Source organism: Gobius niger, assembly GCF_951799975.1.
Source record: "Gobius niger genome assembly, chromosome: 13".
In the NCBI taxonomy this organism is placed as follows: domain Eukaryota; kingdom Metazoa; phylum Chordata; class Actinopteri; order Gobiiformes; family Gobiidae; genus Gobius; species Gobius niger.
Genome location: NC_136864.1, coordinates 14,530,547 through 14,982,768, shown reverse-complemented (window position 1 = coordinate 14,982,768; position 452,222 = coordinate 14,530,547). Strand labels below are relative to the sequence as shown.

General features: G+C 40.5%; 7 protein-coding genes and 1 long non-coding RNA gene across 14 annotated transcripts; 4 read left to right on the top strand and 4 right to left on the bottom strand.

Moving 5' to 3' along the window:
• The first annotated feature begins 8,776 nt into the window (after window positions 1-8,776).
• Window positions 8,777-16,296, top strand: LOC306973323 (cysteine-rich secretory protein LCCL domain-containing 1-like). The gene is made up of 15 exons (XM_079570228.1): window positions 8,777-8,960; window positions 9,112-9,399; window positions 13,485-13,603; window positions 13,706-13,838; window positions 13,951-14,066; window positions 14,143-14,243; window positions 14,332-14,499; window positions 14,601-14,661; window positions 14,739-14,805; window positions 14,871-15,001; window positions 15,076-15,119; window positions 15,296-15,368; window positions 15,494-15,563; window positions 15,635-15,768; window positions 15,845-16,296. The coding sequence occupies exons 2-15, from the start codon at window positions 9,139-9,141 to the stop codon at window positions 15,894-15,896; spliced, it is 1,530 nt and encodes a 509-aa protein (XP_079426354.1). The 5' UTR covers window positions 8,777-8,960; window positions 9,112-9,138; the 3' UTR covers window positions 15,897-16,296.
• Window positions 16,297-24,589: 8,293 nt separating this feature from the next.
• On the bottom strand, window positions 24,590-27,009 carry LOC306972181. Its single transcript, XR_013793487.1, has 3 exons — window positions 26,928-27,009; window positions 26,786-26,818; window positions 24,590-24,769 (listed from the first exon to the last, which is right to left on the bottom strand). It is a non-coding gene; the product is annotated as an uncharacterized lncRNA (long non-coding RNA).
• Window positions 27,010-27,046: 37 nt separating this feature from the next.
• LOC306972180 (solute carrier family 12 member 7-like) lies at window positions 27,047-46,540 on the top strand. 2 transcript variants are annotated; one of them, XM_079568699.1, is made up of 27 exons: window positions 27,047-27,557; window positions 30,569-30,663; window positions 30,977-31,102; window positions 33,736-33,882; window positions 36,629-36,683; window positions 37,002-37,132; window positions 37,206-37,342; window positions 38,359-38,463; window positions 38,955-39,154; window positions 40,080-40,247; window positions 40,328-40,426; window positions 40,503-40,560; window positions 40,636-40,810; window positions 41,083-41,201; window positions 41,277-41,375; window positions 41,469-41,588; window positions 41,696-41,800; window positions 41,882-42,050; window positions 42,117-42,312; window positions 42,783-42,952; window positions 43,033-43,164; window positions 43,241-43,348; window positions 43,507-43,620; window positions 44,184-44,347; window positions 45,582-45,596; window positions 45,794-45,927; window positions 46,087-46,540. In XM_079568699.1, the coding sequence occupies exons 1-27, from the start codon at window positions 27,401-27,403 to the stop codon at window positions 46,176-46,178; spliced, it is 3,390 nt and encodes a 1,129-aa protein (XP_079424825.1). In that variant the 5' UTR covers window positions 27,047-27,400; the 3' UTR covers window positions 46,179-46,540. The 2 variants fall into 2 exon arrangements, with proteins under 2 accessions (XP_079424825.1, XP_079424826.1); XM_079568700.1 differs by lacking the exon at window positions 43,507-43,620.
• Window positions 46,541-51,187: 4,647 nt separating this feature from the next.
• Window positions 51,188-78,463, top strand: col15a1b (collagen, type XV, alpha 1b). Its single transcript, XM_079568858.1, has 44 exons — window positions 51,188-51,266; window positions 51,483-51,547; window positions 66,621-66,808; window positions 66,952-67,161; window positions 67,245-67,397; window positions 68,488-68,562; window positions 68,956-69,054; window positions 69,784-69,889; window positions 70,002-70,207; window positions 70,292-70,318; window positions 70,390-70,452; window positions 70,547-70,624; window positions 70,693-70,755; window positions 70,847-70,987; window positions 71,107-71,280; window positions 72,012-72,065; window positions 72,166-72,201; window positions 72,275-72,412; window positions 72,553-72,612; window positions 72,704-72,739; window positions 72,831-72,872; window positions 72,997-73,059; window positions 73,128-73,163; window positions 73,255-73,338; window positions 73,427-73,492; window positions 73,613-73,648; window positions 73,781-73,843; window positions 73,917-74,006; window positions 74,094-74,129; window positions 74,219-74,272; window positions 74,340-74,396; window positions 74,483-74,542; window positions 74,680-74,724; window positions 75,607-75,676; window positions 75,744-75,763; window positions 75,838-75,936; window positions 76,030-76,174; window positions 76,290-76,351; window positions 76,433-76,564; window positions 76,984-77,073; window positions 77,160-77,234; window positions 77,359-77,556; window positions 77,770-77,885; window positions 78,108-78,463. The coding sequence occupies exons 1-44, from the start codon at window positions 51,253-51,255 to the stop codon at window positions 78,328-78,330; spliced, it is 3,948 nt and encodes a 1,315-aa protein (XP_079424984.1). The 5' UTR covers window positions 51,188-51,252; the 3' UTR covers window positions 78,331-78,463.
• Window positions 78,464-80,111: 1,648 nt separating this feature from the next.
• On the bottom strand, window positions 80,112-93,347 carry xrn1 (5'-3' exoribonuclease 1). Its single transcript, XM_079569349.1, has 39 exons — window positions 93,087-93,347; window positions 92,212-92,444; window positions 91,963-92,060; window positions 91,657-91,766; window positions 91,462-91,572; window positions 91,290-91,375; window positions 91,126-91,213; window positions 90,807-91,043; window positions 90,577-90,711; window positions 90,347-90,507; window positions 90,182-90,271; window positions 89,849-90,005; window positions 89,636-89,755; window positions 89,362-89,531; window positions 88,713-88,830; window positions 88,535-88,630; window positions 88,352-88,455; window positions 88,082-88,216; window positions 87,837-87,999; window positions 87,650-87,763; window positions 87,468-87,566; window positions 87,270-87,385; window positions 87,000-87,146; window positions 86,832-86,921; window positions 86,613-86,748; window positions 86,485-86,541; window positions 86,263-86,395; window positions 86,118-86,187; window positions 85,192-85,384; window positions 85,025-85,105; window positions 84,854-84,937; window positions 84,697-84,774; window positions 84,480-84,617; window positions 84,272-84,404; window positions 83,959-84,113; window positions 83,755-83,868; window positions 82,884-82,992; window positions 82,604-82,779; window positions 80,112-82,502 (listed from the first exon to the last, which is right to left on the bottom strand). The coding sequence occupies exons 1-39, from the start codon at window positions 93,159-93,161 to the stop codon at window positions 82,185-82,187; spliced, it is 5,028 nt and encodes a 1,675-aa protein (XP_079425475.1). The 5' UTR covers window positions 93,162-93,347; the 3' UTR covers window positions 80,112-82,184.
• Window positions 93,348-93,821: 474 nt separating this feature from the next.
• cop1 (COP1 E3 ubiquitin ligase) lies at window positions 93,822-99,026 on the bottom strand. Its single transcript, XM_079569072.1, has 19 exons — window positions 98,350-99,026; window positions 98,200-98,259; window positions 97,946-98,043; window positions 97,811-97,875; window positions 97,609-97,728; window positions 97,283-97,351; window positions 97,134-97,193; window positions 96,933-97,012; window positions 96,614-96,792; window positions 96,401-96,536; window positions 96,147-96,290; window positions 95,970-96,078; window positions 95,788-95,869; window positions 95,572-95,688; window positions 95,314-95,431; window positions 95,100-95,228; window positions 94,863-95,019; window positions 94,742-94,786; window positions 93,822-94,587 (listed from the first exon to the last, which is right to left on the bottom strand). Exons 1-19 carry the CDS (start codon window positions 98,709-98,711, stop codon window positions 94,570-94,572), a joined length of 2,148 nt encoding a protein of 715 aa, XP_079425198.1. The 5' UTR covers window positions 98,712-99,026; the 3' UTR covers window positions 93,822-94,569.
• Window positions 99,027-102,458: 3,432 nt separating this feature from the next.
• pappa2 (pappalysin 2) lies at window positions 102,459-140,598 on the top strand. Of its 2 annotated transcripts, XM_079569046.1 has the most exons (27): window positions 102,462-103,459; window positions 105,718-105,950; window positions 106,110-106,337; window positions 106,921-107,519; window positions 110,242-110,390; window positions 111,406-111,545; window positions 112,298-112,451; window positions 112,777-112,969; window positions 113,053-113,186; window positions 115,090-115,272; window positions 116,011-116,311; window positions 118,128-118,256; window positions 118,334-118,419; window positions 120,287-120,483; window positions 123,027-123,137; window positions 124,071-124,206; window positions 124,533-124,707; window positions 125,279-125,344; window positions 125,523-125,619; window positions 126,019-126,196; window positions 127,077-127,287; window positions 128,190-128,358; window positions 128,450-128,582; window positions 129,405-129,511; window positions 132,603-132,674; window positions 136,027-136,125; window positions 140,238-140,598. In XM_079569046.1, exons 1-27 carry the CDS (start codon window positions 102,580-102,582, stop codon window positions 140,355-140,357), a joined length of 5,280 nt encoding a protein of 1,759 aa, XP_079425172.1. In that variant the 5' UTR covers window positions 102,462-102,579; the 3' UTR covers window positions 140,358-140,598. The 2 variants fall into 2 exon arrangements, with proteins under 2 accessions (XP_079425173.1, XP_079425172.1); XM_079569047.1 differs by lacking the exons at window positions 128,450-128,582; window positions 129,405-129,511; window positions 132,603-132,674; window positions 136,027-136,125; window positions 140,238-140,598 and having other exon boundaries at window positions 102,459-103,459; window positions 127,077-127,294; window positions 128,194-128,311.
• Window positions 140,599-142,587: 1,989 nt separating this feature from the next.
• Window positions 142,588-431,459, bottom strand: astn1 (astrotactin 1). 5 transcript variants are annotated; one of them, XM_079569048.1, is made up of 24 exons: window positions 431,072-431,459; window positions 383,819-384,000; window positions 373,673-373,926; window positions 372,716-372,858; window positions 371,595-371,744; window positions 360,356-360,505; window positions 355,855-356,007; window positions 352,332-352,499; window positions 343,632-343,716; window positions 340,445-340,519; window positions 335,189-335,326; window positions 320,738-320,888; window positions 307,391-307,557; window positions 303,871-304,065; window positions 289,917-290,044; window positions 269,283-269,387; window positions 265,599-265,787; window positions 176,106-176,383; window positions 175,107-175,240; window positions 173,274-173,425; window positions 155,411-155,546; window positions 153,916-154,016; window positions 152,281-152,464; window positions 142,588-143,572 (listed from the first exon to the last, which is right to left on the bottom strand). In XM_079569048.1, exons 1-24 carry the CDS (start codon window positions 431,349-431,351, stop codon window positions 143,335-143,337), a joined length of 3,936 nt encoding a protein of 1,311 aa, XP_079425174.1. In that variant the 5' UTR covers window positions 431,352-431,459; the 3' UTR covers window positions 142,588-143,334. The 5 variants fall into 5 exon arrangements, with proteins under 5 accessions (XP_079425174.1, XP_079425175.1, XP_079425176.1 ...); XM_079569049.1 differs by having other exon boundaries at window positions 355,855-356,004; window positions 431,072-431,458; XM_079569050.1 differs by having other exon boundaries at window positions 360,398-360,505; window positions 431,072-431,458.
• Window positions 431,460-452,222: the final 20,763 nt, after the last annotated feature.

Below are 452,222 nucleotides of genomic sequence, written 5' to 3'. Positions count from 1 at the left end.
CTGCAAAAAGTCTTTCAGCCCAATTTACTCGAACCTTTTAATCATCTCTATTATTATTAAGATGGAGTCAGTATGTTACGGTCTTGTCTAAAGTGTAATTTGGATAAATGCAACTTGGCGAAATTAACTCATTTACCATTTGTTTCATGGGGTGAAATTTCAGAATTTCAGAATAATTTCATAATCTGACTGAGCACAAAGAAAAAATAGTTTTAGGATTCGATAACCTTCTTGAATTGATACTTGATTCAACTTACGTTGCAAGGGAAAAGCAAGTCACAACTGGATAATTAAAGGTTAGAACACAGTTCAAGTCAGGACAATACGGCCAGAAAGCAAACACGAGTATAGTGTAAACATGTGTTGACGCAATCAAAGTCCAGCGCGCGGCAGCCCCCAGTAGTAGGTAAGGTACCTTTTTTGTCTCATGTAGCCTACCCCTTGAGTCTTTTATTTCTATCCCTAAACTCCAAGGTGCAGCCAATAAACTCAGATGTATAAGTATTTAGATGTGTGTTGTGTCAAAAAAATAAGGCAAAAAACACTTAAATTCAAACCTTTTTTTTTTTTTCAGTTCAGTTACCTTTTTTTCTTTTTTTTTTTTGATCTGTGATACCGTCCTTACTGGATGTTGAGTTAGCTATAATCAGTTGCTGACAAAGCTCCTTAGGTGAGCACAGATAAGGGCCTATGTTCTCCTGTACGACTGAAAGCTAACACAATCATAATGATTACATCGATCAATGTTTAATCCAGACACACAGCATAGCCTATAGGCTATTCCATAATCCATGACCTGTCCTCTTCTGATTCATTTTTTCTGTCTCCTCTCATCCTGGTGGGGTTGTTGGTGATATGTGGCACCAGCCTCAGGTACTCAGGTGCATAGTACCCTCTGGGGTCTTTGAGGAACAGTCCTGGGATGGGCTCTAGGTCAGACACGTACTCTCCCTTTTGTTTGGCCACATCCTGACTCCTCCATAAGAACAGTGGCGAGGTGCGCCGTTACCTGAATGGGACAGTACACGTTCCCCAACATGCTCTAAAATTAAATGTCCATTTTCAACAGTCTATTTTCACAAAACCAATATTCAATATACAGAAGAACAAAACACATTTTATTTCACAAAAAAACCTAAAAAAGTCAGGTACAGGGCCTTTAATATTGGCAGCACAGATATATTGCTTGGAGGGCCGGATCAGGCCCATGGGCCACAGTTTGCCCACCTCTGCTATTTCATGATCCATGACCCGTCCTCTTCTGATTCATACTTTCTGTAATCTTCATTTTACAAATCTTAATTCCATTTTCCAAGTGCATTCATTGTCAAGTCAAAATCCTGTGTCTGAGCATACATCAAGCCATACTCAAGTCTAGACATATATAAGGGCAATGTTATGGTGTCTACCAAGTTCAGCATTGCACTGTTCTCCATTACAGTCTCATGCATGTGTGAATCACTGTTGGGCCTACATTTCTTGAATGCGTCTTTGGTGCGGTCATTAAATGTATCCAGTCGATCCACAAATCTTTCACTGGCCTCTTTGGGGTCACAGTTCAGGTTAAGGATAAAAGTTCCCATTGGCGTTTCCTCATTGCTTGGCTTCACAGTCTCTCCCAGGTCAAGTGTTTCATTAGAGATATGCTTAAAGTGGACTTTCATACTCTTTTCCATCATCTGGCACTTCCACATGTTTACTTCTGCAATGTCTTCGTGCCTTGGTACAGTCGAGTCACTGTCAGCTGGAGATGTAGCAGCATTTAGCTTCTGTAAATATCTGAGTGAAGAAGAGACAAATGTTTGCTTTTACAGTATTTTCCTAGATTTAAAGGTTCATTTTCATTAGTGCAACTGGAAATCAAATGTTAAATGGCTACTTCTAAAGATAGTTTTGTGGGATATATTGTGGTTGGCTATATGAGATTATTCTGAGCTGTTGTTGCATATAAGTTTTGTATATTGAATATTATTGAGGCTACTTACCTCTCAGTCTCCTCTCTCATCCTGGTGGGATTGTTGGCGATATGTGGCACCAGCCTCAGGTACTTGCTGATGGTGTAGACCTTCGGTGCGTAGGACCCTCTGGGGTCTTTGAGGAACAGTCCTGGGATGGGCTCTAGGTCAGACACATACTCTCCCTTCACTTGTCTGGCCACAGCGTCAAACAGAATGGCCAAAGAAAGAGCCACAATCCCGACTCCTCCATAGGAAACTGTCCCCTTTCGCCCAAAAGTGCTCCTCAGAGTCTGGGTGAAGGCCTGCTGCTGCTGAGGCGTCAGAGAGGCCTGGACGGCAGTGTAGTGCTCACTGAGGTGAAGAGATGAGTTGACTGACAGCATGTTAGCAAAAAGAGGAGTAACACTGTAATCAGGAAAAGGACAGAAGTCTCGAGCGACAGCAGCGAGGTGCGCCGCGTCCTGAGCGGGACAGTGCATGTTCCCCATCTTCTCAGTTTGTGGAAATAACTGGAGCTGCTCTTTCAACTAAATATCTAGTACAAACATTATATGGTTCTCTAGTCCTTTCACCAATGATTTAAAAGTTAAAGTAAACAAGGCAAAGTGCAAGGCCTTTTGACTGAAGTTTAAATCAATCAGTAAATGATATGAAGGATGAGTTTATAAGCACTTACCACGGCTTTCGGGATCACTTTTCAGGGTTACTGTCATAGTAATGCTAACAAAAAATGTGACAGAAAGGTCACAATTGATAAAAATGCTCTAAAATTAAAATTAAAACAGTATATTTTCACAAAACCAATATTCAATATACCGAAGAAGAACAAAACACATTTTATCTCACAAAAAAAATCAGGTACAAGGTTTTTAATACTGGCAGCACAGATGACGGCCTAAGAACTTAGAAAACTCCAGTACATCTGAAAGCTAATACAATTCTAATGAACACCTGCACAAATGTTTGACATGGTGACTTTATATAACACACACAGCATAGCCTATAGGCCGGGGGTGGGCAATTCATTTTACAAGGGGCCACATAACTTACTACAGCAACCTGAAGTGAGTTAGAGGGCCGCACCAACAATAACATTAACTTAATTCTGCTCAGCTTTCTCCCATTGCAAAATGCACTAAATGATATGGAACTCACTTGTTGGTAATTAAAGTATTGTAAAAAAAAAAAAAAAAAAAAGAAAGAAAGAAAACACTATAACACAATAACAGACTAATGTAAAATAGGTAAGGTTAACAAAAGGGCCGATATCAACATTGCTGTCTCTCTCCTCCTTTCCATTGAAACTGCATGACTTACCAGTTTTGTTGTATATTTTTAGTGTCACTTTTGCATGAAAAATAAATGAAATGAAAAATATAGACACTTCAGCCGACTCTGGCAGGGGATGGTCATGATACACCGCTACACAATTTGGCATAGAAAATGCCAAAACAATTATATAAATTATGGAAAAAGGATCCAGGGCCAGGACAAAATTGCTTGGGGGGTTGGATCTTCTATAGGCTATTCCATAATCCATGACAGGTCCTCTTCTGGTTTATTTCTTTTTTTGTAGTCCTCATTTTACAAATCTTAATTCCATTTTCCAAATGCATTAGCTTTCAAGTCAAAATCCAGTGTCTGAGCATACACCAAGCGATACTCAAATCTAGACATATATAAGGGCAATGTTATAGTGTCTGCCATGTTCAGCATTGCAATATTCTCCATTACAGTCGTATGTATGTGTGATTCACTGTTGGGCGAACAGCTCCGGAAGGCCTCTTTAGTGTGGTAATCAAATGTATCCAGTTCATCCAGAAATCTTCCACTGGCCTCTTTGGGGCGACAGTTCAGGTTAAGAATTACATTTCTGATTTCCGTTTTCTGCTGCTTCGTAGTCCTTCTCAGATCAAGAGTTTTATTAGAGATACGCTTGAAGTGGGCTCTCAAACTCTTTTTCATCATATGGCACTTCCACATGTTCACTTGTGTAATGTCTTCGTGCCTTGGTACAGTCGTGTCACTGTCAGCTGGAGATAAAGCAGGATTTAGCTCCCATAAATATCTGAGTGACAAAGAAGAGACAAATATTTGCTTTTGTTTTTCTAGACTGAAAAGCTTTAAGTAAATTTCCTTAGTGCGGCTGGCAATCAAATGTAAAATTGTTGGGTTCTAAAGACAATTTGTTCAGTTTATTGTGCTTAGCTATATGAGGTTAGCTGTACTGTTGTTGTATATTGAATATTATTGAGGCTACTTACCTCTCAGTCTCCTCTCTCATCCTGGTGGGATTGTTGGCGATATGTGGCACCAGCCTCAGGTACTTGCTGATGGTGTAGACCTCCGGTGCATAGTACCCTCTGGGGTCTTTGAGGAACAGTCCAGGGATGGGCTCTAGGTCAGACACATACTCTCCCTTCACTTGTCTGGCCACAGTGTCAAACAGAACGGCCAAAGAAAGAGCCACAATCCCGACTCCTCCATAAGAGACCTTCCCCTCTCGCCCAAAAGTGCTCCTCAGAGTTTGGGTGAAGGCCTGCTGCTGTTGAGGCGTCAGAGAGGCCTGGACGGCAGCGTAGTGCTCACTGAGGTGAAGAGAGGAGTTGACTGACAGCATGTTAACAAAAAGAGGAGTATGCATATATTCAGGAAAAGGACAGAAGTCTCGAGCGACAAAGACGAGGAGCGCTGTGTCCTGAGCGGGACATTGATAGTTCCCCATCTTTTCAGTTTGTGAAAATAACTGGAGCTGTTTTTTCTACTAAATATCTAGTAGCCTACGAACATTACAGATCTTCTCTTCTCCTACTTTCGACAATGATTTATCAAGTTAGAGCAAACAAGACAAAGTGCAAGGCCTTATGACTTAAGTTTAAATCAATAAATGAAAAAAAGCATAATGTCATGCTTTGTAAATTATATTTGGATTGTAAAGTTCTGATAAAACAAATGGAAGTAAACAATCTAAGCTGTTTGGCTCTGGTTTTAACAACAACCTTGTAGCAACAACATTGACAGGGTAAAATGATAATGAGAAGAGAGATATTTTTATGCTGTAAAAGTTACATTATTTCTTTCATGATAATGGAGAGACTGTTATTTAGACATTAAATAAATCATTTAATTATAGAGGATTTTATTGACATGCTTTGAACTCCTTACACCTCGGACAAAAAAAGTGCATGCAGGACTTTGTTGATCAGGCACTAACTATATTCAATCTTATTATATGCATTCTTTCTCTACCTCGTCACCCAGTTCCCCAAAGCTCCAACTTTCAGGTCAAAATCCTCTTTTTGAGCGATGAGTTGACGCTCATGTCCTGTGAGATAGATGGGAGCGGTCACAACATTAAGCCAAACCATTCGTGCAAAGTTGTGCAGCCAAGTTTTTGAATCTTCCATGTTTTGTAACTCGCACTTTTTAAAAGCATCTTCTGTGAGCTGGCCAGATGTTTTCACTTGATCAACAAACTGCTTGCTGCCTTCCTCAGGGTCACAGTTAAGGTTGAATTTGACATTGTGATAAAAGTCAGTTTTTTTGTTTATATACTTTTTGTCCAGCTGGTTTTGTGCAGATTCAACAATCGCGTGTGTGAAGGAAGCGTTAGTCAGACGCTGTAGGTGCAGATGTAAAGGCCATTGCAGGAACTCCCCAATTTAACGGTTGAGCACTATGACGTCGTCTTGCTTCGTCTCCATCAACAATCTCTCAAAAGCCTGGTCGTCTAAAATGAGCTGCTTCAAATACCTATCAGTGCAATAAAAAGACAAATGAAAGTAGCAGAAGATGTACACTTGAACATAATGTCTTAGTACCCATACAATTTAGGCCTATAACTAGGGATGCACCGATCCGATACTGGTATAGGATGTCGGAGCCGATACTGGAAAAAAATACGATATCGGGTATCTGAATCGATACCAGTTTGGGCTCTCAACGCCTTCAAACCGCAACTTTGACCACCTAAATCTAATTGAATATGCATGCTGTATATCATTTTAAAACTAAGAACCCGGAGAATTCAACCTCTGTGTTAGTTTTAACATCCGCAAATGTATTTTGGATCGCTGCGCAAAATTCCATGGCTAGCATCAGTATCAATCAATCAATCAATCAATCAATCAATCAATCAATCAATCAAACTTTATTTATAAAGCGCTTTTCATACCGAAAGGTATCACAAAGTGCTTTACAGACTACAACATTTAAAACAATACGCCTGGCACAACCTCCCATATATATATTTTATATATTAGGATTAAATAAATAGATTAGTCAGTTAAAAGCTAAGCTAAAAAGGTGGGTCTTGAGCCTGCTCTTAAAAACATGAACGTTCTCTGCAGCCCTGAGCTCCTCCTCAGGTGGTTCCAGAGGCGAGGGCCGTAATGTTGGAAAGACGCCTCACCATGAGTCTTTTTGTTGACTTTTGGAATAACTAGGAGACCCCTGCCAGAGGAGCGAAGGGGCCGTGAAGGTTCATAAGGTAAAAGCAGTTCTGAAAGACAAGAAGGACCAAGACCATTAAGACATTTAAAAACCATTAAAAGAACTTTAAAATCGTATGCTAAAGCTAGCGGGAGCTAACGCTTATGCTAAGGAAAACTAATCAAGGCTGGGTCAGAAACTAACTAACTATGATATAAATACCTTAAGTACCCGAATAAAGAAATAACTGATCAGATCACTTAATGCAGGGGTGTCAAAGTCGTTTGGTCGAGGGCCGAAATTTAGCCCCCACGGCGGATCGCGGACCACATATAATCTAAAGGACTGTGGCCTCATTAATAACGGCTTAAACTTATTGTGCTTCATCACCCTGTGTCACATGTTTCTCTAAGTGTTACATAAAGTCATTCATTCACTCCACATTCTATGGCAGTAAGTTACTATTGTAGCCACAGCTACATGGGCAGACTGACCATTTACTGACAGGCCCAATGCTTTATTTTTTATTTATATTTTACAACTATGAGAAAGAGGAGGCAAAAGTTTGTTAGTTTTTGTCCAAACCATCAACCAACCGTCTATTTTCACAAAACCAATATTCAAAATAGGGCAAAACACATATTTATTTCACTTTTAAAAAATGTAATCAAGTACAGAAAATTAAAGTACAGTATACCTTCTTGTCTCCTCTCTCTTCCTGGTGGGGTTGTTGGTGATATGTGGCACCAGCCTCAGGCACTTGCTGATGGTGTGGACCGCTGGTGCAAAGTACCCTCTTGGGTCTTTGAGGAACAGTCCTGGGATGGGCTCTAGGTCAGACATGTTCTCTCCCTTCACTTGTCTGGCCACAGCATCAAACAGAACGGCCAAAGAAAGAGCCACGACCCCCACTCCTCCCTAAGAGACCTTGCCCTCTTGCCCAAAAGTGCTCCTCAGAGTCTGGGTGAAGGCCTGCTGCTGTTGGGGCGTCAGAGAGGCCTGGACGGCTGCATACTTTGTGCTGAGATGCATAGATGCGTTAGTTAAGATAAAGTCCGGAAGATAAGGATTATAATGGTAATTGGGAAAAGGACAAATGTCTCGAGCAACAGAAGCGAGGAGAGACGCATCCCCCGTGGGGCACTGTATGTTCCCCATTCTAGAAAATGCTGTTTCTAACAGACTGGTCTAGCACTGTCTATTTCCACAGCAGAACAACTGGTCACATTATTGACTATGTGGGTAATTATTAGCCAATGAGTCAAGCACATGGGCAAGAAGTATGTTTACTTATTTATGTAAAATGATTTAATTTTTAATGGGATGAATAGATATTGTTAAATTTAAGTTTACAGTGGAAGTAGGCACTATTGAAGTCTGGTGGTAATTATGATTTTTTTTTAAATATAAATCACTCCACATTGCCCGATTTCAGCTACTGTGCAGAGATCTGGGGAAATAACTACAGTACCAGTCTCTCTCCACTTATTATACTCCAAAAACGGGCAATACAAATGTTTCATTAGGTTGGCTCCCGAGACCATTGACATCCTCTGTTTACTCAATGAAAGTTGATTACATCTACACAAATTGTGGAATTTCTTAAATATGTAAGGCTATCAAAAACCTGTTGCCAAATAATACACAAAATAAAATTAATGAATAGAGAAGGGGAACATTTATCGAGGGGCCAAAATAATTCCATAATCCATCAAATTTGACCAAATAGGATTTTTTTTTTAAATGTATTCTTATTGTGAAGAAAGGTTGTGGGATAATGTGTGAGGAATTAAAAATGTGTATTTAAAATGTTAAATAAAGCTCTTTGGTTTTTATATTTTGACTGGTTGTTTTGCAGCTATTTTGGTAGGCTACTGAATTGCAGTATGTAGTACAGTTGCATTCTCTTTTTGTGTGTGTGTGTTTGGCTTTTTTTCTTCATGTAAAAATATTTTTTCAAATCAAATAAATAAATAAAACTACTAAAGTTTTTATGTGCCCAAATTATTGACTCATTTGAGTAGCCTATCTCTTCTAACGCAGGTCAAATTATTGCCCAGCAGGTGGCAGCAAATCTTAATTCTGCTTGAAGTCACTCAAGCAGTGTTGCCCATTGCAGTGGCCACAAACGTGGTTCTGGCATCCTTATTGCAAGAACCATATTTCTATGACATCTCTGTAATTCCTGCAAATCGTGCATTTAGTGTCCCACAACCTCACCTCATGCGTGGCGTTGCGTCAGGTGCAGTCTGCAAATAGATGACCTCTGGACTTTCTGCCATAGTACTATGTGGATGCGTAAAGTCGTGCAGATCCACGTGGAGGCGTGGCTCGGTGCGTTGCCCGTTGCTAAGCACAATTTTGGCATATCAACGCAAATGAGCTGCAGGTCCAGTCCCATGTGCAACTCGCAGCGAGCCGCATTTTGGAGCGAACAGTGGATGCTCCAGCACAGTTTTTTTCTGAGTGATGGACGCAATTATACTCTTCCTGATGCTTTGATATTTCAAACACTTTCTTTTTTCATTGGAGCGTTGCATTTGATTGACTGCGATTTGAGGGATTCGTAAGGTAAGTTTCTTATTATATTTGTAAGGTAAGTTTCTTTTCTTATCTTATGATAGGCTATAGCCAACGACAAACAAGACAAACAACTTTCCAAAAATATATATAATCAAGGATACAATGTGTGTGACAGCCTTCTTGCTCTATCATATTGCAGCATCACCAGGAATTGTAGTTCTGCACAATGACTTTTCCCCTTGATGGCTGGATTGGAGTGGCCAGTTTGCTCCTGTGTTTGAGTCACACAGTCCTCTCGATGGTGCTCACCAACTCCACACGGCTTGAGTCCATTCTGGATAAGTACTGGGACAAGGATGAGGAGTGGTGGAGGGCCCGCTCCAGAGGCAAGAGAGCCATCACTGAAGGGGACATGCACCTGATACTGGACCTGCACAACAAGCTGCGGGGCCAAGTCCATCCTCCAGCTTCCAATATGGAGTACATGGTAAGAACTGAAGCCATGAGCACATAACGTCCGCATACTTCGTTGTAATGCTAAAAGCAACCTTTTTTGAACCCTTATTTATAAATTATACTGATAATAAATCTAAAACTTCTTGAAAAAAAAGTGTCAAAACACGAGACAAAAACAAGGGTGAAAAAGTTACAAAAGCCCAGCAAAAAAGTGACAAAAGAACGATGAAAAAGTGATGAGAAAGTGACAAAAATGTGATGAAATAATGATGAAAAAAAAAACTACAAAAACATGACAATTCAGGGAAAAACATCCTTCTAGATCAGTTTTGTAGGTTGTAGGTTTGTAGCTTTCAAATGAGATGTTACATTGGCCTGTAGGCTGTGAACTTTCAGATTTGGGTAAAGCTGAACTGGAGAAAATGCCCTTTGTTAAGGCGGAGACATGTTGAGAAGTGCTTTATAGCAAGGACACAGGCAGGCAACAACTTGCTTGAATGAGTGTCATCTCTGTAGAAATGACTTGGATTTATACAAAGCGTTTAGTAGAAGCACTTCTGATGAGTGCCAAAGTGTTACAACTTTTCGCCACAGCATACCTGAGGCAGGCTGAGCGCAATATGGCTGCCAATCGGTTCCAAAGTCTTGGACAAACTCTCATCACTCATATACAGTACACACACACACGCACACATAGCAAGAAGGTCTCAGATTTGATTCCCAGGCTGTACGGAGCCTTTATGTGTGGAGTTTGCAAGTTCTCCCATGTCGGGTTCTCTCTTGGTGCTCCTGTTTCCGCTACCACTAAAAATATGTACAATAGGATCCCCTGAAATTAAATTGTTAATCTGTGGGACTGTCCTGGTCAAATAAAGGTAAAACACATAAACATTCACAAAGGGTGATTTGCATAAGGACAGAATGACAGCAGTGCACTGATTGTAGCTGGGATTGAACTGCCAATTGTCTGGTATCAACTTAATATTATTTGGGGGAGTTTAATTCTTCACAAAATTATCAAAACACAAAATTCTGCAGATGTAAAACTCAATTAAAGTTGGGGTTCAGTTTGTCCAATGCTACATGTTTCGCCAAAGCCCCAGCCTCCTCTGGGCCGTCCTCAAAAATCTTGGCCCGAATCCAGCTCCTACTCCTGCCGTGTCCTGCCCCTAACCTCAACCACCACCCCTCCCTCCCTCCACTCCCTCTCTTTTCTCTCCCTTCCTGCTCACTCCACATTTCTCCTCTCCCGTGATTTTAAACTTTTCTTTTTTCTTCCTCTCCTCCCCGCATCACCCCATAGCTTCCCATCAGTTGCACTATACACTCATAACTCCTGGCATAGGCCGATGTTATGCTTTATTTGATCCTCTGTGCATCTCATTTTGGGCGCCACAGCAGCGCTGAATCTATTTCAAACACTGCGCTGCCTCTGTGTTTGAAGTGTGGCGCTCTGGAGTGTAAATGCATGTTACATACACTAATCCTGTGTTTCTTCAGCATGGGATAGTATTACTGATGATAATTATGTGGTAAGACCGGGAACCGATGAGGCCAGAATTATGTGCTGGATTTAGAGGCTATACCTTACTGTACATTTTTACTTTAAACTATTCTGCCTGTTCAGAGCTCACCATGTAGTCTTTTGTTTTCATCTATAACAGCCGTAATGACATGCACCCACTCTAGACTATACAGAAGCTTGAGTTACTTTGTCTCCACACCTTTTCGAAATAAATACTGGATTTTGATGTCTTACTGAGAATGTTTCTTACAGTATCTACGCCATTTCAACTTTGCACTTTTAACGGCTGAACTGAAGTTCGGATCATTACATAAGTGAACAATCATACTGCCTTAATGCAGCGATTTAGCTACCAATTTGATGGAAATTTAATTTTTAGACTCTGGTACTAAATTCCCCTCCAGGAACCACCACCTTAACGTGGTGGAGGGGTTTGAGCGCCCGAATGATCCTGGGAGCTCTGTTTTGTCTGGGGCTTCGTGCCCCTGGTAGGGTCTCCCATGGCAAATAGGTCCTAGGTGACGGGTCAGACAAAGAGCGGTTCTGAAGCCCCTTATGAGAGACCAACAGGCCCTGTTAGAACCATGAGGCCGTCCTTCTGTGGACCCACCACCTGCAGGAGGAGCCATAAGGGGCTGGTGCAATGTGATTTGGGCAGCTCCAACAGCTGCCCCCACGACCCGGCAACGGACAAGTGGAAGAAAATGGATGGATGGATGGTACTAAATTTGTTTCAATGATGCTAACAAAACGATTTGGGGATTTTGAGCCCATTCTACTTTTATACACTTAGAGTGATAAAAGCAAGCCAACAAATTCTCTTCACACACCCAAATAGCCTAGAACATGACCTCACCTATACATTTTTACAACAGTACATTTCTATTTAAAAGACTTGTAGGTTCTCAGTCATGCAGTTTTCCATCATTGACATTGACAAAGGCTCTAAAGCCACCATCTGTACTCAGGTTTCTCTGGCGGAAACAGCTTGAGAGCCTTTGTCTATGATGCTATTTGAAAAACTGCATTTACCAGTAAAGCAGAGACTGCAGTAAGCATTTTGGGAGAATATAAAATTCAGCACTGAAAGCTGCAGCAAGAATTTTATTTTTGTATTCAGTATTCAGTTTATTTTTGTATTCAGGCTTCACTTCAGGAATTTGAGCACGCTATTTATCTTGTCAGTTTGATCAGGCCTTATAACCTCCTGCTTGTAAAGTATCTGTTTGTGTTTTCAAGTTTTATTCATGTAGCTATTACAGCAGAAGTAATAATAATAGTAATACTTTGTTGAACTCTTGTTTGTGCAGTTCAAACCCCCATTAAGGTCACTCCTGGACTGCTTTATGAAACTGCGCCGCACCTTTCCTGGCCCCCTGATCACCACCACTGCTTGCCTTAGGGTTCACTGTCCTCAAATGTATCACTGTGGCCAAGCTGCAGATGTTATGCATATTGGTGGTGCGAGGCGATACCCAATAACCTTTTTGTTTTGAGGATACTCTCAGAAGCCTCTGGACTTCTTGTTGTTCTTGGCTCTTGAGTCTCTCGAATTATCCCGGATTAAATATGCACACCTCAGATGGCCTGCGCAGCTGTAAATAAGATAAGAATGCATTGAAATACTGATCATTTGTAGTAAAGAACTGTCATTAGTTGAGCTGCTGCACAAGCTACATTGTAGGATAGTCATCACTTGGTGCACATATGGGAGGTATTATGTAATTATCAAGCCCAAGAATAGAAAAATGTCGTTAGGTTTGTTGAATGATAATCATAATACGTAAGTTAACAGCATTGGTCACAGAGCACCTATTCTTTATCCTCAATTTAAATTGTTCAAGAGAGCTTTGATAAAGTGTTTGGCATTTCATTTCAGATTAAATTAAAGATGGTCATGAATCATTAATAGAAAATAGAAAAACAGTGTACAAACACTGGTGTACACCAAAGAATTTAGAAATTCTTTGGTCTTTTTAAAAGATGTAATTGGACTACAGTTCACTAGAAACAAAGTTTGAAACACCACAATGAATTGTGGCACAAAGCTGTCCGCGAAAGCAATGGTGATATATCAGTCTCATGTATGTGTGTTTTTAATAGGAGAGGCCCAGTTTTGACTATAGTGTGCTAAATTTGCAGAAGGCATGTCCACGGCCACAGCACTTTAAAGAGCAGGCTCACGTTTCAACTTACCTCAAGTATGTTTATTTGACTTTGGTTACTTTCACATCAGCTACAAAAGAGATTGTGAGAGTTAGTTTTCTTGATGGGAATGACGGATTATTAAAAAAATTTAACGAGCCATAATTTAAGCCACAAGAGGCCAGTTAATCTACAGAAAAAACACTAAATTGATCCATTCTGTGGACTTCAGTCAGAGGCAGGTCATTCGGGGTACTACATAAGCCTTATTCAAATACCGTACTTCAAGGTGGAAGCCAGTTCAGGATAGACATTTAAACAAAATATGTTTGCCACTAGAATACTGCCAAGGCCCTAAATCTAAGCTACTTTTCTTCTTACATTGAAGCAAAACAATCTGTAAAGATCTGAATTAAACGTGACATATGCAAAAATGTTGTCCACAGGTGTGGGATTACGAGTTGGAGCGAAGTGCAGAGCATTGGGCGCACTCTTGTCGATGGGAACATGGACCCAGTCACATGTTGACACAAATAGGACAGAACCTTGGAGCACACTGGGGCAGGTACAATATATTTCAAGAACAAACAATCTTTAATAGCAATGAATTTGTATATGCATTTGTGTAATTATATATAAAAAAACAACATTGTGTGTATTTGATCAGGGACCGCCCCCCGACCTTTCACGTCCAAGCCTGGTATGACGAGGTGAGGTACTACAGCTATCCCTATTCCCAGGAGTGCAACCCACACTGTCCCTTTAGGTGCTCTGGACCTGTCTGCACCCACTACACCCAGGTGCAATTTTCACTATGTCATTAACATTAAAATGTATGAGCTGTTTGTATGCCTAACCATTATTAATGTGCACATTAGCCAATGGAATTGTTTACTTGCTTATTTCTTGCAGTTGGTGTGGGCCACCAGTAATCGTATTGGCTGTGCCATCAATGTGTGCTACAACATGAATGTGTGGGGAATGATCTGGGCCAAAGCTGTTTACCTCGTCTGCAACTATTCTCCACCGTGAGCACTTCTTTACTTTTAAACAATATCACAAATATGACAAAACTTTGTTTTAGCGTTTATTTTTACCTTACAGCGGTAATTGGTGGGGTCATGCGCCTTACAAATATGGAGCGCCATGCTCTCAATGTCCTGCCAGCTATGCAGGAGGCTGCAGAGACAACCTGTGCTACAAAGGTAAAATCTATATTCATCATTTTGTTCACAATTTCTGCAATATGTTACATTTGTGTGCATATTATGTATATTGGTGTGATATTTCCAGATGGAGGTGTCGACAGAGGGCCAGCTCCAGAGCTTGAGGAGACCAACTACATTGAGCCTGAGCCAGATCCAGTCCGAGAGCGAGACCCAGAGCCCCGGGCCCAGTCTCCAGACCCACCTCGTCATGACAACCCCCAGAGAAACCAGGTGGTCAGCACTGAGCAGATGTGTAAGGACTGCTCCCATCATGCAACACTCCCATCAACATTATGGCTGATGCTCTGCCATGGCATCATCCACTCTGAGTCTGAAGAGGTATTTCTTCTGTAGGTCAGCAGGTGGAGTGTGACACTAAACTGAGAGATCAGTGCAAAGGAACAACATGTAACAGGTAAACCAGAAATAGGCCTCTTCACAAACACAACATAGGGTCCAGGACTAAGTAACTGATGCATGTTCTTGTCTTAGATATGAGTGTACCCCTGGCTGCCTCGACAGACCTGGTAAAGCCGTTGGAAGTGGATATTATGACATGGTAAACCCCTTTTTAAACAGTTTGAGGTAATGCAGAATATTAAAATCTTTCAATACTGTCTGCAGCAATCTAGTATATGTACAGTGGGATTACATGCTGGAATCATTGACAATGACGGAGGATGGCTGGATGTGACCAGACTGGGCAGAAAACCACAATTCTTTAAATCATACAAGAATGGCATTCTGTCCATAGGGTATGTTAATGCATTTTGTACTTTTAACTGCACATATAGTGTTAGATATTCAAGACCTTACGTTTCATTTGCAGGAAAAACAGAAGTGCTAATTCATTTAAAGTTGAGAAAGTACCAGGTAAGTATTATTATTATTATTATTATTATTATTATTATTATTATTATTATTATTATTATTATTATTATTATTATTATTATTATTAGTATGATTATTATTATTAACAAATGCATAAACACATTTCTGTTGTTTGGAATTGTTCAGTCAGTTCTTACTGCTGTGCTTTTTCCTCACAGTCAAGGCTGTCACCTGTGACACTACAGTTGCTATTTACTGTCCTTTCAAGAAACCTGTCAGACACTGTCCAAGGTAAAAGAAAATAAAAAAAATAACACATTTTGGGGCAGAACAATCTTAAGACATTTATTAAGACTTAAATGAGGATGAGTTTTAGCGATGTGTTGTTTAAGTTTCATGTACTGTATGTCTCTCAGATTATACTGCCCTAGGAACTGTCTTCATCAGAGTCAAGTCCGAGTGATTGGGACCAAGTATTACTCTGATGTAAGCATAAACATAAATTACATTTTAGTTTTCTTTTTCCTGTGTTGTAAAAGTGGATTTGTTGTGTGCAGAAATCCAGTATCTGCCGAGCAGCGGTCCATGCTGGGGTGATCCAGAATGACTCAGGGGGTTACCTGGATGTGATGCCCGTGGACCGGAGGAGGATGTACAAAGGCAGCCACCAGAACGGCATCACATCAGAAACGTAAGAGCAAAGTCAAATAAGTAAAATAATAATAAACAACTTTCACCATACCAATAATCCTCTTCTTCTCACAAAGGCTTCTAAATCCTACAACAGGGAAGGCGTTTCGAGTGTTTGCAGTCATCTGAAAACTTTATGGGAAAAGTTTGATCTCTGCCTTGAGTTAAAATGGCTCAAAAATTGTAACAAAGCGGGTGTGAATCTATGGTTGATGCTTTGGCTGTTGGCGATGCACATTTGCTCGATTTCAGTTAGTTGCATGTGTTTAATACTGCTGTTTTATTGAAACTGTGATAGGAGGACTTAATACACAGAAACCATCTCATGGAAACTACATCTTTTTCCCAAAATCCACTAAGTTTTATAAGTGGCTATAGCGATAATGCAGGCAGGAAATATTGTATATTTTTGTAAGTAAATGTGTAAATAAACTTTTTAACTTTGCGAAATTAGTAATGATAGGTATTAAGCTTTTTAAGACATCTATAAATAAGGTTATATTGTATTGTAAATATTATGTATGTACTATATTTTATTTTATGTCATGTTTTCCAGCTCTTGTGTGTAAATGATAAATGGACCTGGCTGGCCGGGTTTGCATATGGCTAAATCACAATTAAAAGACCTAAATAAATCTGACAATGTTCTCCCCTCTCTTTTATGCTTCAATGAGAATACACCACTTAACTTTCAGTGTTTCAGAAAATTAAGTACAGCATTGAAGGAGGAAGAAGGGAAGAGGAGTCTAGTGGCGACCTGTGAAGCTCTGGTGAACCCATGACCAAGAGAGTCATGGCAGACGTGGAAAATACAGTTGGCAACACAAAATATTGACACTTTGAGCCCAATTTGGACAATTTCACTGAGGGTTGCACTCACTTTTGGTACCAGCAGTTCTAATGACTGTGTGTGTTGAGATATTTTGAGGCGACATTAAATTCACATTGTTACACAAGCTGTACACAGACTATTTTTATTGTAGCAACATGTCATTACTTCAGTGTTGTCCCATGAAAAGATATAACGAAATATTTGCAGAAATGTAACAGATAACATCATGTACTGCCATAGTGCTGTAGCCACTGTGGTCTGAGAATAAAAAAATGTTAACATTTGATAGTGCTAATCCATTCAAACTCTAAGATTAAAGTAACATTTCTGTCAAACACGAGGTCAAAATAAATGTAAAACTGCCTACTTTGGATCCTAATGAGAGATCTTATCAAACTGTGGACTTGGCATCAAGCAGCAGCACTCAATTCAAAAGAATTGTCAGGGCTGTCCAAAACACTTATGTCAATTAAGTTCCCCAACTGGAAACTAAAAGCCATTTTCTTTTTGCACACTCCATATCTCAGTCACTCACTGGCTCAGAGCCCACAATAATACCCTGCAGAGACATTACATTTTAAAACAGTGTATTCAATCTGTAAAAACCATGCTCTATATTTCCATGAGCTCTAATCCTCCATATGAAGCTGGTCTTATTTTAGACGAGTTCATTTCTGTGCAGTCAGCGAGCGCCCTGGCCCTCTCGCTGTGGCAGCAGCAGACAAAGACCAACTTGTGTTTTGTTGATTTCAATCTCTCACTTCTCAGGATGCATTTCCGCAGCTGCTCCCGGACCCGCACAGATGTGGTGGGCCTGGGCTGAAAGGTGGCTGTCAGTCACCCTCAAGTACCAACAGTAAGAGTCATACAAACTGTACAAGCACAAATGTATACATTCTGTCCCACAGTTGAAGCATTTTATCATGCGGTTGATCAAAGCTCTATGATATAATGAGTGGATACATTTCTCTTTTAATTCATTGATTTTCATATAAATTGTTAGAAATAAACTAAAATGTCCTCAGTGGAATGGCCTCTTTAGTGCATATACTGTACCATATCCATAAACGTTAGTTTTGGATCAGTCTCCTGGAGATGAAAGCCAAGCATCGCAGCTCTGTTAAAATTCACAGTGTCCTGCTGTAGAGGCGGCCATTGGCACAGCAGCCCTGTGAACTGCTGATCTCGTCCAGTCAGCCAGACATCAGCCCCGGTCAAAACAAGGCTTTCTGGGACTGTTACAGCTGGCAGGCACCAGCCATCTTACTACAGTCACTTTGTACGTCATACAGGCTCCTGCCATGACTTGACCAAAGGTCCATTGAGTCATCGGAACAAGCTCAGTGTTCACAATGAAGTTTACAAACAAAACATGATCAAGGTAATATTCAGGCGCAAACATATGGTTTTCCCTCATGCACAACTTCATCATGCATTTGTCTCATATATTTTGTTATATTATTTTGATGGCCTGCTCATAAGCCTCTTTGAACGAGCTGTAAAATAAGATAAGATAATCCTTTATAAATCTCACAATGGAGAAATGCTCGAGCACCGACAAGAACCAGGCAATGTAACCATATTAGTCCAGTGCTCAGATCTCTTCAATGGCTTTCTGTCTCTCAGAGAATACAAACTAAAACAGCTCTGCTTGCGCGCTGTCTCTCCCTCGCATAGAGCCATCTGAACCATCTCGAGCTCTGAGAACCTCAGGGAGTGGTTCCTTGCTGGTGCCCAGAGTCAAAACTATAAATCTAGATGTGATCAAAGTATGGTCCACATGCTGGTAAATCCACTGACCAAAGTCTAAAAAGACTAATTTTACACTAAATTGCCCTTAACATCTAATCACTGATTGTGCTCAGCTCCCATCACTTTTCTTGAGCTAGATGAAGATATGAGCAAAACAAATTAATTGTGTTGGATCATAAGTGAAACTGATGTGATTAAAGCCTGACTGCTATGTAGGGCAGTGGGTCAGGGCAGATGCCACAAAGTCAACCTATATAAAAAGTGTTAAGTGCCTCTTAAAGGTAACACAGTGTAAAACTTTGGCCAACAGGAGCCAAGAGCTTTGTAAGGGTCATGTTTCTCTGTTACTGATACTGTGACATTTTAAACATGTCATCTGTGTTTTTGAATAGGATTTTATCGTTTAGTGCTCTACACTACACTACAGTATACAGTACAATACAAACAACAAAGAGATATTCAGCTTGATCAGATTTGATTAGAAGATCAAATGCACTTTTTTATTTTGAAATGCACTTTTCGTCAGCCAATATTTCTATAAATAACTACATATCTTCATTGCAATAGAGCAATGGTTGTCAAACTATGGTGCATGTTCCGCCGCAGGTACTTTGGCTTTCTTCTGGTGGTAAACAGGATCATCTGCTTTATTCATTTTATTTAGAGATAATTGAATTTATGCTTTAGTAATGCTTTTAAGTTAGGTGTTTTACTGGTTTACGCATGGTTCACGCCCAGGTTTAGTCATGTTTTATTCAATAGATCTAACAGACTTTTTAATCCTGATTTAATCTTGATCTAGGCCTGGCGGTATTTGGACGGTCACATATTTTATGAGGTGGTACTTGGTGTTGAAATGTTTGAGAACCACTGCCTCAGAGCATCCTATTATTTCATATCCATTTAGCCCCTTGTTCTATACCAATATCCTTACACTTACCAATACTATTGACAGCAGCCTACAGTATACAGTATATAAACCACGGCTGGAATCCGGGGCCCCCTGACCTTGATGCACTGAACTTAGCTTCTTTAAAGAGGCCCCCCACTGAAGTCAAGAATGTGCGCTCGCCTTTCTGATCCACTTTTACCAGCAAACCACTAACTACACCAACCGTTTTTGACAAAGTCTTTCAAATATCCACTTTCAACCAAAAACCAAGTCACCCTTTGCATTTAAAACTGACTCTTGTAAATGTCATTTTCAAGGTCCCCAAGTAAAACGATAGGCCCAGGAAACTTAATTTGTGTCGCTATTTTTTTTATAGTGATTGAATAAATAGTCAACCCTGGCTTTTAACAACACGGTGCCAGTTTTAGCGATAAAGCCTTTTTGATTGTGTGTGTTGGCTTGTACAATACCGAAATGTCAAAATGGACGTAGCAATTATGAGGGTTTTGAGATATGTTTAAAAATCTGGATACAGCTGGCCATGGCACTGTGTGTTTCTGTGTAAAAACACCTAAGAGTAGATGTGTAGCGCTGTGCTGACTTCTAAATATGCCTTATACAATCATTCTCATGGCCTATAGCTGGTCCTTTGGGTGGTTAACTCCGGTCTGGACACACACCTTGCATGTGGGCCAACAGTCACTGCGGACAGGATAATGTAACGTAATGTGTGTTAGTGTTTTAAGTGCGCGGTTAAATTTCCTGCTCTCAAAGATTTAGGCTTGGTTATTATTTTAGCATAGTTAGCAGCTGTGTTTTCAGTGGGGAAAAGGTAGTAATCATCTCACCGTTTTCAGGATTTCTGGTAGTCGAGAGGTATTTTTAACAGTGTGGGCGCTTTGGTTGAGTTTCTCATGACACAATGCAGACCCGGAAGTATAGGGAAGTAAATGAATGTCATTGCACACAGCTTAAGGTAATAATCATCATCATACAACTTAGACTGCAATACCTTTACTTCATTGTCCATTGTATGTTGTACCCTCAAATCAACTAATACATTGTTTATTTACACACCTTTAATACAACAGAGATCCGATATAAGCTATGGGGTGCCACAGGGTTCAGTGCACGGGCCAGTTTTATTCATGCATCCATTAGGTAACACAATCCAGAATCACAATATAAATGTTCACTGCTACACGACGACACACAGCTGTACTTCTCAATGACACTAGGTCAGACGGATCAATTAGATAGGGTTAGTTCCTGAGTAAACGCCATTAAGACCTGGATGACTGTGAATTACCTCATTCTAAACCCTGAAAGCTGAGGTTATTATATTAGGCCCTCAAAAACGGAGAGTCCACCTCTGAGCAGATCATCACCCTGGATAATGGTAGCGTATTGCCAAGCTCTCCAGTGAAAAAACCTGGGAGTTCTGTTTGACCAAGACCTCTCTTTTAAAGTGCATATAAATTGCTAATCAATATCGCTAAAATATGAAACATCTTACTTAAACTTGCAACTTGCATTTGTTTTATCGAGGCTGGACTACTGTTAACTGCCTGCTAGCAGCGTGTCCTAAAAGTTCCCTGAGAAGTTTTCAATAAGTTAAAAATGCAGCTGCAAGATTGTTAACGCGGACAAAGAGAAGAGAACACATCACTCCTGCGCTACAGTTTTCCTCTGGATTCCTGTTGAGTTTAGAATCAAAGTTAAAATCTGCTCCTCACATTTAAGACCATAAAGGGTATGGCTCCGATCTATCTTCAAGGAGAAACACTGCTGTGGGAAGTCCGGTGCACTGAGCGCTATCCTCTAGTTCTTCTTACTGCAGACTTTGTCTTGATAATGATACAAAATGTCTTTTATCTGAAGTCTGTTGATTACAAATGAAGCCTAGGCATTAATTCAACCTGGGAGACTAATTTCAGCATCACATGCCTCCAGCTAATGATCGCTTCCGAGAGGCCACACCTCCACCTCAGCCATCAGCGTAAGAGCCGCAGCCAATTATCGCCCTCGGTCCCGCTTTTAAGCCCCACCAATCATGGTTCGTTCGCTTCCCAGCTGAGCTGCGACCCGCCTCCACCCCATCTCCACGTCTTCCGTCCACGGCTTCTACCTGCTGCATCTTCACGGGTCTTCCATACCACCACCAGTGTCCAGGCTCCGGGGGAAGGCATCCCTAACTACAAGCTGTTCATCCATACTGACTTTCATACATCAATGTCTACCGCCGGGGTCTGATCGCCAAAACTAATATACATGTCAATAAATCTTCCTAATCGCTGCTTTTGTCTGTTTGAGTCTATCCAGGTCAATTCACATGGTGTCCCTTGTCTCACTCCCCCTTAGGAGTGTCCCTGTTTCAGATGGTGGGTCGCTGGTGTCTTCAGCCCCCGCCTACAGGGCCTGGACAAGAAGAACTGAAGCTCCAACAAGGACTGGACGTTCTGCGATCTTGGCCCGTCTGCTCAGGGACTCCCATTGGCCCTGGGTCTATCTATAGCCTGTCCGTCCATGGTAGTGGATCTCTCCTTCTGTGGTTCTCCCTGAGGTTTATTTTTTCTCCCACTGGGTTTTTGAGTTTTTCCTCGCCATGACAGGCAACACCCAGGCAGCTCATCACCACCTGACGTTTATTTTAGACATTATGTTTGCCTGGATACTTAATTTGCCTGAACATTACAATGTCTTTAATGTGTTTACTGTTTTGTTTCATTGCTTGAAAGTTTGTACAGTCCTGTGAGACAACTCCCGTTGTGATATTGGTCTATACAAAACCATTAATTGATTGATTGATTGATTGATTGATTGATTGATTTATTGATTGATTGATTGATTGATTGATTGATTGATTGATTGATTGATTGATTGATTGATTGATTGATTGATTGATTGATTGATTGATTGATTGATTGATTGAATATAAATCTAATGTAAATAAGATAAGATAAGAGATTTTTATTTTCTGTCCCAATAGAGGCAGAAATTGATCTTTGACATGGTTTAAAAGGCATTCAATCATTTCTAAAAAAAAAAACTAAAAAAAAGCAAACAGAGCAATTTACACTCAATGCAAATGCATACAGATATAGGCTGCTGTACTAATGTTGATGCTGCTAGTTCTTGGTCATTATTGCAGATGGGATGAATGATTTTCCTGAAATCAGGACTAAGTTTGTTGATCAGACGATCATTAAATCCCCAACTGTTCCCGGAATGAAGAAATCTGCATTGGAGAAGATAATACAGAACAGACTAAGAACTATTATGACAAGACTTTGCACTTTCTTTTTAAAGACAGTAAATCTTGGCCTCACCAGAACTCCACACCACCCACCCACCAACCAAAATCACACTCCTTAATCCCGGCGGCTGGTTTGGCACCAGCTTCACCCTCCTGTTTGGTTGGTCACCCACAGTCAGACGTCCCGGGCCAGTGGAGGGTGGCACAGGGTCACCATTCCCCGCAGTCTAATAGATTCACACACTTTTGCCTTTACACCGCCAACCTCCACTGTTGGTCCCTTCACCGGAAAATCCCCGGCAAAAACTTTCCACTTTCAACAAAAATAGATATCAGGCTTTACAGCCACACTCCCTTCCTGCTGCTTGAGGCATATAGACAACAAAGATATGTCCTTATTACACTAACATTACAGTAAATCACACAACTTCTGTCCTGACCTCTCCTAAAGCACTGATCCAATCTTGCAATCAACACAATACCTTTTTTGGCCACAGATCTCTTCTAAAACTGACAATGGTGTTTTTGTCATTGCTGCTCTTGTTTTACTCAGCACAGCAGAGCAGCTGCATTTAGGCTTTACACTAGGATGCTTTTCAAGTCACAACCAGCCACATTACTGAGACTGTAGTGGGCAATAAAGGTTGAGTGTCTTGCTCAAGGGCACAGCAACAATATAAGCTCAGCCTGGGCTCAAACCGATGCGAGAATTGCACTAAGGTTATACCCAGACATAAAGACGAAACACATTTACTATTATATATAAGTACATTTAATACTTTTGTGTAAATATGTGCATATGGTGCATATGTATAGGCTTTAATTCTAAGAAACTAATTATTCCTGCACATTTTTTACATTTCCTGGCCTTATATGACATGTCCAAGCTAACATCAACAAACATTTTTTTTTCACTTCTTATAGAGGGCTCTTGGCATTTTTCACACCTCTCGAAAACTCAGTACTGGAGCCTATATGACATTTGTTTTTGTTTGACTTCATGACGAAAGAAAATCAAATTTCTGTCAAGTGTCTGTGTATGCAGAGGGAGAAATAGAAACAAGATGGCGGAGAAGGGACAAGGCACATACTGTATATGGTTTTCAAGTATGTTGACCTTGAAACCAGATTTATTATTTAATGAAAAGCTAAAATGATTTTTTATTTGGTTGTGGGATTTATGTGGCCACACTGGCACAGGTAATTAAACTTTCACAGGGAAATTGCTAAGACATGGCAGTGTTGCTGCGTCTATGGATTTATGAATAAAGAGAAAATAGAAGTTATGAGGCATTATAGCCAATTTTACCTAATTCAATTTCATTCAAAGATGGTTCTTTGACCTCACTTTACATATTGTGGTGAGACAGCACAGTGGAGGCAGTTGAAATTAACGATGACACTCGAGGTTGTCCAAAGCCGCCAGTTTATTTGCACGCCTACCTGGTTTTGGATTTGGGCGATTGGTAAACAAATAAAAACGCCACAAATAGAAATTCACCACTTAAGAGTATAGTCTTGAGGGAGCGCCGCCTGTTCCCTGCTCTGCGTCAGCACTGGCCTTTTCGCTGTTTGCTGAAGGGATTTGATTTCACCTCTACCTCTCTCTCCAGCACCTTTTTTCAGAATTTACACTCGAGCCATGCGAAGGATATAAAATGGCAGTTTTGTCCTGGAAGAGCTGGTTCAGTCACGGGCCAAGTGATATCACCCTAATGATAAGCCCAACTCCAGAGAAGTCATGTGAGGAATTTTGTGAAAGGCAGTAGGAGCTTCCTGTCAAAGGGCTATATAAGCAAGCATGTATGTATGTAGGTGTGCATGTGCACACACGTGATCCATATACAGTAAGTGCACACATGCATGCATCTATGAAGAGGCCTGAGGTGCATTATAGTGTCATGGACCAAATGAACTTAAATGGGTTTATTCAAAGTAAAATTAGTTTAATAATCACTTTAACCTTTTATCAGAGTTAAATATAGATTCTGAATTGGCTCAAATTGGCACAGGGAGCGTGGTTGATACTTCTGTTATTTGGGGAGAAAAAAGTTTGTTCATTGATGGATAAAAAAATACAATTCCTGCTCCCAAGCACAAATTCATGTATGATTGTGGAAAGGGCCTCAGGAGATTTTTGTTGTATAAACAAATATGTCAGAGGACGTATCGGTGGCTCACCTGGAAGCAAGTTTCTGGAGCATGGAGTAGCTCAATTTCCGGCTTGGCTAAGTCTGTCCCATTTAATTTCTCATTCACTTCCTGGATTCCTGTTAATCAAAGTAAATAAATATGTAAAATAATACTTTGCTAAAAGCAATATCATGCACTTTTCAGAATCACAATGCACTGTAGTATGTCAAAGTTATTCACAACTGAATAATGTAATTCTGAGATACATTAAAAACAAACATTTTAAAGTATAATACACATGTATTGCTGATGAATGCCTGTACATGATGCCCAGTTCCAGATTAAAGTAAAGAAAATGTAAAACTATTATTTTGTTGTTTTTGTTGTTGTATATATATATATAAATGTTTGACAATAAATCGATTTCGATTTATAAACAAAAATATATATGAAACCTTAAACTCATCACAGCATCACATAATTCTGGAGTGTCATGCAGTGCCCTGGTATGCACCTAATTTGTCTAGGGTTCCAAGCTGTGCTAACACTATCTTAAGAAAAAAGACGGAAGGTAGTAAGTTTGAAGACATGGAGACACAGCACAGTCTCTGGACTCAAACTGGACAAAAGAGTGAAAGAAACCTTCAAGTACCCCATATTTATGGAAACCTCTGCAACAGAGGAGGGCTCAACTTTATGAAGAATATTTGATTTCCATTGTTGAAAGAAGTGTGCTCAAAGTTATGTTTGCCAAAAGTGACTACTTTGATGAGCGGTCACGTTAGTCTCCATACCATCATTGTGAATCAACAGCGCCCTCAGCTGGCAAGAGTACAGTGACTAGGCATTGGATCCTGTCTTTCAGTATGTGGCATTAAATAACCTCTTCTTGTGATTATGCACCACTTCAAAAACAAAGCTGAACAAATAGGATTTTTTTTGTGTGGCGTTGGTTTAGTGGTTTGGACATGGTAGATATTTAGCTAACCTGCAGAAGAGGTCTTTGCAGGCTGTGTTTGTGTTCACCCCTGCAGTGATCTGTACATTTCCTTGCATACCTTTTACTCCCTCATAGATAATACATGGCTCAGCACATTCTACACTGGCGTAGCCTGGTTGAGAGAAAAGGCCAAAAGAGAAGGAGATGCAGCATTATGTAAGCACTGTTTAAGTTGTTTAACTAAAACACTGAAGTATTCTCTTTGCAGAGTTTTAAAAAGTAAGTTTTGTGTATCATTCGGGTTAATATATATGCCATCATAGGGAAATGTGTCCTCAGTGTCTAATTTTCAGAATATGCAAAATGACATGGGCTTCAGAGGCAACAATTGTGTGCTGATTTATGGTCAGGAGTAAAGGATTATCCTTTAGTTATGTGTGGTTGATGTGTAGTTGAAATTATTTGTTAATAGTAATTGACTCCAAACACAAGCTCTTCTTTCCATGCAGGAGCCAAAAAGTACCGGTATGTGGCGTGGACATGAGACATGAGGTACACACGCCTTGAGTTCACACATACTCAGCAAGTACAACGTGACAAAAGAAAGCAACACGAATGCTGTAATGTAATATCATGATCAACTTAACACTTCTAGTGCTACTTTCTTCATGTGGAGACGCAGACAGTATTTAGTTTTGTATATTTATATCAATCTCATAATGAAGGTTATCTAAAATGTTCATTTATGAGATACATATGAGTGGCAGCAATCTACAAAAAATACCCTATGCAATGTTTTTTTTTTCTCAAGTGTGTGGCATAAATACAGGTACATTATTGCTATATTTCATCAGATTGAAAATACAAAACTATTTGAAATAGGTTAATGTATGAACAGACAATTGGACTTCGTTTAGCAGTCACAAGAAGAAAGATTGATATTGAAAAAGTAGCTGCAAGTGTAACTTAAATGCCCTTTCCCACACACTAGTCTTTTTATGTTTATTTCTCCCTATTGTTCCCAGATCCGGGCATTTCCTAATGACCTTATTGTACTTAACACTAGAAATCCCTCAAGGGAAAGCATCAAATCTTTTCAAGGTGCTTCCTTTTCATTTACCGGCACAATGTAAAAGTGTTTGTGTGGCTACAAACTTGCATTTGTCAAATACCCATGATGCATTGTGGGAAAGGTGACACCCACTGTGTTTACCTGGAGGAAGCAGAGACGGAGGAGCATGCCAGCCTGTAAGAGAAGGAAATGAAGTGATCAGGAGGACTGGATTGAAGCCATACTGTTAGGGCTGCTAATGGGAACCATGTGTTAGCTCCTTATCATTGTGAACGTAACTTACTTTGAACTTTGAAGGGACTTTGAAGTAGGATTTGCTACTTTCCTTGTCTTGAAGGTGTGACATAGGGAATGAGGGAGGAGCTTGTGTGCTTGGCTGCTGCTGCTCTGTTCATATGGTAAAGAGTAGGTCACATGGGGTAATTCTTCAGGCTGTGGGGGCAAAAGGGAGGGAAAGGAACAAGGAAAAAAATCCAAGAGACACAGGAAGACTTTGGCCCATGTGTGAGAGGCGGTACTTCTCTCTACATTTGGAGGACACTGGATTACCACAAAAACAAAACAAGGACTACAAAACGTTACTACAAAACCTCTGATGTGAATACCATGTGGATTTCCAGATTTCAAACATTTCCAAGTGCTGGATTTTACAGTCTTTGGACACTTCTTTCTGCAAGGGTGAAAGTTCAAGCAGCCAGTGTCAACTTGTGAGTCCTTTCTTGTGTTTGCCTTCTTAGAGGGTGGAAAACAGACAAAATGCCGACCAATTTCACAGTTGTTCCTGTGGAAGATGAAGCTCCAAGCAGTAGTAATGCTACAAGCTCTCCAGAAGCTAAACCTGCCAGTCTAGGACAAATATTTGAAAGAAGTAGACCCGAAGCGACAGAGGACAACCAGCAAGGTGCTGAAACAGGTAATGCTGACACTGCGCAACAAAATGAGGCGTAAATACCCTAAATAAGGGTTTGAATTGTGTGAATATAACATGCAAAGTATAAGTTATAATCTGTAATAATCGAAAGATGCATGTTGTGGCAGGCAGGTGCATCCTTCACCCACTCACATTAGACTTAAAATGTTCCAAAGTGACTTCACTGTGCATGCTGAATCTTGCAGAGCAGCTTCTAAAGAGAGGCAAAAACATGACATAAGGCTAAGAAAGTATTGATTGATAGTTTCAGAACTCGGTTATCATGCATGTGTAGCTCATGATACATACTGCTACAAAAAGTTTAGCCAAAGCAAGTTCTCAATGTCTGTCTCTAGAAATCATTAGGTAGTAATTACATATTTGTTAATTTGTGATTTTTTACTTCTTTTTTTTTTAACTTTTATTTAACGAAGAACCTGAGAATTCAGAATATATTTCAGAAGAGTCCTGGCTCCAGAGGGGACCCTATTGTACATGTTTTATTATAAATACTAACCATTATTCAGCATTCAATTATTTCTACAAAACTAATATAGCGTATATATGCTTCAGAGCAACAGCAGGAATGTGATAATAGATAATAAGCTGCCTTAAACTAAACACTCAGAACTGAGGTTGTTGTTGTTTCCCACATCTGGAGTCGTTCTTTAATGGGAAATTGAGCTTTACTGTCACGTTGTTTTGTTATGAGTGTAAATTGTTGTACAGACACAACACAATATTCAGGTAAGTTTATAGACCATCAAGCCAATTCCAAAAAATAAAAAACAAAATCAGCCTGATAATCTCAATAAAATATGCCTTTATTTTGGCATTAGAATAACAGCAATACTTTATATTATATACCTTAGATCAAAAAATGTCAGAAACAGCAGGAATGACTGGTCTAATGAGTGGTCAGATCTTAAGCCAGTTTATTGCCCATAAGAATGCACTGGCCCAGAACCTCGGCTCCACTGAAGCAGCATGCATATCTTATATTTCTGTTGTAATAAATACTTTATTATAACAAAAGAAAAAAAACTCTTTACTCTTGGGAGTAAATAAAATTAAGAGTTTATTCAATTCCAATGCACTACACTGGCTCTAAATGTTAAGACTGAGTTTATTCTGTATTTTTCTTGAGTCTTCCCAGAGGTCAGCTTTCCTCAAAATTCACTGCTTCCTGTTAACTGTGTAATTATGCCTATTAAAGCTGTTGTTCACAAATGTTACTCACACAGTGGCCTATCCTTTTGGAGGAAAATGAAAACATAGATCTCACCTTTGTTGAGTTGGGTGGGATGGTAGTAGTGGAAATGACAGTTATCAAAATATTTTCAACACTTGGTCTTTGCTATGCAGTGGTGCAGGTATAAGGCCTTTAATGCTAACAGTAATTGTTTTAGATAAATTGAAACTGCTTCACACTGCCCACAGTTAATACCAGGGATTTGTACAAGACAAATGAATCCCGCCTGACTGCCAACTTTAAAAATGTTTTCCATAAACACTATTTTAATTTGCCAAGAACAATGCTCAGGCGTTGACTTTTAGCCAACGACAGAACCACTTAAATGCACACCTTGTACGCTTTGTGTTGACTAGACTAGATTTTATCAGTATAAACACTGCTATCTCTGCTGTTTCGTTTTCCACAGTGACATCTCATCCTATCAGGCCTTTCCCTCACTGACATTATGTGAGAATAAAACAGAACTTGGTAGCCCAAAATGATCCTGATTAGAGTTGGGTGATAAGTCTAACATACATAAATCTTCAACTCGTTTGTCTTGCTAATGCACCGGTAAAAGTAGTAGTTCTATAAAAGTATTTTAAATTGGCACACACCTACTCAAAAGCATATGGTGCTGTTTAGTGTTTACTACAGTACTATGAAATTCTTGTGAATCTTTGTTCCCGGTTTAAGCGGGGCCTGTTGCCAAGTGGAGCTGCCAAACAACAAAACAAGTTGAAGGAAGTTTATTTTTAGTCACTTTTGGTCCAGGCCTGTGTTTTACGGATATGGGCCTATTCTACTGAGAGATTTCTGTAGTCAGATACAATGTCTCCAACCTTTGATATTGTTTGAGCAATAATATGTATAAATATGAATAATAAAGTGCAATCACTGCAAGAACATTTTAATTTTTCATTTCCAGCAATGTAAAGAGAGTTAAATAGGCTAATACGCCATTGATTTGTAAACAGTAGCACACAGTTACATAAAATAGTTTGGCTCTATCCAAGTAGCGCCCCAAAGGCTTTCGACATGTATACATCCACTTGACAAATCACATTTTAGATACATTTCCTTAATCTGTAAACACTAAGATAAATATAGTGCATTATTTAAGAAACTTAAAGGGATATTTCAGATCGGATCTACAGTAGTTTGTTTACCAGCGGCCGGCATTACTACACATGGAATTCACAAAGGAGCTTGGTGACTACCAGATGATTTTGAAGAGGTTTTTAATGCAGGCTACTAGTTACCATAGACATGCGCTAGCCTAGCACTAGCCTAGCACTAGCCTAGCACCACTAAACTCTTCAACCAAAGGACTGCATGAATAAAAATAAAATAAAATGAATCTCCGGAATCAACAACAACCTGGATAACTAGGAAATGAGGCCCTATGTCAAAATCCTGAAATATCACTTTAAGTCAATTATTTTGTACTATCTCTCCAGATTGAACTCCACCTACGTTGCATAAATACACAAACTTCATCAAAGTATAAGTAGCTCTCTGTTATTTTTGTTGTGCGAAGTAGCTCAGAGTAAAAAAGGTTTGGTCACAGTAACAGACTAAAACAATGGAAAAAGGCCTCACCCTGGGCTGATCTTGGGCTTTAGTTCACTGGATCTTAAACAGAGAAAGAAGACCGGTTCAGAGAGTATAAGAAAATACATACACATATTGCAAAGATGTTGAAAAGAAAAATAGTTTTCACTCTGGGACACATTGTGATATTGTGTTGTAATCCATTTCATTTCGTGTCCTCCCACAGAGAACGATGATGGCCAAAAAGAGTCGACTCCATTTCTCAGCTCTGATAACTGCAGTGAGCCGGACTATGACGGCAAGAACATGGCCCTGTTTGAGGTGAGATGCGAGAAAAACACTTTCATCATCTCTAAAAATGTAAACAATTATGTAGCCTATTGTCGGGTTGCTGTTGATACTGTATGTATACTGAACAGGCATACATACTGTATAACATATATATATAACATAACATATATATATTCAGGCATACAGTATGTATACCTGAACAGTTAATTCTGCTGATTTTATGGTGTGGTTGTAAATATAGAAGTTTATGATGATAATGAATGAACAGATTTTCCTTGTAGATACAGTAGCTGTGAAGCCCATCTACACTTATCTAATATCTTTATACTATATCTCTCTACAGGAGGAGATGGACCGTGCTCCCATGGTTTCCTCTCTTCTCAGTAGACTGGCCAACTACACCAACCTCACACAGGGCGTTCGAGAGCATGAGGAGTATGAAGATGGAGTCAGGAAAGTCACCGTCACGGTCAGTAAAACGCATCAATTCCTTTGTTGCTTAGGCTGGCTTGTTAATTATCAAACACTTAAGACCTGGTTTAGTCCTAAATTCATCCTTCTTGTACTTGCTGTTTATTACATTTTGGATGAAAGGTGGTCACAAAATTATTAATAGAATTTTGTGAAAAGAATTTAGTTTGTTTTTGTTGTATTATACACAATACTCCTATTATAACAAAAAAAAAGTATGATACTGTGTGTAACTGAAAAGTACCACTCGTCATTGGTAACTGATTAAGGCATTTAAGTGACCTCAACTCAACAGTTAAAACATTTTAATAAGCATTATTAACATTTTATGAACATAGATAAAACAAACACAACATATTTAAGTTAGCCCTAGATCAGTGGATCACATACTTTTTACAATACCCTAAACGGTGTCAAACTGTAGATGAGTTAGTTGTTATTTGCCTTGAGGACGAAATTTGCGGTACAAATAGACATGTCTTTACTTCATGCATGACTTCATGCATGTTAATTCCTGCTGAGTCATGATGAATTCATGCATGATTTCGCCCTTATTATAAAGTGATACCAAATGTCCTGTCTGACCCAGTTAAGACCTTGGTTTATCTCTCCTATAGTTAGGATCTGATGAAGTCCTCGTTTACTCCTGGTTTCTGGATGTATGAGATTTTAGATGAAAAGAGTGTACCTGTACTTTTTTCCTCATACCCCGCTGAGCAGATAGAATGTCTTATACATTAGCTGAAATAGTCCTTTGTGAAGAATTATTACTAACTTGATTTAATAGACTTTGATCTTTGGAAAGATCACAAGGTGATAAAGATGCTTGTAAAGATTGTATAGAGAAAGAGTCCATTATATGTGGTATTTACATGTCTCTTGTAGAAATTTACAGCTGTCGTTTCATTTGACCTGAATCTAGATGAAATGGGGACTTTCTCTGCCAAAGGATACAATGTCAGGGAACATTATGTTCAGACCTCAGTGTGGTTCACAGTGCTATCCACTTGATTATGTGTAAAGATGCCACTGAACTAGCAATAACAATTGGGTCAAAACAGAGGAAAATATTAATCATAAAAAAATGTCACTTGACATTCACATGACAACTTAAAACAAAGTAAGGAACAGGGGAAACTATTGCAAGCATTCAACTGCACTGACACTAATTACATACTAATTTCCAAACAGTTTCGTTTTATCAGTTGATATTACACAAAACGGCCGCAATTGTCACAGCGTAATTCCCTTTGATTGTATGACAAGATGGATTTTAACTTTACTGACACTGAAGCAAATATATCAAGCATAATAAAGTCTTGTTTGTTTATTGTTGGATCCCCATTCATCTTGGAACTAAAAACAATTCTTCCCAGGGTCCACGCAAATAGTAGTGTAGAATAAGTTTGTGCTCCAAAGGATGTACACAATTACATGAAAATAAAATGTAAACTTAACACTTATTAAAGGCGCTCAAAAAATAAGAGAGAAAATAATGGTTTCAAGGAAATGCTAGGGCGGAAAAAAAAACAGAATTTCTTTCCTTCCCATGAATGTTATAAAAACTTCACATTAACAAACAAGACTCAGTAGGTTTAATATCCCCAATTTAATACTATCATTTGAAAGTGCATGTAATGTAAATCATGGTTTTGTGTAATTCACAGAGTTGTTTATTTTAAGTAAAACATTCCACATCCCAAAGCTGACCTGACAAGTTTGTGGATGCTGAAAGTTTTGTTTCATTACGAAATATAATGTTCATAGTAGATAAATATGGTAAAAATAACTAAAAACAATAGCACACAAATGCAATAAATATAGCCAGATATCTACCATATTACAATAAACAGGCAACATGTATTTTTCTCTTTTTTTCCCAACCAAATTTTACTCTGAATAGTACACAATATGCAGAAGGAACTAACTACTGATATATTCGGCTGCCATCAATAATAGTTTCAGCTTTGCAAAGAAGATATTGCACTTACGTCGCGTGGCTCCTATGTGTCTGTAGCCATTGAATAAATGAAGGTTTGGCAGAAGAGCGTCGATGGAGTTTCATTAAACCCGGCCCCTTTGAGATGGCTGTATCTTAAAGTCATCAAAAGCGTGACACTATATAATGAGTCGGACAGAGGATGCAGTTAGAGAGATGATAAAAGCGCAGAGATAGAGAAAGGAGCGCTGCAGATGAGATGTGGGACATTTGGAGATCTACCTCCGGGACGTCTCAGTACTTAGAAGCACAGCTGCAGAGTGCAATGGGAAAAACACCGGACAAAACATGCGTCACTCGGAAAAAGGTAGGTGCACAAAAATAAGCACGGGAAAAACTGCTGACATGCACAGATTTAAAATTATTTTGTACCAACAACCAAGGTTTTGTTTCTACTAATTCAACGTTGCTTTTCAGAGACATGAAACATGACTTTGTTGTCTGTTATGCTGTGAAAGAGCTGTGTATTCTCCAAACTTTAGTTCATGAAAACTTTCTGACTTGTGCCATTGTGTGTGCAGGCTAAAATCCAAATGTATTAAAGGCAACTATGAACAGAGCTCACATTTGTTTGGTACATCAAGAAATGCTCACAATATCTTCTGTGTTTGGTTTTGGTGTGTGTTTTGCAGGTCCCCCCGATGGGCACGTTCATCGGCGTGTACCTGCCCTGTATGCAGAACATCCTGGGCGTCATCCTCTTTATCCGCCTGGCCTGGATTGTCGGGACGGCCGGGATCTTGGGCTCTTTTGCCATCGTCTCCATGTGCTGCATCTGCGTAAGTAGCACGTCTGTGTTATAGTCCATGCAATTGTTGATGTATACAATATAAGCAAATACAATATTCATGTCACGAGACAATAATAGTATTTAGTTATGGCCGCCAACAGAAAGCAAATATGCTCCTAATGATCAGATAGACACCAACAATGGAAGAAGAATTAAACCTTTATATTCGGCTTCCTGTAGTAAAAGCAAAACAGCAGAATCTCGTAAGACGGTGGTTCCCAACCTTTTTGTCTCACGTACCCCTTAGGTCGTGCATTATACTCCCGAGTAGCCCCAGTCTAGAGGATTTTGCCAATGTTATTGTAACGTGACCAATAAAAACACCTATAAATGATAGGTGGTATGTAGGGCCTTTGCTATGCCTGATTCCGTCAGTTCTCGGGAGCTACGCAGATTAGGGCCTGGTAATTTTCACAGATAAAAGTCAGTCTTTGGTCTTCATTTGTTTATAAATCATGACATAACTTGTCTTTGAATTATACTTAATGTCAAATTCTGAACCATACTGCGAGCCATTTCTGAAGGCCAGCACTAAATGGGCACACTCGCACCAGATCATCTGCATACATTAAGTGGATACAGAGATCATTTCCAACAAGGCAACCCATTTTACAGTCGTTTAGCTGTACAGATCGATGCCCGCGCTGAGCCTTTTCTTTTTAGTCCACTATATTGGTGGTTCTCAACTGGTGTGTTGAGACATACAAGTGTGAACCAAGCCCTGAGAACATTTCATGCAAATCCACAACTGAAAAAGTACGAAATGACTTCGGAGTCAATTAAAATAACTTGTGGTCAGTTGTTTCAAAGAACTTTGAACATTAATTTGTGGGAAATACATTTAATCAGTTTAAACAGCACTGGGTTTTATGGCTTGGAATAATACGTATTTTGATTTGGGTTGCGGCTTTTCATCATAAAGTGATGGTTTGTCCTGATGCCACACCAGATGAGAACCCCTGCCCTGTAAAACCTTAGAGTCTAAGGTTAGAAAGGGCAGAGACAGCCGTTGCGGATATGTTTGAAATATTATCTTACTGATTAAGTGCATCGCCTCCTTTCCCTTTTGACTCTGTCTCTTTCGCATTCGAAGAAAAGCGCAGAGGTGCTTTCTATGCGATGGTAGAACACAGTCACTGTCACTGTTGTTTGAGGATCAGTGGTTTCAGTGGTTTGAACACTTTATTTCTCCCCTGTAGCCTTTGTCTTGTTTATTTCTGCAGCAGATTTGTTTTTGGCATGGTTTCCATGGTTTAGGCCTGAGTTGGCCTTAGCCCTGACTCCTGCTTTACATGTGCAGCCTGGCTTGAAATTACTAAATATAAAAAAAAAAGATAAATAACTGTATTCAAAATACGCAATTTAGTGCAATGTACAATGAAGTTGAGCAGAGTAAGTAAGAGTATAGAGTTATTGTTGGTGCGGCCCTCCGACTCGATTTAGGTTTCTCATGTGGCCCGTTGTGAAAATTAATTGCCGACCAATGCCATAGACAAACAGCGACAACAAACCAGGTTTTGACTCCTATATTAATGATTCCATTTGATTGAATTGGCTAAAGATTCTGCAGTGTTTCTTTTTTTTTTTTTTTAAGTTGGCCAAAGAGCACCCCATAGATCTGACATGTTCTTTGTCAAATTTCAAGCGCACTTGAAAAAGATTGTCAGTCTTTGATGATCAGAGGCAGTATATCTTTGTGTATGAGCAGAATGGAGGGATTCTCTAATAACCATATAATTAGTAGCTTATTTACAGCCGCATTTCGGACGTCATTGGCGGCAGATGGTTGAACAGAGAGGGGACTGTTTGAAATGCCTGAACTTAAATGCTCAGCACTCATGTGATATCAGCACCAAGAACCCCCACATAACACAGCAGACACCCATCCTACCGCAACGGGACAGTTCAGCAGGGAGATTCACCAAAGTGGCGATGGCCTGAATGTTTCACAAAAAACTACAAAAAAAAAGAATGCTGCAAAAACATAAAACATTTGAAGAGTAATTATTCAAGTTGGAAAAAAAAGTGATATTCCTTTGCTTTTATACGGTCAGTTCTCTTTTTGAGCAATATTAAATGAAAACTAGGTGCGGTTTGCTATTATTATCCTGACCAAAAGTACAAGAAATACTGAGATCAATCAATCAAAGTTTATTTCTGTACACCAGGGAGACCAAAGTGCTTCACAGAAATAAATAGATAAAACCAGAGAGATTCATTTTGGTCATCATTTCCCACCCGTAATTACACAAACTCTGCTGTTGTGTCTGCAATTAACTGATTTCATAATGGACATCAACTTATCATGTATTTTAATTATATTTCCTGAATGTGTGAGCAAGCCAGTGGCAAATTTTTGCCACCATTGTGCATGGTAGACAAGTTTTCCTAGCCTATCCTACCCTATCCTATGCTATGCTATGCTATGCTATGCTATGCTATGCTATTCTATTCTATTCTATGCTATGCTGTGCTGTGCTGTGCTATTCTATTCTATTCTATGCCACAAGTGATTAAAAAAAGGTGACAAGCAAAGATTCCTTAAAAATGAAGCAAACATAAAGTTTGTCTTTGTCTAATGTCATATATTGTATGTATGCAAATACAAATAAATAAATAAATTTTTAAAAAAAAGAAAAAAAAAGAAGCAAGAGTCCTGAAACATGTTTTAAACACACTCACTGTAATAGGAATCAACGTTATAAAAATCCTCTCTTCTTCATTTTTTCTTTCAGACTTTGTTAACTACAATCTCAATGAGTGCTATTGCTACAAATGGTGTTGTTCCAGGTTTGTATTCCATTTAGAATGCTTTTATGAAATAACATTTCATTGATTGTCCAGTGTTCCTCTCTATTTATAATTTATAATCTTTTTTTTTCCAATGCTGCAGATAGATCATATAAAGTAACACAATAATCTTCTACCTTATGTAATTTGTTCTCTGTAGATGCTGTAGGCACCAATGCAATTCTAATGAAGTCTTTTAGGCTATACTTGTAGCGGCTTGTCTGAGTTTGCCACATTTTGTGAAAGCACACATTGACAATTGAAATCATACAAACAACCCAATTCATTTGTTTTGAACTGACTTTTTTTTGTTATTAGCTGGTGGCTCGTACTACATGATATCCCGATCTCTGGGTCCGGAGTTTGGTGGAGCAGTTGGCCTTTGCTTCTACCTTGGGACCACCTTTGCTGGCTCCATGTACATTTTGGGCACCATTGAGATCCTTCTGGTAAGACGCACTAACCGTAAATAACTTTGTGCCACTGGTTCTAACAGATCCTGCGCTGTTTTCTCAAAATCAGACCTACATCGTCCCGGACACTCGAGTGTTTGAAGCTGAAAATAAAGAGGATGAAGCGGCAGCGTTGGCCAACAACATGCGGCTCTTTGGAAGCGGCTGCCTCCTTATTATGGCACTGGTCGTCTTTGTCGGAGTTAAGTAAGTATTAAACTAAGGCTGGGCAATATTGACAAAAAGAGCATCTCAGCACGTTCTCCTCTTTTTTGAGAGAGATTACACATCAAGTTTATTTTTAGCAGCAGTTTTTTTGCAATTTCACGATATTGAACATTTGCATATGTTCCAAACAAACAATTTCAATATTATCTTGCCGTGATAACAAAGTGAGCAACAAACATAGACTATTCTGTATTTAGTAGTGTTAAAGTGCATATGACAGGTTTTAATGCCTTTGAAAACATGACTTATTTAAATGGATAACATCAGTTTCAGTTGGGCGCAAAAGCTATTTTTATTTGAATTTTTAAGCTGCTGACAGGAAGTGACATAGAACACGATAACATTTTATAGCAGTTTGACTCACTCATTTCCAATTGACTTAACATGGCTGGCACGGCAACCGTTTATAATTGTTTACCTTCCTCTATGTCGCTTCAGTGTCCAATGAGGAAGTGAAACTATAAACATCATAAAAATGGTCAAACTAAAGAAAACTGGGTGTCTACCCCGTACCCCTTTTTTTTGTTTTTAATCTGAGGTTATTCCAAGTACCCCCTGCCAAGTGCTCAAGACAATATATTGCATACTTCTATACTGAATGTAATAAATAAAACTCTCCTAAAAAGAGCCACACTGAGGTGAAGATTGTTACTATATATAAATTAAATACAGTATTTATCTTTTTGTAATAGGTTAGCAAGCAATATATAAGAGAACTGCAGTGTGTTTAAGACATTTTAAGGCACTAAATTGTTTTTGAGATGTGGACCTACTGTGAACTATATGATTTTCTTTTTTTTTTTTAGAATTACTGGAAATAATTCTCACAGTAATCGTATTATTTTCACTTTTAAACATCGATACACATTACTACTTTCATTGCCTTTTTTTTGCCCCCGTTTGCCTTCTTGGCTCTGCCTTGTCTTCCTTTGCTGTCCTCTTTTGTCCCCTTTTGCTGGACTAAAAATGGCTAAGCATTGTCTTCTTTTCCGTAGGTACGTCAACAAACTGGCGCTGGTGTTTCTGTCTTGTGTGATTCTCTCCATCTTAGCAACGTACGCCGGAGTCATCAAAACACTCGTCGAACCTCCGGAGGTTAAGTAAGTTTACAACTGAAACGCTTGTACTGATCAAATACTGTCCCTTGTGCGGCTTTACAAAGAGCCTTCATTTCATGCCGAAAAATGTTTCATAAAATACAAATTATTATCAGATTTTTGACTTTGATTCATGAGTAAAATACAATAAGACCAGTATATGGACAATAATAGAAATGGTTCATTCAATGTTTTTTTATTTAAACTTTTTTCATGACTTGCTTGTGGTTGCTGTCTCTACTGGCCATTAGACGGGACATCACATGTTTTACTTGGCAAAAATAAAACACAAATAAAAGTGGAAAGAAATTTATTAACTAAATAACTCACTTCTCTACGTATTTGGTTAGTGTTCAGATATGGTTGTTATGTCAAACTCTGCCCTTGCATTTCTGTTTTATATCATATATAAATAGAAAATGCATTTCATAGATTTTAGAACTGTTTGTCCCCACTGGCCAATGATGTTAAACAAGTTTGTGATTCCATTGTAGTGTGTGCCTACTGGGGAACCGCTCTCTGAAAAACGACATGTTTGAAGCCTGCTCCAAGGAGCAGACAGTGGAGAACATGACGGTGAGGACTCAGCTATGGTCGCTCTTCTGCCCCAATGACACGTGCGACGAATACTTCAAGCTCAACAACCTGACGGAGATACGTGCCATCCCAGGACTGCTCAGCGGAGTTATCAAAGGTAACCATTATTATTCTTAAAGTAGGCCTGCTCACATATACATTTTTAAATATATATTTTATAAATATACGTATATAGAGCAAACAATAAAAGAGGAAGCCACAAAACTAAAATGTTAGTTGTGGTCCAAACCTATTTCTAACTTTCCTAACATAAAGTATCCGAATTCTTAACAGGGATCAGTTTATGGGCACATTTCACAACTTGCAGGGTCACTTTTCAGGGTCACTTTCTCACAAATGACAAAAAACTAGCCTGTAAGTTCATGAAATTGTTCCAAATGCTATGTAGTTTCTTCCACAAATGTCTGAGTTTAGAATATGCTAGTCCTCCTTTAGTATATTACAAAGCAAATTTGGTTCCATTACTAGAAAAAAAGAAAAGCAATATCTTGTTTACCTTAATAAATCCTTTTCGTAGTCCCTCTGGGGGTGTTAATGGGATGATGGGGGGTCTTTTATCTCCCCCTGGTGTCTCTGGCAAGAAAACCACAATTGCAACTTTGCCTGCACCAGATCAGAGGCCCCGATACACATTAATGGAAACACGAAGAAGAAGCCAACAGGCTAGCGGGCAAAGCTAACTGTGTTCTAGTGCCACTTAAACAGAATCTACAGCCAAGTTTGAGTGAAAAAAAAAAATCTCCATTGTGTAATTGGATACACAATATTCCTCTCTCCCTCTCTCCGCGTAGTCTTTACTCTCATGGACAATTAATGAGAAAAAAACGGCACATGCTATGACACCTGCAGTTGCGCTTATGGCCTCTAGGGGCATAAGCAGTAAGAGCCCTGTACATTGATGACCTTTTACTTAAATTTCACCATGTCATCACTCTTGTTTTTCATTTTTTGTGTTTGTTTGTTTGTCGGTTTGTTTGTTTGTTTGTTTGTTTGTTTGTTTGTTTGTTTGTTTGTTTGTTTAGATAACTTATGGGGAGACTATGGTCCGGCTGGAACGTTTCTAGAGAAAAAAACCCTGCTGTCAGCTCCGGTTAAATACATGCCCAAAGAAATTAACAGACCATACGTCTTCAACGACATGACAACGTACTTTACTCTGCTCGTGGGAATATACTTTCCTTCAGTCACAGGTAAACACGTGTCATTAACAAATCCCACTCAATCTTGCAATTTGCGCTTCAATATATTTGCAAAATACTTTTAATTGCAGGTATAATGGCCGGATCAAATCGCTCGGGAGATTTGAGAGATGCCCAGAAGTCGATCCCAGTAGGAACCATTATGGCCATTTTGACAACCTCATTTATCTGTATCCATTTGGATGAATTACCTAAGTAGAGACATTTTTACTACTTCTTACTGATTCACCTTAACCTCATCATCAGACATTTCTTGCGTTGTATTTTTTGGTGCCTGTGTTGAAGGAGTCGTGCTACGAGACAAGTGAGTAGTAGCTAGTCTCCGAGTTACATTTAGACATGGTCTTATCCTTACATTACTGCATAACTGTGTTTTTAGGTTTGGAGACTCTATAGGAAAAATCCCAGTGATCGGTATCCTGGCGTGGCCCTCTCCGTGGGTGATTGTGATCGGTTCGTTCTTCTCTTGTTGTGGGGCGGGGCTCCAGAGTCTCACAGGTGCCCCTCGGCTGTTGCAGGCCATCGCTCGGGACGGCATCATACCTTTTCTACAAGTACGTGCCCTTCAAATTGGTCTGAATGGTTTGTTTGTCCAAGCATGCACTTTACTCTATTTATTTAGAGATAAGTCGTCAATGCCGCGTTCTGTCTCCTCACACAGCAGCCTTTTTGTGTCACTTAATTAATTATCAGCATTTATTTTATGAGTGCTTTTAACTTGTTTTGGAGAATTAACGAGTGCTTTGCTGCATTTTAACTAATTAGCTCCATTGGGTCATGAGTATAAACACGCTGCCTGGTGTTGAGTTAATGACTCTGTGCTCAGGTGTTTGGACATGGGAAATCCAATGGAGAGCCAACCTGGGCTCTGCTGCTCACTGTGGGCATCTGTGAGATAGGAATCCTCATCGCTTCCCTCGACGCTGTGGCCCCCATCCTCTCCATGTACGGGACTTAACCGAGTTCATCACTTTCATTTTGCTTTGTATAAACTCTGACCACGATTGAGTTTGTTCTTAGGTTCTTCCTGATGTGTTATCTGTTTGTGAATCTGGCCTGTGCTGTTCAGACATTACTGCGCACTCCAAACTGGAGACCGCGCTTCAAGTTTTATCACTGGTGAGGATACAGTTGTGGTTTTAAACAGCTCCTGACTTGTTGATACATCACATTTGGTCACATGATGTTAAAACAGACAGCTGTGTTTTGCAGGACCTTGTCGTTCTTGGGAATGAGCCTCTGTCTCTCACTCATGTTTGTTTCCTCCTGGTATTATGCCCTCGTTGCAATGGTCATTGCAGGCTGTATTTACAAGTACATAGAGTACAGAGGGTAAGTGTGTGCTTTTTCTGCCATTTGCATTATTTCTTAATAGCAAATAAATATGTCAATTGTGTTGTGACAACTTTGTTTTTTGCCATTTTAAACGGTGCTTCTAGGGCAGAGAAAGAGTGGGGAGATGGCATTAGAGGTCTATCCCTGAATGCAGCACGTTATGCTCTCATTCGCCTAGAGGAGACGCCATTACACACTAAAAACTGGAGGTGAAATATACTCTCCAACATTTCATGGAAGCGCACAGTGTTTTTCCACAAGGTTAACAGTGTGTATGTGTGTGTTTTTAGGCCGCAGCTGTTGGTGTTGTGTAAACCAGACTCTAACCTGGCTGTGAAGCATCCTCGTCTCCTGTCGTTCACCTCTCAGCTCAAAGCGGGAAAAGGCCTGACCATCGTCTGCTCAGTGCTGCAGGGCAGCTACATGACCAGAGGACAGCAGATCAAAACAGTAGAGAAGGTATTACACCTGAATCTATTGCCTTTTTATCTTTGCATTTTGAGGAAAAACATCTGCTCTGTTTAGAATCTGAAAGCTGCAATGGTGTCAGAGAAGACCAAAGGTTTCCATCAAGTGGTGGCGTCCTCAAACCTCAGAGATGGATTTTCTGTGCTCATTCAGTCAGCGGGACTCGGAGGAATGAAACACAATGCTGTTCTGATGGCCTGGCCAGCAGCCTGGCAACAGGCCAGAGAACCAGGGTCACGGAAAAACTTCATAGGTGAGAGACTGCACTAATCTTTTTTGTGTGCATTGGTTATGTAATCAAATGCATTTGAGATCCTCCTACAGGGTTTCTACAGGTGGAAGCAAGTCAAATGTTATGCTTCTGAATGCCCATATGCAATATTTTAATGTAACTAACCTAACAATCTGCACATAATTTGTTTCTTAAGAGTTGCAAAAAAATCTCTTAAACAGAGGAAAGAAAGCACATTTTGATATTCAAAAATTGAATGTAATGGGAAACTTTGGAGCAAAACATTGTCTACAATTTCAGCCAGACCTGCAGCTGAATCTGTTTTTGGACCATCATTTTAGTATTTGATTAATGCTTTTAGCGACATTTAAGGCCTTACTTTTGGCAAATTTCACTTAATGACTTTTAGCACTTTTTAATGTCCCCTGGAAACCCTGTCATCATCTTTATCGTTATAAACAAGCTACCATTAATTCTATGTCTTCTTTTAGAGACTGTACGAGAAACGACATCTGCCCATCAGGCCTTGCTGGTCGCTAAAAACATTGACCAATTCCCGGACAACAGTGAACGGCTGAAGGAGGGAACTATAGACGTGTGGTGGATCGTTCATGATGGAGGTCTGCTCATGCTGCTGCCATTTCTACTCCGCCAACACAAGGCATGGCTTCGTATTTAATATATCCAATAATATAGGTATTCTGTAGCGATAATCCTTAATTAAGACCGATTTTATTGTAGGTTTGGAGGAAATGCAGAATGAGGATTTTCACTGTGGCCCAAATGGACGATAACTCTATTCAGATGAAGAAAGATCTCCAGATGTTCCTGTACCATCTGCGAATAGATGCAGTGGTGGAGGTGGTAGAAATGGTGAAAGAAATGTTGCTTTTTTTCTGAATTAAAGAGAATGATTACACACTAATAAAGACTTGTTTGTTTTTTCCAGCATGACAGTGATATTTCAGCCTTCACCTATGAGAAGACTCTAGTGATGGAGCAGAGGTCCCAGATGTTAAAGCAGATGCAACTATCCCGAACAGAAAGGGAGAGAGAGGTAAGTCATCCGTAGTGGCTCTTTTAGGCCTCATTGCTATTTTGAACTATATTTGAATCCTTTTTTTGTTCTTTTTGTTGTTTTGTACCATTGTATTGATGGACTGCTGACTGCATATTACTTGACCATTGCAATACATTTAATAAGTCGCTTATTAGATTCAGAGCATCACAGATGTGTCCCGCGGCTCCATCAAGAGGAAGAAACCATCACCTTTTAAAGCCCCTTATCAAATCCATCCTGTTACCATCCCGTATATACCGGCGGCTGAGGTAGATGAGGAAAATATACATCATCCATTCAACCATTGAGTCATTCATCCTCATCGCTCTCATCATTCATTACTTTTTCTGCGGACCTTCCCAACAATTGTATTCTTTGTGTATTCTACCTTCAAATATGCCTAAAGCAAATGCTACCTATTAGGGCAGTGCAATAAATCACAATTCAATCAAAACCACAAATGGTTATGATTAGCAAATCCAATTATTTGGCTGTTTACGTAAATAGTCAGTGTCCATTGAGATTTATGATGAACCTTCTAATCCTGTAGTTGTTTATTGTGTTTAGAAAACCACCAATCTTATTGTAATCGCAGAACTTGTTAGAAACATTGCAGCCCTACAAGATAGTACTGGCAGATGTTTTAGCACAAGATATACCAACACATAATATCATCTTGGCAATCTTTGACCCATTTGACTTTATTCAATAATCTGTGACCATCTGATCATAAATCCACCATAAGCCTTTACCACATAATGACAACATCAACACAACAAATTTCAACAATTACTAAATGTGAAAATCCCTTCTTTTCTTCCCCCTCCATCAGGCGCAGTTGATCCACGACCGCAACACTGCATCTCATTCTGAGAAGACCACAAACTTGCCGCCGCCAGATAAGGTCCACATGACCTGGACCAAAGACAAACTCATCAGCGAAAGAGCCAAGCACAAAGAGAGCATGCCAGTGAAGGATATGTTCAACATGAGGCCGTGAGTATCACAGAAACAAATGGGCAGAACGTTACGACCACCAACAGATGTAGCTTCAAGTGGGAAACCAGCTCCAACAACCTACTGAATGTCTCTACTTAACTGGCCATTACAACAAAGTGTCTTTTTTGAAGTATTTTCTAGCTTTGGCAGCGAGTTCATGCTCTTTAAGTATTTTAGATGGTTGGAATGTTGTGGCCGTTTATTATAACGTGTAAATAATTTAACTAAACAAAAAATGGTTTGTAGGACTTTCTTGTTTAAATAAAGGACAAACCAAAATTAAATAACTAATAATAGAGCACCTGTATTGCAAAAGTGCAACTAAAATACTTTAAATATATAGTTAATAACACAAAAAAAAGATTACAACATACAGACAGATAATAAACATTTCAGGAATTACAGTATACAAGTGAGTTTGAAGCATCTAGCTTTAGCTCTTTTATGATTTAAAATAAATACAAGTAGGGTTGGGCCACATCGTATCACATATTGTTATCGCGTTATACTTTTTGTATATCATTGTAGGACTGTGTAGGACACAGGGGCTTGAGTAGATCATTTGCGAGGAAATTAGTATGGCGCTAAAAAAAAAGAATGAAATATCTTTACATTAATTTTCCAAATTGGCTTAAGGCTGGAATTTTGAAGTAGTTTGTCTGTTGTCAATTATATCGTCAAATATATTGTTATCGTGATATTCTTTTTAAATATCATAATACAGATTTTAAGCCCTGCCCTAAATACAAGTTGACGTCTGAAGATTTTCTGGTAGTGAGTTCATAATTGAGAAGCATAGAAGAAATTAAAGCTTCACCATATTAATTTCATTTATTTATTTATGCATTTAATATGGACATAGCAATTACATTGGATGAACCAGATGAATTTGTTTAAAGTGTTTTAGCACATGTGCTAATTTTTCGCACCTGTCCATAGAAGGCTTTTAGGTTACAAAAGATAAAGACATTATTAAACAAGATAAGGGACATTAAGTCTGCACTCTGGGAATCATCAGCAGACCAGAGCCTGCTGAGCTCAAGGGCCTAGTTTGGCTCGTAGTGGGAAAGGACAAATAATGAATGTATTCAAAAATGGAGCTCAGAAGTAATCAGAATTTGAACATTTGTCCATAGAAAACCTATCTTAGCATGACACCATTTCTGATGCAAATATTTCCTCTAAATACGGAAAGGATATTGATGTATTTTTCCCTTCCTCCTGTTTCCAGTGAATGGGAGAATCTGTAAGTAACCTCTGGCCGTTGCTGTGTCTGCATGTGTACCTGCATGTTTATGAAAGATTTGCATGAGCCTGCATTTTAAAGTAAAATGCGTGCCCCCGGATCATTAGACAATGTACTCTATATCCGCATGCTGTAGTTTCTGTAGCGTTTTGCTTGTTTCGTGTTTATTGTTTATTGATACAAGTGCTTTGATGCAGAAACCAGTCTAACGTGCGGAGGATGCACACAGCAGTGAAGCTCAATGATGTGGTAGTCAAGAAATCCAAGAACTCACAGCTGGTTCTCCTCAACATGCCGGGCCCGCCGAAGAACAAGAAAGGAGATGAGAACTGTATCCTTTCATGTAGAACACTATATTATACTAACAGAGGTTGTCGGCTTGGTTGTGTGGAATTGATCCTAAGTCTTTAACCTAATCCAAGTGACTGCCTTATGAAAACCTTTAAAAAAAAAACAGAAACTCCAGTCGTGTCCTTAATCGACCTCTCAGATATGGAGTTTCTTGAGGCTCTCACAGAAGGCCTGAACAGAGTTTTGTTGGTGCGTGGAGGAGGCCGAGAGGTTATCACCATTTACTCCTAGTGCCACAGCGCCACCCCATGGACAGTTACGCTACAGCACGGGACATTATGAAAATACAAGGGTTGTGCACTGATGAAGCACGTGCCAATGTTAGAAAGGACATCTTCAGAAGGACATAAATATCTTCCAAGGACTTTGAAAGGATGCATTTTAATGAGTCCCTTGTGTTTGTGTATGTAATTGATTTTGATGCTAGTTCTTTTTCAATAAGGAAGTTTATTTGAGCGGACACTGTATTTATTATAGCAATTCTGACTTAAATCACATTTTTAGTCCCCAGGCATGCTTTCATTGTGCTGTTTCTTCTCCAATCCCTTCTTTCATTCTTTTTGTTTAACCATATGGAATAGTGCTGGCTACTGTATTTTAAGGTTGGTAAAGTCAAAATAAACCTATTTTATTTTATTTTCATGATGAACATCCAAAATGAAAAATGGGACGGGTTATATAATAATAACCTTTATTTTATTTTCTCTCCACTCATCACTATTAACCTGGTTAACCGAGCGCATTTTCTCCAGGTTGACTTTACCCAAATCTAAAAAGTTTCTCACCTAAAGGGGGCAAACAGTATATTTAAAAGGAAACTGATTGTTTTTTTGGCACATTGTTTTCGCAGTTTTGTCACATTTTTGTCACACTAAGTAACTCATGCCCCTAGAGGCCATAAGCGCCACTGCAATTGTCATAGCATGTTGCGTTTTTTCTCATTAATTGTCCATGAGAGTAAACACTACGCGGAGGGAGGGAGAGAGGAATATTGTGCATCCAATTACACAATGGAGATAATTTTTATCACTCAAACTTGGCTGTAAATATTGTTTAAGTGACAGTTAGCTTCGCCCCTTAGCCTGTTAGCTTCTTCATCGTGATTCCATTAGTGTGTATTGGTGCTCCGGGTCGGAGCAGGGAAAGCTGCAAGTGTGGTTTTCTGGCCAGAGACAACAGCGGGAGATGAAAGACCCCCTATCATCCCATTAACACTCGTATTATCCCCAGATGGACTACAAAAATGATTTATTAAGGTAAACAAGTTACTTAGTACTGCTTTATATCTGCATTATCATATAGAAATTGCTTAAATAGTATAGTGCATCGCATATTCCTCGTCTATGCCCCTTTGCTGACACCTTGTGGCTGGCGTTAGTAACGTTTGGTCCACAGAACATTTTTTTTCTTTTGAACAATCCTTTTTAAGTAAACAATCAAGTTCCTTCACTCCCTTTCTGATTTGACTTGACAGGCTGGTTCACAGGAAAGTGATAGCCTGGGGATTCAGGACTTTTGAAAAAAATATTATCATTTAATGTTACTTATGTTAGCTACATCATAGTTTAGACTTGTGCGGTCAATTATACACTATTTAAATTTGTGAAACATTTAAACTTACAGACTATCACTATACAGACTTTTAATGATACATCTTCAATGTGTGTGTGGTTTAGTGATACTAAATCCTAATACAATGCCATTAGCAGAGAGGAAACTCCCACACACAAAGTTCAGAGGATTTGCACACAGTTACTTGATTGATTCTGACGTAATTTCTCTGATTAGAGTCGGCTCATTTCTTTGTTATTTCCCTTCGCGTTCTTCTGACCTACTTTGTAATTAGTGCCAAGTTTTCCATCATATTGTGAAGCGCCACAATGAGTGCAAATGCATTTAACAAGGGGTCATTTTTTGAAAAGGTGAAGAAAAGGTGCTGTCAGATTTTATAGCGTTTGGTGCAGCCCACGGCAAACTCCTGTGAACCTAAAGATCCTTGTTGTTTATTAGCTCTGGACAGAACAAAGACTGTCTTCGAAAACACAATAAGATGTTTTGGAGATACTTGGCTGTGGATAAATGCCTTCCTGTCTCTCCCACAGGGTCAGCACTCACAAAGTGAGTTACCCTACGCTCTGTCTGCAGTCATTAGTCTCTGCCCTGTTAAAACATACCGTTGCATTACTGGCATTTTATTGTTTCCTTCTATTGTGATCATGGCCTGTAGAAATAACTGAACATGTATGTCATGGATTAAGGGTTTTCCACATGTTGTATGTAAAAGGATCCGCATCAGAACAGCAACGGTATAAACAAATAGTAAATGGTCTCTTTTACCCAAAGCACTTTACATCAAGGAACCAGTCACCCATTCACAATCACAATTCGTGCACCAATGTACGCAGACACTGAAGGCAAGGTGGGCGAAGTGTCTTGCCCAAGGACACAACGACGACCCTTTCTACCATCTGCCCCACTGTCGCTGTCTGACCACTACTAATACATATAATTGTGCATAACTTTGGATTTACAATAAACAGATTCCTATCTTGCTATGAATAGTAACATCAAACTACTTCAAACGACTTTCTATTTATTTTGGTTTATTGGATTTTTTTTTTCTTTTAGGGTTTTCACATAAAATCACCATAATAAATGCCTTCCTTGGTATGTTATTTATTTGGTGCTTCATGTAATTACTTCCCAGAACTGTCTAGCTGACTCAAGGGTTTGCCTCTTCTTTTTTTCCCCCAATGTTGTTTGGACAGAAAACAGTAGTTAATGATGAGAAGCGCTTTTGTTTAGATTAAACAGAATTATTGGCTCCTCGATAAACATACATCAAGAGAAAGTATACAAGAATGTTTACTGTTTGAATGTGCTGCCATCTAAAGACCAGAATCTTTAACTCTTAATCACATGCACTGTTATTGGTCGAGATGTGTAAAAAAAAAAAAAAAAAGTCACTATGGTGGTGTTCTAGTTTATTTGAGCCATCTCTGATATCGGCACAATCAGGGGGAAGAGCTGGCGGGAAACACAGAGGATGTGATCTGAGAAGAGGGCGAGAGAGTGAGGAAAGGGTGGGCACCTTTCTTTTAGTCACAGCTATTATCATTCCTGCATCTGTTAATAGACGGGTGTTAACATCACAACATGCACAATTTCACTGGGTCTTGTGACGACCTTTTTGACCCTTGGGATTAGGAAGGATTTGGGGAAAAAAGTGAGTGTCTAAGTGATGATAGAGTCAAAATCTGTGTTCAGAGAAGTCTGTACTGCTCCCTCTTCTGGTGTTACGTTAAATTTGCATGCCACAAGTAATTCATGTTGGATACACTTCATATACGTAGAAGTGTCCTGTAAATGAATGAATTGGATTGGCATTTGCATTGGCCTTTAGAGCGTATTATATCATCGTCCTCTAAGTACAGCTAGCCCACTTTCTCACACAGTCATGTGGGTAAAAGTCAGATATTAGTTTAAAGTTGCAATCTTTGAAAGCATAGAAGTTGCTCGTTTAACATATATTGCGTACCGTATTAGGTGGTCAGGAAAGTCTTTGCAGGTGCAGACAAAAAAATTAAAACCATGTTTTTATACCTTGCTGTTTCTTGTTTTTCTCCCATCTATTCCTGTTTGGTCCTTTAGGGCAGCAAATGTGGTCCTGATTAAACTATTAGCTGCAGCAGATATATTGTGTTGCATTTGCTCTTCCAGTAAAAATTCCTCTTTAGTAAAACCCAGCTCCAGTGGGTTTTATGGTGCCTGTCTGGGTGTGGAATAGAGTGGGACAAGGTTAATTTTCTTGTCAAACAAATTAAAGATCTAGTTACAAAACCAATTAACAATTGATGGACAAATTATACGTTGTGGACATGAAAGGACTCTGGAGATCACTCCCCCAGTGACAAAAATATGTGGGATAAGAAGATAAAAGGATGGGAATAAAACAAAGCAAAGGCTCTGTTGAGCATTATGTAGTCACGTAAAAGCAATGATGACTGATTGACTGATGGATTGATTGATTTCAGTGTATATTACATACACATGACTTCTCTTTGCGTTATTATGTGCAACATTTACAACATTTTAGCATACGCTCATACATGTACTTCTAATAATACTGTACATAATTAAACTCAAAAAGGAGTGGGAGGAAGTGTAAGTGTAACTTAAAGTTTCAACTGCTGTAAGTGTTAGAATTTCCTAAATATGGCAGGAGCCAAAGTGATGTGTGTTGAAGTTAAATTATTTATTACTTGAATTGACAAGTAAGTACTGTCGACCAAACTACTCTTCAACATATACATTTTAATGAAATAGCAAAACAAAACAAGTCAGCCTTCTACTTCAGGTTAAAGCCCAGACACCCGCCCATGAGCAAGACCAGGCTGAAATATAAACTGCTGAACTAATAAGTCCTTACATAATTCCATCAGTAACTCACTGTCCTGCACAAAATCGTCCAGTATTTCAAGAGACACTGCTAATCCCTCAAAAGCCAATGACTGGAGTGAAGGTATCTGGTATGCTATTTCCATCCTATTACCATGTTATTGCTGTGCTGTGAAGTAAAGTGCTTCCAGACAGGTGAATTTCTCCATTGTGAGATCAATAAAGCCCTAAGCTTCTTCACGCTAATCTATTCATTTTCTGGTAATGAAGTAGTTTATTATGATTGTCCCAACTGGCCCTTAATTTCAGCCCTGGATTCCAGGACTCAGGACTGGGCTCCAAGGGGGGGAGGTGGGGCTTCTAAAACTGCACTTAAAGTAATTTCAAGTAAATTGCCAATGCAAGTGGTCCCAATCCTTTGCCTGTATTGAATTATTTTTATCTGCAATTGCCATGAAAATGTCAAGGAAAAATGTTTCCTGTGTACAAGTTATCATGTATCCATGTATCCATGTATCCATAGACTCCCTTCTCCATGACTTTACCTCCAGCTTCATTATTATACATGTATTTAAATCACCTTCAGGCTGCAGCAAATTGGGAGAGAGGGTCCACTCCAGGCAGTAAACGGGGGTAGTTTTCCTTTTTTTTCCTTCAAGAAGCTCAAATTTCCCCAAACGTCGTGGGCTGGAGAGTCACCCAGCCCCGAACTGAGGAGGTCTTTGTACTGGGACACAGGCACACATCTAGAGGGGAGAGAGAGAGAGAGAGGGAGAGGGTTAGAGAGAGAGACAGGGAGGGAGGGGGAGAGTTTAGTCTGACTTCTGCACTGCCACGATCCGCAATCCCATCATACACTCATGCACTCGGAGCTCAAATCTGGATTATAATTTCTCTAACTGGGAAAATGAACTATCAGGGGTAAGTCGAGTTGCACATTTCAATTTTTTATTTTTTTTTGTCATGCAATATTATTCACTGGGCTGGAAAGTGCTACTTCTCTATTCTCATACGTATTAATAGGCTTTGATTATCAGCGTTAATATGTGAGTGATTTTATGTCAATAAAAGAATGTTGAAGTTAATGTAGAAGTTTAAAAAGTTGTTGCTCTTTCTCTGTCCTGTGCTGTCCCTCAGGTGGTCCCACACCCTGCACCTCGTCCTGCTGTGCTCACTGGGGACTGCCCTGCAGGTTATTGAAGGTTAGACTCATTATTTTGTTTTGGTTTTTAACTGTCTAAAAATGATTGCTGTTAAACTTGTGTGAAAATATCGATGAATGAGATTGTGTCATTCATTCCGTAGCTTCACGTTACTTTTCGGTTTGCGGGATGTTGAGGTATAGACGTGCTCCTGTTACATGGAGTCAGTGGCTTTAAATGTTTTAGACACATGCACAATAGTTCTCAAAGATGCTGCTATGTTGGATCATGTGAGGTACAGCAGCAGACTGATGTTATTGGATTTGAACTTACAGTACATGACAGACACAGGCAACGTTCAGATGCCTCCAAGTAGTTTTCAAGCACCTTAAACTTTGAAGCAAAAGCACGACAGTCTGGGATTTTAAGTCATATCCACACTATGCTTTCTTTGGTCAATGATGCTGTATATCGAATGCTAATGTAGCATAAGATACATTGAAGCGAAGATCCCTAAAGATTACCCCAAAAAAAGACAGACAGGTATGAACACTGGATCGGGGAAATTGTCTAAGTACTGTAAGCATATTATATTAAACACTTAGCCCAGACAGACATAATGTGTATATTATAATATCCTGAAGAGCTGAATTCACATTGACCACAACAGAATCCACAGCTTCTCTCTCCTTCTCATCAATTACCCAGATGAATGACAAAAGAGTGACGTTGGCTGAATGTCATTGGTCATGCCCTCCCATTAAAACTATAGATCCTCTGCGGATTACCATTATCACAGTTTGGCCGTGGTCAGCCACTTCCAGCTGTGCCGCCTTTCTTATTCCGCTCTATGGGAGGGCAGGACAGTGGCAGAGAGTGTTTATTTAGTAACGCGTCCCCCTTGTGTCTCTTTTTTAAGTTGTGTGGTTGTGGCAGACAAGTCAAATGCCGCACCAGGGTGAGAAGTGCACTGTTTAGTTCGTATGCTAATGCCTGCACAGGTTTCCTCTCCTCTGCACTTGTTATTTGGGTGTGATGGTGATTTGGGGATGGACATTGGGGTGGTGGTAAGGCTTTGAAGCTCAATAGTGGTCTAGGCTGTTCCCGCAGAACTTATGCGTTCAGAAGTTTGAAACCATAGTGAGTAACAGTGTAAAGTTGAGTTATGTTGTTGTAGCAATGGTCACACTGATGATTTGTATATTATCTGTTTTATGCAGCCTATAACCTGAGAGAAAGCAGCTAGTCTTCCTGGGATCCTGAGTATTTGGTCACTGGCACAAGCCAAAAGTAATCATGTAGATTAGGAACTATAATGAGACTTAACACCTGTGTCACTCTTTCTTCAATTGCAATTGAAGCCTGAACCTTCTTAGTTTCACGTACTTTACCTCTGAAACATGTGACTTGTCCAACAAATGTGTTGCACAGACCAGAGATACAAGCTAATTTTCATCTGTAGTCCCTGGACAGAGGCAAAGTGACAGGTTTATACAGTGACCAATGAGCATCCGACTTTAGAGTCCATTCACAATATGTAATACATATAAGGCACCGGCAAAAGGATCACCTCAACAAACATTCAGATCCAATATTTACAGTATTTACAATAGCAATAACATACAGTTTAAAATATATATATATTTTTAACACTACCCCCTAATGCTCACAAATCTGACAAATCTGACAGTCTTTCAACCACTTCTTCAGATTAAGTTTGAACTGTTGTAAAGAGCTACTCTCTCGAACAGTCAATGGCAACGAGTTCCACATCCCTGCTGCTTTTACAGAGAAACAATTCTGTCCAAATGTGGAGGATCTAAAGTTCAACAGTCTCCTCTGGCCGAAACTCACGTTGTTCTACGTCCTGTCGTTAATCATTTGCATTTCTTCACAATGTTACAGTAGTGGTACGAAACAGGTTTTTAATCTAAAACACTATCCATCTTCATTATCTTCAGCTCTATCCATCTTCATTATCTTCAGCTGATCCCACAAACCCTGATGTGTTTTCCCATCTCTAAAATTACTGGATTTTACATAAGAATAGAATAGAATAAACATCATTGCCCCCTGAAGAAAATGTGCTTTGAGTCAGCCACTTTCACCACACAACTTTGAGACGACAGTATATATTCGGTAACAACAACATAAGATAAGCTATGCAGGTGCTTGGTAAGTCCACTAGTATTGGACAAAGTTAGTCTCACATGTTGGCACAGCACATCAGGTTCTTCCCCTCTATTTAATGAGAAAACACAGGTCTGCCCACCTTCCTGTTGCAGCTTTTATCACCCTCGAAACCGTTGCTAAATGCGAGACCTCTTACTCTTAATATTGCCGTGCTCCGAACTTCACCCTGTCCTAAAAACATACTTAATATTGCTGTCCCCCGGAACCTTCACTTTGTGTTTGCTGTTGCATGAGTAGCTCTGAAAAGGTCCCATGTTTAGCCAATATAAATGATTGTGAAGTGAGCTCAGTGGGAGCCTGGGTGGTTGCAGACTGTCCTGTCTACTGTAGCACACGGAGGGTCGCAACTATTGGTGGAAGTTAATACTGCTTATCTAACTATTGACCACTATTACTACTATTGACTACCACTATAGTTCTTTCCACTCTCTCTATATATATAGTATATATAAATATATTATGGCTGGACGATGCACTTTTGTCGCGATCCAATACATCACGACACTGAGGGCACGATACGATTTACGTTATATTCCAATACTCTACTCAATTTATGATTTTTCATTATTACAAACTGCAATATTATACCCGAATGCATTTAATAAGAAAGCACCAGATGAGTTTCCAAAATGTATTAAATAAAAATAAATCAGTCTGATTTGATTAAAACATTTTGAAAAGCACAAATGGCAGAAGCATTTTAAAAATCTGGCTCTTTTGTTTAAACTAATCAGCACAAAATCTGGATTTTCTTCATATTTCTTCCATTTCTTCTTCATATTCAAATGTGTTTGTTTTTTTATAACTGAGTATCAAAAGTAAGTATAAAAGTAGTATAAAACGATATATATATTGTCCCATCCCTAATGTATATATAAATAAAGTACACCAGACAGATACAGGTGGTCACAAGTCAGTGGTCACAAGCCTCTACCTACCCTATGGCAGTCTGAAGCTTGAATAAATGGATTATACAAAACACTGTACACTAAGAAGCAGATGATTTGCAGTCACTACCCAAGAATAGAAATCTCCAAACTGTACTTAAGCAGACTTGAGCTAAAGTATGAAGTTATTTCCCACCTTACATGTTTGTAACTGTATCTTTTCACTGTAGTTTCCAATAAAAATCCCACTTACTGTTTTTGTGACAGATGACTGCTCAGTTGAGTGGATGTGTACCTAAATGTCTTTGAATGCTCTCTCTGCGCCCGCGTCCCGTGTGGAATGTGCCCATTGAACTATACACCGACTTTGATTTGAACACAGTCGGACACAATGAAGCAACTGTAGAAAGGTGTCACACATAACGGACAGCTCTGGGGCACTGTAATAGGGAAAATATCACTCAGCGGAAATATGAATGTTAAAAAAAAAAGTGTTTCTTTGTGGGGTCTTTTGACGTTATTTGCAATGTTTTCCGTGATGTCATTGAGATCATGTTCTTCACGCGACGGTAAACTCTAGTTGAGTTCATAATATGCAAAGAAAGGGCCAGTGTTGAGCAGCCATGGGAAATCCAAGTAATATCCTAAAAAACGTTACTGCACTGACTGGCTTGGTTATAAAGAGCTCAGATTTGTGCTGACTGTTGGTGTTTGGCTTGTCATCCCCATGGTTACTGGTTAAAATCTGAGGATGAATCGAAACCATTGTATTGATCATCTGTGATATCAGAGTTAGCGGCGATGATCGAACAAAGACAGTCTGTCAGACAAAAATACATGACTACAAACCCTGCCTTACCCAAGGAAATGTTATCTCTTATTTTATGCCCTAACTTTACAACCGTTATTGGACTAAATCATGTTGAAAAACTAAAATGCTGTAACGAAGACGATTAAAAGTCTGATTTAGTCATTTCACATGAGCTTTGACCTAGTAGTTGTAATAGCACGTTCCTTAAAGCAGCACTAAGTAACTTGTTTACCTTAATAATTCCATTTCGTAGTCCCTCTGGGGGTAATACAAGTGTTTATGGAATGATTTGGGGGTCTTTCATCTCCCCTTGGTGTCTCTGGCCAGAAAACCACACTTGCAACTTTCCCTGCACCGGGTCGGAGGCGCAATACACACTAATGAAATCACGAAGAAGAAGCCAACAGGCTAACGGGAAAAGCTGACTGCGGGCTAGCACCACTTAAACAGTATTTACAGCCAAGTTTGAGTGAAAAAAATTATCTCCATTGTGTAATTGGATGCACAATATCCCTCTCTCCCTTTGTCTTTTCTGTCAGCGTAGAATTTACTGTCACGGACATTTAATGAGTAAAAAACCGTAACATGCTACCACACCTGCAGTGGCACTTATGGCCTCTAGGAGCATGAGTTACTTAGTTCTGCTTTAAATACTTTAAATATTTTGATCAGCAAAATTACCTGTGTGTACAACTTAATCTTAAAATACACGTTTGACAAATCATAGATAATAATAGAAGTTGCTTGCATTAATGCTGGCTGTATTAGTACCAATAGTAGAGGTTGCAGTAGTGTTGGTGGTATTTAAAGCAATTATTTCTCATGACACAACAACTTTGGTTATCTTTCCATGTTTAAAATGTGTTTTGCTGATATGCTTTTGCACAGCAGTGGTGTTTGTTGTGCTGTTCTGGTGGGAGGATGGTCCTCTGCCAAACCAACTGCTAATATGAGGTTACATTTTCCTGTCCCATTTCACATCAAATGTCAAACACAAAGCAGCCCACTCGCACTAGACAAACGGGAGTGATATCATAGGCCAGCGGGGCATCCGAGAATCCCTATCTACTGTCCACTATGACAACAGACGTATTCAGGCGCTGTGCACTGAGAATCGAATGAGGAAATGAATTCTGTCTTTACTGTGTCTGACTGCCGAGCTCTGTGTCATCATTAAAGTGGTAATGCAGCAGGAGGGGCTTTGGTGTTGTTTATTGTCAGGACGACATTTGCAGCTGGGCAAACACCTCCAGTAGTACGCCCAAACACAGACTGCACTGACAAAGCTTCACTGGGAATACACAGAATTGCATAGAGCTATCAAGAGGCCATAATTCAATTACAACTCAGCATTAGCATTCGAGCGATTATATATATATATTAAAAAAAAAAAAGAACATCTATACAATGCAAACTGAAGTCTGTTGTGTCTGCCCCTTACTGCATCTCCTCCTGGGGGGCAAAACAAGGTCAGATACAGGACGGGCGCTAGAATGGAACAAGTGCCAGGGACTCTTGATGTAATGGAAACTGTCCCTCTGCAGATGTCCACCTCTGACCTTCCCTCAACTCCACACAGCATCTTCTTTTATCTGAAATATGTGATAGTCAGCTCTCAGCGTTGTGTGGGTATCTGTGTGCTCAAAGTCAGGAGTTCATCTGTAATTTCATCCACGCAGACAGTTGTTGGCCAAATCACCCAAACTACTGAAACTGTGCGCTGCTTGACTAACGTACCTCACGTTTTCATCTCACAACAGTAATCTATGCTGTGAATGTGAAACAGGGGTGTACGTTCACTCTATTGTCGAAGATGAAGATGATGATAATGATAATGATGACGACAATAAATAAAATAATGTGTTTTGATTTGGAGCGGGTGAGAGATGAAAATAAAGTACCTTGTGCTCTCTGGGTGCTTTGAATTGAATCGTCATCTCCAAAACAGTACTCATCCTTATCTTGCAAAAACAACCTTACACCAATTGTAATTGTGAAGAAATTTGCATGTGTTTGTTTGTATTGGCCCCTACTGTCACAATCTTGTTATGGTAATTTTCCTTAATCTGATGCATACTGGCAAGCATCTAATCTTTTGAGTTAGGGACATGAGGACAGTAAGTCGTCACGTTTTTGAAGTGGACAGAGGATCTTAAGATACAGAAAATGTTTAAATGGAGGTCATATTAAGTTAATTAAGAGCACATTCCTGATACGACGTCTCAGCTGTGTGTCCACCTGCAGCTATGTAAATACAGGCCTCATGACTTCTCCATTGGAAGCCAACCAATTCCATTCACCAAAGCAAACCTTAATATGAAGGATCATGTTCGACCGGGTTACAGAGGGGTCAGGGATAATATTAGCTACTTTATAAAGACATGTTTTGTTCACTGCAGCAGTGCTACGGATTGCATTAATATTGTAAATGCATAAGAAATATTCTGCATAAAAATAAGACATTTATCATAATAAGTTTCAGCAATACAAGCTGCATTGAAGTGCACACCAATAGTTTCAGTGCTTTGTTGCAAAGCCATTTGTCTTCTCCTTGGCATTACCCTATGGCTGATATCAGGTTACCTCAGCACCTCCTTAGGTTAGGTCAGCTCCATTTGGCTAATCCTCGCCTGAGGTAAACTCACTTAAGATAACCTATTTGGCCACTAATCGCCCCTTTACTTTCCTCCATAATATCATGTTTTGACAGTTTCAAAAAGCAGATTGTTTAGGGCACCTTGTTCAGTGATTTTAAGGTCACCTTTTAAAAAAAATAATTTGTCTCCAAAGCACATAAATGATGATAAATAATTGCAAATGTAAACACAAAAAGCACACACACTTGTGAAACACTCTTGCTGTGGTCACTGTTTATAATTCAGAAAAATATAAATTGATAGTCTATTAACAGTGGACTTTTAAACATGAGGTAGTAATAGGATCTACCTGTGATCCACTAGTGCCTATGTCTGCCCAACACGTTTTTTTGAGATTCCAGACATTCCTTATCTAGTGCCTGCATTTAATGATGCAAGAGTTTGATTCAAGCAACTTAATTGTGCAATACAAAAAAATGCATACCTTTTTAATCTATAGGGGGTGCCTTTTGAACTGGCAATTAAGTTGATTTCTGAGAAAATTAAACTAGCCTATGTCACATGCACTCAGCCAAATCCTTTCAACGAATCATGTTAAGGTCAGCGACTACACGCGAGATCAACATAAACTTCAGATCTCCCTTAACATGACCCGAATGACTGGGCGCCTTTACCAGCTTTTAAAAGTCGCACTGCAGCATTTCCTGAGTGAACATGGCCTAGAAATATGAAATAAAAACAAATCTTTAGAGGATGAGTGTGTGTACGTGTGGGGAGGACAGGGGGAGGTGCATAAATCGACTCACCAACACTGACTTCATTGATGAGCTGTTCCTTCAGGCTGCGTTTTGCTGCGTTTTGGGCTTTACCTGAGATGAGAACAGCCCTGCTCTGTTGACCCCTGCAGCCCGCCCACCATGTGTAAGAGCAGAAAGATCAGAAGATAGGTCAGGATCACTGTGGGAAAATGGACACAGTTACCATCTGATATGTAGAGTAATCAGCTACATCCTTTTTACTATTCTTTTTGTCTTTATTCTCTAGAAGATGGTCAATTACTATACAGTACAGTTTGTTCTCCTTTATTTTACATTTTAAACATTACTTTTTAAATTCCAATCCTTCATCCTACTTCCTTCCCTCGCCCTCCTGCTCTTGCCACCAACCAGAAACCATTATACTGCAATGTTATGTATCATTATAGTGTCATTTGTAAAGTGCTTTGAGTGTCTGACGTAATTGTTTTCTCATTTTAAGACCATTTTCCCATGCCAAACTCATTTTGGGTCTTGGGCTGGAATTCAGCTTCGCGGACCACATATAACGTAAACAGGAAAATACTTTTGGGAAAACATTTTTCAATTAAAATAGTGCTGTTGCAGACTGTAGCCTGATAAATAATAAAAATGACTCACACCTGTATTACGCTTTACCAGCCTATGTCACAAGTTTCTCAAAGTGCTATGTTGCAGTCATTATTCATTCACTCCTCACTGGTGATGGTAAGCTGCTGTTGTAGCCACAGCTGCACTGGGGCAGACTGACCATTTACCGCATGGCTATATTGTGCTGTTTATATCCTGATGGCTTGTCATGGAGTGTCCTTGTCTGGACACCTGTAGAAAAAACATTTGTTTTCTTCTTTTGACTGCCCCCAAGTGGCTGGAGTGCGCTTCTGGTTATTTCTTTAAAAACTCATAACTCTGCACAGGAGACTAGAGACTTAAATCATCTCGCTGGCCTTGTGTTTGACACATGTGAGTAGAGAGTACATTTTTTTAAACCGTTCAACAACTGTGTCCATAATGCATTAGTTTTCTGGGATTTACTAATTTTGTTTTGAAGTAGGTGTAATTTTTGAATACGTTTTGTTTTGTTTTGTATTTTCAATATTACCACAAAACTCTAAAACAATGTTGGGACAAAAGGTGACTTTGGCTCATCGATTCTTTTTTCAACTTTTTATCTTACATAGCATACATGGAATGTAAAAATACAATTTCATCTCCTTTTGGATAAACCATTTAAAGCTCTTCCCCTGGGTCACCATCTCTAAACAGAAAAACAACAAATACTTTCTCACTAAAATAACTGAGAGAGAAAATATTATTTCCCTTTCAAATGTTTGATATAACAGTGTTAGCTGTTTGCATTGCTGAATAATTGTGTTCCTGTTTGGATTGGCACAAACGTGTTGGTCTGTGGGCCAAAGCTCTCTCGCTCTGATTAGCAGAAAGGATCAGAGTGTGTTCAGTTTATCAACATTATCATTGAAGAACATTTTACAGAGACATTTGAAAGGTGTTACTTTATACTTAATGCATTGAAAAAGAGGTGATTTGAGGCATTTATGTTGTATGTGTTCGAGCATACGCGTTATCCATCGGTCTAAAGTCACATGCATTATACTCACCCGCCACTAGGTAGAGCCAGAGATATGTTTTGCACTTTTGCACCAAGTTAGTTTGAGGTCTTCTTGGGGGACTTTACAGCCTATGGGGGGACCAAAGCTGACAAAGTTGAAAGCAACATAATGATGATAATAATGATTGATTTTATTTTTTCTTCTTCTTCTTCAAAATCATCTTTGTAGTGCAAATTTAAGTGTCATGTCATAGTGAACAATTTAAATATACAAATTATTCAAATATTTTAAGACCATTATTCAATTAGCTGGATAGTAAGGCACTCAACTCAAGTAAAGTCAAGTATTCCATATGAGCCTACACCCATATTTGGGTGAATACATTCATAGCCTCTCGTGGTCAGGTCTAATGGCAATGACAGTAAACCAATTAGAGTATATTGTCAGGGCGGCTGGTAGGAAGAGCAGGAAGTGAGAGAGAGGTGAAGGGTGAAGGGGTAACTCTTCTTGGAATTCAGTGGGCCTCATCCTATGTGTCTATGTGATTATCCATGTCATAACAATTCTTAATTAACAGTAAAATTGTGCAGCATAGTATCTAAGAACTAAATTCATTATGTCATTGATTGTGGCATCTAGAATAGGTTGTTGTTTTATAAAGTTATTGCCTTAGCTTTGGAAATTATTCAACCAGGAGCAACTTTTCAAAACCTACAGGACTATGCACCTTTGCAGAAACTCTTGGAGGTTAGAAGCATGTTTGCCTCTTGAAGTTGAGATGCCTGTCTGTGTAAAGGTCTAGCTGAGGCACACTTGTGAATGACCTGTACATTTCCTAATCACTATGGACAGGGGAGACCCCAGCACATTGGGGCTAATAGGGCCAAGGGAAAGATGGGTGGTTGATCAGAGGAAAGCTACAGTACACACATAGCAGACATACCTGACTTCATGTTGTGTGTATGTATGACAGGCTACAACTCTCTTGGGGGTAGCATTAAGGCTGCCCCCCATCTATCTCTTCAAGCACCTCACCGCGGCCTGTCTCACAACCACTGATCCCTGGTTAATCCATCACTAATCATGCCTCTGTCCCTCGAGGCAGCTTACTCTCTCAAAATCTTAAACCTATCATCTGCTCCATTAGTTTACCTTCTCCAACTTACTCTCCCTCACTGTGTAATTGGACTGTCAAAATTAGGACATGCCATGGGACACCAATTAAGAAATACTGATCCAATAAAGCAACATAAAGACATGTATTTTCTAAATTGTATAGGTTTGAGTAGGGTATGGTTTGAATTTCACACAGAACATGTGAACCACCAGGGGCATCACACTGGGGTGTAATCATGGGTACTGTTAAACGGAGGGGCCCTCATAAAGCCTGTGAAGCATGATGTGCGTATAGAAAACATGTCCCCCCAGATAGTTTGTGCCAAAAGCCCACAATTTTGTGCACCCCTGTTAAAATTAGAATGACTGGACAGTATTTTATTGTCAATATAAAAGTCCACCGAAGGAAAAAAAACGAAAGAAGATAATTATGCTAAGCTGTAGAGAAGCTAAACAGCTCTTTCAGTGGCAGACTGAGGCACCCAAGAAGGAGCGCTACCGCTGTTCCTTCATCCCCACTGCTGTCAGACTACAACACTACTTAAAAGTAACATGTGCAAAACTCCAATGCGGAAATAAATGCAATAATCCCTATATTTACATCACTTATCTGCGTTACTTTATCAACCACTTGCACTATGACTGTAAACCTGCACTGCTAATATTTTTTTTTAATTATATGTTAACCTTTTTTTTTTTACTGTTTATGCTTTCCGTTTCCCCACATAGTTCTCGGTAGTCACTGTATATAAGATGTTTTCACATTTCCTGCCTATTTGCACACCCTGAGTGTTTCTAAGAGCTGAATGCAACTAGTGAATTTCTCCATCGTGAGATCAATAAAGGCTATCTTATCTTATCCTATCTAACTACTTTCTGCTAAACATGAATCAGACAACTCTTACAGGTTGCAGTCTACTTTCCAACACATTTCTGCAGAGAGGCACAGGCATTAAAAGAATAATTGAATCTAATCTAATAGAATATTTGGAGTAAACGTATTCCTTTCAATCAGACACTTCAGCACAATATTTATATCGAAGCAAAAATACTGTAGGTATATTGCCTGTCTTTGTGTATCTACGCAACAGGAGGTTTTCTAAATCTTTGTAAAGTTTCGCAGCATTATAGAAATTACATTAGATCAAGCTTAAAAACCGCCCCTTACTACTTACCAGAGACCATTCGCCTTGGATCGGGCCTCATGTCCCTGCACCTCATGCTTGGCCTTTTTTTTGAAGAGATCAGTCTTTGTGAGCGACGTAAGTCTAACATTTGTCCGTTTCTTTAAAGGTTGCAAGTTGTTTCTAAAATGCAAGGCCCACAATAGAAATCTACATCAATGATATGCAGCAGGCAATGACTATATTCACTTTGCTTTGTAGTGCACATGCAATGTTAATGACTAGACAAATTATTATTATATGAGTTCATAAAGCAACATTTTAAGAACTTGTCATAACCAGTAATCCGCCCCCGAATGTTCATGAATAGGCTTTTGTGTTTGTTTTGTTTTATTATAGCATAACATAACATTTAACTATATATCACTATAATAACATCATTATCTGTGCAATATGCCTACCCATGTAAATAAAACTCCCACCCATTGACCCATCTTTAGCTGCACTCGGCCCTTATCCTGGCCCTCAACAAACATTTAGACAGGCACAATACAACAGAACAGGCTGCTCTTTGTCATCTATATGGGGCCTCTCTCCCAGTTTCTATGTACTGTCAACTCCAGCACAGAGAGCATCCACCCTTTATAAATCACTTTATAAATAGTACCTCCACTGGGCTCCTCATTTTGTCCAGTTAATAAGAAATAGACTTAGGCCATTCAGTGTTTAATCTTTTTTCTTTAACAAATAACTACCTAGGCTCTAGCATCTTTCATATCAGTTCTCAAGATTAAAAGAGCACCATCAGACAAGTAATGTTTTGATAGAGATGCTTATTTGCTGCATATGTGCACACAGACATAGAGGTGGGCCGGCCTCCTGGTACATGGTAGGAGGTGTGAGAAGAGGAAGACAAGGGAGGAGTGGTGAATGGCCTCTCTAATCTGCCGTCTGAGGCTAAAGAGGGAGAGAAAATCAAGTGAGCTGTGGCCAGAGGGGGAGTCGGTAATTACACATGGGCAGAGGAGGGACTGGGATGGCTGGCAGCTACCAACGCCAAATGGGAAAAGGGACAATAAACCTATAGTGAATATAGAATGCTCAAGACTCCACGTGTCCTGGCTGCTACCGATGCATGGATTTGACTTTGAGTGACTTTTGGGAAACTTTGGAGAGAACTGGGAAGCATCTTCAGGTTGCTGTGACCTGTCCTTAATGAAGTGTTTTGTTTTAGAACATGGCATCTCTTAGCTTGTCCCTCGCTGTCTTCTCCATCCTGTGTTTGCCGGCACAAGCCCAGTGGTGGACCTTGATTTGGGCCAGTCCCAAGACCAAGAATACTACCTCTCCTCCTTCCACTTCCACCAGCTTTCCACACAGCATCTCCCAGGGAAATCTTGAAGAGTCGACCTTGTGGGAGGGAGAGGAGCAGGTGACTGTAGCATCGGTGTGGAGCAGTACCCAGACAGAGAGCCCCGCGGTCCTCACTGTGTCAGGGGCTGAGCAGAGAACCTCTCAGTCCTGGCTTTCTCCTCCAGAAGACAATGCTAATGGAAGCAGCAGATCTAAAGCCAATTTCAAACCTCTTAAGCACTGGAAAAGTGGTGAGTCACAGGTGGATATATATATGGCACAAGCACTGCCGCATTTGCAGAATCGCAGGCTTCTGATGATTCTCAGCTTTGAATTGTTGTTTAGGCTTCTTTATCTAGCCTTGGTTGAGGATAGTGGTTCTCAAACTGAGGAACGAACACCAGTGATGACAAGCGGTAATCTTCAGGCGATATGTTCATATGGTCCACTGCAGTTAATGTTTTTTTGTCTGCATTTACCTCATGGTCCTTTTTTTAGTCATATCTCTGACCCATTTTTTGTTTTGTTTTAGCTTAGTCCTTTTATAGACTTGTTTTTTTTATGTGTTTTGTTTTTAATGATAGTGGTACAAAGAAACACCATCTCTTTTTGGCGCTACTTTGTGTGTAAAGTTTGCACATTTTAGCAATTGTGGCATAGTTTTTCGTTGGATACCAAAAATGACTTAATAAACACATGTATGTTTTGTAGTTTTATTAGTGATTATATTTACAGATTGTTTCATTGTACTTTGGATCAGCTCACATACTAATTGGGTACTGTCCAGAGTGTGCTGATAGGCCCATACTAGCGGTAATAGGCTGCGGACACATGTGACAGTGCTGGAAGTTAGTGACAGAAGTTGAATGAATGGTTTGGTCTACCACAATGATAAATGTGTCTGTGGCTATCTCCCATTATCTGACAGCACTTTTAAGTATCTTAAGTGTGACTCTTTGATGTCCAGCATGCATCTGCAAAGAAGCGCAGGGTGTTTGGCTATTTCTGTTCTTTGTGGTGGTATGTAACACAGATGTCGCCAGATGTGGGTTGAGCAGTGGGAGGCCTTGTGCAGCATGGCAGTGTGGAAGTCTTTTTTTAACAGATTACACTACATTGCCACAGAGGAGCCAGGAGCATGATGATAATAAGTGTCCACAGACTGATCAGGCAGCCAACATGACTTGGATTAAATTCAGGAGTGTGGAGTATTAGACGCTGCACATGTTCAAACTTTCTTTTCGTTTTTTTTTTTTTTTGTTACCGGCATTAAAAACAAAAAACAAAAAACACCTTCTGGTCACTTTTCTTAAAAACGTAACATAAACCTTTTTTTTCAGAGTATTAAGCATTGATGACTAAGCACTTTTGAATTTGTCAGTAGACTGAATTTTTGTTTGAGAAAATCCTTCACACAGCTGCCTGTTTTATTCCTGATCACACTTAATTACAGACATGGGCCAAACCAGAAAACCATGGAAACCATTTTGCAGCATACACACTTTTACTGCAACAAGTTTATATGAAGACATTTGTTTGATTGAAGAAAAGTCTTTGTGAATAATAAACATGCTGACAGCACGGTGGCTGAGCGGTTAGCGCTCTTGCCTCACAGTGAAGTCTGCATATTTCTCTCCCTGTGTCTGGATGGGTTTCCCCCGGGTGGTCCAGTTTTCCCATCAATCAAAAACATGCACAATAGGTGAATCCTCCTGCAGATCCTGATCATTAGCCTGGCTCAACATCTGGAGATGGTTCCCCAGGCGCTGCACGCAGCTGTCCACTGTTCCTTACAGGTTGCCCCAGCTGCATCCATCGAGTGATGGACAAAGGGACAAATTCTTTTGCGTTGTATAACGGCAATAATGATGAAGGCACCTTAACCTAACCTTATTCCCCATGTCTTGACCACCAAATTGTAATTATCTGTGCATAGTGCCACAATTCTTGTGGAATTATTACCCACATTCTTTCTGCTTTAAATTTGGCCCATACAGCTCTTATGAATGACACACATCTGGACTGAGTCTGTAATAAATGTAATTTGATACTCTATACTGCAATACTTGTTTAGTGTACATTCATTACTCATAGTAGGGTGCACTTGTACTCGAATATGAGTATATATGTATGTTGCACATAATATTTTTTTGTGACCAATTAATGTTACCATTGTGTTACCATCATTTACATGAACTTGCAGTTGTTTCTACACATTGGTTTAGATGATAGTGTGTCTCTATGGGAGATGGGTCAGGGTATCAGGGGAATGTGAAGTCTGCATCCCCACACAAAATACAACGCCTCGTGGCAGGAGTGTCTGTTCTTGGGATTATGTCCGTGTGGGGCAGAGCAGTCATGTGAAATTGACAGCGTATGCTCCAAATCTACCCAATTAAAATCATGACAGGTGCATTCACAAATCACTGCCTCAACGGCCTGTCTGAGTTACTATATCCCTATAGTATCCAAAGAGTTCATCGTTTGTGAAATAATTTTTGTTTTAATTGAAATGTCTTGATAATAGAGGAGTAGTACTATTGAGTTTAAGCCACATTAGTAAGTGAGTCAAGTAGGACTAATGTTTATCATATTGACTGCAATTATTGAAACAATTGTGAACAAATTACTGAAGGTGTTGGGGTTTTAAAAATCAATATAATTTTCTATCTCTGTGTCCTTGTCAGAGCGAGGATCAGGAGGACACTTGGACCTGACGGAGTTGATAGGAGTTCCTCTTCCTCCCGCTGTCTCCTTCGCTCCTGGGTTTGAGGGGTTCCCGGCATACAACTTTGGGCCTGAGGCCAACATTGGCCGGCTCACCAAGACCTTCATCCCTGAATCCTTCTACAGAGACTTTGCCATCATTGTTACAGTAATACTAATTTAGTACTCACAATAAAATAAATTAAAGTTATTTGTGTGAATGAGGCAGACATGCTGCAGTTCCATGTACTGTGCTGCCACCTTGTGGGTGTCAGTCATAATGCAATACCAAGACATGTCCTTTCAATTTAGATCCGTCCAATGAGCCAGAGAGGAGGAGTGCTGTTTGCCATCACAGATGCCCATCAGAAGGTGGTGGAGCTGGGGCTGGCCCTCACTCCGGTGCGCGCAGGCCTCCAGAGCATCTTGTTGTACTACACTGACGCAGAGCAGGCCTCTCACAGCCAAAAAGCTGCAGCCTTCACAGTGCCGGACATGACCGATCAGTGGACTCGATTCACGGTGGGGCTACATATAATAAAACAACTGCCTAAAAATAGGTCTCATTGATTAAAATGACTAATGGCATGTTATGTTGGATGTAGCTGGTTGTGGAACATGAAGAAGCGCGTCTCTACATGGACTGTGGTGAAGCAGAGAGGATCATCTTCCAGCGAAAACCAGACAGACTCACATTTCCACACAATTCAGGCATTTTTGTCGGAAATGCTGGAAGTACTGGTCTTGACAAGTTTGTGGTAAGATGATGTCATCAGTTGTGAATTGGGGCTAATCTGCATCAGTTGACCCGCACTTGTTCCCACAAACACACTTATTCATCCTGGCCTATTGTACATAATTTTGGCGGCAGAGGAAACCAGAGCAAAGCTAAGCAGGCACAGGCACAGGGAGACCATGCAAACTCCACACAGGATCTTCATGCAGTGAGGCAAGAGCACTGGCCATAAACATCGCCGCTTATACAAGAAGCTTCATCAGCAGCTTTAATGATTTTTGGCAGCAGGTGTAATCAGTGACCCTGATCACCCAACCCGTTGATACGGAAATGGATACATTGATACCCCTCTCACTGACAAAAAACAAATATTATCATATATTATCATATAAAGCATATTATCTGAACAATAGAGGGGTTGGTGAAAGATGTCACCATTATAGATACAAGCTGTGCGCAGACTGAAGCCAACATGTTTAGGTAGATCCATCATATTACATTTTATTATTTTTGACATTGCAGCATGTTGAGTTCAAAGTCATACTTCTGCCAAATAGGTATTTCTTGAATTTACAGAAGACAATGCTGACTTTGATGCAGAGTTGCTAGGCTGTAAACTGGGTTATTGAATCAGTTCAATCAAGTTGGTAAATTAACATAGGATTTTTATTACTTGTCCACAATAATAACACAATTACACATTAATAATAATAATAATAATGCATCGGTTTTATATTAGCGCTTTTCTGGACACTCAAAGATGCTTTACATTGCACTATTCATTCACTCCATACTCGGTGGTGGTAAGCTACTATTGTAGCCACAGCTGCCCTGGGGTAGACTGACGGAAGCAAGGCAACCAGTCTGTGCCATCGGCCCCTCCGACCACCACCAACCACTCACTCACACACTACATTCGCTAGGCTTCCTGGTGTTCCCAAACGGTCTCCCATCCAAGTACCGACCAGGCCCTTCCCTGCTTAGCTTCCAAGGTCTGACGGGATTGGGCCTAGCATAGGCGGTATGGCCCAAACATTGTTTGTCAATATAAATTAACAGAAGACCTATGTAGTAGTAACAGTAATGATCAATTTGGTTTTGTTCTCTCTCAGGGGTCTATTCAGCAGCTGGTCATAAGGGATGACCCCAGAGCTGCAGAAGAGCAGTGTGAAGATGATGATCCCTATGTAAGTGTTACACATACAAATATGTATTTATTATTTTTGTATGCCTTCATATCTAAAACAGCCTAGATCAACTATGATTTCCTAATGCTGTACATAAACATGTACGTTGGACACTTGCTTTTGCCCTTTGCTGTTGCAGACATACAATTTCCCCTCTGTTGGGCAAATAATGATATTCTTACCTTATCTAAGAGCTAGAATGACTATCTAATCTGAGATACTAATCTGAGATACTGCTCCAAAATCCTGGCTAGCAGTGCCCCTTGTGGACAGTGCATAGCATAGAAAACGTATGCATTTTGAATTTTAGGGTTTCCTTCAGTGACTTATGACACATACTCACAGAACTCTAGTTGCATAGAGTAATGGTGATTATCAATATTTGAATAACAGGCATCAGGATATTCCAGCGGAGATGATGCATTGGACGACAGAGAGACAGAGGAGGAAGTCACGAAGAACTCACAGAGATGGAAACCCAGCTCTTCACAGGTAGGCTTGATGAGCACTTCTATCTGTATACAATAATAAGTCTCAGATATGTAGAATACATAAATAATTATGATTTGATAAAGGCATATGATATAAAATATGTAAATAAAAACTATACATTTATACAATAAAAATGTTTACTTTCTCCAGCTGGACTGCTACTTCTGTAACAGTATGGCCACAATAGGAGGGGCATCTGGTATACAGAAAACAAATTACTATGCTGTTTGTTCGCAGTGGTTAGGGAGTAAGTCTCACCAACACAATGACTTTAAGAAGACTATAATTATTGATCAGTTAAAGTGTATACAATGATTTGATGTTATGTCTAACTCTGTTTGATGCACAACGCTCTGTTCATAAGACAGACACAAACACTCTCTCCTTAACGCGTTTCATCCTCCCACAACCAGGAAGTCAGCCTGACCCCAAACATCTCCTAATCATCAGTGCCTTTGAAGCTTCAAAATAAATGTCTTCCGTAAACAAAATACATTATCCCAGATATTGAAATGTCAAGGTCACTTTCCTGTCTAGATCCTGGGATTTTGTTTCATTTCATTTGGTTTAGACTTTGGACCATTATCATTTACAGTTTACATTCACAAAGATAATGTTTCTTATTTTGTAGATCAATGCAAATTCATTTACAGCTGCAAGTAAAGAGGGTAAATTATATAGTATTACATAGTTATATAGTAAACTGCTTTATGTTTCTCTCACAAACAGGAGGACAGTCTTCCAGTTAGCGCTCCACCAACCCAGGCCCCGGGGACTGAGCTTGATGCGTCCTCTGGTCAGATGACTCCCTCTGAGGCCAGCAAATATCAGAGCGGTGAGCTGCTGCTCCTTACGAATAAAATAAATTATAACGCACAGTAACTAACAGTAATTCTTACAAGTTATTGTTACTGTCCCGACTTCATGTTGTGGTCTGCTTTTTGCAGGGTCTCATAAGACTGAAGAAGCCGGAGAAGGAAGTCACAGACTGAAGGGAGAGAGGGGTGATCCAGGGCCAAGGGGACCCCCCGGTCCTCCTGGTCCCCCAGGCCCCACATCTGCTCCGGGCAAAAGCCAACCAGGGCCCCGGGGCCCTCAAGGACCAACGGGGTCCCCAGGACTGCCAGGATTTCCAGGGAGGGATGGTCAGCAGGTACTGTATAAAAAAAATGCTGTCTTCAGTGTTCAGAGTTTGATGAGAGAAAACATGTTTATGTGTCCTCTGTTCATTTTCAAGGGAATAAAAGGTGATAAGGGAGATCAAGTAAGATTATTTTATATACTGTATTTATTTCTGGTATTAAAAGGACTTCTGCTAACTATTGATAACTACAGGGTGGGAGAGGGAGTGAGGGATCATCGGGCCTGTCTGGAGAAACTGGATCTAAAGGAGAGAAGGTTTGTAATACTGAAGTACAATTATTATTATTTTCATTCATTTTTCAGTATGATCTAGTACACTGAATGACACCGAATCGTTTTTCCACTATAGGGAGATCCAGGAGTTGGTGCACCAGGCCCCCCAGGGCTCCCTGGTCCTCCAGGACCACCCAGATCACGCAGTGTGCCGGTATGCATTGTTGTATGTAGTATTAAGTAAAAATTGGGATTTGAGTGTCACAGTGTTTTGTGTTGCAGTATGGAAACGATGCCTTGGGCTCTGGGTTTGGAGACCTGGACATGGACACTGAAGTCATCAGGGTAACTGCTGTTGGATTCGGCCCATTTTTAGTAAGGTTTACAGTGGTTACATAAATGTGCTGTTTTATTTGGTGTTTCTATTGTTTTGCAGGGACCTCCTGGTCCACCTGGGCCGCCTGGTCCTCCTGGACTTCCTGGAACCAACTTATCCTCACACACGGAGGGATTCTCAAACAGCGGGCCTCCTGGGGGTCCTGGAAAAGACGGATTGCAAGGAAGACCTGGGATACCAGTGAGTTTCTGTGACAGAAAAAACCCACTGCTGTTCATTCTCACTGAGTCTACATGTTTAAACACTTTGTTGTCCAACTGGCCCTCAGTTTTCCTGAGTTGTGTGTCGCTCTATTGCAGATTGTGGAGGATTGGTTTAGTGGCTCAGGTTCTGGCGGGTCGGGCCTGAGCTCAGGGCTGGCTGTGGTGTTGGACTCAGACCTGGGCTCTGGGCTCAGTTCTGGGTTCAGCTCTGAATCCTCTTTTGCCATGAGTTCTGAGTTTGACTTTGGGTCTTCATCAGGTTCAGGCGAGGTATAATGCACAAGTTTGCTGTTTTCAGCAAACACAAAAGGCAGGTTTACAGTCAAAAGCCTGTATTAAGGCAGTAGTATTACTTTTGTAAAGACAAAAGTAATACTATTTTGATAATTGCCTTTATTCTCATGCTCATGACTGTATTGTGTCTCTGGCCATGTTGCACTCGCTGCCACCTGCTTCTTTCTTTGTGCTGATGCATTTACTTGTTGCAGCATTCAGTTTTATTGCTGACATTGTTCTATTCAGTTCATGTTTCGTCCAATTCAGTTGTAAAGACTTGACTGAACTGAATATAAATCTTGTTTTTAACAGTTGGAGCTGTTTTTAAGCTTTAATCCAACATGGCCACGAAACTAATCTGCCTTTTAGAATACATTTTCCTTTTTTTCTATATATGGTCGATTTTGCAAATTTTCCATTTTTGACTACTCCTTGGAACTTTGCTTTCTGGAAAAAGGCTTGCACTAATGCTTGGTCATGTTATGTTGCTGGCTCTCGAGAAAATGTCAGCCTGTCTATTACAGCAGAGCAGCTGCATCTTCATAAAATAGAGGCAGTTTCAATATTTGTTGTAGAAAACTCTAAACTAGTGTCTTAATAGAGAAGCTGACATTTGTTAGTACATTTAGATATGTTTTTACATGTGGCCATTACACATGGCCATAACACATGTAACACTGGGTCTGTCTCAACCTCTCACTATCTTCTGTTGTCTGTTTTTCCAGGGATCTGCAGGAAAAGATGGAGTTCCAGGTCTGCCCGGGCAAAGGGGACAGAAAGTAATTTCATTACACAGTAACACATCAAGCACGGTGGATGCTGGATACTGGAAAACACATTTTGTTGTTGAAGCTCATTTATTCTTTCTCACTTCCTCAGGGTGACCAGGGTTCGGCTGGCTTACCGGGACCAAAGGTAATTCTATTCTGCCTGTACAGAAGTTTCACACATTTTAGCATGTTTTAAATGTGTCCATCCTGTTGTGCAGGGTGAATGTGGATCAGTTGGCACCACTGGCACTCCAGGACCTGAAGGACCCCGTGGTCCCCCAGGACAGAGAGGACCAGCAGGGCCACCCGGGCCACCCGGGCCATCCGGACTGCCGGTATCCAAGTTCTTTGTCGAGGTAATTCAAGGTCCAGTCAATCACAAAAAAACAAATGTATAACTACTGTGTGAATGAATGTGTTCACGTGAGGACCAACAGAGCAATGTAAACTTAATGTACACAAATATTATGAATAATGAATGATTCACATCTTTTAGGACATGGAGGGATCAGGAAAGAGTGACATGCTGATTGGAGCTGGATTCAGAGGTCCTCAGGTCAGTCTAAGGCTCTGGTTTATTGTCTCATTTTTAAAATCTCTTATTGTGGTTGTTGCTTCGTGATCTTGACTTAGTGCATTGTTTTTAGGGATCTCAAGGTCTACCAGGTCCCAGGGGACCTAAGGTACCAATGATTTAATTTAATTTACTAAGCAATATTTTTTTGCATCATCTTTGGCCGTACTTGTTTGATAAAGATTAACTTTTATTGACAGGGAGAGGATGGAGCCCCTGGTGCTCCAGGACTCACAGTTAAGGTAGAATAGTTTGTTAGTGATTTAAATATAATAATAATTAAACATTGAAATCTGATTACAATAATATTGTATTACAATAATATTGTAATCAGTCATCAGAATATTATTCACTTAATGTGTCCAGGGGGAGGCAGGAGACCTCGGCCCACCGGGTATTCAAGGTCCAGCTGGACTGCCTGGAGCAAGGGTGAGATGTCCATCTGAACCATTGTTTCAATGTTTAATACCGGTGTGTAACAACCTATGTTTCTAAAGGGAGCTAAAGGAGAAAAGGGCAGCCAGGGACTAAAGGTGACCCTATATGTGTATTATAGGACACAAATGAAAATGATTTGTTACAGAGATCTGCTAGTACTTTGAGTTAACACTTTTGTTCCCACAGGGGGAATCTGGCAATGACGGACTCAGTCTCCCAGGGCCCCCTGGGCCTCCTGGACCTCCCGGACAAATTATTAATCTGGAGGATGTGAGTTTGTGTCCTGTGTCTCTATAAAATATGACTTTGAATTCATATATTTTAAGATATTACAAAAAATAACTTTCTGTGCCTCCAGCTTCTCCTCAATGTAACTGATGGGCTTTTTAACTTCACTGTGATCAAAGGACCTCCTGGGCCCATAGTGCGTACAAACAATAGATAAAGGCAAAAATGCTCCCCGTAGTCTAAAGTGTTATTGTCTTACTCAACTTGAGGTTTCTGCTTTATTCTTTGTTTATCTCTATGCCGTTACTTGTTGCAGGGACCTGAGGGTTTGTCTGGCAGAGCTGGATTCCCTGTGAGTATTATGAACTGAGACATGTATGAGACATTAATGTCTTAATTGAAATTGTTGAAACAGTTTTAATCTTACTAGCTAAAAGAGGATGTGTCCTGGATTTGACCTGTGTCCCTACCTCTTTCTTCCCAGGGACCTCGGGGACCAAAAGGGGACATGGGCAGTCAAGGTGTTCAGGGTTTGTCTGGGCTTAAGGTAATGGGCACTCTCTTATACACCGTACAAATCCATCCAAGTACTCTGGTGAAGTGTTTCTTTGCTCCTTCAGGGAGAGAAAGGAGAGCCAGGAGTTACCATAGCGGCAGATGGATCCATTATTTCATCACCAAGAGGTCCTATAGGGCTCAAAGGAGTGAAGGCAAGTTCATTTCTGCAGTACAATAACTGTATCTACAGTATTTGCCAAAAAACAAACAAACGTATTACTCTCTCTCTCTCTCTGTAGGGTGACCGTGGCTTGCCAGGTTCCACTGGACTCATGGTGGGTTGACAATTATTTGTGGAAGTATTTATGAAGTTATAAAAATGAAATGTTTTATATACTTTCCCCTTGTTCTGATATCAATTCAGGGACCAATTGGACCAACTGGACAAAAAGGAGAATATGGATTTCCTGGTCGCTCAGTGAGTATCTGTGGTGTGCAATAAAATAAACTACAAGTTAATTCAGCTTTTCATCTTTCTGATTTAGGGAAGACCTGGTGTGCCTGGGAGAAAAGGAGATAAGGGGGACGCTGTAGGTTTAACGGTGAGAGAACTAATAATATCTTGTTTTTAATGTTAATTCTGTGTTATTTTGCCTGTTTATGAATCTTTTCCTTTCTTTATTGGCAGGGCCCACCTGGTCCTCCTGGCCCACCCGGACCCCCAGGAAGGATTTCTGGACTCAGTGGAGTAAGTTTCACAATATGTTATTCATGAGTAATGTAGAACAGTCGAAACCTTACTGTTACCAAAGGAAAATAAGACAATGAGTTTGCTTTGGTTCTTTGTTTGAGTCTGATTATGCTGCTCTCTTCTGAACCCTAAAGACAGTGTTCCCGGTGCGTCCTCGACCGCACTGCAAACCGGGCCGAGTAAGTCCGACCAGACCACCTGACTGGTCCTTCAAAGTTGACCAATCAGGTGGCTCTGTGGGTGTGTGGGTTAAACGCATGGTAGCTGAGCTAACTGGTGCCATAAACTGCACAATCCCAGCTTTAAATTTCCCTCTAATGCTTCTTTACCTGTCCCTGTGTGGCCGCCCTGTTGTCTTAAGTTAATAAAGGTTCATACGGTTTTGATCTTGAGCAGCTGTTTTGTTAATGCCAAGTTACAGATGGGTCTTTTATCGATCACTAAAAAGGAGTGGTGTGCATTTGATACAGCTCTATTTTGTATCATCTGCATCAGTCAGATTCTTTTTGACTCTGTAGTGAAATATGGGATTTTCTGGGCCTTTTAGTCTCTTCTGGTGTATCTTGTGGTGTTGGGTTGGTGAAATTAGACGTTTTTATGTTTGTTTGCTTGCTTATGTTTGAATTTCTTGCCTGTATTAAATATTTTTGTTGAGTTTCATAACAGTGCTTTTTCTGCGTCTTGAAGTGGCAAGATCATTTTTTGTTATTTTTTTGTACATGCAGCTCACTTTGTTTGACTTCATTTTTTTTCTAGAAAAAGCATTTGATGTTTTTGTTTAGAAGTACAAAAAGGCGACAATGCTTTTGTCTAAATAATGTAAGCATTATATTTGTGTTACTTTTTTATCATTGAGACAACCTCTGTGTCAGTAACACAAGATTAACCCTAATCTCATAAAAAAAAAACATGTGCCATTTTACTGGTGTGGAGCATGCTATATTAATACACCTGTGTGTAACATTTGTAAAAGATAAAATCAAGTCATTTCATAAAATCTGTGTGAGCTTCACATAACTGTACAGAATAACTCACAAATCTATCATTTCCTCTGTCTGAAGGCCTCGTATTCATTGGGAGCAAAGGGAGACAAAGGAGAGGCTGGATTACCCGGAGAGCCTGCTGTCTATGGTATTTATTCATAACTTTATCAGTGAACAGTTATGTCTCGTACTCACCATAGAATTTCATGTTTTAGGTCTTCGTGATGGTTCTGAGGTGAGGTGCTTTTTAATACATTGGTCATTTATATGTTTTGTTAAATGGAATTGCCGTTAACTTTTGCTCTGTAGCTCCTTCAAGGAGAAAAGGGTGGGAAAGGCGACAAAGGGCAGAAGGGGGAGAAGGGAGAGACCGGTCTTCCAGGACTACCAGGACGATCAGGACTTGTGGTCAGTCATTGTGGCTGTACAAAACACAATATAAAAGTATTTTGTTTATGTCAGATTAAAGTGGACTAACTTTGTCATTACATGATGTTGTAGGGTCCAAAGGGTGAATCAATCGTGGGCCCACCTGGTCCTGTTGGTCCATCGGGACAGCCTGGTGTTCCAGGAGCAGGACGTCCTGGGGCGAGGGGGCCACCAGGTCCTCCTGGACAGCCAGGATCGGCATCTGCCTATGGATCAGGTAAAACGAACAATGGATATGCCCGTTTACATACAGTGACATTACCAGATACAATAATCTGTGAGTGCTTATTGATCTGCGTTCATGTGATCATCTCCTGTTTTTGATTTATCAGTCACTGTTCCGGGTCCACCTGGTCCACGTGGTCCTCCCGGATCTCCAGGACATGCCAATCCAGTACTGAGATTTCTTACCTTTTCAATAATGGCACTGGAACTGGACTAAACCCAGAACATTGAATGATGTTGTGTATTTCAGATGACCACCTATAAGACACTCCACGCTTTGAACAGAGAGGCTCACAGAGTGGCCGAGGGGACGCTGGCCTATGTGTCAGAAAGAGGTGGAGAGCTGTACATCAGGACACGCAATGGCTGGAAGAAAATACAGGTTTGAATAATCTTTAATATGAGGCGTTTCTTTCCTCATGTATCTATGTACTATATGAATGTATGTGTATATGTTGTGTGTGTAACACGTCTATTTCAGGTGTGTTGTTCAGTGTTACAGGTCTGAAGAGGGTCGTGGGTAAAGCTGCACATGGAGGGAATTGCTCCTCAAGAAACTTTATTTTAAGACATTTAGTAGAACAGCCAGTAACGTCTGAATGTGACTTTTAGAAGTGAACTCATATCCCTCCGTCACGAATAAGATCCTGACAAGTAGTACCACAGTAATAATTATTATTAGATAATTGGAGAGTAAATCATCTTACATACTGTATGTATAGATCTGTGTGGGGGTGCATCTACTGTATGTACTGTATGTTGGTCTGGGGTTGATATGTTTATTGTCTGTCTTTTTTTCAGCTCGGGGAGTTGATTCAGTCGTCTTCAGCTGCGTCGCAGTCCTTGAGTCGACCTGGGGACTGGGGAAGACCTCAGAGAAGCCACAGCCAGGTTTTGACATACTTAATACTCCATGTACAGTCACATAAAAAGGTAAACGACAGCTAAGATAGTGTTAACTAATGTGTCCACTCCAGGAGCTGCAGGAGGGCAGCAGGGGCTACCAGCCGAGCTATAATGTACTGCCTCAGACCTTTAATGCCGTCCCAGGGGTGAGTCCGGATACATCCAGTATGAGAAACTAGAGCAGATGTTGACCTCCCCAGTTTGGCCCGTTAAGTGATGAATAAGCTGTGAGGTTTGGACTGCTCATTCTTTGTTTTTTTCCCGATGTAGCTTCATCTGGTTGCTCTAAACTCGCCGTTGAAAGGAGACATGCGCGGCATTAGGGGAGCAGACTTCCAGTGCTACCAGCAGGCTCGCTCCATGGGGCTGACCACTACATACAGGGCCTTCCTCTCCTCTCACCTCCAGGACCTGGCCACTATTGTCCGCAAGGCTGACCGCAATGACATGCCTGTGGTCAACATGAGGGTGAGCTACCTCCTGTGTTTTATCTCCAGTAAATAGCTGTACAGGTCTGAGCCTAGTAGATAGTAGACGTGTCTGTTTCTTGGCCCAGGACCCTGAGACAGTCCATCCTCTCTCCTGACAGATCCATATAATGTGTTTCTGTACATTGTCCATCCAGGTTGATGATATATGAAGTAGTGTCTGCTGATTTCACATATCTGTGTCTGTGTTTAGGGAGAGGTCTTATTCGACAGTTGGATGTCCATCTTCTCTGGGAACGGAGGTGTGTTCAACCCCTCGGTGCCCATCTACTCCTTTGATGGACGCAATGTTCTGGACGACGCTGCATGGTGAGGACATGACAAATTAAAAATGACAAAATTTAAGTGTTTCTTTCTTTGATTTGTGGGCGATCTCTAATTCCTTTAGAATTCCATCTCTCAATGTCTCCAAAAAGTCTGAAAAAGTCACCACTTTTCATACATAATGTCAATCTTTGGAACTCTGTATTACAGCAAATTATGAATACATAAACTAAACCTGTTAAGTGTCAATGATCCTTGTCTTTCTAGGCCGGAGAAGCTGATTTGGCACGGCTCCAGTCCAGTGGGCATCAGACTCACTACTAACTACTGCGAGGCCTGGCGGACCGGGGACATGGCGGTGACGGGACAGGCCGCGCTGCTGCAGTCGGGACGTCTGCTGGGACAACACGCCCGCGCCTGCTCCAACCACTACATTGTACTGTGTATAGAGAACACATATGTGGGGCACAGTCACCCCAAACGGACCTGAACACCGAAATACTCAAAGAGATTGGCGTTTTGATGAAGCTAATGAAACTAATTCATCAATAAGAAGGCACATACACAGTGCAAAATGACACTGTTGACACAAGGATCGAGGCAAAAGGGCACTTCTCACACAAGATGGCTACTAAAGTTGTAATGTAGAAGAATAGCTTCATAGAGCTTCGATGGCTGTGTCAATCTTACAATGACCTTTTTTTTTTGGTTTTTAGAATAAATGTAGGTCTATTTTTATATAATAATCAGTATTAATTCTTGAATGCCACACTAATTGTTGCAGCTACGTTGTTTTGTCTCTTTAGTTTTGTCAATGAATTAAGTATTGTTTTTGTTATTTTCAGAATGCCTGACCGCACACGCACGCACGCTTCGTTATTGTGACTGGAATCAATCAAGTATTGATTCACACGCTGGACTAAAATACATGTATTATTTCATAATCATTAGAAACAGACTGACATGATCCTCCAACTCTGTAAAGCCATGCACGCTTATCTTCACTTTTCAAGCAAAGTTTGTTTATATCAGTTTGGTTCACATCTGCTACCTAGTGTAGACAGATCGTGAAGGGCAGCTTTACATTTTGTGCTTAAAATATATATATTATTTTGTTCTACTTTTTTCCGGTTGATAGCAAATACTCATTTGGGAGAATTACACAATTGTTCCAATTAGGGCTGAATTTATCACCATATTATCATTATCACAATGATGGGCAATGCCATATCGAGATCTCAAGAAGCCACAATATAACACAAATTTACAGATGTCTTCAATCCTGCTGAGAATCCTTTTTGGCCACATAACTTAAAACTATGCAAAAGTTTGGTGTCCATATTTCTTTCTATTTTAGCCTTATTTTTGTCATAATACACGATTTTCAGCATTGAAATGGTTTAGCAAATATTACAAGGCCATCTTATCTCACCTTAATACTATTCAAGATATTGAATATTTCTTTTTTGATTTTGTCCTGCCCTTGTTCCAACGATTTACTGTACAACTAGACCGAGCTCGGTTGTTCGATGTACATTAATTTCTGCATTTTGCAACACGTCACGTTTGATTTTCCAGTTTTCTGACAAATGATGACTATGGTCTTCAAATGAACGTTCCAATATAGAAATTGCTTTTACTAACAATTTGGTTGATTTCATCTTCTGGGTTGATAGTGTGATAATGTTACTACAATGAACTTTGAGCATGTTGATGCACAGCCCTGTACTACATTTGTACTATGTAGGATTTGTGTACGAAGTTACTGAAGCCACAAAAAGTAGGAAAGATCAGGCAGATTCTTACTGTGTTCTTGGCCTACAGTGTTAGTAACCTTTGCAGCCTTCTTATTCTTATGGAAAGATGGAGGACGATTTGTTCTGATAGACGGTTCTTCAAAAATAAATGTATTTTGTGTTTTTTATAAATGTGAACATTTATTTCAACAAGATGCCAGAGGGAATCTCTAATTACATACAAATGTGATTTAGATTTAAAAGCACCGGAAATACCAACTTCTTCATGTCACCTGTTTGTATAAATGAATGGGCTGTATTTGGGAGTAAGTGAAAATGTTGCATTGGAATTTTAAAAAGGTGATATTTGAAAATTGTCTGAGAAAAAAACATCTCTAAAATTGAAGCACTGTTCATGTTCCTGACCAGCTCGTCGTACATCAAAAGGCAGTACATTCACATCATAAGGAATATGGAAAACGCAGTAGAAATTGTTTACATGAAAAGAGAATCACTTTATTTATGGATATATACAGCACAATCCTAATTCAGATCATCATGTATTCACATACTGTGGACAATTGTTCTTTATGTGCTTCTACTGTATATCCAAATAATTAAAACTCCCCTTATTGCACCAGAGCCTTACAGAGCAAAGGACATTAGAGAATAAGCTTTAAAAAAAAAAAAGTCTCTCAAAATGAGGACAAAGTAAAATCCTGCTACAGCGGCTTCCATCTCTGTAGCTTTAACCAAACATTATTGAAACACTATTAGAAAATATCTGGTGACAATTTATAAATGGAAAGATAAAATCCAAAACTTTGAAAGTAAAGATTAAATAGATAAATCGTGATGCCGAGTACATTTGTTGGTGACATAGTTGACATACTGTGTCCTCTTTGGCTTCATTTACACAGATACAAAAATATAGTAATCCTATTAAGACTCAGAAATCAGAGCATCCTTTTCTTAAAAACGACTGATTTAAATCTTAATAAAATATTGATTAATAATACCAGATTTAAATACTTAGTGGCCATTTCACAAAACGAGCCCAGTGAATTCAGTTAAAACATTTAAATGTAAAAAACAAGAAATCAAGCATCTCATTTCTGCACCTGTGTAACGTCCACCTGGTTGTCACTGGCAGTGTCCAGTAAAATCAACTTATTTCCACTCATTTGTCCATTTCTTTTTAAATTTAGATTAATACAATTTTTTTAACGCTCTCCAGGAATATCATTGATGTAATGTCTCAGACAGATGTTTGATGTGCTACTTTTGTTAAATATTTCTACACAAATACATAACAAGCTTCTTGGGGGTTATGTGACAAAACTCAAAATGGTTTTCTACAACGGCCGAATTACAATTTAAAACATAGCACAGCTTCACCAACTGTGGTCCGTATGTACAAAAGGCAGCCATGATAGGAGGCCCATTTTATGCATAATAAATACTTCTGTGATCCTCCACAGTAAAAACTAAATGTAGTGTGCAAACACAACATCCGACTCACTCAGTCACGCCTCAAATATGAAAGAACTGCAGGGGCTTCTACCACGGCTACACGTCCCTGAGAGGCTTCAAAACTGAAACAGTAACACTGCACCATGTGATCAGGAGCCAAAAAGAGTCTATGAGACCACAGCGCCCCCTAGAGTCAGTCATGAACACACATGGCAACAATTAAAAATCACTGCTTTGAAAATGAGACACCGGGAAATTACAAGTACTACACGGACATGAACAACAAAAAACTGCAGCGCTAAATATAGTAAGTACTGCAATACTTGCATGCTCATACTGCACAAGTCATCTAACTTTACTTTCATATAGTTCTGTTGCACTTCATTCATGGTTTATTTTTAGGTCATTGCAAAACTGTAGGTCTGCATTTACTGTTGCAAAGCGTAGCTCCTACAGGCGATAACTGTACAGTTTAATGAGACCTAATGAGCAGTTTCAACAAAATAAATAAATTGTTACAATCAAACTTGGCAACAATTACTTCGCCATTCTTATACCTGCCTTTGACAAATCATGAGCGCTCATCTAAAAAGGCAAGATGAGTGTGTTTGGATTGGTTCACTTTGAATGCAACTCAAGGAAAATGTAAACGCATGTGTAAAAAATAAGTTGTCCTTATACAGCAGATGTAATTAGCTCTAAATAGCTCTAAACCATGGCAACTATTCGGTTTGGTGCATAAGCATCTTTTATAGTTGTCTCTTCTTGTATTTTTTTTTTCTTTTTAGGTCCAATACTGAACCGTTACTTCCTTCTTTAGTTCCGCCATAATAGAGTGTGAACAACTAAACATCAAACACCTAAAATATGACCAGGGTGCCACTTGCAATAAGAACACAATACAAGGCTGTTTACAGAATGCCATTTTCCTATTTAGATACATTTTATGGATGATTATATTGTATTGTATGGATGTTGATTAATTGCCCTATCTGTTTGTAAATAGTAATCCCATAATCCCTTACCCCATGCTCTGGACAATCACCAAATCTGAGCTAATCTGTTAATACCACACTGATAGGGGTGTGGCGTGGCCTAAGAGAAGCGCCTGTTCCAAACCTGTCTCACCTAAACCTTATGACTCTGCCACTTTCGCTGCCTCAAAGTTTACCGCCAGTTTCCTGTGTTTCTTCTTGGCGGAGGAGCTGGGCGTGTGGCCTTTGGACGGGGGGGTTTGCTTGGCAGGAGTTTGGGGCGCTGCTGATGCCTCCGGTGGACTGGGATCAGACAGACAGGGCTGGCTGTTTCTGACCGGGACGCTCCCTTGACCCTGTGGCTGGTCCAGAGCTTGGCTTGGGGATTTCTGAGCTTGGTTTCTGGCGACTGTGTGGGCTGCGCTGTAAAACTCTCTGTCCTGGCTTTTCTTGTTGGCTGAGACCCTCTTCTTTGTCACCTAACATAAAAAAAATACAAGATAATACATTGAACCCCATTTTTTGTCATTTTTTTAACTGCTTTGTTAGTTGAAAAGTACAACATTAATCTAATGTTTACCTGTAGTGGGATGAACTGGTTGTGGGATCCAATGGGCGCGGAGGAGGTTGCTGGTGGTGGTGGCCGCATTGCTCCAGGGAATGTTCCTCCATAAAACTGATTTTGCGGGTGATGCGGCGGCATGGTCATCCCCCACATAGGAGCGGGAGCGTAGCCCTGAGGAGGCAACAGCAAACCTGCACAGGACAAAGAGTGCTCAATGTGCTGAAATGTCATTATGTTGAAGAGGATTGCAGCCCTTCACAAGTCTTTCTAATTATATTTGTTGCACTCAGCAAACCTGGCTTGTTGAAGACTGGATTCATGGGGCCTAAAGGTGGCGGTCTGATCTGTGGAATCCCCGGGTACAGAGCAGGAGGAGGGAGAGGCAATCCGGATCCCACAGAGTTCTAAAGCAAAGAGGCAAATCAAATTTAAAGGACCTTCGATAGGCAGAACTCAAATTCCAAGGAAAAATAGTTCTAGTTAAAGGGATAGGCCACTGTTTTTTTCATACCGAGATATGTTCTTACCTGAGCTTAGATGAGTTGATGCATACCTGTCTGGTCTTTGGTCTATTTGCGTGACTGAGCACACGCACAAAGATGTTCTTAGCACTTTTTCCTTATTGAAATACAGTTACGTGAAAAGTTACACGATCCAAGTCTAGTTACACAAAATGAAACATGGCGATTTTCTAAGCGGATAAAAAAGGGGTACTATATTGTGAGGTGTAATAATACCTTAGGAGTACTTCGACGTCCGCGCAGTAATATCTTCACTCCTATAGAATTCTAGACGTCAAGGTGCTTTTACAGTATTATTACGCCTTACAATATAGTACCCCTTTTTATCTGCTTAGAAAATCGACATGTTTAATTTTGTAACTATACTTGGATCGTGCAACTTTTCACTTAACTGGATTTAAATAGGGGAAACGTGGAAGAGCTTGGTCGCTTCCAACTTCTCCCCCGTTTGGAGTTAAAGGAATATGCTGGGTGAGGCTAATGCTAACATCTTTGGTCTTTTTGCTTGACTGAGTGCACGCACAAAGACCGGACAGTTGCGCATCAACTCGTCTAAACTCAGGTGAGAACATATCTCAATATGGAATAACGGTGGCCTGTTCCTTTAAAGAGAAAGTTGACATGTGTAATAATTTTGACTCGTACCAGTCTTTGAAGAGCGAAGAAGGCCGCTCTTTCCTTCGCATCGTTTTCTGACTGACACTGCGGCCCGTGCACCATCAAACCATTAGACAGCTTCACTTGACACACGACCCCTCCCTGTCAAAAACAAAACACTTCACTTACCAAAGCTTTCACACAAGGAGATACTTCTATTCAGAAACATCCCAGTTCCTTTAAATATCGCACCTGTCTGTTGCTGATGAAGCTGAACTCAGGTGGCGCCATGCCCAGCCCCACGCAGACACAGGCCAGCTCGGACACTTTGTTGCTCAGGATGGCGTGTTGGTTTAGCATGACGCCTGCTGGAGGACCGTCCCCATGAGGGGCATTGATTGTTGCCGCTATAGAAGGGGGGAAAAGTAAAACAGTGCCTTACAATTTTTGTGTGTATGTTTGTCATTTACTTCTTTGGTTGGCATGCAAAATAATCCAGAATTATTTTACACTTGAACTCCTGGTTATGTGCATAATGTGGTCAAATGTGAAATATTTTTGCTACCTAGTTTTTTGGATGAGCGTCTCCTATTATGATGATGCCCGTCTGACTGGGCAGAGTTTGTCTCCTGGGTTGAGGGGCTTCCTATTCCTGCGCCGTCTATTTTCAGCATCTCCTTGAGCACCATGGTCCCCTTCTACAAAGCCGCAAAGCGTAACAGGTTACTCTTCCAGACCCAGCATCCCTAAACGAAAGATGTTTCAAACCTCACCATTGCGAAGGACTGCGGAGATAAAGGCTCTTCCGATTGGCTGGTGGAGGGTTGCGAAGGAGCGGGTTGAGGTGCTTTCGGCTCTTTTTGAGTTGAAATCTTGAGGTTGGCGAGAAGGTCTTCAAAGTCTGTAGTGGTCTTAAAAATGAATTGAGAAGAAATAAAAAATAAAATGCATGTACACTACATACATTACATTTAAAATGTGAAAAGATACCTTGTTTGCCTTTTGCGTGGGGAAAATGGAGGCAGCGTCTTCATTTTTCTTCAGTAGTCTGATGCCACCAGCTTGGCCCTGCAAATAATATCAAATATATACGATCACTTATACTTCGTAGACTCAAAAGGCTAATATTTTAACTTAATACACTTGCATCATTTTGCCAGTGAGCAGGTGTTTTGTTCGGCGGTCCAGAGTTCTGTAGTGACTGCCACACATTGCTGTACTCATCCTTACTCTGAAAGAAGCGCGATAAAATGGAGCCGTGTTCAATATAGGCAGTATTTAGTAACTGTATCTATTTGTGTGGGACAGAGGTGCTCACCTTATCCTGCTTTTGGGGAAGTTTTGGAGAGTTCCTCTTGTCCTGTGGCGAGCCTTTCCTCATACCATGTTTGTTGTTATGCTTGGTTATCAGGTGAAAAGGTTGTGTCAAATGAGGGATAAAACCAGAAACCCTATGAATAACAGCAGGACAGAGCAGTGCCTTACTTGTGTAGGTATGAAGGGTGATCGTGGGGAGTGGTTGAGACCTCCCAAGTGCCTGTTGGTGTTGTTTGAAGTTGAGGAAGGCTGTGGATTAACGATGGCGGTGAGTTTGCCTCCAGTGTGATCAATTCGAGTTCCATGGGACAGGTTAATGAGGGCGCAGGGAGGGAGGCGGTAAGCCCGAGGTGACGTGCATCTGAATGGGTAAACAAGGGAGTTGAGAAATGGGGTTGCAAATACTGCCAGATCTAAACCAGCTCTATGACAAAATTAGGCTAACCAGGTCAAGACTTGGGGTGAACTATGTCTAAATTAGAGCAAAAATAGAACGGAACCACGAGTTAAGTTCTCGTGTTGAACCTGGACTAAAGTTGAAAGAGCTAAAACATACTTTTTTTCATAGTATGGCTGGGGGTGCGACTTATACTCAGGTGTGACTTATATATCAAACTATATCATTTCACGTGTTTGTTATTTTCACACAGACAGACGCTAGAGGGCACTCACTAGGCTTGTGTACCAGTATCTGCTACTCCTGTACCACTGAAGATTAAAAAACGGTAATCGAGCAGCAGAAAAGAAGTTTGGACTGAGCGAGAAACTTGTGAGGGACTGGCAAAAAGCGGAGGTTACTCTTATAATTATACTCTTATAAATAAAACAAAAATCTCGATGGCCAGAGCTAGAGGAACGAGTTCACAAATGAGAGCTTGAACAACGTGCTGCCGGGAGAGGCTTGCCAAAGGTGCAGTTACACCTCCATGCCCAGGTAGTTGCCAAGGCTGGTGTAACTTATACGAGCGACTTATCGTAGTTTAGTTTATTGAAAGGACCGTGTGCAGTTACATTAAAAAGATGGCTGCACCAGATTTATCAAAATGCTAATTTACATCTGTAGTCCTACACATACATGTTCAATCAGCACTCACCTGAGGTTCAAGCCTCCAGGAAATTCTTCATCAAACAGCACTTCATAAAGAACATCGGCCTCCTTTTCAGCTATTTCAAAATGTGACAAAGATGAGTTTCGATACATAACCATTAAGATACTAGGAGGAAATCACGTGTGCTCACCTCCTTTGATACCAGTAACAGTTCCTCTGAGCCCCAGTGGGACAGTGAAACTCTCCCTAATGTTCACGACTCGATCGAACATTCGATACTCGGCATCAGGGTCCGGCACCACGCCCTGCTGCTGCTCCAGAGGCTGCAAAACATTTTAAAAAATGTAATTAAATTACAACTTTTGAAGAGCTGCACTGCGTCCTGTACAAATGTTCATGAAGAAAGGCCTACCCTGAAGAGCAGATGGGGCTTCACCGTCACACGGACTTTGCGAGTGGTCTTCTTCACCTGGAGGAGAACATAAATAAATACATAGAAGAGAAAATAAAGACAAGAGAAGAGAAAAATATTTTCCACACCTTGGCCTTTTCCACCGCCTCTTCTATCTTCTCCACAATGGCCGAGTCCAGCACCTGAAGGTCACATGATGCTCTGCTGGTGGAGCTCACTGGGTTGCTCTTCAACCAAGCTGTAATTTCAGCCACTTTCTCAGCTCTGCGCAGAAGGAATGCGTCTTCATAACTAGGTCTGAGCATTGATGTAAAGACAACTTAATTACAGTCTGGTTTAAGTTTTACCCATTCTGGTCCTCTCCAGGCCAGATGTCATCCTCGTAGAAGACGTCATCGTGAGAGTTTCTTGACACTGCTGTGAAAACCTCTGAAAATCTACGAGAAATACAAGAGCATTGACATGTTAAGTCGTTAAGTTAATGTAGGCTTTTTACTATTCAAATTGAGACTTACCTATCCAAGTATTCGGCCAGCAGTTCCTCTACAGCCGCAGAATACAGCCACTCCTTCTCTGTCTTTTTGGTGTAGCCTGGCACTTCTTCATTCTTTTTGTTAAATTTGAGGTTGAGACCAATGTTACTTCTTTGCTCCCCACACGGACTACGCAAGAGGAGAGGAAAATAGGTTTACGTGAGTGCAGCACAATAAAATTGAAGTAAAAAATAGGGGGAAAAAGCAGGTGTGAAAACCTCTGGAGCCACTCATTGACCCGGTCACACTCACTTTTTCTTTGAGCCTCTGCCAACAAAGATGCTCCCTGAAAAGCGGGAGACGAGGTAGCTGGTGATGCCAAGACGAGAGGCCAGAAAGTAGCCAGGGTTGTACTTGACACAGTATTTCTGCAAAACACAACAACAAAAAATTGAACGCACAAATTCTACTGCATTCTAATCCAGTAGAGCGAAAGGAAACGATTCTTACATGCTGGTTTTGTATCAACGAGTCCAGCTGCGGTTCGTGTGGCAGGCTGAAAACCACTCGCACACGTCCTTCTTTAATGACATCACTGGAGTCCTGCACCTGTTGGAGTCATAATAAACATTGCAAATCTAGTTCCAGAATTGCGACCCTTACACTGAATAGACAGATGTGTGATTACTTACCTCTCCCATTGCACCATAGTAGGGATTTCCCACCATGAAGACCGTAGTAGAAGGAGGAAAGAGCTCATCCAGGCTTGTGAAGTTCATCAAACATGAGTAGAAGGCTCTGATCTCCTAAAAATCAAAATCAACAGGCATTAAGCACTTTAGCTGAAAGTTACAGAGAAAGTCTAATGAGAATCGTCACCTTGACAACAGCCTGGTAGGCAAATGGCAAAACCTGCTTGGACCACTGTTTCTCCAGCTCAACAGTGCCGTTAGTTTTAGGGACAAACTTTCTCCCTGAAAGCAACTGGCCGTACACAACCACATCGATTTCATTTGTCATGATGCCTTTTCTCTTCAGGTAACTGTGAAGCAGCAGAAACATGGTTGTAAGAGGCAAATTAATCAAAAACGGTATTGGTGTTTTTCGAGGTCATTTCATCTCACTGTTCTGTGATTCCCTGGATGTCTTTTATCCAGTCTTTCTGCTCTTTGTCGGACAGACGTGACACTTTGGTGGGAGGAGGAGTGGACGACCTGTCGTAAACTTTTTGGATATTGTGGGACTCTTCCAGAGAAAACCTACCAAACAAAAAAACATTTGGAATTAAGCAAGTTTCGAGGGCAGTTGCTGAAATGGTGTCAATAAATTGAAATCAACTAAAGCAGTCAACTGTCCCAAAATGTTTTCTAAATGTTGCACAGGCCTCTACATACTTGGTTTCTCCATCCGATACTGCAACAATTCGGGCTTCCTCCAAATGGGGCCAGTTAACAAAAATGGCCTTGCCCAGTAAATCCGCAGCGACATTATCACAGATCTGAAAAATGTAAAGGAGAATATAAGTAATAGTTTCTAAGACGACGGGTGAAATTGCTGCAGCAGAAACGATGCCTGACCGCTTCTCCGTCGGTGTTTGAGAGGATTTCCAGCATCATGTTCTCCCCTCTGCTGCTCTGCTGGAAGACAACCACGCCACTCTTCTTCTTATAAAACTGAAAGCAAAAGAAAACAAAAAAAACTATTGTAAGTATTAAAGCATAAAATTCCCTCCATTCATGCATAGAAATAGTATACCTTATGTCGTATGTGCTGTAATGTTGGAAAACCGCAGAAGTAGAGGGCAGAGCGGTCTATGCGCCTGCTGACGTGATCCAGAGGTACGTGCCAAGCATCCATGGGAATACTCACACTCCTGTTGGAAATCAATTATTGAAACTTGTGAAATCCCAGACGCTTTTTATACTAAGATATCTATGAAGGCTTTGTGCCTGTCATATTATCAAATCATTGTAAATTAGGGTATCCGTGGGGGTCAGGGTTAATGTAATCTGAAGAGCACTTTGTTTTATATTTTGTCATGAAAGTGCCGTATTAAAGTTTGATTCAAATCAAATTTAATGGGATTCGTGATCTGCCCTACGGTCAAACTCAATTATTGGACCATAATCAACATGACACTCAGCCAATTCTGTGGCAATAAAAGCACATGGTTTGGACTTTGGACAAATAAAATAAAGTTAACAATAAGTTGGACCACAATGAACAATTTAAAATTCACGCTCTCCCTCCGTCATTGTTTGTAAACAAAGAAAATCTAATTGAAAATCAAGACTGATCAACAAATGAGAAAATTACTGGGATTGACTAGTTATTTTTTTAGTTTTTTATGTCATTGCCTATCCTATAGCCAATTGTATTGTGTGCTACTTTTTTTTTTATTTACCTGACACGACAGTGGATGATATCAGGGAATAACTGGGGCAGGCTGGAGGAATATGTGAACTCGCTCTCTTTGTCGTACATGTAGACAGCACATTCAGTATGACGGTTTCTGCCTTTCTCTGCTTTTGTCAGCTTTTCATTGTAGGGCTCCATGGCTGCTAGCAAACATTTCTGTTCCGAACAAAAGCAAAAGCATATGTATTATATGTGTACACATATTCATTTCAATGGAAAAATGAGATGGTCACAGGTTTGTGAGTCACTTTAAGTGGTACCTCGTCTATGAAAGGAATAAGCACCACAGCCTCCCACTCTTGTTGCTTGCCATTCAAATCAGTTTTGAAGTCCAAAGGATAGTACTCCAGAATGGGTGAAAACTCGCTTGTCATAAGAAACTACAATGAAATAGATTTGTGTGTTATTTTTGTGTTGGAATAATAACCAATAAGTTAAGCATGTTATGTACTGGGCTGGCATTTGCATTTTACCCTGTAGCTTTCAGGCAGCAGCTCTTTACTAGCTGCAGGCAAAACTGCCAACAGTTGCTGGAAAGGCATAAAGGGTTTTTCCAAGTCAAAGGTCAACTTCAACTCAGATACGTTCTTTATGTCAGACAGAAACGGGGCGTAGTGATACGGGTAGTACCTAAAAAAAAAAAACACAGTTAGAAAATGATATGGGTATACAAAGAAAAACAAAAAAGCCATGGCAAATACAGAAAAAAATGAATTTACATCTACCTAATGGACATGTAAATTATTTGTCAAAAATGAACAAAGGAGATTGGGGTTGACAGAAAATTCTGATAACTTAACACTCACCAGCTCCAAGACTGAACACCGTGGTAATAGTAGTGCAAAATCCACTGGAGTCCTTCAACATAGCACTTGGCCTGGTCAGCTAGAAACTCACTGGGGAAAGAGCAGGAACATTACTTAAAATGAAGCTTCAACAGGATCAACAGTTGTGCTAAATGCCACACTCACTCAGAAACTACATCCACACCCATCTTGGTCATGTAGTAAGTGCGCTTGTATTGTCTGAACTCAGTTTCAAAGATGTCATCCTCCTCTTCCTCATCGTCTGCCTGACTGCTTTTCCCTCCAATTAGTTTTTGGGGTGTAGTCATGTCTAACAGGCTGCGAATCTATGCACACAATTTGTTATTGACCAAACAACAGTAAAGAAAATGTTTGAGACAGACATTTTCTTTTACCTTACTGTTGCCGTCGTTGCCAGATGCTTCCTCCTCTGCTGCCAGACCTGCAGCCTCATTCAGATACTTGTTACCCACTTTGCTTTCAAACCACTTCAAGTCCACAAAAACTTCATTGAAATGTTCTCTGTCAAACTGCAAAGAAAAAAATGTCAAACGTTTAAATTGTCTGACTAAAAATATATATTATACAATCCTCTGTGGTAATTACAGTTGGTAAACTGACTCACCTCAGACAGCTTTTCCAAGTACTTCTCAAAGTTGTTAAGGTTCAAGTGGCCATTTTCATTCAGATATCCCCCTACACTGGGCAGCACACTAATGTACGTTCTGTACAACATTGGCAGAGCGTCATGATTGATGTGAAGATTCGGAAGGTGAGGTATGAAATCATTTCCCACAAGGAAACCCATTAAGATCCAGTCATCTATTATTCTCTCCACATCATAATTATCACCTAAATGTTCCTGAAAGACACGTTGAATATGTATTATGATCCAATGCGATACAAAAGGAAATTGACTACAGTTCTACATGTTTTCTTCTTACCTTTAACGCAGAAAACTCATAATCAATATATTCTCTCATCAGAGACAAGTGGAGCAAATGAAATGTCGTCTCTTCTGGAGCAGTAATTCTATAAAAAAAAAAAAAGGTAAAATTTTAACATACCAACATTTAAAGAAGGGGAATATGTCGGTTAAAGTGTGCACCTTTTCTGAGATTTCTTGCCTCCAAACCGGACCTCCTCTCGGAGCAGTGAGAAATTACTTTCATGGCTTGTCAAACCCAACATGATCTGTAAAAAAAGAAGGAAAAAAAGGTCAATGCATTTTTTTTTACATCACATTAAAAAATGCATAGTAAATAAATAATAATAATTACCAGATCAGCATCCAGGCCATACAAGCAGTGTCTAGTGTTCGGGTCATGACTTGGCTTGGCATTTTCTGATCGAATGAACTCCATGATTTTATGTTCACCTTCTCCAGGAGTCTGTGGCAAAACAATGGATCATATCAGTGGGAGGAAGAACAGGAACAGTCTTCATCAATACAGCAGAAACAGATTTAAACAAACCTCATGACCGGAAAGGTACACTTTGACCTTTTGCCAACTCTTGTCAGTTGAGAGTTTACTGTGGACAAAATACTTCAGTTGTTCTTGAAGTCTTGCCATAAAGTCAGTGCCTAGAAAATCAGTCAGAAGTTTTAAGATATAAGCAACTTTGTGGAAAATGCACAGATGTCTCAGAAACAGTAAAAAAAAGTAAAAATACTGTTAAATTTTAAATAAATGCAACTACGTTTTTTGTAGGCCAGTAAACTAATCTTACTTCTAGTTCTAGGATGGGTATGGTTCTTTCTTTTTTAAACCAAGGCTTACCCGGCGTGATACAGTTGGAGTCAAACCGAGCCTCTGTCGGCAGGACCTCTCCTTTCTCTAATGCTTTTTTTATCTTGTCTTCTGCCTCTTTAGCTGACCTGGACAGAGTGATTATTACAAGCAGAATAATAGCTATTAATAGCTATAATAACAACACAATGAAATCAAATAAATGGCATTAGAGTTTAAAAAAAGTTAAACGACAAATAAAACATATGGTGTGGGTTGATCACTACAAATTCTCTTTACCTGAATCTCCTTCCTCTCTGCTGGTTCATCTTTGCCCTTGGAGCCACACCATCCACAGCCATGAAGAAAACTTTGCGTGGCTTGATAATCCTGAAGAGCACCTCCAGATAATGGAAGATGTCTGCAAAAATCTTCTCTTCAGAGATTCGGAAATGGACATCCTCATCATTTGGGTGGGAGCACTGGTGAATGATGCCATTCATGTCCAAATATAAATTGTCAAATTCAGGAATCTATGCAAAAGAAAGGTAAAAGTGAAATCAACACGTTAAAAAATGAATAATCACACATATTGTCAAATGGTCAAATAGACTAAATGACAAAAAAAACACTTGTTTACAGCTAAAGGTGACCAAACTGAAAAAAGAACAAAACATTATGAATTGCGTAAAACAAATATACAATATACACAAATACTGTCTTACGCAACTAGAGTGCAACTAAGATCCAGCTGATGAAACATCTGTTTGGGTTTCACATTCTGGCGCATCAGTATTACAGGTGGGCTAATACTCATTTTTATTCAAGTTACTTTGCGCCATTTTTAAAATCGGTGCAATAAATGTGAATATACAGGGCACTTCTTTTGTTTAATTTCGTTGACTTATCTAAATCGACTGTTTTTCACTAAATAGGATCCAAGGTATTTAACCAAGAAATATCCATTAGAACCATTTATGCTATCTATTATTATGCCGTATTATGAATTGTAAATAAGGCTAGCGTTGTGACGTTGCATTAAAAGCCAAGTATTTTTCAAGTGGAGAGACCAACCTAAAATAAGACTTAAGATATGAAAGGCTTTGCAAACTAAAAGACACAAAGCCCCCAGTACATGGGCTAACAATAGAAATGTTTATTTGGTTTAGCATTACCTGATGTTCCTTCACAACTTCACTTAGACAAGGGTAGCGCTCCGAGATCCATCGGTAAAATTTCGGGACCCCCATCCTCGGGACCAAGCTTTGAGTTTTCTCTGGAAAATGATTAAATCGCAAATCCTTTTAATGTGTCGTATTTGTACAAAAATGGCAGGATTTGGATGGAAACATGAGAACTTGCTCAGGGAGGGTTTTGTTTCTATCGACCGCTAACAAGCTAGTTGTCCGTGGTCCGACAGTTAAAAGGGTCCGCCGCCGGAGAGAAACAGACGTTCCGCCCTGCGTCGATTCAATGGCAAGAACGTCTGTGACATAATGGGCTGAGGAAAAAACAAAACAAAGTCCAGGGGTTTCCAACCTGGGGGACGCCTGTGATTGCAGTGAAGACCTGGAGCTTTCTCTGGTCAGAGGGTCAGGTTATTAGAGAAATTATTTGAGCAAATTAAATGTTAAGCTGTCGTTTACATTATTGTGAAAGCATTGCTCCCTGAAAGTTATGAAACATGCTTAGATATGGAATGAGAGACCCAACATAATTCACTCGCTTCCCATTTCAATTCGTAAATGAGTTGTAAACACATGTCAGTCAGTGAATTTCTCCATTATTTGATGACTGAGATCAATAAAGTTATTTCTTACATCTTATATGAAGCTTCTGTGACAAAGAACCAAAGATCTGTGACTAAGAAATAATTTATTTAGATACACAAATACAAAACACTTCTTGTGGGGGTCATAAAACAGACCAGCCTTACTTGATTTTGAAATTGAATTAATTCAGGGTTTTACAGCTTTGACAATACCCTACCTCTACTAAAATGGGAGTGTTTTGTAGACACATTTACACCAGCCTTGTCAATGACCAAAGGCCAAACAATTTCTCAGTAAATGAGAAATACACTGAACAGAGTAAAATTCAAGTTATATTTATTAAAACTGGTTGCTCCCAATCTGAAAAGACAACAAATACTACCAACGGAAAAACATAGATGACAAACAATAAGAGGGGTTTCAAAGCGTTACATGGACACATCATTTTTGCATGTTAATTTAGTCTTGTGCTTTGGCCTTTAAAAGAGTTTGGGCATTGTAAATGAGGGATTTGGAGGAAGCACCCGTAAGATTAACAGCTTCATTAAAAACATACATATTGTTGAATTTGACCTAAACCACAAAAGTTCTACTGGTGCTGATATACAGTACATAGCTTAACGCTTACAAAACAAATTGCCTTTGAAAGCTTCTTGTTCTGAATGATCTGAAGTCGAGTCCTCTGTTGTTGAAGTGACAGCCACATCCACTAAAGTCTTGGTGCCATTATATTTCCAAGCTTATTATAATGGGGAAACTTCCGTTCACAACAGCTCTTCTGACATTGTATTCAAGATCTACCTTTGCGAGCTGTGTTGGTTGCACTTAAACAACTGCTCCACTAGAGGCTGAAGTATTAGAGAAGTTCATATGTACTTGTATGCCTTCACACAAGCTCAAGCACCTGTCGGAGCAGAAAGAATTCTCAGACTTAGTCAAGCTTGATAGTCAATTCAGATTTTTGAAGTGTACAGTATTTAATATTTTTTTACTCAGCAGATTCACATCGTTTTGACAGAAACAAACTTTTTGATATATCGATTTCCACAAGTACATACCTTGATTGTTCCTTGACTGTTTGCAGCAATCAATACATTTGATTCCTGGAACAAAAGTGCATAAAATTAATGTTGCATTTCATTAGTACCAACTAAATATCAACAATTTAAGCTAACTCACTCCGTCTGGTAAGGCTCTCCAACAGACTGCACTGACAAACTCATTGGTGTCGTCTTCTTTCTTGTCTTTGTCCAGGACACTTTTCACTGTGTCAAACTTGAATGTGAGCAGTGTCTTTGAAAGTCCTTTGTAGTACAGGTACAGAGAGTTGTTCTCGCTGCCTGTTGGGACAAAAACACAAAATTGAGGCTTAGAGATTTGTACAGATTTTATAATGGTATAATTCAAAGTAAACACTTGCCACAAGCCACATAATCTCCATTGGAAGCCAGACCAACAAAATTTTTCTCATTGATGTGACCCTTAAATGAGCGCAGACAATGTGTTTTGTTGACATTCCACAACTTTAGTTGGCTGTCTGTAGATCTGCAAGGGCAAAAGGACAATTAAACATACCGGTACCTCTTGTTTTTTTGTTTTTTTTACCTCAAAAGGAAAACGGCATACTTACGCAGAAACAATTTCATCCCCATTTACAAATTTAGCATAAGACACAGCTTTCCTGTGGCCTTTGAACACCATGATCGGCTGCTTAGTGTTGCGTAGATCGTAGTAGTGAACACAGTGATCTGTCAGACAAGAAAGTAAAATAATGTACAACAACCAGCAGTACATGCAACATATCACAGGACATAAAGGGAGGTAAAACAGTTCAATTGTAGTGGAAAACAAATCATCATACAGAGGCAGCACATTTCTTAAAGCTCACCTGCACAGCCAAAGGCCAAATGGTACCTCGAAGTTGGACTGAATTTTACACAGCACACGTTGGCCTTTGCCTCTATACTGGCCACAGAGTTGTCAAGATTGGTTGACCATAATTTTACTAAAAAATAAAAAATACAAGGTAGGTCAACAACTTACTCAGAAGTATACAATGTGTTCATTCTTAATACAATAAAGGTTTGAGAGAGGCTTTGTTTACCTTTAGCATCATCAGAACCTGAGGCTAAAAGCTTGGGGTCCATAAGATTGAAGTCTACACTCCAACACCTTTTTTCATGTTCCTGAAATGTCATTAGAATTAGTAATTAGCAATTAATGAAATGTTCCATGTGTTTTGAGAGTGAACTCACAAAGAAGGAAATAAACAAAACCATTCTATACCTGGTAGACTTTTGACCTCTGGCCCGTAAATCCATCCCACAGGATAACGGTACCTTCATAGTCGCTACTGGCCAGGAGGTTCTTGTGATAGCTGCTCCAGCTGATACAGCTGATGAACATATTAAAAATAAAATAAGCATCTATTTTGACAATATTTTATCACTGCTCATATTTTACCTGATTTTAGAATTGCAGGTCATTTCATTGACTGGGTAGTGAATATCTACTGCATCTTGGATGACAGTGCCATACTCAAAGACCTTTATTTTCTTGGTCACACCAGCAATGGCAAAGTAGTCACAGTCTCGGTCAAACTCAATACTGTAAGGAAAAGAAGATGTCACTTATACTTACACTAGATGCAATAGCAGATTAATAGGCATATATAATTGACATTGAGCATGAGTAAAAAGCATGCAATTGCTCCCTACCTGGACACGATACTAGAGCCATTATAGAGGTCACTGGCATACGAAAGGGTTGCAAGGGGCCTCACAGAGTTATAGCGGGTGAACTTGGACAGACACTCCATGAAATCATCCAGCTGGTTCAGATTCCGGCCTTCATCTGACAAACAAGGGAATGTTTCTTAATAATTGTTTTCTTCAAATTGCAGAGAAATTTAGAAATTTGAAGATTAATACCTGTAATTCGGGACATTTTGTTGGAGAAGTAACACTGCTCCAAATCTTCAAAATGTGCAGTCAGTCTCTTTCTTCTGGATGCGAGTGTGCTGTTGTACCAAGTCTGTCTTTTTCCCTGTGATGAACCACCAAAACCTGGAGGCTGACTGTAGTCGGGTGCATCTATAATACTACTACAACTGTTTAAAAAATAAATAAGAAAAAAGAGAGAGAAAACTCAAGTTTAAAATGTGTAACATTAGACACAAGGGGTACCAAAATAGGCAGTAATTGAGGAGGGACGATTTTCAAAGGCTGTAATTTGAAGTGCTGTTCGTACCTGGGGGCTGGCGAGGGAGCCTCCACATTGGGCACTGTGCACTCTGCCTCCATTATGGGAGAATATAGCCCACTCATCTCCTGCAAAAGTGGACACAGATGTTGCCTTGCACAATAAATATGACTTTTCAAATGAACTAAATTACTTTCTACTTTTGCCAAGAGTCTAAAAAAGGATTCAAGAGACCATGTTATACTTTACCTCAACACGTTTAATGTCCTCTTCAAGAAAGTTGAGCTCTTTCTGCAGTTGCTCCAATTGCTGTTAGTGGAGAGACGAATACAGCACAGTATCAGTGAACTGAACATACTTACTTCTCCAAATTTTACAGACAACCAAAATTACAGTACCTCTCTCTTGTTTCTCCTTGCTTCTTTAAGAAACTCCATTAGAATCTGTCTTTGAGCAGCTTGGGATTCCTATTGAAAGAGATCTATATTTATGTGCTATCCCAAAATGCTTTAAATGATCCGAAATTGATTTGATTGATCAGTACAAAAACTGTAATCTTCTTGCTAATCAAAGAAGAGTAGTTGCTCTTAATACTCAAAAACAATCTAGTACAAATTGTTTTTGAGTAAAGTAATGACGAAAGTTCCTCTTGATGGCAGTGATAAAAAGAGGAAGTTATAAACAAGCCAGTTGAATAAAAATACACAATCCAATAACTTCGTACCGCCTCCAGTTGTTTCTTCTTCTGAACCAGGAGCTCCAGCATCAGATTCACATTTGCCAGATCAAGGTTCTCCTGGTCAGGACTCAGAACATCTTGGAAAACCTCCCACCTCGTGCCATTCTGTCAAAACATAACTCATAATTAATCAGCCGAGAAAAACAAGAAAGGAAAGCACACCACATCAAGCATGTTGTTGGCTTACAGGGTGATCGAGTTTCAGTCTCTTCTCCTCTGATCTTTGCTTCTGTTTGAGAATCAGCTCATTAACTGAGAAACAAATGAGAAGGTTAGATACCTTGTTAACATAAATGACATTCAATTAAAAGGTTACTCTTACCAAGAAAGTTTGGGTACAACTGATCCACATTATCAACAATGTAGTTACACTTTGGGCACCTGTTGCTGTCCTCTAGACTTTGACGTATGCATTTGAAACTGATGAACAAATACTCAGTCAGTAGTAGTAATAATAATAATGTTTCATTGTACCCTAATGTCCCTAACGAGATGAAAAAATAGGCAACAAAGTTCTACTCTTGTAAATTGGCATGCATTTTGCTTGATATGTTTTACACAGAGACAAACACTTACCAAAAACTGTGTCCACACTTTGTCATATGTGCTTCTTCTATCATTTCGAAACAAATGGGGCTGTACACGAGAAAACAATAACAATATATATAACGTTAAAAATGTTCAGTCTTTTATAGCGACTATCACACCTGCTGAGCTTATACTAACCAGACAAAGTCATTGCTTTTATCCTCGTATGAATTTAGCAGCCCATTGCACAGGGGGGCTTGGTGAAGGGATCTCTTTCTGCTACCTGAGGGTCTGTTCAGGGAAGCAAAGCCGCCCCTTGATAACGGCACGGCGGACAGACTTGGCACAGACAATCCGCTGTCACCGCCGGCTGCTGCTGTTGATGCCAGGCTCCGAGAGGGCACCACATTTGGAGAACTATTCCCATTACTCGTGACCGTGTTGTTGCCAACTCCGCCGCCGGGGTTGGAGCTGCCAGTGCCCCCGCTCGAGCCGCTGCTGCTCGTCCCAGGCACTGAACTCGCTCCCCCCGCGTTTTGCTGCGGTCGGCTGCTCGACATGGTGCAAGGCCGACAAAAACCTCCCAAAAATCCACTGTCTCGTAGACTAAACCATCCGGGCTGCGCCGATGTCTGGCCGCTAAGTTGCAGCAGTTGGCTAACTAGCTTGTCTGTATGCTAACATTACTGAGATTGAACAGCGTCCAAAACATCCAGATACATTCAAAATAAAGTCGTATGGCGCGTCTGTAGCAACGACACAACAGTGGGGGTGAATGAAGTCAAAAGAGGAAAAAGACAACTAAAATAATGCAGGAATTTGGAAATAAGCATTAGTTACTGCGTTGTCAAGAGATTAGCCGGTGCTTCGGTAGCTACGAGTTTTCTCTTTTTAACCAGGTGCGCAGCCGTGTTGTGTTCCCTGGTAAATGGCGACCTCTGGCGGGCTGGAGTGATGTAACACAGGCTTCATAATACAACTCAGGCCTGCTTTTTGGATCTTTTTTTTAAAACATTCTATAACTTAAATACATAATACAAATAGCCTATGTCCAAACAACAGGATAATGTATTTGCCCACAAAAAACAAAGAAAAAAATAGTTTGCTAGTAAATTAGTTAGTTGGTTAGTTTCTGACTATTGCAACGATTAAAGCACCAACTTTACCATTGCAATCTTCTTTCACAATCTTCCATGTTAATTTCAATCCTTTTACTCCCCTTTTCTGTCAGATGTCGTGTATGTTCTTTCTTAATAGCTAAATCATATAGATTTTCCCACTACCAGAACAAAAGCAGCATTAAGCTCCAGTGGAATATTATCGTTTCCATCCACATCAGAAATATGCTGCACTATGCCCGTGTGTTTATCTTTATTACCCAGGTTATATTCCTTTACATCAAATAGCAGCAGGTAGGTAGGCAGGTCAGGTCCACCAAATGCAGCTGAGCACAGTGCCAACAAAAACACTGACTTGTCACTCAGACATCCACCTGCAGCTATGCAAATATAACTTAAGGAGCTCCAACATATTCACAGTATGGCCAGTCCTGCTTCTAGCTTTTCCAGCTTCACCTCCACAGGGCATGTGCGTCCATGGATTTTCCCTTGTTTTTGTTTGTGGAAGGAGTTTATTTGTATTATGGAGCGCAGAATGTAAAAAAAAGAAGAAAACAAAATGTAGAGGAAAATTACTGGATGCATTAAAAATGGAAATTAATTGGCAAACAGGGACCACCATGGGATGTGTGTTGAGATGAATTGGATTTGCCATTTCGGTTAGTCGGTTTGAATATTTTGTGGACATAGTGGCTCTTCTACCTTTCATGTTGTGGTGCAAAAAAAAAATCTTTGGAGTTCCTTCCAACAAAACCACCTGCCACAGGGCTGAGTAGACCGATACGTGCATTACGACGTATTTGCCCCTCTCACCCGCTCTCTGTTCTGTGCCACTGAGAAGCTTGTGCCTCTTTCTCCCCTCCTCATTTGTCCAGCACATCATGGGATTTCTGATGATGTTGCCTCTGTGGATGTTTGGAAACAGCACTGGTGAGTGATTGCAGTTGCACAGACAGTAAAGAGGGGCATAGAGAAGTGAGTGTGTGGGCGAGTTAGAGAGAGAGTGAAGACAGGCAGCAGGTCCGGGGTTGGTGAGGTCAGGACCCACACGCTTAGTTGAAGGATAATCTGTGGAGGTCCGGTGCAGTGGGGGGTGAGGCCCCGCTAGAGCTCGACCATTCAGAGCTGCACAGCCCGCTGCTGACTCTTTGTGCTCTGTCTCTTCTCCTTCATCCTCCTTTCCCTGAACCCTCCCCTCCTCGTCCCCTTATTTCCTTTTTTCCAACACAGTTGCAGCTGGATTTCAAAGAGGTTCTTTGCTGGCAGAAAGAGCTGAATGTTGTGCAGGCAGATCCTCGCCTGGGATTGTGGAATTCCTGCCTCCCACTCTTTGGGAACCGTTTCTTGCCCCTTCAGGGGCCCCTGCCATAACTGCCGGTGGCCTCCTCCGCCATCTCCATCTCCTGCAGCCAGGACCTGTTTGCAAAGTGCCTGATAAAAACAGAGGTCTGCTCTAGCAACAGTCTGAAGGTGTGAGAGCCGACACTGGTTTTGATCACCGGAAAGTCAGGTTTGAGACAAAGCAAACCTCTGAGAAAGGAACCTCTGTGCTCTTCGGAATCAAGGAGATTTATAGCTACACATTTTAAATTATTTATTCTTTTCCTCATTGTGTAATACCTGACAATACGCTGTTAAATCATATTAATACATAATGCACTTCTTCTTTTGCCCACCGTTTTCTCTCAAAGGATTATTTTCCCAGGCTCCGGTGAGGCCCACAAGCTCTAAAGTTCAGCACAAAGCAGGTAGCAAACTTGGATGATAAAACCATTGCACAAGCCCTTTTCATGTGCTGGACAGATGTTGTGGCTGTCCATGTACCAGTGAGGAGAGCCAGAGCAGGAGAGTGAGAGTTTAGAGATAGTTCAACACACAAGAGGGGAAGAAGGGGGCCACAGGGGGTGCGCCCCTTTCTCTCTGAAGAGTGCAAAGAACAATGTCAATGTCAAATACTCAAATTCACTCAACTGTTTTGTTTTTTTCGTTTTGTTTTTGCTCAATGGAAAGCATGTGTGTCCCCCTGGAAGTAAGGTTGAACAGGTAAGAGCTGCCTATATTGATACAGTAAAATCCCAGATTGTAGAATAAAGAAATTATATATATATATATATATATATATATATATATATATATATATATATATATATATATATATATATATATATATATATATATATGCCATGTATTATTACTATGATTATGATTATTATTATTGATGATTATTATTGTTGTTGTTGTTGTTGTTGTTGCCCAGGTGTTGAGATGCCTTTTTTTTTTTTTTGAGATGCATTTGTGGTTGTTGTTGTTTTGTTTTTTTTGGCTGTTGTTGTGTCTGATGAAGCTCAAGTAGCCTATTTAGCAGTGTTCTTGCTTTACATAAATTGAGAGCAGCAGTGCGCACAGACAGCGGAGGGTTTCCCTAGTAAAAGTCTGCAGTAAAACAGCCAGTTCTTTGCATCACTGACCCACCTTCCCGCACTCCACCTCCAACCCATCACTTCCCTCGTGCCGGTGCTGGGAGTGGGAGCAGGGGCTCCCTCATGTAAAAAAAAAAAAAAAAAAGTCTTTGGACTGTGCAGAAAGAGAGGGAGGGAGATTGAAGAGTGAATGGAGGAGGATATTACTACTGCTTGGACCGGTGTATATCAGCCAGTTCCTTTGAGGCGCGCACAACCAAACGAGTACGCACAACCTGAGGGTCACATAGGCTACTTTGGTATATTTTGAAACAGAATTACTCTATTTCAAGAGCCCTGGATTTATGCATGAATTCGTTTTGCATCTGGATTTGACTTTTTCGTCCTCACATTTATTTTTATCGCAGCTATATTTTTGATGAAGGACGCATCAAATGATAGCTACTTAATTTTTGAGGTAAAGAAGCGCCAATTGGGAATAACATTTTTTTTTTATGTAGGCCATAGCTACTCATTTAATTGTTCAAACTGTGTCCAAATTAGGCGCCTGCTTTTCATTAGACTTTCAAAATAGTGGTCGGCAGTTCTAGAGTAAATAAGATTCGTGCAAAGTGCAGGGGAGCAACGCAGCGACCGTCATCAATGTTTTCAGCTACAAACAACATCTGTCATATGATGTCATTCGCAACCCGTTAAAGAAACCCCATAATGTAATTCACTTTTGAATTTGATCCTATACGGATGCACTGAATATGCAATTGTATAATATATCTCGCAGAGTTGATTGATGCAACAATTGCGCCATGGCACACTTGGATTGAAGCGAGGACTGTTGCTTCTTCACTTTAGAAACATACCAATTACTTTTAGAACACAAACAAAAACAAAACATGTTGTTATTGAGACTGCTGGCCATATCTCTAGTTTTTGTTTCCAACACTTGGCTGCTGAATCTGGTTCGCTCTGACGGGTTCAGCCGCTACAAGCGCGCCATGGTGAGGCGAGCAGACAGAGAACTTTCTCGGCAGGCAGGTGAACCGTGCGCAGCGACGGTCGTGTGGAAGTCCCGGCGACAGCCCCGCTCCCTCTCCTCCTCATCCTCCCCGTCACAACAACGCCCTCCAGCGGTGCGCACTCGGGCCAGCCGCGCACAGAGGTTTGTGAGGAGCGCCCCGGCTGTGTGTACTGGGGAGTGCGGGGTTGACAGCGGACTACAGCGAAGGAATGGAGCTGGACAGGGACATCCAGGGGCAAGACATCTCCAGAAACGAGACGAGGACAACACCAAGTTCGACAACACCAAGCATGTGCGTTATGGCTCTGACCTCAGTGCACCAGCGCATCAGGAGCACGCGAGGTCTTCCTCAAGACCCACGCGCAGCCTGAAATACGAGGAGCTGAACTCCAGCTGGGACAGAGCTCTCTCGGTTTCGCCGGGACTCCACGTTGCCTCCACGCACAGCCTCCATCAAAATGTACAGTCCTCCACTGGCGCGACGGATGAAGAAAACTTCTCCGGAGAACTGGAGGATGAGGACCTGGTCGCGGCACAGTGGCCTGCGCTTCACAGTGTCAAGAGTGGGGCCTCGTCCTGGGGAACCCCGTTAACCAGAGCGCCGCCGTCCTGGATGTTAGCACTGTATTTCAGTGGAGGTAGAGAGCAGCTGAGACTCCGGCCGGACATCGACTTGGAACTTCCCAGGGCTAAGTTCAGTTTGGAGCTATGGGTTAAGCCTGAAGGAGGACAGAGCAACCCCGCGATCATAGCAGGTGGGTCACTCATGAATAAGTCATATAATTGCCTATACAACAAGCATCTAAACCAGGTAGCCTAAACAACAACAACAAAGTAGCCTAAAGGTAACTTGTTTAGAGGCCACAAAGGCAAACTATTACATTATTAGCACGTCCTTAGCCAATAGCCTATATCCACAACGTTTTAAGTCTTAAATTGAGTTTTCAGTTTAGAACTCTCCACATAGCAGAATCTCCAGGTAGCCGATCACTGAATATGTTCAGCCAGTCAGAAGAGAGAAAAGGTTCAGTGTCAGTCAGGTTTGTTTTTTCCTGAAATCTACTCAAAATATAACTCAGGCAGATGCCAGGAGACTGACAATAGCTCTTTGAAGACATTTGATGTTTGACAACCGTATCAATGTGGCAGTGGCATGCTACTCTAATCTAACCTATCCATTTTCTGAGATTGAATACAGATTTCAAGACACTGGATAATTTTGACAGTGCCATTTGACACATGTAAAATATTTTAGTTACAGTAATTTCATTTGACTGTGAATGTTGTTCTATTTAGAAGGAAATGGTTTATCCATTAGGCCATGGTACTCAGCAAAACGTGGAGGCATATTGAGCTGATGGTTGCGGAGAAGGTTGGTGGATGCAACAGAGTTTAACTGAGACAAGATATTTGTTATTGAAAGCAAGTGTGACCAGACTGAGATCTTGTAGAATGCAAGTGTAAGAGGAGAAAATGAAACCGCTATTTATCGCATCGGGTCATGCTGTAGGTCGTACCATCCCTGATGTCCAGTCATAACTTTGGGTCTCAGGCTCACCCGCTGTCAGATGTTGTATGTTCTGGTTTGCATATCAGTATGATGCACCACCCTCTTCATGTGGAGGCATTGCCAGATCAGAAAAGACTAGACAGTGCTTTGAGTTCATGTCTCTGGGTCCCACACTGATGGTAAATAGACTTCTCCGGCATAAGACATCAGGAAGAGGAGGACAGTGTTTCTTTTACCACAAAGATCCTGAAATAAAACATTATTCATTCTCTTGGTGCAAAAATCAGCTCAATTAGCTCAATGAAGTAATGTTACAAAGTGCTGGTTTCATTAATATTTTCATGTGAGGCTGCAAATCCAACATATTTTGTTTAATTTTAATTTGTCAATACAAGTCAATGCAGTAACGCTTTCCAAAACCTACTACAACTAAAATACCAACCACAGCTAAAAACAGCAAAATAGATTGGTTTAGCTATTAGATCTACCAAAGCACCAGTACGTTGTTCAATAGGTCTTATTATCAATGAAAGACACAGGCCCCTGGTCCTGGAACCTACCAATATCTAAACATTCTTCACTATATTATCTTTTGTGCAATGAAATATGCTCATCTGTCAATGATTCTCCAATGCAGCACTTCTCCTTGTGGCCCATTTGACATGCTATTTACTCAAGCCTAATGCAGATTTATGACAAATAGATCTGTGCATTTGTGTGGTAACATCCAGTAGCTTTACAATAGTTGGCGCAGAGTTTAATGTATTTTATTTGGCACACATGAGGCTTCCTAACTGCTGTGCTCCTCCACTGCATCAAAGATTAACCATGAAACCGGCTCCTAGTGCTACATATTTTGCTACACTTTCCCATATTGATGTCAAATGCGCTCCGCACACTCATAACATTGCGCTGCAGAGGGTGAAGGGGTTCCCTGACCCTGTGCTGTCCTAGTACACCACATCTGGGAGGCAGATGTGAAATCGTCTGTTGCAAGAGCAGATGGAAACACCAGGGCCTCGACACGGCTGTGAGAAACAACTCTGTCTTTCCTCTGTTCCAGCTTTCCCCTGTGTCTTTGTTCAGCAGCATCTCACTAAACCCAATGACAGTCGCATGCGCGGGACAATAAAGCATCAGTAGAACAGAAAAGATTTGTTATTTTTCAGCTGCTCCTCAAGGGAGTGAAGTTTTCCAGTTTGGAAGCCGTTCCATTTATGTGCTATTTACAGAAATAATGTTAAATATAATCTTTGTGTTACTGACAATTATTATACTGACTTCTTTGTTTTCCCTACAAGATTTATGCACAGTCAATCATCAATATAGCATCAACCATGGCCACTACTTCTTCTTCCCTATATATTCATCTTTTATTGCCTCAGTTGTGAGGACAATGTTCACATTTCCCCCAAACACGGCACACTGTTTTCATGACTCATGTTTCATGAGAGATATTGTGAACTTTGTCGTCAAAACATTCCTCTCTTTCGCGCCCTGCAGGTGTATTTGACAACTGCTCCCATTCCCTGAGTGAGAAGGGCTGGTTTGTGGGCATTCAGACCCTGGAACCCGGGAGCACCAAAGACGCACGCTTCTTCTTCACTCTGCGCACAGACCGAGCAGTCAAATCCACCACTGTCTACAGCCACCAGCGCTACCATGGCAACACCTGGACACACCTGATGGCGTCTTACAATGGCCACAACATGAACCTGTTTGTCGATGGAGCCAAGGTGGGTGGTAGATAATGTTATCAAGTTGGTGCCGCATGGAATTCTAAAATGTTTATGCCTTAACCAAAACTCCATCATCACTTTTCTAGCGCATATGTACAAGTAACATTTTTACACCCACTGCTTTTCGCTATTTGTCTTCTGTCTTGTCTGTTGTAGGTTGGTGAGAGCAGTTTCCAGTCAGGGAATCTGTACAGTTCCTTCATGAAGACCTGCAGAACCTTCTTTCTTGGCAGCAACCACTCAGAGAAGGGCCACAGCTTCAGGGGCCTTATCGGAGGCCTGATCCTGTGGGACCATGCCCGAACTCAAGAAGATCTGCTGCAGCGACCACAAGATATTGATAAAAGTGATCCAGTGCTTTTCATGTGGGCTGATTTCACTGATGTAAGTACTGTTTTATAAGCAGACTTAATATGCCCCTCGTCAGCAATATGGCTCCATCTTGAAAAGTACCCAGAACAAGGGGTAGAATTGTCATGCCAGAATTAGTGTTTGTTCTAAATTATAATCATAACCAATGACAAATGATCCCATAAATGACTGCACTCTGACTGAACTGACTCTACAACCTAGTTTGGTTAGTTACAGTAAACGAGAAATTGAAAAAAAGAAAGAAAAAACAAAACCCACACACACATTGAAAGGTCAATTTGTCAAAAACTTTACTTTTCAGAACAGTATTAGCAGTATGTCCTCCTACTCCTTTGGGTATGTACCATATAAGACTTGATAATCGGATGGAAATAGCATGGTAACTAGGCACAATGAGGATATTGCATTTTGCAGGCCCCTTTTTTAGCTATTTTCTCGGTAATTTACATTTTTTTGTAGTGCGTTAGGGTTATGATTAATGATATGCAATGAATAGGTGTTTATCCTTTGTACATGTCATTACCATGATTACCATGCTGCCACATTTTTAGATACCATACTATTTCCATACTATGTACCAATGTTGTGATTATAGGTGCAAAAGCTGTGGACTCCACACAAAAAAGGCCTGCACCCGAGCATCATCACCACTCCGATTCCTGAACAAGAGCTTGTGTCCCCATTTGACCCCCCTCCCTGTGGACTCACACCCTGTGACAACACAGATGTTATATCTGGCTACAACGACAACCGGCAGCTCCGCACCTCCAAACAGGTCCGCTATAGGATTGTCAACATCGCTGATGATGACGGTGGGAATCCGACCGTGACCAAGGCCCAAATCGACCTACAACATAAAGCTCTTATTGAAGCATTTCAGCGTTACAATATCACCCTGGAGCTTGCTGTTCATAACGTCAAAAATTCTAGTCTCAGGGAAAGGTTCATTCTTAGCAACTGCCGCATAGAGAAGATTGGTAATCGGCAATGTGATCCTGAATGTGATCATCCCAGGACAGGTCATGATGGAGGGGACTGTCTAAGGTTAGGGCCCTGCTACAACTGGAAAAGGCAAGATGGCATCTGTAATATGGAGTGCAACAGTATCTACTACGACTATGATGACGGAGACTGCTGTGAACCAGGAGTGACGGATGTGCTCAAGACTTGCTTTGACCCAGAGTCTCCGGACAGGTAAGATCGATGGACAGTGGGAAGAAAAAGCAAGTACACCGTTTGGAATTTCTCACATTTCTGCCTAAATCGGTCACTAAATGTGGTCTGATCTACCACCCAAACATTTACATTTCATCATATTTTTATTGGCCATAACATCTAAACATTCACAGGACAGCGTGGAATAAGTAAGTACACCGCCTGAATCTCAATGAACTGCAGCAGTTTTGTAAAGAGGAATGGTCCAAGATTCATCCTGATCGCTGCGAACGTCTAATCTACAACTACAGAAGTAATCGCTGCAAAAGAAGGATCAGCCAGCTATTTAATACAAGGAATCACTTACTTATTCTACGCTGTTGTGAATTTCTCAGGTTTTTCTGCAAAATATCTTAATCAACTTGTGAAGTAATTTTTCTGTTGATAATATCACATTGTCCAGGTCCTGAGGCAGCAAAACAGCCCCACACCATGATTCTCCCTGCACCATACTTCACAGTGGGTATAGGGTTTTGATGTTGGTGTGCTGATCCATTTTTCCTCCACACATGACGTTGTGTGTTCCATTAAAAAAAAAAAAACTTTGGGTTAATCTGTCCACAGATTATTTTTCCAGGAGTGCTGTGGAGCATCCAAGAGCTCTTTTGCAAGCCAAAATTGAATAGTTTAGGAGGAACAATATGGTTTTGAAGAAGATCAGACCACATTTTATGACCAATTTAGGCAGAAATGTGAGAAATTTCAAACGGTGTAGTTACTTTTTTCCCCCACTGTATGTGACAAATGGAAATTCTTCTTTGACAAGGCTTAACAACAAGCAATTTTAGATAATATAATAATATCACATAGCGGTTTGAGCTGATCACAGAGTTATCAGAGTGACCCTCAAGTCCTCATTGTTCAAGTTCGAGTCGCAGCCCAGCCCTAATATGACTCCCGTTGAAAGCTAAACTGTGATCGGTCACCTTGTAAATTCACCGCATGGCTGGACTTTTATGAGTTCAGAATCAGTTCTTTCATCTCCGTTCACACAGTACTGGTCCAATTTGCCAATTCTCCAATTTCCTCCAACACTACATTTTGTTTGATCTTTTAATGAAAATGTCTCCGCACCTCCTGCTGATTTTCCTGTGCAAGGAAGTTTCATTTTCTATTGAGCACCTGCAAAAGTGCAAAGTTTGTTCAGTTGTAAAAACCATAACCAATGAAAATGGTGATTTATAGGTGATATATTTGAGAATTTAGTATTCTGTCTGAGTTCTTCATTTCCAGACAGTGCACCAGCAGGAACAGACTCAAAGTTATGAAAACATGTTTTTTCCCCCCAGTTCTTCTCTGGTTGTAAGTTTGGGCACAGAAGGCCACTAATAAGAAGATTTCTCCACATGAGGTGCATATCTGGCTGGAAGGGACGTGCAGTGAGCGGCTCAGCTTGCAACATGAACAAATTGGCACTCTCTCTTTCCCCAGTGGTTTACAGCAAGAGCCCTGTGAAGTGGGGATGTTGGGTGAAAAGGCCAAAGTACACATTTATTTTTTGCTAAACAACTCGAGTGGCGGCCCGCTGCCTTCCATTTGCAATGACAGACAGGCCCCCGCAGAGCTCCAAATAGTTTGCATGAAGTCTCGCCATGAGGTTGTCGGCCCGAGCGACTTTTAATCCATTTTGTTACCACAAGCTATGCTATGTGCCACTGTGGAACAAGAGAGGTGGAATTGTATCTGTTTATTAGAAGAATATAGCTTGAATGCTGACAGTGAAATAGTAAACTTGGGAACAGGACTGACACAGAGGAATATGATGTAGATGTTGGCTGTCAAACTGCAGATGTAGCAAAAAGCAAAACAAGACGTATTAAAACAGCAGAGACCGAAAACAATCAAGTGTCTTACAACAACTACGTCCAGACCGTATGTTTTATAATGGTTTTCTGGTTCAGTTGTGTCACACTTTTTAATTGGCCCTTGATGCAAGTTCACAGTATTTTGAATACAAATTAGTAGTATTTGCCACCTGCTTGGGCGGACCTCCTGACTAGTCATTTGCAAGTGTCTCTGTGCTCCTCCTGTCTTGAGACTGAGAAGACACTGATAAACAGTGCTGGATAGCGGACAGCACCCAGATTAATTTACATGTTAAGAATAAATAAATGGAATTATTTCATTATTTTGTCAGGCTTTATAAGAAATTGTAGTTTCTCAAAATGCAGTTTCGATCAGGAGTAGGAGCTACAGGGCATATGGAGGAAGTCTCCAAATTATATTTTGCAGGCAATCGTAAAACCAGTAGTCTATTTTAGGGTTTGGTCATCTGGGTTTTTAATATAATATTTGTCTTGTGTTTTTTAGTGTTCCCTCAAGGAACACTAAAAAACAGGAAGGATTATGGGACCTTATCTGCTGCTCTTCAGCAATGCAGTCACAACTCATGGTGGTGTTAGCATTTAACTATTCATAAACTAAAGGGGCAAATAAGAGTCCAAATGGTGACTTAAATTATAGTCGAAGTGAGTTGGTGGGTGAGTTTATAGGGATGATGTGTCCATTTTAACTTTACCTCAGTAAGCAAGGATTCCAAAAAACTATCTCAGATTCCCACTTTCAAATGCTGCAACTATGCACCTGGTCAAAAAAAATAATTATCAATTTGATATGCTTTTCCTGCTTATCTTACTTGTAATACACAACATTTTTGTGTATTATCATTAAACCGACTGCTAACAAGTCTATTTTCCCCCAGGGCTTATATGAGCATCAAAGAGCTGAAGGATGATCTTCAACTGAGTGGCACTGATGCACTGAATGTTTTCTTTGCTAACAACTCAGCGCGTGAGGAGCTAGCCGGAGCAGCTACCTGGCCCTGGGCTAAAGAGGCACTCACGCACCAGGGTGGGCTCATTCTCTGTGATATTAAAGTCATTTGCATGCATTTTTTCCACGTAAAAAATAAATACCCTATATCGCCATATGTTAATGGAGTGAAGTAAGAGTGGCTGATATTTAGAGGCCAAAGTGTCTCAATGTTTGCAAGAACATAGTTAAACTATTCACAAGATACTGCACATAAACTCTATAAACTTTTGATTGTTGGATTTCATTATTTGGATGATATGGTGATATATCAAAGTCCATCTTTCTTTGATTCTTAGTGTCTGTCACGGTTTCTTGTGTGCTCATTTAAAAAGTATTCTTTCCATAACATTTTCTCTTCATATCCGAGCGAGATGTGAGGCTCTATAAGGGCTGGCATAAATTTTTCCAGCACATTGCCTGTTTCCTCCTTTAATCATTAAAGCCTTTTCCACTGGAAAAGACTGATCAACCCTAGAGTAACAGCACAAACAAACAGCAGATCATTGTTGCTATACCTGTGTGCTTTTACTCTAACACTAATGCTAATACTACAACGAAGTAAAACAAACAAGTGCACTATATGTCTTATTTAAATATAGAAACTATAAGTACAGATGGATTTTACCAGGAGCTGCTTACCTTGTGTTCATTCACAAAAGAAAGGATGACAAACAGTGCCTGTAGCATGTGTCTTAATAACTTTGTTGTTTGTTTGCCTCTAGGTGTTATGTTTCTAATTATGAACCAATAACTCTCAAGTCTTTTCCTGGTAGTATCACAATCGCTTTACCACAAGAGACCTCTTATCTCTTATCTCAATCAGGAATCTTGGAAACCATAGATAAAGTTAATGTGAACAAATTGGATTTGGTTGGTTCCCCTTTAGCTTGTTGTGCACTGGTGTTGTTCTGTTTAGTTCTGGCTAAGACAAAGACATAGGGACAATCTTGTAATATCAAATGTTTGTAACTTTGTGATTATAGCAAGTTATTTATGGTGCTCCACAAGTTTAGCAATCTATATATAATTTATTGTGATTTTGATTTTGTAGGTGGCATGGTATTGAATCCATCCTACTTTGGGACAGCAGGACACCATAACACTATGATCCATGAGATGGGGCACATCTTTGGTCTTTATCACGTTTTCAAAGGTGTCAGTGAAAGGGACTCCTGTGATGACCCCTGTCAGGTAACTCCCCCTGACTGTCAAACCTAATTACTAAAACTGTGACTTTTGACCATGAAACATATTGCTTACTCTCAAAACTGTCTGTGGGTTCAGGAAGTATCCATGCCTTCTATTCATTCTTTTGTTATTATGTTGAAGTCTAAAACCAACACTCCACACCAACTTTTATGAATGTTCATAACAGCATAACTATGAGACCGAATGGATCTGGAGATGGTGGATGCAATATAAATACTTATGTCACTATTGTGGATAAAAAAAAAAAAAAAAAAAGTTTTTTTCCCCCCATAATTATTTTATTTCTATGTTTTTTTGAAAAGTTGTATATTGAAGCAATAGAAAAAACGTATGTCATTATAGTATGATTGCTACAAATAATAGGCTATTAGGCTTTATTTGGCTTTTATGACTACTTTTAACCTTGGTATTTTCTGTAGTACAGCTTAAAATAATAAAAAATAACCACTGTTATACAAACATAGTTTGTATAACGATGGTTATTTGTTTGACATAACACCGGCAGAAGGTGCATCTCATTTGCTCTGGTAACCAGAGAAGCAGAGCAAGATGTAACACAGATCTCTTCGTATGATGTTTATTGGAGTGTGGGCTGGACAACACAGTTCAACACTAAAAATAAAAAGTTGATTTGTCTGAAATACCCTTCAAAAGAAGTCTGAGAACTGTCTGAACCATCTGGTTATTACTATAATCTCTAAACCTCTATAACATGGTTTTCATGGTTATTTCAGGAGACCACCCCATCTATGGAGACTGGAGACCTGTGTGCTGACACTGCCCCCACTCCCAAGTCCAAAGTCTGTCATGATCCCGGAGCCGTGAACGACACCTGTGGGGTCACCACTTACCAAGATACACCTTTTAGCAACTACATGAGCTACGCAGGCGAGTGGATTGTTTTGTCTCTCTCTAAACGTGAGCAACTTGTGGTTATGTGAGAGGCTGTTGATTCAAATATCTGGCTAGCCTTAAACACATTTTTGTGGAAAGTATGTTCTCTGGTTTTCCTAATTCACAACCAAAGATGTAGACTGATGACTCTGCTTTACAAGAATTTTCAAACTACAAAAAGAAGGAAATGTCAAGATTAGACCCTCTTGCAATGATCAAAATAGAACCCAGACTGTATAGCTAAAGGAGTAAAACCTTTATACTTATGCTGCGGGATGTTATCATTTTAACGAAAACAATATGTTTCCATGTACTTTAGATGACAACTGCACCAACCACTTCACTCCTAACCAGGTGGCTCGGATGCACTGTTATCTGGATCTGGTTTATCAGAGGTGGACGACGATTCCCCAGCCTTCACCTGTTCCTATGTCTCCGATAATAACAGCTCAGACACAGAGATCAGTGTCTCTCTACTGGTTAGCCCCGTTAAGTGGAGCACTCTATCAAAGGTAATTGCAGTCATTTCTAAGTAAGGCAATCACAGGTTTGGCTGTAATGGTTACAAGTAATAGATGGTTTTCTCTTTTTGTAGTTCCACATTAGGTCTTTCTGGAGTGGACTGTGGAGACTGTGAGAGTGATGGTGTCTTTCATCAGTATGCCTTTGATGCCTCCTCTCCTCGCGTCTGTGACACCTCCGGATACTGGACCCCTGAAGAAGCAGTCGGTCAGTAACAACACATGCCATACAATTGGGTGTACAATACTTAAACCACTACTTCTGGCCAGAAAACCACAATTGCAGCTTTCCTGCACCGGGTCGGAGCACCAATACACACTAGTGGATTCCCGAAGAAGAAGCTAACAGGCTAACGGGCAAAGCTAGCTGCGGGATAACACCACTTAAACAGTATTTACAGCCAAGTTTGAGTGAAAAAAAAAAAACTGTATTATGTAATTGGATGTGCAATATCCCTCTCTCCCTTTGTCTTCTCTGTCAGCGTAGTATTTACTCTCACGGACAAATGATGAGTAAAAAAACGCAACATGCTACAACACCTGCAGTGGCGCTTATGGCCACTAGGGGCACGAGTTACTTAGTACTGCTTTAACTCACTGACATAAAAAAAAAAAAAAAGAAATACAACAAGAAACGAGCCACCGTAAAGTTAACCCTATATGAAATATACCACTATTGCCTTTGTGAAAAATCAATGTGGAAAGCATATGTTTAAAACAGACCTTACATTTTGCTTTATGAATATGTTTTATTTAGTTGATCTGAATCCACATCTACTGAAGCGTTTATCGAGTAGTTATTGATGCCCTTTGGTCAAACTTCCACTACTGTTTGTTGTTAGCTGTACTGTAGTCCCTATACATAACTACCCCAAACTCTTCACCTCCCTGTAAATCTCAGGTGCGTGCAAGCCTAATAGCTGCTGGAAAAGGGAAAAGACGAAAAACATTAAATGATAATTGCCCTCAGCCACAGACCTGTGTCTCTGCTTTGGCCGAAGTGAGAACAAGGATTATTAGGCATCTAAGCCTCGACTCTGGGTAATGTTTGGGTGCTGTTCAAATCCCCTCCATAAACAGCGCACTATAGAACTGTAATGGTGTGAACATGTGGTCCTTGTTATGCTAATCATTTTTGCCAAAGCTTTTGATGTGTTTCAAGAAAATGCAACACAAATGGAAAACAAACATCAGCGTAAAAAAAAAAAAGGCAAAAGAAATGTGAATGACTGTACAATAACACTTTCCGTTGCTTCCGTGGAAACTCGACCCAAATATGTGGAAATCCTGTGCTGGAATTTCTCCTTTGAAAACAAGCGGCCGGACGACCAGGGGGGATTACGAGTCCCGCTCTTTGGCTGTGGGATCGTAATGATGATAAAGAGTCAATTACAGTCTTATTCTAAACAGGGCCGTGCACACACAGGAGGAGACAGGCTGTCTGCTGGCTTCCCCACTCTCTCCGCTCTGCGCGCACTTTCACACATGATAATGCCCAGGACCGCTCCGCCGGCCACAACATGTACATATCTGACCTACAGGGAGAAAACCAAGAATGTGATGTGTTCAATCTCTGGGGTAGTTTCCACATTGATTTGTCGCACTCACTTCCACTTTAATAACAGTTCAGCATTGCATTAGAAGAAGATAAAATGAACAGAAAACAGACCGAATGCACACATCTTAGAAATTAGTATGTTTTTTATATGGTCATAATATCATGAACAAAGTTGAGAAATATTAGAAAGAATAAATCGTTTTAAATGCTATGCCAGAAGGGATACGGGAAAGAGTTGTGCCTGCCTGCATTACTTCAGTAAATGAATTACATATAAAGTCCTTCTAGCAATTTGGCCTTGTTTATAGACACTATACTCTTTTAATTATCCTATTTGGTAACTGGCACGGGATTTCAATGCATAAATATTAAACCTACACCTCATCTAGCATATGGCTTTACTTTAAAAAAAATACCCAATAATAACACCATGGTTACTGGATTTCCGCTTGGTAATTAAAGATAATTTAACTATTAACACTTGGCTAAAGGTAACACTGTTTGCTTACTGCAGTCTTTTGACTAATGGGCATGTCTTGACTGTACCCTGCAGGCCCCCCTGACGTGGAGCAGCCATGCGAGCCCAGCCTGCAGGCCTGGAGTCCTGAGCTGAGCCTCTATGACACCAACGTGACGTCTCCGTGTCCTGAGACAGAGGGTTGCACGCTCACCCTTGACTTCCTTCACCCTGTAGTGCCTCACAGCCTCACTCTGTGGGTCACCTACATCTCTACAAGTAGGTCTCATTTATGTCCCCAAGATCTCAACTAGACCTATTACATTCGACGTATCTTGTCAAATTCTCTCACCATGCTCAGTGGTGTAGGGCTTAATATGTACTGGATTTTCCGGACTATAAGTTGCGCCGGAGTATAAGTCACACCAGCCAAAAAATGCATAATGAAGAAGAAGAAAGCATATATAAGCCGCTCCGGAGTACAAGTCGCACTAGCCTTTGCATCAACCTGGGCATAGAGGCCTTACTGCAACATTGACAAGCCTCTCCCGGCAGCACGTTGTTCATCGAGTTTCAGCCTGTGATTAGCTTTTTTGTTTTCTTAATTGCAATAAGATTAACCTCTGCTTTTCGCCAATCCCTCACAAGTTTCTCGCTCATTCTACTGCTCGAGTACAGTTTTTTAAATCTTCAGTGATACAGGAGTAGCAGATACTGGTACACAAGCCTAGAGTGCCTTCTAGTGGCTGTCAGTGTGAAAATAGCAAACATTGTGGGATTATACATTTGGATATATAAGTTGCACCTGAGTATAAGTTGCACCCGAAGCCAAACTATGAAAAACGTGCGACTTATAGTCCGGAAAAATCTGTAGTCACAACTGCCCTGGGGTAGACTGGTATTCGAACCACTGACCTGTGGATCAAACACTACCCCCCCCTTGTCTTTTAGAGGTACATGTGGAAGAACATGTGAGCCTTTGTACCTCTGACAATCTGACTCTTCCCCATGTGTTAGACAATCCGGCCATTGCTGACATCGAGCTGATCACAGGGAGAGGAGCTGCCATCCGTCTGGGCCCGCAGCACGTCTTTTGTGACATGCCCCTCACGCTGCGCCTCAACACCAACAGCGCTGCAGTGGAGGCTGTTAGACTCAGCACGTTTGATGAGAAAATGGAGATCGATGCGGTCATGCTGTCTTCCGGCCCTTCCAACCCACTGTGCGCTGGGTGCAAGCCTCTGCTTTACCGAGTCCACCGTCAACCACCTTTTTCCAAAGTCCCACCAGCTCAGAGACAGCAGACGTTCACTGACAGGTAAATGAAATGTCTAGTCTGTTTGAGTTAAATAGACAAATTAGTCAAAAAGGATCAGTGCACAGATGAACAGAGCTACAGTATCTGATTTAGAGCAAAGCACGTCAAAAATCGTACCTCCAAAAAACAGTTCTTTCAGCTGAGAATGTGTAAAAACAAATCCTGGACCTTTGTTTAACTTCAGTGAACAGTGCTTCAGACAACGCAGGAATATTAACTAGCTAGCCTCCCAAGCATGGCACTAGCAAGCGTTTTGACCTCCTATATGAGACTGACCTACTACGCTAACAAGGCAGCTATACATAAGAACTAAAGGTGTTATATTCATGTGACATTATATAACTCAAAGCCCACAGCTCAGCAATGAGGCTGAGGACAAGTGAGAATTATGTGGACCTTTCACATGAAACAATAATTTGCACAAAGTTTAATGAACAATCAAAGGTGAAAATGGTAGTGCAGCAGTTAGCGCTCGTGCTTCACAGCTAGAAGGTCCCAGGTTCGATTCCCACCTGCACGGGGCCTTTCTGTGTGGAGTTTTCATGTTCACCGCGTGTCTGCGTAGGTTTCCTCTGGGTACGTATGATAGGCTCCCCTCTGGGACCAGGACTCCCCTAAAAAAGAGATTCTTAATCTCAACGGGACTTTTCGGGTTAAGTAAAGATAAAAAAAATAATTTCATATTGAGTGCCTTGGGGTGGGACTGCAGCATGGGACAAAGCATGGTTCCATATGCTGAATCAGTAGGCAAATCACTGCAGATGTAAGGCTGTTTATCCAATCATAAAATCGCTCTACTTTATTGTTTTATTTTAATCGGACCCCCCTGAAAGCAGGGAATTCTACCATTTTGGCTATGTTGAAAGATACATAAAGTTTGAGTTTGAGGTGTGAATATGAGCCAATGTGGAGACAGAATTAAAGCCTTTAAATGTGAACCAAATGTGAGATCAAAATAAACTGAAACAAGATGGAGAAAGAGTGAAGTCAATTATTGTACATTGTGTCTGATTGATAAAAATACATGTTTGTTTTCATATTACCTCCCAATCAAATATTTATAAAGGGGTTGGCTGGGAGTAATCTGACACACGTTTCGGCAAAGGACTGATGACGAGTAGATGTTAGTCATATGTTCAGGAATACATAGAATCAGGATGTTTTTAATGGACAAACAAGAGCTAAAGTTACACGGACTTCCTGCTGTATGGCTGTCAGGTCACTGGATACCACAAGGTTACAGACCAAAGCGCTGTGGGCACAGGCCTGGTTTTGTTCCAATAATCCTAAGAGATATGTTGATTGGTTGTGGACATACAGCGATATTGAATCCTTCCTTTGTTCATAATCTTTGATATTGTCAAAAGAAAAACACAGATGAAGCTTTTTTATTCTACAGGAGACTTTATTTACCATGAGTGAGGGTCCCAGAACACTCAAGACAACGCTACCATTCAAGCTATACGTCCACTGGTGTAGCTTATTATAAACTGTGATCATGCAGTTCATAGTTATCCAAAAACAAAAAGGAGGACAGAAGATGGCATTGGTTTGTGCAGCAAATTGAAACTTCATTAGTACGTGAATAACTCTTAATGATACTCCTGAAGAAGTATCATTTAACTACACGATATTTCACCTGTTTTCACAACTAAAAACAAAGTACAGAAGTTACTGATGAATGTTAAAAGTTGAGAAATAAAAAAAATAAAATAAAAAAAGACTACAACTGGTCAAAGAAAGAATGCCATAAAATGTGATGTGCACAAAATCGTAGGTCATGGATTGGTTAATGATTTCCCCGCTTTGTGACCAGCTCAGTCCAGCCAGGTGTCCAGTATAAGTACACAGTCCAGGTGGAAGCCGAAAATGTTGTAAGTGATGAGTCCCCTCCGCTGCTGTACATCCGCGGACAGCCGCACTGTGGAGACGGCTTCATACAGGGGTCAGTTCTTTGCACAAATTACACTGTATTGGCTATTGTCGAAGCCCGGTCACTGCTAATGGCTCTGTTTCATTTAGGTCTGAGGAATGCGATGACAGTAATCTGCTGGATGGAGACGGCTGCTCCAAGAAATGCCACAAAGAGACGGGCTTCAACTGTAAAGGTTGGAAGATGTTTTGATATTTGAAAAAACAAAGGCACAGCTTTTTTTTTTCTTTTAAAGGAACTGTGTGTATTGTTAAAAAGCTATTTTAATAACAAAACAAATAGGCTCACGTTTTTACCACATGTTTTTGCAGTTGGGTCTAGCTTCATGTCTCTCACCAGGTCAATCCCTGCCGTGAGTGAGGCGAATACTCTCCTTTCACAATAAAAGACATTATGACTAGTGAGGAAAACAATTTGGCAAAAACAGCTTTTACAAATTGGAACACTTAAACCCAATTATTCAATTGCTGGTCTTAGTCATGGACAGAATATTTGTTTGGGTTTCCTAGCTCAAAACTCTTGCTTAACCCTTACCTTTCCAAACAGGCAGCTGTGGACATTAACATACGGCTTGGGGGGAGCTAAATAATGAATTTGTATGTCATAAGAACCCAAAACATGCGCAAAAGGCAATCCCTGCAGCTACAGTATGTAATCGTGACCAATTCACTACCCAAGACCTATTGATCAGTCTCGTGGGGTGTGACCTTTTTGATTCTTTTATTCTTACCAAATTCACCGTCTCTATCAAGGGCCTTCTCTGCTTTGATCACACACTTAGGAATGGCCGTGTCTGTCCTGCAGCTGTCCAGATGTTATTGAGAACAACTCTGAAGGGTTAGGAGAATATTTGCTGCGTTACGGACTGTAATTAACTTATGGTATCACACTGGTTTTGACAGACTCATGCGGAGTTGACTATTATCAATGCATTGTTAACAGTGCGCAAAAGGCCCTTAATAATGCCTGGCACCAAAGCAGAGCAGGAAGTGGTAACTGCATTGCTCTTCTAATCTTTTAGGATAAAACAGCTTAAATGTGCAACATGTAATGTGTGTTACAAATACGGGGGTTTCCGTGGGGAATTAAAAGTCATTACATGAATTGTGCCAAAATCAAGGCCTTAAATGTCATTAAAAAGCATTCAGTTGGCTTCAAACTGGCATTATTTCTAAATTTATTGAAAGATTTTGAATTTTTTTTTTTACTGTAGGCTATAAATTTGTCTAGAATATCACACATTTACCAAATTGTTATTGCCTGCTTTGTCCAATTCTCTTTCCTATGTTGTATGAAATGTTGAGTGGGCATTAAAACGGCATTAAAAAGCATTACATTTGACATACTGTGCTTCTGCGTGTTTAAACCCTGAAATATATACATTCTTTCTTGCATCAATGAGCTTTTTTGGTGTTTACTTACACCAAAGTATATTTCTGTTAGGGAAAGGAAAAACCAACAAAGTGGTTGTGAAATTCACTCTCTGAATTTATATGAGCAGATATACAGTGGAGTAATAATTACTTAACTTAAGCACGGATTTGCAGTATGTCATCCCCTTTATTCTTCCAAAGTTAGGCCTCTGGGTCAAATAAAACCAAATGCTGCCGGGGGGAGTCTTTTCATCATTCCAGAGTGGTTCATTAATCCTCACAGAAAACAAAAGTATTTTTGGACCCAGACTAGCGTGTGAGGGTCTGACCTTATGTGTTAAGTTTTGGAGCTTTTTGGACTATCGAGTGTCCATTTATCTTTTACACATGATGATTCAGTTTTCACCTGGTCACTGTAAATATTGTAGCGCCCTGTGTGGGATCAATCACGCCAAGTCCCATATTTCCCGCTCAGAATATTAATATCACAAATATGGCTGACTGGCTGAGTGAGTACAGCTAACATTAAAAGGGGCCAATGAAAATACTGAGTTGATTTGTTTTACTGACATCATGGATTGGAGGCTACAATGTTGGATAACTTTGCTTTCTGCCGGATGAAGAATCAACCGTCACTTTTATGAATCAATATTGTCTTGTGTTTTGAAGGTGAACCCAGTCAGTGCTATGTTTTTGATGGTGATGGCGTGTGTGAAGAGTTTGAGCGCGGCTCCAGTGTACAGGACTGTGGATATTTTACGCCTTTAGGCTACAATGATCAATGGGCATCAACTGCGACTGCCTCCCACCAGGACCCCTACAAGTGTCCCGCACGCTCGGTCACAGGGGAGCCAGACCTCAACAAGGTAAAGTGTACAAAGCTTCAACTGAGACCTGATATTAACCCAGTGGGGGGAAAACAACTTAAACAGGACATACTTTAGGCTTTATTATTGTCAAAGCCTAGCATTTAGCAGTTTACTTTGGTTTAGTTTCTTAATGGCATTCTTGGCTCTCTTTTGACTCCACCCTTGGGACTATTTAAACCTTCTACTTTGGAGTCATAGTTAGACTTCAATGACCATTACCACCACAATGTGTTGAGAGTTTATGTCTCCAGTTACTGGTGGTAAATACACTTTTCAACTCTACACTAGGACTTATTAGGAGAGCACTAATAGTTTATAGTTTATTAATGGAGCGCCCATTAAAATGTACTTTAGATTTTCATGTCTTGTCTAATGACACGAGTTCAGTCCTATTTTGAAACAGCATAAGTTATGAAAATGTAATCTCTGCATTTGACCCATCCTCAAACCGCTGGGGCAACCTGTAGGAAAGGTGAGAAGTCAGCGTAGACAGGTGCTCGGGGACCCATTTTCTCCAGATGTGCAGCCAGGCTAATTGTCAGAAAAACACCTGGCTGGAGGATTAAAGGGATATTTTGGGATTTTTAACATAGGGCCTCATTTCCTAGTTATCCAGAGTGTTGTTGATTTCTAGTGTGTACATATATTATATATATATATATATATATATATATATATATATATATATATATATATATATATATATATATATATATATATATATATATATATATATATATATAAAAGAGTCTATTGGTTCTAGGCTAGTGCATGTCTATGGTAACTAGTAGCCTGCAATAAAAACAGTCTGACCCAAGCACAGTACACCTGTGTCAAATCACTTACAACACCAGACAACTGATATAATATAAATGTCTGTGTTGACTGAATAATGTTTTAAATATAACCATTTTGCATTTAAAAAACATATATTTGAGCAGCATCAGCTTACTGGTTGTAAGCTACACAGTGGCGGAGTGATCTGCTAAGTTACCGGATCTACAGTAGTTTGTTTGCCTGCAGCTGGCATAACTACACGTGCAATTCACAAAGGAGCTTTCTACAAATCAGATATGGCAACGTTTGGAGGACTACCCCATGATTTTGAAGAGCTTTTTAATGCAGGCTACTAGTTATTATAGACATGGCACTAGCCTAGCACTTACCTAGCACCACTAATCTCTTCAAATATAAGGACTGCGTGAATTAAAATAAATAAATAAAAAATCTCCAGAAATCAACAACACTCTGGATAACTAGGAAATGAGGCCCTATGTAAAAAAAAAAATCCTGAAATATCCCTTTAACCAATTGTACATGTTTTTAGTGGTAGGGGACACTGGAGTACCCGGAGGAAACCTACGGACATGGGGAGAACATGCAACATCGGGAGAACACCATTTTTTGTCTACAAAACATTTAACAATAGTGATAGTGTATATTTGATTATTTTCATAACAAGCAACTATGCAACTAACAAACAAAAATACCCACACTGTTTTCTGTGAGTGCGAGATCAGGTGCAACTGTGCCCTCTTAATTATTCCTGAACAAAGTGTTCCTGCTGTAATCCGAAAACCTTCAACATCATCCAAGTCCATAATGGCTGGCACCAACGCACTGCAGGCATTGGTAACCACAAATTCCGAATAATCTTTAAGGCATTGGTCACCATTTATGTTTTCCAGATTTATTGGAAGGGCTTGGCCTGGAGGCTGGACAGTCCGTGTAGCATAATTACTACGTAGTAAGACATCGAAAGTATCCATTCTACTGTTGGCTTCTACGGAGAAAAACAAAACACTAACATTGCTGACTAAAAGTGAAAAAGGCAGGACGGAAACCAGGACTACTCAGAACTAAAGAGAACTAGCCACCTCTTATTTTTTCTCTGCAGCCATTTTCAAAAACCTTTTATTCATGGAAAGAATTTTCAAAGAGACCGAATTTTTTATATCTTTTGAGTTGATCCCAAGTTCTTCTGCCTCTGAACATCGCTTCCATAAATAAAGGATTGCTGCATTTTTTAGAATTGAAAGCATTCTTATTTTACAATCATTTTTGACATCCGTACCAGATGCAAGTAACGCAAGTAAAGTCAGTTCAGATTTGATAGAGCATTTTGATTTTGTGTAAGTAAACTGTGCTGGCTGACTGGCTGCTGAAGACATGAGTGAAAAGGAAAAGCTCAGCTCGTAAAGTTGAAGGACGTTCTGGCAGAACTTTGAGTGAAAAGTCTTATCATGGACTTCCAGCTAATCCTAAGGCTGTCTTTCCTATTTACAGCTTCAGTGCAGTGCGCAACAGACAGATGTCATAAATCACACACAAGCCCCAACCCCTGGTGCACACAAGAAATAATGCACTAATAGATGTTAGGAAGGGCATTACGGCTGCAATAATAAAGATACAATGCTCTGGCTTGGGGAGGTGCAAATTACACAACTTTAAATAATAGACTGAATATCGTATATACAGTGTATCAGCATTGGTTTAGCATTCTGTTCCCCTTTAAAATAATGTATGTTATTTGTATGAAGTTGTGTAGACCTCAACACCTGGACTTGGGTGACAGACCTCGCAGTGGAGCCTGGTTCCCCTGTACCGCTCCAGACGACAGCAACGACTTGGACCGCACTTACTGGCTCAAGGTAAAGGCCATCAATACTTTTAAAAGTACCTTTTTCAAACCTTATGGGATCTGTGAGTCATTTGTGAACAGGACCATTTCTAGTCTGCTGAATTATTAGACAGAATCAGCAGGTGGGAAAATATGTACATTTGGGTGGGCTTAGCTCTTGCTTGAGCCGCCCTGTTTGTGAAACATGCCTGTTTTGATTGCTAATATGAAAGCCCACAATTATCACGGTCCATTTACTTATAATTTACCATCTGACTCAACCAACTAAATGACAACTGAAAATAGTGTCTGATGGATGGTGACAAATTGATTCCAGACATATTGTTAACTGGCCTAACTGAACTGAACTGTCCAAAGTAGAAACATATTAACTTTACTATTATTGTTGAAATAAACTCAGTGCCTAAATATCTAATCCTTGCTCCTTATAAATCCTGTCTTTCCATCTCTGGTTTGTGTTTGGTTTGTGTGTTTTGAGGACTGTTGCTATCATTTCATAGTTTCCACGACCACTGCTCCCGCACTGGGCTCAGCGGGTCCAGAAAGTGAAGGCGAGCTGTTGATACCACTGATTCTTGTCTGTCATGTCTGGGATTATCAGGCTCTTTACAGTTGTCAGATTGGTGCTGTCTTTTCTGTGCATACTCTCAGCATTTCCACAATTTTACCCATCTTTCCATTTCGTACCACTTTAATGCTCACCCTATTTATCAGGACCAACTATTTTGATAATCCACCCTCCATCCACAAAAAGTATTTTTAGATACAGTTAATATGTCGAGGAGAGACTTAAACAGACACAGATGTTTTAGATGCAATAAGATATTGTATAGAATCCTGTTGCTGGGACTCAGGGAGCAATTTTACACACAGCCTCACTTAGATTTTTACTTAAATTCTTCTATACAACTTACAAATTTCCGTTTTTGTCCACAAATTTCAGGTGGGATTTCCTCATCCTGGCGTAGCAGCTTCTGTCATGGTGTACCTGGGCTCAGATGGTTCTTGGTCTGGGGAACAATGTCGAAGAACAGCACAGATTCTACTGTCTGATACAACTGGGAAGAACCACTCTCTAGGTACTAGAAATTACTGTTTATTATACGGATGCACCGATCCAATACTGGTATCGGATATCTGAGCTGATACTGGCAAAATCAGGTATCGGCTACAAATGTCTGATACTGAACCCATACCTGTTTTGGCTCTTAATGTTTACAAACAAAACAATCTCAATGATAGCAATCAGCGAGGGGTTTCAAATGCTAGGGTAAAACTAAGGAAAACTATCTTTCTTATCTAAAACGACTGCTGAAACTCTTAAGAGTGTATAAATAACGAAACACTCACATGGTCGCTGATTTGTGCACAGTACATGATGCTTATATTGATCTGTTTTCATCAGGATCTCATGATCTGTCATGCCATCGAAACCCTCTGGTGGTGAATGTGACCCATGACCTCTCTCGGCCGTTCTTCCTCACGTCAGCAGTGATCCTGTTGCTGTCCTCTCCTTCAGTGGCTGTGGCAGGCGTCGCTCTCAGGACCTCCTGCCACTTCAGCACCTTCGCCCTGACTGGGTGCGCATCACAGGGTGGGCTTCCCCACAGCTACTTCTAATTTTACACATGCACAGATGCACATTTTACAATACACTATCGCTGGTCACATTTAGCTAGCTGGGTCAGAGTAAACCTGAACTTTGTATGTGTAGGCTAACCTAATCAGGCTGTCCTCCCCATGTCTGTCTGTCGTAGGTTTCCTCCCCTACCACTGAAAAACATGTGCAATAGGCCAGGATAAATTATCTGTTTGCATGAATGCATGGTGGTGGTCGGAGGGACTGTTGGCACAGATGTGTGCAGTCGCAACAGCGCTTCTTTTAGTCTCCCCCAGGGGAAACTGAACACCACCGAGTATGGAGTGAATGTATAAATGTCTCACGTAAAGCGCTTTGTGACTATGTCTGTGGAAGGCGCTGTATGAAAAAAGTTGTTGTTGCTGAAAACATGTGCTCTGCTGTATCTTTCTGGTAGTCGGCATCAACATCCGATGTGACCATACATATAGTTTGTGGTTTGATCTATGTGTTTGTTTGTTTGCATTTGTTTGTTTTACATTTGTAGTAATGTGTTCTTTTTCCCCTCACAGCTGTTTGAGGCAGCCTTGCCAGTTAGACAGTTGCAGTCCTCCTCAGATAGACCATGCTTCTGTCAGGTAAGACTCGTTTCACTAACAACTACAAATACATATGTGTAGCCACACTTCTGTCAGTCTACCCCAGGGGGAACTGTGGCTACAAACTGTATGTAGCTTCACCACAAGCTATCTCTTTGGGTGACTTGTGTCATGTGAAAGCACTATACAAATAAGATTCCCTATATGTGTGTTTTAGGTGTACAGGGGGAGGAGAGTCTTCGCGCTGCTCTGTCCGATGTCATCGAGGCTACAGCATCAGGTTCCTTAGTGGCAAAGGGGAGCAGTCATATCAGGTGCGTACTCCTACACCCGGCTGAAATAAAGGTGGCTTATGTTTGAGCTCTCAGTCATAAATGAGTTTTGCAGACCTGCAAGGTCAGGTCAGGGGGGGAAGCTGATACCCACAAAACAATGGATGTGAGTGTATAGTAAACTCAGCAGCGCCTATGATAAGGTTAAGTCCTCCTGACTGAAGGAGTATAATTTCAGTGTTTAGCAAAGCCTTCAAAGTGAAAGTCCACTACTCTTAACAGCCAGTTTAGTGTAGTGTTTAAGTCAAGTACATGACAACTTGAACAACCATTCTCTACAAAAAAGTGGATACAAATGTATTTCAGTGAAACTTTCAGATTTCAGAAAACGTAGAATATACTGTTTGATGTGTCTCATTAGTACAATCTTTCTCTTTCCAGAGGGAGGCCAAGTTAGAGTGTTTCCATGGGTCCTGGGATCGTATGGTCCGGTGCCGCCCTGTGGACTGTGGCCTCCCTGACCAGTCCCACGTCTATCACGCCATCTTCAGTTGCCCCTGGGGTACCACTTTTGGGAAACAGTGCTCCTTCACCTGTGGGTCTCCAGCCATCCTGCAGGGTAAAACATACTACTTATGTTAACTTGATCGTACTGAGCTGACATTGCATGATTGTGAAAAAATGGTTGGTCTGTAAATGTATGTCACTATTGGTCCTGTGACTTACTGAATTGTGCAGGATTCATGACCACAACTTAAGAAAAATATCAATAGATTTTATTAATGGACCTTTAAAATGTAACTAGAAGGAGCAAAAATCTATATTTCTTTGCTTCTTTTATATACATTTCTATAGTGACCGTTTTACAACTTTTGATTTGATACAGTCAGTTTTCCCTTCAGCTTCAACCACTGGTAAATCAAGCTTGTTCTTACTGTGCTGCATAACACAGCTGTAATGGGCTCTGAACATCCGCAAAATCACACGGTTTCACAGCTTATAATGTTGCAATGCCATGATTAAGATTAATTATATTTTAGAGACCCAGTAAAAGTATGTTATGATTGTCCATAAAGGCTGACACTCAAACACACTTCATGTGGGGTCATGCAGGCTCAGAAAATATTAGCTTTGGGCAACATTGAAGCCATTCGCTCATAACTTTACTGCAACACAATAAACCAAAAGCCCAATGACCTCAGGAGCAGAAATGAATCAAAGCAGTGAGGGGAAAATTCACATATTTTTATGTCCTGTGTGCACACAGTTATGTTGGTGTGATTATTTTCAGTCAGTATGTCTTAACCCTGAAGAAATATGATTTTATAGATTAAGCAACCAATGAAACACTTCTGCTTGTTCACAAGTCTGTTCTTAACAAAACACATCAGTAAAACATGATCTATTTGGGGAGAAAAACTACTCGGACAAACTATATGAACAAAATGTGATCTTCCTAAAAAATCTGAAAAAAGATTCTCCCGTGTTGTTCCCTGCAGGTGACAGTGACAGGCTGGTGTGTTTGGAGGATGGCCTGTGGTCCTTTCCTGAGGCATACTGTAAGATCGAGTGCCCAGAGGTTCCCATTATCCCCAATGCAGAACTGTTGACAGGAGAGTGCCTTGCTTCAGGGCACGACATCGGTTCTGTGTGCCGGTACAAGTGCAGCCAAGGATACTACGTGACAGGCAGCCTCAAGAACAGACCACGGTGAAGAGTTGTTTCAATCATCATCTAAAGTAGAAGATTACATTCATTTACTTGGGCACATGTTATACCAGATCACAAAGTGTTTTTGACAGAATCAACATCAAAGTGTGTGCAGTGTTTTACTGTGCAGGCCTCTCCATAGTGAAGGAAGTTCCTTCTTTGCCATTTATTTTACAAGTTCACTATTACGCACTACTCCATAAAATCGGTGTCTTTGATTTAGATGTTTTATGCAACAGCCCATTACGACATGACATGTAAACACAACGTGCATCGGGTAAACTGTGAAGCAATGGGTTTAAACGGATGTTTTTGTTCATCAGCTTCAAAAATTGTTCAGTATTTTATAATCTCTCTATAAAGTTTGTGCAGGTTCTAACAAAATGCAGCCATTATCTCGACTATTGGAATCATTAAGAGCCGCTTGTTACTGAACAAAAATAACTTGTTAATGAGATGAAGGTTTGTGTTAGTGTAGACACAGCCCCTGGGCTTGGGCTAAATGGTTCAGAAGACATTGTATCAAATATCACATATGCTCAATTTTACTATCATATACAGTAAGGCTATTAAAACTATACTGTGCAGCCTTTATGTTTTATAGTTTCACTTCATTTGTTGCCAATGTGGTGCACCATTTTATGTTGGCATTCATTTGCAGCTGGGCACCTTTATGGGTTACACTTTCTCAACTATATATATACAATTTTAATAACCTTTATCAACAGCAATTTGGTAGCTTTAAACAAGCATTTTTACTTCAGTCTTCCACATAAAGTACACAATAATGCAAACATTTATTGAGATGAAAAAAAAAAAAAAAAAAGCCAAGAACAGAAAAAAGCAGAATAAGTTATTATTATTTGTGTGCTGTGTTCTGAAATGATGTTTTGTGTGTGCAGGAAGTACTTTAAGTTGGAGTGCTTAATGGAGGGCCAGTGGGAGGAGGCAGGCTGTGAACCTGTGTCCTGCCCTGCTTTACCAGATGTGTTCCAGGGCATGTACACCTGCACCAACAGCCTCTACTATGACAGTCACTGCACCCTGCAATGTCCTGACCCAAAAGAAAGTGTAAGACAGAAACTTGTAGTTTTAAATGATCATCTAAAATTGTATAATTATGAAAAATATAATAAAAAATATGTTTTTGGCTTTTTAACAGAGCGTAATTCATTGCACCAAGGATGGAAAATGGACATCAGCGTTTACAATGTGCTCCAAACTCCAGGGTTCGTGTGACCCTCCTCTTGTACTCAACTCTGTGGAGTACGTCTGTGACCAGGGCGTGAACGTTGGTAAGAGCAACAAGGCAGGTCTTATCGTGTCTAAAGTTCAAAGTTAGGTGGTGCTTTCTATGTGGAACCTACCACATACAGGTCTGGGAGTATTAACATCCTGCCACTGTGCTGCAATTTTATTATTTTATTTTGCCGTTATTTAATCATGTTAGTCCCACTGAGATCCAACATCTCTTTGGGTTAGACCTGGTAGAATAACTGATACAAAATTTCTCCCAGGCTGAGACAATTCAAACTGTTTAATATCCCAAATAATGGTTAAAATAGTTAAAACAACAACAACTTTAACTCTGATATTAAGTGTCATGCTTCATAAAAGTAGAATGCATATTTACACTTTGTATGTACTGTAATTTGTGTGGTTTTAATAAGATATTTATTGATATTCCAAATTACAGTGGTAAATGAAAGCCGAAAAAATACACAGAAATGAAAGTGAATTTGATGGCTTTTAGCAGCATCAAAATGATGCTTGGATGCTTTAGCACTTACCACATGTTTTGTTTAATACTTAATACTATAGCAACTTGGCATTTGTGCTCTAAAAACTCAAGCACAACATCATTCACCAGCCATTGAGCCAAACATATGATTTTTCACTCATATAAAACTGATCTGACATGTCGTGGTGAAAATATTTGTTTTTGCGCGCCGGGAGGAATGTCTTCGCGAGTCTGAAGTAACGCATTGCAAAAAGTCTTCTAAATCAAAGCCTGCCAAAGAGTGTGAACGGCTGATGACAGTCGATGAGGCGGTTTGTAGTCTGTAGCGGCATGAATAAATTAATGTCGGTGGTTTATTTTCCCTTTTTCGGCGCAGGTGCTGTTTGTCTCCCTGTTTGCACGGATCTGTGTGACGCCGCGGTCTTGCCCAATGGCACCACTGCAGACTCACTACAGCACTGGATGATGCCAACCCGACTCCAGGTAGGACGAGTTTAAATGAGGTCACTCCTAGTCCGTATAGCTTCATGCTGCCTCGTCAAAGGTGGCTGAAAAAAGTGTCTCCCAAAATAAAATAAAAAAGCAGTTACACTTTCCATCAGGGACTCCGGCTTAACACATTTCTACTCAACCAGGTCGATATATGTCTGGTGGAAAAAAAAAAAGAGGACGGAAAAAAATAGTCTCCTCAATAATCACTAAGTGGCAGTTGGTTTAGAAATCAGTTGTTGTTTTTCTTGCTGCCGTGCAACCAGCGCTCTCTGAAAGCTGATCCGTGATAAACAGTGCTTGGACTTTTACACAAAACACCTATTAGAATGAATAATGCATGCAAACATCTGGCGGGGTAAACTTCAATACAGCCGGGCTACTGCACTAAATTCACTCCCAGCCTCCTGGCCCAAAGATGACTGATGTGGACCCAGCCATTTGGAGACAAAAGCAAATTACAAATCTGCCCGATGTTGGAGCCGTACCCAGATATATAACTCATGGATGATCAATCTTTGTACCTAATTATACTCCTCCATGAAACAGAGCTTTAATCTCTATGGGAGATTGCAAATTCGCTGTGCCGTAATAGTACATTTCTAAATTTTGAGCTAACATTTTCACAAACCAGGTTGGCATGAAAGCGTGCAATCATTTTGATTTGTGGGAAGAAATAAGATTTAATACTGATTTAATGCTACCCCTGGTGAAGGTTTAGTAGTTGTTACAGTGTAAAAAATGTAAGCCTTTCAAGATAACCAAACCGCTTTGCATGGGTTATTCACTCCACACACTCGATAGAAGCAACATCAGTAGCTCAGTTTGTGGAGCGTTTACCCACTTATCCAAAGGCTGGCAGCATGTTTAAGCTTACTGTAGATTATTTTTGCATGGTTTTGAGCCACCATGCCTGGAATGTCTGCTTACACCAGTGTGTGGATGTGAATGGCTTCCTTAATGTAATGTGAGTATGTGAGTGCTTTGAGTGCCACTACAGTATATAAAAGTATGTATTATTGTTTATTGTTATGGGTCTGAAATGTTACAATGCAATTTTACATATTCACACACTGCATTCATGGACATAAGAGAAGGGTCTTGACAAAAAGTGCAAATGCAGGCAATAGTTTCTGGTTTTCCAAGAGTTTTTATGTTGCTGCTGTTGCAATAATCAGTATCACACACCTGACGAATGCCCCGGCTCTTATCATAAGTGTGTTTCTGGTTATCAGAGCCTCCGCGTTGCTGTTACCGGACATGCAGCAGATAGTGAGGATAGAGGTCTTTGTTGACGTCAAACCTTTTAAGAAATACTCACATCTGACACAAAGGCTAACCATGCACAACTTATCAAGACCAGACTTTCTCAGAAACAGTGATTTGTTTTCGAGTTGCTTCTTAGGTGGGTCCTCTTACCCAATAAAAATGAAATCACTTGGGGTTGCGAACATTACTCACTTTCACCTTTCTTTTGGGTGGTCAGTGAAGTGCAGCCAACTCTGCTCAGGTCAAATACTTGGATGGATATGGACTTGTGTGTGTCATGTCTCTCACAGCGCCTTGTGCTTTCAAGGCATTGTGTTATCTCAAATATGTCAGTATCAGGTCTCAATCACTGGGTCACACTGCACAGGAAATCTCAGGGGAGGATCTCTTTCTCTGGCCATATTTATTAGTCAGCTATTTGCAAACACCCGTAACAACCCCGAAGATCAAATGCTTGGGCCAGAGATGTTCACGCGGCATGACCAGCCACAACTACTGTAGCTGCTGTGTACGGCAAAGGAAATAAAAACAAAGGAAATAAAACCCTACAAAACACTGTCTATGAAAAATATAACCCTTAACACACTGCTTCCACTTTGTGTGTCATGAAATGAGCTATTGCTATAACTACAAGTCAGATGATATTATACTATAACAAGTAGACTTTCAAATTGGAATATGGAGCTCAATTGCAGTATAATACAGATGGCATATTTGAAATTGCATATACTGTGTATGGTCATGTTTGAAGCAGCCAGAGGGGGAAAACAAAGAAGAGAAAAAACAAGTGAAAAAGCTAAACTTTCTCCCATTTCTCCATTACTGTATACAAATGCTGTATTATGAATATATTTTTCTTCTAAATAAAGATGCAGAGAAATGGAGAGGAGCAAAAGAGTTCAACAGCTCATAAATACTTAAAGCAGAACTAAGTAACTTGTTTACCTTAATAAATCCTTTCTGTAGTCCGTTTGGGGGTAATGCAGGTGTTAATGGGATGATTGGGGGATCTTTCATCTCCCCTGGGGTGTCTGGCTAGAAAAAACACAACAAAAAACACAAAACACAAAATCACTGCCTATGGGACGGAGGCGCTAATACACACTAATAGAATCACGAAGGAGAAGCTAACAGGCTAACGGGCAAAGCTAACTGCGGGCTAGCGCCACTTAAACCGTATTTACAGCCAAGTTTGAGTGAAAAATCTCCATTGTGTAATTGGAAGCACAATATCCCTTTCTCCCTTTGTCTTTTCTGTCAGCGTAGAAAAGACATGGACAATTAAAGAGTAAAAAAACGCAACATGCTACGACACCTGCAGTGGCGCTTATGGCCTCTAGGGGCATGAGTTACTTTGTACTGCTTTACAGTAAGAAATGGACAATGCTAAACAGGAATCTACGTTAGCTTCATGCTACATATGCTAACAAGAGCATGCTTTTACTATTCTACGATTTTGGCTTGACCTTATATAGGTGTGTGATGAATACTGTTTATTTATAGTCAGTCAGAAAACAGCTAAAAAGAGTGAAAAATTGTGACTCCCATAATGGGCTTCTTTCCCCTCGGCTAGGCCATGCGTTGCTGTCTGGTTATATAGAACCTTTTGGTGCAAAATAATAATAATAATAATTACAAAAATAACAATAGCCTACACAAGTCGGAGGTTTGAGGCTTCTCAAAGTGCATTCATTCCATACCCGGTGGTGGTGACCTACTGTTGCAGCTGCTCCAACCTGCTCCCTCTTTTATTGTGTATAAAGAAGGAAATCAGGTACAGGGCCTTTAATTAATACATCTTTTTCATTTTTTCCAGAGCATAGTGTGCACAGGAATGATGAAGTGGTTCCCTGACCCTCAGCATATCCACTGTATCCAATCATGTGAGGTAAGAGACTTGTGAAGGCCAAATAAAGACTAAATATTTGTCACGCTCTCTATTTCTGTCAAAAAAAAACAGCGGGAATTTCTGTATTTGTTCTGACAAATTATGCCAAGCCAAGGAAACAAAAGGCAATGTCTACCAGATGAGAGCTTAATTTATCTGTTCACAGTCCATCTCACAGTGAAATATGCACCATCCCTCACAGAGTTATGTCAAGTGAAGGTGAAGCGAGGAGCATCCATTTTCTTGATACTATGGCACCTGTCACCGAGCAAGATATACGATACAGAGAAGTGAAGATTTTGTCCTTGAAGTTGATTTGTGGTCAATCGGTTCACTAGGGTTATGAAAACATTTGATACAGTAATACAGTAAAAAGACGTCGGTTTTTTTCATAGTGTTTTTTACACTGGAAAACGGAACAAAAAATATAAAAAAAAGAAAGGATTGTTGAATTCATTTTTTCGGTTGGTTAACAATATGTGAAAATTACATAGTTCCACTTTGTCAGAAGTTATTTCTCAGTTTACAATATTACACATCAATGACAATCGAAGCAGAATTTCCTTAGAATTCAAAGTCATTTAACCAAACAAGGGTAATTCTGTTAAACAAAGTACCGAATTTTCCTTAGACTGAAACCAACGTGCATCATGAAAAGTGTGTATTTAGGCTACCTGGTTAAACAAAAATCACTTCTTTGTAAGATCACAACCACCCACTTGACCTTGTAGTTTACCAATACATGAACAAACATTACTGCCAGCAAACAGCCTGATATCTAAAATCATAGTAAACCTTCCTGAATCCAGATATATTTCATTTGGCATTTCCCTGTTGAATTTGGCTTGGGCTGGACCTACCGACGATGGAACACATAAACTGTTGATATCTCTCGGTATTAAAGCTCCTATTCTCCGTGCCAGCGCTACATTCTCCCTCTCCACCTTCCCGTGAATGTTGCTAGGCGAAACAGTTGCTCCTGACCAGCCGCCCCGAGACAGCGCTGTAAATTATAGCAACCGACCACATGTGCTGCCCTCCAGATGCCACTGCTTTCCCCTTACATACTCCTCTGGGTGTTATTACCATGTCATATCATTTGATAAATCACTTAAATGGCAGCTTGGAACCAGCTACCGATACTGTTATGGTAATCACATCATTTCCCCTATATATTTGATGTTAGCCTGTATGCACAAGCAGGTCTATACTGCATAATCCAGAGGCACTTTCAATTATTGGGAGATGTAAGCGATCATGATGTAGTGCCATGTTCATTTTAGTCTGACATTTTAAATATTGGCATAAATCATTTTACAGTGAGTCTTTTGTAGATCCTCTCCCTCCATGTGTGAATGTGGAATGATTTTAATATTTCCACATAACTGCGACGTCAGATGCACTTCCTGACACCTCCCTCCCTGTATTAAAGGGATTTATGGTCACAAATGGGACTTTGCGACTAGCTTTGGAACGCAGTATTAAGAAATTATATCTTAACACATTATCTAACTAACTCCAAAATGTGTAAAATGTTGTCCCTAATTAAATTTACTGTTGACTTTTTTGCATTCGTTATTCTTTCTTCTGACATACTAGCTCAGATAAAGAAAGATTAAGTTAAAAAAAATAAAAAAATAAACCTTAATGGATAAGTGATTTCAAAATAAATATATCTCTTAAATTGAGCGCTGCATGAATGTTTTTGACTCCAGCAGTTTGCTGAATATCTCTCCCCACTATTCACCCCCATTCATGCTATACAGGTGAAACTCGGAAAATTTGAATATGGTTAAAAAGTGCATTCATTTATGTTATTCAACTTAAACTGTGAAACTATTATATGATAGACTCATTACATGCAAAGTGAGATTTAATGTGTAGCCTTTATTGGTTTTAATTTGAATTATTATGGCTCAACTTGTAAAAACCTTAAATGAAGAATCTCATAAAATTAGAATATTTTGAAAATGGACTGCAAGCCATAATCATCAAAATGCATGGAATGAGTCTATATCATATATTATTTTAACATTTAAATTGAATTACCGAAATAAATTAACTTTTGAACAATATTCTAATTTTCCGAGTTTGATCTGTAATGTCCCGCAGACTCAAAAGTCGTTTAAGATGATGGAAGTGCATTGATCAGAATTTCCCTCCAAAATGTAATGTTTAAGATATTAACAACAACACAACCGTATATTATCTAAGACATGCGGAAACTCTACTGTAGCATATTTCTCTGGGAGAGAAGCCTCTTAAGTGGTTAAAATCACTGATCCCAGTCATTGAAAGCGGGATCAGAGGTACCGGTCGCCCTGATGTGTTGTACATGTATGTGTGTGACTCTACCAGTGCTTTTGAAAGAAGCCACTGTATACAGTAATACAGCAGTTGACCTTTTAAATCCCCTTTAGGGACAGAGGTGCGGAGCCAACTCTTGCTGCTTTAATGGCCTTCATGGACGTGTACGCCTGAGTTCAAAGCCTGGTATTCGCGGCCGGGAAGCAATGTAAATCCTAATTAACCTCAACATGAGCCGTGACCTCCAGAACTGCTCTCCTGTGGCTGAGTGTGAGGTCCATGGGCTTCGGCGAGATGTGATTCTATAACAAAGAGGAAATCCCCACAATAAAACATACGACTGGATGTCAGAGCCACTTAACCCTTTGGGGGAGACAGCCACCCCAGCTATACGCAGTTTAACGCTACAGAAGATTATACCAGGAACACAGTGGAATGATAGATAGATTGTTTGTGTGTGTAGTTTATTTGAACAATTAACATTTTCTCTTTCTCCAGAGTTTCACAATCATACAGTTAATGGAAGCTCAAAGGGAGTAGACTGAAGCAAAAGCTTATAAGTGCCTACCCCTTGTTCATGTACATTACATTTGCAATTCATGATGTACAGTTATACATTACTTTTACTTTTACATTTACATTAAACAAACAAAATACAATCCTTTCTGAGTATTCTACATCAGTTTCAAAACACAAATATATACCTATATTTGGGAGTTAAGTTTTATCCTCTGTAGTAGCAATTGTCAACATACAATCAACAGACGTTTGCAGCACTAGCAAACAAGGAGGTTTTACCATTTCATATCATTAACACAGCATGCTAATAAATAATAGTAATAAATGTAATTATTAATAGTTATTGTTATTGATCATAACAATCATCATTCTTGTCATGATCAATGGATGAATGTCCAATTAGATAGATAGATAGATAGATAGATAGATAGATAGATAGATAGATAGATAGATAGATAGATAGATAGATAGATAGATAGATAGATAGATAGATAGACTGATTAACTGAGCGATGTTTGTTTTGCAGCCCTTTGGCGGAGACGGTTGGTGCGACACGATCAACAACCGAGCCTACTGCCAGTACGATGGAGGAGACTGTTGCCCCTCCACTCTGTCCAGTCGAAAGGTACGCCATTAGAAACCCACTTACCCACTCCCATCTGCACCTCTGAAGAGGGCTAAATGTCTGCTGGCGCACACTTCACACCGCGCGCAGTGGCTGGATGCTGAAGTCAGATCCTTCCTGTTTACAGTAGTAGAAGTAGGCCTCTCTGGCGCGGCTGCAGTGGTGCTACACAGGAGACTCGCTCTGAACAAACAAACAGAATTCCCTGCTCCTTTCCTCTGGCTGCTGTTAACGACTCGGCCCTCGTCTCTACTTAAAACAACACAGGAGACTTGTGCCCTCCAGCTTTTCCACTCAAATTGTAAATAAGCAGATTTTCACCACCCCTACCGCCGCTGCACACTTTCGACTCCCGTGTTTTGGATTTGCTCCGCTGCGCTGAACTTGATACAGCTAAGTAGCAAAGACGCACAGACAGACTGTGGTTTTCTTTTATGCATAAAAGGGAAAGCAGTGCTGTCGTTAATTAATTAGAATTTAGTTTCAGAGGCTATTAGTAGTTATCTCTGCTTTATAACCACACACACACCCTTTATTCTGATTCTATTTTGTTTTGCTTATTTGTATAGCGCATATAAACATACAAGACAAATTATGAGCCTGAGTCCAAATGTGGCACGCAACACAATTTTATCAGCACCAGGCTTTCTTCATTTCACCAAAATAGGGAGGTATTTGACTCCAGGCTGTGTAATCCAACTCGTTTTTGTGTGGTGCGCGGTTACCGACTGTTAACCCGGGAGTAAAAGTGGAACACTGTGACTGGAGTTATCACATCTTGTATGAGATTAAGGCGAGACACTGCAGGTGAATAGGGGAAAAATACATGCAGATAATCCATTTGAAACTTTTTTGCAGTGGATTACAGACACAAAGGCGTTCAGAAAATGTATTGCAATTTAAAAATGATCAAAATTGTTTATATTTTTGGCGACACAATCTGATTGCCATGTCCCGCCTCATCTTAGCTATATTATTCTGACACTATTTACTGAAAAATGCATACATTACATTAACTTTACAGTGTGCAATGGCAAGAGGACTTTGCATACGTGGAACTTCTGCCAGACTTTTCATCAAACCCCCCCCCAAATAACCCGATATTTGTAGTTTTTTGCAGTGGGGTCTTGAATAGTTGAGTGTCTAACAAGACCTGTGTGATCGGCTTACTTGTGTTTGCAGAAAGATGCAGCCATATCACGTTGCGCTAATTGCCGCGTGTGATTGCTGTGTATGTTGGGGATTAGAGGAATGGGATGAATAATAATGAGCGAGCCGGGGTCAGAGCCTCTGCAAATGACACTACACAAACAGGAGCTTTTTCCTCTGAAACGTCTCTCCCAAAGTGGACATTAAGGAAACCGAACGTACTGGATACACTTTTTTTTAGAGGACCCTCGACACATGTGGAATGTGATGAGAAAGTTACTGACTTCTTCAGTATTTCTTTATATTCTACGCATTATTTTTTACCTTACAGGCGCAGGGAGCATTAGTATAAGGACAGCAGCTCAAATCAGAGGATGCAACTTACAACATGAAATTCTCACGAGATTGACTTTGATTTTTTTTGGCAAGTCATTGAAAGTGTTCCTTTCTTTGCCAAAAGGAACACAAAACACGACTTTATGTCACATGATCTGGTGGTATTTAGCCTGTGCCATACATTCTTCGTTCTCATTCTGACCCCTGCTATTTTGCTTTGACTGACTCAGGTTCAGTGAGTCCAGAGCAGTTGTCATAATGAATGAGCTGCCAGTGGGTCACTAAGTGCTCCGGTGCGGGGCGGAGCGGGAGGCGAGGTGTAAACGTTCAGGTCTCGCTGACATTTCATGGTTTGATCGGACCACTGTAAACAAAAACAAACAAAAAAAGAGTCGAAAAATAAGTGTAGGAAGAGAAGAGTTAGTTGAACAGACCTTTAGTGCAGAGGGGTAAGGAAGGTTTTTTATTTCTTTGTATTTGGAGACTTTATTGTCCCTTCTGGGAAAGTCCTCCTCTGCATTTGACCCGGCCACCTTCAACCAGTGCCTCAGGACAACCTGTCTGGAGCAGTGGACAGCCGCAGTGCAGCGCCTTCAGATCTCGCGCCAGATTACCTTTGTTTTTTTAGCGATGGTGGGAGAACACAGAAAGGCCTCCAGCGTAGGAATCAAACCCAGGACGTTCTTGCTTGCCATGTTTTATGAAGTGGTTTACTTTTTCAAATTCTTTATAAAGGATGAGAGCAGGCCTTGCCATCTATGGAAGCACAATCCTCACTTGACTTGTTCGTTCGGCTTTTGGCTTGATGTTTGACCAGCAATAGGCCAAACAGTAAAACAGCAGCAGTTTTATTGGAGAGTTCTGTGGGTTTTTATCACTCTTATTCTCTTTTCAAAAATGTTGCCGTAAACAGGCAGTTAATCCTAATGCTTTTGAGGTGAGCCAACAACTTGGCTATTCAGTACTGTGTAAAACGAACCTCTTTAATCTGCTTGTACGCCGTGATTAATGAATTATAATAGAAGATTAAATATTTGCGTCTTATGTTACGTCTCTCAAGCTTTTTACTGTTAATACACGAAAGCATTACAAATTAGATTCTGCAAAGTAGAATACTATGATTGGCAGTTCTAGAAATACAGTTCCCTAGTCCCCAACATGGAGAAGTGATATAAAACCAATATTAAACAACCAATATTGAGCTCAACAGCCAAATTGGGATTGACAAACATTGGGATGAGTAATATCAACTTGTGTAGACTTTCCATTGCAGTTTAAGAATGGTGTGGCACATTTCTGTTTGCGTAAATATTGTCCCTCAATGGTTAGTTCCAAGCATCTTCCACAGTAACTGTCATCTGCTCAGTTTTCTTTCTTCTCTTGACTAAAGAAGTCGGTGTTTACATTTCTTGCAGCAGACTGCGGGGCACTGGAGTTTATTTTGCAGCCTGTGGTGATGGCTCTCTTCCTAGACCAGAGCTGGCAGCCTCTTGTTGTTGATTCTTAACATGTGTTCATCCGTTCACCTCTGCGGTGGTGCGTTCCTCCCTCTTCCCCCTCTAGACCCTCAAGGCTTCTCTCCATTCAAAAGGCCATGTCGAACCATTTGACATCATGCGCTTTATCGGCCTCTGGGGGGCTGTTGGACCTCTCTTTGAAACTGTGAGGAAATACAAGTCTTCGAAGAGCATGCTTGAGTTACTAAGCGGCACTTAGCTTTCAGCGCTCACTGGACCGATGGGGGCAATGTTGTCCAGTAGCCGCCAGGTCACTTCAAGTAAATTTGTTTTTTTATTATCTGTTTTTGCCATTCAAAGACCTGCTGCTGGCTCCAACTCCACAGTAATAAATCTTCCTCTCATTCTCAGCACTTGAGGCCAGAGCTGAAAAAACTATAATTTTACCTGATACATACTTAACCTTACTTTAAAATATACTAGTGCTCTACGTAAACTGTCCATAACAGTTTTTTTCTCTTGTCAACAACTTTATATATCCGCCATGCATCACTCTTCATAAAATGCAGCTGCATTTCATTAGAATTTGAAGTTTAAAGCAGAGGTAAATCATGCCCCTAGAGGCCATAAGCGCCACTGCAGGTGTCTTAGCATGTTACGGTTTTTTACTCATTAATTGTCCGTGAGAGTAAATACTTCGCTGACAGAAAAGACAAAGGGAGAGAGTGCCTGCTAGCCCGTAGTTAGCTTTGCCCGTTAGCCTGTTAACTTCTTCTTCGTGATTCTGATTAGTGTGTATTGGTGGCTCCGACCCGGAGGCAGCGAAGTTGCAATTGTGGTTTTCTGGCCAGAGACACCAGTGGGAGATGAAATCATCCCATCATCCCATTAACACTTGTATTACCCCCAGAAGGTATACGAAAATTATTTATTAAGGTGAACAAGTTATGTAGTACTGCTTCTTAAGACAAGCTTAGCCCTGTAATGCGATCATGAATGCTTGGCTCAGTTTAAAAAACAAAAAACTTACCTCCACAATATTCTACGATCATTAATAGATCTGCGTATAACAAGTCTATGGAGAATGGCGTGTTATTTGAAACCCAACGGGAGGCAGAGTCAAAGGCCCTTGTGCTGTGCCCGCGCTGATTGCGATGTTGTTTTGGACAGGTCATCCAGTTCGGAGCGGACTGTAATCAGGACGAGTGCACTTGTCGAGACCCAGAAGCAGAAGAGAACAAGAGCCAGGCCAAGCACTCGGATGGGGGCGGTGCCAACGCAGGAATGTGACGAGTCCCGTTGATAAAATGAGATCCAACCACAGAAAACTCACCACAACAAACAAACATCGCAGATCGTATTCGGACATTGTCAGTGTTTGATCCGGAGAATAAAAAACACAAAAGGCAGAAGTTATCCAGAAACGATGGGGGAAAAAAAGCCGCTCAAGTCTTACTTATGCTGGGTTCACTGTCCGAATGTTGCCGCAGTGACATCACTGGGTGTATTATATTGTCCAAACAATTTTACAGCATTTCTTCACCTATCACATTTCAAAACGATCAAAATTTGATTGAAAAACATCATCAAAGTTATTTAAACCTGAGCGGTCCGTGTACCCTTGGTTGGGAGACGCCGATTTATATTTTGTTTTATTTTTTCATTTTTGACTTAGACACAAGCAATAATTCCAATTTAAGCGGTTTTATTTTGTGCTACCGATCTGACCCCCTCGAGAAACAATTGTGGTGTAAAATTCATTTTTTTATACGAAATGCTTTGCAGTGGTTTCAGATGTAACTTATGAAAAAGAACTGGCAGTGCCGGAAAAATCAACACTGCAAATTGAATGAGTATGAGGAAACATCGGTGACTTGTCAAACCAAAGAGAGACAAGTGGCTGGAAGAAAGGACATTTTTAAATATCACAAATATTACCTCATTATGCTTGTAATGCTCATATTGGTTCAACTGTTTATTATTCAACACAGTGTTCTCCACAGTAGCCTTTACTCTAGCTGCAAATATCTAGATCGATGTCGTTATATGCTCAGATGACTTTTAGGATGTCTGTACCGTGTGTATTGTTCATTCAAATAGACTTTCTCAAGTGTTTTCCCAAACTGTAATCATTTTCAATACTTTTTTGTTGTTGTCATATTTCGAATTATGCATTTATGTTTATTGGACATTGTACATGTGGTTTAAAAAAAAACAACCAAAAAACCTCCATGAATGTATAATGCCTGGCAATGAAGTAGTCAACACAACATATCTGATAATGTATGTACTATTTAACAGAAACTGTATAACAAATAGCTGCTTTCTTCTTGTCCTTATGAAAGTCTAGTTACCTGCGCTGTTTGTGGAATTACTGTATGTGTTTTTGTTTCTTTTGTTTTTTTTAATAAGGCTGGTGTTTTGTACATGTATAAATTAAAGAAAGTCCAACAAGTACCAACATACATTACATGGTTTTGTTTAGTATTTTCGAGAGTACAGTAAAAAGAGAGGCTTTAGTATGGGTTAGTCACTGGCTAACAACAATACACTGGTAAAACTAGTTTGAAGAGGAGAAGTAGTAGTTTTGTCTTTCTGGTAGAATACAAATGTTGACTTTATTTTATTTTATACACAAACATAGACAGATAAAATATGTATCCAGAAAACCATATCCACCAATGAGTTTATTTTGAAGTAGCAAAGTGAAAAAGCCACGAACAGCCAGATACATTAAAGACTATTTGTCATGCAATAGCTGTACATAAGATACCTTTGTCTCCTTTTTTAACAGTTCCGTCTACAAACAAATCACTTGCTAGTTTGTGGCTTCTGACTGGCATTAAGCATTGGTACAATACTATAATATTTAAAGCACACAGTATTGAACACATTTATGTACAAGAGTAAACTCACTGCGATACAATGTGACGCCTTCTATACAAATCTACAAGGCATGGCATTTTAGTTTACAAATACTGTATTACTGTGAAACAAAACACAATGTTTCCCTTTGTTTTAATGGCATCATATGAATAAAAACAGCTACATAATAAAACATATACTGGAAGCGTGTAAAAATCATACACACTGTAGAAGTTGTATTCAAAGATTTAAAGCAGTACTAAGTAACTCATGCCCCTGGAGGCCATAAGCGCTACTGTAGGTGTCATAGCATGTTGCGTTTTTTTTTTACTCATTAATATTCCGTCAGAGTAAATACTACACTGACAGAAAAGAAAGAGGGAGAGAAGGATATTGTACATCCAAATACACAATGGAGATAATTTTTCTCACTCAAACGTGGCTATACATACTGTTTAAGTGGCGCAAGCCCGCAGTTAGCTTTGCCCGTTAGCCTATTAGCTTCTTCTTCGTGATTCAAACAGTGTGTATTGGGGCCTCCGACCCGGTGCAGGGAAGTTGCAAGCATGGTTTTCTGGCCAGAGACACCAGGGGGAGATGAAATCATCCCATTAACACTTGTATATCTATATCTACTACATCTATATCTACTACGAAAAGGATTTATTAAGGTAAACAAGTAACATAGTACTGCTTTAAAGTCAGAGCAGGTGGTGCTTAAGATTAAGTATAAATGCAAAACATTTACCACTACATTCAATAAATTGCATTAGTAATCTAACTAAATGTTCATAGAATCCAACTAAAACCTCCCTCTTTTCCCTGTAAATGCGAGTTACCCTCGTCAGACCATGTTGCTGTCATTCATACTACAGACAATTGTAAATCTGCCAGATCATACTTCACATGGTAAGAGATGAAAGTCAAAAGTGCATGGTTTTATAAGCAACTCTACACTAGACTGATAAATAGAGTAGATAAAATATATTGTTAAGATAGGCTACTGCATGTAAAAACTCGCAATAAAGCAAAATTGGCCAAGTTAATTTGTTTTCACATGACACTGTACATAGCTGGCTCAATAAAAAGACACTGTTCTTGAAATGTTTGTTGGCAATGTTTGCAAAGATGGAGAGGGGGTCTTTGAAATTGTTATTGCCGAGTAATGTGGCCATAGGCGTGGCTGGCTTAAATAATAATTACATTTTTATACTTTCCTTTCCTAAAACATGCATTTAAAGACATTTTTGAGTTTTTGTTTTTTCATTTGACAGATATATATTTGTGTACGATTGGAATAGTGATTTGAAGGTGAAAATAAATAGTGCCCCTATCCATCTTTACATTCTGTGTATAATCTCTCTACAAGTTTGTGTGCGCAAACATAAATAATAACCCTCCTCTAGAGTTCTTTGGGTTCTCCATAATCGTTGTACATGACAGTTAGTGTCTGTTCATCACACGCCTTGTGCACGTCCTGTCCCATCTCGGACCACTTCAGCCCGAAGGCCTTGCTGTCGGTGTAGCGGCAGGACAGGAACTTCAGGGACATGCGGCGCAGGCCGATCTTAGGCTCCTGCAGCAGTCCCTTACACCAGGGAGAGAGCTCATTCAGTTGGGACAGAATCAGGCCGGCCTTCCTGAGGGGGTGAAGAGAGGAAAGAGGTTAGTGGAGGTGCTAAAATGTAAGTAAAGCTTTACTCTTGTATACAAATCTCACAATTGCTGCACCTAAAAGCCCACATAAATCGAGAGGAAACTACTCAAACTATTCAAAGCCAACTGTGAGGGGTCATAAGAAAGCATGAATTCCAGTAAATAAGCATAATTGAACATTGTTGACTAAAGAAAAATATATTCCCTTCTTACTTAAACAAGGGCTTCAAAAAAGAGATGTATTTGACTGATTAAGAACAATTACTGGAAACTCACATTAAATACTTGAAATTCGATTCATCTTTTAATTGTTATGTGAACATAATTTACAAAAATACTGCTGCTGTCCTCCGTTGAACTAATGGCATTGATGGAAAAAAAAAGAAAGATATTTACACTGTGTCCTCTCTTTCATGTATGGATTTTAGGATAACATATTAAAAGACACTCTTGCTGTCTGCCTGTCTGAGGAATGCATGCCAAGTGAGGTGCACTGTTACGGCCACATTCCAGCTTTGACCCAAAACACACAATGTCTGAATGAATGACTGAATAAATTGATGGACACGTCTACCGCTTAATAAATAGTTTTAATAAAAGGTGCTTGATTTCTAAGGCCAAACCGTCTCAGAAGAATTATTCCGAATCGTAACATTATAGGTATATTAGCTGCAATAACTAACTTGGGCCGTTGCAGTTGATCTTTGCTAAGTGTTTGTTTAAAGTGGCAGGGAAGGCAGATTTCGTTCATTCCACTCACAGCGCCTCATCATTCAGCCAAAACCCGCCACTAATACAGCAAGCTGTCCCCGGGTCCTGCCAAGCCGCAAGTCTGTTGAAGCGTCACCGAACAGCCACAACATGTTACACTGATGAACTGATGACACATGGGAGCACCCTGCTACAACGCGATATGTGCAAGTTCAGAGGAAATTAACCACCGCACAAGTGGAGTGAACAAAGAGGGTCTATTTGCACGTGTTCTGACCCAGGTTCGGATTTTCCACCTAAGCCACTGGCAGAAAGTGACGTCACAAGCACAGGCGCTGCTTAGTCTCACTCAAAAAAGACACGGGCTTAATACAATTTACTAGCAAAATGTTAACGTAGAAGCCGCAGTGAATTCAGCATTTTGATGACTGACGTGGCCTTTACCTTGGTGTGAATAAAGGAAAATATTAAACAGCAGGGACTGGTGGAGACAGGGAAAGCCTGTTTGCTTATAAACAACACAGTGAAAATGTATTTGTGTCTGTTTGGGTCAGTCCAGGTGTGAGCCATGAACTGCTTTTGTAATAAACCATCATGATAAACATCAATCAATCAATCAATCAATCAATCAATCAATCAATCAATCAATCAATCAATCAATCAATCAATCAATCAATCAATCAATCAATCAATCAATCAATCAATCAATCAATCAATCAATCAATCAATCAATGCACATTTTTTGTTATATCACACGAATAACATGAATAGTACCTATTAGTAACCCATAACAATGAGCACAAAAGTATGATTAAATGCTCACTCCAAACCAAATTGAAACTGGTCTGAATCCCAGACCGTGTGGGCCAGTGGAGTCTGCAAGTTCTCACTGTGTCCCAATGGGTTTCCTCTCGTTGCTTTGGTTTCGCCCATCAAACCAAACATGCACAATAGGTTATAGCTCCAGCCAGGTGAGTCTGACCATGAGTCAAGCTCAAGATCTGGATTTGGATCCCTACTGCAGCTTACGGCTTTCCGCAGCGGCATCAAATGCATAGGACACATTTCCCTACAGGGACAATAAAGTTCACCCTAATGCCTTTCACTCATCAGCATCTCATAATAATATAAATAAAGGCTTGACTACAACTATGTACTGAGCAATCATAGAATCAGAATCAGACAACTATATTAATCCTATGAGGGACAATTCTTTGAAGTGACCCGGCCATACATTCACAACAGGACAATCATTTACAGATCTGCCACAACAGATCACAGATTCACAAAGGTCCAGCAAGACCGAATAAAACCACAAACTCTTAGTTTGAATTTAAAAAGCTTATAGCAGAAGGGATAAATGAGTTCGAATAGCGATTAGTTCTGATCACAGGTAGGTAAAAACGCCAACCTATGAGTCTATGATCTGACCAGCCTTTATAGTGACCCGACACTTCCAGAGCGACATCAGAGCGATTTGAACACACACATTAACAATTCTGTTCAATTTGTTTCTGTTTCTTATAGATAGAATATTTTGCAAAACACCCTGCAAGCGCTAATTCTATGGTTGATGCAATTATGTGGCTTAAAATATAACTGCTGAATTCTATAGAACTAAGCATGACCTGAACACATCCCCTGCTGTCCTAAACTAAACCCTTGTTCTGTAGATACCTAGCATCTCCATACATCTGCGCAATCCTTATTATTTCTGGCAAAGAACATATATTCTGCAAGCCATTATAGGCCGAGGTCTATTGTACATTGAGTCAAACAAGGTTCTTTTTGTTATTTTTGACATTCCAAGGTAATACGCAACCCATTTTACATAAAGACACAATCCTGGCCTTCGATTCCTGCGTGTAACAATAACTTTGGATAACTCTTCAATTGATTTTGGATTGAGGACTCACATTGAGTAGGACATGTACTGCACATATAGTTCCTAGCAGTAAGATAAAGAAGACACACACATTGAAACAAGGAAGGGTTGACTGAGTTGAGGACAGTTCACTTCTATAATCAGAAGCTTCTTCTCGCTCATGTGAAAGACTGGTTAAACACATACAGCTAGACTAGAGGCCTATAAACTCTTCCCACTCCTCATCAGTAGCTGTGTTTATACAGTTTTACGGTTTTACTAGTTAAAATAGTCTGTTCTCTGGGCTGTTAGGGCCTATTTTCATGAACAAACGTCTGCTGCTCCTGTGATCTGGGGAGTCCATAGAAAAGCAGAGATGAATGGTGTCCGAGGATTCCACCACAATTCAGGCATGCATTGTTCTTCTCGCTTCCCGCTTCTAGCTAGAATTTCGACCTCTCTGTCATCAAAAGTAGTGGCTTTTACATGACAATTAACAACAAGAGCAAGAAGAAGCTTATGAAGATAGAAGCTAAACGTCCTCAACTCAATCAACCAACCAACAATGGAAAAAGATCATACACAGACATTTTAATGGTGTTTTGCCTGTCCAAGAAACAGAAATAATACCGTGAATTCCTATAATTGCCATTGGTGCCACCATATTGTCATGCACTTCATTTTTCTAAGATCTCTCGATACTCCAGTGTTTTGCTCAAAATGGCTGTGGTTGGAGGAGCTGGAATATTTATTTGGTTAAAATAAATAAAGTGAGTTTATTATTTTCACTTTTAAAGGGAAGCAGATGAGAGATTCACGGTTTCCAGATAGCTGGAGTTGTCACCATAAATCCTTACACATGTATGAAAGTGGAAAATGGTTTGACCCCTTACCAGCAGCCCTCAAAGAGACACTTATGAAACTTTTAGTGTGGTTTTGGCTGCGCACATTCATGCCATTCAAGACATTTATAACGTTGTGGGAGATCGCACACACTTCCACGGGCCACGGTTCAACCCCAAGGTGCTGAATCTGAGGAATAAAGACTTGATAAAATTAATGTTTTGCAAAAGAACTCCGGGTTTCCAAAACAACGTGTCCACCTGCGTTTGACCCGGTCCAAATGGATGATGTAATGAAACATGTATCAAAGCAAAAAGACAGTTCTTCCAAGAGACATTAACGCTTGACATTTTGATCTTGCTTTTGTTAAGCTTCCGTGAGTTAAGATCTTTTCAAGTGAATTTATGCCAAAAGAGGAAAAAAACAAATACGTTTCCATGAGACGGGAAACAGTGAGTTGTGAGAAATTGACGGGATGACTTTTGAAAAACTCTGCTATGATGGAAGACTCCTGGACAACTGAAAGCTTACACAAGCACGGGTAGAAGGACGCTGAGGTCGCCGTGGTGAGAAAAATACCATAGTTTTGAGGGAACAGGATGCTGGTTAAGATGGAGTGTTGGATGAGTGTTTTTAAGCACAAGCACAGAGAGTTTTCATCGATTCAAAACCTCATAACTTTGATGATGTATTGATTAAAAAAGTAAAACTTGTGCCGTTAAGGATTCTTGGACTTGACTGTGGTACTGAACTCATAAAACTAAATTTTACCGTGGTGACAAGATACTTTTTATTAGAAATGGATATCGCACTATATCAATAGCGCAGTGTTTTCCTTCACTCTAAGTATCACAGGAACTAATAAATCACCGCGGCGGCCAGGACTGAGGGCTCTTGTGTTAACAGTGTATATTTTTGTCTTTCTTGTGTCTATAAAAAGCCTAAAGAGCAAAGCAAACAGTCTGTAGTGATTATGATTGTGATTTCCTGATGACAAGTCCAACCATAACAATACTATTATCTCAAGTAGTGGGTCTGATTGGAGAGACGGTCACGTAAAAACAAAAAGGAATTAGAGACATACAAATATTTTCAAGTTTTTGAAAAGTCCAACCGAGGACATGGTTTGTTCTTAAATGGAGCAGATTTTCTTTCTGGCCGGCCAACATCATCTAATGTTTCTAAGTCAACAAAATAGCAACGGGTTTAAACTGATGACAAGATCTCGGGCCTATAGGGAGATGGAAGTGTCAAGAAGAGACGGACTTTCGGGGAGTTTATGGTTTTATTTTAAAATGTCACGCGATGTTGCATGAAAGAGGTCCACAAAAATGTCCCGCGGAGGATGCCAAATCGTCTCGTCAGTGAGATCGGATACATTTCTAAAAACAGAACGGAATATTTTCGGTCACAAAAATGATAAAGCTTTATAGGTCGTTTCTCTTGTTTACATATTACCTCGTCTTGGCCGATAGAAGTTTCTGCGGCGCCAAAAGTTGAAAATGTTATCTGTATTTTGACATGCTAATGAAAATCAAGTTGATTCAGACGTCTCTTTTCATGACAAGAAAAGGGGGAAATTCTTTTGACTGAAATGATTTGCGGGAGACTGCAGTGTCCACGGGCCAAGTCAAGTCTCCGTCGGTGGTGGCTGATCGTGCACTGTGTGGTTTGTGGGTTGCGAATTGTTGAGACAAAATTGTTTTTACCAGCGGTTCCGTAGATCTGAACCCTGTGGGTGAGAGAGGAGGAATCAGGAAAAACAAACTACGGAGGTGGATCAGCAGGCCGTTGGTGTGTCATTTATCATGCCAAAGGTTACAGAGGTGCAAGCTCTCACCAAAATTAGATCATTAAGTATGAAATTTGGAGCATTTTTGAGCAACAGGCAGGAGTCTATATAGCCACAGTCACAAGCCTATTCATCTTGCTGCAACTTAAAGCAGTGCTAAGTAACTTGCTTACCTTAATAAATCCTTTTTGTAGTCCCTCTGGGGATAATACAAGTGTTAATGGGATGATTGGGAGGTCTTTCATCTCCCCCTGGTGTCTCTGACCAGAAACCACAAATCCAACTTTGCTGCCTATGGGTCGGAGGCCCCAACACACAATAATGGAATCACGAAGAAGAAGCTAACAGGCTAACGGGCAAAGCTAACTCTGGGCTAGCACCACTTAAACAGTATTTACAGCCACGTTTGAGTGAAAAAATATTGTCTCCATTGTGTAATTGGATGTACAATATCCCTTTCTCCCTTTGTCTTTTCTATCAGTCTAGTATTTACTCTTACAGACAATTAATGAGTAAAAAACCACAACATGCTACCACACCTGCAGAAGCGCTTATGGCCTCTAGGGGCATGAGTGACTCTGTACTGCTTTAAACAATTCATTTTGACAAATCAACCTGCCTGAAGAATTAATCGATGAGCTCTTAATTTTCACCAAAAGTCAGCAGTGTTAATCTCTCTGCCACCATGCAGCCCTTCTCCTTTATTCGAGTACATAAATATCAGGGATAGAAAATCTGAATCTGACCTTGGTGAAACTATTATTGTACCAAACATTATGACACTTTAAATGCAGCTTTAGTAAAGTACAACATTATTTTTAAGATGAACACTGTCCTGAAGTTGCCAGAATTCACCTTGAATGCTCTTCTCATTTCTTTACCATAAAAAACAACATGCTATAATTTGCATTAATCCCCCCTTGCTTTAATTCAATTGAAGTATGGTCGATTTAAGTGCCTTTTAATGGGATAACTTGAGTGGCTGCGTTTCCAATAACATCCAGCCTGTTCAGCATGTGTCCCCATTAAAAGCAACTTAAGGTGCCTAAAGAACATAGGAGAGTCTTTGCTAATCAGTTTCATCTGACAAAAAGAACACCTCAGTCTGCTGTTTGTTTAAGTACTTTTATACTGGACAGATGGCTGGCTTTATAAAACATGAAGTATCTGTATTTTGGAGGGAGTGCGTGGGGCCCTCCCAGCTGGAGCATTGCTAAACGGGCCCCGGTGAAGTCACAGGGGTTCGGCTCTCTCTCCTCCCAAGTCACTTTGAATGAGTTTCCCCCGTAACTCTAATTCACACAAACAAGCGGCTACAATCAGAGACAGCCCTTTGGAAGCCGGGAGAGGAACATCTGCCCGCACCTCCGAGAATCAAAACAAGTCGGGCTCCACGGGGCCACTGTCGGATGTGTTTGTAGTTTTGTCATTGGAGAAAAAGGTTCACTACAAAAAGTATTTATTCCTCAAGTTTAATCTTTAAAGACATGAACTTACTTTGAACTAAAGAATTGCGAGAAAAAAAAAGGGTGCAATCGTTGTGATGGATAAGTTGTCTTAAGTTGTCTCTAAGTTGTATGATCTAAGGTAAGATTCCATATAACAAAGTTCCTGGGCTACCACAAAAGCAAGGAACACTGCCTGACCAAAAAGAAAGTCAACACAAAGAAAGGTCACACCCTCTAATATCTAGGTGATGAACCGCATTTAGCTTTGTTTGCTGTGCTTCAATAAGCTTTGTAACGGAACCAGTGTTGCATTATTTTCACATATTTCCATCAAGATGTCCCAACGATTCTCAATGGGTTTTAGAGCTGGACTCTTTCTCTAAATAAGACCTTTTCTGTAATAAAAAAGTGGCTATAAGAACAAGAGTTTAGATTTTAGATCACATACATGGAGAAATAAGCAAACTCTTCCCCCAGTCCGGGAGCCCCACAAGGATCAAACTTAAGGTCCACAGTGTTCAACCCTATATACAAAGACTACTGTAAACCCTGGACACGTCATTGGCCTGGCTGTGCATGTACAATGACAACGGTATAACTTGTAGGGGCTAAAGGCATCACAAATGAAAAATATGATTGATTTTACCCATCTCCAACTCCACTGCATGTTCAGTTTCATTTGAACACAGAAAGCTAAACTTGTGCTGAGTTTTGAACAGTTGCTAACACTCATTTTGACTGCAAGTGCTCTTCTCACAAATCCACTCTCCAGACTTTTGTCCAGATGTCGCCGTTTCTCTGTTTGGCCGTCAGACTGTTTAGCGAGAGTGCAGCAGTTGAACTTGTGAATAGTGAATAATAATTTTTTTACACACATTTCAAACAACTTGTTAAAAGGAAAATGACACAGGCTATTGTAATGCTTGCCTCGCTGTGTGGTGGACCCACACGACTTTGTATACTCTAAAATCTGCCTGATAAATTGGCCATTAAGCAAAACTTGATGATCAATTTGGCTGAAGGAATGCAAATGTATCTGGCTCCATATCAGAGATAAGGCCATTAATGAAGGCAAGTCTCTGACCAAAGCTGCCAGACACCAAACCTTCTAACTTTCTATGATGTAACCATTAAAACAAAGCTTCAAATAAAAGTATAACAACTACACATCTTTCATTTTCCTATTCCCATTTCCCATTTCCCATGACTATATATCAGAAACTATGAACAGTATATGCTGTACAGTGGATTGTTGATTAACAGATACATACAATAAAATAACCGTAGATTTTTCATTTTAAAGCCACTAATTTATCCTTATCCAGCTTGTTTGACTTTACATGTCTACTCTTGAATTGTATTTGTGATTAATGAGACAACACAAATATAAAAAAAATACTGAAGACATTGTGAAAACACTTGCTGCAGAGTTTTGCAATAGGAATAACAGATACAAGAATAAGTTTGACAAACCCCGGTCCAACACATCAAAACATCAGGAATATAACCCAGAAACTCATGAGCTGAGAACGATAAACATCATGTTACACTACTGTGAACGTTTCCTCATTCACTTGAAATATCATGTGCTGAAACGGTTAATCCCAGGTGTCATAAGTAATAGACTGAGCCAAACATACATGATATTTATTGGTCTCTATTGAACAAAAACACCCCGCAAAATTATTGAACAAGAGACCGTTGAGGGTTTATGACTTATTATCAAGGCACTGACCCAATTTGAACAACTTATTAAATCTTTTTGACACCACATATGAATTAATCACATGTATTGTTTGGAAAAGGCTGACAAAGTTTGGGGTCGAATCAGGCAAACGAACAATGATCCTTGCATTGTATTTATGACATTGACACTTTGACACATTTGACACTGCTCCTGATAAATAGCACATATTTCCCTAAAAAGGCTAATTTATAGATCAATACAAAAAAGTCTTGATGCAATGAACAGCATCTAGTGTTTATGCAATCAAGAAAAAAACGTTTTACTAAGATGAATAAATAAAATTATACCTGGGCCCAAGCTCGTCCTCGCACCGCCAGGTGAACTCCCCAAAACTCTCATAGCGCTGGTTGTAGTGGTACAGCACCCGGTGCAGAGTGGGCGCCCCCAAGTCCATGAGCGTATTATAGGCCGTCTGCTGCTCCTTCCCACTGGTGTAGCCATTAAACAAGTTGTAGATCTTATCAGCTATTTCTAAACAACATAAAGAGAGGAACATAGATTCATTATTTAAATTCAAAACCACAACGTTTGATATTTAACCCTGAGGAAAGAGGAAAAAACATTACAATTTTCCTAAACCAATTATTACCATTCACATGTGCTTTAATGTCATTTGAGTTTGTTTTGATCTGTGTTGAGAATTAAATTGAGTAAGATATGGGGCCCGATCTTGTGCATCAAAACGGAGACGATAGCGTGACATTTTGGCACTTTGTGATCTTGCCACTCCAGACTTAGCGTATTTAAACGGGTGGAGACACACATTTTCCTCCAACCAGATCGACTCTGTCCAGGAGAGTGGTTGTGTGGGAGTGGGGGTGAACGTGCTTTTGTTTTGCTTCGCATTCACGCCAAGCGCGGGCCGATCCGCGCCACAGCGGACGCTGTAGCTCTTTTTCTCTCGAGACGTGAACATCGTTTAGCTCACAATGGGGTAAATAAAGTTTTTAGTTTGACCTGTGAAAGCCTAAGGCTTAAGAAAGAACGCAAGACAGCGAAATGTAAACGAGGAAGTGAATGTCAGCCGTGTTTCCATCAGTGCAGTCACCTCCTCTTGTGACGCCCCCTCACAGGTGGCGGAGGCGAATGGCACATATAGCGCCGCCACTCCGAAAATAATTCGCCAAGAGCCTGCGCCGCCCCGTGCGCCGCCACAAGATCTGGGCTATTATGTCCTCTATTTTGGAAAATGAATGAGACACAAGGCATTTTATGTGAAGCACTGGGCATTAAAAAATATGAAAAAGAAGTAAATCAAAGCATAAGATAATGGGAGGAATGCGTGGTTTGGGTGACGAGTATTCACTGGCTAACATGCCTCATCAGGTCAGGAATGCTTCCACCTGCTTTGGCTGTTAGCGCTAATAAAGTGGACGCGCTCAGAAGTGGAAGTATCAGATTTTACACTCGCGCCCATGTTTTCAGGCATTAAATGCCAAAGCCCTGGAGCGGCACACTTTACTGTCTGGAGCGGAGGGCAAACGGCTCTCACTGCAACAAGATCCACTTTAGTCCTGGGATATTACTTTACAGTAGCCTACAGAATTTGCATATTACTGAGCATCATTGACACAGGCTTTTTTATTATAGCACTGAAGAATTTCAAGGATAAGGGGGAAAAATGTATTTTTATAACTCTCACAAAGTGTTATGTAAAATATATGCTTCCCACTGCAGAGTACATAAAAAAGACTTCACTCTTGGGTATGCAATGTAATTCCTGGGGACAGATTACTTTTGCCATGAATTAGGAGTATGGAAAATTGTGAAAGTGGCCAGAAGAAATCCTAAAATAAATCTACTATTTGTTTTGAATTATGCAACGTAAAAACTAACTAAAGCTACTGAATGTAATTTGGTCGTTTTTTGTTGAAAAAGTGAATCTGTTCAGCAGTGATTCATCAGAACACGTTCTCTCACACCTTGTGCTTTGACGTCATCCACAGTGGGACAGGGCGTTTTGATGGTGACCTCGCTCGGACTTGAGCGGCGACCTGTGGAGTCCACTGCCCACAACCGGAACCTGTGAAGAAAAAGTAATGTATTACCCTTGAATTTAAAATCTTACGCAGACAAGTAAAAAAAAAAAGTGCACTGAAAACTTCCATGTAAAATGACATTAATCTGAGACACAACATATACATTACACAGGTTCCCTCTTAGTCTTCTACCTGCAAGCTTCAACAACCATAGATAAACAGATAAATAAATAAATATAAACATATAGTGTATTTGAGGTGTGCACCAAGGGTTTGACATATACATTTTACTCAGTGTATTTCTATCTTTTATAATATATCTTCCTGACTTACCATACAAGTTAACAGCCAAGACAAACACCACATCTGTGCTCATAATACAATTTTCCACAGAACAAAGCATCACTTCTCTGAATGCACATCTCCCCCCAGTGTCTAAATTGACAACTGCATCTACCTCTCGAATATGACGTTACGATGAGCAGCAGTAGCATGTTTCAGCAGAGCATAAAGGCATACTAAGCACCATTTTACCCAGCATGCACATTGGCCCTGTCCGCATACTTGAGTGACATAATAAAACACTTTCAATAACCGTGAGACTCATTGAACACTATGGACTGGAGACGTGGGCAGAGTATGGACTCCTGCAAGACACATGCGGTATAGGCTTATACACACAATACATGAGAAAGCCTTTGAAAGGTTTTGGATCTATAGAAGGTATTATATGAGAGCAGCGCCCTGATGGGAGAGTCCAGAGGAGAATAATGAGGTGCCAGGTCGTGTGAGGGGACCTTGTCTTTTTTTTTTTAAGTCCGGGAGCACTGCAGTATTCACTAGAGGAGGTGCTTGAGGAGAGGAAAGTCTATGTCTCTGCATTCAGAAGAGGAATAAAAAGCTTAAATATTTATTCTTAAGTTAGAGATGCAAGTTTTGTTTTTGACAATGCTTAACCAAAGGAACAGTGTAATTTAAACAGTTCCACTGTGTGCAAAAGCATCTGAACAATATGAAGATATGGTAAAACTCTTACTGTAGTTGTCTGATGCTATCTGCACTGAATCCTCTGATTTAAACCACAAGTGTTATAAAGAGGATGTCCAGACCGTCTCTCACAGCTGGTGGTAAGTCAAGTATGTGAGGCTTTCAGTGAAGACAAATGAGCTGAATTCTCTAAAAATCAAGTACATCTTGTGCACAGTGGACTGGACATGGAACGCATAAGGATTTTGGCGGAGCATTTCAAAAGAAATCTGACGACTGTATGAATGATATAAATGATGATGATGAATAGTTATTAGAGGCCATGAAAAAAATCAAGCCCAGAGGTAAAAAACGAAAGTAAAACTGTCAAATAAAACAAACATAACTGCTGTATCACAAAGAGATGACGATAACTCAGAAAATGCATTTGTCATTTTCAAAGTGGACGTACATGTATGTAGAGTCAGGTTCAAGGCAGCGGACAATCAGACTGATGGAGGAGGAGAGCAGGTCAGGGATGTCCCCCAGCATCACACAGGGCGACCTGGCACCAGACAAGATGTCATCCACGAAGCTCAGGAGGGTCTCTGCAACACAAAATCACCCAAACATCCAGGATCAAACAGCATGCTTTACATATTTACTCTGTTCTCGGCAATGATGTAATCCGGCACATTGCCAGAATAGACACATGGACATAATGTTCTGAGCTCAAAACACCCGTAACTATTTAGACTCAGATTAACACTTCCTTGTGTCCGACCAATTTTTATATAATAATAAAAATGCCAGAATTGAACACAACAACCAAACACACGCCCTTAACATAGTAAACCAGATTCCTCTTTGTAGAATAATACATGGCCTTAAATAACCCTATAAAAGCAGAAAAATCAGAAAATCGTAATACTTATTACCCGGACCATGTGAGGCCTTTCAGTGTAGAGTTAGCATTTTCTCCCAAGTTAAAGTGATGGCTACTCTGGCACCACATAATTAAAATGTTCCCATTTTCCTTTTGCTCTATTTTGTTATGTTATTGGTTTATCAAAAATTCAATCAGCACCAGTCTCATCCTTGGCCTGAGAGTCTCCACCTGCGCCCCTCCCAACTCCCACAATCCCCTCTGCTGTGCCATGTTTTCCCAGCTGGAGCCGTGCGTCAGGCGGGCAGGAGCGTCTCCGTGTATAAGGGGAAAATCTGAGCGGAAAGGCCAGGTTTGCGAAGCAGCTCTGAGGTGGTCATCTCCATCCTTTCCCTCCTCCATAGACAAGCCCTGACTGTACCTGTGTGTATTTATACTGACTGCAAAGTGACGGACACCCAGTTTTCCTATCTGCTTGTGCGTGAGTGATGGCTGGCCACCTATGGCATGCCTTTCCTGTCAAACTTCAGCCCATGTCACCAGCTGGTAAATACTCACAAAGAGCACCCAAAGGGTTACAAATCAGCATATTTACCCAGCCCTGCCCTGACACACGCTGAAAGATATAAACACGCGTAAATGAAAAGTGACGTTGTGAGGTTTTGCTCCACTTACCATATTAATTGCAAAGCCGTTTGGAATATTTGTCTGGGAAGAAGGCATAAAAAAGAGGAGTGTGTGTGAAACTATTCCGGAGAAGGCAAGGTGGAATTTTGTGCTATAATCCAATCAAAAACTAAGGTAGTTCAAGCCTAAAAACACAGTATTTTCAGTCATTTCAAAGAGTTAACTTTTTTGCAGTAGTTTGTTATTTGATAATAACTGCTATATTAGTCTCATAGCTTTTGTTTAACTAATAATAACTGTTATGCAAGCAGGTTTGACCAATGCCTCATATTTTGGAAACTGAATGTTGATTGAATTCTGTTTTAGGTCTATAAAGCTTAAATATAGACACAGCATAATGATCCACTACTATTACGTGAAGTCAGACTTTGTGAAGCTCCCCTACAACTGAACAACACTGTAATTTATACAGAGATATCCAGATCTTGGCCCCTTCGATAATGAAAAAGGGAAAGGAAAAATCGTATAAATTGCTTGTTGAACCGTCTTGTTTGGCATGTCTTTAGACCCTGATGTCAGAGTGCGAGTTAAACCTTTGGCAGTTTCCAATAGTTTGTGTGATTACTAAATTGTTATTTAAGTGCAGCCAAGAGGCTTCTTCTCACTTTCTCTCACAACAACATGTTGTGAAAAGTCAAACTAGACTAAACGGCTCTTCACTTTTTGAACAACTAGCAATTCTACAAAACACTGAACTGTGAATTACTTTGGGAGATTAAGCAAAGTCATTCATATCACACAAACCCAGACACAATAAGAAAACACGAGAAAATCTTAAACCTGAATCATTATTTTCTATAACCTAAATCTATGTAAATACACTTTTGAAACATTGTATGAAATCTTTACAGTATAATTGCACCAATGCAAATAGATTTGAATACCCTGAGTGTTTCTTGAGAGCTGATGTAACAAGTGAATTTCTCTGTATGCTTCATTTTGGTACTCATTATCAGAATTTACATCTTTCTCGTGATTTATACATCAGTATGAGAATGGCTCTATTATCCATAAAGTCATTTAAATATCCTGGACTCTGGCTTGATCCTGAACTTAACTTTACACCACATATAATGTAGATTATATTACCAGGTGAACTTGTGCCACTTTAAATCTTCTTTTTAGGTCAGCCAATTGCTTCACTCAGAAAAAGAGTAATTACCCAATTAGTTCTGCCCAATATTGATTATGCTGATACCATATATTAATCATGGGTATTTAATACCCATGAGTTATATCTTATGCTGCTTAATACTCTGTTTAATACTCTGTGTAGATTTACTCTTAAATGTCCTTACAGAACTCATCAGGGGATTCGTTTTTTACATACTGTGATATGTTCTTACCTAAGCTTAGACAAGTTGATACATACCTGTCTGGTCTTTGTGCGTGCCCGTGGAAGAGCTTGGTCGCTTCTAACTTCACCCTGTTTGGAGCTATAGGAATACATTGGTAGAGGCCAAATGCTAACAACATCTTAGGTGGTTTTGCGTGGCTGAGGGCAGGCACAAAGACCAGACATAAACTTGTCTAAACTCAGGCAAGAACATATCTCAGTATGTAAAAATGGTGGCCTGTTCCTTTAAATTTCTTATTCCAGTAACATCAAGAAATTCATTTCGTACAGTATATGTATTACGTATAATCCAAGTACAAACAAAGACATTGGACATAGAGCATTTCAGTTTAAGGCCCCTTCTGACTGGAACAGTTTATCCTTCCTCATCCATACAATCTTTATTATTTTTTTGGGTTTATTTGGGGCAGAAAATGTGTCTCTTCAGAACTTGAAGCAGCAGCTTTGCACTTAGTGGCCCATTAAAACAGTTTGAAGGAGCTCTGCGCTCTGTCGTCAAAACAGGAATGCTGCAGGTGGGTGGCCGTGCAGTTCAAAGAGAAGAAAAACTCAACCATAACAAGAAATATAAGCCAGTAAACTGACATTTACCAGCATTCTTCCATTAGAGACTGATCATAAATGAAGAGAAAGGTGTTTTGTACTGCATTGATAGTAGACAGTTGATTTAGTTTTGTTTTGGAGTTGTATAATTGTGATCCTTCACGAGTCGAGTCTAAATTTGGACTTGGACTGTGCTGCTAAGTACAAGGTCAGGTATCTGGACCTGCTCCTCTCATTCCACCTGATCTCACCTCAGCAGAGTTACAAATATTTGTGTCAAAAAGTAAAATGGCTTTCCAGTTTACAATATAAATATTGCATTTTCATCTTTTATTCCTCAATCACTTCTAATAGACACAACTGTCCTGGGCCAGTGTGTATCTTGCCAAAGGACACACAAACATTTATATTGTGTCCGTTCAGTGTATTTAATTTTGTATAATATGTATAAAACATCAGGAAAAATCAATTAATTTTGGTGGGTTGGAGATGGCTCCACACTGGAGCTTCATCTGATACGATTGCAGACGGGGTGGAAACGTGAACCTGAAGATTTATCTGCTCTTGGACGTGACAACATGACTCTTGGCAAGGACAATGCGCTTTTCACGACATATTGAAATGTATTTTCTTTCAGTTCAGGCAGTTTAGCCGTCCGCCATCTGAGATACATGATTCTGGATTTCTTAAGGCCAAGAAGCTTATCCTACAATGACAGTAGTAGAATTGAGGGGTCACCTGGGATGTGTTGTAAATCTGTCTATTTAGCAATAACTGCAAAACTGTCTTGAAACAGCTTGTGTTCATGCAACTGCAACTTGACAATATACAATGATATACACTTTTTATTGTTATTTCAGTATTTCTAGGGTCACTAAAGGGCCAAGGACAAAAGCATTTCCTTAAAAGGATTTGTGGTTTACTCATTGACTGTAGAGCGAAAATGATCTTTGAATAAATGACGAAGAATTACAGTATATTAGGCTTTGATAAAATCCCTTACAGTACTGTATGTTGGATCGCAGAACACTGATCCTCCCCAAAACGAAACCTTGAGGTCATTGGGTTTACACGGGTTCAGGTACTTGGACAGTACATGGCGTCATTTGCTCAGTACCAATCAGATCGCACAATGAGAGAGAGGGGGTGGGGCTACGGCCCTTGTCATTCAGCTGGAGTTGTTTACCCGCAGCATTCCTTGAGTATGATTGGCTGGAAAAAAACAGTGCTGCCAGCAGACTGAAGTGAGTTATGGGATGTCTCACCTTTTGAAGTGGGGCCTGCTGTCGTCAGTTCAGTTGTGCTGCTCTACCGTGTGTGTGTGTGTGCTTGTGTGCTGATGGAAAGGACAGGTGTTGGGAAGATGATGATGTTTTTGACTGTACTTTTAATCAGTATCAGTGTGTCAAATGGATTCTGGACTGAGACTAACATGTTGCATGGAAACATGGTAGGTGTTGTTGGCATCGAGGTAACCAGAAGTTGCCAAATAATCAGAAAATGTCAAAATATTATTGAAAGGACTAGACTGTCTGTAGAGACCACACAGGGGGTGTACAGATACTATTTATTTGAGCTGAGCATTTAAATCATACTCAACCTCCCAGTAATGTCATTTTTACTCCCCAACCACCAGCAGATTAACATAAACGTTAAAGTGATATATCAGGACTTTTGGCACAGGGCCTCATTTCCTAGTTATCCAGAGTGTTGTTGATTTCTGGAGATAAATATATTATTTTAATTCATGCAGCCCTTATATGAGACACCCTCAGTGCAGGACGGAGCGCTACCGCAATGCCTTCATCCCCACTGCTGTCAGACTGTACAATAAGACTGTAAAGTAACATGTGCAATGATCTCTGTATCAGCTGCACTTTATTAACTCTTCTTCTTGAACGCCGACTGTAACAAGTGAATTTCTCCTTTGTGAGATCAATAAAGGTTTATCTTATCTTATCTTATCTTATCTTATATTTGAAGAGATTAGTGGTGCTAGGCTAGTGCTAGGCTAGTGCTAGGCTAGTGCTAGGCTAGTGCTAGGCTAGTGCTAGGCTAGTGCTAGGCTAGTGCTAGGCTAGCGCATGTCTATGGTAATTAGTAGCCTGCATTAAGAACCTCTTCAAAATCATTGGATAGTCCTCCAAATGCAACCATATCTAATTTGTAGAAAGCTCCTTTGTGAGTGTATGTAGTAATGCTGGCCACAGGTAAAGAAGCTACTGTAGATCCGGTAACTTAGCAGATCACTCCACCACTGCGGAACTTACAACCAGGAAGTGATGCTGCCCAAATATAAGGTCTTTTAAATGGAAAATGGTTATATTTTGAAAATGATTCAGTCAACACAGACATTTATATCGGTAGTCTGGTGTTGTAAGTGACTTGCCTCAGGTGCACTGTTCTTGGGTCAGACTGTTTTTAGTGCAGGCTACTAGTTACCATAGACATGCATTAGCCTAGCACTAGCCTAGCGCCACTAGACTCTTCAAATATAAGGACTGCATGAATTAAAAAAATCTCCAGAAATCAGCAACACTCTGGATAACTAGGAAATGAGGCCCCATGTCAAAAATCCTGAAATATCCCTTTAACCCAGAGAATGAGAAGTGCTCAGCCGAGACGCCACAACTGAAGATGCTCTGCTGTGTCCACCTACAGCTGCTGAGCGATGGATTACATACATTACATTTCTCTACAATAAAGTAAACAAAAAGGTAAATTAAGCACAAGCTGTCAAATCGCAGAGATGATAGATATAAAAGGAGAGAGTGGTGGAAAAGATGCTGACCGTGCTGTTTAATACTTCACACTCCGAAACACAGCTTCCTCGTAACAAGCTCTAATTGACAGTTGCGCACACGCATACATATACAAACACATCTGGACTTGTTTTTCAAATTCCTCACTGAATAAAGTCGAGTAGTAACATAACAACAGCAGCGTGGACAAACAGCCCATTGTTTCTTGGCAACTGAGTGACGCTTTCAACCACATCCAGACAGCCATTTCAGCCACACTGCACTGTTAATGTCAGCGGAGGTTTCCCCATTGGATGCGAGATAATTGTTCAACGGGAGAATCCAAAGGCAGGACGTGATCACGATCTGGGCGGGAGGGCCTTAGGGTGTCATTTTCAAAAGTGCTCTCGCGTGAAGAAGGGAAAAGGTATAGGGTGCCTCGAAAAAATCTGCAAGCTCTCTCCCCCAATTTCTATCTTGTGCGTCACACCAGTTACGATTCATACAACATTACATCTTAAGAGGGCCGATAAATTGTTGTATAATTTGAATTAAGTGTTGTGGATCCAAATTGATAGCAGTTGCCGTGAGAGCGCCTTGCACGCCAACCACAAATATGGCCAAATGCGTCAATAAAAGAAAGAAACACCTTGGACAGAGGTAGCAACATGCCAGAACGGCTGCATGCAAAGGATAAAGGCTGCAGTAGCTTTAAAAAAAACTTTATGGTTGAAAAAGCATATCAGTGTTTTATATGGGAACGTTCAGCGCTCTGGAAGGAGTTACTGACTTTCATCTGTTAGGCTTTCAGCGTCTGGGTATTCTCAAAAGAAGTCAATGAGCAATGTTTTGGACAATTAGAAAAAAAAAAGTAAATGTTTCTGCTGCAATTTAAATAAAGCACTTTGCCTTTGCAGGTTTTTGTCCCAACAAGAAACTATGTGTAATGTCTTAGAAATAGCTTAGCAACTTTCTGAGAGGAGAGTTTCAAAGTAAGTGTCCTCTACTGGTCACCTACATGCACCCTAATAGCAGTCTGGCAAGAGCATTGTGTGAATGGTGTTTACGAAAGAGATTATGAGTCCAAATGGGAAACAAATTGAGCAGCAATGGACATAAATCAGACAATACACGCTGCTGTATCTAAAGTGGTTTTCCCTGGATTCATAAGGACGCGCCAGCAGAGCTTAGCCTTTTGACACTTCATACATTCATCTTCCTCTTGATGACACCCAAAGAGAACCATCATCGGCTGAAGTACTTCTCCAGTTTTATTAGAGGTCTTACAATGCGTACTAGTCACGAATTATCTGCAGTATATATTTCGAAATGCCTTTTTAATGAGAGCATTTTGTTCATCACGATGCAGAGAAGGTTAAGTGGATAGTTGGCAGAAGGACGTCTAAGAAGTACGCATTGTATGTGTGTTCAGGCACAGGAATAATGTGATAAACACAACAACTGAATGTACAGAGCGAGAGCTGTGGTCAAAAGTTGACGCGAGGTAACGGCTAGTTCTGTTTGAAATACAGATCAATCCAAGTCAAATGAGCCGTTTGGAATTCGCACAAAGGAAATACCAGAAACAGGATTTCTCAAACAGGCATGAATGAAACAAAACAACATCAAGTGTTTTTTGGTGAAGGTGCATTATAACATTATTTATTTATTTTCATAGTTATACCATAAGAAATGTGGTAAATATGTTATGGTGCTTTTATATTTTATATTTCAGATTGCAGACTCACTATTCGTTCATTTTTACTTTTTTGTTATTTCACATTTATTTCTGTTTCTTGTCCTTGAGGATGCACTAATAAAAACAGTTTTGTGTATCGTCCAGAGAACAATTTTGATGCCCACTTCTAATTGAAACATGGCTCAAACAATCAATATTTAATGGTGTACATGTATGACTTTACCTTCAACTGTCAAAGTATGTTATGCAAAGACTTTCAGTGCAGTCTGGCAATGTACTGGCTGATCCCATCTGCTGCATTGCACAAGACTTGAGTAAAATGGTCTCCCCTGACTGTGTCCTGAGGGCTGCTCCCGTTGGCAAAAAACAACAAATCCAACGTTAGAGGGATTTTGAAATCAGGTGGTAGTTTGTTTTTGATTTGGGTTTGTATCGCTCACACAGGACTGGGATTTTCACTAAATTCTCGAGCCAATAATCTGTAATTGCCTTCACAGTCAGCTTTTAGGATTGGGCCAAAGAGTGAAGAGAACTGCAGAGCCGTCACAAATGACCACCTACAAAACACTGCACCTCAGATGAGGTCAAGTCTCTCTGAACATCTGTCTGAAAAAAACAACCCTTAAATGGAATTATGTTAAATCAAGACACAGCGTGGTGTTGTAGGACATTTATAGACTAAAAAAAACATATAAATTGTGTTATAGAGGCTGGATCTCAATAAGAATGACTGGTAAACGGACATCTGGATGTTCTGGGTTCAAACCTGGTCAAACATGCACCTGCTTTCGACTGTAAATTGTATGGGATGACTGCACATCATCCTTTTGGGTTAAAACCAAGCAATGAATATACTGAAAAATTGTAACCATAGGCCGTTCAGAGCTTTATAGATGTGTTTAAAAACAAATAATAGAATATTTGGCATTATCAATGAAATTATTATTAGCAAGTGACAGAATGGCCAATTTATAATTTCTATTTGGTAAGTAAGTGACCCGTGTCCCCGTTAGTTTTTATCCCAATGCCCAAACTTGTTGTAATAAGCTCCAACTTCTGCAATAAACAATGCATTTTCATCTACTGCATATAATCTCTTTTTTTTCCTTTTTTTTTTCCTACAGTTATAGAACCTGGGAATGCTCAATCTCATGTAATCTCACAGGCTAGTTAGTACCAGGATGGGAGACTATGTGGGAATAAGCTTGGAGCACTAGTGGCTCAGTCGTCAGAGCGTTTGCACACAGATCTAAAGGTCTGCAGTTCAAATCCAGCTCTGACCATATCTGCTGCTGTCTCTTGGACAAAGACACTTTTACATACCTTGCTTACTTTTACATGAATGAAAAGATGACTCTGCATTACAGTGAAAAATTGCTCTGACCTTATGTACAGTATTACAACGTAAAACTAATCCCAAGCCTTTCTATTGATGGAGTATTTGTGATCTGGTAGGATTGGAGGGACGCAGGTGATTATACATTGCAGATGGAGACACATATTATACATGTCGGTGTGTGTGAAGAGATGTCTTTTCCACACCACACCGATCAACGCGCTTGGACCGACTTCACTGCCAGACAGCACTTGTGTGAGGTTTTCTTTGGCCCAGTGGACTTAAGCGCTACAAGAAGGCTCAGCATGTACCTTCTCCTGCGTGTCCTCTCCAAAATCATAATGGAAAAAGGGCTAGAGGCTGTGGGAGTGCAGGCAGTAAGCACACAGTGTGTTACTATACAGCTAAAGCATGGGCCACTCTTCCTTTGCTCAGGTTTCACTGGTAAGATAAATAATGAAGTGATGGTGTGATGGTATAACAACATTTTATTTGGCTTGCGGTCATAGAGCAGTAGCAGGGAAAGTAAAAAGCTGGTACAAATTAAGTAGCAGGTGTTGAGTTTGCGCCTGACCTTGGCTGACAAGAACAATTAGAAGAGCAAGAGCAGACCAACTTACGAAACTTAGACTAGACAGAAAACAGTACACGCTTTAAAAAAAGAAAAAAAAAAGAGTGTTGAAACTTAATAATATTGCCAAACCATGTTCATGTTTACGGCACATGAACTTAACGGACAAATCCAAGCCACTATCAGTCATGGTGAAGAAATCTGATGGCACTTAATGTTTTTTGCATGAACAGATGCAAAGGAGCTAGCTACAGTGGGAAGAAAAAGTATGTGAACCCTTTGGAATTTCTTACATTTCTGCCTAAATTGGTCATAAAATGGAGTCTGATCTTTATTAAAATCACAAGAATGAGTAAACAGTGTCTGCTTAAACTAATACCACCCAAACATTTACATTTTATCATATTTCTATTGGCCATAACATGTAAACATTCACAGGACAGCGTAGAATAAGTAAGTGAACCCAGGAATCTCACTGAACTGCAACAGTTTTGTAAAGAGGAATGGTTCAAGATTCATCCTGATTGTTGTGCACGTCTAATCTGCAACTACAGGAAACACATTAACGCCAAAGAAGGGTCAGCTGGCTATTATTTCCAAGGGTTCACTTACTTATTCCACGCTGTCCTGTAAATGTTTACATGTTATGGCCAATACAAATGTGATAAAATGTAAATGTTCGGGTGGTATTACTTTAAGTCTTTACTCATTCTTGTGAGAAATTCTAAAGAGTTCACATACTTTTTCCTTCCACTGTAATTTTATTTTCTTTCGTTTCAGATAGTTTTGCAATGTAGGTGATGGTATTCACATTTCACCCAAACTTAATTTTCAAATCATCACATCACATGCAGCATAGGTTTTGTAATGATTGCTTTGTCTAGCATTTGTAAAACACATTTCAAGTGCGAGCGGCAGCGGAAATGAGTTTGGTTTTGATTGAGGTGACGCGGTGCGCAGGCACAGGTGGTGACGATCGCACAGAGGAAGCGAGTGGTGCAGAGAGAGAGAGAGAGAGGAAACCCGGTGCTCATTTAAACTCTGGAATAACACATGTCCGGGTCACCCTCGGACCACGCTGCCCAATGCCGAGTGAAGTACCATAGTCGTACCTCATGTATTTGTTGATTGGGGTTGTGTGTTCCACTGACCCCTCCGCCAACCTTGCCTTCACCGGCGATCAAAGCGTTTTACATCACTACTCTGAGGATGTTTGTTTTCACTGTGAGATTGGTCCTGCCGGGTGGTGCCCTGACTTAAAGCAGACTTCCTATCCGCACACATGGCAGCCCTTGCGCACTGTATGTGTCTAAGGGCTTTCACGATGATCTCACCTTGTGCGTCTGAAGCTTGTTAGCGATTATGGCACAAACAAGCTGTTGACGGCTCTGGAGTCCTGAACACTCAAATGTACAGTATGTGAAGGGAGCTTAACCTGGCTTACGAAACAGCTTGGCCGCTTGTAACTTCACCCTATTTGGAGCTATAGGAATACATTGGGAGAGGCCAAATGCTATTAACATCTTTGGTCTTTTTGCGTAACTGAGGGCACACAGTTTTTCCATACTGAGATATGTTCTTACCTGAGCTTAGACAAGTTGAGAAGTACCTGTCTGGTCTTTTTGCGTGCCCATGGAAGCGTGTGGGAGCTTCCAACTTCACCCCCGTTTGGAGCTATAGGAATACATTGGGAGAGGCTAAATGCTAAAAACATCTTTGGTTGTTTTGCATGACCGAGGGCACGCACAAAGACCAGGCAGGTACGCATCAACTCGTCTAAGCTCAGGTAAGAACATATCTCCGTATGGAAAAACGGGGGCCTGTTCCTTTAACGTCGAATTAACTCCCATGAATGGATACTCCTGAATCCAACTGCGCTGATCTGAACAAAAAGTGAGCAACAGCATTGTAAATTTCAAATAACTGGAAAATTCTCATACCACAATTTCTCTAACTTCAAGACATGTCAATCAGGCTCATGCTGTAGATATTTGAGAATTTGAAATTGTTTTTGTTTTAGTCAAAGAGTGAGAAGAACCGTAGGAGCTTATCATCACAAACAAAGAAGGAAAATAATGAAACAATGAGTGGGGGAAAAAAAATATGCCTCTCTCTCTCTTTCCTCCTTGATGGATTTGCCCTGCCACCAAATGACGAAGACACAGATTGATCTATATTACCCATTACGTACTGCGATCAATACAATTTACTGGTACTTAATTGCAAATTGATACTAAAATGCATCCATCATAATGTCAACATCAATATCATGCAAAGATAGAAAATAAAGAGACTCTGAGCAACTGAACATTTTGACACCACTGGTTTTAAATGCCCAGTGGAGAAAAAGGAAAGGTAACAACTGACCATTCATTCAGCCAAGACCATAAGCTAAAGTGAGTGACCATACGCTAAAGATTTCCAACTAAAAATCCTGTTTTGTTCAGAAACTGGTTTGTGGAAAGGTCATACTCGGCAGCAGATTTTAGGGCGGAACTCATAAATAGTTGCAATCTGTGATGTCTGACCCGATAAACCGAGCGCTCGCCTAGAAACATGTTGTAGTGGATTATAGGGATACAAATGCACAATGCGCTTTTTTGTAAGTGAGATAAGGATTTTTTTTTGTTTGTAGTGGGAGTAAATTGTGATGGAGCAAAGCGGGGGAGTGCTGTGGAGGGAACACAAATTCAAAGAGGATGTGGCCAAGACGAGATCTACGGAGGATTGTGCTCGATTCTGTGAGTGACACAAGACTGACTGCGGTAATCAGGACCACACCATTCAGTTGGCTTTTTCCCGATCTTCCCATCTCGCTAATTCCCCATACGCTTCATCTCTCCGGACCGCTCTCTGGTGGTCCTCGTCTCTGCGCACATCCACCTGTTCACTTACATGATCCAGCCTTCTCTAAATCATCAATCATTGCTCCACAGATTAGTGGGCTCTATATATCAGTATCACGCGAAGGGAAGTTTCTCTATCAAGTCCCTCTGCAAAAGCCAATCGAGCCACCACAAGCCGAATTGGATAAGTTTCACTCGGTGTAATTAGAGCTGGGCCTGGTGCAATTTCACACATCGAAGCCTCCAAGTGGCAGCGAGACTGGGGCGAGAAAAGTTTTGACGACTTCAATAATGTGAAGTCATGTTATTCTGGCGCAACACAACTCTCACACCAATAGGTTCACTGCAGGCCGTGGGAAGGAAGCACAAGAGTTCATGTCAGGTAATGTTGCTGAGACATGGTCTAAGAGTTGTCTGAATTGCACATAATGTACAACAATAAAAAATATTCTCAAACACCCGACAACATGCAGGAATGCTGGCAGTCTGTGCCATCGGCCCCTCCGGTGTCTCCCATCCAAGTACCAGCCAGGCCCGTCCCTTCTAGCTTCTGAGGTCTGACAGGATTGGCAGAGCAAAGGCGGTATGAGCTGAATGAAGTGTCTGCAAATATACAAGGCGATTTTCAATGTCATTATGCTCACATTTCAAGCTTACCGGTTTGAACATTCTCTCCGTGGTTTCCTCTGGGCACTCCGGTGGGTTGGTCAGAGGGGCCGATGGCGCAGATTGGCAGCTTATCACCACAGAGAATGGAGTGAATGCCATGTAAAGCTCTTTGTGAACGTCCCCTACATTTAAAAAAATCACTGCAGCAAACTACTCTTGAATAGTAATTGATTATACCATACCTTCATTCAAGTTGAAATTATTTTTTATCTCTGCCATTAAGACAAAAAATACTAGTTAGGGTATACGTGTACAGTACACAAACTATGAAAGAAGGAGCACATAGATTTAAAATGATTAGTTGTGATCAAAACTCATTCCTAACTTTCCCAACACAAGATTGAATTCACCACCTGGATGATTTATACTGTTCTAACATACCTATTCTTCAGAAGGATGAGCTTTTAAGCACATTTCACAACTTTAAGGGAGCAATACTGCCATGGTTATGTCAGATGCACAGCACATAAAGCTCTGTGTGTGCTTCTACAATAGACAGTACTGAAGGTGAAAAAACAACATTATTCCACAGCTGGACAAAAAAAGCTAAACTAAACTAACAATCAGGTATAGGGCTTTTAAGGACAGCTGGCACTATTTCTTTGGCCTTCATGTAACACAACTTAATGAGATTCAGCACGGTAGCCTGCAGATGTCCATCTGGTCAGTTCACTGTTTAGACTTTAAAGGGATGTGAGTGCTGGGTTTAAACCGGACCTATTCATGTGGAGCCATGATGTCACCCTTTAAACAACATACACTAAGTTATTGGTTCCAGTTTGGAGAGCATTTACTCCGTTACTATAAGCATCAAGTAGAAGGGAAAACATGATCCAAAACAATTAAATCCATGTGCCAATCTCAACATGCCAAGATGTCAAGATTCACACTATTCTTACGAGATCAGCATAACTACATAAGTAAAGAAAAGTGTTTTAGAGGCTGTGACTTGTGCCGCCTATTTCACAAGTCATTTTTCAAAACCTTGTACTGGCCTGGGATTATTGCTTTTTACAGCATTACTGATAAAAGTTCCACCAAATATAATCACAGTGAATGTCAAGAACACTCCCAAATGAAAAATCTCTTCTTCTTGCATCTCTGATTTTCAATAACAATAAAAGCTGCCAGCTAAATGAAGGAATAAACAACCCAAGGCAAAAAGTATTGTGCATATTATACTTGAGAGGATTTGGCCTGGCTGATCCGCTTAAGCAGCACCACGGAAAACAAAATGGACCAACAATAAATCATTCTCGGCTTTACTTTTGCTACTATGGATTATGTGTCTGAGAAAGTGGAATAATGAATAAACACCAACTTTTCAAATAACTTTTTAATACATTTTTTCAGCTTTTTTTCTGTTCAAGGCCCAGATGGTTTGAGCAGCAGTTCTTTCTCACCGAGTGTCACCAAGCCTATAGATCAACATTAAATCCGGACAATGACCATGACTAAAACACTTCCGATTGCTACATCATATTCGTTGGATAGTGGTAGGATGTTGGAACCAATAACCAAAGCTACAAGAGGTCAGTAAGAGAAACAACAGAATTGATTGATGACAGGGCTCAAAGCTTAAAGGAGAATTTCAAGCATGTTAAACACAACAGTGGTTTCTATTGCAAAGTAAATCAGTTGCCTTGGGGGTGGTCATTGCTCAAAGTGCTTCAATATGTACACAACTTCCATAAATAATGAGAGCCGAGTCCTTATGAATCATAAATGACCAATTTAGCCCTTTATCCAAACAATCCTATGCAGATTCTACTGTAAACTTCACATAGTATTTCACAGAGAAACAGGGCCACTAATGACTCAGGCCCAAAAGGATTTCTTAGAAGTCACATAACAAGAAACTATAATTAATCAATGCTGTATTCAATGAAAACATGCCCATTTAGTCACAACATCAGAGTTTCGAAATTTATCAGATTGGGATGTGGTTGCCTCTCTTTCAACATAGAGACATCTTTACAACAATGACCTCATCCAAACTTAAGGCTAGAGAGTTTCCTCTTCTAATTTATCTTCCAAATGCAGACAGCTTTGAAGCGGTACCCAAGCACTATCCTGATGCCGCGAGAGACGGACGGCGTGGAGCGATAACTAACTTAAAGTAAACACAATATTTGAGCTTTGAAAATTCCGAATGACCACAAAAAGCTCCGCCCGATCTATAGTTTTCATCTTCTGTTTATCACTTTGACAGCGCAGATTAGGCGACGGGGCCAACATTTGTTTTGTTTCGGATGTGGAACAAAATGGGTAATGGCGCACCAATGCTGGCAATTTGTTCAAAAGGCCACTGGAGGAAATGATGCTGTGTGTTCCAGAACAAGAAAAGAAAGGTCACATTTGCCACAAAGTGATATTTCATTATTGTTCCTAGAAAACACTCCCTTTAGCGTTTCAGCTGCCTAATGATTACCGTACACTGGAGCAACGTTCCACTTCTGTATTCTGCTTCCAGTAGAGACGGCACACAAGCACAATTGTTTATGGGTAAGTAGATTGGTGGAAGGAATTGTAGGGACAGCCTGCCATCTTGAAGTGGGATTATCTATCATCCAACCCCGGATATCCAAGTGCAGGCAGCGAAGCATTTGTATTTACAAGATTCTATAGGCCAGTGATGTTTAAACAAACTGGGGACAGCTAAGCTTGATTTGTTTTTTATGCAGATGTGGTGGAAAGGGATGGAAAAAAGTAACATAAAGCTGAGAGGGCCCTATTTTCCGCCTGGCGCAACAAAAGCGTTGGTCCAGACGAGGCTGTAATCTTGCATGCACACACCTGCAGCGCCAGAGGCCAGAAGGAATTGCTTAGAAAAAAAGAGGTCGATAGGGCCTGGTGTGTCTAGCTTTGAAAAAAAAAAAAAAAAAACAGAATGTAAAACTGAGTATAGTTATCATCAGCAATATGTTGGGCGGCACATCAGTGATTACTGCTCGGGGGCCTGTTTGCAATAATAATAATAAACAACAATGCCTTACACTTGTATTACCAAGTTTCTCAAAGCGCTACACTGTAGTCATTATTCATTCATGCCAGACTCGGTTCTCTCAGTGTCTACGTATGCTTCCTCCGGGTACTGCGGTTTTGGTCACACTTATCTTACACTACCCTTGATATATTGTACCAAACTAAATTTAGTACAATGTAATATGAAGTGTAACAATCTGTAATAACTTGTACCTATGTAGTACATTCACAATGGAATCATGTGTATTAGTAGTTTGGAGACACATAAAGAAGACTCTTAGGGTTAGGGCATAAGGTTAGGGTTAGATTTAGGGTCTTATGTCTTATTTCATTATGTACCTCCAAAGTGTTCATACACATTAGGCAGGTACAATATATCAAGGGTAGTGTAAAATAAAGTGTTTCCGCGGTTTCCCATAGCAAAACATGTACAATAGGCCAGGAGGAGTGAGAGTGTGTTTGACAGTGCGAGTGGGGGACAACAGATGGAAATGAGTCCATGGCTACAATCCAGCATCACAAGTTTATGAGTACCGTGTGTGTTCATTAACATGCACTACTGTCCCGACCAAATAAATCAACCACCATACCATAAAAAGTTATGTTGTATATATAAGGCCTCCATAACAAAACATTGTTTGTTATTCCCAATGCATCTTTGGTCCATCCTTTGACTGGTGTTGAGGAGTTAAAGCTGACCATGAGTGTGAAGTCGTCAACTTTTTTGTACATATTTATGAAGTTTGTTCCAATACAATCTAATAAGGTATTAAGTCCCACTGATCCGCATCTCACTAAGCACACATTATAATTTAGACTCAAAATAAAAATGTAAAATAAACCCCTCAGAGCTGAATAGATGAAGCCCCATTACGTTTGTAGCGCTCATAAACCAAACGCTCCCCCGCTGCCTTCCTTCCCCTGGATCCTCACGCTGATGGATGACGCTCACTGCTCAGGCTAACACAGTTTATTCTTTCATTACACTACGACAAACTTTGGTCCACGCAGGGAACTGTAACGGCCTCCATTATGGATTAGGTCATTACTGATAAAATAAACCACACTTGTTTTGCCAGCGCCCACTCTTATATAGGCCCCAACCCCCGGCCAAATAAACTGAGCGCGCGCGGGGTTATGGATGGGAGCTGTGAGCACACAAATACTGTACATGCTGCGCTGGGGAATGGGGATGCCCTTATGATATAGATATGTGTGTTCAAAATACAAAATAACAATGAATGTGTTATTTTTAGAAGTAATCAAACTATATCCTGAGAACTTTTCATTATGCATTTAAACATTACATTGATATCAGTGAACAGGATACCTCAATCTCATCTAAAATAATACCCAAAGTGTTAATAGTTACTGCCATCTTGTGGAGGCTTCCTGCAACAACTTCAATAGTCAAAGGGTGATTAAGTCTCAAGAAGTGTTTAGATAACCTGATTACACTGTCTGCTTTACATTATGCCCTTTACAAAAAAACGTGACTCTTTTTTGGATCTATCTCATGCTCATGTTATATACAGTCTATGATCTAAAGATCTAACCAGAGATATACAATTTAAATAATACAAAATACACACATAATAAAATAGGTTTTTAAATAACGTTTTGAAATGGCTGCTCCATCCAAGGTCTCAGGTATTATGAAACTATGCTGTTTCACTGAAAACGCTGCTGCTATTAAATGTTGGAAGTTGATGTTTTCCAGGTGGTGGACTAGATAAACAAATTAGGTTTTTGAGGCCACATGGTGCTGACAAATTGGCTGTTTTGTGAGTTTGAGCCAGCACAAATAATGATCATTGGCCTGCAGCTGTCTATACAGAGTGAGGCCAACAGAATTAAGCCTCACACATCTCAAATTGGGACAACACAGAGGCCTCGTCCAAATTGGTAATGCCATTTCAGAAACACTGTACACAGCAGAAGCGGGAAGCGATTCAGGGAGTAAATATGGAAAGATTATTATTATTACTTTAAAAATTACAACTGTGTCTGAATACCTGTCTCAACTTTGGAGTGGTCACTTCTCTCCGACACCTTCTCTTGACTGATGAGATAGTCGGCGATGCGCACTCCGATTGGTGGTTCGCTGTGGGTCCACTCCATAATGATCAATGAACTGCTGGGCTCATAGGTGTAAGACAGCTTCAGCCTGTAAAGATGATGCACCAAGTGATAACAACATGGTTAGAAAACCAGCCTCGTCACTGTAATTGACAGCTAAGGTTAACCTGGCTGAACCATGCCCAAAGAAAGAACATGTACTGTCACCTGGCATCCTATAAACACATTACAGATGAAACTCGGAAAATTAGTGAAAAAGTTCATTTATTTCTGAAATACAACTTAAAATGTGAAACTAATGTATGACATAGACTCATGACATGCAAAGTGACATATGTCAAGCTTTTGTTTTAATTTGGATGATTTATGGCTTACAGTCCATTTTCAACATGTTCTACTTTTCAGAGATGTTTTTTTTTTTTGTGGTTTTACAAGCAGTGAGCCATAATTATCAAAATTATAACAAATAAAGGCTTGATATCATGTTGCATGATGATGATTGTGGCTCACAGCTTGTAAAAACCCCAAATTCAAAATCTCAGAAGATTAGAATATTGTGAAAAGGGACTATATTGCAGCTCAAAGTGTGACCCTTTCATCAGCTAATTAATCCAAAACAACTGCAAAGGGTCCCTGATGCTTTAAATGGTCTCTCAGTCTCGTTCGGTAGAATGCACCATTATGGGGAAGACTGCTGACCTGACAGTTGTGCAGAAAACCATCATTGACACCCTCCATAAGGAGAGAAAGGGTAATAGCAATAGAAGTTGGATGTTCTCAAAGTGCTGTATCAAAGCACATTAATAGAGAGTTAAGAGGAAGGGAAAGGGGTGGAAGAAAAAGGTGCACAAGCCGCAGGGATGAGTGCAGTTTCGAGAGGATCATTCAAAAGTGTCCATTCCCTCACAAGGAGCGGACTGAGGCTGGAGTCAGTGCATCAAGAGCCACCACACACAGACGGATCCTGGACATGGGCTTCAAATATCAAATTCCTCTGGTTGAAGCATCCTGGTCTTCCATAACACCTCAGCATTGCCACAGGCTGGTAACATCCACACCACGCTGCATTAAGGCACTAATTCAAGTAAAAGGGGCCCAAACCAAGTATTACGTACTTATGCATGATTATAGTCTTCAGAAGTCCGACATTTCTCTGTATCTCTTCTGAGATATTGAATTTGGGTTTTTTATAAACTGTAAACCAAAATAATCCAAATTATAGCAAACAAAGACTTGATATAAGTCATGCATGCCATGAGTTTATATCATATATTAGTTTCACATTTTAAGTTGAATTACGGAAATAAGGAACTTTTTCACAAACTTTTTGGAGTTTCACCTGTACTTTGTAACCAGCGGTATTCCATAGAGTGGTGTCATTAGTTTCTCCAATGAACGAGATTCCAAGAATAAATTGACATAATGCAACAAGTTGCACATATATATGAGTTGCTCTTGCTTCAAGCACTACCCTGACGTTTAGTCATGAACGAACGATTGTCTCTCAGTTTTGAAGTCTCACCAACGCTGGTGCAACATGTGCAAATGCATGCCTCACGGGAAGTGCTAGCTTTGCGATTAGCACAATAACACATTACCACACGAGCAAACAGCTGGAGCCTGCATTGACACCTTCACTGATTGGTCCCAACAAAGTTTCCCCCAGCAGGAGATGAGTCTGGGCCAGTGAGATGATGGATGATATTTACAGTGGCCCGTTTATGAGTGATGTGCTTTTTGGAGGAGCTAATGTGGTGGTGGAGGCTAACCTGGGCTGAGGAAGTGGGGCGCAGGTGGGCAGTCCGTCTGAGCCAAAAGAGCTGGAGTCGCAGCGGCACCAGTCATCGATAACGTCGCCCTTCCCCGAGCACCACAGCATGCTCATCATGGCCTCTTGAAGAGCCTGAGCAGAGCACACAAAGAACAAGATCAACAGACTTACATGAACTTACTTTTTACACTTCGTTCTATACAGCACACAAAAAAAACCCGGAGCTACATTTGTGGTTCTTTGACAGATTTGCAGTGTGCTATTAAATGCTGTTACTTTAATGTGAAAAGATGGGTTTGCCTTGAGGTGTTTAGACTAAAGCACGGATCGAGGCTACATTTAAAAACAAGGTTGGTTTCTGAAACTCAGGGATACACGTTGGCAGTGTGGGATAAAAAGAATAATCAGGTTTCTCTTAAGGCTTTTCAAATGCCTGATCAAACTGTGCCTAGTGCTAATTAGTCCTGCAGAACATTTGTGATTAAATGTTACACACATAAACACACGTTGAGCATGGTGGTTTCTGACGGTGCTGAAGGAACCACCAATGTCACTTCAATTTTAATTACACGCCTATTACAATTTGATCTGTTGATGTCCAGTCAACTTGTGCAATCTGCAATCAGCTTGTATCGACGGTGAAGGCACTTGGAGTTCGATGCTCCTTCTGAGTGTATTGACATTCTTTCTCCGGCCAGTGTTACTAAAGCTGTATTGATGTGGTCTAGGGCAGGACATTATATAACGCAGCATGCAACCGAACGAGTAAAGCAAAGTGATACACAAGCTGTTTCTGTAACCTTCCGGTTGAAAAGACGACAGAATTTCTCTACTATGGCAGTGGCTGGTTAAAAGAGGCCATTGATAAAGCAGTAGTAGGATCAAACCACTTATTACTAGAAATCTTTGGGTCAGAAATGAAAGAGGAGTATTTTGCACCTCCTAATGGGTCTTCAACACTTGTTTTATCACAGAACTATTAAAGACAGTCTAATACCTGATACGTCTCATTGTTGGACACAAGTTCGTATATGGGCGCCGCCTTGGTGATCTGTAATAGGACGGGCTCGGATTGCTGACGCCCCTGAGCGGCCCTGGGACTCATGTGGCAGAGGTGGCAGGCGCGCGGACACTGGCCCTGGCTGGTGCAGTCCATCCGCACTCCTGCCGCCATGCGCTTCGCCCCCGTGTCCAGCAGACTGGCTATGTATGCCGGGTACGTGAGCGTCCGCGGCTCCTTATCGCGCTCCTCGGACTCTTCGGAGGGAGAGTTACCTGCAAGAACACAATGAGAATATACTGTGAGTCACAATCAAGCGCATTTACAGGAGAAATGGAATGGACACAGGTGAATTCCTGAAAGAAAATAGTCCTGAAAAGCACCAGTACCTACACAGCAGCCTTTTAATGAGTGGGATATTATAAGGCAACGCCAAAAACTACGGAGCCCCAAAAGATCCCTAAAGGGAGAAAAATTTCCCCTGGCCGCATACCGAATGGTATCAATGAAAAAAAAGTTTTCGTTTTTTTAGCATACGGAGCTGAATGGGCAGCCGATATATTGCTGGGTTGCAGGTTATAGAATATGATGATGTCATCGGACCCAACGGGGGGCAAGAGCCAGTTTTTCTTATTAACAGCATTACACAAGTCGTAGCTAAAAAGAAAATATATGAATTTAAAAAAATATCATTATGGACTGGGTCCATGATCTCTCTGTACAAGACCAAAAATGTCCTCAAAAACAAAATATTGTTTTCCTCTATATAATAGTATAGGCCTTTAGATTTCTGTGATGTCACCTGCAACCCAGCAATACCGATTTTCACCGCGATGTTTCTCCGCTCTCCTGAGGCCGAAGTTGTGGGAGGGCCCATTTCAAAGCTCTGACTGAGTTCTTTCTGGTGCAAAAAACGGGAAGTCTCTATCATGGAGATATCGGCCCATTATCGAAAATACCCTAATATCGGCGTCAATATATGGGCCAGGCCCTAGTTGAAAGTATAACATAGTATATAGTAAGCTGTTTTGCCTTCATTGGGCTTAGGTGTTGCTCCAATAAAAGAAAGAAAAAAAACATATATATTTTTTTTTTAGCATACAACCTTTTTTTTCACCTTTTAGGAAACTTTAGGGGCTCCATATAAAGCAGATGTAAGGTTGACCTGATTTGTACATATATCATTTTAGGTCATATGGGGAAAATATGGGACTTTTTAGACTCCAGATGGTCATGAATCTGTGTTCTATGGGCATTGCTGTTCTTCTGCACTTGCAGCATCCTTGGCAGTGGTTAAATTAAACTTTTCAAATAAAAACAAAGCATTTTACTCTCCGCAAAATGATCCTTTAGTTTAAAATCATTAGGACAGGTAGAGCACTTGAAAAGACATCAGGGGTATGGGTTTGTTGTAATCCAATAAGGGAGTGAGGGAGAGGAAAGTCTAAACACAGGATATTGTTTACAGTGTTAGAGCATGGCACAGCTACAGAGCGTTAATGCATCCGCAGCCCTCTATATCTCCCATTAGAGACCTTTTAGCTTTTCCACATCACACGCAGAATACACGAGCAGCAGAGTAAATATTTGAGTTACTGCTACTATAAGACGGAAATAGTCCCCTTTGAAAACAGGGGGAAGGAACACATTAACATTTTTAGACAACTACTTGCTATATATTTGATTTGTTTACCGACAGTAGTAGCGCATGTCTTGCGATCAGAGCTAGAGTTATACAGTAGTAACGGTAGCTACTAAAAATAATAATGTGAGAACTGAGGCACTTATTTTGTCTAGTTCCAAAATCCAAACAAAACAGCTTTTTCCTTGAGGCGGTAGGCGGTTCCTCTGTCCCTGGTCTGCACCTCCAGCCTTGGGCCCTTTCACTCTCCTCTGACAGGCTGACAGCTGAGTGACAGGTTTTGGGGCAGAAAACCAAAATGGAGCAGTGGCACAAACACTAACAACTTTATGCCTCAAGGTTAGTGTTGTTATTTAAAACATTTAAGAGGGTTCTTTTCCGGCTGGTGCACTGGTTTAGGATTGGAGTGTGTAATAAAGTAAGTGAACTCCAAATTGGTCAAGGAAGAAAGAAACAGTAGTAGCTCACTGCACTGCAAGAGAATGTATAATTTTGCTAGTTTCCTTTTCCAAGTGTGCAAATAAGCCCAAACTAGCAATTTGAAACACAAACACCAATAAGAGACCTGGCTTGTTGTCGGAGCATTGCGAAATACAACAGGTATTTACCATATTTTCCGGACTATAAGCCACTCTGGAGTATAAGTCGCACCAGCCTTGGCAACTACCTCGGCATTTAGGGGTAACTGCATCGTTGACAAGCCTCTCCCGGCCGCACGTTGTTCAAGCACCCATTTGCAAACTTGTTCCTCGAGCTGCGGCCATCTAGCTTTTAGTCCTTGATTAACTTTTTATGCTTTCTTCATTGAAGTAAGAGTAACCTCCACTTTTCGCCAGTCCTACACAAGTTTCTCGCTCACGGCAAGCTTCCTTTCTGCTGCTCAATTAACGGTTTTTAAATTTTCAGTGGGACAGGAGTAGCAGATACTGGTACACAAGCCTCGAGCGCCCTTTAGCGGCTGTCAGTGTGAAAATAACAAACATTTAACATATAACTATATAAGTCGCACCTGAGTATAAGTCAAAGTAGGAAAAAAAGGTGCGACTTATAGTCTAGAAAATAAGGATGTGGTATGATTGGAAAGGTGCTTGAGACAAGAGAACAAAGACTGTGTTTAGTTACTGAATCTGAAAATAACATTTGCAAAATGACTTTCTTGGCCATAAGCAGACGGTGCTTTCAAATAAAAAACTAGTCCTATAAAACTGGTCCTAAAATGTTCTCTTATGATAGGCTTTTAGGATTTATCAATACGTAGAAGAGATTAAAAAAGCGCTTTGAGTGTCTAATGTGGGTAGAAAGCGCTTTATAGATCAGAGAGCATTTACCACTACCATCGACAACTGGGCTGGGTTGGTTGAGTTGAAGACGTTCCATGTCTATCTTCAACTCAACCAACCCAGTCCAGTCGACGATACACCGTAGTGCTTATGCAGTGTTTCAAATCCCCACTGATGATGAATTGAAAGTTGAATTCATAACAAACACATGCAAAAAGGAACTTGCTCCATCACAGGAAAATCAATCCACGACTCACTCACTATTCTTGCATTGAAACTTTACAGAGACTCAAATACTGTATGTGGAGAGTGCACATGACGAACAGCTGCATTGGATTTGGTAGTTGACGCTCAAAACTTTTTTTTTTTGCACAGTTCATTGAGCGCAGACCATTTAAGTACAGTTAAATAGTTGTTCTTTGTTTTTGTGCCAGTGTTTTTGAAGTGTTGCTTAGGTCTTTTTTTTCTGCAATGACAACACTTAACATTAGATTTGTCATTTTTATGTGCCGTTCCCTCTCCCTCTAAAACAACAGTCACTTTTTTCCCCTCTATGCTAATAAATGTGTCATAGGTGTGAGTGTGACAAACTGTAACGTAGTACAGCGTCAAAACAAAAACACATTTGATACTGCAGTTTGCATTCTTTGGCGTTTTAGCTGTGAAAGGTGTACTCACGCTTTTACACTCCTGACACCCTCTGTACATTTGACAAACAGCTCAAAGCAGCAGCGATACACGGCTTCGCAGACAATAACATTCACATTTGGCGACGAAGCTTGTGCCTGACTTACTGTGAAATTAAATGAAAATATAGAAACTTTTTAAAGTCTGTTCATGAACAATCTCTTGACTCTTTCCTCTATCTTCAAAGTAGAAATTTGTTTAATTTGAAGTGAATGAAAAAGAAAAATTGGCTTTACGAAAAAAAAAAAAAATGGTTTGCTTTTTGAGCAAGTGCAGTTTTTTGTCGTGGTTTTCTAACGAATCGACACATTATTTTCTCAATGCAGTGACACTGACCGCTGCTCTCACTACACGCACTTCACAGATGCGTCACACCTTTTCAATTCACCCATTCTTATCTGTGCAGAAGCACAATATGTTTTCATCGTATGCAGTGTGCCCAGCAGTGACTCATCATCTCTATAGCACACAACAGATGGCGCTCAGAGCAATTCATGTCTGTAGAAAACCATTTCTTATGCGCCCACGCGGCCCGGATTCTCCTCCTCACTGCACTGACTGACTCCATGTAGTCGCTCATATCTGTTTACAATGGTGACACTCCATATATGCGAGAGCTTCATTCCAGAGGCTCCACAAGTGAATGCTTATGTAATTATTTAAAAGTTTCTTGTATCTAAGTTGTGTGTGGATTTTCTATTGCCATTCATCCAGCCTCTCTATCAAATGGAAACACATTTAAATCAGTATCCATCTTAAGGCAGAGAAGTCACGGACTCGGACTTGTGACTCGTTGGACATGAAACTATGCTGCTTGTTTGTATAATGCTTCACAGTGTAGGAGATTTGTTCTCCATTCAAAAGTTGTAGGGTGACATGGTTCTGGTATCTAAATGCAATTTTTATATTATTGTATAAGTATTGTGATTGCAAGATTTCAAAGTTTTAAAATCAAGATTCAGTTCACTTTGCACAATAAGTGAAGTGTCCAGGAGTCTGTGAAAGAATACTGTGAAACATAAGCTTAACCTGGTCTGAACTCCAGGGTTAGCAGGTTTTATGCTGATCCAGGATTTTGTATGGTTTGCAAAGAATATTGTGCCGCTGAAATATATGCAACCGTTTACATTTGCTTTTTGTGACCATTGAAATAGCAATTTTTCATTAATTTAAGCCCTGATTTAGATTTGAGTTCTTCTATTGCCTCGTTTTTGAAGTGTTTGTTCGTTTGGCACTTTTCACTATTAATACGATTTTGTTCCATCCTAATTCCATTTCTAAATAACATTATTGTTTTAGTGGTATAGTCTTAATTTATACAATCTTCAGCGGTTTAAAATTGGTTTAGACCTGGATTTATCTTGTTACATGAACACAGCTGTCTTATCTGGATAATGTAGTTAGCATGTTGGCCACTAGATGGTGCTTGCGTATCATTGTCCTCGCTGCTTATAATATCTTCCACATGCTGTTCTTTTTTTACAGGAAAAAAAAGAAAAAGAAAAAAAGATCAGGGGCAAACCATATCTAACCTTTTGTGCTTGTCCGTGATGAGGATTATACGGGTATAGAATGTAATGATTAGCCAGGCCTGTACCAAGATGGAGGAAAAGCAAAAACAAGCGGTGGTTTAGCACATGTGCGAGCAGTCAGGCGGGACACAGCATCATAAAGGACTTTTATATGGGGATTGGCAACAGCTTCGACAAATAAGACGTCTAATGCTATTACGTGACAAAAAGAATACACAACTGTTGAACGTACACAAGATGCTAAATTTGCAAGGGTGATCTCGCATGTTTAGAGTGTGCTTTCACAAGGAGATGTTAAAGCCAGAGACAGAGCACATGTCCCATTTTGAAGATACAGTACTTTGACCTATTATATTACTACTTTATCCAGTGAACAACAGCTCTCCACCACTTTTCTTCTCAGCTTTTAACAGCTGGAGTTGTCCTCACTCTGGGGAAAGCTGCTGCCATATATAAACTGTGGAGTCAAGATGCAATATACCACCTCCACCATTCTACATTGAACATATTTAAGAAATGATTCCTATAGTGCAGTCCATTGATGTGGAAGCATCAGTGATAACTAACAAGCATAATACTTTCAAGATAAATGTCATCTTGAAAGTATGAGTAAAGAAAGTATAGCTCCTTTAACCTAAAACAAAATAGTTTTAGGTTAAAGGAAAGATACAAGATGTTTCAGTCAATAGTATAGTAACAAAATATAAATATTTAAATAAATTCATACACACAAATACATGGAATCTCGATTACCCATGAGGGAGATGGGTCTACAGAAAATATTTTGGCATTTTGCTGCTCAGAAATGCACCACCAAAGTCTGTCCAGTGATGACCCCTGTATCGCATCGAGCTATCCAGGAAATTTGCTGGAGGACACACCAAGTCGACAGGTGGATTCTGTCCAGATATGAATTATTTATTTCAGTAAAAAAAAAATGGGCAAAAATTATACAATTGTTTTATGGTTCATAATGTTTAGGTTACCATATTTCTTAGCAATCAATCCGTTTTCAGGCTTTAACTATCACTTGTGGATAGTTATGGGTTAAATAAAAAAGACAAGAAAAGAAAAAGAAGTAGGTGGAATTCCTGACCACTCCTCTCAGGGCCAGAGTTTTATCGGCTTCTGGCTTGTCTGTTTGGTCCTCATGGTGAGGAGCTGACATTGCTGTAATGCTACCCCCTGGTGGCCAAGGGCGACTCCAAAAGACACTTGGTAAACAGCGTTCTATTGAGCACTTTTTGAATGGGACCCGCCGATCTCTGTTATGTAGATCTCTCGTTAAACCAGTCTGACATTTGACTATGAGAGCGAAAAGAAGTGTCTTTGAATCAAAAACAACCAGCCGACAATATTGAAACTCTCTAGAACAATGGAAAATTCCTGGATGACTGAGAGCTTTCGTAACATAACTCAAGCGTCACTGAGTTAGACATCGAGGAAGTGGCATGATTTCACACAAGTGAACCCAAAACATGTTGAGAAAAACATGAACCATAGTAGACCATTTGGTTATTCATCTAAAAGTAGATAAAACATTTTTTTCCCCTGATATTTTTAGTGTTTTGGGTTAAACTTTTCAGTCAGATCCGGCCTCCAGGTGTGAGCGGATTTCCGTGAAAGAAGAATCTTCTCCCTTTTCCTGCAGCACGGATGGATCCACAGATGAAGCGAGCGGAAATGTCTTGGCTCACATCCCAGCGCGTTTCAACTTCACACAAAGTTCAACACGGCTTTAAAGCAGCGCAGCCCCTTTTTACCTCAGCGAGCTTTCTGAGCCACAACCTATCAGTGCCCTGCCTCCTCCATCTCCCTAATCCCTTTCCAGTGGACCACCTACATTGCCAAACATCCCAAAACCAGCTTGCCGCGGCTACCTCTAAGCGTGATGGAAGTTTGATGTTAAAAGCAGAGGGCTCGGAGCAGATGCAGTTTGTGTTAAGTGCTGATTACAGGGGCAGCTGACGGCGGCCTGACGGAGCCATTAGTGACATCTCCTTCACTGGTGCTCAAGGGCCCAGTAATGCTACGTCTGTGTCCGTCGCTCAGTCACTCTGTGAGGCCCCTGTACATGTTCATTAGCCCCACTTCACTACAGAGCGCTGCCTCTGACCAACACAGTCCTGCACCAAGGTGACTGTGGATATAGCAAAAGTGCTACTCTATTCTATTAAAGGATTGACTTCTAAAGAGTACATTATCACATGACCTAACATGAGACAAAAACAACTCAAACTAGAAATGCAATGGCTGCGCCATTGCGATTGACTGCGGAATTGTGGGAAGCGAATGCAGAAATTGCATAAACTGTTCAAATTGCATAAATTGCTTAATTTGCATAATCTAATTTGCATAAACTGGTAAAATGCATAAAATGTCATGTTGCATAAACTCTATAAACTGCATAAAGTGGTAAAATGCATGAATGGGTTAATTTGCATAAATTATGTAAATTGCATAAACTCTTTAAATTCATGAATCCTAAATGGCATAAACTCGTCAGTTGCATAAACGCTTTAAAATGCATAAAGTGGTTAAATTCCATAAAGTGGTTACTTTGCATAAATTATTAATGTTGCATAAACTTTTAAATTCCATAAACTGGTCAAACTGTTGAAATGGCCTCAGTGCTTGATTGGCAGAAGCTGCACAAATGGCTGAAAGGCCTGGAGTCTCCCCATTGGCTGGATTCGCACATACACACCAATGCAAAAATTTCAAACTCCCGTATAAAAAAACTGGAAATCTGCAGAAGGCCAATTTTTTCTCAAAACCCACAAGTTGCAGAAGCTGAACATGCACAAAGTGCAGAAATTGCATAAAATGCAGAAAAAAGTGCAGAAAAGCATGGATTTGCGGCAGCCCCATTATAAGTCAATGGGAAAAATCTCTGACATTTTGGCCGATTGCGGAAAAAACGTAAATTGCAGAAGTCCCAAAAGTAATAGCACCCTTCTCCTCAACATGCGGAACATTTTGATGCATAACTTGCATAAATTGCACAAAGCATGAAGGTGCTGAAAGCTCTAGAAAATCGGGAAAAAGATGGAAGAGGAATAATAATAAAGAACATGAAAACCAATAATTGACTGCGGAAGAATTCCGCAGTCAATCAATAAGAACCGCACCTTTGAAAGACATTTTTATGTAACTGTAACAACATTAAAAAAGTAAAATGTTATGATTCAAAAATCTACATTTTGCTTGCTTTGAAAGAGGAGACTGTAAGCAAGAAACCAATAGTTGTTCTTAATAAAATAAATGTGGCAGAGCTGCCAGTCAAATAATCCTTTTTTTTTCCGTTCAATAAACAGTAACTTTGCAAGTCAAAGTTAGTGTCAATCACACCTGTCAATCACCACCTCCACACAGGAATAACATGAAAGCTTTCCAAGGCTTCAGTCCTATTAAAAGACCAGCACAGTGGGATTTTACAGCTCCATTTCAAACATTAGAGACCAAAATTACACGCAAGTAGTCCCCACCCCAGTGAATGAAAAAGTGGTTGCTCGCTTGTAGCTATATAGTGATCATTCTGTGACAAATCCACATGAAAAGAAAGAAATAATAATATTCAGTGTATCTTATTCATAAAGAAACGTTTTGCCTTATTAATTTACTTAGGTCAGAAAAATACGTGTACCGTATTTTCCGGACTATAAGTCACACTTTTTTTCATAGTTTGGCTGGGGGTGCGATCTTATACTCAGGTGCGACTTAAATATCAAAATATATAATTTCACATATTGGCTATTTTCAAACTGACAGCCGCTAAAGGGCGCTCTAGGCTTGTGCATCAGTATCTGCTACTCCTGAATAGTTGACAAAGAAAGCACTTACTCACTGCACCATTGAAAATGAAAAAAACAGTAATCGAGCAGCAGAAAGAAGGTTTGGAGTGAGCAAGAAACTTGTGAGGGACTGGTGAAAAGCAGAGGTTACTCTTCGCGGGCTAAAAGCTTGAGGCCACAGCGAGAGGAACGAGTTCGCAAATGAGAGCTTGAACAATGTGCTGCCGGGAGAGGCTTGTCAATGGTGCAGTCACGCCTCCAGGCCCAGGTCGTATACTACGGAGTGGCTTATATGTTTTTTTCTTCTTCATTATGCATTTGTTGGCTGGTGCGACTTATACTCCGGAGCGACTTATGGTCCGGAAAATGTTTGTTAGTAATGTTAAAATATAGGTTCCTGACTTGCTAAACCTGTTACTCTCTCACTTTGTTGCTTGCACATTGAAATCTATATAACAACACATTCCAATCCATCTTACTTTTACACTGCTACTTTTACAAAAAAAAAAAAAAAACTGTACAAGGACAGTACATTTCTGCCTTTTGCTTCATTTGATACGCGCAGCCCTGTTTTTCCTCTATCTCTGCTCTCCGCCGCCTCACAACTCCATCTGTTTCTGCTGCACGTGAATCCACTGGGGGGCATCTCCACCAAAACGCAACAAAACCTCCTTTTGCCTCCTTAGCAATAAACCACACGCTACTTTTTTGTCTCGCAGTGAAATGGCTTGAACTGTGTGAGAGAGTGGAGATGGTATTAAAGGTAGAAGTAATGTAGTGTTGCAAAATGTTTCATAGCCAACGGCTGCGTGGTGTCTTTCTCCCTCCTTTTCCTTTTGTATCCAGGAGTGAAAGGAACCCCGGGAAGCTCTAATGAAGCTAACATCCAGGTGGAGGAGGAGTGAACAAGGAGAAATGAAGTTAGTGCTGCTGCCATGGGGGTTAAAAATAGTATTACAAGAAATAGTTTGGCTTGCGTCAGTCACTCGGGGTCAACTGAGAGGAGCATTTACCCCAAAACCATGTTATCGTCCCTGTAAAGACAGCGATTCTTTCCATTTGGCCCGTCCTTTTAGTGGTGCACCGGCACAGCACGTGGGGACTTCACTTCACATCTTGCACTATGTTCACAGAAGATTAGCCTACACTGTGCATTGGTTAGGTTGGGAGGATGAGTGAAGAAAAACAAAATGCTAATAAGGCCACAGACCGGCATCAACAAAAGATGATGTTTGCCTCAGTTTGTACGGCTCCAGCAGTGCATAAAGTATTTATATTCAATCCAAATAATTTTTATAGAGCCCGTTGTCGCCTCACAGGGCATCACAAAAAAATGCCGCCATGATCAAATGAAATGAGACAAATATCAAGCAAAGAAAAAGACAAGCAGATGGAAAAATGCCCAAATGTCGACAGTGAAGCAGCAGATAATTGTCCCAGTGCGTCCCTTGTTTTTTAGATCCCCTTTCAAAGCAAGGAAAACAAAAAAAGACAAAACAGTGGGGAAAAAGAAAGGGAAACCTTAAGGAGCAACATCACGAATTTCATATCCACTCATAAACAATTATCTCTATAAGCGACAGTGATGAATTCAACGCAGATTTTGATCAATGGCAATTTGGGCCATATGACAATCAGGTGAAAAGGGAGTCGCATTACAAATTTCACCGTAAAAGACATTCTCAAATATTGTTCACTGGGCTGAATATACTGTATGACACTGCGTTTCTCTCTTCAGAAGCCTCTTCCCGCCTTTGCCGCCAGATGCAAGACAAGAGCGAGACGAAGCTTCTGACTCAATCAATCCAGTGCGGACGATAATATTTGGAAATGTACCACAATGGAAAGTTCCTAGAGGACTAAGAGGCAATAAAAAACAACTCTGGAAGTTGTTGATGGGATTTGCAATATTGCACAGCAAGTTTAGTCTCACACTTGCTGTATTCAGAGCAGTAAATATTGGCAAATGTGGCTTTGAATAAGTTTGATACGAATAATGTGATGTAAAAGACTCCAGAGAACAGTCTTCAAACTTCAGTGTTTTTTTCAATTGAGACAAGTATCCAAATTGCTACAAAAGGCCTAATGAAGGGATGGTGATGGATTCTTAAGCATTAAACTATCTGCACACAATGAAACAGTTGAACTGTGCAGAGTGCGGACCCCCTGGTGGTTGTAAAGGGAGGAGTAGAACAGTGTGGAAAAATGTTTCATAGCTTAAAGAGCTGTGATGTTTTCTTTCCTTTTGTATCCTGGAGTGATAGGAACTCCAGGCAGCACTAATGAAGCTCAAATCCAGGTGAGACACAAGTGACTAAGGTGTAATGAAGTTACAACTGCTGCTTCCGCTTCTGAGGAAAAAAAAAAAAGCAGGTTCTAAATACAAAAGGCCAGGTTTGCATCACTGAAGCGTGGTAACATTAATCATTTAATATAAATATGATGAACAGTGACCTTTTTGCACGCACCATACACAGCATGGAGCCAGGAAGGTGTGAATTATGAAAGACTTGTTTGTACCACAGGAGTCATACTGTATGTGCAAGTAACATATCTCTAGGATTTACACAAAGACCTTCAATGATATTACTGCTTCTGTCCATTAGAATATGGATTTGTTTTCTATGTTGAAATCACAAATCAAAACGAAAACTATTGCCAGATCCAAAAAAAAGTAGCCTCCTGAATGTATAACTAACTGTTGTGACCTGGGGTGGCTGCAGTTGGTCAGGTCTAGGTTCAGCAAAACTATGAGCCCAAAGAATGAGATTTATTTATTTACTTGTTTATTTGGTATAGGGACATGTAAATGAACATACATGGGTCTCATGCAACACTGGATTGTAGCCAGATTGGGCTAATTTCCATCCATCGTCCCAATGCACACTCTCAAATACACTCTCATTCATCCCGGCCTATTGTACATGTTTTTAGTGGTCGAGGAAACCGGAGTACCCGGAGGAAACCTACGCAGACACAGGGAGAACATGCAAACACAGAAAGGCCCCATCCAGGTGGGAATTGAACCCGGGACCTTCAAGCTGTGAAGCACGAGCGCTAACCACTGTACTACCGTGCAGACACTGGAGGCAAGTGAAGGACACAAAAACAGTGTGCACAATAATGAAATCTACACACGACAGTGTGTGTAGATTTCATTATTGTGCACACTGTTGTTGTGTCCTTGGGCAAGACACTTCACCCTACTTGCCTCCAGTGTCTGCGTACATTGGTGTATGAATGAAAGAGTGAATGGATAACTGGTTCCTTATTGTAAAAAGCTTTGGGCCTGATAAAGGTAGAAACGCGCTATATAAGCTGAGTCCATTTACTATTTACCATTGTATTGTATTGTATTGTATTGTACACACTATTCAGATTTGCCATATTTATCACACAGATTCTCGAGTCTGTCAAAATAAAACACAAAAGCCACACACATATGAAACGAAAAATGCAGCTCAGTAACCTACAGTTCAAACTTCCTTTTGCTATAGAGTGGCATCATAAAACATTTTAACAGGGAGACGAGTTCTCTGGACAACCATGGCCTTTTCTTGAATTGTCCTGGGACCACTTTCTGTCAGCTGGAAAAGAAAGTAAAAGTGTTGCTGCATTCTCACTTCACCAGAACACTTTTTAACAAGGTACTTGCACCTGACAGGCTGCGCCGCACACTTTTGGATTGCACGGAATTTTTTATGAATTTTTTTTTTTTCACTTTTTTTGCCAAAGAGACTGGAAAGAAAATACTGGAATTGGAAGTGGGTTTGAAGCAAAAGGACTTTAAGAATTGCAGCAAGAAATTTCTTTTGCGAGGATTATTCAAATTTAAAGTATTTCCACATTTCGAAAACTTGGATGGGGTTTGGTCGTTTTGCATCTTAGCGGCTTACATGATAAAAAATACAATACACAGATAGCTGACTTTCCAATGGCAAAGAACTCAAAGTCACTTACAAGTGATGCTGTCATGTGTGCCTTTATGTTATTTTCCAGATCCAAATGTAAAATTGCCTGTTTCAAAGTGCATAAAAAGCCACTCACGGTGATAAGCCCTCTACGTGATGACACATTTGAAAGGTGAATTAGTCTAATATAGCAAAGGACCTCTGTTCACATTTAAAACAGTCTTTCCACACCGTTTTCCGGACAAGTTCATGGCGATCACCTTGGACAAGCTGCAGAAATTACTCTTAGTTTTTTTTCCACCCTCCTTCTTTTATCATCTAAAAGGCTATCCTTTGCACTCGCTTGTAGCACACAGCCTCATGGGAGAGAGGAGAGTGAAAGGTAAGGACCATAAAGGTCGCGGATGCCAGGGGTGATTTGGTATTTTCACACCAATGGCGATCAATTTGAGCGTCTGAGGCGGTTGGTAATAAGATATGAAATGGTAGTAGTGGGGATTGTCAGCCAAAAAATCTATAGCAGGGGCCATCCATTTTATTCTGCCAACTGGGAGTTACGCCGAAGACACCTTGTAATAAAATGCTTTACACCTACTCCCAAGTTTCTCAGGGATTTGACAATGTGGCATGGGGATATTTTAATAGAAAACTTTCCGCCTATTTTTTCCTCTTCTCCACAAGACTTTGAATATTGTAGAGAGAAAAAAAAAGAAGCTCCATAGAAAAGTGCCATACAGTGTTTCGTTAAAAAAAAAAAAAAGAGTAACTTTAGCCGTCTGTGGGGAAAGTGGAGGAAGTGGCCGCGAAACTGCAAGATTTATGCTACGGTACATGTGTTAGTCACCGTGGAAAAACGATTCAACCTGCAAAGAGTGCGTGGCTCGCCTAACCTTCCCCTGCCTCACAGGTTACTTACTTCAGTTTTACCCATCCATCCAAACCATGCACAGAAGACAAACTAGCACAACTTTACGAATGCACAACTTTATGAACTTTATGAATGCAACTTTACTTTGCATTCATAACTTTGCATTCATACTTTGCATTCATAACCTTTTCGCAAGCATTTATTTCTAAGAGTAGAGCGCAGTACTGTGCGTCCCCTGCATTTCTTGTTGTTCTGCAGTGGGAAAGCAGGTGGATTTTAGGAGCTCGAGCCTTATCTCTCCAAATGGCACCTGGCATTTACCTCGCGCCGAGATTACACCGAGGTGAGCGAAAGGAAAAAAAAAAAAAAAAAAGTTAGATTCTTGGTCCTGCTTTTATCGGACACACTGATGACCTTCACAGCTGGGTCTAAACTCGCGTCCAAACAAGCCCGAAGGAGGAAATTGAAAAACGTGCGAGGGGAAGGTGAGTGAAAGACACCTGGAAACTTTTGACTAAGAAAATGTTTCAGCTCGAACTCAAAATGGAACCAGCTTAAATGTCAAACGACAGTAAGCCTCGAGAAAAGGTTCTGAATAGGATCTGTGGGAATGTAGTGTTACATTAAAGTTTTTTTTTTTCTTTAAATGACCTTTGATTTTGTTTAGTCACTATTAGGTCAGAAGGACAAACAGCAAATATTAAAAAAACAGTATGCGGTTTATCCATTATTAAGTTGTGAGAAAAAAATATCAAGACCTTCACTTAACCCATTATAGGGCACTCATTGAAATACTTATTGGGGGACATAACACAAAATGCATTTCTGTAACATTTCTCAAACATCTTTAATTATCATGCAGAAAATCAATGCAAACGAAATGTACAATTTTTGTAATGTGATTGTGCTTTGCGTGCAGTGGGAGGGGTCAGTCACCTCCAATATTGTTTGACTAAAAAATGTTAATAAAAGTAACCTTTGAAAACATAAAAGCATAGTCCGAGGTTTTGGGTTTTGGTTCTTTTGTCAAGAAAATACTGTAAGATTGTAGGTAAAACGTGCTAGCTTTAGGTTTAAGTGAACAGGGCGTATGATGAAATATGGACCCTGCCTTTTTCATGCTGTAAATTCATTCAAACATAATTCTTATGATAAGACACAAGAAAATTAATACAGGTTTAGATTAATTGCGGTTTGATTCATTTTCATTTTTGTTATTCAGTTTGCCGCTTGCCACTATACACTCAAGTACAGATACTTCAAAATAATATTACTTGAGTAAAAGTAAAAATTGTGATAAAACTCAAATAACAGTTAAAACTACAAATAAATGGATCCCAGAAAGAATAGTTATTGCTGTGGTAAATACATAAATGCATAAATAGTAGATCATAAGAAATGAATAAATAAATAAAAAATCAAATACATAAACCCCTTTCTTTTTTCTTCCCGCCTGTACACCTTTCGCTATAGGGTTAAATCCTGTTTTAGTCCATATAAATCACAGGAATCAGAAGAAATGCTCTACAACAGTTTATTTCCGATTGTTTATAATATAATGATGATATCATTACTAACAAATACTACTGGATATGACGTGGCTGACCCTTCAGCCAATCAGAGGCCCACGCCCTCGAGCTGATACACGTGTTTTCATTGGACGGAGCGAGTTTCCGTCAAATCTAGTACAAAAACCCGCGAGCTAAACACAGCTGTGATGTTTTATATGTTTTATCTTTAAATGACGAAACTGCAGAGAAATGAACAACATCAGTTTCATCTCGGACATTTGGCTGCACGTTCTCAAGAGGAACTCTGAAAGAGACGCAGGACTTTGTGGACAACAGCAGCGGAGCCGAGGCCCGACTTTGTCGGGGTGACAGAGGTGTTTCCACGCATCATACGCACTGGAACCCGGCGCGGATCTGAGGCTCGCCGCGGTCAACGGACAACCGGACAACCGGGTGACACGGAGTCTGACAACACGAGGACGTTTGAGATATGGAGTTGGCAGTGACGCATATGGAGGAGAAGAAAGACTCACGAAGACATCAATGGTAAGTTGTGCTTTGGTGTCGCTGTTGTTGTGAGTACAATGGCGATACCCTAGCCTACCCATATAATGTAATAAATGATGAGAGTGGTGAATGGTAGCCGCTGCTGCGGTTGGGGAGGTGTGATGCGTAACAGCGCAGAGTGCGCTTGGAGAGCCTTTGGCACAGCTCGGACGTTCAGTTCCTCCACAGGTGTGGCAGGGCTGAAGATCTGGGACTGCTTTCCTTATTGCATGTGGGGCTAATTTCGCATGTTTGTGATTTATTTCTTTGCGTTTGAGTTTTGGAATCGTCATCGCAAGTGGTCAAAAACACTATGTAAAATAAAGTTGTTTCTGAATCGGGTTAAATATAATGTACATACCCTCAATGGGAGCTTGGGGGCGCTGTTTAGCAAACGTCTTAAATGCTCGCAATTAAGGGAAAAGACAAAGACCACTTGTGTCGTATGAATTTGGAGGACTTGTTGGAGATGTGATGTAGGGTGATCTCTTCTGATTGGCTGAGTGAGGACTACATGCTTCTTTACTTTACTGATGTGCAGCCGGGAGGCCATATGTAAAGTGTGTGGAAATTACCAAAAATAGTCACTTGTCCCATAAAGAGTTTTAAACCTAAAGGTAATTGAGAATGGCGGTTCTCATCTGCAACCTTAAAATGGGTTGAGAAGCTATACCTTTTCTTTCAATATTTATCCACAGCAAAAGTAGGAAAACTGATTATAACTATTCATTATTTACAGCTACAGCAATTGATGGGAATATACAGTATTTTACACTATTGTTAACAGACTAAATGGCACAGTGTTTTATAGGTTGAAATAAATATTTATATTTGGGTTGTGGCTTGTCAGCATAGGATGGTGGTGAGTTCCAAAGCTACATGACGGTCGTATTAATGGATTTTTTTTACTTTAGTGAGAAGAAAAGGGACTTGCTTATTGCTTTTGTTCCTAATCCTGACTTTAATCTCAACTAACACTGTGTTGGAATACATTTTCAGCACCGTCTTTACAAAGAAAGCTCCTAAAAAACAAGCAAACTAAAACACAGCTGCATTCATTGAATTATTGGGCGCGCTGCACTCTTACTTTAGTCTGCAAAACCCTCAGTAAAGTTCACAGCGGCGGGAGAAGAGCGCAGCTTTTATCTGGTGCTGTGTTTCAATCACTTTTCATTACTGCAGCTCAGAAGCAAAAGCTCGCTGAGGGCTGTTGACAAGCTATAGGATTTAACATAAAAACTCCGGCCGTGTTGGCAAGAATCAAAGCCAGGAGAAGCAGCGCTCCCATGGGAAAGCACTTCGACAACAATTATCTTCTAACAGCCCATGTCACCTCATATATTGTACATATTCTCAATAATAGATTTGCCGTCTGTCACTGTTAATTTGTGAGAAAGCTGGCGTTACAGCGGGGCCAAATCAATTGCTCCACTATAATGCCAGATTTAATTTAGATTACAATGTTTATGCGTGTGATATGTGCGGAATGCTCTATAGTTCATGATTTCAGTAGACAGAATCTTTTAGGTGAGGAACGCAACTGCAGCTGCACATTTCAAAAGGAGTCTCTAATTAATCAAAAACAAAGCATCATGTTAAGAGCTCCTCTGGATTGAAATGTTTTTGCTATTATAAACAAATACCATTTGTGCGTGCGCTCAGTCACGCAACAAGACCAAAGATGTTCACCATTTAGCCTCTCCTCCTCTCCACTATAAGGCCAAACGGGGGTGAAGTTAGAAGCGACCAAGCTCTTCCGTGTCTTCCCTAATTAAAGCAGAACAAAGTAACTTGTTTACCTTAATAAATCCTTTTCGTAGTCCCTCTGGGGGTAATACAAGTGTTGATGGGATCTCCCCCTGGTGTCTCTGGCCAGAAAAACACAATTGCAGCTTTCTTGCCTCTGGGTTGGAGCCAACGATACACATAATGGAATCACGAAGAAGAAGCTAACAGGCAACGGTAACTGCGGGCTAGCAGCACTTTAAACAGTATTTACAGCCAAGTTTGAGTGGAATTCTCTCCATTGTGTAATTGGATGTACAATACTACATGGACGTCGAAGCACTCCTAAGGTATTGTTGCGCCTTACAATATAATTCCCCTTTTAATCCACTTGGAAAATCGACATGTTAAATTTTGTGTGTAAACTTGAAGTACTTATGTAACCGTATTTGAATAGGGAAAACATGGAAGAGCTTGGTTGCTTTGAACTTCACCCCCATTTGGCCCCATAGAGGAGAGGAGGAGAAGCTAAATGCTAACAACATCTTTGGTCTTTTTGCGTGACTTAGTGCACGCGCAAAGATCAGACAGGTACACATCAACTCATCTACGCTCAGGTAAGAACATATCTCCTTATGGAAAACCGGTGGCCTGTTCTTTTAAAGCCTTAATATATCATATATATATATACTTCAACATGAATACTGTATTACTATAACAAAAACTGACAATTCATGATTTCTTATCTAATGATACAAGCTTTTTGGCACTCGACTGTTATTTCAACCTCCACAAACACATGAGTTATATGTATTTTTTCCCTTTCACAAGGTTAGTTTTGCGTATCCCGGCCGACTGTGAAAGTCGCTTTAGCATCTAAAGAGCATATGGCTGCAATGAAACAAAAGCTCTAATGCCACATCACTTCAGACTGAAAACCTGCACTCTTTGGGGTCAAATACCTCTTAAGTGCACATCATGCTCAATAGACCGACTGTATAATGGAGACTGGAATGTAAGAAATGTAGCTGTAGACGGCTGTGCTTTTACGGAGCTATGGGTAAATGAACTAATGGAATAGTTTCAGAGCCTGTTGAATAAACCCAAGATGCACAGCAAAGACGCTGATCAAGAATTAAACTGCAAAAAAGAAATCAATTTAACATATTTTTTTTCTGTGCGTATACCAAGATTAATTTTCTGTTTTTTAAATATAATTATTTAACTCTACTCCATTTAACAACGGTCAAAATGCAATAAGCAAATTAGTCGAAACTGCTCAAAAAAAGGTCATGAATTCAGGCCGTTTGAGCGGAAATGTAGAACTTGCTTTTTGCAGTCTCGCGGTCTGCACTGGCAGGCTTCACTTGGTCTCCTCGACAATTCTCTCAGTACAAACCATTCTCTCCCACTCCATCTCGGTCTTTTTCTTTACAATTTCTGAGCCATTATAAATAACCTATGGAAGACATTTCAGAGAGTGCAGCAATGCCGCAGGAGCTGTCCCAGCAAATGGAATATAATAACCTGCCCCCCGCCTCACATGCACACCCATCTCTCTCTATCCTCTCTCTTCGATATGTGGAAATATCAGTAATTAGGCGGCGGGCAAAGTCTCCCAGCAATTACCAGTTGATACGCCAGACATTCGTTAAGCTTGTTAGCGGGGATGGCCGGCTTCATTAACAGAGGACTGAGTGGTAGCGCACCAATAAAATAGATTTATAGGCATACCGCCGGGTGACCTTTGTGACACATCGTTTTTTGCCAGGGCCTGTTACTCTCTTTTTCATCTGCTCTCTGCCAGAGCGTTTCGACACAGAGGGGAAAAAAAAAAAAAAAAAAAAAAAACATTTTGGACAAAGATTGTTTACATTTGTCCGTGACAGAATGAGTCATGAGGAGGATTTATGATAGATGTCAGTGTGAATTAGACAAAACTACTGCAGGATAAAGGGGATCTCTGCAGTGCCAAGTCAAATTGAATAGAAAAGAACAGTATAGATTTCTCTTAATGTGATATTTCTTGTTTTCTGAACTGCAGATTATAAATGTGCTGCTGAGTCAGTGAAACAAAAACGAAATGGCCTGAGCTCAAAATCCTAAAACCTACTTTACTTAACGTCTTTCTCCTCACAGCAACATAACTCAATCTCTTCAGTGCCCCATCATCGATATCATACGAAGAAAAAAATAAATAAAATAAATAACAATAACAAAAAAGAAAAAGGAAAAAAGCAACAAGCCCCAGTCTCGAACCCACGAACAACAGCATTGAAGTCAGCCAGGTACTGATCTTAATGAGCTAAACAGCCCCTGCATCTGTGAATAACTGACCCCTGCTCGGCATTTTAGTTTCAAACAACCTCAATCCTACTCGGCTAGTCCGGACAACTTTTCAGAGTTCGTTAGCCTGCTCAATGTATTTTCCCTGTAGCCATTAGCATTAACCATCAAATATTGCAAATGATGCACGATCCAGCTGTTGTGAACTCATCGACCACATTTAGGTCAATGCCTCGTTAGAAATCATTAATGAATTTATAGACTGTTTTAGATTTTACTTACAAATTAGTGTATAAAAGTGTCCTCTGAGCTCAATGCCAAATCACATTCAGTTAAGTTTCTGCTTTTTGTGATGTCGGATACACATTACTTCAGTATTGCGCCTGGCCTCCCTGTTCATTTGTATGGGGATGGAATGTTCAATTTAAAACAACAAAATGTGTGCATTTGTAGGAACAAGCTCAGATGCCTGAGGCATTTCTATGATTCCTGTGTTAGGGTTAAGGTTAGCATTAGCAAATTGGTTACCATGGACACTGCAGGAGCATCTCCCAGTGACCATTCTTGGGGCAGAACTTTGTTATAAAATATAAAGATATACCTAGGGAGGGAAGAGTGGACGGGTTGTGTACATACAGCATAAGCAAGTTTTTCTCGCATGAACCTCCTGGTGCACATTTGTAAAAGGCTTAGGCCAGTGCCCCTAAGAGAGCCACACTCTCCTCCATCAATATCTCTGCAAAAATAAATACATAAAATACATTTTTTGCATTAACATTGTGCTCCATCACCACCTTAGCATAATAAACAGAATGTATTTCTATGTGAGATCTGATCGATTCATAGAATAGTTACAATATAAAATAAGGTACATTGATAATCAAGCTTGTGTACTTTTAGAAATGGCAAAAGGAGAACTAAAGCTTGTTTGTCTGCCTTTCAAAGGTGGCTTTGAAACCTCACTGAATACATTATGTTCTCACACATTCAGGCTGTCAATATAACGAACCTAACCTGCCATAAAAAAAGGGGTTCAAATGAGGAGCACACAATACTGTCTGTCTGATCCTGTTTACTTCGGTTCACCAGGCCTCATGCACATTTCTCTGCCTGTACCTCCAAAATTAAAAAGCTTTTGGAGAAAAGTTGACGAGTGACATTAATAGATTCTGTGCTACTAGTTTGTTGCCACTGGCATCAGGTGAGTTTCAATTAAATAAATGAAAACCAGGATAACAAAGCTTAATCATGTACATTCAATTGAAGTGAGTTAAATTGTAATAGTTGAGCTTTTTATCTCTTTACCAAATACAAATATAAAATTTGAGATGAATCTGAAGCTGCCAAATTACTTTTTGCAGACAAAGCACAGCTGTACTTCGCTGTCACCACACTCAATTTTTCTACCAGAAACTGTCCAAGAGCTTCCAACTAGTCTGTTCCAGTTAGAGATATTTACTGAAAGAATAGGTGTCAAACTTGTTTACAGAAACAAAGTTAGACAGGGTACATTGAAAGATTGACAAAAACACTTGAACACAACTTAGCACTGCAATGACAAGTTTGTGTACTAAAAGTTATATTAAAAAAAAGCCAAAGTCGGCTTTTCTGGTCCATACTGGTGCAATTGACAGGAACAACTATTTTTCACTGAGAGCGGAGCTTAAGATTAGCTGTTTATCATTGTATCTGCTTTAGACTGTGCATGTCTCTATGGGCCCGATCTTCCGCTTGGCGCAGCGGCTTTGGTCCAGTCGAGAGTGTCATCTTGCGTGCAGACTAATGGTGCAATGGTGTAGGATCCCAGGTTTACAGAGGCAGCACTGCCAGCATTGCTCAGAACTTCAGTCAATGCATTCCCATACTTTAGGGGCACATGGCAAAGGGTGGAACTTTAAAAACAGGTCATTCAGGAAGTGTCAGACACATTTAATTGTTCTACAGCTACACAGTATTGGCTAATGCAGCGCCACCAGTTTCAAAGTAGATGAAATATCCCCGTGTAGATGGACCGCAATCGCCACCTGCCTCAACACGTTTCCATGTTGTCTACCTTTGTCAGTTTACATGGGTGAGCTGTGTACAAAAATACCTCTAATAATCTCACGCCTCACGGCATCAGCAGCAGCACTAATGATTGGTTTTAATGAGGACTGCAGGCTATTGAGCCGTGGGTTTCTCGCCTTTCATAAACTTTTGAAAGGGTGAACTCATGTGGAAACAACTAGCGAGAGACCTTGGCTTCCCTTTTACACAGGGAGAAGTGATTACAATTTAAGTGCATTTTTGAAAAGAACTGGGCACCCATTTGTAAAATAACTACTAATAAGTTGACTTGGAAGTACTTTGATATTTTGATTCTGACTACAGGGTTATCTGGTCCTGCAGAATATGCACGTTAATATGGGCCTCAGACTCTGGACTTCAGCAGGTTGTAGAATTCAACTGTGAAATGTACTGTGTAAAATAGATATTGCAAGTTTCCAACAGTCTTCTATGGTAAAATTAGAGGAGTGACAACATGTTGAGTGAGAAGTAACAAAAACAATTTCATTTAGCCATGTGTGAAGCAGTGGGATGTGAGAAAATTGTGTTTACCCAAAAATAATACTATAAGAGCCACACTTCTAATTGTGGCCTCATTTGTTCACTTTGTTTGGAGCCTAAATGAGGAAATATTTGTCGAGGTATCTGAGACACTTCCTTCACCAACGTGTGATTATCAGTATGTGCGGTGCCATCGTTTACACCTGAAATAGGACCAGAGGAATAATGAAAATAAATGGAGAAGTAACACACTCATTTCCTGCCTAATTAAATCCAAATGACGAATGTGATGCTAGTGCATAATTAAAGAGTGGCAAAAGTAATTATAGTTAGACTTTTTTTTTAACAAGTGAAACCGCTGTCTCTTGTAGCTACACACTTTTAATTGAAATGATTGCAAGTGATTAAAAATAACACAGTCAAGCTTTTAAGTGAGTCTTCTGTGATACCGCTGTCTTTGCAAATGTTTCTCATGTCTGCCTTCAAATTTGCAGGTGTAGCAATAAGGCAACAACAAAACAAAGCAACGACACGATGGCTGAATGTCATTTAATTCAGGCCCAAACTCACCAGACGAAAAAGTTGTGTAGATTCTCGGTCATCCACTTGTATTTCGCTTTATAAGCCAGTTTTACCAAGTTTCTCAAAGCGCCACACTACAGTCATTATTAATTCACGCTGTACTCCACTTTTTATTGCAAAAAATGAAAGGTGAAGTCACTAAATTAAAATGTTAGTTGTGGTCAAAACCCATTCGTCACTTTGCTAATGTATTTGTAGCATCCAAACACGTTTATAGGCACATTTCACAACTTGCAGGGTCACTTTCACAAAAATGCTAGAAAACCAGCCTGAAAGTTCATAAAATGTATACAAATGTTTTATAGTTTGATGCACGTTGATTTCCCCACAAACGTTTCGGTTTACAATATACTAAATCTGAGTACAAAATAAATTTCATTCCATTTCTAGAAGTAAAATCAGGTATAGCTCCTTTAATGGTCCTGAAGAAAGCAGCTTTATAAAAGTAAACAAAAAGCTAGCTCATCAGCTACACACATTTTAGACCTACACATTTCTTCTTCTGAGACACTGAAGAGGCACCGAGAGCCCCCCACACCCACAGCACAGTGGGGGCTTCACAGGAGGAGCTACAGGAAACAAGGAAGGGACAAACAAGGCGGTATCCGGGCAAGACCCACAGCTAAGCCACACATGCCTCTTATTGTATTCTCTTGTTGATAATTTGTTTTGTATAAATAACATTAATGTGATCGGTAGCTATAGTTGTAGGGCTATATAAAGAAAGCTGACCTTGACCTTTAGCCGGCATTTTGACCTCACTGTCAGTTAGCGGCTTTAAGATGGAGATACAGCTGAAGGTGGGCCACTGCTGCTCTGCTGATACATCACTTTGTGCACTGTGACCAAAGATACCCCTTTCACTGCTGCCAACATTGTGACTCCGCAGTGGGTCGGACATCGTTATTCGCACACGGTTTTATCGAGCAGTCACGCTTTGGCACAGACCGACTTCAATCGACATGTGTACAAGAGCCGAGTCTCTCTCCATCCATCAGGCCACTTGTAAACACAGCTGAAAGGCAGCAGACAGGCGGGGGAGGAGGGAACGCTGGGGTTTCTTGGAGTAAATTAGGGGGCTCTTTTAAAAAAGCAAAAAGCAAACAAGTTTATTTGAGCATCAGTCAGTGCAATGGCTTAAAGAAAGTTTGCAGATGCCCGCTTCTACTCGGCTGGCTGAATGTGCCAGACGCATAATGGTGAGAACCAGCAGAGCAATGGTGGGCATGGAAGAGAATTGCTCAAATGGGGATGTTTTTCTAAAAGCTGCACAACACCAGAATAGAACAGACCACACGAGTAAACAGGCAAAATCAGGGCCACCACAATACTTAGCCATGAAATGTATTTTACATAGAGTACGAACCAACAAAGTGAGACCAAGAATGTGTATATACTTTTTACATTTACACTAATGGTCTACTGCATCTCTTGCTAAGCTTTCAAAGTGCAATCTGCTGAGCCAATAAAGTATACCATACCACACCATGCAATGCCATACCATACTATACCATGCCGTGCCATGCTAAACTATACCCTACCATACCCTACCATGCAATGCCATACCCTACCATACCATACCATACCATGCAATGCCATACCATACCATACCATGCCGTGCCATGCTATACTATACCCTACCCTACCCTACCCTACCCTACCATACCATACCATACAATACCATACCATTCCATAGCATACAATACCACACCACACCACACCACACCACACCACACCATACCATACCATACCATACCATACCGTGCCGTGCCATGCTATACTATACCCTACCCTACCCTACCCTACCCTACCCTACCCTACCCTACCATACCATACCATACCATACCATACCATACCATACCATACCATACAATACCATACCATACCATACCATACAATACCATTACGTACCAAACAATACCATACCATACCATACCATTCCATAGCATACAATACCACACCACACCACACCACACCATACCGTAACATACCATACTATACAATACCATACCATATCCTATCTTACCATACCCTACCAAACAATACAATACCGTACCCTACACTACCCTACCCTACCCTACCCTACCATTCCATACCATACCATGCCATGCCATGCCAAATAATATGTTTACAAAATGTTCTGACAAAAGTCAATAAGAATCACTATTTGAAAGAGTTTCACTTTGTAATTTTTACAATGCCCTCAAATACACTCACTTCAACCAGGAATACCACATTTTGTCCAGAGCACACACACACACACACACACACACACACACACACACACACACACACACACACACACACACACACACACACACACACACACACACACACAAACACCACACACGCGCACACAGCACACACACACACACAAACACACACACACACACACACACACACACACAGACACCACACACGCGCACACAGCACACACAGCACGCACAGCACGCACAGCACACACAGCACACACAGCACACACAGCACACACAGCACACACAGCACACACAGCACACACAGCACATACGTAGATGTTCTTAGACTACAATCCTCTTGGAAGCCAGTTTCAACCTGCTCTGCTTACGAGAAGCTGCACTGGGAGTAAAAACAGTCCACTATCTACCTTCCGCTTTATCACACGCCATGATCATTGTGTTTATTTTCTACATTTCTTTGCCCACCTGTCAACACATTTTATTATTAAAAAAATCCATACGCTTGCCTTCTGCTACATTATCTAGTTTCAAGGTGTCCACTTTTGTGATCCGTGAAATTTCCTTCGCTGTCGGTTGCTATCAGCTGTAAAATGCAGTTGGCCGGGGAAAGAAGCCGCAAGGAGTATTCGAGGGTTATCTGACACTCCCCGACACACACTCACTGCTGGTTGGCAGCGAGGCTAGGAGTTACTGACTATAGTGGTTATCTCAGACATATCTCCAGACAGTGCTTATCCAAATGTGTGCTTTGGCTTGGCACCGCGCACCATCCCATGCCTTTTAGACACTGAAGTCTGGACAGATGGATTGTGGGTAGGGGTGGAGTAAGTGTAGATGCATTACCAAGGGGAGATGGATGTAGGGCACGGAATCTAATACAAAAGTGGGCGAGAGAGTGTTTAAGCTGGACACGATTGGCGAGAGAGAGAGAGAGACACGGATCAAATGGGAGGAAATGGAGTGATGTGGGTGATGGAGGAGTGGACGGTGAGCGCGCACAGGTCTGCAGAGATGATGACCTGTCTGCTTTAAGAGGATCTATGTCAGGAAATTGGCCGCTGACCCCAGACTCGCCGGCAAGTCCTGCAAAACTGTCTCTTAAACTTACAACTGTACAACTGCACTCTGCACAATCAAAGACTGGCACTTTAAAAAATAAAAAATAAAAACTTAAAAGCAATCTTGTGTAACTCTGTGACCTGTCCGCCCACATGCAGACCCACACACAACATGCAGCATAATGTTCTGCAGCTACTACTTTTGACTGATCTGACCACTGCAGACCAGGAATAAGATCACACAAGGTTACTGTTCCCTTGAAAGCTAATGCCTGGTTCATACGGGAAGATTTTTTACTTTTTTTTGGTCATACAGCCACACGGCAAAATCAACACATCACACACAGGTCGATTTCACTCACGAACATTCCCGGGTCAGACTGGAACTCTCGCTAAACCTCTGGAGATCAATCGTGACTTCAGAGGAAACAAACATGACGGACAAAGAAGAGGCCGTGGAGACAGTTTGTAGTTTGTCACCTTGCTTTCTGATTGGCCACACGCAGTCAACAGGCTGGCGGCTTGTTGAGAAATGATGAGAAATCGGAATCAACAATCCAACATGTCGAATATCCCCGATTTGAAATCGGAGCGGTCCCGACGTCCTTCCGAGCAGACAAGAGCAGTCTTAACACACCACACGCAGCAGGAATATCTTATAAGATTATCTTCCTATAATTGGAGCGTCCATAAGATTGTTGGAGGGGGGGAAACAGGGCTAAAATCATCCTAATTATCTTGCTGTGTAAACCAGGCTTAATACATTGCATAAAAAAGTCCTTGAGTGCCTCATGCCTATGGGCTGTCACGATAAGTACTGTATCGAGTTATTGTTCAATAAATGAAATATAAAGAATACATTAGCGTATTTGAACAAAGCGCTTTACTTTTGTCATTTTTAAGTTTCAGAGTAGTTTCCGTGGCATTAAAAGGTCTTTAACATGTTATGGACTTTCCCAGGTACTTTGTTTTCCAATAACCTGAAACATTTTGAGTTGACCAGTGCACCAGCAAGGTTCTCCTGCTCGAGATACAGAGAAGGGTCTCAGGTGCACTGTCGTCGCACCCACTGCTCCTGACAGGGTGGCCTCAGCAGCTTTGAAGTATGCAAACAGGACACATTTCTGCATCCGGTGCTTTCATTAAATGCTTCTTCTAATGCTAGGGGAGGACACTAGTTTGCATTATAGAATTGATTTGAAAAGCTCACTAAATTGGGTGACTTTGTGGGGAGTTTCAGTAACCATGCCAGATTCATGATTATTTGTGAAATACCTAAACAACACCGTTTTTGAAGCCATCTTCTCACCACTGCCCACCTTTTGTCACTGTTCACATAAGTGGAGTGGGTGAAGTCTGCTCAGAGTAGGAGTAAAGTTGCAGTTTTCTGGAAGTACAGTGGACTCAATCTGATAACTTCACTGTGGAGCAGACTTTTGACATCTCTTTGTGCACGTAGACTCCGGGTTGTGGACAGAAAACGTCTTGTCAACTCACTCGCCTCAAGATGTCAGAAATAACGGGGTTCCTTCTTTTAAAGAAGCGCCGTTCCAAACATAGCATAGCAAAGTCAAACTCTACAAACTAGTCATGTCAAACTACCCGGTAAACACCAAGACAGAAAACCACAATGTCTCATGCTGCTGATGTATATATATATATATATATATGATGCATGCTGAACCTTATGTACGAAGCAGATGGCGATAATGTAAAATATCTCTTCCTGAGTAGGGATACAAACAGATGTCACACTCAATGTGCTGGCGGTCGGTAAATACGGGGGAGGCAGAGGCAACAAGCTTCCAAGACATCTGTGCAGCAGGTAGGAAAGGCTCAAAGCTTATCCAGATACAGGTAACATTTGCACATCCTTGTGGTAATTCTCTCTCCCTCTCACATCGACAGTGTGTTCCCGACACAGAATTTGCAGAAGCGAACTGAAATAATATTGCATACCGCGCTTGGATTTTTACCTTTTCGAGCAAAACAGGCCTGTACTAGAAATAGGGGCTGTCACAGCATGTGGAAAGTTTCATATTCTGTTGTTGCTGACTTAATAATGATTTCTATTTTGGAACTTTATAACAAGTTTTTGCGCATGGAAACAAAATTCAGCCGGTGAGGGGGTCAGAAACCGGTAGCAGTACGGTATTTGTGCCATTCGCAAAACAGGCTGAGTTAGGAATGGCATCTGTGTGAACAAAATTCCCCAGCACAAAATATAAAGAGATAAAGAATTTGCTCTTGTCTTTTACTGATTTCATTTTCATTCATTCAATCTTTATTAAGGACACAAGTGAGAACACATGATCCATATTTATGTTTAAAAGAAAAATATTAAAACACTGCAGATCATTGCAGCAACAAAACAAGGCACCAGCAATTCTCTAGCTGCCACACACATAAAGACACGAGCGCCAATGATTCCACATTTTTGACGTGAATCTCATTGAGCTGATCACAGGACACACCAGAGTCCGTATAATGCCGTTCTGAGAGTCGCTCAGTCTACACATAAATTTAAAATAACAATGACGAAGTGCAGCAGGACAAGAGTGAGCTCCACAGTCAGCAAACATCTGACTCGCACTACAATGTCTGGGCATTTTTAACAGCAGCCTCATAGAGTCATTATATGCAACTGTGAGCCTCTGCAAGCTGGACTTTTTAAAACTTCGCCACAGCTGTGCAGTGTACAATGATTCAGCGGCACAACCGATTTATAATGTCTTTGCGTGGTTTGTCATTTACATTTAATCTCCTGCAGGTTCACTCATCCCTGCGTTTCGTCATCTTTCTTCCGTCTTTCCCTCAGTGCCGCTGTAATCCAATGACACAAGATTGCTGGTCTACACAGTAAAAACAACTAATTCACTACTCTCGCTACAGTACGTCAAATGAGAGGAGATCTCATTCCACCCCGTATTTCGTAACGCAGCAACTATCATGTTAATATCTGCGTGTGGCTGACAGGCCGACTGAAAGATTTGATGAATATGAAAATGATTCGATTCATATGAGATCCATATGTCAAAGCCAAAGAGCTGCTACGGTGGATAATGGATGATGTTCAACTATTGCCATGCCTCCAGAGAATCTGCCACTGTGTTACGATCACAGAATATGCGCAGAGTGAAATACAGGATGCTGTTGAACGGAGGGGACTGTTGCCATGACGAACCTCTATACAGCCCACACGATAAATCTTTGATATTTCTGTAAAGCACTTAACAAGTTGAAAGATATAGAATTATACTTTATGCTTCCTGTAAAGAACATTACAATCAATCAAACTTCATTTCTAAAACTGGAACTACGCATTCGATCTGCTATCCTCAGCGTTTTCGTGCCTCGGGCCTGTTGACTGACACTTATTGCATGTTTCCTGCTTTTAACTCTCTTATCAGCGGGGCACATATCTTCTCCACGTCAGGACCAATCCGTGGCGTGAACCGGAAGAAGCTGCTTGGACTTCTGAAATTCATTTGGACTTTTCATCTTCCTCTGCCGCCCATCATCCATCTCTGCTGTCTGTGCTGTCACCATCACTCAGCCCAACTCCACTCACTGATTTAGTCCACAGGCCCAGTGGGAACGGGCATTTGCAGGACTGGGAGTATTTTAAAGATGAAAAATGGACTGGAGAGCACGTACGAGGAAGTTAGAGCGAGTAAAGTTGACTGCAAGTGCCTTAATGAATACTCGCATGTTCTTATTTTGTAGTGGAGATTTAAGGGGACCTCAGTTAGAAATAAACAACATTAAGTGTTGAGTCTGGATTTACTCCTGAGTGAGAACATCTCGAAGTTCAAGTCTTGAAGTCATGTTTTAACATTGTAAGATAGACAGTGTCTTGGCTAAGGTCAGAGCACAAAGCAATTCTAGTTTTTTTCTTTCTTTTTAATCATGCACCAGTGACAGTTGTCTGGAGTGTTCGGTCTGAGGATATTAGTGTGGACAAAAGTTTAACTTACTGATGGTGCCCTGGCTCCACACACTGCATAGGGTCTAACTAGTTCCTATATGTGTGTGTGATAAAAGCTGGATGTTACATGTGCCAGACAGCAGACGAGTCATTTCTCACATATGATGTGTTGACAGGAATGATGAAATGCACTGGAGGGAATTTAATCTATTTCTGAGCAGAAGTCACTCTGTGCCACATCTTTTCAAGCTGTCACTTCTTACAAATGTTGTTTGGAATTCAACGAAATGATCTGAATGTGCAGTATGTTTCAGTGCTCATCGATAGAAAGGTAATTCCTTTGGTAATTTAGTTGAAAAGGTAAAACCATTTTATCTGGTTCTACGTGTGTGAAACAAAGCTCCTGAAAGTATTTTTACGAGCCTGCACGGCTGTCTTAACTTTTTTTTTTTTTACGGTGTGCAGATGCAGATTTTTGTGCACATCTGTTCATCCAAAGCCCAAAGCGCCACTTCCTATAAACACAATCCCCTATTACTCCGAAGATAACTTGGTCACATGACTGCTTTGCATGAAGATAGCACCAAGAAGTGATAAAAGGAGAATCTCCTTTGAAAAGCTGGGGTTCAAAGCAATTAAAAGATGCTTGATTTGAAGTCATTTTGAGAGTTGTGATGCATGAAGCTGCTATTTGTTCCAATTAGGGTTTTTTATGGGAAAAGGTTAGCACTGTCAATCAGCAGGAGCACACAAATGAACTAATCCCATTCTGCGCTGTGAAAGAGAAGAATAGAGTGACTATCAGTAAAACACTTAGTGCCCTTTAAATGTGTGATGTCTATAAAAAGAGTGTTAAAAGGTTTCTCTCCACTAGGTAATAAGTTTCACTTCCGAGAAACTTTTACATCTCAATGATTTTACTGCGTGTAATTATACTGTATAAAATAGTCTTAATCACAGCACATTGATGACGGATTAGAAAAGCCCTAAAATGCATGCATATGTATTAGCCTATTTGGGTTTTCATGGATCTTATTAAATTTTCTTTAATTTAGCTGTGTTTTTGTCAGATATAGTTGATTTAATATATGGTAATTTGTGGGTTAAAATTAAAAATACAGATGATTTTACTGTTTTACTGTAGTGTACGCATACGTTTCCTGATGACTCTGCGGTGGAGGGGTATATCAGAAACAGACAGGAGCAGGAGTTCAGGACACTGATCACAGACTTTGTGGAGAAGTCCCTGGCAAACCATGTGCTCTTGCTGACAATGTGACCAAGGAGCTGGTCATTCATTGACTTCAGGAGGATGATGTCACCAGTGGAGCCCATCACCATCCAGGGCACAGAGGTGGAGATGGTGGACTGATATACCTGGATATACCGTAACTACCTGCTGGAGATCTTCTTTCAGTCTGTGGCTGCCAGTGCCCTGTACTTCACAAGAGTCTGCTGGGGGAACAGCACTATCAAAAGAGACTCACATGTTTACCCATTCCATCATTTCATTTTTATCCTTTGTGATATTGCTTTTAACCTCTTCACCCCCACCTGAACCAAGCACATTTCCCCCAGTTTGGCTTTACCCAAAACTAAAAGTCTAAATAGCGACAAAAACAAGACGTAAATGAGGACGAAAGGTCTACTAAAAAGTGACAAAAATGTGACTAAAACACAACTAAAACACGAAAAGTGATGAAAAGGCAACAAATAAGCCACAAAAATTATGACAACGCGGCGAGGAAAAAGATCCATTTAGGTCAATTTTGTTGGTCTTCAAATGAGGCGTTACACTGGCCTGTAGGCTGTAAGCTCCAGTCAAGAAGCTTTAACATTTGGGTAAAGCCGAACTGGAGAAAATACACTTGGATAAAGTGGGGGTTGAGAGGTTTATAATTTCTGAACGATTACTTCGATCATTGAGCTACTGTAACAACGGTACTTCCTTTGTGGATCAATAAAGTCTGTCTAAATGCGCTTATCGTCTAATACCAATTAAAATATTAAAAAGAAAGACAAAAAGAAAGAAAATATTGGGAATCATGGTCAAATTTCAGAAACACCACCCAGGTCCATACATAGTAATACTGCTATGTCTATACCCCTACTGTACTGGATAGATCTAGGATAGGATCGGTTGCGAGAATGAAACTTACAAAAAGTCTTGCATCGAAATCTATCCCTGCTTTCAACATTGTAGCACTTTGTTATAATTTATGTGTCTGACCTTATGAACGGTGTCCCTTTCTGACAGCCTCTCTATTACCAAACAGCCAGTGATTAATCAGTGCCGGTGCGTGTCATCGTTTTTGCGGCATTGGTAATGGCGTCTCGGAGGTGGTCGGTGCCGGCAGGTCCCTGGGGCGGCCCGATAAGCTCCCCGGGTCTACGGCCGATCATCACACTCAAAGGTTAACCAGGAGGGTGATAAAAGCTTTGTTATTTGGGTCACGCGGAGAGGGCACAGCTCAAAAATGTGCGCTGGTGGGGCAGGGAAATGGCACAAGGCTGGTGTGGGTAAACCGCATCGTCGGGGGGGAAAATATCAAATAGCACAGCAGGATTTAGATTTACACTTGTACATAAATGACAACAACTGGACACAAATTTGGAATTGAAAGAGGTCTATTCTAGAGATGATCATGGTCAGCATCTATAACAGTTGTCCTGATTCTGAAAAGAGGCATCCTTGAGTAAAAAAAAAAAAAGATTGACAGAAATGAATGGAGCACTAAATGAACCAGTTTCTATTGTCTTTCTAAAACATGTTTAAAATGTTCTTTATGTACTATTATTTGTGGGAAAACAACAGCAAAAAAACCTTGCAAATATTCAATCTATATTTAATTGCAAATAAAATAAAGCGGCATTCTTCATCCTTCTCTTTGTCGAAAGTGCGCTGAGGTAAAGGCCACTCGCGCCTCACTAAACCACGGTGAGTCCCGAAAGGTCGCCTCTTTTGTGTTTACATACTTTTCATAATTAAAGAGGTGATTCTGATTTGATATTAGAGTCTGTTTTGAGGAGAAACAAAGCAATCTAAGGTTATCGCCACGGCAACCCCGTCATGTGGACCAGCAGCCGTCTTCTCCCAAATGCCAGCGACTTCTCACCATTTTTCCTCACCATCTTTTTTTTTTTCACCAGCAATAGGTGTCAAACCTCTGCTCTCAGGCCTTTTAAACATGTGAAAATAGTCTAACACTGTTCAAATTAATTTCTTTAGGACGATAACTCACGGCAAGAAAGGTGTCAGAGGCGCTTCAATCAAGCATAATGCGTGTTTTGAATCATTTTGTCTTTATTACCGGTTGATTTCCTTGCTTTTTTCTTATTGTTTCAAGGTTGTACAGACGGCAAATGCACTTTATATGCAATTAACATTCAGTAGGAAGCTACATTTATGAGGATGTGAACAAGAAAGAAAATGTATAACAAATGTAACCCGTCTTTCAGCGCTGAATATCTGCCATCCCGCTGGTTTTGGCACTCCTTCACAGGTGGCGCTCAGTACGTGCTAACGCTGGATGGAGCAATTGAAGGGTAATTGCTTCACTTAGCAGAGAATCAATAGTATTTCTAAGGGGAAGGTCACTTGAGTAATATTACAACCCATTCTGCAGCTCCTGGGCTGTTAGCCGACTTAAAGCCAAGACCTTTGTATTCAATATTTCTTTCTGTGAGGTACAGTCGCCCCTGAAACTTCACGAAGGATATTACTTTCCTCACATGGCGTTAGTAATAACCACAGTAACAGGCATGGGTTGCTGTACGTAACGCGTTTGAACAGTGTGATTTGTAAAAAAAAAAAAAAAGGACGAGGCAAAAGTAGAAGAACACCAAATGAAATGAGCTTGTTGACAGCACTCCTTCTTGCGCATGTATACAGGAGCTCATAGGAGAATACTGGTGTGTACTGGTCCAAAAGGCACCACCGAAGTCAGTCACGGTTGTCAAAACCTGTTCATTCGAATTCCGCTGTGCACTTTCAAGCTTTCCCCCCCTCGATCCCCCCCCCCTTGTGTTGAAAAATGGCAAGCCTATTTTTAAAGGGAAACTAAAGGTGGCAAAGACTTCCATTAAAATGGGCCAAAGCGGTGGGGCCTCTGAATCCCAAACAGTATTAGCAGCTGAAATGTCTCTGACCTTTACAACTTCCACTGGGCGCCTCACTCACTCGGCTTGGACAAGGGGAGGTGAATGAGTGCAGGGCTGCTCTGTGGGACAAGCCGGATTTCATAAGACCTCATGACTTTAAAGCAGCCACAGTGCAAAGTAGAAGTGGCTTAAAGCGGGCACATCAGACAAATTCATCTGTTGTGGAGCACAGAACTGCACAAGTTTTTTTTAACTTCAGTACTTCGGTAAGTGAGAAGTTAAAGAACGTAATACATCAACAAATTTAAAGAAACATACACTGCCCTTATCTTGAGATTGAATGTTTTTCGCATGAAATAATATACAGAACGTCTTCTCGGGATGAACTATTAACCAGACCACATTTATGTACACCTATAGGGTCCTGTTTACAACCTAAATGTGCAATGGTAAAATAATTCACGGTGGAGTCAACACACAAATGAAGGCTACCACCCCACGGTCTGCCATTTCTTCCAAGATGGCCCGCATAAGGATACTTCATCCGTCAAGTGCCATAAATCATCCACGCGAGCATGTGGCTGTGTGTTAATGTGCATTCTGCTGTCAAGGTGGGATGAAGAGGTAGAGTGCGGGACGGCAGCTAGAATAACAAAGTAGGAGGCAGGGAGAGGAGAGGAGCCAGCGAATAGAGTCGAGACGTGGGCTTTTGACAGAAAAGGATGGTTCTGTGAAATAGTGTAAAAAAGACTGAGGAAATAGGAGGAGTGAATGGAGGAAGGTGGTGAACAAAAAGCAGTGGGAGTTTATAAAGTAGGACTCTGTGATGGGGAGAGGGAAGACTGTCTTCTACAGGAAGCAGGTGGAAACGTATATCCAATACATTATTCCATAGCAATATAGACCGACACCAACTGTATTGGATTATAACAACTGCAGGAGACAAGTGAAAGCGATGTCTTCTTTGCACCACAAAGTTTAAATTAGATCTGTGGAGGTGCATATTCTCAAATTCTCAAAAGTGAAAGACACGGACATGGGCCAAACTATATAAGATGGTTGGACAACTGGGCCAGAACATCTCCAAAAGTGCAGCAGTCGTTACTAGGGATGCACTGGTCCGATACTGGTATCAGATATCGGAGCCGATAATGAAAAAAATACGATTACGGGTATCGGTTACAAATATCCGATACTGAACCGATATCAGTATTAGCTCTCAAAGGCTTCAAAACACAACTTTTACCACCTAAATCTAAGTGAATATGGGCATGCTGTATATCATACACATCAACATATTTTTGATCGCCGCGCAAAGTGCCGCAGTTAGCATCAGTATGCTAAAGCTAGCGCTAACGAAAACTAATCAAGGCTGGGACAGACACTAACATAGAAATACCTAAAGCAGCCTAATAAAATTAAATCCACCACTGCTGTGTTTGTGGTCAAACATATTTTTAATGATCAGATCACTTTATATGTGAGTGTTTATATTAATGTAACCTAAAGCCTGTCATATACTCAATGATATTTAGTCCAGGGATCCTTGTTAAATGTCTATCCAAGAGTTTATCAATAGACATAATTGATCCGTAATATCATGACAATAAAATATAACTTAATTGATCTTGAAAAGGAGAAAAGAATCAATTACATTTTTCACTCAGAGAAAGCCACTTTTAAGAAAGTGGTATCGGTAAATAGCGGGTATCGGCAGATACTTAAAACCCAGTATCGATATCGGTATCAGTAGCAAAAAAGCTGGGTCACTGCATCTCTAGTCCAAAATCTAGTTACCAAAGTTTGATGAAGTCGGAAATGGGTGAACTACCATTATGGCAAGCATGTAGCATCTTTTGGGTTAAATTGTTGTTACTGACGGTCCAGATGGAAGATCAACTTCAAGATTCCTATTCTCCAAATATAGGCACTCTCTCTTTACTGTTCAACTTAATGGGAGTAACATTGTGAACCCCACGCCATGATGCTAATAAGGTCTACAGATGGGAGGAGGTCTGTAGACAAAGCAGGGAAGAGCGTCTCCCAGGCAGAAAGGAGGCCAGTGTGTAAGCGTGGCAGACTCGCTTACCCCCGGGCCTCCTTTACTCCCTGCCTCCCCAGAGACGCAATTAACAAAGATATTATGGCAGAACAATTCACCTAAAGGCTTTGCGGCGTTTCTCACCGGCATGGAGTACTCTTATCACTCTTCCCATTACTGTACAGGCGCAAACAGAGCAGCAAGTTGGGCTCAAAGATGGGGATGGGAGGAGACGTGGAACATGTAGGCGTTGGGTATAGCCCGCCAAGTATTTATAGCTCTGACATACACACTTAATGAATTAGCACTTCCCTCAAATGTCATCTCCGCTAGCACGCTGCAGCGGTGAGAAGCGGCTGTCATTTAGTCAGGCCTGTTGGCGGCTAAACCACTGCATCTGGGCCGTATCTGTGGGCACACAATCCAACAGGAGGCTCTTATGTAATGAATAATACACAAGTGTGAATGTGCCTCAGAGTGCATGGACACAGTCTTTATAATTATATGTCAGTAAGTACTTATTGATTACCGGTAAGAAGCACCAATATGGCCTCAGGAATGGGAAAATCTTTTGAGCCAGTCCCAAATAACACATGACAACCCAGGGAAGGTCAATATAATATCTTAGATTTACAGGATTTCATTCATCCATTAATGCAAACATATCTGTTCTATTTATATTAACTAAACTATAGTATATTCATAATAATATGTTCTATTTCCAAAGACTGTGCTGCTTACTAAAATAGACACTAACAATTATTGGCAAAAGCAGCTGAGTGAACGACTAAGACAATGCATTATGTTTTGTTAGACAATGCTGTGCAGTTACAGCATTACTGGATATAAAATGAAGCCTACTTATGAGAATAAGCAAGTTGCATGGATTTTGTTAAATTCATGGAAATTGATCTCCCTCTGTGTCTCTGTTGTCTCTGTAATTTGATTGTCCTTAATCATAAGTAAAGTAATGGAAGACATAACAAGGTATTGGGCATTTAATTTGCACGATGAACAACAGTGATACATCAAAGCCGTGGGTGGGGTTTAAATCACTTTTACCTTGTTTTACCTTAAGCCACACAACATGCAAATCTGACTGAGATAAATTGACTCAGGGATGAGGATGTGCACTGCGTAATAAGGAGACATTTTCTCTACCTGTGTGTTCCTCAGCCTCTAGTGAACATGAGGTATGGCTTCAGATTCAATATGGACCAACTACACCTTATGGTAGTCTTAACCGCAAATTATAGCAATTAATGAGCTTTATTTATTGACCTTTAAGATAGTCCCACTGATGTTTCAGAATCTAAATTTCAGGGTGCTGGCCCCAGAAAGGAATCTATTGCACAGTGGTGGGGAAACCAGAGCACATGGAAGAAACTGTGCACAGAAAGGCCCCATGCATCCTGGAAATAGAACACAGAATTTTTGCGAAGAGAAAATAAAATACATCTACTGCTTACAATATTGCACAGATTGGTGCTATAGAGCCACCATTATCCACTTCACATGACATCATCACTGCTTAGCTGTTTAGTTGTTCCTTGAAAATCAATATCACAGCAAGATGTGTACACTGTATGCATGCCGGTTTTCTGGTTCATTCTATCAAATTGAACAAAAGTACAACCTTGTCCTGAGACATTATTTTCTGTTAACACATGGTCCTGTGTTTTCTGTGGTGACTGTGATTGAGAGCTTGAGGTTTGAGCTTCTTGTGGCACAGAGGTTACACCTCATCATCAGAGGGCAAAAATTACAAAAGTTTTGTAAGTGTCCGCTACTCCAAAAATGCCATAAACTAGAATCTCTAAATATGGGATACATGTTATATGGATAAGAAACAACAATGTTCAAGTGTTTGTATGCATATATATTAGGAAAATCTATAGTTGAAGGTGAAGCGTACAAATGAGAACTTGGGGGGGGAGGGGGATATCTGGGTTATTTCGTACAGCATTTACCCCTCAACAAGAAATGTGGTCCAAGGTTTGGTCATGACTCCTTTTTCTATTGCGTACTGTGTTTGCTTCCTATCCAATGACATTTGCTCCATCCATTGCAATTATCCAAGCTGCTGAACTACACAAAGTGGACTGGACACACTCCCGGGAGCTCCAGTGTTGCTGTATTAGATCATCAACACACAGGGCATGCAAAACCTGGAACACAACACTTGCAGCTGCCAAACGAGATTACCAGTCCACTGTAAGTCTCCTCTCTGCGAAAGTCCTATGAAACCAATCAGACAGTACACATCTAGACCTTATACACAAAGCAGGGCTCCATAAAGGAAATGGATCTAATTTAGGAACCAAAGTGCGTGAATCTGTGTGTAGCTTATGAACTCCTGGTTACACCTTGCGGCAAGAAACAAACAAATTAGCAAACGCTACAATAAAGCTCACCCACTGTGCACGACGGGGAGCTATTTTCAGGTTAGATTAAAAAGTCTTAGATCTGGAGCCAAAGTGGCAACGCAAAAAGAAGCTGCACAGACTTTCTGTTTAAAGCTGTTTGATTTACCCAGTCACTCTAAGTATAGGACAACCTAACACGGGCACGGTAAATGAAAGATAAAACGTTATTTTGATCCTGAAATAACATCTCTTTACTAAGACAAAATCACTTAATGCTCTGATGGACTATAGTCATTGCTGATGGTACAACAAAATCAGTCACATTTAGTTGGTTCAACCACGCCACAACACAGTATCTTTATATCATTAAAGCAGTACTAAGTAACTTGTTTACCTTAATAAATCCTTTTCGTAATGGTGGTAATACAAATGCTAATGGGATGATTGGAGGGTCTTTCATCTCCCCCTGGTGTCTCTGGCCAGTAAACCACACTTGCAGCTTTCCTGCTCCGACCCAGTGCCACCAGTACACGAAGAAGAAGCACGAGAACGGGCAAAGCTAACGGGCAAAGCTAACCGTGGGCTAGCACCACTTAAACAGTATTTAAAACCAAGTTTCAGTGAAAAAACTTATCCATCCAATTAAAACTTATCTTAATTGGATGTACAGTATACCCTCACTCCTTTTGTTTATTCTGTCTGCGTAGTATTTACTCTCATGGATAATTAATGAGTAAAAAAGGTAATATGCTACGACACCTGCAGTGGCACTTATGGCCTCTAGGGGCATGAGTTAATAATATAACATTTTATTTTATTTAATTAATTAATATATTAACAATGCACCTTTCTATTCAACACTGGTTCTATTTTTCTCAAGTGTGACAAGACATATCTAATACTTTTCTTTTACTGTGCCAGAATGAATTCGCCCAATCTGACATGAAATACAATTATACATGGCTTCATAAACTCCCATTTCCACTAATCCTTTCAATTGTGATATAGCTACTACTACCATTTTTACTTGCAACCCAAGCAAAAGATAAGATAAGCCTTTACGTACAAACATACAAAAAACAAACAAACATCCAGATCCCATTTAACTGTCGCCTACAGCAGAGAAGTTGTGAATTTGATTGTGTCATCTTCCTATAGGATTAATACTTTTTCACACAGCAGTATAGGTCCTCTGAATTTGATTAGTATGCGAGTGGAGTGTTGTGTTTACCAGCAGATCTGACTCTCGAGAGGCCGCTGGAGTGTGAAATGGGGACGGCTGTGAAAGATGCAAATGGACTTACACTGGGAAATCACAGCTTAGAGTTATCCTATGACCACATACACTTCTACGCTGCACAGGGATTTAATATTGTTTGGATATGCCTCTCCAGTTTTATTAGTCCTTATTTTGCTGTGTGTTCAGCTAATGCTGTCACCGAATGAGTTTGGTTGACTCTTTAAAAACAAGCCACCACGCTTCTTCCATTTCTTTCTGCCTTTTACCCAAGAACCCACTTGGAAGCAAAGTGCCAAATTACACCCAAAGAGATTTCACCCAAAAAATAAATCTAACTCTCCAAAACAAGCCACTGTCTGGAAATATTTCAACAAACCCCTATTGTAAAGGCGTGCGTCTTTTTCTGCGCCCAATTTAAGCTGAGTGATTTAAATCTGCGCTCTCTTCCCACAGCGTGTTGATTGAAGCGGTCATTTCCAAATGAGACGGGAGACCAGTTTTCCCAGCGTTTGCCTTGTCCATCCATCCTTGTTACAAAAGGCCCCTTTAGCTACGGGGCGTCCTGTGGTCCGACACCGCAACTATTCCTGTAAGAGGCGGTATTAAGACTGACTCTTCAATCCCACGCGATCGATGCCGTCACTTACCCACGCGGTCACAGCGCTGATTACACCAGCCTCAATTTGCAGCGCTGTTGTGGAAGTGCAGCAGGACGGAGCAGGGGGTGCCCGAGGAGGGGCTACCTGCAGGGCAACGGCTGCTGTGAGGGAGAAAGAGCTCCCCACAGGCATGGACGCCTGGCAGGTAACAACTTAATTACTCAAAGAATTATGATGTTTTTAAAGTCCCCCTCCCCCCCCAATAATAGAGAATTTCCACTTCACTTTAAGTAACAGCTACCCATACTATTCAGACAATTGCGTACATATGAAAAGGGGAAAAAAAAAAAAAAAAGTCTAAAGTCTATTTACTAGAGCTATCTTTTTGCACCACACTGTTTGCTCGCATGGGTCATGTTCCCAGACAAACCATTTACGGCTGCCACACATTTGTTTTAAGAAAAATCAAACCCAGTCTGGCGGAAAATATCACTCAAAATGGTTCCCTGTGATTCCAGACTCAAAAGGCAGAAGCGATGGGGTAAGTTGGAGACAAAAGAGAACCACTTGAGTGCACTTTTTATGTCGGATTACAGAGCAAAAACTCCCAACAAAGGAACCAGGCACAATGCGAGTCATTCTGTGCACACCTGACATGCCTTTGTGGGAGACATGAAAAACGTGAGCAGGGAGGAAAACATATTAAAATGAGTCTGTTATTAGGAATTGTACAGTGTAGGGCTAGAGTATGCTGCTGTATACAAATTACAAGTGAGAGATGGGAGGGGGCTTTGCTTTCCAATGATTCATAGCAACTAAGGCTGCCCAATAAGAAAAACAGGGTATAACAAAAGGCCAATCTATTGTTTCACCTGTGTTTCTATGGACTCGCTCATTCCCCTCCATCCTGCCATCTCTTTGTCTTGGTCCATCTTCATCAACCACCTTAATGAGTTCCATTGGAGCTCATTTGAGGCAGTGATTAGATGTGCACTAATAAATGATGCGTGTTCTCTGTGGGGCGCCGTGTTGGTGTGAGCCAACACTCAGCGGGGTGCACAAGAGCCTCCCTGCGCCACTGCTGTTGTTGTGCGCTTGGAAAATGCAACTTTATGTATATGGTGGTATGTGTCGAATAAGGTAATTTCGCACAAGGATAATTCGACTTGCTCGACTGATTGATATTTGCGAGGTGCAATGACGATTGTTTCAGAGTAGCCTAATGTCTGTCTATAAACTGGAAAGAAAGACGCAATGCCAGGTGTCTTAAGTGCAAAATGATAGACTTCACAACAGAAAGCATGAAAGGAAATACTGGCAATTGATTGACAGCAATTTGCAGGTGCACTTCAATATGAAAAGACATGAGTATAACTGCCCATAAATTGTTAAAACAATGAACCCATTGTGAGCAGGGAAATTAGCATGATGGATTTATGGAGTGTGAAATATGACCTTGATGGGTCGTTGGGATTGGGCTAATGCCTCCCATGACAGCGGGCCAAATTACCTTCATTTGTCACTGACCAATAGTAGCCAAGTGCATCTTAAGATATACGGTTATGAGACACTTGAGATCTTCCATTTTAATCAGGGCAAATGTTGTGAAAGATTTTTTTTGTTTAACTACAGCAAGACCTGCCCCATACGGTAACTTGGGTAAGCAATGAAATTCTAGTAGCAGGTCAGCTGTACCAGGACAGTATCAGGATAAAATGCTTTTGCTATCATAAAATATACTATTAAAGCAGTACTAAGTAACTTGTTTACCTCAATAAATCCTTTTTGTAGTCCTCCTGGGGGTAATACAAGGGTCGGAGGCCCCAACTAATGGAATCACAAAGAAGAAGCTAACAGGCTAACGGGCAAAGCTAACTGTGGGGTAGCGCCACTTAAACAGTATTTACAGCCACGTTTGAGTGAAAAAATGTATCTCCATTGTGTAATTGGATGTACAATATCCCTCTCTCCCTTTGTCTTTTCTGTCAACGTAGTATTTACTCTCACGGACAAATAATGAGTAAAAAAAAATGCAACATGCTACAGCACCTGCAGTGGCGCTTATGGCCTCTAGGGGCACGAGTTACTTAGTACTGCTTTAATGCTGAGAGCTTAGTATGCTACAAGAAACGTGTCATTTATTGAACCACTTTACAGATGTGGAATTCTTGTTGGCATGTAAACTCAAACAGAAGTGTTCATTGCCAATAGAATGAAAGAAAACACAACATAGTGCAAATATAAACAGCTACGTGGTGCAAAAATGTAAAGTCAGCTCATTTAGGGTTTTGATTCTTGTTTTGCCAAAAGGTGAAAATTAATAATTCCTGGGCACAAAAGAGAAGGATTGTCTACAAAGTCAAACACAGAGACGTTTGCAAACTTTCAGCATCTGCCAAATACCCCATATGCTGCTTATTTTTCTCTTTCAAACACGCTACAGGAAACACAAATAAAGCAAATCTGGTTCCTCAAAATCCTTAAGTTACTTGAATGGATGTCACTCTTGAGAGAAGGGGACGCTGAAGCGCAGAGCTGAAACCCACTTTTTATTTGAACATCAAAGAAACTTGAAAGAGAATGACACACACCCCGAATACCCCACAGAGAGGCTGAAATCCATCCTACCTGACTCTACTCCACAATACTCAATTACCATACACACAGAAAAGTCAAGAAGACAGTCCTGCTCGGCGCGTGCTCCTGCCTGTTTGAATCGTGTTCAAAAGAAGTGATTTCAAATGCCGCCAAACGTCCAGAGAATCAAAGAAAGAGAGTCGACAGGTAAGCGTGCGACCTATAGAAGTTGACGACTGCATTGAATGGAAAAAAGATACGGATTAATGGAACACCGTGTTAGCACAAAAAGGAAAAGTGAATAGGACTTTGGTGGGCACTGCTTCTGTCAAGTAAAGACGGTGTGTCTGTCTATGAAAAGTTACATCAAATAACTTCTAGGATTCAAGTCCTCGCTCTATATCGTCTTGTACAGCCGACTCTCTCAAATAAAGACAAGTTAACCTATGAATTACTCATATTTCTCATAATTTATTTTCATTGCATAGACTTCAGCACAAACTGGCCAAACTGAAATTTTTGTTTCATTCTGCATAACACTTGTTACAGCCCAAACATACCGTATGTCTCCGTCAGAATACCAAAGTGTATTTTTTTCAATTCCACAGAAAGCTTAAAATATGACGTCTACATAGCACGCATGGATTTCAAGTTGTTGGTTCGTAAAGTCATGAAATGAGAAAGTGCAGTTATTCAATTTTTGGGAGACCTTTGCAAGGGAAAAAAAGTGTCACACGGCTTCACTCACCCATCACTAGCATCTAGTGTAAAATGTAAAATGTAACAAGAAATGAATGCTTGATTGGTTTAGCTTTGTTCAGTCCAGAATAGAAAATAGGAAAGAAGCATTTTTTTCATCATTATTATTTCCCTTTGAAAGAAATTGCTTGCTGTGTAGTACTATTGAAGAACTATATTTAAAAGCACTTTAAAAATCCAATTTAGTGGAACAGAATAAAAAAGCGACTAGATAAGCATTTTATGAGTTTCCTTAGGAGAAGAAAACCTCCACTTGAGCGGCCTCTGTCACGGGAAAAGACCTGGTTTGAGGCAAAATAAATTAATAACAAACATCTCATACTGTTTATTAGCCCCGTTTCATAACACTACCCACTTGCACTATCTGCAAACATTGCTCGTGGTGATTACTGTATTCACACATGCGAAGCCATTATCAATATTTAATACTCTCACAGCTGGCAGCCAGGACTAATGCAGCTCTGCAGGCGGCGAGACGGCAGGATCTCTCCCCTATAATATGTTTATTCCAATAAGATGGCGATTTTTATTTGCTTTTTATCTGCCTGTATTAGTTTGTGTGAGGGAAATGACACAAAATTATTAAAGATGGCCTGCAGTATGAGATGTGTGTGTGCCTGCAACATCAGTGAATCTCACAGGCCTGTGCTGCAGAGCCACCCACGAGCAGCTAATATAAATTTAATGATCCAGTCGCTCCATCTGAGAGTCTATGTATATATTGTCACTGTTTAAAATGTATTCTGAGGATTCAGAGTTTGTTAAACACAGTGCGGAATAAATAAGGCATAGATGCTTCTTACTTGATTCACATTATGCCTTTGGTGGCCTCTAGACCTAGGACATGTTGCCTGCATTACCTCAGTCAGGATCGAACTGGGCGGCTCTTTAAGCCTTGCCGTCTGTGAAAAAACCTGTTTACAGGTTTTGGCCCTGCTCTTCTCTAAAATAGGCTATGTTTAGCTTATTTCTTGATAAAAATCACTGTTTTTAGATGACAAAATCTCAAATCTCAGAGCTGCTTTTTCAGTTAGAGTAGGAGAAAAGAGTGTTTCTGCATCTTCGGAGGAGCACATGGGAATAGGATAGGAACTTCAGGCTGCGTTGGGTGTTTTTTCAGATACTTTTGTGTGGATTTGGCTGCTGAGACCTGGCAACCCTGACCTCAATGTCACAGAGACGCGAGGGTGACCATACTTTCACTGGAGACTGCACTGCTGCCACTGCACTGGCTCAGTTTCTCAATTGCAAAGCCATTCAAACTTTCATAAGAGCATTTAGCCACTTAATACATCCTCAGTGACAGTAACAGATGAGTGAAAAACGCATCCAACATAATTGTAAAGCAAGAATATAGGATTGATTCTATTTTCTGAGATCCGCCTGACGCTCTGTTCCTTATGTACACAACACTTCACTGTACTTATAAAAGTAGGCAAGTTTGTAGCTGAACTAATGTAGCCGCACCGTACAATAAGCCATATTTGACTGTCTCTGTGATATGTTTTACTCACAATGTTGCGTTTAGATAAGTACAAGTGAGTAAGCATTCGTTGTTGATAGTACTGCAGCCACAGCGTTCACTATACAGTAGAAGCCAATCGCTAATATTTGCATGCTCCGTCTGACCTCGGTCTCCCCTCTCCACATTTACCCAGTCCACACATACCTATTCATAATGTCTGGTCAACAGAGGAAAGTGATTCATCGTCACTCCTTTCCAACGGAACTAAAAAAGTCAAACCTTTGTAGTTTTCTCACTGCCAGGTGCTGCTCCCCTTTGATTGCCTTTGTGTGAGTTTTTCTTTTTTCCTGGCAGCTTTCCATTGACGTTAAGGTGAAAAATGACAATTTGCGGAGAGCAGGTTTCAGCAATCTTAGATGTTTGAAGGGTGGTACAGCTTTGGTCTTATAATCACATGGGCACAGCAATACGAGGAAGAAAAAAACCCATCTTCCAATACATAATTGCAGTTGTTTCTATAAAGCTCTTGGTTTATAAACTGTTACCAAATCTTGTGCCGAGTTAGCTGGTAACCAAAGTAATCACAAATCATTGATTGTTGACTCTTTTAAAACTTTTACTATAGGAACATGAGTTGAAATCAGAACACAGTTGTAGTAATATCAGTACTTTGAACTGTAAATTCCTGTAAAAGTCCTCCTACATCCTGTCTGTTGTTAGTTGATTACCATAATGGATTTATTTTGTTGTCTATATTCATACCCCGCATCTCTTTGTTGACAGATTTCCATTAAGATGACCGGAAGAGTAAACGTGAGAGCCATGTTATAAAGCCGCCAAACATCTGATCAATGTGTTTATTAAAAAACACGGACACGGACATCAGCGCACTGTCACAAAACAACACTTTCTCTGCGGTCTCAAAATGAGCTGTCAAAATGTGGAATCGTAAAGCGCTCATCAGCTTTGTGTTTGTTTTTGTTCCCCTCTGCGTCGCATGCTGTTTTTTATCAAATTAATGCCCCCCAACAGTGTGCGCAATGCTGAGTAAATGAACCAAGGTGGGGCTGTGCAAAATATACTAACAATCGTGATTTCAAAGGCACACATGCTGCAGAAGACTTTCCAATTCCCCTTTCACTTCATTCATCTTTTTCCTTTCTAAAACAGACACAGCTAAATTGTAAGTGGATCGAATGTTTCCTTGAGCTAATACATTCTTGGCCGTTTTAATGGGTGAAAATGATACTAATCAACTGCTATTTTGCATTTGTAAATTAAAACTTCATCGATCGTGGTTCTAGACATTCCACGGTGCAAAATCAATAGTCTCGTCTAGTAAGGATTTTAGATTTTTTTTTAAACAATCATCTAAATGTATTATGGAGGAAAAAACAGATCTGCCCTTGGACGTGGGAGTCTAAAAACATTTCAGAATATTAATAGTTTTTGTCCATTGATAGGACGCTGTTCCTGACACAGCACCCATGTCACTGAACTCGGAAAATTTTTCATTTTTTAGGAACCTGTTCACAAAGCACTGCACTCATAAACCCAAATCATACTTCAAATGAAACTTTTTTTCTCAAAACCTGCACACGGAGCTGATACAGTTCTGTTAATGTGTACAGTATTTCCATATTAAACAGCAATGGCAAATATGTTTAACATGTTTAAAGTGCAAAAATTGTGTCCAGGGCTTATGTAAAGATTTGGGAACTGTGTGCAAACTATGAATTCTGTCCAAGGTTTTGACAGAAGCATTAAAAAATGAGTTCGATCAGTCATGCTTTTGTCTTATACTAGTCTACTTTATCTAAAAAAAAAAATACACACAAAACAATTAAGGTCCAGGTTCAAGAAATGAAAAAACAACGACAACCAAACAAACATTGTAGGTGCCGTATTTTCCGAACTATAAGCTGCACTTTTTTTTCATATTTTAGCAGGGGGTGCGACTTAAACTCTGGTGCGACTTATATATCAAAATGTATTATTTCACATGTTCGTTATTTTCACACTGACAGCCACTAGAGGGCGCTCTGGGCTTGTGTACCTGTATCTTCTACTCCTGCACCACTGAAAGAGAAAACTAGAAAAACTACAGAAACTAGTTAGGGATTGACGAAAAGCAGAGGTTATTCTTACTGCAATAAAGAAAACAAAACAACTTCTTTATTATGCCTTTTTTTGGTTGGTGCAACTTATACTCCGGAGCGACGGAAAATACAGTATTTTTCATTTCTATCTACAAATAATAACAAGGATTTGACTCTCTCTTTCCACAAAGAGATGACATGCCTCCAGTTCCAACTCAAACACAATCTACTCCTTGACTCTATCAAAATCCCATGTCATGTTTGAGTTGCGCTATCTCAACAACCCACAAACTTAGCCATGAATATTTTTTTATCTGAAACACACTGACAGAAAAATATCCTAACTTTTTGGTCGACCCATCCTGTCTCTCTCTCTGCCTCTCCTCTCTCACACATCTGATTTCTGGACAGCCGACAGTAAATCATTATGTGAAGACTTATCAATCTGCTGCGCACCACTCTCTGACCTCCACCTCTATCTCCATCCCTCCATCATTAAGACGCGCATCTCACACCGCACTGCTATGATATATGGGGCTGTTGGGCTTTTCATGAAAAACATCCATGAATTTAACATGAGCTATGGCAGAAACTTTACGGCCACAGCGTCCCAAGGCCCAAATATGTGCCTCTTCAGAAAACATTTTAGGTCAACACGGTGCTGGAGTGTGTTTTTAATATTCAACGAGTGCGCCAACAAGGATTTATTCCATAAACTTAAGTAAAAGAGGTTTTGGTGGGAGGAGGATAATGCTGTATGTATACTAAAATAGATACACAAAGATTGTGTTTGTCCTTTCAGAAGTCTCTTTATAATCATTTCTGTTTGCGCAATCGTCTTGATATCCAAATACAAAGCAGAGTCAAATATCACAATACTGTACAGTATACACAAAGAAAGAGGCTGGGTGGGATATTTTAGGATTCTCAATGATCTTTAAATAGGACCAATTTATTTCTGTTAATGAACACTAAATGGGGCATTACCCATCCCGTCAATGCAACACCCACAATATCGTTAACCTCCATGGACGCCTCTCTAACATCTGTTCTTATTATACCGGGGAGTCGCAGAGGTCACGCACGTAAACCCCATTTTAACAGTTCAATTCGTGGCCCGCCCCTTCAGAGACCGAAGGCCGCGAATTGAGTTATAATTAGGTGCGACTGACAGCGCCTTGGAGGTAATTAAGCAGAAATGGCTGATGAAATTCCCCCAGGTGGGCAGCGTGAACGGAGACAGGAAGTCCCAAATTAAAAACGATCATTGGAGGGTGATGAGCGGGAAGAGCGGGGCGAGCGGTAGGTGGTGAATAGACGTGGTGAAAGAGAGAGATTTGTCATGGATCTTTGCGCCCATGTAAAAGCAGGATACTATGGAGCGCGCGGAGCAGAATCACCCTCGACGACTGCGCGACTGGCTTTATGATGCTATAACTGTTAGCCGTGACAATATGCATCCAATTAACAGGCATTATGCGATTAGCTGGCCTATCCATTCATCTAATGCGATTCGGCTCATTAGCGGATGACTCCATGAGGCGGATGATCTGTGCCCACTCCATGTGATGTGGCTCCGTGCCTCTCAATGATCTGAAAGGACGAAGCCATCCATCTGAATACTAATGGGTGTTAAAAATCACATTAATATTACTATTCGGTGTCCAATTATGACACATTTACTATGATATAGTATAAAGGGCTACAGTTCAGCAAAAATAGGCTTTAGAATTAATCCCTTGGGGATTTTTGTTTCCAAGATTTTAGAGTAACAAAAGCTAACTTTACCATGATGTCCAAAACCTTATGAATAACCTTTTTATTCACTATCAGAATAATCCTATATTCTCCGGCACTTCATTTCTAAGGTTTGAAGATTTCCATGAACCCAGCTCTCTGACCAATCTTAAAGCAGTATTAAGTAACTTGTTTACCTTAATAAATCCTTATCGCAATACTTCTGGGGAAACACAAGTGTTAATGGGATCATTGGGAGGTCTTTCATCTCACCCTGGTGTCTCTGGGCAAAGAACCGCAATTGCAGCTTTCCCTGCTCCGACCCGGAGGCCCCAATACACACTAATGGAATCACAAAGAAGAAACTAACAGGCTAACAGGCAAAGCTAACTTTGGGCTAGCGCCACTTAAACAGTATTTACAGCCAAGTTTCAGTGAAAAAAATGATCTCCATTGTGTCATTGGATGTACAATATCCCTCTCTCCCTTTGTCTCTTCTGTCAGCGTAGCTTTTACTCCCATGGACAATTAATGAGTAAAAAACTAAAAACATGCTACGACACCTCCAGTGGCGCTTATGGCCTCTAGAGTGTTGAGTTACTTAGTACTGCTGCTTTAATGCACTCTACAACTAGTCTGAGGCGCATTTTGCCAATACTAAGATACACAAATCCATTCCTCCAATGCAAGACAATGTTTTGAAAGGTTGAAAATCATGCAAAACCCCTCTATAGGTTTCAACTCTCCTGTCTCTGAACATTTACACACATACACACATACACACATTTCAGTATTTCATTTCTTCTCCCACAAACTTATCACACACACCTGACTGATTTAACACATCAGAAAATATAATGTGCAGTGAAAGATAGATAGTGTACTCAGTGATCCCTAGACACATTAAAGCAGGGGGTATCAAGTCATGCAAAATGCTTTTATCTTAAAAGCCTGTACGTACCATCTCCAGACACAACAGCGATATCGGATGCTTCAAAGGCGTGGGTAATGTTGAGTAACAACGTGTTGGGCTCAGTCACGGCACAAAAGACGCTACGGTCGGCTGGGCTCCAGAATAATGGTGATTATGGTGAGCGTTATTGAATATATGAGCTTAACACTATCATTATGGCCCCATTTTAAGTTAATGCCGGCGAGGGGAGGGAGTAATTGTGGGTTTGAAGCAGATCCTTCACTGCATTCACGGCATTCACTGCATTTGTGAACCACAATGTTTGTATACTGCATTCAGCAATGGGGTCATGGGGCAGGAACATGAAGGTCTGTGGTAAAAAGAAAATAAATGTTTTTCCTTTACGATAACTTATAGAGACGTTAGGGTCACTTTGTATATCTTTTTTTCTTTGCCTTTGGTGTTTCAGTGCACATTTACAGAATAGGTTTTGAGTGGAATATGATCTGTCTACCATTTTTCTAGAATTGGAACTGACATGTCATCCTTGCAAAGACGTAAAATTTGTATTATCCCCAAATTTGATACTGTATAATGTTGATGAATGTTGTCTTTTTTGTTGTTGGCGATAATGACGATAATTGGTTACTCATTTGTTCTTCCTAATTAGGCTACTGCCTGGAATAAAGGATTATCCAGCATTGCATGATATCCAATTGGTTTCTTGATACATGTTTTTTTTTTTTTCCCGAAGAACAGACTGTGCTCTCAATGCATATCATTAGCTTCCAAAATACAAATTGTTCAGGACAAACCTTTTTTTTTTCGATGTCAAAATGCCCAGCTCTGTAACATTCAATCAAGTTCAAAATGGGAACATCGGTGTGACCTCCAAAGGGACACTGCGCTCTCCCAGCACCGATGCATTTATTCATTGGCTCCTGTAGTGGTGCTGTAGTAAACTGGTTTGTGTACCACTGTGCTTTGGGTTCAGGTCTGCGCTGCTCTATACGGCTAACGAATGCGTAGTCACACCTGAGGGACGGCGCAGAGGGGAAATACCACAAAACATCCCTGGGCAAGGTGACAGCAGTAAACACAGGCATCAGCGGGGCTCCCGGACAAGTGGGGCCAAACAGGGTGCTTGCATTGAATAACCAGAGGGGGCAGTGCTCGGTTGTATCCTAAAGACAGCGAACCTTTCTCTGAAGGTTATTGAAGCTGGAGAAAAAAACAAAGAAACATAACAACCAACAAGTGACTTCACAGGGCAATCAAGCAAAATGCATTCAATAAAAAAAAATAACTAGTGAGTAACCCTACAGCCAGAGTCATCACAAAAAACATGAAAAGACATCATATAAGGTTGTTACACAAAGAATAGATTAAAAATAATTCATGAGTCTCTTTATGGTCTAGAATCCTACATTTATTTAATTTATTTATTATTATTATTAATTATGTATCAAACATTAAAGCAATACTTACTAAGTAACTCATGCCCCTAGAGGCCATAAGCGTCACTGCAGGTGTCGCAGCATGTTGCGTTTTTTACTTATTAATTGTCCGTGAGAGTAAATATTATGTGACAGAAAAGACAAAGGGAGAGAGGGATATTGTACATCCAATGACACAATGGAGATATAGATTTTTTTCAATCAAACTTGGCTGTAAATACTGCCCGCAGTTAGCTTTGCTCGTTAGCCTGTTAGCTTCTTCTTCATGATTCTATTAGTGTGCATTGGTGACTCCAACCTGTAGGCAGCAAAGTTGCAAGTTTTCTAGAAACCAGGAGGAGATGAAAACCCCCTAAATCATACCATATTACCCCCACAGCGACTATGAAAATGATTTGTTAAGGTACAAGTTACTAAGTTACTTGTCTAAGCTCAGGTAAGAACATATCTCAGTCTGGAAAAATGGTGGCCTATTCCTTTGAGGTTAAGGTTGTGACCTTGAAACCTCAACTGGTATTTTTGTGCAAAAAAAAAAAAAGATATTTTTAATTAAATTGCCTATAGCTTGTATCTACAAATGTGTATTATAATGTAAATATGTCACTTGACCTTTTGTATATGGGAAATCGTTTCTTTTCAGTTTTTTTCCTCTAACGTACATGACTGTTGTGTGCTGGGAGTTGACTTAAGTAAAAAAAAGTATATGCTGAGTGTACAACCTCATTTCACTTACATGCAAATTATTTCATTTCCAAAAATATCTACTCATATCAAAGTATTGAACAGGTGACACAAACTGTAGCAGGGCAGAAAATAAAGTACTCAAGTCAAACTACATCCACATTAGAATAATCGAGTTGAAGAAAAAGTTACTGAGTCATAGCTCAAGCCCAATCGATTTAAAAAGTTCACACAAGTGAATGTAACAGGGCGTATCATTTCTACCTAACTGTGTCTGTCTCTCAATCTCTTTATGTAACCGGACGCCTCTGTCTCTCTCGCCTCCCCTCTTTTCAAAGCCGCTGGGTGTGTCGAAGTGCCAGCCAGGATCGGAAGACATTTTACTGATAAATATTCATCCGCCCCTCCCGATCCACACCCCCTGCAGCCCTACTGTGTCTGCTCGCATGCTAATCAATTTTTAGCTGATATTCTTTCCACTGGCCTACATAAAAGCGTTGGAGAAATGGCTTCCTCCCTCGATCCCTTTCATTATTACACTTTCAGCCCTCTCACAACAGATTATTGGGACGCCTCGAAATAATATGCCTCATGACTTTGAGCGGCCCCGCGGATGTGTGCAGTGAGTGGGTTTGATATGATTTGAAAGTGCATGCTCTCTGTCAGTGCAAAATAGGAAAGTTCACTAGTTTGTGACTGTTTGGATGAGACTTGATCACGGCCGCTTAGGCTGCGCTAAATTATTGAGATGACAATATCGCTCATAATGAAATAAACTGTTAAATTGGCAATATCATTTCTTAGACTTGATCTCATCCATCAAATTAGACACAAAATTACACAGATGTTTTGCAGAGGAGTTTCTACATTTCAACTCATCATTGCAGATGCGACTTTTAGATCAAATTTCTTTATTTCCTTTTGACTTTTCATGAGCAATTTGCACATCTCTAATTGTAGGTTTTTGATTTCTTACTTTACTCTTCCTGTCTTTTCCAAGTTAGTAAGCGTACACGAAACCTAGATGTCCTCCCAAGCATTTAGTCTGTAGTGCTTTCACATTTTCCAAGCAGTTATCATTTGGAGCGAGCCATTACACGAGCCACTCCTTGAGATAAAGCAAAACCAAAATGTATTGATCTTTTCATCAAGGGGCTTAAAAGAAAAGAACAATGCCTGATGGAAGATAAAAAGAAAGAAAAAACAGAGTACAAACAAGTGAGAAAATCTTAATCAATTGTTCTCTCCACTGATGAAAAAACTTTAAGATCTATAGTCCGCCGCTTCTTTTCCGCTGAATTTTAAACTCAAAGTTGCTTGGCTGTTGCAACTGAATTAATCCCCACAACAGTATCTTTTCCTGCGCAGTAGTTCTCGATTCGGGCTTATCCACTGAACTGCTATGAACCTGCGGGCGCACACACTACAGGTGAAGCAAGACCTAATCCCTATACCTTTCCCACACACCTCTCGTCTCTTTCACGCCGGTGGCATACAAGTGTAATCACTCCTGGACAGAGGCAGGAGGGAGTCGGGCCAAGGAGAGAGGGGAGAGAGAGGGAGCGGCAATGGAGGCTTAGGGGGAATGGAAGGGGTGGAGGGAGAAGGAAAGGAAAGGTCGGTTGATAGGAAAAATGCCTAAGGTCTGCGGGATACCTCCTCCTACTGAGTGTAAGTCGCTGTCTGGACATAGCTGCTGGACTAGACAAGAAAGGTGCTGCCAAAGCACTAAAGCAATCTCCAAACACTTAGAGCAATCACAGCCAATGGTCTATAGAAGAGCTCGGGATTGTGTTAAGAAAACCGCTAAGATTTCTGGGATTCCTGCCACAAACCCACAAGAAAACAAACATTGGAGATTTTGAATTGTAAAAAAAATACACTTGAGTGACCCGGGAGAGATAGGTCCTTTATTGAGGATTTCTTTGGCTAATTTATTTGTAGATTTCCATCCCAAACTCTAGACGGTCCCAACAAATTAGCTATTGAATGTACTTTAATGTGCTGCCCTGTCGCTGTGTGATGTTATGTCCCCTTTTGTTTCCTACAGCGGCAGCAATATAGCCTAACTTTCTACGGACTTCCAAAGTAACAGACAATACAAACGGCAAGCACCTACGGATTCTGGTGGAAAATGGTAAAACTCGCGGAGGAGCCACATTGAGTTACTTGAACTAGTGCCGGCTGGTTTCTACATAGGGGTCTAATGACGACCAGATACACTTAATTGGGCCAATGTGGTGCAACTGTTTTTGCCACGCCCGCTACATAACCAAAGCCTTTGTGTGTGGTTGTGTTTCATTGGACATTATGGGATGCTTTGGAATAAATGTACTATAAAATTACTGTTAGTGATAATGTATTCAGAAACTCCTTGTTCACCAAGTGGCTATTACGCACGCTTCCATAGAGGTGTAATGTACCAAAATATTCCCCAGATGCCAAATGGAATCAACCATATTTTTTTGAAATTTTGCAGAACTTTCTTTCTTTTATGTTTCATCTTTCAAAAGTTTTCATTTGTTCTTTTGTTCATTGCGTTTCCCTTTGCATAGAGATGTAACACTCAGTTGGATCAGAAACACTTTCATTGGTCTAACTTTACAGCTATGAAGTAACAGAGACGAGTTTGTTCTGGAAAGACACAATTTAGGCTTTTGAAACTTTTGCTGCAGAAAGTTTTTAAAATGTGTCAAGACCTTTGTGTGTTTCACCTTAAGCAGGTTTACTTGAAAATGCATCCAGGGTAACAATTAGGTCAATAATGTATTATAATCTGAATTTATTCTCCTGTGCCTGTCACTTTTGTATGCATAAAAAAGCCCGGAGGATCTGAAGCATATTTGTATGTTCTGACCTTGTGAAGAGCATTGTGATTTTTCCATTTCCATTCATTAGCCTTATTCCATACGTCATATGCAAATGCTTGAAATATTCATCTCAAATGACCATACCTGATCATTAGGCTTAATTATTCAACAAGGAATGGCCCTTGACTTTCTGTGCATCTCTCCATAGACTGCAGCCTCCGGCCCTTTTGTAGGTCATTACGTGCCCACTCCACATCACTTATTCATGTAAATCAGATCACAATGCACTGTTTGATATCAGGAGCAGAACAAAGTGGTAGGAAGAATAAAGGAGGGAGTATATAGGCTCAATGCATTATGTATTTACCTCAAAGGCAGGCTTTTAGTAGTATCTCGTTTCCTATTGTTTGGACTAATATGGTACATCTCACTGGTGCCACAAATGACAACAATAATTATAAGCTGCATCAGAGCAGTGTATGGTCCATAGACTGTAAAAAGTAATAAACAACTCCTCCTCACTCTTCCCTGTTTGCCATGATAACTACGTTTAAGGGGGAAATCATGGCAGATTTACAGACACCTCCTACCCTGCTGTGACGGAGCATGTTCCTGAAAAGGGCGGGATCTTCACTATAGACTATCGGCCCTCGCGCTCGGTCTTAGGCACGCCCGCGGCATTAGCTCCAATGCTAACGGCCTGTCAATCAAAGTACGGCCCTCATTAGTATACGAGATTTCTAAAATGTTTCTTACGGAAACTAGCTTGGTTTCTTTAATTGTAACTAACCCAGCGTTATCACAGGAGGAATATCTAGCTATAGAAACCACGCTTTAAAGTTGTTTTTAACGTGTCTAAAGTGCAATAGATTCTAATGGGGGGCTAGCGGCTATATGGAGGTACTACAACAATGGCAGACCAATGGCGGCCCCCAGTGGTCATTGGAATGGTCTCATCAAAATAAGCAAAACCTAACATTGTATTCACGTTCACGATTTTCCTGGGGCCAAACCAAGGCCACACCACTTCTAAAACAATACCTGGGTTTCTCCATCTGCACGAGCAGCATTAGACCAGGACTGAATCAGGACAAGTTAAAACCAATATTAAATAATGTTTCCATTATTCTCTTGTCGTTGGTAATAGAAGGGTGGTACATTCATTAGGCCAGTGGTCATTTGCATTCATATCGACGCTCTTTTGGGGTGAGTGTCCAAAACTGCGGCTGCACTGAGGTGATTTGATGCAAACGCTGGCACCTGCAGTGAAGAGGTAATTCATCAGGCTGGTTAATAAGGAAGATGTGTTCGATCAAAACAAGGCGTGTCTCTCCTTGTTCTGTCTTTTGGCTCCACTTTGACTTTGATACATTTGCAAGATAAAACTGGTTGGAGTCTCACATTTGAAGCACCGTTTCTGTTTATCACGGGTAAACCACAGAGTATTTTCTTCCTCCCCGGAAAGCAGGTGCACTCAGAAAGTTTACTTTTGCTGTAATACGCAGTGACAACTTTGCCCGAGCAGAGACAGCGTTGGGTTTTGCAGACAGTTTTGCCTATAAAAAGACGTGCTGTGCTGTTTCGAAGGCCGGTTTCGGGTGAAGTGGCTGACAACCGTCGCTGCTTCAAAGTCCTTTTCATGCCTACTCTAAATTCAAAAATAAATAGAGCAAAACAACCACTTAAAAAAATATATATATATAATTTTTGTGTGTTTAGTTCTACAATAGAGATATCACGTTTATCAAAATAATGAGAGTTCATTTGTATTAAATTCCCCTGGTTAAACTGTAAACTCTATTTGGCCTCAACAAATAACATTTATCTTTTTTTCCCAGCCATAATAATAACTCAATTTGGATTTGATATGAGAAACACATCTCTAAAAATATGGAACGGGGGAAGATTTGAATCTATTTATGACAGACTGACAAACAGGCAATCCAGATCAAGCCCTGTCAAATCCATGTAAGGGATAATGCATAGAACGCTGGTCATTCAGGGCGAAACATAACCCTTCCGCATCGCGTCAGGTTCCAGTTCGCCCTGTCAGTACTTATTTTCCCGATAATGACCAGCGTTCTATACATTTTCACGCTTATTATACGGCCATTTGCCAACTGAACACACCCGACATAAACTTCGTACACTGAAGGCCGAAGGCCGAAGGCCGAAAAGTTTATTTAATGACTTCTGCTGCAAATAGTTTCCAAAAGTGTGCGTGTTGCTTTGCAACGTTTGGCTAGGTTAGTATCAGCAAGGCTAGTAACTAGCCAAGCTACTTAGATGAAGGTGCAGTTGGAGGAATGGTGGTGAATTTCTGGGTAAGTTGAAAGTCGGACTCACGTTAACTTCACGAGCGATTACCCCAACTTCTCTCGCAGTGACGGGGACAGAGATAGAGTCCGCTACTACGTACATGCGGAGTGATATGAAAGACCTGTTTTACAAGCATGAATTCTGTTGCTATTGGCAGCGGTCATTATTTTTCTCAGAGGTCCTCTATCAAAAAATAATGACTGGTAGAACGTTGGAAAATCCCATTCAAATCAATGGAGTGAATCAAAAAGATCTGTGCTCCAATCTTTGTAATACTTCAGATTACAGCCCGCAAGTTCCATGTGTAAGTACACGGAACAAGGAAGTAATTACACATGTAAGTACAGGTAACTACATTTTAAAGTGCAAGGTTCAGTAAAGGAATACAAACTATAACAACGAGTAATAACTGTATACAACGTGTAATAAAGGAGTACAATCTAAAGCAAAGAGCAACAACTTTATACAACGTGTAATAAAGGAGAACAAACTGTAACAAAGTGTAACAAAGTGTAAAAACTGTATACAACGTGTAATAAAGGAGCACAAACTGTAACAAAGTGTAAAAACTGTATACAACGTGTAATAAAGGAGCACAAACTGTAACAAAGTATAAAAACTGTATACAACGTGTAATAAACGACTACAAACAAGGGGTGTAACAAGGGGTGCAAAGTGTAACAAAGGTGTACAACGTGTAGTTGCAGGTGTTTTGGTTGTCATGCAGATGTGGGCTAAAGTGAGACGCTACACCTTTATTACACATTGTATGCCACTGTTACACGTTCACCTACATGTGGCACACCTTTATTACTCTTTTTAAACCTTTATTACATCTTGCACTTTAATGTGTAATTACATGTGTGATTACCTTCTTACTACCTGTACCTACAAATGGAACTTGCGGGCTGTAATCTAAAGTGTTACACAGATCTTTGTACTACAATGATATCATTTAATAGACTCTCCTAACATATTCATTACTATTTGTGCCAAGGACACAGTGAAAGTAATAATTCAACACAGAATAAAAAATACGGAGCGACTTTTGACCTGTCAAGCCGCACAAAAGAAACAAAAAGACAGCAACGGAGGAGCCGCATTATTCACATACAAAACAACGTTCCCACTTCAGATCTCACTATGTCACTATGAGGGGAATCAAAAGGGCACAATGTCAGAGCTGTACAGTAAAAGGCTGAAGCTGTAAATAAATAAGTTCATGAATAAAAAATACAGCTGGGGCCAGACACATAGCGCAGCATCTGAGCAGCTGACACGCGCTACATGCTCCTCCGCCGTTAGTTAGTGATGGTCCAGTGTCACCATTATACAAGAGCCACACTGGAATAAACAGCCGAAAGGTCAGACTGCGGCACCGACACAGAGACGGAGATGTACAAATGAGGAGGGAAGATGTGGAGAGAGATGGAGAACATATGGCACAGATACTTCTATGATCAAAAACTGGATGATCAAAGCTCTGGGTTCAACAGCAAAAGAATATGTTTTGAGTTCATAATTTTGACCACATACGGATTCTCTCCAAGTGAATCTCCACTTCAAGTAGTTGTTATTATTATGGTCTCTTCGAAACTTTGCACAGGGATAAAAATAGATATTGAAAGATAATAATATCCAATGCAGCTAACGTTTCTCCACTCACACGTAAGTAATTTTGCAACAGGGAAGGCAGCTTGACTGGATTTGGATCAAACACATTGAGATGAGAGACACATTGTCTGTTGTATTTCTGGTTGTTGTCCCACATGGTGCACAATGTGCGACTGACAGAATAATCAGTGGGCGATAGAGAGTCCAGTTCTGGCTAGGCCATTCTGTCATATTGTCTTTGGGCACAACACTTCACCTATATTGTCTGTGTGAATGATTGATGGTGGTAGGAAGGGCTTAAAGTGCACTTCCCAGGGCAGCTGTGGCTATAATATCAAAGTGGGGAGAATGAATAAAGTAGAAGCTTCTCAAAGCGTGTAAACCATTAATGGCAAAAAGTCAACATCAGAAGGTTAGAAATTCTAAACTATCCCAAGGGGCATATTTAGACACATTTTATACAAGAGTCCTTAAATAAAACAATATTTTCATGAGCTCCATCTATCTAAAGACGACTGATGTAAGAAAAGCGTTACGCTTTGAATGCTAATTTGTGTTTGCATGACAGTCAAAAAGTATAACTGATTTTGTGGCATTTTCACAAAGCAGTGTGTGGGTAGACTTGAACTGACAGCCTGCTCATTTCAATACAGTTAAGGCATGCAATGCAGAAGTCCATCATGACAATTCCTGCCGGCCGTGTGGGAGCTTGTTTTTCTGTACAGAAGATTGAATAAAGTTAAGATTAAAATGTGAAATGTTACTCAAATAAACGCTGTAGACAATCTTAATGTAAGCCTTTATTGCTACAGTAATAGGTGTGTGTGTTCTTTTTTGAAGTGACCAAAGAAGTGATGAACAAGCTACATTTTGAAAGAGCCATTGTTAATGTCACTGTTGAAACTTGAAGCAACAAAAAAAGTCACAATGTATCTGTTGTAGATGGTTGTGTGTGTTCAGAAACTCCGGTATCTGCCTGCACTTGTTCTAAGGTCTTTATTATGACCCAGTAGACCTTTGGCTAATCACAATTCATATGGTGGGCTGTACAAGCATGAAACATTTATGTCTCTGTTGTCGATGTTGCGCAGAAATCCTAGAAACAAATACCAAGGAACCAACTGCCAAACAGATCAGAGCAGTGCTATGGACACTGGCTCCATGAACAAGACACCCTTTTGGAAAAGATTCATGTTCAAGCTGCAGACTTTCAAATCCAATTCGACTCAAACCAAGGAAGTCAGCAGTACAATACAATTCTAGCATGCTAAAAAAAACAACGAAAAAAACGAAAAACAATCAATCAAACAACGACAACGAAAGCCTTTAACGCTTTTGAACTGAAAAGAGGGAATCGGAACTGCGGACCACTTATGATTTATAGTATAGTTGTTTGGAAGTAAAAATGACAACTCAGTCTTTTACTGTTTGAAAAGTCTGCAGTTTTACTTCTCTGAGATGCTCCGAGATGTAAAAATCAATGCAGATCGGTCTTTGAAGAACGCACTGTTTCTCAGAAGAACATGACACACTAAGGATGACAAGAGGAAGTTGATTTTGTCGATACATGTTCTGCACTAATCAAGAGTAGAAAACAGCCACATCAGCTGGAGACAGTGAACAACTGGACACTTCCGTCCATGAACTGATTTTCTATTTCAAATATTTTCGTCATTTAACATATACATCGAGTATGACCATTTCTTTATAAAATCTGAATTAATGAATCACAGTATGACATCTCAGAATCAAATCACAATAACATTTTAATCAGCATATCCCTATTTATAATATAATCATTTGCATTATCTGTACCTTTTGACGAGATGGGCCTCAACAAAAAACACTGTATTAAAATAAAGGTCATTTGGTAATTTTACGAATTTTGCCTTAATCTAGTAAGAATCCTCTCAGGATGAGTCATTGTATGATGAAATGTTTTCCTTCCTTTCCGCCTCTTCTTTTGATTATACGTTCGGTGATGGACAGCTGAGGAAGTAGTCTCATCGCGCCAGCTTTGAGTCAATGACAAACCTCAAACTTAATCAAAACACATCTCACACAGACGTCCCGCCTGTCCACACCTCTCCCAGCCTTCATACATCTCCACAAAGCTTTAGTGTCCGAGGCCACTGCGTGTTTGGATTCAAGGATGAGTTTTAGCTAAAGGAGATTGAAAGTGCAATGACAACCTTTGCAATGGATAAAAAACACTCGACTGAAATGGCTCCGGTTCAAATGGGCTGTGTTATGTGTAACTGTAATAATTAGAAATGCATTGAGTTTTGTGACAGAAAATACTTCAGATTCAAGTCAATTTCATGTCAAACCTACTAAAATCCTTGCTTGTCTTGATTTTACACTTCTCGCAAAAGTTGTCACTCAACAAGTAATCCTTGACACAAGCAAAACTTTAACAAACCATATAACTACAGCTCAGTGTTTACAACCTACTGCTGTTTCCTCAGTGAAGAAAGCATTGCATCAGATCACTCTTCAAACACACACATTTTGCTATAAAGTGCACCACCAAAACAACAGGATGCTACCGGAAAATATGCCAACCTTGTGAAGGGATAGAATCAAAAAGCTACAGCTTTACCTGAAAGACAGATGTCAAACATAGGTTTTTAGATTTTTAGCTGCAATGTAAGAAAACGTAACAATGGATTGAAGAGTAAACTGTGTTGCATGAGTCTGAATACCTGTATTTTTGTAACTATTTTGGCAGTATGCTTGCAGTAAATGCCAATGTTGCCAAATGTGCATTTTCTGGACACATTGCCTAATAAGCTAAAATTCGTAGAAATAATAAAAACATGCTCGCTTGTTTAAGCCTAATGCAGACCGACCAATTACTATGCAAATCTAATTCACATGCAGATGTTTAAAATTAGGAGAACAGATGCACAATCCAATGGTCAGATAAAAAAGGGCCAGCTTGTGCGCCACACTTTATCAGATGATATTTCTTAAGTGAGTTTGACATTACAGTACTTTGTATTATTTTGCATAAGATCTTAATAACTACACAACTCCATATTTACCATAATTTTTGTAGGAAAAAATAACTAGTATGCAGAATCTTTTGAGGGCCCTTTACCACACCATTATGTCCATGAACAAATGTAACATATATTGCATTATATACTACTTAAAGTTTAGAGCAACACGTCATTGTGTGTAAAAGAAAAGATACAATTGGTAAGGATTAATTTAGTTTTGATTTGGATATTTTAGTCAATACTTCCCCTTTCTTCCCCCCACAAAAGCTGTATATAAAATCAAATGGAGACCTTTTACAGAGACTCAATAATACACTGAGTGGAGTGATACAGCTCAGTTAACAAACAACGGGAGATGTGCCTTAAGGCTGCTTCTGTATCTAATACTCATGGTGGAATGCATGGGCTTTCCTACACCACATATGCAGTTATTCTTTTGACCTGTAGGTGGCGATTTAGAAGCATAGGAACACTGCACGTGTACAAGAAAGGCAGGAGTCAGTTTCTTTTGCCAATTAGCTTGACTTCCTCCAAACAAAAATAATTAAAGTCAAATATACGCCTGTCTGTAAGTCAATTGGTGACTCAGTTTAGAGGATCAAAGGTGAAGCATCCTAACGCTGAGATAAAATAAAAAAAATTGGAAGCTTTCATGAAATCACAAATGAGCAATGAGAAATGAAATATGCAGAGCGAAAAGTGTTTTTCAGTGGCACTGCTGGCACTGACAGCTGCAGCGACAAAGCAGCGTGGTTGATGAAATGAAATGTCAGATTGTTCTGTATTTGCGGAAAATCCCTCAAAGCTTGTTTTTAGTTTGCATTTAGGCTCGATAGATTAACTTTTTTATAAAATGTTTTACTGGTGTAAATTGTACATGTTTCTTAAAAAATATCGTCTTGAGTTGAAAGTTATTAGTCGCCATAAGAGACACTGGCTAATAAGGCATTTTTAGGTTTTTCTGAAGACAAAAACATGAAATTCCATAGATCAGTCATTTGTGGAATAGCACATGAAGTTGGTGCCCACTCATTAGCTGATTTCCATGGATAAGTTGTTCACTAGACCAGTACCTCATCGCCTATTAACTAGTGTACGTCCTATCTCAAGGACAGGATGTACATTTGGTCAAAATTGGCAACTGTGTTTCAGACAAAAGTGCCATGACCTGTGGAGTCCCCCAGGGGTCAATCTTGGGATCCCTCTTATTCAACTTGTACATGCTTCCAATGGGTCAGCTAATAAACAGCAACAATGTGTCGTACCACAACTACACAGATGACACGCACATCAATGTGTCACTGACGGCTGGTGAGCATAGGCCTTCAGATAGAGCATGTCACTGCATCGAACAGATCAGTTTGTGGATGCAAAACAACTTTCTCCAACTAAACTCAGACAAAACTGAGATCATTGTTTTTGACCCACAGACACAAAGAGAAAGTGTTATCAGTTACCTTGAGGCTAAAACCAAAAAAATACGGTTCGAAATCTAGGAGTAGTCATGGACTCAGACCTGAACTTAAACAGTCACATCAAAGCAATAACATCAGCAGCTTTTTACCATCTGAAAAAACATTGCAAAGATCAGAGGAATAGTGTCGAAACCAGACTTAGAGAGACATATCCATGCATTTGTCTCCAGCAGGTTAGATTATTGTAACGGCAACTGTGAAGCGCTTTGAATTGCCTTGTGTATGAATGTGCTCTACAAATAAACCTGCCTTGCCTTGCCTAAATGTGTTATGTTTTTATATTTGTTTCCATGCAGCTCTTTTAACCATCATCTAACCATCACGTTGAATATCACAGAACAAGCTCGGGTAATTAGCCACTTCATTCGCTCCCATCACAGTGTACTTGACGACTTATGAAGGGTGCCAATGGAGCCACTCGTATGGTGATGAATGATTTGTCAACAACAGAATGAAACGACGTTCGAGTGCCATAAACAGAAGGGAGAGGAGTGCGAGCCATAATCCGTACTGCTGCTGGTCCCCATCTGCACTGTCTGAGTGTGCTTTACAAAGGAGTTGAAAAGTTGATGAAGGTTACCGTCAAAACAAACTATGAATAGATAAAACAAGAGCAGGAAAGCAATTACAAGAGGAGGTTTTGAATAATTCAAATAGCAGATAGGAAAGGATAGAAATCAAGCTGCTTATGACACAAACAAAATCAATAGGCTGTAGTACTCATTAAAACTGTTTTCCCCAAACAAAGCAAAAAGTCCATAATTGATGTAATTTCATTTTTAATTTTGTTAAAAGGCCAAAGTTGGAACGAAAATAAGTTAGTAAGATAAGTTAGGTGATAAGTAGAAATGTAGCTTGGATAATCAATTTATTGAGCAAGAGATTTACTCAGCTATACCGGCAACTTTCATGGTTTGAAAACAAGATAGTTTGAACAGAGCAACAAATATTGAGTGGCTTTGAAATTCAAGAGCAAGGGCAACACGTTGTACCTCCGCAAATCCAAGTATAACACAAGCGTGCAGGTAAATATTCAAATAGTTCAAGAAAAGATATATGAGATCAATTCAGATAAGATTGTTTTTCACTATGTAATGATATATTGAAGATTTTACATTTTCTTCAGTGCTATAGAAAATTATATTCTAAAGTTTCAATAGTTTAAGGCTATAAATGGTCCATCTCTCAGTTCAAACTTCCCCATCATCTTTGCACATCTGCTTGATTCATGACAGTGACCTGTAAAGAGATGCAGATTGTTTTTGATGGCTCTTATCGCCCATATGCAAACGTTGGTCTCTGTGCATTTCGTCTAGCAAGATTTGTGGTTGCTATGAATACATCTGAATCTGCTTGTGGGCCCGAACAGAAAGAGGTATGAATTTGCAGAGAGCACACCTCGCCTTATCTCGCGCCGCAGCATGGGACTTAAATCTGGGCGACGTAAACCCGTGCGTGTGTGATGTGCAACGTGTGAAATCTCACCATGCTCTTGTGCTGTTATGGTGTCATGTTTGTGAACACGCCAAGACTGTAAAATGAACGCTGAAAAGCCTCTGAGCTGCAGTACATTTAGCAAACTCCTAAATCTCATGTAACTTTACCACTGTGTCACAATTTGATCCTGATTCTGAACTAATAGACAATTATTGCGATTATTTTAAGGACTTTTACAAAAACTATTACACCTTGCTAGGAAAACTTTATTTCATCTAAATGTCAAAACAGTGACAACTCAGGCCTCTGTCTTTGCCGTAAAAGCTAAAGTGAAATTCAGGCTAATAAATATGCATCACGTAAATCGATCTCTGCCGTGTTGCAGCTGTGTGCTCTACAACCCCATGGTGCGACATGCTGCCATCTAGTGGGCGGGAGTAAAAGTGCAGTACCACAGTATGATGTTGCAATGAATATTTCCACCAAAATACACAGGAACGGCTGGTATCAATGGGCTCCTGTCATCTTTTTGACAAGAGAAGAAAGAATAAGTTGTATTTTCCATTTATTATAGTTAACGGTATATCATAACTAATTGACTAATGTCATCATTGTGTATAATCATCGTAGTTTTATACAGTTTTTACCACAAGAACAAATAAAAGGGCTAGTTCGGATTAGTCCCAAGAACGCACATGAATATGACGCTGATATGAGCTGGGATTGAGCCAGATTTAGCCCCGGACTCAATCACAGAGCACGCACACCACGCTGAAGACTCCTCATTGGTTACTGCCAAAAGAACTTCTCACTGACTCATACATGTCACAGGCATGAACAAAATGGCCGACAAAGAGCAAAGCCTTCCCTTTGTTCCCACCAGGTGGCACAGTAAATTTGTACTGAATAAATAAAAGAAGTTTTAAATGGACAATGAGAAGTGCAATCACTAACTTAAACAAATGAATAAATCTGGTGTGTTATAGTTAGCTGATGGATATTGCAAAATGAAACAAAGTTACTTTAACTTAATCTGCATGTGCTCTCTTAAGCTAATAATACCGGTAGATTATTTGGATATTCGCCAGTTTTTGGATGACACTTTCCACTGGTGACACAAGATGAAGTAGGGAAGCGGCCATGTGTTTATGGAGTTCTAATGAGGCTAAACCACTGGCTAAACAGACGTAGGGAGGACGCGATGGTCCTGAATGCTACAGATGAGTCCATGGTTACGCCACGGTTCACCTCTGTCCAGGCTCAATGTAACTTTAGCAGGACATAAACGTTGGTGACCCCTGCTTTAGATTAACCAGTTTGAATGATTAGAAGAACTTAAAGCAGTACCAAGTAACTTGTTTACCTTGAGAAATCCTTTTTGCAGTCCCTCTGGGGGTAATACAAGTATTAATACAATTGCAACTTTGCTTCCAACGGGTCGTAGGCGCAATACATACTAATGAAATCATGAAGAAGAAGCTAGCAAGCTAACGGGCAAGGCTAACTGCGGGTTAGCGCCACTTTAATAGTGTTTACAGCCAAGTTTGAGTGAAAAAAATTATCTCCATTGTGTCTTTGGATGTACAATATCCCTCTGTCCCTCTGTCTTTTCTGTCAGCGTAGCATTCACTCTCACGGACAATGTGGAATTTACCATAATGCTGTACAGTTGAGGAAAACTGACATACGTAAATATAGTGGACTTTTTTTTTCTAAACCAGAGAAACCCCTAGGCTTTAAGAATCAAGGGAAGACGCGACATTATTTTCTCATTGCGAGTTAATGTAGGTCAGTGCCTGGAGAGGTGCACTGACACCCCTCCACACAGCTTTTAGACACTTCAATTAAAAACGACAAAATGGTTGCTAAGCTGTGTTTTTTTGTCCATGCGAAATATTAGGTGCAACATCTTAAAATTTCAAGCCACACAGTATACTTAGTCAACTTGATCACAACCTTCTATCTCATCATATTTCTGCACGCCTCATCCATTATACTGGGTTTTTTAACTTAGCCTGTTTGCCACCCGTGACCGTCTCAATCTTCAGCAACAAAACGGCTGCCGGAGCGTGAAGACTGCACCATCTGAGCCCTAATTACATTTAGCTAAAGACTCCAAAACGTATTTAACACATGGGCAAAAAAGGAGGTTTCATTCACTGTTTAATTAGCGGTGGTCCTAGTAAAATGCAAAGTTGAGATGGTTGGACTAAAGTTTGTGAGCGTCAGAAAAGAAATAAGGCTGACTAAAGAACAGCGAGCATTTGAAAAGGGCAATTATGCAATCGTCTAGACTAGAAAGAGCACCATTTGAAATATAGCATTTATTATAAGTTCATCTTTAGCTTAATGGAGTCTCTAATGTTTAGTATTAAGCCCAAGGATGACTATGAGCAGGGGAATGTTCAAGTGTTTCCTATAGGAAACAGCGATTATGTTCAGTGTCAGAACTTGAACTTTATAAGAAGAATATTTAAAATTACATTCTTTGCACAGAGGTAGTGTAACAGCGGCGTACAAGCCTTGTCATTTCCAAACAAGGCTGACTGTATTTGTAAAATTAAATATGTATTGTCTGCAGTCTTTTCTCATAAGCTGATGTTGTATTAATGCAAAGGTTAATTCACTTTCAATGCACAGAAGTAATTTATTTTCATTTCATTGAAAAATCAAATATTCAAACCCCCTAGAGTTTTTCCACTGATCTTGGATTTGAATAAAAGTGCTTATCAAAATGTGTATTGTAGAAGAGTACGGTGCTTAGAAAGTTGTGTTCACAGAGTCCTGACTTGCTGATATATTCTGCTGTGGAGCACCTCCCAGTGAGCGGGTGGTATAAAGAGCTGCAAAAATCTAATTATATTATGCAAAAGCGCATTGAGAGGGCTGTGGAATGACGTTGTAATACATTTAGAGTGTGACAGTAGATGAATCAGCCTAAAGAATTTTCAATTATACAATGGGCCACAAAAGGAGCCTTCTCTAAATGCATTATGGGGATGTGTGAATATTTTTTGGGCTGGGGTGCAGTGGTTCCTGGTTATGGGCGCCTGAAGGCAGTCGGTCTGCGCATGTTAATGAGAGAAGTTTAGCTCCATGTTTCAAAGTAGAGGCTCCAATATCGTCCCGCTGCATTTCTTAGCCAGCTCTGTCCAGGAGATGCCTCAATGCTCAACCAGAATGTGCAGCAATTAAGGCTAGTAGGCAATTTCTGCAATCGAGAAACAAGTCACTAATATGTGAACAATTTCCAACAACAATTCCTTTGAAGACAATTTTAAAATATGGTCATTTAAGTTGCCATCTGCACATGGTTTACAATTAGACAAGACTCATTAGAAATTCAATAATAATCAAAGATAGTTGGGTTTCATTTCAATCTGGCACCAGCTCAGTGTAGCTGCCAATACCAAGTACTTTTCCAATAACATGGGGTGTTAATAACGACATCAGTGAGAGCCACCGCAGACAGTATTTCAGCTGCTCTTGCGGTTAGCTGTAGCGTTAGCTGAACACAGTAAACAGCAGTGGCTGAGTGGGTAATAATTGTAATACATTTTCACATGATATCAGATCAGTGATTAGGTTTAGGTACCCTCTGATACACATATTAAGAATATGCTATTGACATAAAAGCTATTGGCATAAAAGCTGATATCGGTACCACAACAACTATAATTGGGAATATGCTTTGTGCAATAACAGGTTCTTATTTCCTCCATTAAAAAAATATCTGCAGATATAGTGGCTAGGTACAGTATAGGAAATCATCCAATTATGTCATTATCATAAATTAAATTTTCAGGCACAAAGATGTTAGATGCTATATAAATATTTGAATTGCATTTGCAATTGCAATCTATTATAGAAAACGCTATCTCAATGGCCGCCGCCTGGGCGCCGCCATGTTCATTTCCCATACCGACTTTGAAGCTAAGCAGGAAAGTGCCTGGTTAGAACTGGGATGGGAGACCGTTCCTCCGATGCTAAGCAGGGAAAGGCCTGGTTAGGACTGGGATGGGAGACCGTTTGGGAACACCAGGAAGCCTGGCGACAGTACTGAGTGTGTGCGTGGTTGGTGTTATTACATCCGCGGCCGGCCCCCACGTGACGAGTCCCACCGCTCGCGGGCATTGGCCACGGGTCCATATGGACCGCGGTGCTGCTGTCCGAGGACAACCCGCCGTCACAAAAACGCGAGTGCACGAGATCTGACTGCCGTGCGTGTGCGCGCGTACAAACAGGGCGATGTGTGTGTGCGTGTGTGTGTGTATGTATGTGTGCGCGTCCGCATCCAAACAGGGCCATGTGTGCGTGTGTGTGTGTGTGTGTATGTGCGTGCGTGCCCAAAACCTCCTCAAACACGAGCCTCTAATCAAACGCGCTGCTCCGACTGATTTCTCCTCCGTGTGAGTAAAAGCGAAAATGACACTACAACTTAACGAGCGCATGGCCTGCACTGCGTAGTTAGGCCCGAGCGCCATACATGGCGATAGGGACTATTGCTTCTGCAACGCAGGGGGGCACCAGGGTGCGCTTCGATGGCGTACGGAGTGCACAACGGACACGACAGCAACCTCCGACCACGACAGACGCATAGGACTCGGCCAGAGCTTTCCGAAAATGTCTAATGTGTAAAAACAGCTACAATGGAAAAACGCCTATATTGTTTTTGCTTTTGCAGAAAAGCCTTCCCGGGGGCTTCAGCGGCCAACCGCGCGCTCCACGTACACGCCAGAAAAAAATGACCCACAACTTTTTTGTGCGCCTTAGCCAGAGCTTTCCAACGGTGTACAGCATGTGGTGGTAACGGCAACGGCTTAGGTTTTTTGGGCAAAAAACGATTATTTTTCTTTCTTTCTTTCTTTCTTTCTTTCCGCCTCTTAAAACTGGATTTTCACCCCCTGAACGTGCGCGAAAACTCAATTAAAAATCACCGAAAAATCCGGTCTGGTGAAAAATTTACGAAAATGTGAGTGTCCAATGTGGGACGTGCAAAAAGGCACAACAGCGCCACCTGCAAATTTGAAAAAAATAATTCAGTGACGGAGAGCCTCCACCAACTTGGACACACACTCGCGCCTTTGGGCACAGACATTGTCCAGGTCGTGACCAGCAAAAAACATTATTATGACCCCGCCCCCTGACAAACAGGAAGTCCCCTATTTTGAGTGGAAAAATGAGGAAAAGTCAAATTGCCTCCACGCTGATGTCGCATTTGAACGAACTCCTCCGTGGGCGTTTGTCCGAATGAGCTTCTGATCGCTTCTAACTCATCTACACATGTTGGGGATCCAAAGTTATCCAAAGAATTTTGCTACGTTTTGCGGTCTTCGTCCAGTGGAGCCCCAAAGTTGACCTTTATTTTGGCGATTTCTGAGACCTCAATAATGGCCCCCGTTCGCACAAACTAGCTCAGATTATTACCAAAACTCATACACATGTTGCCCCTTCACCCCCGCATACATGACATGAGGTTTGGTGGCAGTGGACCCAACAGCGCCCCCTATAAAATGCATGTTAATGTCATCACTCATTCACTGGGTACGTACCAGAGAGTCATGACCCTGACAGTTGCATGCGCCTTGGTCAGAGCTTTCCGAAAATGTATAATATATGGTATTTCGAGCAACGGGAACCCTTGTTAGGCCCGAGCGCCATACATGGCGATAGGGACTATTGCTTCTGCAACGCAGGGGGGCACCAGGGTGCGCTTCGATGGCGTACGGAGTGCACAACGGACACGACAGCAACCTCCGACCACGACAGACGCATAGGACTCGGCCAGAGCTTTCCGAAAATGTCTAATGTGTAAAAACAGCTACAATGGAAAAACGCCTATATTGTTTTTGCTTTTGCAGAAAAGCCTTCCCGGGGGCTTCAGCGGCCAACCGCGCGCTCCACGTACACGCCAGAAAAAAATGACCCACAACTTTTTTGTGCGCCTTAGCCAGAGCTTTCCAACGGTGTACAGCATGTGGTGGTAACGGCAACGGCTTAGGTTTTTTGGGCAAAAAACGATTATTTTTCTTTCTTTCTTTCTTTCTTTCTTTCCGCCTCTTAAAACTGGATTTTCACCCCCTGAACGTGCGCGAAAACTCAATTAAAAATCACCGAAAAATCCGGTCTGGTGAAAAATTTACGAAAATGTGAGTGTCCAATGTGGGACGTGCAAAAAGGCACAACAGCGCCACCTGCAAATTTGAATAAAATAATTCAGTGACGGAGAGCCTCCACCAACTTGGACACACACTCGCGCCTTTGGGCCTTAAGTGGGTTTTAAGTGGTTCTAAGTGGTCCCACCCATCCTCCGTGGAAATGGCCAGAGGTCTTAGCCAGGCAGCATGCTGGCCTCTGTAAGACTTTTCTCTGAAATTCGTCAATTTTCCAAATTTCCTCCTTTATTCACAACGGCTACAGTTTTAGACTCGTACATGTTTATACTACCCCTCTGTCACAGAAAGGTGCTTCAATTTCCATGTTTTTGCCTCCAAAATCAACTTTTTCTAAAGTTTATAGTGACAGGAAGTTTAGTATACCCGTTTCCTGTCCGTCCCTCTGTGTGTTCCTCGTACTATTTCGCTCTCAACGAAATATTCTTTATATGGAGGGTGCTGCTGGGCTGGTGCACCCTCTCATCAAATCTTTGGCCGGTCAGAGGAATTTACCCTAATTAAAAAGATGAAATATATTAATGCTTAAGCTGTAATTTCCGTTTTCTGCAAATAGACAAGTGCAGTCTTTCATAACATTAAAGCTAAATTGGCTGCAGTATTCACTAAGCTTGTGAAGCTCCATTGGTAGAGTGCTGGGTTCCTATACGTTAGGTTGTTGGATCAATCCCAGCCATCACCTTTTTTTTTTTTTTCTTTTGGACTCGGTAATTTCTGGTCCCACCCTCATGAAAAATGGGGAAATGATCCCTCTCCTCCAGTGGGGTGCTGTCACCTAATTTTGGCCTGACAATTGAGAGAACCCTCACCCTCATCAGGCCCATGTTTGTATGGACTTATATTTCAGTAGTAGCAAGGTTGTCTTCAGTGAATGAGCTAGTCCTAACATAGCCTTCACACTTTTCTTATGCTTTCTCATTTTACATGGACCACTGTACACATTGTCTCAGCCTAAGACCATGAGTGCGGGTGTTTCATAAGATATTTTTTTGTTCGACTAATACATTATCTGTGCCTGTATAGTGTCATGGGCAGAGCATTGGGTTCATAACCAAGAGGCCCCTGGATCAATTCTGACCTTCATAAGTTTTTTGTTTTTTTCTTTCTTTCTTTCTTTCTTTTTTTTTGGCTCTTTCTGGGAAGAACATGATTTACCGCCTCTGGTCCCACCCTCATGAAAAATGGGGAAATGTTCCCTCTCCTCCAGTGGGGTGCTGTCCCCTAATTTCGGCCCAGAAATTTAGAGAAGCCTTGCCCTCATCAGGCCCATGTTTGTATGGACTTATATCTCAGTGGTAAAAGGTCGTCTTAGGTGAAGGAGGTAGCTAGTCCTAACATTTCTAATGCACGGGGAGTTTCATAAGACATTCCTTTGTTCAGCTAGTGTTTTAACTGTGCCTGTATAGTGTTATAGGTAGAGCATTGAGTTCATAACCATGAGGCTGCTGGATCAATTCCTTTAAATGACCTTTACTATTTTTATCTCTTTTTTTTTTTTCTCGGCACCTACTGGAAATTACATAATTCAGCACCTATGGTCCCACCCTCATGAAAAAAGTGGGAACAACGCTTACAGAATTTGCATAACTAAAGACATGGCAGGATAGTAGGGAAACTATTGAGGCAACACCAGGGACAATGTCAAAACAATCTAGAAAATGGAGGGGGAAAATTGACCAAAAATTACCTCTCCTCAGGTGCTGGGACCTAATTTTGGAGCGTTATTCTAGAGAATAATTGCCCACATCAGGTCAATGACAGTATGTAGTTATAGCTCAGTGATAGTGTGCTGGTCTCTGGTATAGGAGGTTGCCAGTTCAAACACTGCCATGACAATTTTCCATTTCTTTGTTTTTTCACATGATTCACATATTTTCGAGCCTGATAAAAGTACACAATGAGAACCAAGTAATGTGACACAATTGTGTATTCCCTTCCCCCTCTTCACTCGTGCAGCCCATTGCAGAGAGGTGTTCCATTTAAACACCCCTCTGGTTCGTTCCACATTACAGTAAAACGTGTCTTCCTACAACAAGTATGAAAGGTTTGATGCAACGTCTTTTTCTGATTCTCCTGTATCCGTTTGTTATCTTTGATAGACTTACATTACTTTTAGGCTTGTGTTACAAGCTTCATATCTGGAACAGCACCCCAGGCTGAGGACAGGGGGCCATCAGGCTGAGGCAACAGTGGGCCGGCACCAAAGCTACTTGGGACAATAGTGAGGCCGGTGTGTGACAAAGGCTCAGGCGAGAGTGGGATGGGTTAGCGACGTAAGACAGTGGTTTGGGTGTGAGACAGAGGCTAAAGCAGGTTTGGGTGACAGCGAACGTGGGCATTCGCAAGGGGGGAGGTTGCCAGGGGCAAGAGCGATCAGAAGGGCTCACAAAGAGCATAGCAATCGGGGGGCTCGCATGGGGCGACAGCGAGCAGGGGCGGTTGCAAGGGGGGGAATGCCAGGGGCGAGGGCCGCACGACGCCGCTTGCGGCTTTAATTTTTTTTCTTTTTATCTTTTTTTTTACTTTGCTGCTGGACCATTTGTTTTCTGTTTTGCTTTCACGTATTGAGCCCAGAGGTACATTTTATTCTAAAGCAGCTTGGAAAGCATTGCCAATTTTATTGTAAGGTTATAAATACTGTCTAACAACGATAATTAGGCTATTTCATTTCTAAACCTACTCATTTTTTTTTTTTTTTTGTACACTACCGTGATGCACCAAACCACGGGTCCTGCACCGTGAACCAAAGCGTTAGAGCTGAACCCCTAATATTTATCCATAATTATTCCACTGTCTCTTGAATTCTATTCCCTGAGTTTAGCGAAAATATTGTCGTTGTAGTTTATAAGAAAGGAGCACGGGTGCATCAAACACTCCAATTGCAGTTTGTTTGACACTTTTTTTTGGCATTCATTCTTTTACTCATTTGTAGTGGCCATAGTTTTTGGCATGGGTTGGGAACCACTGGTCTACAGCTGCACTGTGTGACGGGTTGGACATTTCTTTGTAATCACTCACAATCTCAGAATATCAAATGTGGAGACTAGCGAGGCCCGGCCGAAGGCCGGGTCTCAGCTAGTGTAGTTAGAAAATTGGACCAGCATGAAATATGTCACAGCATTTGCCACCATCTTTTGGCAGTTGTAAGACCAGCTCAAATCATTCAACAATTAGTAATTGTCAGATTAAATTTTTGAAGCATCACCTAGAAAAATAGGACGTTGCCACACCATGGAGAAAAGCGCCCATCATATTTTCTGTGTACTGTAATAACTGTGAAATTAACTATACATAAAAGAAGAAAGAAAAACCTGGAATATTATAACATTTTTGTCTTCTAAATCTCTTAGTCTGTCCTGTTCTATAATATCCATAAAGGTGTTCCCACTGAGGAAAAGAGGTTGGCTTCTTGTACAGGCCTACAGTGAGAAAAGTTATGAAATAACAACAAGTGGCTTAATACCAATTAATAGGTTGCATTTATTCTATGGATAATTGTCAAAGTCTAATACACAAGTTGACTGTGCATTATGTAAGATAGATAGATAATGATATCTTCAATGACAAGTGGCTTATGAATCTTACGCACCAGCAAACACTGCTGTTGTTTGCCATGACAACAGTTAATCTACATGCTTTACATTGTGTACGGACAGTCTCTTATCTGAAATCATGTCAGATAGTGTTTACTGCCAAACAGCTTATATGCTTGCTTTGTGAAATCCTCTGGCAGTGCTTTGACTTATAGCTATCAAACACTTATGTGGACTTTAATAATCCGCATGTAGCGAAAGAAGAACAGTACGTAAGAGGAAAATATATTATGGCACAAAAGAAGAAGTGGGTAGAAATAGCAGGACAGCAGGGTAAAGCATGAATGCACCAAACATGTGAATAGAAGTAAAAAACATACTTCCATTATTATTTCCTTATACAATAAAATAACACAGCAAGAGCCTTTATTTCAGTTGGGTACACTCTGAACAGGATTACCAGTAATAACTGTAAATACCGGTTTAAAGCTATATGGTAAACAACGTGTCCAAACATGGCCTCTCGGTATTGCTGAGACAAAATTCAGTAGTTTTTTTTTTTTCTTTTTCTTTTTTAATACTGCACTACCCTTCACTTTCAAAATAAGTGTCTGGAAAACATTCCACGAGCGTAAATTAACACTGCTTCTCTCTAATAACCTTGCAAAGACCCTTTTCAGAGACTGATGGATAGAAACCATCCCATCTGACTTTCACTAACATGTCCTTGACAAATCTTCCTTTTAGGGAACAGACATTGGGGACACATGACCTCGTTAAAATGGTCCAACTAAAATGACCAAATTGGGAAATGCATTGACTCCGCACGCACAACGCTTTGAAAGTGTACAAAGGACAGCAGCACGCTGTAATCCCGAGTTGATGAAAAGGAGAATATTCTGCTTCTAACTAAAAATCTGGACAAATCTCATGAAAGCAATGTTATTTTTAGAGATGCACATTTATTCTTGTATTAATATTTTGAAGTAGTGCCAATAATCCATCTGTAGTAATTGGACCAGAGCATATTTGACTAAAAACAGAAAAATTACTAAGCCAGTGCCAACATAGAGTTCTGGGGGACAGAGAGAAGCTTCGTCTTTCGGGCCAAGGCAAAAACTCATTTATTTTAATGATTCCGAGAAAGAAACAATGTCCTGGGAAACTCGGAGTAAGGAGTTTTTAATTATGCAACAGTCCGCTCTGGTGTTTGCACAATTCATAACGTGGAAGAGGCGACTTTTCCAAACCGACTGATCCATTTTTCTGTCTGCGAGAGAAGTGTTTTGTCTGAAAAATCCAAAATAGCCTCTAACTTTGCTCCGTTAGAACATTTTGCATTTTTGGTCAGCAAATCCAATGCAGAAATTTACAAGCAGCATGTAGCCGGGTGTGATTTCAAAATGCATACTCTTTGAAGTGTACAGCAAAGATATGGAACATCGAACGGGACAATCGAATTAATGAATGAAAGACCAAGCTGATAATACTGAGGCAATATTGGCAGCAATTTGCTTAAACTTGAGCTAAACTTCCACAGGTGCAAAGGTTTGCAGTCCGTGAATGAAGAAAGGAAGAGACTGATTACAAAGCCACACAGGTTGGCCTCCCCTTTCTCCGTCTCTCCGTCTGTTCTTCACATCCAGGAGAATAAAATGTCTGAATTTCAGCCACGGCACGACCTTGACTGGCTCAGACTGGAATTAAATTTGTGTGGTGCAGAGGAGTGGATGTTCAAGAGGCCTGACTTGAACGGATTGTGTAGGAAAACAAAGGATTACGCAAAGAGCGCTGGCGTTGAATGTCAAGAAGAATACGATTTGGTTCTTGTAGAGGTGCATCACAAACTTCACATGACGAGAGATTGGATCACAGGGTTGCAACATAGCACTACATACATGCTCCCCACATTGTTTTGAAGTCTGTGTCCTCCAGTTCGATATTACTTGTTCGACGAAAAACCCAACTCTTCTCCTTTAAATATGCAAAACTTGCACTTCTTTTTCCTTTGTTTGGAAACTTTTGAGTTGAGATTTAATGGAAACAGACTGCTATTGTAAGGAACTTTAACTTTTGGACTTGAAATGTGAAATTTATGACTGTTGACAGCGCCCTACTCACTTGAGAACATAAAACGGTGAGTTATCAAACGCTGGGCTGACTCAGTCCGACTATTCATCCCTATGATATCCGAGAGCCACACTTTGTGATGAAATAAACCTGTCTAAAGTAGCTGTTTGCTGAGCAGAGGAAACAGATCACCGCTCACTGCTGAGAGCACTATTTGAGTGTAGTTCTTTTTCATGCGTATGACAGCACAAGGCCTTGCAATTATACTCATATCAGAGCTACCTAAAGGCCGTATCCACAATATGACACCTGCTAGCACTACCACAGCTGCTCTGCTCTGTCTGAATAGATTTAATAAAAAATTAAAATAAAATGTGGAAGATTAGACCCAACACTCACCAGTGATGTTGTTCATATAGTAAATGCAAGGTGTGTCAAAACCTAAGAAGGTCCTAGGTTTGTCTCCGAGAGCTCGTGGGGCCTTTTTTCTGTTCATTTTACAGAGTGGTCCACTTTCCTCCATTGACATGCAACAATGAATGTCAATGGAAGACGTCGATGGAGGACCTTATTAAAGCTATTGTACTGATGCGCTTTAACCTCTCAACTCCCGCCTTTAACCAAGCACATTCATTTTTCTCCAGTTCGGCTTTACCCGAATCTAAAAACTTCTCGACTGGTCAGCACCAGTGTAACACCTCATTTGAAAGCTAAGGCCTACAAAACTGATCGGAAGTTTTTTTGTCGTGTTGTCATCTGTTTTTTGTCGCTCTTTTCTAGCTTTGTTTTTGTTTCTTTTTTTATATGTTTTCATCATGTTTTTGTTGCTCTTGTCACTCTTTTGTGGCTTTTTTATCACTTTTCTCATTACATTTATGTCATGTTTTTGTCAAGCTTTTGTCGCTTTTTTGCTACCTTTTTGTTGCTCCTTCACCACTTTTATCTCTCTTTCGTCAAATTTTTCATCGCTTTTTCATCACATTTTTGACGCTCTTTCGTCACATTTTTGTCGCTCTTTCGTCACATTTTCGTCGCTCTTTCGTCACATTTTCGTCGCTCTTTCAGCACATTTTTATCACTCTTTCATCACATATTTATCACTCTTTCGTCACATTTTTGTCGCTCTTTCGTCACTTTTCATCACTTTTTCGTTGCACTTTTGTCTCGTTTTTTAAAAATCCTTGTTATTTTGCCACTTTTCCAGACGCTTGCATAATGACAAACAAGAGAAAATGTCCTACCAGAGTCGAGTGTAATAAAAATCTCATCTTTTGTCATTTAAATGTGTTTAATAAATCATACTGAAGAGTTGAATACATCAAATGCAACATGATATAATGTGGTCATTGATTGACAGCTGTATATTAAAAGCAATGATTTCTCCAGTAGCAATCACCAATGAACCTTTGGCTTTCCACAACGCTGGACACGTATGGACAGATGTGAACGCCCTTCCATCAGAAATCTGGAAATCTGGCTTTAGAGAACTCAGATGAAGTGATTAATGTGTCACGTTGCATACAAATGGCCCTGGCCCTCTTCTGTCAGTTCTGCTCGGAGGACTGCTGTTTGATTTCGCTGACTCGGCTCAACACAAACCATTTTCTGTAGCACATCGGCCCGACAATCTGTTCCTCATCTCTCCTCCAACTTCAGCCGCTGGAGCTGTTCCACTTCGTTAGGCCTGACGAGCTGGAGAAGACTTTTTCCTTACGGGACAAAAACACGCAAAAAGAGTGCTCTAACTCGACCCCAAAGCTGCTGAAGGGGCAAAGTAACACCCTTTGTTGTTGCTTTCTTTGTCTAATATAAACTGATAAATTGTAATCACTGGCATACAGTACCTTAGTGGTTTAGCAATACTGGTGATAGCTGCCTTTCCACTGTCAGTGATGGATCAAACTAATTGTCAAAATAAACAGAAAAAGCATGAAATGTATACAATAATTCTGTTTGTTGGATACACTTTTCCTCACAAAGAGCTCCCACTTGACCGAGAAGACACAGCGCAGCCGTTCACACCCTCTTGTGCGACTGGGAAGGTGTTTTTGGAGCACACTGACATCTGCTGCGGCTTTAATTGTGCAGTACATGAACAGGCGTGGACATTTATCACTCCACCCACCTCCTCCGCCCTGGGATGACATGTCCAACACCTCCGCCCGCACCTCATCGTATCTCCTGCCCCTACACACCTGCTCCTCTACCCACAGCTGCGACTGCGCCCCCCTCCCTGTCAGTCCGGGCCTCTGAATCATTATAAGAGTCTCCTCTCGCCTCCCCTTCCCTGTCATCTGTAGCCTCTTTATTTCATGCCTAATCCTTCAGATTTTGTTCTCCTTATCTTGCCGCACCTACACTCTCCTTTGTTACAGGCAGCTGATATTTTCAGACGCCGCGAGGCGACCCATCTCACAACTCACAATCCAATCTCACAATCCAAACGCTCAGCTGGATTCATACTTTTCTGTTACACACTTGACCTCAGATGTCTCTCAATGTGTCAGAGAGCTACAGGTATAAATAGATCTTTATGATTTATAAGCAGACATATGAAAGCTGATATGAGTGGAGTATACTGTTATGTATTTAACTGGGATAAAAGAGAGGGAAAAAGGCCTTGTAGCTGAGAGGTAGTACTGGCAATAATATAAGATATTAGTGTTTGAACAATCAATCAATATATTAGGAGGGCAACAACAGCACTTCAATTTTCTGTTGCAGAACTAATGATCAAAATAATTCTACAGCCTTATAATATGTTACCTTTGTTTTAAGTTTCAGCAGGTTGATTGGTAAACCAATGTACTGAATAAAGCTTAAAGGGGCTGGATGCAAGTTAACCATTTTATACTCACTACTGCCCCCTCAGGTCATAGATGTAACTGCAGCTTCTATATTAAGCTTGTGCATGACGGCACGTCTGACCCAAATTAACACCTTTTTGAGTGACAGTGCAGGATTTGAGAGGCAGTTGTGGTAAATATGTCTGGGCTCATTCTACACCTTAGGACATTGTTGAAACATGTAGGGGGAGGAAAATACTTAATTTTAACATTTTAAAACTCAGTATAGTCCCTTTAAGGTGTACATAAGGCTACCACCCCTAAAATGATCATGCAAACAACCTGGCATTTTTTTTATTTATTTTTTATGAAGACATTTATTTGTACACAACCTGACCAAAAAAAAAAAAAGAGGTGACAGGCATACATTTTCTGTGGCATTGTTTCAATAAGCCTCTGCAATGTCACCAAAATCTTGTATTTATGATGGGAGAGAGTGACCACTGCCTAAAGCCTTCTCCAGCATATCCCAAAGTTTCTCAGTGGGGTTAAGATGTGGTTAAGAACAGGCCACCGTTTTTCCATACTGAGATGTTGTTCTTACCTGAGCTGAGATGAGTTGACACGTACCTGTCTGGTACGCATCAACCAGACAGGTACGCATCAACCAGACAGGTACGCATCAACTCTGTCCATTTACCACGTTGTGTTGTTCATATCCTGAGCTCTTACTATGTCAGTGCCCTCTGCTGGACACGTATGAAACTCTAGTGGCTAGAATGAGCATTCTGGTTATTCTTTGAACATTCAGGAATAGGCCAGAGACTTGCTTTTTTTTTTTTTTTTTTACATACTCTGGAATTTATGCTCTACGCATCAAGTCGTCTAAGCTCAGGTAAGAAAATCTCAGTATGGAAAAGCGGTGGTCTATTCCTTTAAGGTTAAGATGAAGTCTCATGCTTCCTGAACCAACTCTTTCACAATGTGAGCCCAATGAATCCTGGTACGTTATATGCCCGTGCTATCAGGGAAGAATAAATCCATTGATGGAATAATGGTCATTCAGAATGTTCAGGTCGTCAGCTGATCTCATGCTTTGGGCACCTAAACCTGACCAACAGCAGCAACCCCAGATCAGTTCAGTTAAATCCAGTTGGCAATGTTTTTTTTACATCCCTATTTATGTGGTGTCAAATCATGGCTTCTTTCTGAGATAAATTATAATAATCTTGTTGAAAAGATACTCTGACTTTGACTTCTATTTCTGTTATTGTTAATGTTTTACTCAGTCCATGTAACTGCACCCAAACGCTCCGATTTCAGTTCGTGATAATATATCAATTACAGACTTTCATAATGTTGTTATTTTATCGTGATCTGATAATATGACTCTGCATTTGGATTCATATCTGCAGATTATATTCCTTGTTACTGCATTAGACATTATTGCGCATGATTAAAATGAGCTTCAGTCGGAGACATACTCTGACCTTTGTTTTATTGCTTTGGAGAAACCCAGGTAGGATTATTGTGATGCATGCTAAGTGGTCCATTGTTATGACAGCTTGTTAGGGGGAAGAAAGAGGAAGAAAATAATGATCTGTTATAAAAACTCTTTTTAATACATTGCCGGAAAAACAACAAAGATTGGGATTGTGCCTCAAGATGATGTTCAATTATGTTATGGTAATGAAATTTATGAGAAAATACCACGTGCACTGAGGTATACATGTACAGTAAAAGCATTCCCTTCCTATCCTCAGCTCCTCCAAGTATATGTGGAATATAAGTCTTTGTGCTATAACAACGTAATGTGATAAGTACATTAAGTTAACTGATTTTACTCTTCATTCAATGTTGATTGCTTTTATTCATATGGAAGATCCCTCAGAGTTTTATAACTTTGTATAGTAAAGACAGTTTTTGCTGGTTTGCCCTCCGATGACAGTAATTGTTTGTCTCCAACTGAAAAGACAAGCTTTCATATTTAGCTTTAGCGCGCTTACAAATCAGCTCGCAATTTGAGGGCAGAACTGCTCAGGAAGTGTTCGGTGCAACAAATTGCAAAACAAAGAGGAAAAGCTGATCACAGTAGTAACAATTAACCAAACCTTCATTTTTAATTTGCTTTTGGATGAGAGATCAACCTTATACCATTGTTAAAAAGCTCAAACACACACACACACACACACACACACACACACACACACATGCTGGAATGTGCAAAGTTGGGTTCTTTTGCCACCACATACCAACTATGTGCACGTACATCTTATTTCACACTGGACAAAAGCTGGCACAGAATGACCCATTGTGTGTTAAATCTTCTTTTCTGCTCTTTCTTATAACAAGCTCCTTTGGCTCCGCGGTCTGCTGGCTCCTTGTTAAAAAAGCAGCCTCTAATGGACTAAATAAAGCAGCTATACCTGCAGGCCAACGCGGTGGCCGATCACACCTACACACATCGCAGCATGCGTCGAGACAATGGGGTCATGAAACCCGGCATTCCATTGGTCGGTGAGCGGCAGCGGGTGGGACATCGGCCAAAATGATGGCATGGGAAGAGAATGGAAAGGAGAATACAGACAGCGGCATGGAAACTGAGTTAATGTGGTGTGACAATAGTGGTGCTATGCCTCGCTCGTGTAATATCCTTCTGTTTGACGTATTCTCAATTTGAAATGACATTTGAGAATTTAACAAGCTCTATATAATGTCACCTTCAACTGCGTTTTGAAGCATTTTCAAACTTTAATTGCTGCGCGGCTGTTTTGACAGAATTCCAATGCATCTAATTATTTTTGCAGCAAACTGTGTGGCATGATTTTTCTCTTTCCAGTGTGACAGGTCAGCGAGTGAACGCAAAACCAGACGGGATAAATAAGGACTCAGAGCACACCCTGACAGCAGTTTCCCCACGTCTTTAATTCCCCATGTTTTGTTTTGTTGCAGCAACAGCATAAACAACATAAGAGATGTTATAAACAAGTGTATGATAAGGACTCATTTCTGTTGTAAGATTTGTATTTATCATTCTATCATATAAAGAGGGAGCAAAAAAATAAGAACAAAAGGAAGGAAAACCACCCACATAATCTCATTTCACAAGGAAACAAAGAAACAACAACATATTTAAAGTAAATACAATCTTTTTTTGGTCAAGTCGAGTTAAAATGTTCAAAAAAGAGTCCAAACATAAATTGGGCAGCTCAGTTTTTTGGGTAATTTATCTTGTGCTTAGTTTTAGTCTTTCAGCGATTTGGGTGGTGTTTGTTTTGATATGCATGGCCACCAGACTGCTAATTTTGATACAGAATCTAAGGATGTAATTACTGTTTATACAGATAGAGATTTCGAACATAGGCACAGCCCTCTTTATTAATCAAAAGCAAGAAGCAGTGTTGTTAATTGGATTCGTACACTGAAACAAATGATAGGTGTTTTTTACTTGAAAAAATCCAGGAAACCGATTGCCTTTAAAAAGTCAAGGTAATGTTGGCAGATATTTTGATTGGTAAGAACACAAATTATTCAGTGTCATGTTACTGTCACTCATGTTGTCTGACCTAAAGTTAACTCTGAAGAGGCCCGTGGATAGATTTTAAGTTGTGAAAACTTGAACAGAGTATTTGAAATATACTAAATGATTAGCCACATTAACTTGACTTTTTCAAGGCAATCGGTTCCTGGATTGTTTTCAAGTAAAGAACATTTCCATACTTACTTTGCACCAGTGAAGGTCGCTGATTGATGAGACACAAGTAAACAACACTGAGTATATCCAAGGAAGCACAACTACTACTTTTCTTCAGTGTAGAGGATGCAGATAGAGTTTGGGATTAAGTCATTAAATCTTCTTTTATTTCTGGGATTCGTGGCACATTCTTACAAACCAATGGAAATGCTAAACCGTAATACTGGAGCTCACATACAGTAAAAGAATGTGGACAGTGTCAGATGTGTTTACAGGGAGTGACCCTGCAGCTACGGCTCTTTTCTCCAATGCAATATTGTTTATTGTTTTTAGTCAATGTATTTAGCTGGGGAAAAAAAGGCCAAAGGTCAAAGATATTATTGCTAGACCAATCAATCAATGTTTATGGACAACGATTGCAAAACTGAATAGGCCTAAATAAAGGGAGATTACACATAAAGACTGTGCTTTATTTGATAATGGAGTGAGGACATTTTAGGTTAGTACAATTAAAATTCTGTTAAAGCAAAGCACAAAGCTAAGTATGTAAATAAACGACGGGCCACGGATGAGAGAGGTTTTATTTGGCCGCTTTAGAGCCAGTATGAAGGACACTGAAGCTACTTAATTACCCAACTTCAGAATAAAGCTTTGCCACTAACACACTGTATCAATGCTTCTTAGCAGGCAGAAAGTTGGCAGCGGCATCAGTTGGACGGACATCTCACTTTTTTTTACAACTAATGAACTGTTTTTTCTGGCTTTGCATCAGTAACGTTTTCAACAAATGTCCCTTTCCTTCATGTACCAAAGCACTCGAGCACGAGCGAGGAGAGCGGCGAAGATGGCGGTGGCGGCTCCAGTTGCCGCTGGTCGTCTGATCCCTGCCGTGGTAATTGAGGTCATGCGTCTGACAATGGAAAACTTACATCACGAAGAGGCGAAGAGTGGGAGAGAAATGGTTATTAATCACCCAGACAAGGCATCGCGGCTGGGCACACACACCGACTGACCGCACCTAATGAGCTATGCACTCGGCAAACATGACCGCCACAGTGTGGAGACGTATCCATGTGTGCAGATGTACCGGTGCTTCATTAGAAAACAGCTGGAGTATGTTGTCAATTAGCCTCAGAGACCGTCCTGTTACTGTGTGTCTCTTCTTATATCCGGCGAGATCTGCTATGTTTAGTTACAATTTACTGGCCATGCGCAAAATATCATAGTTCACTGGATCTTTTTATTGATTGTAAGTAAACATGAAACTTGAGGCTTGAGCAGGGGCCGCTTCAGGAAACAATGTATTACTATTATTATTATTTTTTTTTTTCATTTGCGCAAAAAACAATTCATGTTGTTATTTATAGCAATAACAGTATTCAATTACTGGTACAAGGATCAGGCCATCTGGAAAACCTATAGTGTTGATCTTATGGACACGTACTTACTCTTACTAAAGGTTAGAAGAACTGAATGAGTTTGATATACTGTAAGGACACACACAAAAATCTAAAATCTGTATAGCACAAAGCTACAAAGTATTCCAAGATCACACATCCAGTTACAATTAGGGCTGGGCACCGATAAAGTTTTCCTGATACTGGTACTTTAATGATACTTGGTTTTCGATACCTACACGATAATATTTGTCATATAGAAACATCATTTGTTTGAGGTGACACAACCAAGAAACTTCCTTTAACGACAAAACGGTAGAAAAAACACTTATTTTTTTTAAACAATTTTCTTTACGTTTTCCCAATTTTTCAACGTGTTCCCCTATTTTCCCAAAATTTTCAATTTTTTCCCCCCTTTTTTCATTTTATTTCAACTTGTGTTTCACTTTTTTCCATTTCTTATTTTTTTATTCTGATGACCAACAACATCATAACTTGAATATAAAGATTTAATATCTCTTTTCAGAATTTGCTTTCAATATATTTATTTTTTCAATACCAGTAGAACATAAATCTTTTTTTTCTTTTTTTCTTTTTTTTACACCAGACTGGTATCGTTTAACGGTACCCAGCCCTAGTTACAATCCAATATACTCTCAGCACTAATCCAAAGACGGCATTCAGTACAACAAATCCTTTATCTGTTGAAAGTGAACTCGGCAGACAACCTTTTGCATCTATAAGTGTATTCAAACCAATGAGGAGAAGACTGCTTTAGTGACGCCGTGAAGAAAATATAAAAAATATAAATATTGCGACAACAACTACTCTGTTAACAACTCTTGAAATTAATTAAAGGTGCAGTCTTGTGCAAAGGAAGATCCGGTGTCTATGGCTGCATATGAAAGTATATGTGACAATGAGGAAGAGCAGTGTTTGGAGCAAAGGGTGAAGACATGGATCATCAAACTCTCCTGTGAGCTCATTACTCCCTCCAAAAGGCCAGGCCGCTTTCCAACGAGACCGGGAACAGATTAAGAAAGATGGTTTTGGATTTCACGTTTTTGCCAATGAAATCCATTTGTTTCTGGGAAAAAGGATAGTGTACTGCGCGGCTGGAGCAGTTAGACGCATAGATGGGAGCAGATCAGATGTTCACTGTGGTCACATAAGAGAAAAGACGTGGATGATGAATGGAATTTGGTGCAACAGAAATAGCATGAGGAAACTACAAAGGAAGGGAAATACCTGCTAACTGTAGCTGCTTCCGTCAAGTGGTATTTGGACAAAAATTATCTGCATTGTGTCATTCGGTTGTGGCACAATGTACAATGTCCCTCTCCCTTCATCTTTTCTGTCAGCGTAGTATTTACTCTCACGGACAATTAATAAGTAAAAAAAAACTTAGCATGCTGCGACACCTGTAGTGGCGCTCATGGCCTCTAGGGGCATACGTTACTTAGTTCTGCTTTAAGGCAGGAAAATACTGTGCTTAAGACAATATTGCAGACCATGATATGTCACTGAAACTGTAACTCAAATGGATGGCAGTCAGTATCCCGTGTACACATTTTACTTCAGGAAAATTACCAAAAGAAAAAAAGTCCCAAAAATATATTGTTCATCTATCATTAAATGTACACTACAGTATATTAAAAGTAATTGTAATGCAGGCCGACTAATCTTAAAGCAGCACTAAGTAGCATGTTTACCTGAATAAATCCTTTCTATAGTCCCTCTGGGGGTAATACAAGTGTTAATGGCATGATTGGGGGGTCTTTCATCTCCCCCTGGTGTCTCTGGCCAGAAAACCATGGTTGCAACTCCCCTGCCTCCGGGTCGAAGCCACCAATACACACTAATGGAATCATGAAGAAGAAGCTAACAGGCTAACGGGCGAAGCTAACTGTGGGCTAGCGCCACTTTAGCAGTAATTACAGCCAAATTTGAGCGGAAAAAAATATCTCCATTGTGTGTGTACAATATCCCTCTCTCCCTTTGTCTTTTCTGTCAGCGTTGTATTTACTCTTGCCGGAAATGAATGAGTAAAAAAAAAACACAAGACACTTATGGCCTGTAGGGGCATGCGTTACTTAGTTCTGCTTTAATACCACTTTCGATGTAGAGAAAAAATTAAAAAATAGACTATGAAAATAATCAAAACATTTAGAAATATTTTAGAAAAGGTACAAACAGATAAAGTAGTGGTTATCAGGTAAATGACTTTATAGGCACGTCACCAGTGACTACTTTTGCCCCAAAACGACTTTTGCAGATTAAGATCCCCCATCAATAAACAGCGATGTGTTTATAGCGCTTCAACAACACCCATCCCTTCCATCCTTTATTCCATTTTCCCAGGTTGTTGACAAAAGCAGACATACTGTATTATTGACTGTGAGGACATAATGCTACTCATCAGAAGGACACGCACACAGTGGCTGCATTCGGACAATTGCGAGGCGTTTTCTTATTCTTTGCAGAGAATGGCAGTGAAATGTGTGCAAAGGCAATTATTCGGTGCGATGCATAGATTTGTGGTGCTTTGTGTTCGCACTGAATAGTTTTTGTTTGCTTAGTACATTGAAACATGCTTCTAAAAAAAAACGATACTGACTTGCCAGTATACATTAATGATTTTCCAATTCGTCAGACAGACTGAACGAAATGAATGTATATTGAGAGGCATAATCTGCTTAAGGCATCCAGTAAAATTAAAACATAAATCGAATACCCTTTTAAAGCTATTGGGATACATATTGTATTGTGAGGCTGAAGGCGGCCTCTCTCAGTCCCGACATTTCCAGCTCCCCCCCTCCTTTTCTTTTTGTGAGCTACTTAAAGCACTGCCTTACACCGTTATAATTTTGTCTACTCCAATAAATGACAGAGGCTGACACGGTATAATCCACAAGCTGTGAACAAACCCGCGTCTGTAAAAACGCATTGAGACAGCATTGATGCAAAATGAATAAACAACAACCGAATCGAGTCACGCAGCACTTTTCAGAGCGCTCCGAATCGTTTAGTAATGTCTTTCTCGGGTGCATGAGAGGCAAAAAAAAAAACTGAAGAGGAATTTGTTTGTGATGCGGGCGCGAAAAGCCCGTCATCGAACACCATCTGTCAGCTCGGAGGTAAGTGCGGAGAGGGTGGGGAGCGCTGCAGGGGCGTCCTTGGACAAAGCCGCAGAGAGGAAGAGAGAGGGGACTTAAACAAGAGGGAGTTTGGAGTGACCGACAGGAGACAACAGGGAGACACGGGCTATTAGTTATTGCCCCTGCCACTTAGCAAGAAAACACGCAAGGAATCAAACACGCCCTGGATGAAACGTGTTGAGAATTCTGGATAATGAAGCCAAAAAATGTGGCTATTTAAACATTTGAGGGATGGCACAATAACTGTAGATATCGTAATATTCATTGTAAACATACTGTGGAAAGAAAAACAATACACAGCTGCAATACATTGTTTTGTTGCGTTGCATAATGGTTCTGGGATGCGCCATTAGCTGATTTTTTTATTATAAACTCTTTGTGGACACAAAATTTGAAAGCTAAGAACTTCCAGCCACTGAGCTTTAACTGTTGGAGGCTGCTTAAGCACTAATCAGGATCTGGCAACCCAGAGTGTGCGGCGTATTCGGCTTTCTTATTGGATAATTGTCATGAGAACCAAAACAAAAGAATACAGTCACATCTTCACATCATTTAAAATGCATTTCACGGGCATGCAGGAGGAACACATTCTCTGTTTTCTCAGCTGTCACTTAGCAACAAAACAATCAGGTGACATAGACACGTATAGCGTGACATATGAGCAATTCTGGGTGATGAAGCCAAAAGCAATGACGTTTAGACTTTGATTGTACAATTAAGTAAAACACAGGAAGAGATGCAGAAGCAGCTTATGTTCAGTGCTGATTATAATGTAACGCCTGGCTACAACCAATAGGAACAAACAGATGGTTTTGTGCTGTGGCATTAAAGAGTTAGCATGTGGCACGTGTATTCCAGGCACAGCAGATGGAACATGACAAACAGGTTTTCTCACAAGAAAAGTGTAAGGTATGCTTCAAAATACCTGTGGTTTAAAAAAAAAAAAAAAAAAAAAAGCCAAGAAGCCTCACATCAATTAGAAAGTGTTGCCAGACCGTTAGTTAGTGTACAGTTACATTAAAGTATATGTTGAATGTTTAAAATATTGACAGTTCTTTGGAATATTCATATTTAATTGTATTTGTGTATTTATTGTAAACCCTTAGGAAACAATTATTATCTATAATCTACACTGGCCTGGCAGAGTCCTTCATGAAGTCTTTTCTCATTTATGAAGAACAAAGGACAGCAGACCTCCATACAGTACTGCATGCTTGGACAAATAAAAAGTATAGCTGCTTGGTTCATTTATTAAATGACTTGTTTATTACTATGAAATAGAATCTTAAGAAATTGTATCATTTCTATTCATTGATTTTATGAATATAGGTCCCAAGCAAAATGGTAAATGGTCTCAACTTGTATCGGGCTTTTCCACCTACATCAGACACTCAAAGTGCTTTACACCCATACACACTTTCATTCATACACCAATGTACGCAGACACTGGAGGCAGGTGGGTGAAGTGTCTTGCCAAAGGCCACAACAACAGTGTGCACATTCTTTCTATCAGATGTCAATGTCTGCCTCACGTAATGTGAAATGTGTCTCTGAAAATGTATAGCTTTTAACGGCTCGCATGTTTAGCAGAACCAAGCCAAACATATTGCTTATTGGCAAAGTACGTTCACTATGAAGTGGTCGCCAGTAATTTTCAAGAAAACTACGCAGCCGTTAATAACATGTCAGTCTCATAGAAGTCCTGCCAGTACTAAATGTGCTGCTACGATTTTGCAAGATGTGAAACATTATTTCTGAACACGATCACTTTTACATTCTGTGTTTGCATTGCCTGTGAAGTTGATCCCATAATCACTGTTAAATCCATCCATAATAACTCTTTACCCCCCTGGCTGAGCGGGGCGTCCTACCTTTGCTGATGTCCTGATACTCGTGCCACAGCTGCCTCTGAACCTGTTTGTTGGGGTACCAGATGGTGCAGGACTCCTGGAACCCGTACACCGCCTCCTGCACGAAGTGGTTTCCAAACTCCCTCAGGATGGACACGTAGTCGCTGCGCTGCGTCGCTCCGTCCAGAGAATGGATGGCTGAGCTGAAGGCTGCCGGGAAAGATATGCGTTTCGTTAACATTTTTCCTTTGGCGCTTTGAGGTAGTTGATTATTATTTATATATAGTCTGGCCACAAAACTATGTTACTCTTTAAGACATTAAAGTTAAATGTATTTGCTATGTATGTTTCAGTAATTACTTTTCTACAGCATAATTTCAGGTGACTCTTTTGCACTCTTGTGTTGTGCCACTGAAATAGCTCCACACTCAGTAGTGATGATGACTAATTTGCGGTGGAGCGCGTTGGAGGGACTGTGCAGACCATTAGATTAGCTTGTGATCGATGTCAAATATTGCTGGGGCTTAAGAGTGTCGTTCGGTGTTATAGACCCACACTAATCCATCCTAATCCCGGTTTAACTCACTTTTCACTGAACAAAGGTATTTCAATAAACACAGGGCATCTAAGCTGGGCATCAATGTCTTTAAGAGATTTGGTGGACTGAGAAGAACCGCTTGTTATGCATATAGCCCTTTCAACGTAATAGCGCTGATGATCTTAAATGCCCGCAGATGCATGTTTACAGGCCCACATGAAAAGAAAAATCCATCCTAGTGGATTCAAAAAGTGCATGCAGATTAATAAAAAATAAAAAAAGGCTCGGGCTTTCAGAGCAGAAGTAATCCTTTCCGTTTACATGGAGGGGCTGTGATCAGAAGTGGGCAAATTTCTTCCAAAATAAATTTCTAAAAATGTTACTCTCTTAGTTTCCGCCGGAAGGGATAGTTGACTTTTAGAATTTTCATGAGCAAAAGCAAGATGTTTAATTTATTCATTATCATTGCGGGTATTCATTTCATTTTGAGTTCTGCTTTAGCAAATGAGAAGCATAACATCACAGAACAAACATGTTGTTTGTAATTAAGATATGGAGACTCCACTTCAGAAGCTATTCAATTATTCATGTTTTAAAAAGGCACATCTAAGCTTGCGTTTGCTCTGTACAGCTACGTTTCATTTTTCAAATTGTGGGCATTATTTAAATACTAGTTTATCTGAAAGTGCGCTATTCAGTTATTCTATGCTTATGATTGTTCAAATTTAAACCCTCTGTTATTTGGCCATTGGAAGGCCCTTTTTAGACTCCTAACCTGATCACAAAATCGGAATCTTGGGGCTTAAGTTGTTTTGTACAAGAACAGATTCGGACTACAAACGTCTCCTAGTGCACAGTGATTTGCAAATATAGTAGGGGTGGGACTTTAATTAATTAATGACAAAGATTTTAACGAAATTAATCGTATTTCTCCTGAGCCAAAATAACCCTAACCCTTGTCAGTATAAGAAATGGCACTTTGATTTCTGTTTACAGCAATTGTTAAACACTTAAAGGGGCTGTGTTATGGCCCTTTTGCTTTATTTATTTTTTACTTTTATATAACCGTGGCATTATTATTACTGTTTAATGAACTCTACAAGTTACATGAGCAATCAGAGTTCCTAAAACACCTGGAAAGCTTCAATAACTACAAAGATTAACAATAATAAATACATTTGTTGTTGAACTCATGTTTCTAAGTTAGATGCCAAAAATGGTTGTTTTTGGTTTTCAAATAAAATGCGATTAATTAATTACAGACCTGTTATTAACTCGACATTTTTTTATTGAGTCCCACCACTAAAATATAGTTTATCATATCAAATACAAAACCGTTCATTTACAGTCTACTACTCAGATCAGTATTTTCATATACCATACGTTTTCTATGTTTTTTCTTTTAAGCCTGACCAAGGACAACATTGACAAAGCGCTCACTATAACACACCACTATAGCACTGTTATCTAGATGGCTGCAGTCACACCATAGCAGCGAATCCATTTATTGAACCTAAGCACACATATAAGAGCTCCTCATGTATTGCACTCAGCATACAGCTGTGTAATAAGATAGCACCTATCTCCATAAGAAAAGCAACGTTTGATGGGTTACATTGACCGTGCGCCGGGCCGCGATTCGCTCCGCAAACACTGAAAAGCAACTGAAAAGTGCAATAGTATCATTTATCATTATCGTTTCGGAGGAGTCGCAGTATTAATATCTCAGCCCTCATGCCTGGATCGCTCTCACTTTCTTTCACCAAAATTAAATTAGGAAGCCAGCGAAGTGCGAGACAGCGTGGATGAGCGATGGTGGCTCCGCTATCAGATGTAAAAATCAGTATACTAGACTCTCTCCCCTCGACTGGCTGCTGCAATATGATGCGCTAAAGTGGGAAGAGGTAGTCCTGGAAGTAAAAAAAAACAACAACAACAAAGCATGAAAGTATAGAACGGGATCTTAAGGCAATCGTGGTAGATATTATTAGAAACGCATTAGAGGAGTCTTGACGGTATTTCCAGACTTTTTACATTTGACTTTATGAATGAGAAATCAACAAGCCCCAAGCTTCAGAATGGAAATCTCCAACGTAGGCGAGTGGTGAGGTTTGGAATGGAAACCAAGAGCATAGTTGAATGAGAACCACCACATACATTTAAATGATCTTTAACTTTTATATTGAACTTCAAAGTAAATAACACTAATAGCAGTATTAACAGCAGGTTTTTGCCAAGGTGACAGACCTATTACCTTGAAGTCATTAACGGACCTCACATTTTAGCACTTCTTTTCCTTTTTATTTGCCCAAACCTTTTTGCAACCTAATGCTTTTTTTCATTCAATACCTCGTAAGGTCTCTCATAAAGACTCCTTTTATGTGCATCCTCCGCTGTGGCCTTCTCCTTCACATGCATTTTATGTTGTTTTGACATCTGCTTGCGTTAACGTTGTGTTTTTTTTGTTTTTTTTCCCCTAAGCGTTCAATTCCTGCGCTTTTGACGTGATCTGGTGCTAATTTGTCATGAAAGGGAGGTTGACCCTGGACTCGGCTCTGAAAGGCCCACCAACCGCCATACTCCCACTGAACCACAATCAGCCGGTAATTGAGTGTTTGAAAAGCTTTAATTTGTGTAATGGTTTTGACTTGGACCTTTTAGCACCGCAACACATGGGGGCGAGCTAGCATTATGTCCTGTGGTGGGAGTCGTTATAATTTCAATACCAGGAAAAGCTCTGCGGGGCACACAGCGGGCTGCAACTCTTTCTTATTTTTTTTTTTTTTTAAATTTAAACAACCATGAAATAAGGCATTCGTGAACATGCCTATATTTGAATATGAAAGCGATTTTGTGATTTCGCGGCTTTTAAACGGACTAAAAATAACAATCAAATCCCTGCCTTTGCTATGTTTTTTTTCTTTCTTCTTTTATTTAGCGATTGCATTACAGGTATTTTGTACTTTTATCTTATAGCTGTAAACAAAACCTAAACAATGTGCACCATCTGTTATCATTAGCGACTCACCCACGAGCCACAATAACTGCAGCGTGATGGGTAATTTATGCTCGAGTGTGCAGTTTTTGCAGGCTCTCACCTCCAACATTAATAATCTTGTATACACAAGTCATTTAGACCTAATTAGGGGAATGCAGCAGCGATTTACCTTGAGACAGGACCCACTGATTGAGTTTGACGTGGTAAAGCACCGAGCGCAGACTCCAGTGTTGGACCAGAGGATACCCAGACACCTCGCTGTAGTTCACCATCCCTGCAACACACAAAACACAGCGGTTAGTGCAGTCAGAACGATATGACAGCCTGAAGAGTCCAGAGCAGTGGTCACCAACCTTTTATACTCTGTGAGCTACTTTCACACAACACAAATGGGAGAGGGAGCTATTTATGCTTTGAAGACACTTGTATGTGACGTAGGCCCCAGAGAGCTAGCCTAGAATGGGGTTCCCAAACTGTGGTACGCAGGACCTCAAGAGTTGCTTAGGACCTGTGTGCGTAAAAGTTCGATACATTTTTCTGTAATATCGGTCATAAAGAGAGAGGAGCCTGTGCGCCGTCAGACTGATGGTGACTTCGATGTATGACAGGAGTTTTCCTCTCATTCTGATCTGAGGAGTGAGAGGAAGGAGAAGCGTCTGTGGCCGCGTCATTCTCTCCTCTGCCACTAAACCTGTGGCTTTATATCTGACACACACATTTAAATTTACATGCAAAGATTGAAATGTCCTAAATGCTTTAACAAAAGCTCAAACCTGGATCTGTACCGTTGGTTTGACAGTAAGGGGCGGGGCCAGAGCACAGAGTCCTAGCCTGAGTCTGATGTTCAGAATGGGCTGGTCACTGGGACAAAGCAACACACATTTAAAAAAATAATGTATTTTTTTAAATGTTCATTACATTTTTTGTATTTACACATTCATCCAGATGAGCAAAAAATATTGAATGTGGAAAACCTGCTTGAGTTCACTGTAATAATGGAGGAAATAAATAGAATATTACATGTGATATTCCCAGTGTTTTCAATCGTGTTAAAGTGGGGGGTACGGACTCGTCACCCAAAGCTTCAGGGGGTACACGGCTCGAAAAAAAAGTTTGGGAACCACTGGCCTAAATGATATTTCAACTCAAAAAAAGTGCTTTCTCCGTATAATTTACAACATTTACCAAACTGTATGCAGATTGTGTTCAAAATGATCAGAGCAGCATGTGGAGGGCGACCTGGTAATGCCTCAAGAGCTACTGGTTGGGAGAGTCCACAAGAAGTGCTCGGATCTAGTAATTTAAACATCATGATTCACCTCCTGCTAAACTTGGCTTCTCGAACAATTTTGAGATGTGAGCATTGTTTAGAGCACCATATTCCATTCACCATCATGATGAAAAGATAAATGACTACATTAGATCAAACAAAGGCGTAACATTTCTTTTATATGTCGCTAGATTACAGGAGACACAGGGAAATAATAGATTCAGATCAAAGTGTATAGACCCATCAGCTGCTCCAAAGAAACAAACAAACATAAACATTATTGTGACTCAGTGTTAGCTAAAGGCAGGCAAAGTGTTGGATAAGTAAGAAAAAAAATGACATGAATGTTAAATAGTTGCTGGGGGAAACTTTCAGGAAACTTTGGAGGTGGAAAAAAAAAAGGATCTGCAGACATGTATTTGATCAGTTGCAATGATATACAGAGCATGCAATGACTGAGTGCAGAACCTACGGCACTAAAGTAGTACACCAATTACATAAGCTATAAATAAATCAGGGCTAAAATGTTCCACTTTGAAGGCAGATATTTGTGCGCGTCAGAGAGGGCTGTGGTGAGTTCGAGGGAGTTCTACAAGTTCTATGCATTTATGAATGAGGACAAGTTTGAATGTTATTTCAGTCAGGAGAGACTTGGACAAATAATAATGATGAATAATTTTTTAACTACTTATCAGAACTTGTCATGAGGCAAATCCTTACAACTCATCACCACACTCATTTGGCTGCTCTTGCTTGGCTGCTGTCATGCTAGGATGTCCTCTGCATAACCTCAGCGCTACTGAAACTTAAAAGATCCGACAATCTGGTAAACTCCGACTGAAATGCAACCACCTCCGTAACTGCATTAACACGTGTTACCAGCCGTCTACATCCACTGCATTGATTTAAGTCTCAATTCCCAGTTCTTTTCTTTGTATAAGATCAATATCTGCTCATATCAGTGCAGCGGTGAAGAAGTCACCCAGGGAAAATATGCTTCCAATTTGACGCAGTACGTGGCCGATCAGATTTATACTAATTTAAGTCCACTTACGAATCTTCAGCCGCAGATACAAGTTTCACTGTGTTCCCATAGGCCGAGTGGTTCGGTGTATACAACACTATAAAGTCAATTTTGCAAAAGGGTGTTCCAATCATTCATGGCGCTCATTAACCACCCGACAACAACGTTTTGAAATGAGTACCGAGTTTATCCCGCTACTTGTTAACAATCCTTTTTTAAATCCATGTTTACAAGCCTTTTGTAAGTGTATAAACATGCTGGGCCGACTTTGACAACCAACAATAATAATGCGCTACATTCATATAGCAGCGAAGAGGCACCAAGAATCCCACACACCTGCAGCACAGTGGAGGCGTCACAAGAGGCGCCACAGGAAACAAAAAAGAGGGGCAAACAAATGTGGAGGTATCTGGGCAAGACTCGCTGCTAAGCCACACAAATCTTCTATTCCTATTGTTCTGACTAATGTCCGTTCACTGGAGAATAAGACAGATTATATATGTCTGCTAGGGCTGAAAGATATACCGTTATCGTATCAGTATCGAGATATGAACATTCACGATATTAATATCGAAAAAGCAACGATATATCGTTATCGTATTGATATCGAGATATGAACATACAAAACATTCAATTGAAAGCAAGATATAAACAATATAGATTTTCATTAAAAAAAACACAATCTTTTGTAATATGTTTTTATTTTTCTGAAAAATGCTTGGTTTTCACCTGACCCATAGTTATATCGTATCGATAACGAGATATCTGGCGTGAATATCGAGATTTTTGTCCATATCGTTCAGCTCTAATGTCTGCTGCGCTTTACCCAGAAGATGATGAAAGACGGTTGTGGAGCGGAGGGAGCTGCGCAGGAGGAAGAGTAAGGAGCTGACCAGTGCAAACAGGGACAAACCCAGGAGGTGCTGCACCGTTTCACAGGATCACTGAAGGCAGTACTCCGGTTTCCCTATACCTCCAAAAACATGCTGGCCAGGTTGGCCCACAATGGTGGCTCAGGACAAACCCAACACCTGAATGCATCATGACAAATAACGCATTACTTACTTACACTTGCTCGTACAACCTATCACCACTCCCCAAGTTACATTTTTTCCTTCCCCCCCCCCCCCCCCCCCTTTAAAAAAAATAATTAAATACATATAATTTTATCCTGCCCGACAAAAAAAGTGCTGAAGCAATTGTAAAGTCTGAGTGGTCCTCATAGGCATAGTACATCAAAAAACGAAATATCACACAACATGATTCATAGTTCACAGGATTAAATCGAGGTTGTAATGTCCTGCCATCAAGCGATCATTCCAAACCATTTACAGAAATAATTCTCCTTAAACGCAGGATTAGGGTCTTAAACATTAACTCCACTTATTGCTGGGCCATAAGACAGAGCTGTGGGTAATCCATCATCCCGTCTCCCGTGGCAACTGACAGAGGTGTGACGGTGCAGCGCCGGGATTACTGCCATACATCACTGAGACTGCCCCCCCTCCCCGAGCGTTCACTGCACAGGAGGATCAGGACAGGAGGAGGAGCGGACCAGGGGAGCAGTCGGCGGGCGGACGGGTGTGGACCAGGTGACAGGAGGGGAAAGGGGCGCTGGTGCGGGAGTGGAGAGTAATGATGAGCTCAGATGGATGCATTTAAATATGGATAATACTTTAGAAGTCCAGACACAGAAGACCTACACCTTTTAATGGCCATGCAGTTACTTTTTTATACATTTGTCAACATAACATTGACCTTTTTATCATTTATGGAGCAAATCTCTTACATGTTGTCAGTGTAAATAATTGTGTTTACTGAAAAGTAATCTGCTCTGTGGCAAAGAGTGGAGACTGGTTACTTTGAGTGGATAATGATATTAAAACCTATAATAACAGAGCAGAAAAGGTGCTTTGTATTGCGTAATGACAGTGATTATATCGCTCCACAAACAAGAAGATCACCTTCTTCTAATAATATGTTGGTTTCACCATTTATAAAAAGGAATTGTGTTTTTTTTCTTATTACTATCACTATTCACTAATCATTATCAAGTGAAAAGAAATATTTTTTATCGATGATATTTAAATGTCCATTCGTGCTTTGCCACTGACAAGTTATGCAATGGACCAGGCATCGTATAATTTAAGATGGAAAAAATAGTGCATCTACAATAGAACACTGCAAGCTTACAATCACCAAGTCAAGCCTTCCTCCACAGAGCACCTTGTTTATCCTGCACAGACACAAATGACTGCAGAAGTATGATATGTGGAGGGACGCGCAAGGCCAACGAGCCGTCTTTTACAAGATTACAGCGAAAGTGCAACATTTGGCCGCGCGCTGACGTTCCCCGCTGAACTTGATGAATAAGGTTCTAAATGTGATGTTCCTGCATTGTCCTCACCTTCAGCTCCATCCATTTATCCGCTCTTATGGGAAATGCTGGATAGATATATTTCCTGTCACGCCCCCGCACCAACCTCACCCTCCGCCTTTCGCCTCCTGCTTTGGAGAAAATGAATAACAAGCTCAAAACATATACAGTACAGCGCAGCGTATTCTTCTTCGCGCTGAAAGGTCTTGTCTTGCCTTTTAGCCCTGGGGTGCAGTGCTCTCATTGCCTGACAGAATGATTAATTTGAGCCAACTTCACATTGCAAACATCACCAAGTTCACCATTTTTTCCCCTTTAGCCCGGGGAGACTGTGCCAGAGTCTTTAGGAAGAGCACGACAGGCCAGACTGCACTAGCATTTGATCAATTAAGAACGCTCCAAACGGCACAGTGTTACGGCCCTGGCCCTGTATTTTCGAGGGCTCTGTACACAATAAGGCTCAGCAGAAGGAGGAAAGGCGAGAGTTCAGCCTTCTGACCGATGAAGTCATCCTTTAGTCAATTCACATTTAGACAAAATTGTACTTGTGTGAATTGTTCATACGCAGTAGTTTTTACTTTGAGTTGAAATGACAAAGGCTTCATGCTGATCAGACGATAATTCATTTCTTGCGCCTTATCTTAAAAATATCTGTTTTAAGATGTAATAGAAATGTCAGAATGTTGGCATTTCATTAAGGCTTTGACAGTTATGATGTTGAACATAAATCAGTACTGCACGTCTTTCGCCAAATACTTTTCTACTCTCGATACCTTGGATGATACTTTTTTACGACTGCATCATACTGTATATGCTGTCATATATATATATATATATATATATATATATATATATATATATATATATACACAGTAAATATTCAGGATGTTGCAACATGCTTATAAAAGATTGATGCCTTTCTGTGCTAAATGTCAAATCAAAAAGTGGTGCTGTTAAAATAATCCTTAAATATTGCACTTTTAAGAAGGGCCAGCTGACTTTTAGCAGTGACCACAGACACACCTGTGTGATGCAACCTCCAGCAATCGACCGCAGCGGAGTGAGATGAATAAACACTATTTTTGCAGAGACACAAAGGGACCTGGTTATACCTTATAAATGAGAAAGTTACCTCAAGGTGTTGCATTATTTATAACTTAAAAATAATTCATAATCAGTACAATAAAAATGGAGTACAGTGAATAAAAACTTTAAGGTGCTGTGTTCCCCAAAAGTAATTTTTTTCCAAGTTAAAGGGACTATACAGAGTTTAAAAATGTTAAAATGAAGTATTTTCCTCCCCCTACATGTTCCAACAATGTCCTAAGGTGTAGAATAAGCCCAGACCTATTCACCACAGCTGCCTCTAAAATCCTGCACTCACTCAAAAAGGTGTTAATTTGGGTCCGAAGTGCCATCATGTACGAGCTTAATATAGAAGCTGCAGTTACACGTATGACCTGAGGCGGCAGTAGTGAGTATAAAATAACTAAACTTCATCTAGCCCTTTTTAGAGGCAGTTGTGGTGAACAGGTCTGGGATCATTCTACACATTAGGACATGACTGGAACATGTAGGGGAATAGATAATTTGAACACTTTTAAACTCTGTATAGTCCCTTTAAGTTGCTCTTTCTGTCACATTTTGAGAACGGCTGGAAAAAATAAATATAGGGCCTTGAAATGTTCGGTTGCAAAGAGCAAAACGGTTTATCCTGCCTTTTCTGGTCATTCATTTTGCAATATAAACTTTCTTTGAACTTTTATTAGTATTGATTTGCACCTTTCCTATTATGCGCATCCATTTTCCATTCTCAGTTTTTCCACACTTCACAAACTCTCACCGCGCTACACTCCCACTTCCAGTTTATTACACAGCCAAATGCAGAAGCGGCCTATGAGAACTGGTATAGGATCTTTCCTCACAGAAATAGAAGCAATTAGGAACTGCAAAAATAGCTGATGTGGGGGAAGCTTTAACAAAAGGCCTCGTGCCAAGTGTTGATCAGAACAGGACGGGACACTGAGGGCTAAAATTAGAATCAGCCTTGAGAATGTACACTGTGCTGCTGTGTAGTCCTTTTCTAAAGCCCTGACAAGACCTGAGCTGAGCTTATTAGGTGCAAGAATGTAGAAGCAGCCAAAAGCGTGTACTTCATTGTAGCTATATGCTATACTAAGCTAAAAATCAGTGAGGGCTTTTTGCGGCCTAAAGTTACAAAGAGAAACAATGTATCCCGCTGATGCACATTTTGAACTCTGTGTCTGTGAGAGAAGTTTGATGATGATGACTTTTCTGTACCCAATGTTTCAATTCTGTCAACATTTCAGTAAGCTCTAAGGTCATGATCTGTTTGTCACAATTTTACATAAAGACAGGCTATTGAATTTGCAAAGTTACATCAAAATATAAATCTAAATCAATTGCCTTTATGGAGTAAAAAGTGGTAAAAGATGCTTTCTGAATGCTCATGGGAGAGGACACGGCATGTTAGATCCATCACAGTGAAGTGAAGGATCAATATCTCAGTTATGTGACACAGTGAGGCTCTCCAAACAGTTAGGAAACCCCAAGGACCACAGCAGCATTTTATTCTTAACCATTAATTCTTGCTTACCTCTCCGATTGGCCATACAGTTGTCAGAAGTCATTCTTTGCCAGGTACATCCTTCCGGACAAAACTTTTTTCTTCATCTATCATGAAACACAACTGGCCACTTTGGTTTGAAATGTCCCAAAGGATCTATCACTGTTAACCTGAATGGCCACAGGTCTAAACCGAAAACAACAGAAAAGGATGAAATCTGTGTTAGGCCAACCATCTGTCTTCTTCTCAGTCTTGCTTTTGTATTGCATGTTCTGTATTGTTGGAGGGGACAAAAAAAGTCTAAAAATAATTGGAAAAGTGAAACAAGTTATTTCTGTAACACACCCAGAGCATGGTGCAATGCGATTCAGTCGAACTGTGAGGTTGCTGTTTGAATCCCCTGACGTTTGTGGAATTTGGGGTTTTGTTTCTGTTCTTTTCTGAGGCAAATCAGGACTTTTTTTGTGTGTGTCCGTCATTCAAAACAATGTCATTTCCTTGTCTTTTCATGACCACGATCCCTACATGAGTCCACCTTTTCGTCATCAAAACTGACAGTCTCTGTTAACCTGTCATGCAGCATTCTCCTTTGAGGGGTCACAGAAAGTTTAGGGAAGCCAAAAGAGTCTCTTTGGTAACCTTTTCCCTCTTGGAGCGCTTAAGATTTCGAATGAGCTTCTTAGCAGAGCATTTGAATATCCCTTTTATAATGTATGCAGTGCCCTTTTTCACACCAAATCCACACACAAAACCTTTTGCTCGGCTTTCTCAGCAATATTCAGACATTAACAGATTAGAAATTAGGTGTGAGCAAAAAAGAACTCATTAAACTCCTGCTTTAATCAGGAGCCAACGTTCAAAATATCAAGCAAAGAACATTCTGGGAACTTTAGCACATTTCTGGTTCAAAGTGTGGCTAATAGAATCCAAATAGACTTACAACATTTTGCAGTGTGAAATTGTTTGCATTATGCACATATTTTTTAATACCAGTACATTGTTTCCATTTGTATTTCTATAAATTGTATACATCTAGGGCTGCAAAATGTGACGCATTATTCATATTACTTACATGTTTTGTATAAATTCAATGGAAAGGGTGAATGATATGAAAGTGTTTAAATTAGAGATGCACCGATCCAGCTTTTTTTCTACTGATGCCAATGCTGGGGTTTGAGTATCTGCCGATATCCGATACTTACCGATACCAAGAGAATTTCTTAAAAGTGGCTTAAATATCAATAAAGTCATATTTAAAAAAGAAATAAAAAAAAAACAGCAAACCCAGGCACTCCAAACAAATATGCACAACACAAGGAAGTACTTAAAAGGCCTTATTGCTAACCGCAGAATTTTGCGTAGCGATCAAAAACACATTTGCAAAGGTTAAAACTAACTCAGTGGTTAAATTCTCCAGGTTTTTAGCTTTACAATGATCTACAGCATTTTCACATTCACTTAGACTTGAAAAACTTGAAAATTGTGTTTTCAAGGCGTTGAGAGCCAAAATTGGTATCGGTTCAGTATCGGATATTTGTAGCTGATACCCGATATCGTGTTTTTGTCAGTATCGGCTCCGATATCCGATGCCAGTATCGGATCGGTGCATCCCTATATCACAAAAATACTGTTATCGCAGGACTGAAAGATATCTATTTTTTCACATAGTAATGTAGTACTAAACTCACTCCCTTTTATTATATCGTGTTGTGTGTTGATCAAATGTATATGCCTTAAAAGAGTTGTTTAGCTTTCAATATTCTTGTTTTTTTTAAGTTTAAAGACCTTTGCACTAAATATTTGCATAATGTTTAACCAGTAAGGATTTGGACATGTTTCAGAAGAAGGAATGGTCGTCTGTCTAAACAGTGTACCCACAATTGACCAGCAACTGCGGATTGAGACCAGGAGTGTATCATTATTGTTAAGTCCTGGCTAAGGAAGATTCATAGCAACGAGCCCAGGTAGGAAAGTAATCTTATGGCTCATAGAACACCATTAACTAGCCAAGCAACGTGCTCCCATTTCACTCTCGGATAAGTCTGGGAATGAATGATTTAGAGGGGAAGAGCGCAGAAGATGACTTAGTACAGGAGCAAGGAAAAGTCAAGACTGTGGGATATGGCGTGCCAAGTCCATTCTCCAGACTAATGGCAAACTAAATGTAATACAGCAGAGGTCGGATTTCTTTCCCCTGGACAATTCTAATAGGTAGAAGAAAAAATGACAGGACAAAATGTTGGCCCTCAAGAAAGATGAGCTGACACTGCAGGGGTGGCTGGGTTACAACCTAGGCCAAGCACGCTTAATAATTCAAGGAGAAGAGAGATTACTGTGGAGAATTACCATAATATTTGGGCTTGTTCCCCTCTTTTCAGACTGTAACACTAATCTGAACAATACAGTCTCTATATGCACCGCGCTCGGAACCAGAAAACACCCTTTAAACATGTAAGCATGCCCCAAAAACAGACTGCATGTCATAACATGATTTTTATAAGATAAGATAAGATAAGATAAGATAAGATAAGATAAGATAAGATAATCCTTTATTGATCTCACAAAGGAGAAATTCACTTGTTACAGTCGGCATTCAAGAAGATCACTCAACCTGTCAGTTATTTTTTTTCACTAAATTGTCACAGAACATTTCACAGGACCTTCTGAGACTATTTTTTTTTTTTCTCGAGCAAGACCAGCAGATTAACACATACAAGATGCACATCGTCCACTTTTAAATAAAAATCACATTGTGGATTGGAAAACAGTGGAGACATCAGCCAAATTAAGAGCGCAATACAGCTGTGCTCAAAAGTTTACATACCCTGAGAGGGTAGTAGAAAAAGTTTGCTCTTTTTAAATCATAATGAAAAAACATAGTACCAACAATGACCCTGATCCAAATTTTATGATCAAGAGAATAGGCCGCTTTACTATAAAGAACCTTCTCCACAACTACCACGAAAGACTCCAAGCTGTCACTGATGCTAAAGGGGGCAATACACAGAACAGGGGTATGTAAACTTTGGATCAGGGTCATTTTTGGTACTTTCTCTTTTCATTATGATTCATTATGATTTAAACATGGCAAACTCAGTTGTTTCACCACAAATGGCTTCACACAACCACTAACTAGAGTGTGTTGTCTTTCATATTCTATGAAAAATTGTGAAAATATGGTCAAAAATTCTGCCAGGTTATGTAAACGTTTGAGTACGACTGTATATACTAAGTGAAGAGGGGTTTGAGATGCAAAAGTCAGAGAGGAAATGCCTCCATTTCAGTTGTGCATGGTTTGAGAGCAAACTTACTATCTGCTCTCCTCTCCAACAGAATATAGGAGTGTTGCCTTACTAGGCTAATATAAACCGACCTGCAGATATCAATCTTTTCACATAATAGGCTACAACAGATGCTCTTTCTGGTGCAAACTGTCTCTATTAAGTCTCTGGTTGTAATTTCTATGATGTATTTAAAGTGTAAGTCTTTTTAATTGGCCGGTAGCTTTTCAAAGCCCTGCACCTTATGTAAATAGAAAGTTGGTTAAGTGAGTTTCTAATTAACTCCAAATTTACCTCATGAATAATAAGATAAACACTTAAACTTCAGACCAATTTGCCAACATAATCACATACCGTTTCTATTATACATAAAAAACATAAGCAACAAATTTCAAACTGCTCGGTAGCGCGGATATGTTTAGACTAATTTAATGCATTAGGGTGTAAATTTGCCAAGCCCTCCACACCAATCAGATCTGAAGATGGTTAAATTACATTTTCTATATCAAAACAACACAGAATGACTCCAGGTTTTATGATCTTTCAGCAAGCAAATGTGTACAAGATGTAAGAAAACTTCCATCTATAGGACTCTAACATCATCGTTCAACAAAACACGACCAGCATTATCAATAATCGTACACGTGTGGAATAATTAGGCTGCACATGTGGCTCGTGACAGCTCAAGGTGACACACTTTTCATATCCGCCGCGATGACGAACACTTTCAGGGGACATAACTATCGCATATTTAAAAAAAAGTGTCAAAAAAAACAGTCCAGCACATACCTCGGGTGCCTCCGTGGTCACAGGGCCGTATGCTACTGCTTTAATTATGAGAGACTTGGGGAGAGGGACTGGGTTAAAATACAGATGAAGTATGAATCACTGCCACAGCATGCGTCTCGGAAGTCCTGACTGACTGGATACACACTGCCCACACTAGGCTCCCACTACTATAAATACTCACCAGACAGACATGACAGCAGGCTTGCATTTATGTACACATCTGAGGCTAATTAAAATCTAAAAATACTGTGTTAACGCAGGCTAAAGGTCTATTAATCATCTTTATCATTCAAACAACTGTGGGACACTTTTTTAGGCGTATCTAGGCAGGCTCTCTAGAGAATGTGGCCTTTATTAAAATGGGCATCTGTTTCGTACAGACGTTTCATGAACACTCATTTCCTCTACAGCTTTACAACTTAGACAAACTTTAACTTTTTGCTTTGCAAGTTTATGGATTCACCACAGCAAATTTGTCCAAACCCTGTCTATTTGCTCAGTGTGTTACCCCATGCGGCCACAATCGTTTACTTTTTCAGTATTTGTTTTGAGTTATTTGGTAATGCCAGCTTTCAGCTCTATATATGGTCATCTCCAACAGACATTTAAAGCCCTTTTTATCCTGGTTCAAAACCGCACCAGCAAATTAGTATTTCTGTGGAGAGCCATGGGCAGAACGCCGGGTCCGAATGATGATAGAGGTGGAACTTAAGGTTATCTAAATGCCGGAGGTTGAACCTGTTTAGTGCCCTGTGAATGTGCCACCCCAGCTGTGCCAAGTGTGGATATTGTCTTGATAGGTTTTTTTTTATCTCCTTTAAAAGTGAAAAGTTCCGATTGGGTGGTGTTAAAGATAAAGCAGAGTATCAAGGCTCAAACTCCCCTACACAATGTACGGCTATGTGGATTTGGCCCCAAAATAACTTTGGACGGCCACCTTGCGGAGTTGCTCTTCCAGGTCCTATGACTTGTGGCATGTCAGTAAGTTAGTAGTAGGGCAGCACACTGCGCAGAGGATGTAGCTGATGAAGCCAAGCTCCGTATAAGTGATGGTCTCTGTATAACCTTCACCTCCATATAAAGACAAACAGTACAGCGTGTGGCTTTTGACAGAGAGGGTTGCACATGGGCGCTCCACAAAGGTCATTACTTATCCCCCTGGCATTGTCCTGGTTGGTCACTGCAGCCTAATTCTGGTGCACTTTTGAGAGGCAGAGGTGCAGGGGGGACACAGGGACCGCACCGTGTCTCATTACAGGGCTAAATCAGGACTGCAGGTGGCGCCGAAGCTGGCAGGTCGGTGTCAGTGGGAACCCCCCCCTGAGCCGCCCTCTCCTGCCCTGCTAACACGCTGCTGCTAACACGCTGTGACCCCCCCAGCCGCATTCATTATCTCTCCACTGTTGTCAGCTAATTAAGTGACGTTTAACACAGGGAATGGTTGCGGCAAATAGCGCCCAATTAATCAGAGTCAATGAATAAATTAAAAAGGCCTTCCTCAATGTGATTACCATTAAAAGGCAACGCAAATTGAATCTCAATTGTGGTTCAAATGTTCGAGCAGTGTCTTAAATTTGATTTCAATTGGAGAATCGGGACCCAATGGTGGGTTGCAGGACCACTTTCTGTGGGTCTATTGAAACATCAGAGTTTTTGGAAATCATTTATTTTGATAATATATTGGATATGTAACATTCTTATTTGGACTGTGAATCTTTCTTGAAGCTGACCTTAGTAACCATTTCCCCCTGATTTCCACAGTCAAGTGTGGAGGTCGCAAATCTTGTTTCGACCCGAGTTCCCCATAGTTATTCCCAGTTGAGCGAGCGTTCACATGTATTGTCCCAGCTCCCGAGAAACATGACGGCAATAGTTTTTTGTATTCCATCTCACCTGAGTTACCATGGCAACAGTCACAAAAAAACATAGTACTTGAAATGCCACATGATTCAAACTATAAAAAAAATAATTGAATTGAATTGCATGCAAAAGGCCACTGACAAAAGACGAGAGTCAAATAGAGATGATGTTATAAAGTAAGTGTATGGTGCTATGGCAGAAGAAAAAGTAGCCATGCATAGTTACGAGTTGAGAAATGCACTTAGAACCTGAGAGACACAACAACAACAAAAAAGGAACAGGCCACACTTTTGCCATACTGAGATAAATCTTCTTACCTGAGCTTAGACAAGTTGATGCGTACCTGTCTGGTCTTTGTGTGTGCGCTCAGTCACGCAAAAAAGACCAAAGATGTTGTTAGCATTTAGCCTCTCCCAGCGTATTCCTATGGACCCAAACGGGGTGAAGTTAGAAGCGGCCAAGCTATTCCACTTTTCCCCTTTTTAAATACTTTAAGTGAGTAGTTACATGATCAAAGTATCAGAACGTCGATTTTCTAAGCGGGTTAAAAGGGGTACCATGTTGTAAGGCGTAACAATACCTAAGGAGCACTTCGACGTCCGCGCAGTAAATTGAAGATATTACTGCATGGAACAGCTTGGTCGCTTCTAATTTCACCCCCGTTTGGCCCCATAGAGGAGAGGCTAAATGCTAACAACATCTTTGGTCTTTTTGCATGACTGAGCGCGCACACACACACAGACCAGACAGGTACGCATCAACTCGTGAAAGCTCAGGTAAGAACATATCTCAGTATGGAAAAAACGGTGGCCTGTTCCTTTAAGTCTTGAATTTTTTTAAATCTTGTCCAGGGCTTTCAGAGCTGCCCTAAAACACAGACGTGTTCCCAGCAGTCAGACTGGCTTGTGTCGAGACCAGCAGATTTGAGCCACGTTTTACTGTTAGCATGTGCCCAAACAGAAGAGAGAGAAAGTGTAAGCATCTCCTCCGTCAGCATTATCCAGGCTGTTTGTGTCTCAGTGGACGAGGTGGAGGGGTAGGAGGTGACGACAAAACAGTGAAATGATGGCTGCTGTTCGCCCTTCAGCCACCTCTGAAGATATAGAGCTCCAAACACTGGCAGGTGATAAAGAGAGTTGTTCTGCGCACGATCACACTATTTCAAGTGCTTTATCAGAGCGCTTTCAGCACATCAGGGCACAGGCTGTGCTGAGCTTAACCTGAAGTATCTCCAATGCACTGTGCCATTCATTTTGAGATCTCCACAACAAAGATCCTTTTCACTGGGCAACGGCAAAAGTGTGGTTTGTGTAAAAACAGAAATTTTGAAAAATGTTGATTCAACTCTGAAGGCAGATGGTGCTTAGCCTTGGTAACTGCATGTGTCCACCACAGCGAAATGTGGTAATTATCAAAGCTCTCAATAGGCTTCTGCTAATGAAAAAAAGTTGAATTATTTTGCACGCACAAGCAAAACACGCAGAATTGGAATAGAAAAAAATAAAATGTTGTGGGAAAAAGAAAGAGAGAAAATCACACAACTTGTACATCAATTGTTTTTTTTCTTCCCTTCACAGCATTCTAGATTCTGATCATTAAAAAATATAAATATACAGTATCTTAAAGGGATATATGAATGACACAAGCAATAATCATGGTTTCTTTCAAATAAAAAGTCAAAGCTTACTTTCTTAACTATACACTTCCACGACTGAGTCCAACCGTGAAACATCACCTCACTAAAAGATTGACTCGCAAATGTGTCTCGCACTTGAATAAATCCTCGGGTCAGCATGTTTTTCAAAGTCAACACATGATGAATAATGGGTGCACTCCACTGCGCACAAACCACCATTGGCTATAAACAACGGCTCCCATAGCATCAAACGGCACAGCGTTCACCAGTTGGAGCTTTTCCTTGCAAGTCTCTGGGGGGAGTGAGTGGGTGATGACAGCGCCCCCTGTAGGCATGACCTTCCCCCAATGCCACCAATTATATCAAGAGCTTATAAAATATAGATTATGTGCCATGTCGCCGCTGACATATCTAAAGGCTTGAATCGCTGGGAGAGATGCAGTAGGCGGCGCCCGTGGGGAGGCCAGGTCAAATATGACAAGATAGAAAGTCACTCTGAGAACGACCTTGATCAAAAACTAAACAAAATAAAGTAAAGTTGATACAAAAAAAACGCAAAACAAAAAGTGTTCTGAATTTAATCAAGGCTCTGAATTGTCACATGATGGTGATGGTGCTCATTATTCTAAAATGCATTGCAGACCAATAAGCATGTATTATTAATGGTTAGAAGAGCAGTTTGGGACAAGTGGCATTTAACTTTGTGTCTTAACCTTTCTGCATAAATGTCAAGGCAGATTCTAATAGAAAAAGTTGGAGGATCAGCAAACAGTGATTTCATACATTTTAGCCTAAAGGGTAATATTGGATAATCATATCATTTTGGAAAGCTTTTCCACCATGTAATCCCAATGATAAGAAGCTCCAAATGGCTTTTATGATCTGAAAGACATGACATTGATAAAAATAATATTCTGGTTTCATACCGAGCGGTTTAAAGTTGTATCATTATTATTATTTCCTTTTAGTGCACAATTTAATCGTAAAAGTTACATGATCATAAAAGTCACACTGGAAACCCTAACGAATTGTTTTTGCATAATTGAAAGCCGTTAGATCAAGCGAGAACTTCATTTGGGGAAACATAAAGTGAATGTGGCCGTTAACATTTGTACCATGCTATTTTAATTTTCAAATGTTATGGATAAACTATAGCCAGACACTTAGCACTCATGCTGATATGCACTTTTTCAATGTAGTGACTAGTTTACAATGTCATTATATGTCTGAGGCTGAGTAAAAATGTAATTATGTCAGGTCGGGGGGGGGGGGGGGGGGGGAAACGGCGGTCGTTCTTCTTTCACATGCTTTGCTCTGCCTGTGTCATTCCGCTTTGCTCTTTTCTTTTGACTTAAGTTTAAAAAGACAAGGGTAGGCAAAATAAGCATTAGCTTCAGCCTATACCTTTTCGGTCATTTTTGTATGTTATGTTATGAAGAAGTATATTTAACTGAATGTAAATCTTTTGTCATAATTTTGACCGAATAAACTGAAACTGAAACTGAAACTGAAACTGACTTAGTATTGTATGTTCTTTGTATCTATTGCCTACCTTTCTGTCTCATTTTTCTTTGTCTATCTGCTCTCGCTTCCCTGTTATCTCTCAAGTGCCATCTAAGGGGAAATCTGCTTAGCAGCCGTGAGCATACTTGCTTTCCAATTAAATTAAGATGTATTTGCCTTTCAAACCCGTGCCTGTCCTCACTCTTTCTCCCATTGGAATAATTGATGGGGGTCTGTGGCCTCATGATGAATGGGCTCCAAAGCCAAAGATGAATAGGAAGATGAATGATTGGAGCGGCGAGGGCCAGAGAGGGCTGGAACAAGTAGTGCTGACATTGTGACAAATACACTGACCACAGGTAGTGAACCAGAGCGAAATAGAGCGAGACCGAGGGAGAGGAGAGACACACTGCTCATCACACGGGACACACGCTTTCTACTGGACGGTATCGCACAGAGACATTACCAGAGCCTCACAGTTACGCTCAGCCGAGATGTTGACGGCTGCCAGAAGACGTGGCAGCGTGCCAGTTGTGCCACCGTGTGTGTCACTGTGCGTCAGTTGCGCGCTATAGTTTGTGCCAGTTGGTGCCGCTCAGAGGAGATGCAGAGGCCAACTGAACAGGTGTGGGAAGGTGAGAGTCTGCCCCAGGTGACTGCATGTGGAGGGGACCAGCACTTTGTCCGCCAACGTCTCCGAGCTGAACAATTTTCTCTTGCTTTTTTAACATGCTGTCAGAGAGCAGACAAGTGTTTCTGAGAAGAAATCCAACACGCGGATGATGGTCCATCTGTTACAAAAGGCCAATAAGTAAAATGTTACTGGAAAACTCCCCAGAAGAACCTTGTGGATAGCAACAGAAACACGCTCACAAAAGTAGGCAGTTAAAAGGTAAAAGATCCTATGTACCACACCTTTAACAAAACATATTTAGAATTTCAAAGCACACATTGAGTTTATTGTTTGACTTGAATGTGTTTTGAATGATTTGTCCCAACCGAAATAAATGAAAATGAAACAAGAATGTGGCATTTACACACCACCTGATATTGTGCACTCATTGGTTCTGTCAAAATCCCAATGTAAATGCTAAGGAGTTATTTGAGTGGGAGACACTTTCGATGGGCAAATGCTACTTTCCTAAATATGAAAATGTGCCCAGAATATGAACTTGTCTGGCGCGGCGTGTCAGCCCTTAAGCACAGTTTTGTCTACAACTGTTGGACATTGAGTGAAAGCCTGTCAGCTGGTACATTCCATTGCATGATACTTACACCATTTGTGACAAGGCGGCTGAACAGTGTCACTGAGTTTCGAGACATTTTCACTATGAGATACCGTAGACAACATGAATGAGGGAAAAGATAAATCTATATCTAGGGATGCACCGATACTGGAATCAGATATCGGAGCCGATACTAGAAAAAATACGATATTGGGTATCGGCAACAAATCTCCGATACTGAACCGATGCCAGTTTTGGTTCTCAATGCCTTAAAACACAACTTTAACCAACAAAATCAATGTGAATATGGGCATGCTGCATATCCTTTTAGATTTAGCTTCAACCTCCGTAAACACATTTTTAATCGCCGCGCAAGCAATAGCATGCTAAAGCTAGCGGGTGCATGCTAATGCTAATGAAAACTAATCAAGGCTGGGACAGAAACTATGATAGAAATAAGTAGCCAGATAAAATAAAATAACCACTGCTGAAGCCAAGTGTTTTGTATTTTAGTTTAAGAAATAACTGATCTAAAATATGTGTAATGATCAGATCACTTCATCAAATTCCAAACTTCGGATGTGTAAATTTTCTTGGTCAGAGCTCAGTAAAGCAAGAGACACAAGGCCAGAATCTGCTCACAGAATAGACCTGTGTTGTTTGTTTTGTGTTTTTTTTGCTTTTTTTGTGTGTGTGTGTTTTTTTCACACATCCGTAATGAACTGAACGCTTGTATTGGACTCTATTCATTTGGTGAAATGTTTCGCATGCACTGTGGCTTTACAATTCAGAAAAATGCAATATTTATAATGGAAAGAGGCATGGCTGACCCCTGCCGTACAATGATCATTCTTTAGAACTTAATGAATGGTTATGAAAAGAAAAGCTGAAAACAAGGTGTCACGCAAGGACATGCCTCATTGTTCAACCACTATTCAATTCCTGTGTTTGCGCAGCCTCTTGTGTTTTTTTAGCATTCAGCGCGACACTAGAACACGCCGGGTTTGGTGCACATAAAGCTACAACGGTAGGGTGCATGACGGCATAAGATCCATCGAGATTAGACTTTTTTAATATCCTCTGACTCCAATAAAGTGCAGTTGGACTCGGCTGCCACGCTGGCGTTGTCGCTGCGGATGTGACCCCGGATGATGTCGGGGTTGAATTGCTGCCGTGACTGGCCTTGTATCTCAACAGCAGGCGATAAACCCAACAGCAATCTCCCACTCCGTACTTGATGTCACAATACGAGCGAGACAGGAGCCTGCATTGAGCTGCAACAGGGCATCATTTTTGTAATTTGTAGTTTGTGAAGCATTCTAAGCACTGCAGAACAATATAAAATGTAAAATCATATCAGTAGCTACTTCTACATTTACACCCTACTCTCAAATAGGCAACAAATGAAACATCAAGATTGGCAAAGGACAAAGGGAAAACTACAGTGTTTGCTCTGTAGGTACAGTAACTAAGGCAACTTTTTTTTCTCATTCTAGTTTTCGTGAAGAAAAATGTATCTAATCTAAAATGTACAAAGCAAAGCAGGGCAGTTGATGCAGTTAATGAAGGGAGCAGATGGACTTGTGCTGTTACGTGATGAAACGGAGTCTAAAGCTTCACAAAGGCTGTCTGTATTCTGACCAGCTGCTAGAACCGGACAGATGTGCGCTGCTCAAACACCGCCGGCCCCAGCTGCAGAGATAATGAATAAAACAGAGAAATGGATCTGGATAAAGCCCGGACTAATGTATCCTGACAGACCACAGAGTCGTACCCCACTGTTCCCTGCAGTCCCCCTGTTATAAATCCTCCTCATAATGTTATAACTGATAAACACAGGGGAGAATCGGAACGGTAGAAGTGTCAGATGCATGGGAGATCAGAAAATATCAACAGAACGGACATTTCCAGCAGGAATTGTTTAAATGTAAGCTTTTACTTGTGATACTCCACACATAAAGTCCATCCAGCCTGAGATCCCAGAACCTTGCTGTTGTGAAGCAAATGTGCTAACCTCTCTGCCTCTGTGTTACAGAAATGCTAACAAATATTCGCAATTTCAAAAGAAAAGGAAAATTACATATTACCCATTAACCCATCCACACACAAGAGTGCCTTTCAGGGCCTGCCCTAGCCAATTTGGAGCTCTTGGAACGATTGGACTGTCGCGATGTTACATGGCTCCCCAGGGGCGTAAGAGGGACCAGAGAGGGCTGGTTTGAAAGCTTGAAATCTCTAGTTACCAACACAAAAGACCACAAGTCTCAATCACTTTCTGTTCCAAAGGTACGACCGAAAATTGTCGATATTGTAGACGGTGGGAGTATGTAGTTCAAAAATGAAGGCGCAATTTGGCACCCTCTCCAGCAGAGGGGCAGCTGCCTGGGTCGCCTATGCCTATGGGCCTTGGTGCCTTTGATTCTATTTTACTATTTTCTCCTGCCTGGAAATACTTTCATCTTCTAACGATTGTTCTTGTTCCCAATGAAATCAGGTCACAGGCAACAGAAATGTAGCTACTGCGATGAATAAAAAAAACAACAACGCTAATAACTGTCCCCCTCATAGTTGGAGCAAGCTGAGCAATAGTAAAAAACTGCAATGAAAGAATGTATTTGACGTCTCTACCTCCAGAGTGTCAGTTAAAAGTTTATGCAGTATAAGTTATATGCGGCAAAGCAAAATAAAATACTAAGTTACAAGCAGTGCATAATAGGCTGCTGCACTCTCCTGCGCTTTATGTCTCTCCGATGCTGATTTGCCAGTAACACGCAACAAACAAGGTCAAAGACAGACACGATGTTAAGTGACTTCTTACTTTAACAACTTCTGCAAACAATCCTCATAAACTTGTGAAGAAGCCTTTCACCCTCATAAACTCAAGTCAGACTTGACCCGGCTGAACATTTGACAAGAGTGTTGTGCACACACTGAAGCTTTAAGACGATGATGAACTGAGGAAAACTTTCTACTTCATGGAGTTTTGACACATTACAAGGTCATGACAATCTCTCTAACCTAATAATACAATTTTGTCCGTTCCATTTACGAGTAGTTGTTCAGGCATAAAAACAAAAGTAGTTTTCTAAAGTAGTCATCTAGATCAGTGGGGGCTCGAGCTTTGGTGCGCCATCCTCTTCAGAGACTATGAGACTGTGAAGGCGTTCCTGCGTGCGTGTGGACAGGGCAGTGATGAAGTGTGGGTGCAAAGCTGTGAGCTCCATGCGTTTGTATGAAATATGGCTCAGACCTGTGAGGTACTCTGGGTCGGGCACCGGGTCCGACAGCTCCTCGTGACACTGCACCTCCGTTGGCACCGAGGCCACCACCATCCCATCGGGCAGCTGCTGGTCAATGCCCCGGGCGAAGTTCTTCTGCCTGGGGAGAGACACATAATGGGAGGGCCGGTTAGGGGGACAGAGCGGTGTGGTCTGGGAAGCTCAGAAGAGGAGAAAGAGGGGATTATCACAAGGCAAAAAGTGGAAAGGTTTTTCATTTTTTTGGTGAAAAATGTATCTCTTTGAGCTTTTAACTGAATGAAAATGTTATATTCTTATCAAAAAATATACCAGGAGTGGTGATTTGTTTCATATTTCAAAGCTATCATTTAATTTCCAACTCAAATATTGGAGATGTATCTTCTGACACCGAAAACACTTGCAACAAAATTCCAAATAAAATCTGAAAATTGTGGGGGATACATTTTAACCCTTTCATGCACAAATTATGCTTCAGGATTTTCCCCCCCAAGTGTTTTATTACTCTTTAGGTATGAAAAGAAAATAATCAATTACATTTTTTTTCAACATACATATTCCAACATTTAACAAAACAAAAATACACTTTGTGGAGCTGATAGTACAGTCTGAATCAGTTGTCGCCAAACTTTTTTCCTCCTAGCCCCTCCCCGGTGCATGCTGTATCAGGCTCAGGCTGCACCCCCTCATGCAAAGCTATGGCCCTCAACAATATATCAAATCATAAAAATAACTGCCCACCTGACCCTCTGACCAGACAAGCTCTTCCCCCTCGAGGAGGCCAAACCCCTATGTTATGAACCACTGGTGTAGATGACTCTGCAGGCAGAGTTATGGCATCTGTATCCATTTCTTTTGTCAGTGAGCTGTGGCCAGTGTCTCCAGGACTGGATCCAAAACATGACTGCAGATGACGTATTTAAAAAAAAAAAAAAAAGTTGCAGCAATACTATAAACTGTAGTCAAAATATAGCTTGTGATGTACGATGTCCAATTTAGTAAGACCTCTTACCAATTTACTGGTTTCGGAAGGGGCACTGGTTTTCTGTCGGCCATCTTGTTTTTGAGGGGGAAAAAATGCACTTGCAAAAGCTGACCAGTGAGTGGCAGTGTGTGTTACAACACTGCCACTCACTGGTCAGCTTTTGCAAGTGCATTAAGACCATAGACTGTAGAAAAAATGGACGTCTTATGCTCACTCCTCCCCGTTTACCAGATTGACCACGGCCGTGGGGCAATTCATGGCGGATTTACAGACTCCCCCTCCCCAGCTCTGACGAAGCATGTTCCTAAAAAGGACATACGGGCGGGATTTTCACCGTAGACTCGGCCCTTGCGTGACGTGTAGCTCACGCTGCTCCAATACTAACAGTCCGAGCCTCATTAAGTACGAGATTTCAAAAATTCATATTACGAAAACCAGCCTGGTTTCATATATTGTTATTAACCCAGCGTTATCTCAGGAGGAATATCTAGCCTAGTCTAGTGTTGAAACAATTGAAACCAGGCTTTAAAGTAGTTTTTAACGTGTCTAAAGTCCAATGCTTTTCAATGGGGGCCTAGCGGCGATATGGAGGTACTACAGCAACGGCGGAGCAATGGCGGCCCCCACGTTTGTGGTCAAAAAGCAGGGCAGCCAGCGGCCATTGATTAAGACTCATTAAATTAGGATCAAATGAAGTCTTTGCAATAGCACTGTCTCCTAAAATCTCAAACAAAATAGCCTATTACGGAAAAAAACAATCCCAGTATCCTTAATAGCTTATGGAGGCCAGTAATTAATGAACTGATATTGTGAAGTGGTTTCCACTTTGAGGGCACTATAAAGGGGGACATCTCTGAAGGCTCCAAATAAGGCATTTTAGAAAATGCACCAAAGGCATAGATTAGTAACCAACGGGTCAAACATGGGGCCTTTTTAGCCTCAAGACAACAGAATACAAGTGACAATTTAGGACAGGAAGTGGTTTTAGTGAAATCATGACTAATTTCCAAAGCTTCATCATAAACTACACAGCAATGACAAAAGATATTAAAGCAAGTGGACGGCAGCCAGGAGGAGCTGAGTGCATCAAAGACAGATAAATTCGAAGTGCGTGTGTGTGTGTGTGTGCGCAGATTGTAAAGTGACACGCTTTGGCAGATATTTAAAAGAAAATCAATATAAAGTTACAATTAGGCAGGACGTTGGGGTTTTTTGGAGAGACAAAACCTCACTTTGCACGTGTCGTTTGTCATTACTGGAGTGTGATGTCCTCAATCCTCTCCTGCCACTGACTCTGGGTTGAACTCCCTGCTTTTGTTCACTCCATCACTCTTTGTCTCGACGCCAGTTAGATTCACGGCAAGGTCCAGGAACACAATGACTGAGATAAATCAATAACGTATCAGGCGCAGGCATTTTTTTGGATGGACAAAGCTGATGAGGAAATGTTCCCACTACACGAACCATTTTCACCACTAGTTCATTATTTTGACTTGACACAGGAAGTAATTGGCTAATTAGGTGCTGTCATTGATAACTGATGCATTTGTAAATCCCCCATTACCCTATTTTAAAACCCATAGCTTTGTCTTTGCGCAAAAAGAGCAATTCAAATCTATTGTGCACTTGACTACAAGCTTCCTTCACACTTTGAAACAGCGCTTTAAGTGGCTCAAAGTCCTGATACAGTCTCAAGCATTATTTGAAAAAGAAAAAAATTGGGTAAGTTTACCAGTGAAAAGAAATTGAAAGTTTGAATTTAAGAAAATGCAGGTTTATGCGAGCCTTGGGACAGCATGAAGTAATAGTTGGGTTGGCTCCAGACAGATGCAGTGAACAGGGACAAGTGATTAACTGTGGGATAGGGCCCCAAAGGTTTGCCACCATTGATTAAATGTCATGCAGTAGACAAGTGAATTTAAAAAAAATAAAAAAAACTTTGATTGTGGAAGCTAAGTTACAAATGTGAGGTCCATTGCTCTAGCCATGTGTCTCAAAGTCAGCAATTTGCAGCTGATTCGGAATATGCACTGGCTTCTCAATACCGTATTTTCCGGACTATAAATGACACTTTTTTTCATAGTTTGGCTGGGGGTGCGACTTATACTCAGGTGTGACTTATATATCAAAATATATAATCTCACATGTTTGTTATTTTCACACTGACAGCTGCTGGAGGGCGCTCTATGCTTGTGTTCCAGTATCTGCTACTCCTGTTAACTGAAGATTTAAAAAAAGGTAATGAAGCAGCAGAAAGAAAGTTTGGAGTGAGCGAGAAACTTGTGAGGGATTGGTGAAAAGCAGAGGTTACTCTTATTGCAATGAAGAAAACCAAAAAAGCTAATAGCCGGCTAAAAGCTACATGGCCACGGCTAGAGGAACGAGTTCACAAATGAGCTTGAACAACGTGCTGCCGGGAGAGGCTTGTCAACGGTGCAGTTACGCTTCCAGGCCCAGGTAGTTGCCAAGGCTGGTGCGACTTATACTCCGGAGCGACTTATAGTCCAGACAATACGGTACATGGTATTATCTCAAACATGCAAAATGAGTATTATTAGATGAGCACAAAACAAATTAAATTCAGAGGCAACAGACCAAAAAAAAAAAAGGCCTATCAAAAACTGGGGCCTTAAACTGGACTAAGCAATGAGTGTTTCTCAACTTTTCACACAAACTCCTACGGAAAAACAATCGTTAGCATTATTTGTACCACCAGATTCAAACCAGGGCCTACACAATAACACGTAGAATAGGACTGAACCATGTATACAATGTAGATCTAGGAAAAAGCCCAAAAGAGAGAAAACTATCTAAAAGTCCCATTTTTTTTTCACCATACAGTATGCAGTTAGATGTGTTGGCCAAATAAAACTGGTTTGTGGGTGTGCTGAATAATGTTGCAAAAATGAGGGACAAACTCTGTGTCTGACTATTGTGTCAAACTTCTCTAATACGCTGACTTTGGCTGGATCTGTGACAGTCGAATTGAATCTATTTTTATTTGGACTAATGGCTAATTTTCTTCTGTTTACTTTTCTCACAGGTCTTGAGCTACCCCCTGCCGATAATAAAACTAAAACCTCCCTAAGTTCGCAATGCTATCTGTTTGTGTCAGCTTACAGATAATTGTCATAATGAATCCCGTTCTTAGCAGGGGCTATTAAAAGTAATGGGTGATACTGTTGGTAATACACATCACACTGCTGGATCCATGTCGTGTTCATGTGCTCAACTGTGAAAATATAACGAGAACACAAATATTTATAAAGCCAGGAAGATGCTGCCTTTGGGAAAGTCGCAGCAGCGGGATAAAACAAGCTACAGGCTGTTGTTCTAGTCACATCACAGTTAGAATGAGAACCTACTGTATTTACATAGACGCAGCAAAGTCGTGTTTGTTACTAATCCTAGCGGCCTCTCGATGGATCTGTTTGTAAACCTCCGACATCTACAGCGCCAGGATTTTTACTACTCCAAGTTTTATGTATGGGATTATTATGTGATTTCCACAACCAAATAAAAGGGAGCAGTGTAGGTTTATTACATTAATAAAGCTTTGTGAAAAAATTTAGAATTTACGGTAATTTCAACTCACTTGTAATGGAGTATTTTGTTTAGCTTTTTCTCAATCTGTGCACAGAAGTCTAGACTTCTCTATGGTGGTATTGCAACAATGTCAGCTCCCCGCCATGAGGTCCAAAGAGAAGCCTTTTCCTCGCACATTGGGTGATCTCTTGCTCTCGGTCATGACCCTAATCTCATGATCATAGATGATGAAGGTGGATCGACCAGTATATCAAAAACTTTCCCTTGACAGTTTGCTGGACAATTTTCCTGATTTTTTTTAGGCCGACCAACAGTTCTCCTCAATGGCCTCTCCAAACTCCTCCAAGACCAGAGTTTTTGCCTCTGCTGCGACACGCTTGGTCTGCGTGTACCCATCTGCTGCTTCAGGGGTCCTGCAATCCAATACGGCCAGGTAGGACACCATCTTCAGCTTCATGGACTTCTAGCTACCGGCATTCACCACGGGTTGTGGGAGTTGCTGCCATCACAGGTTGGCAGATATTTTACTTGTTTGTAATGTTACTGCTTTTAACACTATGGGGTAATATGCCTTATATAGGTGCTTGTCAAAATTCAATATTAGAAGAGATTTAACAATACTGAAAGTTAGATCACACAAGTAAGTCTCACTCTAAGCTCCTTTCACCCCTGTCCCCTTGCTCCATATCACTGCAAAGTCGTTTCAATAGAAATAGAAATAGAGAAAAAATGAGAAAAGGGTTTCAGGATTAATCTTAGCACAAGAAACAGAGGAGAAGAAAATATTTCCTGGATATGTACGCTTTCCATGAACTGGAATCTTACTGGCTAAAAACTGGGGAAGATTCAAAGATTGCTCAAAAAGGTGCGAGTGGCTTTTGATGAGAGAACATTGCAACATGAGGAAAAACCTGTAAACAGTCGCTTTGCACACACTAACACCAGGGATAAGTAGATAGACTTTTCGCTAGACTTACTCAATTCACAAAACTTTCACCACTTGAAAAATCAGTTTGAGCTTGTAAACAAAAAACATTTTTATTTACACAGACATCTGTCAGCTCCAAGTGAACGTGGGGGATTATCTGAACACATTCTCAGCCGGACACAGTGCTGCTTCCAGCTTTCTCCCGTCTTTCTCTCTCTCTTCTCTCTCAAAGCTCCTAACGCTGAAGATCCCTGTTGTTTTTTTAGGCAGATGATGACATGTAACATTAACAACCATCTGGCTGCATGTGCGTGTGTCATCATTCATTTTCTCTGGAGTGAAATCTCTCTCATAAACTTTGACAAACTTTTTTCTCTTTGCAGCGCAACCATAAGTTACATACAGACAGCCACCTGTTTGATGAATTATTGAAGCGTTGAATGTGGCAAACCCAAGTAGGTACTTGATTGATAGTAACCCTTCCACTTTTGTTTTATCGCCTCCCTCCCTTGACTCAGTGGCTAAAAATATCCCAGTCGTCTTCATCAGCCAGCGTAAAAACCCCCATTTAATATTTCAATTAACAGAGTTTCTCCAGGGGGGTGGATTGTTGCTTCAGTCCAACGATATGTGCCAAAACGGGAAGAATAGGGAAGATGTTTGGCGTGGTGGGACGAGTCAAGTGGGAGTCTTAATCATTCATCCCAAGCAGCGACCAGAATGAGAACAAAGGCAGTTAAAATATTCATTAAAACCTGCTCAGAGCTTGTCGTGTGAGAGGGTTGGTGTAAGATGCGAGGAGAAGTGGCGATGGGGACGAAGGGGATAACCAGTGTTGGGAGTATAGTAAGATGAGGTTCGCTTTTTAACAGGAGCCAACTGGTATCCATGGAGACCAGCTGATAGAGATTCAGAGAGCTAAATGTGATTTCCAGATCAGGGAGGCACTACCCGTCATGACCATAGCCCCACCTGCGGGGGAAAGACCAAGCTTTAACTTGAAGGGATGTTTGCAAAGCCATTGTAAATTTATGGGCATAAGATGGATACAGAATAGCAGTGATATACAAATAGCAAAGGATCATATTTCAATGACAATATAATATATAATCCACTAAAACAAGCTCCTGATCCATACTTTGCATAAAGTTCAGCACCTGTATTCTTATGTCTTCAAATACTGAAAGTCAGTTGTGAAGAAAATGGTAGCTGCTGATCTGGCATGATGCCGAGACCTCCCATGGTGGTATAGCAACAATTTCAGCTCCCCGCCATGAGGTCCAAAGAAAAGCGCTTTCCTAACCCACTGGTGCGCCAAGCCACCCAGCTGAGGAAACTTATTTAGACTGCTTCCAGATTTCTTTGGAGGCCGATCTACAGTCCTCCTCAATGGCCTCTCCAAACTCCTCGAAGACCAGAGTTTTTGCCTCTCCCGCTGCACGCTTGGTCTGCTGGTACCTACCAGCTGCCTCAGGAGTCCTACAATCCAACAAGGCAGGACACCATCGTCAGCTTCACGGCCTCCTTACTTCCGGCGTTTGGGAGTTGCTGCCACCACAGGTTGGCAGGTATTTTACTTGTTTCTCAAGTAAAATAAAAGTTAATCTTAGGGCATCAAGAAAACAATATTACTTGTTCTAAGATCAATTATTTTAATTCAAAACGCAACTCCACAAGTCCATGCACCATAGTTCTCCTTTTTGTTTATAAGCTAGCCATAATTGATGCTCCAGCCTTATCTGTGCCGGATCCAACAGGGACTTGACAAGAATATGGACTGGACGTTCTTCCATAGTCTTCAGTCCACAGTGAACTGCAGACGGACTCCCATCAGTCCCGGGTCTATCTGCCTGTCCATCCATTCTCCTTCTGTGGTTCTCTCTGAGGTTTCTATTTTCTCAGATTTCATCTGCTGCTGACTGCTTATTCAGACATTGCATTTGCTTGGACATTACATTGATTATCGTTTCACCGTTTAAATGTGGTCAAGCTATCGGGCTGTACAAAACAACTCGATTTGATTACACATGTGAAACATAAAAATAGTTTAGGTCTCTCGGCCCCACTGCTGCTGTTAAAAAAGAAAAGTTATTTCACTTACCACACACTCTATTTTGTTTAACAATATGCCCAACTTTTACATAATCCATTTTTAACAACACTCCGTCACCTGAAGGCTTTTGGATGAGTAAACACATTGTCAGTGCAAGCATTTTAAAACTTTTGGCTTTATTTTGGACTTTTGGGGTCATATTTTGGGGTGGAAAAGTAAAACTTATATCTAAGAACACTCTGAGAACCTTCACAGGCCTGTCCCAAAGAGAGATGCAGAGGGTACAGTGAGCTCCCTTTTCAAAAACAGCATATGAAGTGTGAGAAAGCTTTCAGTGCTGAGAGCTTGAAAGACAAGCTGCACTTTGCTGAGTGGATCAAACTCAGGAGGTATGGTATACCTTGGAGAGGCTGACAGGAAGTCCACAGTCCACTACAAATGTTTGGGTCTGAATTAGTAAGTCAAACAACAGATGCATATACACTCATTTTGTTTACTGTCCCAATCTACTCTTGGTTTCTTCTTACAAATATGTAAGCAGAAACCATGTCGCCTGTTCAGTGGCTGTATGTAGTCTGCCCTCTCCTCTTAAAAGAAGTCAGCAGGATCTAGTTCTGTAGTGAGCTATCCTTGTTTTATGTAGCTGTGTTATGTTATGGACCCCTGTTGATCAGCTGGAAGCTTTTTGGGAGTCGTGCGGGCTGGTACTTCCACTTCCTGTTCATTTTCAATTAAGATCTTAGACCCATTTGAATGGGCATATTTTTCAAGGATTCTTCGGTGGACAGCGAGTTCCTGGTATATGATCACTTACCCCATGTTAAGAGCTTGATGTGGGATGTAAATAATTCAGTGTCGGAGACGTCTGTGGTTGGCAAGTTTGTCTACAAGCTAAAGGCTCACGTTAATTTGACGAACAAAACATACCTTGTGTATAGTTTTGATTTTAATTAGTCCGTTATTGTTTATTTACTCTATTATTGTCTTGAAGCTAAGCCTTTGACATCTCCTCTGCCAAAGCATTTCCATGTTACATCATGTATTTAACGTCCCCTGAATGATTTTCTACCAGGAACTCACTGTCCATCACAACGTCAAAGAAAATGTGATTTATTCAAATGGGTCTCCATAGGAAATGAAAAGGATGTGAAGTACTGGCACTCACAGCTCCAGGTGACCCGAAGTAGCACAGACACTTTGTGCAACAAGCCAATTTAGTGAAGGTAACATTTTCAAGTGGAATAGCAAAAAGAAATAGTAATAACAATAATGTTTGCCAGAGCCGGTTCTTCCTATACGCAGACTACGCAAGGTGCGTAGGGCCCCCGCGGCTGCAAGGGCCCCGCATCTCAGTCAAACTACGGTGTTGTTTCACTGATTGATCAACGCGTTGTTACGGGGACAGACTCTTCCAGCGCGCACTCACTCTCCGCCTACTTCGCCACATATAACATCAACACGGAGTAGTCTGGTGAAGTGAATGAGCAGGAGAGACCGACCGCCTTCCCCCTGTCTCTTCCAAAGCGCGAGTGCTTCTCCGCTCGTGTCCCCGCTCGGCCGTCTGTGTCCCGGTGCTTCGCCTCATACTCGGCTCCTCCGCGGCTGCATCATGTCACCCGTGTCCCGAGCGCTGCTCTCATGTTTTCTCTGCGCGGACTCTGGGCTGCAACTCTGGGCCTCTCTCTCATTTAACCCCTTAACTCCCACCTGAACCGAGCACATTTTCTCCAGCTTAACCCCAATCCAAAAGCCTCTGGAAAAAAGGTGTGAAAATAGCAATAAAACTGAAACGAAAACAAGGATGAAAATGTGACAAAAGGGACAAAACATTTACAAAAATGGACAAAAATTTGAAAAAAAAATGTGACAAAAAATGGACAAAAAAGTGATAAGAATTTGACCAAAAAAAATGCGAATAATTGGACGAAAAAGTGACAAAAAAGTCACAAAAAATTGACAAAAATGAGAAGACTGCCCAACAAAAAAAATGATGAAAAAAAATCTGATGACGTGAGGAAAAAGATCAATTTAGTTTTGTAGGTCTTAGCTTTCAAATGAGGTGTTACATTGGCCTACAGGATTTGGGTAAAGCTGAACTGGAGAAAATGCTCTCGGTTCAGGCGGGAGTTAAGAGGTTGAACTCTCTTCTTATTGTGTCTGGTGAGTCTAGAGTATCAGGACAGTAGTTTGGCGAGTAGACGAGAGTAAAGCCGTGTCCGTGGCCTTTTTGTTGAGTTGAATCCACATGGTTCTCATGAGCACAGTAACTTACAGTAACTCTGGTTCTCTGAATGTGCACAGTCTAAAACGAATTGGGCGACTCACAGACTAATTCTCAGTGCTCAGACAGAAACAACCGCCAGGAGCAGGTTTTAGTTAGTTTTAAATCAGCGGTTCCCAATCTGTGGGTCAGGGACCAGAGGTGAGAGAATGGGACCATTTGCCATTTACTATTTTAAAAAGGGAAATAGATTAGTAGTCATCCTAAATACCAGTCTCACAGTGGCTTAGTGGTTAGTGGCTCTCACACAGGGGGCAGGGCCTGAATTGAGGTCTGTATGTTCTGCTTCTGCCCTGGAACAGTGGAACTGTTTTGACCATAAATGGATTCTCTTTTCATCGAATAGCTACTGTAGGGCCCCCGTGTGGATTTTTGCTTAGGGCCCCAGAAGGGCCAGCACCGGCTCTGATGTTTGCTCACACTTGAATTGTACTGTTCATGGATGTGCCAGCAGGTTTCTCAATGCGCCACACTGTAATATTTCACAGCATATTCAGTGGTGGTAGCAGATATCAAATAGCAGACCGTGTTAAAGGGGAATTTTTGATATTGGAACTTTTGAATCTTAAGGCAAATGTTGTTTTTAAGTCTCAGTTCATGACTAAACAAAACAGAAGTATCTTTTCCTCAGTGAAGGGCAGAGACAGACGCTCTGTAGCACTGGAGCCAACGCTTGTCTGATCAAATGCCAGTAAACATAACAGAGCTTTTCATACCATCTGCCCTCAGTTCAATAGATAACCAAACTCTTGCCAGACCCTTTATAAATATGTGTAAAAGAAAATAACTGCTATTTATTGAAGTACAAGGGGTTTTTTTTGGGACTAATGTGCATGCTCAGTCTGTGTGGCCCTATATCAATGGGTCACAAAGACTGACATTTTAGGATATCATCAAGTATAGAAAACAAACTCCTCACAAATGAACACCTCTGACAGGATTTTTGGACCATAGTCTTCACTTTGAGTTGAAAAAAACGCACACCCACAATGATTTTACAGTGCTCCAGGGGCGAGCAGAGCATGTTATGAAAATGTAAACATGTAATTCCATGAGATACTGTAAACATACATTCAAGTGTGTATGACCTGCATAGTTCACCTCTAATTGCACTGCATGCACTCCGTAAATTGTGTATATTAACTTCCTGACTTGGCTCTCATCTGGCTCCACAGACCTGAGTACATCGGTGCACCGCTGCCGTACCAAGTGTTCATTTCATATTCAAACGTTCATTCAGTCCAATTAGGTTCAAATGCAGCTCGCCGCATCCAGGTCAGTTTTAATTCATTTGGAGCCCTCTCTTTTAATTAGGCCGTGCTTTACCATGTGTCCCGACAGTATCCTACACCCCGCCCTTTTCACCCTTACCTCTGCTGCACACGGGAAGATCTTCAAAGTCTCCCACCCACCATATGCACAAGCACGTCCAAATGAGATAAGAGCATTGGAGATTTTTGATTACATTAAGTCTAGTGCCACACCCGTCCAACTAAGCACTTTACACCAGTGCTGCGTGGAGTAGCAACCACTGGACACCAAGATCATGCACGGATCAAATGAAATTCACGTGGTGTAGAGCAGCGTTTCCCAACCAGGGGATGTTTTCTCAGTTAAAGGTAAGCTACATTATGAACACTATAAATACTGAATAATCTATGTTTAGTTGCTCACTTTCTTAACATCGCCGGATCTTTGAGTTATGGGGCACACGCAGAATAAATGAATGCCTAAAGGGGAATGTGGGACAAAAAAAGGTTGGGAACCACTGGTGTAGACGACTGGATTTCATCTCACAATTTCCAAATCCTGTGAAAATGACGAGCCAATGTGCACAGTCATAATTAGGCCCCTTCAAAGTGCGGCACCATCTACCGTACATCAAAAGACCAACTCGCCTTGAAAGGGAATTCTAGAATTTTCTCCCATGTAATCTTAGCAGTTCTCCTGTACCTCTATTTGTCTTGACCAGAGGCTGGAGACGGGCTGGAATATAGATTTTGAGAGACTTCCCCTACACATTCAGTAGAACATTGTTTCAAAACTTCAATTGTTTTTTACTCATCAATTGTCCGTGAGAGTAAATAGCACGCTGACAGAAAAGACAATGGGAGAGAGGGATATTGTACATTGTTCCACAACTCAACTTGGCTATAAACACTGCTTAAGTGGCGCTAGCCCGCAGTTTTGCCCGTTATGGCTGTCACGATAATTACATTTTCGACTTATCGTTCAATAAAAAACAGATAAACATACATTTTTGTCTGTAAATTTAATAACATTTCCCCCTTACAGTCAAGGACAGGTCTAGGCTTCACAGTCATCATCTCTATTAGAAAAAGACTGCTTTCAAATCAGGCCGACATCTCCCGCCTGTCACAAAATAACCTTTAAATACACGTTTACAATATGGTTCGTCTTTTCTATCCCACTGAGCTTTGTCTCATGTTTTAGCCTTTTTTTTTTTCATCCAACATGCATTTCTTCCTGCGCACACTTTCAGAGATAATAATAATAATATTACCTCGGACACCATGAAAGGTTACCCATATATTGAAGCTGCACTTTTAAAATGGAAACTGATAAGGCGCCATTCTATGTGCTTTCTCTCTGTATTCAACATTAATAAAAGCTGTCATTTCGCCGCTACATTCTTGGTGACATCAAAGCGGTTCTGCAGCAGGAGCCTTGACCTAATCTTAACGTACTGAAATAAGTTTTGAATCTCCCCGGACACAGAGGACAAGTAAATGTACAGTATATGGACCTTTGTGCATTGCTTGTTCTTCGCCTGGCTACATGAAGCTGAAGGAAACCATGTTAAAGTCGTTGGTGTTAGTGCTATATGCTGGTCCCTCAGTCAAAGTTGAATACTACCTGGGTGTTTCGTCCATATATCTGTCCCAAATTCATTCTTATTAGGACGGAACTGAATTATGTACATCCCGACCACTACAAAACACATCTGTTAGCTGACTCATTCTCACAGACAACTAATCTAAGCGTTAACTACATTTCCACAGCGGTACATACGCGAGCAAAACTGGAAGCGGAGCAAACCAATCAGCGAAGGGCGAGCGTCTGCTGTTGATGTGGTGTTAGTAGCGGTTCTGCGTTAATATTCGCACAGGAATTAATCATGAAACTCACCTTCTGTCAAATGTGTTTTTGGTTGTTTACCGCTGTTTGGAAAAAAGCTCTGTGCGTCATCCATAGATTGTTGTTGAGGAGACTCGCGAACAACATGTGACCGCAAATAAACAAATCTAATTGCACGGGCTTGTTTGAGTTTTCTACACCCGCCAACAAAAGCGTGTTTTTTTTTTTTTAACACTATAATTGCCAGCTCTCGGTTGCAAAGTTACTATTGTCAATGGTCTAAAAAAAGGGGGGGGGGGAAATGACATATTTTGAAAATTTTAAATGCAAAAATGTGACATTTCTGTTCTGGCTGGTGCAGACAGAAGTCTGTGAAATATGATCCAAAGAATTTGTTTCTAAGTTAAAATGTGTTTATATAGTGGACAATAACTTTAAGTTTGACTGAAAAGAGTATTTGAAGTGCTTAGAAGTGCCTTGCCTGCTACTTGTAAAACACTCCAATGAATTGTGTCGAAACAATGACGCTCAAGAAATGAGGAGATTTTACTCAAGCTGCTTAGCCACTGTTGATTAATTTCTAAATGTAATGCACCTCTGTGTGTGTTTGTGTTGGCTAGGTGACCTTTTGAAATTGATTGCCTAATTTTATTTACTGCTGGCAGAGGTTTTATTACTCTTGAGTGTGGACAACTACTCTCCGTGAGTTCAGTGTACTCCAATCACCTGATGATTTCAAAGTGTTCAAACGTACACTTTTCAAATGGGATCATTTAGCCGTGCGGCTCTGCACAAATCCAACTGTTGAAAGTATCGACCAAAGACTGTTTGCAGAAATTATGAATCTAAAATAAATGAATAAATGAATGGACTGGTCATTGTCACCAATATCTAACTTATCCATATATTTTATACTAAGACAGATTACGAAGTGCAGTGCGTTGAAACATTACACACTAATCAATAATATATTAATAGCAAAACAAGAATAACAGCAGTAAGCAAATCCCCAAATGTCCCACATGGCCCATTCCTTGATCTTCTTGTCTCATTACCTAAACGTGGCCTTGAGGATCTGCCCGGAGGTGCTCGTTTTGGTGTGGTTGTTGTATCCGTAGAACAGGTCTCCAAACACAGTCTGGTTGGCCGGGACGTCCACTGCCTCTCCACAGTCCACGCCTTCAGTGCAGGACTCTGACAGGGGCAGGCAGGAGCGCCGGTCTGGGCCCAGCTTGTAGTCCTCGATGCACCTGAATTACACAAGGAGGTTTACACATGAATCGATACTGTACATCACAAGTGGGATTTCTATTTGATCATATACTCTGTGTAGTAACTTTCACCTCCATTGTTAGGTTTACGTCCTCTGTACATTAGCTTTACAATAGTGTAAAGCGTTATTAAACATATACATGGGCAAGATAACATGTTTTATTATGCTATAATTCTTACGAGTAAAAACGACTTTAAATTGTGAACGTACATGTTTCCAAGGCATTTGCTCGACACTGTGTGGACAATCAATGTCAGTTTATGTACATGGAGTAACTCTGATATGTCCCGTATTCCCCAGAGTATAATCCAGCATTTGAAACTACAGCTTCTCCCCTGACGCCTGTGTGACGTGTGAGTGAGCTGTGAAAGAGAGAGCATGGGCTGCAGTGCGGGTTCAAACACAGAGGTAGATAATACTGACGGATTTACTCTGCGGAGCCTCAGCCCTCCTGCCAAATGTCAACCTCCTAATGTTAGACTCCACAGTGGAGAACCAGGATTAGCAACATGACTAAAGAGACGGGAGAAAATTCCAATAGGAAAAGATGTATACACAGACTGTTTATGTAAATCTGACGCAGACTAATGGACCACACCATGATTTATAGGGAGGCAAGGGGCTCATGTAACAGCCTGTTGAGAGGAAGGCAAACTAGTGGATAAATGTGTGTTTTCCTCCATAAACATTGACATTTTATTGTTGACACAATAAAGCAGGCATAGATTAGCAAACTGGTGAAAGGTACTTTAGCGGAAGTTACTATGTATATTTGAAACATTTTTTGTTTTGTTTTTGTGAGACACACACCCCTCTGTGGCACTTTACCAATTTAACCACTCACACCGAGCCTCTTAGCTGTCTCTACCCCCGTCCTCCTGCACAAGTGGTCAGTCAGCTATTGCCCACTCTGTACCACTAAATCCATATCCGTGTTTTCAGGGTCGCGAGGCCTACTTAACCTAACCAGCCCCTGCGTGCCTCAGTTCCTGTAAGCAAACTGTAGCGTTCACCTTCCTCCTCCCGTTGCTTGTTTCAGTCAAGTCACTTGAGCCAGTCTTGACAACCGATGCAACAGTAACAGTGACTCATCTGACCATTAGTGCATTTCTGCAGATAATTGTCCTGTTGTGGTTTTTCTCACCCACACAGTCTGCTCCAGTCTTGTTTCCTGAATCTTTGCTGCCAGTTTGAATAAGGGTTGAAATACAAAGATGAACTTATCTTGTAAGAATAATAATTATAGACTTTTCTCGACTGTAAATTTGAATTAGGAATCTGCTGCCCTTCTGTACTTTATAGCTGAATGGTTACTAATATTTTCTACATATTTGATGATGATGATCTATGTGAGGGAGCATTGCAAAACAATTATTCTTTGGATATACTGTTTTGAGCTGCATTCAATCTGTATTAAAAGTGCTACTTTTTAATTAGAACGGAACAACATAATTATTAAGTAAATCTTGACATGGGAGGAGCAAGAAACTTTTATAATTTATAATTGGTGTTGTTGGAGTTGTTCACTTTAAAGACTTTCCTTTAAAAACTTGTAGACAGATAAAGTTCAGCCAGGAGTGTGCTCAGAACCGTTGCACTGCCCACACTTTAGCGCGACTCACTGCCAATTACATCACAAATCATGAGACGATGTAAAGAAATTAAATTCACCATCCAACAACCCTCACTTCGAAACTTCATATCTGTCTCTTATAGTGGAGGCATTACAAGACGTCCAACGAGTGAGGCTAAGTTTACAGAGTTCAGGATCAAATGTTATGAATTCCACATCATGAAAATCCATCGTGTTAGGGAGTGCTAATAAACACTGTCGATAAACATTAGTTAAAAACTAAATGAAAAAGAAGAGAAACGAGCCGAGCGAGCCAGAAATCTTAGTTGTTTTGACGACACAATACAAAACCCTATTCACAAACTAAAACTAAAACAATAATTTATAATGATCGACACCTAAAATGTCACTGAGAGTTTACAGCTGAAAAAAACACACACAAAAAAACATAAAACCTGATAAAAGGCAGCTTTTCATAGTATATTTTGCCTATAGATATGTTAGTTTAGGTCAATTTCCATCAGAATAAATAGAAAAAGATCAAGAGACTCCAAAAGACTTCATCAAAAGAAGTTGAGAGCACCCAAAGGCACAGCGTCTGATCAATGATGTAAATGGTATGCTATGGCCAAAGGAGTGGCCCGTGCTCCCTCTTCAAATAAACTCCTTTATCAGAGATGTGCTGGGGAGGCCTTAGAATCCAAAGAGAGTTTTCTTTAGAAGAACAATGTTTATCCCTGCAGTGGAGACTTTATAACAGTGTCAAGGCCTGAGGACAGCATCACTTGTCTGAGCACTTCCACAAAACTGCACTCTGAAGTATGTTGTAACACAGAAATTCACACTAGAGTGTTAGGTGGCTATTACAGTGATGACCAAGGAAGATTTTTTTTAGATCAATAGAGCATTTCTAACTAACAAAGTGTAAGATGGTGGTCATGATGGGTTTGACGTTATTGCCAAATAAGTGCAAAAAGCATAATACCCTCCACATGTAACCAGAGGACTTTGTAAGAGGTTCATACTGTTTTCCTAGTTTAGTAACTCAAGCCCCTAGTGGCCATAAGCTCCACTGCAGGTGTCGGAGAAGGTTTGTCTGTGAGAGTAAATACTACGCTGACAGAAAAGACAAAGGAAGAGATTGTACATCCATTTACATATATTACATATCATATTTTTTTTTCACTCAGACTTGGCTGTAAACACTGCTAAAGTAGCGCTAGCCTGCAGTTAGCTTTGCCCGTTAGTCTGTTAGCTTCTTCTTCGTGATTCTATTAGTGTGTATTGCGCCTACAACCTGGACGTAGGGAAGTTGCAAGGGTGGTTTTCTGGCCAGAGACACCAAGGGAAGATGAAAGACCCCCAATCATCGCATCAACACTTGTATTACCCCCAGAGGGACAACAAAAAGCATTACTTGAGGTAAATGAGTTACTTCGTACTTCTTTAAATGTTTATGTTTTGTTTTTTGTTTTGTTTTCTAAAACAGAAAGGCTTTGTTTACCTGCTTTACTAGTTTCAACTACTTCTTATAGTCTTTGTCAGAAGCACCACATGATGAGGAGGTGATGTGTCTTAGGCTGCTTATATGGATTTGCAGTAGGGAGAGCTAGCGCCCCCTACTGTCTTGACCCACAGCTGGGACACTGTCCTGGAGAAGGCGTCAGTCAGTAGCTCCACTGATTGGCAAAACCATGTAAGCAGAGGAGTTAGAGGGGGAGGTTCTTACCCACAGAACATGAGTATGTTGTAGAGCGTGGGGTCGTCCTCCAGAGGGGCCAGCTGCTGGAGACACAGCTGCTCACAGCCGCCGTTAAAGCCGTCAGAGCAGTCGATCCCGATGTGGTGATCGTAACACCCAGTACCATCCTTCATCGGACTCAAGCCTGGAGGGCACTGAGGAAAGAGACAGAGAAATAGAATGTAAAGCTGCTTTTTGTTTTCAACTGTATTCATTAATTAGATGGCATTTTATTCATGCTTTAGGTAAGCATACATTTTTCCTTATTGCCGCCCTCAACAAGAGTGATGAGGTCTGCATAACATTTCATTATAATTGTTAAATTTCACTCGACTTTTTGCTGAATTGAGATTGCAGTATTTTGAGTGAGCACGAGCTGCGGCATGAACACTCCTCCCAGATGGGACAGGTAAACTGACCCGGCAACATCTGTGGCTCAGCGTGCCAACAGTAAGAGCCCAATTCCCACCGGCATTGCACTGGGCTTAGTGTGCAAAAGGCAAAGAGTGCGAGATTCTTTATTTAAAAATTGTCATCAGGCTAAATTAAAGCTCCCGGCTATGAGGGAAAAGAACAACGGAACAAGCTGTTAACAATGAGGGAAACTGCTGGGAAATAAAATGCAAAATTGTCGTATAATTTGGATTTGGAGCAGATGTTGCAGGAAATAGAAACTACTCGTTAAAATAGCAAATGATTTCTGGGAGCTGAGAAAGGTAAGCGGTGTCGAGATGAGAATCATGAGACAGATGCTTGTATTGTGCATCTCATAAAGGCTTCATTATTTGCAAGTGGGAAGTGAAGCATTTCTGCATGTTGTTAAGGCAAGGTACACTCTCAGTGTGGAGTGGTTGTTTTACCTGGATCTGTGTTTCAACCGTGCTGTACATCCGTGTTGCTTATTGGCCTTAGGAATATTGTGTCTAGGTTTGCGACTATCTGAGTGTAGTTTAGCACATGCATCATTAACCTCTTAACCCCCGCCTTAACCAAATGTTTTTTCTCCAGGGTTTTGGTTTTACCCAAATTTAAAAGCTTCTTGACTGGAGCTTGCGGCCTATACAGTAGGCCACGGGAACCCCTCATTTCAAAGCTAAAACTTACAAAACTGATCTAAACTGATCTTTTTCCTTGTCACCTTTCTGTTCATTTTCTTTTGTTGCTCTTTTGTGGCGTTTTTGTCACTTTTTCACCACATTTTTCACCACTTTTTTGTCACTTTTCTGTTTCTCTTGTGTGGCTTTTAGTTGCATATGTATCACTTTTTTTGGCTCTTTTTCGTTGCGTTTTTGTCCCTTTATTGTCACGTTTTTGTCGCTACTTAGACACTTTTTTCAAGGAGCTTTTAGGTTTGGGTAAAGCCAAACTGCAGAAAATGTGCTCGGTTCAGGTGGGGGTTAAGAGGTTAAAACAATTGATTTCTCTTTCATGAAAGAACAGATTAATCCACGGGTGTAGCTTACATTGGGTTCAGCAATCCCAAACCTCAAAAGCTAATAATATTATAAGCGTAAAATAGTGCCTTGGTGCGTCCTCCTTTAAATTCATGTGAACATTTTATGGTAAATTTGAACAAAATCCTAAATGCATATAAATTGTGAGTACTTTATGTGCTTGCCGTAAACCCACATAAACAGACAGTTGCATCAGGGAGTGCAACATCATGCAAAATACAAAAAGAAAATACAGCTTCCAGCTTTATATTATGATAGTATTTCCAGGGCAGATTAAAAATACACATATTATGATGAACGTATCTCACAATGAATCCATTTTAAACACAGTCTTGCTCTGCTCAGTTGCTCAGGGAGATGAGGCAACACGACTAGATTAGATTTCAATTTTACACAATTCAAAGGGCCTGTCTTTATGTCTGATGAGTGGAAAGAAACCCTTTTAGTCCTCAAAAGTGTGAAAGAGCAACCACCGTCAAAGATAAACTTCAAAAGATGTCTACAAAATTCAACATCGTGGAGTCTCCCAGACAATAGACAAGTGTTTAATTGAAATTTGCAGCGAGTTTAATTTATCTGGGTCCAAGAAGAGAGAAGCCTTATTTCACCCCAGCTCCTCTATACAGTGCCAGGAAGTACGGGCTCCAGTGCCGTTTTCGAAAGTGCATGTCAAGTCTTTTTCTGTCGGCAATTTCATTCAAAAGCTCATTTTTAACAAGGCTATACTTTCAGACCAGTGTCAAAGCAGCCTGGCTTCTCCACATATAAAACCTAATAGTCTCCTGCGCTCCTATGGGATTCACCGGTGGTATAAAGAGGATATACATGTCATTTATTCAAACCAAAATTAGATCCCAGTGGAATGGGTAAAAGCACAACAAAGATATCGGCGAGCTCGTTTGTGCATATACAGCAGGTAAGGTTCACCGCGCACTGTCTGTAATTCTCTTTTTTGTGTCAGCTGGTCATTCCTTTTTTACTGTGTCACTTTACTACAATTGTTGCCTTACAATAATATACAAATATTAGTGTTGGGAAGATAAAAGTCAAATTGATATATACATATACAGGTGAAACTCGGACAATTAGAATATTGTGAAAAAGTTCATTTCTTTCATTTCTGTAATACAACTTAAAATGTGACACTAGTATATGATATAGACTCATGACATGCAAAGTGGCCTATGTCACGCCTTTGTTTGTTTTCATTTGGATGTTTATGGCTTACAGTCCATTTTCAAAATATTCAAATTTTCTGAGATGTTTTATTTGGGGTTTATACAAGCTGTGAGCCATAATTATCAAAATGAGAACAAAAAAAGGCTCGATATATCTCTATTTGCATGATGATTTTGGCTTACGGCTTGGAAAAACCCCAAATGAAAAATCTCAGAAGATTAGAATATTGTGAAAAAGGGACTATATTGTAGCTCAAATTGTCACCCCTTCAGATAATTATACACAGCTGCAAAGGGTCCCTGAGACTTTAAATGGTCTCTCTGTCTGGTTCAGTAGAAGTCACCATCATGGGGAAGACTGCTGACTTGACAGTTGTGCAGAAAACCATCATTGACCTTCAAAGTGCTGTATCAAAGTACATTAATTGAGTGGAAGGGAAAAGTGTGGAAGACAAAGTTGCACAAGCCGCAGGGATGAGCGCAGTCTGGAGAGGATTGTCAGGAAAAGGCCATTCAAAAGTGTGGGGACCTTCACAAGGAGTGGACTGAGGCTGGAGTCAGTGCATCAAGAGCCACCACACCCTGACGGATCCTGGACATGGGCTTCAAATATCATATTCCTCTAGTTGAAGCATCCTGGTCTTCCATAACACCTCAGCAGTGCCACAGGCTGATAGCATCCATCAAGGCAGTAATTCAAGTAAAGTATTAAGTACATATGCATGATTATAGTTTTCACAGTGCCGACATTTCTCTGTTTTTGTTTTTATTTTTATTGATTTAATATTCTAATCTTCAGAGATTATGAATTTTATTTTTATTTTTTACAAGCTGTAAACCATCATCATCAAAATTGTAACAAACAAAGGCTTGACATTCATTGACATTAAGTTGAATTACAGAAATAAATGAACATTTTCCATGATATTCTAATTTTCCGAGTTTCACCTGTATATATAAAGGACAACACTTTTAATCCAGTGCAAAAATGTAGTGGAGTAGATAGTACAGATGGCTCTAAATGCTAAAATGTTATCTAGGCCTTTGTAATGTTGCGAATAGGAATGATCTGTGGAGAGAGAAAACCAGCGCCGACGGTCTCTCTCTTCCCCAAACGCGTTCTGCTCTGGTTATTGACCTGTACAACACAGAGTACATGCACGTCGCAAACTGATCACTTCTCCATCTGCACAAGGATCATAATAATTGAGTGTTTGTGCCTTTGTCTGCAGACTGAGACTTCCACAAATCTGCACCGTAATCCTGGCTAAATTACTGTAATCCTCGGAATAAAACAAGTCCCTGAGAGAAGAGTCCCCTAAATCCTTTCAATTTTTTTTTTATCTGATTAGAACTTTTCTCTTTTGGTTTGTGTGACGCGAGGACACAAACCACATGAAGGTTTCTGATATTGCTGCATTTTCTGAGTGTTATTAATTTGAGTCAAAGCCGAGCAGAGTACAAAAAAAACAAAACTTTTCACTTTATTCATCTATCCTCTCGGACAACATAGGTATTTCTCGGACACAACTTACAAAAAAGCCAAAAGAATGTGAAAAGAAGCCACTGGCACAACAGAAGGCTTAAAGCGATATTTTTCATTATTTTTGTTATCATTTTTGACATAGGGTCTCATTTCCTAGTTATCCAGATTGCTGTTGATTTCTGGAGATTTTCAATTTTTCGAAATTTTAGTTTAGTGGTGCTAGGCTAGTGCTAGGCTAGCGCATGTCTATGGTAACTAGTAGCCTGCATTAAAAACCTCTTCAAAATCATCTGGTAGTCCTCCAAACATTGCCATATCTGATATGTAGAAGGCTCCTTTGTGAATTCCACGTGTAGTAATGCAGGTTGCAGGTAAACAAACTACTGCAGATCGGGTAACCTAGCAGATCACTCCGCTGGTGCGTAACTTACAACCAGGAAGCTGATGCTGCTCAAATATAAGTTCTTTTAAATGCAGAATGGTTATATTTCAAAAAATATTCAGTCAACACAGACATTTATATCAGTAGTCTGGTGTTATAAGTGATTTGCCTCAGGTGCACTGTGCTTGGGTCAGACCGTTTTTAATGCAGGCTATTAGTTACCATAGACATGCACTAGCCTAGCACTAGCCTAGCACCACTAAACTCTTCAGATATAAGGACTGCATGAATTAAAAATATAAATACATATCCAGGAATCAACAACACTCTGGATAACTAGGAAATCCTGAATTATCCCTTTAAGCAGTAATGCATTGGTGGGTGAGAAGATATATAGTAAATAATTGTTCACCTTCATTTTCCAATAGTCTTCTCTTCTCTATTATAAATCAAGGCAGCCGAAGTGGAAATGGTTGAACTTGAATGTTTTCACAGTGACAAGTGCGTGGAGGGGAGGACAGTCATAACTGCGCTGAGGTGCTGCTCTGCTCAAGGGTGCATTGAGACAGGTGCCCACTCGCACTGAATAGACCAGAGCTTACTCAACCGGAGATATTGTGCTTTCAGAGCCAATACAAGAAACGGTATCGCCTGTCGACGCAATTCGAACGGATCTCATCCTGGCCAGGTCAGTAAAAGATCTGTATTAGTGATTGTTGGGGAAGGCTGCGTACGTTTTCATGCTCAATTTGGACACAGAAGAGGACTTGACTTCACATACAGTGGAGTGCGTTATTCACACAAGCAATCCGTATGCAAAGTTCAGACTATTTTATGATGTGACATTTAGATTATAAGTAGAAGAAGACGTCACTGCTGAATGATGAACCGACAAACAGGCTGCATGATAGCAGGATTATGACACAGACTAAAAGGGCTTTTTAGACAAAGCAATAACCATCGATCTTAAAAACTATTTAATAAAGTGGACAGAGAGCCAAGTGCCCCATGCTTTAAGGACCAGAATCCAGGATTGAAAAAAAAAAAAAAAACATGGCATTTAATCCTGTTTCTTAATGGAGATAAATCCCTGCAGCTCTGGAGGCTTGAGGGAATCAGCTCCGTAGCCAAACACCAACAAATCCTCACAAGAGAAGGATAAGCTGTACTTCTGTGAATTAGACTGATTGGTTGACTGGTGCAATGACTACTGTGTTGACTAAAGGGGTAAAAGCATTTTGTGTTCATTGAGAAGTATATTTTATACTCTGAGACAAGTGAGTCAACACAAAGACTGCTTTCATTGGCCACATTTTGTCTTCATCACTGTATTGTTGTTTACTTACCTTGGGGTCAGTCACTGGTCAGTTTATTTTATTTGCTCATACATTGTAGAACTGAGGTCTGGCAAATACAGCAGAGAGGCGATACCTGACGTCACAGCATAGCAAGTATATACGGCAGCAGAAGCCCAAAGACTGTCAGGTAAATATTGATATTATTTATTTTAACACTCAAGTATGGATAAAAATCCATGGTGTCTTTGTTGTTACTGTTTCGCACTTTACAAAATGGAACATCCATGGCAACAAGATCTTCTAAGTTTGTGGGCACAGCTGAAATTTTGTGACATATTTTGACTGAATGGAAAATGCTTAGAAACAGCAAAGCCCAAAGGAGTGACATGTATGCTGTTGCGTAAATCACATTTATAGCCTTAAACATGACTCCAGCGATTGTGCTTGCCTTTCATGTTTGCTAATATGAAAAGCTGTCTTGAGAAAGAGTGCACCAGCAGCCAGTGTGTGCTGAGATAAGCCTCGTAGGTCAAAGATCCTCCTATCTGCAAGTGCCGGTTTTCCCCAGCGGATGTTATAAGACGTAAGCTTGGTTGTGCGGACATTTGCTGACCCCACTCACCTCCTTCACAGGGAAGTCCAGAAAGTACAGCAGGGGAGTAACTAGAGGTCGGGTGGGCACAGACCAAGAGTCTTCAAATGGTTTTCTTGTGTTTCCCACTCACAGCAGGATCATTTGTGCATTGTGAAAGTTTAACCAATCGGACTATAACATAACAGATAGAGCAAATAACCCATTGCAAGTATCAGTGCAAGACAAGGAACCTCTGCCTTGGTGGAGAGCCACATGTTCCATGCGTCCTCACGCACACTGTATTGTATATGACTATTAAGAAACTTCCAGACTGGCCTGGTGTGCGAGTGAGAAATCTTTCTCTTCGCCATTGCCACTTTTGCAAATCTTTGTCTATACCTACAGCATTAAACATGAATCTCAAGCTGAGAAGCTGATGAAGAAACTACATGAGCTAGCAGGAGCAGAATAACATTCAAATCAAAGACAGTGCATGGGGCTGCACAGGAAACGGGAACAAGTTACGCCTTATTGTCAGTTACGAAGGTTCTTAAGCCGTCATCTCTACTTGGTAGTCAAGTGTTGCAGACATTTCTCCTCTCATCTTAAAAGTCAGCACTAATGATCTTTGTTCAGCAACAGAGAAGGCTGCAGTACACGGAAGACAGGTTGAACCTAAGGCTCCCATTCCGATTCAAAGTGGGACCTTTTTTTCTCCTCCACAATAATAGCTTCTTTCACCCCTTTTCCAAACCATTTTCGTTCTTTAGCTAAGATTTCAACATCACTGTCATCAAGGGACTTGTTGATTGTAAAAAAAAGAAAGAAAAAAAAACTGCTGACTGAGAGTTTCACTGTAGCAGGTGTTTAAAATGTGTGGCAGCTACAGTGTCATCGCAACCTGTCAGTACTGTCGTCGACAACATAATGTGGGTAAAGTGTCTTTCTCAAAAGTTTTAAATTCAATATAGTTTAAAAGAAATATCTCTAGTTTAGTCAGTACTAAACTCAGCAATCTCTTTCCGCACTCTTAACTCTGATTGATGGTCACTTTCGATGGCTTCTCCTCAGCCAAGAGTCAAGACATTTATCAGAAGACTAAACCTAAGCCTGGGCCTCCTGATACTGATGACCTGAGGTAACATAACATCAGAGGTGACAATCTAATGCTCTCTATTCTTCTCGAGGCTGCACCGCTGCCTCTACCTCTGCCAGATATTGACTGCGCTCAACACTGCTTACTGTCCCCAAATGTGATCTCACTCAAGATTGTTTTTTGCTGCCTAAGGGGAGGCAAGCCAATACAAAACAGGAGCTCAAACACTTAAGCTAGCAGCACCGCTAATAAAGCGCCTTACCCAAATACAGAAGCGCATTCCAACTATTGGTAGTAATGTTGCTGTGTGCTGTTGTTAGGACTATATCGCAGCCCTCCTTTCCACAACCACAGTATTTTATCATAACAAGCATTAAGCTTTTCTGTCTTCACCCCCAGTGTGTGCCATCTATCACTTTTACACAGTGATTTCTCTTTTCTTTTGGTGGCCATGGCGGTGTGATAGATGTGCAGTGATAGACGCAGACAGACTGCATGGTCAGGGACGGGGAGGGTAGGGGTGGTGCGGGCCTTGGCGTCTGTAGGACAGAGCACGGGAGATGAGAGCGGAAACAGAGCAGCCATTAGGCGCCAATGACTGGCCGCGCATGGTATGCTGTGGAGACAATCCAGGAAGAGCATCACCACGAGGAACACAGGCAGTGCTGTGAGTCCTGGCTGAGTTGAAGCGCTAAGTACATGAAGTAGTGGTGCTCATATGTTGGCTAAGGCATCAGGATTTGTCGGCTGTGTACTGTGCTGGCCCGGTGTTCTGGGTTTTGGCCGATAGCTGTTCTTGGAGGTGAGAACCCAAGGATGACTCCCAGTAATATCCAAGGCTCAATTATATTCCGTCTGCTTCCCCTCGCTCTGTTGAAGGACTAGCAATGTGTCCCTTGTCAAACAGCACAGTACATTTTTAATGCCCAACTTTTTTCCTCAGTCTAAACAGGCTTCTGTAAACTGTATGTCATTTCCCACAGTTGCTATAATGAAACAGCATATTATATCGCATTATTAAGCTCTGTGTAGTAAAAAAAGAACTGGATTTTTGAAGTCTATCGCTATTTACTCTTTCATCAACTCAACCTGCTTCCAGCACAGCATGTTGCCAAACAAACACTATATTGGTACATATTCAACACCGACAATTACAGAGTACAAAGTTATGTAATGATAGTAATGTGATACTATATAATAATAATAATAGCTTCAAATACAGCAATTTACTGAGGTGTCAAATAGCAAACGCTGCATGAGATCAGGTAATAAGGAATCTGTCTCTTGCAAATTTATCGTCATGTATCTGTTTGACATCTCCCAGAAAATGCCTCATGGCCTATAATCGCTGCCTTTTCGCATAACTGTGTATAAGCAATTGTGCCATACACTTGAACGCTAATGAACTGCGTGCCTTTGGGGGTTTGCGTGTGCGCAGCAAAGCACAACAATGCAGCATAAATTGTTTGGAAGGGGCCCAGCCAGTTCCCATCCTGGCCGATCCGCGCTTGTCAACAACATCCGTGTTTCCAACCATTTTGTTGAAGAGACGCGACAAGACGGGGCTAATTAATCTCGCAGTCATCCTGTGATTATTGCCATCTTCACTCCCACAACCCCGAGAGTGCAATACTTTAGGGGCTCAGAGGATGCAAAGCTTGGTTAGTGGGAGCCGTAAGTGTCAAATAGCTATAGCGCTGAAGATATTAAATGCAGACAAAAGAGACAGGCGAGACGGTTTGGCCAATGGCGGCGTGAATACTAAGACAAGGTGTTAATTGATTAGGGCGGCATCAGAGCGTTGGGCCCGAGCCAGTTTACTAGAGTGATTATGGCAAGAGAGGCTCATTTATAATCTCGACAGACGCTAGATAATTACTAAAACACACTCTAATGTATGCAAGGCCCTCGACTGATGGGCAGGATGCGGAGATAATGTGCATATGAGTTTGGATACCGTCGTCTGTAGACCCATTTAGTTTATGATCAGTAAATATGGCGCACACATGGAAAACTGCAATGCATTTTCTATGGGAGGATTATCAGCCTCAAAATATCAGATCAATGACTGCATATGTTGAGATTTTCACATACTGACAAATGGAATAGGTTTTTGGTTGGTCCAGTAAGGAGATTTTCCCTAAGAAATATTAAGTGGCATTTGCTCCAAACCTTGTTGTGCTGCTTTTGCCTGCTTGTTGTTTTAAGTAGAGATGCACCGATCCAGCTTTTTTGCAATGATACTGGGTTTTGAGTATCTGCCAATTCCCGATATTTACCGATACCACTTTCTTAAAAGTGACTTTCCCCGAGTGAAAAATAGAATTGACTCTTTTCGTCATTTTAAAATCAGTAAAGTCATATTTTATTGTCATGATATAACGATCAATAATATCTATTGATGAACTCTTGGATAAAAATGTAACAAGGATCATGTATATGACAGGTTTTAGGGTACATTAATATAAACAACTCATATTAAGTGATCTGATCATTACAAATATGCTAGATCAGTTATTTCTTAAACTAAAATACAAACACTTGGCTTCAGCAGAGGTTATTTTATTTTAGTAGGCTACTTTAGGTATTTCTATGTTAGTGTCCCAGTCTTGATTATTTTTCGTTAGCATGCTACCTTTAGCATACTGATGCTAAAGGCTGATGATGTTTTTAAGGCGTAAAGAGCCAAAATTGGCATTGGTTCAGTATCGGATATTTGGAGCCGATACCCGATATCGAATATTTTTCAGTATCGGCTCCGATATCTCATACCAGTATCGGATCGGTGCAACCCTCGTTTTAAGTATTTTGTTTTTATTCAGCACGTTACATAAAATTCATAAAAATTAGACCAAAAGCTGTAAAATAACCTGAAATTGTTCAGTTACTTCTCAGACATTGCGTTGTGCAACACTTCAATAAAAATGATGTAAATTGCTTCAAAACCATTAAAATGTTACAAGTAATGGAAAATGCTGCATATTAATTGATATATTAGTGTATCCTGTGGCCTTAGGCTAATAAACTCTCCTGTTGTTGTAAACTCTCCTGTATGTTGTTGAGGAAGTTTGTATAATTTGTATTTTTCCTTTGAATAACAAGTAAATTCACCAAGAATTGACACTAATTTTATAATGCGCCCTAAATGATCGCACCTGATATAAACCGCCTGGCCTTATCTGTGTATCTGCTCTGTTAGGATAGCACACATTTCCATAATGAAAAGTGCAAGCCAAATTTGTGCTGCCTTTTCCATTTAATTTGCCTCACCAATCTGTTCACAATTAGCCACTGATTTACTAAGGCAGCAGCGCAGCACCTGGGACTGATCTGTGCGAGATACAGTGAGGAAGAAGAAGCGCGAAAGTAACTGTTCTGGAGAAACATGGTAATTAGAGGAATGAACACTATCTCTTCCGCATGCTGTAAAGGCAATATAACGCTAAACAGTGTTGGCAACTTTGATGCGCTTTGTGAGTTATCGCAAAGGAAAGAAAGACTTTGTGCCTGATGAAGTTGGATTTACTTGGGAGGGAATCACAAAGCACACAGGCATTCAAAATCTGAAGGAAAAAAAAGGGATTTAAAAGTAATAATGTTCTGAAAAATTCTTGTCTTCATTTCGCACCGTTTTGCAATATAAAGGAAAAACTCATTCACCAGAACACGAAATCCAACCATCTTTAAGCCTGTAAATATTATTACTCAGAGTTGCTTTTATGAGCAAGTCTGTAAACTCAAACCTGTTTTTTTTACTTCAAAGCTTAGACCGCAAACCTCTGTCATTGTGTTTTGACAGCAGTACTAAGTAACTCTTGCCCCTGGAGGCCATAAGCGCAACTGCAGGTGTCGTAGCAAGTTACGATTTTTTAACTTATTAGTTGTCTTGGAGAGTAAATACTATGCTGACAGGAAAGGCGAATGGAGAGAGGGATATTGAACATCCAATTATACAATGGAAATAATTTTTTCACTCAAACTTGGCTGTAAATACTGTTTAAAGTGATGTTAGCCCGCAGTTAGCTTTGCCCGTTAGCATGTTAGCTTCTTCTTCGTGATTCCATTAGTGTGTATTGCTTGCTCCAGTCCGGTGGCAGTCAAGTTGCAAAAAAAAAGAGACACCAGGGGGACTTGTATTACCCCCACAGGGACTACGAAAAGGATTTAATAAGGTAAACACGTTACTTAGTACTGCTTTAATGGCATTGCGATACATACAGTATTGGGCTCTAGAATAGTTCACTGCAATCCAACTTCTGAACTCCTTTCATGCTGCTACGGAAGAAGTTTGAGAAAGTCGATGTTATAAACTAATTGCAAGTGGATCATGCGACGTGAACCGGTAAAGTGGGAAGACATTTGTCAAAAAAAAAAAAAAAGTGCTCAGATAAGGTTGTGTTTAGCGAGACAGTAGCACTATTTATCATCAAAGGGTTGAAGCTTCCATTATATCGTGCTAAAGGCAAAGATATTTTTATGCACAATATGTGAAAAGTGGCCTCCAGGTTACACAAGAGGTAGAGAGCGGGCTGGAGTGAATACAAAGGACAGATTGAAGTAGGTGTATTATTAGAACAACACTGTGTCTATTTCCTGACCATGGAGACAGAGAAAGTATTTGCATTTTAATAGTTTGATGTACAGTATCATATATTAAGAAGATGGTGCAAGGAGCTGGGAAACAAAGGACTTGTACACTCATAAAACACAGCTATGTTTGACTAACCGCCCAGTGCAAGTGCTTCTGAGCTCGGAAATGAACAACCTGTCAGCAATTTCTCCCACTGCCATCGAGAAACTTAGCATGTAAGTGTGCAAAAACAGCACTTCCTGAGCTCACCTGAAAGGCTCCACTCAAGTGCATCACAGTACTTGAAACTAAATTAAATTGTTTGGGAGGAAGCGCCTGACAGCTTACCAATATAGACTGGGATTTAGAGGAAGCAAAACACTGGCAGACGGTGCTAAGACTGCGCAAATAACCCCCTCAAAAACGGGTTTGCAAGAGCCCCAAACAGATGGAGGAGAAAACAAATGGCTACATTTCCTGGTTCCTAAGCACCACCTGGAGCTAATAGATGCATTTGGTAAGAGGCGGAAGACTCAGACTTCACATCACACCTTTAATGGGTCATCTCGGCCAAGATCTGAGTCACACTCACAAGAAGGTAAAGGGGAGGATAATTCATTTATTTGGGAGGCTCGGGGGTTCGGATCTTGGCTCATGCAGGTGCACACTTGTCCTTGGGCAAGACACTTCACCCACCTTGCCTCCAGTGTCTGCGTACATTGGTGTATGAATGCGTGAGTGGAAAAGCGCTATATAAGTTGAGACCATTTACCATTCATTCCTTCATGTAATTATGTCAACCCCAATTTCTTATTTTATCAAGCTTTGGCCGTTTTGTATCTGGCTTATTTTTTAATTTTATTCTATATGTATGTTTACAATTTATTGGCAAAAGGACATTTTTGTATTCATTGAAAAATAAAAAGTGCAGGTATTTTAATACAGAGTAATTGTTTCATCAGGTGCTTGAGAGTGGTAGGGCAGTGGAGTTAAGTCCCAGGTCTGTTCACCGACCCAGGTCTGCCGCCTGTCCTCGATGTGGGTCATCTACACCTCTGGACACACTCATACATATTCATTGACCTGAACGCTGACAAGCTTCAGCAAAAACCATTCAGTATTCACATGTGAAGCGGTCAGAGCAGTGGGCGTTAGATAAAAAAACATTGCTCTGCATGCATTGTATTGTAGTTGTATTTTATGTAAAATGTGCGCATGGGGACAAAAGGTCATGCTCCTCAAGCTAACGTCTTGCCGGTGCAGAAGTCATGAGAGAGAGAGAGAGAGAGTGACTCACCACACAGCCAGTGGAGTCCAGTTTGCGGTCGGAAATGCAGCGGAAGTTCCTGCTGCAGCCACCGTTGTCTTTGGTGCAATCTCGGACCGGGCCAAACGAGTCGAGCAACACCTCCAGAGAGTCGAAGGACGAGCTGATCATCAACTCCTCACTGTAACAAACAGAAACAAACGTAGGAACAGGTAAGTTCATGAAAGGTAAAGAGTCAAAATACCCTCAATGATTTTCGAGCAATAAAAAACATGTTGTAGCAGATGTGCATGATTTCAAGTAAAGATGCACCAATCCGATAATGGTAATAATAATGGTAATAATCTGATATCGGAGCTGATTCTGAAAAAATTACAATGTCGGGTATTGGCTACAAACATCCAATACTTTCAATGCCATAAAAACATTTACCACCTAAATCTGAGCGCATATGGACATGCTGTATATCGTTTTAAAGCTGAGAACCTGGAGAATTCAATCGCGGAGCTAGTTGGTGGATGCTAATGTTAACAAAAACTAGGCTAGATCAGAAACGATGATAGAAATACCTAAGAAGCCTAATACAATAAAATAACCACTGCTGAAGCCAAGTGTTTACTAATTTAGTATAAGAAATAACTGAAAGGACCCAAGGATATTTAGTGTAGAAAAGTCTAGTGATCCTTAATGTTCATCCATTAGTTTATCAATAGATATAATTGATAATTGATCTGTAATATCATGATAACTTCATGACTTTATTGATCTTAAAATGGAGAAAAGAGTCTTTTTTTTTTTTTTTACTCAGAGAAAGCCGCTTTTAAGAAAGTCTCTTGGTATCGGTAAATATCGGATATCGGCAGATACTCAACCCCAGTATCGGTAGCAAAAAAATTGGATCGGTGCATCGCTAATTTCAAGGTCCAACTTCACTGTAAGAAAAAATATAATCTCACCATAGCTACAAAAAAAAAACCTGTGCCGGATTAAAAAAACAAAAAAATTGCTTCAAGGCAAGGAATAGAAATGAATTGGATTACATAATCCTGGCTGTCAGCAATGCACAATTAGCTGCTAATATAAAACACCCTGGGATCATGTCGGAGTGAGTCTGCAGGGAAACAAAGAGCCAACAGTGTGCTTGTCTTAGCATACGCGGAACACCTTGCTCCGTTTAACTTAATAAAGAAATATCTCTTTTCATGAATTACAAATACTTTCATGTTTAATTCATTCTGTGTAATCCTCATTAGAAAAGCTATGACCGGCACAATTGCTATGCTAAGTAGTCAACTCCAGAGATAAAAAAAAAAAAAAAAAACTCCCAAAATCCGGCGTGCTAACCTTGCTCTCAGCTTTGTGCTTCTGTTGATTTTCATTTACTTATTTATTTTTCAATAACAACTCTCTGCAATCTATTGTGCAAGGTCACAAAGTAGCTCATCCGCTGGAAGGACAATAATATTTGGTCAACTTTTTTTTTTTCCTTTTTGAATTAAAAACTAACATATTTTTCGCAAAGAAGAATTGCACCACCAATAGATAAAGAACCCAAACTTTTTATAATAGCATTGCCTTGAACCTTGCCTTGCCTTGAAAATGCGACCGCCATATACCATTCTTTATTCACAATTCCCCAGTTATCCTCCCGCTGCGTCGGTGAACTTTTCTTCCTGTTCCGATGCTATCTTACAAACCAATTTTTCTATTATAATTGCCCATTGCTTTGTTGTCATTTATTCCACGGGGGCCTATTGAACACAGTCTGAACAGATGATGAAACTCACGGGAAGTAGGAATGCTAAATTATCTGGCAACTGCAATTACACAGTCTGTGCGCTGTACACGATGGACTATCAAAAGAGGGGAAACAAAAAAAAAACGGTTCCGCAACCACACAAGATAGCTGTCATAGACTCCAACTTTTATTAAACCCCCAAAATAAATAGTGTTTATGGCTGAGGTGAAAGAACATACAAGCTTATTTCTTCACCTACGGGGAGGGAAACGGTTATCTGGCCTGCTGGGATAGCATTGCTCAATCAAATAAAAAAAATAGGCATGACATTGTTATCTGTGAGGGTGCAGCAGAGGTGTGATAAATGCAATGTATTGGGAAGTAAATCTATTTTCATGCACTGTCTAAGAGAAATAGGACACAATGGAGGTGGTGGCTGTACAAAGTGCTTGGTGGGGGACAGCTAGGAGAAAAATATTAGTTTCAAAACGATGTGATTAATTTTCCCCTCCCAGATCTTTAAAACAGATCCAGTCCAAACAGAAAAACCTTGATATTTGTGCGTAATTGACCTTTTTGTGACAGAACTTTCCATCACGGTGGCCTATACAACTCTCCAGGATTCTTTGTTGTATAGGTTTTCTGGTGAGAGGGCCCGTCAGCAGTGGAAAACCTACCAGAAACTCTAAAACAACTTATCCTGGAGCCTCATACTGTATACTTATCACCACTCAAACGTGGCTGTAAATGCTGTTAAAGTGGCGCAAGCCCGCAGTTACCTTGCCCGTTAGCCTGTTAGCTTCTTTTTCGTGATTCCATTAGTGTGTATTGGTGGCTCCTACCTGGTGGCAGCGAAGTTGCAATTGTGGTTTTCTGGCCAGAGACACCAGGGGGAGATGAAAGACCACCAAATCATCCCATTAACACTTGTATTCCTCCCAGAGGGACTACGGAAAGGATTTGTTGATTATTATTAAGGTAAACTAGTTATTTTCATTTCATTTTTCATTTATTTATTTATTTAATATGGACATAGCAATTACATTGGACGAACCAGATGCATTGTTTAAAGTGTTATAGCACATGTGCTAATTTTCAACACCTGTCCATAGGGGGCTTTTAGGTTTCAAAGATAAAACACATTATTAAACACAGTTACAATAAAACAGATTATTAAACTCAATATGGCACATTTTACACATGTGAACACCTTTGGGCCGATCTGAGCCACTGTTTAAGCTCTCTGGTGAAGATGGTAACGTTCGTCTGTAGTTTCAGAGCCGTAGGGAGAGAGTTCCACAGTGTAGCCCCTCTGAAGGAGAAGCACGACTGTCCAAAAGATTTTCTAAATTTTGGGAGCACACAATCCCCATTAACTGAGGCTCTGGTGGAAGGTCTGAGAGAGCCCTGACACCTCACCATGAGGCCAGAGAACAGAGGTGACACACAATTGTTCAGACATTTAAAAGTCAATTTCAGTATACTAAAATTTACAAAGTTTTCAAAAGTAAAAAGCTTGTGCTTTTGTATGATATCACAATGATGCCATCTCAAAGGTTTCTTGTCAAATATCTTGATTGCCTGTTTATACAGAGAAGTGACTGGTTTCAGAGTGGACGCTGATGTTTGTGACCATGCTGTAATGCAGTATGAGAAATGTGAAAAAACCATTGCATGCATATACAATAGAGCCGCGTGGTGTGATAATTCTCTTCTTATAAAACGAAAACAGTTTAGATTAGATTTCACTTTCCTGCAGACATTAGTGACTTGACTTTGGAACTTTAGGTGTTTATCTAAGATTATGCCCAAGTATTTTGTTTCATGAACCTCCTGAATGGGTTCATGTTCTAGCTGAACCTCAAAGGTGCTCTCAGGGGACCTCCGACTGATGGAGAAACATATTGAGAAAGTTTTCTTAACATTTAAAGTTAAATGGGACAGCTGAAGCCATCTTGAGATGTTAAGTAACGCCTGTGTTAACTGCTGCCCAGCCAGTGCAGATGTTTTTGCTGACACATGAATAACTGTGTCATCAGCATAAAGCTGGCAGTTTACACCCTGACAGCAATCAGGGAGATCATTTATGTACATTGAAAACAGTAACGGTCCTAGGACTGACCCTTGAGGCACTCCTAAATCATTTGGACTCAGGGTGGATTTAACACTTCCTACTTTCACACATTGTTCTCTGCCCTCTAGGTACGACTTAAACCATGACAGAGCTGCAGCTGAAAATTGAAATTGCTGTAATTTCTGCAATAAGATACAATGGTCCATAAAGAGTGCTTATGTCACTCTTTATGCTTTTGCTTGAATTCAGAGGCGGGCAATGCAAAGATGACAACTGCCACTGAAACAAATAGTCTATTGGCTTGTAATTGTCTCATGTCAAGTAACAATATCAAATCAAATATTAACTTTATTTTACTGGTTTTCCCTGCAGCAAAAATGGTGTCAAAAAGACCTCTGCATGAATCCGCAAACAAGAATGTGTGTAAATGCCCCGCTCTGGGAAATGAACTAACAACCTCTGTTAGCAGAACCAGTGTGCGCCAAGCTTATTATGACTCCACCTTCCTTGGGTTTAAACCAGGTTGGGTATTGGCAAGGCCTAATTGTGTTGTTGTGTAATCTGATAGAGAAACAGTGACATCACTTAGAGCAGATAAACATTTTAATTGTCTGTCAAATGCAGCCGATAAAAGCCAATGCATTGCCACACAGAGTAATAGCTTTGAAAGTGGGTGCTTTAATCTAATGTTTTTAGTCCAGTATCGATTGGCTGTGTTTAATTTGAGATAGGCCATTACTACAACCGAGGAGTGGCACCGACACGAGGAGGTAACCAGGAAGTTTAGGTGAATCTGAATGAACGCGAAAGATGGTGTGGTATGTTGTGTAGATAGAAACTAATGAGTTAAATCAATCCATAGACATTCAACAAATGCACTTCTAATAATAATAATCATGCATTAGTCTGATATAGCGTTCTTCCAGACGCTCGAAGTCGCTTTACAATTTTGTGCATTATTCATTCAATCCATACTCGGTAATGGTAAGCGAGGCAAATAGTCTGTGCCATCAGCGACCACCACCGACCTCTCTCTGACTTGCTACATTCACCCAGGTTTCCTGGTGTTCCCATTCAAGTACCAGCCAGGCCTTTCCCTGCTTAGCTTCCGAGATCTGACGAGAACGGGCATAGCAAAGGCGGGGCCATAATGCTTGTCGCAATTAACAATTATTGAAATAATGTTAACGCTTGTTTTTAAAGCCCTCCATGGTCTCGCTCCGTTATATCTAACTGAGTTGCTGACCGTACATCGCCCCAGCAGAGCTCTCCGGTCTGCCTCGCCTAAACTGTGGAACAGCCTGCCCCTCAGTCTGCGTGTTCTCACAGACCTGTCCCTTTTTAAATCAAGATTAAAGACTCATCTTTTCAAACTTGCTTTTATACTTAGAGCATACTGAATTGTGTCTAGGTTTAAATTACTTGTTGTTTTTAAAATGTGTTTTATCTTTCTGTGAAGCACTTTGGTCCTCCTGGTGTTGCTGTAAAGTGCTATATATATAAACTTTGATTGATTGATTGATTGATTGATTGATTGATTGATTGATTGATTGATTGATTGATTGATTGATTGATTGATTGATTGATTGATTGATTGATTGATAATCAAAACACAACATATTGGATGTCAATTCTTTGTGCTGCAATACCAGTTATCGATACTTTATAAAGTAACAATTGTGTTAGGAGTCATTTTTTATCACACACATTTGATTTCGAGTAATAGTTTCACAGCAATTAGTTACAAACTAAACACTTCAATAAATGTAAGCATTACTTATCAGAATTACTACTTATCATAATTACTTACTGTATCGCAATACGTATCGAATCGGCCTCTGAGTATTGGGATACGTATCGGATCGTGACAAAAGTGGATCGCCCCAGCCCTATGATTTTGTAATCAGTCATTTTAACACAAAGAGGTTTTATAATGCCAACCGAGAATGGTGTCTTTTTTTTTGTCCTGAGCAATTTGTGAAGCTGTTAATCCTGGGATACAACAAAAAACAAAAAACAAATAAGTAAATATACATAGCCACATTTATATTGGAGATGCAATATCCAGCCACAGAAATACATTTCTCAAATACCTCTGATCTTAACTGAAAGCACTGTCAGTTTATAGATACAAGTTGCACAATGAATGGTTGATAGGCGCTACCTGTGTGTAGCATTTTGTCTGAGGCAGCTGTCAGCCTGTGAAAAGAGCCTCAATTACAGCCACCATTAACGTGGGGAGCTAAACAATGGCAAGGTTAGGAGCAAATGGATATCAATGCATGCAGGAGGAACATTTCAGTCAGTCTAAATGACGCTTTAAACACCTCGCAATTTATAGACTGATCTTTCTGAATGGCAAATCAAATGCTTTGGAGATCCGCAGACGTTTGCGACGATATTTCACCTGCCACAAAGCCGACAAATGAGGAGACAAACAGTGATCAAAGGGGGGGAAGAATGCACAGTAAACAAAGACGTTGCTTCGGGGAATAAGTCAAGACGAGTTGGATTGGGGCCTGTGGGAGAACGGAGCGCTCATCGGATCATAGATCACAAGGAAATGCTCAAAGTAGGCCTCAAAGTAAAGAAGCCAGACGCACAAAAACGAGGATATGGATAGAGATAGATATGCACAAATTTGCAGAACAATGTAAATAACAGAAAAACTGTGCTGAGAGCAGACAAAACTGAGAAAATATAACTGAAGCTCAACAAATGCTGCAGGTGACATAGCACTGAGCTTGTGTCAAGGTCTGGCCAGTGTTATACTTGTTTTGCATTGCAAGATTGTATCAACGCCCGGGTGGAGGTCAGTCACTGAGTTTAAGCATATACTGTAAAGTTGGATGCAGTCATTACAGTGAAATAGCCTTACTTTTATCACAATGCCACTGTCAAGGAAAACCGGTGGATGAACGTAGATGAAAGGTTGGATTCCTTTAGAATACCTGTTGTTTTTCCATTAGCGAGCCATCTTTGGCCATGACACGGAAGAAAACCCGCGCTTTTATTTACTCTGAAATTAAATGGCTCTGTAAATGACCCCTCGAGTGTGGGGGAAACAGAGGAGAAGAAGGCTTGTTTGTATTGTATTTGATATTCGCCGCCGTAGTGTGAGAATGCGGCAGCCTGAATTACTCATAGGTGCGCTGTACATAACGTTGAATCGTGTCAAATGTCAGAAACGGTTCCTGTTAAGTGGATTGCGATCAACGTAAACAGGGGCGAAATAATTAAACAGAGGATAAATGTCACATGGATCAATGTTTTTTATTGATCAAAGCGGCGCGACATAGTGGGCGCGTAAAGAGATTGTATACATTATTCATCAAACGTATGAGCAACTTTGATGGTTATTTTATTGCGTGTGTGCATATGCTGCTCCCACAAATGGCATGTTCCCGCTACGGCCGTGTCCTCTGGAGCCTAATTTGTGGGAATAAAAGTCACTTAGCATGAATAACAAACATAGTTAATAAAAAAAGTATGGTGCCAAGAGTAGAAAGCCTCCAGGTAAGTTTTTAATTGCACCTCACACTTAAATCAAAGGTCACTACAGTCTATTGGACATTAAACACTGTGGACCAAACTGTCCAGTTACAGCAGTGTTCAAGGTGCCATTGGCTTTTTAATGAATATTTTTCACCACTAATTCTTATATATGACAATTTAAAAATTATTCCTGGAGTTAGGGCTGGGAAAACATGCCCCTTCATATTGATTTATCTTGTTTTAAGTATTTATTTTTATTTTATATATATAAATCTACTTCCAATCTTAATCAGTACATGTGCAGCGGTTGTCAAACTGTGGTGTCTATTCAGCGTCATCTGCAACTATAGACTTTATTAATATTTATTACAGATCATTCTGTTTATGTTTTTGTAATGCTTTTACATCAGGTGTTTTTTCTGCTTTAGACATGCTTCACACCCAGTTTAGACACACATTAGACATAATTCAGGGTTAGATCAGGTTTAGTCTTGGTTTAGTCTTAAAAAGTGTGTTAGAGCTGTGAAAACATTTAAGAACCACTGGCACAGATCACTTCAATGTTTGTCACATTTAAAGCCCCCAAGACATTCTGTTATCAGCTCTAAAGTTGAATCAAAAACAGGTGGCAACACTTAATAATAATGGTACATGAAGTAATGCATGATTTCATGATACATTCATGCATTACTAAATCATGACTTCTCAGGAACAAACATGATCACACGTTGGTTCATGGATGACTTCATCCCTGAATTAAACGTCTAACTACTGCAATGAATGTACATGAAAATCTTAATAATTCATCATGATCATGAGGATCATGCATGAACATCATGACTCATATGGCGGAAATCTACTTGCAAATTGTGGACAAGAAGACAAGTATAACTATAGGTTAAAGTTTAGGGTCATGTACCACTTTAGTTGAGGGCACGAGCAAAATTAAGTAATGAAGAACTAATGATTTAGTTCATAATCATGAAGCATCTTTGACATTTATTTTGGTAATACATGTATTGTATATCCTTCTGTGGACCCACCACCTGCAGGAGGCGCCATAAGGGGCTGGTGCGATGTGATTTGGGCAGCTCCAACAGCTGCCCCCAACGGAAAAGTGGAAGAAGATGGATGGATGTATGTATTGTATATTATTGGTGCTTTTATATGGAAACACAAAAAGACACCACTTTAGTTGAGGGGACATAATCATAATGAAATCATGCTGTATTCAGGATTAGCAAATGCTAAGTTTGCCGTAAATGTTATCCTATAAAGTTACTAGCTGAGACCCGGCCTTCGGCCGGGCCTCGCTAGTCTCCACATTTGATATTCTGAGATTGTGAGTGATTACAAAGAAATGTCCAACCCGTCACACAGTTTAGCTGTAGACCAGTGGTTCCCAACCCATTCCAAAAACTATGGCCACTACAAATGTGTAAAAGAATGAAGGCTAAAAAAAATTTCAAACAAACTGCAATTGGAGTGTTTGATGCACCCGTACTCCTGTCTTATAAACTACAACGACAATATTTTCGCTAAACTCGGGGAACAGGATTCAAGAGACAGTGGAATAATTATGGATAAATATTAGGGGTTCAGCTCTAACGGTTCGGTTCACGGTGCAGGACCCGTGGTTTGGTGCATCCCGGTAGTGCACAATCAAAAAAATAATAGTTGGTTTTGAACTGACATAGCCTAATGATCGTTGTTAGACAGTATTTATAACCTTACAATAAAATTGGCAATGCTTTCAAAGCTGCTTTAGAATAAAATGTACCTCCGGGCTCACAATACGTGAAAGCAAAATAGAAAACAAATGGTACAGCAGCAAAGGAAAAACAAAAAGGAAAAAACTACGCAGTGCAGGCCATGCGCTCGTTAACTGGTAGTTTCATTTTCGCTGTTTCTCACACGGAGGATAAATCAGTCGGAGCAGCGCGTTTGATTAGAGGCTCGTGTGTGAGCAGGTTTTGGGCGCACACGCACACACATACACACACGCACAGACACGCACACATCGCCCTGTTTGGATACGCGCGCACACATACATACACACACGCACGAACACACACACACGCGCGCACACACACATTGCCCTGTTTGGATGCGTGCACACGCACGGCAGTCAGATCTCGTGCACTCGCGTTTTTGTGACGGCGGGTTGTCCTCGGACAGCAGCACCGCGGTCCATATGGACCCGTGGCCAATGCCCGCGGCCGGTGGGACCGTCACGTGGGGGCCGGCCGCGGATGTAATAATAATAATAAGAGTAATAATGCATTATAGCGCTTTTCCAGACGCTCAAAGTCGCCTAACAATTTGGTGCATTATTCATGGACAGGCAACCAGTCTGCGCACATCAGCCCCCAACACCAACCACGCATACACTCAGTACTGTCGCCAGGCTTCCTGGTCTTCCCAAACGGTCTCCCATCCCAGTCCTAATCAGGCCCTTCCCTGCTTAGCTTCCGAGGAACGGTCTCCCATCCCAGTTCTAACCAGGCACTTCCCTGCTTAGCTTCAAAGCCGGTATGGGAAATAAACATGGCGGCGCCCAGGCGGCGGCCATTGAGATTGCGTTTTCTATAATAGATACTTGTGTTCATGTATGATCCTCATGATCATTGATTGATTAATCATTTTATTGTCGTTTCAGTGCTGTTTTAGTGAATTCATGTAATTCTTATGTAATCCTCATGATCATGATGAATTATTATTACAGATACTATTATTACAGACGTTTGATTCAGGGTCGAAGTCATCCATGAACAAACATCATGTTTGTTCCTGAGAAGTCATGATTTAGTAATGCATGAATGTATCATGAAATCATGCATAAACTCATGTACTATTATTATAAAGTGTAACTGGTTGCTTGGTTTACAGTAATTACTCGTACAATAATATTATTCCTGGTAAACCACACCCACCCGCGAAAGAAGGTGGGTCTGCACATACACGGTAAACAAGTGACTGATTGATCACGACCGTCACAGAGAATTGACAAGGTTACGTCACTCGCTGCGCTGCAAACTAATCATGAAGTAGTCGAGGATTTTACCTCCGCGTTCTCATCAGATTAGTTCATATTTTGTGAATTAGACTGCAGCTGTCGTCACGTCCGCTAATTGCTGATTGGTTTATTTCACTGACAATCTGTGCGCGTTAAATAAATAATATGCAAACCAATTGATGTTGGTGAGTCACTCCCTTTTTCTAATTAAAAATGGGGTTGCAATCATCAAAGCAGGCTTACACAGAGCTAGTCCTCACTAATGAGAGATAATGATTTGGACATTCAGTTGTGCGAGACTAATTTTACCTGACATCATTTTCACAGGGCAAATAACCACTAGCAAGTCGGGGCTCCATCAGACACGCTCGTGCACACACTAAAGTTGTGGAGAGGGCATGTTCCAGCATACAATAAAAGACAATTCACCGGCGCTAATTATCTTACGCGCAAATGTGATCTGACTCCGCTCAGTAAATGACGCCGCTCATAGACGCCATGTTAACTTGATGGAGCCATAATGCAGGTGGCCAAGAGGAAGAAAAAAGTTAAACAATGGCAATTTCTGAGGTAATGAGACATACCACAGGCCAAGGACAAGCAGAGGCAGCATAGGTTTGATCATACGTAGCTTTTGTCCACATTTGTAAATACCTGACATACTTTAAACTAAATTTGAAAGATGATCAGATGAAGTCTCCGTTGAATTGTTTGCCCCACCTTTATAGGCATACCTAATCCAGATATAAATAAAATAAAAATAAAAATGTCGACTACCAATCTAGGAATCAAATCCAGAACCTTCTACTGTTTGCCGTGGAAGAAAAGCATCTACCTTAGATTGAAAGCCTAAAAATTATATTATCTGGAACAAACATAAGACTGAAGTGAAACCAAGTAGGTAATACAAAACGACAACAAGACATTCACGCTAAAATTAAACCGACTGAAACTAGCTGTAAACTATAAGGGATTATTATCGACTAAAAATACACTAAATGTGAAATGATATTAGTTTAGTTTAGGTTAGTTTAATTTTATTAATGACTGTCGTCGCAGCATTCTATAATTGATAAACAATAGTCATTAGTGAAATCTTCAATAACCTAAAACATATTTCCTGTATCATAATGTCATGTAAACTGGGAGAAGATTTCATATGTATACTCCGCTTCTCCCGCTCCCCTCAGAGAATAGCACTAGCCAAGGCGAGGTGTAATATTTTCTAGATTTAATAAACGGCAATACACATCTTATAAATGTTTAATAGTGGCGTTTATGTAAAGTGATGCTGCCTTTACTGCCTCGCCTTTAATAAATGTTATATATAAGAATCAGAGACTTGTCAATGTGAATAATGTAGAGGGATGTTTAAAGAGAACATGGAAGAATATATGCAAAGGTGGAGGCGTTTGATAGATTGTATATTTACTGAAGATGAAAAAAAAAAAAATTCATAAAAGAACAGTGGTTCTCAAACTGTGCTTCATGTATAAATGGTGGCATTGGGCTTCTTCAGGTGGTCATCTACTATGTCAGCTTTCATATTAATCAAAAACAATGGATTCTTTGCTTTAGTATTGCATGTATGTGTTTTTTTCTTATTTAGACTTGTTTTATGCCCAGTCTGGACATAATGTAGACCCCTTTTAGACCTAGTTTAGTCCTGTTTTGATCTTGATGTCAGCCTGGGGGTACTTGGAAGTAAAGGTAGGATACTGTACGAAGATGTACTTAACGTATTTTCCGGACTAAAGGTCGCACTTTTTTCATAGTTTGTCTGAGGGTGCGACTTATACTCAGGTGCGACTTGTATATATATTTAAAAAATCACACTAACGACGGCTAGGGGACACTCTGGGCTTATGTACCAGTATCTGCTACTCCTGTACGGTTGTATAATGACAACCGTCAATGACATTGACTTACTTACTGTACCACTCTTACTGCAATGAAGAAAACAAAAAAAGCTAATTGCGGGCTGAAAGTTAGATGGGCACAGCGAGAGGAACAAATTCGCAAATGGGTGCTTGAACAACATGCTGCCGGGGGAGGGCCTCCAGGCCCAGGTAGTTGTCAAGGTTGATGCGACTTATACTCCGGAGCGACTTATGTATGTTTTTTCTTCTTCATTATGCATTTTTTGGCTGGTACTCCGGAGCGACTTATAGTCCGGAAAATATGGTAGTGTGAAAAGTTGAGGAACCACAATTCTTCAATCATGAGCTATTGGAATTACCATGTTTTTTTTTACCATATTATAACAAAATTACATCTGCAGCCTCGTACTTACATAAATAAATACATTCAAACAACTTTCTATCCAACTGAGCATCATATTCTACCTGCACATAGTTTGAAAATCTTTGAAGATGCTGTGACACCGTTTCAAACCACATTTCTTGTAACGGTAGTTTTGTCCAGATTTGATTAATTCAGTGATTACAAATGGCACTATAAAAAATGAGTTGAAACAATCAGGGCCTGTAATGGCAGTTTATTTCTGGAGGTGTGTCGATAAAACTCTGAATGCTAATGCTAAAGCTGACCTTTGAGGATTTGGATTTAAAATGTCACCACATCATCATTTTAGCCTATAATACAAATGAGAGTGGAAATGTATCCCAATTAACTTACATTCCTGAATTATGGCCGAAACCCTGTTTTAACCTTTGGACCAGCCACTTCTAATCAAGTCATTTCAGGTAGACATCCAGCGAGACTTAATGAAAAGGCCTCTGGGATAAACTTCTGGAGATGTGGAAGGTCGGAGTCACCCTGAAGATGAGCTGCACTTTTCAAGCTGTAACTAGTGACCTGATAATACCACCATTTAACACAAAGCCAGTGGTTCAAACATGTATCTCCAGGGCTGTCAGGACATCAAGATGGATGGGAAATACAACCCATTTATGAGTAAAAACACAGAGAGGTATGTGTCTATGCTAAAAAAGCAACAATCTGCCAGTGAAAAAAAATGTGGGTGTGCACTATTGCTCCTGAACTACATACCATAACCTTTTTGTTCCAGGAATGGTACACTGTTGTATTGAGCCTGGTGAACTTGTCCATGGTTGACATCCATTATAGTGGGGGATGTTCGAGTGTACTCCTGGACAGAGTGATATTGTAGGGAGAAGTTGTTTGTGCTAGCGAGCTTATTTCCGATCATGCACATCAATGCAGCTACTTGTGGTCCCCTGAGAGGCAGACAAAATGTAAATTCAGAGGCAGAATCCTTTGTCCAGAGCTGGGAGAGATGGCACAGCGAGTAGAAGTGCACAGGCTGAATAATTCTGCAGTGTCCCTGCTGTCGGAGGCCATAGTATTACTGCGACAGTGGTACGCAGCGTATACACAGATCATATTTCAGTACAATATATTAACCCCTTAAAAATTGAATGTGATCAATCAATGGAGACTATTTAAGCTTCTGGTTACAATGAGATTGAAATGTGATGATTCACTTTACTTTGACGGGAGAAGTCAAACCAACACCTATGATTCGTTATGTGAGCTATTTATGTTGGAAATACAAATCAAATATACAAACCCAATGAGCAAGGTCAAAGATAATCCTGCATTGTCATGGTTTGGACAAATATGGTCTTGGGACAGTTATAACATTAAATTAGGCTGACTGACAGATTCACCAACCCAATAAGCAAAACAGATATTGCAGCCATTTGGCCAAATCCTAAAGTGCAAGCGTTACTCCTAGGCCAATGTATAATGTACATTTCCTTGTGGCCGATCCAGTAAAATATGATCTATTTCCTAATGTAAGTGTAGGTAACTGCAGACCTCCACCGCCATTGGTACAATCCTTCAATTTCAATCAACAATTTTACCCACTTGGTTTTGAACATTGACTACAACAAATATAATTTTAAAACACAATAAACCACTTTGTACACATGGAACAAAAAGAAGGAATAAAGAAATTCTCAACAAAGCACCTGTGTAAATCTACTTTAACCGAACGGCCAACATTGATTTCTTGGTGTTTGTCGAAGTAAAAGAAAACAATGAACATAATGCCTTGAAAGCAGTAGTGGAAACAAACTGTGCCTTTCAGGCGTCAGTTCTTTGTACCTGTAGTTCTTTTGTTAAACCTGCACAAAAAAAGAAAAAAATGGAGAGAAATGAAAGCCTTACCGTACGTCCACAGCATCCTCCATGACTGTCATGTCAGTCTTACACTTGGCTGATGGGTTGATGGCGAGCTCAGCGGGAGGTATCACAAAGCTTTTACTCAGGGGCAGCCACATGCCCTCTCCCAAAGTGTACGTGAATCTACACACAAGAAAGAGCAAACAATAGAGGAGAAAAGTATTAAAGTATTCACCAGAAGATTCCAAGAAAATTGTCCAAAAATCGTGAGCCTTTTTAGTCATATGTCCTGGTTTTCAAGCTACTTGCAGTATTTTGGCTACAACTAGCCTTCTGATTGACTGAGGACAGAGCCAGTGACACCCCAAGATGGAGCAATGTTTGGAGAGTGGAATGAAGCAAATATTCTTAAAGTGAGAAAGCCATTTTATTAGTGAAACTGTTCATTAAGTGTGCACTATAGTGTAGGGTTTAGAATAATTCCGCTTTTCCTGCCATTGTGTTGTGCTTATGAGTCACCATAAGCCTAAAGGACTGGTCAAAACCTCAAAAAAGCCTTAGATGCACTGCTTTACTAACAATATTAAAAAGTAAAATTACTACTGCCACATTCATTCAATCTCTTTGGACAATTTAAATTCAACAACATAGCACTATTCATGCGTTTTCATGGGAGTATAATGCATCAAAGATTTATCGTGGCGCAATACTTCTTACAATCCAGTTTTTCATTTTATTGTAGCCCCTCAAAACTAAATCTGAATTGGCACTAGTTCATTGTATGTTTTTCTTTTCAGCAAAGATAACAAGTAAGGCTATGCAAGTCTCGGAAAGACAGCAAAATAATATGGTTTTGAACCATGAGTAAAGTTTGACTCCTCTTGCAAACAAATAATTCACTAGACAACTATACATTTTAAGTCATTCATTTTTCTCAGTAAAATGTACTGTTGTTAGACTTTTGTACACTATGTCCAATTTAAACAAAAATGCAACCTTCTTGCTCTAATGCTGGCATCTACATTGCATTTTGGATTAAAAAAATTGCTTTAAATCTAAAGCATCCCTCTTGTATTCACTCTGATGTATCTGCCAATAAAATCTTTCAAATATGCGACGCGTCCCTTCTACCTGACACTTCATCAAGGTCTCGTCCCTAGCAGTGTCAAGCCAAAGTGGCCAATTTCTCAAAGGGAAATGTTTTTAGCGCCTGGATGATTCTGAATAATGGCATCAAGTTGGCTTGAGGTTATTTATTTTACCTTTCAGCAGTGTTATTCTTTATGCATAACTCTTTTCTCTGAGCAGAAGGACACTGTGTGCTAATGGACGTACTGCATACCAAATGAGGCGCTGTGAAAGGAAAGGGGCCAATACACGATCCTCCCCTGAGACGAACACCGTAATAAATCTGTAAACAGCAGATGTCTTGAACAAGAGCTCCCAAAACTATTCTCTAGATTTGATCTGGTATCTTCCATCTGCAGAGGCAATAAGGATAAAGCACTCATGTACACAGGCTACATGAATATTCACAAAATGGTGCTCATTAGCATTGGAAATACAGTATATTTATGCAGGTGTACTTGATGCATTAAATAGGAGGACTTGTTGATTAAGCTGCGATTGTTTCGGCATATACAATAGTCCAATTTGCATGCAATAAAATGCCTAGTGAGCACAAAAGAAGGGCTGTTAGCAGGTGTGTTTAAACTTCTTAATAGGAATTGTTATAAGACTCACAGATAATGTTGAATTTTCTTTTGAGGGTGCACCTTAACCTCGTTTTATTATACCTACTGATGTCAGTGTTCTCTTATGTTCAATGTCTATTGTTCCTGCCTGCTTTAGGAGAACGGATGAAAAGTAGCTATTGTGCTAACTCCGACATATTTAAATGAATACAAAGTGTAAGACTCTAACGTTGTTAATGCCAAAGAAGGATTTTCACATGCAGTTACGGCGGTGTGGATGAAAGGAGGAGCTGTGTGTGCAACAGTAGTAAAAATGTGCTGTGTGTAATCAACAAGAAATGCAAAAACTGGGTGCTAAATACAATTAAAAAACAAAAGCAAAAAGTGCGGGATAAAGAGTTGAGACCTGCTTCTATATGTGGTATGTTTTAAAGGGAGGTCAAACAAGACGCAGAAATTACAAAAGCGGGCGCTGTCAAGGCTGTAGAGGCTACAACACTTGGACTTGAAGGTTTTCTTTGTAACATTACATTTCTTTGCAGTGAATACAATGTATAGGCGACTAAAAACAAGAAAATTGCCAAACCATATCAGCGAGTCATTTCACCTAATAAACACAAATCCCATGTACTTCATTACTGGTGTTTTTTGTCGGTGAAAATTACTTCCAAAAACATGCGTCTCTCGGTTGCAGGGACACCCCTCTAGAGACCTGACTTCCCCAGCTCGTCTCTATGGAGATGCTGCTGCTTTCCTCTGAAGGCAAATATGAACTTAAAGTATTTCCTCATCAGAATGATTTTGATAACCCATCACAGAAAATGTCATTGTGGCGTCTAGCATTAGAAGCACATTGTCAATAGCATGTTTATTTATGTCATGTAGCAACATATCACCCAGAATGGTTCACATGGCTTTAATAATTGCCATGCTATATCTAACAAGTCCCTCAGTTTTGCTTTTCACTATTCCTTTGTATAAAACCACATTTTATTCATATGTACTGATCATGAAGAACTTTCCGCACACAACACCTCCCTCTGTTTCAAATACAATTGCCATATCTAACAGCTCACCTCCCTCCGGTGAGAATACGCACTGAATTGTTGATGCTCCCTGTGATGCAGCGTGACGTATTTGGTGGCGAGCGGGACAAATTAGCAGCCATTTAACGAGCACTGCGCCGTAATGGACAACGGGGGAGCAGCGTGTTAGCGTATGACTTATCTGGTTCAGCCCAAAGTGAAAGTGGAGGTGGAAAACAGTAAGAGATCCCGGGAGACGCCGGTTGTTGGGAGGAAAAAAACATGTCTGGGGTCCTTCGAGATACTCAGTGCGATTTACACTGTATGGTGCGGGGAGCTGACTCCAAGCATTTATCTTCGCGCACTCCGGAGGATTGCACATACATCCTCCAGTTCGGTTCATTATAATCTCTCTATGATTCTAATTGGCTCGTTTGCTTATGTGTTTAATATTAATATAAGCTTGGGTAAACAACAGGGTATCTCAAAGCGTTTACTGATGATACTCAAGCTGCATTTCAAAAAGGGCTGTTTGGCAAAAGTTTAAGTGGCATTGACCAATTTGTCTTGTCTGATCAAAATCAGGAGCCTTGCAGTTTCAGCAGCAACAAGTTATCATATAAATTACTTATAACTTAATGCTACTGTTTATTTTGAGCCTTTTCCTATTTCCAAATCCCAGACAGTTGTATAGCATGGATTTAACTTCTCTCACACAAACATTTACTTTGGGAAGGCTGGTGGGTGGCAGCAGTCTGAGCAGCCAGCCTTCGCACAGAATAGAAAAGCTGTATTGCTAACAGACACATCCTAACAATGGATCCAGAGTATCAGTGGCTTCCTGATGTTAACTCTCTGCCAGCTGCCTCAGTCTGAAACAGCACTAACTGCACTAGTGAGTCGCATGTGGCGCCGCTTTGATGAGAAAACTTCTTTGGGTCTTTGCACTTTCATAAAAGAAAAATAGGATGAAAAAAATAATCCCTGTTCAAGATGTGCCCCAACTGTGAACCAATTATAAACAGTGAGACATCATTTTGCTTTGTTGGCCCTATGTGTCATTTGAACGATAATATGGCACTTATTTAGCAATCTCTCTAGATTTATCAAATGCAGCTACTACATAAGTACTCATTTACATATACAAGAATGTAAGTACTGTGGCATTTGACCAATCAGCAGAGACCAGTCCCGCTCTAAACTTCCTGTTTTCACTGAAGTCTGAAAAAGACCCATGTCTGGCTAAATTCATGGTTCATTTCTTTACATAACTTGAAAACTAATTATGGTAAGTTGATGAAACTCACACATTTAATTGGTGAATAATTGTGCTAAGTGATGATATATGTGTTGGTTTTGGAGGACGTAGTGAAATAAGTGAAATTACAGCATGAAAAAGCCAGGCACCATATTTGATCCCTGTTCACTTAAACCTAAAGTTAATTAGTTTTGTCCATATTTGGACATTTGCCCATTTTACCTATTATTCATACTTACAGTATTTTCTTGACAAAGGAACCAATAAAGCCAAGGACTATGTTTTTCTGTTGCCAAAGGTTATTTTTTAGTAAAGATTTTTGGCAAACAATATTGGAGGTGACTGACCCCGCCCACTGCAGGTTAAGCACAATCACATTAGAAAAACTCTTGCCTATGACAAGTGTGATCATTCAGACATCAATATCACAAAAACACAACATCTCCTGAGTATCAGCACCTCCCGAGACTTGAAAGTAGTTTTTGTATATGTTATATATAAACCTTTGTATATTTTGAAAAATGTTACAACAGAAATAAACTTGTGTTATGTTCCCCAATAACACTCTTAAGTTGAAATGTTTTATTTCAAAGTATTTCAATGAGTTCCCTATAAAGGGTTAAGCCATGACGAAATGTGGCAGCTCGGTGCTAGAATAACTGGATGCTCACAGGCCCATCACAGAGAAGAAAATCTGGAGAAGCCGTTATAAGATTCACTACCAACTGTCTCAAAGACTGCAAACATGCATCAGCTGTCTGTGCATTAAGGTCAAAAGGTTTACCTGAGTGAGTAAACTCAGTTTAAAGCAGTGCATTTAAGTCCTATAAGATAGTGCAGACTTTGTGTTGGAAAGTTATAGCTGACGAAAGAGAAAAACCCGGTGCGGTCACAAGTGGTTTGGAGGAGAAGATGAACAGTGGTGGAATGTATAAGCAATAGCTACACTCCCGTCCAATGCTTTAGACAGGCCAGAGGGAAAGAGCTCAACTGTAAAGAGGCCTCCAAAAGTTTGAATAAGTCAAATTTACTACACATACATTTACATTGCAAAATGTAAAAATGTGCAACATGATAGATACTGTACATGTCTTCGAGGTCTGTTTCTTCTTTAAATTATAATTTCTAACCACATTGTCTGATATTTGGGAGCTAAATTGCTCAGTCATGTCCAAAATGTTGTCATTGTGTTTTTGTAGCATTGAAGCTAATTACATGTACAAATCCACATTATCTGGATACGTCACCTGACACAACCTTAACGTTTCGGATCAAGCAACACAATCACCACTGTGAGAGAAAAGTTTGGTGGAGTTGCTCTTACCTGAAAATGCGATCAGACGGCTGTTCTCCCATCACAAGATCAAAACCGCGCTGGAAGATGGTGTAAGGCCAGGGACTGCATGAAAATAATAGATCAGAGGAAGAGGGAAAATAAAACTGTGTGTTCAATCAAAGCAAGAGAAGTGTTAAATTTTTCAGCGCAGCCAGCCTCCTAATCTGAACCCTGCAGAATTACAAGTTGTTTTCGCTGTCAAACGCAAAAAAGCTGCTCCACCTTTCTTCCACGTAAGCGCCCTAAAACAGTGATCGAAGTCAGAATTAGAAGCTGAGAGACTAAATGTGAACATTATTGAAATAACATGGGAAATAAAAAGTCTGTTTTATCTGAAATAAATAAACAAACATACTGTAAGTGGAAGTGTTTAATTGATTATAATATTAGTGAAAATTACCTGAGCAAATGTTTGGGTAACACTTGGCAATAAGGCAATAAAGCATTTACAAACATTGGACTAACAATGAATTAAATATGAATAACAGTTAATGACTTTGTAAGCAAGAAGTTAATGATATACTGTATGTTCGATACTTTATAGGATATATGTCACTTGTAATATGCCAGCTCATTTTTCACAAAAGGTTTACAAAAAACATTCAATTTAAAATTGTATTGTACCGTGATAAGAAGCTCGTCTCAGTCGGAGTTCATAGCGAGACAGAGTTGAGACGTGAACACGGCGGACCGCCGATGCTAACACTAATATTAGCCTCTGACTTCCTGGTTCGTGCTTTAGGAAAGTGTGCTGTATTTAGACACATAACAACACACATGGTCTGTTTTTCTTTGCGTTGCGTTTACAATGTAGACCTACGGTGCTTGCAGTCATTTATTTCTTTGGATCATGATTAGCTTTGTATTGGTTCATAATTGCAAATGCTTTATAGCCGGGGTCACAAATTCAATTTCACCAAGGTCCGAATTGAACAAATATTGTCAAGCAAAGGTCTGGAACATACAAGGTTAATTCACGGTTATATGAGGATTTTCAAGCCTTTATTAAATCTATTTCTGTGTTTTGAAAATAATGCAATTAATCTCTGTTAATGTTTTTTTTTTTTTTTTGCTCTATAAATATATCTTAGCTCTTGAATAGCAGAATGCATACAGCCTCTGTTATAAACAATGTGCACTTATGACAGTCTTAGTCCTGGCTTAGCCCTGGCTTAGTCCAGGTTTTGTTCTGGTTTAGTCCAGGTTTAGTCCAGGTTAAGACCAGCTTGCTGCCGATCAGGAAACAGCGGCGCTATTTGCGCATTACGATCGCGCATGTATATCTAATTAGGGTGTCCTCTGTTTTGTTTGTTTTAGCAAGCTGTATTTCAGTCATTCCACAGCTGTTTCTAAAAAAACATAAAAGTGTAATGGAGCTCAGAGGTAGGACTTTCTCTTTCTATTCAGAGGATTTACGTTCGGGTCCGGACAGGTTGGTGCGTGGGTCTGAGGTCCGCCGTTCAGTGACCTCTGCTTTATAGGTATGCATTATTATATATAACAATGTGTATTAATAATTATGTAATATTTTGTATATTTCTTGTTCCCCCCAAGCCTGTAATATTGAAATATGCAAGCCAAGACAGCCCACACAAAATATTAGAATTTCTTGACATCCTACAACAACATAGCCACTCTGACTTACTGTTGTTTATGTGGAAAATTAAAACCATGTCAGGATGGAGCGAGTGGGAATGGGCCTATACCAATGGGACTGTGGTGTGAAAGAGGAGGGGAATTTTGGACTTAGATGTGGAATGGCAGCTCAGGGACTGAACAGGGAAAGACAGAGGCACACACACACACACACACACACACACCGGTAGAAGAAGTGACATGGGTCCGTGCCTTTCTGGGCAAGCCCCTCCACTAAAAAAGAACAGTCAGAAAGAAATGCCAAGGGCGCCGGTCATTAAACATTTAAGTCACCTCAGGATGCCCCACTGTCACACACACTCCCACTCGCTCACCAGGGGAAACCACGCACAGAAGGGCACTGCTGGGTGGGATAAGAGAAGAAAAGAAACTCTGCTGTCTCGAAAAGGTAAATAAGGGATAAAAAAAAAAAAATATTCAGAGCATGCACCGAATCTACAGCAAGGGATTTGGAAAAAGCAGAAGGCTGAGATTTTCTGTACTGTGTTATTCTGTCAGAAGCAAAGGCAACAGATCTTTGTCTCATGAACTAAATGTGCACTGTGCAGAAGCTTTCGGGCTGTTTGTGACAAAATGTGCCTACTTTAATATGCAAGTAAAACAAGATCTATGCATCATTTTTTTGCTGTGTTGGGGAGAGAAGTTTGCCCTATTACTAAGAGAAAGAAAAAAAAAAGTGTGTTATTCCGCCCTGGGACTAGCATTGTATGAGCAAGGATTGAGAAATCAAATGATGAGGTAATTGTAGGGGTATCTTGATATATAGGATTTACAGATTCTGCCCATCAACTTATCTGTAATTCTTGTTAATTGAATAGCGTTTAATCTTTGTTTCACACTATTTTGACTGATTTAAAAATGAAGGCAAGCATATTTTCACTGTTGCAATTGCAGTATGTGTTTGTTTATACAGTCTACATTCTATCTACTACTTCCCCAACACTAAACCATAAAATCGCACAAAACTTGCAAATTAAACCTTTTTTTTTTTTTTTTTTTGTGCTGCTGCTGACCCCTAACTGAACCAAGCAATGAATCAGAATGCAATAATGACTCTTATTTCCACAGAGCATTTTTTTTTTTTTTTTTTCCTGTCACCCTGTGAGGTCAACACAGCGTTTTTGGCACCAATGGCCAAGAGGGTTAGACAAATGTCAAGGACTTTTTAACATGCAGGTGTGAACCCAATTAAGCAGTTATACCACATGCTGCAGGGAACAGGCTCGGGAACAAACAAAGAACAAAAAAAACAAAACATTTTAAGCTATATTTCCTGTCCTGAATTTAAATATTAAGAAGAAAATGTATTGGGGAGAGAGTTTCCTTTCAGTATATACGTCATAAATACAACAAATGTCTGCTAAAATGGGAGAAATTTGTATAAATATATACTGCATATTTTTAATTTTTTGCACTATTTACTTACCCAACAGTGACACATGCGAGCCAATATCTGTTATTAACACTTCACTGGCTTTGATGACTGTATTGTGAGCGAGCATTATGGGTGTTTACTTACCCCTGGTTGGGCCCCCACTCGCTGCGGATACAGAGGTGCTTGTGCACGGGGTCCCTCATGTACCCGTCCAGACAGAGGCATTCTCCTGCGCACACAAACCCATCCTTCATTACTGTCAGACCTTTTTAATTCTATACACAAATCCCAAAGCTCCTCTTATTTAACGACCACCGTAAGAGCCAGTCTCACCAGAAGCACTTTCGTCCCGATCAGCGGTCATTGATGTGCTGGGCCACAGTTAATGGGATGCATAAATTATATATGGTCTCAAAAAGCACTTCTGACAACACAATACAGGTCTGGCAAATGGGAGGGTTGGAACGTTAATGGAGGAAAAAAGCAAGAAGAATAACAAAGGTGTTGACCAATGGTTGATCAGAATGATAATTGATTTCATTGATTTTAACTATGAAAGGGAATTTTCTTTTGTGCAAACATGAAACATACTAATAATAATAAATACATTGCAAAAGAATTCAGAATAAATAAGATGTCGTTTTAACAGGGAAACATGTAATTAAAGGCATTGTGACCATCTTAAAGGGGCTAGATGCAAGTTAGCCATTTTATACTCACTACTGCCACCTCAGGTCATACGTGTAACTGCACCTTCTATATTAAGCGCATGCATGACGGCAATTTGGACCCGAAGTGACACCTTTTTGAGTGAAAGTGCAGGATTTTAGAGGCAGTTGTGGTGAACAGGTCTGGGCTCATTTTACACCTCAGGACATTGTTGGGACATTTTGGGGGAGGAAATGAGATCATTTTACCATTTTTAAACTCTGTATAGTCCCTTTAAGATAAAAACTTGTATCATTCAGTAGATCAACTACTTTATTTGAAATGCTAGTAAAATAGACACACATTGTGAGGTGCTACCTTGAAGTGTCTGATTGGATTCAATAGACTAGATTTGTTGAATGCTTTAGTGTTCTCTGACTGGTCCTTTTCAATGGATAACATCCCCACTTAAAACAAATGTGATTAGATCAGTCATTAAGCTAATGAATAGACACTTATGCTGCCATTATTTAGAATAGTGAAGCTCATCGAGGCCTGTGCTCCTACCAACATCCACTTATTATCACTCCAGCCCGAGGCAACCGTTTGGATCTGGAGCAAATAGGACAACACACTCCCAAAGGAAAACTTAATATAATTACACAATCTACTAAATATGTGCCACTGCCCCTCATGATGAGGCTTTTAACCGCTAAAGTAAAGCTTAAGACACTTCAGTAATTTGTAGCTGTGGTACAAGTTTCACAGGAATCAGTGTGTCTCTGTCTTTAACCCCAAAACACTTTTTTTATTCTGCACCGTGATCTATATATTGTATATGTCTAAGAAAAAACTCAAGCTTTACTTTCGCCCATTACCCAAATTCCTTAAACTTCTACTTCTTCTTCTTCTTCTCCTTCTTCTAATAATACTACTCCATATTTCTCTTATCTTCGTTAGTGTGACTATTTACCCCTGAACTAAGGATTCACAGTTCTAGACCCACTACCTTCAGCATCAGAAATACTTTATTGATCCCAAGAGGAATGGTGTCTTGTTACAGACAATATCTGGACCAAGAGAGATATTGTGAATTTTCATTACATACAGTATGGCTACAGTGGAAGCACCCGGGCTTTCTTTCTTGTTGACATTCGCTCGATAAGTGAAGTCTGTTAGCTAAAAACAAGCATCAGCTCTTTGTTGTTGTGCCGTCAGCTCCCGGGAGTAATGGGGGCCTTGGCTTGGCGCGCTTTGATGGATGGGGTTGTACCTTTGGTTTGGAGGGTCACTCGGGGGTAACATGTACTACATGTTCTGCACATGCTCAGTGCGGGGGCAAGTGAAGGTCACGGACTGACGGCTGCACGCACCACCGTTAATGTAAAAGGTCGCCTGTCACAACCTGGTGGGCTGAAAAACAGGCCAGTCACTCATCTTTCGGGAAGTAGTAGTCGAGATAGAGGAGGGACAATAGCAGGGAGGCAGAAAACTATGAAAACTACTTATTAAGGTGGATCTTGAGGACTATACTGTGTCCCCCCTTACTGTATATGGTATGCATGCATAATGTCAATAAAGTAAGGAAATGTTATGCCACGAACTTCACAGCAACATGTGATTCAGGGGATAATACATCACAATAAATGGTCTTGGTTTGTAATAATAATCATAATCATAATCATAATGCATTGGTTTTATATAGCGCTTTTCTGGACACTCAAAGACGCTTTACATTGCACTATTCGTCCACTCCATACTCGGTGGTGGTAAGCTATTGTAGCCACAGCTGCCCTGGGGTAGACTGACGGAAGTGAGGCAACCAGTCTGCGCCATCGGCCCCTCCGACCACCACCAACCACTCACTCACTCACTGCATTCATTAGGCTTCCTGGTGTTCCTAAACGGTCTCAACCAGGTACCCACCAGGCCCTTCCCTGCTTAGCTTCCAAGGTCTGACGGAATTGGGCATAGCAAAGGCGGTAGATGGAGATCAGCAAAGAGGCAAAAGAATTAAATAAGAAATGCTAATCCTTATAATTGATGTATTTTCTGGAACCACATCTTTAGAACACTGTCCTTCATCTGCGTTTCTGATTTGGCCAGACATGATGGACCTGGAATATTGCTAACAAACAGTATTTACCAACTTAATTCTACACCAAAATGTGTAAATCAAATGGAGGGTTAGTGAAATTAAGTGAAAGCAAGAATGGAAAAAAACTTTACTTATCTGCATCCAACCAAAAATAATAGTATCCACACGTAAATACCAATCATGCCAATGCAGTGCATGCCTCCCCATCACCAGCAGTGTGCTGTTTGAATCAGTAACGAAGTCTAAGCCGGACTCAATCGTGTGGCTTGAAAAGAAACCATTGAGGCCTGTCCTGCTGCCATGAGTGATGTTTTTCAAGCACAAGAGCAGGTTGTTTTTCACACAAACATCACCTAAATGGTTTTGAAAACCGCCTCCCGCATGTGCCATCGCCGCACTGCCTCTCCAACGCGCTCCTCTGCCACGCGGCCAACATTCACATGCTGCGGCTCTCAACATAATACCTATTTTGTTAAATGTGTCCTGAAAGAGCTGAAATGTTTGACACGGGCCAATTTTGCATCTGAATGACAGCCTCAGATGTGTCTGGGGGAGATGGAAACAGCAGACACTTGACAAGCAATTTGGAGTACGGCAAACTGGATTAAACTGACATTTTTAGCGTGAATTCTGGATCAAACCGATGCTTTTAAAGCAGGGTGTCCAAACTTTTTTCGTGGGGGACACATATTGAAGCTTACAAGGGGTGAAAGGCCATAGATCGGTGGTTAGTGCCGCAAAACCTTCGACTAGCAGAGGTTTAAAGGGACTAGATGCAAGTTGGTCATTTTTATGCTCACTACTGCCACCTCAGGTCTTATGCGTAACTGCAGGTTCTATATTAAGCTTCTGCATGACGGCACTTTGGACCCGAATAAACACCTTTTTGAGTGACTGTGCAGGACTTTAAAGGCAGCTGTGGTGAATAGATCTGAGCTCATTCATTAGGACATTGCTGGAACATGGAGGGGGAGGAAAATACTTAATCTTAACATTTTTAATCTCTGTATAGTCCCTTTAAATTGTGCCCCTCAAACTCAAACTCTGGCTCACAATAAAATGTTAGTTGTTAGGTTAGAATTGTGTAGAATTATTGCATTTCAAAGAAAAAGGACCATCTCTGATGATGTGTACCGATTCAGCAAGAACGCCGAGGGCCACTGAAAATAGAGGGCCGCATTTGGAAACCCCTGTGTTATAGTAAGAAAGACTCACACAAAACAAGGGGTCAGTGAATAACATTGATGATTACAATAGTCTATTCTTTGAGGATTTGAGAGTTTTTTTGAAGAGTTTTTAGGAGAGTATGGCATCTGAATGAATGCCATTTGGCTTAACATGGGACCATGGGGTCTGGGTTAAGTAATGGAGAGTATTTGTAAATGAGAGTATCTGTGTTCCTTGTGAGCGAACACATTTTGCACTTCAGAATCAAGTCTTTATAGATTTAACAGTGCAGCATAAAGCCTGAATGTATTCAGTTTTCCCTGGACTTCCTGCGGTGCCACACAACCAGCCTTGAAAGCTCAGTACTAATTTGAATACCTGCATCCTTGCCCACACCTTGGTTTTCACAACCTTTTCAAATTAGTGTTTTGAATTCTCAAGACTCACATCCTCCAGCCTTGTGTGGGCAGGAAGCTAGCGTTTCTATTAGAACTGATTATGTCACTTCTTTTACACTGAATTTTTTCAGCTCATCAAGCTGAAATCCTCACATTGATCCATTATGCAGTCGCATTAATCAAGTCAGGGTGTTATGATGCAGGAACTTACAGTCTCTCGAGGCAAAACATGATTTCTGTGTGTGCCACATGCAAGAGCTGGTTACAGCAGAGAAGATAGCACAGGGAGCGCGAGGGTTGTATTGTCTCCTTCTGAATGTCTCTTGGAGGAGCAGTCATGATATTGTCGTAACCCATCTCAGTTTTCATCAGTATCTCCCAGGGCTGCAAAGAGGATTGGATTTTCAGCTATCTATAGCACCTCAGCAATCCGCCAGCAACCCACACCGCCGCTGTTGGCGAACACACACAACGCTTTCATTACCGATGCAGTTCTATGAAAAATACAATATCGTTACCGCTGGGCTCGCTCATCCATACATCATGTGGAGGGGTAGGCTGAGGTGTAGCTAATTTCCAAATTATTCAGGGGATGGGACACTAGAGTGACTTTTATATTCATTCGAAGGCCTTGGAATTCGCTCTCAGGGGAGGGCAAGGCTGATTAATAATTGATGCGCAAAAGTAAAACACCCGTTTCAGAGGGGTGTTTCTGAAATACTACACTCAAAACTGTGCCAGTGGCGAGGTCTTTCAGTGTCGCATTGGATGACATAATTGGCATACTCAAATGATATTAACCTCTCCTTAACCGGGCGCACATTCTGCAGTTCGGCTTTACCCAAATCTGAAAGCTTCTCGACTGGAGAGCGACAGTGCAATGCCTCATTTGAAAGCTAAGGCCTACAAAACTGATGGAAACTTTTTTGTTGCGTTGTCACCATGGTTTTGTCACATTTTTTAACTGTTCATTTGTTGTTGTTTTTGTTTTTTGTTTTTGTTGTTGTTGTTTTCCCCGTATTTTAGCGGTGTTAGCTTTTTTCATTGTGTTTTCATTGTTTCTGTAACATGTTTTTGACGGGGCTTTGTTGACATTTTTCGTTGGTTCTTTCATGGTGTTTTCATCATTTCTCCGTTATTTTTTTTGGTTTGGCTTTTTGTTGATTCTTTAACATGTTTTTGTTGTTTTCGCTGTTTTTTTTTTTCATAATTTTTTGCGCTGTTTCTTGGTTGTGGTTTTGTTGGTTCTTTAATGTTTTTGCCGTGTTTTTGTGTTATTTATCATGTTTTTTTCATTGTGTTTTCGTTGTTTCTTTAATATGTTTCTGATGTTTTTTGTTGTTTTTGTAGTGATGCAAGTATACACTGCAATCCCCACATAAAGTTTTATTGTTCCAGAGGCTTCTACGAACCAGCTTTGAACTTTCCTCCCCCAGTGAAAGTTATTTTTGTAAGTGTTTTGTTGGTTTTACTGTCATCGTCTTCACATCATCACACGTCGAAATAATGACGCCGCAATGTGTTAAAGCACAAAGGCGCTCGTGAACAGCTTTGGGTTAAAATCGGTTCAACAGTGCAGTCGAAACGGAGGAGGCTGGTGAAAACATAAAGTACATATTATGAGTTCAGAGGTAAAAGGATTTTAATTTGGTGCAATTACAGTGACATTTTCAGAGCCCAGACACTACACGATGTGCTTTTTATTCTGTTTTACCATCACACAAGATCTTTACATTGCAATGATGATAAGTCAAAAAGTGCAGACATTATTCACTTGTTATTCTTAAACTTACTCTTATTTCCTTTCCGTGGAGTAAGTAACATTAAAACTCAGCCATGTTCTGTTGTAGAACCAGCGCATATTGAAATAATCAACACCAGACCGCTGTTTTGTCATTTGAATAATCAATACATAGAAAACAGTCCATAAACTACTGTGTAACTGTATTATCAAGACACGTTTCTCCTGTCTGCGACTCCAAACTGTTGTCAATGAACTGCTAAGTAATGCATCTCGGTGAGTGTCTCCTAAAACCTTAAATGCATGCCACACCTTGTTTGTTTGCACTTACTCACTGATTGATTCTTAGCAGTTTGATTTTCACCCAGAAATGCATCAGGTTTCGCATTTAATGAGGAGGACTCACTTAACAGACGTGTCATTTTCGGTGCCTCGGCTGCATTTTTACATCAACGTGTTGTTGTTGCTATTCAGCCCACCAAGTCTACTTGCAATATCAAAGGTAAGCAGTGCTGTGATATTTTTTTTCTCCAATATAAGAGAATCTCGGCATATTTACATATCTTGTTAGACTTTCATTCAACTTTTGTGATGCGTTCGGTCTTGCTGTGGCAAAGGAATTGATTTTTTTGTTAGAAGGCAACAGCACGCGGGAAGATACAGGCCATGTATACTTGTCAGTTGGGTTATTGACTTTGTGACAGACGGAGGGAGTAGAGAAAGAGTGATGGAGGGGCAGGAGCACAGAGGACTGCCCTGCAACCTGCGCCTATTGACATATAGCTCTACAGGTGCAGCCAACCGATCTGTCATGGGGGAGATTGGGACGAGACCGTTTTTTGGGGCATTTGAGTGTCTTTATGTCATTCACGTTTAGGGCACATTTTGAAACAAGTACTGTATGACATGGGCTGAGAGGGAAGAAGCCCTTACTCCAAAAGAAACATCAAAAAGCCAGTTTGGAGTTTTCAGATTAAAAAAAAGGATAAAGACTTTGGGCCAGATCTTCATTCATTTCCTCGTTTACATTGCACTGCCTTACGTTCTTTCTTAAGCCTTAGGCTCTCACAGGTCAAACAAAAAACTTAATTTACCCCATCGTGAGCTAGTCAATGTTCATATCTAGAGAGAGAGAGAAAGAGCTACAGCGTCCGCTGTTGCGTGGATCGGCCCGCGCTTGGCGTGAACGCGACACACATGTTCACCCACCACTCCCCCACAACCCCTCTACCGGCTGCGGAGTCAATTTGGTTGGAAGAAAATGTCTCCACCCACTTAAATGCACCAAGTCTGGAGTGGCAAGATCACAAAGTGTGCTCATACTGAGAGCAAAATGTCACGCTATCGTCTGCGTTTTGAGACAAAGATCCTGCCCTCTGATTTTTGGAGACACATCCTGTGGTCTGACAGAAAGAAAAAAAAATACCAAAAATTGGCTATAATGAGCATCGTCATGTTTGGAGGAAAAAGGGGGGAATCTAGCAACACGATCCCAACTGTGAAATACGGGGGTGGCAGCATCATGCTGTGGGGTTGTTGTGCTGCGGGAAGGACTGGTGCACTTCACAAAATACATGACATCATGAAGAAAGAACACTATGTGGAAATATTGGAGCAACATCTCAAGACATCAGACAGGAAGTTAAAGCTTGGGCGCAGATGGGTCTTCCAAATGGACAATGACCCAAATCATACGGCCAATACTGTTTACAAAGTGGCTTAAGGATAACAAAGTCAATGTTTTGAAGTGGTCATCACAAAGTCCACATCTCAGTCCAGTTGAAAATGTATGGGCAGAGCTGAAAAGGCATGTGCAAGCAAGGTGGCCTACAAAATTTGCCCCAAAATTCCTGCCAGTTCTGGCGGAAGGAAATCCAAAACGAAATCCAAAACGTTTGACCCAAGTTATACAGTTTAAAGGCAATGCTACCAAATATTAATGAAATGTATGTAAACTTGTGTTTTTTTAAAAAGTAATACAAAATTGTCTATAAAATTATACCTCTCATTCTTCTGGCATTTGACAAATAGAAATCATTTTTTAAATTCTAATTGACCTAATGTCAGACAATGAGAAAAAAAAATGCAAATGTGTCTTTTAACGAAGTGTATGCAAACATCTGGTTCCCGCTGTACATTTTCACCTAAAGGTAATTTGGAAATCTAAGCACTTTATACACAACAGGATGTATGCAGTTTGTTTGCATTGGTCCATATATTGTTATGTTTTCACCCACTCAGGAATCAGTCCTCTGTGCGCTACCAAACCTCACTTTTCCAAATCATAACACACGAAAACATCACCAAAAGCAGTCACATATTTCCGATGTGTGTTGCTGGCTGTCAGTCAATACTTTTAATCTATTTTTTAACAAGAGAGAGGCAGAAGTGCATAAGCCTTGAACTAAACTAACTGAGGAAGTGGAGGGACTTGCACTGATTAACATCTCATCCATCCTTCCCCCAGAACTGTCCTTTTAACTGATTTTAATTAGCTGAGATGAATTACCAGCAAGTGGCTGTTTTTTTTCCTGTTTTACTATAGTGCCAATTTACATGTTCATATGGCTGGACAACTCGTTTCATGGATACTTTTGGAACCTTTTTACAACATATAAAGCTGAAGCAAGAAGAACTCAGGCCAATGAAGGACATACAGGTTCAGGGAAAAAATATTCAGATGCTGTTGTCAGGGACACTTTCACATTCCTGTTGAGGGCTCCTTGTGTGATGGCCGTAAACTCTACCCCTTTGCATAAGCCTAATCAAAAGCAGACAGCAGTGGCTCTGACCTGTTTCGGGGTCACACTGGTGCTCACAGGGGTCGAGCAGACGGCGTCCGCACAGCTCGTTCACCCAGGGCCCGCTGGCGTTCTGCTGGTAATACAACAGGATCTGAGCCGGGTTCAGCCAATCGGACGCATCCAGCTGGCTGCCCTGGAGCAAGATGAACCTCGAGCCTGCACACAAGACGAGGAGAGAGAATATGGACAGCATTATAAGGAGAGTACAGCAAAAAAATATTGATTCTGCAGTATATTGCAAGATCGTATTGGACTAGATGCTGACAACTTATGCGTGCAGTAAATCAGAAGTGTTCAAGGGTTGTGTTTGTGTGTTGTAAAAAGAAATGTGACATGGAATTATAGTAGAAAAAAATAGAATAGCTAAATAGCACCAGAGAATATGCACATACATTAATTTCATTTCAAACAGAACAATCACAATCCAGACTCAACACTCATTTGCCTTCTGTTGTCATGCTGTGATATCACTCACGTTCCTTTTTATTACTACCTACAACAGATAAAACAGGATGAGTGGAACAAAAAATATATATATATATATATTGCTAAAAACATAGCTGAGCCCAAATGCAGAGTGAAAAATGTTTTGCCCAAAAGCCTTTTGACCGCTATTGTTTTGCTCCCACATTATTTATTTAAAAATGAACTCAGACTATAACAAGGTTCCTTTTCATTGTTTATATGTTGAAAAAGTTCCAACTAACATAAACAGCAAAGCAGTGGAAAAAAACCTTGAGCATTTTTATCTTTTTATTTCAACCAGTAAATCTCATTGTTCGTGTAGCAGTAGACACAATGTAAATAGACGTGAAGACTTATTATGTGACATCATTAAAAGCCTGATGGCCTGGTATAGTGCTGAACATTGCATCAACAAAACATTGTAGCGGTGAGAAACATTTTAATGAACACGATGTGTTTTTGTGGGGGATTATTAGCGGTAACTGTAGCAGCCTGTGTGGGCTGAGTGGGCTGGGAATGCAGACTTTTATCAAGTTGTGAGAGATGACGTTCATGTGACGTCAAATCATTCTGAGAGCCTGTAGTTTTAAACTGAGCTGGTGGGGAGCTTTGAATTCCATGGTGGTGGTAACCATGTCAATAATCAAAATGCAGATTTTCTTTGGTTAATATATCTGTAAATACTGAGCATATCTGCATGATACAAAAAGTGGCACAAAGTTCATAATCTGCGCTGTCATGAACTATGATCAAAATAAAGTGGCAAAAACACTAAAACAATGCATATCCCAAACAGAGTACAATTTGGTCACCTTTAACACATGAATTGATGGCTCAACATTTTTTTTAATGTAGATATTTTCTTAAAGCAGTACTATGTAACTCGTGCCCCTAGAGGCATAAGCGCCACTGCAGGTGTCGTAGAATGTTGCGTTTTTTTTATGTATTAATTGTCCGTGAGAGTAAATACTACGCTGACAGAAAAAACAAAGGGAGAGAGGGATATTGTACACTCAAACTGTAAACACTGTCTAAGTGGCGCTAGCCCGCAGTTCGCTTTGTCTGTTAGCCTGTTAGCTTCTTCTTGTGATTCATGTGTGTGTATTGGTGGCACCTACCCAGTGGCAGCAAAGTTGCAATTGTGGTTTTCTGGCCAGAGACACCGGGGGAGATGAAAGACCTCACAATCATCCCATTAACACTTGTATTACCCCCAGAGGGACTACGAAAGGATTTATTAAGGTAAACAAGTTACTTAGTACTGCTTTAGTAACAATAATATAGTATAGTGATTCTTTCAGTGTTAATTAGTGTGTTTAACCACACTTAATCACACTTCAATCTCTTCTACCAAGTGTGAAAACAAAGGGCTGTGGCAACAGGAGGCAGAAGCCTGGAGACAGCAGGTGTACTGTCATGTGTTGTCTGATCACTGTACATTAGCCTCACAAACCACTGAACAAACTCCTGTCCATTTGCAAACACAGGCTGCAGTGGGCCACCGCTAACCCATGCATATTTAATGGGGTGTTGGCAGACAGTGTGTGGCCTACTTAGTGCCAACCTCTTTGATGCGCTCGCATATTGGGGCACATACTGCCAACGCACATGCCCACTGTGTTTATGGCGTCATAAAATCGTAAATACATCGTTATAATTTCATTATTTTACTTTTTATTTTCTGCAACAATTAGTATCTTCTGAAGCCATGGCAGATATTAATCCTTCATCCTGGAAGACTGATGTTTCCGATCCTTCTCAAGAATGCATCCCTCTGGCCTGTAATTCTTAATCCTAAACACTGACCCATCCAACCCATTCACCCAGTGCATTGGGGCAACCAGTCAGCAACCACAGTGCGGCGCCAGAGGACACATCTCGATATCTTAGGTTTGGGCAGGACTTACAAATCTGGAGGGTTTTTTTTGTTTGTTTTTGCATAGTGTGCCCCGAGTATTCCATCTCTTCCCTGTCAAATTAGGAAAGAAATAAACGAGACAGAAGGGCAACGTGAATGCTATTATGTACATTATTATTTTCCACAAATGAGGATGATTGTAATTAGAATCAATATGAAGGCGTGACAATACATTATGGCACATTATTCTGGCCATATGAAGGAGACAGAGCGCAGCTGCTGGCATTAATAGGCTCTTTCCCCAGTCGGTGGGATCCAGATTTTCATCCCATTCGCCATGACATCAAATCAAGTCTGATGAGATTGTGGAGACATTTATGGAAACATTCTAAATCGATTACCGTTTTGTAATTCAACAGGCGAATTCGCCATCTTTCATCTCTCCTTTCAAAGTTCCCCTCGTAGACCCTCACTGGAATTTTAATAACATCCTGGCAGAGCTGCGAATGGCGTAGGAATGAAGCGCGCCTCCGAATCAAATCAGAGCAGGGGATGATAGATGAGTGAGGCCAGTCACAGTCCATCATGGATCTGGACTACAGACCTGTGTGCCTCCTTCTGGCGGATTGCTACTGTGAAATTCAAGACCAAAGCATTTCACCTCACTACCCCAGAAGTTATTTTGGACAAATATACATCAGTGTAATAATCCACCCAAAAAAAAAAAAATGCAAAAAAAAAAAGAAATGTGTCACTACTGCACTCTAGACTGTGGTTATGTTGGCTAGAGGCATTTCTATATCAGTTTGTATGAGCTTACATGTATGCACTTGGTTTATTTTGAGCTATGGTGCGTAAGTTCATAGATCAGACGGCCAGTGATATGGCCTGGACAGCGGGGGGTTGTGACTCTGGCCTGGCTGTGTCCTGGATGTGCTGTGTTGCTTTGAGGCCACATCTGTCGAGTCCTCCCCCTGGAGATACTCAGTCCGGACAGAGGAGGCGAGAGGGGGGTTCGAACTGGCATTTACCTTTGTGTTTGTGGGATTGCTTCCAATGGCCATGTCAACATCAAAACACTTTGAAAAATACAGTTCACAACACCTGCATCCCTGAGTGAGGGTTCTGGAAAAAATGCCAGTTCCACCTCTGTACCCCCCACTGTCCCACCCCGGTGTGTAAATATACCGTCAGCAATGAGGTGTTCCGGCACGTGGAGGATGACCCGCACCGACAGACTACAGGCCAGATGAGAGGCGTACACCAGGCCGAGGGCACAGCTGATCACACTGATGAGAGTCAGGGTGGTCTTATTGATGGGACTCCGTGGGGAACCTGCTGCTGGCGACAGAGGAAGAGAGGAAGAGAGAGAAAATGGGGAAGTAACAGAGAGGAGATATTAAGCAGTGACCATGCTCACCCCATACTGTCAACACGCACATACAGAAGGCTGCGCTACATTTGTCCTCAGGTGTCAGAATTTCCATGGTCCACTGGTCCCAGAATTGGTTCTCAAAAGCCCAATTTCAACTTGAAATGTTCCCCTCTTCCAGATTTGTATCATAGTGCATAATGCTAAGAAGAGTAGCAAAAACAGTGAATGTGTGTGTACAATCTTACATTCCTGCAATAGATTGAGTAAAACTAAAAAGCATAATAACTAGGGATGCACCGATCCGATACTGGTATCAGATATCAGAGCAGACACTGAAAAAATACAATATCGGGTATCGGCTAAAAATATCCGATACTGAACCGATACCAGTTGTGGCTCTCAACGCCTTAAAAACACAACTTTCACAACCTAAATCTAAGTGAATATGGGCTTGCTGTATATCATTGTAAAGCTGCAAATGTATTTTTGATCGCTGCTCAAAATTCTGTGGTTAGCAATAGCATGCTAAAGCTAGCGGGAGCATGTTAATGCTAACAGAAAACTAATCAAGGCTGGGTCAGAAATGGAAACACAGGAATACATAAAGTAGCCAAATAAAATAAAATATACTACTGCTGAAGCCAAGTGTTTGTGTTTTAGTTTCAGAAATAACTGAGCAAACAAATGTGTAATGATCAACCTGTCATATACCCGAGGATAATTAGTGTAGAAAAGTCAAAGAGTTTGTTAATTGATAATTGATCTGTAACATGACAATAAATATGACTTTATTGATCTTAAAATGGATAAAATAGTCAATTTAATGCTTCACTCAGATAAAGACACTTTTACGAAAGTCTCTTGGTATCGGTAAACATTGGATATCGGCAGATACTCAAACCCCAGTATCGGTATCAAAAAAGCTGGATCGGTGCATCTCTAATAATAATCATATAGGATTTTTGTTGTTTATGTTGTCATGGTACAGTTCTCTTGTGCTCTATTATTCAGTCACTACAGCACAAAACTCAACTCAACCCAATAGCCTAAATAAAGAAGTCTTTCAATCACAATTTGCCCCACGGGTGTAATTCTATTCTTTACACTTCACTTGTTTTTTCTTCTTCTACAGATTTTAAGTCACATTAAAGCAAAGACTTCTGACCTCTAATGAAAACTGGAGCGCAGCAATGGACACACACATGCACACCACGCCCGCAGCACGACCCATTCTCCAAACAGGCCGAAAAATAGGCTTAGCGTCCATGAAAAGGTCTGAGGATCAGAAAGCGCTGGCCTTTGGGAGGTTTAGGCCTAGTGGCACACAAATCGGGTTTACCTTTGAAGGCGAATGAAAATCCACACTGTGAGGGGTGGGGGAAATAAAAAATAAAAAAGTAGGTGGGCACATAGGCCTCAATAAAAATGGAAAAGGGGTTGTTTTGCAGACGTTTTCGAGCGAGGACTCTTCCCTTATCTGTTCCCCCGCAGAGTGCACCATGTAAAGTGTTAAACGTGACCCAATATAGCTGTGGGGTCAACCATTCACACACACTATACCAAATTCACACTTACCCAGTGACCTTCAATATAGCTGCTCGCGCTCAGAATAAAGTGGCTATTTTTCACTTGCAATATAACTGAGATTACATTGTCACTTTTAAATTACTCTGGCACAACTTTTTATATTCAAACACAGCCCAAGGCAAAGCTTCAAACAAAAGCCGAAGTAAAAAGCTAACCCACGCTTAAAGGCAGTTTATTAAATCAAGCACCCTGCAGGAAAGTATGGGAGCCACTTTCAGACATGAAGGACTCAGGGAAAAAAACAATGACTATATATATTTTTTGTCAATAATTAGTTATCATTTCCATATTGGGCACCAGTAGTTCTCAGGTCATTTGAAAGTTCTTTCTGTTCTGGACATGTTGAACACCATCTGCTTTGTGTAAATATAGTGAATTATTATTAAGAAGAAAATAAAGCCATTTGTGTTTGCGGGAGTGTGTACTGCAATAACAATCTGTGTTGCTAACTATCCAGAATAGATACTTTGCCTTATTCCTAGTTTCTCAATATCTTCAAAGCAAATACTTGTAGCTCATTGCCCCTTTTTTTTTTAAACAACCAGTCATAATCCAATTCACTAAGAGATGTGAATGTTTAAAGTGATAGTCCGAAGTTTGCAAAGTCAGGAGAGATGGTGAAATTTGAAAGTAAACAATCAAATTCCTCACCTTTTAACCAGAAAGCCCTTCATGAGGAGAACCGGACTGACTGAGTTTTCAAAAGCAAATGATCAAGCTCCTCCCCCTCCGTCCTAATTAGACCTGACAAGCTGGTTCACAGGAAAAGCTCGTCTCATTGGTCAACGTGGGAGGATACTAGACTCGGAGTAGCTGCTGAGATCCGGGAAGGGGGGACTTTACAAAAAATAATATATGTATATATATATATATATATATATATATATATATATATATATATATATATATATATATATATATATATATATATATATATATATATAATTACTCACTTTACATCAAAATGTAAGACCAGGTGGTCGGTTTTGCACATTTTATAAAATTTGTAAAACATTAAGACTTCCGGACTATCACTAAACTCAAACAGGCTGCATTTTCAAAGCTTGCAGATGTTTTTTTTTTTTTTTGCATGTATATATTTGTTTCCCTAAATGTTAAAGAACCCGTCACATATTTTACTAACTAGATTTTGATTAAAGACTGTCTGTCTATAAGTTTGCAAAGTAAGGAGAGATAGAGTGAAATCTGAAAGTAAAGGCCTTCCTAGTTTGCAAAATGAGTAGCGCAGGAACAGAAATTTCAAAAGTAGACAATCAAGCTCCTCCCCCTTCTCTCCTGATTGGACCTGACAGGCCAGTTAACAGGAAAAGCGTGTCTCATTGGTCAAAGCCGTTTCCGCGGATTCTGATTAGTTGCTGAAATCAGCAAAATATTTGTATTTAATATTACTTATATTACCTTGAATTTCATACCCAGGCGGTCAATTATACAAAATCTATTAAATTAGTGAAATATTCAAACTTACAGACTATCACTTTAAAGTACTTACTGGTCTCTAAAGTGAAAATATTGCTCTCCCACTTATTTCTACGTGCTTTCTGACTGTCCCTTGCTTGAATGTAAGTGACACAGTGAGGACACTTGCTATTCTTACACGTTGCTCTAATTAAAGGCGTTGCTTCAGGAGACCTGTGTCTGTCTGTGGCACCTGCGCTTAAATGACGACAGAATAATTGGCTCAGAGAAGTAGACGAGCGCAGCTTATAACACCTAGTGACAGCAGCGATTATTTTGAGGGCATCCTGTCTTTATCATCACCCCTTTTTTTCGCCACTTTTCCACATCCCACAACTGTGCAGAGCCGCAAGGGCGAGGCATGCTGACAGAGAAAACCAGCTCCACTTTGACAACATTTACGTACACCAGGAGCACCTTAGAAATAATATTGGAGTGCGATATTCAGAGGTGGAAGACAGTGGCAGACTATTACCATGCACTTATAATTATTCCAGATCACTTCAATCTGACTGAAGTAGCAAAGTCAAGTCTTTGTTATGAGTGAACAGGACACAAGTAGCTCGTCTCTATGGAGATATAGCCGCTTTCCTTTGACTACTGGCAGCCAAATATTAGTTTTAATACAATAGGTAATTCTAAACACTTTATTCTGACAACCCACAGCAAAAACACCACTATTGGTGTCAAGCTATAATAGGACATTTGGTATCATGAGCTCATTAGCATTTTATGACCGCGCAGTTGCTCTTGTGATGTACCAAATGATATGGAAAGTTTCACAGTGTGGCTGTCTGCACATCAAACACTAGGGCTGTACCTGCACCCACTTTGCTACCGAGACGAGAAACAGGTAAGAAAACGTTATACTTTCAACAAACAAAAAAACTGCAATGCAAGAAAGTAAGCCACTTGTTTCTTTCCACCACTGGTAATATTATTTCAGATACACATTTGTCCATGTAATAGGATATGCGATGTTGATGCAACAGACCTATATGAAACAACTGGGTGCATCTGATATTGTTTGTCCATATACAAATGCACTGTCACATGCACATCAACGCTCCAATACAATCACATCGCACCACCACAAACTGTACAAATATCTGATGAATGTGTTTCCACGAACAAGGCCGGAGCCATCCATCTGTGCACGGCAAAGGTTACACTCGTCATGCGTGGTGGAGGAGATGGCATGACAAGAGACTGCAGTATGAAGTAGTTCTGTATAGTAATAGTACTTCTTACCCCCGGAGCCCCACACGCTGTTGGCGTTACCGTTTCTCATACCTCGACTGCGACGCCGACTGCGATTTGGGTCGGTGTAATAGGCCAGCTGCGGCTCGCTGTCCGCCTCCGTTCCAGAGTCTCCATCCGGGTTCAAGAAAGTTGAACCCGCTGCAGGGGTTACACGAATAGGTTTCAAACAGACTCTTTATATTCAGTAAAAAAGAGATGGGACACCGACATGGACAAATCAATGCACTGCATCATTGTACTCTAACACAAAGATTTGAAATTCATCTGTTTTGATTATGCAACATGACTGATACAAAAGGTTCCTTTGTGTCCAGGGTTATTTAAGTTATTCTACTCTACCTCATTGAGAGAAGCCCAGTGAAATTTGGTGTGAGAAGGGCTTGATGTATACATCTTATCAGAATAATATAGATATGTCTGTCAAACAATGTGGCTGTGAAAGGACATTTGTCAACGCTATAGACCAGCTCCAACAATATAACTGCATTCATCCGTCTGTGACTGAACTATTCCATAATATTGTACTTTAAAGACACACATATTTCTAAACTTCTATATATCCTTGAAGTGACTAAAAGTACATGATCACCTTTTCAACTGTTGATAAATAATGCATCTATAAAAAAGTTGCAGAGTTCTATAGAAGTAACTTGTACATTTTCAGCTCTTTCATCTGTGCATGTTTTGTGAAAGAAGTCCTTCGGGAAATGGATTTTGAGCGAGCGGCACCTCCGTACCTTGAGCTGTTTATTAAAGCTTGCCTTTGCTGTGCGCACCTCTCTGGGCTTGTATTGTGTGACGCCACAAAAGGAAGAAGACGAATCTAATAAAGCATCTTATCAACCTGAATATAGGAGTTTCTGCTGATTTCCTGTGTGTTAAATCCTGCAGTGGCACGGGCACATATATAAATGGACTTTACCTTATGCCATTGGCTGTGTCCTAAAATAATGTATTCTCTAATTCTCCACCTGGCCGAAATTGTATTATGGAGTTATTTTCATTGGTCTTCATACTTACGTTTCACAGTGCTTTCTGAGGTTAATCAATACAGCCTATTACAGTCAATGGCACAAAAAGCTTTTATTTTCATTAGATAGTTCTAGGACACAGTGCTTCATGAAATGAACATGTTCCTCATCACCTGCTTCATTTACATGATAAGGCATGTGTGGATATTTTGTTATCTTTATTGTTTGCGTCTTACAAGTTATACATATTTTGCAATTATGATCTAACCTAATTGATTGCTGCTCATGTGTACCACATTTGTGCTCATCCAACAACAACAAAAGAAAAAACATGGATTACAATGAATGACAAACAGATGAGGTAGTTGGTAAAGCAGGAACAGTGAACCTGTTGTCATGGTAATGTTACATGATTTTGTTCATGCAAATCTACAGGGTCCTGGAAGGATTAATTCCCTCTATTTGTCCGTATGATGAAAAAAACACAGGTATATTTGTCTGAAGAATTCTACGTTCAGGCTTACATAGAAGTTGTATCAGCCAGGGGCCGTGAATCAGTTACCATAGAAACCATCATGTTATTATGTCATTACCTCATTAAAAACATGCCTGAAGTGTTGCCATGGCACATTCACATATTTTTGAGTAATCTGTAAAAACTCTGATGGCAGCCATTTTTGGGATAGGTTTGCCTGAATCCTCCTAGGAACGCCCCCACCTCCTGGAGACGCCTCCGAGCTTTCATCACCAGCCGAGTAACCAACCACTGCTCCTCAGCAGAACCCCCTCCCCACTGATACTACAGACAGCGTGTGGAGGGGGCGTGTCGGAAAGGGTCAGAGGTTCTTAAAGAGACAGAGGCCTATTTCAAGGCATTCGCTGCAGCCATTTTGAGAGAGCAATTTTATACAAGGCAGTTATTCTAATTTACTGCATTTACAGACCAACAGAAGGTTTCATCATCATTGTAGTGTGCTATAGACTGGTGCTACGTGACTGAAAAAAGCATAATACCCCCTCTTTAATATAAATGATTAGAGAGAGAAATGAAAACTCTCTAAAGGCACTGTATGAAATAGCCATAGATTTACTCAAGATCATATACAGGCATAGTAAATCCACTGGAACTAATACTGAGCTCGGGCGGCCATATTGTGACAGACTCATGTACACTAATTGGACTCACTTGTTATTATTGTCCTTTTCTTTACATTTAATTTGTAAATTTGACTTTTAAGTAGTGGTTTGAAACTAGCTTTTTTTTTTTTTACTAATTGGTGTAAAAAGAAATGTATCCACAGGGTGTTGACATGTATAGATGCTGTAAATCTGTATACAAATAAAGACGACTATGGTGATGGGGTTAATATTAATATTTGTAATGTCAATAAAATGATTTCCTGACAAAGACAGCTGGATTTCCTTGCGTCTTCCTTGCGTCTTAAAATTAACAATGTAGCTTAACTTTTAATAAAACGTATGTCCCCCTTTTTACATTCTTTTTAAGCAGACAATCGCATCATGGCCATCGTATTTGCCACAGTGATGGCTGCAGTTTTATTATACATCTGTGGAAGTAACAACCATATTTTCCGGATTATAAATTGCACTTTTTTTCTAAGTTTGGCTGGGGGTGTGACATATACTCGGGTGCGACTTATATATCAACATTATTATTTTCACACTGACAGCTATGGGGCTTGTGTACCAGTATCTGCTACTCCTGTACGGTTGTATAATGACAAATACTTCCTTACTTACTGTACCTCTGGAAACGAAAAAACAACACAGTAATCGAGTAGCAGAAAGAAAGATTGGAGTGAGTGAAAAAGAAAGCGGAGGTTACTCTACTGCAATGAAGAAGAAAAAAAAAGCTAATCGCAGGCTGAAAGCTAGACGGCCACAGCAAGAGGAACAAGTTCACAAACGAGAGCTTGAACAACGTGGTGCCGGGAGAGGCTTGTCAACCGTGCAGTTACACCTCCATGCCCAGGTAGTTGCCAAGGCTGGTGCGACTTATATATATGTTTTTCTTCTTCATTATGCATTGTTTGACTTACTCTCCGGAGCAACCTATTGTCTGGAAAATACGGTACTACTCCACAACTCCTCCATACATTGTCTGACGACTGTGTGAAATGCAGTTTGTTGGAAAGTCGTGATGTTTCCCAGTGGGCTGCAGCGTACTTGAACAGAAAACAACCCTATCAAAGCTGCATAGTTTTCGTTTTGCAAGCTCAGAACAGCAGGATAAATACGAATGCGTTCTAACACTGGTTAACGCTGTAGAAAACCCAGACCAAGGCGCTGTGTGTCTGATTAAACAGGAGGAGATCCCACTGAAACAATGGGCCGATAGGAACAGCGCTGGCATCAAACAGAGGGGGATGTCCTGGTGACAGCAGCTTCATCAGCTTTTCACATTGTTGCGCTTGGAACAATACTGAATGAAGATATGAATGCACGGGGTAAATAATATTGGCAGGCGTGACAATCTGAGCGCACAGATGTTGGCACAGCTTTTCTGCAGGAGAGCAGCGATTTCTGATGACGCACCGTTGTTTCCGCTTCTAGAACGCAGCTAAAAATAAACCTGTGTGAACTTTAGCTCTTCAGAGGAAAATGCCTGACTTTCAACCAGACTGATTTTGATTTCATTACATATTTCAACAGCTCTATTTTCATGTTTTATTTATTTATACACTCTGGGCAGACAGACACTTGTTTGTGCCAAGTTCTACTTTACAAGTTGGACAGCCCACAAAAATAGCCACTGACTCATACTTGAGAAGTGTTTCAATCAAGCTCAGGTCAAGATGAAGCCACATCAGGGTGACAACAGCTACAGTACAATATTCAATTCCAAAACACTTAACTCTGTTAAGATCCTACAGGAGTACAAACAAACATCTGCAATCACCACATCCAGGATTCCTGGGACAGACCTTTGTGGAATTTGCATTTTCCCCAGACAGAACATAATAATTTTTCAAGGCCCAATGACAGTATTCACCTTATTCCGCTCCGCCCACTTTTGCCGCTTTTTTCGTTGTCTCGGCACTTCCGTTGTACAGACACTTCCGGCCAAGCGCGAAGCCCGTTCATTTAAACGGAGAACGAGGGAAAATACTCTCCGCTCAAATCTGATGTTTAGTTGATTGATTTGTGTAAAATGGCCAATGTTCATTTGCACCGACATGTCAAGTCTGCAGCGTTTCTCTGCACGGCCGAAAAATGGCTTTGTTTTCGTGTAGTAACTGATTTTATTTATTTACATGTTAACAGATAGGAGAAAAGGGGCGGGCACAATTCATGGCGGCGCCCACACGAACGTCCGCAATAAGGTGAATACAGCTTTGTTTTGCAATATACCGCAATACAAAAATGTATCAAAGTAACCAATACTTTCGCTCATTTTTAAATGAAATATTTCTTCAGGAACAGTTAGCACTTTATGTTAAATCTATATTTTGCCATGGCAATGCGCTTTACTGTCTTGATGCTTCAAAAAATGTCAGTGGCGTTTGCTTTGTAACTTTTGGACACATCACTTTTCACAATGCTTGCTGCGTCACAATACTGAATGCAGACTAACCAGACTAAGATATAAATGGTCACAAATACTCTTTTCCAATAGTCAGATAAATGTATGTGGGAAAGCTGTAAATTCCAAAGTAGAGCACACAGTAGAAGACTGTTTGAACGCCACTTAAAAAGAATAATATAAATTGATGATGCTGACTTTTTGTTGACTATGAGAGAAGTCTTTTGATTACATTTAAAGCAGTACTAAGTAACTCTCGAGGCCATAAGCGCAACTGCAGGTGTCGCAACATGTTGCGTTTTTTTTCACTCATTAATTGTCTGTGAGAGTAAATACTATGCTGATAGAAAAGACAAAGGGAGAGAGGCATATTGTACACAGTGCCACAACCAAATGATGCAATGGATTTTTTTTTTTCACTCAAACTTGGGTGTAAATACTACTAAAGTGGCGCTAGCCCACAGTTAGCTTTGCCCGTTAGCCTGTTAGCTTCTTTTTAGTGATTCCATTAGTGTATATTGCGCCTCAGACCCGATGAAAGACCCTCCATTAACACTTGTATTACCCCCAGAGGGACTACGAAAAGGATTTATTAAGGAAAACAAGATACTTAGTTCTTTAACACAATCAGACAAAATTAAATGTAATATTATTATATAGATCAAGAGACTTTTTTTGTACTGTAAGAGAGGCTTTGATATTATTAGCTTCAGGAAAAGTAATATCTTGACAAACCAGAGCAGAGAGAGCCGTGGGCAGATATAGAGTGAAAGAGGCTCACCGTGGGCCCGCTGGAGGCTAAAGACCTGCACTCCCAGTTCTGCTATAGGAAATGTCTCCACTGGCAACACTGACCACGAAACTAGAGTCAGAAGTTTAACATGAAAGAATGATTATGCATGACTTATTGAGGACCGAAAGTTCTCTCATTCTAAAGTTACTGTTTGGAAAGTTTCGAACCTCGTTCAAGAGTGAATTTTATTTGTATATTTGGAAACTTACTGCAAATGCACAGCAACGGCCAAAATGTACAGAGCTACGGGGTCAGATGCTTTCCATAAAAAAAGTGGAATCTTAATTGAATGTTGAATTTATGTACAAAATGTTCCATGGTATGCACATCTTTTTTCCCAGTCTAGCACGGTAAAAAGTCAGTACATTAGTATGTAGAGCAGGTGGCTGAAACAACATTGTATTATATGCTGCACTCCAAAACTGTAAGCCTGAATATATATGAGCCATCTCTCCTGCAGCCTGGGAGGCAATAGCTGTGGAATAATAATATACTCCTGCTGAAGTAGTGGACAGTCACAAACAAGTCAGGGGGAATTTACTGTACGGACATAAAGGGAAGCAACGGGACCATCAAAAAAGATGAAATTCTGATTCGCATTTGAAAACACTCACAGCTATCCCCAATATAGAGCTCAGTGGTGAATTTTTGCTTTACTTTACACCACAGTACTAAGGTCATAATTGGTATAACGCAGCTGCTAGTTTCCATTAGCAGTTACAGTGCTAATGAAAATAGCAGTGTAACTAGGGGGATAATGCATGTCCATTCTATCACCAATGCCTACTGTGTTTTCTTGTCAATTGACAGTCTTTATACTGGGATAGAAAAGGGCCGGGATTAACCTCCTAACCCCCACCTGAACCGAGCACATTTTCTCCAGTTTGACTTTAACCAAATCTGAAAGCTTCTTAAAAAATGTGCGACGAAAAGGAGGGTGAAAAATTCACAAAAAAACAACAAAAAAGTGATAAAAATGATGAAAATGTGACAAAAAAGTGATGAAAATGTGACAGAAAGATGACAAAAAGGTGATGAAAAAAATGACAAAACTGTGTGACGAAAACAACGAAAAAGTGGCAATAAATGTGACAAAGACACAAGAATAATGTCAAAAAAGTGACGACAACGCGGCAACAACGGGAGGAAAAAGATCCTTTTAGATGAGTTTTGTAGACCTTAGCTTTCAAATGAGGCATTACACTGGCCTAGAATCTGTAAACTCCAGTCGAGAAGCTTTTAGATTTGGGTAGAACTGAACTGGAGAAAATGCACTCAGTTAAGGCGGGAGGGAAGAGATTAACACAGACCTATTAACAAGAACAAAAACTGATGTGTGTTCTTTTTCCAATTACAATGTTAAGTGTTTCATGACCAGTGCAAACAAGAATTCGAAAGAGTTTGGCCAATCAAAACCTTGAATTACAGTTTAAATACGGCACTACAGATAAAAAAGTATGCATGTGCACAAATCGCACATCTTTATCTTTTTACATGCTCAAATTAAACTAATTGACTCAACTATATCCCTTTTACTTTATTCTGTTTTACTTCTCCAAGCCTTACCGTCTGACTACTGCTTGTTCCTTGATTAATTTCTCTGCATGGCTCACCCCCGATAATGGCTTCACGCGCTGCGACTGCACTAATAATCCCAACCACTGTCAGCGACTCGGGAGCAGCAACCCTCTGACACCAAAGTCCTTTCATTTACGCGCGTTTCCTTCTTGTAGTCACTTCACAAGAAACTCCCGGGTCCACTAAATATGCTGACGTATGGACTGAGGGAGAGTTAACTTCTTCAGCAAAAAAAAAAAAAAAGAAGACGCCTGAGCTTGCACACAACACTCTGACAGCCACACCTCTACCGCTGCGTATTTTAAGGTGGAAAAAAAGTTGACAGGAATCGTCACTAAATGCCATGAAGCAGAGTTAATTGCCCGCTTTGACGCACTCATTTATATGCAGCTGGTCTCTTTAAAGGGGAGGACGGCAAATTGAAATTGCTATTGGAGTGGAGCTGTTTGTTCATTAAGTGCATTGGTAAGCACATCTGAAGGAATTGGCAGCTTTGAAAATGCAATAGTTTTATTTTGAGCGCGAGTCTTGCTTAAATTTCACATCTCGACGAAACTAGCGTTTATCACGGTGCCAGCTATTGCCTCGGCACAAAGCAGATATAAACAGGGATAAAATGATGGCCGATTTGAGACTCATCCAAAGAAATTGTGGCTCCACCTCAGACCACAGGCGAAGTCTGTTTATATACTTGCCACAGGATTTTTGAATATTTTTTTTTTCTCGGAGTAGTAACTTCCGAGGACTTCATTACTATCAAAATGTTGTTAGTATTTGCAAACTTTTGAACCACAAAAGATGCCGCTAACTGTGTGTAGATTTGCGGAGTTTGCGCACGACTAACATGTCTATTAAAGGGGCCCCTCTCAACTGTGTTCATCCCTCACCCATGACGTCACACGACGAGGAGCGAAATTGGCATTGCTAGCAACCAAAAACATGTATTTTTTTCAATTATATACATATTTACCTATGTCTACAGGTCACAATGACACAATGACAAATTAAGATGAAATCCCATATAATTTAAAAATGCTGTGAATGCCTAGTCTTAACCAGGTAGTTCAGTTCTTCAAATATATACACTACCGGTCAAAAGTTTAGGGTCACTCAGGCCAGTCTTATAGCTTCTCTAATCAGCAGTTTTCAGCAGTGCTAGCATAATTGTACGAGCGTTTCCAACCGTCAATTACCTTCTAACACGGTTAGCTAACAAAACAACACTGGAGTGATGGTTGCTAGAAATGCGCCTCTTCACACCTATGTAGGTGTTCCATAAAACAATCCAGCAAGTATAGACATTCACAACATTAAATAGCTCATGCCCCTAGAGGCCATAAGTGCCACTGCAGGTGTCGTAGCTAGTTGCGATTTTTTAACTTATTAATTGTCCGTGAGAGTAAATACTACGCTGACAGAAAAGACAATGGGAGAGAAGAAAATTGTACATCCAATTACACAGGAGATAATTTTTTTCACTCAAACACTTTGCCCGTTAGCCTGGTAGCTTCTTCTTCGTGATTCCATTAGTGTGTATTGCGCCTCCGACCCGTAGGCAGGGAAGTTGCAATTGTGGTTTTCTGGCCAGGGACACCAGGGGGAGATGAAAGACCCCCCAATCATCCCATTAACACTTGTATTACCCCCAGAGGGACTACAAAAAGGATTTATTAAGGTAAACAAGTTACTTAGTATCGCTTTAACAATGTCTAGACTGTATTTCTGTATTTCTGATTGATTTAATGTTATCCTCATCGGTAATACTAAATAATAACTACACCTTATTTAGCCTGAATAAATAATAATTAAAACATTTAATTCATCATGAACAGTTCATTTGTGAAGTATGACTAACACTTAATAACTACTTAATGAATAAGTGTGAAGAACTATTCATTATGAGTTAGGCATTAGCTGTAGTAGTTAAGTAGTTATTATAACAACAAATTAGTTAATGATGAATTAAGTGTTTAATTCATTATTTATTCATCCGCACATTAAAGTCAAAGTGCTCCTAAAATGTTATTACGCCATACAATATAGTACCTCTTTTTAACATGTTTTATTTTGTGTGACTATACTTGGATCGTGTAACTGCTCACGCAACCGTATTTAAATAGGGTAAAAAGGGGAAGAGCTTGGTCGCTTTTAACTTCACCCCCGTTTGGCCTCATAGAGGAAAGGATTAGAGGCTAATGCTAACAACACTTTCTGTGTATAAGCGTGACTGAGCGCATGTGTAAAGACCAGACAGGTACGCATCAACTCGTCTAAGCTCAGGTAAGAACATATCTCAGTATGGAAAAACGGTGGCCTAATCTAATCTTCATTACTTAGATTAGTTTTTACCCAAAACATCTTTGTGTCTGTAGATATCTAACAGACCACTTGCTCACCTTCATTGAAGACCACCTAATATGTGTAATGTTTTAAAAGCTCATGTGTGAAGAAGAAATCTCCCACTCTTCATACCAGGGACACAGCTGCGATTTGTGAAACACTTTAGTCTCACAGACAACAACCGACTCAAAAACGTAATCACTTTCCATCCGGTTGCCATTCAGACAAACACAGGCTTTTAACATTCCAGTCTCCCACTCATATTGCATTTGGATTTTTTTTTTTTTTTTCCCATAAAAGAACGGGAATGTGTTTGTTCAGATCTCAGTGACACTAATTTGAATTTCTATTGCAGGTCAGGTGCTAAAAAGTGGTCAATTTTCCACAGGGACAAAGTCATTTTCAGTTGTGAATGGGGGTGAAAAAAGAGCCATGGTTATAATTCTTCCAGGAGGCTTTGTGTGTGGTTAGACAAGTAGCTCAACGTTTGCTAACAATAAGGAACATAAAGTACTTGTGTCTGTTGTTTGTCTACAAAGCTTTAAGGAAACTTAATTTGACCTTTACAGTATTTTAATAAAGGTGCTTTCCATTGAGGGAGTGATAAAATTTTAATGGACATAATCCTCAAATACAGAAAAGAAACAGTTTACCACCACGGAATATGGAGTGAATGAATAACTCACAGAAACAAGCCACTTTGAGCGTCAAATAAAGCAACTAATGCAGTATTACTATTTTGTATTTATTGTATTTTATTTTATTTCATTTAACTGTTTTTTTTTCCAGATATTTGTATTCGTAGTAGTGGTATTAAAGACATAATAATATTAATAAATTAATATTATTCAATTTGTTCATGCTGTGTGACCTCTTTAGTCTCCTGAAACAATTATAATATCGGCTCTTCACTAAAATGGCTGATTACAAATGTGATGATAATCACATAATGTCCATGCAGCAAAAAAAATATAAGTGGTACGTAGCAAAGAGTTTTGTATCGCGTTCAGGCAGCAAAGTGTATCAAGAAGAACAATGATGACATGAACTGTAAATTTCCAAAATGACATTTTGAAAATGTCACGGGTACTTTTCTTTTGTTTAGGATAATTGGAGAACATTGTGCTGTTTTATCTGCTCCTCATGTCTTTGTGTGAAGTCATGCAGTTAAACTAAGCAGCGCTGCATAAAGCTTGCATCATATGCATTACTCAAAGTCTTCTGTGCCCTAAAATAACCTACACATTTTGCAATAACTCCCGCATGGCTGTCCCATTGATAACCCCTGTCTGAAGAGTTGAAAATGTCTGCTGGTCCTTGGGAGTTTGCAAAGGGCATTTGCTGTTGTCAATGATTAAAACTATGAGGTGGCATTCAGCGACTCGCTGTGATTTCTGGCCTGTTATTCAGCCGTGTTAGATAAATGACTGGTCATAAAGGATTTGTGCTCCTAACCATTGATCATTGCACCTATGAAATGAAAGGGTGTTAGCAGCCCAATTCACAAGCAATACGTTAAAGAAAGTCTGAGAATATTTCTTTATTATTGATTTCTTCATGTTACTGGTTTCTGCCTCAATTATTGCACTGGATTGCATTCCCAAACCCCCAATTTAGCAATCCAAAATGTTGACCTAGTTTTGCTCATGCTGGTACAAACGCATTTCTAAGAAAAGTTTGCTGTAAAATTGGTATAAAAACTGTGCAACTCTTTACAAATGTCATAAAGATCCAATATCCCCATAGGGCAGCAAGGTTTATCCAAACTTGTGTTTGTGCAATATGTGTTATTTTGAGATTTGTCTCTGTCTTCCAAAGCATTGCTAGTAATACAATGAATCTACTTGCTCGTTTGTGTTTTTAAAAGCCTTTTAAACATATGTGTATTTTAATCATTCAATTTATGTTTAGAAGTTTTTACATACAGTCGGACTCATCTTTCTCAAAAAACCCTCATAATAGAACATGCTTGAACTTGAATGGCCTGTTCTTGTGACTGACCTCTGGTATTGCTGGAGAGCCTCTTGCGCTGGCTGGTGGACGTGTTGTGGGGAAGCAGAGTGTTCTGTTGGTGATTGCTGTCAATGGGGCTCGTGGCGATAATGTTGTCCTTGTATTTATTCATCAGAGCCAGCTTTGTGTTGTCACTCACTATACACACAAAAATGAAACCGTCACAGGGAGGAAAATACACTGGGATAAATTACATATAGAAACACGAGAGGCTGTAATTGGAGGAGTAAATGCCTGCAAATGCCTGCAAATGCCTGCAGACGAAGAGATCTTTTTTTCTTTTTTAATCAGCTCCTTTCTCTGACTTAGTGTTGCTTTTGTATTAGAAAACTAAAACATTGGTGCAAAATTGTTGTTGTCGCAGTGATTTTTCTTAGAGGTTACAGAGAGGCCCAAACAACAAAGAGTCAGATAATGAGCAAATAATTATAATGCAGGTTTTCACTTCCCAAACATAATAAATGACTCTTTCCACCAGATAAGGTGTGCCAAATGAATAAACAATGCCTGATACTATAAGAAAGGTCAGGGAAATCACAAGTGACATCTTGCTGGTTTGAAAACAAATTACGGACTGACCTCTGCAGTGTTTATGTTTATGAATATTCTATGCATAGCTCGGCACTTGCGTTCTACACTTTTTTTTCCAGTCCATTGCACTAACAGCTCTCCTCTATCTTAAATGCATAATGCCCAGGATTACTGCTCCGTGAGGCGGGGCGGTCGGGCTTTAGAGGAGCAAAGAGTGAGCGCTCTGTCATCATAACTGATCTCACAGTAATGCACAGCCGAGAACCAGCCGCTCATTCAAATTCAGTGGGCGGCATGCTTCAAAACTACTCCGCTTCATAGACTAAGTCCCAACAGGGCGACGCTAAACTCCACCGTACTGTAATTATTAACTGTATATTTCAAATACTACTATAAAAAAGCTGGCAGACTGAATGGCTTTTGATCAATGCATTTAAGAGGAATAGTCTGGAAAATAAAATGCACAGAGTAATTAGGAGGATTTAAAAACCTGACACCGATGCCTATAAACTATCGTAGTTTCACTTGTGTCATAGATTCCTGAGGTGAGGACATTCTTTCGCCATGGAAGCTTTTACCGGGTGTGAGGTCCATGTTGTTCTTGTCATTACAGCCCTGTAGAGAGTCCAGGGTGCGGGTGACCTGGCTGGAGAACTCTTCCCCTCCGTTCATGCACTCCCTCTGCAGGTGGTGGCGCAGGTCAGTGATGTCATACTCATACCTGGTGCACAGCACAAGCCAATCACACTCTCAGCATGTGGGCAGTAAACATGACACATCAATCCATTCTGGAAGTCAATGCATTATATGTTTGCGGTCAAGTAAGGTACGGTAGTGCACAATAATACATATAAAACTGGATCACATTAACAAGTGAGCAACAAAAGCCTAGTGAATGTCAATTATGTTATTCATTTTGACAATATTTTGAATGCTGGGGGTTATGTCTAGAATGAAACTAATAGTACAAGTGCATACTCTCTTATTACCCACTATATTACAGCACTACAACAACCATTGCCTCCTTGGGCAAGACTTTCTTGTTATATTAAAGTGTGTGTTTTTGGGTGGTTGGAGAGCTGACTTTTTCCTGTATTTGTATTTACTTATTTATTTATCAGGGACGATACAATCAACACAGTTACAATTAATGTTTGCAGCTGATGCGATGCATGAAGAGTTTTTAGCTAGTGCTAATTCACAGTTCATGTCCCTGGTTGGGCCTTTCTACCCAACTGATGGATGTAATTTGGAGGACCACAGACCATTACAAGGCCAGAATATTTTGTTTTGAGTTGCCCACTGCTGCGGTGGTGGTACAAACTTTTCATAATACTACGGTAGAGCCTGGACCTCAGAACTCAGTCGATGATGTCCCAGTGCAGAAAAGCTCAAAAAAGCTTTTATAAAGCTGGCAAGTATAAGTTAACTTTGATAACATTATTTTAGTGATACATGCTGATGTAAACATGCAAACTTCTATTGATTCATCATGCACAGTGGATAAAAGCATGTGACTGTGCAGTGACCCTTACTTGTACCCATCCAGAATGGGTGTCTCCCTGATGCTGAGTGTCCCGGAGTTGGGCCCCTGTCCCCTGGAGTTCCTGAGGCTCTCACGGGCCTGTCCCCCCATCAGCACCGACGGGATGTAGTGAATCTCATTCGCAGCCTCGGCACTGGCACTCTTCTGTGGCTGAGGGATGCGGCGACGTTTGCACCAGCGCCTCCTAGTGTACAGGATGAGGACCAGGCACAGCACAGAGAGCAGAAGAGCGATCATCCCACCCTGAGGAGACAAGACAAAAACACAGAGGTCACATTTGCATGAGCTCCAAAGTGGCCTTTATTAGGTAAAGTTTTCTGGATGCTTCCGTGTTGTTTTAACTCAACGGTTAGTTGGACAATGTTAATAATATTCAGTTTTGATATTTTTATTTCATAGTTTGTGTTTAGTATGCAGTTCCTTGGAAAGCCACTGCCCAAGGCCTCAGTATTAATATATTTATTACAAAAAAATAAGATAAGGATACCATAGAACAGTGTGTATCAAGCGGTATGGTCTTGGGACCCATCATTACCCTAGGATGACAAGCCGTGACCCAAAAAAAGGGTAAAAAATGTGTCATATATCCTATATAATATTGTACTTTCCACACAGGTTTTTATTGACCAAGCAGTAGATACGCCTTTGAGTTTAAGAGGGAAAACATTGCAATTGAAATCGGTTCCGCGATCCACCAGTTGAGAACTACTGCCACAGAACATGTTGCAAATCCAAAATACACCAAAACCTGAGCTTAGAAGCAAACAGGGTTAGTGAAAAAAAACAAAGTTAGAAATGCAATTTGGCCAATAACGCCCACACTGTTTTTGAACTCGCCGCAGCGCTGACGTAACTCTATTCAGCGCACTCATTTCACCTTCTGGGGTCAGCCATTAAAACTTTCAGCTTTTCAACTTGGCACATTTCAGTCCTTAATGAAGTCTGCTCGGGTTCAGGATTTTTGAAACTCACTGCAATGAAAGCTTCAATAATTCTGCAAAATAATTGAGCAAAATGAAACATTTCACTGGGCTCCATGATGAAAAGTAGCACAATTTAGATAAGAAAAAAAGCTGGTAATTTACTACTCAATAAACAATCTTAGGAGAAGTAGAGCACTGTGATTGCCAAGTTATTGTGATTTGAAATATTTGAGCATTCTTACTTTATAGCATTTTTGGGGGGGGGGGGACTTGAGTCAATACGTGAACAGAATTACTGAGTGAAGTGAAAAACTGACAAGGGAGCAACGTTATAACATGATTAAACGCTCCAAAAAAGTTGTTTTTGCTGGATATGTCTTCTTTAATATTTTAAAACGCAGGTGCTTCTTGGTCTCAATCATTTTCAGTCAAATTGAATCTTTTCAAAAAATGCCCTTGTTTTATTGCCGGAGGATTTTCATTGTGGTTGATCGGGTCAGGTCACATCGCCACTTTCGCTTGCCTCATTCGTCTGTCATTTTCAGTATTTAGAGTGTCAGTTTGGGGTGTTGGGAGGTCCACACACTGGAGGCTATGTAGAGAATGGGCAGAGGATAGACAGATGTGGGCCGTGCACTTGGGCTGCCGGAGGACAACGGGGACAGAAAAAGGCCGAAAGAAAGAGTGCGCTGCAGTCGCACAGTCTGACAATCCCGCAGTATGACAGCAAGTCAAAGCGCACATGCGGCGGAGAGACATACATGAGACAGGCAGCCAGTGTCAGCTTCAATATCAGCGCATATCTTTTGGGTAAAAGCAGATTTATTGGACTGCCCGGTGTTTTATAGCATGATGCGAACAAATATAGGAGAGGAAATGGAGAAAGATTGGAGAGTACTAAAGAAAGTGTTTTTATTAACTTCAGACTTTCTTGTTCTCCCCGTGCCGGTGTAGGTTTTCTCTCAATAGGCGAGGGTGAATTATTGTCTGTTTGAGAATGTGAAAGAGGGACAAATGAAGCTTCAGCGCAATTTCCACCTGGAAGACCAACTTGCAGCCTTCATTATCCAATCATCCAATCACAGACCCCGTCTCGAGCCGCACCTTTAAGTCAGCCAATCACCGCAGCTGCTCATCCTGCTTCAGCCATTCATTGCCCAGGATCCCCTACGAAAGCTCCCCGGTCAATCACTCGGCCGCTTCCCGGATGTGCTGAGACTCTCCTCCGCCCCTCCTCCGCCTGGCCTCTCCTCAGGCTCTGCTTGTCGTGTCGAACGGCTGCCCTGGGTGTCTTCCTACCACCACCAGTGTCCGGGCTCCGGGGGAAGATTCTGACAATCATCCATCATCAACCCAATCATAATTCATGTTCAATAAAACTTCCTAACACATTCTGTCTCTAAGTCTTTTCAGCCATGAGCAAATTTCCACTCTGCCTGCCTTGTAAGCATTGCTCAATAAGATATATAAAATCATAATTCAATTTGATGGAGAAAAGTAAGGCACAATGAGAAAAGGTCACGCTTATACTGTAGCTTATATAAATTTAGAACAAAGGCACGCGCCGCCTCTAGCCAGGCACACCTCTGCACTTCAACTGACAACAACACAATTTCACCCCATTCCCCTCGCCTATCAGTGAAGCGGAGAGTGAGTTATTGCGGAGGAAAAAAAAACACAAATTGTTACAAAGCGATAAAAGGCAATTGTTCATTGACACAATGGATGACTTTAAAATGAGGGGGGGGGAGAATTAGCATGTGTGTGCGTCTATTCAGTCGAAGTTATGGGCTGATAAGCTAAAGATGAAATGAGAAATGGATTTTAATTATTGATGTACATACAAAATCTCAAAGCGGGTGAATACAAAGAAGAGGAAAATATGGGTTTTGTTGCTTATATTAGTTTAAATTAACAGAAAAACTTGTTTGTCTCATCTGCATAATCGAGGGCATGAAGCTTTAGAGCTATGATAAAGGGCAATTAGGATTAATCTGCATTCACACTGGTCATGTTTTTTAAATCAGATTCGTGCTTGGTGTGGGAAACATCTTAAGTTTCAAAGTCAACAAGGCAAGAAAAGTACATCTTCCTCTCAGACATAAAACACACAAATACAACAAAGCTAAAGGCGGTCTACGTCTCGTTGCATCATCAATGTAGGAATACTTGCAGCTTCCATGAAACTGAGGTTGTACTTTAGTATGAAATAGGTATCATTACAGTTACCGTGACAACCTTAAGCGGGTGAGAAAGCTATGTGGCCTTGCTATATGTTCATGACCAGAGCAACACGTGGTCACTGGCTGTTCACACCTGGTGACTGACTTAAAACAGACATCTTTGTTTGTTTATGTGAACCTGTGAACTAAAAGATTGTCTAGTTTGAGATGCTAAATAATTGGATCAATGCCAAGAATCACATTGATATAAAACAACCATGTTCTTCCTTTCTCTCCGGACTGAACTTGGAATGTCAAATGTTGAGCACTTTAAATAGCCCTCAATCAAATCTGTGCGGGTGACAAATGCAACCCAAAGCCATCAGTGTGCATTAGCGCCCGTGCATACAGGCGGCTATCGCAGACGCTATGGAAAAAAAGCTGTTTAATGTCAGGCATTAGTCCAATCAAAGTGCGGCCTAAGTGGACTATGTCGTATCATAAAGCCAATAAAACCAAACCACACATGGGAGCGTGCCAGTGCTGCGGCTCTGTAATCCACTTACTAACGGGCCAGTATGATGGCCTAATGGCACGACTGCAGACTGTGAGCTACATTGTAGGTCTCTAGTCCTGGATGAGAGAGGGGAAGACATGGATATTATCAAGATATCACGGCGGAGATGGCTTAGAGTGCAGCGATCAATCTGTCACTTACGCTATCTGTGGTTTTATAACACAGGAAGAGCCTGATATGAAGATTACAACTAAAACAGGACACGGATGTAGGTCTGCACAGTGCACATATAAAAAAACTACTGAGAGATGGCTTCTATTAGCTTTGGGCAAAAGCTCAGTAAAAAGAGTACAAGGTTAGATGCGTCAACATTGTGGTAAGGATGTATATAACTGGTACCGAATTAACGGTTTATATTCTACCTACTGAGAACAAAATGTGAACGTTCTATTGCTGACTATTCACAACGACAAACAGGGACAAGTTCATTTTCATTGGGCCTTGAAGTAAAAGTATTCCCATTGTTACTACAAGTGTATTTCTGTGAAATCAGTGCTGTGTAACTACGGTGTTGCATGTGATATGATGTAATTGTGCAGATTGAGCGGTGACTATGACATTGCACAGATGTGAATGTCACAACCCTATTTCACAAACCACAAAATGAGTATTAATGGCAGAAATTATTTCAATGATTGCTTTCAATTTATAACAATTTTCCTCAAGGCCTAACGTAACTCAATAGTGTTTTAGACCTGGTTAGAATAAAGAGTTGGTGCTATTTTAAGTCTCCATTCAGCGGTTGTAGTATTTTGGGTTGCACCATATTTATGTGACAGCACGCTTTTTTAAAATAAAATAGCAAAAATATATACACATTTCCTTACACAGTATGTAAAGCTGGGCCAATGTGGAGGAAAAGTTAAAAAAAGACAAAGATAGAAGTCAAAACGCGACACTGAATCCCTTGTAAGCCTGGTGGTGCAGACACTGTAGCATGTCTTTGATTGTGAACAGCCCAATGTCATGGCTAAGCCTCTGTCCCACGCGAAGCAGCGGGACAGGTGAAGCATTAACACTGGCACATTCACATGCGTCAGGTGACCGCGCTATTGGCCGTTCTGCCGTTAAGGTCCTACTGGGGTTAAACTCCTGACAGGACGAGATGGAGTGTCCCTCTGCAATGAATAAAGCAGTTAACAGCGCACGGTCCGCACACAAAGACTGCAGCAGAACTGAACCCAGAGGTCCCTCCCCCATCTATTGCCCCCCTTTTCCACCCAGCAACTGAAGGTTACCTCCAAAGGGAAAGAAATAATGATCCCAGTTGGAATAGGAGGCGCTCTCGTGGATTTTCTGCTGACTTCAAAATGTACCCATAGAGCTGGATATGGAGCGCGCAAACGGCTGAAATCAAACAAAAAAGCAGAACAAGCTCTGACACAATAAAGAGCGAGTTTTAATATTAATATTCTGTTTGTGCACGGCTGGATTTTGCATGCTAAGTATTTTAAACTGATCAAACAACTATATAAACGCATGATTTGGAAAGTTAAATGAGTGCACAAACATCTACTTTTATGGGGATTTTTTTCATGATTACCTTGTGAGCAATTGTGTCCACCATGTTGCCAACCTGCAGAACTGCGAGCACAAAGTAAGGAACATTTCCAAACATTCAAAATTTGGCACAACGGTTTCACTACGCCGGCATTTTTCATTTGCGAAGTCTCATCTGCACCAAACCAAAACTCATTCTGACACTTATTCAGGTGTGACTAATTCATTTATTGGCAGGAGATGAAAGTGAACCACTCAACAAATATTCGGGAAAAGGTTCTCGTACCAAAACTGTGCTTTGCAGTAGACTTTGATTGAATATAAAATGTATGTTTTTTTCCCTGTGGTAGTACTGTTTATCTTTGTTTTATTCACTTTTGACTCTAGTTTCAATAACAGTACTAATGAGTACACTTTATAAACATACAATTGACTGTGCATAACATCAAATCATAATAAATGCCGCCCAAGAACTGACTTCCTGTTTCGATGCAGCACACCAAAATAAAAGCACCATCTTATTCATTAGTTCAGCAGTTCATTAGTTCAACTTTCTTTCTGCCTAACTATTAACAGACAAAACATTAAAATGTGTGTATTTAATGATATTCTTGTAATGTTGCAAGTACCTGCTGAACTAATCAATGAGACGAGCTGTGTGCTTTTATTTTGGCGTGCTGGATTGAAACAGGAAGTCACTTCTTGGGCAGCGTTGTTTTGATTTTAAGTTATGCTTTCTCTTCATGGGAACCACGGCAGGAGATCTGTAAATCATGCTTAATGGAGTAGAATATTAATAAACTATTCATTGCACAAAGCTGATTGAAACCGCATTAGTAGAATATCATTTAGACGCTATATCAATGCAGCTCATGCCAGGTTAGTGTTGTTCAGTTGAGATTCGGGCCTATTCTGTCAGCGGCCCCAGTAGGCTCTTTGTTTTGCATCAGAGACTCGGGAAGACTACAAAGAGGCCAGACGCTGTGGCCGCGTGCCATCCCCGCGGTCTACAGGGAAGCGTTGGGGATTGTTTCGTCTCGCTCGGCAGGCCTTTCAAAAACATGGCAGCGCACGACGCCCAGAGAGCAGCCCCGGCCTGCGCCTTTACAAGTGCTCCGAGCGGCATTGATTGAAGGTTTAAACGATCAATGCTATCAAGACAGGTTTTAGGAGGGTCACCACCTGAATGTCAATATGCAGCGAGCTCGACCGTGTCACCATATCGTCCCCATAATAAACACGTGTGAGATGGGGGAAGAGGGATGAAGCAGATAGAAGTTTTATGAGTGGTAAACAAGAACACTGAGGCCTGATTGACTAAGCTAGGTGCTAAAATGCAAGTGCTGCTTAAAATTAGCATGATTTTTAACAGTCTGTTGCGTCTGATTTATCATTAGAAACTGTTTACATTAGTGCTGCATATTCGAGGAGTTTGCGCTGTGGCCTTTTAGTGTTAATGAAAAGACTGTCCTAGCATAGCAATAGCAACAGAAGCCAAATGAGTGGTAAGTCTGTCAGTACGCTACTTTGAGGGTGCGGTTTTGAAAAGTACAGCATGTGCAGGAAACCCCATAGAAACTAATGTCCGGCTCTGGAGGCCATGTTGTTTGGCAGCTCGTTTAATGTTTTGTTCTTCACCTAAAATGTGTGGCCCGTCACATTCACATTGGTGGTGTAAGCCTTGATATTAATGAAGAAACAAAGCTTATTCCCAAAAATGTGTCATTAGCATATGCAATACATGGTGTTCCTCCAGGCAAAGCCACCCTTCCATCTGGCTATGCAATATACTACCATTGAGTGTTGGGAGTTAACAAGGTAAAGCGTATTTGAGCTTCCAAAACATCCAAAAATCCCAGAACATAATAAAATTGGCAATATCAGCCTTCCTGCTTGTGGTGCCATACGCTCTGACAGACCCAACAGCTCTGCACCATTTGGCTTGATTGGGCACAGTCAGAGTTTTTTTCACACAAAACAATGAACCACCTTGTCTGGGCCTACAGTAATCTTCATCTCTTGTGCGGTCACAAAAAATATTTGTCTGTTGTTTTAATATCCGGTCTATCCAATTGTTTACTTTATGTTCTATAGTTTTGTTCTGGGTTTCACAATAATGCCAGCACAAATATAAAAAGTTATGTTATAGCCTCAAAGGAAACAGACAACAAAGCTAAAACAGAGGCACTGGGGAAACAGCAGCCAATTCACCCGATAAGCCTATATTGTAAAAGTTATAATAAAAGATAATTGACTTTGGGGCTCTACGATGATTGAATTGATCCATAGAGGCCTGGTGGTGAAAAGGCAGATGATTAAAATGTGGAGATTAAAAATCAGCCTATCAGCCTATCTCAACAGAGGAGATGGGACTGTAAAAAGTGAACGTTGCTGTTGTTTTGTAGCTCTCTGCGCTCTAGGTCTCAGTGGTGGAAGCTGTTTGAAGTGCCACTGTCTCACCTGGTGTCAGTACAGTGGACACGAGGTTACTCATCTATTATGGATGACCTGTGGAGGACGCGCTGGTCACCTTGTTGGATATGAGGCACAGAGAGTCTTTGAACGCCACATGGGAAACTACCGGCCTGGTCAAAAACACTGCCATAAAATGAACACACATTCTTCCTACACAGGGAAGTGCAGAAGTTGTTTCAAATGTGAGATTGAATTCAGGCGTGAGTTGAAAGAAATCCGCTTCCCTGGCTCAGAACCCAGTGCACTTCAGTGAGTCTAGCTCCCCCCAAGGCTTAAGCTCTCAATGCAATTGGCTGCACTTCAAGCCTAAAAATGCAGACGTCCCAGTCCATCCATTCTAAACAGTGCTGTGGTGGGCGCTGCCAGACAGACTACTGCGGCAGGTAACTGGCACGCTCACCTGAAATACAGAAAACACGTGTAAAACATGGTTTACTCTGCTACCAAAGTCTACAATAGTATCATAATTAAATGTTGGTACCAGCGGTTTAGTTTCTAGCAATACTGTTTCTTAACGTTGTTAGATCGTCTAATCATGAAAGGAAAGATTTTCAGATTCTCATTCTCTTTCCATAATGACAAAGAACAGCTACTGTACGTGCATCCACATGTGAGCTGCTGAGGCTCTTGAGCCAGGGTCGCAACAGCTGTGTGCTATGATATAAACTAATGCATGCTGCTGACCCTGTATGTATACACAAATAGAGCATGGTCCATTGCAGGTGGTCTCAGGGGTTTGAAGGAGCGTAAAGTCGCCTTCACAGACACTTTGGGTCGTGTGAGAGGGACACAGACTCGGATTTATGGGTCGGGATCTCCAGCCGGGTGGGAAGGCAGCAGTGGGCCCAGGGCAGCACAGCGGCAACAGCACTTCCATCTGTTGTCACGGTCTGCTCATATCTGCATGCTAATCCGGCTCCACAAGCACCTTCACAAAAACACCCCGTGGCAGGGTTTTCAGCAGCGGATCTTTCAAGATGAAGAATTGGCTCAAAGACACAGGACTGGGGTTGATGGGATGTGAAATGCAGATTGAGAATAACACAGCTAGATTAGAGCAGTGATTCTCACTCCACAGCAAGTGCCGTCTTAAAGAAACAGTAGACTTTCCAGAAAAATCATTACCAACTGTGCCATAAACCAAGACTAAACCTGAACTTATGTGATCAAGTGTTTAGTATTCACAGTTTTTCTTGAGTCCAAAATGAAAGGTAAGCAGAATTACAAAGATGAAGCACTGGACAATCTGGATGGAACTTGCCACATTTTGAAAACCTGAAAATCATGTTGTCTGAGCCAGAGCTGGTGGCTTGGCTCATAGAAAATGTTTATCTTATTGACACCACTGGATGCTTTTTATATGCAAATCAAGCAGAGGGTATTCAAGGTCAGTTATTTGTCATTATTCCAGAGGCTGAAGGTCGTTGACATTCAGAGTGTGTCATTGCCTCCACTCAGCAGATGTAGCTTCTGGCACAAAAGAGTCTGCCTGAGCTGACTAATCATTCGTATATGCAGCCATAATGTGCTCTCACTGTCTGAACATACACACCATCCATCACCACAGATTGTAATGTCTTTGGGCTGGGGAAAAGGGCACTGGTGGAAGGTATGGCATATCTAAGATCTAATAAATATACATTTCCTCGGGCAAGAGAGGGAAGCAGCGAGATCTAAGGATTCATTTCCTACTCCTGCCGACATGGCAGATAAGGTTTGATACAGTGCAGGCATGCAAAATCTACACCGCGCAACAAAGTCTGGAGCTTTATTAATGTGTGTTCCAAACAGAAAAACTGTATGTTATTCTTTTTATATCAGGCTTGTGAAAAAAGGAGCAAAGCCTAAAGATTTAACTTAGCTGGGAGACAGGAGAAAATTGGCTTGGCTACCTCCATGTTTTCAGTTGTATTACATGCACGCTTCATGCCAGGCGCGTCTGTGGCCTGCGGCGGGCTGTGGAACAGCAGGCTAAAGTGCACACCATGCACTCTCCATATGTGAGAGCACTGTAAGTCAGACTCGAGCCAGGCCAAAGTGTAACAGACGGTCAGCTGGCTCCGCACTATATATCACAATCTGTAGTCAGTGCACAGATGAGATACACTGACAGGAACATCATTGTTTCCATACACATACGTACATTTGAGTTGTCACATTTATTATACATCACTTTATATTCTTTCCTTCATACACATGACGCTTCTGTTGATGTTCAGGTTTCATATTTTCCCGTGCTGTTGTTCAGTCTATGCCTGGATCCAGCACAGTTTATGTTATGTCAAGCCTAAAGGGATTTGTACAAATACAGTAATAGCTAAAATTGTAACTTGGCCTGTTCCAATGCATTTACAATTTCATTACAGCTACTCTCACAAAAAGATTAAGATTAAGATTCAATTATGTGATCAAGATGACTATTGAGAAAGAAAGGCACACAAATAAAAGTTAATTTGATCATAAAATCCACTCCATTCATTTAAATCCTTAAGTGTTACCATGACAGAGATGTGCAGGATACGTATCTCTTCTTTGGCAGAGTCATTGGCTGGGTCCTCGGTGGGTTCAGGGAGGCTGACACTGCCGTCCTGATGGTGAATGTGAAAAAGCAGCGTGCCATTCTCTAGCCACTGCTGCCTCCAGCGCACCAACGGGATGTCCTCCGAGTTCCCCGAAATCTCTGCACACATAAAATATACAGTTTGAGGTTAATTATCTTTATGTCTGGCTTGGGCTCACAACAGCAACTCAATATGCATTTTGATTTCTGCCACAGTTATTAGATCCATTGAGGTTGCTCCAGAAACCATAACCATCAAAGACAGTTCTTTCACCTTAAATCCACTTCTAAGTAGCAAATATCTGATCCCCCTAAAAAAAAATAAAAGCGCAGACGAAATGCTGGGGGAAATGAAGAGCAAAAGGATGATTTTGTGAAGGCAGCGAGCCATGAAACTCACTTCTTTGTCAAACCTTCAGATGCCAGAGACGTTCCCCCTCTGTAGCTGATATAATAGCACAACACAGGACGGGTCCAAATGGAAAACATTACGTATGCACTCACAGTCATGGTTTCTGTTATGTAAATGTACAGGGTTCATAACTCAGCAGAGGAAAAGTAAAGATTGGAGAAAGTGTTTTCGAAAGTTAAACAGAAGCTTGTGAGTTCAGCTTCCTGATTTATTTGGTGGAATTGAGATCTTCGAGTATGTTTAGCATGAATGACTAGGAAACAATGTGAACAAGGTAGATGTTTTTCTTGTAAACAGTAGTAAAAAAAAAAAAACAAGTAGTGCAGCTTTAAGTACAGTGATTCTGGATGTGAATCGATGTCGACCGAGCGGGCCCGGGCCTGACCTCCCCGGGGCCTTGGACAAAATTGGGGCTCTCCAACTCACCCTGAGCCATTTGATATTGCCACAGCCGCACTCGACACAGCACCAGACCGCCTACTTTCCTTAACACAGTTTGTTCTATTTGCCGGTCAGAGAATAACCCCACCAGTCCAGGCTGGTAATTCAAAGCTTGGACATGTTTTAAATTGAATACCTGCACAATGCCCAGTGTCAGCCCATTGTTTGTATTGTGCCTTTCTCTGAATCGACGGAGTAGCATTTAGAAGAGTGGGCTTGTATTGTGTACTACTTTGATTTGTTGTGATTGTTGTGGATAGTTACACCCATTGATCAATGCCTGAAATAATGAAACTTTGTGAGGGAAAACTTATGACAATGTGTCCTGAAGCTTCACCAGTCGATAGGCACCTGTGTACTCCATCACACTAAAGAGCAGCGTGTCATTTTCACTTAATAAGTGAATGTATGGTATATACGGTAAAACCTATTATTTCTTTGTCCTAGTCGTGACTAGAAGAAGGTCTGATCTTGTTTAATGTTACCATTAAAAATTCATTCATCCTGCACCTCTTTATGCTGTTTATAGATTACTTCAGATGCATCCACTGAAATAGACAATTACACTAATTGCTTGCCCAACTCTGAGCTCTATACAAGGCTATTATCTAAATATATTAGACTAGCTGCACTGTTATACAAGCTACTAGATAATTTAAAGCCAATTTCAAACACATAATATTTTACAAGAAACAGAAGAAGTCAGACAAGTGCAATATGGAGCAGAAAATACATGCTGGGTCCAGTGAAGGGACAGGGCCCATTAGTGCGTAGTCCATAATTGATCAAAGTCTGTACATGCATGGCCGCAGCAGAAATCACAGGACTGTAAATAATGATGAGATTAAGGTTGATCAAAAGAAACAGCTAAGACCTCCACGGCTTAAAAGACCGAGCGTGGGACAAGGGGAATTAGGATGACAAGGAGACAGCAGTAGCAAGAGACGAGACAAAGGGAGACCAAAACCTACTTAGCCCCATGTACTTCTATATATAAACAAAGGCTCACCCCAGCCCAGTGCACCATTACACTGATTACTCTGAGATGTAGGTGCAAGCAAGATTTTCCTGCTGAACACAGACTTTCACACAGCGCTGCAAGCTCAGTGATCGCCACTTTGCACCTGCACAGTTTAGGCCCCGATTGTGATTCTGAGTCATGACTGGAAGCTGTAGAAATGCTAAATGAGACTCATTTTGACAAGAAGAAGAGGAAGAAGAAGAACAAAAACAAGAAGACCATGAACAAGAAGAATAAGAACAAGAAGACAAAGAAGAACAAGACGATGAAGAAGGGAAGAAGATGATGATGAAGAAGAAGAAGAAGAAGAGGAAAAAGAACAAGACAATGAAGAAGAAGAGAAGAGCAAGACAAAGAAGAACAAAACAATAAAGAAGAGAAGACAAAGAAGAACAAGACGATGAAGAAGAGAAGAACACGAAGAGGAACAAGACAAAGAAGAACAAGACAAAGAAGAAGAGGACAATGAAGAAGAGAAGAAGACAAAGAAGAACAAGAAGAAGCAGAGGAAGACGATGAACAAGAAGACAAAGAAGAATAAGACGATAAAGCAGAAGAAGCAGAAGATGCAGAAGCAGAAGAACAAGAAGAAGAACAAGAAGACGATGAACAAGAAGACAAAGAAGAAGAAGACGGTGAAGAAGAGGAGATGAAGAAGAAGAAGAAGACAAAGAAGAACAAAACAACGAAGAGAAGAAGACAAAGAACAACAAAACAACAAAGAAGACAAGACAAAGAAGAACAAGAAGAAGCAGAAGATGCAGATGATGCAGAAGACGCTTGAAGAAGAACAAGAAGAAGATGAACAATAATAAGCAGAGGAAGATGATGAACAAGAAGACAAAGAAGAACAAGACGATAAAGCAGAAGATGAAGAAGAAGAAGATGAACAATAAGAAGCAGAAGAAGACGATGAACAAGAAGACAAAGAAGAACAAGATGATGAAGCAGAAGAAGCAGAAGAATATGACGAAGAAGAAGAAGAAGAGCCATCACCAGATGACCATAAAGCCTTTATCGATGTGACCTTTTATACTCAACTCTTTCAGAGAAGACATTGCTTGAGCATGAATCAATACATCATAACCGATGACAGCCGTAACACCAGGGATTTTTCTGACACATGCGGATCTTAGTCCCCCTTGTGGCCTCGAGGCAATGCAACTCATAACCTTTTCTCATAAACCAAAACATTTATGACAAGGACTTTTATGTCCATCTTCGCCCATCACAATCTCAGGATGTAATCTCCGGTGCCTTGGTGGCTTTCGCCTTCTAGCGCGGATTGTAAAAAGAGATCAAATTGGTTTCATGTCTGACGTTCCTATTTTCCCTTAATATCAAGAAGCATTATAGTGAGAGATTCTAGTCTTTTCTGCCTCACACAATGAAATAAATTACAATGCCCTTAATGTTCTTGCCCTGTTTGCGTGACACTTCACTGTGGACTCTTTAATCGCACAAAGGTAAGCCTGCTTATGCAAATGTCCCTTATTTTTAAATTCTTGCGCTCTTCTATGTTGGTACTTACCATGCTTAAAATATTGATAGCTAAGAGCAGCATTTGTTAATACCTACATTGCACATGCATAAGCGCATAATGCATTCCCTTCCAGCCCTTTCACGCTGGTTGAGCTAACACGCCCTCTTTGTCAGGCCATTACTGTGATTAGCAGCAAAGACTTACACTTGTATGTTGGACACCGGCCATAACCCTAATATAGATTATAACTTGTTCACAAACCAAAGCGCCTAATGCTTTTCCTGCGCACATCTACAAACGTGAGAGCCCAGCAAGCCAGTATCCAGGACAGGTAACTGATGCCCACTACACTACCTTTAATGAGATTTAAAACTCTGAACAGATTTCAACTTAAATGCAAATGATGTGCCAGCATGTGACAGGGCATTGGAAATAAATAGATGAATAAACGGTGCTCCCTTTTCCCCCTTGGGACAGGTTTGCCACTAGAGCTGGATTAATGAGGCTGCCGTTCAGGACCATGGACAGCACCCGCCTGAGAAAATCCCATCGTCTGACGGGAGAGGAGCAGCAGGGGAGGAAGAGGAACAGTGTGGAGGTCTATGGGAGGAGTCAGGCACCTACATGCACTAAAGTGAATCAAAGTAATCTCATTATGTTGCATTATTAGGAACCGACTCTGCATACCAATTCACTGTAGCTACCATTTAGCTAAAAGGGCTGCTGGTACATCTTTCTTCCATGTCCCAAAGCGGATTTATATGTGGGAGCTACAATTTTTAAAACACATCGACAGAACAATTGTAACCAAATAAATGAAACAAATAAGTAAAGGCTAAAGCAGAAATGTTCTTCAGGCTTAGAGGGCATAGATTCTGTGAAAGGCTGTATTGAGAAGTCGAGGCACTCTGAATTTGTAAGGATTCATTGGCAATTAATATTGACATTTATTGTCAATAAATCCTTTGCCTCAGCTTTTCAATACAGCCTTTCACAAATAAATAAAGTGTTTATAGATTTCTCACTTAACATCCACCTTAATGTCAAACTATGTGCTCTTTAGAACAGTACTTCTCAACATTAAGTATTAAATAAGACTGTGAAGTGAAAATCATAATAAAAAACTCAAATTTGAAAGCGCCCATGAAAGTTTTGTCCATAATAGTTCGGTAACAAAAGTGCTCTTTGTGTTTTTGTGTTTTACCACACTTGTTCCTCTAAATTTACTGGATGTGCAGATAGGTCATATTGCATTCTAAACTCAAACACTTTAGGAGAGTGGTGTTGCAATGAATTACAGACAAACAATGCTGATTTAGTCGACAGAATGATGATAAATAGTGGGTGAAGTGAAAAAGCAGAATGCTCTGCACCATTCAGGGCACATCTTTGGGAGCAATATAAAGCTGTCAGGTTTTAGCGCCCAGTGGGGAGGTTTTGTACTGTTTCTGGCAATAACATCACAGCCCAGTGTCGGGAGGGGGATAAAATCATTCATCTTATTGGAGAGTGCTTGTGGATATCACTGCAACACATTCAATCCAGACCGATGGGACCGTTCAGGCCGAAGTTTGCTGCTAACAATGTCACAAAGTATACACTTGTGTTGAGTACGACTATAATGGACTTCTTTTGTGAATATGTTGAACTAATTAGAAGCAGGGTTGGAAATTTGCCATGTTAGGGGGAACAAGCAAACATTGCTCATTCTCAAATATTAGCTAAAAAGAAAATAAGAGGAAAGAGGAAAATGTCAAGGGAAGAAAACATAATATGAGCTCCTTGGAATAAAATGATAATAATGCTTTGTTTTTAGATGTTTTAAGTTTCGCAGGTACGGGAAAGTGTGACATTTTGCAAGATTTTTACTGCTTACATGGTAAAATATCAAAAGCAAGGTCAGAAAAATGAAACAATTGAATTTAAAATACTCCAATCACAATAGTATTGAGTGGACCTGAAGTGCTGGTCTGTAATCCGTATTGTTCTAACTGTTCTATTAAGACAGTGATAGGAATTGTCACCAAAGTGCAGGGCGATAACAGCTAATGACTTACGTTTTGGTGGTTCTGAATCCCCCAAGCAGAGCAGAACAGAATGAAATGCATTTGGAGCTAAGGGATGCTAATAACCATATCATGATCCCCATGTAAACACTAGAGGTGTGCCCTTCAGGTCTGTCCTCCAGACGAACACAATCATCTCCCAGGGACCGGGAGCAGCATGTAAACCATAGTGGCTTTGTCCAAATGTTATCAGCACAAGACAATGTTTGGTGACAGAAATCAAACAGTGATGCAATTTGGGCTTTGTGTTCATAGGCTCAGAAAAGAAGTTGAACATTCTTCCCTTTAGGGCCACAAATAGGCATGCATTCATACTATAAGAGATGATGGTGTATTTTATTACAAGTAAATGTCTTCTATTCCAGATATAAGAAGTAGTAACAAACAGGACTCGTTTTACATATGCACAAATATACAAGCAAAATGTCTCCTACTTAGTCAATCCAGTCCAGATGACGATATTTGAAAAGCTCTACTATGATGAATAAATTCATTAATAAAAGTGCAGGTCATTTTATGTATCCAAAAAGATGATTTATATTTGACAAAGACGCAAATAGCATACTGAATCTTATTGCATTTCATGTTTCAAAAGAAAGGAAGGAGAACTCTGAAAAAAAATCTGCTTTGTTCTAGACTATCTCCGTATATAAGGGGTGAAATGTAGTTATAATCTCAGTTTGATATCATCCCTGCACTTCTGCCTGAAGTGTGAAGCCCCCACAGTGAGTGGACAGGTGCAGACATTTTATATGGCTCTGCTGCTGTACCTTTGCTGACTCGTTTCTTACAGGCATGTGCCGAAACCAGTGCATCCCAGTGTGACAGTCAGCGTGCTATTCACTGACAATGCTCAGCAACTGTGAATTTTAATTTGCACCCACGTGTGAGCCACATGTTCCCTAATTTAGCAGAGACAAATGAACAGAGAGGGATTGTGGTGGAAAAATACAACATGCAATATAAAAGAAAACTTTTACTACTGTTGAATTGATTAATTTGACATCTCGCCCACATACTGTGGAGAAAAATACTTTAAAAATGCTAACAATAAAAACAAAAGATCTGTGGAAAAGTTACCAGAATTGTAATTACAGTTGATCACTGTGAAATTATGTTTTAGTATCCATTTAGGTTCACCCTCACATTTCCTTCTGTTCTGCTCACTCTTCATCTTCGACTTATGCACTTTTTCCTGACTTACCGGTGTCTCTAAAAATAGCTTCTAGTAGCACCCCCGCACACACACAGCTCATTGGCTAACCTGGATTAAGTGTGGCCCCAGGCCTGATGCAAATGTAGTTAGAAGAGACATGGTCGGACAACCGCAATAAAATATATATTTAAAAATCTGGCTTGGGTCCGGATTCGGACTGAGGTCCACCATTTAACAAATTCTACAAGACTAGAGTCTTCAAGTTTATTATCAGAGTCTGAAGTGATACATCATTGTTCTCTTGTCAAGCTGTCTGTCGTCTGTGTTTTACACTTTGGCCAAAGCAACAGCAGTACTGCCCTTTTATATCTGGTATCTGGGTTGAGTTGAAAGCAGGTACCATCTTGTCTGTAATGTATTCAGACATTTATTTGTCTTCATCCATTAAAGACGTTTTATGGGCATCCAATGCATTTTACATTATTCGTGTGCATAAGGAGACCTTGAAGACCTCGCACTGGAACTCAATAACAGGCTTATATGAGGGAAAAGAAAACTTCTCAAACAGTGCAGCCAATAAATGTCAAGTGAGAATGAGATTTTACTGATCTGTGTAGACAAAGTGATCTTTAACACCAATTATACAGTACAGATGAAGTGTGCTGTGTCAAATGGTATCCAAACTGGCATTTCAATTTATCAATTTCTGTAACATCCATGGCACTGTAAGGTAGGGCATATAAGGGAAATAGCAGGCTTCTTTTATTTATTTTTCCTGATTTGGTCAACCATCTGCATTGTGGTACAAAGGTTTGCCCATTCATCCTTCTAGAACCAAAACTGTTTATCCGGACTTGGGATTGACACATGTGTAACTTTGGGACATTGTGCCAGTGATTTCATGTTCATGACCAAATGTAACCGTTTGAACGGCTCTTGAAGGCGAACGTTTCGAATTGTGAAAAGAGACAAATCTTTTTTCAATCAACCCCTGGAACAAAACTTTATTCATTTTCTACATGTTTTTTTCAAGGGACCCATCAATATTTGGGATCATTTGAATGAAAAGGTCTTATATAACGAGTTTTCTGGCCAGCGATATAAAAAAAGTGTTTGAAAGGCTCTTCGAAATGAACCGATCCCAAAGATTCGGCCATAGATCCCATTGTGCACCTTTCTTTGCTTTCTTCAAGATAATACGATGCATCTATTTGCGAGGAGCGTGTAAGCAATTCTCCGGTTATTATCTCGCTCCTCCCTTTTTATCACGGTGGGAAATGCAAAGCGACAACGCACCCCGAAGGCTTTGGGCGAGCATCTGTAGCAGCTGAAAGTTTAATGCTGCTAAGATACGGGCGCAGAGGCTTGTGAGGTAATACGCCCGACCAACAGTTGTGTCTAAGGAGGATCGGCGGCAAAACAACAGTCATGGAGATTTTCTGGAAGCGTAGTCGCCCACTGGGAAAAGCGGGGAGAGCATCTGGCCCTATAGCGGCGCATTGGGATTTAACAGCGTTGGTGGGGGACTGCAGCTCAGACAGCGGTGTGTGGGTGTGTGTGTGTGTAAGTTAATGCTCGGTGTGAAAGCTATTCTGCTCACATCCTCCTGCAGCGCGAGGGGAAGCCGGGTGAGTTTCCATCATACTCATGGCTCGCGCTTACAGCCGGGGGAGGGACAGGCCCGTATATATACGAGGGAGGGGAGGAGGATTTTAACTGAACCAGGTGTAATGGCGAGAAGGAGGGAGAGCAGAGATACAGAGTGAGATAGGAGGACTCATAGCCAAGACTCCAACTTACAGTACGAAAACTTAAGTTTCCACACTTTGCTCTTCCAAAAACTTTAGCAGCGTCAAAGCAGGAATAGCAAGCAGTTGTACGATTGTCTATGAGCTAATTCTGAACTCATTTGTTATTTCGTCAATGTCTCAGATTTGTTATATAAGACAAGATAGGATAGCCTTTATTGATCTCGCAATGGAGAAATGTACTTTTACATTCAGCTCTTAGAAACACTCAGGGTGTGCAAATAGGCAGGAAATGTGAGGAAAAAACAATTAAATAGTAAATAGTGATATCTTATATACAATGACTACCAAGGATTTTGTGGGGGAAAAAAACAGTAACAGTAAATAATAAGTAAACAGACTATAACAAAAAAGTTGTGGTCAGTGTTAGCAGTGTAGGTTTACATCATAGTGCATGTGGTTGATAAAGTGACAAAGATAAGTGATGTAAATACAGGGATTATTGCGTGTATTCTGCAAAGGTGTTATTGCACATGCTACTTTACAGTCTTGTTGTACAGTCTGACTGTCTGTCAGTCTAGCAGTGTCGATGAAGGCCCTGCGGTAGCGCTCCTTCTTGCACTGAGAGCTGCTCAGCTCCTCTACAGTCTTGTGCAGTGGGTGGGAGGTGTTGTCCATGATGGAGGTGAGCTTGGCTAATACCCTCCTGTCCCTCACCTCCTCCACAGAGTCCAGGGGGCAGCCCAGGACGGAGCTGGCCCTCCTGACCAGCTTGTTCAGTCTGTTGTTGTCCTGCTCTGCTCTGCCCGGGGCCCAGCACATGGCAGCGTAGTGGAGAGCAGAGGCTACCACAGAGTCATAAAAAGTCCTGCTCACTCCAAAGGACCTCAGTCTCCTCAGAAGGTGGGGCGACTTTGACTTTGTGTTGTGGGACCAGTCCAGTTTACTGTTGAACACCCAGGTACTTGAAGCTGTCCACCTCCTCAATGTCCCTGGAAGTTCAGCGATGTGTGCTGTAGTGACTTCCTCCTGAAGTCGATCACCATTCTGCTTAAAGTAAACCCCAAAGGAATATTCTCTTTTTGAATTGGTATTTTGAGTGGCTTTCAGTCCACGTTGCGCATGAGCTTCATTGGCCAGTGAGAACACCAGTTTCTAATTGGAAAGAATGGTCATTGATATTGCACATGTCAGCAGTGGTGAGTTTCGAAGACATCATTTGTAGCCTGTTAGCATGTGGCAAATCCCCTAAAGAAATCTGGATGTTGCTTTAACAATAGCCCCTTAAGAAGAAGCATTGATTAGCAGGCCGTACAGTCTGTGTACACTGGCACGTACCGGGGGAACGCTGTGGGCTCTGCTTAAGGTGTACTCCTGGTGAGGCCTTTCCAATTTTCTACATGAATGAGAATCGGAAACAGAGCAATCAATCAAAGTCGGCCCTCTTTTTCTAACAAGCTACCCCGCGCCGGCCACATTAAACGGCATCCAGCAAATTTGTGTTTGCACCAAAAGAGATCTGCTTTGTCAAATTATTAAGCTCCGGTCTCAAGTGAAAAGAATAGAGAAAATACTCACAACACTGTTTCTAATCAGTGAGGGTTGGGACAAAATGTTCATGGAGAGGAAAAATTGACACCACTTTGCTGTGATTGCGCCAGGAAGTCAGAAAATCAAAGACAATTCGAATACACTCTAAAAGAAAAGAATCATAAAAGAGTGACAAAGAGGGTTTCAGTATTATTGTTTGCACTTGCTGTATTAGTGATAGTTCTAGTTGCAGTAAAAATATCCATATTTATTTAGCATCTTTCCGTTATGACCTGATACCTATGAATGCATATTGAGACAAAGCTGAGTTTAGTTTGCTTGCGGTTTGTCAAAGTCATCGCCAAAGTTGTGCGTGCGGTATTTACCTCCCTGCTTTCTGTGGATAAGGTTTTACATCAGAGCTAGTCCCTAACACAGTTGACAACGTGTTCCGTGGATTATCTCGAGCCACACAGACACCTGTTCAGCAGCGATGCGTTCCAGCACAATTTTATTAAATTCTCTTTCTGTAAACAACCCCAGCCAATTTCCATTCTCCTGCCTTTAAGTCTCCATGACAAAATGCAAATACCTCAAGCTCGTGCACATGCTGCTCCAGCCCTTCACAAAAGCAACTGCTGTATATCATTTGGCATTTAAACTGGAGATTTACGATGCCGGTGACAACACGTGATTCAGTCACTGCAACTAAGAATGCATATGTGACAATAATCTGTATATTTAGGCTAACTTAGGATCTGTGGAGTGCCAACACAAACACAATCTCTAATTAAAGCAGTACTAAGTAACTCATGCCCCTAGAGGCCATAAGCACCACTGCAGGTGTCGTAGCATGTTGCTTTTTTTTTACTCATTAATTGTCCGTGAGAGTAAATACTACGCTGACAGAAAAGACAAAGGGAGAGAAGGATATTGTACATCCAATTACACAATGGAGATCATTTTTTCACTCAAACTTGGCTGTAAATACTGTTTAAGTGGTGCTAGCCCGCAGTTAGCTTAGCCTGTTAGCCTGTTAGCTTCTTCTTCGTGATTCTATTGCAATTGTAGTTTTCTGGCCAGAGACGAAAGATGAAAGACCCCACAATCATCCCTTTAACACTTGTATTACCCCCAGAGGGACTATGGAAAGGATTTATTACAGTAAACAAGTTTCTTAGTTCTGCTTTAAGACCAGTAGAAATTGTGATCAATTAACTGACCCTAACACTGCTGCCTATCATTCCATTCCTTTCAAAACCCATATGGCTTTCATAGGCTCCTATATGTATAGGACCATGTGATTTTCTGTTTTTGAAATAGTCGAAATGTCACGAAAAGGCTTAAGCTTGTTGTTAGTGCAACGTATGTTCTTTTCTCTTTACCAGCTGTATCCGAGAGCTGCTTTCACGTGCAATAAGATTAACCGGGCGCCCATTCAAAGATGGCTGCCACTGGCTCCCTGTAATGCACTCGGCACATCTCGATATTGACTTAATTCAACATGCACATCAGCCCTTCATGGAGACAGCAGCACGCACGGAGCAATGAACCAAACAAACACCACAACCATTTGCCATCCTGAGACGAATAGCAATTACGATTTGTGTTATGTCTCATTGCCTTGCCCATTTGTTCTGTCGCACAGGCACCGATATGGAAAACAGCTTAATCTGTGCGCCAGAGACGAGGAACTATGTGTTAATGACAGGAAAGATTTTAATTTTGAAACTCAGCTTTTATATCCACTTGCATTCTGTCATTGTGTCGTTTAATCTGCAGTCAACAATACAAGCCGATGATTTAAACTTAGACTAGTTTGAAAAGCACCCGGAGGAAATCAAAATACAATCTTACGAAACAAACACAGCACTTCACCTACATACACACCCTTTTGTAGAGGACAAAGAATAATCCGGGCCATCTTCCTCCTCAATGTCCATTTTTCATCAGCCCACACCACAATTGCCTCTCAAAGCCACTTTGGAGCCCAGAAGTTTAATGATGGAGTAAAAACAGTTAAAGTGACCCGCTACTTAAGTCACCTTGAATCCTTAAGCAGACCGTGCGCCGTTGGGACCGTTCCCTTCTCCCAAAAGGCAATTTAGCATGCCTGCCAGGAAAGTGGGGAGCAAGGAAGTAGCATTGGCCTCTCAAAAATCATTATCCACTAAAGCATTCGGCATATGAGCAACTCATTTAAAAGCTTTGTATGAAATAGACTTGATTCATTCACTGTAAAGTAAATGGGCACCCGTTCCCTATTCTTTTCATTAACTAGTCAGACCATTAAAGTTACAAAATGCACACCAAGGCATCCATCAATCAAAGCCGCTCGCCTCCACGCTTAACATATTCAGTCATTTGAAAGAAGTCAGGCAATGGAGAGGCAGTGAAAGTCCCTCAGCGCCAAAGACTAAAGCACAGCCACAACTCGCACTCTGGAAACAATAAGACATTAAAAAGTTAAAACAAGTGTGTCTTACTGTATCAGAACTTTTTATATACAATGCAGTACTTACAGCAATGTGTTTGATAAAAGTATTTTATTGCGTCTTTAATAAAATCAGTTACCGTCATATCTTTGTTATTTCAGTTGTAACATCTGGTAACATTTAATTCCAATTAACATGAAAACAATGCATCCATTGAATATGCACGTTTTGTTTTGATCCCACCATGACATTTTTTACATTCTCTATTGTTTGCTTCTCAGCACATCAATTAGTGTGAAATCTTCCATTAATGTCGCTTCTGTTAAACACAGATGTACTACACATTCACGTCATACCCACAGTAAATGCTTTGTGCAGACACGGTCAGTCTCTGGAAGGCTGCCTTTAGATTAGGGGTGTCCAAACTTTTTAAACCGAGGGCCACATATTGACCGCATTAAAACATTCAACTGGGTGTATTTAAGAGATGTTTAAACCATTCTCTACACCTTTGTTTAGGCTTGGAAGCATAAGGCCAGTGCTGTCTCTCAATAAATGCAATTTTTTGACGTTTTCATTGTGTGGAATTATTAAAATAGCTGTAAAAAGTACCATCTCTGACGATGTGTGCCAATAAAATAAGAAGCCTGAGGGCCATCAAAAATCTGTCTGTGGGCCACATTTGGCCCCTGGTCCGCACTTTGGACACGCCTGCTTTAGACAGAGCACTGACGCTCTCTGGATTGAAAAACAAAACGGTGTTGAATGTGGAAACCTTCAAAAAAAAAACAGAGCAGCCTTTAAAAGACAATTAATTAAGTGTTAGTTTGAAATCTTTTGTTTTTATTTTTATTCTTGCCTTTTCGTTTTGTGCCCTTGTGACTTTTTACAGTTCTTTAGCAAAGGAAACATTTTAAAAGATATTAAATTTAGCTAAATTGACTTTGCTTCTTTGCTTTGTACAAATTCACCGCAAAAGCTCCAGAAACGAAGCCGCTGTCATTGTGAAAACGCTGACCCTGTCTTTTTTATATGCACATTGAAATGTTAATTCTAAACTAACCATTCCAGAAATCCTGAAATGCCACTTCACCGATACTAAACTTTACACTGAATACAAGCACACTCTTGACATTCCTAACAGTAAGTCACAGCAATCTGTTCAAGAGCATTCATTTGATTGCATAAGGTGCTCATAATATGATACATTAAAAGGCATGGAAAAACGTGTGCCTTTCATTTATGTAAATCAGGAAGCAGTAGCACTTATTTGAACAAAGTGCTTTTCTCTCTGGTCTCTGCTGTTTTGCTTCTATTTTTCAAGTGTTGCCAAACTCATTTGACTCAAGCTCTTTAGAGGATTGGTGCAGCATATGTTTATTGCAGCAGATTTGTTTGCCTGTGTAATCAGTTTGGTAAATTAGGCCTAAACGTCCTGAGAAGAGGGAATGCCAATCAGAGGAGAGCGTGCTCTGACCAGCCAGAACCGGTTTGGAGACAGGAACAAGCCAGCCACCCGGGAAGACCCCGACGTGCAGAGCTTTATCAGGGGCACACAATAATGAACTTAGCTACCATGTGGGCCAGCATGGATGGGATGTAGCTGCAGCCCCACTGAGCGCCCCTGACCACTGACCCGCTCCGTTTCCCTGATCAAGTGGAGAGTTGGACTGGAGTGCTGGGCTGAATCGTATCTGTGCACGGCATGGTGGTTACAGCCGGTTCTATTACCAATTTGTTGTGATCGCAATATGTCATTGATTAAATATTGTCTTTGCTCACATCAATGGTAATTTTATTTGTATTATTATTTATTTGTCTCACCAGGCTCAGAAGTAAGATCAAATCAGGACATAAAAAAATATCTATACATGTCTAAACCAGATATAAACTTAACCTCTTAACCCCCGCCTTAACCAAGTGCATTTTCTCCAGTTCAGATTTACCCAAATCTAAAAGTGAAACGCCTCATCCGAAAGCTAAGACCTACAAAACTCATCTAAACTGATTTTTTTCCTCGCTTTGTTGTCACTTTCTTGACATTTTTTTCCATTGCCTTTTGGTTGCGTTTTCGTCACATTTTTACCCCCACATTTTCATCGCTTTTTGTCACTTTTCTGTTGCTGTTTTGTTGCGTTTTCGTCACACATTTTTGTCACCTTTTTTGTCTCTTTTCTGTCACATTTCTGTCACTCTTTTGTGGCTCTTTTGTCACTTTTTTGGTCACAGTTTCGTCGTTTTTTTGTTGCATTTTCGCCATTGTTTTCGTCTCATTTTTGTTGCTATTTTGACACTTTTCTCAAGAAGCTTTAAGATTTGGATCAAGCCAAACTGGAGAAAATGTGCTTGGTTCAGGTGTGGGTTAAGAGGTTAAAAGCACTACTAAATAATAAAAATGATCTCAAATTAACTGGATAAACTGTAAAATTACAGGTAGCCCAGAGTGCAATGGTGTATGTACCACAGTATAACTATAACTATAACTATATAACTATAATCTTTTAAAGGCAACCATACGTGCTATATAACATGATTACGTGCTTTGGGAGAGAAGTGGGTGTTCATTTAAAAAGGTGGAAAAAAAGTATTTTCTTTTACATTGGCAGGTAAAAAGGCTGGTGTGGTAAAAAAAAAGGAACACCTGAAGAAAGAAGTTCAATAACTTGGCAGGGACCTTCGCTCCCTGCATGTCAACTAGCCTCCAGGACTTTGATTGAAGCTCAGCAGCAGCCCACAGCAGGACTTTTCTATTCCGCCTTTCTTCCCCTTTGTCGGCGAATCGGTTACAGTGCCACAAGAATACATAAAACTTTTAGTAAGGAGGTTCCTTCGTGGGTCAGGGAAGAGTCGGTCTGTGTTGTAGTAAAAGAGCTTTGAAAAGATGAGATGAAAGATGAGGTGTCAGATTGGAAATAAAGAACTAGATTTCGATACAGGTAGTGTGGCTTTACATGAATAAAAAAAGAGGCGCGCTGCGGACAAACACCCAAATGCACTCTGGTCATAGACAGCAGAGGCGCTGCGGGTGAGGTTTCTTGCTCAAGGACACATCACTACACTGGCTGGGGGGTCAAACTGTTGACCTTCAGTTACTGTTGTTTGGTCTCTTGTTACAGTTGCTATACAACAAAGTTTGAGGGAAAGAAAATTTAAAAAAAAGGCGCTTTATTAGTTGAGACCATTAACCATTTAAATTTGTATGTGCTCCCCTGATGATTCTGGGATTTCTTTTACACAAAAAAGACTTAAAGTGGTTATGGTTCTAACATACATAGCACAGGTTACCAAAGTTCCTCCCTGTGTGCATCCTTCTCGAAAATACCCATACAAATCAACACAAAAAGCCGTTTTGTTTTTCAAATCTGCTTCGAGCACACCAAAGCATTTTTCCATTTGCTCTGGGCCCGCTCTGTATTGTCTTAGTCCATTGCCCTCATTGATGCGGCGGATACGCAGTGGCCCTGATCTCACACTGATCGGCACAGCAAATGAGACATGGCGACTTGCCCGGCACAATCTCGATATCTACAGCAAATTGAAGGTGATTTTCAATAAACTGCGGTGGCGAGCGGCGGATAGGCAGATCATAGTCTTTGGGCTCCCGTCTGACAAGCTGTAATAAGAGAGACGGTCTGACGCCGCTCGCGATTCAAGTGGATCCGAGCACGGTCTCCATCGCCGGTTTGAAGAGGGCTGCTGTCGACCTGAGAGTAATGGATATGCTACGCCGAGCTAAATGCATGCTGATGGGAAGAGTCTGATAATCTCCTTTGTCTTTTCAGGGGAATATAAAACACGCGGCTTAAAGGCAGAAAATAATAGTCAAAAGTCTCGAGTTCTTCTGATCCGTAGCACCTGGATTTGAAGAAAACTTTTGTGATGTGGTAATAAGAAAACTATGAAAAAAAAAGAGAAGAGATTCTAAATGCCAAGAAGAAAAGAAGAATCTTTGTAGTAATGTCAGAGGTGCTGATGTTACAATATGTTTTATTTATATGTGCAAAACAGAAAACTTCAGACTGGAGCAAATGCCTGTGTTTCGGGCTTGTTTATTAGCACTGCAAAGTATAAATGCAGCAATTACGGCCAACAAAGACGGCGCAAAATTGCAAGCCTTTGATGATGTAAGCATGGAAAATGACATGACGAACACCACAATTTTGCCTTTGCAGTAGTTTACAACATTACTGCATAAACAAGGGTGGATGGAAAGTGCTATGGTTCAGATGGCATTTTACATCGGGAAGGGAATACAAAACCAAGTAAATCCATATGGAATAGATTCGGGGTTCGGCACGTTTAAGACTCATCCAATAAAAACGCACGCAAATGGAAAAATCTCTCACATCAATTTTAGTTCTCCAGTTCGATTATATTTAACTCAATATAAAAACAAACCAGCCGCCAGCGTGAACGTTACATCAAAATGGGTAATGTCTTTCCTATTGGGATTTCCTCCTCATTCGCTGGGGGATATATACACCAAACGCAAATGCAGATGAAGCTATTTTGAGCCCAGGAGGACCAGCAATCCTGAACACCGGCAAACCTAACTAATACACTGTACGTACACAACAAGCCACCCCACTTTTCCCAACCGGAGGATGAATAAAGTTCCCAAGTTTGGAGGGCTGCTCATTTGGCTAAAAAAGCGAGTGTCTCTGTGCAGCTGGTGAGAAATTTACAACGCATCTTTCGTGTTGCACTTCATAAAACCGTGCTCACTCCATCACATGTTGGTGCTCTTCTCTGTATGGCTATGGTTCGCATTAGATTAGGGAACATCAGAGATTCAAAGACTGAAAGATTTTGTTTGCCAATCATTTCACGATTTTACCCACATCGGTCCAATCACGCACCAAGAGACGGAAGATGTCACCTGTCACCACCATGCACTCTTCTAAAACATTAATGATGGCGGCGCGGGCGACCGATACATAAATAATTTGGAAAATATGAAATCCCTAAAACCGGAGCAAGAAACAGCGTTCGGAGCGTTCCTCGTGAAAAAGGGCGTTTTGGAAAGGCTTCCTGCCACTTGTTACTGCAACGTATCTAGCGTTGCTCTAATTGGTTGATGGCGTCTGTCAATCACGCCCACCGGGAAATAGCTGAGATCATGCTTGCTCCCAGACTATATGTCTTTGAAATATCTATGAAAAAGCATCTAGTTTGGCAGGCCAGGCAATCGTCCTTGTTGTGGAGCAGGGGGAGTGAGAGGTGGAAGGACAGGGAGAGCAGGGAGCGCAGGGAAGGAACGGAGTTCAGCTTCCTGATAGCCCAGTGTATAAAACTGTTCTTCAATCGACTGCTGGAACTGGCCGCAGTCTCCTCCCTGAAGGCATTACCTTGAAGAGACTGTGTGATGGGTGCGTAGGGTCCCTGGTGATTCTGACGGCTTAGCGGGTGAGACTATCTATTTTGCCTTCTCCACATTTAGAGAGAGATTATTCTGTGTACACCACATGGCCAGACTGCTCCCCTCACTCGTCTCTGTTGCTGATGAGACCCACCACTGTTGTGTCGTCTGCAAACTTGATGAAGAGGTTTGAGTCATACTTTGGAGTGCTGTCATGGGTCTGCAGAGTGAACAGGAGGGGGCTCAGCCCACAGCCTTGTGGAGCCCCCGTGTTCAGCGTGATGGCTCTGGAGGACTTGCTGCCGACACGTACAGCCCCCCCGTCAGAAAGTCCAGCAGCCAGTTGCACAGTGATGTGTTGATCCCCAGGTGGAGCAATTTAGCTAAAGTCTAACGTAAGAGTCCTTTGTTTCAAGGTGAGGGCTGTATGAAGCACAGTGGAGATGGCATCTTCAGTTGAGCAATTGGACCGATAAGCAAGCTGGTATTGGTCCAGACTTGATGTGGTCCATGACAAGCCGCTCAAAGCACTTCACAAGCATAATTGGAGTGAGTGCTACTGGGAGGTAGTCATTGAAGCAGGAGGGTGGTGACTTCTTTGGTACCTGAATGATGGTAGTTGCTTATAATGAACATATCAGCATTTACGCCTGCAAAGAAGAGCTGATTTCTACGTTAGCTTTGAGTTGCTAGCTGCTGTGCCATGAAATCGTCTCACTCTCCCAAGGCAACACAGACACTTCTCATTTATTAATATGCAAATCAGCAAAGCACCATTGGATTGCCGTCTACAGCAGCCACAGTTTAGCCACATCCATTGTAACTAAAGACTTTCGTATGCCAAAAAACCTTGCAATCCTTACTTATATCAAGCATTAATCTGATCATTTCGAAGGCTCTTGTTCATGCTAAAACGCTAAACCAGGCTAATCTGCGCAGGCCGATAACAAATCCTTATCTGTAAATCACCAAAACCACCTCCATTAATTAAAACGGCACTGGAGATCCTGAACTAATCCTTCTATCACACCAACAAGACGCAGGGTTCAATTAGTTTGACAAAAGCGCGCGGCGGAGGTGGTGGACAGCTGCCGCGGTAAACACTGATGGCATCATTTGCAATCAGCTTATGGACCCGGTGCTGTGTAGCGGCACAAATACGTCTGCCTCCGCGCACCGTAATGCTCCGTTAACAGCCGAGCAGGTGAACGGGGGAGAGCGAACACAGTGGTATAGACCCCACTTAGACATCTTTATGGAGGGTTTGCACAGGAAATACATTACGTTGTTGTTGTTTTTTCAAGTTTGGAAGTGAATCATCCGTTTAAGAAGAGAGGCTTAATTGTTTCCCGCCAATTTCATTAAACCACCTGCTAATGTTGGATTTAGAGATTACAAATATGACATGACATAGATAAATAGCTCCCAAAACAAATCTAGTAGAGTTCAAAGAGTTACTGGATCAAAGGGGGAACATGAAGTATGAGCAAAGGGACATGGACGTCAAACGTGTTTCTCGGTTGGCATTTCGGGACCTAGAAATAAAAGTCGCAAAACTAGTTGCTGTGGATCAGGAGCCTTAACCAAGAAAATTCAATCAAACAAAACAGTGGTGATCGTTCATGCTCCTTGGCTGATGTTGTTATCTAAGCTTCATGCTGTGTGCAACTATTTCAGATGCACAATAAATCCTTAGAACATTTTCTACCGTTGGGCACTTGCTAACAGTTGAATAAGTTGAGTACACGTCATTCTTTCTCAAATGTGAGCTTATAAGTGTGAGAAGAGAATGCGCTCTTAGAGCAGTATTTTTCTCTTTGAAAATCCTTTCACGTTCCCCCAAAAATGGACTCTGAAGGAGAAAACTGCTTTACGGCTGTAGTCAGCGTTGAGAAAAGTAGCCATAAATCTTCCAAAATGACACCCGCACTAAACAATCTTTGCTCAGAAAATATCTTGGCTTAATCAGAATGGCGGGGCGGGGATCGCATCTCCCACATCTTTGTCATCTGGCACTCCTGTCATTGGCCGCCTCCTTGGTGCATGCTAATTTGACACATGGCTTGTATATAGGATAGACTCACTGGCAGAGAAAGCCAATAAAAAAACACAAAACCATATAGCGACCAAAGAAATAGCATTTAGGGGTGAAGTCACTTGAAATGTAATGAAATGTCCTTAGAAAAGTTAGAAATTCCTCCTTTATTCCTATATTATCAAGTGTACTTAATTCAAATAAATCTGAATCGTAACCCTTTAATAGGGCACTAATTGAAATACTTTGAAATAAATAATTTGAAATTAAGAGTGTTATTGGAGGACACAACACAAGTTTAGTTCTGTTTTAACATTTTCAATTGTTTTCATTAATTTGGTTCCTTGCCCTAAAGTGGTAAAACAATAACTGTAAACAAAGTAACCCTATTTAGTTTATTGCCCTTTAGAGGGTAAAAAAAAACACACAATGGTGTATATAAAAAAAAATACAAAAAGTAGTTTCTCGGGGGGTGCTGGTACTCAGGAGATGTCGTGTTTTGTGATATTGATGCTTGATTGATCATAGGCAAGAGCTTTTGTAATGTGATTGGGCTTTACGTGAAGTGGGCGGGGCCAGTCACCTCCAATTTTCCTAAAAATGTTAATAAAAATAACCTTTGCCAACTTAAAAACATAGTCCTAGGGTTTATTGGTTATTTTGTGTAGAAAATACTGTAAGTATGAATAGTAGGGGCAATGGGCATGTCCAAATATGGACAAAACTAATTAACATTAGGTTTAAGTGAACAGGGTGTATGATCAAAGATGGTGCCTGCATTTTCCATGCTGCAATTTCACTACGTCCTCCAAAACCATCACATATATTTTCACTAGCACAATTATTCACCTTACCTACATTTCTGATGTGCAGCAGGGAGTCCATATGTAAAGTGTGTGGAAATAACCAAAAATAGTCACTTGCCCTATAACGGGTTATTACTACTTAAATATGTTGACTTATCTCAGTACTTGCACATGTTTTACCAAATCAATGGGTAAATGATCCAAAGTGGCGTTAAAGGCCCCTAAAAAGGTCTTTAAACCATTTGACATTATGGCAATATTTAAATGTTTTGGTAAATTGTAAGTTCTGAAGCGTTTTCCCATTAATGCTGAATGCCATTGCATGCTAAACCAAAGGTGACATGTTCAGTCATCCCGTCAGGGCAATAATAACCCGAAACATGGCTTGCCGCATGATGGCTCCGATTCAGCATGGCGCCACTGTGTCTAAACATATTAGGCAAACAATTAAATCACATACAGAGTCGCTTCCCAAGACGAATTGCCAGAAAGCCTGTATTTCTTGTTTGCGCTCTGTTTTCTCTTGATCGCGGTTGGCCATGAGCAGCGTGGAAACAAAAGCAGCATGGCAGGGGGCTACTACAGTAATACCTTACACAAATGCCACCGATCACGGCAAACACACAGCCCCATGGTCAGGCTGCTTAGCGACTTTGATACTGACGGTACTGGAATTAAAGCTACCTTACTTTTACATTTGCATTCACGGCATTGAAATAGCATTTTTGAACAGCATGAATTAGATTAGACAGAACCTTCCCCACATTCTGATCATTCTTTTCTTATTATTATTGACCATGCGTATCAGACTAGCTCCAGTTTTGTACTGTGAGTGCCCTTTTTTCCCTTTAGGATGTATTTTCGACATTTTAGATCGAGTTGACTTCCTTTTTTTTTTTTTTTATTACACCGAGAAAATGTTACCTCCAGTGTGTGTAAACAAAAAAAAAACACACAATCTGTACACAGCCCAAGCCACAGAATTATAAATGAGATTCTCGTACAACGTAAATGCAGCGTGTTCACAAAGCACACAAACATCTCCGCCTTGATTGCTGGAATCCATCCACAAGGCACTGATCAATTATTCAAATGCAGTAAAAAATCCGATCTGGAAAATATTACAACCATCATGTCTGCGGTATGGATCTGCTCCACTCAAACACATTACACGACTGTCTGTTCGGAGCAGCCGGTTGATGGTGTTTGCTGTTTACCGAAGTTGCTTTCTGTCAAAAATCGATGCGAAAACATTCCAGGATTTCATTCGGGGATTCAGTAGTCGTGGTTCCCAATCTCCTCCGACCATTTCCCCCGACTTCTCGGCTTCGCACAAACTTCACACACTTCGGAGCTGACCTTGTGTTGTACATCATTGGCATTACAATCCCTTTGAACTAAATGTCAGGTTTATCTTTATGGGGTCCCGTCTTCGATATAAGCGCAAGGTGAATGCTAATTATAGAAGCGAATTGACTCTCAAGTTCAGAGGTTGCACTGGTATTAATGTAGCGTATAAATACAGTGCCGACAACAAAGTGCTGGTGCCAAAAGATCTATCATCATTGAATTAAAGGGGCATCTTTAGGTACAAGCTCTTACACAAATTAATGTGGTTTTATAAGTAAGTGAACAGTAAATAACAAAGGCAAGGCTACAATGGACTCAAAACAAAAAGCTACAGCTAAAGTAAATACAACTTAGTTTTTCCGACTGTTGGCCGGTTTTATATGGTTACTTTGACGAAGCAACTGTTTATCGCACCAACACAGGCACACCCTGACGAAACCGCTAATACTTCTCAGTGGGAGTTTCAAACCTTGCTCGAGGCCACATCGTAATTGTACCTGAATCCCAAAACTTTCTACATTGCTGCAGCTTGATACAATGAGTCGAAATTACAGCGCGGGGAAGTGGGAGAGAACTGCTGTTTCGTCTAACCCACCAGAGCCCCACGGGAGAGTGTTCCCGCGGTCCCCAGGCTCCGCTGCATTAGCACACAACAAACAGGCCTGTTCCAGAGTTACCAACGAGTTCAACTCAAAGTTATTTTCTCCTGCTACAACTCATTTTATTGTTCGGGCCTGGTAATTACTAAGAGGCTGCTCTTAAGCTCTGGTGATATGGACCTCATGGGCTCACGAAACACTAGGCCCAGTCTCTGACGTTTGAGGGTTTTGTCTATATTTGAGAAGGGCCATTTGTTAGTGATTTGTTGTAATCTTGAACCTTTTATTTCCATGAATTTGGCCATTTTATTTTCAAATACCACATCAACAAAGTAACCCTCAGAAAAATAATGAAACCTTCGTCTTGTCATGTTTGCACAATAGAGTACTTACTAAACCAGGGGCCTTCAAAATTTGTCCTTGTTTTGCTTACTAGTGCCCTCTCAAGCAGCCGCGATTGAGTGACAGAAGAGAAATCTGCTTAGTAACCCAGTCACTCCGCGTCTGCTGAATTCATAAAAAGCCAATCTTAATTGATGCTAATGGAAGTCAATGACAAACGTGAGGAACAAGGGCTAATGTGCTTCAGTCATTAACCTAATATTTACAGAACCAAACCCTCTGGAGGTGATCAGCGTTCCATGTTGAGGCTTAAGCTGAAGTTGACAGCCAAGTTAAATAGTCAAATAAATTAAAATGCTTACCCCCGCCGTTCCCAAGTGCATTTTCTCCAGTTCTGCTATACCCACATCTAAAATCTTACAGCCCTTAAGCCAGAGTAATGCCTCATTTGAAAGCTAAGACCGACAAAACTCCTTTAAACTGATCTTTTTCTTTGCGTTTGCTTTTCTCGTTGTACTCACTTTTTATTTTACTATTCTTTTCATTGCTTTCATTGTTACTCTTTTGTGGCGTTTTTGTTGCTTTTTCGTCACATTTCCGTCACTTTTCTGTTGCTCTTTTGTCGTGTTTTTTAACGGGGTTTTTTGTCACTTTTTCGTCACATTTTCATCACTTTTTTGTATCACGTTTTGGACACGTTTTTTGGCACTTTTTTGCTGCTTTTTCATCCTTGTTTTTTTCAAGAAGCTTTTAGATTTCGGTAAAGCCAAGCTGAAAAAAATGTGCTCAATTCAGGTGGGGGTTAAAGGGACTATACAGTTTAAAATTGTTCAAATTAAGAATTTTCCGCCCCCTACATGTTCCAACAATGTCCTTATGTGTAGAATGAGCCCAGACCTGTTCACCACAACTGCCTCTAAAATCCTGCACTGTCACTGAAAAAGGTGTTAATTTGGGTCCGATTTGCCTCATGCACGAGCTTAATATAGAAGCTGCAGTCACACATAACCTGAGGTGGCAGTAGTGAGTATAAAATTGCTAACTTGCATCTAGCCCCTTTAATGTAAAGGACCTTGTGCAGAGTGTAAATCCCTTCTCCACACGTCTATTTTTTTCTTTACCAAATCAGCCTTCCACAGACTTGTTCACGTTACTCATCCAAATCACTCACCAATCACAATCAGTCGGCATACAGAAAAGAAGAAGAAGCACAACACATAACCTGGTCCAAAACAACAAAGAAGATGATTACAGAGGTCTCCCAAACAATATCATCTTCCTCACGGTAACTTTGAGGTGGCAACAAGTTTCCTTTGATCACCAGAGAACTTCACTGCTGCTTTCAAGAAGACTCAACAATGCCTTTATCCCCCCCTCCCGTTAACATTTACTCTCTTTTTGCCTATTTATTAATATCATATTTATAGTGTTTATCCATCTTTAACACATGAACCGATAATATTCTTTTAAACCTTGTTAATTGGTCCCGACTACGGTACTTTCATCACTCATTATGAGCTACTTAGTGATCAAAATACCACAAAACACTGCTAAAGGTTTTGGAAGAAAAACATGACAGAAGTTAGTGTTTGGCCTTCATTACTTGAAGATTCACTGTAACATCATTAACAGGTGTTGAACAAACACTTTAGCACACGGTCTGAACTCACAACAGCAACGAGGGCATCAAGGTTGTTGTTTTTTTGTTCTTGCCAAGTGTTCTTGTTGTTTGTTAAAGAAGCTACATTGCCTTTTTTCTTTTCCAGGTTATAAAAGAACACTTTACAATTGGTGTTCCATACATACCATGACGCCCTGCTGGGATTTAAGGAAATGCAGCACTTTAAATACGACAACAGTGGGTCAGTTATTTAAGGATTGAATATATGGATAAACCTCTTCTTTCATTCTTTTCAGAAGCTTGCACAAGCAATAAAAACATCAGCGATGTTTTCTGTTTCTACCATTTTATAAATCCATCCATAATTTCCTGTCAAACTTCCTGATCCGCTGCGCCCTCTCATCGATCCCCTTCAGCTCCTCTCTCACTTTGTGTCTTTAGCGGGCTTTAATTTTCCACTGACCTCAAATCAAATCAAAGTCTTTTCCCGTCCCATCTGACGACCAAATGCGCCTATATTTTCCTTCAGCCAATTACTCAAAAGAGAAATATGACGGATAGCAAGTTTATAAGGTATTTGTTTCAGATACTGCTAGTGTTTTCATTGCTCATTAGTGAAGAATGACATAGACAAAGGAGATCAGTGTCATTAATCTAACATTGTGTTGATGAACATTGACTTAATTGTGGTTTGTGTGCTTTTCAGACAAGTAAATCAACAGGAAATTAAGCCTTTGGGGGGGGAAAGACACATGCTTGCTGTTGTTTTAAGACAATAAAGATGCAATTACAAAGTGATAATGTACTTTGAGCCTTTAGTACACAGCTCGTCTTAGATTTATCCGCCTTCTTGTAATTTTAAGGAACTGTGCTGCACTTGTGAATGATTTTGCTCTACCAATAAACTTGCCTTAAAAAGATTGTTGTGTTTATGATTTGTTCGTAGTAGCCAAACGACTTGCTGTCACGATTTCCTGCTAATTAATAAAACTCCATAACTTATGACTTTGGGTAGTTTTTAAACCATGTAAAATGTGATTCAAGATGTGATTTTTTTTTACCCTGCTAATCCCATAATGCGGTTATATTCTCCCCACACCACTCTATGAAACGAAACAATAAGGGGATTTATGGGCCATTTCTTGACATCATTTGCACAGTAACTCTTGACAATTGCTGCTATTCTGGAACTCCATTCACTGAGTTATACATTAACGTGGGACTTGACACATTGTTAGCTCAAAATAAGAGACCCGATTTTAGCTCCAGCACTCCGTTATTTAGTTTGCATCAAGTAAACTACTGCAGTGTCTTAGAATATGAATTATTTTTGTTCGGGTACTTAGTTGCTGACGGTAGTGATGGACAGGCTGACAGATAAGGTCAGACAGGACTCTCCGTGGAGTATGATGTTTGCGGATGACACTGTGATCTGTGTTGAAAGCGGGGAGACGGTGGAAGAAGAAAGAAAAGAAAGGAGAGCGATGGAGGTTAATGACAGCAAGACAGAAAACATGAGTGTAGAAAGACCCCATTGGAGAGGTTATGGTGCAAGAGATGAAGAAAGGATTTTAGATATATGGGGGGTTTGTGCTGGTGAAATAAAGGAGCGTATTTTACAGACTATGAGTCGCACTTTTTGGGGGAGTTTGGCTGGGGGTACGACTTATACTCAGGTGCGACTTATATATCAATATATATAGTTTCACTTTTTTTTTCATTTTGACACTGACAGCCGCTATAGGGCACTCTAGGCTTGTGTACCACTGTCTGCTACTCCTGTTCGGTTGTACAATGACAAATAAAGCACTTACTGACTTAATTACTGTGCAACTGAAAATTTAAAAAGTGGTAAAGTTTGGTGTGAGTGAGGAAACTTGTGAGGGTCTGGCTAAAAGCTAGATGGCTACAGCTAGAGGAACGAGTTCAGAATTGAGAGCTTGAACAACGTTATGCCGGGAGAGGCTTGTCAATGGTGCATCCACGCCCAGGTAGTTGCCAAGGCTGGTGCGACTTATACTCCGGAGAGACTTAAATACGTTTTTTTCTTCTTCATTCTGCATTTTTTTGACTGGTGCGACTTATACTTCGGAGCGACTTATGTGTTTTTTTCTCTCCTTTATTATGCTTTTTTTTTTGGCTGATGCGACTTGTACTTTGGAGCGACTTATTTATGTTTTTTTTCTTTTTCATTATGTATTTTTTTGGCTGATGTGACAGATCGACTTACATTTTCTCTTCTTCAATTATGCATTTTTTGACTAGTGTGACATACTCCGGAGCAACTTATACATGGTTCTTTCTTCTTCATTATGCATTTTTTGACTGGTGCGACTTATATTCCGGAGGGACTTATATATGGTTCTTTCTTCTTCATTTTGCATTTTTTTTTGACTGGTGCGACTTATACTCCGGAGCGACTTATATATGGTTCTCTCTTCTTCATTATGCATTTTTTTGACTGGTGCGACTTATACTCCGGAGCGACTTATTATGTTTTTTTCCTCTTCATTATGCATTTTTTTGGCTGATGCGACTTATACTCCGGAGCGACTTTTATATGTTTATTTCTTCATTATGCATTTTTTTTGGCTGATGCGACTTATACTTCGGGGTGAGGTTTAGTCCGGAAAATACGGTAATACAGTCGGACTTTGGAGACTGTCGCGCCGAACAAAAACGCACATTTGCAGCAATAAATTAGACAAACGTTGATACAAGTCACATTCGCCCGTTCTGATGAAACTTTTTTTGTGTGATCTGACAACTTTCCAACTGGAGTTCATGGCAGTAGATCGTAGCAAAAAGCAGGACGATCTTGCTAAATAGCTTCTTTCTTTTTTTCTCTTTAAGTGGGATAGGGCAGCCAACACACGCTTTTTAAGACCACACAAGAGGGTTGTTTTAATCAAAAAGTAAACATGCATCTTTTAAGAAATTGTTTAGAGAGAAAAAAAAAATCTCCCTTGCCAAGCTTAATCAAATCCCAATTTCCGAGCGCTTGGCCCCAGCGCTGCCTTCAGTCCTGCTGGATTACCTTCATCTACTTAATGGCTTCCTGATTGCATGTCGAGTTCCTCTGTTAGCTTTATTAAAATTTCATTTCTGCAGTAATTAAGCAAAGCACCACTTCTTTTTCTTGAGGGGTGCCTAGGCTGTGGGAATGTAGCCATATTAATTAGATGTGATGGGCTTGTAAATAAAGCAAGCTGTAGAGCAATTGTGGTGTAGAGAATTGAAGGAGGAAAAAAGTGTGATCAGGTTGTATTATTAGCCCTGTTAATCACAATATCCTCATTTACAGCACAGTAATAACATAGTGGCTTCTTATACAATTAGGTCAAAACAATGCTAGATAGAAAAATCATGACTGAAGCTGAACTGTTGCCCAATTTAAAGTCACCAAATGTTTTGGTTTCGGCTGTGTTTGCACAAAAATGTGTAAATCTCAGATGGAGCGATTTTGAAATATATTGTGGGGTCTTGCGATATGTATATTTGGTGGAATATTGTGCTGTGCTAGTTATTTCCATCCTATTACCCTGCTATTACTGTGCTAAAGTGCTGCTGATAATCCCATGCATAATAAGTTGCCACCGAAAACAATAATTGGATTCGCAAATACAAGTTTTCTCTTCAGAGTAATAGACAGACCTTCTCAGAAATTGTGTTTCCGCTCTCCCCCAAAACAGGCCTCTTGACATTGAGAGAGAAAGTAAGCCATTGTTACGGTGCAGCAGTGTAGCGCAGAATGCAAATTTAAAAGCTACTCCGCGATCCAAAAAAACATGGGGAAAAAATACAATTTCTCAGCTTCAGTCGGGAAGACAGGTCGTCCATCTTTCTCCTCTGGGCCGAGACGATAACATCTGCTTGCACATATGGCACATGGGAAAGTCAGAGAGAGTGCCTTTGTAAATCCAACACAAAATGGTGACGACAACAACAGTAAACGTCGGACCAAAATCATATGCTGATCGCGGGCAGACCTAGATATACGTTCAGCACTGTCAATGTGTCGAGAAGGCGTGAAATCTCCTCTTCCGGGTAACTGGCAAGCTTCCTTCGTGGGCCGTCCTGTTTGATATAGAAGATTACCTTTTGAATTAAATATGCCGTCTATGGTGCAACATCTGAGTTCTATATGCTCAAGTCGGATTAGAATCAATGGTCGACGCCCAAACCAATTTATATGGAAAAAGCAAGTGCCGAAAGTATGACAGCAAAAAGTAACAACATGGTAGATAAAAACAGAATGTCGATTATTCTGAATGTTAGTCAAAGTTTAGCCCCAGCGTAGACTTTGTCTATCCCAGTCCTAAACCAAGTTTTGGTTAGTGTTAATCCTGATTTAGTCCTTTTAGTAGTCTGGATTTAGTCCTGATTAGGGCTGAGTACCGTTAAACGATACCAGTACGGTATCGGAAAAAAAGTTTAGGTGCTACTGGTATCGAACAAAAAGTATCAAAAGAAGGTATGAAAAAAAAAAAATTTTTTTTTACAAAGTTTGTTCTTGTTTCGACCCATTTTTTGTTGTTTTTTGCTCATTTTTTTAAACTAATATTTTCCCAATTTCCCCCCATTTTTCCCCAATTTATTTCCAATTCTTTACCTATTAACATATTTTTTCCTTATTTTTACCACGATCTTCTATTTTTCCCCAATTTGTTTTGCACACTTCTTGACATTGGAGATGAACCCAATATTGTAAATTTGCAGATCTTCCACATATTATTCTGTTTTCTGGTTCTAGATGACAAATATTTTAGTGTAAGTTTCGAAAAAAGAATCATTCAGGTATCGGCATCAAAAAAAAATTAACAGTACCCAATCCTGATTTAGTTCATTACGTGTTTTTATAATCTCGAGATTGGACAACTGTAAATCACGTTATTAAGGTCCAGATGAGTCGTCTCTTTCTCGCCATTGAGGGCGGGCAGAACACTGCAGCCGGCCCGTTGACAGGTGCCAAAAAGTGGGAGCACATTACCCCTGTCCTTGCAGCTCTCCACTGGCTCCCAGTGACTTTTAGAACATGGTTTAAATCCTTTTACTGACTTTTAAACGTTTGCATGGATTGGCCTCTCCCTCTCTGCCTGAGCTATAGCAGGCCTACAGCCCCAGCACAAGTTTGAGGTCAGCTGACCCCCTGCTGCTTGTCATCCCACACTCCAGGCTCAGAACTAAGGGAGATCGAGACTTTTCTTTGGCTGTGCCTAAAGTCTGGCCTTCCACAGCACATTAGTGCGATAGAGACACTCGAAAACTCTGCTGAAAATGCACCTTTTTTCATGCCATTCACACACTAGATAAAGCAGGCTTTCACTTATCTTTCATCATTGTTTTCTAGCTCTTTTTCATATTTAATGGAACTAGCATTTTTTATCTTGAATGTGTGTTGTTGATCTTTTTAATTACTTTTCACCACTTAGGTCAACTGTTTTTAAACGTGCTATAGAGGTAAAGGTTTGATTATTGCGTTGAGTATATTACTGGATTTGTCTGTCTTTATCTTGGGTTTATTCCAGATTTAGAGGATCCAGTTCAAACCTTCTTGTCAGGGTTTCTATATGCAGAGCTGGTGCTGGCCCTTCCCAAAAATCCACTTGGGGGCCCTACAGTACGCATCCCAAGGCTATTCGACGAAGAGCGAACCCATGTACGGTCAAAAACTGTTACATACAGTCATGCAGGGCAGAAGAGGAACATAATGACCTCAATTTGGGCCCTGACCCACTGTGTGTGAATCACTAACCATTTGCCACTGTCAGACTGGGGCCTAGGATGACACTAATCTATTTTCCCCCACTTTTTAAAATGGTAAATGGTCACATTCTCTCACCTCTGGTCCCTGAACCACAGTTTGGGAACCCCTGATTTAAAGCTAGCATTAACCTGCTCCTGACGATTATTTCTGTCTTACCACTGCGAATAAGCCTGACAGTTATTAGTTTTACACTAAGCACATTCAGAGAACTAGAGTTACTGAAAGTAACTTCGCTCATAATAACCAGGTCGATTCAACTCCCCTTTGAAACAAATACAACGGCTTTGCTCCACTACTGTCCTGATACTCTGCTAGAGACAACAAGAAGATAGTTTAAATATGTGAGTGTCCATGGGTTTGTTTCTTTTCTTATTGTCCTTTAGTGTTTTTTACTTTCACAAAATTCCCAGTCCTGACCTAAAATTTAGTTTTTTAACTCAACGCAAGCATACCATTGATATCGTGCAACATACAGCAGCTTTAATGGCCATTCCAAGTCCTGAAAGCACAAAGTTTCTAAAGTCCCGCAAGATAAATAATAATGCACCTTGCCTGGCTGCGCGGTGGTTGCCATATGCTCGGAGACCAGCAGATGCCCATTTAACCTTTCACCAATGAGCCGCGCGCTCAAAGCAAAGTCTATCAGCGCCAAACGCCTCATGTTTGGGGACACGCCTGCAGCTGGCCACATTGTTTAAGAGTCTCCCACAGAAAAAAACTGCGCAGAAAGTATTCAGTAAATATATTCTCAGGCCCACAGCAAGGAGAAAATAACTTGGCAACGCAAGCAAACCCATGCGGGGATTTTTAGCTTTTGTTTTTGTTGTCTATATAAATTGAAGTGATTGAGTTTCCGGATGGCAAAAGGGTGAAAAGCTTCAGAACACCTTGGATTTTAATGAGGACGATTTGAATAAAATAAGAGCTACAGATAAATAGCCACTAAAATAATATACACTCTAGCCGCAAAGGCAATTGAAAGTGACTATCGTATATAACACATCAAATTTAGTGAAAGGGAAGATTAAACATTACACCCTTCCCACTTTTCCTGAATTTTATACTGTAGTAATCAATATATTCATGAAACAAGCACCAGCCCTTCAAGTCATTAACAATGGTAAGTTAAAAAAAATGCACACGTGACGTAAAAAACAATCTTTGCACTGTGAATAATATGAGAATGACACGTATTGCAATATGGGACATCAAAACAATATGATGCAGCAAAGGCGTATCATGATATAATATATCACAAAATGATATATTGTCTAAGCTTAAGACATACATTGAGACGTACATATTGTTTTAATAGAGATTCCTGACACGTGTACAGATTTCTCCAAATTCAATCCATACTGAGAAGAAAAAAATGCTGTAAGATCCACTACAAAACCATAATACTGCAAATACAACCATTTGCTTCAAACAAACATGCAGCCAAGTGAGACTTTATCACCCCATCTAAAGGCACATATTGTTCTTTATTCCATATGGCCAACAACATTTCTTTATTGCTGGCTTTTCTTAAGAGAAAACACTTCAACCTGGCGCTCAATTTGCTGTTGCATTAAAATAACCGCATTTCCCATATTTAACCTCTGGGCCGTGTGTGCAAATGCCTGTAACACAAAGGAATGAGGTGCACATTGAAGTGTGGCAGTGTCAGCTTATTTGGACGGCTTCATCCGCTGTTTCATGCGGAGCTGGAGCTCCGACACGTTACCGCGTTCAATCAGACGTGAGGGGAGTGTGTGAAGGTGACACCACATTAAATCTACCGCCGCAAGTTAACGCCTGCCCGATTGGAGATAGTTAGACTCACAAATTACCCGAGCACGTGCAGGCCCACTCTAAACACCCATATGCAAATGCAGCGGAGTATCCATCCTTTATGGAGCTGCTGGGGAATTGAGGAGAATTTGAACGGAACTATATGCGCAAAATGTGTTTCAGTGGGATAAAGTCAAACAGAGGAAAATTCATTATTATTTCTCAAGAAGTAGCTAAAATAAACAGAACATAAGTATTGAATTTTATCGGTACAGGCTTTTTGGCAGCAATAACAAAGGATAACAGGGCTTGTGTTTGCTGCGGTTTCTCCATAACTTTGAGAAAAATTCTGTTTCAATTGTCTGTATTGTATGCGTTTTAGATGTGGTACAACTGACAATAAATCTGCATGACAGGGTAACACTTTAAAATAATGGTACATGAATTCATGCATGGTTTTCATGAACTTATGCATGAATTAATGCTTGATTTCATGATACGTTCATGCATTACTAAATCATGACTTCTCAGGAACAAACATGTTTACATGTTGGTTCATGGATGACTTCATCCCTGAATTAAACGTCTACTGTAATGAATGCACATGAAAATCTTAATAATTCATCATGATCATGAAGATCACATAAGAATACCATGAATTCACTAAAACGGCAATGAAATGACAATAATATGATCAACCAATCATGATCATGAGGATCATGCATTAACACCATGACTCATGTAGTGCAAAAAAACATGCATGAACTCATGTACCATTATCATGAAATGTTACCAAAAATATCATTTTAGACAATGTTTCATGTTTGCTATAACTTTTTGTTGATGTGTTGGATGTAGCCAAATAATAAATGCTGTCTGTGTGGGGTTTGTATTCTCTTACTGTGTATGAGCGGGATTTCTCTCCAAGCAATCCCATCTCCCTCATCAACTTAAAACATGCACGGTTTGCCAATTCTCCATCTAGGTACTTGTTACCAAGATTTGAATCTCCAAGGTCACTCAATAACAAGGTAACACCTCATGGGCATTCCTTCTGATGATCTTGTGTAGAAACAGATACTGAGTAAATACTTAATATTACTAGAAATAAAATTGTAAAATCTTCTTAGCCCCTGATGTTCCAGGACATCAGGCCTATTCTTCACACATCAACCTCCAACTACTCCCAGAAGTAGTTGTTTATTCCCCCACTTCACTGAGGGGAAACTTCAATAATACAGCCTGATTAAATGTGGGAGCTCTGCTATGGGCTTTTACCATTCAGTCATTTTTTTTTTTTTTTTGGAAATGTCAGCATAAAATAAAAGTGAAGTTTTGAAAATGCGTGTGCAGTGCAATTTAGCAGCTAAAAATAAGTGAAGAGGCTTTGATGTATCAGCCCAGCAGCGCCCCAAATCAAATATGAGTCAGAAGACCAACCACCAAAGAATGGAAAATAATGTACAGCGGAGGATTTTAACTGTGAATTTTCACAACCAAGACAAATAATGCAAGATGTCACAAGAAACCAATCCAATCCAAAGAGGCCAATGGCACTGCTTGAAGCTACTCAATATAACAGAACACTGTAGAATTAACTAAACATGAAAGAAATGAGAAAATAGTGGAGTTAGGGGACAGAAAATGTGATGAATTGAAGAAAGAAACGTCTATTGATTTTGTCTTCATATAAAATCCAAACCCTAATGTTTAAAGCAGTACTAAGTAACTTGTTTACCTTTATAAATCCTTTCCTAGTCCCTCTGGGAGTAATACAAGTGTTAATGGGATGATTGGAGGGTCTTTCATCTCCCCCAGTGTCTCTGGCCAGAAAACCACAACTGCAACTTTCCTGACCGCGGGTTAGTCACCAATACACACTAATGGAATCACGAAGAAGAAGCTAACAGGCTAACGGGCAAAGCTAACTGCGGGCTAGCGCCACTTAAACAGCATTTACAGCCACGTTTGAGTGAAAAATATGATCTCCATCGTGTAATTGGGCGTACAATATCCTTCTCTCCCTTTGTCTTTTCTGTCAGCGCAGTATTTACTCTCACGGACAATCGATGAGTTAAAAAATGCAACTTGCTACGACACCTGCAGTGGCGCTTTTGGCCTCTAGGGGCATGAGTTATTTAGTAGTGCTTTAAGATCAAATACAGTATGTCCTTTACGTGCTTTGACAGGCAAGTTTAAGCTTGTGACTTGATTTGGTATGTGCAGCCTAAATCCTGGTTCAAAAGCTGATCAACAATAAAGATACATCATCATTTTGAATGATGTTCATCTAGTTTTTCCTCATTCCACTATGACTGGTTTTATGTTATGCTTTACTCAGAAATAACACAATTAGAAATCTGCCCCAATTTCTATGCATATAAGACACCGGGGCTAAGGGAGTGCAGATAATAATAATCAGGCAATAGTTTCTGGCTGTAATACGCAAGAGATTATTTCTAAAGGAGGCGAATTGAGGGCTGAAATGATCAAGCAAGTCCAGCCAAGGTCAGCTTAATGCAACAATTACAGGCCCTTATCACATCCATCCACCTCCGATTCCTTATGTTTACCTTCAGTGTCTCCCTCCTCCTCCTCCTCCTCCTCCCACTGACCTTGTCTCCACCGCGGCTGTCTCCTCTCACCGTTTCCTGCTGTCCCGTTGTCAGCTGTCTACAAGGAACAGGGCTGTCACCCTTCAGGGATTTAATCATCGGTTTAATGTCACCGCCTATTTTGGAGAAACCGGGAAAAATGCATACAGGCGTCTTACAAATGCCACTAATGTTACAGAGCTTGTTGGGAGGCGCGCATGTGGATCCTGTAGAGGTTTTACACACAACATTTTTTTTTACATACAACTTTTCAAGAATGGGAATTTTTGGCTTGACACACATATTGGTCTTGCCTTCTGTAGACCAACATGGGATTGTGGCCTGTTTCTTCACACAGAGGGCAGCTCTGTGACTCTGAGGCTAATGTGCCAGTGGTGCGGGGGGTCGTCTGCATCAGTTTAGCTCTGAGACACCCTGCTGTTTTAGGACCTGGAAATAACTGCGTCCAATTTAACTGGGAATAAAGTAGGCCAACATCAAATGTGATCCTGCTTCCATATGGAGAGGACGGACAGCATTTGAATCTAGTTTTAAACCGTTCACCCAATTTTCCCATAGTGATTAAAGCAGGGCTCCAGGGGACTTGATATCAGAGTAAAATGTACACTCTTTTGATTCCTGTTGCCATAGTGTTGCTTTGCTGTGTCATCACATGCATTCCCTCTATAGGAGCTAAAGATCTAGGCAAAAGAAGAGTGGTTCAAATACATAATTGAAACACCGACGTTAGCTGCATACAGTATTTCCAGTAGAAATCAAAGGCGCAGACGTCTCTGGGCTCAAAATGGCACAGAGCCAGATCCATTCAGTACTTTCTGTTGTCCAACTTTTGGAAACCTTGAGAACAAGCCCCGAGTGCTTTTACTCAGAAGGTTTTTGTTGGTGCTGTTGTTTTTTTAACTTTCTTTTTCTTGTTTGTTGGTAACGGAGTAAGAGTTCTCTACTGATTCAGTCTGAAAGTACAATATATTGGTTTTGGCTCACAAAGGAGAAAAGCTTTTGAAATAAAGTGCACCTGCTTTTCTGTGAATAAAGGGGTCACATTTATACTATGGAGCCTCATTCATGATTTCTGCTTATAAGTCAAAAGGAAATATCACAAAGATTTGATTAAGTGTCGCCCAAAGCACACTTGTCACAGTGACCAAGCTGTCATAAAACTTTCCCCTTTTAATCTCAACCTCTAACATTTATACTTTGTAGTAAACTGCCACTATTTCAACCTCCTGTCTGCTTTACTGGTGACAAATCCCCCACGGGGACTGATCTCTGACAAATTGCTGGATTCATAAGCATGTAAATACTTCACAAGCGTGGCACTGCATCCATTGGCACAGTCTGGCACAGTGGCAGCTGCAGCCCGGGGCCAGCCTTGACATTGTGTAGAAATACAGTGGCTATTAATCCACTTGGTTGAAACTTTCAGGTGCTCTATCCATCTGTGACCAGGCAACTTTATGAGACACCACAATGGAAACGTGGCAATGGGCTTAAAGCGAGTCTGAATTTACCCACTTTTATGGAGGAAATCTTTCTTTCTCCTCCAAAAATACCATACTGTGCAAAAGTTTCACTAAGGTACAGCATGAAATATGCTGTTTAAACAGAAACATATTTTTGTTCAAATGCAGAATTACTACATTTGTAGATCAGAACCATTAACATGGCAGCCATTATAAGCTTTGTGCAACACTAATTATGAGACAAAAAAGAAAACTGGCTAACACTTTATAATAATTATAAATGAACTTACGCATGAATTAATGCATGATTTCATGATACGTTCATGCATTACTAAATCATGACTTCTCAGGAACAAACATGTTTACATGTTGTTTCATGGATGACTTCATCCCTGAATTAAACGACTAACTACTGTAATGAATGTACATGAATATCTTAATAATTCATCATGATCATGAGGATCACATAAGAATACCATGAATTCACTAAAACGGCAATGAAATAACAATAAAATGATCGACCAATCAAGATCATGAAGATCATGCATGAACATCATGACCCATTATTATTATTTGTTGCCGAAAACGTTACAACATCTATAAGTACAGATCCCTACTCATCCAGTTTTTGATCATTTTAATACAAAAATTTGTGAAGAAAAGAAATAAAAACAACTCTCACAAATTTGCACATTTCTCCCAGTTTACTTTTTTCATGTTTTCACTTTCTCATCAATCGGGGCGAGAGAGGAGACAGCTTTTATGGCGACATCTCTCATGCTTGGCTGCTAATGTGGTCATCTATTGATGGTGAATGTGCATGGTAATGCGATGCTGGCCATTATCTATGTCACTCAGTTGACAATTAGGCTCCAGTCCCAGTCAATGCTCATTTATACAGATGATCGTGCACTCTGTAACAGGGCTTGGAAAAATGTCCATTTTTGAACAATGACTTGTTATGAATTAAGAAATACAAAACTCGATTAAAGTCAGCAAACGAGACGGCTGATTGTGCGTGTTGTTATTTCTTACTGTGATGAAGCCCATGTGTCATTTTTGCCATTAAAGATGTTTTATCAGCCTGTACTGGATATTTCCATCAATCAAAAGTGGCAGTTTGGACACAATGAGGCCACGGTAAGCAAATGCATGCAGGTTTGTGCCCTTCACCCATGACATTGCTTCACAAAACAACTTCTTACTTCTTGTTGTTGCGTACCAAATACAGAAAGTAAAGTCAATGTCCTATTTCGCGTTATGACGGATTGATCTCAAAGCAACCGTATTTCCATTTGTAGAGGCGGGGGAGACTGGCATAACAAGGTCAGAAGTTGCCAAAGGGAGAGAGAGATGTGCCGTGGGTAGCTGCAGACATCAGGCAAATAGAAATTCACACCAAAAGAAGCCAAAGTGTCAGGGCCCCTGCCGAGACAAGAGACAATCAGAGAGATTACCTGAGCACAGATACAGCTTTGTACAGATTACATTTTATTAAAGGCAGCCTCTTCAAAACAAGTGTAAAGTGAGTGATGGGCTTGCAGCAGCAGCGTCTTTTACAAATAGAAGACAAAGCCGACAGCTCATCTTGTTTTTGACAAAGGTTTGGAGCCGATGCTAAGATTTCAAATTTTCAATCTGAGCTTGAAAATGCACTTTTTCCCGAAAGCACTGTGGCATCAGTGATGAGAAGAGCAACCATCAATCACCGGGCGAAAGCAAGTGACAACATTAATGTTTTCACCACCAATCATTCGTTATTAGAAGTGTTTTTTTATCTGATATGTATTTATTTATGTGCCTTGTTGCATTAGTCTGCCCATAACATTTCCTGAGCTTGAAAACTTGTCTCGCCGAATGTTTAACAAACCCATTTGCCCAATATTTATTCACAATAGCTTAGGCACTCCAAAATCTAGGTCTATGTTTGAAGAAGGGACCCCAGGCAGATCAAATGCAGAGTGTAGAAGACAAATATACCTACAAGGACAAAGTGTGCCGTGCAAACTGATTTGTTTGTAGATAAGCAGTTCAAACATTTCCGAGAAGTAGCTGCTTCGACACGAGGCGCACTAATTCAAAAGTCAAAGTTTCATTCTGATTGGATATTAGAATTCCTTCCTGTCTTTGAACCGATGTCCTCCCAGCATGCAATACCTTTTTCCTGAACAAACTGACAGATCGGGGCCAGACACTGATGTCAGTGGCAATTTAAGATGTATCGTTTTTTTACGAAGGTGATGAAATCAGGGCATCAGAGGGAGAAACTGAGGAACTGCCGCTGTCTCTCTTTCTCTCTCTCTCTTTCATACATGAAAAAAAAAAAAATCCCTTTAAAGCTCCTCTCTCAGCCTCCATGTTTGACTTGTTTGTACCTGCTTTGAATTTCCTTCACATTATTCAGCCTTAAGCGCTCTCAGAGGTGGCCCGTTCATGGGGTCTCATAAATTACCATGAGCTAATCTTAAAACAAGGATGGAGGACATTTGGCAGTGCCGGCGTCTGACTGTTTGTCCAGTTCCTAACCGTCCCCTGCTGGCTGATGTGAGGCTGCATACAGATAACTCTCTCTGCCTCCTCCTGATCTCTGGCAGCGCGACAGACTCAAAACACATGTGGGCAGCACCGGCTTTTTTGGAAAAATGTATCAAAGTGCAGCTGCAGTCTGAAGGCTCTTTCATGTGTGCACTGTTATTTATTTATTTTTTAACTTATTTTCACCCTTTGCTTTTTCTTCTCGCATCTTTAAAATTGTGTGCATTTCTCATTATTGCCACAACGTTTAATCTAAAGAGGGATGGCATTGCTGTTTCCGTAGTAGGAGCTGCATCTGACAAAAACATATGAGCCATGCAAACTGTGCAGAAATGGGCTACGGTAACAGTGAACAGATTTGCATCTTAGTGGTGTAGATGTTTGCAAGAAGATTCCCAGGTTCCTCCGGCTAAAAACATGTTCAATAGGATTTGCTCTGGGGCCAGGTCCCCCATGAGAAAGAGATTCTGATGCACAGTGGGACTTTCCGGATTAAATTAAGATCAGATAAATGATAACAGATCTACATATTTCTCAATGTTGCTTGTTAATATGACACTCAGCATGAAGAACTATCCGATATTCTGTGCACAGTTTAAGATATTAAGTAGAGTGCTAAAATATCCTTTTACTTAAGAACTAAGTAACTCATGCCCCTAGATGCCATAAACGCCACTGCAGGTGTCGTAGCATCTTGAGGTTTCTTACTCATTAATTGTGCGTGAGAGTAAATACTACACTGACAGAAAAGACAAAGGGTGAGAGGGATATTGTACATCCAATTATACAATGGAGATAATTTTTTTCACTCAAACTTGGCTGTAAATACTGTTTAAGTGGTGCTAGCCCACAGTTAGCTTTGTCCATTAGCCTGTTAGCTTCTTCTTCATGATTCTATTACCATATTTTCCAGACTATTAGTTAATTTTTTTTCATAGTTAGGCTGGGGTTTTTCTATTGTTCACATGCCACTAGAGGGCACTGCAGGCTAATCGAGCAGCAGAAAGAAAGTGTGAAGTGAGCGAGAAGCGGGGGTTACTCTTACCGCAATAAAGTAAACAAAAAAAGCTAATCACGGGGCTAAAAGCTCGATGGCCACAGCGAGAGGAACGAGTTCAGAAATGAGAGCTTAAAAAACATGCCGCCGGGGCTTGTCAACGGTGCAGTTACGCCTCCGTGCCCAGGTAGTTGCCAGGGCGATTAGTCAGAAGTGACACAGAGGATGAAGATTTCTATGGATTTAGTGATTTGGAGTGAGATGGAGAGTTTGGTTTGTTCTTTATGCTATAGTTATCTGAACTGTTTATGTAACGTTAACACACCTATTTATCGTTGTTTATGCTTCATGTAGCTAACCATCAATGTGTTACGTTAGCATACTGTACGCCTATTCAGCCTGAGGTCTTTTTCCTCATTAGGCAATATTTGGCTGGTGTGTCTTCTTATCATCGGTAGTGTATTGCGTCTCCGGGTCGGAGCAGGGAAAGTTGTAAGTGTGGTTTTCTGGCCAGAGACACCGGGGAAGATGAAACTCATCCCATCAACACTTATATTATCCCAAGAGGGACTACGAAAAGGATGTATTAAGGTAAAAAACCAATACCTGATTTATTTTTTCTTTCCAATTTAATTAAAATATTAGTCGTGGTCCAAACGCATTCCTAACAATCCTAACATCTTTGTAGCATCCCAAATCTTCATAAGGACATATCCCAGCTTTCATGATCACTTTCACAGAAATGCTATAGCTGCAGTCCTTTTTTTACCATCACGTTGCCTGTCTATAGGGTGCTTTTGTTCGGCGTTTTGATTCTCCTCACGTTGCCATGGGTGACAACCTGTTTTTGCTCTCGCCCTCTGTGTCACGGTTCATGCTTCCCGTGTTTACACTGACTGACCACTCTGCTCTACTCTGCAAAAAAAAAAAAGAAAAAAAAAAGGCAACATAAAGCCTACAGCACTCAGGAAAGTGAAATAATGGCACCACTAAATTGAGGAGAGAGTTGTGCAGTGATGGATGGAAAAATGTGCCCACAAGTTACTTTTGCTTCACTATTCGTTCAAAGGCAGCGACTGATCCGTAATAATTGGATCTGCCATCAACACAAGTTAAAGCTCTCACTAACTACGGCACAAAGGGATTTCAAAAACAACAAGAACAATAAGGCTTAACATCTTCTGGAAGGACAGGAAACTTTTCTGTCATTTAAATTTTACTGACCTTTATTTAGCCATTTGAAATTGAAATTAGGAGCAACCGAGGTTGGCAGGAAAAAGTGAAAATTGTAATCTTGAAATTTGCATATGGTGGAAAGCGAAGTTTCATTATGAGAAACTTTTCCATTGGAGGAGAAGTAGGAAAACTTTAGTGGTGTGTAGCTCACCAGAAGAGTGTCGCAAATTTGGAGGAAGTCTTAGCTGCTGGTTCGACAGAAGGACGTGTCGGAATTACATGACAATTTATGATAATGGAGAGCAGAATAATTGAAGGGGAGAGGCAACAAATGCAGCGGCGCGTCTTTCCAGGTGCACTGTATTACTGTGCCACTACAATTAGACAATTAATAGTCAATCATTCTCAGTGGGGCTGGTGAGCACGCAGAGCCGAGCCAGACGAACCTGACAGTAAGACGACAGCAGAAAAGCATCCCAGGGACAGACATGCAAATCTGTACCACTGAGAGAGAATCCCTCTAATGAATGGGATTTCTTATTAGAAATCACTTTCATAGCAAGGTGGGTCGATCAAAACTTAGAACTACAAAAAAAAAAATCACTATTAAAGTACTTAAAAAAGATGTCACTTGCTTATGACAAATGGTGCAAAGTTTCCCCACAAGTTCCAAAACTTTAGGCACACCAGTTGTAATTTGAAACCTCTAAAGAAAATGTTTTTGCCAATATTCACGGATATGACAGAAATGAAAGGAGAAAATTGCGACAACATAACCAGTGTCATAACAGTTTGCTATGAGGAAAGTGAAAGTATTTTCAAGTGATACGGCACACGAGTGCTCTTGGATGAGGTTTAAAAAGCAGCATTCAATGAGAGTATGTACAAGAGCACATTTTTTTTACTCAATAAGAGAAAAAAGAAAAGACTGAGACTGAGAGGAGACGCTGAGAGCCCAGCGCATTTGGTCAAAGAGGCGCAGAACCGACACACATATCATTACTCATGGATGGGTGAGAATGATCATTGCACTGTATATTTTAACAAATCCAGATCTACATCCTTCTCCCTGGAAATCTATTCCTTGTCTACTTTACTAAAGCACATGTTCATAAATAGGTACCTGGGCATGGATACAAAACACAAGAACATTGCTATACAAATGATACAGCACAGATGATATCCTATATGGCACAACGTCTTATAGAAATAGAAATGCATGATATTATAGTAGTCATGGGATTTCCCTTGTCTTGAGTGGTCTGTGTATGGATTATGAACCTGTACACGGTAATTAAACATGCATAAACAGGCACAGCACAGTTTAGAGGTCAGGCTTGGAGAGCAGCAGCGCTCACAGTCTACAGGGCACGTACAGCTCACTGCAATTTAAAGCTCACTGCTCTGGCACTGTTATAAATGTCACTGTGGCATGGAGCAGAATGGTAGCAGCCAAATGATTTTTCAGGTGAGCTCATTTGAATACAGGAGCCTGTTCGGGTGCCCGCTCCTTTCACCGGCTCCTGGCCCAGATGTGAAAATCACTGCCAACACGCATGGAGCTCAAGTCTCTCCCGGAGGGCAACTTTATTACCGCACCATCCTCTCAATTTATGACACAACAGCAAAAGGGTAAATTTCTAATAACCGAGTCCGGGCTTTTCTGACACTAACGAGCGGCTGCAGTCCTGGAGCTACAATTTACTGTCAGTCACACAATGCCCCCCTCCTTTCTCTCCAAATTGCTTCTTAGATGCTTCACAGCGAGGCAATTTGGCGAGAAAAACGACAGCCACTGTAAAAGGTTGGGGAGAAAAAGCGGAATGTAAATTAGAGTCGGTTGCACCAACGCACATGCAAGTGGATTTGAGACCAGATGTACTTTTGAAATTATCTCACTTCAAAGAGGCTGACTGGCCAAAGAAAAATAAAAGATTCACAGCGCGGCGGCGTCTCTTTTCGGTCAGCCAAAATGAGGTATGCTGATTTAGGTTCTGCCTTTAACTAGCCCATTGAGACGAGGCCTTTATGACTGCGTTTAAAAGTCTGCCAAAACTCCTGATAATTGCGGAGGGGTAGCTGAGGATGCCAAAGCGGGGTTATCTCCATTTTACACAAGACTATACTCATTTAAGATTTTTTCTTTTTTTTTCAGTTCAAGAGATTTAGGTGGATAATAACTTCTGGCTCAAGGTAAATGGGGAAAATAGTACACATTGAGAGTCTAAGATTACTTAATATTTAATCAATGTATGATGAGACACACAATATAATAAAATATGGGGAATCATTACCTTTTGCAGATACAATGGGGGAAAAAAGTATTTGGTCAATTCCCCATAGACTTTCTATTGGATTATGGCCAAATACTTTATTTCCCCACTGTAATTGGCAATAATTTCAAATCTTGATGACTATCTTGCAATTTATTAAATGATAATGTACAGAGAGACATGGCTCATAGAGACAAGGATGTGCTGCACTCGATCATTACTTAATAGCTCATTTCTGTCCGTTGTCCCTGGTTACAGATAATAAATTACCGATGCACATTGAAAAGATTTAATCGCAGAAACAGTCCCATATACAGGATTTATGCTTATAATAATGCTTATAAGCATTGTGTAAAACTTCATTAGTTCAATATGACACAATACCTTACTTAACGGATTTGTGCTTGGTGTAAGTCATTAGGGATTATAAGTAAGTAAGTAAGTGCTTTATGTGTCATAGTACAACGAAGTAGTGTTCAGGTGTTAGTCCTGAGCCGCTGTGACTGAGCGGCGCCTGCACTGTGGGTCAACCTGACCCGCATGTTATTGGAGGTCGGGAAAACCGTTGCACCTGAAGGAAACCTGGTTGGCTGCCTTCAGTCTCCTCTGATCCTCTGAAACGGTGTGCCTGTTTCAGAGCGTGGTGTCCTGCACTGTTCAGCTCCTTCCTCTCCCTTCTGCACAGCTCCCTCCGCTCCACAACAATCTTTAGTTAGTGCAATACACACACCATCAACATCGTTCTCAGCTCACACATTCAACGAAAACTGTCATAGTATACTGCATAAGTTCAGACTATATAAACGAGAGCGCCAGTTGAGGTGTTTAGGTGGTAGTGGGGAAAGCGCTAGTGTGAAACCTGGATTTACTGGTTTTAATGCTCCTGATGGGCAGGAGATTAAAAAATAAGTTCACAGGATGAGACGGGTCATTTCAAATCTTAAGAATTTTCCTCATAGATTTCAGACAGAGATGTCCCCTCACGCCCCTTAATTCTGGATGCTGAATGTGAAATCCTTTTCAACATCCTTTTTTCCCTCTGCAGTCAGGCTTCTGCACCAGACAGAAGTTTGAATGCTTTTCACAGCAGCACAATAAAACTGAATCATTCATTTGGTAAACAGGCCATGATATAACATTCAGCACAGCAAGTCAAACCACATTAAATCAATCAATAGCCATTCAAACCAACTGAATATTTTAATTGATGAGGATTATCTTTCTGAGCTGTATTTGATTAGCGCACAGTTATAATAATCTCAACGTGGTCTAAGCTCTTAAAGTGCACTTATAAATGCCTTGTATGTTCTCAACGCTCCTCCCTGGATACGCACTTACCTGCTTCAAGTCATGTGTAACATTCCCACGCTGCAAAAATGCTCTAATTACCAAATCCCAGTGCTGCCTTAAAAACTGTGCTTTGCATTTTTTGGACTTTGGGAGTGAGCAGCTGCAATAAGGAAATTGCCAGTGGTGCCATAGACCTCATTTAAACTAGCGATGAATGTGCTGAACTGACTGCACAGTCAAAAACATGATCTCACACCAGAAATAAAACTCAGTCAGCAGGATTTCAGCACAGCGGGGGGAAAGGGACTGGCCTGTGTTACATTAGTGATTTGAAGTCACCAGAAACCACAAAATGCTTTTAAGAAATGCAACACACCTACGTATTTCTCAAGGCACATTACACTGTATGCACAAGCCCACTGCCTCCTGACACAAGTTATGAGAAAGTGAAGTTAGCTCGGTGTAACTAATGCAAGAAGCTCAGTGTTGTGACTCAAATCCCTCATCAATATTCACAAGCGAGGGGCTTGCATCAGGAGAAACTACTGAACAGTTACATTCAATGGAAAACTCTGGGTTAAAATACAGAGGAACAAACAATCTTATGGAGAACATTCAATATGATTCTAAAACTGTGGCACCAGTGGAACACAGGAGCCTATTTTATTCTTTGGTACTCCTTTGGGTTGGCCTGTCTGAAGAACTACTTTATTCATGGCTTAGTTCTTTGTTAGACCTGGCAAATTAGGTCTGGGATAGTCCTTTCATACACCTGTGGTAGACCAAGTTGTACTCAGAAAGCAAAATACTTTCTACTTTGAAGAGTTTGACTCCTACAGAATTACCTGATATACGGCAGTAGTTTAAGTGGGTTTTCTGTGTTACTATGCCATGTTGTCGAATTGTGACCATTCAAAATATAGAAAAGTATTTAGTTTAAATTATAGTTAAGTTCGACGGCAACTGTCCTATTGTTTACATCACGTGAGACCATTCTACATCACAACAGCAACATCGGGAACATATTTTAAAGGGTGAAAACTGAAAGAAATCTTACTGTATGATTTGCTATTTACATATTTATAACAGCAAACTAATGTGGTAATCTGTCAGAATCTAACATTATAGATGCTGAAAGATTAGATTAAGTTGATTTTAAGATGTGCAAGCCAAAAGAAATGTAAATCATAGTCAGATGGAAGATCTCATTTATATTGCAATATCTCGTTTTGTTTGTGATATGGATCGTCGGCTAATATTGCGATAATCACGCAGCCCTATCCACTGTCACACATACACTGTTTGTCAGAAGTGTGGCACCAATAAATGATCATAAAGCAGCCTTAGTGTCTCCTCAGCATGATCCGGACAGACTTTGATCTCCCACAAGAACATACCTCCACAAGAACGTATTATTCCCCAGGACTCAAACGGCGGCTTTAAAAAGGTAATTACTGTCTGTTTTCAATACGGAGCCATTCACACTCAGTGGCTTTTGTTTCCTGAGAGAAAAAAAAACACACAAACCACAAGTGAGGCTGCACATTCTAATTCAAAGACACTCTTCTCTTCTGTAACACCAAAGGAAATCAAGAGACGGCAATAAAGAATGAACACAGCTGCATCTGTGTGGTGTTTACCCGACAGGGACGGACAGTGAGGGAGTCTAATGAAAAGTTTGCCGCCAATGAATATTAAAGAGATCTCACTGATAAAGTCATGGGATCATAGTTAAAGTTTCCCGGCGAGGCAGAGGCGACTGTGACTTTTTGTACATCTGCAAACGACAGCAACAACAAATCAATATTCACATCTCTTGACATCGACACAAAGTATGCAAGCCTTAATTATGAAGTCAAACCAGTGAAAGGTAAGGCAGAAAGTATAGTAAATACACTTCAATGGGAGCAATGTATAGCATAAATATTCTATGATTCTATTCTATCTATGGCAGTAAATACTAAATGTATTCATCTAAATTCAGCTAATGCATATATAATAATATTTAAATTCTTGAGGAAAGCTAGTTCAATTTATTCGTACATTTCTCTCTAGAAATAAAGCGGGTTGGTTTGAAGATACTCACTTATCCTCACTTCCTGCTCCACTAAACTGATCAAAACATGGATTACAGATGAGCACGTGACAAAACTGAATGTGCTAGCCAAAAAACAAAGCAGCCTCACACCTCACAGTCCTTCCGAGCAAGCTGACAGAAAGAGACGCTCAAGTCAACAACAAAAGAAAACTTCAGCACCACAGACAGCGCCTCACGAACTTCGTGTGGTAAAACTTTAGTTGCAACTTCTCAGCTCATTCAATGCCCTGTGACAAAAGCTTCAAACCAAATACACTAAAGAATTGACAACGTGTGGCACCAGAAGAACGTGCAATGCAAGGATTAAACAGAAGTTTGTAATTCGCTGTATTCGCCATAAACTGTAGCCAACTTCTACTGTTTGACGTTCCTTCACAGCTGCCATATTATAGACACGTGCGTGATATGTTTTGAGTTATTGACATATCTAGTATTATGTTTCAGATTCTGTATGAAACTTATTGTTAGCGTGATCGGGCTAGGTGGCTGTGTAGAGTTTGCTATAACAGGTGCTAAGTGAGCTATGATGTAGCATACAGATATCAACAAAGCGCTCTGGATTAATCACGGATCGCTAACTTCACTTGCAACACAGCGTGGCTTTACGAGAGGCTGCCAAAAAGCGACAGTACTCTACTGTTATTGTTTTAGAGCCAATGTGTTAGCTAATACATCACATAGGTTTAGCTAGGCCTGCTAATAAACATATGCTCCATAGTGACAGGAAGAAATGAGCGTAATGTCATCGGAACGATTAGCCACTGGCCAGTCACCACGAGGGCAGTGTTGTACAAACTCACCTAGGACGAAGTAAGGCAGCTCGGTGTTCTCCAGGTCGTCCACCACCACCACATCACCGGGGAAATCGTTCCTTACGGAGAAGAGCAGCTTTGGCTCTGAGGCCGATGGGCTGTGCATGATGCTCAGGTCGTTTTCCCTCAAAAACGGCAGCGCGGACACGGTTACGCTCTTCATTTTGCACTCGGTGTCCTGGTTCTGGTCGTCGTCGCCGTTGAGAGCGCACACACGAGCCGCCTGGAGAAGCACAAGGACCCAGGCAAGGCGCACAGGCAGCCCCATGTTGATGCTTGCCGTCTCCGTGGTCGCTGCAGCGTTAGCTCTCCTCCTCCGCGCAGGCTTCTTGGAGCTGCAGCCTCAGACGCGCTGCGCGGCGGATGAGAGCAGCGGCGGTGTGACTGAAGAGGCTCTGATAGGCTGCAAAGGCGGCCCCTCACAGTGTGGGAAACAAACGCCCCTTGTCTCCCAAAACAACGCTCACCGTGTAAGTTTAGTGCTTTTGCATTGACCAACTCCAGCTCGTGAGCCTGATGGCCTAAACCCTGTTAGTGATCAATAACCGCTGCAAATGGCTCTAATGGATCAGTCTGGTTACAGTATATTCAGCCAATGTCCCCTGAAGGGATGGGACGATAATGAAGTTTGGGGGTCATGATTATCTTGGCCAAAATAATTGTGATTAACGATATTATCACATATTTGCCTATGGTTTAAAAAAGATCACTGAAACTGCAGAAATGATGGGGATTGGGCAGTCATTGAATATTCCGCTTCATTGTCTGCTGTCAATGTCATATTGATGAGTACTTATAAAGTAAGTATTTAAAGACACACTTTGTAACATTTTGGACCATACTGCTGTCATCAATTCAAAACATGCAGCTCATGAGCAACTCCACACACAGTCATAGCCTGGACTCGAGACTCACCTGGGCATTTCCTCAAGTTCCATCCCAAAATGTCCCCTAGTGAGCTGAGAAGCGGTGTCCAAGGCCCGCCTATCTCACACTAACCTGTAAGTAATCTATAAATGTGAGTGACTACAGCACAGAAAGTCAACTTATAGTGCAAGTATATAGTTTTTGTAACATGTGAGCACATAATATTATGATCAAAGGCATTTTGATGTTAAAAACACATAAGTCACAGAATACTGTATACTGAAGCTCAACCGAGCCGTTTTATGCAAATTTTGTTAACAATGATGACCGATCAGAATCTTCAAAACCTTTATTTCTAATCCCTTGACATTTTTTAGATTGTCATTTGGATTTAAATGCAATCCCGCATTTTTTTCCCCCTATGTTAATATGATATTTAAGCAGCTTTGTGCAGTTGTAATATCTGCCCTGACTTTGTCCCTCGTCAGTCCTTATCAGAAAATAGGACAGCACTTGGTATGAGTAGAAAGATGAAGGATTAACTTTGATCATCCCACAGTGCATATGGGAACTTCATGTTGATAGAAGATTTACAAGATTACAGCAGTAGTTTGTCTTGACTTTGACACATGAGGTGTTATTGTTTTTTTTCTAGTGGTTACTAATACATTGAATATCTGTACATGTTTCTTCATCTTTATTTCAAAATAACAAATTATTAAACATTGGTATGTGCCTAAAATTTTATCATATTTTTACATACTGTATATAGCAAGTGCATCTTTGGACAGAGAGGTCAACTTGAAAGCACTGGAATACCAATAACTGCCTCCTCTAATTTTATACTGTATTTGGGCCGTGAAAAATGTGTTCAAACTCCCCAACATTTCATTTTGCATTTTCCTTTCCATCGATTTTGACACGGAATGAGCAGTTAGTCTGCGCTGGCATGAGGTTACAGCAGTTGTTGGTGGCCTGTTACGGGTGATGGTGGGGTCCTCTGTGTCACATGAACTTTGGAAGTGCAATCAAAGCCATGAAGTGAGATTCTGGCTGAGCTGAGAGATGCTGGATACTGTTACTGGAGAAATGGCAACAGCGCAAGAATAAATTGGGTTACCCACGAGGTCAGGCTGTAGCCATGGCTATTATGAGTAAATAACAGTCCTGTGTGGTCTGTTGCAGGTGTGGGAATCAATAACTACATGTCCAGGGCTGGCCGACTTGACAGCTGCTTTCACAATCTGTCCTCCAATTTAATCGGTGATAAACATAATGAACATATTTATTTTATTAATTCTTATTTATTTTCTTTTTTGCCTGTAGCCGAGAAAGACCTTCAGTATGAATCAGTCGCACAATGTCCACAGAGACCAGCATATGAGAGCCCTTGACCATTGTCCAGCACTTCCAAGGGTAAGGTTTAAGTGGTTTACATGTAGCGAACAGATAAAATGGCTGAAAATTGCAAAAAAAATCACTGTCTGACTGTCTGACATTTTTAAATATATTTATTTATGTGTTTTATTTGGACAAAACAGTGCATGTTGATCAACACACAGGGGACTCGTGCATCTGTTGTCCCACACTTGTTCTCTCAAACATACTCTCATTCATCCTAGCCTATTGTACATGTTTGTTGTGGTCAGTGTTAGGGAGTAACTGAATACATGTCTATAGAATACGTAATTAGAATACTCAATTTGAGGAACTGTATTCTGGTAAAGTTACTCTCTCATTTGAGGGTATTTAGAATACAGTGCCCCCCTCGAACCACCACCTTAACGTAATGGAGGGGTTTGAGTACCCGAATGATCCTGGGAGCTCTATTGTCGGGGGCTTCGTGTCCCTGGTAGGGTCTCCCATGGCAAACAGGTCCTAGGTCAGACAAAAGACCGGTTCAGAAGCCCCTTATGAGAGACCAAGAGGCTCTTTTAATCGTGAGGCTGTCCTTCTGTGGACTCACCACCTGCAGGAGGAGCTTTAAGGGGCTGGTGCAATGTGATTTGGGCAGCTCCAGCGGCTGCCCCCACGACCCGGAAACGGACAAGTGGAAGAAAATGGATGGACGGATAGAATACAGTTACTTTCCTAGTATCAGCGGGATACATTGCACTTAATTAATGATTACATTTCAGTTACATTTGTAAGTATATTCATAGCTCTATGTTATTTGGGGCTGTGGGCATTTGCTAAGTGTAACTCTAACTCTATACAAAACAACTCTTAAGGTCTTTGACAAGAAACCCCGACACTGGCATCACTGTGAAATTATACAGAAATCTGACTCACTCCCACATTCAGAATTAGCCGTGCATATAAACTGTACTAACAGAGCTACAACAAGAGGTGTAACCAATGGTAATTGTATTGTTCCAATGTTCAGATCGAGCTTTGGTCTGTCTGCCTTCTCAGCTGTCGGAGCCAGGCTCTGGAATAATTTACCAAATGACATAAAACTAAAAAAAAAATGATACCACATTTAAGATTAAATTAAAACACTACTTAAAATCCACTCAACATTGTTCTCATAAATAACAAAAATGATTAACATGTATGATTTCTTCTGTTGTCATGACTTGTCATGCATGTCATGTTTTAATATGTACTGTTTCTGCTTTAATGGACAGGTGCTGTAAATTAGCACTTTTGCTAACGCACTAAAATCATTGCATCTGGTTTGCCCAATGTACATGTGATGTCCGTAATAAACAAAAAAAAAAAAAAAAAGTGCTTTCATACATTCTGAATTTGCGGCAAATAAGATCGTTACAGGCGGTGTAGCTGCATGTTTTTAATCATATGCAAATCAATGTGAAAGTATTCTAAGTATTCAGAATACAGTACTCTGATTGGACAAAGTAACGGAATACATGACTAAATATGTTTTAAGGCAAGTATTCAGTGTTCTGTAACTAAATATTCTAAGTGTTCTCCCCATCACTGGTTGTGGCAGGGTGAACCTTAACACCCAGAGGAAACCTACGCAGACATGGGGAGAACATGAAATTCTACGCAGAAAGGCCTGTCAGGCGTGCCTTCAAGCATGAGCTCTAATTGCTTATTCACACAGCAGAATTTACCACGGAGGACTGACGTTTTACTGTGACAGCAACCACTTGTGTAATTATTTAAGTTTCCCCTCCTGATGCCGAGTCCTCTCTCTTTACTGAGGTTTGGGTCTGACGCAAAGATTTGAGCTTATGTCCCACTGAGGTTGGTTTGAGAGTAACTGGATTATTTCAAGAGCACATGGGTTGCACTTGACTTTACAGCACATAACTATAGGTGATGCACTTTGCAGTCCCGTTTCCATATTACAATTTATACGGTACAAAGTCCTTCCAAACATTATAACCATTCGGAAAACAGACATTCACTACTTTCTGTTGCATCCTGAGAAGTTTTGTTTCAGCGACTGTCCTCACCCAAACAGTTCAAGGCCCAGCAGCAGCGGCGTCCTTGAAACACGATCAACATTTCCTCCCCGCTGTTTACCGCGTCTCGGCCTGAATGCGAGAGCGAAAGTCATGTCTTGCAAACGACTCTGGTTTTCTCGCAGACTTTAGACGAGATTTCCTTTGTCTCATTGTTTCATTTAGAAGCAATTAGCGGATCATTACGTTTATTTTTGCGAGCACATTTACACTTTTTTTCTGTTGCCTTAAATGATCTTATTTCAGAGTGAGAGAATGCCTGCAACACCAGCTGCTGCGCAAAAAAAAAATAAAGTGCAAGTCTAGTGGAGATTATTATGAGGTCCCCGGTGTTTATGATTAAAAGCATGAACAAGAAGAAGACACCAAGAGGGAATGACAAAATAGCTTTCTGCACTGCGAGAGGGAGGAGAGTGGATGTGGGGGGGGGGGGGGGGGGGTCTCACACGATATTGTGAGACCACGCAATTGCTGGCTGAGATGAAATTCCGATAGATACGCTTGCGTGACTTCTCTGGGGTCGGTGCCGATAATCAAAAGCTGTGGGGGGATAAAAAAAAAAAAAGAAAAAAACGCAAAGGGGTGGGTGGGGGGAGTGGGAGCTTGGGATATGGCAGAAGAAAGACAGTCAGTGAAAGAGCCCACATACATCAGCGACTGAGACGAGCAGGTGCAGCGGTGGCAGAGGAGGGCAAAGCCGAGCCCTGATCAAGAGAAGGATTCCACTGTTTAATCTTGGAGTCTCTTCCCAAACTAGCGGGAACTTGGCCCTGGCTACGGCTCTTTTCTGTGATCAGGGGCAAACACATTCATCTCCTCGGCCTCCTCTCTCTCTCCCTCTCGCCTCCCTCAACCCCTCCCGATGCTGCGTGGGTTGCAAAGTTGATTACACCGCCCCCCCCTCACAAACAGAAAAAAAGGAAGGCCCTTGTCATCATCACGCGGCTGTGGGGAGCTCACACAACCCGCGCTTCATATCACACGGCGCAACTGTTAAGACTCACTGTACATGCGGGGCCCCTTTTCCACAATATCAGCGAGCGGAGTGAACGCGGTGCTCCACTCAAGCTTATGAAAAGCGGGTAACGTCTCTGCGAGAGATTACTTGCTGTAAATCTGCGTGGCTTCATTCATGTGGATTTGTGTGGCACTGCGGAGACCGTGGACTGACGCGTGCAATTTGGAAAAGAGTGTTTTCTGGTTTTGGGGAGATAAAATAAATCTTTTGTGCCACGTCAGGACTGCGCCAAGGCTAACCTTAACTAATAATTAAATATTTTCCTGTAATGTAAAAAAGGCAATTGTCCAAAAATAAAAGCATGGGGGGGCCTCTTGGGAAAATGTTGGGAACTGCTGCTGTGTATCGTCTGCCTTTTTATATACCCAGAGTAAAAAGAGTTGAAACCTCTCCGATTCAGACAAGCAGGGGAACATAATGAGCTCAAATCAGGGCCCGTCCCTCTGTGTGAGAACCATTAAAAATCAGCCATTACAATCAGCAAAGCTTGAGTGATAGACAAGAGGGAACATCAAATTAAAGACAGTTCGGGAGTAGTATAGCCTCAGGGATAAAGGATATCATATATATCGGTTCCACTTACCACATGGCAAGGCATAGGGACGTCCTGAAGGCAACAAGGAAAATCCACCATATGGGGCATGCTCTGGTGACGCTAGGACTGTGTTGGCTTTACTGGTCACAGAAAGTACACAACTGAACTCTGAACTGAAAATGATGAACATCTGAACTGAAAATGATGAACATCTGAACTGAAAATGATGAACAACTGAACTGAAAATGATTTTAGAGTTTCACAACTGGATTCGGACCTCTCCACTCTCCATCGTTTTTTTTTGTATGTATGTATAAGGCTATTGCATCCACATATATTTTCTATTTGAATAATTATAATCGACTAACAAAAACGGCAACTATGGCTTCAAAATGTTTCTTTTCCTTGTTTCAGTGCAGCAGACAGCCTTTCCTTAACAGCAATTAGCTGTACTTTGCTGTCTTTTGAAACACAGTCATATTTTCCTCAAGGTTTTAGTGTCAGTCAGTGTAAGCTGATCATAAACATCCAACCGGCGTTAGTAGAGGGAGCCGTCTCCATGGTAACGGGGTATTGGTTGACGAGACGATTACCATAAGAGAGATGTATAAACCCAGGGCTATGACAATATTGAGACAGCTCTTCCACAAAGAGACACACGATGTAGGAGAGCAATGACCGTCCAGCCACACTGAATGGCAGCTTAGCTTAAAGGACTCTTGCTCTTGTCACGGAGGGAATTATTATTGCCATAGAATCTCTTTCTCTCTTATGACATTTGACTTAAAGGCAGATTAAATACAACTTTTTAGTCTATTTTACTATCACATAACCTCTTAAACCCCCCGCCTGAACCGAGCACATTTTCTCCTGTTCGGCTTCAACTAAATCTAAAAGCTTCTTGGAAAATAGTAATTGTAATGGTAACAAAAACACGTCAAAAAACAACTAAACAGGCACCAAGAAATACAACTAAAAACGACAAAAATAAGCAGAAAAAGTAATGAAAATGCATCAAAACCGGCTACAAAACTAAAACCAACAAAAACATAACAATAAAAGCACAGAAAAAGCATTATGCTAGCAACAAAAATGTTACAAAAACACGACAAAATAGTGGGGACAATGCAGTGACAATTTGAGGGAAAATTCTTAGATGAGTTCTGTAGGTCTTAGCTTTCAAATGAGGCGTTACACTGGCCTATAGGCTGTAAGTTTTCTGATTTGGGTAAAGCCGAACTGGAGAAAATGTGTTGAAAAAACTTCCATCTTATCACCATCCTGTTGCTTGACCTCTGCAGCACGTTCCACTACTCACTCTGACCTCAAGTTCACACAATTGACTCTGTGCTTAACTTCCTGTTTCGATCCAGCACGCCAAAATAAAAGCACACAGCTCGTCTCATTGATTAGTTCAGCAGGTACTTGCAACATTACAATATAATAATAAATAACAAATAATAAATACACACAGTGTGTGTTTTGTCTGTTAATAGTTTCAGAAATAAAGTTGAACTAATGAACTGCTGAACTAAAGAATAAGATGGTGTTTTTATTTTGGTTTGTTGGATCGAAACAGGAAGTCACTTTTTGGGCGGCCTTGTTATGATGCGAAGTTGTGCACAGAGTCAATTATTTACTTAATTTCTTGTTCCGTTGTATTGTTGTAAAGTGTGTGTATGAAGCAGCCAGTAAATGTAGTCAAGCAGATCCAGCTTGCTCAATTATTTGGACTCATAATTATTATCATTAAAATCATGACTGAACAGTTCCAAATTCTCCACTACTTTTGCTCCTGCTGTCGATTTTCCAAATGGCTCTTCTTTTTTGGTGCTGCGTCCCTGCAGACAAGTGCTCCTGCCAGGTGTCATGCCGAAGGCTCAACATCATGTGTAATAATGATCTGACACACGCCACACAACAGAACAAGAAAATCAAACCACCAGCGACTGGCCACATGGAAAATGCCATTTCCTCTTAGCAGGGTGGAAAAAAAAACATCTGGCGGAGAAGAGAAAAGGTCATCTGAAAAAGCTAATTCCTTACCTGAAAGGAAGATGGCTTACACAGAAAGATTTTATCATCAGAGAGACAAAAAAAAGTCACACGCACACACACACACACACACACACACACACAAATGTTCATGGCAGAGTGAACAAAGGAATTGAGAAGATGAATGAAGCTGCCCCAAACCAATAATGTCAATGTAGGAATTGGTGTCTTGTCTTTGGAATACAAATTCTGTATGTAGTATTTGGCTAAATGCTACGTACAGAATAGGTGGGAGGGAAAAAAGGGGCTAACTCTCCCATCTCTCCCATCTCTGATCTGTGCCCGTGGGCCTCCTAATGTGTTGTCAGCCCTCTCATCCTCACAGCTAAAATTAGAGCTGCTAAGCGTCACACTTCACCTCAGGGATCTCTCCGTCATAGCAACTTATGCATCCACCCGGGCCCAGGGCTGACACAGAGAGAGCAGATCATGTGCTTTATGAAGATAGCAGAGGATACCTCCACAGTTTAAAATGTGACCGGATGTAAGTAGTTCAATAAAAATGGCAAAACTAAATTCGAATGGGGGGAGTAATGTTGTCATTATAAGACCACTGTAGCCTGGTATTACCATACCGTCGTACACATTTCGAACAGAGGGTCTGGATCTTCACAATTGAGCTCCGTTTTCAGGGAGCTGTGAGGAGCTCAGTTACCCGGGAGGGGCTCGGAGTAGAGTTGCTGCCCCTTCACGTCGCAAGGAGCCAGCTGAGGTGGCTAGGGCATCTGTTTGACTATGTGTCCAAGCTGGCCTGGTGTCGCCTCGGGGGCCCCCCAGAACAGCTAGGGGAGGTGTGTGTGGATCGGGAAGTCTGGGCATCTCTGCTGAGAATGCTGCCCCCGCGACCCGGCCCCGGATTAAGCGGAAGAAAATGGATGGATGGATGGATGGATGGATGGATGGATGGATGGACTTAAATCATAATCCAGCATTTGTTAAAGCAGTTTTTGAATAATTAGAGAAGTTTAGATTTTTCCTCCAAATTTTTCCCCCCTTAAGTGTTTTCAAACATGACCATATATGGGTGATTCCAGAGATGCCATCTGTATCTATCGGAAATTAGTGAGTCAACCCGAACTATACCTCTATGTCACTTCCTGTCAGCAGCTTAAAAATTCAAATAAAACTATCTTTTCTGCCCAATGTTTCTTCATTAATATTGCTGCATCACTGGAATAAAATTATAATTGTGCAACTGATGTTATCCTTCTAAATAAGTCCTATTTTCAGGCGCATTGAATCCTGTCAAATGCACTTTCAATTTAAAATGTATCTTCAAAATTTGTGCCATGTTTATTTATATAAGTCCCACGTACATAGCCGTTCAGTGCATGCATGAAGAATCATAATGCATAACGTTTTTTATTTGACATTGATTTTGCTGTAGTTAAAATGTTTCTTCCTTCAGTCTGATCAGGCTTCAATCTCAGCCATTTATTCATATTTCTGAAAATAATTCTGCTCGGAGTGCAAACATAATTTTGGCGGCAAGTATTGAGCTTATTGCATCGCCAAAATTTGCCAAACATTCATCACTTTTGACAAGAGAGACGGCAAAATCTACTTTCTAAACTGTTGAAAACCCACTCAGGTCTGGTATTGTTGGCTGGAAACTTCATCAGTTTATAATGAGAATTGCAGTAACCTTCAGCTAAAGCAGATTCTTGAACATCATTTTAATTCACGTGTTTTTTTTGCAGCCATTACTCCTCGCCCAAAGCTTTAAGATGTTTGCGTTTTCTCCAAGGTTCTGTCCAGCAGTTGAATGCTTCAAGTCCAGTGACAATGGCAGCGCCTGTGGGCGTCTCAGAGGAGTCCGGCTGCCTCCAGGGAAACATGTCCTGCAGGAAGTGGATAATGTGAAGCAAACACAAATAAGAAAAGTCATTCAAAAATAAAAACAGTGGGTTGCAGTACCCCGGGGCCAGTTCTAGTAAGTCGCAGGTACAAATAAGAGATGTATATTGGGCTGGATTTATTTTTGAATTTTTAGATTGTCATAAAAAATGTGTAGGGTTTGAGGCTGGACAAGTTGAGAACCACATGTAAAATCACAAATGACTTCAGTTTGTGTGGCTTTGATCCTGTAACCTTTGTATGAATGTGCCTGTAAGAAAATCTATGAATAACATAATGTGAAAAATCTAACAATCATATTATTTATACTGTTTTTTTTTTTTTTCAATTTGGTGTGTGACCCAGCACCAGCATGGACAAAAGGTCATATTTGTCATTTGAAGGTTACAACCATATTGAAACCATGCAGAATCATTCGGATTATCTTATAATCATATGCAAGCCCATATGATTAAATGCAGTCTTGTGTTGATGCCTTTCGTGTATATGCCACTAATACTCTGTCCTGGGGAATTCAATAACGTAAAGCCTCGGGATGTTCTTCATGCCTTTGACTGTTTTTTTTTTTCTCCCACTGTTGTGTTTATTATAGGTTTACACACTAAACCGCCGGCACTTGCCTCAAAATAAAAGACCTCGTCTGATGTAAAGGACGTTCAGTTGTAATCTACAATGATGTAAATGGAAATCTCATGCGGAGGTTGCGGCCAGGGCTTGATGTGAGACACGCATGACCAACCGATTTAACATAATTCCATTTGTTTGTTTCTCAGAAGATGCATTGCTATCTATTAAAAATGTGAAATTCAGTAAAACGCAATTGTGTTCAAATCTCAGAGATCAAAGTCAACAATAGGTCGTGGTGGTCTTCTATATTAGAGACACCCATCTAAAAGTAGTTAGAACATGGACGTAATATGCTAAGTTTTGATTAACCAGACAATAAAAACACTGCATAACATACTGTCATGTCAAATACTTTTCCTTATTAGTGTTCCTTATTAGTAACTATGGTTCATGGGAAAATGTGCAAAATGTGCAATAAGCCACACTCTTGCAGAGAAGCAGCTATTCTGCAATCATTTAATAATGCATCCACCAATATATTATGTAAGTTGAGTTAATTTATTTATCATGGAACATGCCTAATGTGCGCTGTGGGTCCTAGCGGTAAGAACTTGGCGTGGACGTTTTGAAGGACCTGACATTAGCTTTTCAGCTGAAACACTTACTAATTCAGTACACAGTATCAGCTAATAACCACAGAGTAGACCGACAAGCTGTCAAACATAATGAAGCATTTAGCCAGTGCTCAAACAGCGGCATATTTCCCTGCGGAGGTGTGACTCAGACACAGGCAGAGCAAACAGCAGATAGTCAGGAACATGACTCCAAACGAATGCTAATGTCTCTGTGTGCAGTAATGTTGTTGGTCAGAGGTAGCATGCTAACGCTAATGCTTTATGCTCTGCTTGTTGGCACTGTTCAGCTGAGTAAACAGAGACTCACACGAACAGCTCACAAAAGTGCTCCAAAACAATGACACCTTGCAGCTTTTGTTTGCTGGTGCAGTACCAGAGTTCCATTAAGCCTCATATGTTGATGTTTTCTTTAGAAAAAGTTCATTCACCACTTTAAGAAGTTCCTGGACAATGGCCGAGCTGATTCACAAAGCGTCCTTAAGAAGATGGCTCTCTTCTTGAAAGAGAAATGCCCCAAATTCATGAACATGACTCTATAATATGAACACCACTTCCCTCATTATCACGATATTTACATCATTTTGAAAACATGCCTTCTAAACTCCCATATATGGGCATGACAAGGGCATCAACAGAGTGTACCCATTTACTGCTTAAGTGACTTTTTGAAGTAATCATTTTTAGTTTAAAATACTGAAACTTAGATCAGTCAAACCTTACTGTTTGGCCATGTCTACAAAAGTATCTCTTTGGTTTCTATCGGTTTTGTTCATGTTATTTATCATTCATCCTACTGGATTTGTTCTTCCAGAGGAACACTTGCTGCTAAGAACACATTTTGTGAATGCCAAAAATACATAAGAAGAAGGCACAATTTCGTGTGTGAGAATGTTTAATGAATGAGGCCCATTGTTCTGGTGCAAACTCTGAAGATTTGACTGTGTCTGGAAAGGCATTTGATTTAAAACCATGAACAATTGAACAGTAGAATTCTAAAATATAGAAATTCAAAGTTCAAGGAATCTCTTTTTTTAAAAATTTTTTATGGCCAATGGGTTTTTTGGTGTGTTGCCAGCAGTCAACACATAATAACTCGACTATTCAACTGCCAATAATATGCGGCTATTGTAGCAGTGTTTGAAAAGTGTAAACCATTCCATTGTTGATGTTGGGGAGGACACATCTCGAAACTACTTTGTTGCAATATGATAATAATGATAATAATATTATGTGATTGTGACATGGCGGACTGTGTTGAGACTGTGGGCAAACATGTGTATCCTTTGCATTTGCCAAATTCCCCTTCCCCCGAAGATCATGGGCCAGATCTTGTGGTTCATAGTCTAGGCTGTAGAGAAGACGAGTACGCAGACGGGTGGCGCTCCTTGCAATCTTCAGTGTCATACCTGGCGCAAAAAGTGGGCAGGACAGGAGGGGGGGATCGACTCGCATTGCGATGTTGTGGTGCCGCCCCCTCCCCATGCTTTCCCCAGACCAGCGGAAGGCGGTGGGTTGCGAGGGGGGGTTCTCCTGTAAACGCGTAACATGCACGATGCAGCGCAAAACCTGCACCACATGCAAGATCGCGCGTGTACCACGTTGCGTTTAGAGTTGCGCACGGACTGCGCCAGTCACAAGATCTGGCCCCATGGGTTCAGAATGTGTGTGTGTCACCCCAAACCCCGCCTCCCCGAGTACTTCAAACCATTGTTGCATTGAAGCAGTTGCCAGATCTGTTTTAAAATGTACAGTATTTATTGATTATTTCACCCACTGTTCTCGTTCCCTTCATGATCGGAAGGTTGGGGGTTCGAATCCCAGCTCCTGAAGATGCACTGTCGTTGTGTCCTTGGGCAAGACACTTCACCCGCCCTGCCTCCAGTGTCTGCGTACATTGGTGTATGAATGAGAGTGTGAATAGTTCCTTGCTGTAAAGCGCTCCGGGTCTAATGAAGGTAGAAAAGTGCGATATAAGTTGAGACCATTTACCATTTCTATAGAGTACGTTTTCTAATTCATTTGACTGCCAAGCTGTGTATTTGTTCTTTACTTTGGCTGCACTGTTTTGCCCTCTAGAACAAAATCTTGCTTACTCCCCAAAGCAACATTTTCTCCACTAATGGAGTTAGCAAGAACAAATAGCTAGGTTGAACTAATTACTGCGGGAACCCAGCCAAAATACCTCACTCAGTGTCTACCACCCTGCCACACAAATGCCTTGTGAATGCTTTCCTTGCATTTATTTTCTGCCCTGCCCATTGGGACTTGACCACAGGGAGGGTCGTGGCACGTCTGGGTTTACAAGACTAATGGGCGACATCTGCCACCACGCCTCTCCGGATGTATTACCTGAGACACCCTACAATAACCTCACTGAAAGCACCACTAAAGCAGTCGCCACGGTGACCTGAAATGGCGTGCAGAGACCTGACCTTCTCGTTACATCCGTGATCACCCCCTCGAGGCCTGAAGCCTCAATGACATTATATAGCTCTGTGTGCCACCGTGAGTTTCCATATAATGTTTTTCTGCATTGTTTTTTTTTTTTTTTTTTTATGAATTCAAAAAGGGTTAGGGAAGAAAAAACGACTCCACACTATGTTAAGAATTCTTATGCAAATTGTATTTCAGTGCCATAAAAAAAAAAAATTAAATTCATGGATGGTGTTGTGTCTCAGGGCTCTTTGACTCACTGATATCAATCTCAGACACCTTTGATGATTAGTTAGTGAAAAACGAAAAAGGACATTCACCATTAGACCACCATTCACCGCAAACCACCATTTTCAAGCAATATAGAAAAGTAAAAGGATCTCTCTGCTGATGAAAAGCGTGAAATAGTTGAATGCCTTGGACTGGGTATGAAATTCTTCGATATTTCACGAAAGATTAAGCGTAATCGGCGTACTGTTAAGAGATGTGTGACTGATTCAGAGCACACATGGGATTGTGCAGATAAAGGAACAATGAGGACGGTTTCTGCCAGACACTTACATCAGATTAATAGAACAGCTGCTACAAAGCACCAGGGACCCTACGCACCCATCACACAGTCTCTTCAAGGTAATGCGGAATCTATGTGCCAGTTCCACGTGCTGAAGAACACTTTCATACACCAGGCCATCAGGAAGCTGGACTCCCTGCCTTCCCTGCCCTCCCTGGACTCCCAACCCTTACTCCCCACCCCCCTGTGCCACAATCAAGGATCAGAGAAATATAATTTCAAATCATTCACAACCTACCCCCCGGTAGTGGGGTAGGTTGTAGTGGGGTAGGATGGCACAGGCATATTCTAAGATGAGAATACCAGGATTCATCAGGCTCACATTCTGAAAAAGTGGTTCAGGGATCATGAGACACATGGCCGCCACAGAGTCCAGATCTGAACCCCTTTGAGAATCTTTGAGATGTGCTGGAGAAGGCTTTGGCAGCAGTAACACTCTCCCATCATCTATACAAGATATTGAGCACTGGATGGAAATAATCTTTTGACATTGCAGAAGCTTAAGAATGCCACAGCGAATGCACCCTGTATTCAAAGCTAAAGGAGGTTAAATTAAATATCAAATATTACTTTTTTTTTGGTCGGGCTGTGTATATCTGGACTATCTTGACAAGGCTCAGGGTTATATAAATGGTCACGTCAAGTGATCTCCTGTCAGGGTTTCAGTGGCAGCTCGTCAAATTAAATGCTTTTGAATGCCCCGCGGAAACCCTGCCTGTGCACTTCCAAGGAAAAGACTGGAAGATTTCCCTCAAAAAGTGTGATTCTCTGTGACAAGATCTCAAATGTGAAATCTTTTATTTAACCTCTTATACCCCACCTGAACCTGCACGCATTTTCTCCAGTTTGGCTTTACCCTTCATTTTCAAATGAGGCGTCAAGAAGTAAAGCCGAACTGAAAACGAACGGACCCAAATATCTGGCTCCATATAAAGAGCCATAAATCCCCAAAGTCTTTACTATTCCCAACAGCATTGATCTCACCTGGTGGCCGATTGTTGATAAATTGATAGCCTTATCAGTGTTTAAATAAACTTTTAATGAGTTGCAATTATTATTTAGGTTAGCAGCATTTGTTTCCGTCTTGCTCACCTTCTCCATTATGTGTTAGCGTGTGGTTTTCCGTGTGCACGAGACATGTTTTTGGCACGTGGCGTGAGGATCTTGGACATGTTCATGATGTGCCAGTGGTGCCCCCAGAGCGCCGCCATCTGTGTGCTATAGCTTGTCATTAAGGTTTCTAATTCAGAGGTGTCTTGGGGATTAGCCAAACGAGGCCAGTAAATGTCATTACGCGCTTCGTCCTGCTGAGCCGTCGTGACCATATTTACATATTTATACACCTTAATTGTCTTTGCCAGTGTGGGGATGACATTGAGCTCCCAATCAGAGTATGGAGAAAGAATGGGAAAATGGAGACAGACCGGGACAACGTGGTTAGAAATGGTCAGTGCTGTTTAGGGTCTTGATTAGGAGTGGGAAGAACTGTCAACATCGAAACTTAACACAAAACACAAGACACATAAGGGTATCACCATGTGGCCACTACATGCATGTGTCCTGTTGCAATTATCACAAATTAGGAATCTCTATACCAGGCTGTTTTTTTTTTTTTTTTTGCCATTCCTAGCAATCCCCTTTGGCCGCAGTACGTTTTTGCAGCTACATCAAAGCAATGCAAAGGAGCCCATACGGGAAAACAAATAATGGGAGTACATTTTGTTTCATCAAAGCAAGAAATGTGTGCACGCTTTATGCAATTTGCAATCTCCAGCACTTCTAAATGGTCTTGAAACAGTGACGGATAGTTTAAAAAAAAAAGGTACAGACATCTCATTAAGATTAAGATATTCGTTCATTCAAATTCTGTTGATTAGTCTTGTGCAAGAAGGACACTACTGTATGCTGTACTCATGTGATTGTCTTATCCTCTCCAATGGTGAATCTGTTTTATGTTCCCATTGCTTGGGGGAGATCAACAATAGAGTAGATAATTTTTTGATGATGAAACGAACATGATGAAAATGCTGATACACATAGAATATACATGTGTTCAGCTGTTCTCTGTCCCCGGGGACTCTCTATGTATGCTACTGTTTTGTGCAGCTTGCGCGCGTCTTATATTAACACACTATGATGCAACTTGTAGTCAGAAAAAAACAAAAAAACAAAATCACCAAAAACAATAAAGTCATGTCCTCAGCAGGACATGAAAATGTACACCACACTATTTTAAAACATCTCTGACCTCCTACATTAAGTAGTACAATCATTGTGAAAACATTGACTGTAGCTGCAAAATTAGCATTTTTAAGCTTATGCAACTAAGCGCAAGCCCTCATTTAACATTATTAATTAACATGTATGAATTGTTCATAATGCATGTTCTATAGATACCACTAGCTATATTGGAATATTGTAGAGTAGTAGTTTATAAAGCCAATGGGAAACATCACCATTATTATTATTATTATTTTTATAATTATTATTATTATGATTATGATTATTATGATTGTTATTATTGTTATTATTATTATTATTGTTCCGTTAATAAAGGAAATCAGTTATAAAAAAAAACAAGGATCTAACATTTTTAATAAACAGTGATAGTTGCCAGAACATTGTGCACATACAGTATGTGTCACTGCATGAAAAACAGTCCTCAGCTGTGATTCTATTAATTCTTGAAAAACATTCCCTGCTGTCTGCAATTTAACACCACTCCATGTTCAAAAAGTGCCAAATGAAACAAATTCCAGGCTGATCTTTGGAGGGAGTGTACTTTCTAAAGCCACACACTAAAGGAACATACACCTGTGGATTTCAGTCAGCCCCCCCTTACTTGAGCTTAGACAAATTGATGCGTAACTGGTCTTTGTGCGTGCGCTCAGTCACGCAAAAAGACCAAAGACGTTGTTAGCATTTGGCCTCTCTCAGCATATTCCTATAGCTCCAAACTGGGGTGAAGTTAGAAGTGACCAAGCTCATCCACGTTTTCCCTATTTAAATAAAGTTACGTGAAAAGTTACATGATCCATGTCTCGTTACACAAAATGACAAAAGAGGCACTACATTGTAAAGCGTAATAATGCGTTAGGAGCACTTTGACTTTACTTCTTCTAACTTCACTCCAGTTTGGAGCTATAGGAATAAAGACCAGACAGGTACACATCAACTCGTCTAAGCTCAGGTAAGAACATTTCTCAGTATGGAACAACGGTGGCCTGTTCCTTTAAGGCTCATTGAGTTGTTTTCAGCATGAAAAGTACCCAATGAATAAAATAGCCTTGCCTTATTTCAATGTAGCATTTAACCCTGAATTAAATTCCCATTTCAACATGTAACATTTCTCTTTTGTTTTCCAAAACCTTGAACATTTTAATGAGGACAATCATTAGCCATGATTTTATTGAAAATAAATAAATAAATCACTTAATTAAAACATTTCCACGAGACTTGTTAAAGCACACCTGAACAGCACCACAAAGACATTGCAGGGCTGTTATTCTGTTTTGAACACTGGAACAAAAGTTTGATTTGCATGGCCTCCGCTGCTCATCTGATCCCATTGAAGTCTTAAAAATGCCTCCAATATCCCACTGACACCACCATCCCTCTGAAGCCGAGATCATTTGTTTGTGTGAGCCAAGCTGTCCTGGAGCGCTCCTCTGATGCAGCCCACATACAGCCCATAGAAGCATTTCATCTGTCCATCACATACGCACATGATGTTATTGCACAGTTACTGAACTGAAGGCATTTGGTATGTCTAAATGATACTGTATATAAGCTAATGGTGTTGTGTTAGAGGTATGATGTGACTTTAGGTCCTCTTTCAAAAGGCCTTCCAACTGGAGCCATATGTCCATTGCCTGTTAAGTTGGAGTTCTTGCCCAAGTCATGAAAAAAATAAATAAAAGCAAAGTGAGTTGAGGACACTTTGCATCTACATTTAAAAGCTTTTTGTCTCTTTTAAATGTAAGACTGGTGACACTACATGGCCTACTTAAACTTAAAGAGCTTTAATGATGTGGAGGACAGTTTTAGATTCAACAATGAACAATATTTTTTTTTACAAGAAATAGTGATATATCGTAGCATTCATGATCTCTTTCTTCAGGAAGGAGAGTAGGCCTCTTGCTTGTGCTTTTAGCCGAGCATAGCCAGCCAAACAAAATGTTTTTTGTTTTTTTTCAAAAGCAGGAGCATCTGAGACATTGCCCACAGTCAACCACAAACTGTTAAGCTTTTTATCCCTCCAATCAAACATACACATTTGGAAGGTGTTGCTCAAATGCGGAAGACTCACAAATTGTGCCTCATTGCATATCATTCAGAACAAACTGTTTCACTTCTGTCACTAGTTATTAAAAATAGTTAAAGGAACAGGCCACCGTTTTTGCATACTGAGATATGTTCTAACCTGAGCCTAGAGTTCCTTGCGCTCAGTCATGCAAAAAGACTGAAGATGTTGTTAGCATCTAGCCTCTACATGCTGGTCAGGTTATCCCACAGTGGCGGTGCGGCTCAGTAGCAGCAGCTCAGGACTACACCTGAACACTATTTCATTGCACGGTTGAACAATGACAAATCAAGTACTGTAAGTCGCCATGTTGGTCGGACCATGTGTTTCTCTGATTGGTCAATCTGTCTGTCAATCACTCCCTTAAGAGCTCGCGGAGATATCGCCGAATACAAAACTATACATCTTTGTAAAGGATTGGAAAGCATGGTGTCTGGCTGGCCAGGCTACGTTTATCCAGTGCTACATTTGACTGTACAGTACAGTGGCGAAGAGAAGACTGAAGATCGAACCAAAACATCTTCAATTCAATCAACCCAAGACAATATTTCTACACCTACAAGAAAAATTCTTAATTCACACTTAGTCGTTGGCTTCCTTGTTCAAGCCACAAGTTCTGCAATATGGGTTCAACGTAGAGGCTACAGCTCTCAAAGATGCGGATGGTACAATAATCTGCATCCAAGCAAATCTAAATCTTACTCTACAGATTTGATTGGAAACCGTGTTAATTATATCTGCCTATTAGTCATAAATATTTCAAACTGAAGTCTACTTTTAGTTTTTTTGATCTACGCACTCTCCCTGTCCTCATAGACCCTCAAAAGTTCAGAGCAATTTCTCGCAGCTGCACCGAGGTCGTTAACACTTTGATTCAAGAGAGTGTTGGAAAGTGTTGATGCGAGCCTTAAATAGCTGCAAATAGGTAGTTGCGGCTCTTGTGAAGATGCTCCCCAGGTGCTTTTCTAAATAAAATGCTACCTTTGCTTGCGGAGAGCGTATAACTCCCCTCACTGTATGGCAGCAGCTTGATGAATGCTTCTCGTGGCTCTGACTTAACCAAGTTCATATTGAAACGTTCCCCGGAGCGTTGCCATCAATCAAAGCCTCTCCCATGCGCTGTCAAGCCATTTTTGTCTGCCTTCATCTGCCTCTATCCTGTGCCGTTTTGCACCAGAACAAATGCAATATCCGGCCCACCTCATTTGCTCCCATTACAGACACGGTTCACTCTGCTGCTAATGTGCATGTTTCCTTTACAATGCCCCTGGGCTGTAGAATCTGCATGCAGGATCTGTTTTTGTTAAATAATGTGTAAAGACTTTATATTGATGATGTATTGTTATCCATCTTCTGCTCTTGGGTGCCAGATATTTTTGTAAGTGTTGGCATTTTCAGACCCTGCAATGACTGCAATGACACACTGTTGTTGGGCAATAGAGTTCAACCACCATGCCTTTGCTTTGTGAATGACTGTGTTGGTATTGTGTCATTGAAAGCAGTCAGAGTCATGCTTCCATCAGTGTGCTCTGGGCAAAGTAACTTAGTAGCTTACCAGAAAGTGACTGATGGATAAACAGTGGCTAACTGTTCAACTCAAAATGGCAAATAGTCAAGAACACATCACACTGGCATCTTGAGAGCATCTATATGAAAGGATTGCATTTGTTTTGTCTGACACATGAATAACAAGCCATTTAAATTAACTATTCACAAGCTTGGTCTAATCAGAATAGTCAAGTGAAGTCATCGGTTCAGATGTCCGACCAGGCAGCAGTCTGAGCGTAATTTATTGACGAGTGCAATATCCGGGGTACCTCATTTGGTCCCATTACAGAGGCGGCTCGTACTGTGACTGCTTCCCTTTCTAACGCCCCTGGGCAGTGGATTCTTCATGCGCCAGCCTCACTTCAACCTCTTACTTATTCATCACAGAGGGGTGTGTGAAGACTAGAGTCTTTCTCAACTGACAGACACCAGCTTTTACACAGCAAGAACCAGCCGACGGGATTACAGAGAAGAACAACAGAACTTTGCCATTAACTATTAATGTACAGGTTGCATCATGACCATACATTTAAAACGTGTTACCCAGTTTTAATAAGATCTGGTCCTATTATATTATATACCTGAAAACATCAAGACTTAGTGGAGGTGTCTAATAAACAAGAAGACAAAAGAACAAAAATAATTGCATGCATTTGCGCTCTAAAACTCAACATGCCTCAAAGTCAACCTTTGGTCTGCAATATTGTAAATCTAGTCAAGCTGTGCAAAAGCTTATTTATTTTATCACATTGGTTCCGTTTTAATACAAAAAAGATTTCCTGTTATAAACACAACAAAGAACAAAACCCTTTTACAAAGCCTTGGCACAGACTTCTGTAAAGTAGTCAACTCTCAATTGAAAAGAATTGTCACAAAATATCGCTTTCCTGTTCCCACACTGCAGTGAAAAAGAGATTTCATCATGAGTCATACATCAGTCATGAACATTCTCTGGAGCCTGACACAGTATGCAGCAGGTGTGCCAAAAATGGGCACCTTAAAGGCCCTATACCTTTTTTTCCCCTTTTTATTTTATTTCAAAGAATGGCAGAGGAAAACACACAATTAGTTGAAGTACAAACTCATCCCTAATCTTCCTAACATATTTGTAGCATCCCAGTTCTTCACAGGAGCATGTTTATAGGCACATTTCACAACTTGCAGGGTCACTTTTTCAGGGTCACTGACTAGCCTGCAAGCTCATGAAATTGATACAAATGCTTAATAATTAGATCTGCAGTGTTTTCCCACAAATGTCTGAGTTTACAATCTACCAAGGGTGTAGGTTTGGTGTTACTATTGGTGGGACACTT

Coding starts and splice junctions, on each gene's coding strand:
- LOC306973323 (XM_079570228.1), top strand. CDS start 9,139: ATGACTTTTCCCCTTGATGGCTGGATTGGAGTGGCCAGTTTGCTCCTG. Junction 9,400..13,484: donor CTTCCAATATGGAGTACATG/GTAAGAACTGAA, acceptor TGTTGTCCACAG/GTGTGGGATTACGAGTTGGA. Junction 14,067..14,142: donor GTCTGCAACTATTCTCCACC/GTGAGCACTTCT, acceptor TTTACCTTACAG/CGGTAATTGGTGGGGTCATG.
- LOC306972180 (XM_079568699.1), top strand. CDS start 27,401: ATGCCGACCAATTTCACAGTTGTTCCTGTGGAAGATGAAGCTCCAAGC. Junction 40,248..40,327: donor ATACTTTCCTTCAGTCACAG/GTAAACACGTGT, acceptor TTTTAATTGCAG/GTATAATGGCCGGATCAAAT. Junction 45,928..46,086: donor CAAGAAAGGAGATGAGAACT/GTATCCTTTCAT, acceptor TCGACCTCTCAG/ATATGGAGTTTCTTGAGGCT.
- col15a1b (XM_079568858.1), top strand. Junction 70,453..70,546: donor CTGGATCTAAAGGAGAGAAG/GTTTGTAATACT, acceptor TTTCCACTATAG/GGAGATCCAGGAGTTGGTGC. Junction 74,543..74,679: donor GGATTTCTGGACTCAGTGGA/GTAAGTTTCACA, acceptor TGAACCCTAAAG/ACAGTGTTCCCGGTGCGTCC.
- xrn1 (XM_079569349.1), bottom strand. CDS start 93,161: ATGGGGGTCCCGAAATTTTACCGATGGATCTCGGAGCGCTACCCTTGT. Junction 90,712..90,806: donor ACTTGGAAAAGCTGTCTGAG/GTGAGTCAGTTT, acceptor TTTTCTTTGCAG/TTTGACAGAGAACATTTCAA. Junction 86,749..86,831: donor CCTGGAGAGGACCAGAATGG/GTAAAACTTAAA, acceptor CCTTCTGCGCAG/AGCTGAGAAAGTGGCTGAAA.
- cop1 (XM_079569072.1), bottom strand. CDS start 98,711: ATGTCGAGCAGCCGACCGCAGCAAAACGCGGGGGGAGCGAGTTCAGTG. Junction 96,291..96,400: donor GGCTCTAGTATCGTGTCCAG/GTAGGGAGCAAT, acceptor TTTTCCTTACAG/TATTGAGTTTGACCGAGACT. Junction 95,689..95,787: donor AGGTTCTGATGATGCTAAAG/GTAAACAAAGCC, acceptor TTTATTTTTTAG/TAAAATTATGGTCAACCAAT.
- pappa2 (XM_079569046.1), top strand. CDS start 102,580: ATGTTGTTATTGAGACTGCTGGCCATATCTCTAGTTTTTGTTTCCAAC. Junction 124,207..124,532: donor TGGGAAGAACCACTCTCTAG/GTACTAGAAATT, acceptor TGTTTTCATCAG/GATCTCATGATCTGTCATGC. Junction 128,359..128,449: donor GTCCTGACCCAAAAGAAAGT/GTAAGACAGAAA, acceptor GCTTTTTAACAG/AGCGTAATTCATTGCACCAA.
- astn1 (XM_079569048.1), bottom strand. CDS start 431,351: ATGGGGCTGCCTGTGCGCCTTGCCTGGGTCCTTGTGCTTCTCCAGGCG. Junction 356,008..360,355: donor CAGCGTGTGGGGCTCCGGGG/GTAAGAAGTACT, acceptor CTCTGTCGCCAG/CAGCAGGTTCCCCACGGAGT. Junction 154,017..155,410: donor GAACCTGACTCTACATACAT/GTACGTCCACTT, acceptor TTTTCTTCACAG/GTTCCGGTTGTGGGCAGTGG.